The sequence below is a fragment of the Pteronotus mesoamericanus genome, unplaced genomic scaffold (assembly GCF_021234165.1).
Source record: "Pteronotus mesoamericanus isolate MK-2021 breed Mesoamerican mustached bat unplaced genomic scaffold, CSHL_Meso_final scaffold_533, whole genome shotgun sequence".
NCBI classification, from domain to species: domain Eukaryota; kingdom Metazoa; phylum Chordata; class Mammalia; order Chiroptera; family Mormoopidae; genus Pteronotus; species Pteronotus mesoamericanus.
In genome coordinates, this window is record NW_026555320.1 from 5,228,229 (window position 1) to 5,714,230 (window position 486,002).

The 486,002-nt window shown below is 46.2% G+C and overlaps 6 protein-coding genes, 3 non-coding genes and 1 pseudogene across 14 annotated transcripts; 7 read left to right on the forward strand and 3 right to left on the reverse strand.

The window, feature by feature from the left end:
- The first annotated feature begins 212 nt into the window (after window positions 1–212).
- On the forward strand, window positions 213–25,296 carry MAPKAPK3 (MAPK activated protein kinase 3). Of its 4 annotated transcripts, none has more exons than XM_054594471.1 (11): window positions 213–338; window positions 602–878; window positions 18,145–18,284; window positions 19,442–19,506; window positions 19,971–20,050; window positions 21,696–21,819; window positions 22,997–23,072; window positions 23,341–23,465; window positions 23,894–23,979; window positions 24,247–24,327; window positions 25,057–25,296. In XM_054594471.1, exons 2-11 carry the CDS (start codon window positions 654–656, stop codon window positions 25,207–25,209), a joined length of 1,155 nt encoding a protein of 384 aa, XP_054450446.1. In that variant the 5' UTR covers window positions 213–338; window positions 602–653; the 3' UTR covers window positions 25,210–25,296. The 4 variants fall into 4 exon arrangements, with proteins under 4 accessions (XP_054450446.1, XP_054450445.1, XP_054450447.1 ...); XM_054594470.1 differs by having other exon boundaries at window positions 213–323; XM_054594472.1 differs by having other exon boundaries at window positions 213–323; window positions 602–830.
- An 18,064-nt stretch (window positions 25,297–43,360) lies between these two features.
- Window positions 43,361–315,305, forward strand: DOCK3 (dedicator of cytokinesis 3). Of its 2 annotated transcripts, XM_054594754.1 has the most exons (53): window positions 43,361–43,442; window positions 79,771–79,854; window positions 94,002–94,042; window positions 101,172–101,227; window positions 111,252–111,348; window positions 161,071–161,219; window positions 171,213–171,297; window positions 178,252–178,293; window positions 178,896–179,050; window positions 208,096–208,177; window positions 213,844–213,904; window positions 215,091–215,238; window positions 220,639–220,727; window positions 224,903–225,028; window positions 235,244–235,368; window positions 236,835–236,997; window positions 237,512–237,618; window positions 238,107–238,278; window positions 238,631–238,728; window positions 240,863–240,946; window positions 241,969–242,069; window positions 244,200–244,281; window positions 247,038–247,208; window positions 250,051–250,243; window positions 254,708–254,835; window positions 257,060–257,206; window positions 259,164–259,262; window positions 263,632–263,726; window positions 265,431–265,506; window positions 266,015–266,115; window positions 266,361–266,419; window positions 268,484–268,632; window positions 275,119–275,204; window positions 277,606–277,632; window positions 277,769–277,864; window positions 280,550–280,610; window positions 281,136–281,229; window positions 283,388–283,536; window positions 287,299–287,385; window positions 288,760–288,864; window positions 292,338–292,479; window positions 293,468–293,634; window positions 293,784–293,870; window positions 294,320–294,499; window positions 295,034–295,117; window positions 295,239–295,355; window positions 297,982–298,103; window positions 299,306–299,444; window positions 299,921–300,068; window positions 305,151–305,269; window positions 306,405–306,492; window positions 311,099–311,181; window positions 312,155–315,305. In XM_054594754.1, the coding sequence occupies exons 1-53, from the start codon at window positions 43,406–43,408 to the stop codon at window positions 312,662–312,664; spliced, it is 6,093 nt and encodes a 2,030-aa protein (XP_054450729.1). In that variant the 5' UTR covers window positions 43,361–43,405; the 3' UTR covers window positions 312,665–315,305. The 2 variants fall into 2 exon arrangements, with proteins under 2 accessions (XP_054450729.1, XP_054450728.1); XM_054594753.1 differs by lacking the exons at window positions 43,361–43,442; window positions 79,771–79,854; window positions 94,002–94,042; window positions 101,172–101,227; window positions 161,071–161,219 and adding an exon at window positions 310,450–310,572 and having other exon boundaries at window positions 111,251–111,348; window positions 297,979–298,103.
- Window positions 70,565–71,162, reverse strand: LOC129087642 (RWD domain-containing protein 1-like; annotated as a pseudogene).
- Window positions 314,773–314,898, forward strand: LOC129087821 (U4atac minor spliceosomal RNA). The gene has a single exon (XR_008530945.1). It is a non-coding gene; the product is annotated as a U4atac minor spliceosomal RNA (small nuclear RNA).
- A 1,001-nt stretch (window positions 315,306–316,306) lies between the features above and the next one.
- MANF (mesencephalic astrocyte derived neurotrophic factor) lies at window positions 316,307–319,742 on the forward strand. The gene is made up of 4 exons (XM_054594814.1): window positions 316,307–316,436; window positions 317,158–317,285; window positions 318,017–318,158; window positions 319,308–319,742. Exons 1-4 carry the CDS (start codon window positions 316,352–316,354, stop codon window positions 319,490–319,492), a joined length of 540 nt encoding a protein of 179 aa, XP_054450789.1. The 5' UTR covers window positions 316,307–316,351; the 3' UTR covers window positions 319,493–319,742.
- A 2,138-nt stretch (window positions 319,743–321,880) lies between these two features.
- RBM15B (RNA binding motif protein 15B) lies at window positions 321,881–325,283 on the forward strand. Its single transcript, XM_054594504.1, has one exon. The coding sequence runs from the start codon at window positions 321,881–321,883 to the stop codon at window positions 324,548–324,550; it is 2,670 nt and encodes an 889-aa protein (XP_054450479.1). The 3' UTR covers window positions 324,551–325,283.
- Window positions 325,284–328,376: 3,093 nt separating this feature from the next.
- Window positions 328,377–387,996, reverse strand: DCAF1 (DDB1 and CUL4 associated factor 1). 2 transcript variants are annotated; one of them, XM_054594683.1, is made up of 24 exons: window positions 387,899–387,996; window positions 380,131–380,248; window positions 375,328–375,404; window positions 372,923–372,996; window positions 370,486–370,599; window positions 367,448–367,585; window positions 365,711–366,223; window positions 365,298–365,399; window positions 362,598–362,756; window positions 360,942–361,121; window positions 360,195–360,404; window positions 359,320–359,489; window positions 356,156–356,280; window positions 353,940–355,203; window positions 353,181–353,379; window positions 351,785–351,867; window positions 351,184–351,268; window positions 348,397–348,630; window positions 347,716–347,809; window positions 347,155–347,259; window positions 346,867–346,940; window positions 345,737–345,838; window positions 332,441–332,693; window positions 328,377–328,987 (listed from the first exon to the last, which is right to left on the reverse strand). In XM_054594683.1, the coding sequence occupies exons 2-24, from the start codon at window positions 380,238–380,240 to the stop codon at window positions 328,929–328,931; spliced, it is 4,524 nt and encodes a 1,507-aa protein (XP_054450658.1). In that variant the 5' UTR covers window positions 380,241–380,248; window positions 387,899–387,996; the 3' UTR covers window positions 328,377–328,928. The 2 variants fall into 2 exon arrangements, with proteins under 2 accessions (XP_054450658.1, XP_054450659.1); XM_054594684.1 differs by lacking the exon at window positions 387,899–387,996 and adding an exon at window positions 387,249–387,278.
- On the forward strand, window positions 338,238–338,339 carry LOC129087816 (U6 spliceosomal RNA). Its single transcript, XR_008530939.1, has one exon. It is a non-coding gene; the product is annotated as a U6 spliceosomal RNA (small nuclear RNA).
- LOC129087824 (U6 spliceosomal RNA) lies at window positions 364,283–364,390 on the reverse strand. Its single transcript, XR_008530946.1, has one exon. It is a non-coding gene; the product is annotated as a U6 spliceosomal RNA (small nuclear RNA).
- Window positions 387,997–405,063: 17,067 nt separating the features above from the next.
- On the forward strand, window positions 405,064–480,943 carry RAD54L2 (RAD54 like 2). The gene is made up of 23 exons (XM_054594782.1): window positions 405,064–405,274; window positions 407,600–407,752; window positions 433,540–433,731; window positions 456,921–457,122; window positions 458,005–458,144; window positions 458,583–458,699; window positions 459,021–459,247; window positions 460,017–460,199; window positions 460,340–460,473; window positions 461,799–461,995; window positions 463,012–463,354; window positions 464,367–464,544; window positions 465,711–465,962; window positions 466,177–466,295; window positions 467,294–467,412; window positions 469,152–469,251; window positions 469,954–470,159; window positions 470,564–470,736; window positions 471,214–471,410; window positions 473,708–473,907; window positions 474,904–474,993; window positions 478,109–478,201; window positions 479,586–480,943. The coding sequence occupies exons 3-23, from the start codon at window positions 433,593–433,595 to the stop codon at window positions 480,578–480,580; spliced, it is 4,404 nt and encodes a 1,467-aa protein (XP_054450757.1). The 5' UTR covers window positions 405,064–405,274; window positions 407,600–407,752; window positions 433,540–433,592; the 3' UTR covers window positions 480,581–480,943.
- The last annotated feature ends 5,059 nt before the right edge of the window (window positions 480,944–486,002 follow it).

Below are 486,002 nucleotides of genomic sequence, written 5' to 3' on the forward strand. Positions count from 1 at the left end.
TCTCCGGGCGCAGCCCTGGGAGCCGAGCAGGTTGCCGCCCACTCGAGAAGCCACGCCCCTGCTACGTCGGTCCCGGCTCAGGGATGGGGTGTGTCCAGGGCTCCCGCCCCGCCCCGTCCCGCCCCGTCCCGTCCAGCCTCAGAGCTCCTGGCCCTTTAAGGCTGTCAGAGTTGGGCTTCAAGTCCTGGACGCGCGGGGGAGGGGGTGCAGTCACGTGGGCCGCGGGCGGCGCGACTCGCGGCTCTGGGCGCTGGTGGCCGCCGGTTCCCGCTCTCGCCGCCCCTGCCTTTCGCCCGCACCGCCACCAGGTGCACTACTGTCAGGTACGCCCTCGCCAGGTACGCCCTCAGGGGCCCCCTCAGCCTCATGTTCCCGGGGTCCCTAGGCCACTCCGGCCCCTTCCCTCTTGATAGGTGCCAAGGCGGATTCGCTCGTGCCCGGCTGCGTGACCACCGCCCCCTGCCGCGCGTCCCTACTCTCAGGCAATCCTCCCCGCGTTCCTAGCGCTGTCCCCAGCTCGCAGCCCCGTCAAGCTCAGGGCCTCCAAGGCTGGGTGTGTTGAAGGAGTCTGGGCGGAACTCACTCTTCCCCTCTTCCCTAGGTGGCCCTGCAGGCGCCAGGCTGGGGCCGCCTCTGAGCGCCCCGCGGGGGCCATGGATGGCGAGACAGGAGAGGAACAGGGGGTCCCATTGCCCCGGGCAGGTGCGCCCTCCGGACCCGACCCAGCGGGCTCTCTGGACTTCGCGGGGCGGCCAGAGCCCAAGAAGCACGCAGTGACCGATGACTACCAGTTGTCCAAGAAGGTGCTGGGCCTGGGTGTGAACGGCAAGGTGCGGGAGTGCTTCCACAGGCTAACGGGGCAGAAGTGTGCTCTGAAGGTCAGTGACCCCCTCACTGCCGCCTGGGTGACCTGGAGGGTCCAACGGCAGAGGCCTGTGGGTGCAGAGTGTGCCCAGGGCCCTTGCTATGTTTCTTTCTTGTGTTCTGCATCACGCTTCATCCTCACACTCCCCTGTAGCAGCAGGCTCCTGGTCCTCGGTGCTTCACGGCTGGGAAACTGAGGTTTAGCTAAGCTCCTGAAACCCCAGGGAGCAATGGGTGGAGTCTGTGTAGCTGGAGCTTGCTGTACCAGGAAGCGGGGAAGGAGTGGCTCCTGGCTCTGGGATCCTAGCCTGGCCTTTGTGTTCCCGCCCAAGGGGAACCCTCTTTCCATGGAAAGCTATTCTGATTGGAATGGGTCCGAGTTTCCCTGTCTGAGGCCCAGTCACCACCAAAGCCTGGGGTGGGGCTGCTTTCTCCTGTGGCCCTTGCGTGCCTGGGCTGGAGTGGTGGGCGCCTTCCGGAAGTGGCTGGTGGGCAGGAGGCTGCTGATGGGTGCCAGCTGAGTCATGGGCCCATGCTGAGAGGGGCAAAGCCCTGCTCCATGCCTGAGGGCGGGCCAGCCAGCTGACCACCGGCTCCCTGGAGGCGGGGCTAGGACCTGGCTGACACAGATGGAATCTGCGGGGTCTTAGGGGTGTCTGATCTAGCAGCCGTCTAGCTCTGGCTTAAGTCACTTAATTCTGGGCCCAGGACCCTACCCCATATCCAGAATCCCTTGAACTTTGGAACTTCAGTCATATGCAGTTTGTGCCAGTAGCCACCTGGATCGGTAGAGTGTGGCAAGGAGAGCAAAGGATCTTCCAGATGTTGTAGTTATGAGCCTGAGCTCGGAGTCCAGCTCTAATTTCTGGCCTGCATTTGCCAGCTCCGTGACCTTGGATTAGGTGCTCGAGTCTTAAAACCAGGCTTCTGCCTCTGTTTAGGGGAAGGCCAGGGGCTGGGGCGAGCTTGGAATGAGATGATGTGTATAGAGTCATTGGTATAGAGCCCGATGCGGGCCTGGAGGGGCTACAGGACTTATTTAGGGCACAAGGTCCTCAAGGGTCTGAGCAGAAACCTGGGCTCAGCTCCTTGTGTCTTTCCCAGGGGCACTAGGGCTGATGGAGGGGTCGTATCCCTAGGGTGGCCCTGGAGGGGATCAGGAGAATGGGTCTGGAGGAGGCTTGGGGCTGGGCTGCTGAGGCTGGGTCGCAGACACAGCTTTTTGCCCACGAAGCCAGCGGTGGAGTGGGGCTGGGGCCCCTTGGGAGCCCCGGGCAAGTGGTTCTTGGAGTCCTTTAGGGAAAAGGTGGCTCTTCTGAGGGGGGATGGGTCTCAGGGGGTGAAAAGGGAGCGTTGTACCCTCTCCCTCAGCACCTTCTTAGTCCCGTCACCTGAGTTAGTGTCAGGGCACAGTCTGGGTGGAGAGGGGCTGCCTGAGGCCGGAGAACCTCTTCTTAATACCAAGGCTCGGCCCGTGAGCCAGGGCTGGGCTCTGAGCGCCGCCCCCCGCCGCCCCCCACCATGCTGCTCCGGGTGCTGCGGGCGAGGCAGGCTCGGCGAGGGAGGCCGCAGTCCGAGGGCCCAGGCAGCACTGGCTTCAGCAGGCTGGGCCTAGGCTCTTCCCCGGAGACGCTGTGTCTGACAGGTGACTCAGGGGGACCTCTGACCGCGGCGATTTCCAGAGCATCTCTCCTCGGATGTCGAGCCTCAATACTGTCTCTGTCCTGGACTGGGACCTGGGGCCAGCTGAGAACACATTCCCCTGCTGTGCCCCTTTAGGCTTTACGGGCGAGCCTGGCTAGGCCTACCGACTTCGGACCTTCAGGACTTGGCCCTATGTCGGCACTCATGTGGGACATGGATGAGATTTGGACCCCACCTTCCTGTTCTTGCCTCCTCACACCCCTGTTTCAGGGACCAAGCTTGGAACTTCCTACCCAGCTTGGTCGAGTCTTGTTCCATCTTCCCAGGCGGGATTATTAGCACAGCCTCAGGCACCTCGCGCCTGTACTTCGAGGGGTGGTTCTAGCCTTGAGGAGGGACGTGATGTTTTTCTGCTTACATTTTCCTTCTGTCCCCTGCCCAGGAGGGCCAGGGCCTGGGGACCTCAGCACATGGGCAGACCTGGCCCAGGGAGCTCAGCCAGGCCACAAATGGGTCTCAGTCCTTCCTCCGCCTCTGCCTAGCGCGCTACCCAGCTGCCCACGTCAGCCGAGGTGGGGCCCCTGGGCTCTGTGTCTCTCTGCCTCCCCAAACCCGTGTCCCCGTCTCCCAGGCTGGCCTGTCTTCGTCTTGTAGCCTGCACATGTTCAGGCCCTCTCGGCCATTCTCGGTGGTCCAGGCCGAGTGCCCTGGCCTCTCTCCCTGCCCATCCTCTTGGCCTTGTTGCCCAAGATGGCAGATAGTGCCTAGCATGAAGCCTGGAACCCAGCAGGCACTCATGACACAGGAAGAGCTGTGGGTGCTGTCCCTGCAGCTGCTGGTCTTCTGTGGGGACCCGACAGGAACAGGCCCCTCCTTCCCAGGAGCTGGGCCTCTTCCCCTTTCCCTCAGCCCCTGACCGGTCGCTGACGTGGCCCATCTTGGCCTTGTGCACACTCAGGGGCTCCCTCCCCAGTTCAGCTTCCGCAACTAGTGCTATCTTGCCACGCTGCACACCGAGCTGGAGGATGGCCTCCTGCTGACTTCTTGCTCGTGCTCCCCCAAGGCCTGACTGGTTACTCAGCGTCACTCCTCACTGGGCACTGCCCTGACGGCCTGTCTCCCATCAGTCGCCACACCGCATTCAAGACCCAGCCCCTCAATCCTAATCACAGACATGAAAATTGGGACATGGATTTAGTAGTCAGAAACCATGTGACCTGATGGGGATTTGACTGCCACAGAGGCCAGAATCCCCGCCCCTCCTGACTTCCTGCCCTGCCCACCTGTGGTCCTCAGCCTCCCCGCAGGCAAAAGTAACCATGGCACTAAGGTAAATAAAAGCAATAAAGGGCTCTGCGGACGGGCTTGTTGCACGGGAGGAGAGGTAGAATCTTCTTTTTGGCCCTGCTCTTTGCTCTCTGGGGCTGGGAGCGCCCCCCCGGCCCCCCGCTGGCAGGTGTTGGAGGCCCTCAGGGCTCCCTGTGCCCTCCTCTGCTGGTCTTCGTCAAAGAATGTGGCGTGCGGGGTCCACCTGCCCAGGAGATTCCTGCGCAGCCTCCTGGGCGAGGCTGGCCTGTTGGAGCTGGTGCTGTGGAGCTGGATTTGGGGCTGGGTGGGGCTGCCAGGCAGGCCAGGGACTTTCTCATTTGGCAGCTGCCACCCCCTCACCTACCTCTCCAGACCGGTCAGATCAGCCTGTGCAGGGCCACTTGTTTCTGAGTCAACATATCAGGAAGCAGGCGGAGGGGCCGCTGGCAGCCCGGCACAGGAGTCCCCTGTAGTGTTTTCACTGCCCTGAGCTGCTCCCCAGGGGACCCCCTCCTGGCAGGGAAGGTCTGAGGTGCTCAGGCGTTCCGCGCTAGCGGAGCCTGCTAAACTGCCAGGGCTGGCAACGGGCCTTTTAAATGAGGATCCCAGGGAGGGCACCCTAAGAAATATGAACAGTGGCGTTTTCAGCAGGTGTGCATCCTTGGCAGATGCTTCATGCCCTGCCCAGCTGGCCTCGCTTTCAGTTTCGAAGCTGCTCGCCCACCTCCTGGCAGGACCCTGTCTGCCGGGACTCCTAACCAGGAGCTGATGCCAGCCCTCCATGCCTTAGGCCTGGATGCAGTGGATTCCAGGAGTCTCATAAGCAGCTAACAGTTCTCCAGAGCATCCTGTCTGGCAGGCCCTGCTCCCCATGCCCGACACACGTGTTATCTCACCTAACTCCTGTCACGCGGTCCCACTTTCTGGATGGAGGCACTGGGGTGGCGGCTGTCTGTCCCTGCGTTCCTGCCATGAGACGGCACAGGCCAGCAGACGCTCTCAGAGGGCAGAGCACCCATTTGGGGTGGCCTAGGTCCGTTTGGCGGCACATTATTGGCCTTTATGAGGACCCACTGGCAGGCAGCCCGCTCCTGGGGAAGCCAGCCCTGGAGGGTGGGAAGGGGTGGCGTGGCAGGAGCTCTGGGTCCTGGGCTCCCTGCCCTCCTGCCCCTTTGGACCCGAGTGGATCAGGGCCTGTGTAATTGTGACTAAACCTCTGCCATGTGGGAACCAGGGGGCATCGCTATGAGCAGGGGCAGGAGGCAGCTGTCTGCAGGGACCAGGGACCTCAGGGGGGCGTTTCCAGTGCCGGGCAGGCCGAGACGCTGAGAATACTGACTGGGGGTTTCTGGCAGGTTTGGTGTGAAGGTTTCCTTTATCTTCAGACACGGGCTTTGTCCTTTCTGCTTTTCCTTTGTGGTGCCGCCTGCCTTCTCTGCCTCCTTGCCCCTCTCCTTTCTTCTTTCTCAGCTCTGTTTCTCTGGCTGCGGCTCAGTGTCCTGCGTAGGCCTTGCCACTCTCTGTCTGTCTCACAGTTTCAGGCTTGGCCGGACCTTTCTCTGCAGCCTATGGGCTGAGGGCAGGCAGAGGACAGACGGGGGTTGGTCTGATCCCGGGGATTCACCCTAGTCATGGGGGGGGGGGCAGGACAGGAAGGAGGAGCCCCTGGCCGTGCCCATGCCACTCAACAATGTCCCTTCCTGCTGCTGGCCTTGACCAGGTGCTGGTGGCCTTGGCAGCTGGAGCAGCAGCGTCAGGAGCCTTTGAGCCAAGATTGTAACCGGAGGCATCCCCGTGGAGTGTGGGAAGGCGGCCTTGGCGGCGGCCTCTGCTGCAGGTCCCCTTCTTATGGTTCAGTGAGGCTTTGGCCTGGGGCCTGAGCCAGAGCCCCGGAGCCCGCGGAAGGACCTGTGGAGGGGCTGGGAGGGCTTGCGATGTGAGGGTCCCCCTGCCGGTCCCTCAGAGGGCACAGCTGTCTGCGCTCTGTCCGCACACTCCCTGGCAGGAGCGCCCCAGCTCCAGCGTGCTCCCTGCACCTGACCCCTCACCTCAGGGACGCTCAGAGGCTATTTTTAGAGGCACGAAGGGCCAGGGCACTTCTAAGGGTGCAGCCTGCATGCGGGACTATAGCCTTCCCTGTCGATGTTGCCCCAGCAAAAACAAGTCCTTTCTCCAGAGGTGGCAGAGGCACTGGTGTGGCTCTGCGTGGTCTCTAGCAGGCAGCAGCGTGTGGCTGGGGGACTGGGGACAAGGGCGTTCATCTCTCCCTCGGGTTCTTCCCACAGGCAACAACAAGTGCAGCAGAATTAAGAATGGGGTGTTGTCACCCCTATGCCATGGAGGCAGAGACTGAGGTTTTTAGAGGCAAAGTAACTCACTCAGGGTGTCACAGAGCAGGGACATGCCCAGGCTGGGCTGCCATGGCCCTGAGCTGTCCCTCCCTATGTGGGGGGCTCCGCTGGGGATCAGGAGCAGGGCCTCTCCCACGTCACAGTCTGACCACCAGTAAGACGGGGGCTGGGTGCTTTGCTTGGCAGGGCCCCCTTTGGTGGGCAGTGAGGTGGGCAGTCCCAGGAAGCGGGCCGGTGCTGTGTCCCCCCTTGTCCCCTGCTGGAGCTGCTCTTGTAAGCAGGTGGGCAGCAGAGACTGGCTGGAGGGCCCCCCAGGATGCCTCTTCTGAGCCAGCTAACAAAAGGGGTTCCCAAGGGAACAGCCAGCCACAGTGACGCTACCCGCAGGGTCTGTGCTCTGCTAGGGACAGGGGCTCTGGCGTTATGACGCTGGTTGAAGACCCCTGTCCAGTGGACTCCACGGCCCAGTGAAATCCTGCGTCAGGCCGGGCCTGTCCCAGGGTGCGCCTCTGCCCTAGGAGGGCCTGACAGAGCGGGGCGGTCGCGGCAGCCCATTCCCGCGGCAGGAGTGTCCTCCGTGCTGCGAGGCCACCGCCCTGGTCTCCTGCAGGGCCGGGCCCTCTCCCCTGCTTCTCTTCCCTCACGTCTGCGGTACCATGTGATCAGAGAGGTGAGGCAGGTTTCCCAGGCACGTGCTGCGTGGGAGCCGGGAGTCCTGTGGCCGACGGGAGGAGGAGAGAGAGGGGCCAGGCCGAGGGAGGCCGGAAGCCAGGGGCCAGGCGTCCGACTGGAGGAGCCTGAGCGGGCGAGGGCTGCCCGTGCTCAGCTAGGCCTGTGTGGGGAGCTGCAGGGACAGGGATGAAGCCAACGCAAGAGGGAGGGCTGGCAAGCAGGCCTGACGTTGGCTTCGGGCAGAGCAGGCCTGGGCGGTGGAGTCAGGAGGCTCCCTGAGGTCATTGCACCGCCTCTGGGCGTTGTCCGGGCCCTCCCCCCAGGGTCCCACTTCTTGCTCCTTTGTCACCTTTGTGACATCTCCTCCAGATGGAAGAGATCGGCTGTCATTCTTCTGAGAGCAAGAGGGTGTTGGGTGCCCTCTCTCCAGAGTGGGGCAGAGGCATGGGCTGCAGGGTGCCTCAGCCGGGTGTGGCGGCACTTCTGTCACCCCCTGCGCAGGGAAGGTGGCCGCTGCCCTCAGCAGCCCTGCACCGGCTCTGCAGGCATCGCTGTGGCCCAACCAGCCCGTCGAGATACAGATTCTGTGGCCAAGGTTGTGTCTCCTCATGAGGAGCGACCGTTGAAGGCCCATTATTTCTGAGATTTGAATGAAACACTTGTGCTTGCTAAAAATCCCCAGTATTATGATGAAACGTCCTATTTTTATACTGTCATAGAAGAAATAGAACCACAGCAATGTTTCACTGATTGTGAAGCCGATTTTGACAGAAAAATCCTTTCTTCTAAGAAGTTAAAGGAGGGTAACAACCCTGGACCCTCTGAGTATGCGTGCAGTGGTCACAAGGCGCTGGTGTGGCCCCTCCACAGCCCCCTCTGGAAAGGCTGTGGGCGGAAGGCCAGGATCGGGTACCGGGGTGGCAGAGGGAGTTCGGATCCTGCCGCTTGCTGGGTGGGTGATCCCCGGGAGAGGGGCCTCCTTCCCCACCCAGAGGGCAGATGCCTGCGAGATGCCGGAACTGCCTGTGTGAGGAAGAGCATGGCCATTTCACAGGTTGGGGCTGGGGCTCAGGGAGTTTCGCTGCACACTCTGCGTAAGGGGACATTGTTCAAAAGGACGCATGGAGGAGCTAGGGCTACAAAGGCGACTGCCCCCTGAGGGCGTGGGGATGTGCCCCCCCTCGGGTCTGCCAGAGCTGACAGCTGGGCGAGCCCCCGGCTTGGGGCCCCGGCTCTCAGTCTCACTCGCCCCGCCAGGGCCCCTCCCCTGAGGTCGGCCTGCTACCCTCTTGCCACCCTGGGGGTCCGCCCCGCCTCACAGAGCCTTTCACAGCAAAACAGGATCAGTAGACTCTTGATTCTCTTTTTAATTATATTTTATTGATTATGCTATTAGAGTTGTTGTGATTTTTCCCCCTTTGCCCCCCTCCACCCAGCGCCCCCCCCGACTCCCTCAGGCAGCCCTCCCACCCTTGTTCATGTCCATAGGTCATGTGTGTAAGTTCTTTGGCTACTCCCTTTCCTATACTGTACATTCCATGGCTGTTCTGTAACTACCTATTTGTACTTCTTAATCCCCTCACCTCTCACCCATTCTCCCCCTCCCACCTGCCATCTCTTTATCTTTAACCTTTGGCATTTCAGCTATGATGTGTCTTGGAGTGGACCTCTTTGTGTTCATCATAATTGGGATTGTCTGAGCTTCCTGGACTTGCATGTCTATTTTCTTTACTAAGTTAGGGAAGTTTTCTTTCATAACTTTTTTTCAAATAGCTTTCCGATTTCTTGCTCTTTCTCTTCCTCTCTGGCATCCCTAGGTTGTGAATGTTGGAATGCTTAAAGTTGTTCCACAGGATGCTTACACCATCCTCATTTATTTGGAGTCTCTTTTCTTCTTGTTTTGATTGGTTGGCTTTTGCTTACTTATGTTCCAATCATTGAGAATGATTGACTTGATTCTCTATTGTTGCTTCCTTGTAAATTGCTCTTTATTTCAATTTAATGTATCCTTCACTTCTGACTGGATCTTTTTTATGCTGCTGGGGTCCTCACTAAGTTCCTTGAGCTCCTTAGAACCAGTGTTTTGAACTCTGCATCTGATAGATTGCTTACCTCCATTTCGTTTAGCTCTTTGTCTGGAGTTTGGATCTCTTCTTTTGTTTGGACCATGTTTCTTTGTCTCCTCATTTTGGCAGTCTCCCTGTGTTTGTTTCTGTGTATTAGTTAGAGTTGTTGTGACTCCATGTCCTGGTAGTGTGGCCTAATGTAATAGGTGTCCTGTAGGGTCCAGTGGCACAGACTGTCCTATCTCCCAAGCTCGGGACTCGAGATGAAGCCTTCATGTGGACTGAGTACACCCTCCTCTTGTAGCTGAGCCTTGGTTGCTGCTGGCAGATCATTGAGAGGGATTTACCCAGGCCAGTCAGCTGCAAGGACTGCCTGGGACCACTGACCACCACACTCCGCCTTTCGTGGAGGGCCAGCTGTGCGGAGGCAGGGTGGCGGTGCTCTGACACGGTAGCTGCCCACTGGGTGCGTTGATCCTGGGATTTCCCGGGTGGTGCAGGGCAATGTCATCCCCCACCTGTGTTTTTCCTGGGCCGCCCTGCCTGAGCTATAAAGCAATCTGAGATGGCTGCCGCTTGTGCTGGGCTTGGAGATTTCCAGGTGTAGCCAAGCTGTGAATCTAGGCTGCTAGTTCTGGGACTGCGGCTCACTGAGGCCAGCTGCTGCTTGTTTGAGAGGATTTAGGAAGTTGTGAAGCGTGAACCAAGACCAACCATTCCTGTGAAAAAGCAGCTTGGATGGGCCCATAAGTGGGGTGGGGTGGAGTCTCTGGGAATCTCCAAGGTGGGTCAAACAGTGTTAGCCAGGCTGATGGAATCTTAGATAAGGTACCAGTCTGCCGGATCTGTGGGGGAGGGCCCCAAAAAGGGACAATGGTCTCTACTCACCTTGATGCCAGACACCTCAGCCTCCCCCTGCATGCCACTGGTGTCCTTCAAGCCGCCACCCCAACGCCAGAGCCCAGAGGGAGTGAGTCTGAGTAGGTGAGTCCGTGTGTGGGTTCTTTAAGAGAGCTGCTTGGGGCTTTAGCAGTTTCTTCCACCTACTCAGTCTCCACTGTTTTTTTCAGCCAGAAATTGTGGGGACTTATCTTCCTGGCACTGGAACCCTGGGCTGGGGGACCTGGTGTGGGGCTGGGACTGCTTGCTCCAGAGAGATCCCTCCCAAATTTTTATCTACCACACGTGGGTGAGCGACCAACCCGTTCCGTGTCTGTGCTCCTCCTACCAGTCTGGACGGATGTGGTTTCTTTAATTCTGTAGTTGTCAGATTTCCATTCAACTTGATTTCTGTTGGTTTTGAGTGATGGTGGTTCTATGTTTCAGTTGTAATTTTGTTGTGGTTGTGCGAAGAGGCGAGCCCTGTGTGCCTATGCCTCCGCCTTCGACTCTTGATTCTTGACCCACTTTTGCAAAGCACAGTCCAGTCCTGCCCCTCTCAGGGTCTGAGGCCATTTCCTGGGACCTGCTGGATCTGAGTGGGTCCTGGAGGCTGCTCCTGGACTTCTCCGGGTTCTGGGGAACCAGGGGGCGTGAAGGGCACGGACCTCGTCAGGGGAGACCCGAGGGAGCCTGGAGCCCAGCAAACCTCGGGCCCTTTTCCACTCAGCATGCACTTGGCGTGTGCTAATAATATGAGCCTTCTGCGTGCTCACATTCCGTCCTCTGGTCACCCGGGAGCATGAGTACTGTCTCTGTCCCCATTTTGTAGATTGGGCCAAGTGAGGCTTAGAGGCCGAATGGCCTGACGGAAGCCACAGGTAAGTGGAGGATGGCACTGACCTCTGTATCTGACATCCAAGTCTGTCTGACCCGGAGCCCGTGGCCACAGCTGGTCCTTCCAATGCATGGCCCCTGGCCTGGGACCCTGGGACCCTCCTCTGCCCCCACCGCCTGCCCCAGTAGCTCTCTTGTTCCCACTGTCCCGCCCCCAACCCCCGCCGCCTGGGAGCACAGCTCAACTCCTTCATTCTGGAAGCCTTCTTCCCCTCCCTCACCCTCACCCACCCCTCCCCAGACCTGGCACTCCTGCCTTTGTTTCCAGGTTTTCTGCAGCTGGTGGGCAGCAGATACACTGAGGCCACCGAAAGTTAGCAAGTTGAAGGAGTCTTATGTTCCTGAGGCTTGACAATTTCAAAATGCATGTTGGCCCTGCAATTGGCAGAGTTTCCCGGGAAGACAGCAGTTTGAAGCCTCAGGCCCGCCCTCCCGTCCCAGGACTGTGGTGGGAGGAGGTCAGGGAGGCTCCTGGCCTGCCAGTTGCCCCCTGCCTCCCCCACCAGGTACTCAGGCCTTGGCTAGGTTCCCCATCTTCCCTGCTCTGCTAGGTTCTGGCTCTGTACAAAAAGAAGCCCGACTAAGTCCCTAGGCTCTGTGTCCCCGTCAAGCATCCTAGTTGTCAGTAACTAACTCATCCATAGACCGCAAATCCTTGAGGACAGAGCTCCTGCGGCAGCAGGTGCCCAGCTCTGGGCCTGCCGCCCGTTCCCCGCCTCTCCTGCCACCACAGGCCAGTAGGTGTTTGCAGGAATCCGGAAGGGGTCTGTGAGACGGGCAGGCCTCCCGGTCCTGAGGGTTGAGTCCTGGTTCCCAAAGGACTCCTGGACTTGGAGGTGGCCTGTGTGGGCCGTGCGACCCAGGGAAGCCAAAGCCTCCCTGTGCCGCCGTCTCCTCAGCTGAAAATGATGGTTCATGGTTCATGGTGTGGCTGTAGAAGGGGGGAGCAAAGGGCGTGACACGCTGGTCCCCGGCAGGGGCTCTGGAAGCCGCTGTCATTCCCCAGAGGCGGAGCCGGGGCGTGGGGCCAAGCTGGCGTGGGGAAGGAGCACAGCGCTGTCCACGTGGTTCCCTCCGCCAGAGGCCAGCAGGTCAGGCTCCGGCCTTGACCCCACTGCCCAGCCCCGTGACTCCGGGCACGCAGCCCACTGCCTCAGAGTCACGGCCTCCCCGTAGGTGAACGGATGAGGCTGCACCGCCCAGGACATGGTGAGCCCTGAACGAGGTGGTGTCTGCGACCACGCGCTGTGGCCGACAGCACTGGCGGAGCACCAGGGAGAGGCAGCCACACTGACCGGAGGGGTGAGCATCCAGCTGGGCTGGGCATTTGGGGTCAGTGGTACCCAGTGAGCGAGCCGCTGAGGAGGAGAGGACATGGTCACAGCCTCTGGCGTGAGGCCAGTTAATCCCGAGCTGCGAACTCGGTTCCGTTTGCCCCTGTGAGGGGCTGGGAAAGCTGGGAAGATGAGCGCGTGAGAGAATGGTGGCACACACCGGGGCTCTAATGTGGAACTGGGGCTGGAAAGTTCAATTTGATGGTGGCAGGCAGTTCTCCAAATAGCCCTGGTGTCCTGGGTGCGGGGTGGGGGTGGGGGGCGTGACGGGCCTTGTAAGGAAGACGCTGAGACTTTAAGATGGGCGGTCCCGCTTCTGAACACTGAACTCCAGGGCAGGCTGCACTGCCCCATCATGGAGCCAAAGCTCTGCTCTGAGTGAGCAAAGCAGCCAGCAAGGGTCGCACTGGCCGGCGAGGGGCCCGCGGGGCAGTGTGCTCCTTGCCCGCACCGGCACTGAGAGCTCAAGGCAGGGGTGCACTTAGGAGCTGGCTGTAAAATGAACCCCCTAGTCCAGCGGTGTCTCAAAAAAATCAGAGCTACACCCCCACGGGAAGATAATCCCCAATGCCCGCAGCCCTGGGAGCCGGCAGGGCCCGCTGATGGGGCTGAGTTGAAAACGCTGGTCAGGGAGGGAATGTGGTAGGTTCAACGTGCTTTTCTTATCCCTCGCCTCCCTCTGGAGAGAACAGAGGTTCCCCGCATTGAAAAAAAAATATGAGTTGAAAAAGCCCCATTTTTCTCGAATACTCTGTTGAGTTCTGATGACGTCTGAGTGACTGGCCTTGACCCCCTCACGGCAGTGTCTGCCCTTGGGGAGGCGCGGGGAAGACCCCCAGGGCGGGAGGGGAGGGGGTCCGGGGACAGCCCAGCCCCTCCTGCCTTTCTCTCTGCCTTCTCTGGCCCAGAGCAAAGCTTGTCTCCCAAGAAGCGCCGGGCCTGGCGATGTTCTCCCCACACTCCCGCGGGTGTGCCCGGCTGCTGGGCCTCGGTGCCCCATGTGGGCCCCCGTCCCGGTGAGGGTCCAGAGTAGACATGTCCTTTTGACTCTGCATCTTGTGAGAAACTATCGTTGAAGACGTTCCCAGGGGTCATCCTTTCCCCGCATGAAACAGCTAACGATCAGCGCCCCGAAGAGTGGGCCTCGAGGAGGGTCGGCGAATCGGGGCGCGCGCTTCTCCCCCTGCCGCAGAGCCTGCCTGGCTTCCTTCTTTGCCAGGATGGCAGGGAAGGTCGGAATGAAAACGGGTGCTTGATTACAGTTATGAACTGATGTGGGTTCCTGGTACATTTTATCTTTCTTTTCATTCTAAAGAGAATCTGAGGTTTTTGGTTGTATTTGGCTTCTGTCGTGCCGTGGGATTAGAAACCCCTGAAGCCCCGCTGCCCGTGAGCCCCGCAGGGGAACTAGGAGGACTCGCGGTGGCCCATGGGGCAGTTAGAGGAGCTGGGTCTCTGGCCTCCAGAAGGTTCCCTTTGTGGTAGGCTGCGGGTTGTCCTGAAACCCAGTGTTTGTAGTTCTTAATTTGCCAGTGCCTCACTGATGGGAGAGATTGTAGCCCGGCTCTCTTCCCCCGGAAGGAGTGGGTGTTCCGGCAGAGGCCACAGAGTGGCTGTGCCTGGGCTGCTGGTCGAATGGCTGGGAGTGTGGGCGTTGGGGGCGGGGGGCAGCTGCTTGTCCAGGCTGGTAGCCTTGGGGCTTCCTGTGAGACAGGTGGAGATACTGTGGGCACTTTTACCTGAGAAGAGCCCAGCCCTGAGTGAGCTGTGGTCTCTGGGTACAGAAGTGGGCTTGTGGGCCTGGTTGGTGGTCCTTTCTGGGCGGGGAGGCAGCTGGAGAAGGCTGCTGAGGGCTGGTCTCAAGGCTGTGTCTTTCCAGAGCCGCTGCAGACAGCCCGGTGCTGGTCCTCTAGGAAGGCAGGCGGATGCTTTCGTAGCCCTGGGCAACGCAGTGGAGATGGGGCCTCAGTGTGAGGGGAGGTCTGGGCAGAGGTCTGCGCTTGGTCACCGGCTTGGGCAAGGCTGTCACGGGTTGAGTTGCAAGACCCTCAGTCTTTCTTGGGTGCATCTCTGTGCACAGTTCTCTGTTAGGCATGCTAGAGAAGTAGCAAATATTGGATGAATAAATGGACGGATGGAAGGGCCCCCCTCTCTGTGGTTCAAAGTCACCATTGCAGAGGCTGGAGACACACATGGGTACCCGTGGTCCACATACGCGCACACATGCCCCGTGTTCCCTACCCCGTACACGCCCGTGCACCCCCCTTACACCTGCATGCACGCGTGTCCCCGAGTACCCCCCTTACACCTGCATGCACGCCCCGCCCCCCACGCCCCCTACTTGCTCACACACCCGTGCACCTGTGCGCACATTTATTTCAGAACTAGTTTCCCGAGTCTTGCCAGCTGCAGTTTTGGCCAGTGCCTCTTCAACTCTGGCCACTCCCTCCTGGCATTTCCCCTCAGGGAGGGGCTGTCTGGATCCTTCTAGCCCTGCCACCCTCCAGCCCGGTGACCCCAGGGCAATGACTTCATCCTCCTGAGCCTCTCTCCTCAGTCTGTAAATTGGGGCCAATGGTTCCCACCCTGCTTGCCTCATAGGGTGGCACCCAGTATTCATTCCCATGAAATAGGAGGAGAGTGTCTAGTAAACTGCACTTGTTTTCCAGATAGTCAAATACTGCTGTTGTTTGCCCAGCTCGGGGACTCAAGGACTCCCCCACCCACAATAACCGCCGTCCTTGGGTGGGGGGGGGGCCCTGCGGGAGGTCCTGAGGAGGCCTGGCCAGTTCTGAGACCCCTGTTCCACCTGGCGATGCTGAGGGATGTGGGCCCCGCTGCCCTCAACCTTTGCTGGGGTCCATGGTCCGGTGGGGCTGCTGGGAGTCTCAGCCATTTGGCTACAGGCTCTGGGGACAGGTAAGAGAGTTTGGCAAAGGACAGTCCACTCGATCAGAGTGTAAGGCTAGAGCAGGGCCCTTCGTTCAAGGAAACGTCCTCTCACCGTTCCTACTCGGCTCGCTTTACTGGGGCCCATTCCTCGCGCAGCTGGGAGCCCCTCCCTCAGGAGGAAGCTGGGGCCCCGCCCTCTTATGTGTGTCGGGGCTCCCGGTGGGTGCTCGCAGGAGCCGGGGAGCTGCCCAGGAGCTGCCGCAGACCCTCCAGCTCGGTGGACCCCTGGGGAAGCCCAGGGGAGGTAGGATGGGAGTGAAAGGAGGGCGCGGTCTGTTGGGTTGGCAGAAAGCCACCTGTCTTTTCTTCCAAGCTGTGACTGGGGACCAAGATGTCGGTTGGCCCCCTTTGGGTTCAAGCACCTGGACACGGGGTCTGTGGAGACCCAGAGGCTACTCCATGGGGGCAGGGATGTGGGACTGGGCTACAGAGGACACTTTGCAGCGGTCCCCTTTGTTGTCACCCTCCCTCCAACCTAGCCCAAGCCCTGTGCCTTCACACTGGGGAACCAGAGGCCCGGAGGAGCAAAGGACTGACCCAAGGTCATGCCGCGAACAGGAGCAGAACCTCGGCCTCTGTCCCCCAGCCCTGTGCTCAGCCCCGTGCCTGGGGAGCTGGGGCTCTGGCTGGGAGACCGTCCGTGAAGGATAGCGTGGACTCGTGTTCGTGGATGGCAGAAGCCAACTTGCAGCGTTGCCCTTGTGGGCTGGGGCAGCCAGGACGGGCCCTGAGAAGGGGAGGTAATGTCTGGCTCACCAGAGAGGGTGGGGGAGGTACAGTGGGGAGCAGGCTTGGCCCGCTTGTCATGTCTCTCCTTGGTTGAACCTTCCTGTGTCCTCCTCAGTTTAACCTTACCCTGTCCTCATGACGCATTATGAAGGTGTATGGTCCTCAATGCGCCCTTTATAGATTTGGTCATTGAATCTATAAATATTATCTGAGCCAGTGTTCTGTGTCCAGCCCTGTACCCCAGTACTGGGACCCAGAAGTAACCAGGCTGACTGGCCCTGCCCTTCGGGGCCACAGTGTGAGGAGGGAGCCAGCATGGTGGCCTCCTGGCTGGGGAAACAGCCGCGTGATCTGGGACCGGTGACGACTTCTCTCTGTGCCTCAATTTCTCAGCTAAAGAATAGGGATGATGAAGGTCCTTCCTCCTAATATTTATAAAGGGCTCAGAGCAGAGCCAGGCAGTTGAAAGTGCAGCCTGTGTGTGTGTGTGATTAGGGTTATCAAAAGGGACAAGCTAATTGTAGGTTGTGAGCCAGTGCTACCCAAGAGGGCAGCGGAGGGAGAGGGGGCTTTCCAGAGAGTTGGAAGCGTTTTCTGTGTCCTTGGGGTGTGGGTTCCAGGGTGTGTGCATCTGTCAAACTCATTCAGACGGACGCTGGAAATTTGTGCATTTTCCTGTATGTAAAATAGACCTCAATAAGCAAGGCACGTATGTAAAGGAAGAAGAGTAGAGGGTGGGGAGAAACCGAGGGACCCTTAAGGCCCTCTTTAGACAGGGCAGGCAGGAAGGGCTTCTGGGAGGAGGTGACATTGTGGGGGGTCCCTGGAAGAGAAGGAAGCTCTAGCTATGGGGAAGAAAGATGAGGAAACTGCAGCTCTTGGAGATTTGGGACCACACTCAAAGTCTGCCATAGGGATCATGTGTGACAGCCCCGGAGACTCCTTGGTGGCTGGGCCTGCAGAGAGGCCAGTGGTGGCATTTACTGTGTTTTCTAGGGGCAGCCCCTCCTGGCTCCTGTGCCCGTTCTCAGGGCCTTGGCACTCAGAGAAGGACTATTTTAATTTGTGTGGGAAATGAGTCCCTAAATATGGACTGAGTGGGGATGGGAGGCGGTGAGAAGCTCCAGCTCAGGGCAGCCCCACCTTCCTCCACCTCCGTCCACCGCCACCGTCCTCTACCTCAGTGCCGCGCCGCACCGGGCGCAGGCCCACTGTGGAGCCCAGCTCCGTCCCACCGTAGCCCATCCTCCCACCGCCTTGCTCAGGAGCCTGGTGTTTCCTGCCAGGCCCCAGCCAGGGACCCCCAGCTTCACCTGACCTGCCTCCGCCCTCATGCTGCTTCTAGCCTGGAGGGAGGTTCAGGCTGGACTGATGGACTTGGGAGGGGGCAGCCCGTTTGGGACCAGCAAGTTCATCCTTCTGGCCAGAACCAGAAGTGTTTGGGGCCAGAGGAAGCAGGAATAAGGTGGGAAAGGAAGGCAAGCCCTGCACACCTTGGAGGGGGGGGAGGGGGTGGGGAGTGAAGGGCACAGCGGGAGAGGAGCAAGGCGGCTGATCCGAATCCTCAGCCCTGCTCCGCTAGCAAACAAGTGTGGCTGGGCCTCTGGTGAGCAGCCTTGCCAGGGGACGGCGGGTCACTCCTCTCCCCACTCTGGGCCACCTGCCCCTGCAGGCTGACTCCTTCTCCTCACCCCGCGCCTCTGAGCGGGACCGCAGCAGGGCCTTGCTTATTTCCGGTGATTGGCCCTACGCTTGGCGGCCAGAGCCCAGGGCTGAGGCCGCCTGAGCAAGAATCTGGTGCTGCCCTCCCACTTCCTGCCTTGCCATCATGCATCCCATGGGGATGGCCCTGTTATTATTCCATTTTACAGAGGTGTGGGCTGTGGCTTGGGACTGTGAATGTTGGCCTGAGGTTGCATTGAGTCACTGGAGAAATGTAGCCCCAAACCCAAACTCCACCCCACCGGGGTGTGACCTCCCCAAACGGGGTCCTCTCTGCCCCCAGAGTCCATTTCTGGGTCCTCAGTCCTTGCGCCATCCCACTGTAAAAATGAGACTTGAGGGATGTGTGACCCCTGGCCTGGGGTCCCACGGCTGTTGTGTGATTTGACTTGAAAATCCATTCACTTTCCTCTTCACTTGCTGCCCAGGAAGGGAGGCAGGGGCTTCTCTGGCCTCTGAAGCCTTCCCAGCTGTCAGCCCCTCCTGGGGCCTTCCTGAGCCACCGGCCAGGCCGCTTGAGGCTGGCCTTCAGTCAACGCAGGGGCTCATTGGACCACAGGTCAGGGAAGCCTGGATTCCAGTGCTCATTTTGTCCTTCATAAGCTGGGTGGCCTTGGGCAGGTCCCAGGTGTCTCTGAGGCTTCGAGTCCTCCTCTGCAAAGTGAGGGCAAGGGCACTAGCTCAGAAGTGCTGGGAGCCTGACCTCCTGCGCCCCACCGCCCGCAGCTCCTGTACGACAGTCCCAAGGCCCGGCAGGAGGTGGAGCACCACTGGCAGGCCTCGGGCGGCCCGCACATCGTGCGCATCCTTGACGTCTATGAGAACATGCACCACGGCAAGCGCTGCCTGCTCATCGTCATGGAGTGGTACGCCACCCCCGCGCCTCGTCAGTGCCCCCATGGTCCCCGGGCTCCTGCCGTTCCTCCAGGGCTCTGTCTCTGGAGAGCAGCCCAGGAGGCCCCAGCCCCTGAGGAGCAGCGGAGGGGCAACTGCATGCCCTGCCCTGGGCCCGGGGCCATGCCCAGGGCGGCAGGAACCTGGCTGGGAGATGGCCCCCCTGGGGCGATCTCCACTCTGGGAGGGGGACTGGACGTGCCGCCAGAGAAGGCTGCCGAGCCTGAAAGTGGTGGAGGAGGTGCGGGGAAGGCGGATGTACTCAGTCCCCTCAGCCTTCTCCTTCCTCCCGGGTGTGCGCACTCATGGTCCCATCAGATGCTAGGTGACCAGGGCCCAGAACCGGCAGCCCAGGCCGTGGCCTCTGCCACCCATGGCTCCTCCCACTAACACTGTGGCTGAGCCCTAGCCTCCCTCAGATCTGGGGGCCCCGTCTGGGCCTCCAGAATCTCTCCGTCTGCCTTTGGGGTCCACTTTATCTGACAGGTTAGTAGCTCTTGAATCAGATTTGGGACTGAGATCCAGGCTCTGCCCTGCACTAGCTGTGTGACCTCAGGCAGCCGTTAGCCTCTCTGAGTCTCTCCAGCACCCATGTAAAATGTGGAGGAAGACCTTACTGTGGCCCTCGTCCTCCCCTTGACTCCATTCCAAGTGCTCCCTGTGGATTGCTGACTCGGCCTTCATAGCTCTGTGAGGCTGGTGCTGTCATCCCCATGCTACAAAAGTGGAGGGAGCTGAGGCGCAGAGAGGTGAAGGGACCAGCCCAGGGCCACACGGCAGTGCGCACAAAGCATTTGCCCAGGCCACAGCACATAGTAGGCCCTCAGAAAACAGTGGTCAGGGTGATAATTGACATCCTTCACCTGGGGGAAACTGAGGCTTGTGTGGGGGTGGGGCTGCCCGAGCCTCAGCCTGGTGGGGAAAGTGCCACTGGAAATACCAGGGCTCTCTGGGTGGCGGGGGTCTGGCCTCACCACCCTGCCTAGTTCTAAGAGATCAGTTCCACCAAGCGGATAGGCCACCATGCTCCAGGCTGTTCGGGCACAGAGAAGCTGTCAGGGACTGCTCCCCAGGGGAAGAGCTGATGCCGAGCCCCCCTCTCCCTGCTTACAGTCCCGTTTTCTCACAGCATGGAAGGTGGTGAGCTATTCAGCAGGATTCAGGAGCGTGGCGACCAGGCTTTCACTGAGAGAGGTACGTGCGCAGCTGGACCAGCGGGGATCTGGACTGAGGTAGCCGCCACTGAGTTGCTGTGTGTTGTGGGCAAGGCCCTGCTCCTCTCTGTCCCTCAGCCTCCCCAGCTGAACAAGAGAGGGTGAGACAGAGTGTCCCTCCACCAAGGGGTTCCGTGGGTCTGGGGCGCCTTGTTGGAGATGGGCTCTCCGTGGCCTTGGGAAGAGGCCCCAAAGCTCCTGGTAGCAACCAGCAGCTGAGCTGGGGAGAGGCAGCCCAGGCCCGAGGGAAGAGGTCTAGGTGGGCGGGGGCACCCCCAGAGGAACTTAGGGTGAGTGGGGCAGGCATAGGGGATGGGGGTCCTGGGTTGCAAGGGTGCTGCCGCCATCTTGTGCTGTCCCGGGGGAAACAGGGTGGGAGTCCCCAGGCTGCCTGGCCGCCAACTGCCCCTCCCGGGCTGCACTCCCCCTCCTCTGTGTCTGCAGAAGCCGCAGAGATCATGCGTGATATTGGTACCGCCATCCAGTTCCTGCACAGCCAGAACATCGCCCACCGAGACGTCAAGGTGAGGCTCCAGGGCCCGGGCTGGGGGACCGGGGAGGGAAGTGTGATCCACAACCCCCAGCGGCTCCCCGCACCCACTAGATGGGCCCCTGTCACGTCAGGGCCTTGGCTTCCTGGCCCGGACTGGTCTTCTCCGCCTGTTCTCCCCTCATTCCAGCGGACTCATTCTGCTCTGGCCAGATGGGTCTCCGCGATTCCTTCAAATAGCGTCATGCCAGTAGCCGTAAGCCCAGCTGCGTGCCTACGGCAAGCCAGGAGGCCCCGGCAAGCATTCGTTTAACCCTCCGCTAAGCCTGTGAAGCTAGGCGCCGTCGTCCATTTGACAGATGAGAACACCAGACTCAGAGATTAAGTGTCGTGCCCAAGGCCATGAAGTTGCCACACTGGGGCTCCTTCATTCATTTGTTCACTCAGCGAGGAATTTTGTGAGCAGTAATGGACTGGGCCTCAGGCAGGCGCAGCCTGACATTGCTGGGGCTTCTGGGAAGCACCAGCCGTAGCTTCTAGCTTCGATAGGTTAGGCCTGCTCACTCTTCCTGTGGGTGGGCTTCACAGAGGTGCTGGAGCTCGGCTCTCTCAGTTTCCTGCGGGGAGGACAGGACGGGGTCTTAGAGGTCCTCAGGAGCAGCCCAGTGAAATGCAAACTGAGGCAGCCCTGCCTATCGCGCATGTACCAGCCACTACTGGAGTGGAATCTGCAACTCCTGGGCCCTCTGCCCAGTCCAGGAGCGTGGCCTCCTAAGGATTGTTTCCTCCCGGGACTGGCGGGGAGGGGAGCTCTGGGGCCAACTGCCACATCAGGGCCTTCCTCTGGCTGGGTCCTGCCAACCTCACTGTTCTCCTTGGGTTCTGGATACACGTGCAGCTGCGACACACTCACCTGTGGAACCCTGGCCTTGTTTGGGCCCTGGCTTCTTTTTTCCCCAAGGGGAGGAAAACCTTCAGCGGAGGAGGTTCCCTTGTGTAGACAAAACCTGCTTCCCTGTTTTTATCCCGATCCAAGGTTGCTCCGCACTGGAACTTTGGCCAACACCCTGCCCCTCTGCTCTTCTCCGGGGGCCTGGCTCCTACCCATTCATTAAAAACCTGCCTCAGGGCCTCCTCCTCCATGAAGACCTCCCCAGTGCCCTCATCCCTCCGTCCCCTCTGTGCTCTGCTGCTGGGAAAAACTGTCCCTGGGCAGCTCCTGGGGCCTAAACAGCAGGACCTCCTTCTGAGCATCCTCAGGCGGGGCTGCCCCACAGGCTCACTGCGGTCTGGGCACGGGACCTGTGCTTGGCAGCTCTGTCTTGCGAGCAACGTGCCTTGCCCCAGAACCACCACTTAGCACCACATGGCAGCGTCACCAGCACAGGCTCAGAAGTTCCTGTCCTTGGGCTTCCTGTGGCACTTGGTTCTTTACAACTTTAAACACTTGCCTCAGTTTCCACTCTGTGAAAGGGGGTATTACCTTCCAGCCATCTGGGTCTTTTCTATATTTGTCCCATGTTGTTGGTGACAACGGCCCAAGTCTTTTTCAGGAGGCGGACTGGTTCCTCCTGCATCAATTAGAGTGAGAGAGGGAGGAAGTCTGCTGAAGGTCACCTTGGGACACTGCCCCCGCCTGGTGCCTCACTCCAGACCGATGTTTCCTCTCCCTGGCCCAGCCTGAAAACCTGCTCTACACGTCCAAGGAGAAAGATGCAGTGCTCAAGCTCACCGACTTTGGATTTGCCAAGGAGACCACCCAGAATGCCCTGCAGACACCCTGCTACACCCCCTATTATGTGGGTGAGTACTGGGAACATGCTTTGTACCTCCCCACCCAACACTATGGAGCTGTGGGGCAGCCTGTGGGTTGCAGAAGTCAAAGGGTTAAAGCCCAGTGAGGAGGGAGAGGGATTCTGTCTGCACTGAGGCAGGGATGGGGGTGGGGGGCGTCCGGAGGCTGCAAAAATATTCTCCCAAACTTTAGCTTCTGCTTTTGAAAATAGATCCAGGAAAATTCTGGCTGTGGCCTGTGAGCTGAATGACATCACAGCAGCTCTAAATATATACGTGATAAAAGGCTGCCACCAGCTCTGGACGGAGCCCAGCTGCGGTTGTTTTTCTCCTTCTCCGGTTCTTATCTTCTGGGGATTCATATTCGGAAAGTGGGCAGGCCCTTCCTCCTGCCTGAGAGGGACACAGGGCACCTGCCGCCTGTCTTGTGGGAAAGGGTCCCTTGGGCCCAGGCATGGATGGGACCTGGGGTGTGCGCACACTCTTGCTTCTGGAAGAAGTTCCTCGCTCCCCTAAATGGGCAGATCTGGAAAAGTCCCTGCTGAAAGTGCCCCACCAAGAGTGGGGTACTGACTCCCTTCACCGAGGGCTCTCCCCGAGGCGAGCCCTCCAGGGGAGCTGCTGAAGGGGCAGGAAGCCCAGGGACCACGGAAACGGCACTCTGTTTCTCAGGACGTAGTTTGAGTATTTTAACTTAACCTGCTGGTCTACCTATCTCATTGCCCTCATGGGAAGACCAAGGCCCCGTGGGATGGTAGCCGGGATGACAGTGGAGCCCAGAGCCCTGCCCCCAGTCCTTCCTTGCCCTGTTTGTTCAGGGGGCAAGGGACACAGGACAGCTGGTGGCTGAGGCGCTTTCACCTATGACAGGACCTCGCCAAGCTCCCGACTGACCTTCTCCCCCAGCCCCCACCCCCGCTCACCAAGGCAGAGCCCGGTCCAGAGGAGCTGGGAGACTGTCCTCACAGCCCAGCCTCAGTGCGGGTTAATTTTTTTCTGGGAGCTGCTTTTCCTCCCCCAATTTCACACACATGCTGCCTTCCCAGAAGGTGCCAGACACCAGCCTGCTCTGCCCTCCCCTCCGGGAGTCTGGGTGCCTGCTCCCCACCTTGCCCAGGCTTCAGGCTCCTGCCTGGGCTCCGAGACCCTTGGTGCTGAGAAACCCCTGTGCCCTCTGTTCTGGTAGCTCCTGAGGTCCTGGGTCCACAGAAGTATGACAAGTCATGTGACATGTGGTCCCTGGGCGTCATCATGTACATCCTGTGAGTACTACCTCCTCTACCTCCTGCACCCGGCCCCCACCTCAGTGCCACCTACCCTTGCTGAGCACCGAGCGGGGCACTCCTCACGCAGGCTGCTCTCCCCATTTAAGGGCAGGGGGCTGGAAAGAGCCTGGGGGCAGGGGCAGAGGGCAGCGGGCAGAGGCGGTGCCTGGTCGCCTATCTCCCCAGGCGGGACCTTGGGGGAGGGAAAGGGTCCACTGAGGCACAGCTCCCACTCCTATGCCGAATGACCTCCACCCTCCCCCAGCCTGTGCGGCTTCCCGCCATTCTACTCCAACACGGGCCAGGCCATCTCCCCGGGGATGAAGAGGAGGATCCGCCTTGGCCAGTATGGCTTCCCCAACCCTGAGTGGTCGGACGTCTCCGAGGACGGTGAGTGACCACTCTGCCCCGGACCCCATTAGCCTTCATTCTGGGAGATGCCACTTTGGTGTCAAGCTGACCTGTGTGTAGGCGCTGGCGCCCCCTACATCCCAGCTGTGTGGCCCTAGGCGAGTCGCTGGAGATTTTTGAACTTCAGTTTCTCCATCTGTCAAATAGGCTCAAAATTGGCCTCCTCAACACTTCCTCTCACTGCTGTGCCTCGTTTGTATTTTCCCCGTGGGGACAGCAAACAAACCTGCCCTGTCAGTTACTCATTGCTGCTTGACAAATGACCCCAGACACTGACAGGCTCATGAGGAGAAACAGTCATTCGCTCGCTGTTATTGTGGGTTAGGAGCTTGGGGGCGCGCAGAGCCTGCGGCGTGTGGGGCCAGCTCCCAGGAACTCCACCACCTCACCACGCCCCTCCCCCCCAGCCAAGCAGCTGATCCGCCTGCTGCTGAAGACGGACCCCACAGAGAGGCTGACCATCGCACAGTTCATGAACCATCCCTGGATCAACGTGAGCGCCTCCTGGGCCTGTGGCGGGCAGGGCAGCAAGCAGGGCTGCTGGGCAGCGGGGTGAGGGCTCAGGAGGCCTTGGCGTGGGCCGCAGATGTGTGGTCATGCCCCACCTGCAACCTCGCCTTGCCTTGCTTAGGCTCAGTCAGGCTCCTTCGCCTCTCTGAGCCTTGGATTCCCCTTTGGAGACCGGAGGGAGGGGTGCGGGGTGGCCAGTGAAGTCCCAGGGGCATGCAGGCTCTAACCCGTGGGTTGGGGCTCCTCGCAGCAATCCATGGTGGTGCCACAGACCCCACTGCACACGGCGCGAGTGCTGCAGGAGGACAGAGATCACTGGGACGATGTTAAGGTGGGTGGACTCAGCCTCAGTTTCCCTGCAGGTTCCAGGGGTTTGGAACACGGGACTCCAGGGTGGTGGTGAGGCAGAGTCTGTGGTTTCGGCCCCTGTCCCGTGCATGGCACCCAGGGCACCTGTGACCACACCAGGGGGCCCACCGTGGGTGTGGAGCTTCGAGCTGCCCTGCCCCTCCCCTGGGGGGTGCTCCCGGCTCACTCCCTCAGTGAAGGGGGTCTGGGCCAGGGGCTCAGTGACAGGCGTTTGGCCCTGAGCTTTGGCTAGAACCTGTCTTATAATCTACCATACTCGGGAGGGTGTCCAGCCTGGTTTTAGACTCAGCAGAGGCCAGGCTTGAGCCTATGGGGCAGCAGCCCAGAGCCCCCAGATTCCCAGGCCACAATCTTCAGGCTCCAGCGCCCCGTGTGCCCGGTCATATAGTGTGCCCTGCAGGCCTTGTGGTTCTGAGTAGGTGACACCGCTCCAGGTCCCTGTCCTAGTTGCCCTGGTATGGTCCCACGGAGTCCATTAAGGCACCTGCTGTGCCTTAGCGGATCAGCGCGGTGCCTACCACAAAGGACTGTGGGAGGGTTGCGTGGTGCAGACGGGCAGGCCAGTGCCGGGCACACAATGGGTAACTTGGGCCGCAAAGGTGGCCATTGCCATCACTGACACTATGAAGAGGCTGTCCAGGCAGGAGGGGGATGGCTCTCGAGGTCCCCACCTCCTGACATCTGCCCCCAGGAGGAGATGACCAGCGCCCTGGCCACCATGCGGGTGGACTATGACCAGGTGAAGATCAAGGACCTGAAGGCCTCCAACAACCGGCTCCTCAACAAGCGGAGGAGGAAGCAGGCAGGCGGCTCTGTGGCCGCGCAGGGCTGCAACAACCAGTAGCTGGCGGCCGGAGAGGCCGGTGCAGGCGCAGGGACGGGCTGCGGGGACCGAGGCCCTGCCCCAGAGCTCCCAGGGCCATTTTTTTTTTTAAAACAAAAGGATTATTTTGTTGTGTTTTAATTTGTTACAACTTCAGGATGGGGGACTGTGACCCCAAGCCTCCTTCAGAGCCCGAGTTCAGGCTCTGGCCTTCGAGAGAGGCAGTGCCTGGGGGCTGCCTGCTGAGCCTGCAGTGCCTTTGTCCAGAGTGGCCTGAGAGCTGTGGCTCTGTCCTGCCCGGGGTGTGGCCATACACTTGGAGGCCACTAGTGGTTATGGCTGGGCTTCCCTCCTTCTGTGAAGATACCCCCTGTGGTGTGGGCTGATGGGCCTGGCCTTGGGAAAGGCAGCGGGCCATTGGTTGCCATGGTGACCAGGGACAAGGTTGCTGTCTGTGAATGCCGAGTGAGAGAGCAAGGGAGGGAGAAGGGGCATTTGAGGGTTTGTCTGCCTTTGCCTTCCCCGGAGGCCGGCCTCTCTCCCGCTGCTTGCCCCTCTCAGGCTCAGCCTCCTTGGTCCCCCCGGGGCGGCCAGGTCAGCCCGTCCGCCTCCCTGGGTGGCCCAGCCCTGTCTTGCTGCAACCCCATCCTGCAGGGCCCTTGGAGCCCCTCCTCCACAGTCCCCAGGCCCAGCCCTCTGTTACTAGCCCTGGCCCAGAGGGGCCTCTCATCTCAGTTGAGGGTGGGAGGTATTTTTAACGCTTTTCTACTTTGGAAAATGTCACTGTGACAAAAACCAATAGTTTCTCTGCCCCCACCTGCTCACGGATCCCAGGCAGGCATGCCCCTCTCCGCAGTGGCTCATTCTCCACCCTGCCCGGTGGACTCCTGGGTGCTTCTATGAGAGCGGATGGCTGGGGGCAGGGCCAGGAGGCTCCCTGTTCGTCTGCGGTCTCTTTTTATCCTCCAATCTCGGACCCAAGGTGGTGGAGGGCTGCCGAGTGACGCTTTGAAAGCCTGCTCCTGGCCTGAGTCAAGCAGAGCGTGTTGCTCCTTACCAGCCCAGGCTTGTCCAGCCCCCTCTGCCCCTGCCTTGGGTCTGACAAGTGCCTGACTCCCAGCCCAGTTCCTGGCTCCTCACCTCTTTACTGGCTGGGAGACCCTAGATCACGTCACATAGGACAGTACTGTTAACAAACGCCATTTTGGCATTTGCCCTGGTTCCTGGGTTTCTCTTTGTCTTGATGAGTGGGCAGAAATGGCCCAAGGGCAGCCAGTCACACCCACTAGTGATTTCACCCCTGCTGGGGAAGGGGCCTCAGTCTGGTGCACATGCCAGGCTGGCTCCAGCGCCACCGTGGCCGCTTCAGGCATGGGAAGGTCAGAAGAGCAGAGGGACGGCCGGCGCCCGTGCCCCCAGCTCGGTGCCACCCAGTGCGCGCTGTGTGTGACACCGGCCCCCAGCCCCGCGTGTGCCAGCATCTTCCCACAGTGGCCACCCCCAGCTGTGTGCCAGCCTGCTGAAGGGCAGGCACGGTGCCTGCTGCAGCGCTGAGCTATTTTCAGAAGCTGCCAGATTTCATTTGGCAGCGAGAATGTTGGGGAGGGGCGGGGGTGGGACGCTGGAGACTATCTTTTGACTACTCCAGCAACGGAGCACCCTCAACCCTCAGGGGCCCTTGGGGGCAGCCTCGAGGGGGGCCTGACTGTGGCGTGTTCTCCCGGGTCCTATCTTGAAACCGCCCAGGTTTCTGAGAGAGCTCATCGGCCCTGGCTTTCGCAGCAGCGCGCCCTCCTCCACCTCCCTTCCCCTCGGGGCGTGGGGGAGGTGCGGAGATGCTAGAAGGCAGGGGCAGGCTGCTCCTGAGATGTGTGCTGCCTCCCAGCCTGGCGACCTTGGACAGGCCCTCCAGCTCTCCTCCCTCAGTTTCCTCAACCGTGTAGCGGGGATGCTGGTGCGCACCCTGGGAGGCACTGGGGGGCTCCGGCTGACGAGGCACGGGAGGTGCTGAGTGCGGCGCTGGGAGAACGCTCGTGTCCAGCACCCTTCTGCCGCCCCTGCAGCCCTTGCCGGCAGTGAGAGAAGTGCCTGAAGTTGCTCGGGGGGAAAGCAGTCCGCCCCAAGTTTACCTCTGGGACTTTCCACGCAGAAAATCAGGCTTTCTCCACCCGCGAAGTCTCACTCCCAAGGGTCTGCTCTCCAGAACAGCAGCAGACACCGCTTCCCGGGCCTTGGTTCCAGCACTGGGCTTCCCAGAGGACCGCACATGGCTCTGAAGGGCCTCCGGCCCCCACATGAATTCTGGGGCCTCACAGGGGCTGTGGTTCAGACCAACCCTCGCCATGGACTCTGTGTAGTGAAATGATGGCTAGGTGCAAAGGTGGATAGAGTCTGTCTAGTCCCAAAGCCTCAGGGATATAGACTCCTTCCCATAGCTACTGATACCCACTGTGCCCGAGACATGGTGCTGGGTGCAAGGGAGGCAGCGTGAGAGCCATGGACAGGGTCTCACTTCAGGGAGCCCACGCTCAAGAGAGAGAAGAACACAGTATCACACAAATACCTGTCGAAGCTCAGGCTTGAGACTCTCTGTGAAGAAAGGACGTGGTTTGAGGAGGTGTCATGGGCTAGTTTAAACCAGAGAATTGATGCACCCCAGTGGCTGGGATGGGCGCCTGATAGGTTACAGGATTATGCCGAACGGCAGGGACTATGGCGGCCCTCAGCTCTGCCTATCCGAGCTTCTACCCGGGGCTGGCCTTGATCTTCTGCCTGCAAGGCCTTCACACGCAAGACCGTGGTTTCAGCCATCTCAGCGTCTGCTCAGGTGTCCATCTGCCTGCCAGTCCTAGGGACAGATTTGTACTGGCCATGCTTGGCCCATCGCTGTGGTGGGGCGGCGAGGGTGGGGGGCGGGGGGTGGCGTGCAACAGAGGCAATTAGCAGAGGAGAGGATGGAAGGATTGTCCCCAGGTCTCCGGTCTGCTGGGTTGCTTCCAAGAGCTCATGAGGAGCCTGGGCTAGCGGCCAGCTCCGCCCAGGGCCTGGACCTCAGGTCTCGGCATCAGGCTCCTCATGATCTGGGACAGCAGTCCCAGACCAAGGCTTGGGGACTGGAGGTCTGGCCATCACCCTCTTTGGACCTCAGTATTGCTGTCTGTGAAGTGGATATAAATCCTTGATAGTCAGCTGGTATCAGGTGAGCTAAGAAGCTTAGTGGCCACATGCTCCCGTCAGCCTGTTCAGACATAGGCATTTGTGTGGGCTCCATGTGACTTCCCTGGGAGCTTTCAATAAAGAACCACTGAGAGGTATATCCATACATGTGCACGTGTGAGTGCTTGTGTGTGCGCGATGTTTCTTTTGAGCGTTCCCCCCGGCTCCATCGACCCAGCCGATAGCAGAGTTCTCTGTCTTGCAAACCTGGTGCTGGCTGGCTTCCAGGGGCCGGGCTCATTGCTATTCCACACCAGCCCCTCTCCACCCTCGTTTCAGTCCTTCCTGTAGTGTCACAATTGAGCCTCAAAATGCAGCCTGCCGCAGCCCCTGCAGGGTCTCGGTTTCCAGTCCTGCTTGCAGCTCTCTCTGTGGCAGGGATGGGGAAGGGGCACCGGCCCCGGGTAGCCGGCTCTGGCTCTGGCTGCCTTTGCATCCCTAGGGCATCCCCACAGCTGCCCCCAAGCCCAGCAGGGTAAACTCCTTCCCCCTGTGGCCAGCAGGCAGGGAAGGGTCTGGGGAGCCCACTGCCCACTGTGTGTGTGGGGTTATTTTGGTTAGAGCCGAGAGATCTGAACTTTGGTTTGCATGAGATCTTGGGCAAGGCTATTCCACTTTTTGGGGGGTTTCCCACCAGTAAAACGAGACCTTGATGAATCGGGGCCAGGTAGTTGACAGATTGTCGGAGTGCTCTGTGGTCTCAGGCATATCAAATGCGTTGATGAGCCTCAATTTTCTTGTCTCTTAAATGGGAGCAAACTTCATAAGGGTGGGCAGGACTGCGGTGGGGAAGGGGAAAGGGGCAGCCAAGTCCAAAGGCCTTGCTCACCAATGCAGCCCAAGCGTCTGCTAGGTGACAAGCCAAGCTGCAGGGACTCTGCCAGTTCTGCCCTCTCTGCTTCCCCTGACCAGGAGAAGGCGGCCCGTCACTCAAGGGAACAGGTTTCCTGGGGCTCTGAGCAGCTGGTCAGGGCAGGTTAATTGGGGTGTGGGGCCACCTACTGGTCACCCGGGTGAGCGTTCAGTAGATGCGTGCCTACTGTGTGCCAGAGCTTGAGGAGGCTGTGGACCTGCCTGGGTGGAGGGGGGCGGGGACCACAACATTGTGATGAACAGTGGCTGTTTACTGAGTGCCTACTGAGTGCCAGGATGGTGCTGGAGCTTTACCCGGGTCATTTCCCTTAGTCTATAGGGAGAAACTGAGCCCCAGGCTCTCAGCCACTGCCTTCAGAGGAAGGGATGCTACTTTTGACTGGAGACAATCATAGAAGGCTTCCCAGAGGTGGTGACCTATGAAATTGAAGGGCAAGCCAGATTTGGATAGACAAAGATTTGGGAAAAGGGTATTCTAGCTGGAGTAAGAGCCCCTGTCTGATTGAGCTGCCCAGCTGCCCACGAGGCCTCGCAGGCAGGCCAGAGGTCTGTGCAGTGGAGCTGGCCAGGGCTACCAGGGAAGACAGGTGAGGCAGAGGAGGCTCTGCCCAGTGGCAGCCAGGCAGGTCCGGAGAGTCAGTCCATTCTCACAGGGTCATGAAGGGACCCAGGAACTCGAGGCACAGGGCTGCTCGCTGCCCAAGACAAGGGGATGGGTTTGCCCAGAGTGTCTACAGGGACGGGCCTCTCTGGGCTATTGGCTGGGGCAAGCCAAGCAGATGGGAGTCCTTCTACAATGACAGGACCCGTAGCCAAAGTGAGGTGGCAGGGACAGGAGGGTCTTGGAAGGTGTCTGAAAAGGGCACACTCTGCGGAGGATGAACGACAGAGGAGGAGGAGAGGAGCAGGAGGAGGGGCATCCCAGGCCGAGGGAATGGCAAGTGCGAAGGCCCTGGGCTGGGGAGGCCTACGCCCTGCGGAGGCCTACACAGTGCAGACATCGAAGGTGGTCTGCCATTTACCCACGAGATTCCCTCACAGGCAAAAGCTTCAGGCCCTGGCAGTGTGGCTCAACTGGTGGGGCGTTGTCCTGCCCCGAAACCGAAAGGTTGCTGCTTTGATTCCTGGTCCGGGCCCATGCCTGGGTTTGTGGATTTGATCCCTAGTTTGGGCTTGTGTAAGAGGCAACCGATTGCTGTTTCTCTCTCACATCGATGTTTCTCTTCCTCTCATTCTTCCTCCCTTCCCCTCTCTCTAGAATCAGTTAAAAAAAAGAAAAAGCTTGGGGTTCAGGGAGCCAGGAGAAGACTGTTGGGAAGCCAACTGCCCTCCTGGAGGAAGGAGAGCGTGGGTGGAGGGAGCAGGGGACGGATTCCTCTTCTCCAAAACCCGCGCATGAGCTCCTGAGCTTGAATCGCCCCTCAGGCCCTGGGTGTTGGACAGTCAGTCTCGCACCCGCTGCCCCCAGGGCCAGTGGACAGTGTTGAGAAAGCATAAGACTTGGTGAGGGCCAACTACCACTTCCCAAGTGCAAGACAAACCCTGAGGGCACTGCCTTGTTCTAGGGCCCAGGAGGGAAAAACTGCAGCCCCCGTTCCACCCTTGGTCCTGGCCATCTTGGTCCATCTCCCCGAGCACCTTTTCCTGCTTTCCAGGGATGGATTTAAAAAAAAAAAATTCATATTTAGAGAGAGGGGAAGGGAGGGAGAAGAGAGAGAGAGAAACATCGACATGTGAGAGATACGTTGATGGGTTGCCTCTCGCTGCACCCAACCAGGGACCTGGCCGGCAACCCAGGCCTGTGCCCCACTTCACTGGGGAATTGAACTGGCGATCTTTTGGTTGACGTTCAGCCCACTGAGCCACACCAGCCATGGCAACATGGCATATCTTTCTATTTATTTAGTTCTTCTTTAATTTTTCTCAGCAATATTTATGGCCTTGTATGGCTTGCATTATATTAATTGCCAGTATTTTTACTTCTTTGGATATATTGCAAGTGGAATTTAAAATAAAAAAAAATTCCAGTAGTTTATTACTAGATCATGAAAACACAATGGATTTTTATGTATTAACTGTGTATTCTGTGACATTGCTAAACTTACTGATTAGTTCCAGTAGTTTTCTACATTCACAATAATGTTATCTGTGAATAAAGACAGCTTCGCTCCTCCTGTCCGGTCTTTATGCCTTTCTTTCTCTTGCCTGTGCACTGGTCAGGACTCCTAATACCATATAGGATGGCAGTGGCAACAGCAGAGAAAGTAGCTGAAGTCTCATTTCTTGGAAGGCCATTCTTTCCCCTGGGGGAATGACATGTTGGGATTTACACTCCTAGGCAATTCTCTGGCCACCTGGGAAGAATTGCAGGGACAGAAGCGGAAGCAGGGGGACCAGCAGTCCAAGGGAGCGGGGGAGGTGGTTTGGCTCAGGATGATGGGAGATCTGGGATATATTTGGGGTCGGATTCATAGAGCTCGCTGGGGAATGGATGTCGGGGAAGGAGGGTGGCACCAGGGGTGGCTGTCACCGTCAGGTGTTTCCTTGAGCCGCTGGGGAGGTAGAAGTACTGTCTCTGGAGATGAGGAGACTTCGGAAGCGGGGCGGTGGCCACTTTCCTTTCAAGGTGCTGTTCGACATTCCCGGTGCCAGAAGGGCTGCTGGAGGGATGGCGCTTGGGGCACGGTGTTTGGGAGACATCACGGTGGCAATGGAATCCAGAGCCACAGGACCAGTTCAGGGGGAAGTGGAAGTGGAGAGGGATGGAAAGGAGATTTAATCCTGGGCCAGAGCTTAGGGACATGAAGGGGCCAGGGATGTAGACAGAGAGGGGACAGTCGAGGTAGAAGGAAAACTGAAAGAGTATTTCTTTTTTTTAGAAGTCTCTTGAAGCAGGAGTTCCAAGGAAAGGATGGTCATTATATGGGGTGTCACTAAGCAGGAAAAGTAGGACAAGGACAGAGAAATGACCATCAGCTTTTCCATCTCAGACGACTTTGGGCACCTCAGTGGAGTGACAGTTGCTGGAAGCCCAGCTGGAGAGGCGGGGGCTGTGGCAGCCCATCTGCAAGCACCCAGGGAGGAGCCCCCAGGAGCCCTACACTCTGCCAAGAGACCAGAGCCCTCAGGGGCCACGGGGAAAGGGAATAACAGGCCCCGTGTCCTGGAAGTCAGGGCCCGGGCCAGCCAGGGTGGACGTGTAGCCAAGACAGGAGGGGAGACAGGAGAGGATGAAGCAGACATAGGAACCACGCCCAGTGCTGTCCCTGGCTCCCTGTCACGAGGACCTAGCTTCTAGAAACCCTCCATGCTCCCCACCGGGAGGGGTGAACTCCAGGAAGGGCAGGAGGGTGGCCTTGGAGAGCCGGGCAGCGCAGCGCAGAGCTGCCCAGCCCCGTGTCCTGCCCACATGGGTTATTTTCCTGAAAAAGCTGCACTGCTTTCTGTAGGGTAAGTTTGCCACACATACTCTTCGGGAAATTGCAGAAAAGAGGGAAAGCTTCTTTTCTTGGTTTATTTTACTCTGTTTTGTTTCTACATGCAACGGCTCTTGCATAATTATAACTGTGCTGTGAACAGTTTTGGGCCTGATTATTTTTCACTGAATGTTACATAATAGACATTCTCCATGCTGATATACAGCTTCCATTGTTTTTATTGGTGGCATAAAATTGCATGGGGTAATGCCTTGTGTTCAATTAATTTATTCCATGGTGGCATTTGGGTTACAGCCAATATTTATAGACAATGTTGTATTGATATGTAGGTGGATGGTGCTCTCCCTCTATCCATTTTCACAGAACTAGTGTTTCAGGGGTTTGTGATATCCACGTGCCACATTGCTTGGGCAGGGGTCAACTAGACCATCCCACTGAGAAAACGGCATGAGGCAACCTATTGTCATATTCCTAACTGCCTGTGCACTGCCATTTAAATTTTCCTTTTTATTTGATGGGCCAAAGAAGGGCATCTCAATCTGTCCTTGGAGGTTAGAGAAGATGCTCATTTTCCCATTTGTTCCTTTTCTGGTTCTCTTTCCTCTCATGGGAAAGAGTAGATCCTGCCCGGTGACTCACCCTTGTACCTTTCCCAGTAGGCTCTCCCGGGGGCTCAGGCTGTGCTCACCCACTGCTGTGATCCAAGGTCAACCTCTGTGTCTTCCTGGACTGCCTCCCGCTCCCCTGCCAGCCAGTTTCCACGGGCGTATTCTTCTTCCAGAAGGCTTTACGCGGTCCCTCCTAACCAGTTTTCAGTGCCACTTCCCCAGGCCAGACCCACGTCCTGACAGTAGGGAACCAGGGACCCGTCACAGCAGCCTCTCAGCCTGCCCTGCGGATTTCCCCCAAGCTCTCGCTGACTTTGCCCCCCTGGACCTGGCAAGCCTTTGGGAAACACGCTTTGACCAACTGCCCAGCCTGCTGCTGACTGCCAGAGATTCTGTCATCTGTCTACCCACCTGCCACCTCTTCCAAGGAAATCCCCGGCTCTGGCCACACTGGCCTGTGGCTGCTTCCTGCCTGTCTCTGCTTCTCTCTGTGCCTCCGTTCAGGAGCCCCCCACCGAAGTGCCCCCCTTTCCTCCTGAGCCACGTTCGGCCAGACTTGCCAAGCCTTCCCGGATCTCTCAGTCCCCTTGGCCTCGCTGCCTCTGAACGTCCACAGCATTGACAGTCTACAGGTGCTCTTTCCGCAGGTAGCCCCCTTTCACCCATCCAACTTCAGAGCAAGATGAGAAAGAAAAACCCAGGTGGAGGCTGAAGCATCACCTTCTTCGCTGACGATGGCTTGGGGGAGGAAGCAGCTTCATGTGAGGCCACATGGGCTTGTGAACAGAGTCCAGAATTAGGTTGACACTGCCCCCAAACCCAAGACCAAGGCTCACTTGCTCTGGGTGAGTGAGGCCCAGGGCATCACAGCCAGTGGGTGTGGAAGGCAACGTTAGGAGCAAGAAACCCAGCCCTTCCTCTATAGTCCACTCTGCAAGGAGAAGTGCGGAATCCTGTCTGGAATTCTTAGTCCCTTTTTGTGGGTTTTGTTGCTTCAGCTCCGCTGTGAGCTCCTGAAGGCTAAGTAAGGTATGCATAGCTTTCTTAAACTCCCTTCCAGGGGGCAAAGAGGACTTACTCATAGCAAGCGCCTCGCCCTGGCCTCCCCCAGCATGCACACCCGCCCCAGCCAAGCCTGCAATTCTGCTCTGCGGGCCTCCTCCCTCTGTCGAGGCTGGCCTGAGCGGATGGCCACCCTGGGAGTGAGCAGGGATGCGAGCACTGTCATTCACCCAGGCCTTGGTCGGGAGGGTCACGGGCCCTTTCCTGAGCGCAGGTTTCCATGGGGGTGCAGGGCATGGGGCACAATTACGCTTAGTGCCCTTGTATTGGGTTGGCCAAAGAGTCCGTTCATTTTTTTTCTGTACAATGGCTCTAGCAGTGCTTAGCTGTGTTTAACTTCATTCGAAACACTTCTGTTAGAGTGTATTGTGACAGCATGCATTTAAAAAAACTTATCAAAATTGGTGAATTTTTGTGCAGCCATTTTAATATTGAAGATGGAAGAAAATACACAGCATTTTAAGTGTGCTCTGCTTTATTATTTCAAGAAAGGTGAAAACACAATTGAAAAACAACAAAAAAAGATCTGTCCAGTGTATGGAGAAGGTGCTGTGACTGATCAAACATGTCAAAAGTGGTTTGCAAAGTTTCTTGGTACTATTGACAGCTTGACTGAATAATTCTTCGCTGTGGGGCTGTATAATGCACCGGAAGATGTTTAGCAGCGCCCCTGGCCTCTACCCACTAGAAGCTAATTGTGGGCAACATATTAATAATATCCAAATCAATAAAGTTATTTTGGTGAAAATGAAAAATGTGTCTTCTGTTTTATGGAAAAACCTAAATGGACTTTTTGGCCCAACCAACACTGGGAATGAGAAGCGAGTGAAACAAGAGTGAAACAAGCGGCTGAGACGGCACGAGCATGCTTTGCTTAACCCCCGATCGCGCCAAGATCCGCCTTCGGGCCTTCGGTGGACTCGCTGATGAGCGGTCAGCTCCTCAGGAGCTTGGGTATTCACTGTTTTCGCACGGGCAGGGGATTCCACGGTGAGGGCCAGGCCACACCTCCGCTGCTCCGCAGACGGCTGCTTTCTAGAGGAGCCTGAGCCCTCACACGACTTGGAGCCCGCCTGGTAACACCTGGGTTCCAGAACTGTGGGTGCACACACATCATTGTGCCACATCGAGTTAGGTAAAGATTTCTCTAAAAATAACCACCAAGGAATATTTAATTTGATAGCAAGACTGTGACTAATGCATGAAACAGAGTCTGTGTGACAAGACGGTACAATAATGGGGAGAGGTTCATGTTTGACCTTTAAACCGGTGCAAAATGAAACAGAGCTAAGCCTTGGCAGCTGAAGACCCCGTGGCTCTAGGAAGACTGGCTATGAGCAGAGGATGTGGTTGGTGCTCATGGAGCAGAACCGAGGGCTTATGTGGTTCTCAAGGCATCATGAAAATAGCTCAGGGAAATCAATACCTTTTGGTGTTGAACAAAGAGAAGGGCTGGTGTTGAGCTAAGTGCCAGCTGGTGAGAGGCGGACCCAGGAGGCCAGCCCAGCTGGGTGGGGTGACCAAATCAGCTCTCACAGCCTGCTTCCCCAAATGCAAGGAGACCCAGCGTTTCTGGGGAGCCAGAGGAGTGGGAGGGCCAGGAGTGAGGTTCCAGTATGCAGTGCATGTTTGCCCTGGGAATGCTGAGAGCTTCACAGGTGCCATCCTCATGCACATCCCTGGGTAGAATCTGTTATTAGTCCCCCTTGTCGGAGGAGGAAACTACTGTCAGAGAGGTTAAGCTGCTTGCTTGCCCAGCTGGGAAGCCTCCAGAGCTGGATATACACCTAGAGACCTCAAGCTCCACTCATTGATATTAGGTCACTTAAAGCTCAAATTATAAGTCCAAGGACTGGCAGTGGCCTAGACAGACCGGTTGGGGTTGAGGTTTCAGCAAGGGCCACCTGGTATCAAGTTTTTGTGAAAAATCACTGTGGCTCCTGGTAGGACAGGTTTTCTGACCAAGACCACTTCCCTGAGCGCTCCAGAATCCATGACTGCATGGTGGACATGCTGATCTACCCCTCTGTGCTAATTAGAGAGCAAATTACTCCCCATTTTTCAGCATTGCCCTTCCTCAGTGGTAGCAGAGTGGGTAATGGTCCTTCTACACCCAAGTCAGGGTCCTGCTTGTTTTGAGTGCACATCGAAGGTAAAGAATTTGTTTTTGTGTCCTCTGTTAAATGTTTCTCAAGGAAGAGATTAGCAGTGGACCCCGATCGAATGAAGGGCCATTTGTTCCTTGGCGTGCTTCACGCTACTCTTTCCCTAGACCCTTAGTCTGGGCTGGGCTGGGGCTGGCAAGCAAGGTGTTGAGGTGACAGTTGAAGCAGTGGGGCCCAGATCCCCTCCTAGGCTCTGGAGAGTTGGCCCCCCTGGGAAGAAAGGGCTCGACCCCTCTGAGCCCGGGAGCTGAGCGTGTGGCCTGTGCCCAGGTGAACCATCCTGAGAATTAAGGAGAGATTGGCTTAAAGAGGAGGGGAAGCCTGGAGGGGTCCTGGGGGAGCAGTGGGTCTGCACAGCCTTAGTTGGGTGCTTGGAGAATTGGGGAATGTGCAATGGTGCGGCTGAGCCCAGAACTCAAAGGGGGTGGGCCTTTGCCTAGGTTGCCCCCCAACAAGCCCGGGGCCTGATCGCGGGGCCCCCTCTTACTCCCATCTCTCGTCTCTGCTTCCGGCCCAGGGTCTGGCACAGTTGCTTCCCCAAGACATGGCCCTGCCTCCCGCTCCAGCCACATCTCTTCCCACCATCCACTTGCTTGCTCACCTGTCACATCCCGGTCACGCTGGCCTTTTCGTATCTGGGACATACCAAGCTCCCTCCTCACCAGACCTGCCTCCCCAAATGCTGCTCTCTCTGCCCAGAGCGCCTCCTCTCCTTTACTTGGCTGATTCATCTGCATTGTCAGGTTCCAATTTACACATGGTTTCCTCCAAGAAGTCTTCCCTGACTTACCTAACTAGGTCAGGCCCCCTGGTGAATACTCCCTTTATACGCTATATTCTTCTGTCCTCATACTTATGCCTTTAATTAGAGATTCATTTGTGGGATAATTGGTTCAATGTCTCTTCCCCCCACCCCTGCCCCCCTCAGCTAGATGGTAAACTCTGTGACAGGAAGGACAATGAACGTTTCCTGCTCCGGACCTGGTCCATAGTAAGTGTTCAATAAATATGTGGTGAGTGATTGATTAAAATTTTCCGCACTTCAATGGGAAAAGCGTGTGAAGTGGTGGGGACAGTCTCTGTTCCTTTTATAGACCCAGAGCGATTCAGAGACAGGGTAGGTGGTGCCACGTGGAACAGGCTTTGCTTTGCACTTAACTCAAGCGAATTGGTGAAGGCATTGCAATTGGTTGCTTTTTATGTGTAGAGAAATTACCTCTGTCCTGAATTGCAATATCTGTGCTATTTTGGGCTGTTTTTCTCTTTTGGGCCTATTTGTATCGGAGCAATAATTTCACCATTTGGCCATGCAGAGGCCCAATTAATATTATAAATATGGTCCTATAAAATTCACTTCTTGACATTAGAACGTTTTGTGGCTAATTACTCTCCAAGGTTTTTTAATTTCAATTTCTCCTTGGTGACTTATTGCAGAAATTCAAGGGCACAGTTATTTCCTCTGAAGGGAAAGGAGAACAAAGTAGTGCCAAGTTTCTATCTACTTGCCCTTCCTGCCAAGAGGATTTTTTTTTTTAATTTTATCTCCTCCCATTTTCCTGGACAGAAACAAACAACAAACCAACAAAAACTGTATTGGAACAATGGTATACATTTCTGGGAAAAAAATGACTCGTTCGAGCAATATTTATTGAGCGCCCGCTATGTGCCAGTCCCTGCGGGCTGGGCACCGAGGGCACCAAAAGGGACCCTGCGTGGCAGTGGCTCCAGGCAGCTCCGGGTCTTGAGAGGGCAGGGAGGACGCATGGAGGAGCCGGTGACACATCAGGGGTGTTCCTCGCCCTGGGACTTGACAGTGATGGGCCATCCAGAAGCGCCACTTCAGCCTCCAGAAGTTGAAATCAGGGACGCTTTGGTCATTTCTCATTTGAAAGAACCTGGTTAACTGCAAGGAATCTGCATTTAAGTATTTTGAATGAGGTTGATAAAATAGGAACAGATGGCTAAAGTTTGTCATTTTAGGGAAAATCATGAAATATTGCACAGCTTAATCTGTCCCTTTTTCACACTCTTCCTTAGCCCCTCCCTGCTGCAAAGATACTCAGAGGCAACAAACTTTAAAGCAAAAAATACTAATAATACCCTCTTAGTCACGTAGATCTCTTCATGTGAAAGGACCCTAACATCATCAACCATCGCTGGGTTAACCTGCCCCGGTAGACCTTTGTTCCAATGTTGCTTCCTGAGAGTAGTTTTCCTAAAAGTTGTTGCTTTGGGGGAACATAAGGAGCGGTGGGCGGGCGGGGGGCGGGGGGCGGTCAGACTAGCCTGGGTGTCTCTCTCCTGCAAAGAACACTAGCTCTCTGACGCTTTGTTAACCAGAGCAGGCCTGCCCCTCAGCGAACCCAGCAGGGCAGAGAGGAGTGGGGAGCCGCCCACCACCTGCCCCTGGCCTGCAGGGGGGCATGAACTCTAGCTGCAGGCAGCTCCTGATCCAGAGAAGGTGGAACGTCACCGCTACAACCTGTGCTTCACCTGGGCCTGCCTCTGCCCCCACTGCAGGTCTGTGACGTTTTCCCACTGTTCCGCTTGGGCAGAGCACCAGAAGGGGTCGGCTGCTGGGGGGAGGGAGGTGAGCGCTGCTCCGGCACTGGGGCCAGAGCCTCAGGAGAATGAGCATCGTGTGCTGCTTGCCTACTGCTTGCCGACTCCGGTAGCAAGAGCCTCCAGAATGCTCCGGAATAAACATCATCTTTGTGGCCACACATTGTATTATGAGCTGAGTCATCAGACTGGCTGGCTCCTTAAACGCTGCCGATTCTCCAGGCAGCAGAAAACAAGGAGGGGAGATAAGTGTAGTACCTCCGGCTTTGTAGAGGGCCGGTCTCATTTGCCAAAGGTGGTGGGGGCTTTATCATCATGGAGTTGGCTTATGTTAAAAAATTGTTGATAAAGTTAAGTTCCATTTAACAGAAAAAGATGATGCTTTCTGCATTATGTATACAATGGGTTTGGTTATGTGCTATTTTTAATATCCACCAATCTTAAAGAATTTCCTGCTGAAAACTTGATCCCTTTCCCCTCATTAAGTTGCAATTTATCATCTGAGGTAATGAGTTCAACCCCAAAGTAATAGTGGCATGCTAGGTCAAACTGCAAACTTTTTTGTTTCTTAGACAAATTGTTCCACTGTGCTTATCTTTTATATGGCTCCCCAATAGGATAGCTCAATGAATTTTTAATTAAAGCCAATATGCTTACATCAAGGAAATTTACTCTAATTAACTCAAGTTTCTGAATTTGGAGATTTGTGACTGGCTGAAGCAAACTGCTCAGTTCTTTTTTCCAACCCATTTCATTATGTTCTTGGGAAGTATACAGGCGGATCATTCACCCAAGAGTATATTGGAGTTGGATTCCTGTTATGGAGAAGGTCATATACTAGCCCGTGTGGGATAAAACTGAATGAGGAGCAACCTTTGTCACTGAAGAGGGAAACAGATATTTTTCAATGTGCAAGGGGGGCACATGTGATCTCTTGGGGGAGGGCAGGATGAGGACGTGCTACAGGAAAGGCCCTCATGGGGGAGCGAACCCCCTTCAGCCAAGGGCGGGGTGGGGGAGCTTTCCTGGGAGAAGTGGCCCTTGAAAGGTGAGGAGGACCCATGTTTTGAGAGGAGAGCACATGGGCTGAGGGGTACTGTTTGCAAAGGCCCAGTTGGTGCCAGGAAATAGCGAATGCTTATGTCTGGAGCTGGCATGGCCCAGGGAACATCTGGCAGAGCAGTTTCGGTAGGTGACAGGGTCAGAAGGCAGACCTTTGGGGACTGAGTCAAATGAATTGCGTTGAAATAAAAGGATCTGGAGTGGATGATTCTCCTTCTCAGTCAGACAAAGAGGAGGAAAGGAGAGGGAATAGGGACTGAGGGTACTGACAGGGCGGGTGTTCCTGGGGCCACAGGAGCCTGTGGGGCAGAACAGAGTAAAAACGAAGAACAGGGAACAAGGACGCAGTGGGCTCCTGGGGATTCTGAGAAGGAGCAGACAGTGCACCTGGGTGGGTGAGTGGTGAGGACATACAAGTGAGTGGGAAGAGGGGAGGGCAGGGTGCCGAGGGGCGTGATGCTCCGAGGGAAGCTGGAGGTCAGCTCACCAGCTGGGAGGGGTGTGTATGTGAGGGTGAGAGCCAACTGAGAGTCTCCGGGGCACTGAGTGCCTGAAGAAGGCATCAGAGCAGATGCTGTGGGTACAGGAGAGCAGGTGCACAGTCCTGCTGAAGGCCGATTCTCCGCGACATGTGCTATGCTCAAGAAAACAACCTAAATTTAGCCCAAACAGCAAGACCGTAGGAGTCTGAGACTTATCAGGTGCCCTCAGAGTTGAGGTGTGTAGTTGCAGCTTGGGACTGTCTTCACCTGGGGAAGCTGCCATCTAAGATGAGTTCAGACTGGAACCAGGGAGGAGACTTTCGGAAAACCTGCCCTTAGGCTCTGAGGCTGCCATCACATACATCAGCTAATGGAGTGAAACTTGAGGATGAAATAAGAACTTTAAGGTTGTTCAGAAGGTCTGTGTAACTTGGTCCCACTTGCTGGGTAGCTTTGTGGGAATGTGGCTTCATTCCACGATACACATTCCATGGTAGCCATTGGGTAGGGACTATCTTCCTGGATATCAGGTAGCTAGATAAATAAGGATAGCTCTTTTATTATGTTTTTGGACCAACAGAAAAAAAAGTATCTAGCTATTCAGCAAATCATTTACAGAACCTTTTCTGGGGGCAGGAGTGAGCAGCCTTCACTGATGGGAGGAAGAATCTACAGGTTAGGAACTCGGAGTCTGTGGCAATATATTTGTCCCCCTTATCCACGGGTTCACTTTCTGCAGTATCAGTTACCTATCTTCTACCGCGGCATGAAAATATTAAATGGAAAATTCTGGAAATAAACAATTCATAAATTTTAAATTGCATGCTGTTGTGAGTAGTGAGATGAAATTCCATCTGGGGTATGAATCATCCCTTTGTCCAGCATATTCACGCTGTAGACACTCTCCTCCCATTAGTTACTTAGCAGCCGCTTGGGTTATCAGATTCACTGGCATGTACCAGTATTGCAGTGCTTGTGTTCAAGTAGCATTTACTCACTGATGGCCCCAGAGTGCAAAAGCAGTGATGCTGGAAATTTGGGTATGCCAAAGAGAAGATGTACAGTGCTTCCTTTAACTGAATATGTATGTGTGTGTAGGGAAAAACATAGGGTTTAATACTATCCGGGGTTTCAGGCATCTACTGGGGGTCTTGGAATGTATCCCCCCACGAATACTGGGAATTATGGGGGACTACTGTAATCCAGGTGAGCTTGGTCAGGCCGGAGAGGAGTAACCAATCATAAAAGACATCGTGAAGGGAGAAGCAACAAGATTTGTCAGTTACCAAGATATGTTTGTATTTGTCTTGCTTCCTACTCAACAAGTGTGTGTCAGGTGCTAGACTGGGTGCTGAGGGACCAGAAAGTTAACTTTCACCTGGAGCTTGCCATTTGGGAGCTGACAGTCTTACAGGAGCTATAAGGCACAAACGCACACTTCTGGAATCCCAGGCAAAAGGGGCAAAGGATCCAGCCTGCTGGCTGCAGGATCAGGGAAGGTTTCCTGGGGACGAGGCACTGAGCTGGACTTTGGAGAGTGGGGGCGTCTAAGAGTAATAGTGAGGGATGACTTCGTAGTGCAGGTAACAGAGATGGATGGATCTGCTGGTATGAAAGCTGGGGACATCATGTGGTCCAGACGTCGTTGGAAAGGATGTCTGCAGTTGCCAGACTACAATGGTCTTTGATGAATCATTGACCTAGTGTCACCAGGTGGTATCTGTAGCATAACAATGAAATTCTAAGGGAGGAGAGAAAGGAGGAAAGTTTTGGGACCGAGCCAGAAACCCAGAATGGCCTGCAGGGCAGAGGCAGTGCCCCGGGCAGGAACCCCTGATCCCAAGGAGCAAGCGCTTCCTTACTCGGACGGCGACTGCGATCGTTCAGTCCCCAAACATTTACCACGCAGGCTAACGCAGCGAAACAAAGGCCTGGAAGGCCTCCTACAGACCCAAGAGCCTGGAGCACGAGTATGCCCCACCTGGAGATCCCGTGGCTACCCCACCCCGGGGGCCTTTCGGGGCCGGGGCCGTGATAACTCTGTGGGTGACCCCGGGATGGATCTAAAAACGGCATCATTCCCTGCCTTCTGGGCTCTTCCCTCTCCAGCCAGGGGGCCCGCGGCAATCTCGACGTGCCCGGCGGGAGGCAGTGGACGCGGAGGCCGCGGGGGCTCAAGGGCTTCCCACCTGCCCAGGCCAGCCTCCTCCTTCGCCCGCTGCGGCCCAGGGCCCTGGGTGGGCCGAGGAGCCAGTCCGGACCTCCGCCGTGCTGTCCAATCGCCTCTCGCGGATTTCCCTCCGCTGGCGCGCGGCAGCGGCGGGTGGGCTCTCGCGCGGGCTCGGGCGGCGCGAGCCCGGGCAGCGCGAGCCCCCGCGCGCCGGGGAGTAGCGCATGCGCGGGCGTCCTGCGAGCCCGCTGAGGCGAGCCGAACCGCGGCGGCGCCGAGAGCTGAGCAGCGGAGCTGTGAAGAACGAGCGGCGGCTCGGGACCAGCAGCGGCGGACAGGTGGCGAGCCCTTGCCCGCGCCGCCGGGGACCACTGGGCCGCCAGGGGAGCCCCGCGGTCTGGACGTGGCGGCGGCGGCGGCAGCAGCATCCCGGGCGGCCTGTGAGGGATGCGCCGCCCACTGCCCCGCGCCGCCTGACCGCCCCCGCCTCGGCTTGCGGTGCGCCACAGCCGGGCCCGCGGCCGTGCCCGCCGCGCTGTCGTCCGGCCGCCGCGCCCGCGGCGCCGCGCCCGGCCCGGCCATGTGGACCCCCACGGAGGAGGAGAAATACGGCGTAGGTAGGTGAAGCTCCGGCCTGGCCGCGGTGGGGGTTTGGGGCGACGCGCCGGTATTCTCGGCCCCGGGCCGGCCCCGCCTCGATTCGCGCCCGCGAGACCCCGCCCGCCGGCTGCGCGGCCTCGGCGCGGGGCGAGCGCGGAGTGGGGGCGGCGCGGGCGCGGGGCACCGGGCGCGGGGGTGGGATGGGGCCTCGGGGCGCGGGGAGGGCGGCAGGGGGCGCTGGCGCCGCGGGCTCGGCAGGTGCGGCGGGCGGGAGGGGTGGGCAGGGCCGGCGGCCGCCCGCGGTAGCTGGTGTGGGGCGCTGGGTAGCCTCACCCCGGACGCCAAATTCTGGAAATCTGTTCTCTCCTCTCCCAAGCCTCAATTTAAGGAGCTTCCGCACCTGGGTTGATGAACCCAATGTTTATTTTTGGTCTGGAACATTACAAAATAAAATAAAATAAAGAAACCGTTGACATCATTTTCCTTATCCACAATTTGCAGACATTGACTTCAGATGTCTGATCCGTTTTAGTTTGTTTTGTTTTAGGCATTACAGAGAATTACAGTGGGAAGTGATTTTAGACATGGCTCAATGTTAAATGTGGTGTGTATTACAGTCCCAGCTTTGTTAAAAACAAACAGACCTGTTTTTAGATGAGCCCGTTGTTCCTCTTTTTTAGAATCCCCTTTTTTAATGTTACAAGTGTTAAACTACAGAAGCTAAACAGTTCTTAAAACATTTAACATCTTTTAAAAGTGTTAAATAATTGGAGGGATTGAACGTTTTGCTTTTATAGTGTTAGTGTTTTGTGGCAATTACATGATAGAGGAGCTCAGTCGCATTGCATTATTGTAAGTCACCTGTCATCTCGTTCAGTTAGAAACAGATTTAACATGTTCGGTGTACAGTTTTTCGCCCTCTAAGTTGTAATGGAAAAGTATAGACGGGTAATCTGTCTAGCCACAGATTTTTGTTTCCCATTTTTACTGCAGCTAAATCAAGATTTAGTTCACAGTTCAGTACAGAATCACTTTTCAAACTGGCAGTGGTAACAAATGTTTGGGACTACCATCAGGCACGCTGTGCGAAAACGGGATTTATTTAAATGGAAGGGCCGGCAGTGAGAGCGTGCTGGTAGAAAGCCTCGTTTGGGGAGGTGACTTTCTGGGGTGTCAAGCAGCCGTGCTGCGGGGGAGGCCTCGGAGGAGCCCGAGTCCTTGGGCCTCTGCTGAGGCCGAATGGGAGGTGATGCCAAGAGGAGGACTCACCTCTGGGGACGGCTTGCGCGCTCCCCTGGAGCTTTCCCGAAACACTAAGGGGGTTCTGTGCAGTGGAGGAGCTGGTCTGTCTTCTACATAACGTGCTCTCAGAACTGGTTAACTGTAATAAGTAATAATTGTTGTGAAAGTGGTCAACTGTCCAGTGGCACCTAATTTCTTTCATTTTGGGGAGGACCCCTAAATTAGTGGAATTCGCAGAGTTGTGAGTCTTGGCTTCTCTTTACTGGTGTTGTGAGCAAGTTATTGAACATCATTTTCTTTCTTTTTAAAAAAGTTTACTGATCATTTTTTAGAGAGAGAATGAGGAAGGGAAAAAGAGAAAGAGAGAGGAAGAGAGAAACATTGATATGTTGTTTCACTTACTGATGCTTCACTGGTTGAGCCTTGTATCTGCCCCGACCAGGGATCGAACCCATAGCCTTGGTGTATTGGGATGATGGTCTTATCAGCCGAGCTACCTGGCCAGCCACTTGAACACCATTTTCTTAATGTGTAAAATGGAGATAATATTTACCTACAGGGTTGTGAAAATCAAATGAGAGCCTACCAAGTGCTTAATAAATGTTAATGTTTTCTTTTTCCTTTAGTACTTAGAGTAATAATAACACTAGGTAGCTATTTCCTCAGGTGCGTTCTAAGAAGGAGGCAGTGCAAGGTAATCAAGGTTGGCATGTGTGAATCTCAGGGTACTAGGATTTGGTTGACGATTTATTGAGAAAGATGGAGTGAAATGCTTGTTTTCCTTGGACTGTGGGTTTAGCTTTAGAAAAATTGTTATTTGCTGTGGAAGGGCACATCATGGGTACAGGAAAGACTTAAATGTATGTTAAGTGAGAGAGAGTTATTCTGAAGGCATTAGCAGCTGTAATTTAGTATAATTTAGCTACCTTTTCTGCCAAACAAGGCAACTCTCTTGTCTCGTCCCTTTCATCTACTGTCTCTTCCTCAGTTATGATCTGAAAGTTCTTGTATCAGTTGTTCAGAACTCAGGATACATTTTTTCCCCATGTAAGCATGTTAGAACTACATTCCTAGGCCTTTTCATAAAATCCAGTTCAATTTTTTGGATTGGCCAAGAAGTTTGTTTAGTTTTTTCTGTACCATGGCTCTAGTAGTGCTTAGTGGTTAACTTCACTCAAAACAATTTTGTTAGATCGTATGGCATCAGCGCAGATTAAAAAAAAAATCAAAATTTGAGAATTATTGTGCAGCCATTTTAATACTGAAGATGGAAGAAAATCCACAACGTTTTCAGTGTATTATGCACTATTATTTCAAGAAAAGTAAAAATGCAGCTGAAACACAATAAAAGATTTGTGCAATGTATGGAGAAGGTGCTGTTACTGATGGAATGTGCCAAAAGTGGTTTGTGAAGTTTCTTGGTACTGTTGACATTTTGGCCAACTAATTCTTTGTGGGATTGTCTTATGTGTTGGAAGATGGTTAGCAGCACCCCTGGCCTTTACCCACTAGAAGCCAATAGCAGGAGATAGCCAACACACTCAAAATATCCAAACCAATAAAGTTATTGGTGAAAATGAAAAATATGTATTTTATGGAAAAAAACTAAACAGACTTAATATTGTACATAAAATGAGAATAGTTAACTAAAAGTGGTATGTTAGCTGCATTATTTCTTTAATTGATAGCTTGAAAAATCAAACCATTATTATTATTCCTAGGAGAAAATGTTTTGAGTTTCAGCTTTGATTTTTATGATCAACTTGGAGCACAGATTTGTCTCTGCTTGCTAACCCATTCCCCTTTCCAGCAAGGAGAGAGCGCTTACATGTACTTCCCTGTAACTGGAGGGATTGCTCGGCTGCTGGTGAGGGAAGGAGCCCTCGTTGCGGCAGGCGAAGGAGTTTTTCCCATTGTACTGATAAGGCTTGACATTGGTAAGGTTTTTGAGGTACTGTAGTAATATCTCAGTACCTTTTACATTTTTTATCATTTAGAAATGTTGTATAGCCTATTAACATTTTAAAATTATTTGATTTATCAATTCAGGAGAAGGTGATATCTAAGCTTTTCTTTCAATTTAATATCCTGTGATTGCCTTTAGAGGGAGGGGAGAAAACTGCCCTTTTTTGAGGATCAAAAAAGTCAGCCGGTCAGTGTGCGGGGATCCTCACTTACGGTACACTATGTAGATCCCCAGAGCTGTGCTGTTGTTGTCTTCATTATACAGACGGAGAAACGGGACCTCAGAGGCTGTTAGTCCTTTTTTGTCCTTCAACAATTGACTGTTCCCCTTAAATTTCTTCTTGGTAATGGGCAACATTTTGTGATACACTTGACTCTCTTGCTGTTCTTTTCTAGAAGGAAAAGAACAGCCCCAGTTGTACAAGCTGCTCTTCTTTACTGAACACTTGACTCCATATTCTGACTCCTTATGTCTCTTTTCCTCCTAGAGATTGTCTGCTTTTCTTTCTGTTGCTGTGAATGCTTGGAAACCCTTGCATCCTTTCATTTTTTATTTTACCTTTCCAAGAAGCTTCTTGTTCTAAAGTACATTAGGTGAAAAACATCCAGCTATTTTTGTGAAACATGTCTTTTCATATATTGATTGCACCTATACTACCAAATATGGAAACTAAAGACCAAGAAAATGCTTTTCCTGTTCTCTAACAGCAGCAGCAAACACCACTGACAAGTAAAACAATGTTTGTAATTAAGCTCCTACAGTAGAATAGCAGTAAAGGTTTGAATGAGTTTGGCATCTTAGCAGTGGAAACTGCTTCAGAAGGTCATCTTGTTTATTCTGCTTCATGAGGTACATTTTTAAATAATTCAGGGCATTTGTTGCTTATTCTTTCCTAATCCCCACTTAGTAGACCTTGAAAATTTTTTCTTATTACCACCAGAATGCATTATATTTTAGCTTTGTAATGTCATATTTATTTTTTATAATTTAAAAAGTAATGCACATTTTCTGTTTTACCTAACTTCCTTTTGCTGTATTTTCTCCAGATTGGGGGAGGGAGGAACCCAACATTGTTGTGTGTGTGTGTGTTTTCTTTTTTAGGCTTTGAGTCTTTAAAAGAAATTCAATTTGTAAAGCTTCTGTGGGAGCTGAGAGAACCAGTGTTCACAAAATTTCACTAAATCTGTTGGTAAATGAGCTACAACTCAGTGCAATACGGTGAGGGTAGTGGACTCCTTAGTTACTTGCTCCATGAGGCAACCTCAGCCTTTGAAGCCCCTGAAAGGGCCTCCTGATCTCAGAGGTAAAGGCATCCTCTAGGGGTAGAGAGATGTCACATATCCCGGACTTAATTTTGTTCTGAAAAGTGAGGATGTGCTTGATGTGCTATGGTTTAGTGTTTACAGGGAGCTTCCGCAACACGACTCCACTTGAGCCTTTACCATAATGTCACCGCTCCCCTCTTTTATAAGCGGATGAGAAGGAATCTTTTATAAGCTGAGAGAAGTTAAGGGGCTGTCATCTAAGGTGCTGAGGCCAGTAAGTCCGGAGTGGAGATTTGAATTTAGTGATTCCGAGTCACGGTTTCTTTCATTACATGGTGTTCCCTTTGAAAGGAGTTTTTCCGTAGTGTATATCTCTGGTTCAAAAGATAAGGCATTCTCTACAGAGTTTTCAATAAATTGGATAGTTATATTAAAGGGATTTTATTTCTTTTTTAAAAATGAAAAAATCGTTTTAATAGTTTATTTTTTATTGTATTTTCCCATTTACCATATATCCCCCTTATAGCCTCATCCACCTCCACCCATCCCCCGCCCCTTCACAAGAAATTTTATTTCTGTATTAAACATTTTTATAAACCTACATAGGCATTTAGTGTTATGATTCTGAATGCAGTGATTTGCATTGCTAATGAGTACAGAGTTAGGGCATGACATGTCAGAAGGCAAGTTTTTAATAGCCTTGAGAAATACGTTGGGTACTGTTGCCCTGTTTTAAAGGCATTGTTAGTAGGGAGGAAAGAAGTTGAACTTAGCAATCGTTTATCGAGTGCCTTCCCAAACCGAGAGGTCTTTGTTTCGCTCTATCATGCCGTAAAGCAAACAGGAAATGATACCTGGAAATTACAAACATTTTTAATAGAAAAGGCAATAAGCAACAATATTCTATAGACTACTCAAATATTATAGTTCATTTTATCATACAGCGTTTTTAGAGAATGCTTTGGAAACATTAAGCTAAATTGTAAACGTGAGACCATTTTCTCTAGCATTTTTAGGCACGTTCTGAAGCTTGACAGTCTCAAAGGAATGGTCAGTGAAGTTGAAAGTACTTTATATTCACACCATATTTTTACATTGGTGCTGAGTTTTAATGTTAGTAGTTTGTATTTTGAATCTTTTTTGAATTCTTGTGTCTTTTTTCTTTATTATAAAGACATTTCATTCGATCTGAAATTATTCCCAATGTGTAAGCATTATTGGATATGCTATATTAGGGTTTTAATACCAATGTTATGCTTTTATTGTAATGAACAAACGTGTTTATGACTATGCTCTCAAGACTCTTGCATAACCCCTCCTGACATATTTTGTGTGGAAAAGCAAGATTTTTTTTCACATAAAGGCTCTGGGAACTTAATTTCATGAATGCGTTACCAAATTATTTCAGCTGTGGCTCAGGTACTTGCAGTTGATTTGCTATATCACCTTTAGGATACTCTAGTAAAGATAATTACTATGTTGGGAAATGCCATGCAGAAGCTTCCTGTCTTCCTGCTCATCTCCAATGGAATATAATCCCAACCCCCTGCTTCCATCTGCTTCTTTCAAAAATTCATTCATGAGCTCTTGCTGATTGATGAGTGAGAACCAAGATTGATGGAAGAATCAGTGTATGATAAATACAGAGCTTTATATTGTAGACTTAGTATCATACCTCAAATGTATGTGCATGTGACCTTTATTCAAATACATTTAGTTAGTGTCCTCACCACTTTTTGGGACAGTCAATCTTATGATTTGATAGCTGTGATTAGAACATACTTCCTTGCTGAATAGAAGAGACTCCCTGTCATTTCTTGTAAGATTCTGTTCTGTGCCTTCCTATAAATAATTTGCATCATAGCCCTTTAGTAATTCATAAAATTTTAGAATTGTAGGGGATCTTTGAGGTAAGGTTTTAAGGCTCCAGAACTAAGTAGGGCTAGTTGACATAGCTAACATTCATAAAGTGTTATTCATGTTGTGGCTCAGATTTGCTTTTTTCCAGCCTCATGTGCTGACCTACTTCTATTTCACACTCTAGTCAAACTGAACTTTCCCAAAGTCATCCTGTCTGGACTTAATTATACCAGTACTGCCATATGCCAGGACATTTGCCACCTGTTAAATGCCTCTTATTATTTGTAGCATTATGTCTTTATTCATATTTAATTCCTTCTACACAGGGTGCTTTCATCCCTGTCTTTATCTCTCAAATTCTTTCCTATCTGTCAAGGTTCCTTTCATATGATGTTATTTTTGTAAATTTTTTCTAGACCCTTGACCATACCCCTCTCTTTCTCCAGCCAGAGAGATTTTATACTTTTGTATTTTATGATACTTTGTACCTTACTGTGGTATGTTTAATCTTGTTTCATTAGACTAATGTCTTTCCAAGCTTGGACTGGTCTACAATAAGAAATACATTTAAAATTGTTATCTCTCGTGTATGTGTATACATGCACATACACATATATGAAAAAGTTAAAAGTTTCATGGTATAGGACTTATGTGTACTTTGTACAGTGTACTCTGATATTTTCTGTTCATTTCCATTCATTAAAGATATTGATAGATTGTGTCATATTTATATTTGTATTATTGATAGATATAACTCAGTAGTAGACATGTAGAAGATTTTATACACATATTTGTAGCATTGAATTGGACATTTTTTATTAATGTGGCATAAAGCCTGATTTTTGGAGACTTTTGAGCTTGCCATTTCATACTAGTTACTTATATTGAATTCATAGCAACTATACTCTGGGTTTTGTTCCTTATGAATTGAGGTCAAGCTAGATCTCGTCTATCCTGAACTTGTATATTGCATTGTGTACCTACACCCAAAGTCAAATTATCTTCTGTCACCAAATATTTGGCCTGCTTTACCCTTTACTAGTCCTCATCCCCTTCTTGCTTGTAACTACCATACTTTTGTCTGAGTCTGTGAGTTTCAGTTTTATGTCCCACATATGATTGAAATCATATGGTTCTTAGCTTTTTCTGAATGCCTTATTTTGCTTAGCATAATAGTCTTGAGGTCCATCCTTGCTGTTGCAAATGGTAGTGTTTCATCCTATGGCTGTGTAGTATTCTGTAGTATACATGCACCGCATCTTCTTTATCTAGTCCTCTATCAAAGGACACTTTGGGTGTCTCCATGTCCTGGCCATTGTGAATAATGCTGCAGTGAACATAGAGCTGCATATATCTTTGTGAATAAATGTGTTTTTGAGTTTCTTGTGTAGATACCCAGAGAAGAGGGATTTCTCAGTCATATGGTAACTCTATTCTTAATTTTTTGAGGACTCGCCATACTGTTTTCCATGGTGACTGTACCAGTTTACATTTCTACCAATAGTAAGTGAGCATTCTTTTTTTCCCACAACTTTTCCAACACTTGTTATTACCTATCTTGTTGATAATAGCCATTTTAATAGGTGTGAGATGGTATCTCATTGTATTTTTTTTAACTCCTCACCAGAGGATATGTTTATTGATTTTAAAGATGAAGTGGGGGGGGGGAGAGACAGACAGACAGACAGACAGACAGACATTGATGTGGGAGAGAAACATCAATGTGAGAGAGAAACGTGGATCAGTTGCCTCCCATATATGGCCTGACTGGGGATTGAACCTACAACTTTTTGGTATACGGGATAATGCTCCAACTGATCAACCTGGCCAGGGCTCACTGTAGTTTTGATTTCCATTTCCCTAATAGCTAGTGAAGTTGAACATCTTTTCATATACCTGTTGACCATTTGTTTGTCTTTTTGGGACAGGTGTCTGTTCAGATCTGTTGGTCCTAAGTTGGGGAGGGGGCTAGATGTATTTGGCTCACCAGTATAACCTCTAAAGTTCTTTTGAAGCTTGAGTTTGTGATCCCACATGATACTATCTTTTCTTTGAACCTCTGTCTATACAATTGATAAACCTGTCTTCTGTCTTTTCCAAGTGGCTGATAAGAACGTTGAAAAGAATCAGAAAAAATGTTGTTATGTAGAGGAAAGCTTCCAGTGTATAAACTAGTAGATTTTGCTATCTCTTGTTTCGAATGCAAATGATCTAGATGGCTTATTGAACATTTCATGACAGTGGCAGCTGGGCTACCTTTGTGAACCTGATAGTTTTGGGGCTAGGAAGGGCTCTTGGCCAGACTCTGGTCTATAGCCAAGGAGGAAAGATGCTTCTAAGAGGTCTGTGTGGCCTTACTTTAAGTGTGGGGAGTAATACAGAAATTTTAGCATCGAAAAGATTAAGTCCATTTTCATCTTCAGACACAGAAGGAACATGGCACCAAACTTTTCTTGAGTTTTCTTGCTGGCATTCTCTTCCAATTCCCTGCACTCACCCTGCACACCAAGTAGATGTGCTGGACGCTTCACCCTTTTCCAGACAGGCCTAGCACTTCCCTGCCTTTGCCGATTTGCTCCGGCGTTGCAGTGTGACAGGAGTGCAGTGGCTGCCTTTCTCTGCCTGGGGAGTGCGAGCTTCAAAGGCTCAGATGTCATCTCTTCGATGCCTTCTCCGGTCTGCCCTATATTAATAAGCACTGCTTCTTGCACCCATGGCAGCTGGACCAACTTCTGGTTTGGCATATATCCCTTTAGATCATGTTTAATTGCATCTCTTTGCCTCAGGGGATTGAGCTTCTCCAGAACAAGGAACCTCGTCTTCATGTTTGTAACCCCGAGGACCTATCACATAGTGAGTGATCAGTAAACGCTTAATTAGGAGTCCAACCTAGTGAAGAGTTTTATTTTGCTTTGCTAATCTTAATAGTATTTTAAAAGGTAGGCTATATATCTAATATTATTTGGTTGTTAGAAGTTTGTGACATCATGACTATGCTTTTTTCCCCTTCGCTTTCCTCTTTCTTGAGCCTGTTAGGAAGGCTTATGGCTGAGTCCAGATGACTAATTTTGGGTGGGAGCCTTAGGAGTCCAGTGTGAATCCGTCTTGCCTGGAGTCCCAGTTATCACAACAATGGTTCAGAAACCTTTTAGCAGGTACTAGCGATGTGATTCGAATTTACCCCACTAGTACCTCTTTCATTTGACATTTTTGGGGAAGCTGTGTTTTGGGTGACTGACTTTTCGAAAGAGCTCAAGGTTAAACCTTTAGAAGCACCAAGAAAGATTCTTTTTTGTTGTTGTTGGAATTTTTCTAAAATATATTTTTTTGTATTTTCTATATTGTGAATTCAATGTTAAATACATTTCAGGTTTTTTCTTTTTCTGTGTAACATTTCCCTTCTGATTACATAAGATACATATTCATTGTAGAAATGTTGGTAAATATAGAAAAATACACAAAAAGAAGTAAGTTGTATTTTATTTTTGTTACCCAGACATAACCCTTCTCAACATATTATATATTTCCAGCTTATTTTCTGTGTATACATTTAAATAGGAATTTAGTAAATGTAGGACCATACTGTATATCCTGTCTTACAGTCTTTTAAATCTTTTATACTATTGAACATTTTCTTATATCTGGAATGTTCATTGTTTTAAAGACCGCTCTTCCACCATATGGATGTCCTATAATTTACCTAATCTACTTCTGAGCATTTCGTTGTTTGAAATTAATTTTATACCAGGACAGTGAGGATACTTGTTTTACTGCACCCTTGTCAGCATAGGGCATTATTTCCTCCACAGGTTTGGATTTTCTAAAAATTCAAAATTGATGCCTGCTTCAGAGGAATAAATCCCCAGGCATTACAGAAATAAAGTGTCCCCCCTACCAGTTCAACTTCTTGGGCATTAATTGTTTAACTGAACTCTCTGATGTTTGATACTACTAAAAAAACCAAGTAATTATGATGCTAATACAGCAATACTTGTTTGCTCTCTCACTGAAATCCCTTGGAAAATCACTCATTCCAGTTACTGGTTCTTTTGTTTGTTCCTTTTCTTATCTGCTTGTGATGGTCTCAGGGACTTTTGGGGACTTTTTGACTCAGGGTCAGTGTATTTTTTCTGTCTCTACATTTCTTTTCTCTGTAGCTATTGATATTTCAAATATTATCCTTTTCTTTTTCTCATTTGCCACCCACTCACTTGTGTTTGCTTCTCTCTTCAGCCACACATCAAGCTGGACCTTAATTGAACTTGTTCAAGGGAAACTAGATAATCAGCTGTGTGAAAATGAAAGTTGCTCCTTCTTTCCTTTGCCGTGAGATTCCGTTTCTTTATGATAGACTCAGTCCTGTTAAAAGAACTTCCTGACTCACGGTCAAGGCTTGGCTCCATAGGAATGCCTGTCTGGGAACAGAGGCAGTGTTCCGGGAGTGATGGAGCCTGATGCAGAGTTGCTCTGTGCAGAGAGCAGTTCCTTTCCGGGTGGGTGCCTGTAGACACAGGACACCTGGTACTCTTGCAGCCATCTTGTTGTCATGAGGAAAGCCAGGCAGGAGGGGGCGTGTTTTGTTTTACTTTTTGGTATGGGAAGGGGAAGAAGCACTTAGGGGTGCATATAGCATTATAGATTTTCTTTTGTAAAGAAAATCTTTTGATACATTTAGACATACTGAAATATTTAAGCTCTAATGAGACAGTTTTATGAGACTATAGGTACTGATATTGTAGTTGTTCCACAAAGTATTTACTGTTTTTATTGATTTGCTTTCTTAGGAACTGTAGCAGATTCCTGTGTTGGATATGTAGAGTAATCGGTTAATTTCTCACCTCAGTATTTAAAAATAGTTTTATTATGTTTTATTAAATTGTATGCATTTTAAGCATACAATTCAGTAGCATTAAATACATTCAGATTGTTGTATAACCATCACTACTATTTATTTCCAGAACATTTTTTTCATCCCACTCTATACCTCTCCTTCCAGCTCCTGGGAACCTTTGTTCTGCTGTCCCCATGAATTTGACTATTCTGTATACTTTATGTAAATAGAGTCATACAACATTTGTCTTTTTGTTTCTGGCTTATGTTACTGAGCATGATGTTTTCAGGGTTGATCCATGTTGTAGCACATATCAGAATTTAATTTCTTTTAATGAGTGAATAATAGTCCATTATATGTATATATATTACATTTATTTATCTATTCATCCTTTGATGTACACGGGTTGTTTCTACCTTTTGACTCTTATGAATAAAGCTACTATAAATATTGTTGTTCAAGTATCTGTTTGTGTCCCTATTCTCAGTTCTCTAGGGTATATATCGCAATATGTAGGATTGGACTCCTGTTTTCAAATCCTTTGGGTATATACCTAGGAATAGAATAATCATTTGATAATTTTATATCTGTTTTATTTTTGAGGAACTGCCATACTGCTTTCCATCATGCCTGCGCTATTTTACATCCCCACCAGCAACGCACAAGAATTTCTATTTTTCTCCATCTTTGCCAATACTTAGTTTCTGTTTTAAAAAAAAGCGTTTGTAATAACCATCCAAATGGATGTAAACTGGTAGCTCATTGTGGTTTGCTTTGCTTTCCCTAATGATTAGTGATATTGAGCATCTTTTTATGTACTTATTTGCCATTCGTATGTCCTCTTTGGAAGAGTGTCTGAGTACCTCACCCATTTTTAATAGGTTGTTGTGTTTTCCTTTTTTGTCATTAAGTTGTATTGAATAGTTCTTAATATATTCTGGATGTTAGTCCCTTATGGTACATGGTTTTCAGATGTTTCCTCCCATTTTATGGTTTGCCTTTTCACTTTGCTATAGTGTTCTTTGATACATAAAAGTTTTTAATTTTGATGAAGGCTCATTTATAGTAGTCTCTCTCTTATCTAGGGGGAGCATGCTCCACGACAACCAGTGGATGCCTAAAATCACAGGTGGTACCAAATCCTATGTATACTATGCTTTTTTTCCCTGTACATACATTGTCACTTAAAGGAAGCATTTTGTTAACTCTTTGTCATATCCGAATTGCTAGCATCACTACTCTTGCACTTTGGGGCCATCATTAAGTGAAATAGGGTTACTTGAACATAAGCTTTGCGACACTGTGGCAGTTGATCTGATAACTGAGGGGGCTGCTAAGTGACTGCGGGTGGGTGGCACAGGCAGCATGGGTACTCTGGACAAAAGGGTGATTCACCTTTCGGGTGGGATACAGTGGGGTGGTGTGAGATTTCATCGTGCTACTTAGAATGACCTACAATTTAAATCTTACAAACTGTTTATTTCTGGAATGTTTCATTTAATATTTTTGGGTCGCAGTTGGTGGTGGGTAACTGAAACATGGAAAGTGAAACCACAGATAAGGGGGCACTACTGTATTTATGTTTTCCTCCACTGCCTGCGCTTCTGGTTTCATATTCAAGAAATCATAGTCAAATCCATCATGAAAATTTTCCTCTGGTTTCTTCTAAGAGTTCTATAGTTTTAGCTTTTACATTTAGGTGTTTAATTCATTTTGAGTTAATTTTTATTTATGATGTAAGGTAAGGGTCCAACCTCATTTTTTTGTATGTGGATATCCAGTTTTCCCAGCACCATTTGTTGAAGAGACTGTTCTTTACCATGGAATGTTCTTAGCACCTTTGTTTGAAAATCATTTGACCATATGTGTGAGTGCTTATTTCTGAACCCTCTTTTTGATTCCATTGGTTCCATTGGTGTATATGTCCACCCTTATGCCGTTATTACACTGTTTTGATTACTGTAGCTTCGTAGTAGGTTTTGAAGTCAGGAAGTGTGAGTCCTCCAACTTTGTATTTCTTTTTCAAGATTGTTTTGTCTATTTGGGGTCCCTTGAGTCTCCATATGAATTATAGGATAAATTTTTCTATTTCTGCAAAAAAAAATGACATTGGGATTTTGATAGGGATTGCACTGAATTTGTAGACTGTTGGGTAGTATTGTCACCTTAACAATATTAAGTCTCCTAGTCAATGACTATGGGCTGTCTTTGCATTTATTTAGATTCTTTAATTTGTTTTTGTTAATCATAAACAAAAAGTCAGCCAGATATTTCTCTAGCAAAATGGGTTTATTTGGGAAAAAGAAATTACAATCCTGAACATGCCACTGTGGGGGGGTGCCACGTGCAAGTCCACTAAGACAAAAAGGAGCACTTCTTTTATGGAGGAAAATGGAAGTTGGGAAGGGTTATTAGCAGTTTCCCCTATTCGTTGTGATCAACATAGGGCATGAGTACTTTCCCTTCTGGCTTCTCTCTTTCACATTAAATGAGTTTTCTGCTTATTACTTTTTTTTACATTTCTCCCTTTTGATTAAGATCTTTCTCTGGAGATCATTGCTGATTTAAGTCATATGTTCGCTGTTTTAGCGGCCTTTTATTCCTTGATATCAGGAAGGACTGTCCCTAGAAGTTGTGTCCCATGTTGGAAGGAAAGTACACACGTTAGAGGCCTATTGTGGTCACATTTGAGTAACAAGGAGGGTAGAGGGAGATCTCTCAGGCATTTCTCATTTAATGTCTGGATCTTAGAATAATGAATGTGGCTAATGCACACTCAACAGAATTAAACTCTTTGAGAAGAAATGCTGTGGGAATAAAACATTAAGAAACTAAACAGTATTGTTACCGTAGAAGAAAACTTTCTGGAAGAAAATATATTATCAATAATACAGTTTTAGGTTGTAAATTCAGAGACTCTGAATTTTGGATAAGAGTCTAGAATCAGTTAATAGTCTAGAGAAAGAACAGCTTCTATGGATTTTAAGCCTTTTAACTCTTCAGAAAAGCAAGCAAGTGAAAAGATTGTCACAGGATCATTCTAAGACTATTTGAAAGACTATAAAATCAAAGGAAGAGGTTTTTCCTTTATGCAAGGTATTCGGGAATGTGGACAAGGGCATTTTCTGTTCATGAAAGAGGAGGAAGGAGCAACAGTGAGAAAAGGTATACAGCTCTGGTCTGGACCTCTTGGGAAGGCTGTTCCGTGAGGTGTTGCCTTGCTTCAGTTTTGAGAAATCTTTATTTTGTGCAGGTAAAGCTCATAGTAATGTTTGGAAACCTTGAAATACCAATTGAAATATATGTTCCATTCAGTTTTGCCAATTGCTGATTGATGGTTTTCCAGTTTGGTTTTAAGAAAAGTAAGTTGGGGATTTCAAAAGTTCTCCATAATAACCATTATAGTCTAACTTACTTTTAGTCATGTCAGTCCATTTATTTAGAAATGTGCATGAAAAGAGACTGGGTGCCCTGAAAGTATTGAGATGACTGGGATCCCATTTTTCGGAGGCTTTACTCTGGAGCAAAGGCCCAAACAGCCTGCAGGCCAAATACCAGCATCTTATTTGAAGAACAGGCTGATCTGGACGAAGTCAGGCCAAAGGCTGAGGCAGCCAGTGTTAGGGAAACATCCAGATCTGACCTGAAGGTGAAGCAGTAAGGTTGAGGCTGAACAGCACAGTTCTAGCAGAACAGCCTGCTGCCAGATAAGTCAGGGTGAAGGCTGCTGAAGCACAGTTTCAATGGACAGTCTGGTGTAGAACTAGATTGAAGGCCAGCATGGGTTCCGTAGAAACAGTCCAGTTTTAAAGGGAATTGGGATGAAGGCTGGCAGCCTCAAGAAACAGCATGATTACGAAGGCCAGAGTGCCAAAACAAGTACTTGCAAATAAAAAAAGCAATGAAGAAGACCTTTAACAGAAAAGAGCAAAGCCTTACGCAGATCCCAAATAGAACCTGGAGAGCTTCAAAGTACAAAGAGCAGAAGCGCAGATCCAGGAGAAAACACCCTCAAACTCCAGGGTTGGAGAGAAAACAGAGCTCAGTGGACGCTGTGGATGCCTCACCTGTTTGCTCAACAGTCATCAGAGCTTTAAGGGGTCTTCTCTGGATCCTTGTATAGGCCACGAAATATGACCTAAAACAAAAAGCCAGATATTTCTCCAGCAAAATGGGTTTATTCAGGAACAGCAAGGAATTGCAATGTGGAACATGTGCAGTCATATGGGCCATGCACAAGTCCACTAAAAAAGAGGAAGCTCTTTTATAGAGGGGGAAAGAAGTTGGAAGGGCTATTGCAAAGACTTTCCCTTGTTCTGCTTCTCAGTTGACACAGTGCATGAGAGCTCCCCATTCTGGCCTCATCTACTTTAAATAAGGGTTCTGTTTATTAATACAGTTTTTTTTTTACAATTTTTTTCAACAGTGTCTTATAATTTTCAGTGTATAAAGCTGTCACCGTTTTGGTTAACTTTGTAGCTAAGTGTTTTATTTTTATGATGTAAATGGAATGGTTTCCTTAATTTTTCATAGTTTTCAGTGTTAGTATATAGAAATACAGCTGATTTCTGCATGTTAATTTTACATCCTGTAACTGCCAACTTCCTCTGTTAGCTCTAATGGACTTCTGCAGGGAGGGGTATGGATTCTTTTAAGGTATGAACTCTTTTAGGATCATCTTATCTGTGAAGAGATAATTTTACGTCTGCCTTTCTAATTTGGATGCATTTTGTTTCTTTTTCTTGCCTAATTGCTCTGGCTGTAACTTCTAGCGCTATGTTGAATAGGTAAAAGCAGGTATCCTTGTCTTGTTCTTGATATTTGGGGAGAAGCTTTGAATATTTCAACATCGATTGTGATGCTAGCTATGGATTTTTCATATTCACTATTTTTTATTTCATAGCAAGATTAGTTTCCATTTCACTTAGCCTAAGCTACTACTTGTTCATGGCCCTGCTGTGTGTATTTGTATTTGTAAAAGTGTGTATCACGTGAATCTGGACACTCCATCTCTACCTTCCTCTTAGTACTCATGCCCATTTTGCTGGTTCTGTGTTCTACCCCCATCCTGATTCATTCTTTCTTACCATATTAGTTAATAGTCGTGGTCAAGATACTCAAAACTTATTTGTACAATTTTAAAGAATAATTTAAAATCACACAAGTTAGCATGTTATTGTTGGAAAAATAACAAGTAGAGATGAATAAAAAGAAAAAATTTTACTTAGCTCAGGTCTTACCATCCAGCGGTATTTATTTTATGATTTTCCTTAGAACCCCTAATCAAATGAAAATTATTCGAAAGTTGAACATCTAGATGAATTATTTTAAGTCACTCTGATCTTCTTGAGCCAACACATTGGAGTGGTTCTCACTTTCACTTTGGATGTTCTAGATGGATAGTCTCTAATTGTTCATTTCATAGAGACTGTAGTTCAAATAAATTCCAGTGTCAGGAAAAAGGAATTCATACGAATATAGTTGTGGCTGGAAATTGGTGGAAGCATTTCAGACAGATTCAATATGAAAATATAAATTTATAGAAATTGTTGAAGAACAATTGAGCCCTGAAAATACGGAATTTGAAGTGATTTTTAGTTATGATAAAGAAAAAGGCAGAGGATAAAGATGGTACTGAGATTATATACTACAAAGATTGGCAAGATAATAGCAACTATAGTTGTAATGACCACAGAGGGGAAGTTAAATTTTGTTTCTTGGAAAGAGTGGAAGAGGAAGAAATTTTTTTTGAGAATTAAAAGCATAGGTAGTAACGTGAAGTTGAAAACATAAGTCTAACTGGAAAGTTTGGGAACCTCATTGAATTCTTTTATTGATTCAGTGGACATTTATTGAAGATCTGGTATGTATAAGGCTCTGGGAACAATGAAGGAAGAAGGAAGGTACAGCATACTTTCAATACCTTTAATCTAGAGGATTGTGACAATTAGATTTGGGAAGTTTTTATTTTATGATGATAGTTGTTGAAACAGTACCAGTTGACAAGATTTTTTAGTTAAGAATTATATACAAAGCTATAGTATAGTAAATGTCTAAAATTCATAGAATTTTAGATCAAGAAGGTACTGTAATGATGTAACTCAGCCTTTTTGTTTTTCAGATGGGATTACCAAGATCAGAGACGTGTATTGCCTTGCTCAAGGTCACACAGTTTGACTATTTGGGTCTTGAATTCAGATCCTGTACAGGGCTTTTTCTTCTATCACTGAGTCTTCTAATGGAACACTTATGTAGATGCAGTGTGCTTATACATGGTATAGGCAAATACAGTGCCCTTAATTTTTAAAAATCATTATTTAAAGAATTATGAAAGTAATACTTGTGAAAGCCTCTTCTTACCTCATCCCCGCTAAGTGTTCCCAGTCTTCTCCCCTCAGGTAGAAGCTCAGGTAGATTAACAGCTCAGGTAACTGCTGTTAATATTTTGGTGTTTCAGACTCTGTGTGTATATGGAAATGTGTGTAGCTACATACTTTTAAGAAGTAAATAGAAGAATGATAATTTCAAGCACTTAAAGGGTACATACTTTGTACCAGGTACTGTTCTAAGTACTTTACATAAGTTAACTCTTTAATCGTCAGTGTAATCCTTTGAAGTCTTCAATGGAATCTTCAATGTAATCCAATGTAAAAATAATCATTTTTATTTATTTATTTATTTATTTATTTATTAAATACATTTGTCTCTGCCTCCCCCCCACCACTACATTTTTATCTTTAAAAATGATAAAAAATAATCATTTTTAAAGATGGAGAAACTGAGACACAGGAAAGCCAAGCACCTTGCCCAGGGTCTCAACAATCAGTAAATGGTGGAGTCAAGATTCAAACCAGGCGTTCTACTTTTGGGGTTTGTGGCTTCACCCACTAGCTCTGTTGGAAACATGCTTACTTTTCCATGGCCACTAAGTTGGAACAAATCTACCTTTGTCCCAGAGTGATGGTTAAAGAGAGAACATGGACTCGAGACACCAAACCTTGATTTTGTTTTTTGAAATCATTTAAACATAAATTTCATTATGTATTACTTGTCTTTTACAGCTGTCATTTTTTTTTTCAGTTAAAGACTTTATAGAAATAAAGGTTTGAAGTAATGAGTTCATACTGTATCTCAAGAAAAATTGACACAGAACAATTGGCACTAAAACATTTCCTAGGACAGTTTTTTAAAAAAAATTATATTTCATTGATTATGCTGTTACAGTTGTCCTAATTTTTCCCCTGTGGCCCGCCTCCACCCAGCATCTCCACTCCCTCAGGCAGTCTCCCCACCATTGTTCATGTCCATGGGTCATGTGTATAAGTTCTTTGGCTATTCCATTTCCTATATGTAATTTGTGTCCCCAAGGCTATTCTATAACTACTTATTTGTTCTTAATCCACTCACTTCTTTACCCATTCCCTCACAGCCCCTTCCCATCTGGCAACCATCAAAACACTCTCCATATTCATGATTCTGTCTCTGTTCTTCTTGTTTGCTTAGTTTGATTTTTAGATTCAATTGTTGATAGGTATGTATTTATTGCCATTTTATTGTTCCTAGTTTTGATCTTCTTTTTCTTAAATAAGTCTTTTTAACATTTCATATAATAATGGTTTGGTGATGATGAACTCCTTTAGCTCTACCTTGTCTGGGAAGCTCTTTATCTGCCATTGGATTCTAAATAATATCTTTGCTGGATGGAGCAGTCTTGGCTGTAGGACCCAGCTTTTCATGACTTTGAGTATTTCTTGTCAGTCCCTTCTTGCCTGCAAAGTTTCTTTTGAGAAATCCACTAACAGCGGGTTTTCTGGGAACCTGATTGTAGGTAACTAACTGCCTTTCTCTTGCTGCTTTTAAGATTCTCTCTTTATCTTTACCCTTTGGCATTTTAATTATGATGTGTCTTGGAGTGGGTCTCTTTGCATCCATCTTGTTTGGGACTCTCTGAGATTCCTGGACTTGCTAGTCTATTTCCTTCATCAAATCAGGGAAGTGTTCTTTTACTGTTCTTTCAGAAGGATTTCCAATTTCTTGCTCTTTCTCTTCTCCTTCTGGAACCCCTAGGTTGTGAATGTTGGAATGTTGGAAGGGCTGTCCCTTGTTTGTTTGGATCCTCTTTTCTCCTTGTTGTTATGATCGGTTGGTTTTTGCTTCCTCATGTTCCAAATCATTGTTTTGATTCTTGGCTTCATCCACTCTACTGTTGTTTCCCTATAAATTGTTCTTTATTTCAATTAGTGTATCCTTCGTTTCTGACTGGATCTTCTTTATGCTGCTGAGCTCCTCACCAAGTTCCCTGAACATCCTTAGAACCAGTGTTTTGAACTCTGCATCTGATAGATTGCTTATCTCCGTTTCATTTAGCCCTTTTTCTGGAGTGGGGATCTGTTCTTTCATTTGGGCCATGTTTCTTTGTCTCCTCGTTTTGGCTGCCTCCCTGTGTTTGTTTCTATGTATTAGTTAGAGCTGCTGTGACTCCATGTCTTGGTAGTGTGGCCTAACGTAGTAGGTGTCCTATAGGGTCCAGTGGCACAGGCTGCCCTATCACCCAAGCTGAGGACTTGAGGAGGGCCCTTGCTGTGGGCTGAGTACACTCTCCTCTTGTAGTTAAGCCTTGGTTGCTGCTGGCAGATCAATGGGAGGGATTTACCCAGGCCAGTCAGCTACAAGCACTGGCCATGGCCACTGACTACCACCTTCTGCCCTCCGTGGAGGGCCAGCTGTGTAGGGGCAGGATGTGGTGCTTCTACATGGTCTACAGCTTCCCACTGGGTGCGTAAGCTCTAGGGTTTCCCAGGGGGTGCAGGGCAAGGTCATCCCTCCCTTGTGTTTTGCCCTGGGCCACCCTGCCTGAGCTATAAAGCAATCTGAGATGGCTGCTACTTGTGCTGGACTCGGAGATTCCGAGGGGAAGCTAAGCTGTGAATCTAGGCTGGCTGCTGTTAGTTTGTGCCCGGGGTCACTTAGCAAGAGGGACATGGATCTGGGGACTCACTGAGGCTGGCTGTTGCTTGTTTCAAAGGATTTAGGAAGTTGCAAAGCATGAGCCAAGACCAGCCATTCATATGAAAAAGCCACTGTTAGGTGTAAGTTGGGTGGGATGGAGCCTCAGGGAATCTCCAGGGAGGGGCAAACAGTATTAGCCAGGTTGATGGAGTCTGAGATATGGCACCATCCTGCCGGCTCTGTGGGTCTGTTGAGGGAAAGTTCCAAAAAGGGACAATGGTTTCTGCTCACCTTGATGCCAGACATTTCAGTTTCTTCCTGTACCTCTGGTGCCTTTCAAGCTGCTACCCTGGTGCTAGAGCTCAGGGAGTGAGTCAAAGTTCGTTCCTGTGTGGGTCCTTTAAGGGGAACTGCTTGGGACTCCAGAAGTTTCTTCCACCAACCCAATCCCTGCTGTATTTTGTGTCCAGAAGTTATGGGGACTTAACTTCCTGCCACTGGAACCTTGAGCTTGGGGGCTTGGTGTGGGGCTGGAGCTCCTCACCAGAGATATCCATCTAGAATTTTTTCAACCACGAGCGGATGTGGAACCAGCCCTTTTCACATCTCTGCCCCTTGTACCAGCCTGGATGGATGTGGTTTCTTTAATTCTGTAGTTGTCAGACTTCCATTCAGCTAGATTTCTGACGGTCCTGAGTGATGATTGTTCTATAACTTAGTTGAAATTTTGATGTGTTTTTGCGAGGAGGCCAACCATGTTTACCTTTGTCATCTTTAATTTAGTTGTACATTTTTTGTTGGGGGAGGGGGTGTCAAACTCCATCTTGAGAACCTGATAAATGTGCACTGTCTCTTCAGGAGATTATGGTGAGATTATAGCAATTATAGTGAGTGGACATGATATTACAGTGTGGTTTTGATTTGCATTTCTTTCATGATTAGTTATGTTGCACGTATTTTTGTATACCCGTTGGCCAGTTTTTATGTCTTCTTCAGAAAAATGCCTGTTTAAATCCTCGGTCCGTTTTTTGATCAGTTGTTTGTATTTTTTTCTATTGAGTTGTATGAGTTCTTTATATATTTTGGATATTCATCCCTTATCAGATATATGATTTGCAAATATTTTTCTCCCATTTGGTTACTTGTCTTTTTATTTTGTTTATGGCTTCCTTTGCTGTGCAGAATGTTTTTGGTTTAATGTAGTTTCATTTGTTTATTGCTTTTGGTTTTGGTGTTAAATTAAATTATTATGAACACTGATGTCAAGCTTACCCCCTGTGTTTTTATTTAGGAGTTTTATTTTTTAGGGTCTTATGTTCAGCTCTTTAACCTGTTTTGAGTTGGTTTTTGTGTATGGTATAAGATAGGGGTTTCGTTTCATTCTTTTGCATGTGGCTATTCAGTTTTCCGAGCCACATTTATTGAGGAGACTGTCCGTTCCTCATTTATACAGTCTCAGCTCCTTTGTTGTAAATGAATTATTTATGCATGGGTCTATCTCTGGGCTCTTTATTCTGTTCCATTGATTTATGTGTCTCTTTTTATGCCAATACTATACTGTTTTGATTACTATAGCCTTGTAATATGGTTCAGAATTAGGAGGCATTGTGCTTTCAGCTTTATTCTTCTTTGTCAAGATTGCTTTGGCTATTTGGGGTAATTTCATATAAATTTAGGATTGTTTGTTCTTTTTCTGTAGAAAATGACAATGGCATTTTTATAGGTATTGCATTGGACCTGTAGATTTCTTTGGGTAGTGTGGACATTTTAACAATAATACTTTTTTTAAATCAATGAGTATGAATTATCTTTTCATTTATTTGTCTTCTTCAATTTCTTTCATCAGTGTCTTAAAGTTCTCAGTATACAAGTCTTTTACCTCCTTGGTTAAATTTAATTTTAGGTATTTTATTTTTTCTGATGCCATTGTAAATGGGATTGTTTTCTTTTTCCTTTAAATTGGGTTGGCCAGAAAGTCCATTTAATTTTTTCCATAAAATAAAGGACACATTTTTTTATTTTCACCAATAACTTCATTGGTTTGGATATTTTGAGTATGTTGGCTGTCTCGTGCTATTGGCTTCTAGTGGGTAGAAGCCATGCGTACTGCTAAACATCTTCCAGTGCATTGGACAGTCCCTCAGCAAACAGTAATTTGGCCAAAATATCAGTAGTACCAGGAAATTTCACAAACTACTTTTGACACATTCCATCAGTCAAAGTACCTTCTCCATACACTGCACAAATCTTTTATTGTTTCAGTTGCGTTGTTCCTTTCTTGAAATAATAAAGCATAATATGCCAAAAATGTTGCATGTCTTCTTCCATCTTCAGTATTAAAACGGCTGCACAAAAACTCACCAATTTTGAAAGTTTTTAAAAATGCATGCTGATATGACAACTGTCACAGTACAATCTAACAAACTTGTTTGAAATGAAGTTAAAGACAACTAAGTGCTACTAGAGCATTGGTATGGAAAAAACTAAATAAACTTTTTGGCCAACTGAATATATAGTGATATAATTGACTTATTGTTAGTTTCAGGTGTATAATGGGATTGTTGTCTTAATTCCTCTTTTTGATAGTTTTTTTATTAGTGTATAGAAATGCAACTGATTTTTGTACATCAATTTTGTATCATGTGACTACTGGGTTTGCTGATTAGTTCTAAAAGTCTTTTTAATAAGTGCTTAGGGTTTTCATGTATAATATCACAACATTTGCAAATAGAGACAGTTTTATTTCTTCCTTTCTGATTAGGATGCATTTTATTTCTTTTTCTTGCCTAATTGTTCTGGCTAGGAATTCTAATATATGTTGAATAAAAGTAAGCGTGGGCAGCCTTCTCTTGTTGGTCTTAGAGAAAAAACTTTAAACTTCTCACTATTGAGTATGATGTTACCTGTGGTTTGTCACATGTGGTTTTTATAATGTTGATGTATGTTTTCTTTATACCCACTGGTTGAGAGTTTTTATCATAAATCAGTCACTTTTTTAAAATGCTTTTTCTGTATCTGTTGAGGTGATTGTATCATTTTTGTTTTTCATTTTGTTAATGTGGTGTATCACATTGATTGATTTGTAGGTGTTAAACCATCCTTGCTTCCTGGGAATAAATGCCACTTGATCATAGCATATATCAGTTTTTTTGATGGTATCATTTGCAGCATAAAAGTTTTAAATGTGGATGAAGCTTAATTTACTTATTTCTTTCTTTGTTGTTTGTGCTTTTAGTGTTGTATCTACAAAATCACTGTCTGATCTCAGCTCATTAGGATTTACCCTTTTGTTCAGGCATTTTATAGTTTAGCTTTTGCATTCAGGTGTTTAATGTATTTTGAGTTAATTTTATGCATAGTGTTAAATAGGAGTACAATTTCATTCTTTTGCATATGGATATTGAGTTGTTCCAGTATTATTTGTTTAAAAGACTATTCTTTCCTATTGACTTATTCTTTCCTATTGATTTTGGGGCACCCTTGTGAAAACAACCTGCTGTAAATCTAAGGGCTTGTGTCAGGACTCTCAGTTCTGTTTCCGTGGGAGTTATGCCAGTACCACACTGTCTTGATTACTGTAATTTTGTATTACACTGTCCTGATTACTGTAGCTTTAAAATAGGGAAGTGTGAGTTTTCCAGCTTCCTTCTCTTTCAAGATTATTTTGGTTATTTTGGGTCCTAACATTTTTCCATGAATTTTAAGATCAGTAAAGTGGGCATCACAAAGTCTGAGCTCTTCGAGAATTTACAGTCACATTTTGTGCTTCAAGTACAATAATTCTGGTATGTTCTAAATATGATGGTTGGCACAAAGAAAGTATTACTGTCTCCAGTCTGATAAATAATATTCTTTACTTTAGTTGTGTATTTTGAGCTGCAAGTGCCTATATCCCACTCTGCTAGGCGTCTCCATTGGGTGTCTCACAGGCACTTTAACTACTTGATTAGGTGGAACTCATGATCCTCCACTCTCCTCCAACTTGTTGTTGCTTTAGCATTTTTTTTTTTTTGTCTAAATAAATGGTATCAGTTATATGAAGCTAGAATTTTACTAGTCAATATTCAGTAGTCACCAAGTGTTAATGATTCTGAATATCTCTTGAGGTAAGGGTAGAGGCCCACCATGATCCTTTGGATTGCTGGATCAGTTTTTTCATTGGTCTACCTGCATTCAGTTTTGATACTCTTCTCTATTGCCTTTTCTACACTGTAGCTTCCTGGGTGATTTTACTAAAACAAACCAGAACTTGGTACTCACTCGCTTAAAACCCTTCTCTTGCTTCTCTTAGGATCAAGTCCAAATTTCTTAAAATTATTAAAAAATTCCTTTTACTCTGGCTCCTGCTTATCTCTCTAGCTTCATTTTTTTTGTCACCAAGTTATTAATCTGCTATATTAAATCATTAAGTTTTTTAAAATGTGGCATGTTCTCTCTAGCCTCTGGATTTTTGGAGATGTAACCCTGATTTATTTCTCTTTACTACATAACTGCAAGCCTCCTTTTCTTCAACTATATTATCTAACCAACATAACAGCTTTTATTTCCTAAGAGAGTTATGCTTTCTCTTGCTTCTTTGCTCTTCACGCATGCTGCTGCTCTAACACTTTGAATCATGTTCACCCATTTTTTTATCTTACTCATATTAATGCTTCAATTTTCAGCTTGAGTTTCCTCATAGCGGCCTTTTCAGACCCCTAGATCAGATTTGATTCCTCTGCTGTATGCACCCATCACACCTTTAATGTACTGGGATTGCTTGTTTTTCTTTTCCACTGAACTGGGAGTTCTGCAGGGGCAGCATCTGGGTCTGTCTTATTTACTGCTGTATCCCCAGCACCTGACATCTTGCTGGACACATGGAAAATGCTCAGTGCATATTTCTTGACTGTTGACCAATGAGTGACATAATTAAGTTTGCTTGGGGTAGGTCAGGGAATGTTTCAAAGAAAAGGAAATGTATGGGTTAATGCTTGAGAAATGAATAGAAATTTCCAGAAGACTGGGGCGAGGGTGAGAGTGATGAGAGGAGAAGGGCATTTTGGGGAACAGCATTTACACAGCTTGGGTATGAGGGAGCCAGATGCCATAGTTCTATTCAGGTTAAGGTGTGAATTTGAGGAATTGTTGAAAGATGAGGCTAGAGGATGAAGAAGAGATCCTTTTGTGGGGCCCAATATGCCATATTCATTTGTCGGCACTGGGTACCACTCATGTTAAGGAGGGAATTTTAACGTCTATTGAACTCTTACTGTGTCTTAGGTTTTTTCTTAAAATATATTATCTCATTCAATGCTCGCAACAATCTTTTTCCTGGCAAGTGAATTTCATCTGAGCTGAGTAAAGGCTGGTATCTTATTTGCCTTGACATACTTTGTGTTTATAATTATATCCTAAGCAGGATCATAATTCTTTGAAGTCAGGTTTTTTAAAATTATGCTTCTTTCTATCCCACAGATAGTTAAGGTCAGTTTTGGCACAGTTTTATCTCTACCTCCAGTTTTGGTTAAGTCTTATCAGTGCCTTTTTATAAATGCCTCCCTGCTGAGTACAGCATACCAGAGGCATCCTTATTCATTTAGAGTAGAATATAACTTCTACTGTCTGTGTTCTGTATCCTGAGCTTTTGTTAATGAAGTGGACAATGCCTAACATTTTTTTTTGGAGGGGGGGTGTAAATAACCATTTTATGCTGTTTGTTTATATTAATTCACCAAAGCTAACCAAGCTTTTCACATGAACTACTTTAAGACCTTTTGTATTTGTTTAGTTCATCTTTTGGAACCTAAATTAGGGATTTTCATTTTTATTCCTATTAAACTTCAGTCTGTTGGTTTTAACTCCTAATACTAACTTATTTGTTTTGGATTTCTTTTTAAAATGTTTTTCTTTAATTATAGTTGACATTCAATATTATTTTATATTGGTTTCAGTATACAGCATAGTGATTAATTACATAATTGACAAAATGATTCCCCTGATAATTCTGGTACTCAGCTGGTATCATACATAGTTATTATAATTTTACCGACTTTCTTTTAATTCATATACAGGGTATATGAATTCATAAAGTAGGTTTATAGTTGTTCGTATGGAAAATAATGCAATAATTAATAAATAATAATACAAGAATAAACTTTCATATAGTCACAGCTGTAAACCTACTTTTGCCCATTCCTGTATTTGAATAGCTAATACATTGCTTAAAAATGCCGAGATATAAATGGCTACACACTACTGTGATGTTTCCCTTGCCTACTCAGTCCTTTACTCTTTCTACAGTTGTTCCTTACGTACTCGCCCAGTGTTTCTGTATGTATACATGGTACAAGCAAATATTAATGCACATTCTTTTGCATATGCATTTGGCCTTCAGCAGTCGTTTAAAGTTTTTTTTTCCTATATAGATCTAACATATTTTCTAAGTTTGTTTCTAGATATTTTACTCTTTTGGTTGCTGTTGTAAATGAGATCTGTTTTGTTGTATTTCTGTTGATTCCATATATTGAGTTATATATAGTTGACTCTTGAACAACCCATAAGTTAGGGGTGCAGGCCTTTGTGCTGTCGAAAGTCTGCATAACACTTTTGACTCTCCAAAAGCTTAACTAGAGCTGTCCCTCAGTATCCATAGGGGATTGGTTTTAAGACCCCTAAACCCCGCTGCCGCCACTATCCCCCCTGCCGATACCAAAATTTGAGGATGCTCATATAATCTATATGTGCATATAGGCTACAGCAGGGTACACTTGCCTGTACATCACTTTATTCATGTGGGTTTAGCATGGTGTTCACATAGCATATGACATGCTCAAGTTTTGTTTTTCCACCTTTCTGGAGACTTTATTCTTAGAAATTTTTAGTTTGAAATTTTAAGGTCAGTTTATTAAGTTCAATGATGAAATCAATCAATCAGAAGAATATTCTCCTGAAAATTATTTTTTCTTAGAAAAATGAAAGTCAAGACCCTCTGAGCATTGCCACAGATGCTGTGGCAGTCAAGCCTCTGCAGATGGGGATAGTTCATTAGTTGGTCAAGTCACTCTCTGGGTCAGCAGCACTGGGGTCTAGGTCATCCTCATCATCCTTCAGCTGCAAGTCATCCATTGCCCGAAACAAAGACCCTTCTACCCCCACGATGTTTCCAGCATCCTCCAAGAACTAGATACCAGATTTATCAAGATTATGATCTCTTTCATATATTTGTTTCCCACTTAATTTATTTTTCCTGCTTGTTTTTCTTTCATTTGTTTCTTTTTAATTTCTAAGAGTTCTGCAAGCTTGGCTTTCCACCTTAAGAAATTCTCATTTGTAACAGCAGTGCCATGAAATAATTGCTTTTTGGCTTATTCTGCTTTTTATTTGTTTTCTTTCTCCTAGTTTTTATTTGATCTCCTATCTCATTTAATTTTTCTTGCACAGCTGTCAGTGAGGTGAAGATCATCATCAAACCAGGGTTTTCTTCTGCCTATAATGCTAATAATTTTAAAAGGCCTGAGACATCATTATCTCCTAGATTTTCCTGGGAGAATATTCCATAAAGGGGGGGAGGCTGCAGCCAGGACCATGGCCTGACGGGGAAAGCAGACAGTAGCCGGACCTTCTTAGAATATTCTTGATCCATGGTGGTTGAATCTGCACATGGGAAACCTGCAGATACGGAGGGCTGGTTGCAAAGGTAATTTTGATATGTCAATTTGTATATAAAATTTTAAGGACTTTTTACTTTATATTTTTCTCATGGTAGTTGATGAAATATTTTACCAATTTCCCAAGTGAGTAAACAAGCAGCTTTACCTGTTTTTTAGTTTCATTCCACTCTTCTGATCTCATACTGCTACAATGTATTTTATATTATTTATTTATTTTTTTTACCTTTTATCCTCACTGGAGGACATGCTTACCGATTTTAGAGAGAGGGAAGTGCAGGGGGAGAGAGAGGGAGAGAAATATCTATTGGTTACCTCCTGTATGCGCCGTTACCAGGGACTGAACTCACAACCTAGGCATGTGCCCTGGCTGGGAATCGAAGCCCCCATCTTTCGGTTTATGGGACAATGCTCCAGCCAAGTGCGACATACTGGCCAGGCCTACTGCAGTATATTTCAAAACATTTCCCACAGTAACCTTTTTTTTAAAGTTCTAATTCTTAATGTATAAATATAAGAGAATATATGTAATGTACACATAGATAATGAGGCATGGCAGTGAAACAAACGTCCATGAGTCCACTTCGAAAACAAGAGTGTTGGCAGTCCAGAGCCGCTGTTTTCAGTAATGACTGAGTAAGACCCTTTCAGATGATTACCCTAAAAAAAACTGTAATAGTTCAACATAATGAGAAAATCAGTTACCTAAAGTGACTAGAGGGTGAACAGAAGCCTACGAACTCTGGTGTGGGATACACACTCTGAGAAGAGAACTGTTGTAGGTTACGTTTTCATTCTCATGGCTTTTAGGAAGGTGTAGGGGTGACGGTGGGAAAACACCACAGTCTTAACTGGCTGGGGAAACCAGAGTAATGATGATTGTGGCCACTCAGTAGAATGTGGAAATCATGGAAGGAAAACGGCCTCAAGAGAGAGGCCCCTAAAATTTTTTCTGTCCACAATTCCCATTGTTGCCTGAACTGGCATGCACAGAGCAAGCTCATTGCAGCTCACCTAACAAAGATCTGAACTGAGGCTGGAGCTGCAGCCCAAGAAACGAGTTTACAGCTTAAGTCATCCATAGAATGCCTGCTTAAACAAAAGAAACAACACTGAGACAGCAGAAGGTCTAATCTTCACAAGTTAAAATTTATAATGGCAAGGATGCAGTCCCATACTGGACATGTGAAGCAACAAGAGAGAAGAAATAAACCAAATGTAGCCTTCTATGAGTCATGTTGGAACTAGCAAATTAAATTTGCTACTTCATCGAAGTAGAACAAAGTCTGTTTAAAAGAATAAAAAGATATTTCAACAGAGTAAGATAAATAAAATACAACTGAATAGAAATTCTAGAAGAGAAAAATTCAGTATTATAAAATTCACTTGCTGGATAAAACAGCCTTTTTCTTAAGGCAAAATTAACTTCAAATGTGTCAGAGACTTGAGAGCTAAAACTATTAAATTTCTAGAAGAAAACAAAGAAGAATATCTTTAACATTGGGCTAGACAAAGATTTCCTAAACAGGATACAAAAAGTACAAATTATAATAGGAAAGTAATTGATGAAATGTACTTAATCAAAATTAAAAATTTTCACTTTTCATGAAACAGTAAAACTGAAAGGCATCTGTAGTCCTGGAGAAAATATTTGTAAAGCATTTATATGGCAAATGACTTGTAATCTCAAAACTCAGTGATAACATAGTAAAAGAACAGGCAAAAAATTTGAACACAGCCTTTACAAGAGAAGACCTGCCAGTGGGCAGCGAACTGAGCTGAATCTGTCCCACATCCACATCACCCAGGGGTCACTGTGGGACTTGGGTGAATAAACCAAGTGTGGAATGGCCGTAGAGTCAAGTATTACCTGACAATTAAAAGGAATGAACTGTCAATACATGTAACAGCTTGAATAATTTTCAAAAGGGGTATGCTGTGTGAATGAGGTCACTCAAAAAGGTTAGAAATATATGATTTCATTGTTACGACATTCCCCAAAAGACAAACCTATAGTGACGGAAAAACCAATCAGTGCTTGCCACGGGTAGAGATGGCGAAGGCGTGACTCTCAGGACAGAGCATGAGCAAGTGTTTTTGGGGGGATGGTTGGTGGAAATGTTTTAAATGTTTGTGGTGATGGTAACACAAATCTATGCATGTGCTAAAATTCATAGAACTATACACTGAAAGAAAAAATTTTAACTTGCAATTTTAAAAATGAAAAATAAATCTAAGATTCAGAATTGTGTATAGCTCTAATATATTGTATTTTAATCCATTTTCCTGTTACTTGATATTCATTTTTTTCCTTTCTTTTGTTAAAGAACACTGTTGGTGTGAATCTTCTTGTGTTGCGTCCTGGCACACATGTGTTTTTTTTCTTAGGGTACGTGACTGGGGAGAGAAATTGCTGAGTGCACATGCACAATTCAGTTTGAGAGGATAATGCCAAATTGCTTCCAGAGTGGTTTTAGTTTATGTTTTTCCCTACTATGTGTTTGCATGTCTGAAAATGTCTTAATTTTATCCTAATTCTTTAGATGTCTGTCATTTTCCTTTAGCATTTTCAAGGCATTGTTCCATTGTTTTCTGGCTTGCAGTGTTAGTATTGAAAAATCTGTGATTCCTGATCTCTTGGGTGCGATGTATTTTTCTTTTTGGGTGCTTATTAATAGAACCATAATTCTGCTTTCAAGGTTCTGAGATTTTACAATATGTTCACAAATTTCACAATATGTTCTTTAGTGTGAATTTATTTTTGTTGAATATGTTGGATCTTTGGGGGCTCTTTTCATTAACTCTAAATGAATAGCATGAGAATGCTTGAAAGGGTAAAAAGTTTTGGATACCAGGGTTCTGAGAGCCCAGAGTTGGAAGAGGGCTGGAGTTTTTTTTTTTTTCCTGTGTACACATAATCCTCCTCTTTTTATACTTAACCCCTGTCCTCAGCTGTGCATTGTGTCACCCCACCCAGAGTAAAAAAATCTATCTATTTTTCTAGAGAATAAACTTCCAGTCATTTTCTTGTGTGGAGGAAAGGCAATATAATGAGATATGATTTGGAGGAGGTGATTTTAATGATCTAAATGCTCTCCACACAATTCGAAATGAGTCCTTTCTTATTTTAGCATTTCCCCTGAATTCCTCCCTGCCTCCTTCCTGCCACTTTTAGAGTTACCCATTACTGCCAGTTCTTGATTTTGAGGTATAAATTGGTTTGATTCTTTTTACTATTGCAACGATTTTCAACAAGTCTGATGCACGAATTTTTAAAACATGCAATACCTGACTATTTAGTCAGAGGCACTGACCTCTTTTACCATAGATTGTTTAAAAAAAAAAAGAAAGAAAGAAAAGGAAGGAAGGAAGGAAGGAAGGAAGGAAGGAAGGAAGGAAGGAAGGAAGGAAGGAAGGAAAGAAAGAAAGAAAGAAAGAAAGAAAGAAAGAAAGAAAGAAAGAAAGAAAGGGAAAGGAAAGGAAAGGAAAGGAAAGGAAGAACAGACAACAGCCAACACAACAATAACTGTCTGGTTTCAATCAATCAAAATTATATCTATTTTTTTGTCAGATCAGCAAAAATATTTTTTGGTGTGCTGCAGAATTTTAGTAATTAATTTATGTGTGCCACGAAATGAAGATGGTTGAAAATTGCTATATTGTTGGTATGAGTTTGGTTTTCTTAGACTTGTCCATCTGTTTTTCAGCTTTTAAAATTATTTAGGTTTCGTTTCCTCTCTTATTTTCTTCAACCTGTGGGTTGCAGGATTAAAAATTGAAAAAAAATTTAAACCATAGTGTTAGTTAGATTTTAGGAGGGAAGGAAATTAGATGCTTATATTTGGTTAGCTTTCTTTGAAATTTAAATTTTAAAATTTTATGGCCTAACTGTATATTAGAGCAGAGAAAGTGGCAATTTTTAACTTCTGCAACCTAATAGGCCCAATAATTCATCAAGGAACTTGTTCTCGGGTATTGGGAGACTTCATATAAATACCAGTGGAGTGTAGCGTCTGAAGAGGTTTTCCCCATAAACAGTCATAAAAACCCTAGTTTTTTAATGCTTGACCCAGTAGTTTAAGATCAAAAGTGCTAAATGCTTGCAATATTTTAAAAATCAATGAGTGTTTTCCATGAATGTCAGTGAACTTGTGTCCATGTTTCTCAGAGTGGCCACGGCTTTTATCAAATCATTGGGCAAATTTTCTCTACCTTAGGCATGAAGATAGTTTTTGTTTTTTTTTTAAGATTTTATTTATTTATTTTTAGAGAGAGGGGAAGGGAGGGAGAGAGGGAAACACCAATGTGCGGTTGCCTCTTGTGCACCCCCTCCTGGGGATCTGGCTGGCAACCCAGGCAGGTGCATTGGCTGGGAATCAAACTAGGGACCCTTTGGTTCGTAGGCCGGCACTCAGTCCACTGAGCCACACCAGCCAGGGCTGAAGTTAGGTTTTAAAGTGAAGTAATTTAGGGAGTTTTATCCTGTTTCCTATCATAGGTGAAGATTTGATTCACCCTTTGAATCTCAGTATTTTGCTTTTTATGAAGTTTCCAAATCATAATAGAAAATGGTAGGGGTTTTTTTGCCTTAAATAAAATACCACTTTATTTTTATTACTTGCTTTTAGTTTATCTATGGTGCCTAATGAGCCTAGTTTGTGTTAATTTTTCTAGGTTTGTGACTTAGTATCAGTAGTTATAAATTATCATATTTCAGATCTCAGTGTGTGGTTGCTAGGTTTTTTAAAATCATATTTTTTTGTATTTTTAGGCAGAAACAATTCTCTGTAATTATGTTACTGCATAATGACAGTTTTCCAAAACATCACATTGAGATTGTGTACCAACTTATTTTTTTTTAAGACTTTATTTATTTTTAGAGAGATGGGGAGAGAGGGAGAAAGAGAGGGAGATATGTGCAAGAGGCAAACAAACCAATGTGTGTTTGCCTCTTGCACATCCCTACTGGGGACCTGGCCTGCAACCCAGGCGTCTGCCCTGACTGGGAATCGAACCAGTGACCCTTTGGTTCGCAGGCCGGCACTCAATCCATTGAGCCACACCAGCCAGGGCTCACATGAGTTTTTTTGGAGTTTTATTTAGATATAGGTATAGTAGATTTTTAGATATCCCTCTAGTCCATTATGTATTTGTCTCTTGCGGTTTGCTATCTTATATTCTCATCGACCTATTGGGGAATGGTGCAACTGTCCTTTATGCAGAACTGATAGTACCACTGAATACACTAAATTAAAAAAAATTTATTTAGGTTGAAGTCAGTCTAACAATGTGTCTTTCCCTGCTTGACTGTTTTTATTTTATTTTTAGACCAGGCAAGTTATTTCACTGCTTCTCCATTCTCATCTGTCCTTTTAACACGAGTGACTATCTTTTGCATTGTTTTGCAGTCTCTGCCTTCCAACACTTCTACATTTTAAAATTGAACTTTCTGTTCCTTAGCACTTCATTTTATTTTTCTCCTTAGCATTTACTTGACCATCTGACATACCATATATTTTTGTTTGTTCAAAACAAACATATTCTCTTGCAATATTTATGCATTCTTATTAACTAAAGCCCATACTTTATTCATAATCCTTTAGCCCCCCTTCCCTTTTTTTTTGATTTCAGGATCCTCTCCTAGGATGCCACATTACATTTAGTTGTATCTCCTTAGGCCTATGACAGTTTCTTAGGTTTTTCTTGTTTTTGATAAATAATCTTTGAAATTTAAATTTCACTTTTATTTTCCATGGTGTGAAATGAAAGCAAGAACCATATAAGTTTTAAATTTTCATGTACTTTTTCATTTACATCAAGCACTAATGAAAACTTGGTTAATAGTTTTTAGATGTATAAACATAATTAAAATTAGAGCATCTTTGCTTTGGTTAATAGTGACTTTTCTGTATAATTTAATATATTTATACACCTGTCTTTGGTTGGGACTGCATAGACTCTTAATGACCAATTTGGGAAGAATCTGTATCTATATACTATTGAGTCTTGCAACCCATTAATATGATGTGTACGTTCATTTATTGGACTTTTAATATCTTTAATGGTAACGTCTTAGTAAGTTTTCTGTGTAGAGTTCTTCCATTTGGCATTAAAATTTTTTTTTTTTATTTTTTAATGCAGTTATAGTCGTTCCCGCTTTTTCCTTCCTTTCCCTACTCTCACCCAGCCCCACCCTCTCCTTTCCCAAAGCCAATCCCCACGTTGTTGTCCTTGTCCCTGGGTTGTGCATAAATGTTACTTGGTTAAACCCCTCATCATCTTTCATCCCGTCCCTCCCACCCCCCACTTTCTGGCAGTTGTCTTTTTTATATAAGCTTCTGTTACTACAGTATTTTGTTCATTGGTTTATTGTGTTGATTATATTCCACATATAAGTGCGATCATGTGGTATGTTTTCTTTACTGACTGGCTTGATTCACCTAACAAAATGCTCTCTAGGTCCATCCATGCTGTTGCAAAATATAAGAGCTTTTCTTTTTTTATTGCTGTGTACTCTTTCATTATGTAAATGTATCACAGCTTTTTTATCCACTCATCAACTGGTGGGCACTTGCGCTGTTTCCAAATCTTGGCAATTGTAAATAGTGCAGCTATAAATATAGGGGTGCACATACATTTTTTGTATTAGTGTTATTTGAAGAAATTACTTGGCATTTTTAAATGCTGTTATAAATGATATATTTCTAAAACATTTCATTTTCTAATTGTTTGTTCCTATATAGACTTAACAAGTTCACCTTATATCTTGTGATCTTGCTACATTTACCTTTTCTTTGTAATAGTTTAGGTCTAGGTTCTTTAGGATTTTTAATGTATATTTTCAGACCTGGAGATAATGACACTTTTACTTCTTTGTTTCTAATCATTATATGTACCCTCTATTTATTTTTCTGCTGTATTTGCACTGTTGCCTCTCCAGTGCAACGTTGGGTAGAAATGGTAGTGGACATCCTGTTCTTGTTCCAAGCCTTAGTGATAAAATGTCTGTTATTTAACCAAAATGTATGATGTTTGCTGTAGACACATGACCTTTATCAGAATAAGGAAATTTCCTTCTATTCTTAATTTGTTAAAAATTTTAGTCACGAGTGGACATTGAATTCTATTAAATTCCTCTTTTGCATTTATAGAGGTGATCATGTGATTTTTCCCCACCTTTTATTGGTTTGCTATTATTAAATCAATATTGCATTCCTGGAATAAATCCAGGTTGGCTGTAATGTATACAGTTGGATTTGATTTATTTTTAATTTTTAAATTAGATTTAATTTATTTATTTTTAGAGGGGAAGGGAGGGAGAAGAGAGGGAGAGAAACATCAATGTGTGGTCGCCGGTTATGCGCCCCCTACTGGGGACCTGGCCTGCAACCCAGGCATGTGTCCTGACTGGGAATCAGACCTGCAACCCTTTGGTTCACAGGCCGGCACTCAGTCCCCTGAGCCACACCAGCCAGGGCTAGTTTTAATTAAAAATTTTTTTTCCATCTATGATCATGAGAGGGATTGACCTGTAAAATTTCTTTCTTGTAATGTCCTTGTCAGATTTTACTGTCATTAATAATTCAAAATGAATCCCCTTTTCCCTATGCTCTGAAAGATTTTATTTATGATTGGTGTTTTTTTCCTCAAATGGTTGGACAAATTTACTGTAATCAGGAACTGGTATTTTGTTGGCAGGACTTAACAAATACTTTTCTCTAGTAGATGTAGGACTATTTAAGTTTTTAATATTTCTGTCATTTTTTAATGTTTTATTTTTCTATAAACTTGTCCATCTATTCTGAATTTTCAAATCTGTTGGTATAAAGTTTTTATAATATTTTATATGTAATTTAATTATTAATAACATTAATGTTTTTAATTTTGATTGCTAACATTGATAATATTTTTTCCTGATTAGTCTTGCTTAGGTGACTATCAATGTTAGTGTTTGCAAAGAACCAATTTTTGATTATAAGTCTTACTATATGGTGATATAAGTCCTTTAATATTTATAGGGCTATTCTTGATTCTTTGTAGCCATAAATTTTGGAATCACTTTTTCAATTTTCTAAAAAAAGACATAGGATTTTGATTGGTATCTATAGATTTTATGTTATATATTTGCTTTTTATTTTATTAATTTCTGTTTCCATTTTTATTATGAGGATTTTGTTTCTCAAAGCATAATCATATTTATTTGGTGATTCTTTCTACAAATATTTGTTTATAGTAGATAAGCATTGTTAATATTTTCTTAATGTTTCATACTTGCTAGAAAAGGATGAATAAGTTATGCTGAGGATGAGAGAGAGACTCTCTTTACAGAAGTCTTTTCACATACATGCTACTCACCACTCAAGAACAGTAATTTTCCTAAAATGTGCTTCAATGTCCTGATATATTTAACATTACCTTTCAAAATATTGATTACATTGAAAGGGGCTTACATATTTGAGAGGTGAATTAATGAAGAAAGGAGAGCATATATATTTAAGAAAATTTAGTGCTTAATTTCAGGGACACTGATCCTGCCTCAGTATTTAAAAATACTAATTGATATGTTTATCCTTGTTTTTCTAGTGATATGCAGTTTTCGAGGATCTGTCCCTCAAGGGCTGGTCTTAGAAATAGGAGAAACAGTCCAGATTCTTGAAAAATGTGAAGGTAAGTATGACTATATAAAGCATACAAATAGTGATCATTTTGGGCAGTATTATATACATCTATTTTATGTAATAGTAAATACATAGTAACATTATCAGCAAACATTTTGTTTTATTATTTGTAAATATTTTATTTCTTAATTTTAGAGATAGAGGAGGTGGGGGGAGAAAGAGAGGGAGAGAAGCATCCATGTGTGAGAGAAACAGACTCGTTGTTTCTTGCATGCCTCCAACCAGGGACCTGGCCCAGAACTCAGGCATGTGCCCTGACAGGGAATCGAACTGGCAATCTTTTGGATGATGCCCAACCCGCTGAGCCACACCAGTCAGGACATTTTAATTATTTTTTTATTGTATTTTTCCCTCCCATTACCATTTATCCCCCCTATAGCCTCTTCCCCCTCCACCCCTATCCGCAGGCATTTTGCAGGCATAATTAACCACATTATAGTAATACCATTATAAAATTCTCCTTGATCTTTGTTCATCATAAAGATATGAGCTACTTTCATATAAATGTTAGAATTACCTTCTTTTGCCAAGAGTGTTATCAATGATAGTGTTGTGTGTAGTAACAATCCATTTTTCTTTCTGTATTGCGTTCAATTAATTCATTTTTCTTTCTGTGTGCATGTGGGGGGGTAGCGTGTAAGTGTGTGCACATGTGTGCAGTGGTGACTGGAAGAGACATGAGTGGTTTTTGGGATGCTGTTAATATTTATCTGAGTGGCGGGTGTACAGGTGTATACATTTTGAAAATTTATTTAGCTGTAGACTAATAATTTGCACACTTACGGATGTTATGTATCCACAAAAATTTACTTAAAAATAAAGAAATTTGGCCCTGGCCATGTGGCTCATTTGGTTGTAGTGTCATCCCATACACCAGAAGGTTGTGGTTTTGATCCCTGTTCAGGGTACATACCCAGGTTGTGGATTTGATGCCCAGACAGTGTGAGTACAGGAAGCAGCGGATCAGTGTTTCTCTCTCACATCGATGTTTCTCTCTCTGTCTTCTGCCCTCCCTCTCTAGAATCAATAAAAACATATCCTTGGGTTACGATTTAAAAAGATTACATTATGTACAGTTTTATTTATACGAAATTTAAGAACAAGCAACACTACAAATCTGTGGTGATAGAAATCAGAGTAGTGGTTGCCTCTGGGAGACTCTTGACTGGAGGGAACGCCCAGGGTGATTGAAAAGTTCTATATCTTGTTGAATATGGGTTACATTGGTATTGCATTTGTCAAAGCTCACAGAGCTGTACATACAGCCTGTGCATTTCACTGTATGTAAGTTATGCATAAAAAATGGAATAATGTTTAAAAAAGGATGAAAATTAAATTACAGACTGGAATAAAATTTTGTAGTGATGTAGCTGACAAAGGTAAGCAACCGCAATGTAAAAGAAATAATAGAAGAATAGAAAAATGAACAAAAAGTCATCACGGATTTCCCAGAAATATTTAATCTTGTCAGCAGTGAAGTAGTAAGTTAAAACCAGAATGATGAACAATTCCACACACATTAGTCTGAGAAGACTAAAATGTCTGACATCCAAATGCTGGCACAAGTATGTTTCGGTGAGAATGCTTATACACTGCTGGTGTCTGGTGAAGCTGGAGTTATCCTGTGACCTAGCAGTTTAACTTCTAAGTTTATACCTTAAAGAAGTGCTTTTTAAGCTGTCTTTATCAAGTTGTTATAGGGTTACAACTTCCGTTTAGTAGTTCACTATCTGTATCAATAAAAAAGAATAAAATACAAATATCAGAACTATATTGCTGTATCAGTAATGATCCAGTCAGGAGACAAATCACACTAATTATTGGAATAGGGAATATTTAATATAAATAATTGTTGGGGTTTCTTTCTTTTTGTATTGTTTTTTAAGACTATTTCATTTATTTCTGCCCTTTATTTCTTGCTTCTCACTTGGGGCTTTGTTTATTGTTCTTTTTCTAATTCCTTTAGGTATAAGGTTAGATTGAGATTTTTCTTATTTCCTGAGGTAGGCCTATATTGCTATGAATTTCCCACTTAGGGCTGCTTTCACCGTGTTTCATAGATTTTGGTGGTTGTGTTTTCATTTTCATTTGTCTCAAGGTATCTTTTGATTTCTTCCTTGACTCATTGTTAACCTATTCATTGTTTAGTAGTGTGTGATTTAGCCTCCATGTCTTTTTCAGTTTTTTTTCTTGTAATTGATTTGTAGTTTCATACTGTTGTGGTTAGGGAAGATGCTTGATATGAGTTGTGTTCTTGAGACTTGTTTTGTGGCCTAATGTGTGGTCTGTCCTGGAAAATGTTCCACATTCACTTGAAAAGAATGTATGTTCTACTGCTTTGGGATTCAGTGCTCTAAAAATATCAATTAAGTCCATCTAGTGTAATGTGTCATTTAAGGCTACTGTTTTTTGTTGACTTTCTGTCTGAAAGATCTATCCATTGATGTCAATGGGGTGGTTAGGTCCCCTAGTATGTACTGTCAGTCTCTCTCTTTGTCAACATTTGCTTTGTATATTGTACTTAGGTGCTCCTCTATTGGGTGCATAATTGTTTACAGGTGATATATCCTCTTGTATGATTCCTTTATCATTGTAAAATGTCCTTTTTGTCTCTTATTATATAGCCTTTACTTTAAAGTCTGTTTTATCTAATATAAATATTGCTGCCCCATATTTTTTCATTTCCATTAGCATGAAATGTCTTCTTCCATCCCTTTATTTTCAGTCTATATGTGTCTTTTGATATGAAGTGGGTCTCTTGTAGTCAGCATATGTATGGGTCTTGTTTTCTTGTCCATTTAGCTACCCTGTTGTCTTTGACAGCATTGTTGTCTCTTTGGGAGCATTTAATATATTTACATTTAAAGTGATTATTGATAGATATGTAGTTACTGCCTTTTTATTATTCATATCTATGTTCTCCCCCCACCCTTCTTCTTAAAGAAGTCCCTTTAACATTTCTTGTAGTACTGGTTTATTTGCGTCTTGTTTAATTCCTTTCATCAATGTCTTATAGGATTTGGAGTACAGGTATTTAACCTCCTTGGTTAAATTTACTTCTAGATATTTTTTTATGTCATTGTAAATGGGATAGTTTTCTTAATTTCTATTTCTGATAGTTTATCATTAGTGTATAGAAGTACAACATGTTTACCAATATTAATTATATTCTGCAACTTTAGTGAATTCACTTATTCTAGAAAGTTTTTTTTTGGTGGAATTTTAGGGCTTTCCATACATATAGTATCGTGTCATCCGCAAATAGTGATAGTTTTACTTTTTTCAATCCAGCTTGAGTTTTTCACTGTTGAATATGATGTTTACTGTGGGTTTGTCAAACATGGCCTGTATTATGTTGGAGTGTGTTCCCTCTATACCCACTTATTTGAGAGTTATTATGATAAATGAATGTTGAATTTTGTCAAATGCTTTTTGTTCATTGACTGGGGTGATCATATGAGTTTTATCCTTTATTCTGTTAATGTGATAGATCATGTTGATTAATTTGGGGATACTGACCCATCCTTGCCTCCCTGGAATAAATTCCACTTGATCATGGTGCACGGTCCCTTTAATGTGTTGCCGAATTTTGTTTGCTAATGTTTTGTTGAGGATTTTTGCATCTGTGTTCATCAAGAATATTGGCCTGTAATTATTTCTTTATTTGTAGTGTCTTCGTCTGGTTTTGGTATCAGGATAATGCTGGATTCATAAAATGAGTTTGGAAGCTTTCCTTCCTCTTCAATTTTTTGGAGTAGTTTGAGAAGTATAGGTATTAATTCTTCTTTGAATATTTGGTAGAATATACCAGTGAAGACATCTGATCCTGAATTTCTATTTGTAGGGAGTTTTTTGATTACTGATTAATTTTGTTACTAGTAATCAATCTGTTCACATTTTTGTTAATTTCTGGTTCAGTCTTAGAAGATTGCGTGCTTCTAGGAATGCATTAATTTCTTCTAGGTTGTTTAATTTGTTGGCAAATAATTGTTTATTGTATTCTCTCATGATTCTTTGTATTTCTCTGGTGTCGATTGTCACTTCTCTTTCTTTTCTGGTTTTATTTACTTTATTTGCTCTCCTCCCTGATGAATCCGGCTAAAGGTTTAATCAATTTTGTTTATCTTTACAAAGGACCATCTCTTAGTTTCACTGATATTTTTATTGTTTTTTAAAGTCTCTATTTCATTTATTTCTGCTCTGATCTTTATTATTTCTTCCCTTCCACTCATTTTGTGCTTTGTTTTTTTCTAGTTCCTTTGGATGTGAGGTTAGGCTGTTTGAGATTTTTCTTGTTTCTTGAGATAGGCCTGAATTATTATGAATTTCCCTCTTAGAACTGTTTTTGCTGTGTCCCATAGATCATTGTGTTTTTATTTCATTTGATCACAATATTTTTAATTTCCTTTTGGATTTGTTTATTAGCCTATTGCTTGTTTAGTAGCATGTTGTGTAGCTTCCATGTGTTTGCTTTTCCAGTTTTCTTCAGTAATTGATTTTGTTTCATACCATTGAGAAGATGCTTGATATGATTTCATTCTTTAATTTATTGAGGCTTGTTTTGTGACCTGATGTGGTCCATCTTGGAAAATGTGCTATGTACACTCTAAAAGAACGTGTATTCAAGCCCTGGCTGGGTGGCTCAGTTGGTTAGAGCACCATCCCCATAAGCTGTGAATGTGTATTCTGTTGCATTTGGGTGGAATGTTAATATCTGTAAGTCTGAATAAGTATTTTTAATATGTAAGAGGTTAGCATTTTCACCCTGCCAGTTAGTTTTATGATTTGAAAAAAGATAAAGAATTGGGCTGTGCATATTTTTATTGATGTACCAAAGGAAAAAAATTAGTATTTTTAGAAGATTGTAAATTTTGTTTTTGGCTTTGATTTTATAATTGGTTACTAAGTGATTCTAAAGTGGATCTACATGCAAATATGCCCTTCATAATGAGCCATGATTTTTAATTAAACTATTTTTAATTATAATATGGAATGGAAGAAGAATTGTGCTTGTTGTCTGCCTATCTCTGCTTCCTGTGCAGCCATTATCCTGGAATTAGGGGTGGGGGTAAATAAATTTGCATTTTTCTTCTGTCAGGGAAGCATATGTTGTACCTTTGAAGTGAAAAGTTTGAAACCTCTTGTTGGAGGGTACTTTTTGTTGGACTAAATTTAGTGCTTTTGATCCAGCTTGATTAATTTGCACCCAGAGTCTTTGTAAAGAACTACTGACTGTTCATTGTCACATGGCCTGATCAATATAGAGGCTTCATTCTTTTGGGTTAACACTGCTAACACTGTTCTGCAGCCTCTCTGTCAGTAGCAATTGTAGTAGTACTGCTGTTTCTCTTTGATAGTATAGCCTCACATACATTGGGTGACTTAGGTTTCACATCTAAACAATAATGCATATCTAACAGAGTGGTAGTCCACAGTGTTTGATATTATGATGTGAAAACACCTAGCACAGAGCATGACACAGGGGGCCTCTATTTTTTGTCTACATGTTTATACATTTATATTAAAGATGAGTTCATCTTTAAGTATATACACAAAGATCCAGAATATTTTACAAACAGCCTTTTTTCTTAATTTGTATTTCCCTTCTTACTGCTTGCTTTTCTAACCTAATGGGATTAAATTTTTTAAAAAGTTCCCTTAAAAAATCAGGTTTGAAGTGACTTTTAAAAAGTACATAAAATGTATTTGGTATGACCCGAGCATGGAAGCTGGAATCCAGAGTTAAGATGACAAATGTAACCCCTTACACCTATCTCATTTCATGCAAACAGTAAGCACTTACATAGCGGGTAGTGAGCACACATCCACAGTAGTGTGCTACTTACTCACTTCTATGACAGTTATCTAGTATTCTCAGTTTTTTCTATTTTTTGTACATTAATTACCTTTAAACAGTATGTGTTTCTCTGAGTTTTATTATCTTTAAGAGTATAGTGAATTTCTAGTTGTCTTTCTAAAATCTATAATTTGCTTCTTGCTCTTCAGTATAATGTGGTTATATTTTGTTTAAAAGTCTATTTTCTGTATTTTTCATCTTCTTTGTGGACTAATTGCTTAAATAAAATACAATTTGCATAACTTTTATATTCTAAAATCTCTAGTGATTTCAGTATAATGTAGGATTTAATATTAAATCTCAATTAGAAGTTTAATGTCATTTATTACCTTAATTTTAAATCACATTTTATAAGGTGTCATTTTAGCATCTAGGTGTATGATATTTTCAGTGTAGACTTCTTGGATATTCATGATTGAATTTTCTAACTTTAGAGAGAAACATTATCAATCAGTTGCCTCCCATATATGCCCCAACTGTGGATTAAACCCATAACCTAGGTATGTGCCCTGACAGAGAATTGAATCTGCAGCCTTTTGGTGTATGGGAGGACGTTCCAGCCAACTGAGCTACTCAGCCAGCTCCCTGTTTTTAATTTTTTTGGTTGTATCCTTAGGAGGGGAATTGCTAGGTCATAGGTGGTTCTATTTTTAACATTTTGAAGAACTGGCAAACTGTTTTTCAAAATCAGTAATATAGCTCCATATCTTTGTCAGTACTTGTTACTATCTGTCTTTTTATTAGCCATTTCACTTGGGGAGAAATGGTATCTCACTGCATTTCTCTAATGACAAATAGTTGAACTTCTTCTCATGTCCTTATTATTTGTTTATCTTCTTTGGAGAAATACAAATTAAATTCTTTGCCCATTAGCCCTGGCCAGGTGGCTCAGTTGGTTGGAGTGTCGTCCTGTAGACCAAAAGGTTGCAGGTTCCATCCCTGGTTAGGGCACATACCTAGGTTGCAGATTTGATCCCTGTTTGGGGAGTGTACAGGAGGCAACTGATTGATGTTTTCCCCTTCTCTCTCTCTCCCTCCCCGCCCTCCCTCCCTCTCTAAAATCAAGAAACTTATCCTCAGGTGAAGATTAAAAAAAATTTAAAATCTTTGTCCTTTAAAAATTAGATTATCTTTTCATTTCATTGTATGAGTTCTTTATATATTCTGGGTGTAGGATTTGCAAATATTTTCTTCCATTCTTTGGGTTGTATTTTCACTTAATTGGTGTCCTTTGAAGCACAAAAGCTTTTAATTTTGATGCAGTCCGATTTATCTTTTTTTCTATTGTTGCTTGCATGTGACACCGTTACTTAACCCAAGCCCACAAGGATTTACACCTATGTTTCTTCTAAGCATCTTTGCCTTCTGAAAATATAAATATTTTTAATGTCCTCTCTGGCCACGCAGACCACCCATAGATTTTCAGATATTCTTCTAGAGTGCAGTAATACCCTCGACTCAGTGCTGCTGTATAAAGGATAATATATGGAAGTAGACATTCAGTGCCATACAATATGCATATAGTAGAGCATTGCTTTTGAAAATGGGAACCATTTATTGTCACCCTCACTAGCAGTATCTGATTTCTCTACATTCTCTTGCCAACCTTTGATGCTGTTAGAATTTAAAATAAAATTTATAACCAATGTGGTAGAAGTAAAATATTATCCTATTGTGTGTGTGTGTGTGTGTGTGTGTGTGTGTGTGTGTGTGTGTTTTAGTCAGGTTATTGAGTCACCCTTTTTGGAGTACAGTTCTGTGAATTTTGTGAATTTTGACAAATGCATAATCTTGTAACCAGTACCACAGTCAAGATACAGAACATTGTCATCGCCTGTAAAGTAACATCATATTCCTTGTATAGTCAGCCTTCCTTTCTGTCTTCCTTCCCCTTGCCCTGGCAACCACTGATCTGTTTTCTATCCCTCTAGTTTTTTGTTTCTTCAGAATGGCATGTAAATGGAGTCATACATGGTATATGTAGCCTTTTGTGTCTGTCTTTTTTCACTTAGTATAATACATTTGAAGTCCATTCATGCTGTAAGTATCTGTAGTTTGTTCCTTCTGAGTGGTATTTCATCATACAGGTTTAAACCATATTTTATTTGTCCATGCAGCAGTTGATGGACATTTAAATTGCCTTATTCTTGAAGATTATGAATAAAGTTGTTACAAACATTGGATATAGATTTTAGTGTGGACTTTTTCGTTCTATTAGATAAAACAGGTGGGATTGCTGGGTCATATAGTAGTGCATTTAGAAAAGAGATTTTATATTTTAGAGCAGTTTTAGGTTGAAAACAAAATTGAGCAGAAAGTACAGAGTTCTCGTGTACCTCTTGCCCCGACACAGGCACAGACTCCGCCTCCATCAACATCTGCACCAGAGTGGGTACCTTTGTTACAATCAATGAACCTACAAGGACACATCGTTATCATCAAAAGTCCATAGTTTGCTGTTGGTGTTATACATCCTATTGGTTTGGATAAATGTGTAATGACTTGTATTTACCAGTATAGTATTATACAGAAGAGTCTCACTGCCCTGAAAATCTTCACCTTTTCACCCCTCCCTCTCTCCTTACCCTGGGCAACCAGTGATCTTTTTACTGCCTCCATGATTTTGCCTTTTCCAGAATGTCACATAGTTAGAATCATATATATAGTATGTGGTCTTTTCAGATTGGCTTCTTTCCTTTAGTTATATGCATTCAAAATTACTCCATGTCTTTTTGTGGCTTAATAGCTCATTTCTGTTTATCACTGAATAATATTCCAGTGTCTGGATGTGCCATGGTTTGTTTATCCGCTCACCTACTGAAGGACAGCTTGGTTGCTTTCAACTTTTGACAATTATGAATAAAGTTGCTGTAAACATCCATTTGCAGGTATTTGTATAGACATAAATTTTAAACTAGTTTGAATAAATACCAAGGAGTGAGACTAACAGATTGAATGGTAAGAGTGTATTTGGTTCTGTAAGAAACTGCCACGCTGTCTTCCAAAATGGCTGTACCAATTTGGATTTTTACCAGCATTGAATGGGAGTTCCTGTTTTTCCATATCCTTGGCATCATTTGGTGTTGTCAGTGTTTTGAACTTTGGCCATTCTAATAGGCAGTAGTTTCATTTGTTGTTAATCAGTTCCCAAATCACATATGACATTGAGAATCTTTTTATATGTGTATTTGCCATCAGTCTCTCTTTTTTGGTGAAGTGTCTATTCAGGTCTTTTACCTATTTTTTAATTGAGTTGTTATTGTTAAATTTTAAAACTACTTTGTAAATATTTTCTCTGTTTTGTGGCTTGTCTTATTCTCTTGACAGTGTCTTTTGTAGAGCAGAAGTTTTAAATTTTTATGAATCCTGCCTTATTGATTATTTACCTCATGGATCATGCAGTTGGTGTTTTATCTAAAAAGTCATTGTTACACCCAAGATTGTTTAGAGTTTCTTTTATGTTACCTCATAGGAGTTTTACAGTTTTGTGTTTTAGATTTAGGGTCCATTTTGAGTTAATTTTTGTGTAAGGTCTGTGTCTAGATTTATTTTTTTTCATTGGGATGTCCAGTTGTGCGACCACAATTGTTAAAAAGACAGTCTTTTCTCTATTGCGTTGCCTTTGCTCCTTTGTCAAAGATCAGTTGGCTGTATTTATCTAGGTCTAGTCTGTGCTCTCTGTTCTGTTCTATTAATCCATTTGTCTGTTCTTTCTTCAATACTTCACTGCCTTGGTTACTGTAGCTTTATAGTAAAGTTTGAAGTCAGGTAGTGTAAGTCTTCTACTGTTGTTGTTCTTCAGTATGTGTTGCCCATTCTGGGTCTTTACCTTTCTATATAAACTTCAGAATTAGTTTGTCAATATCCAGGAACAATTTGCTGAGATTTTTATTGGAAGTAGGTTGTCTTTTCACTCTTTGAGTGTGTCTTTTGATGTACAGAGGCTTTTAATTTGACGTAGTCCAGTTTATCCATTTTTACTTTTGTTGTCTTTGCTCCTAGTGTCATATCCAAGAAATGATTGTCAAATCTAATATCATGAAGATGTTCACTGTTTTGTTCTAAGAGTTTTATACAGTATTAGGTTCTTAACTGTCTTTCAAAGAGTGAAAGTTTAAAACTTTATGAAGATTGTGTTACTAGTTTATTCTTTATGGAGTGTGCTTAAGAAATCTTTGTCTAACCCAAGGTCATAAAGATGTTCTTTTATTGTTCTTGCACAAGTTTTAAATTTTAGATTTATATTTAAGTCTATGAAAGATTTTGAGGTAATTTGTTCATAATGCAAGGTCTGGTTTGAGGTTCTTTTTTGTTTTTTATATATGTACGTCCAGTTGTTGCAGCCCTGGGATTGCCCGGGGGCGGGGAGCTGGGTGGAGGGGGAACAGAGGGAAAAATTGGGACAACTGTAATAGCATAAACAATAAAATATTAAAAATAAAATAATAGGATAAAATAAAAAAAGATTGGTTTAGCACTGTTTGTTGAAAAGACTATCATTCCATTGAAGTGCCTTTGCATCTTTGTCAAAAGTTAATTGTTAATTTATGTGTGGGTTTATTTCTGGATTTTCCTACCTGTTTCAGTGATCTGTATGTCTGTTTTTTAGCCAGTACCACACTACAGATTATGGTAGGTTTATTATTAAGTCTTGAAATCCATTAGGTAGCATGAGTCATTCAAATACTTTCTTCCTTTTAAATTGTTTTCACTGTTCTGGTAGTCATTTGCCCTTGCAAATAAATTTTAGAAAAAACTTGTTAATACCAAAATTTTTGCTGGGATTTTGATTGGGATTGTGTTGACTCTATAGATCAATTTGGGGATAATTAACATTTTAACAATACAGAGTTTTGCAATTTTGGAACATGGTTAACCTCTTCAGTTACTTAGGTCTTCTTTGATATTCCCTGTTCTGTCTTTTTTGAGGACTGTTAGTCTTCTGATTTGCAACATGAATGATGCAGGGCTTTTGGTTTTCAAGTTCAACCCAAGGCTGAGGAGAGGGAGATGTGTTAGGGCAAGTTAAAAAAGTCATTGTTTTTACCCAGATTAAGATTTCTTGAATAAACACTCTTTGGATTATTTCCAGAGTTCTAAATACTCTTTGGTTTGCTTCCAGAGTTCTAAAAAAATTGACTTTGACAGTTTTTGCCAGTGTTTTCATTGCTTGTATTGAGGAGAGGCATTTTGGAGAGCCTTATTTTGCCGTATCTGTTGCAATCATTCTCTAATCTGTTTTTTAAGATACTGTAAAGTGTCACGTTGGTAAGTAAGGTTATCACTGTTTTCATTTTAATGAAGGAAGATATATTTGTCAAGGTGTAAATTGAATTATTCAAATTTATAATCTGAGCTGTTGTGCTAAAGATAAGCCAAGGATATTACCGTATTTTGCCATGTATAATACACACTTTTTTTGCCCATATTTTTGAGGGAAAAAGAAGGATGCATGTTATTTATGGGTATAATGAATACATACCATGGGTATAATAATCCTATGTATAATGCACACAAAACCATGGGCGTGCATTATACACAGCAAAATACAGTATCTAATTATGATTTCAGGAGAGAAAAATTTTATTCTTTTCCTCATAGTTTTGTTTTGGGATTTAAAGGTTAACATATGGAACAACCTTCCAATTACAATACATAGAATTAAGAGTAATAAACTCAATTAATATACCTTTTTATCAATAGCTCTCCTCCTCTTCATTTTCCTCCTCTAAATAAAACTCTTGGCTTCACATCCTCCTCATTGGCACTGTTTAAACCCAAGCAGAAAAACTATAGCTAAACTCTGAAAATAATAGATAAAAAATGAGAAAAGTTGGTAATAAAATTTTCTTTCTCTTAAACTTGTTTTTATTGTGTAATTGAAACTTTCATTATTGTTACTGTGCATGAATGCTAAGAGGAAATAAATGAATCACAGTTGTCCATTTCAGCAGCTGGAGAGCCAAGAAATGAGAGTAGTGTAGTTTAGTACATAGGAGATGGAATGAAATGAGGAAAATGAAGTCTGGGCTATACTGCCTATCTACCACCAAAAAATCTATATGGTTTTGGCATTTTACAACTATTTCATCTGGGAATTTTCATGGAATTGGATTATATGTCCTCTGAGGTCTTTTCTAATTTTCTGTATCTTACTGAATTGAATGGCCTTGTGCTTCTTTTTCTTTCTTTTTTTTTAAACAATTTTTTTGTAAAATTTTAATTGACTTCATTGGTTAATAGAATTTTATAGGTTTCAAATGTATAGTTCTATGACACATCATCTGTATATTGTATTGTGTGTTCACCACACAAAGTTGTCTACTTTTGCCCTGGGTAGTGTGGCTTAGTGGATTGAGTGCGCGCCTGCGAACCAAAGGGTTGCTGGTTCGATTCCCAGCCAGGGCATGTGCCTGGGTTATGGGCTAGGTCCCAGTAGGGGATGTGTGAGAGGCAACCACACATTGATGTTTCTCTTCCTCCTCTTCTCCCTCCCTTCCCCTCTCTCTAAAAATAAATAAATAAAATCTTTTTAAAAATTCAAAGTCAAGTCTCCATCTATCACCATTTATCCCTCCTTTCTCTTTTACCTTCCCCTACCCTTCTTTCCCTCTGGTAATCACCATATTGCTGTAGATATCTATGAGGTTTTTTCCCTTAATTTTTCACCTTTTTTACCAGGCCCCCCGACCCCTCTCTCCCATGATAACTGTCAGTTTGTTCTCCATATCTATGAGTCTTTTTCTGTTGTGTTAGTGTATTTGGTTCATTATATTCCACGTATATGTGAAATCAGATGGTATTTGTCTTTCTCTGACTGGCTTATTTCACTTAGCATAATGCCCTGTATAGGAAGAATTAACATCATTAAAATGGTCATACTACCCAGAGCAATCTACAGATTCAACACAATTCCTGTCAAGATACCAATGGTGTATTTCACAGAACTAGAACAATTTTCCAAAAATTTGTATGGAGCCATGAAAGACCCTGAAAGCCACAGCAGTATTTGAGAAAGAAGAACAAAGGTGGGGGAATCATGCTACCTGATATCAAACTATACTACAAGGCCATAGTAATCAAAACAGCCTGGTACTGGCATAAAAACAGACATACAGATCAATGAAACAGAATACAGAGCCCAGAAATAATTAATATTTGACAAAAGAGGCAAGAACATAGTATGAGGTAAAGACAATCTATTCAGTAAATGGTGTTGGGAAATTTAAAGAGTTAAATGTAAGACTCAAAACCATAAAAATCCTAGAAAATATAGGCAGTAAAATCTTGGACATTTCTTGTAGCAATATTTTTTCTGAAGTATCTCCTTGGGCAAGGGAAGCAAAAGAAAAAATAAACAAATGGGACTACATCAAACTAAAAAGTTTTTACACAGCAAAGGAAACCATTAACAAAATGGGAGATAATATTCACAAATGATATATCTGATAAGGGGTTTATCATTTATAAATTTATAAAGAACTCACGCAACTCAACACCAGAAAACACAAACAATCCAATTTCAAAATCGGCAGAAGACCTGAGTAGACACTTCTCCAAAGATGACACACAGATGGGGCTAATGGACACATGAAAAGGGTCAGCATCACTAATAATCAGAGGACTGCAAATTAAAACCACAGTGAGAATCATCTAACACCTGTTGGAACAGCTCTCATCGGTAAATCAGCAAACAGCAAGTGTTGGCAAGAATGTAGAGAGAAGGGAAATCACGATGGGATACCTCGTGTATTGGTGGTGGGAGTGCAGATGGGTGCGGCCGTTATGGAGAGCAGTATGGAGTTACTTCAGAAAGTTAAAAATGGGACTGCCCTATGACCCAGTGATTCCACGCCTGGGAATATGTCCAAAGAAACTCTAAACACTAGTTTGCAAGAATATATGTACCCCTATGTTCATTGCAGAGTTATTTACAATTAGGCCAAGATTTGGAAGCAGCAGAAGTGCCCATCAGTAGACCATTAAATAAAAAATCTGTGGCACATTCACAAAATGGACTACTACTCAGCCATAAAAAGAAGGCAGTCATACCTTTTGTGACAGCATAGATGGAGCCAGGGCTTTGTGATGAAAATTGGGAATGTTGTATTTATTGTAAGACTGTTCCCTTTATAATAAACTACTCCTAATGAAGGCACAGTTAATGTGTCTTTATTAGAAAGTTTTGCATTAGTTAATTTTGTCCTAACAGTACTCATTTTATGTCATAGAAAATGACAACAGTATGATTTTAATATTCTCTGTATGCCTTCTTTTAGGTTGGTACAGAGGAGTTTCAACAAAGAAGCCAAATATAAAGGTAATGAATAATTTTATTACTTTTTCTAATGTAGGAGGCTGCCTAGTGTGTTTGTTTGATATAAAAACAATTTTTACTTGTTCATCTTTTAATCTTTTACAGTAGCCACACTAATTTCTTCCTTTACAGAACTTTATTAGTCTCTGTCTTAGCAATATTAGAATTTTTTTTTTGGTTTTTTTTTTAAAGAACAGAGTATGGTGGTCATGGCTGCAAAGCTTATTTTGGAAAAGCCTGTTAGGATGTTTAATATCTTGTCCTTCAAATATTGGACAGAAGTATATTGACTTATTCATAGGCCTAGTTCGTGTGATTAGCTGTATGATTAGATGAAATATTTTGTAAAATACAAAGTGAGACATTTTTCAAATAATATTCAGTTAGCTGTCTTTGTTGATCGTAATGTTCTTGTTAAAATATGAATTTAAACAAGACTTATAAGTGCGTACTACTAATTTTATGAACTAGATTTTGTGTTTATTCTGTTACCAATTAATATTAATTTGCTGAAGCAAAATATATTTTAATTAACAGTTATAATACCCTTAGGAACATTCTTCTCAATACATTTACAAAATCTTTTTTCTGCTTACACTTTTATATAATTAACATTATTAGTTTTTCTTGTGTATTTTTTTGTAGCTTAATATTTATTATGCTCTTGTATAGAAAAAATACCAAATTTTCATGTATTATTTTTATTAAAAAATTTTTTAGAGTTCTAACCATCAGTTTTGTGAGTAGAACCATTCATTTTGTTAGTTTTTAAGGTAATGGCTATAAGAAAACAATATCTTCAAACTTTAAATCTTCATAGCCGGGGCTTCTCATCCTAGGCACTGTTGACCTTTTGGGCCAGATAATTTTTTGTTGTAGGAGACTGCCTTGTGCATTATAAGATATTTAGTAGCATATATTACCTCTACTCACTAGATACCAGTGACATCCCCTGCTCAAAGTGTCTCCAGACATTGCCAGAGGCCCTGGGGTGGCGGGGAGAGGGGGGTTGTAAAATTGCTCCTGGTTGAGAACCAGTGCTCATAGGTAACATTTTTCTTTGTATTTTTAGTTTTAAAACACGCTTTTCAGGTGTTATCTCCATCTCGCAAATACTTATAAGGACATAATTTCTATTTGTATATTTTGTTTATTATTATCTTGATTTAAAATTGTCACAAACATTTAGAACATGAATATATGAAAAATCTTATAAATGATCGGAAAGCTGTAATCTGTGAGAGTATATATTTTGGTAATATCAACTCCATTCTTGAATCTTGAATTATTGTAGCATTTTTTAACAACACCTATCTATATACCTCTCTTCCCCCCCCCAGAAAAATGGCATATTTCTGTTCTTTTATTGATTCGTTCATAGGTATAGACAAGGCATTACAATCTACAATGTTTCTGTAAGAACTAACAAGACATAAAACTAGGAAACAAAGCAATGTCTAAACAGATAGGTATTATTTAAGCAAATGCATCTAGGAAACAAAATGTGTGCTTTCCGGGGTGGGGGGAGGGAGAGAGAATAAACATTTATTATTTACTTATTGCTTTGTTTGTATGAATAAAGCAGCTGTTTGTTACAGCTTTATCTGCAAACAGTAAAATCTGGAATGAAGTTATCTCCTCCTCTCACCACTCCACTCAGGTGAAGGCGCAGGGAGATTTGTTTAAATAAGTGCTTAACATGTTTCTGTGGCCCCAACGTAGATTGCCGAGAATAGCTGTGGCCAACACTGCGATTTGGAGTTTTGGGGGCTGTTTCTTGTGTTTTCAAGATTCTTAGCTCCCCAAATTCTGTTTCAAGGCCCATCTGATGTATTGTTTTCCTGAACATGTCCTGTCATCTGCTACATCATCAACTGTACTTAGCACATACCCACACTGAATCAGGAAGGAGAAAATACAGGGGATGTACTTCCCCAGGAAGAGACTTGTGAATATAATATTTTTTAAAGACTAAGAAGAAAGAAATATAACCTCCTCTTAATAACTTTTGTTTATATTCTTAAATTTAAAAAACTTAAGAGATGGAAAGACAGTATTAGTAGTTGAATTTCATTTTCTGCAGCAGTGCTATTTTGTAGAACATGGTTAAAATTTTTTAGTGTTGGTAAAAGATAATCATTTAGTGATTCAACACACTTAAAATAAAAAATGCAGTCCTATACATCTTTTATTTGTTTTAATAATACGGTCACAATAAGAATTTCAGTAGGTTTTCCATAGCTCTTAGTGGTTAAAGAAAAATAAAATGATGACTTATTAAAGGTTTTATAAGAATTAGAAAGTATTTCATGCAAGTGGAAACCAAAAGAGAGCACAGGTAGCTATACTTACATCAGGCAAAATAGATTTTAGGCCAAAAACTGCAACTAGACAAAAAAGGCCATTATATAATGACAAGGGTCAACTCAACAAGAAGATAATAATCATAAATACATATGCACTCAAAATGGAGCCTGAATTATATTAAACAAATACAGACCTGAAACAAGAAGTAGGTAACTATAATAATAATAAGGGACTTCAGTACTTCACTTCATCAATGGATAGTTCACCCAGACAGAAAATCAACAAGGAAATTTTGGACTTGAACCATAGACCACATTTCTATAGGAGAGATATATAGTCCACTTTATCTATCAGCAGCAGAATATACATTCTTCTTAATTGCAAATGGAACATTCTTCAGAATAGATCATATGATAGGTCATGTAACAAGGCAAATTTAAGAAGCCAAATCATATTGTGTATCTTTTCCAATGGTATGAAACTAGAATTCAGTAACAAGAAGAAAACTGGAAAATTCACAAATATGTAGAAATTAAACAACATATCCCTGATACCCAGTGGGTCAAAGAAGAAATCAAGAGGGAAATAAAATATCTTGAAACAAATGAAAAGGGAAACAGAGCATACTAGAACCTATGAAATGCCGCAAAAGCAATTTTAAGAGGGAAGTTTATCGTGATAAATGCTTACAGTAAGAAAAATGAGGTCAAGATGGCACTGTGAGCAGACATGGTTTGCCTCTTTGCACAACCACATCAAAATTACAACTACAATTTAGAACAACCATCACTCAGGAACATCAGAAATTGAGTTGAATGGAAGTCTGACCACCATGGAATTGAAGAAACCACATCTATCTAGACTGGTAGGGGGACGCAGATATGGAATGCATTGGCTCCACACCCACATGGATAAAATCTGGGAGGGAGCGAGGAGTCCCAGACCCACACCAGGCCTCCCAGCCCAGGCTTCCAGTGCCAGGAAGATAAGTCCCCACAACTTGTGAACCACTAGGAATTGAGTTGGTGGAAGAGGCTGCTGGAGCCCTAAGTAGTTCCTCTTGGGGAACCCTTACACGAACTCACCTAGTCAGACTCAAGCACTGGGGTGCAGGTTTTAAGGGCACCGGTGGTATACAGGGAGAGACTGAAGTGTCTGGCATTGGGACGAGCAGAGGCCGTTGTCCCTTTGCTGAGCCCTCACCCCACAGAGCTTGTAGGCTGGTGCCCTATCTGAGACTCCATTAACCTGGGTAACATTGTGTGACCTACCTTGGAGATCCACAGAGGTTCTACCCCACACAACTTTTGGGCCCACCCAAGCTGCTTTTCCAAAAGACTGGCTGGTCCTGGCTCTTAAATCCTATCAAACAAGCAACAGCTGGCCTCAGTGAGCCTTAGGGTCGGTCATATTAGAGTCACAGATTGGCTTCACCTGGGAATCTCCAAGCCCAGCAAAAGTAGCAGCCATCTCAGATTGCTTTACAGCTCAGGCAGAGTGCCCAGGGCGAAACACAGGTGGGAGCTCACCTTGGTCTGCACCACCTGGGAAACCCCAGGGCCAGCATACCCAGTGGGCAGCTGTAGACCATGTAGGAGCACCATGATCCCGCCCCTGCACAGCTGGTCCTTCACGGAGGGCAGAGGGTGGTTGTCAGTGGTCACAGGCAGTCCTTGTAGCTGACTGGCCTGGGTAAATCCCTCCCATTAATCTGCTAGCAGCAATCAAAGCTCAGCTACAAGAGGAGGGTATACTCAGCCCACATGAAGGGCCCGCCTCGAGTCCCCAGTTTGGGTGATAGGACAGTCTGTGCCACTGGACCTTACAGGACACCTACTAACGTTAGGCCACACTACCAAGACACGGAGTCACAGCAGCTCTAACTAATACGTAGAAACAAACACAGGGAGGCAGCCAAAACGAGGAGACAAAGAAACATGGCCCAAATGAAAGAACAGATCCAAATTCTAGAAAAAGAGCTAAACAAAATGGAGATAAGCAATCTGTCAGATGCAGAGTTTAAAACACTGGTTCTAAGGATGTTCAAGGAACTTGGTGAGGAACTCAGCAGCATAAAGAAGATCCAGTCAGAAACGAAGGATACACTAATTGAAATAAAGAACAATTTATAGGGAAACAACAGTAGAGTGGATGAAGCCAAGAATCAAAACAATGATTTGGAACATGAGGAAGCAAAAACCAACCAATTAGAACAAGAAGAAGAAAAAAAGAACCCTCCAAAATGAGGATAGTATAAACAACCTGTGGGACAACTTCAAGCAATCCAACATTCACCTCACAGGAGTGACAGAAGAAGAGAAAGAGCAAAACATTGGAAATCTATCTGAAAAAATAGTGAAAGAAAACTTCCCAAATTTGGTGAAGGAAGGAGACATGCAAGTCCAGGAAGCACAGAGAACGCCAAACAAGATGGATGCAAGGAGGTCCACTCCAAGACACATCATTATTAAAAGGCCAAAGATTTAAAGGTAAAGAGAGGCTCTTGAAAGCAAAAGAAGTTAGTTACCAGAAGGATGCCAGATGGAAGGGGGGAAGGGGAGAATGGGTGAAGAGGTGAGGGGATTAAGAAGTACAAATAGGTAATTACAGAATAGCTATGGGGATGTAAAGTACAATATGGGAAATGGAGTAGCCAAAGAATTTATACATGTGACCCATGGACATGAACAATGGTGGGGGGATTGCCTGAGGGAGTCGGGGGCTCTGGGTGGAAGGGGCAAAGGGGAAAAAATCAGGACAACTGTAATAGCATAACCAGTGAAATATAATTTAACAGAAAAGAAAAAAGAAAGATGTCAAATAACCTAACTTACTTCCTTCCTTACTTTCCTTCCTTAGCATAAGGAAGGAAATAACAAAGATCAGAGTGGAAATAAATGAAATGGAGACTGTAAAGCAATAGAAAAGATCAACAATACTAAGAGTTGGTTGTTTTAAAAGATAGGCAAAATTGACAGACTAAGAAGACTAAGAAAAAAAAGAAAATACTCAAAATGAGAAATTAAAGATGTGAAAATACTACAGAAGCACAAAGGATCACAAGAAACTACGTGAGCAATTATATGTCGACAAATTGGATAATGTAGAAGAAATGGATAAATACTTGGAAACAGCCAACCTGCCAAGGATGAATCAGGAAGCAATAGAAAATCTGAATAGTTAATGATGAGTAAGGAGATTGTATCAGTAATCAAAAACTTCCCAGCAAAGAAAAATTTCAGGACCAGTTGACCTCACTGGTGAATCTACCAAACTTTAAAGAATTAACACTGATCCTTCTCAAACCCTTACAGAAAGTTGAAGAGGAGGGAGCACTCCCAGACTGACTTCATTAGGCAAGCATTCCTCTGATACCAAAGCCAGATACGGGCACTGCAGGAAAATAAAACTGTAGGCCAGATATTCCTGATGCATATAGATGCACAAATTCTTAAGAAAATACTAGCAATTCAAATTTAACTGTGCTTTAAAAAGATTATATACTGTCACAAGTGGGATTTATCCAAGGATGATTCAGCATTTGCAAATAAATATGATATACTGCATTAATATGCATAAAAATCTCTGTGATCATCTCAATAGATTAAGAAAGAGCGTTTGACAAAATACAGCATCCTTTCATGAACAAAACTTAAATTTGGTTTGGAAGGAACATTCCTCAACCCAGTCAAGACTAGTATAAGCCCACAGCTAACATCATATGCACAGGGTGCCCACTCTTAACCACTCTTACTTATTATAGCACTGGGAAGTCCCAGCTAGTAAGAGAGAGAATTGAAAGGCGTTCAGGTCAGGAAGGAAGAAGTAAAATTTCATTTGTTTGCTGGTGATATGGTATTTGTATAAAATCCTAAGGTTCCACCGAAAAACTGTTACAGCTAATCAACAAATTGAGTAAAATTGCAGGACATATAATTAACACAGAGAATTTAGTTGTGTTTCTATATACTAACAATGATGTATTTGGAAAAGAAATAAAGAAAACAATCCAATTCACACTAGCATAAAACACAATAAGATATTGATGAATAAATTTATCCAAAGAGGTGAAAGATCTGTACACTGGAAACTGTAAAATGCATTACTGTTGTTTAGCTGCTAATGGCTTTGTGTGGTATAGATTGAGTTTATTATTGTTAGTGGTGTGGGCCAAAGAGTATTAAAAAAATTAGGTCACTTGCATTTTATGTTAAAAGAGTTTCATACATCAGGAAAAGGATGAAACATTGATTAGAAAACTTAATTTTTTAAAAACAAAATACATTTTTTATCTATTATGAATTGAAGTCATATTATGGCAAATACCAAAGTGGAAATGATTTGGAAAGAATCAAAGAAGTTGTTTCAGGCTCCCAAACTGATGAACTCTTGTTGAATACAAGTGTTAGCCAGAATCTGAGAATTGTTTCTCTCATGCTGAGCTGAATAATCTGTAAATTGTTGGTTGGACAGTGTTGTTGATTTTGTAGATACATGCCAACCTCTGTAGATAAGTCTATATCCTGAGAGTGATTTGATGGAACATTTTCAATCTGTAAAATGTTGAACAATTAAAAAATATTGTTCATAGTTAAGATCACAGTTTTTCCCTGAGGAAAACTCTGATTGCAAATGACAATGAAATTCCTATTTAATAGAATTTCTGAAGCATTGCATTCTTAATTAGCAAAGTGGTTGCTATATCAAGAGATCTACTATGTTGTTGATAGAGTACTTTTGTGCTGAAATCTGACTGCTCTTTTAGTATATATGAGATGTTAATTACAGATTACTTTTTCTTATAGAAAATCTTTCTCTTTTACAGGGGATCTTTCCTGCAAATTATATTCACTTGAAGAAGGCAATTGTCAGTAATAGGGGGTGAGTAGTTGGCCTTACTAAACTCATTTACAATTTTCGTTGGTTACAGAGGAGGGCTTTTTTGTTTACTGGTCATTGTATACATATGCTATTAACTTGTTTCCCTGCCAAAAATATACTTACTTCATTCATCATATATAATTTTGAGGACGTAATTTAATTTATTTTCCTGTGTACTAGAAAGGTAACCTGAGTTGTGATTTTATAAAAAGTTATGCATGCAGTATTTTTAAAATGATCTACTATTTTGAGAACAGTCCTTGATAGGATAGGAGTTAGTGTAAATCTGTCATTTTGTTTTAAATATATATCAAGTGAGGGAGACTTTTAAAATTTCATCTTTTCAGGTAGAAATTGAAAAAAACATTAAAGGCATACCTTAAGGATAAAAAGATAGTGTATAAAATCAAGTTTGATCACAAATTTGAGAAACAAAAGCAACCTCTGGGTAGATGAGAGATAAGATGTAACTATATCAAAATGTTAACATTTGTTTTTGCATTATCTGTGACTTAAAAAATTTTTAAAGTCATGTTCTATTTTTAAAAGTAATAAATATGTATTATAAAATTGTGATTTTATTTTTATAAAATTTATCATTTTAAAATATAAAATTTAAGGTACTGTATAACGATGATAGCTTTTGGTATTAGAAATAATGTTCTTGATCTGAGGTTCAGTAAGCATCCAGTAACCTTCTGGTAAGTTAGGGTTTAGTCAGGAAAAGAGAAACTTACGAGTCATTCTACGAGGTAGAATTTAATATGGAGAATTATTCTCACACACATATGAAGAGTGAAATAGAAAGAGGAAATACTGATATAACCCAGAAAGTGCAGAAAGCTGTGTGCACCCTTGTGGCTGGAGGATACCAGAACCCAGGAGCTTTGAAGATGGGTCTGAAGAGACGCTGGAGCTCAAATATCTGAAGAGGGGACATCACATGGCTGCTACCGGTGTGGATGAAGAAACCCTTCATGGTGAGACTCTTCCTGGGAAGACCAAAAGCTGGAGGCTGGAGCCCGCTTTCTCTGGAGGGGAATCTGGCAGGGGTGTCCAGCCTGCGGACCGCAAGCTGCATGCAGCCTGGGATGGCTATGAATGCAGCCCAACACAAAACCGTAAATTTACTTAAAACATTGTGAGTTTTGGGTTTTTTTTTTTTGTGATTGTGTTGCGGTATACTTAGTGTGTGGCGCAAGACAACTCTTCTTGTTTCAGTGTGTGGCCCAGAGACGCCAGAAGGTTGGACGCCCCTGAAAGGAGCAGCGGGAAACACTTCCTTACTTCCTTTTTCTTAGTCTCTTTTTAGTGCACCCAGCTGACTAAGAAGCTTGAGAAACAGAGTTTGCAAATCCCAGCCTCAGTCTTAGGGAGACTGAGGAATCAAGTGTCCATCATTTTTTTGTTTTTTTACTTGTATAGTAGAAGGCACTCTGCTTCTGTATTTGAGGTTTTTCCTCAAACTTAGAAGGGGCTCACAAGAAAGGAGAGCTAAGGAAAAGAAAATCACAATTTTCTATAATACTGTCATTCTCTTATTCTCGGATTCCTGTCAGGAGTAGGTTGGAGTTCTTTTTTTTCCACATTTTTTAATTTTTCAGTTACATTTTACAATTGGATTTACAGTATTAATTTCAGATGTACAGCAAAGTGGTTAGAAAATCATGTACTTTACAGAGTGGTCCCCTTGCTGCTCCAGGTACCTACCTGGCCCCAAACATAGTTACCATGATATTACTGACTATACGAGGGGGGACCCAATAAAACTCTGAATTATCTTTTGTAGGGCGGGCCCCTTGTGGTACAGGCTTCCCCCACTAGGTGAGTGCCCTAGGAATCCATCTGGACCAGCGTACCAGCTGGTGTTATTGTGAGAGGCTGGGTTCAGCCTCAGTGAATTTTTTTTTTTTTGAAGACTCTTTCAAGACGTTTGCCCATTTTACGATGGGTGATTTATGACGTACCTTCCCACACTGCTCTGGGGGTTCAGCAGTTTTGGACCAAAAAACGGCGTGATTCCTGTGCCCCACCCTTCCTATTCACCTGATCTCACCCCAAGTGGCTGTTTTTATGTTTCCCTGGATGAAAAAGAGTCCTCAAAGGGAAATGCTTTGCTGGTGTGGAAGAGCTGAATAAGAAAGAGCAGAAGCTCTAAAAGGCATCAAAATCGACGAGTTCAAAAACTGTTTTGAGCAGTGGAAAAAACATCCCAATAGGTGTATTGCATAAAATGGAGAGTACTTTGAAGGTGACAGAAGTTTAAACATGTAAGAATAAGTAAAAAAATTTTTAAATAAATTCCTTTTTAGGGTATGTCCTCCCATTACCTATGCTATAATCTACACCTCTGTGACTGTTCTGTAACTACCACTTTATAATGCTTCATATCTTCACTTTTCTACCCTAGATTTCTCTCACCTTTCCTCTTTGTCTCTTAAGTACTCTTTCATACTTTGGGTCTCTTTTTTACTTTTACCTACATTCTTAAGTAATCTTTTCAGTATTATCTTGCACATAATTTTCTCTTGAATTCTGTCCTGCATGTATCCTTTCTGTTGAGGGTTTCCCTCCCCCCGATTGTTAATAATTTTGTCATTTAAAAAGTTGAGATAATTTTTTTAATGTATTTTAAAAAATTAATTAATTTAAAAAATAAAAAAATTGAGATATAACATAAAATTTAGCACTTTAGCCATTTTAAGTGTATAATCCAGTGGCAGTAAGTATAGTCACAGTGCTGTGCAACCTTTACCAGTATTGAGCTACAAACTTTAATCATCCCAAACCAAACTCTGTGCTCCTTAAACAGTAACTCGCCATTTCCCCGTCCCTCAGCCCCTGGTAACATCTACTTTCTGTCTGTGAATTTTTCTATTCTAGATACATCATATAAATAGAACCATGCAATGTTTGTCCTTTTATGTCTCGCTTACTTTACTTACTAGCATAGTGTTTTCAGAGCTCATCCATGTTGTGTGTATCAAAATTTCATTCCTCTTAAAGGTTGAATGATATTCCAGTGTATGAATGCATCATGTTTCATTATTCCATTCAGCTGAAGGTGGACATTTTGTTGATAACTTTTTAATTTGCAGAATTCCTAGTTGACTCTTGCATATCAGTTGACCCTTGTGTTTGCTTTTGTTTTGTATTTTTCCTTTTTTAAATAAAAGTTATTCATTTCTCTAAGCATTATAAACATTTAAAATGTTTATCAGGACAGGGATACGGGAGGGGGAAAAATAAAAATGTTTATCAGACTTTTATAAAATCCTGGAAAGATTTTTTTGTATTATTTTTAAGCTTTTGATTAAATTCTTCATATATTTTAGAATTTGATTTTTAAAAGTAGGAGATTTTGTTTTTCCCTCCTTCTCTCCCTCTGGCTACATCTGCCTAGTGCTGTGCAGTTACCTCTGCCTGCTCCCAGTGCCCCACTGTAGCACCAGATTTTACAAGAAGCATTTTGGATCTCCGTCCCCACAGAGACATTGGGCCTGTGGTAGCTCTTGACCTTTGGCTGAGGGGACGAGGGGACTGTTTTAGGCCCAAGCTGATTAGTCCTAAAGCTTGCTAAAAGCCATAGTTCAAGTGAGGTCCAGCAAGTTTTTGCCGTGCTTCATATTGGTTTGCTTTTGTGGAGCTTCAAGTAGAGAACCTGGCCTTGTTCCTCTTCTCATTTTGAGTACTTTTTGTTCCTGTTCTCCCTCTACATCTAAGCTCCTAGTTGTCATTGCTAGCTTTTGACTCCAATGCCTGGAAGGCCTGTGATTTCACCCGGGGTCACTGCTCGGTATTTTTTTCCCCCCATGAATGGTTGATTCTCTATTGAGATGTTAATTTTATCTTGGAGTTCAGAAATGTATTAGGTTTCCTGTTTTGTATTTTCCCTGCAGTATGTTGGGAGGTGAGGAAATAGGGCAAAGCATGAACTTATAGAGCTATTTTGACAAGAAGTGTTTGTAAAATATATATTTTAAAAATACAATATAAAATTTAACTCATTTTGATATTGTTTTATTCTAGATGCACTCTGGTAATTTGTAAGTAATGAAAATTAAAATATTAAGGAAGAGTCAACAATAGTTACCATTTATTAAGTATTCTATGTACTAGCATTGTATTTGAGACTTTACACCCATCATATTACACTTTGAAATCCCAGATTGGCAGATGGTATTATCTGCTTATTTCAGATGAAACAGGCAAGGCTTTGAGAGTTCAAGTACTTTTGCCAAGGTAGCATGGCAAGGAGGTAGGGAAAATAGGAATCGAAAGGCCACATTATCTTATTCTACGGTTCATGCTCTCAGCTACATTTCTGTGCAATATACATTGATTTAAAGGATCTGCTCTTCTCACTACCAAATTTTATTTCTCATAAACTCCTTATTGTATATTAACCCAGAATACCTTTAGAAATCTCACTAATTCATTTTATTAGATGAATTTCCTAGTGTTTTGACTATATTCTTCTTGGACTATGAAACAGTGTGTTTGTGCATAACACTGTATCAGAACTTTAAAAATTATCAGCTTCTGGTCAGGATGGTGACATGGGCACACTTGGCTCACCTTCGCCCTCACCAGTCAAAGTCACAACTAAAATACAGAACGACCATCACTCAGAACCATCAGAAATTGAGTTGAATGGAAGTCTAACAACGATGGAATTAAAGTAACCACATCCATCCATACTAGTAGCGGGGGGAGGGGTGTGGAAATGGCTGGTCCCACATCCACATGTGGTGTGTAAAAACTGAGGAAGGATATCCCAGGAGCAAGGAGTCCCAGCTCTATACCAGACCCACCAGCCCAGGGTGATAAGTCCCCACAATTTCTGGCTGCAAAAACTAGTAGGGATTGAATTAGTGGAAGAAACTTCTGGAGCTCCAAGCAGTTTCTCTTAAAAAACCCACACACGGACTTACCTGCTCAGACTCACTCCCTCTGAGCTCCAGCACCAGGGTAGCAGCTTGAAAGGCACTGGCGGCATACAGGGAAGAACTGAAGTACCTGGCATCAAGGTGAACAGAGGCCATTGTTCCTTTTCTGAACTCTCCCCCCTGTAGAGGTGGTAAGCTGGTGCCATATCTGAGACTCCATCAACCTGGCTAACACTGCTTGCCCTGCTTGGGAGGTCCCCTGATACTCCACCCCACCCAACTTACGGGCCCACCCAAGCTGCTTTTCCATAGGAATGACAGGTCTTGGCTCCAGCATCACAACTTTCTAAATCCTCTCAAACAAACAGCTGGCCTCAGTGAATCCCAGGCATGACACTAACAGCAGCCAGCCTAGATTCACAGCTTGGCTTCCCCTTGGAATCTCCAAGTCCAGCACAAGTAGCAGCCATCTCAGATTGCTTTATAGCTCAGGCAGGGTGGCCCAGGGCAAAACACAAGGGAGGGCTGACCTTGCCCTGCACCACCCGGGAAACCCCAGAGCTTACGCACCCAGTGGACAGCTGTAGACCATGTAGACCATATAGGGGCACCACGATCCTGCCCCTATAGCTGGTCCTTCATGGAGGGTAGAGGGTGGTGGTCAGTGGTCACAAATAGTTATTGTAGCTGACTGGCCTGAAGAAATCCTTCCCATTGATCTGCAAGCAGCAACCAAGGCTCAACTACAAGAGGAGGGTGTACTCAGCCCACACGAAGGGCCCTCCTCGAGTCCTCATCTTGGGTGATAGGACAGTCTGTGCCACTGGACCCTACAGGACACCTACTACGTTAGGCCACACTACCAAGACACGGAGTCACAGCAGCTCTAACTAATACGTAGAAACATAGCCCTGGCTGGTATGGCTCACTGGCTTGAGCCCTGGCCTGCGAACCAAAGGGTCACCAGTTCGATTCCCAGTCAGGGCACACGCCTGGGCTGCAGGCCAGGTCCCCAGTAGGGGGTGCATGAGAAACAAACACAGGGAGGCAGTCAAAATGAGGAGACAAAGAAACATGGCCCAAATGAAAGAACAGATCCAAATTCTAGAAAAAGAGCTAAACAAAATGGAGATAAGCAATCTGTCAGATGCAGAGTTCAAAACACTGGTTCTAAGGATATTCAGGGAACTTGGTGAGGAACTCAGCAGCATAAAGAAGATACAGTCAGAAACGAAGGATACACTAATTGAAATAAAGAACAATTTATAGGGAAACAACAGTAGAGTGGATGAAGCCAAGAATCGAAACAATGATTTGGAACATGAGGAAGCAAAAACTAACCAATCATAACAACAAGGAGAAAAGAAGATCCAAACAAACAAGGGACAGCCTCTGGGACACCTTTAAGCATTCCGACATTCCAACCTGGGGTTCAAGAAGGAGAAGAGAAGAAGCAAGAAATTGGAAGTCTATCTGAAAGAATAGATTTCTTCCCTAGTTTGATGAAGGAAATAGCCTAGGAAGTCCAGGAATCTTCCCTCATTTTGATGAAGGAAATAGACTAGCAAGTCCAGGAATCTCAGAGAGTCCCAAACAAGATGGATGCAAAGAGACCCACTCCAAGACACATCATAATTAAAATGCCAAAGGGTAAAGATAAAGAGAGAATCTTAAAAGCAGCAAGAGAAAGGCAGTTAGTTACCTACAATCAGGCTCCCATAAAACCCGCTGTTAGTGGATTTCTCAAAAGAAACTTTGCAGGCAAGAAGGGACTGACAAGAAATACTCAAAGTCATGAAAAGCTGGGTCCTACAGCCAAGACTGCTCCATCCAGCAAAGATATTATTTAGAATCCAATGGCAGATAAAGAGCTTCCCAGACAAGGTAGAGCTAAAGGAGTTCATCATCACCAAACCATTATTATATGAAATGTTAAAAAGACTTATTTAAGAAAAAGAAGATCAAAACTAGGAACAATAAAATGGCAATAAATACATACCTATCAACAATTGAATCTAAAAATCAAACTAAGCAAACAAGAAGAACAGAGACAGAATCATGGATATGGAGAGTGTTTTGATGGTTGCCAGATGGGAGGGGGCTGTGAGGGAATGGTGAGGAGGTGAAGGGATTAAGATGTACAAATAGGTCGTCACAGAATGGCCATGGCAATGTAAAGTACAGCATAGGAGATGGAGTAGTCAAAGAACTTATACTCATGACCCATGGACATGAACAGTGGTGTGGGGACTGCCTGTGGGAGTGGGGGTGCTGGGTGGAGGGGCCCATGGGGAAAAAGTTGGGACAACTGTAACAGCATAATCAATAAAATATAATTAAAAAATGAATTTCAGAATATTGAGTGTGTATTATAACCTAAGAAAAATAAGTCAGTATTACTTTAGATTTGTGTTAGTATAAATTGAAGTAAGTCCAAAATCTTGGAACTTTAAGTAGAAACAGTATGAAGTTCCCATACATCTCAATTATTAAAGTATATAGGTGGAGACCTAATAGATGAAAGTTTCCAGAAATTTATTCCAGTTTATCCTGTGTATTATTTCTGCATTAGTCTTACTGAAACATAACTCCCATGTTTATTTTCCTAGTGTCAAGTTTAAATCTCTTAGCCTTGTGCTGGCAACATCTTTCCAGCTCTTCAAACACATTTCCAATGTGTACCTGTCACAAATCCTCTTTAATATGCTTTGCCCATTACTTTCTCTACATCTCTTTTCATAGCATATTACAGCCCACAGGGCCCTGTGTTCGCCTCCTTGCCTTACAAACGCAGCCTTCCTTTAGGAGCCTCACTTCATGAAGCTTTGACTGATCAACAGTTAGAAGTACACTTTCTCCTTCAGAACAGTTCTCAAATGTATAGTTAATGTCACAAGGCACCTATATGAGCTTTAGGCTTACGTTTTCTTTGAAACTGGTGACCATTATGCTAAGTGAAATAAGCCAGTTGGTAAAAGACAAGTAGCATATGATCTCACTTAGAAGAGGAATCTAATGAAGAGAATAAACTAATGAGCAAATTAGAACCAGGGACATAGACTCATAGAATAGACTGGCAGCTGTAATAGGGGAGGAGGGTGGTAGGGACTGTTAGAAAGAGGGTGAAGGGATTAGTCAGAGAACTTGTGTGAAGGACCCATGGACATGGACAACGGTGTGGGGAACGACTGTGGAAATGGGAGGTGGGCTGGGCAGAGGGGGGTGAAGCGGGAAAAATTGGGACAGCTTTAACAGCATAAACAATAATAAAAAAATGTTAAAAAAGAAATAAAAAAGATTGATTTTCCTGATTGTTTCTATCAATTTCCTAATTGTCTCTCTAGCACTCCTGAGACATAGTATAAAGAAATAGCTATGGAAATTTTTATTCATGTCCAGACATCTGGTAGAGGGAAGAAATAAAGGATGTCTTCTCATCAGTTCAATTTTGTATCAGTCAGTCACTAAGACTTCTTCCTTCTCAGAGCTGTCATTTATGATTGGCTTACTCTTTTTTTATCTGAGGGGAGATTCAATATGACTTATTTTTAAAAACTAAAATAAACCATTTATTTAAAAACTGTTATAATACTTGAAATAACTGGTAAAGTTGAGTCTGGGAATTAGTACTTTGGAATTATAAATTATAGTACTGGGAATTATAAACTTTAATCAGTTTATAAATTTGATGAATATGGATAGTTCTCTGGCATCATTCCAAGAGGATTCTTTTGTCTGCTGGAATCAGCCACACAAAATAATAAAGCTGTAAAACATAATCAAGTAAAATATTCATTGATGCTTCATGTTAATGTATTGAGTCATCTTTGAACACGGTGGTGGTGGTTTGTCAGCTATTTTTGTGTGTAAAGAAATGATACTTAATGCTAATTTTGTGAAATAGACTTTCCTTTGCTATTTCCAAGTGGATAATGTTCTTTTTGGCTAATAAATCAGAATATGGGATCCAGACACCTCAGCATATAAGTATATAGAATCTTTAGTCTCAAAAAAATTTTTTTATCCCTCAAAATTGGCATAGACATTGCAAAAACATTATCAAGTCATGCCCCTATATAAAGAACCTTTCAGTAGCTTTTTGTGTTCAAAATGCCTTAAGATATGGAATTTTTAGTATCATTAAAAAGAAAAATGCCCTATGAGAGCTGGTTTCAGCCATACCAGCCTTCTTTAAGTTCTTAGATATGTCAAATTCCTTTCTATTTTAGTGACTTCTTGTATACTATTTCCTCTGTAGACACCGTACCTGATCCTCTCCCTTCTACACACTTTTTCTGTCATGACCATTTTGTGACTTTGCCACTTCTTCACAGGCGACTTCACTGATCCTCTCTTCTTAAATCATGTCTCCCATCTAAAATCTCTGACGCACACTTTTATTTTCTTCTTAGTTTCACCATTCATATCTGTTTGTTGTGATTACTTGTCCATCTGATTCCCTGTACAGGACAAAAGTTCTCTGAAGATAGGGACCCTGTCCATTTTTGTTCACTGGTCAACCTTTGGCAGTTAGCACGGGGGCTGGCACCATAGTCTTACAAGGTGCGATGAGAGAAACCCAGCACGTTTCTGTTTCCGGCATCAGAATTCCTCCACGAACACTAGTTTCTAAGAAAATACAACACCAGTATAAAGGAGAGCTTATAAAACTACTCAAAACCCAGCATCTGTGCCCCCCATTTCCGTATTTCATACCAAACATGAGCTATTTTGCATTGCTGATAAATGTTAAAGGACACAAACATATAATTTAAAAAATCAATATAAGCAAGCCTTGGGCATTGCTATTGTCTTTCCTTAAAAAAAAAAAAGACTTACAATGGTATTTTTATAAAGTCTGTCTTAAAGACAGTCTGTATTTCTAAAATTAAAATTGAGGAGATAGATATAGATGTAGACCTAGATATAGATATAGCAAAACACAAATGTTTTTACATTAATTCAGTTTAATTACACTATTGCAGTATATTACTGCAAAGGATCTTCAATTAGTGAGGTGTTCCTCTTTTTATACTTGCATGAATTTAACATTTGAGTTATACATGTTGAAAAGGGCAGTGGACAGTATTCTGGTAATTTCTCAAAGATAATGTGACTGTTTGTTGTGATTCTAGGCAGTATGAAACTGTTGTTCCACTCGAAGATTCTATTGTGACTGAGGTTACAGCAACTTTACAAGAATGGGCCAGTCTGTGGAAACAACTCTATGTGGTAAGTAGTTGGTAACTAGTTTATTAGATCATTAAAGTTCCATTTACCAAGTGAAGAAATTGCCTTGTCTATGCCAGTAGCAAAATTTTTAGGTTTCTGAATATTTTTAGTTTTTCAAATGTATATTCATAATACTGACTGGAGCACAGTAGGCTGAGTTTTAATCATCCCGGAGAGAACACATTATTCATATGCCTGCAGTCTCTGCCCGCACTGTCTCAGTAAAATGTAAGGTCCATAACACCAGGGATTTTAGCTATCTTACTCATTGCTGTACCCACAGAAGCTTTCATAACGCACGTATTTACTGAATAAAGGAACAAACTTGAGAGTTACATGTGAACCTTATGGTAGGTAAAGGCCAAGAAGTTGTATCAACAGTTTCTTAAAACTACTAAATGTAAAAGATATGTCATCTATGACACTTTCTGCCAGGCCAACAGTTAATAAAAAGATTATAAAAACACAGTCCGTATCCTCTGGTAACTTGGAGAGTGGTAGGACACACAAAATCTAGACCAAAAATAAGGGACAAGGTTTGGGTTCTGAACAAGATGTAGTAAAATCATTAGATTTTACTCCTACTAATCATAACTCCTGAACAAAACCTATAAATCTCTTGCCAGAAAACTCCGAAAGTCAGGGAAAAGAAGATAGACTGACTAGAGACCTTGGGTTAAGTTCCCTGATTGCTGTTTTTTCCTTGCCTTCACATATCCTGGCTCGGGCCCTAGAGAGGCCCGCAGCCTGGAAATGCTACTGGATGCCGACTGAAAATAGCACCAAGGAGAACCTGTTCTCTCTAGCCAAAGGATGGCCCAGTAAGACAGGAACTTTTAACCTGTCCTGCCTGCTCTCCAGGAGAACAGGACAGTAAAAGCGGCGTGCCCCTCTCCACCCCAGCGGGTAGTGCAGCGGCAGAATCTGTGGCCAGAGCTCTGTCTTACACATACCCTTTTTCCCCACGTGCAGCACCAAGATTTGCGTCTCCAGTGAAGCCTCTGGGCTGAGCTCTGACGTCTACCTGTCTCCTTACAGTAATGAAGCAATGCCCCTCCTCAGTGGAGCCTATAGGGAGGACCCTGACAACTTCTGTCTCACCAGCAATTATAAGATGGCACCTCTCTCCAGCAGAGCCTGTGGGTAGGACAGTGGCGTTCACAACTGTTCAGCATTAACAAAGTGTTGCCCTCACCTTAGTACCTTGGCTTCTTCTCTGCTCTGGAGTAAGGAGGAAGCATCGCTCTGCAAAGGAGCAGGTGGTTGGAGCTCTTGATTTTCACTCCCCCTGTAGTAAAAAGGTGGTGCCCCCACCCACACTGAACCCGTGGACAGGAGTTGACTTTCCCCCCCCCCCCGACAGACGAATGGGGCAGTGTCCCTCTCTGTTGCAGCCTACGGAAGGAACCCTATTTCCCATCCTTGCCTTGCTGAACCAAGGCAGTGCTTCTCACCCAAGTACGCACTGAGGATAAGGTGGGGTGGAGTTTTGTTATCTAGGTAGCACACAAATGGGCAAAACCAGTAGAGCGCTGAAGGGACTCTATAAACTAAATTGACGTTTGAATCATAGCCCACAAAAAGGAGCCTGGTGTTGAATTCTGAATCTAAACAGGTTGACCACCTGCTAAACTAGAAGATTTAGGTAGAAACCAGAGTGTCATACTATAACATTTAAAATGCCTAGCATATAGCCCTAAATTACTTGTCATATGAAAAATCAGGAAAATCTGAAATTTAATGAGAAAAGATAATAAGATGCCAGCTTTGAAATGACATAGATATTAAAGTCATCTGCAAGAATTTTAAATTAGCTTTTGTAAAATTGCTACAATGAACAATTACAAAAACCCTTGAAACAAACGGAAACAGAAAACTGCAGCAAAGAAGTAGAGATAATAAAGAATCAAATGAAAATTATATTTATTTTTTATTTAAACATTTTTTGGAGGAATGTTGGCTGATACCTTTCTTGCTTTGGGGGAAAGGGAGGCCCAGGAGCTCTTGGAGGGGAGGGCTGCACAGGAATGGCGCTGGCTGTGCCAGTGCACAGAGCCAGGCAGTACTCGTTCTTGTGGGTATGTGCAGGGCGCTGCTCAGAACGACCTGGCGTTCTTGTTGATGGTGGTCTGCACGGAGGAGGGGGCCTTTTGTTGGCTGGATCTCTGCGTCATGACGACCGCCACACACCTTTGCCACTGGTTGCCAGCTCCGTGCCCACCATCTTGCAGTGAATCAGCCTGTTGTAGCCAAAAGAGTCGTGGCCCTTCATACTACTGGGTTTGGTGCTGTATGTCTGCCTGTTCCTCTTGATCAGGAAGCTGGAGCAGTTTTGTACAACCATCCGTGGGCAGACATGGTGGCAGCTCCTCTTGTTGTGGCAATTGGAGATGGAAAGAGCTCAGATGAAAGTTTTAGAACTGAAAAATACAATAACCAAAATTTTAATTTATTGGCTAGGCTTAGTAGCAGAATGGGAAGGACAAATTAGTGAACTCAGAGATGGATCAATAGAAATTATCCAATATGAATAATGGAGAGAAAGTAAATTGAAAAAGTGAACTTAGCCTCAGAGAGCTGTGGGACATAGAAGATCTAACATTTGAGGCATCAGAGTACTAGATAGAAAGGATGGAATGTGGAGGTAAAAAAATGTTTGAAGATGTAATGGCTTAAATCTTTCCAAATTTGGCAAAAGAGATAATTCCACAGAGTTTAGTGAACTTAAAACAGGATAAACCTAAAGAAATCCATGCTTAGAAACATTGTAGTTAAACTGAAAATTAAAGCCTAAGAAAAAAAGCTTCAAAAGTAAACCACATGGTACTTTTAGGGAAATGCCACTTTGATTGGCAGCAGATTTCTCATAAGAAACTATGAAAGACAAAAGGAAGTAGCTCAACATTTTTTAGCTGCTGAGAGAATAATGATTGATGTCAACCTAGAGTTTTGTGTACAGGAAGAATTATACTTCAGGAAGGGAGGAAAAAATAAACACAGTTTTAGATGAAGGAAAGCTAAGAAGTTTTATTGCCAACAGATTGTTTCTAAAATAATGACTGCAAAGGAAGTTCATCAGATACAAATTAATGGGACACTTAGAATATTGGTATTGAAGAAAGTAGTGGAAGGGATGAATGAATTCTCTTCAGTTTAAAATTGTGTTGGATGGTATAAATTAAGAATGATAACATTGATTTGGCTCTCAATGTACATAGAGGTTATACTTTAGGGAAAAGTATAAAGTAGGGAAGGAAAGGGACCACATATTATGTTAGGCATCTGCATTTCACTTCAAGTGGTAAAATGTTGATACTAGTAGACTAGTTGATACTAGTAATAAGTATGTATGTTTATTGTAACCTCTTGAGCAATCATGAAAATATTACACAAAGTGATGTAATAAAAATTTTATAAATAAATAAAAATGGAATACTAATAGTGCAAGTAACCTATAGGAAAATAAGAAAGGGGAAACGGGAAGGTAAAACAAAGAGAACAGACAACAAGTACTAAAATGGCAGATCTAAATCCTAACATACAAATAATTAAAAGATAGGCATTGGCAGAATTGATAAATATAAAAGCACCATATACTGTCTATAATAAACTCACTTCATATGTGACTAATGACACGGGGGGGGGTAAAAGATAGAGAAATACCATGCAAACACTAGTCAAAGGCAAGCCGGAATGGCTCTGTTACACTGTATACATCAATTATGAATTATTTCTTCCTTAAATACAAATAAATAAAGTTAGTTATATTATATCACTATAATTATACTATTATTTTCAGAGTAAAGAAAACTATCAGAGACAAAGGGACTTTACAAAATGATAAAAAGGTCAATTCATCAGGAAGCCACAGCAATCTATTATTTATTTATTTTTTTTAGTTTTACCATTTAGATTTTTATTTTATGACTTTAAAATTTAAATTGTATTTTTAAATTACAGTTTACATTTAATAGTATTTTGTATTAGTTTCAGGTATATAGCATTGGGTTAGACAATTATATACTTTACAGAGTATTCCTCCAATATTTTCAGTAACTACCTGGCATCAAACATAGTTATTAAAATATTATTGACTATATTTTTTATGGTGTACAAAATAGTCCCTGAGACTATTTTGTCATAACTACCAGATTGTACTTTTTAATCCCTTCAAATAGTTCATTTACGCCCCGTCCCCTGGTATCTGTCAGTCTGTTCCCTGTATCTATGAGTCTGTTTCAATTTTGTTTATTTACTTTGTTCTTTAGATTCCACATATTTGTCTTTCTCTCTCTGACCTTTTCACTTAGCGTAATAACCTCTAGGTCCATTCATGCCGTTGGAAATGGTAAGATTTTGTTCTTTTTTATGGCCAAGTAATATTCCATTGTATATATGTACCCACTGCTTTTTAAAAAATTTTTATCCACATGTTTATTGATGGACATTTGGATTGCTCCCATATCTTGACTATTGTAGGAAATGTGCAGTGAACATAGGGGTGCTTATATTCTTTTGAATTACTGTTTTGGTTTTCTTTGAATAAATCCCCCTAAGTGGATTTGCTGTGTCACAAGGCAATTCCATTTCTATTTCTTGAGGAAACTCCATACTGTTTTCCATACTGGCTGAATCAATCCGCCTTTCCACTAACATTGCACAGGGGGTTCCCTTTTCTCTCTGTCCTTGCCAACACTTGTTGTTTGTTGATTTATTGATGAGAGCCATTCTGATAGGTGTGAAGGGATATCTCATTGCAGTTTTAATTTGCACTTTTTCTGATGATTAGTGTCAGTGAGCATCTCTTTATATGCCTGTTTGCCATCTGTATGCCTCTTTGGAGAAGTGTCTGTTCAGGTCTTCTGCCCATTTTTAAATTGGATAGTTTGTTTTTTTGGTGTTGAGCTGTATGGGTTCTTTATAAGTTTTGGGTATTAATCCCTTGTTGGATGTATCATTGGTGAATACTTTCTCCCATTCAGTAGGTTGTCTTTTTTGTTATTGTTGGTGATTTCCTTCGCTGTGCCATTTTTTTTAGTTTGATGCAGTCCCATTTGTTTATTTTTTCTTTTGTTTCCCTTGCCCAAGGAGATATATCTGAAAAAATAGTGCTACAAGAAATGTCCAAGATTTTGCTGCCTATATTTTGTAGAATTTTTATGGTTTTGAGTGTTATATTTAAGAAAGACATCGCAATTTCAGTATGTATGCATCAAAAATAGACGTGCAAAATAAATGAAGTAAAATGTGAAAAGACTGAATGAAAAAGTTAGAGAAATCAGCTGTCATACTTGGGGTTTATAACCCTTTCTCCTGAGTAACTGATATAACCATTAGGCAGAAGTAATCAATGACAGGGAAAAACTGAACATGACATGAACTTTCAAGATCAAATTGAAATACTTAGAACAGAGGTCCCCAACCTCTGGACTGCAGGCTGGTACTGGTCTGTGGCCTGTTAGGAACCTGGCCATACAGCAGGAGGTGAATAGCAGGTAGGCAAGCAAAGCTTTGCTCTGCTACTGCCCAATCCCCGCCTCCTGTCTTCCCCTGCCCCTACTCCCGTCCATGAAAAAATTGTGTTCCACAAAACTGGTCCCTGGTGCCCAAAAGGTTGGTAACCACTGACTTAGAATACGCCACTGAATACTATCAGAATATAGAGCTTTCTCAAGCATACATGGAACATTCACTAAGATTGACAATTTCTTAGGTCATAGAACAACTCTTAACAAATTTGTAAAAATAATTTGTGCCATACCAAGGACATTTTGACTGTAATGGGAACAAACTAGAAATCAATAACAAAAAGATAACAGGAAAATATTGAAGCACTTAGAAATGAAACAGCACACTAAATAATCCAAGAGTAAGTCTCAAGAAAAATAAAAATATATTGAAATAAATGTAAATGAAAGTATAACATTAAAATTTGTGGGATGCAGCTAAAGCAGTGTTGAGAGGATCATTTATAGCATTAAGTGTGTTTTAGGAAAAACTAGGGTGTAAAATATTTCAGCTCTTACTTTAAGAATCTAACAGCAAAAGATAAATCCAAGCTAGCGTAATAAAGGGGGGGAAAAGAGCAAAAATTAATTAAATTAAAATAGAAAAATAATAGAGAAAAATTCATTGAACCAAAATCCAGTTTTTGAAAATATCAATGAAATTGATAAATATCTAGAAAGACTGACAAAATGAGTGAAAACAGTGCAGTCAGTCCTCAGTTCATGTTGTTGATAGGTTCTGAAACTTGAAGCAAAATGACCTATGCATAACAGAACCAGTTGTACCTTAGGCTAGTTGATATAAAGAAGAGGTAAGTTCCTGTGGCATTTCATTAATGTTATAAAGAAACAATGTTGAATAAAACAATGTTATCCAAGGACCTGCTGTAATCACCAATATTTTAGGACTAAAGAAAGAGATATCATTAGAGATACCACAGACCTTAAATAGGTAATAAGAGAATATTCTAAACAACTTTATACACATAAATGACAGTTTGGATGAATAAAACAAATCCTTGAAAACCACAAATTGCCAAAGCTTACCCAAAACAAAATAGATAATCACTATTCTATTACTTGAAATTGAAGAACAGCGGTACCTTGGTACTTACCATTAATTTGTTCCAAAACTTGTGACAAGCGCCGAAGCCGATGAGTACCGAGTGATGCAGCATTTTCCCTTGTGGGGCGGCATCATGACTCATACAAGTTCTAGCAAGTGCAGCAAGCCCTGAACAAGTGCCGAGAGCTGAAACATTTTTTCTCGTCAAAATGCGATGAGTACAGGGTTTGACCTGTTCTGAAGCCAACGAGTACTGAGGTATGACTGTAATTGAATTTATAATGAAAACCCTTCCAAAAGAAAATCACTTGCAAAGTAAAACAGAAGTACGGATGGAAATTATGAGAGAGTTGTTAGAAAATACAGAGGACAGGTGTGAGATGATACCTCATTGTAGTTTTAATTTGTATCTCTCTGATGATTAGTGCCATTGAGCATTTTTTCATGTCTGTCGACCATTTATATGTCCTTTTTTGAGAGGGGTCTATTCAAATCCTTTGCCCATTTTTTGATTGGATTGTTTGTTTTCTGGTGTTGAGTTGTACAAGTTCTTCATATATATTGGAAATTAGTCTCTCACCTCACATCTGCCAGAATGGCTGCCATCAATAAATCAACAAACTGCTGGTGAGGAGGGGGAGGAAAGGCACCCTTAGTGCACTGCTGGCAGGAGTGCAGGCTGGCGTGTCCGCTGTGGAAAACAGGATGAGGTTTCCTCAGAAGACTAAAAATGGAACTGCCCTTTGACCCAGCGGTCTCACTTTTGGGAATATATCTTAAGAATCCCGAAACACCAGTTAGAAAGAAATTATGCACCCCATGTTCATAGCAGCATTATTTATAATAGCCAAGATCTGGAAACAGCCCAAGTGCCCATCAGTAGATGAGCAGTAAAAAAGCTATGGCACATTTATACGATGGAATCATTCGCAGTTGTAAAAAATAAGGAATTCTTACCATTTGTGACAGCATGGATGGACCTGGAGATTATTATGCTAAACAAAAGGAGCCAGTCAGAGAAAGACAAATACCATATGATTTCACTCATATGTAGAATCTAATGAACAAAATAAACTGATGAGCAAAATAAAACCACAGGCATGGATACATTGAACAGACTGACAGATCTCAGAGGGGAGGAGGAGGGACTGGAAAAGATTAGCCAAAGAACATATATGCACGTATGCACAGCCCGTGGACCCAGGCAACAGTGTGGTGAAGGCCAGGGATGGGGCAGGAGCTGGATGGAGGAGGGCAAAGGGGGAAAAATGGGGGACTCTGTAACAGTGTCAACAATAAAAAAAGGAAAACACAGAGGATGTATTCAGGGGATCTAATATCTGCTTAGTAGGAAATAAAACTATAAATAGATTGCTAGAAACAATATAAAAAATAATTTTGTGCTATAAAACTTAACATTGAAGGGTCCTACTGGATGTAAGACAAAACCGTACTAGCTAACTATCCATCTCTGTTTTGATTTGTCTATGTACACTTATCCATATATATATATATAGTATGTACATACATACATGTACAGGTCTTAAATATACATGTAAATAGAATTTCATTGCAGATATTTTTATGAGACTTTTTTTACTTTCATACTCCTACATTGTCATAATATTTATAAGCCTTGTGATTTAAAAAATCTTAAATGTAAGTTTAAATGTAAATCTTAAATGTAGGGTTTTTTTTTTTTCTCAATCACTAACAATTTTAAACTGAATGAGCAGTCATGTTATCATATGGATGACATAATACTGTGTTGGACATGGGCTCTTAACTTTATTACTATTCAAAGCCCTTAGTGAACATCTTTATATACTCATTTTCAACCGTATTTTTAGTTGTCCTTGTAGGTAATTTTTTGAAAAGGAAATTTTACTTTTCAAGAATTTTTTTTATTTATACTCTTACCAATATATCAGATAAATCTTATTTTCTTCCCAGAGCACCACTCATATTAAATATTATTATTGTTTTTATTTAATTGATGAAAAATGTGTTGTGATTTTTTTACCGGGACATGGAGATCTTGGTTCTCATTGTACAGCTTATCACATTTTTGGGCTTTGAAACTGGTGTACATTGTGTTACCATTTAAAATGACAACTTTGCCTAAGTAGTTCAACAGGTGGGTGTTAAGCACCCACTGTGAAGTGCCAGGCATTGTGCTGGGCACCAGTATATATAGAAATGATTAAAAGAGGTTGTTGAACTCAGAGACCTCTGTCATGCTTAAGGACAACAGTGTTTCCCACGTATGAATATGCTTTTAGAGCCATTGAAATGGAGTATTTTAAATTCATTTAACAAAGGACATATTGTTCCCATAACATACCCATGTGGCCCTCATCCCATATTTTTTTTGCCAATCTTTTTCTAATAACCTTTTTAATCCTGTGTAGTGTAGCATGTTTTTGTTTCCTGGGCAGTCTATCTTGTGCTTACCTTTATTGAATATCTTTATATTGTCACTCTTCGTCCCCAAATATTTGGAGTCAGAACCCTTGATTCACTACTTACCAATAACATACTTACTTGAATAGCATGGATCTGATTCATTCTGTCATATTCAACATTTATTGAGAACCTATCATATACCCAGACCCTCCCTGTTAGGACTTGGAAATGAAAATATAAATGGCCTATAATCTTTACTTTAGAGAGTGTAAAGAATAATGGAAGAGATAGAGGAATAAACTGATAAAGAAAAAGCTGTGCAAATTGAAATCTGTGTCCACACAAAAGCCTACACTGGCATGCTTCTAACAGCTTTAGTTATAATTGTCATAGTTTGAAAGCAACCAAGCTGTCCTTCAGTTGGTGAAGGATTAATAAACTGTGGTACCTCCAAACAGTGGAATATTATTGAGCACTAAAAAGAGATGAGCTGTTGAGCCATGAAAGGACCATGGAGGGGCCTTAAGTGCATGTTATTAGTAAATGAAAGAGCTAGCCCAAAAAGGCTATGCATTGAGTGATTTCAACCTGGAAAAGGGAAAACCATAGAGACAGTGAAAGAGATTAGTGGTTGTCATTGGTTATGGAGGAGGGAGAGAATGGGCAGAGCTCAGAGGATTTTAGAGCAGCGAAACAGCTCCGTGTGATACTGTAATGGTGGGTACATGTTATCATACCTTTGTTCAAACCCAGAGAATGTACACAAAGAGTGAACCCTGATGGAAACTGTGGACTTCAGATGATGATAATGTATAAATGAAGGTTCATCAGTTGTAACAAATGTACCACTCTGGCTGGGGATTTGATAATGGGGGGGGGAGCTATGCATCTGTGGGAGTAGAGAGTATATGGGAAATCTGTCCACCTTCCTCTTAATTTTGCTGTGAACCTAAAACTTATTTTTAAAATCTTTGTTAAAATTACACAAGTATGGAATTACAATAGCAAATAAAACCCAGATACATAATGTCCATTTATTCTTCCTTATCATAAACCCCTTTAATCATTTTGTCTATGGTGTGTCTCCAAGAATGACAAATTCCATATTCAACTGTGAAGATGAATTAGGCTACTATAAATGCCATGCCTAATATGCAAATGTGACAAATTCACCCCCTCCCACTCTGTTCCTACCCAGATATACAATGACGTGATTTTAGTATAGTCTTTCTTATGCTGGTTCCTATTCTTACGAGAATATCTTTTGAGATGTCAAAATGAATCTGTTATAGTTTACATTGCCTTTTTTAATATTTTTAATAATCATATTCTTTTGGATATTCTCTTGACATATAGATCTGTTCTTTCTGTCTTATATCTGGCATGTTTTATATTTTGAAAGTGACATTAAAATATTGGGAAGGCACATTAAATTACATAGCCTAAAAAGAATGTACATTTACATAGAACTCTGAATGTTGTCAGTCTAAGCTCAGGCTTATGTATGAGAAAGGTTGTTACAAAAGGGTTCTGAAGTTGTTCAAGCACAGTGCTTTGCTTGATGGGAAAAGCATCATTTATAGGAGCAGCACACTGCAGTGATTTTAAGTTGTTGGAGCCTGGAAACTCCCTAGCAACCACATACTAACTCTGTCCGTTCTCAAGGCAACATTCTCCGATCTCCAGTCTGTTCTGTATGTCTTGGTGTTTCCTCTTTTTCAGCCATAGAAATTTTAATGTTTTAACAAATATTGTTTGTAATTGAGATTACCTCTCATAGGGACCACATAACACTTGTGTTCTTTTGTTTCTTTACAGTCTCTTTATAACAGTACTGATTTAATGCTGTTGAGTACACATTACTGGGATTGATATATTGAACTGTAATAAATGGTTCTTTATACATTGATATTTAGAAATTCTATTCATAAAAATAAAGTATTCTAGAAATATATCATCTTTGATCTTTTAAAATTTAGTTTAATGTATTTATAAAGGTAGTAGATAGTTACATTTTAAAATTACCATGTATTGAATATACCTGGTCTAATTTAATCATTACAAAAGTCTATGAGGAGATGCAATTATTCTAGTGTATAAAGGAGAATACTGATGCACAGAGAAGTTAGATAACCTATTCACGTTCACCTTCAATCACTAATACTGTATGGTTTACAACAATGACTTACATTTCTTTTGTATGCAGCTCACAGTAAGAAATATGCTTTACATTGCAGCTAATACACACATTTGGGGGACTTCAAAGTAATGGAATTTATTCATAATAATTGTGTATATATTCTTACATGTTTAAACTTCAGTCACCTTCCAAGTATGCTTCATTTGATGCAATACACTTATCAAGACATTTTTTTCTAATGCTCTTGAACTTTTTGATTTAGCACTTCTGCCATTTTTTGTTTCACCTCTTACATGTGGACAAAACGTTTCTCTTTGAGGACTCCTCATCAAGAGAAACAAAAAAAAAAGTTGCTAGAGGCAGAGATTGAGTGAATAGGGAGGCTGGGGCGTGGGGGTTATGCTGTTTTTGGTCAAAAACTGCCTGATACTCAGCGCAGTTTGGACAGGTGCATTGGTAAATCACCCATCATGAAACAGCCTAACGCATAGCAAGAGTCTTCAAAAAAAATTGAAGCTGAACCCAGCCTCTCACAACAATGCCAGCTGGTACACTGGTCCAGATGGGTTCCTAGAACACTCACCTAGCGGGGAAACCTATACTGTAAGGGGCTCGCCCTCCAGAAGATAATTTCTTTTTGGGGGGGGTCCCCCCTTGTGTATATAAGCACATCCACATATGTACTGAAACAGGTATTGTTTGATAAAGCAATGCTCCATACAGTTCACTTTATTATGTCTATTCTGCTATGTTTTAAAGTAGTGGCTCATTCCAACCTCTAAATATATTTTATGACTTACTAATAGGAAGCAGTCCATAGTTTAAAGAGTACTGATTTGCATGGTACTGTTAAACACATTATTTTATTTTAGTAATTATTTTCAATAATTTTAGTTATTATTTTTAAGTAATGGAAGGCTATTACACAGGAACCCAGTAAAATCTAAAATGCCCAGGTCTCAAAATATCGGGAGTTAGGGGTTGACTCTGGATCCAAAGTAGTTTTAGGAACTTCAGTGGCTTTAAATGGTTTAAGTGCTCAAGGCCTAGTCTATATACCATCTTTTCTTCTTACTCTCTAAATCACAAACATAGCTTCAGTTCTGTATATCAGTGTCTACCAGATATACATCTCTGGTGTTGACTTCTCTTCTGACATTTAAACCCATATATCTAGCTTGTCACCTCCAAATATAACCAACATAGGTGCTACATAAATGCTAAAAAGGAAGGAGCTACTGAGCCATGAAAAGACGTGGAGGAACCTTAAGTGCATATTGCTAAATGAAAGAAGCCAATCTGCAAAGACTGTATACTGAGTGATTTCAACTACAGGACAACCTGGAAAAGGCAAAAGTGTAGATAAAGAAATCAGCGATTGTCAGTGGTTATGGGGGTGGGAGAGGTTAGTAGGCAGAGCACAGGGGATTTTAGAGCAGTGAAACAATTCTCTAAGAATAGGTGTTTTATGTTCTGTCTGCTAACTCCAATAGTTCCAAGTCTTTGAAGTCTGTTTTCTGATGTTCGATGTTCTTCTACTTGGTTCTACACTGGTGTACCTCAGGTGTTTAGATATGTGGCTGTACTGTTCATTGTGTTGAAATTTTATTTGTGGAGTTGCTTTGTGGCTTAGGATAAAAGAACCTTCCTCTAGAGACAATTGTCATTTACTTCTGCTACATCTAGAGGTGCTCATCTGTAACTACTTTCAACAAAATTAAAATTGATGTTTTCTGGACTACACCAGCGAGGCATATTGAACATTAAATTCACACAAAGGCGCTGCAGTGGTGGCTTCACCTTTCAGGGCAAAGGCTTTCTCCTCCCTCTCCCTTTAGCACTAGACCATCCCCTCAGTCCTGTGGGAGTGATGGGACTTCCTCTAGTTCCCCTATACCCAGAGTGCAGCCCTTGGAGGTCCTAGTTTAATGTGAGATTACCTCCTGTTACACTCTTCCCTTGGGTGGGCTCTCACATCTGCTCCCCGAACCCAAAGTGGCTGTCAAAGCTGTGGTTTTGCCTCGATTAGCAATCGCCCTTAGGGAAAAAGCAGTGTTGGTTGTTTAGCTTCTTTCTCTGGGTTTAGCTTTCTTTCAAAGTTTGGCTTAATAATGTCTTACCATATTGCTGGCTATTTGATGCTTTTAAGAAACTGGGTTTTTGAACTACTTTGTACAGTAATTTTAGATATGTTTAATTATATTCAGTGTTGTTGTTGACCACGCCCTTGACCACGCCCTGGGTAAAAGCAGTGAACTCTCCAGGTCTTCAAAGCTGGAAATGAATGAGGACAGTTTGGGAGGGGCGGTCAAGAAGAGAGAGTGCAGTATACATAAAAGGAGGATCGCAAGGAAGTAGGAGGAGCATAAGAAGGAAATGTTACAAACTAGACAAACTGGGCAGAGTCTCAGTGTCAGTCATTGGCCCTGTGAGCAGGCACAACCTGGTGCCTCAACTTCTATTATTTAGCCATTTGTTCTCTCATCAAGTATATTGTTGAATCTCCTGTTTGTAAGACCATACACAGAATGTGAGACCACAGATAATGTCCATCAACAGTAGTAGTTAGTTTTGGATAACAAAACTATTAATATCTTTATAAGGAATTTATTTTAATAATATTGTTAAAGTTACCAAAAATATGAAGGGCAACCAAAATTTCTCATATACAGCTAATGGAAGGTAGTTTTGTGTAAGTCAGGATTCAAGAGTGTGTTGAAAATATCAGTCTGAAACTTAGTAAACATTGCTGACTACACAAGTAGCCACCCAGATATGAACAGTTGAAAAAGGGATTTAACTACAGCTTTTAATACCTTATTCACTTGGCAGTACAATTTCTTCTTGTACCTCCATCCTCAAAACTGTGTTTTCTGGCCTTCGGGATGGTATCATTGTGCCATTTGCTCTACAAGAATGAGCAGGCTCCAGTGGACACAAGGCTGGTCACCCAGTAGACAGGAGCTTACCGCCAAGCTCCCGGGCAGCTCGCTGGCAAACGCTCCCTGGGAGGGCAGGTGTGTGCTCTGGCTGGTGTCTGTGTTGCCCCAGGGACCTTCTGCCAATTTTTGCCACACTCACATTTGTACACACAGATTCACATTTATGTCCACACAATTAGCTTGCTTTGTATTTCTGCATTTTGCTATTGTCTTAGTTTATAAATGCAAGTGTTACTTTCCTTTTTTTCTTCACCTTTAAAAAAAAACAAATACAGCAGAATGATTTTAAGGTTCCTGGGAAAATTTGGCTAAAACCAAAAACAGTACTAAATAACAGCTGTTGGTGGTATTCTTCTAGTTTCTAATAGATGTTTATGCAGGCATTTCATTAAAAAGGTAGTACAAACCACAAGTAAATATCCTCAACCACTCATAGAAACAAACACAAATTAGGAGGAGATACGGACTTTTACATATCGTATTAATAAAACTAAATAGATTGACAGTACTTACTGTTTGATGTTGATGTGCATATAACCACTTCGGAGTGCAATTTGGCAATACCTATTAATCTGTTAAGTGTGTCTATCCTCCTACAAAGCAATTTTACTTATAAGACTCTATGGCACATGGAAAAAAATGAAACTAGACCACCAAATTACACCATATGCAAGAATCAATTCAAAATGTATAAAAGACTTAAATGTAAGTCACAAAACCATAAAAATCCTAAAGGAAAAACATAGGCAGGAAAATCTCAAACATCTTGCATAGCAATATTTTTGCCAATGTATCTCCTAGGGCAAGGGGAAAAAAAGAAAAATAAATGAGACTATATCAAACTAAACATCTTCTGCACAGCAAAAGAAACTATCAACAGAATGAAAAGGGAATCCACTGTATGGGAGAATATATTTGGCAATGATAAATCTGATAAGGGATTAATATCCAAAATATATAAAGAACTTATACAACTCAACACCAGGGAGACTAACAGTCTTAATTTAAAAATGGGCAGAGGACCTGAATAGATACTTCTCCAAAGAAGGCATGCATATGGCCAATAGACATATGGAAAAATGTTCAATGTCACTAATCATCAGAGACACACAAAACTACAGTGAAGTATCACCTCACACCTGCCAGAATGGCTGCCATCAATAAATAAATAAACAAGTTCAGGTGAGGATATAGAGAAAAGGGAACTCTAGTGTACTCACTGTCAGTGGGAATGCAGACTGTTTGCAGACACTGTGAAAAACAGTATGGACTTTCCTGAAAAAAATTAAAAAGGGGACTGCTTTATGACCCAGTGGTTCCACTTCTGGGAATGTACCCTAAGAATCCTGAAACACCAATCAGGAAGAATATATGCACCCCTATGTTCATTGCTGCATTATTTACGATAGCCAAGATCTGAAAACAGCCCAAGTGATCCTCAGTAGATGAGTGGATAAAAAAGTTGTGGTCATTTACACAATGGAATACTACACAGCTATAAAAAAGAAGGAACTCTTGCCCTTTGTGACAGCATGGAAGGACCTGGAGATTATTATGCTAAACAAAATGAACCAGAAAAAGGTAAATACCATGTGATCTCATGTATGGAATCTAATAAACAAAATAAACTGATGTACACAATAGAACCAGAGGCATGAACACATGAAACAGATTGACAGTTGTCAGAAAGGAGGGGCGGGGGCGCTGGATAAAAGAAGGTGAAGTGAGTAGCCAAAGAACATATATGAGTAGCCCGTGAACACAAACAAAAGTGTGGTGAAGGCCGGGGGAGGGAGTGGCTGAGGGCTGAGTACAGTTGGGCAAAGGGGGAGAAAATAGGGGACATCTGTAATGTGTCAACAAGAACAAAAGACTTTATGGCGCAGATGTGCCTTCCTGCATCACTAAGATATCAGTGTTAAGAGTGTGTGTGCACCACCATTAGTAATTGTAGAGGACAGGAACAACCCAAAAGTCTTTAGTAGAGACAGGTTAAAGAACTATGGTGTGTTTATATAGTTGATAAAGTTAAAAAGAAAAAAAAATCTCATGGCCCTCCAAGAAACCTTTCCTTCCAGACTTTTTTTAATTGGTAATTTCTTTTTCTTCCTCATTTTTTACATATATAATCTTTCGATAATCCCCATTATTTCTGTCTTCATAATATGTCTTAAGTCTCTTAATTTTTCTCCATCTCTATGTCTTTTTTACTGTTTTGATTCTTAGGGGAACAACTGTAACACTGACCCAAATAAAGCAAAAAAAGAAGGAAATGGAATGTGTGCAGCATTTTAATTTTCTTTTCCCTTTGTTCCTTACTCCACACAACAGGAACCATGATCTCTTTAAAATGCATATGGGATCATAGTGTCCCTTCAGCGGTCAGGTTTTCAGTGGTTCCCATTGCATTTGGAAAAGTGCCAACCCCCGGTCACGATGCCTGTCCACATCTCTCTTCCACTCTCCCATTGCCAAGGCACTAACCTCTTTCCACCTGGGGTCTTTGCTGTTGCTGATTCTTCTATTGGAATGTTCATCCCGTAGCTCTTCACTTTTTGACTCCTCCTCATCCTTTGGTCTCTATTTAAATGTCGCTTCATCTGAGAGGCAGTCCAACCAAAGTAGGTCCCCTAGTGGTTATCACACTTGTACAGATTACCTTCAGTGACATTTTTTGTTTATAATTTAGGTGTCATTGGTTCCCTTGCTAATCTGTCAACTCCATGAAGCACTCGTTTTGTTTTCTTTATCTCTGTATAACCCAGTTCCTGACAGTGCCCCCTATATGACACTTATGTTCATTGATTTCCTAATAAATATTCATTGTCTTTAACTTAAAATATACAGTATCTGTTAGTAGGGATGGGAAGAAAGAGAAATGTCCTCTTTTTAGTGTATCTGATCACATTCTTTTTCTGAAATCAGTTGAAGAATACTAGTATAAGGGACAAAAAGCCCAGAGTTTCTCTCTGACCCATTTAATGACCTTGGACAAATTACATTTCCACTATGTATGCTAATGTTTTTTAAGCTATATTTGACCTTTTCAACTTCATAGTATTTGAGAATAGTCTGCTAATATATGTGGTTATTAGAAAAAGTGACTTGTTTATTCTGAAAAGCATGATTAAATCTATACAGGACAATATGACTCATCAAATACAATAGAGGGCTTGGTCTTCAGATATAGCCATAGGGTTTAGAAACATAACATAATATTTTATCCCAACATAAAATAGCCAGAGCCTCTCCATAGCTCTCTTCTTTTCAGTGCTTTGAATTTTTCTATTGATTTAGTTTAGAAAATAGTAAGGGGAAAAGAAGATGAGAAGAAAACCTCAAATAGATCTACGTGGTTTTTCACATTTCTTAAAGAGTTGCTAGTCTGTCTTTTAGCAGAAAATGATTGTCCAGCCTGAGCAGTAAATTACTGTACTCTGTAGTCTGTGGCTTGGCTGGGAATGGGAGCAGGAGGCGCACAGCAAAGCACAGGAGACAAGTCTGTTTACAAGTGAGGTCTAGAATCACTGTGTCCCACATTTTCTTGTATATTTCTGTATTGGTGAAATTTTAAAACACTGAGAGATTTATAAGTATAGTTTACCATTTACAGAACAATTTACAAAGCTGAAAATGAAAAATGCATTCACTCTTGAGGATTTATGTGTTGTAGGTCTTCCTCAACTTTTTAGTTATTGACCATAATAGCCACAAAAATCAATGTGTTTTGTGTATAAACAGCCTACTTTCCTAAGGATCAAGATATTTTAAACGTATAAGTAAGCTGGCAAAGGTGGTATGGTAGCAGCCTATAAGATGTTCCGCGTGATACTTGCCTTGATCCCTGGTAGCCCCACCCTTGTGAGATTCTCTTCACTGTAGACTGGACTTAAGGACTCGCTTCTAATGAATAGAATACAGGAGAAATGATATGGAAGTTCACTTTTGAGATTAGGTTTTATTTATTTATTTTTAAATTTTATTTATTGATTTGAGAGAGAGAGACAGACAGACAGACAGACATGGATGTATTGTTTCACTCATTCATTCATTCATTGGTTGCTTCTTGTATGTGCCCAGACCGGAGATCAAGACCGCAACCTTGGCATATCAGGATGATGCTCTGACCAACTGAGATACCTGGCCAGAGCTCCAAGATTAGGTTTTAAAAAGACTGGGCTTTCCATCTTGGGTTCTGTCTGTCTGTCCCTCTTCTTGTCTCTCTCTGTCCCTGTCTCCCAGATTGCTCACATTATGGGGGAACTTAGCTGCCATATTTCAAGGGACTACGAAGGGGCCCATGTAAGTGAGTTCGGAAGCATATTTTACTTCAGCCAAGGCTTGAGGTGCTTGGAGTCCTGGCCAACATGCTGCTTGCACCCTCGTGAGAGATCCTGAGCGAGACAGCTCAACTAAGGTGCTCCCAAGTTTCAGAGCCATAAAAACTGTGAGGTCATGTTTGTATTTTCCAATCTCTAAGTTGTTTGGTATTTTGTTATGTAGCAATAAATAACTAAATCAGCTAATAGAGGTTAACAAAAACAATTAAGGCTTCTTTTGCTATGAGTCCACTAGAACTTGTAATTCTAGTATATTTAAAAATGTTTATGAAAACAGAACTTTGGAACCAGTAAGAGCCTGAGAGTTGATTGATCATTTCTAAGATACTATATGTTCTACTTACTTAGTTTCTTTTCTCTCCCTTTTCTTATAATGCAAATTTCATGAGAGAAGGGCTTTTTTCATTGTTTTGTGCATTTCTGTAACCCCATTTATGTAAAATAGTGAGGCACCACTTCTGCATCATCTCGATGAGTGGTCAGAATTTATATTTTCTATGGAAATGTAGAATAGCAGAGCTCACAATGATTTACTGGGAAGATATAGCTGACTTAAATGGAATAGACTTTCCACAGCATTTTTATTTTTAAGATATCATATTGGTCATTCAGGACTATTCATTTTTAATGTTTCATATTTCATTTGAGAACAGTGCCTTGGAAAGATGGAGTTAATCTAATTTTAAGTCTCCCATTTCCTCTCTGAAGAGTGATGACTTTCTTCCTAGGTCACCCCATCTCATCCATTGTGTCTCTGCTCGCGTTACAGTCTCAGGCGCAGTCCCCGGCCCCTCCCCGTTTAAACTCGAGTTGCCTTTCACACTCCTCACTCCCCAGTCCTGCTTTTTATTCTGGAGCATTTATACTGCATTTTACTGACTTCGTTTTTATTATTTTCTCTCTTCCTACTGTGATGTAAGCTTAATGAGAGAGGAATATTTTCTTTTTTAACTGAGAGGAGGGTTTTTTTTTTAAATTGTGTTTTTTGCATTGCCATAACCCCAGTGTCTGAGGTGGTGCATGGTAATATTGTGGGTCCTCGGTAATCATTTGATGAATTAATGATTGCCTTTGTTGTCAGCATTTCTGGGGGAAGCATCCATTTTGAATCTGTTAAGTTATATAAAATTGCTAATATTTGATTCCACTTTGGACCTATAAAATGGCAATTTAATATTCACTATCATAAATAGCTGGTTATCCACATGCAGTATCTAACAAGGGTTTTGCTAAGAAATGTATGCCGTTTATTACCAATATAAGGATTACATGGTGATTTATATAGATGGAATCTTGATATGAATGTGATTTTGAGATTTTTAAGATCTCTTTTAATAGGATTCTTCTATTATTTATGCCCTCTTTTATTACTTTAAACATTTTCCCATCCCTTCTACAAGCTATTGAACTTCTAACAGACACATTGTGCCTTTCCAGCCGCCATCCTCTAGGGTCACTGTTGCCCACCACACCTCAGGGGGGCCTCTGGCCGGTACGGGGTAGACTGGCTTGTCACTTTCTTGTCGATACTTGCTGAAGAACCAACACCCAGGAAGCCGTCTCAGAGCGCTGAGACTGACAGAAGGCGCAAGCTGTCCTCCAGACATTGTCAAGGACGGGGGCTTGCAGGGTGCTCTTTTTGAGAGGCTTCTGTGATGACAGGCCCAGAGCACTCAAAAAGATGGCTCCTTGCACTTCCGCTGCCATCACGCAGAGGACAAACCCACTGGCCGTCTCTGTGGACCCCATGCCAGGACCTGCAGGCTCACTCTACTCGTTTCTTACTTTCAGTATTTTCAAAAAATAAAAAATGTGTGTGTGTATACACACACCTGGTGACACACACAGGCCATGTTTTGACCGGACATTTTGCTGCCTTTAGATGACAGTCTGGGAGAAGGCCTACTGAAATTGCATGAGCAGTTGGTTATTCTGGGGCAAAAGTAGTGCAGAGCATGAGGATACTCTAGGTTGGGGACCCAGAGGAAAATCTAGGTTATATAACAGCCTTATCTATGTCTCTTCAGTATGTCATCTATTCATCGCATTTGCATTTTGCTGACTGCAGTGTAAAAATATGAGGAATTATAAGTATTGAATATTTTACACCTGGATATATAAAATAGAGTTATGATAGAATTTGCATGGTTTTCTTTTATCTCTGGCCCCTTTTAAATGTCTTAAGCCATGTTTGGAGTTCTTAGCAGTACTTGAATCTATAGCTTGTCTTTCCTTGGCTGTGAAAAATTCTGTTTTCAATCATTGCTTCTATAGTCTCTCTTCTACTGTTTTGGGGCTGTAAATACATATGCATTTGGTACATGTAACATAGTTACATGTATGCTGCTAAGAAACCTGGTAGAACATGTATTTCACATGTATGAAAGACACATGCATCTTTGTAGCATCTCTTACTTGCTTTTTTTATACTCTAAGTACTCATCTTGCGAATTTTCTACTGATTTATCCTCTAAGTTAATTAATATTTTCTCCTACTCTACTACTGAGTTTCTAATTTCACCTGTTACATTTTTCAGCTTTATAATTTTTATTTGATTTTTATAGATTCCAATTCTGTAGTGAAATTATCCATCTTCTACCGCCTATATTATTGAATATATTAATTATAGTTAATTTAAGGCCATGTCTGATATTTTAGTATCAGACATGTCTCCTGTGGTTTGTTTCTATTGATTGTTTCCCCCTTGATCATGTTTTTTTTGATAACTTGGTAACTTTTTTATTGAATGCCAGATAATGTGTATAAAATTATAGAGGCTTTGTGTCTCTTTCCCACGGAGAGGATTTATCATATCCCCAGCAGACAGCTTCCTTGGGGACATATTATTTGATGAACCTTGGGAAGGTGTGGTCTGTCTCTGACTCATACACATTCCTAGGATATACCGTCTGGTGATTCCAGTTAAGAGACCAAGTTGTTTACTCTGATGCCTTCTCCTTGTCAAGTCCTGAATCCAATTTATGTCTCCAAAACTCTGCTAAACTATGTGCTCTACCTTTAGCTTGCTTTATGGTAGGCTTTTTAACACTGAGGAATAAGAATTTTAAGAATCAGCAAATGTATGAAGAAGATAAGTAGCTTAAAGAGTATTGAGCACAACTCAGTAAGCTTTTCTTTTAAATCTTAGTCCCCCTCCAGTTCTGGCAGCCTTGGGAACACAAACTCCACTTTGTATCTCTCCACTCCTACATGGCTGGCAAAAGCTCTCTCTTGGCTTCTCTGCATCTTTGGCTGTCCTCTGTCTGGCTCCCTAGCCTTTCTTTTTCACTTGAGAATAATTAGATACCTGAGTGAGAAAGGGGCATGAAGAACATTGGGCTCACCACACTCAGTTTTCTTTTGGAAGGCCCGGCTGTCTTGAAAATGCTTGAACTTCGAAAAGCTGTGTTTTGTACTTTTTCAAGGTTTTTTTTTGTTTTGTTTTGTTTTGTTTTTTAAGCTGTGCGTACAGGAGCTTGGGCTGCTACCAGCTACTCCATCGTCAATAAGAGACTGAAGTTTTCATGCCTTTAAACTTGATATGCCTTTAATCATTTGCCTTTTTTTGTTTTATGCTTTATCTGCATACTTTAAAAAAAAAATCTATTCTGTTGATAATATATAATGGTGTGAGTTAGAGCTGAAATCTAGGCTTCATTGCCTATCTGTCCGGGTCAATATTAAAGGATGAACGTTAGAAAGGAGAGTGCAAGAGCCACAAAGCCATATTTATCACTCCAGTTCGAGTTACTTTTCCAGGCAACCTCTGGCCATTATTATACCTTTAAACTCTTAGAGAGAAACAACATTGGAAGGAAGCTGTCTTATGTTTTAATCCACCAGCTTTAGGGCCTTTAAATTAAGGATTGAGAGGAGAGAGGAGTCTGTGCCAGCACCTGTTTTCATCTTTTTTTTACAAGCAATTTTCTTTTGTCAAGATCACAGACTCATTCGGGATACCAACTACCTCTCCCGAAATAAACTCTGGAAAAATTATTAAAAGTGAGAAGTGAAGAGTTCAAGAACTAACACAAACTAACTCTTTCGTCTGTCATAGTTATTCTGCCATTAAGCTCATTCAGTGAATTTAAAAAATTTCTCATTTTGTGTTTTCTGTTTTTAAATTCCCAAATAGTTGTTTTGTATTATCTGTTTTTCTGCTGAGATTCCCATTCCTTTCCTTTCCTTTTCTTTTCTTGAAATACCTTTGGATCATAAAGTTGGAAGCAATCTCACTCCACATTGTGACCTAATCCTTTTTTGTCATGGTCTTTTGTGCAGCACCTTCCATGTTGGATAGAAGCCCCTGTGGTAGACTGTGGGGGAACAGATACTGCAGCAATGGTGGTGGTTGGTTTGCCTCATTGGTTGCTACACTGGTGTGGAAGGGACCCTTTGGAGGTGCCCCTTGCATTGACCATGAATGCATGAAAGAGACATCTCTGAAGCTTGTCAATATGCGCCTCAAATAAAGCAATCTTCATATCTAGGAGATTGAGTTGGTTAGACTGATTGTCCAACTTTGTCCGAAAGCCCTCCATTATTGAAGTAAAATTACCTATTTTAGCTTCTAATAGATCGAGTGTTGGCATGGGAGCAATGGGGTTGTACTCTTTCATCATGACTTGTGCTCAGATGGTGGAAGATTCTTTTTTCTTTTTGTTCTTGCTACTTGGAGGGTTACCTCCTCTGAAGTCACCTCTTCTATCATTGGTTCTGCAACATCTAATAATGATGTGTTGTCTTCAGGCTCAGACTTGTCTTGAAGCTCCTCCAGGGCAACCATAGTATTTTGGCTTAGGAGCTAGTCTAGTGGTTGGTGGTCATGGTTGCTTCTGGCATGGGGGTTTCGTCTTCATGTTGAGTTTTTGCTGCTTGGCTATTCAGTGGTTAAGGTGATGATTGCTCTGCTGAGATTCCGTATTTTGTCATTTATTAGGAGCATATTTTCCTTTACCTCACAGAGTATAGTTAAAATAATTCTGTTAAAGTGTTAGTATACATATACAACGGAATATTACTTGGCCATAAAAAAGAATGAAGTCTTACCATTTGTGACAACGTGGATGGTCCTAGAGGGTATTATGCTAAGTCAAATAAGTCAGATGAAGAAAGACAAACACCATATAATTTCACTTACATGTGGAATCTAAAAAAACAAAGTAAACAAAATAGAAACACACACAGAGACAGAGAACAAATTGATGGTTGCCAGGTGGGAGATTGGGAGAATGGGTGAAAAAGGTAAAGGGATTAAGTACGAACTTGCAGTTAGAAAACAGTCATGGGGATGTGTAGTACAGCATCGGGGATATAGTCAGTAATATTGTAGTGACTGTGCGGGGGTCAGATGGCACCAGACTTAACTGGGGGGATCACTTCATAAGGTATATAAATGTTGGACTCCTGTGACTAATATATCGTATGTTAACTGTAATTGAAAAATACATTAAAAAGAAGCAAACGTTGACAGTGATTTAGAAGCCCCCTATGCTCTCGCTATTGAAATTACCATTATCTTGACTTTTGTGATAATCATTTCCTCATTCTTTTTCTCTGTAATTTTCTTCCTCTGTGAAGACCTTGTGAGCTTTTTGTTCATTCTTTCATTCCAGAAATATCATTTCCTATTTCATACTTTGTTACAGGTTCTAGAAATACAACAGTAGGTGAAATAGACATAATTCCTGCCTTTGTGAACTTTATAGCCTAGGGATAGAACTTATATTTTGTGGTTAATTTTATTAAAATGCCTGTCAAAGAACCTATGAAAAGATTTATTGGGTAGTATCATATCTATAGGTCATTAATAAACTTTCTTTTTCTTCTTTGTCTTATTTTTTAAAAGTGTTTTATTTATTTATTTTTAGAGAGAGGAGAAGGGAGGGAGAAAGGAAGGAAGAGAAATACTGATGTGTTGAGAGAAAACATCGATTGGTAGCCTCTTACATGCCCCCAACCTGGTACCTGGCCTGGGACCCAGGCATGTGCCCCAACCAGGAATTCAACCAGCAAGCTTCCTGTTGGGGGATGACACCCAGCCCACTGAGCCACACCAGTCAGGGCTCTTTGTCTCATTTTTTAAATTCATTCATCAGCAGTGTACTGTGTACTTAAAGGAACTGTGTTGTGTTTATACCTTAGAGTGCAGTGATGAGCAAAACTGACAACTGTTCCATCCCTTATAAATATGTTGGTAAAGGAATCTGGTTTTCTTTCTTGAAGACAATTTGCAGACTAAGAATGAGTCGGCTTATTTTAGCAGCATCTGTCATACATGTGTTAAGCTAAATCATTATCTGATTTGGTCTGAATGTTTATGGCCTCCCAAAATTCATATGTTGAAAGCCTAGTGCCCAGTGCGATGGTATCAGGAGGCAGGGCCTTTGGGAGGTGCTTAGGCCACAAGAGTGAAGCCCTCACGAATGGCATTAGTGCTCTTATAAAAGAGACCTTACATGTAGGAACTGAGCAAGAAGTCTGAAGTCTGCAACCCCAAAGAGTGCCTTCACCAGAACCTGACTCAGCTGGCATTCTGATCTGGAACTTTCAGCCCCCAGAACTGAGAAATACATTTCTGTTGTTTGTATGCCATTCTCTCTATGGTATTTTGTTAGAGAAACCTGAATGGATTAAGACATTATTTTATCATGTGAAAGAACATTGACTTTTTATTATTCTTCTGTTCTTAACCATTGATTAATTTGTTCAAATCAACAGTACTATACCAATTATATGTGTCAGTCATTTCTAAGACTGAGTATTTGTAAAGAAAGGATAAGTCCAGGTAGGTGAAAAGTGACCATAAGAATGCTACAGAGAAGCCGTGTTCCTTTTAACAGGGAAAAGAATAATAGCTTTTATAGATCTTCTGAACTTTGTTTCTCTTACCAAATTATAGAGTATAGTGATAACAGGTTTGGGTGTTAGTCACTGTTCTCCCAGTCTTTGAAAATAGCTCTTAATGCAGGAAGAAAAGTCTCTAAAAAAAAGAGAGGGAGAGCAAAAATTAAGAGCATCTCCAGTGCTATTTTTTTTTGCATATGCCATTTCCTTGGATTTGAACCTTGAAGTAACTTTACCTAGGTATAATTCCAAAGTAGACTTTTGTTTGAAAGTGATACTGCTGATGAATTAAACTTTTTTCATATATATTTTATTGATTATACTATCACAGTTGTCTCATTTTTTCCCTCCCCTTTATTCCCCTCCACCCTACACTGCCCCACCCCCCAGCATTCCCCTCCACCTTAGTTCATGACCATGGCTTCTCCATTTCCTAAACTATTCTTAACCGCCCTCTGCCTATTTTGTACCTACTATTTATGCAGCTTATTCCTTGTACTTTTCCCTCCATTCTTCCTCCTCCCCTTCCCCCTCTCCCCTATTTTACTGTTCATAGTTTTTGATCTTTTTCTTAGATAAATCCCTTTAACATTTCATGTGATAAGGGCTTGGTGATGATGAACTCCTTGAACTTGACCTTATTATCTGGGAAGCACTTGATCTGCCCTTCCATTCTAAATGATAGCTTTGCTGGACAGAGTAATTTTGGATATGTAGGTCCTTGCCTTTCATGATTTTGAAAACTTCTTGCCAGCCCCTTCTTGCCTGCAAGGTTTCTTTTGAGAAATCAGCTGATAGTCTTATGGGAACTCCTTTGAAGGTAATTGTCTCCTTTTCTCTTGCTGCTTTTAAGATTCTCACCTTATCTTTAATTTTGGGTAACTTAATTATGATGTGCTTTGGTGTGTGCTTCCTTAGGTCCAACTTCTTTGGGACTCTCTGAGTTTCCTGGATCTCCTGGAAGTCTACTTCCTTGATCAGATTGGGGAAGTTCTCCTTCATTATTTTTTCAAATAAGTTTTTAATTTCTTCTCCTCTTCTCCTTCCGGCACTTTTATGATTTAGTTGTTGGATCATTTAAAGTTGCCCCAGAGGTTCCTAAGCCTCTCCTCATTTTTCTGAATTCTTGTTTCTTCATTCTGTTCTGGTTGAATCTTTCTCTCTTCCTTCTGCTCCAAATCGTTGATGTGAGTCCCGGTTTCCTTTCTTTTACTGTTGGTTCCCTGTATATTTTTCTTTATTTCACTTTGCATAGTCTTTGCTTTTTCTTCCATTTTGTGATCATACTCAACCAGTTCAGTGAGCATCCAGATTACTAACGTTTTGAACTGTGCACCTGAGAGTTTGGCTGTCTGTTCATCGCTTAGTTGTATTTTTGGAGCTTTGATCTGTTCTTTCATTTGGGCCATATTTCTTTGTCTCTGCATTTTGGAAATCATTGGAAGGGGCAGAACCTTAGGTATTCGCCAGCACAGGGCAACCCAGGTCGCTGAGTTGTCATGCTGTCTGTGGGGGAGGGTCTGAGAGGAAACAATGCCAGTTGCTCAGCTCTCAGCTGCCTTTCAGTCACTTCCCCTGCTACCCACAAGCAAATTGGGTCCTTCTTGTGCTGATTCCTGAGTGGGTGGGTTTGTGTACATCCTAGGACCCTGTGGGTCTCTCCAACAAATACTCCTGTGAGGCTGGGAGTTGCTCCTGAAGCTGCAACACCCACAGATTTTCATAGCCAGAGGTTTTGAGGCTTTCTTTTCTTGCACGGGAACCTTGGATTGTGCAGTCTGTCTTGCCCTGCAGCTGTTTCTCTGGTTTATCTGCATGCAAATGTGTGATTGCCTGGTCTGCCAGCCTCTGCCTCTCCCTCTCCCTTCTGGTCCTCCAGCTGCTGCGTTGCCACGAGTCCTCTCTGCCCTGGCTGCCCGTCCCCCCGTCCCTACCCCTCCTATCAGTCTGGGTGAATTTTTCTTCTTTAGCGCCTTGGTTGTCGGACTTCCACACAGTTTGATTTTCTGGCAGTTCTGGTTATTTTTTGTTTTTAAATTTGTTGTTGTCCTTTTGGTTGTGCGAGGAGGCAAAGTGTAACTACCTACATCTTGGCTGGAAGTCTCAGAATTAAACTTTTTATGGATAATCATAACATGACATGGTATTTTTTTTTTCCTGTAAGATGCAAGTTGATTGATTTTGTCATTAAAATAAGAACTAATACTGAAAATTATAATTCAAAGCTTGTCTTTCTTCTCACCTAATTAATAGCAGTATTGTTAAAATGACAACTTTGTGACATTTAATGTCATTTTATCTTACTACATTTTTGTTCCCAGAGTATTTAAACTTTCTGCTGAAGGGGAGCTCTGATTTTCTGCCCATGACCGTGAACAATGACAAAACCTGTCATAAGCTTAGCAAATGCTGATGAGAGTCAAGAGTCCCACAAGAGATGTTTACCGAGGATTAAGAGAACAGGCTTAAAGTGAAGAGGAATTCATTGCATTAAGAAAGTCAGTGACTCTAGGGAATCTCAGTAATAGGCATTTCAGAAGCCAGGTCCAATTTAAAAGCTATATCTGGCTTTAAAGTCAATAAAATAAGGTAAAAATGAGGTTATGATCCCCCAAAACTTTGAAATAACGAAATAAGTTTTCCCTGTGGGAGTTAGTGACAAAAGCAATATATAATTGCTCATGGCATAGTAGCAATTACCTTAGAAAAAGAATGCAGCCTACCAGACTTTTTTAGGAACTAATATGAATTTATCTAAAGCAAAATATGTCAGCCAGAAGAGTATTTTTAAATGATAGAAACATAGAAGAAAAAAGGGAGCACCATAGAGTCAAATGCCCATCCGGATACTTTATAGGGAAAAGGGGGTGTTGGTTTGTCTGGCCTTGCCCCTTTCACTTGGGGGGCATGCCCTCCTGGTAAGCTGGAGATGCAGAGCTTAGCTTGGTTGCAGGATCTAGTCAGAAGAGAACTGATTTTTTAGGAGTCAGCTATGAAATAAAGTAGAATTTAAGATTTGAGCCAGAAAGAGGTAAAACCTCTTAGAAACCACATTAGAAATCAACTGTTCAGGACAATCAGAGTCAGTGGAGATTTCATGAGGCCCTGTCCATGAAAGAAGAGAGAGGCATTTACACAGCAGGGGGAGATTGGGTTTCATTACTTTGTGGAGTTGGATGCACCAGACCACCAGACTATCCCTTTGAATGTCCACGTGACACACCCATTTCCCCTGCCAGAGTCCATTCCAAGTCTGCAGGCTTCTGATGATTTGACCGTGTACAGCATGGGTAAGGCCAGTGCCGACATCAGGCTCTCTTCACTGTTTCTCATTGTAGAGTGATAACATGGCATATTGCTTTGCTTATTACATTTGGTTTGGACCTCAAGTCAGGGTTGGGCTATCCATAGTCCCTGGCTCATGGCACACTATTATCGTCAGTCCATTTAAGGCTCCTCTCTTATTCCTTTGTTCCCTATTCCTGCTCCTGTTCTCCCACCACCACCGCTGTGGGTACTTACTCTAATACATTTAACATATGTTCTTGGATATATTATTATTCCCAAAGATTTTATATATGTTTTTAATTTATGCAAATGTTACTGAAATTTATATCTTCTTAAACAATATAATGTTATTATATGTGCATCAAGTTGGTTATTTCTTGTTGGTCTTAGTTGCCTTCAGCTGCCTGCTGCTCTAAATAGTGCTGTAATGAGACCTGGAAATGTTTCCTCAGAGGTACTGCTTGGCAGGAGATTGCTGCGTTGTTGAGCATGTGCCTGTTTAGCTTGACCAGGTTACTTCTCCATATTGCTGACTAGGCTGCACTGCTGTGGGGTTTTTTCCCCAGTTCTGGTGGGTATAAAGTGGTATCTCTTCCTCCCTCCCTCCCTCCCTCCCTCCCTCCCTTCCTTCCTTCCTTCCTCTTTATATTTTTGTTCTGTCATTTCCCCTTCTGTTATTATTCATATCTTTTGTCTATTTTTCTATTGGGTTTTGTCTTTTTCTTGTTGATTTGTAGATTTGTAGCAATTCCTTATAATTTTTGTATCTTTTATTGCCAGTTTTGGGTGTTGTGTATATCTGTTCTCTACCCCCAGTCTGTCATCTATCTATCTGCTACCTTTGTGATTCTCTCATTGTACAGAAATCCTAAGTTGTATAATCACCCTAAGTTTTTCCCTATGGTTTGTGGCTTGAGATCTTGTTTGATGGATCTTACCCCATCTCAAAGTCACAAAGCTACTCCTACTGCTTTTTATTTTATTAGTTCCCTAGTTTTACCTTTCACATTTATGTCTTTACCATCTGGAATTCACTCTCCAGATGGAAATCTGGAATTCCAATTTTACTTTTCTCACTATTATAAACTGGTTTTCCCCATACCACCTACTAATCAAGCTGTTTCTTCTCCATTGATTCATAATGTCATCTCTACTACATACCAGCTGCTCATACCAGTTTGTTTCTGGGCTCTCCTTTTTGTTGTCTGTAACATGCCAATTTTTATCAAAATGTCTTTGTGGAATGTCTTACCATATGAAAAAATAAGTTTTAATATTTAGTAAGGCATGTCTTTTCTTCTTTATCCCCTTTTCCAAAGTTGATGTATCCCTTATGGCCTTAAGTCATCCACATAAGCAGTATCTCTGAGTTTACAAAGTTTCTTTGTAAAAAAAAAAAAATCTCTGGAACTTATAGTGGAATAGCCTTGAATTTAGGCACTTGCCTGGGGGATTTTTAATTTATTTACAATGTCAAATCATGTTAACAGTGAGCACTTATTTTATGGTCTTCCTTTTTTTAATTAAATTTTTATTTTGAGGTAATTATAGATTCACAGTCTTAAGAAAAAATACAAAGAGATTTCACGTAACCTTTACCCAGTTTCCCTCAATGATAACATCTTCCAAAACTATTCTACAATGTTACAACCAGGATATTGATGTTGATATAATCTACCAATTTTGTTCAGATTTCCCAGTTTCACTTAGACCTCTGTGTGTGTGTGCTCAGTTCTGTCCAATTTAAGTTTGACTCTGGTGGTAGTTAGGCATGTAGGTAACTTCATATAACAAGTTTCAAAACCACAAAAACCTCTCGTGTTGCCCCTTTATAACCATGCCCACATCCCTCCTACAGCCGCTCCCATCCATCTTGTCCTTACCTCCGGCAACTATTAACCTGTTCTCTGTTTCTATACATGTGTTGTTTCAAGAACGTTATATAAATGGGATAATATATTATTCAATGTAGTAGTTTTTTGGGGTTGGTGTTTTTCACTGAGACCAATGCTCTGGAGATTCATCCAAGTCACTGTGTATATTATGAGCTTGTTCCCTTTTATTGCAGAGCGGTGTTCTGTATAAGGATGTACCACAGTTGTTATACCATTCACTTGTTGAAGACATTTGGATTGTTCCTAGTATGGGGCTGTTACAAATAAAACTTCTATGAACATTTGTTTACAGGTTTTTACGTGAACACACATTTCCATTTCTCAGGGGTAAAATGCCCAAGAGTACAATTGCTAGGTTATATGGTAATTGCATGTTTAGTTTTATAAGAAACTGCCACACTGTTTTCTGGAGCCAGTGTGCCATTTTACACCCCTGCCAGTAATATATGAGGGATCTAGTTTCTCTGCATCCTTATTAGGATTTGTTGTCACTATTTTTTGTTTTTAGCCATTCTGGTAAGAATGTAGTGATGTCTCATTGTTTTAATTTGCATTGCCCTAGTAGCTAATAAAGTTGAATATCTTTTTACATGCTTGTTTGCCATATATATAATCCTCTTCAGTGAAATGTCTCTTCATCTTTTTTGCCTCATGGCCTTTAAAAATATTTAATGGAGTTGTACATTATTTTCCATAAAAAGTTTTGTGCATAATTTGTTAGGTTACTTCTTGACACTTTATAGATTTTGTTGCTATTGTAAATGGGGCCATATATTCAACTATATTTTTAGTTTATTAATATTACTTTATTGATTTTTTTATCTTATATTTGTCAGCTCTGAACTCTCTTGTTTGGTTTTCTTTGAAACTGACAGTTCGGCCTCCCCTTCTAATTCTTATTTTTAATTGAATTTATTGGGGTTACGTTGGTTAATAAAATTATGTAGGTTTAAGGTGTACATTTCTATAATACACCATTTGTGTATTGAGCGTGTGTGCCCCGCCCCAGGTCATCTCTCTCTCTCTGTGGCCCTTTACCCCCCGTACTGCACCCTCCCTTCCACTCCCCGTCTGTCCCCCGCTTTGTTTCTTTTTTTTTAAGTTTTCCTTTTACCTCATAAATAAGTACTGAATTGTATCACGTTTTTTATCCACTGCGATATTTATTTCTTCTTTAATCAGTTATGTGGTAAATTAATTCAGTAGTTTTAAAAAATCTTAAACCATTTTTACATTCCAGTGATAAACTGAACCTATGTGTGTGCCTGCATGTATGTACATGCAGGCACATACAAGGTCTAGATATATACACAGGCATACACACATGCATCTGTGTGCATGAATATACATATATTGTATTAATTTAATTTTTTGTAAGCCAGTTGTATTAACTTGGTTTAACATAACAAAATACGATAGGCTAGGGTGGCCTAAACAACAGAAATTTATTTCCTCACAACTCTTGAGGTTGGATGTCTAAGATCAAGGTGCCAGCATGGTCAGTTTCTGGTAAGGGCTCGCTTCCTGGCTTGGTAGGTGGTGGCTGTCGGGCTGTGTGTCCACATGTCTTTTTCTCTGTGTGCATGGAGAGAGGGGTCTCTTTCTGCCTCTTCTCATAAAGCCACTAGTCCTATGGGATCAGGGTCCTACCCTTATGACCTCATTTAATCTTAATTGTTTCCTAAAGGCCGTCTTTCTGAATATAGTCACATTGGAAGTGAGAGTTTCAATATATGAATTTGGGGAGGGGGGCATATCATACAGCCCATAATGCTGATATTTACAGTTCTTGAATCCCTGTTTATAATGGAAATGAGTATATAATACCTCTTTTTAAACTGTCAGTTTATTTTTTACTTAATGTTATACTAATTACAAAATGAGTTGGACATCTTTTTTTACCCTTGTTTTCTGCGAAAACATAATAAAAATATTTGATAGAGCTCTAGGCTTGAATCTTTTGTACCTGAGGGGTATCTAACAATCATTTAATTTCTTTAGCATCTATTTTTTATTTAGATTTCCTATTTCTGTTTGTGATAATTTAGGCATTTTATATATTTTTCAGTAATTTATCCATTTTGTTTAGATTTTCAAATTTATCAGCGTAATTTTCAAAGCATATTGGTTTGGATAGTTTACTTTGGATCCTACTTAGAGAGAAGTTTTGTTATGGTTGGCCATTATTCTAAAGTCCATTCAACTCTGGGGCATGGTCAAAATCATATTTGGTGCTAAGAGCCAGACCATGGATAGCTGAGTTTACCACATAATTATCCTGTTGGAGGGATCTTTCTGGTGAGTGACAAAGCCCTGCCCAGGCAGCATGCCTTTGCATCCTTTATGTGAGCCTTATTCTGTGGAGCCTCATTGGAAAGATGGAGCTGTGCTAACGGAAGGAATTGGAGTCACCTCTTCTACCCTCTCTGCCAGCCTGGACATGAGAAGCGAATGGGAGGAGGAGTTCAGGGGGCTGCACTGAATAATGGGTCGGGCTGGCTGTGCCTGTTTGTGTTAGAGGCGATTTAGAGTAGTGGTTTCCAAACTTTTTCACTGTGCATCTTAATCATTAAAAGTTTTTTTGAACACACACATACACACACATATATATGCACTTACATACTATATGTATAGTTATTTGAAACATTATAAAATATATACAACTAAATTTTAAACATCAGAAATACTGAATAAGAATACTAACTTTTATGTGGCTTAAAACCAATATTCTATTCAGTAAATATCATTAATAGTATAACCATATATAACTTTAATGAGAATAACTTGATTAAAATGCTTTATTTTTTGTTAAATTCTGGGTTTAATGCCTTGTGACGCAGCAGTCTGATGGCAGTCAGGCCTAGAGATTAGGGGTCAGACCACTGGGGCCTGGCCTAGGACTTCGTATTTGCAAGGTTTAATTTGTTTCTCATATTTTTCAGTAAAAAATTAAATATAAATAGCTTCTGTGCACCTTTTCAGAGTAGCACATTCTTCACTGTAAAAGTTCATTTCATCAGGAAGATAAAGAATTTTTTCATAAAAACTTTAGAAACAGACAAGAGTAAATATTAAAAAAAAATTTTTATTGTTGTTCAACTACAGTTGTCCCCCTTTTTCCCCCCTTAACTCTCCCTGCCCTACCCACCCCCCACCTCCCACATTCGCCTCCCACGTTGTCTTTGTCCATGAGTCCTTTATACATGTTCCTTGACTTGACCCTTCCACTTCTTTTCCCCCATTATTCCCCTCCCCTCTCCCCTCTGGCCACTGCCAGTTTGTTCTTTATTTCCATGTTTCTGTTTTATTTTGCTCACTTGTTTGTTGTGTTGATTAATTTCTACTCATAGGTGAGATCATATGGTATTTGTTTTTTACTGTCTGGCATATTTCACTTAGCATAATTCTCTCCAGTTCTGTCCATACTGTCACAAAGGGTAGAATTTCTTTGTTCCTGCTTGCGTAGTATTCCATTGTGTAAATATACCACAGTTTTTTGATCCACTTATTTACTGATGGGCATTTAGGTTGCTTCCAGCACTGGGCTATTGTAAATAACGCTGCTATGAACATTGAGGTGCATAGATTCTTTTGAATTGGTGTTTCAGGATCCTTAGGGTATACTCCTGGCAGTGGAATTGCAGGGTCAAAAGGCAGTTCCATTTTTAGTTTTTTGAGGAAATTCCAAACTGTTTTCCACAGTCACTGCACCAGACTGCATTCCCACCAACAGTGTGCTAGGGTTCCCTCTTCTCCACAACCTCGCCAGTATTTGTTTGTTGATTTGTTTGTGGTGGCCATTCTGACCGACGTGAAGTGGTATCTCATTGTGGTTTTAATTTGCATCTCTCTGATGGCTAGTGATGATGAACATCCTTTCCTGTGTCTTTGGGCCCTGTGTATGTCCTTCTTGGAGAAGCGTCTGTTCAGGTCCTTTGCCCATTTCTTAATTGGATTGTTTGTCTTCCTGGAGTGTAGTTGTGAGTTCTTTATATATTTTGGAGATCAAACCCTTGTCCAAGGTATCATTGGCAAATATATTTTTTCCACACAGTTGGTTCCCTTTTCATTTTGCTGATGTTTTCTTTAGCCATGCAGACGATTTTTAATTTGATGTAAGATATATAGGTAGTTAAAATATGAAGGAACAAAAGAATCCAAATCAAGACCATGGCTACCTGTAGGAGGTTGAAAAGATTATTATTAGGAATGTGCATGTGGTAATGTTGCTGGTGGAAATGGGATCCTTTCATGGAGTTGCAAAAAGCATTTCTGGGGACCTACGCGTGGGAGGCTGAGGTGTGGTAAGATTTATTGGGATAGAAATACAAGGCTGCCTCCAGGTCCTTGGTGTCTCATCTCCCTGAGTCTCACTGTGGAAAAAATCCAGACTTGTCTTTATTAGGCCATAAAAAAGGCCAGTGTTCAGAGGTCTGTACCGTGCCAAAGCTCAGTCCAGTTTCAGTCCAGTCCCCATCTGGCTAGCTTAATCTCTGTTCCCTAGCTCTTTAAACTAACCAGTCAATTTCCCAATCTTTCTTGGGCTGCTGTTGTGTCTTCCTCCTAACCAATCCATTTCTTAGATTTTCTGGGTTTCTGGGTTTCTTATCCAATATGATCCTTTTCCTAGGGTAGACTCCACCCCTTATGGTCACCATCTTGGTTCCTACCACACAAACCTCAAAGTAGAAGGACTTCCCCCTGCAGTATCTTGGTTTCTATTGGGCACATGCTTACGCCCCCTCTCCCGCACCATCTTGGCTTCTACTGGGCATGCACCCAGCAGAGGAATTTTCCCTTTATTGTTTATTCCTCCCTTCTCGCCATAGTCTGGGTGAGTGGACCATTTGTACTCTGGAGAGACTGGAAAGCTGGCTCTTTCTCACTGTGAGGGGGGTGGGAGGGGTGTTATCCTTTGGCTGGGCAGTGCTGTGATCCCCTGGGGTGTCTGTGAATGCTGCAGCTTCCTGGTGAAGCAGGCTTATTGTCCAATTCGGCTCCCTAGTTTTTTAGGCCTGATGTCTGATACCTTCTACTCCCTTTCCTTATTAATATCTAGCTACCTATTCTAATGGGAAGACTCAGAGGCAAGGGCCAAGTGTGGTGCACTGGCAAGGGTGCTACAGTGATAGTTTGGAAGCACATCCAGAAGACTGGTGGTGTTTGGGGACTAGGTCCAGAGTAGTGCATGTCTGTTGGAGGGAGGGCAAGGAATATGGTATGGTAATAACTATACTTAGGAGTACTTACTAGATTCCATACACAGTAACTTCTGTAATAGCTCTAGAAAGATACTATTTTGCTTTTGTTATTGTTACTGTTAAAACGATGAGGCAACCAGAGTCACACAGAGGATAGTATGTTTTCCCAAGGTTCCACAGTTGGCAAAGTTGAGATAAGAAACCCAAGTATTCTGACTCCATAGCTAGATTGCTGTATTGCCCACTATGCTATATTGTCTCTGCATTAAAGAATTAGGAAGCTCCAGCTGTCAGGGGAGGAGGGAGAGACTGAATGAGAGAAGATGAAGGGATTAGCTAGAGAACATATATGCATAACTCGTAGATACAGACAACAGTGTGGTGATGGCCAGAGGGAAGGGGGGAGCAGGTGATGGTTGGAGGTGGGCAAGGCAGGGAATGGGGGCATCTGTATTAGTGTCAACAATAAAAATAAAGGGAAAAAATAATTGAGTTGTATACCTGACACTAATATAATGTTATATGTCAATTATATATCAACTTAAAATAAAAAGATCAATTGTATGAGGTCTTTCCAGAAGGTATCCAGCCATGTACTATGAAAAATAGAGACATTTATTGACGAAGATGCAAGAAACATTGTACATAGGACAATGATTCCTCAGTCCCCTTCAAAGCAGGCACCCTGGGACCTCACACAGTTCTTCCAATCGCCATCAGCTGCCCTGTGGTATATTCCTGAATCTCCTTGACAGTCTGAAATCTTTTCCCTTTCAGAGGTGATTTTAGTTGGGGAAAAAGCCGGAAGTCACAGGGCGCCAATTCTGGGCATAGGGAGGCAAATCACCTCCGTGATTTGATGTTTTACAAAAAAACTGCACGAGACATGATGCACAAGTGAGTGCATTGTTGTGATGAAGCTGCCAGTCACCAGTTGCTCATAGCTGCAGCCTTCTGAATCATCCACATAGTTTCCATGGAGGAATGTTCAAGCATAACCCAAAATGTGAGGCAGATTCATTGCTTTACTTGCTCTGTCGTTTTGAATTCAGTGGCTACACAGTACACATGTTCATTCAATGGCATCTACTGCCCCCACTGGCTAGTACAGTGAAGTCCTCATTGTTTGCACATGCTCATTCCAGTCCATTCTCCTTGGCTGCCAGGCTACATTGATGTTGTGCAAACTGTTCTCATTATATTAACAATGGTTGGACTTTTTCTGGACAGACCTCGTATGTATAGTTTCAATAAACGAGGTTATTTATCCTTTTATTTAAAACCAAACCAAAACAGGCAAACAAAGGAAACTCCAGAGCAAGAATCATTAGTAGAAAAGCAGGAGATGGTGTGGATCGACTTCACAGATTGAGTGTTTGTAATGGTGATAAACTTGAGGAATAAATGATAAAGGTAAGGGTGCCAGGGTGAAGTGGTTTGTGTCTTTGCTTAAAGTCCCCAGCTGTTTTGTTCGGTTGTTTAGTGGTTAAGAAGAAACCATTTAAAAGGTCTGGAGCAGGCAAGGGCAGGGTTTAGCACAACGCAGCCCCTCAATGTGGAGGGAGGGATGCCCGCTTTTGTGTGCGGTGCTGTTCATGATGCGTCTCTGGACCGCTTTTGGGCGTGCCTTCAGCCATTGCCCTTTCTTTGCTGCTGCTTGGTGACTCATATCCTGGAGAGGCTTGGTTGGCACGGTAGCTGCTATCATTTCTGCCCTGTATACACTGTCACCAGAGTGTGGAAACTGTGAAGGGGTAGATGTTATGCTGTAGTCAAGAGAGAAAGCTTCTCTATGGCATTCCTCTGCTGTGGAATGTGTTTCCTTTCTCATTCACTGTGGGAATGAGATGCATAAATGGTCTGGCTTTTGTGGTGATTCTGGCAGGGTATCATCGCACAAGGGCATGTCTAGCAGGTTTCATTTGTTAATATTTAAAGTACTAAACATCAGTGAAGGCTGGATTGAGACTCCGCTTAACTTTGTGACCCAGAGCAGCCCCCTTGAGGTGGGGGATAGACAAGGGCCGTTTATGGTAGAGGTTTTTTAAATTTCATCTTTTAAAAAAAAAAATCCTCACCCAAGCATATGTTTATTGATTTTAGAGAGAGAGGGAGGGAGGGGGCAAGAGAGGGGGAGAGGAAGAGAGAGATAAAGAGAAACATCGATGTAAGTGAGAAACATCGATCTGTTGTCCCCCATACATGGTCCTACCAGGGTTGGAACCAACACCTAGGCATGTGCCTTGACTAGGGATTGAATCTGCAGCCTTTTGGTGCATGGGACAATGCTCTAGCCAGCCGAGCTACCCAGCCAGGTCTTAATTTCATCCTTAAAAAAAAAAAATCAGCAATATGTGTATATATGGATTTTTAAATCATATATTAAAGACAACTAGGCCTTTAATGAAAAATAGTAGCTCTTTGCCCTACCTGCCCTATTTCTGATTTTCACTGCACATCCATTTTTATTCAGCTCTTTTAGTTATTCTGGTATTTCACTTTTATAAATAATATTCTTTTAATGTATATATTGGTTTTTAAAATTTTAGGGCTCATTTAGTGATCTTCTATGTCGTGTGTGTTATGTGTCAAGTTGGCTCTGACTCCTGGTGACTTTTATGAATGAGTGATGTCCATAGTGTTCTGCCTTCAGCAGCCCTGCCGAGTTCCTGTTGGGTCACACATGTGGCTTCTTTTATGGAATCAGTCCATCTCCTGTTTGGTATTTCTCTTTTCCTGCTACCTTCTATTTTTCCCAGCGTTATTATTATTTTTTTCCAAAGAATCCTGCCTTTTTATGATGTGCTCGAAGTATAGCCATTTTTGCCTTGAACAGTGTTTCAGGCTCATTGTGCTTTGTCTTTCCGATGGTCCATGGTACCCATAGAGGTGTCCTCTAACACCGTATTTCAAATGAATCCATTTTTTTTCTGTCAGTCTTTTTCACTCTCCAAGTTTCACATCCATATATAGTAATTGGAAATTTGAGAGTGTGGATGATCTTAGTCTTGGACTCAATGATACATCTTTGCTCTTAATGATCCTAATTCTCCCACTGCCCCCTTCTGGCTCTCAGCCTTCTTTTGATTTCTTGGCAGCAGTCTCCATTTAATTGATGATGCAGTCAAGCAAAATATCCAACAATTTTGATATCTTCCTTGTCTGTGTTAAAAGTGTATTTCTACTGTGATCATGATTTTTGTCCTCTTGATATTCTAATACAGTCCTGCTTTGACACTTTCACTTTCATCCGCAATGGTTTCAGATAATTGCTATTTTCTGCCAGTAAGATAAGAAGAGTTAAGCTCTGAATGATGTTCTTCATGGTCATGTACTCTTCCCCTCCTCCAATACTTCCAAAATAGTTGTGTCACCATTTTTTTGTTAAATCACTGTGTAGTTACTATGCCTGTGTAACTAATTTTATATCTGAGACGCATAGTGAACTAAGGTTACATTTCTTTCTTGTGTAACCTTGTTTTTTAAATATTTAACAATTGTTTCTCTTTTTATTTGTTTTGATTCCTTTTTTTTAAAAAAATACATCTTGACTTTCTAGCAAAAATGAAAATTTCCTTTGAGTATGTTCAAACATTTTGGGTGTTTTACTAGTCCGGTGTTTTTCTCAGTGAGGTACTGTATAACCCTCCAGTATCTCCTGTTAATCTGGCCTGAGAACTTTCATTGCCCCTCGGCTATGTCCCCTTGTCTTCTGGTTAGACCAGTGTCATATAAATTCTCGGTTTACTTCCTCATTTGATGAACCACTTTCTCTGTATCTTCCTGCGAAAAGTGTGTGGGAGAATTTTTTTTTGAGATTTTGCGTATTTGGAATGTCTTTAGAATACCCTTACCCTTGATTGATAGTTTGGCTTAACATAGTATTCTTGGTTACAAATGAAGTACAGAAGTTTTAAAGCATTGCTTCATTATTTTCTAGTTTCCAAAGTTGAGAAGTCCAGTGTCATTCTAGTTCTGGACTCTGAGTGACAAGTTGTTTTCCATGAAAGATTTTACCAGTAGTATCATCTGCAATTTTACAATGATATGCCTTAGTGGAATCTTTTTTCACTGATGATGCTGGCTACTCAGTGACTTCTGTCAATGTAGAAACTCATTTCCTTTGGTTCTGGGACATTTTGTTGTATGATGTCCCATATGATAGAAATGCAATAGAAATATTGTATGACATCCCGTACAAAGGAAAATCAGAAAATTCTTGCTCATTTCCCTTTCCTTACTGATTTTCTTTGGCAGCTTCTTCCACTCTGTTTTCACAGTTCTCTCTGCTTCTAACTCTTATCAGAATTGGACATCCTAGAATGAGTCATTAATTTTTCTATATCATCTCCTACTTATTTATTATATTACTTTTTTTGTTCTACTTTCTGGCAGAATTCTTCAACTTTCTATCCTATCATTTTTACTAAATTGTGTTTTAAACTACAGCTATGTTATTTTTAACTTCTAAAAGCCCTTTGGGCTCTGGATCTTTTTCTCCCTTTCTATTATCTCCTATTCTTATTTCATGGATGTATTATATAATGTTTATGCTCTCTGAAAATATTTTTCTTTGAAATTTTCTTTTACCCCTCACATTGTTTCGTTTCCTTTAATTTTCATTTTTCTGATTGTTTTGGTCTCTTTCCTTCATGTTAGAAGTTCTCTTCATTAACGGTGGTATTTCCTATTCATATTTAAGAATGAAGCATTAAAATATTGACAGAAAGTTCTGTAGATGGGGCTAGTATTGACTGACTGCTGGACATCACTGTAAAGTGACCAGAAGAGGACCTAGCTTTTCATGGGGGAAGGAGAGCAGTTGTGTTTCTGGGTGGAGTCTTCCAGTGAGGAATCCTCTGTTCTTCATAGAATGTAAAAAGCCTGGCCATGAGCACTTTGGGAGCTGAGTGTGGCAGAGGTACCAGGGAGCCCGTTATTTGCTACCTAATCTTTAACTTCCATTTTCTGTTGTAACACCATCAGCTCTCTGTGATGCCCTCCAGTGTAGTGGCCCTGCTTTAACCTCTGCCGACAGTAAGCAGTCATGTGGAGAAAGCCACCAGCGGCAAAGGCTTGGCAGCGTAGAGTGGGGGTGATGATCTGAAGGTCTCACAGCCTTTAAAAGACTTTTTAACCAGTCGCCTCTTTCCATTACCCAAGCACTCCCTCCGGGCCCCCTCACCCACACCACACGTGCATACCACGTGCACTGTCAGAGGTTCCTCGTGCCTCCAGTCCCTGAGCCTTTCTGCACAGATAAGGGGCTTGATTCTTACTGATTTCCTTCCAACCCTCCCTACCTGTTTGCCTCCACCCCTCCCTGTTTCCAGGACTTAATTTTTAGTCTTATTTTCTGCCAAGTTATCTACTTTCTAGGCTTCATCTTTAACATTTGGAGGAGGAGGTAAGTGGAGATGGGGCTGGTTTCTTATTGGCCTCTGTATCTAAGAGGAGGTACCTAAGGGAGACAGATTAAATGCAGTTTTTAAGTAGAGGTTTGTTCTGTCTTGTGTGGGAGGGCTGACTGTGAACCTGAGAATGTCTCAACTGCCCCCCAGCGTACTGTTAGTGAAGTCCACCTGGTGCAGAATTGTGACTTTCTTAATTGTCACCCATTAATACCCTTAACATCAACTATTGCAGCCTCCATTTTTTATATCACTAATATTTTCCCTTCTTTCAGTTGGCTCTGTTCCCTTCTTAAGGTTCTTATCTGTTATAGAGAAAGATGACCAACTTACTTAAAATAGGATACAATATTTTAAAAAGATTTTTTAAATTTATTTTTAGAGAGAGGGTAAGGGAGGGAAAAACAGAGGGAGAGAAACATTGATCTGTTGCCTCTTGCTTGTGCCCTGACTGGGACTCAAACTGGTGACCTTTCACTTTGTGGGATGACACCCAGCCAACTGAGCCACACCAGTCAGGGAAGGTAGAGTTTTAGAACTCTTAGGTCCCCTGCAGATACTTGTGTTGTAAAAGAGGATGAAAGCCATAAAGGGCATTAACTTTGCTTATCAGTGAATCTAGGAGGGAGGGTGTGTTTGGGTTGGAGGGTGGAGTGAGGAAGACCACCTAGCCTCTCGGATGGAAGAGTAAATATTTATGCCAGGCAAATAGATTGTATAAGCAAACCTCCACATTAGTACACAGCTTAAAAGGAATTTTTACATTGCTTCTTTGCATTTTTATTTCTTGCAAATAAGTACTTGAAGATAAGTGTAAAATTGCTTGGACTTAGATATTGTTTAGTTTCACAGAATTTTCTTTTTGAAACTCATTTCCAAGCCTTTGCCAACTATGTCATTCCAGCAACCTAAGATGAAAGTTTAAATTCATGGACTTAAGTATATTTTTAGCAGAAAGGTCATTAGGGTTGCAAGTACTGCAGTTTAGATATTTTTATATTATACTGGAATGAGTCCTAAAACTTGGCAGTATAACATAAGTATTTTGAATAGAATTAGAAGTTAGCTTATGGTAAGAGATTTGATTATTTATAGCAGTTTTAAAAGGAATATTGGAGAAGTTTGAATAAACTTGAAGTTCGTAATGATTATTTTGTTAGTAAGAAATAAAATGAGAAAATAAACCACCTACCTACATATAAAGTTAATGTTCGAAAGTAAGAGATAAAATGGAGATCTGGGAATCTTCACTTTGCAGCTTGAACTTTAGATATAATGATTAACTTCCACTAACTTGATTTTCACATAAAGATTTTAGTTCTTGTAGTTGGACATTTGTTCTCTTTGAAGAGAACAGTACTTTCAATATAATTTTGTTTTAATTAGATTTTTATAAGCATATTAGCCCATTTTTATGCATATGTAGTTTTAAAATAAAGGTAGTGCCCTGGTCGAGTGGCTCAGTTCGTTGGAGCATTGTCTGTGCACCAAAAGGCTTGGGGTTCCAGTCAGGGCACATACCTAGGCTGGGGGTTCAGTCCCTGGTCAGCGGGCACACTGGAGGCAACCGATTGGTGCTTCTCTCTCTGCCTCCCCTCACTCTCTGCCACCCTCCCTCCTTTCCTTACTCTCTCTCTGGGATCAATGAATATGTCCTCGGGCGAGGACTAAAATAAATAAAATAATGGGGACAGACTCATAGGTGGAGAGCAGGAAGACAACTGTTGGAGGGGAGGTTGGCGGTGGAGGGATGGAGCAAAATGGAAAAAGGACTCGGACATGGACAACAATGTGGTGATTGCTGGGGGGAGAGGGGTAAGGGGACTAAATGGTGATGGAAGAAAAATACAATAAAGGTAAGTAAGAAAATAAAATCTGTTGAAATAAAAAAATAAAATCAAGGCAACATACTTCATGACGAACCCTGTACACAGGCGCTCATCTCCTAATTCAGAGGCATCCATGCGGCACAACCTTTCTTTCCACATGGGGTTACAAGCAGTGTAAGAAAGATAAATTTTAAACTGTGAGTATTAAACCTCAGGTTTTCTCTGCAGAATTCTCGGGATTCTTTCACAATGATGAGGCAAATTTTACTTGGCATGTAGTTGCAAAGTTGTTAAATTTATAGTTTCTGCTGACTCTTCAGTATATTCTCCAAATATTCTCTGTTTTTGACAAATACTACACTGTAGAGCTTTTGGAATGTGTTGCTAAGATGGGCTACAGATTTCTTTTTTTTCTTATACTTTTAAAAGTTTTTTCCTGCTTTTTTAGCAGTGACAGGAACTAGGGATGATTATGTAGGAAAGCTAAATAAATATTACCACCTACATAATTATACTGTTATTTTAATCAACTGAGGAGCCAACCTCATAGTAGAAAAAGGATTGTTCAGCCTGAGTGGGCTATTCACCTGTCCTGTAGTGTCAAGTGATCCCAGGTAACCTGTGTGCTCTGCGGCCAGTCGCCCAGATTGTTCACCTGGAATGGTGTGTGTTCTCTTCTGCTAACAAACCCCAGAATGCAGTGTGTTGTCACAGTGGTGCTAATGGAGTCTCTCGTGTTGAGGTCACTGGTTAAAGAGGTCATTAGGTTGGCCTGGAAAAAGAAATTAGCACCACATTGGTTGTAATAATAATAATGCTGCTTTCTGATTATATGATCCATTTCATTCCTGGTACAGGGTGAGTGTTCCCAGCTTTATATAATTAGAGACAGTAACTGATTTTTCTATTAGAAAAGTTACTGTACAGTTATCTATATAAACTACCTAAAGCTTATGACTTAAAACAGCTATGTATCATATTTTATTCTCTGGATTGGTCAGTTTTTATGTGGGGTTTCATCACTCTGTTGCAGCCAGATGTTGGTAGGAGCTGTCATCCTCTGAAGGCGTGGCTGGGCTTGGCACGGCACCTAAGACGGCTTCCTCACGCAGCATGGGCCCCTTACTAGAGTGTTGCCTTATGGTCTCTCCTTGTAGCTTGGGCTTTTCACAGAATGGCAGCTGGATTCTGAGAGGAAACCTCCCAAGAAAATATTCCAAGAGGCAAGAAGCAGAAGCTGTCAGCCTAGTTGAGGGCTGTACCTCGAACCAGCCTCATGCACTACTGTTGTGTGTGGTTGGTCAGAGCAGCCTCAGGGCCTGCCAGGGTTCAAGGGTATGAGAGATAGACTCACCTTATGCCAGAGGAGTGACAAGGTTACATATTTGCAGAAGAGCACTTGGGATGAGAGATTTCATAGTCATCTTTGGAAAATACCGTCCGTGAGAAACTCTTGATTAAAAAAAATAACTATACCCTCGGCTGGGTGGCTTAGTTGGTTGGAGCATCATCCTGTGCACCAGAAGTTTGCGGGTTCAGTCCACAGTCAGGATGTGTATGGGAGGCAACCAGTCAGTGTTTCTCCCTCACATAGATGTTTCTTTCTTCCTTTTCTCTCTCTCAAAAATCAATAAATACAAGGTCTGTCCAGAAAAAGTCCAGCCATTATTAATACAATGAGAACGGTTTGTGTTACATCAAAGTAACCTGGCAGCCAAGGAGAGTGGACTGGAATGTACATGCGCAAACAATGACAACTTTATACTAGTCAGTGGAGGTGGTAGATGCCATTGAGTGAGGATGTGTACAGTGTGGCCATTGAATTCAAAATGACTGAGCAAGTAAAGCAATGAACCTGCATCACATTTTGCATTAAGCTTGAATACTCCTCCATGGAAGTTATGTGGCTGCAGCTATGGGCAGTTGATGATTGGCAGCTTCATCACGAAAACACACCCTCTCATGCATCACATCTCGAGCAGTTTTTTTTGATGAAATATCAAATAACCTAGGTGACTCAGCCCAGTTACAGCTCAGACTTGGAGCCCTGCAACATTCAGCTTTTGCTGGGGTGGGTGGGGGCAGGGGCGCCAGTGTGGGGACACCCTGCCTGAGCTATAAAGCAATATGAGATGGCTGCCTCTTGGGATTGGAGGTTCCCAGGTGAAGCTAAGCTAAAAATCCAGGCTGCCTACTGCTAGTGTCATGCCTAGGTCCACTTAGCAAGAGGTATGGGGGCTGGGGGCTTTTATTACTATTATTATTTTATTATTAAGGCCTGCTGTTGCTTGTTTGAGAGGATTTAGGAAGCTGTGAAGCACAAGCCAAGACCAACAATTCATAGGGCAAAGTCACTGATAACAGCTTGGGTGGGCCAGTGTAAGTTGGGGGGGATCTCAGGGGATCTCCAGGGAGGGGCAAACAGCGCTGGCCAGGTTGATGGAGTCTCAGATATGGCACCAGCCTGTGAGCTCTGTGGTTTTGTGGGGTCAGGATTCCGAAAAGGGACAATGGCTTCTGCCCGCCTTTCTCTCTGGGAGAAAACTGCCCCCCAGCTCTCGCCTTGATCTGCCTCCTCCCCATGTGCTGCTGGTGCCTTTCCAGCTGCTACCCTGGTGCCGAAGCTCAGGGAGTGAGCCTGAGTAAATCCGTGTGTGTGGGTCCTTTAAGGGGAACTGCTTGGGACTCCAGAAGTTTCTTCTACCAACTCAATCCCCGCTAGTTTTTGCAGCCAGAAGTTATGGGGACTTACCTTCCTGGCACTGGAACCCTGGGCTAGGGGACCTGGTTCGGGCTGGGACTCCTCACTCCTGAGATATCCTTCTCGAATTTTTAACCACCATATGTGGGTGTGAGACCAACCCATTCCTCTTCTCCTCCCCTCCTACCAGTCTGGATGGATGTGGTTTCTTTAATTCTGTAGTTGTCATACTTCCATTCAACTTGATTTCTGATGGTTTTGAGTGGTAGTTGTTCTATAGTTTAGTTGTCATTTTGATGTGGATGTGCGAGGTGGCGAGCCATGTTTACCTATACTGCCATCTTGACCTGAAGTCCAAAAGAACAATCTTTGACTTCATGTTTTACCTCTGATCTATCAGCAGATTATCCTGACAGTTCTACCATGTCTTCTAAACCGTAAAATTTTTATCATCACCTTTCTTACCTTCATCTAGTCATCCAGCATTATGCGATCGTTGCAATAAGTAGCTTTCTGATTGGAATCCCTGCTTTCCTCTTTGTTTTTTCATACCTTACTCTCAACAGATCATTCAGAGTGTTGAGATCATTCAAGACCTAAGGAGTTGGCACTGGGATCCTGTTGGCTGCTCTTTCGGTTCTCTCCCCAGGGCCTCCTTCCCCAGTCTCTCCTCGGGGTCTGTAACCTACTCTGCCCCCGCCTTTGCCGGAGACCAGGGTATTTGGAAACTGCAACTTTAGGTGCTGAGGCAAAGAAATATGGCCCAAATGAAAGAACAGATCAAAGCTCCAAAATTAGAACTAAGTGATGAACAGATAGCCAACCTATCAGATGCACAGTTCAAAACACTGGTAATCTGGATGCTCACTGAACTGGTTGAGTATGGTTGCAAAATGCAGGAAAAAGCAAAGACTATGCAAAGTGAAATAAAGAAGAATATACAGGGAACCAACAGTAAAGGGAAGGAAACTGGGACTCAAATCAATGATTTAGAGCAGAAGGAAGAGATAAACATTCAACCAGAACAGAATGAAGAAACAAAAATTCATAAAATTGAGGAGAGGCTTAGGAACCTCTGGGACAACTGTAAATGATCCAAAATCCGAATCATAGGGGTGCCAGAAGGGGAAGAGGAAGAGCAAGAAATTAAAAACTTATTTGAAAAAATAGTGAAAGAGAATGTCCCTAAACTGGCCAAGGAAGTAGACTTCCAGGAGATCCGGGAATCTCAGAGAGTCTCAAAGAAGCTGGACCCAAGGATGCACATGCCAAGGCACATCATAACTAAGATACCCAAGATTAAGGATAAGGAGAGACTCTTAAAAGCAGCAAGAGAAAAGGAAACAGTTGCCTACAAAGGAGTTCCCCATAAGACTATCAGCTGATTTCTCAAAAGAAACCTTGCAGGCAAGAAGGGGCTGGCAAGAAGTTTTCAAAGTCATCAAAAGCATGGACCTGCATCCAAGATTACTCTCTCTGTCCAGCAAAGCTATCATTTAGAATGGAAGGGCAGATCAAGTGCTTCCCAGATAAGGTCAAGTTCAAGGAGTTCATCATCACCAAGCCCTTATTACATGAAATGTTAAAGGGACTTATCTTAAAAAAAGATCAAAAACTATGAACAGTAAAACAGAGGGGAGGGGGAAGAATGGGGGGAAAAGGTACAAGGAATAAACAATATAAATAGTAGGTGCAAAAAAGGCAGGGGAAGGTTAAGAATAATATAGGAAATGGAGAAGCCAAAGAACTTATATGTACAACCCACGGACATGAACTAAGGTGGGGGGAATATTGGAGGGTGGGGTGGTGTAGGGTGGAGGAGAATAAAGGGGAGGAAAAAAATGGGACAACTATAATAGCATAATCAATAAAATATGTATTTTTTAAAAAAGGCCTTAAGTCATATCACATCACTCTTCTGCTGCAAATTCCTAGTGGCTCCTCATTTTCCTGTAGTAAGAACCAAAGATAGCATACAAAAGCCTAACTAACTAGTCCAGTCTGTGTTTTCTCTTTATGTTCATCATCACTCTCTCTCTTGTTCATTTTGCTCCTGGTGCACCGATCTCCCTGCTCTCCACAAATGGGCCAAGTCCACTTCCACATCATGGCCTTTGCTCTTGCTGTTTTTTTATGCCTCTAGAACTTCCCCAGCTTTCTCAGATGCTGTCACCTTATTTTGCTCACATATCTACTCGAAGTTCGGCTCCCAAAGAAGCCTTTCCTTGACTAACCTACTCGAAGCAGTCCCTTGTCCCACACCCCAGCAACCCACCCTTGGCTACCTACTGTCCCTATTCTGCTTTATTTTTTTTTCCTTAGAATTTATCACTACCATCATTTATTTATTTATTTTTTTGTTTGTCTCTGCTCTGTAGAATGAAAACATCACAGGAGCAGGAACTTTCGATCACAACAAAGTGATAGCTTTCAGCCAGTACTCTGTGAGCATTTGTTAACTGAGCAAATGAATAAATGCTCATGTATATGTGCAGTGGCTTATTGCGTGTGATTTGATGGGCAAATAATAATTCTAACTTTAAATTTAGACAGGTAGCTTGTTTTTATCAAAACCACATTGCCTTTACTGCTTATCTTCAACATCCAATTTTGCCAGATGATGCAGTTTGCTTAGGCCTTTTTGCTTTTCAAGCTGTCAAGAGTTTGTAAATTCTGCTCTTCTGCCAGCATTGTGTTCCATCAAGCTGCTGGACTTTCCTTCAGATGTTCATCGATTAAAGAAGGAGCAGAATGCCATTTCAAATATAGTTAGAGTGCATCATTCCCAAGGTTTCCTGGTTAAAAATAATTTCTCTTTAAGATGGACCTTTAAGTCTAATGCTCCATTAGAGGCCTTCTCGGTAGTAGGATGTTTTGAATGTATCAGTCAGAAGATCACTGCCACCTAAAAACATTAGCTGATTCTACTGGTTTTTAATTTGCTTTATAATTAATTTTATTTATAGCCACTTAAATCAAGCTTACTTTGGCAAGCCTCCTTTTAGGGGAAATCTAAGATAGATACTTTACTAACATTGTAGTGCAGGTCAGCAATGTTCAACCTTTCTCATCTCACGGCACACACAAACTAATTACTAAAATTGTGTGGTGCACCAAAAAATATATTTTTAAATTCATTCACATCAGATGGCTATTGTATTGGTTGTCATTTTTTATTTGACAGTCTAAGGAAAAAGATATCATTTCCTCTGACTAGTCAGCGCATGTTTTACAAATTCTTGTGGCATACCTGGGGCACATTGGTTGAAAATCACTGGTATAGGTTGGTCTAAAAATTCTTTTTAGGTAAGTTACATGCCAAGAATTTTAATTACATAAGATTATCCTTCTTCATAATACAAACAGAAACCTAAAAATTCCAAAATTAAAATTTCACTTGTGAGCGAATAGGAATTTAGTTTTAAAATCTATATTCTTAAATATGTCATTTTGCTCAAGCATGTCATGACACTTAAATTTTTTACTTGTAAGTATAGCCACTCTGACATCACTAAGTTCATTAAAAGGTTCCCACTTAACTCTTATAAAGGTCACACTTTTTATTAAACTAAAAAGAGTAGAAGTCTGTGACACTAGGGACACATACTGTTTACAAAAGCTAATTAAAGCTGGATGAGGCCTGGAAACCTGGAGTGAATGCCACTCCAGAGATTCGGGCTTTGCAGCCTTAGTGCCTTCAAAGTAGGGCAAGTGACGCTTCCTCCTCCTCCCCCAGCTTGAGTGCTCTCCTGGAAGAACGGGAGACTTGCTGGATGGCTGGAATCTTAGTTGTGACAGACACAGCAACTTCTGTCAGAGAAAACAGATCGAGGCTCCTGTGTACCTTTCTATTCTGATTAAGTTTAGTAACTGATTTATTGGGAAATTAGTCGAGGATGGAGTAGAAATTAACAGTTCTGTGCATGATCCAGATCAACTATATTCGTTATCAGATATCATGAAGTAGAGGCTTTTAGACACTACAAACTAAGGACTTTTAAGATTCTTAACTAAACTTCTCTTTACATTGCCTTTTTTAGAGATATAGAGAAATGAGCACTTTTCATAGTTTAACTATTTCTCTTTCTTTTTTCATTCCCTTTCCCTATCCCTTTTTTTTTTCACCCAATGCCAAAAATGCCCTTTTAGAAACACAAAGTAGATCTTTTCTACAAACTACGCCATGTGATGAATGAACTTATTGACCTTCGAAGGCAGCTACTGTCTGGTCACCTGACTCAGGATCAGGTGCGGGAGGTTAAGCGGCACATCACCGTGCGCCTGGACTGGGGGAATGAGTAAGTATGGGTGTCATTTGGGCATCTCTCAGTTTCATTTTTGATAACTCATCATGGAGTTTGTACTTGAGCAAAGCTTCTCTTTAGTGATTGAAAGTCATGATTATGTTTTCCACCGAGCTTTGACCGTTCTCACTATGAGTGCTGTAGTTGTCTGTTTTAGTTCTGCAAAGGACACTCACTGGCTCTGCTCATTGACCCTCTCTCAGCCTCCATTTTCACTTCTGGAAAATCAAATTGGACAACAGTATCTATTGAGGTCTCTTTCAGCTCAAATTCCTTGATTATAGACCTCAGTAATTACAATATGCTTTTGCTTCATCTTTTAGTGCCTTTTTTAAAAAGAATGTGAATTTGGCGTCCTTTACATTTAACAGTCATGCAGTGAATCTAAATAAGCATATACTACAAATGGAATTTCAACATCTGTACTTCAGAATATTCTTAACTAATTTTCATTCAAATATAGTCCTGCATTTATGGGTATGATTATTTGCTATTGTGTATAAGTACAATCCTAAGTCTTTGGTATAGGAAGTTAGAGTAAATAGTACTCAGATTTTATTTCTTCCTAGACTGAATAATTGATATAAATTCTCTGATACTTTTGTCTCATTCTCTTAAAATCAGGTCAATTGAACTTCGAAGTGACCAGGTTGCTTCCTATTTAAAATACACATATACCTTATGGATATTAGTACAAGCCTTTAGCTTCTTTCCCTTTCAAGACATCATTGAAATAATAGAAAATAAAAAGAATGATGGGAAGGGGACCAGCAATAAATGGGGTATATGGACCCATTTCTAGAAATTGGAAAGTAGTTGGAGGCTTAGTGACAGAGGAAGTCCAGTATAGGTGGGGGACATTTTAGCTAATGAAGGAGTTGCTCCCTTGCCGCTCCCAGAATCATGGAGGGTGGGAGTGTGCCTTTGAGCTTAAAACAGGGAGAGTGTTTGGAAGTGTACGAAAGGAATAATTCATGGCCGGGAGACAATGCCTGGCAGCCCCACGTTTCCCTCAGACTAACAAATACAAGGACCAGCTGCCTGGGGGAAACTGGAGAAGAGAATGAACTGGGACCTTACTGCAGAGCCTCCATGTTGTGGCATTTAAGGGTTTCAAAGTGTAATAACCAGACCCCTTCCACTTACCAGAGGAGTAACTTCCGGTTACACACCCATGTACAGAGCCCTTCCCTCACGTCTTCTCATGCCTTTTAAATCTGAATGGACAATGGAGTATTATCAAATATTTGAAGAAATCCTTCCATAGGGAAGAGACAGCACCTGGATAAACAAAATACCTTGCCCCAAAGGGAATAATCTGGCCCCAGAGAGAATTACAGATTAGTAAAGAACTTTTTAAAAATCTCTGACTATCCTCTAAGAGAATCAAGAAGATCCATTATATAGAATAAAATACTGTGAAAAAGGAACGGAGAATGTGATTTCTAAAATGAAACATTTAGGAAAAGAATAGAAAAATAATTTTATGTTGTTACTAGGAAAATAAAATAAGATAGGAAATTATTGAAGAAAAAAGAGCAATACAGATATTCAAGCCAATGGGTCCCACATTAGGCATTATAATTTCCAGGGAAAAAACGGTGAATAAAGAAGAAATTCTAGCCCTGGCTGGTGTGTCTCAATTGGTTGTCGCTTTGTCCCAAAAACTGAAAGGTTGCGGTTTCAATTCATAGTCAGGGCACATACCTGGGTTGTAGATTCAGTCCCCAGTTGGGGCATGTGCAGGAGGCAGCTTATTGATGTTTCTCTCTCACATTGATGTTTCTCCCTCCTTTCCCCTCTCTCTAAGATCGGTGAACATATCCACAGGCAAGGATAATAAAAAGAAGAAATTCTAAAGATATGATAGAAGAAAATTTCTCAGCCAAAGAACCAAGAGTCTTAGGGTTGAAAGGTCCCACCAAATACCCAACAGGAATGGGGAAAAGGCCAAAACCCATAGCAAGGCACATGAAAATACTTAACTATCTCAGGGGTGATGAGAATATGCTAAAAGGTTTTCAGACAGAAAAGCAGGTTTTAGGAATAAGAAGCACATTGGCCTCAAAAGTTTTATCAGTAACACTGGAAGCTAGGATGTAATGAATGGGAGATGATTTGCCAGACAGTTTTATAAACAACCAAATCATCTAGTCAAGTGTGAAGTATTCAAGGATGCGGAAGTTATTTTTCATGATCCCTTTCTTAATAAGGGACTTAGAATGTGTTCTTGAAGAAGTGAAAGAATAAATCAGGGAAGAGGAAACACAGAATGTAATGAACAGTGGGTCTAGCTCAGAGCCATTCTGTTTATTCTGCAGTAGAAAAGAAAAAGGTACAACCCTAAATTGGTTATCTGTGACCTTTTGAAGTGACAGTGTCCTATCCTTGTTTGTTGAAATTACATCCTTTCTTGACTATTAAATAGGGTTGCTTGGCACATACCACAGGCCCCTTGTAGGATACAACATGGCTTCAGGCACACTGTGGATCACACAGTGCTCTCTAAATCTGACTTCGGACAATACAAATCTTAGCAAAGTACAGTATGTTAGCTCATAGCCTAGTTACTGATCCTGTCTCTTCAGCCCCAAACAGTACTATATTATAAAATGGTATTGTTACGTTTATTTTAAAAATCAATAATAGTAATAATTACAAACATAGCATTACCACGAGCCAAGCAAATTGTTACACCTGAACTGATAACACTAAGAGTTGTATAAATCACTGTTACAGTTTAACTGCAACTATGCATACCAGTGGATGAAGAAGAGAATTATGTTGGCTATATCAATATCTCATTATAATAAAACTTGGAAAAATACCAGATTTTGCCATCACATCTAAAAACTTAAAGATGATAGTTTGGACAAGTTTAAATTATTTGAAAAAGGCTAAGACCATTATAAGTACTTGTCAGTAAATTACAGAGTAATTCCACCTTCATGAATATCATTTTCTTAACAAACTGTGTGCATCTTGGGGGTGGGGGCGGAGTATTTATATGTCTACTTTAATAAACAAATAAAAAAATAAAACAAGAAATGTAGTTCCCTGCCCTTTCTCCGCTTCTCCGTCCCCTTTCCCAGTTCTTTTTCTCCCCGCTTCTCCGCATCTTCTTCCCGCCTTTCTCCCTTCCACTTCTTTCCCCTTCCGTTCCTTTCCATTTCACCCTTTTTTCCCCAGGGAAAAATTAGTCACTTAAACACTTAAATGAGGACTTCGTACGTCTATCATTATTAAGGGAAAAAGACATATTGCTTCCCAAAACAATAGGACTCTTTTCTCTGGCTCTCACTTGAACTAATTCTTTTTAAAAATTTCCTTTTTACTTGGAAAGAAGAGGTGAAATACTGCAAAACTAAAGTCATTCCATACTATTAGGTTGTGTAAAGGAGGCTGCTCACACAGCAACTGGGCACTGATAACTGCTTCCGTTGTTTTCACTTATGCCCTGATGGTTCCACACTTCTGGACCAATCGCACTTTTATAAATGCCACAAAATACTGATGCTTAGCACATGTTCGCATGTGTTGGATGATAGCAGTGTGTTTGCCGACTATATTCTAATTGATGTAATTAAATATTAATTATAAGTTCTTACATAGACTTTTAACTCTACCTTTTCAGAATCTATTTCAGAAGATGCTGATGACAGCTGTTAATAATTTATTGAGTAGATCTACCTGTATCACTGTGGTGATGGTATGGTCTAACTTACATGCACTGTTATAAAGAAATGCTGTTATGCTTTTTCAAGAGAAGAGCTCTGTTTTATCTAAGGAGGAAACTGAGGTTCAGAAGCACTTTTTCCGTGTTACATAGTGAGCAATAGAGCTGATGTTTGTACCCAGGACTGATCCCAAAGTCCATATACTATATGCAGGACCTTACCATCTCTCTGATTATTTTTAAGTGTGAATCTTAAACCCAGGCAAATTATTGCCAGTATTTCTAGTCCATGGGTTATTCGGTCTTTACCCTCGTGTGACTACTGTGTGTCCCATAATACATATCTGATTTAAAATTGAGTTAGAACTTTCAAGGATAGCAATTAAACTGGCACTTTACACTTTTATTTAGATTTCAAATGCTGAGCTTTCCTCATCTACATAATAACAATTTTTATTTTCTGAGTTTAATAATTATTTATTTGGGAAATATTTGAATATTTGGGCATTTAATTTATGTGTTGTACATTTGTTGACCTAGCCAATGTATAGACTCGATCCATAAGCAAAAATTATTACAGTCATATCAGGTAGGAATCAGCACTTATAAAATTGTGTCCTTTTATTTTTAGGAACCAAAATATAGGAAGGGCATAAAATAAAGTTGTGTTCAAATTAACTAGCCATTATGTATCTCTGTTCAAGTGTCCTATACAAAGAATAAGTCAGTTAATTGCATCCTTTCAAAGGGAATTTTAAAATAATTTGTCTAGCAGTGTACTTTTAATGTGTTAATTTAATATTCTCAACTTCTCCCTAAAGATGTTTATAAAAGTTTCTTCTCAGTCTCTTAATTTCATCACCACGGTACATACAGCACAGCCAAGTTAAAATCGCATCCACCCAGGGCTGACCCAACCTAATTGATTTTTGCCTTAGAAAAATACCTACATCAGAAATATTTTATTCTTAGAATGACTCATAGAGTTTTTGTGTTTATTCTTCAGGTAGAAAGTTCAGATTTGAATAAAATGTAAACATTTTATAAGCTTTTGTTGAATTAGAATGCTCCTTCTATGGATTTAAGTATAAAATGAACTAATTCTTATCTTTTTCTTGTGAAGTTTTAATGTTTAAGACAGATCACCAAGAAACATATAATTTCTAGGTTTTCTTTCCTTCTCTCTCTTTTTTATGTTCTCTCCCTCCTCCTCCTCCCTTTCCTGCCTCCTTCGCAGATTTTCACATGTCCTCGCCTGCCCACCTTGCTTTCCCCCTGCTTAGTTTCTGTCCCTCTCCAAGGGAGTTACCCTTGGAGGGAGCAGCACAGGCAGCGCCATAGTTGGCAGGAATTCTTGCCCCCCACCCATCACCCCAACAAGCTCCCTCCGAGCAGGTTTTTAGCTAAGAATCAGAAAGGTTTGTGACTCAGTACTTTACCTTTAAGGATATGGTGATATTTTCCAGGTTCAGGACATCTGAAATTAGCAGATGTTTCCAATGACCTCTTAGAATTCTTCTGATACAGGAGGTTGTGTCCAACAATCAGTGTCTTGCTGTACTCCGGAAGTCTGGGATAACTGTGTTTCCAGTGTATTTGTGTTAGAATCCTTCTAGCAGGTTGCCATGTTTTGATGCCTAACACACGCACATATTCTTTGCTCTCACCATACCCTACACTTCGCACAGGACAGCGTCTGCACTTGCTGGGTGGGCGTTACATGAATGAATCTAAGTAAAATGGGTTTGTTTTTATGCCTGGTGGTCGCTCATTTACCAATTAGTATTTGCTACTTTGTGGATTGACACAAAAATCATCCCTCAAACTATTATGACTGAACTAATTACATTTACTTACAGCTACTAGTACTTGACTATCATGGTCTTTAGTAGAAAGGCAGCAGGTATAGTGGAAATACCATAGTAAGACATACCTATCTTGAGACAGGCCTGACGCTGTTCCCTTAATGAGCCACTGAGATAACCTCTCTCCACTTCAGTTTTCTCAATTATAAAATGGGTTTGATGCTGTCTGCCTCCCATAGTACTTACAGATGATGTACATAAACTGCCCATCCCAAGTACATATTCAGGAAAGGGTAGCTATAATTAGTTATATTTTATTGTTCTGTAAATATGCCATGTTTTCATTACTATAGTTACTGTCTGTATGCTGTCTGTACTATAAGTATTAAAAAAGGGCACAGCCCACAAGAAATCCTAACATCCCCAGTCTTTCTCAAATAATTCTGAGAAAGAACTAAGTCCTAATGCTTTAAAACATTTATTGTATGTAATTAATTAACTTCAAATGGTTTTCTGTGTTTTGTGGTTCAGATGAGGAACCCCATTTTTCAGAAGAAAAAGATACAATAGAAGACAAAATCGAATATAGAACATTCAAACAAGTGTAAAATTCAAAGAATTTGATATAGAGATTCAGGGCCCTTAGCAAGGGCACCTGAAAGAGTATAGAACCAGAACTATGTCATTTACTCACTGCTGTGTCCCCAAGTTCAGCATGAGCCTGGCACAGATTTGGTGCTAGTAAATATTTATTGAGATACTGGAATGCATGAATGAGTGAGTGATCAATGATAGGTGGTCAGAGAGGACTCAATATTTTTTCGAAGACTGATCACCTAAGCAGTTAGTAGGATCATTTTTGAAAACTCAGCTCTATACTACCTCTTGGTGTAGATACGTCGACGTGTGTCTCCTGCTTGTGGCCATCTCTTTGAGTCTTGTTCAGACACTGTCTCTCTGATCACAGTCCTTACACTTCAAGCCATATATTGGCTAATGATGAAATGCATATAGATAATAATTATAACTGCAATAGCAAATCACAATGCCAGGCACTGTGCTGAGTGCTTTACATGGATTAATCCATACAACAACCTATGATAATAGATAAGACAGTGCAGCTTGGTGGAAGAGGCAAGATAAAAACCAGGCAACCTAACCTCAGAGCCCATGCTCCTAACTGCTTTGCTGCACTGCCTCCCTTTGCTGGGAAGATTGAGAAAAGACTAAGTTTACCATTCCCTACACTTGCTGTTTATTATTCTTAGAGTAAACTATAGAAGGAAACAGCCAGGAACCTCTCTCTCAGAGGGAAATTTGTGGTTAACATGTCTTGCTTCTCATTGTGCAGCATCTCTGCCTTCTAGGGAGGACAGCCCTCCAGTTTAGCTTTTGAAAACTACTTTTCCTCCATTGAACATAATCTTAGTAGAAGGAACTTGTATTCTCACTTATCAGATACCCATTAATCATTTCCTTATTTCTTAATAAAATCAAGAAATTAAAAGGAACTGCACTCCACTGCCTTGAGGAGAGGGAAACCACTCTGCTCCCAGGGGACAGCCAGCCTGATGGATGCCAACATGGGCTTGACTGAAAACTGCTCTATTGCTTGTATTCAGCACTATTGGTCTGGTGCCTGGATGGTCTGTGAGGAGAGTGGGTGGGTGTGTGGGAGGGCAGGTGAGTGGACAAGCAAGGTAAGAGAGCCATGGCACTAAGACCAAATCTGCCTGGGCATCCGTCCCTGTGTGTGATGCACTGAGCCCAGCCCTGTGGGCTATTTTCTTAAGCCCTTACGTCCAAAACACCTAGTTTGATTGGGTTGTTTGCATAATTAAACTAAACTAAAAATTAAAATAATGTTTGCAAAATTAAACATGATTTTTCCATTTTAATAATCTTGTTTTTTCATTAACCTTTTAATATATTTTCCTACAAATAGGGTATAAATTTTATGTAAGATAAATCTGTATTTTAGATGTTCACTTGGCTTTATTTTAAATGAGTGGAAGTTTTATGTACAGAAAGAGCCTACAGAGTTAGTTTTGCTAACATATTCTAAAAATAGTTCATCTTTCCATATGTCTATTGGCCATCTGTATGTCCTCTTTAAGAAGTATCTATTCAGTTCCTTTGTCCATTTTTTATTTGGATTTTTTTTTTCTGGTGTTGAGTTATGTAAATTCTTTATAAATTTTGGATATTAACCCCTTATCAGATGTATTGGCGAATATGTTCTTCCAGTCTGTGGGCTATCTTTTTATTTTGTTGATGCTTTCTCTTGCTGTGCAAAAACCTTTTAGTTTGATATAGTCTCTTCATTTATTTTTTCTTTTGTTTCCCTTGCCTGGGGAGATATATCTGATAAAATACTGCTATGTGCTAAGTCCAAGATTTTGCTGCCCATGTTTTCTTCTAGGATTTTTATGGTTTAAGGTCTAATTTTTAATTCTTTAATCCATTTTGAATTTATTCTTGTGTTTGGTGTAAGAAGGTGGTCTAATTTAATCTTTCTGCACATATCTGTCCAATTTTCCCAACACCATGTATTGAATAAACTACCTTTAGCCCATTGTATGTGCTTGCTTCCTCTGTTGAATATTAATTGACTATAAAGGTGTGGGTTTATTTCTTGTCTCTATCCTGTTCCATTGATCTGTGTCTCTTTTTATGCCAATACCATGCTCTTTTGATTACTGTAGCCTTATAGTATAGTTTAGTAATAATCATCAGAGAAGTGCAAATTGAAACCACAATAAAATATCATCTCATACCAGTTAGATTGACAGTTATCAATAAATCAACAAACAACAAATGTTGGCGAGGATGTGGAGAAACAAACACTTTTGTACTGTTGGTGGGAGTGCAGACTGGTGCAGCCACTGTGGAAAGCAGTATACAGATACCTCAGAAAATTAAAAATGGACTAGCCTTTTGACCCAGTGATCCCACTTCTGGGACTATATCTGACAGAACACAAAACACTAATTCGAAAGAACACAAGTACCCTTACGTTCATTGCAGCATTATTTACATAAGCTATGGAAGCAGCCCAAGTGTCCATCAGCAGATGATTGGATAAAACAACTATGAGACATTTATACAATGTAATACTACTCGGCCATAAACAACAACAACAACAACAACAACAACAACAAAGAAGAAAGTTTTACCCTTTGCAACAGTATGGATGGACCTGGAGAACATTATGCTAAGTGAAATAAGCCAATCAGAGAAAGGCAAATACCATCTGATTTCACTCATACATGGAATCTAATGAACCAACTGAACTAACAAAATAGAGACACTCAGAGCAGGATGACAGCTAAGGGTGGGGAGGGGAGGGGTTGAGGGAATTGAGCAAAAAGGAAAAAGGACTCAAGGACGTCGACAACAGTGACTGTGAGGCGGAGGAGGGTATAAGTGGACTAAATGATAAAGGGAAAAATTACAATAAAAATTTTTTTAAAAAATGAAAGTAGTTCATAGTCTAGTTGAAGCAAAAAGTACATACCCTTCTCCCATCATCTTTGGAACATTTTTGCCAGGAGCAATAATAACCCTTGTTTTGGAGTCTGGTGGTCCCAGAGTGTCTCTCCACCCTGATGAGAGTTACAGCCTCTCTCCTCAGAAAAAATTCATCAGTGAGCATGTGCACATAACCGTTGTAAGTGGTTTCAGGGTTCCACAGATCTACTGGACTCCAGACTTAGCTGTATTTCTAGAGAGGAAGAAAGGAGTTAACATCTATTGACTATAATTAGGTACCACGTTAGAAGCCAAGAGTTTTGTGTCCAGAGTTACTCACTGCCTCATCCTGCCTCCCAATCCATCATTAATCACCATTACTTCTTCCTTTCTGCCCGTTATGCCGGACCTTCTATATGTTCTGTTCATCAGCAGCAGTGCTCCTTGGTCAAACGCCTACCTAAAGTTTCTTAAGATACTGGCTAATATGTGGTGACGTCTTTACTATAGCTCAATGTCAGTATTAATTAAATTGGAAATGAGATAAAACTCAACCAAAACATACATTTCTTTAAATTTAATATTTTCAGCAGGCAATTTTTTATGGTTGGATTTTGAATTACATATCTCCTTAGATCCTGGATAACTTTTATGGTAGTAAAGCATGACTGAACCTTGAGCATTCTTGCAGGATGGGGAGGAATAAAAAACAGAATGTGGCTTACTAATGATCTATAGAAAACACAACTTACTAAACTCCATCGGTCTATTAACGTGATATCAAAGGCATCCTTCTTACCTTCACAAGGGGAACTGCTTGATGACTAGAGATGTGTCAGACTTAAAATCCCTAGCCTTACTTATTGACCTAAAGTTGAGCACATTTAAGCATAACCAGATAAGGGCACGTCCCACCTGGGGCAGTGCTTGACCCTCAGTCCACACCGTCATGGCAGGTACAGGCTTTTAGGCACAGAAAGAAAGGTGAGTAATCTGAGGACACGGCATGCTGATTGTGATCTTTCTCTTTACTAGGCATTTGGGCCTGGACCTGGTACCTCGAAAGGACTTCGAAGTTGTGGATTCGGACCAGATCAGTGTCTCAGATCTTTATAAAATGGTAAGAAATGTCACACAGGGTAGCTTGTTCGTGCACACCTCATTTTTCTCCTTTATATTTTTCTAACTACATTATGAAATAATGTTGCTAAAATTGTTCCTTTGCCTTTGTCCCAGTATAATTAAGTGGCCTTCCTCATTCTGACAGCATATCACACTTGCTTTTCTAAATGGAATTAAGGTGTAGAGTGCTGGGCTTACTGTAATGTCTGCGGGACATTTCTCTGTTGGTTTTGCTGGTGAACAGAGCTCCTTCAATCTGCACAGTTACTAAAATTTTGTTTCTGTCCTGGCCAGTGTAGCTCAGTTGGTTGAGCGTCATCCTGCAAAGTGAAGGTCACCAGTTCAATTCTTGGTCAGGGCACGTGCCTGGGTTGCAGGTCTTCCCTGTTTGGGGGCGTGCAAGAGACAACCGAGCTTTGTTTCTCTCACACATCGATGTTTCTTTCCCACCCCTCCTCTCTCCCTTTCTATCTCTCTTTAAAAATAAATAAAATCTTTTAAAAAATTAAATTTTTTCTCTAGTTGGAGCTGAAGAGAGCCAATTATTGGTTAATGTAGTGTTTAAACCTGAAAATAATGTATCGATATTTCTGAGAGACATAACCTGTTAAATCCTGAGCTATCGATTGGTTATTATTAAAATGTATAGAGTTGACTAATGACCAAGTTTACGTTTTACAGGCTGACTGCGAAGAAGTATCTAAAAGAAAGGTACAAAATTTTAAAGCAGAACAAACATCAGAAACCTCAGGTGACTTTTAAAGTTAGACTAAGGGACTGGGTAAAACTCACTTGGAGAAGTATTTATATATTTAAGGAATATATATTGGTGAAAATTACAAGTTTTAGAAAAAATTACAAGTTTCTTTTTAAGAAAATGGAAAGGTATTCAGTATCACTAATCATCAGGGAAATGCTTATCAAAACCACAGTGAAATACTACCTCACACCCAGAATGCCTGTCATCGAAAAGACAAGACATTACCTGTGGCGAGGATGTGGAGAAAAGAAAGCTCTTTGCACTGTTGGTGGGAATGTAAATTTGTATAGCCACTATGAAAAACTGCGTGGAGATAACTCAAAAAATCAAAAACAAAACAACTCTATGATTCAGCAACCCTACTTCTGGATATGTGTCCAAAAGAACTGAAATCAGGATCTCAGCCAGATAGCTGCACTCCCACGCTCATGGCAGCAGCATTCACGGTAGCCAAGACACCGAAACAACCTAAGTGTCCATTAATGGATGAACCACTAAGGAAGACACGGTGTATATATACACACAATGGAACATTATTCAGCAACAATAAGGAAAGAAAGGTATCCCGTCATTTGTGACAACAGGGATGGATCTTAAGAGTACTATGCTAAGTGAAATAAATCAGCTACAGAATGACGAATACTCTATGATCTAATACATGGAATCTAAAAGTGCTGAACTCATAGAAACAGAGTAGAATGGTGATTGCCAGGGGCTGAGGATGGAGGGAGTGAAGGGATGTTGATCAGTAGGCACAGACTTGGGTAGTTTTAAGAGGATTAATTCTGAGGATCTCATGTACAACAAGGTGATGGTAGTTAACAGTAGTGTACTGTGTACTTGAAAGTTCCTCAAAGGGTACATCTTTAATCTTCTTATAACAACAACGAAGTGATTATGTTAAATGAAGGCTATGTTAACCTTATTGTGGTTCTCATTTTATACATATGTATCAAAATCATCACATTGTACACCTTAAGTTATACTATGTCATATGTCAATTATATCCAATAAAGCTGGAGAAGAAACTTTCCCAGAACATAGATGTGAGTCTCCAGATTGAAAGGGTCAAACAAGTATTTAACACTTAACTGTGAAATTTCAGTTCGCGAAGCTGAAAGCCTTCTGAGAGAAAAATAGGTCACCTACTGAGGATTTGTTGTAAGAATGGCACTTGTCTTCCTAAAAGCAACACTGAAAACGAGAAATAATGAAGAATTGCCTTTAAATTCTGAGGGGGAGAAAATCCAACCTAGAATTTTGTATTTGTTGAGCCACATTATTAATCAAGTGGGAAAATACCTACCCCAAAGAAAATTTTGGTCACTTAAAGTCTAAAAAAGGAATCTCTTTAAAAGCTCTTTTTCAGGAAACTACTGAAGACTAAATTATTTCTTTAAAATGAGAGATGAAACCAAAAGATGCTATCATATGCCATCCAGGAATGGAATGCTGACCCCATTGAGAGACGTACAGAGCTCTCAGGGTAACGTCCGAGGGAGCCCTGGGATGCCATCTGGGCACCGGACAGCCGGAGAGCTGCTGGCCCCGGGGAAAGCAGAAGGCAGCTGGGCGGGCACCTGCAGGTGAACGCTGCTTCCTGGGGCGTCCGCGGGTTCGCTCTGTGTAGAGCGCTATTGGAAGCTGTTCTGGAGAGCTGTAGGGGGGCACGGGAAAAGGCCCTGTAATTTAACCATAACTAGGTTATTTCCAATACAAAGCAGAAAGCAATAGAGGAAAGAAGTGTAATTAAGTACACTACTTGGCTCAGTAGTGAACAATATTTAAACGTTAAAATAGTATGAAAAGTTTTGACCAAAACATGTGACATATTAAGAATATAGTTGAAAAGAAATGATATAACAAATGCAGTAATCTTCAACTTCCATAATAAAAAGCCAGTAGAGAAATTTAAAATTGGATAAAGAGAAAGCACTGTGTAAGACATTTAGAAATATTTGATAAATTTTAGGAAAAAACACAGCAATGAATTGAAAATACTTTATCTTTGGGGCACAGGTCTGGGTGAACAGAGGACTAACAATTTGTTGCAAGCTTTTTAAATATTTTATTTTGAAAAATATGACTTTATGTCACCTTTAATACATTTAAATGTTAATTATTTTTATTGTTTATGCTGTTACAATTGTCCCAATTTTCCTCCCCGTCGCCCCCCTCCACCATGCTGGCTCCCTACTTCCAGTCGTTCCCCACACTGTTGTTCTTGTCCATGGATCCTTCACATATGTTCTTTGACTAATCCCTTCACCTTCTTTCAGACAGTCCCCCCTCTTGCAGCTCTCCATTCCACGATTCTGTGCCTCTGGTTCAATTTCTCTCATTAGGCTATTTTGTTCATTAGATTCCTCTTATCAGTGAGATCAGATGGTATTTATCTCTCACCGACTGGCTTATTTCACTTTGCATAATAGTCTCCATCTCAATTTAAAATGTTGGTTTCTCAAAAAGGCCTAAGGGCCCTGGCCAGGGTGGCTTGCTTGGTTGGAGCTTCACCCTGTGAACCTGTTGATTCCCGGGCAGGGTGCAGACCTGGGCTGTGGTTCAATTCCCCGGGTGGGGGTGCGTGCGAGAGGCAGCCCCTCCGTGTTTCTCTCCCTCTTTCTCTCCCTCCCTTCCCTTCTCTCTAAAATCAATAAACATGTCCTCAAGTGAGGATTAAAAAAAAAAAGCCTAAGGTACAAGTTCCTTTTTATTTTATGCTGATTTTTCTGTCTTTTTACCCTATGTATTTGCTTTTGATGGAAAGAATTAGGTAGGATAAAGAAAAACTGATTCTGAGAGTCTATCCCATAAATTCATTGTAAACCACTTACTTTTATGTTAAATTGCAGATAGTGAATGTTTTGGTTAAATCTTGAATTTATCAGCAAGTTTCAAAGGAATAACCTTTCAGAACTTTTTTTGTATTAACATTTAAATTTATTACTGGAGATTATAAAGACTACATATGAAACTTTCTGATTATAATAATGCTCCTTGCCACATATTTTACAAGAAAACCTTTATAAATAGGGTTATACCTTAAGTTTGCATTTAGTGCACTTTGTTTTTCGTAAAAAATTCAAGCCCCTACACAGTGTTGAATGATAATGATTGATGAAAATCTCTTTAAATACACAGATGGATTTTCTATATGACAAGAGCAAAAAGAAGCCCTAACACTCCTCAGTTCTTGCATCCAGACGATATGGCAGGTCTAACTCCACTTTCAGCAGTGGAGAGAGGATTGGTGCTACCTAAACTAGAAAGCACTTCAAAGGGCAACCGTGAAGTATTTGTGTTCATCTTAGTTAGCCATGATTCTTTGGGAAAAGTGAGAACTTGAAGATTATATAATATGAGAGCTTCTAAATTGTGGAAGACCTAGCAGAATATTCAAATTATAACCTCCTGCTACATTGTTACCCTTCTACATTAGCATGTGTTGGGAACTGTGGTAGTCTCTTATCTTCTAGTGCTAATTTACATTTTTAGTAGATCAATGTTTATACTTCCAATTCTGGATTTAAGTCGATTACATACATTATTTACTAACAATCAAGTATCATTGGTAATCCTGACGAGATGTCTTATATTTCCTTTTAATGCCCACAGTACCTAACACAATTCTTAACATATGTAGAGGGAATTAATTGTGTTATTCAGTTGAATAGCTATAGTTTTTTCCCCCTATATTGGCAGACATTTGTGGACTAAATAGACCAGAGACTTTCAAGGGCTGACCCTGACTTTTCTGTGGAAGAAAAAATTGGCAGAAGCAGTAAAGTAGTCCATGCATTTTAAAGTTAATTTATATTTTTGAGGTTTATAGTTTTGATGTTAAGGGTGGGTAAGGCGGGTTTTGCTCCCAGAGATGACAAAGTCTAGGGTCGGTCAGCCAACACGGAACCCTAATAAGTGTAGCTGTGGTACAGGTGGTGATGGCTCTGTGGAGGCAAGTGTCAGCCGGCTCGCTGAAGGCTGGCCGGGGGCAGGGCAGCAGTTTTTCCTAACAGCGTCGTGAAAAGCGCTCCAGAATGCCCGTTTCAGTGCCTTTCTCTGACCACCATGTACTTGTACTCTCAGACTAGGCTGAAAAGTCCTCCCCAATTTTGGTGCCTCTGAACTCTAAAATAACATTTGTTATTGTCAGCTTGGATATTTTACACTGAAATTAGCTGTAAACTTCCATGTATAATTATAGTTGAATATCTATATTTAAGATTGGTGGTCATTTTTAAGACTTAATCAGTAAATCCACTTCAGAAGATTGACTTAGCGCAGCCCCCACCTGTAAAATTTTAAACAATGGAAAGCATTTTAGGTTAGTAAACTTCCTAGTGGATATGGGTCAGTAAACCACATAAAACTTGATTTTCTTTGAAAGCTTGATTTCTAAAAAGCATTTTTACAGCCTCTTTTATATGTGAACTTTTCTTTTGTACATACACATCCAATGTGATGATTTCCCCAGCTGGTAGAGGTCTGTTTTTATTATACAGTTGTCCCTTGGGATCCACAGGAAATTGGTTCCAGGATCCTACGCAAAGACCAGAATAAGTGGATGCTCATGTCCCTTATATAAAATGGCAGAGTATTTGCATATAAGCTATATTTGTATACAGGCTACAGCAGGGTATGCTTACACATCACTTCATTCACATGGACTCAGTATGGTCCCCAAATATCTGAATCTGTGGTGAGTTTTATCCATGAACGTAAAACGCATGGTTATAGAAGGCCAGCTGCATTTAATATGTATCATGGGAACATGTGGTCCCATGAATGAATATTAACAGTCAATAATAATTTGCTAATTTAGCTGTTAATGCCATGAATATTTAATATTTAATTAATATCAACATTTTAGTGTTTAATTAATATTAATATTTCATAATCTAAGTTCCTCTTAATTGTGCCTTAATATTTAACCGTACTTCAGTTTTATTGAGAGATAAATATATTTGGAAAAGAAATGAAATTATTCTGATCAGCCACCATTTCTTGTACCCATATGGTAGGGAGCAACTCACCAAATGAATGCCATCTCACGCCTCTGAGACGCAAAAGGGAGCAGGATAGAAGCTCTCGCTTTTCAGTTCACCGAGACCAGGGGCCTAATGTTTGTGAGCCCGTAATTTTTTCTGGCAAGACGTTACTTGTAAATGTGACTGACTTTTCTGTGATAACTAATTATGAAGAAGAACACCAATAATAAGAATACTGGCCCTGGCCAGGGAGCTCAGTTGGTTAGAGCCTCATCCTGATGCCCCCTGGTCAGAGCACGGAAGTGTCAACCAGTGAATGCGTAAGTGGGACAGCAGACCGATGTCTGTCTCTCTGTCTCTCCCCTCTCCTCTCCTCTCTCTCTAAAATCAATAAATTAACAAAAGAATACTAATTATAGATAACAGTGATCAACCATTTTCAAATACAGGCACTATGCTGACTTAATCTGCACAAAATCCAGCAAGGTTGAGTTCAGCACAAAATGTTATCCTCAGTTTACAAATGAGTCAAGATTTCAAACCAGGTATCCTGACTTAGGTTTCTAATTACTTTGTCATGCTGCTTCCTGTTAGGGAATTTGAGCCTCATAATAACGCTGTGAGAAAGACAATAAAAGCTTTTATCTGAACTTTAAGGTTGAGGAAAATATCTCTTGGAGAGAGTAAGTGGCTCTCTGAGGTTTCACAACCTACTTGGCGTGGCCGGGACTGGAATCCGCTGCTTCTCACTTCGGCCGGCAGCAAAGAAAGCGCGGAGAGCTGCTTGGGAGGGAGCCCCTAGGGGTTAAAAGCTCTGCCCCCTCCAGTGTGGGGAGACTGGAGAAGCTGGGCTGTCCAGCTCAGGGCCTGGCGTGGACAGTGTATGGGGAGGGCAGTGCCCCAGCCAAAATCCAGTAGCAAGTACCGCCTGTGACTTGGCTGGTGCTCTGAGCTGGTGAGCCTTGGGTTTGAATCCAGACGTGGCCTCCTCCTTGCTATGTGAACTTCAGCAAATGACTGCCTTGTGCTAAGCCTTAGTTGTCTCCATCAAATACGAATAACATTTACCTAACAAAGTTATCAGAATTAAATGAGATCATATATATATATATATAAAAGACATATAGAATACCCAGTATACAGAAGATGCTTAATAAAAGTTCCCTCCCCAGTTGAGTGAATTTTCCTTTCTTTCTTTCCATAGCATTTATCCAGCCGGCAGAGTGTGCAGCAAAGCACATCCCAGGTAAGCAGCTTAACCAGGCTTCCCAGATTTTCCCCTCAACTCTTTCTTCCCAGAGATCACAACACAGGGACTCCCCAGGGAAGGACACACGCCACTGACTTTTTGATTGTGTGGTGCCTTTCATGTTAAGGAGCTCTGACCTCTGAATGAATTTGTCCAGTCTCCACTCCTCTGTGCAAATTTACATAAGCACAACTGAAAGAAAGGAGACTGAGTGACTAAAATGAATTAGTCTGGAAGAACATAAAAATGCCATGTAACAGTGTAAATCAAGTTCAGTAGGGTCACGACACGATCTCCAAGAAATGACTTTGAAAATGGTTCCCTGGAGAACTGAGCTGTTGCTGGGCTGGTGGAGATTTCGAGCTCCCTTGGGAGGTGGAACTCCGGGGCTCTGTCTCTGCCACTCCCTTCCCTTCTCCCCGCTGCACAGTCGCCCGCCTCAGACCAGGCGCGCTGACGCAGCACCCTGCTGTTAGAGGAGCGCCTCCAGCCTCTCTCTCAGCGGTACCAGGAGAGTTAGTCATTTAGTTTTCGTTTTGTTTATAATTAAAATAATGGATAACTAAAATAGAAATCACTGTTTTTGCCTTCCTCGTTAGGTAGATACAATGCGCCCCCGTCATGGGGAAACCTGCCGGATGCCAGTGCCACATCACTTCTTCCTCAGCCTGAAGAGTTTCACCTACAACACCATTGGGGAAGACACCGACGTCTTCTTTTCCTTGTATGACATGAGAGAAGGCAAGCAGATCAGGTAAAAGTCCCTGGGAATTCTGATGAGGCTGAGACTCTGGGTTAGGATGGTGTAGTTGGGTCATAGGCATCTTTGGCCTTCAGAGAAGGTACATACGCAGAGGAGGCAAAGCAAGATAAAGTAGCTGCCTCTCATGTAGCTGGGAGTGTTGCCTCAAATCCCAGTGTATTCTGAAGGCCTGTGTGATGGCCTGTTTTTCATACTGTTTCTGTTTCCACATGGAAACTCACATCCCAGCCTTGGCTGTCACCACTTCAGGGAGAGAAGAGGATGCGTCTATTCAGTGCCAGAGAAAATGAGTAGAAGAAACACAGAACAAAGCAAATTCAGCGGGGAGGTGCAGCTCCAGAATGCAGGAAGCCCAAAGCTCTGCCTTACTGCACGTGGGGGAGCGGGTTCCCAGGGAGACAGGCTGGTGTGTCCCGTGGGAGGCAGCCCGGCCCTCAGTGCCGTTGGGGTCCTCAGTGCCAGGGGAGCATCCGCTGGGCAGGAGGGACGGTGGCCTGACTCCAGTGTTGCTCCGTGCCGTGTTGAAGGGGAGGCGTAGCGGGGCGGGGGGGTGCCAACTTGAATTTTGGCAGAGCAGGGAGGCCCTTCAGAAGGACCATCTGCAGCAGCAGCGCTTTCCCCTCGAAAGGGAGGGAGGAGTCAAGGAGACTCGCTGGGCTTCTGTTCCCTAAGCGGCCAGCATGGCTCTGATGGGGTGAGGCGACCTTTGTAGCCAACTGGCTACAAAGTTTTCTCCACAGTCGCCTTGTGGGGCAGAGAAAAAGATCTTGGAATACTTTTGTATTGCTTCTTGACTCCTGTGTTGAGTATTTTATGTTTTTTTTTCTTACTTAAAATTTGAAAACAACTGTTGCTTTTCCAATTGAATGTTACATGTGGGAAATTTTAAAATGGAAGTTGTAACACAGTACAAAGGAAAGTCAACATTGCATCCTCCACAGTGCCACGGATCTCAACTCCCCCACCCAAAATAGAGCACTGCGCTTCACTTCAGCGCGGTAATAAAAGGGCACGCTGCCTAAGGGGGGCATGCGGCTGTGTCTTGGCACTGGCGTCTTCAGCGTGCGCTCCCAGGAAGGCTCTGCGGGGAAGGGAGTGGTGGCGGTGGTGGCCCCGGGTGGTGGTGGCCCCGGGCGGTGGCGGCACAGGTGAGACTGCAGGCCCGGTCGCACGGGGGTGGGTTCTGGCTGTGCCTGTGTTTCTACTGCTAGCGCAGAGGTTTGTAAACGTCATTAGTATTTATTTTGTGTGTGGAAAAATTCTTTCTTTAAGCTAAATTTTATGAGAAAGTTTAATATATGAAACAGAGTAAGTAGAACTGCTCCACTGTTGAAGGGAAAGGGGAAATAACAGTCCATGGGCTGCTGTTGGAGAACCAGAGCACATCGCGGGGTCGCCCTGAGTGCCAGGAGCCATGTCTTCTCTCTCTGTGACCCCAGCGCCCCATGCAGTGTCCGTGCAAGTCCACGTGCTGCTGGGCCAGCTGCACAGGGGAGAACCGCCCGCTGCTCTGGTTCGTGGCCCACGCAGGGTTGTCAGTGCGCCAGTGTTTCAAATTGAATTTATTGTTTATTATTTAGCCTCAAAAAATAATAAAACATTTTAAAAGAAGACATATAAAGAAGAAACTTGTGTAGGGTTGCTGGAAATGTTTAGGTAATTTAAAAATCCCTTATATATAGGAAAACTATACTACCTTTCTATTTGCATAGTAAAACTATAAGGTCATTAGTTGACAATACCATCTACTTTAGTAAGTGTTAAGAGTGAACAAAAGAGCAGAATTTTAGATCTGGTTTAATCAATAAATTTTCTTTGCATTAGGATTTGTTTAGTTGTATAAGCCCTCAAAATTTTTTGACCATTAAGCTGGTATGGCTAGAAAATTATGCTTTCATTGTTTTAAGGTACTATATTGAGCATATATTACTTTTTCAAAGCAGTTGTCAGAAGTCTTGAAACATTAGGGATGTATTACATCACAGTATTGACACAGAGCGATTGGTTTAGTTGTTTTTTCTCCTTAAGAGAACTCTTGTCAACCAAGTATTTCTAGTCGCCTCTCCAGTCAAATGGTGCTTGGCTAGCATTCAGTATTGCCAGGATGCTGTCACCGCTGGGCCAGAGAACACTTGTGAGCAGAGGGAGAGGGCAGAGAAGACCAAGGATTCCTCTGCATTGTCACTTGGCTGATTCTACAGGCAAACCGCGAAGTAAAAGGGCTATAGCGAATGACAGATTGGAAAACACACACACGCAGCATCATGATATGTCTTGATGGATGAGCGCTAGGTGATCTGCAGAGGGAAGCAGCAGCAGCTGGCAGGGCCTTGGTAGCACGCATGTGCGTGTGGTGTGTGTGGTGTGTGGTGCGTGGTGTGTGTGTGTGTGAGTGGTGCGTGTGTGTGTGGTGTGTGTGGTGTGTGTGTGAGGTATGTGGTGTGTGTGGTGTGTGTGAGGTGTGTGAATGTGTGAGGTATGTGGTGTGGTGTGTGTGCGTGTGTGAGGTGTGTGTGAGGTGTGTGTGTGTGTGTGTGTGTGTGTGTGTGTGTGTGTGAGATTTTTGTTATTCCAAACAGTATCATAACCATTTAGCCTTGAAATCCCATCTCTGATTAAGACCTCTCCACTGAGTTTTGGGCCCTTACTCCCTTTTCCTACCAGACCTTTGCCGTTGGACGTCCCCCAGACGTTTCTCCCTCAGCACATGAGAGCTGAATTCATTTCCTCTCCTCACAGACACGCTTCCTCCTGCGCCCCTTCAATCAAAGGCATATGGCAGGCCTTGCCACGTGCTCAGAGATCCCCGTCCGTACCTCAGAAAGCCCCCCAGGCTCCTCCCGCTCTATCTCCTCCCCTTCAGTCAGTCACTGTATTCTCTCAGCTTCTGTCTCCCAAATATCAATCAAAACCGCTAACCCCACTCCATCCCCACTGTCACACCAGGTCCTTCGCGCCTCTCCCCACACGCAGACTCCCGCATCCACCATCTTCCTGCCCTGCACGTTGCCCACGCCACCACCACACTTTGAAAAATGCAGACTGTGGTGCCAGCCCCCATGTAACCTGGAGCCCTTGTTACGTGGGTGGTGGAAGAGGCCCAGCGTGACGGAATTCTGCCTCTTTCTCTGCCCGTATTTCAGGCATCCTGTTTTATTCCTGATGACTCGGCTTCCCCTAAACATACCTTGCTCTTTCACACTTTCCTACCCTCGTTGGCTTGGTGAACTCCTGTCCATTCTTTAAAACTCAACTTTATGAAACCTTCCTCAATACTTACGGGTGAAATCCCACCCTGGGACTTCATTGTTGGCCATGCAGTCAGCCTGTGCCCAGCTTTATCCCGCCGCTAGACATTGTATTGCAGTAGGGCACGTGCGTGTAGGTTCCCTCACTGGGAGGGGAGTGTCCTTTGCCCGTTTTTAATCGGATTATTTGTTTATCTTTTTGTTGAGTTATAAAAGTTCTTTATATTTTCTACATACTAGACCCTTATCAGATACAAGGTTTACAAATATTGTTGTGCTGTAGGTTTTACTCACTTTCTTGATAATGTCCTTTGATGCACACCAGCTTTTAATTTTGATGAAGTCACTGTTTTTGCCTTTTTTTTCTGTCATTGTTTTTGGTATCATGGGCACATTTTTAAAATTGTGTTCATATACTATGAACAATTTGATACCAATAAGCAGATACTCATACATGTAAGAATGTTATTTTCTAACAACAGATATGTTAAGGCAGTCTAAATGTCTATAAATAGAGAAGTGACTAAATAATAGTGTAACTTTTGAAAATACTGAGGCAAAAAGAAGTGAGAGAGGGACTAAATTTGTTTTCTGTTGTTACATAACAAATTGCAGCAAATGTAATTGATTAAAAATTACGGATTTTTAAGTTCACAGTTCCGTCGGCGGGAAGTCTGCTGAGGGTATCACGGGGCTGAAGTCCAAGCGTCACCTGGGCTGCATTCTACTCTGAAAGCTCTAAGGCAAATTGGCTTCCGGCCTCACTGCTTGCTGGCAGGGTGCCGTTTGTTAGGGTTGCAGGGCCGAGGTTTCCGCTCTGTGCCGGCTGGCAGTGGGAGCCGCCCTCGGCTCCTGAAGACCACCCACCTGCTTCCCTTGCCTGCGTGGCCCCCTCCATCTTTAGATGGTGACCGTGCAGTGAATCCTTCCCACGCTTTGAATCGCTGACTGCCCTTTCTGCAACGAGGAGGAAATCCTGCACTTTTAAAGGGCTTGTGGGATTAGGTCCGGTTTACCCAGATACTCTCGTTTGCAGCGATCTGTGTCCTATAATATACCCTAATCGCAGGCACAAAAGCGGCCGTATTTACAGTCCGGGGGGTCATGTGACCCTGGCACTGGGGAGGACGTGTGAGGGCCATCTCAGAATACTGCCTAAAACAGGGGCTGCGTCGACATAAGCGCTCTCTCTCTCTCTCTCTCTCCCTATCTATCTATCTATCTATTTATCTATCTATGTTAATGGACTGTTTTCAGCTTTTAAACTATATGCATAATATGATTTGTATTTCTGGGGAAAAACTATATATAGCTATATGCATATAATGTATATGTATTATAACCTTGAGTAATTTTTTTAAAAGACTAAAATTTTTTAAAAGATCCTTTGAACTGACAGATGTTTGAAGTTTTGGTAGTAATTCTTTCTTAAAGTAGCTGCCAGCAGCCTTAAGGCAAAGACAATTATAGCAAATCATAACAAATACTGGTTTTGTTATATGAAAAAAATAATGCCAAAAATTTTCATTTATACTCCTCCCCTTCTTTAAACGGCCAGCTTGGCAGTGTGAAACAAATGTCTGCTTTGCCTTCCAGCGATGATGGGCTAAGAGAATAGCGAAGCCTATAAATGGCCAGAATTTAAAGTGTCTTTTCTATTTTTTCTTAATATTGTGGATTTCCCTTCTATAAAGGACTCATTACCTTTGTTTAAAAGTATTTTTTCTGTATGAACATCTATTATGATTGTTAACCATTGTCTTAATATATTTAGCAATTACCACATAATGACCTCCTTAAAACAGTACAAACAGTCTTCTTCTTGAACAGAATTTCTATTATCTGTATTTGGTTCTGTATGGATACACTTATCTTTTCTAGTATGTGAATTTCCTATTCACAGGAGGAGTATTAATGCATGACTCCCTTATTTCCTCTGTAGCACTGGTGTGCCTGCAAATATGCCTGGCTCTCTCACTGGCCTGTACAAATTTAGCAGAGCGCTCTAAAGCCTTAGGGCACCAGTGATTGCTTTCATCACTTAACTGGCTTTCCCCAAGGAGTGTTGTCTATGCCAGGCTTTTCTGTTAGGCCTTGGGAATGTTAAGTTGCCCTCAAAAACTTCACCACTCTTGATTATCCCACAAGAACACTTAGGTTAGCCATCTTTTCACAGATGCTGTGCAAAATAGGCTAAAAAGCCTCATTGCTTATTCTCTTGGAGTTTGCTCAGCATTCAGAATACCCTTGTGTAGAATAAACTTTTCCTTGAAAATCAGTTGCTTCAGTAATTGAAGTAGAGAATTCTGCCTGAGAGCCAAGCATTCAACCCAAGTGAGATAGTCCGTCTCTGTGAAAATCTCCAGTGCCCCTGGAGAGACATTTTCTTATAAAATGATGAGCGAGAACATTGTTTATTAAGTCAAACAGTTTTGCTTCCCTCTGCAAAAGAGGTCATGTCTTACAATGCAATTGGAGCTCATCTGCAAGAGCTCAGGCAGCTGGTGAGGGTCCTGCGGCCCATCCCTCCCACCCAGAGCCCATGGCCTGGCCCAGCCTGTCTTAAGCTGAGCTGGGACATAGACTCCAGCTTGCTCCCTGACAGTCCCCCAAGGATTTTCTGAGACCCAGCAGGAATAAGAGGAGCTAGAACCCTGGCTCTAGTGACTGTTGACCCTTGAACAACACGGGTTTGAACCGTCCAGGTCCTCTTGTTTATTTTTTTCAGTAAACATACAGTTGACCCTCCAGATCCCATGGATTCAACCAACCAGAGATCAAAAACAGCATTTTTGATTAACGGTTGGGCACCTGCAGATGTGGCGGGTGGACTGTGTGCATTGTTCTACACCATTCCATATAAAGCATTTGAGCATCTGCAGATTTGGGTATCCATGGTGGAGGAGGGGCTAGAACCACCCCCCACGGATACTGAGGCATGGCTACAGTTGTTTTGGGGGAGTCAGGAGTTAACATGAGTATTTTTGACTGTTGCAGGGTGGGGGTGTCAGTGCCCCTAATCCCCACACTGTTTAAGACTCAACTGTATTTCATTCCAGCGTCTAAGCCAACTCAACATGCTTCTACATATATGCCCAAGGCATTAGATCATGCTCAGAAACATTAGAGGGAAAATCTGCTAAGAGATAGGCAAAGTGAAACTTTCACTTTAGATATGTACTTTGGCCTGTGGTTAAACCTATGTTTTTTTGTCTGAGGATAAGGTCAGAAATTGCTCACATGTGTATACCATCTCTCATTATGTGCTGATTCTAGATATCAGGCTGGAGAAAATTTTGAATACAATATCCTACGAAGTATGCATAAAAAGGGTAAAAGAAGTGATCAGATTCTTTGTTTACAAAAAATTTGCCTTCTGCTCTGTCTAGACCATAACATACAGTACAAAGCAGAATAAAATGAGTAATGCTTCTGACATAAGTTAAAAAAACACAAACAAACAAAAACCCTTTGCCTGTAGAAGAGTGTGGAGAATTAAGGGTTATCAGAAGTCAAAGTTACAGTTGATTGGTAAAATCATGTATTTATGGGTCAAATGTACTTCATCAATTACAGGCTCTAGAGATATAGTAGTGAATAAAACACACAAATATTCCCACCCTCATGAAGCTTATATTTCCTCACAAACTAGGAACTATTTCTCTGCCTTCACAAAGCAATGTAGAACACCTACCTGGCTTTAGACCTGGAGTTATTAGAGATCATCTCAAGACAGAGGATGATTTTTAAAACTGAATCTTTGAATTCTCACGTGGAAGTGGAAAAACACTAGGTACTGCATTCTGTCAGTGTATCAATCAGTGCATTAGGATTTTTGTTTGAAAGGATGTGATGTGCTACTTGAAAGCAAAGAATGGAGACTCATGAGAGACAATGCGCATTGGATGTGTAGGCCTGGAGTCCATGGAGCAGGCCATGAGGCTGCTGTGAGGGTAACTAGAAATCAGGCACAAGGAAGAAAAGGAATAGCACTAATGAGAGGAAGCTCTGAGACGAGGCTGATCCTTTGCAGTGCGTGGGAACCAGGAATGTCCACAGTTGTCACTTGTTAGACAAAGGTACATGGTATGAAAGACATAGAAGTTTAGAATTTCAAATACAAAATATATACAGCTACGAGTTTTAAAAAATTAGTTCTCTGGTAGGAAACAGTGGGGAATATTTTGTTGCACCATGGCTGTATAAACTTATTTTGACTTACTATGGCATCTAGAGATGTGGCTGCTGCTTTCCAAGGGAAAACTCCAAATAGCTTTCCTTTTGAGCATATTTAGAAGAGCGACTCATGTGGAAATAGATTTAGCTAGTTGTTTATCTTGAACTCTGTTAATTACTATAGAAACTCATATCCCTCCTCCTCCCTCTTGCCAGGAAGCCATAATACATGTTGACTTAAGAATGTTTAATCCTGTAGAGAATTTTTGTAAGAAGTTATTTGAGCCAAAACCAACAATTGCTGGGAAGCAATATCTCAAATGCTCCAGAGAGTCACAGTTTTGCAGTTTCTTCTATGCATTTGGAGGGAACATAAGGAAGATTATGTGGAGGCAGGAGAAAGCAAGGCAGGGATTGGTACAGAATAGGTAACAAGATTATGGGCTTCCTTGAGGGTGGTTAAGGCTTAGTTCAAAGGTATGTTAACCTAGATGCACAAAAACAGGGAGAGCTTGCCTAAGATGAAGATAAACTTTACTAAAAAAGTTATGTGCCTCAAGCATGACAACCCACCATGACCTGCCCAGTTAGGAGTTTATGATCAGATCACCCTGTGAAATTACTTTTCATCACTGGATGTATCAGTTTTATCACAGAACCCCTTTTTCATCCATATACACTTTTACGGACTCTTCAAAGTCTTAAAACTTTCTATTAAATATTGAATTGATTGTTGCCCTTAAGTTTTGAACCTAAACATATAAAAAGATAGCCTTTTCTTTCAAAGGCTTTTAGGTAGAGAACAAATATTTCAGTATGAAGACAGAGTAGAGAGATGCACTAAACCAATGACAGTGGAGGTCCAGGAGCTGGAGCTTGGGCCAGGATGGAGCTATAGAGTGAAGTGGGGGAGTTGCCCACACAGGAGAAGGGAACCGATCAGAGCCGGGACATTCTAGAGCCTTGAAAAATTGAAAGCAAAGTTATAGTTTATAGGTTGCATAGGAAAACAAGTCTTATAATCATCCTCTGTTTATTGGACAAAAGTTATATTATCTTTACTGATGATTACCTTTATCAGACTTAGCTCTGAATTTTTGTGGAGTGACTCTTGAGTGTATGTTGAGGCCATTAGCCACAGGACGGAATATAGAAGACAGGTTTAAGAGAACTGGTTTTAGACCAGTAGTTTTTTTAAATCCTCACCCGAGGATATGTTTATTGATTTTAGATAGAGAGAAACATCAGTCTGCTGCCTCCTATATGTGCCCTGACCAGAGATCAAACCCGCAACTTAGGTGTGTGCCCTGACGACGAATCGAACCCATAAACTTCTGCAGTTCGGGACAGTGCTCTAACCAGCTGAGCCTCCCAGCCAGGGCTTGACCAGTAATTTTTAACCTTGACTGCACATTAGAATTTAAGCTCCCAAACAGGCTACTTTCAAGATTAATCACATCCAGAGCTATCAAGTGATTCTAATATATAGGAAAGGTTGAAAACTACTGCCTGGGACAGGTGAGTTTAAGGAATCATTTGGATTTTTCTTAAATTTCTTTTTGTTTTTTCAGTTACAGTTGACGTATTAGTTTTGAATGTACAACATAGTGATTAGACATTTTATATAATTTATGAAATGGCCACCCTGGTAAGTCTAATACTGATCTGACACTATACATAGTTATTAGAATATTATGAGCTATATTCCCTATGCTGTACCTTACATCCCCATGACTATTTTTATAACTGCCAATTTGTAGATTTGTACTTCTTAATCCCTTTACCTGTTTAGGAATTCAGAATCTGTTGGATTTTGGGTAGAGCTACTGAAATGAAAAGCCGGGGTTTGTGCTGCCTGTCACCTGCCAGGCCCAATAAGCAGAGGCAGGGATTGGAGCTTGATGGGCGCTTTATTCCAATGGCTGGCGATCTGAGAAGATGGCGGGCTTGTACCCTAACAGACGGTCTTAACTTCCATTTTAGATAGACCCTTTTTGTAAGGAGAAGAAAAGTGTAGGTAAGGGGACTGGAATTCAGGGGAAAAGTTAAGTGAGATAAAAAGCTGCAGCGTTCTTTCGTCTGTGTCCTGGGCCGTGGTCTTTAGCTGTGCCCTGGGTGGTGGGTGTCTCACCCTGGGGTATAGTGGCTCTTCTACCACCTGGAATTGCTTGCAGTCCTCCTGAGGCACAAAGGTGGAACTGCTTATGGTCTCCTGGAGTCAGGGTGGGTCAGACCTTCAGTTCCCGGAACAATAGCTTTTTACATGCATGGATTACTAAACCTACTAGCTATAACCTGAAACTAAAATTTTTCCAACATTTGAGTCCCCCATCACTACTACATTAAGAAGACAGGAGGAGGGTGTTAAGAAATAATTTGTTAACAATACAGTTGCAGTACTGATTTGAAAATTATTTACTTTTATGAAATGGAGTGGATTTGCAGTTATAATATTTCTCTTGTTGATTTATTCAATGCCCATTGCATACCAGCCATGTACATTTTAGGCACTAGGGATCCAGCACAAAACAACACAGGAAATCCCTCCCCTCTTATAGTTTACATTCTGGAGGAGGAAACAAACAATGAATAAATATATATTATAAATCCTGGAAGGTATAGATACTTTGAAGAAAATGGAGCAATTAAGAATTGCAAAAATAGTGATAAGGAAACTCAAGAGTTAAAGATCGTAGCTGCAGGTATAGTTGATAAGCTCAAGCAATTAATGTACATGGAAAGCTCCTATTCCAGGAACTGGAATGCATGGCGCCAGGAGGTGACAAGTGATTAGACCTTTGGGCCGCTGGGGTCCGCAAGCAATGCAGATGGTATCTGAGCCATTGTGTTCCAGGGAGGGAACTTCTTGATGCAGATAAAGAATTGTTGATCAGCAGACAAAGAAGTCCTAGGAAAATCTCTGCTAGAGTCTAACTCTTATCTAATTAACCTTTATTCCAAACCCCTTACCTACTCTTTTTTCTTCTTATAAAAAGGTCAGCTTAAGATGAGATGTTAAGACGGTTTTTAGGGTACATAACTCACTGTCTTCTCATATCGCCCGCATCTGAATAAAGTGCCCATAAAGAGTCAATCCTTGTCTTTACTTGTTGGTTCTAGTAGCAACAGGCAGTATGAACACTGACTTGGGTTATGGCACTTTTTTTTTAAGTTGCTTAGAGAAGACCCTTCTAAAGAGATGGCACTGACTCTATCCCAGGTGGGCACAGGTAGCCAGGTTCTTGGTGATTGCAGACAAAAAAATTGAACTGAACACACAGAGTTTATAGCAGAAAGAGAGAGAAAGCAGATGTATCAAGCAACAGTACACTTCACAGAACATGGGAATGGGCCAACTCTGAGCAGAGATTGACCTTAGGAGCAAGAGGGCATCTATTCTTATGAGGCAGATCTCTCCTGGCTAGTTTTGGCAGGCTTCTATTGCATATGTACAAGTAGTTATATTACTTTAAAGCTACTGTGCATGTAGTCTCCCATGATTTTCTTTGGTTGGCCACTGGGGAAGGGGATCCCACAGTGCTAATTTATTATAACGCTATTATAATGAAGTAGGGGTCCTGTAGCACCTTCTGTGCACGTACACTCATGATTCACTCTGATTCAGCACTTTTCCAGAAAGTGGGAGCAACAGGTCTTAGAACAGGGCCTCTGTCCTGTGTCAGTGTCCTTTATCTTTGCCCTGGGGCACCTCTGGCGTTTCTTCCTTCCTGTCTCCTACCTCAACTCCACAGGTTATTAAATCATTGGCCCCCCCAACAAATCCCCTTTATTTCTGAACTCAAGAGCCTTTCTCAACCATTAACTTCTATAATACCCCATCGGACATTTGTATTGGCCCCCACATCCTGTTACTAGAAATTTTACAATCTCTGCAACCCATAAGCTTAAACATTTATCCACATTCCACAATCACTAATCCTCCTGGACTCCAGAGTTGCTCACAACACCCCCTCAACTGCAAGTCCAACAGACTCCCAGTAATGGAACGTTCAGACACTGCAGGACCCCGATACATCACTGGGTCCACACAGACACCACCATATATTACTGATGTAATGTATCTGTTAATCCCTCAGACCCAACACTGATACTTAGCTTTGCTTCCTAGTTTGCAGCACTCAGTGGTTCAACAAATCACTTATTATGATAATCCTATCAAAATTGCTACTCACAGTTTGATCCAAGAACAAATGGCGAAACTTGGGAGCTTGTTGGAAGTTGAGAGTCACAGCCCTTGCCTCCCAAGTGCTGAATCAGAATATGCGTTTCTGATGAGATCCCTAGGTGTGCACATTAAGTTTTATCAGGTTCATCTGCACGTTGAAGTTCGAGATACACAGCTCTAAACACTTTTCCCCAGTAGGTTCCTGATAACTGAGTGCTGTGGGCCCCTAACCACAGAATTGCCACTGCCCCTCAACCAACTAATCACTCAATTTCTAGTTTCCAACGGGCCTCTTTGGGTCCTGAATTTGGCAGGCCAACAAATCCCTGAATCTCACTCACCTGTCTTTGAAAAGGAAGGGGTGGTATGACAGCCAGCATGCTACAAATGCCACAGGACCCTGGGGAGTGAATGAGATTTGTACTGTAAAGGTCTTTTTAAAAAAGTGGTTTAAAACTGCCCAAAGATTGGAGTGGTTGATCTGGGGAGAGAGAAGTCCATGCCAGAGTTTTAGGGTGTCAGCATTCAGTTATTGTTGAAGCTGGAAGAGGGGGTCAGATCCCGAAGGGGGAGTATTTTAAGAAAGAATGAGTTAGGGAAAGAACAAGGAGGGGAAGAGGAAGAAGATCCCCCTAAGTAGACTGCAAAGGAGTCATCAGACAGAAGAATCAGCAGAAAGCAACAAAGTGGTATAGGAGCGCCTGTCCTGGGCCGGCACTGATGCCGGAAGCTGCAGAGCAGTGAGACGCCACGGCAGTACTGGATTTGGAGGCCATTAGGGGAGACTCAGGTTAAACAGTGTCTCAGACCACTGGATAAGAGGAAACTTACCCAGCGGAGTGAGCAGGCCGTGCAGGACGCGGAGGCAGGGCGAGGGGCGCCCTGAAGAGGCTGGTGGAGCAGGGCCGTCTGTGGGAGGCGTTCAGAGGGGAGCAGGGAGAGAGGCGCGAGTGTGCTCTGGGCTCGGTCCAAGGGGTCAGCGTTGGCGGGGTAGAAATATCTGGAATCGTAAGTTGAATTAGGCTGTGGTAAATTTGGGAGAAAATTGAAAGACATTCATGTTTAATGATTTTTATTTTCCTGTGAATCTTAATTAGAAATGTGATGGCTTAGATTGGTCTCTGGAGAATGAGGGATGGAAAGGGACAGGGATGAACGCTTCTTGAGTGCATGTCATGTGCCAAGCCCCATGCAGGCAGCTTTACCTGTCACTTAATTCAGTCCCTGCAGTCACTTAATTCAGTCCCTGCACCACCTCTGAGGTTGGACAGTTTGCTTGTGTACAGTCCAGGATTCAAGTCCTGATCCACCTTCCGCTACATTTCCACTTCACCATGTTGCCACAGCGATTCATGAGAGAACAGCCACCATAGAGCAGGATCAGCAGGACATAGAAATCAGAAATTTTTATGGGGACCTAATGCTCATAATCATGGATACCAGCAGCCCCAGCAGCCCGGGGTGACTTGGTGGCTGGTCACTGTCCCTTCCAAAAAACAACAGGCACATTCTATCAGCAGTCCTCTGAGGTGCCGATTCTTGGTGCCAGGACGCTGTATCCCTGGAAGCACATGAGGAGCCCAGATTTAAGAGAAAAACTGAGGAAGGAACTTAGTGAGATCAAATTAAATATTTATCTGCTTCTGAAACCCTGAAATACAAGTTGTTTTACTTCTTATGTAGTTTGCCTGAAGTTTTGCACTGAAACATCTTTTCTCTTCCATTAGGAAATTTGTAGGATATATTAAGGCTCATGCTAATAAGGCTGAGCACCCTATAGGTGGCTTCAGAGAAACAGTTAACCGAGTTAACATGAATTTGCAAAGGGTCACCAGTCAAGAAGTATGGCTGTAGAGGAAATGGAGGAATCAGCTTCTGGTCAGTTTCCCACTGACTCAAAGAGCATCTCAGCCCCTGACCTGGGCCTGCAGGATCCATGGGTGTATGAAGGCACAGAAGTCAGCCAGGAAGAAGCAGCTAGGGCCCTTTGAAGCCTCTCCTTGGAAGGTCGCAGGTGTGCACAGACACACATCCAGCTTGTGAGGGTGCACGGAGCTTCTGAAGCCTGTCTGACCCCAGGCTGAGAACCCCTCTGTAAGGACTGAAGACCCGTCCTGGGGGCAGCCTCTGATGCCGTAGGCCCCGTGGTGTCGGCATCTGCCTCATCCCATCTTCCTGCTCTGGCTCCACACTCTGCTCGTGACCAGGCTGCGGTCAGCCAAGACCAGGCTGCGGCTTCATCCCACTGCCCCTGGGGATAATTCAGCCCTCCCCGGGCCCATCCCCCATATCAGCTCTGCCTGAGATGCTCCAGCCTCAGCCCTGGAAGTCAGGGTTCACCGGGATTCCTGAGCTTTGACCTCTGACATCTGTCCTTGCCCTTGTACTAAACTCTCAACTCACACTCCTGCTAGATCCTACTTGCCTTACCCTGGTTAGTGCTGTCAGATAAGCCGGACTGGTTAACCCTTTTGTGCTTTCATTTCCTCACTTTAAAGCAGCAGTGTATACTTCATCAAAGTGGTAACACAGGTGAAGTCCCTAGGCCAGGCCCTGGCAAATAGTGAATCTCAGTAAATAGTCACAATTACCAGTATCATCATTATTACATGTGTTGGAGCTTTGCTCGTGAGTCCGGACATCAGGGTTTGATGTGCTTTTGTTGGGCTTCTGAAAGACAGGAAGGGCAAATGAAGGGGGATTGCCGCTGCAAGGGTTCTTCTCGCTGCAGAGGCCCTGCTTTTGCCGGGCACTTTCCTGGCGCCTCGGGTGACAGGATTCCTGTCAGTTTTGCCTAGGTGGCAGGACAGCAGAGGGATTCCATCAAGCTAAGAGCCCATCAGAGCCCTGTGGCCTCAGCAGGAACATTCACAGTGTTCATTTATTGCCGTGAAGCCCTTGAGAGCCTTTAAAGCAGGACAACACTGTGTGCGTACCGACAGGGACCTTCTTGGGAAAACTCCTTTAGTACTTCTTGTTTGCTCTCAGCTGGCTCGGTATTTTAATTGCATTGTCCTTATAAACATAAAGTCATTAAAAATCACAAAGACTTTATTAAGTAAGGTTTATTTTCATTAAGTATGCCTCTATAAACTGTAAGTCTCTGTGCTGGATTCTTTGTGAGAGCTGCAGAAATGTAGGAGGTATAGTCCCTGCTGCTTCACAGATAAGGACTCGATTTAAAGGATGTGTTGAGCCAGGGGCAGCCCCTGGTGGTCATGTGCCACAAGGACTCATGGGTCTCAGCGTACGCGTATAGTTGCACTTACAGCTGAGATTCATTACAATGACATGGTGAGGGTATACCGCGAGGTCATGCCAGAGAAAGACACAGACAGTTTGGAGAGATCTGTGCGCAGCCTTCCTTTTGCCCTCTCCTTCACATGAGTTTCTAATTTTATTTAATTTTAATTCAATTTAATTATAAATAACTGCATATAGCTAGTGGCTACCATATTGTGTAGCACAGCATAGGACCTGGTGGACTCAGTGATGTGGTTAACTGATTGTGCAGAGCCATGGCAGAAAGGGTGGACTGAGTCCATGGGCACAGGACATTAATCAAGAGAAGGGGAAGACATGAAGGAAAGAGGACAATTAAGATTGAGAGTTCTTTGTAGTCTCAGATGTATCCATTTGTGCACAGGTATAGGTATATATAATATGTAGAGACATGCAGCTATTTTCAAATTGGTTTCTTTCTGTTTGATCAACATTGTATCTCCACCATTTACACATCATGAAAGACAATTGGAATGAGTACAGGCTTTGGAGAATTCAGACTCGAGTTGAAATTTTGTCTTTATACCTTACTAGCTATGTTACTGTAGTATTGTTTTAAAAAGATCACCAATTTTTCATATTAAGTGAGAATAAAAAAGAATTTGACACTCTGCAGTGAACATTGTTCCTGTATTTTGAACTTAAAAAAAAATTAGAGTTCTTAAATACTTTCAAAGTTTTAGTACTTAGGAAATCTCTATTTGCTTTTTTTTTTTTTTAAGTTTTTATTTATTTATTTTTAGAGAGAGGGGTAAGAAGGGAGAACAAGAGGGAGAGAAACGTCAGTCGGTTGCCTCTTGCACACACCGTAACTGGGAATTGGGCCCATAACCAGGCATGTGCCCTCACTGGGAATCAAACTGGTGACCTTTTGCTTTGCAGGACAAAGCTCAACCAACTGAGCCACACCAGCCATGGCTTTATTTGCTTTTATTGTTTGAGATTATTCCTCAATTTCTCAATCTTACACTTTAACAGCCTAGAAAATATCTAGTAAAATGTCTGGCATATTAAAACATTTATTTGGCTTTCAGGTTGGCTGAGTTTTCTAGCTTCCATTCAGGAAACAATTGAGATTTTTCTGTTTTTCCTCTGTCTGTCTATTTTGGTTTCTATAGGCTCTGTTATTCCCATTAGGAATCCCTCATGACATATAACATTACACAGGAAGACTTTGCCTCATTGAGACACCAAAACAGCAGTAGATATAGTAACAAGAACAAGTTAATAAGTATAGATAATGTGTATTCTGATATCCTTACAGGACTTAAACGTAGTTACAACAGGCCAAATCTGTATGAGTGCTTGTGTGTATGTGTGTTGTATGACAGTCCAGTAAAAACCTCTGACAAATAACTATGATTTTTCTTCCATCTGTGAATAAATATTCCTCTTACCTTCTATGATGCCTAAGAGAAAACGTGTGTAGTGAGTAAAGGAATGAAATTAAAAAGAACAAAAATGTTCACATTTTGAACAAAGAACTGGGAAGCGCAGAACAAAGGGTTTCCGATACAAGTGTGCGGTGAGGGAGGGGAGCAAGCCCAGGAAGGTCCTCTTCCCACTGAAAGCTGGGAAGGGGTTCCAAGTTCTCCACAGGAGGCGCTGCGTGAGAAAGTGCTGATAAGCTCTGACGTATAGCACACATGCAGGCAGTTGCTGTGTCCTGTTCAAAACCTTAGTTTTTGTTTCATTTCCATTCTGCCATGTAGAAGCTCCAAAGCCTGACTGTGAAGTGTGTGCAAAGTCTTAGGCGTTGAATTCTTGGGGAGATTGATGTTTGCTCATTCAAAGTTTGTTTTACATGCAATCAGATCCTACTAGTGAAAGAGTTAATTTTTTTAAGGTCATCTTTTTTCAGTTATTAGAATATCCATTAGGAAATGCCACTGTTGGATTATGTGGGGTATGATCTTTCATAAAAGACACTTATTTTTCTGTATTATTATTGGAAAGGCAGTGTTTTTACAGGAGGTCTTGAGAACAAGCACACTTCAGCATTTGTGTAAACCTTCCTCTTCACATAGTAAATAAATTGGAAAACATTAGATCAAGTTATCAGTGATTTGCTCTTAAATGCTTTATTTTTCTGCGATAGTGCTTGGTTATACATTTATCTAAGTACAGTTAAATTAAGAAGTAGCATTCTGTACGTTCGATGAAAGTGTTCGTAGCTAAATAGGCTTTATCCAACCTTCATTCATTTATTGATTTGTTCATTTCTTTCAGAACTATTAGGTTTAGGTTACTCTCGGGAAGTCGCAAGGGACCCATCTACAAAGGGTGCGCTTGTCCACAGCAGACTGAAGGGCTGTTCCTGAATGCCGAGAAGCAGCGTGCTCTTCTGACCTTCCAGTTTTTTGCTGTCAGGGGCTTCATGGTTGCTTTCTACAGTACTTCAGACTGCTTGATCTTGAGCTGAGAAGTATAGAATTGCGGCACCTCTTTAGTCTCCAGAGCTGTGTTAGCAAAACACATAGAAGGCAGGGTCAACCACCTCCACCCCCCAAAATTCCTCGCATGGATGTACACCTTCCTGAGAAGCATTGTCACTTGAATGTTGGGCATGGCAAAGAGGAAAGGGTTTGGCCTTGCGAGGTCCTGTCAGCAGAGCCTCACCCTCACTTCTCCCCATTTATTCATCCATGTGCTTTTTATTGTTAGAATTGGGAGCTTGATCCTGAGTGAGAGCGCAAGTCATTAGAGTAAAAACAACGTTAGCCCCCATAACTAATCATTAAACTACCATTTAGTTCACTTTCGTGAGAGGTGTGATTTCTAAAGACCCTATAGGGGCTGCATAATTATAAAAATGCTATTATAACTGTATTTGAGAATATGTAATAACAGTTTTACTTATGTGTCTCTTTTGCTTTAGAGAAAATGAAAAGAATCTGTTTTTGTCATTCAAGCGTCAGTGCTTGTTACAAATCAGGCCAAGCGTTGCTTCATTGTGTCTGTTTCTTGGGGAGAGCCATGAATTTTGAAGAGACCAGGTGCTGCCAGCCGAGCTGGAAGGGGGCTCGGCACAACACTCTGTAGTCAGAAGGGCCGGGTGCCCCATGTGGGTGCTGGAGACCCCGGGGCCCGCTGGGATTCCTTTATGCTGTGCCCCCCAGAGCACATGCATCTCAGGGCAAGATGTGCATTTGCAGTTCTTCCCAGACATATTTGCCCATGGAAACCCTCTGCCCCTTCTCCCACCACACACTTTTCTTTCAATCTCGTTTCACAAGATGAACACAGATAAAGCATGGGCTGGGAAGTCAGACAGGTTCCGATTAGAATTCCAGTTTTACCGTATTCTCTGCTTTCTGACTTCAAGCCAGGAACTCGGCACCTCTGATTCTGAATTTTTTTCCAGAGGTGAAATCCTATTATGAGGATTAAATGAAATTAGGCAAGAAACGAAACACTTTTTTAAACAATGTCTGGTGCACAGCAGGTGCTCATTCAGTGGCTGCCGTTGCTGCTCCTCTGGAGTCTTGATGAGGGCGGAGCTGTGTCTCCCACCCAGAACTTTCCCAGGGCTTCTGCTGTGATGTGAGCTTTCAGCCGACTGTTTGCTGCTTACCTACACACCCCACAGAGACCTCAGGGTCAGCATGCGCATGTGAACTACCTCCCTCCTTTGTACCCTCTCTGGTTGATGTTACTGCATCCTGTCAACTTCTAAATCTGGTCAGCTCTATCTCCTAAATATATCTCACATCCATTCACCTGTCTTCAGTCTCCAACCTGCATCATAGCTTCCCGGGGCTGCTCCAGTTGTCTTTGGAGTGCTTTCTGTGTTACCAGCCTGCCTTCCATGCTGCAGCCCGAATGATCATTCTGAAGACTTGCAGGTCAACACTGCTTCTCAAAGTCGTTCAGGGCCTCTCTTGAGGCCCATAATCACAGTGGAATTTTCCAAACTTGTTAATCCTAACAGCCAACTGAAACCTTTTCTAAAGCATGAATATTTGGTCTCCCTTTAAGATTCTCTCCTCTAGAGGTTCTGATCTAGGAGATCTGGGATGGGGCCAGGAATCAGCATTTTAACAAGTTGCCAGGTACTCCTGATGAGAGCATCTTTGACCGCTGCTGCCCAGCACTCCAGTGCCCTCTTAACTAGTGCTCTCAGCTCTCCCACCATAAAACTGCCTCACACGTCAGTCAGCCCTTGACGCGCTCTCCTCCTGGAACCCCCTTCTCTCCATCTCGACCTACCCCTTACCCAATGCTGCAAGCCTAGCAGTATTGCCAGAATTTATTCCAGTATCTCCTTAGGCAGTCTACCCTAATCCCAGTAGAGCTTGTCAACCCCTTTCTATGGAATAGGAGAATTTTTACATTGTGCTGCAATTTTGGGGTTCTGTGTATCTCTCTCCCAATAGACTTAGAACCTTGAGGATTGGGACCATTTCATTTCTGTATTCCAGGCATCTGGCTCAGTTCCTGGAACGTGGTAGGAGTTCATGAATGCTTGTTGAATGAATACAAAGGAAGGAAGAAGGCTGGCCAGACCTCTGAATTGTACTAGTAGTTATTAAAGTGTTCTTTGGAGCCCTGAAGTGTCCCAGGGTTGGTGGTTAGGAGAGAGGCCTAGGTAGGGAGGATTCCTACCCCTGCCTTCCTCCCTCCACCTCTGATTCAACCAAAGCAGCTCTGTTTTAAAATTTTTTATATGTTGGTAAACAGTGCAAGGTTTTGTTGAAAAGAAGGGGAAAGCTGATACTAAAAATGAAATTGAAATTCACAGCACTAATTTACCTTCATGAAACCCCTTTATGCACTTCTACACTTCCTGCTTTAGAATGAAGTGGGAAAACTTGAAGAACTTGAGAAATAAAGCCAAGCGATCTAAATTGGAAAACGAATCTATGAGGAAATATAAGAGATTTCCTAATCTGTTGGGTTGTACCATCTAGTGTGGCCTTGGGCCTACTTGCCTGTTTTAAAGGCACCTAGAAGGTTATCACGAGAGAGATGCTAAGTAGTTGGCGTCTTATCTGCACAGAGGACCAAATGAGAAACATGAGATTAAACTGCAAATATTGAGAGAATTCCTCTGAATTTATTGAGGAGTGTGGTTATATTTCCAAAACAGAGTCTTCAGGAAATACCCTCCCTGAGGATCTCTGCCTCAGTGTCTGGGCATCACACTGGAGGTCACTGAAGTTAGCATTAGTGGAGAAATGTATGGAGTGTATGAATTAGAATTCTCAAAAGAGCAAATGACTTTAAAATTAAGGCACTGTTAGACTTGTTGCAAATTCAAATTAATGGAATTCAGTTTAAGAACTTGCTCAATAATAGGAAATTAAAGTAACTTCACATACTGTTCATGCATTAGCTTGCCATAAGGACAACTAAGTGTAGAGTATTTAACATCATCTCTGTTTTTTTCCTCCTGAAAGAAGTAGCATTTTCTCATCCAGATTAAGAGAAGGACTGACCTGTTGCCCTCATGTAGAGGTGTGGATATTTATAAAATCTCAGGAATGAATTTTACTCTCTTGGCCACAGTTTTTTTCATACCTTTGGGAAATAGGAGTAGTTGCTGTAATTGTAGTTGGTAAATAGGTTCAATCAACACCTATCCAACTGTGTTCATACAGACTATTGCCTTATACAAAAACGGATTGTGGGGTCAAGTATCACCTGTCCCATTGGTCCTTAAAAGACAAAATACCACTTTAACCTTCTGAGCAGTCCTAGCGGATAGAAACCAGTCTGCGTTTTATAAAATATTTCCTAGCAATATTTAAACACACCTTTTTTTTTTTTTTTAGAATAGCTATTGCCAAATCAGGAAACATCAGATAAATATTGGCCTTCAAATAATTTGAATGTTAACAGAAAGCATCATTTATTTATCATACACATTGGAGAAGCTAGTAAAATAGGAAATAATTATGTGTACATAATGCCCTTTGAAATGAAAAAAAACCAAAACAAAACCCAGTTATTTTGAATGCTTCACAAATTGTGAAGGGCACGTGAAACCAGAGGCACACAGGACTCCAGGAAATGTGAAGCTCAGGCATGGACCGGGAACTGCCTTAGGGGCCTCCTTGCACTGTCGAAGAGAAAGAGAAGTTCTTGGGTTCTGATCACACCAGCAACTCTGTCCACCCAAAATCCGTTTCACCCTTTTGTTTTGCCTTTGGACCAGAGCTGGTGCAGCCCCTCCAAATAGCACCCCTCTCTGTGGTTATCTAACAGCTCCAAACAGGGACTGAGGCTGCTGGAGGTTCTGCCATCCCCAGTGCGTGGCCCCATTGTGGCCCTGGGGACGATCTCCCCTCCAGGTAGTGGAAAGGGGAAGCAGCGCCAAGGCACACATGTAAGAGGTGTTTAGGGCTAAGCCTGGAAGTGGCCCACCTCACTTCCATCAACATTTCAGTGTCTAGAACAGTCATGAGGTCACACTCAACCTCAAGGGAGGTGAGAAGTTTAGTTTGTCTGGCTGCTCAAGGAGGAATGGAGAATGTGATTTCAATGAGCAGCTGAGAAACTCTGCCACAACGCACTTGATGCTTCTTGGTCACCCGGTTACAAGGCTGATTTGTGCTGATCATCTCGTTTGCTCCCTGTTGGCTCATCAGTGTTTCTGCAGAGCATGATGGTGATGCCACCTGTTAGCACCGGTGGCTTTCATCAGCAGATTTTATGCACTTCTCCAGGGAACTTCTACTTTCATTCATCAAAACATTTATTGAGCACCTAGGCTCTTGATTGTACTAGAAATACAGTGTTTAGTGCATACCCTTCCTGTAGTTAGGGAGTTTATTCTCTCAGGTAAAAGAAAAATAATTAACAAATAAATGAAATAATGAATTTGTGCCAAGTGCTATAAAGAAGAGAGAGGGTAATGCCGACATCTCAAAGTTGGCTTCTCTGGGAAACTGGCACGTGAGCTAAACCACTGGGGCTGAAAGAACAGCATTTCAGGCAAAGATAACAGCATGTGCAAAGGTGCTAAGGCAGAAGGAGCTTGGCTTGTTCAAGAAACTTGTGTCAGGGAGACCAGTGTGTGTGGGGAGTCGTGGGCAAGAAAGGCTGGAGTGAGATGTGTCAAACGTTCTACACGAGGCCTTGCAGATCTTCAAGATCTGATTTTTATTTTATCAGAGAGCAAAATTAAGCCCTGAAAAGTTTAGTTGTAGTTTGTTTTTTGCAACAGCTTTATGAGGCCTAATTCACATACCGTAGAATTCATTATTCAAAAGGTACAATCCAGTGGCTTTTAGTAGATTGGTGTTATGTAATTATTATCAGTCAATTTTAGAATATTTTCATCACCCCCAAAAGAAATTTCATACCCTTTAGAAGTCACCTTATTTTTTTCCAAACACTCAGCCCTAGGCAACTACTAAATCTACTTTCTGTCTCTATAAATCTACTTTTATAGACTTGCCTATTCTGGACATTTCATAGAAATGGGGTTTTACAAAATGTGGTCTTCTGTGACTGGCTCCCATCACTCAGCCTGATGTTTTTGAGGTTCATCTACACCGTAGCATGTAGCAGTGCAGTATGCCTCTTATGACAGATCATCATCCATTGTATGGATATACCTACCACGTGTTATTTATCCATTCACTTCTCAAAGGGTATTTTGGTGGTTTTTACCTTTCAGCTATTAATAATGCTGCTGTGAACATTCATGTAGTTTTTGTGTGGCCATATATTTTCATCTCTTACATACTTAAAAGAATTGCTGGATGATATATTAAACTATGTTTAATCTTTTGAGGAACTGCCAGACTGTTTTTAAAGTGGCTTCACCATTTTACATTTCCACCAGCAGTATTATTATGGTTCCAATTTCTCCATCTCCTTGTCAACACATCATCATTTGTCTTCTTGATTAAAGTTAATCTAGTGAAAGTGAAGTAATACCTTCATTGTGGTTTAGATTTACACTTTCCCAATGCCTAATAATGTTGAACATCTTTTCAAGTCCTTGGCCGTTTGTTTATCTTCTTTGGAGAAATGTCTACTTAAGAGATGTCTATTCCTTTTATAACTGAGTTGTAAGAGTTCTTTATATAGTCTAGATACAAGTTTCTTATCAGATATATTATTTGCAAATATATTCTTCGATTCTGTAGCTTGTCTTTCCCTTTCATTGGTGTCCTTTGTAGCACAAAAGTTTTAAATTTTGATGAAGTCCAGGTTATCTCTTTTTTTCCCCTTTGATCATGCAATAAATGTCCTCCTAAGAAACCATTACATAATCCAAGTTTATGAAGATTTATACTTTGATAAGATTTATACTTATATTTTCTTCTAAGAGTCCTATAGTTTTCACTCATGCATTAAGATCTTCATTGAAGTTTCTGGCCTTTATAAATAAAGCTGCTATAAACATTCACTACAGGTGTTTTTGTGTATGTGTGTTTTTATTTCTCCTGAGTAAATACCAGGAGAAATAAAGGAGTAGAATTGTCGGGTCATATAGTCAGTATGTTTGTTTAATTTCATAAGAAACTGTCAGGCTGTTTTCCAAAGCGGCTATACTATTTTGCATTCCCCTGAACAGTTTATAAGAGTGCTAGTTGATCTCATTCTCACCCTCCCTTGGTGTATTTAATCTTTAATTTTAGCCAGTCTAGTAGGTATGTAGGAGTGTATCACTGTGCTTTTATTTTGCATTTCTCTAATGACTAATGATGTTTTCTTGAGCTTATTTGCCATCTCTTTATATTTCTTGGTGAAAGTTTTTTTAGATCTTTTATTTTTTTAAACTTATTGAGTTTTGAGATATCTTACATTTTAATCTAAATTCAGTCCTTTCTTAGACGAATGTAAGTATTTTCTTTCAGTCTATACTTGTCTTTCATTTTCTCAGCACTGTTTTTCAAAGAGAACATGGTTTTAATTTTTATAAACTCCAATTTATCATTTTGTTGTTTATGATATTTGCTTAATCCAAGATCACAAAGATTTTTTTTATTGTGTGCTAAATATGGAAATATAATTGTGAACAAGATACAAAGCTACTGGTCTTCATATTTCTCCTGTGTTTTCTTATAGTTTTACCTTTTATATTTAGGTCTGTGGTCCATTTAATTTAGTTTTTTGTAGGCAAGGATCAAGGTTCAGTTTTTTTTAATGGATTTTAATGGAGACTGTTCGTAATATTTTTTTACAATCCTCTGTATTTCTTTGGTGTCAGTTGTTATTTCTCATTTTTCATTTCTGATTGTGTTTATTTGGATCCTCTCTCTTTTTTTCTTGATAAATCTGGTTAGATGTTTGTCAATCTTGTTTATTTTTTCAGAGAACCAGCTCTTGGATTCATTGATCTTTTGTATCATTTTTAAAAAATTTTATTTCCTTTATTTCTGCTCTGATCTTTATTATTTCCTTCCTTCTACTTGCTTTGGGCTTTGTTTGTTGTTCTTTTTCAAGTTCCTTTAACTGTAAAGTTAGATAGTTTATTTGAATTTTTTATTGGTTTTTGAGATAGGCCTTGTAATGCTATGAATTTTCCTCTTAGGATTGCTTTCCCTGTGTCCCACAGATTTTCGATTGTTGTGTTCTCATTTTCATTTGTTTCAAGGTGTTTTTTTATTTCTTCCTTGATCTCATTGACCCATTCGTTGTTTAATAACATGTTGTTTAGCTTTCATGTCTTCATGTGTTTTTCAGTGTTCTTCTTGCGATAGATTTTTAGTTTCATAGCATTGTGGTCAGAGAAGATGCTTGATATGATTTCAGTGTTCTTAAATTTATTGAGACTTGTTTTGTGTCCTAACGTGTGGTCTATCTTAGAAAACATTCCATGTACACATGAAAGGTATGTATATTCTGCTGTTTTGGGGTGAAATGCTCTGAAGATATCAATTAAATCTGTTTGATCTAGTGTGTCATTTAAGGCCACTGTATCCTTGTTGATTTTCTGTCTGGAAGATCTATCCATTGAAGTCAATGAGGTGTTAAAATCCCAGACTGTGACTGTCTTTCTGTCGATCTCTCCCTTTACGTCCTTCAAGATTTGCTTTACATATTTAGGTGCTCTTGTGTTAGGTGCATAAATGTTTATTAGGGTTATATCCTATTGTTGGATTGTTCCTGTTATTATTGTGTAGTGTCCTCCTTTGTCTGTTACTATAGACTTGATTTTAAAGTCTTTTTTGTTAAATATAAGCATCGCTACCTCAGCTTTATTTTGTCTTTCTGTTTGCGTGAAATACCTTTTTCCATCTCTTTACTCTTGGTCTGTGTGTATCTTTTGATCTGAGAGGGGTATTTTGGAGGAAGCTTATATATGGGTCTTGTCTTATCCATTCAGCTACCCTGTCTTTTTGTTGGAACCTTTAAGCTATTTACATTGAAAGTGATTATTGATGGATACATATTTAGTGTCATTTTATTGTTAGACAATTTTCCTCTGTTTTTTTTTCTTTCTCTTTTTCTTCTTCCTCTTAAAGCAAGCTCTTTAACATTTGTTGCAGTGTTGGTTTGGAGTTAACAATCTCCAGCTGTTTCTTGTCTGGGACGCTCCTTATTTCTCCTTCAATTTTAAATGATAGCCTTGCTGGGTAAAGTAGCCTTGGTTGTAGGTCCTTACTTTTCATCACCTTGAATATTTCATGCCACTCCCTTCTTGCCTGAAATGTTTCTGTTGAGAAATCAGATGACAGTCTAATTGGTGCTCCCTTGTAGGTAACTACCTGCTTTTCTCTTGAGGCTTTTAGGATCCTCTCCTTGTCTTTAAGCCTTGTCATTTTAATTATGATGTGTCTTGGTGTAGTCCTCTTTGGGACAACTTATTTGGGAGTCTCTGAGCTTCATGGACTTGTATGTCTTCTCCCTTAACCAGATTAGGGAAGCTTTTGGTCATTATTTCTTCAAATAGGTTCAGGATCCCTTGCTCACTCTCTTCTCCTTCTGGTATTCCCATGATGCAGATGTTGTTATACTTCATGTTGTCCCAAAGGTTTCTTAAGCTCTCCTCATTTTTTAAAATTCTTTTTTCTTTTTGCTGCTCTGCTTGGGTATTTTTTTCTACCTTGTCTTCCAAATTACTGATTTGATCCTCTGTGTCATCTAACCTACTGTTTATTCTTTCCAATGTATTATTTATTTCAGAGACCGCATTCTTTATTTTTTCACTGGTCCTTTTTAATGATTTCTATGTCTTTTTTTCATGCTGTTGAGTATCCTTATAATCATTACCCTAAACTCTCTATTTGATAAATTGCTTGTCTCCATTTCACCTAGTTCTTCTGGGGAATTCTCTTATTCTTTAATTTTGGCTCTGTTTCTTTGTCTTCCTATATTGACTCCTTTGTATTTGTTTCTATGTATTAGGTAGGTCTGTCAAGACTGGTTCACTGCCTATGGCTGGCCCTGGGCAGCCTGTTTGGAACCATCAGTGACCCACAACTTATGACTCCATCTTTTGGGCCTGGCTGTGGGCAGAAGGAATCTGGCTATGCACCAAGGCTGTCTTTTACCAGCACAGGCCTGGGACGGGGTCCGCTGAAGTCATCAGAGCTCCCAGCGACCCTCCTCTGCCTGCACGTTTTCTAGTAGGCTTGATCACTGAAGTTACTTCCTCTTGGGCTCCTCAGTAGCAGGGCCTAAGAACCACACAGGGTGGGGCGAGAGGGATTCCTGTGGGCGGGGTTATTGCTTCCCCTCCTGCCGATGCCATTTGGAGGGGAGTGCTCCACTGGAGGAAGATGGCCTCTGCAGTGTGGGGAGTGCCTCAGCACTGGGACCCTTGCAGCTATTCCTGCAGCTCTCTCCCCAGAGCCAGCAGACTCTCCACAAGCATCTCTAGTCCATTCTGCCCTCCTTCTACTGGAGCCCAGGGTAAGTGGCTGCAGACAGAATTTTGTGTGTTGGCCCTTTAAGAGGCTCTCTGCATCTCCAGCCATCTCTCTCTGGCAGACAGCAACCCTGCTGCTTTTCACAGCTGGATGTTATATCTGGATTCCTTTCTGGCTCTGGTGCAGTAGGCTTGGGGGCCCCGTTTAGGGTTTAAACCCCACACTTAGGGAGAACCCCCAGCTGCTAAAATACCGCTCTGGAACTCCGGCGGCCACCTGTGGGAGCCCAACAAGCCCGCTTGTGCCTTCTCTGCACTCCCTACCCATCTTGTTATGGAGTAGTTTCTTCTGTCTGTCCATGGTTATAAGGCTTCTCTCCAGCTAGTGTTCAGTTGGTTATTCAGGATGATTTTTCTATAATTTAGTTGTAATTCTGGTTTGGTGCTGGAAGGAGGCTAGTGTAGCTTCTACTTACTCCCCTGCTATCTTGGGTCTATCCTGTGTTCTGACAAAGGCCTCCCTTAACCCAACATGCTCATTTAACTAAAAGAGTATAACTTCCACCTGGTCACAGCCATTCTTTAAAGAGTGGTCTAGACATTGTTTCTGCTCCTCACTTCCTACTTCTCACACTGGCCTCTGGCCTTTTTCTCTCCTGTTTCACTAAAACAGTTCTTTCCAGAATCACCAGTCATCTCTGTTTGACATCCAGTAGATACCCTTTGTCCTGCTCTCATGTGATTCTCAGGAGCCTTGTACCTCATTGACCCTCCCTCCCCTTTCAGACACTATCTTCCCTTGACTAATAGTGCATTATACCAGCCTCCTTATTTTTCTCTTTGTTTTTCTCTTTGTCCTTGTGTGTCTACTTTTTCTTCTTTTTTAAGATTAAATTTTTTATTTTTAGAGAGAAAGGAAGAGAGGGAGAAAGAGAGGGAGAGAAGCACCAATGCAAGAGAGAAACATCGGTCAGTTGCCTGCCATACATGCCCTGACCAAGGACCGAACCCACACCCCAGTCGTATGCCCTGACCGAGAATTGAACCGTGACTTTGCGCTTTGTGGGATGACGCCCAGCCAACTGAGCCAAACTGGTCAGGGCTTCTTTTGCCTACTTGTTAAATACCAGTGTCCCTCAGGATTCTGATGAAAGCACTTTTTTCTTCTCATTCTATAGACATTTCCTCATTTCCATCTAATCCCCGGTTGAAGAGTCTCAAATTTATATCTGGCCCAAATCTTTTCTGAGCTTCATTTCTGTGTATTTAACTGCTTACCAGGATCACAGGCTCTATGAAGAAAAGTATGAAGAAACCTTGTATATATCTTGTTTACATTTGTATTCCGTATTTAGCACACAGAACTTAGTAAATGTTTGTTGACTAAATGAACAAGTGAACAAACTGAGCAAACCTCTGCAATTGATATATCTTACAATTCTAGTACAATTTCTGCTCTGGCCTCTTCCCTGAAACCATGTGTGTGTAGTGAGTGCACAGATGCCTTTAGGCACGGCAGAAGTAAGTGCTTTCAGAATCACACACCTTGTTTTTGCCATGGCTCAGCGTTTTTGTTCCAGTTGGTAGGGAACCTTGGGATGGAGGGATGGGAATGAGACCCCTGGTCGGGGCAGTGCGGAGAGGAACGAGCCAGGGCCATGTCTCCAGATGTTGCAAACGCTATGTCTGAGGGGGCGGTGGCCCTTTTTTTTTTTTTTTTTGGTGGTATTAGTTTATATAATGTGTCTGACTTTTTTTATTCTAGTATTTTCCTTCAGGATTAGCCTGTATTGTTTAGGGCATAAAAATTTTAATGGCCCTATTAAATTCTGGTCATTGCTTTAGTTGTAACACATTATTTCTCTTTGATTTCTACCCAAATTTTTGTTAAGTCCCTATAACATTTTTCTCTTAGCCCTCAAATGATTCTTGAGAGTTATACGGAAGATGTAAATTGGGTTATATAGATTATTTTGGATCTAGCATGATGTATATGTTTATGATCTGAGCGTTCGCATCAGAGACTATATGTGCTTGTTATGGGCTTGGCGGTGTGCCTGGAGCTTTGAGGGTATTGGGTTAACAGGAGGCAGTCTTAATTGCTGCCCTCAGGGAGCGCACACACCTTTAGGGAGATGAGAGCCACCAGCAGCAAGTAAATGTCAATACCTGTCAGGCAGTTTGTAGTGTCCCTTGCATGTTGCTTGGCAAGAAAAGTAGTGTCCTACAACTAGTAGATATGCACTTTAGGCCTTGCCTATCACTGTGAGCTGTCTGAAAGTGTTTAGGGTTTCTCTGTAAATGCCCTTTTTATTTGTTCTGGAGCATGCGTGCAGTCCCTTACATTTCTCTGTCTCTCTCTCCTACATTTCAGTGAGCGGTTTCTGGTGAGACTGAACAAGAATGGTGGGCCAAGGAACCCAGAGAAGATAGAACGAATGTGTGCCCTTTTTACAGTATGTGCAAACTCTCTTTCCCTTCTCTGCTGTTGACTCTGACGAGGGGCCACTGTGTGGATATTGTCACCCTAGAAACGAGTGTTTATTCTTATTTCCCCACACACTGGGAAGAATAGGACTTGATTTATGTTTCTATCAGGTTTTAATGAAATATTTTAAGAAAACTGAAATTAGTTTTTAATTGAATTTTTCATTAAAGAAATATAATCAAGTGCCTTTTACTGATGTGGATTTTATAAGCTATTTAATATAATAGACACTTAAAATCTGAGAAGAGTCTTTCTTACTTTTCTTATTCAAGACCAGTGGGAATTTCTCTCATGTATAAGTCTATAGTTTCTCAAAAGACATCCATCAAATTTACGGCTCTGCTGTTTTTTCTTTGTTTTTTTTAGGTGAGTGCATATGAAGGAAAAGCTAAATAGTCCTCTGTCAAATACCAAAGAGGATCTTTTCCTTCTTTGATCTGTACTTTAGGTTTTTTCTGAATAACCACGGTGTTATTCATGGTCTGAGACCACGGATCCATCATCTCAGGGAAGGTTTGGTGATTTGCTTATTGGAAAGTGCTAAGCCACATAATGCCACATTGCCTTGTGTATTTTTCAGATTGATTCTGATTTACTAAGGTTTTTTTTTTTACCCAAAGAGCTGCCCTACTTTATTTGAGTTTATTTATGCACTGAGGGAGAAAACAAGAGTGTCAGGATTTTAAACGAGCTTTGGCTGTCAGAGATTCCTTGATCTGCTTCAGTTACACTGAGATACATCAAAACCCATTGGTGCAGGGGTGTGTGGGGCCGCGGTGCCGCTGCCGTGTGCGGTGCACGACTGGTGGGTGACGGTCAGGTGTCTCCCAGCTTACAGTGCGCCTCTTAAACACAGATGGGATTTGCGATATGATGTGTGACTTTCTCTGAGACGTAAAATTGGATTTGCTTACCTGACTTTTTTATTCATTTACTACAACTTTGTCTGTTAAAACCTCAAACAGTGTTACTGCAGAATCAGAAACCACTTTCACCAGAATAGCTATTATTGAAAATACCCCAGATGTACAGAAAGATTTATAAATCTGGCTACACTAAAATGATATTTTGTTCACCTTGGAGCTCAGCATTAAAGCCTAGGAGATAATGCAGGAAGAAAGAGCGGGAGGTGTACACCCGTGAAGATGGTTCAGGGAGTCGCGGTGTCTTAGTCTGGGAAGGTCAGCATTCTCTCTCTAACCAGATACAAACAGGGGAAAGGGTCCGGACCGCAGTTAACAGACTGAGGCTGGCGGACTTGGGGTGAGCTTGTGAAGTGAGAGCGCCGAGCTGGACTCCGAGTGGGGGCTCCAGGGCCGCCATTCTGACATAGAGCTAGAATGTCTCCGTGCTTTCGGGAGGCTCTTCTAGGTCCTGGTCTGATCTTTTCTGGTTAAAGCCGCAGGAGAAATAGTTGACTCCTTGCTCTCCGGCCTTGTGGGGACAGAGCTGTGTGCACGTGCTGTCCTTGATGCGAAGAGTGCAGTCCTTGCCTCTTGAAAAAGTGAGCTTAATTATGATGATATTTGAATGTAATTACAGTAAATCAAAATTTTCACTTCACAGCATTTTAATTATCTGTGTGGGCCCAGAAGCCTAGCCGTAGCTCCAGCTTTATAAATCAGAGATGCACGTGACGCTCCTGATGGGCTGCCACAGCAGGGAGGCAGAAGGCTGCTAAAAATACCCCTTCTGCGGTTCTCTTTGCCGTACAGCCCCGGATCTCTTTAAAAAGATCCCAAAAGTGATTTGAGGAATTTTTACAAAGTACACAGATTTTCTGAAAAAGATTGTCTTAGGCAGGAGTTTTGTGTTTTACTTGAGGTTATGTGAAGTAATAATTTTGATGGAACTTGTCTTCTTGTCAGAAACTTGAATTCCTCCTGTAGGCTGAAGGAGTTTTCCAAATTGGCATATGTGCTACTAAGTTTCAGAGTAAATGCAAGAAAATGCAGCCACACCTGCGCTTGATACCAGCCTGTTCACTTACCATAGCCTCAGGAAAGAGGGGACCTTGCAACTGAGCAGTTCTGCAGGGTTACTCAAGCAGGCGTCAGGGCCACGCTACAGGCAGTCACGTTACCCACGGCGCACCCCCGTTCTCTGGAAAGTCTGTTTTTTTTCTGACCTTGTTAGACTTCAGAGCTTCCTATGCAGAAAGAATTTTATTGGAGAAGGAGGTGTTGCATATTTATGTGGATGTCGGATACAGTGGGGGTTTTGCCGACTTGCATGATAAGCAGTGGCTGTGTGCGTGAATGTGTTGAGAGCATGTCTGCGCACTTACTCATTGCTAGGCACCCAGTGCCTCGTGCGTAGTGCCTGACAGGTGCTAAGACCACAGTAATGCCTTGTTACCTGAATAAATGTGTTCATTTTTTGTAATAGTTGAGTGACCAACTCAGAAAATAAACTTGTCTTGTTTTCCCTGCATTAGTTGGCATTATATTTGCCACATTTATTTATAGTCTTCCACATTTCAAAGTAGAATTTTAGGTAGTGATTTCTTGGAATTAAGAATGAATTTGATTATTAGTATATTAACATTACACATTAAAATATTGCCTTTTTCTTCAGTGTAAATATGAATAAATTGGCTTTGTTTTATATGTTTAAATCCCATTATCTCTGCAGAAAAATGGCAGATTAGGCACAGGGAAGTGAGCTGACTTTTCCACATTTCAAATGGAGCTGTAGTAACTGAGTCTAAGATGCTGAGTCCTGGGCCTCTGCCCTCTCTACCCACAATAGTTGGGAACCAGCTTCTAATTATATGGGATTGGAGGGTATGGTCCAGTGAATAAACCTAAATTCAGACTTTGCTCATCCAATGAATGATGGGTTAGTCACCCCCTTCCCATCTTTCAAGTCTTAGGAGTATTTTAATATGGATAGCCACAGTTAGTACTTAGTTTTGAAGAGTGTGTGTTTAATAATTGTGGTACCCATGTTTAACCATGCATTTACATTTATATTAAATTTTACATTAAAATTTGACATTGAAATTATGTGAGACTCACAAATAATAATTTTACTCAAAATATTTTCTTGCATTGATTATTATCATATATTTCTTGACCTCAACTAAATACCACAAAGAGTGCTGGGTACCGTGCGCAACATGGTCAGAAAAAGCCCTTACCCACCCACTTGGAAAATACTATACATTACATTCAAGCCTTCTTCCTTGTATTGAGCCAGACAGAGCCACGGGGGCGGGGGGGGGGGGTCTCATGCTCTTGTGCACAACCCATCTGATTAGTTCTCTAGGTATATGGGGATAATTATAACGGCATTTGGTAGTTTGGATTAACATAGCCTGAGCTATGCAGAAGGAACCATTTCCCTTGGAAATGTGTCAAACATTTCTATATCCTTCCATAATAGACATATTTCAGTCCCCCAAAACACATAAAAATGGTAATCTGTTTTTCAATTTATATTTGTTATTTAGTAGCCATCTTAATAAGTGTCAAAACACAGTACGATTTTGAGGATATAATTTTCAATTCCATTTCTAAATTAAAGGAATTAGTGAAATGGAGCCAGAAACTCTCATTTTAATATCAAAAAACAACTTTCATGTAAAAATTACCTTTGTGATTCCAGAGATACCAATTTGTTAAACTATTTTATAACCTATATCATTGTAAGCATATTTTATTATTCCATCAAGGATTTGACAAAATATTATAACCACCTAGAATCTAAAAGTTTCCATTTCACCATTACACATTACTTTTTAATGTCTCCTTCTCTTTTATGCGTTCAGAACCATCCTAGAGGGCAGAGCTGGAACTAGTGTGAGGCATGCGGCACAGGATTCTGAGACTGAGACCCCCTTAAGTTTGAACCCTAGGTGCCCCGAGCAGGGTTTAAAAATAAAGCCACCACCAGGACTCTGAATCTCAGAGATCATTCACAGTTATGACTGCCACTTGGTTGTCCCTTTCCTGCTTTGTGGGAGAGAGACAAGCATCTGGGACCCATCGAAAGATAAAAGATTGGAAGGAAACGGAACTCAGGGACCTTTTCCTAGAAGCGTAATGGAAGTCATGGAAGGCGGCCTCATTAAGGACAGAGGTCACTCCCTCAGTCATGACTAATTCACAGCGATGGCTGGGAGTGAGCAGCGGGTGGGTGGCCTGGTAGGAAGTCGGAAACATCACTTCAAGTATGTCGTGATAAATAAAGGGTGAACTCATGCTCCTAACTAACCCCTTTATTTCAAAGTGTGTTCTAAACATAAACAATGTATAAAATTATTTGTATAACTCCAGTTTTAAGAGTTTCTGATTCTGGATCAGACTTGTTTACTTAAGGAAGCCCTTAAAATTTTCCAGATAAAATTATTTTCAGCTTTATACACAAGTACCAATCATATACATGGTCTGTCCAGAAAGTATCCAGCCATGTACTAGAAACAGACATTTATTGGAGAAGATACAAGAAACATTGTACATAGGACAATGATTCCTCAGTCCACTTCAAAGTAGGCACCTTGGGACCTCACACAGTTCTCCTAATTGCCATCAGCTGCCCCGTTGTATTTTCCACTTCAAAGTAGGCACCTTGGGACCTCACACAGTTCTCCTAATTGCCATCAGCTGCCCCAGTTGTATTTTCCTGAATCTCATTGACAGTCTGAAATCTCTTCCCTTTCAAAGGTGATTTTAGCTTGGAGGAAAGCCAGAAGTTGCAGAGGGCCAAATCTGGGCTGTAGGGTGGCTGAGTCACCTGGGGGATTTGATGTTTCACCAAAAAACTCTGCACAAGACATGATGCGTGAGTGGGCACACTGTCGTGATGAAGCTGCCGGTCACCAGTTGCCCACAGCTGCGGCCTTCTGAATCATCCACATAATTTCTGTGGAGGAATGTTCAAGCTTAATGCAAAATGTTGCGAAGATTCCTTGCTCTACTTGCCCAGTCATTTTAAAGGTGATGGCCACACAGTACACATACTCACTCAATGGTGACTGACCAGTACAGCGAAGTTGTCATTGTTCACACATGTGCATTCTGGTCCACTGTCCTTGGCTGCCAGGTTAGACTGATGCTGCACGAACTGTCCTTGTTATGTTAACAATGACTGGACTTTTTCCGGATAGACCTCATATATCTAAATTTAGAAATGGAAGTCAAGTTACTGATGTTTCACTAGGACCAAATTAATCTCTTTTCAAGGGAACATACATAGTGTGCAACAACCATCTGTGGACAGTGAAATAAATGTAAAATTAGTAAAGAATAAACTTTAGAATTTCAGTCATTTGTGGGCTTTTTGGTGTTTTCCCATTTCTGTGCATTGAACATTTCTTTCGTTATAAAATATTATCATGTGATACCAGCAATATCATGATGATTTCTAATGTGAGAACTCTTGTAGATATTTGTTAGATGTTCTAAATAAGAGCTGGAAAAGTATTATCAACAAACTTCCAAAGGCTCATAAGATAATGACTTTTACTATAGGAATTGTATAAACACTAAACTGCTATGTGCTTGATCCTCCTGCCCCCATTTATAACATATGCTAAAAGTCATAAAAGGAAACCTCATGAGGTTCAAAATGAAATTTTAATTATTGCTGTGTATTCACTGCCTTAATTAACTTGTTTTTCTCTTCTCTTAGGATCTGAGCAGCAAAGATATGAAGAGAGATTTGTATATAGTTGCCCATGTGATACGAATAGGTACTGTCCACCTTATTCATTCACGTGACTAAGACCAGCCCAACTTGGGATAAGTACCTGCTGTGTATGAGCTTTGTCTTCTTCCCACCTCTTACCTGTTACGTCAGGTCTCAGGAGTAGAGATTATTGGAGCTCTACCTTAAGCTCAGCTGCTATGGTAGCTAAGTTTGATATAAGGGAACACTTTTTTTTAACTTAAAATCTTTTGTTCCCTATTTGTTTTGGACCCAAACTCTCTATTTTGAGTGGTCTGCTTATTGGCCATTCTCTTTATCAGAGTGCCCTTCCTCCATGTCAGTTCTCACCCATGGGGATCTTACAGCAGATGGCCATGGTTACCAACTCAACAGGTGGCTGCTGTGTTTTGTACAAAAAGTATATATCTGTGCTATTTTCTACAAAACTAGAGTGACTGTCCTTCTGCAGTAGATGGATGGCATCTCACTTCTATGCCACCCAAGATGAAAAAAGTGATTTTTACTACTATTTTGTGGTTGGTTTGCCTAGCTTATTTCAAGTCTATGACATAATTTGGGGGCTGTGACTAACTAAGTCTTCGTTCATAGGTTTGGGTTCTGGCAAATCTACACATTTTGTCAGAGAGTATGTTTTCATCCTTTGTCAACAAAACAATTTTGCCGTGGTTTTTTATTTTTTTTTGTTTGTTTTGCTTTATTTAATAAAGCATTTGTTGAGGTTCCAGGTTGCATTTGCAAGTCCTCTTGCCACTGTAGGCACAGACCTGGTCAGCAGGAGAAGCAAGCCTTTATCCACTTTCTGAGATGGCTCTCACTCCTGTGGTGGTTCAGGAGCAACTTTGGCAGCTAAAAAAATAAAACTTTCTTAATGTGCTTAAATTTAAGTGTATTAGCACATTGGTTTTCCTGAGAAATTCATGAAACCTGTTGAAGTGTCACATGATTAATAAATGGGCCTTTGGTGTGGAGGCAGGCAGTACGGGTGACTGAGTGTGACGCAGGAGAAGAGCCCAGGCCAAGGCCTGTTCGGCCTTCCCCCACCTAAGTATTCTCACATCCTTGGGTGGCTCCATTCAGTCCTACATCAGCCTGCCCATGTGGAGGATCTCTGAGGTGCCTGTAGTTCCGGCATCCTTGGGTGACAATCGGGGACACTGGAGAGGAGCACGGAGGGCTCAGTCTGACTGGTGTTTCCTGCTGTGCCCCAGGACGGATGCTCCTGAACGACTCAAAGAAGGGCCCTGCTCACCTGCACTACCGGCGACCGTATGGCTGTGCGGTCCTAAGCGTCCTGGATGTCCTACAGTCGCTCACAGAACTAAAGGAAGAAAAGGATTTTGTTCTCAAGGTTTACACGTGAGTAAGGGGCATCAGAAATATTAATGATTTGTAATGCAATCTATCCCAGCACTGTCCTCAAGAGCAGCAGTTCCTAAGCTTCGTGGGACACAGAATCATCAGGATACATAGGATAGAGTTTTTTCAAAACACAGAGATTTTGATTTAAGGTTTGGAATGGGGTTCTGGCAGCTGTATTTCTATTAAGCTTCCAGGGTGATTCTGAAGCAGCTGAATTTGGAGCCTTCTTTCCTGCAGTGAAAGCCTGGTAGTACACATTTCCTCCTCTAGCCGATTAACTGACCTTATTATATATTTACAGAAAGGCTAATAATGAAATTTTTCATGTGTTTTGGACATGAAAGGACCTTCTGTGTCTAATCCTTGCCCCCAGCTCTGGTAAGTGAGCTGGCTGCTGATGCAGATTGCATCAAAGAACGATCACGAGTCAGGTTGCCTCGTCCTTGAAGAAAGCCAGTTGTTCTGAGGAGCCGAGGTTCCGCTCTCCACTTCTGCCCCTGCAGGCCTATGTGGCCCCATCCAGCCAGGCCTGCATTGTCTGTGGTGGTCATCGGCCAACGGGCCTGCCCCACAGAAGCAGTGCACCTCCTCCTGACTCTTGTTAAACAGAAGGGGAAAACTAATAAAGAAACACAGAATCCAGGCATATTGTCTGTCTTTGCTTCTAAGACTTAGGCATGAATAGTAATGCTGAAAACATGGTTAATTTAGTTAGTTTTTAGAGCAAGTGTATTTCTGTGAGAATATGTATTTTTAAATCTGCCCTATTTTGGTTCTAGTGAAATGTTTTCCCAAGTTAAATCTGTCAATCACCATGTTAATATATCTTCACCATAATGTTGTATGGCTATTTTTCTGTATAATCTGTTCTGTTTGGTTAGGCATAAAGTGAAATTAATCCACAATTACACTTAATTTGGCCTTTATATAATGATCCACATTTTAGTAATTTCAAATTTATTAGTAACTTAAAAATAAGAGCCATATCTCCTTATTACCTATTTTGTCTTAGTTCTACTCAGAGTTACATACTTGATGGAATGCAGCTCTTAGAAATGGTAACTTACAAAGGAAATTTTGATGGGTTTTTTCTTCCTTTTATGCATTGGTCACAGACTTTCTTTTTATACCACACCTCTTCATAGATGGATAGTGGGACCTGCTTCTTGATACACAGTCCTCATTTTGAACAGGACTAAACAGAAGTCCAAACCTACCATCATTACCACCTTACTGCTCACTGTCCACGCGGTTTATATATAGCACTTGAAAGCTGCACGTCTGTGCATGTATCAGCTGTTCCTCGCTTGGGTGCAGTCCTCACTGTGGATAGGGGCCTGTACCGCCGCCCTCTTGAAATCATGCTGTCAGGCTTAATTGAGCTAATTGCTTCTAAAACAACAGCTTTCAGTACCAGCATGTCACTTTGCAAGAAGTGTGATTTCGTGCGTAGCTTTTGCTTAGCTTCTTCCTATGAGCTGTGTCTAATATATCAACTCTTAAAAAAAACCAAAGAACAATGTTTTTATAGTGAAAAGAGCTTAAATTTTTTGAAGGACTGATGGAGTTAAAATGTAGGATAATTTTTCCACTTGAAAATTTTAACAGACTTTCAGACTCTGAACTGCATGTTTGTGCAATTGAGTTTGTGTGCAGAATGGAATTTCTCTAGGGTTAGTCTTTTAAATCCACCTCAGCAAGTGCATCCAGCCCTCAGGAGAAGCAGCATTTTCCAGTAAGTTTCAGGGGACATCTTTGTTAGATTGAGTTGGAAGCCTGAAGGGTTTACTGTTTGCTACTGTTACTGTTTTAGCCTTTACTAAAGGATTTTGCAGGATAAAAATCTCTTGTACAGTTTTAATCAATGAATTGGCAAAATATGTCATTAGTTGTTGACATTCTTATCATTTCTTCGATTATTCAAAATCAGCATCAGAGAGAGAAGATTCAGTGTTTCTTGCCATTGTCGCTGCTCTGGTTTATAGACGTTATTTAGTAGCGCGTGTATATGGGAGGGCACTGCATCCTTTTAAGAAAATTTCAGCCAGAAGCCAAGGCATGAAAATTATGTTCCTTCCTAATGAGCCAAGAACCTTAAAAATCACAAATTACTAACCACCCTGTGTTGTTTAGTCTGATGTGGATGTCATATCTATCCATTTGGCCAGAGGGACAAGGGTCACAAGCAAGCACAGGGCTTGTTGAGCCTGGGACATAAAAGGAGACGTGTGCCAAGGAGCTAAAGCCAATGCTGGGGTGGGTTGGAGGGATGTCTGTAAGCCACGCGTGTGACTGAGTCCATGTGATGGGAACTCTCCAACTTCACAATGAGAAAGTCCAAATAAACATGTTTAGGTCAACCCTAATGAAACAGATAAATAACTACTTTAAATATTAAATGTATTACGTTAGTTACATTTTAAATTACATAAAATGTAATTACACATTATAATCAAATAATATAAAAAATTGAAAAGTATTGGTTTTTTTCCCCACTCTCATGAGAGGATTTCATTCAAAATCTTTATAATCAGTCATGGTCTCAGGTCTTTGTCATTACCAAAGCCACTTTCTAAGTCATCTGGCATAGTTTTTCAAGGCACCTTATTCCCATTCCATTGGTTGGTTTTGACACATCACTCTTTGAATCCTTGATGATGCTCTCACTAGAAATTCATCTTGAGGGCCATTTAAATTTTTGCTGAACATTTGGACACTTGATGTTTCTGTGTTTCCATTTGTCCCATAGGCCCATGTGTGTGACCTCAGTGAGTGGGAAGGGTGTCCTGAACGCTCCTTGCTGAGCGAACCCGTGCACCTGCTCCACTGTTCCTGAATGCCTGGGGATCCCATGGGGGAAAACAGAAGCCTCCCATCTTGTCCCTTCAGTAAAAGCCCAGGATGCGGCATGGTGGGAGCACCACTCATTGCCTGTGCTGGGCGTCGCCTTTGTGGGGAGGGCGGACTGCCACCGAGACACGCAGGCCTATGTAGGTCACCGTCTCTCGTGCATCCTGTGTTGAGGATACTCTATCAACCTCAGTAATCGTGCTCTAAATATTAATGTGATTGGATATGACAAAATCATGCCTGATTATAATCATAACTCGTGATTTTTAATAAATGCTTACTTACATCTATAATTTTTCTTTACAAAATACCTTAGTGATTGGTTAAAATATGCTGATGACACCATACCCACTTTGTTTCAGATGATTTGAAGAGCTCCTCTTGGCATTCTGGGAAGGGAAGTGTTTAAAAGGCCAGCTAGGAGATGATTACACTGGTCTGGGAGAGATGATGCCCAGGCCATGGGGAGGAGAAGCCAGATGGGACAGATGTTGGGACAGATGTTAGGACAGCGACATTGACAGGGTTCTGGTGTAGTGAACTAGTGGGCCCCACTTAGTGACAGGGAGTCTCTGCAGCAGTCAGGTGGGGGAGCGGTGACAGACGCCACACGGTAGCAATGTAGGTCAGGAACTTGGGGATGAGTCTGGTCTGGAGACACTGCGTTGTGGCTCGGCAGCTTCTGGTGGTGGTTGAAACTATGGGGGTAGGTGGGATCACCCAGGAAAGCTTGTAGGGTAAGAAGGAACTGGGCCGAAGGCAAAGTTATAAAGGCCGCCAATAGTTAAGGGGCGTGCAGTGGCAGAGACAAGCCGTCCATTGCCTGGCACCTGAATTGGATGTGTCGGGGGGAAGGGCACGTGGAGGGAAATAACACACACTGTCTCTGTTGATGTGCCAGGGGACCAGTTTGGAGCGAGATAATTTTCAAGACTCCTCTTTTGAAATGAGAGGGGGGAGTGTGTTATTTATGACAAAAAGTAGGCAGAGTTCTGTTAAAGTATCAATTCTATAAACCTAGAAAGTGACAAAACACTGATAGAAAGACACATCTTTGAATCTTCACCAGCCGGGCACTTCTGGTGTGCTGGCTGCTTGGAAGATGAGACAGTGTGCGTGTCAGACAGGAAGGGCTGGATGTGCTGCTGCCGGCACCTCTCACTTCTCAATTCCAACTGAGTTGCTAAATCAGAAGTGATCATTTTAAAGAACATGCTCTCCCGTCCTTTGTTTGGAAGGAATTCTGCAAGCAGGGAGTTATCCTCCCAGCTCTGTGAGAACCTCATCTTTGACCATTTTTTTGCAGGCTTATTTATACCAGCTGAAGAGTCTGAAGAACCACTGATTGAGTAACACAATTAAGCTAGTGACCAACCTCCTTTAACTTTGTATGGCCTCTGTACAAACCCTTTTACTTAGAAAGCTGTTGTACTTCACACTGCCGGTCAGCACATGATATAACTTGCTGAGTTCCCGTCTTGGAAGTGGCTGTACTGGACTGAGCACTTCTGTGCAACCATGGAAAGATCCTGTTAATCTTCCTTTGTCCATGGGTCCTGTTTTCTGGAGTCAGTGAGTGCATGCCTCCCTATCCAGCAGGGGCAGGAGTGGGGCCAGGGCTATGGGGACTGCCAGTGTCACATGGAACTTCCAAGCGATTACCCTGATCTCATTCCCATTGTTTCACTGAGGTGTCTGCATTGGGATGGGGAATCCCTAGTCTCTCTTCCTAAGCGTAGCCAAGTGATTGTGTCGTTGCAGCCCTTGGAATTGCCCTTCAGAGGGGAAGGGTCTAAATGATGTCATAAATGAACAGAGGCTCAGTGTTGCTCCTTCGTTCTCGCGTTTGTCCCAGTCTGCAGTCCTAGGAAAGAACTGCATTCTTCCATACCTAGGCATCTGCTCCCCTGCTAGTCCTCCTTCCCTTGACTACGGAGGTTTTCACCGTGAGCCAAACGCTCTGCTCTCCCAAACTCCTCTTTTTACTTTGGAATGGCTGAAGTACAGCCCCAGCAGATATCCACATTGTCCTGTGCTTAGCAGGAGTTTGCTCTTGGGCCAGTATGATGACCCCTGGATGACAGAATAAAGCCACTGCAAGGCATGTCAGTTTCTAAACAGTAGTACGCGTTGGCAGGAATTGTTTTCTTCTCTAACAGGAACTTTCCTCTGCAGCCTAGTCCTCTTTGTTGCTTGCTTGTTTGTGTGGGGGGCGGGGGGCGGTGGTCTGTGTGTGTGTGTGTGTGTGTGTGTGTGTGTGTAAGGACCTGGAAAAGAAAAAAACCTGACAGTTGGGAGAGTGCTATCAAGGGAAGAGGGCATTTTGCCACTTAAATATTTGTAGAGATTCATTTTAGAGATTCTGTTTTTTCCCCAAGTGTGAATTTTCTGTGTGCCTCAACAGAAAATGAGCCTTGTCTAATTCATTAAAATATACATTTATTTCTTTTGGGAAGTGCGTTTGAAGTGTCCCTTTAAACTTTGTGTCACACATTGGAGCATGTGTTTGAGACCCTTGAGAATCACGTATCTGTCCTTCTGTTGCAGGTGCAACAATGAGAGTGAGTGGTCCCAGATCCATGAGAATATCATCCGCAAGTCCAGCGCCAAGTACTCCGCCCCCAGTGCCAGCCACGGTGACGTACTTCTCTGGCTAGAAATACAACTGTGTGTTGCCTTTGCAGTTGCTGATCTCACACCTAATCGATTGGTGTTGATCAGTTGCCACATGTAAAGTTCAGCTCCCTACAGACATTTCTTTTCCTCCACAAATGCTCTTTCCTTTGGTGATAATTTGGGACCTTTTCTAATTAATTCCAACCAAAATACATTTTCTGGTTTTTTTTTCTATGATAGTTTCCAGGTGCTCTGATAGGTAACTTGAGTTCCTATGTGAATCCAGAGTGAACAGAAGTGTTGCAGGGCCTATCACATGTGAGGTCTGTGTTTTCCTGGACAAAGATTACACACACAGCCCCTCGAGAGGAGACAAATATTAATGTTGCCTTTCCTATTCCTGTTCAGCATTAGCACCACCATGAAAGCCTGACACAAATGGGAACCCACGATTACTCTGCCAGTGTCCGTCACTCCGGAGTGGGGGTAGCAAGTCTTCACTGCCAGGCAGATTTCACCTTTTTTGAAAAAAAATTTTTTTTAGATTTATTTATTTTTAGAGAGAGGGGAAGGAAGGGGAACGAGAGAGAGAGAAATATCAATCCGTGGTTGCCTCTTGTGCACCCCCAACTGGGGACCTGGCCTGCAACCCAGCCATGTGCCCTGACTGGGAATCGAACCAGCAACCCCTTGGTTCACAGGCCGACACTCAGTCCACTGAGCCACACCAGCCAGGGCAGCAGATTTCATCTTAACTCACCTTCTCCTTTTCCTTTTTCCTCCTTTGCTTTTAAAACTCTGTTTATATAATATCTGTCTAAATCTTGGTGCGGTTCTGCACATTAGAAAGATTGTTTTCTAAACTGAACATTAATTGCTTGATTAAATTAGAAACACTATTTAAAAGCCTATCAACTTTTATATACCCTTAAAGAGAGCCCTCAACTATGCATAGAGCTGTGTTTTCTTCTGGTAGTTTTTACCTCTAAAATAATCTGTTTTACATACCTTATTTGTTTTAACTTTCATAGACTTGTAAATGAAAACTTGGCCTTAAATGACAGTGTAAAGCCACTGCAAGGCATGGCGATTCCAAAGTTGTTGAGAAGCACTTTCATTTTCCTCCATCAGGGTCAACAGGTATTCAAGGAGGAGGGCGCTCGGAGCCGCTCGGCCCCCGAGGCTGCACAGTTTGAGACCCTCCGTCAGGAGTACTTGATCCCTCGGAAACTCTGTAGCACAGGGGTCTTCAGGGCCTCTGAACACTTTTTAAGTGGCCGTTTTCCCTTATGGATGTGCCTGGATGTCAAGGAGCTCCACGCAGTGTGCTTAAAGGGGAAGGAAGCCCATGTTCCTCGCCTAAAACAAGGCTAAAAGCAAGAGGCAAATGAAGTCTTGTTTTTAAAGTAGAGAAAGGTTATTAGCAATTTGGAAAACTATCATTCACATCAATATTTATAATGTTCTTTGTTTTATTTACTTACTTGATTTATGAAGAGCTGTCCCTGACTATAAGTTCTTGAGACATCATATGATTAAAATATGGAGAATATTTTTTAAAAGTGAGATGGTGGCAATAATACATGAGAAGAAACAGCCGAAAGAGCAGTTTTTCCATCACCCCCCCCCCCGCCCCCCAGGTTAGGATGCTGACTTCTGTCTCCCTCCCAGAGTGAGCAAAGGCTGTACCGGCTTCAGTGTCCACGGCTTTCGTCCAGAGCGCACAGGCTCTGGCTGTTCCCACAGTGCGACAGCAGCTCTTGTTCTGTGCGGGGGGCACTGCAGGCCTCCAAGTGCCTTGGTCAGGACAGCCGCTGTGAGAGGGGGTCTCCATGCACTTGTGGGAAGCCAGAGGGAAAAATAAGTTGCTGCTTTTTGAATTGTGTGTGAATTGTAGCTCTTCCACGAAAGGTGGAGGTGGAGAGGAACAGGGCAAAGTTGCTGACCCTCCACTATTCCACACAGGAATATTGTCAGTACTGTCGATTTGTCCAGTTGTTTATGGGATAGTCTTTAACCTGAGATGGAATTCACTAATAAACCAGTTTTCTTGTGCCAGGGACCATATTAGTGGAGAAATTGTATAGACCTAGTTACTTTCAAGTTGTTTGGCTTGAGAGCTGGGCGATTGGTAGATGTTGCAAAGGAACTGTTTGCCTACTGAGTGGGCGAGTGCCGCGCTTTTCTGAGTTACTCACATAGGCTTCTTCATCCTGAAGACCGCACCTTTGCATCATTCGGCCTGTGCCTTCATCATCCAGGGTTTCAGAACTGGAAATGAGATCCAGAAGTTCCAGGACCCCAACCCCTACAAGGCGGGGTGGAGTTTTTGTAGCCTCAGCTGGTGGCTTCTTTCATTCTTTGTGTGCCTTTGCACCTGCTCTCTTGCAGAAACTGAGCCCTCTTCTTCTCATTTGTTATGTTTGATGGTAGAGAACAGCTACTTGGGATGCCTTGGGGTAGCTCGAAAGCTAGATATCTCTCCCAGCACCTTCAGTCTGCACCCTCACAAGTTGCACTTTGCATGTCTTGCCCAGTGCGGCTGCTCAGAAAATGAGATGAAAGGCAGTCATGGGCGTGTGAGTAAATATTTGCCAGTACAGAATGATAAGGGTGCACCCATTGATTCTTTTTCCTTTGCCATCCAGCCACCGTCTCAAACTCTGGAAGCTGCCCCATCCTCAACTGTCTGCTTCAGGTTAGACTGTCTTTAGGTCTATGGATTCCTGCTCACCCAGAGAAAGACATTTGGTAGCTGTGCATAGTACCTCACATAAATGATCTGGGCTTATGGGGCTTCTGTCCTCCACAGAGGTCACCATGGCTGGATTCTGGCCCCCAGCCTTTGGGTTCATAAACTAATTGGAATTGCATCTACCAAGTGATTAGGCTGTAAAAAATTACTTTAAGGTGGTCCAAATCCCAAATACTGATTATTGGACCAGAATGCCAACTGAATACCATATGTCTGCATTTCAGGACACGGTGTTAATGGACTCTGTGTTAATGACCCCTGGCACATCATATATGTGACCCCAGGGTTTCTTGGGGAGCATGAGCTCAGCTGAAGCACTGAGGTCTTCTTGAGGTTCGGGCTGGGCTATAGTAGAACCTATTTCCTCCCCTGGCCCAGCAGTGAGAGCACATATTCCTAGTGTCTGTGACTCTTCTCCATCCCTCTCCTTCTTCCCATTCTCATTCTGCAACTTTGCTCGTTACTGCCTCCTTCTTGCTATGGCTCTTCTGATTGTTGGAATCATTGTAACATCTTCTCCCAGTTCAAGATGTTCATTTTTGGCTCAGCTCACCAGTTTCTCTGTCCATGAGGTGGCTTCCTGCTGACCCATAGGCCAGCAGAGCCTTGGAGGCACTTCCTAATCCCACCTAGGCTTGACCTCACAGCCTTCTGGCCAGTGGCTGCCATGGGGCCCCTCGGGGGCAAGGGAGGGGGCAGTGTCCAGGAGAGTCTTACTTTGTGCAGAGCTCCTAGGGTACAAATAATGAGCCAGAAGCCAGCTTACCTGAGATCATCTGGAGAGTCTGAAACTCAGAGTCTGAGACCAGGCTCACTTGGTGTCACAAAACACCCCTTCCTTCCCTCACAGGGCACGCTGGTTCCCTGTGGGAAGAACGTGGCGTCTGCTGGCTGCTCCCTTTACGAGCCCTTGCCAGGTTGGCCGAACACACTGCCGCCCGCGCTTCGGCGTACTCACGGAATGAAGCACAGTGCCTCTTGGCTCACTTATTTCCAGCTGGCGGGACACCCTGATACAAGGTCTTCTCTGGTCACACCTGTTTCTGGACTGCCGTATTTTCTATAGGCTTCTCTGGGTCTCTCTCCATGTGCAGCTTACGTAGCTCATCCCTCCCATTCAGTATTCAGTAGGGCCCAGCCAGGTCCTGGGCTGAATGCTGGGTAACAGAGGGAAAGGCAACTCAGTCTCCCAGACCTCAGCCTGTGTTTATAGACTAGTTCTCTGGGTTATTGAGGTCATCCTGACTTAAATTTCTTTAGCTTCCTAGAATATTTCTTGAGAATAGTGTGTATTTTTTGAATCAATAGTTTTTTCAAGAAAAATGCTAAGCTTTTTTCACCTTTTCCTTTCGAGACAATGAGACTCTGCCTGTCTTGTCTAGCACTACAATACAGGGTGGAAGTGTGGGACTAAGGAAGGAAATGCTTTTGTTCTTGCAGGCCTCATCATTTCTCTCCAGCTTCTGCGTGGGGACATGGAACAGATAAGGAGAGAAAACCCCATGATATTTAATAGGGGATTGGCGATTACAAGAAAACTGGGATTTCCTGATGTCATCATGCCGGGTAGGTAGAACCTCTGGGGGCTGGGGTGGGAGAAGGTGAGGGGGATGGAGTCCAGCGCCTGTCTCGTGAGCAGTTGGTAAACCAGGCTGGGGAGGAGCCCTGCAGCCAGGACAAGCCTCTGCACCCCAAGTCAGGTTACTGACTGCAGTCCGCAGCTAGCGGCCCCTTCGGCCCTTGTTGGTGTTTGTTCTTTTCCAGAAGCCCCCATGTCACACTCACCAGTGCAGCCTGACAATCCAGAAGCAGGCTTTGTTGTCTCCGTGGAGTCTGGGTGGTGGGGACCACCATGGAACTTCATGAGGGGGCCTTTTTACACTCCTCTTGCATCACAGGCCTTCGAAGAGAATTGGCTCACAAGAACTTCCTCTTTAAGGGGAAGAATATACCAGAATATGTGCCTGTAGTGTTGATGAATCCCACTTCATGTAGGAATGGCAGATGCATTTTAACATGTTAGAAAACTAGATCAGGCAGATGGTATCAATTAGGCATTGTGAATTGTATGACCTGGTCAGTTGCTCAGGAACCGTCTCACCTGCCTTGTCTGGTGCCCGATGGCGAGCCAGGGCAGAAAGGGGGAATACACTGATCCTCCAGTGTGAGTCCAGCAGGTCAGTCCCAGGTTTATGTTCCCTAGTCAGGCAGGTGCAGGCAGTGCGGGAGAGGCGGGTCCAAACAGGCACCAGAGCCACGGGGGCTGTGGGGAGAGAGGGAAGGTGGAGCGGGGTCTTAGATGGGAGGCAGGCAGCCTAATAAGCAGAGGAGAGGCAAACAAGGGGAGGGAAATCAGGACAGACAAATGGCTGGCTCCCTGGACAGATTCCAGGAGTTATGAATCTACCCTTTGCACTGCATTTTAACGATCTGCCAGAAGCTTGTTTGCTTTTGTGCAGAAGGACCAGGCCAGACTGGACTGAACTGATTGTGACCGCTGTGAATTTCACCTATTCGGAGCTCTCCATGGTGCTCTCAATTTTCTGTAGTAGATGTTTCCAGCACATGCCAAGGGGGAGCATGGAGAAGGCCCACGTGATGGCTCCCAGCTGCCTCCCACCTCCCCACACTAGGCCTAGACATGTTTTCTGTTGCCTTCGATACCTCTCCATAGACACTGTGCAGGCAGAGCAGGCTGCTGTGAGCAGCCTTCATCTTCTGCTCGTGCGCAGCAGGAGGGTCTTTTGGATGGGAAACCTGGGCCACACAGTGAATCCCATGTGTATTGCTAAATGCTAAGGAGATTTCACGCTTACGAAAGGCCCCTGTCTGGCTGCCGCTGGTGCGACACCCTCCACAGGATGCTCTCCCGTCCTGTCCTGACGCCATTCCTCGGTCATCTGTGGCCCTGGTTATTGGGAGAGAGGAGCCCAGGCATAGTCTCTGGCTTCTTGGCAGCACGTCATGGAAGAAAGAGTAGGTGGTTGCCCGGATTTATCTGGTGATCTATTGTAATTAGATACCAAGGTTCATTAGGTTGAGTCATGTATTCTAAGAGATGTATTTAAAGCCTCTCCTTTCTTTTAAGAACGTGTTTGTCTAAGATTTGGACATTTCCTTCCTATCAGCCTTCACACAGTCATAGAATTAAAACAAAGTGAACAGAGGCTAGAAAGGAACCAGCTTCAGTCAAAAATGGTTTTTAAGCAAGCTTTGATTTCAAAAGTGCCATTGTCTGAACTCCATCTGTGGAAGGAGAACTTTTTGTGGTGAGCCCTGCCTCTCTGCATTGTTGGCACACAGGCTTATAAGGGACTTGTAGGTATGCTAGACGTCACCATGGGGACCCGTTGTATCGGACAGTGGTGAGGCAGGCTGAGGTGAAGGGGGCATCCCTTCCGGACAGCTAAGGGATGGGTCGTCGTGTGATTGGCCCATGAGGCCGAGACCCTAGCGATCCCAGGAGGTCCCAGCTGGGGCTGTGGGAACGCTGCTTTCTGTGTTCGTGCCTTCGAGTGCTGAGTGCTCTGCCTGTCTTGTCTAGCACTACAATACAGGGTGGAAGTGTGGGGCTAAGGACGGAAATGCTTTTGTTCTTGCAGGCCTTATTGTTTCTCTCCAGCTACTGCCTGGGGACATGGAACAGATAAGGAGAGGAAACCCCATGATATTTAATAGGGGATTAAATCCCCTATTTAATCCCCAGCTGGAAGTAGGGATGGTTCACAGGCAGAAAGCAGTCCTTTGTGTATAACCTGTCTCCGCCTCTGGCCTCCTCCCTTGAGGGAGGATCTTTTTGCACAGATGGCCACTCCCAGAGTTGTGAGCTTACAACTGCCCGCCGCCCCCCTTAATGCACTCCAAGATGTCATCAGAGTGGGAGTGCCATCAGGGTGGGACAGGGCTGGCCTGCAGGTCCCGCTGCAGCAGCAGGAAAGCATGGAGTGTTTTACATTGCTGCCGCCCTGTCTTGGGGAAACGTGACTCCGGTAAAAAGTTCTTTCGTGAGACTTCCAAGCCCTGGCTACCTGTCCGCCTGCAGCTGGCCCGCCCTTCAGCTGGGGGTTTCATTCCTGGGCTGCAGCAGTCTCTCAGCCCTCACAGTGCTGGGGTGACCATGTCACAAGAAGTTGCAGCTGCCTCTTGACACACGGATATGTGGGAAATGAACAAGAAAATGAATTATGTCAGTAACTGTCAGCATTTCAACACTTTAGTCTGAAAAATTAGAGTAAATGTAAAAATTAGAATTACTCATAAACTGTGGTTCTTATTTTAAAACTACCCAGCATTTGGCAGATGCTCATTTGGAAAGCTTACAGCTCTGCGTTATGGGACTGGAACTGTGCGGCTGGAGCGCAAACAGGCTCTGGCCGCACCAGCACCAACAGACCATTCCAGAAGAGGTCTTCCTAACGGTCTCCGCTTGCTTTCCGTGGGTGTGCCTATACACACCACGTGACTGCCGTGAGCAGGAGATGTCCTGCCGCCTGCCATAGCTGAGGCCCTGGCTTCTAGATTATAGAACAAATAGATATGGGGACTTAAGCCAAAATTGGAAACTTACAGCCTGTTGTTGGTTTGTCACATTTCTGTGGTACTTTCTCCTTCCTTCCAAATTGGTTTTAGTTCAGTACAAAAGCTAATAACTCTGGAGCGCACATTTGCTCCCTCCCTAGACTTTGTTCAAGAGCACAGGCAGGGCAGGATGGGAGCAGGACGGGTGTCCCGGTGAACAAGTGGATGCTAACGCTGTTCCCAGTCATTCACTTGTCAGAATTAGCCCCCTAAAACACCTTTAAAAAAGCTGTTGGCTGAAAGGCTGTACACTGAAAGGGACGATGTAAAATCTGCTCGAGAAAAGGCTGCACCTTTTCCAGACCGCGTCTGAGCCAGCAGGGACGTGCCACCGCCTCCGACAGCCCTCCCTGACCCTTAGCGTTCCTGGAGGGTGCGCTCCCTGGAGTCAGCAGCAGTGCAGAGTGCTGTCGTGGCTCTGTGGGGATTATAACACTTTAACTTGTTTCCAAAGCCTTGAATTTTTAAGGTTGTCATTTACCGTGATATGGACCATGTTTGTTATTAAGTGGTTTTCTGTCTTGCCAGAAGAAATCTGCCCTTTGATTTAATATGTTCTAACTATTCACTAAGTTCGTGTAAAGCAGATTTCTCTAACTTCAGTATGTATCAGGATCCCCTGGAGAGCTTGGAGAAACACAGATTGCTGGGCCCACCCCAAGTGTCTGATACAGGAGGACTGGAGTGGAGCCTGATAAGTTGCATTTCTCACAAGCTCTCAAGTGATGGTGATGCTGCCAGTTTGGGCCCCCCTTTGAGAACCATGCCCTAGTGGGTGCTCCGCCTTAGAAATGCTTTGCCCTTCCCTGAATGAGACCTGGCACAAGTACTGTTCCCCTCTGGATCGCCCTGACCCTGACCAGCAGCAGGCAGTGACACAGGCATGCTGTCCCTCTCGGGCCCTCTGAGTCTTGCCCTTATGCTCGGAAATACACTCTGTCCTTTGCTTTGACCCCTGGTAAAAAGTGCATGTTCATTGCCGACCTGCAAGTGATGTTTTATTCTCTTTTCCTGTTTGTCTTAATTGTTCTTGTTTCTCTCTGTGCTGTCCCCTCATTCTCGCCCCTTTCTTTCTGGTGCAGAGATGAAGATAGTTGGGTGTAAGTTTCTGCTTTTGTGTGTCCTGTTTGCTTTTTGCCTGCCTTGTTTCCATCTTCATTTGTTTCATGGAATGTTGCAATACTGGGGTGGGGTGTCATGTACATTATTAATCCCTCATCAGCCTCACCTTTTGGGGTAACTGACAAGTCATAAGAAGAGAAGATACCAGCCCAACCTAGAAGACTGTTACTTTGGGTGATTATTAAGATCCGAGGAAGCAAAGGACATGTTGGGATGTTTAGAAATCCTCAACAAGCCTTGGGTGCACAGTTACAGGGCAAGGTTTTTTTTGTTTTGTTTTGTTTTATGCTCACCTGAGGGTATATTATTGATTCTAGAAAGAGAAGAAGGGGGAGGAGGGAGAGAAACATCAATTGGTTGCCTCCCATATGTGCCCCGACTGGGGGGGGGGGCGAGCCTGCAACCTAGTCCCGTGCCCTGACCAGGAATAGAACCTGCAGCTTTTCTGCTGTACGGGACTTCTCTCCAACCGAGCCACCTGGCCAGCGCTACAGGGAAAGCTTTTTATGAGACAGATCAGCTACTCCCATTGAAAAGAACATGAGAAGGCTTATTCCAAGCTACAAAGAATCAGAAAGGCAGATAGCTTCTCTTTTCAGCTCTGCTGGACTCATCTTAGACAAAGGGCAAGCGCACAGACATGATTTTTGAGAGGAAGCTCTCCTGGAGGGGAGTGATGGAAGCGTTTACTGCAGGAGATTCATCAGGCTGTGGCCGTGTGAGTGTCGAGGAGAACTTGACAGTGTATCTAGGGGATGGTTTGGGATTTATCACATCTGGCCCCACAACAGGCTGGAAGGTCATCACATCGTCAGCCCATGAAAAGAATAACCAACTATAGTGAGGTCCCCGTGCCTGTTCCTTTCACCCTGTTAGGGCAGGGCACGTCACTGACCTTGTAACAATGGAAACCAGTAGACGTGTGACACTGAAGACACGGTTAGAAGAGTAGAGAACCCATCTTTCCTGGGACTGTCAAGAAGTCCTCCCCAGAGTCTTCATCCTTTTTTGTTTTTGTTTTTGTTTTAGTCTCTTCCTCAAAATAAGAACTTTTACAAAGTAAAACATTGGTTATATGCCTGGAACTGTCCAAACTGAATGGTTTTTACTGTCTCTACACCTCCATGAATGCTGTCTAGAGACTACATTCCCATTCTGCCAAGAGATAGAATTGGCACCGCCTCACAAGATGGCTGCTGTGACTGCTGGGAGAAAGTTCTAGCTTTATAATAAATACATGTTCTTACAGGAAAGAAAACACTATCACAGCAGCCCCACCCCCAACCCTATACAGAAGTAGACAAGGTGTAAGTGCAATACAGTATTAAAACAATTAGACTTGAACCCAAAGTCTCCTCATGTGTGGTATACTTCATACATAAGGAACGTGAATATAATAAAGAATGTACGCACAACCGAGTGGCCATCCGTGTGTGAGCCATGCTGGAGTGTTTTTCCTAGGATGGTATTCTGCGTAGGCCGGGTCGGCGTAGCTCCGAAACACTACATAGGCCAGAGTGTCCGCGAAGAGCTTGTGACTGACGTGCCCCAGTGCCCGAGCTGGACCTCAGAGACTCTGTAACCTGTGCGGAGCCTGCCCCCAGAGAGGCCGGCAAACATGCTGTGAGCTCTGTTTCTCCTGAGTCAGACGAGGATGCAGGTCTTCAGAGGGTCAGACCCGGCCACTGAGGCTGGCAGTTCTCTGTCCCGGTTGGATGCAGCCCTGTCAGAGTGCTCCCCAGCCCCGAAGGTTCTGGTAGCTAAAAAGCACTGTTTCATCTAAGGCCCCTCACTCCATAAGGACCCCAGAATGTTTCAGGCCAATCCCTGACATAATAGGATGGCCTCAGGCTTGTTACCTGGCTCCTTCCTGCAGCTGTTTGTGTAGACTTACAGGAATCTGGATTTTTTTTTTTTTTAAATCTTCACCCAAGGATATGCTTATTGACCTTAAAGAGAGGAGAAGAAAGGGAGAGGGAGAGAAACATCAATGTGAGAGAAAAACATTAATCAGTCGCCTCCCATACACATCTCCACCAGGGACCATACTCACGAGCCAGCATAGGCCCTGCCTGGGAATCAAACTGGCGACCTTTCAGTTTGCAGGATGATGCTCCAACCAACTGAGCCACATCGCCCAGGGCTGGATTTTTGTGTGTGCAGTTGCAGTGTAGCGAAACTGTTGGCACATAAACACATCAAGCCAGGTATCAACAAACTATAGCCCACAGGCCAATAGCCTGTTTTTGTACTACCTGCCAGCTAAGAATTTTTTTTCACATTTTAAAAGGGCTCTGGAAACAAAGGACATGTGACAGAGACCTATGGGACCCATAAAGCCTAAAATATTTACTATATGGCCTCTTATAGAAAAAAATATATGCCAACCTCTGCCTACTCTTAACTCCCTAGTTCCCTGACATGCAGCTCTATATACCAACAGCTGGCATTGGCTACTGCATGAAACTGAAAGGACAAAGACTGTTTATTCTGCGGCCTTTTACAAAATCAGTCTTGTTCTTTCCTCTTTCCGCTCAAGAAGCTCTTGCATGTTAACCGAGCACTAAGCACTCAGAGACGTAAGGCGTCGCTGATGTTGGATGCTCTGCCGAACTTAGGAAGCAGAAGACACGTAACATCGAGAGGCAGGGACGCCCTCAACAATACCTCCTCCCACTTCCCACAGAAAAGCCTCCCCTTTTATAGCCCAGGGTTCCTCCATGCTGCGTAAGAGCCACCCAGTCCCCACCCACAGCAGACTTCATCAGCATCTTCCCAGCAGCCTGCCCCCCACCACGGTTCTTGTCTCCTGGTGGTAAACCCTGGAGAGCATTAGAATCACCTCACTTTTTTTTAACATATGTACCCAAGCCCCACTGAACTCTCATGGGATGGATGCTAGAAATATTTTAACAAGCTCCCTAGGTGATCCAAATACAGTCTAACCTCAGGAACCACTGTGTAGGCCTTCTCTTTCTCATCCTCTTTGTAATCCTGTCTTCATCTCTCTCTGGGTAGTTGGTGCTAAAGTTTAGAGGAGCCTCCTAGAGATAGTACCTTAATCCAAAAGCATGATCCCACTGGTGGGCTGTGTGAACGTGTTGCTTGCACAAGGGACAGCTGAAGAGCGGGGAGCTTTGGGGGACTACCTGTAAGGCAGTCCTGGAGCTTTTCACATTGGCTTGTTCTTAGGTTTTCTCCAAGTTCCAGGAGAATTAGCAGGGCGCTTAATGTAAAAGATCCCCCAGAGAGCTTTTGACAAGAAGGCTTGGCAACATTAACATTCATGAAGTGCCATACTTGAAATTGAGGCAATAATTTGCAAAATTGCAGCCCATCAGGCAGCCTAGTTCCTGTTCTGATTGAGAACAGCCCTGGTCTAGGCAGGTCAGTTCTCCAACTAAAGAGCAGCCAAAGGTCTAATGGAATCAAACGACTTCATCCAACTCAGAGGGTACAGTTACTTACATCAACAAATTTTCTAAGCGAGATGACCACCAGAGGCATTCTGTTTAGAAAATGTTTAAAGAATGAAAACTGTAGGAATATATAGCTCTGTCCTTCCACTTGAAATTGGCATTTTAATTTAAGATGCCCTTAAGGAGCTGCCCAGAAACCATGAGCTCACCCTATAAAGCCAACCCAAACCAAGTTCTGTCATCATCAGTTTCCAAGACAACGCCCAGTTTTTGTTAGTATTCTGTATCATACATGGCTAGGAAGTTTGAAATGTTTCATTGGAAGGATTCATTTATTACCACATGGTTAACTTGTGTATAGAGCCACAGAAATTAAAAAAAATTTGTACGATCTAGAATACTACTGCTGATAGGCAACATCTGCTTTCAAAGTCAGACATTAAAATTCTCTAGGCTGTTCACTTTTTTACCAACTTAGCCTAGAAATTGAATAATTATTTTCACATTGGCTTGTTCTTAGGTTTTCTCCAAGTTCCAGGAGAATTAGGAGGGAGCTTAACGTAAAAGATTAATGTGTAACTAAAAGGATTTTTATCAGAAGAAGGCCGTGAGATGTCTGTTTCAGTTGTTAAAAATTAAAGGTGGAACCAGCTTTGATTCATCCCATTATAATAGCAATGACCCATAGTGAAGTTCCCAGTTAATTTTTTCTTTTTTATTGTATTTATTGATATGACATTGGTTAATAAAATTATATAGGTTTCAGGAATATAATTCTATAATATATCATCTATATATCCTATTGTGTGCCCACTGCTCTGAACCAAGTCTAGTTCCCAGTTAATTTTGAATTTTACTTTCAGGACTGATTTTATCGAGCTTCTCTGTCCTGACAATAACAAGCTAATGAATTTGAGTTTCCCTCCCTCTCCTTCTTGCCTTCGTCACCCCTCCTGCACACCTGAGTGCTCTTTCAATGATGTGCCAGGAGGGCGCAAGCTGGGACATCCAGTGGAGACATTACAGTTTCAAATTCATCAGAATTTAAAGTAGAGGCTCTACTCAGCTCAAGAGACGAGTCTGTGCGGACAGCCAGGGCAGACATCCTCAAAGCCACCCCACCTACTCCGCAGTCGCACTTGTGTGTGATTTTCAGAGTGCATTTTCCTCTTCTCTGTGCAGCAGCCTCAGGGCTCTTTGGGGAACAAGGTGGCTTTCACACAGGGAAGGGTCTCAGCTGTCAAAGAACAGTTCATTCCTTCTCACAGGTTGCTCTTCCTCGCTTGAGCTACAGTATTTTGAGAACTCCATTATGCGACCAGATAACCGTGATTGCACCCTTAGGACAGGAAGGCAACCTGAAGAACAGAAGGGCTGGTCATGAAGACCTCAAAAGCCCCAGATCTGTGCCAGCGCTGATCTCTTGCTGTGTCGTGCATAAGAGAATCTCAGATACTTCACAGTAGAAAAGAGGCTGTCAGTCAGCGTTGTGTGTCTGACCAAACCAGAAAGCTCAGTTGCCAACCAAAACCAAAACCTGTTTGTGTCACTGTGATTCCAGGTGATGAGTATATTTAGATGTGCTGGTGTTTCTAAGAAATGAAGTAAGAAGGATGTCCAGCTTCTGAGTTGGCTTGCTTTACAAGTTAATTGTTCATCATCTCTCAGTTGATTTCTACAGGCCGCTAATAAGTCTTCACTTTGACCTTACCCAGGGTTTTTTTTGTTTTGTTTTTGTGATTTTTTTTCCTGCTATTTTCTTCCCTGGAACATCCCCTGCCACCCCAGTCTTTACTATGTTTTTTGGGGAGTCAAAAGCCCCTCTTTAGAGCGTGACTAAAACTCACCATGTTGCAGATTTGGAAGCTTAGAGCAGCCTTAATAAGCTCCTCTCATACAGGAACAGACAGTCCCGTTCCCTGTAGAAAGGCAGATGTGACAGCGGTCATTTCGGAGGGGCAGCATGAGCCGCTCCTGCCTGTCTCAAGCAGCAGGACACAACGTGGGCTGGAGACAGCACACGGGAGCAGTGAGAGCCCGCTGGCCTCTCCCACCAGCACTTTAGCACTTGTGCTTCTGGAGGGGTGTCACCTGCTCCCAGAGCACTTGAACAAAAAGCAGGCCTGACTGAAGTCCAGTGACCTCTGCCCAGTACTCCCACCGGGAATGGGATTTGGGGCTAGGCCTCCAGGAGGAAAAAGTAGTCTAGCCTTCAGTCAGACTCAGAAGGGTTAAGGGCTGCAAAAAGAAAACCTATAAAAGAAAAAGGAAACTTCTTTTTTTAGGGAAAGGAGGGATTAGTTGAGGGATTACTCTGTGGGAGGCAGAGATCGCACCTCCTCCTGGTGGGGACAAAGCCTGAGCAGCCCCCTGCACTCTGAGAGAGGACCCTCTGCCCTGCCCCTTCCGCTGTGTGCAAGTTGCGGTAGACCCTTCGGGAGTCCCAACTCCAAGAGCACGTGGCTGAGCAAGCTGAGCGCTGCTCCACTGACACTGGCAGGGTGTCCCTCGTTATTAACCGAGCTTGGAATGCCCTGTGCGCGCCCCCCCCCGCCCCCCCCCCGCCGAACCCTGGAGGCTCCAATCACTAGCCTGGTCCTCCATGCAAATGGGATGATGTGGCTTCCGTGGTCATGGAGACATGGCGTTTCTTTCCCCACAGGCGATATCCGCAATGACCTGTACCTAACCCTGGAGAAAGGGGATTTCGAGAGAGGGGGAAAAAGTGTACAAAAGAATATTGAAGTGACCATGTATGTGCTTTATGCAGATGGAGAAATCTTGAAGGTAAGGCTTTCCAGCCAGTTTGGAATGGAGGCTAATCCTGAAGTAATCCTACTACTTTTGTGGACGTGGTCCAGAGACGCATTCTCCTTGGGCAGAGCTGAACTCAGTCACCCCGTGTGTGTTCTCCTCTGCCTCTTCCTTTGTCAAAGAAACCCCAGGCATGCTTTGACAGTGCCTTCCAGTGTCAACGGCCTTTGTAGAAATTCTTCCTAGTGTCTGACCCGACGTGTTCCTGCTCCAATTTAGACCTGTTTCCTCTAGTTCTGTGCCCCCTGTTACTCCTGCCGTTCTGCCCAGCATCGAGCTGGCTCCTTTTGGTACCTGTTATTAGGTCCTGTTCTTTTCATTCCTTGAGCTAATACAGGAAAGTTGCATTTGCTCTTTGGTCAAGGGGGGACTTAGGTACTCACTTGCTGATACCATGTCATGTGACGTGGAGTGACAGGCTCAAGCCCTGAAAGATGACTGCCAGCCAGTGCGCCACAGGGTTCATTGAAAGCAAAGACCTGGGGTGCTGTTTTACTGTTGTCGGTGTCAGTTTTCCCTCAGTCACATCACAGCGAAGTCCCTGGCAGTCACAAGGCACCATTTGCAGAGCACTTGGTAGATGGCAAATCAGTCTCCTCCAGACCTCATTTATGTATATTGGCAGCAGCCTTGCGAGGTAGTCAGGACAAGGATGATCATCCACATTTTACAGAAGAAGGAGGTAAAATTAGCCAAAACCATCTTCCAGAGCCAAGAAGAATTAGAGGAGAGTGTTGAAAATGGTGGTCAAACAATGATTTGTCATTTTGAAAACCCACGTCAAGGACTTAGGCATGTCCACAGTTTGCACGGATGTCATACCAAGGTCAGCAGAGCTGCCCGTGTTCACACCGCCCCTGTGCAGCCAGGGAGCTGCTTCTGCATGTACCTGTGCAGCTGCCCGTCCTCCAGGCAAGGGGCGCGGCAGCCCCAGGGCTGCATCATCATAGCAGTGTGTGGGAACAGGGGTCAGGTTAAACCCGCTCTACCTTGGACAGCCAGCTGATGACGCCCTATAATGCCAGTGTGACACTGGGCTGAGGACAGTTAAGAAACACGCTCTCCTTTCTGGTTTCCTTATTTTCCTGATTGGGCAGTGTGCCACGTACAGCTGACCTCTCCCGGGGAGTCCACCCCACCGTTTCCCGCCTCCCTGGTTCTGATGCACAGCCCACTACCTTCCAGTCTATCGCGCCGTGTGTGCAACAGCTACCTCTGTCCCCAGGAAGACGAGGAACACTGGGACTGCTGAGTCCTTACACCGTCAACACCGTTGTTTCCCAAAGTATTGAGTTTAAGCCAAATGGAGTTTCTCATCTTATAGATTTCTCCTTGTGCAAGGAAATGAGACCTGCACAAAGGAGAAAGTGCCCTAGTGACAGAGAAATCGGGAGGCTCCTTTCAGGAAGATGACACCTTATTTTGTTCCTCTCTTCCAGGATTGCATCAGCTTGGGTTCAGGAGAGCCAAACAGGAGTTCCTACCACTCGTTCGTCCTCTACCACAGTAATAGTCCTCGCTGGGGAGAAATTATTAAACTGCCCATCCCCATCGACCGATTCCGTGGCTCCCACCTGCGCTTCGAGTTCAGACATTGTTCCAGTGAGCGAGACTTCTCTCCACGTTCCTTTAAGGATATGATTATAACTTCTCTCTGGAATGGAATTGCGAGGGTCCTTACTATTGGGGCAAGAAAATTAGAGGCTAAGAAGAAATGGTCATTTCAGATATGAGATGTCACCAGAGACTGTTCTTTGGACAGTGATTTAAAACCATGGGCTTGGGCTTGGTTCTTCTCAGTGTCTGACCTGGACACTGGGTAGTTGCCAGTATCATTACCCTTTGGGCATTACCGTGGCTGCATCACACCGCTCTTAGAAAGCCACTGGTTTATCCAGACCAGCAGTCTCGTTTCTTTCTGGGCCTAAATAGCCCATGTCTTTTAGGATATAAGCAGAAACGCAGTCCAGCACTTTTCTCATTCCTGCAGTTGGGCTGATAATTAATGAAAGCAAGGGACAACGAAGTAAAGAGCATAGGTGGTAAGCAAAGGGGAACTTTTAAATTTAAAAAGCAAAACGGGACAAAAGCACCTAACACTTTGCTCTGATTACAGCAAAGGACAAAGGGGAAAAGAAGCTCTTTGGCTTTGCATTCTCCCCCCTGATGCGGGACGACGGCACCACTCTCTCGGATGACATCCACGAACTCTATGTGTACAAGGTATAGGGCCTGGCTCTCTGTCACCTCAGCCCTCACTCCCTGAGGCCAGTCTCACACATGGCTCTCAGTTAGCTGGCTCCCCAGATTCCGGGCGGTGTGCAGGTGGGCGGCAGCAGGACAGCGGTGGGCAGGCTTTTGTCTTCTACGCACGGCAGCCTCCCTCCCACAAGCAGCGCCCATAGGCCCCTTGTTTCCCACCGCTCTCCCCACTGGTAATGGAAAACCGTTACTACCCTTCTGTGCCATCATGGCCTTGGCTAGTGTATTTGAAGACCTGCTATTTGAGATCATGGTCTGTCGGCTGTCACAGCGTTGCTTGCATACCAGGTGGAGGCCACGTGCCCGGACATGTTCTCTTTAAAAGGTGTGTCAGCCATTCTGGGGAGTTTCTGGATGGACCACAGACATCAACCAGAAATCTCCTAGGATTTGATTTTTACACATGGAATGGTTCAGGAAATACCGTGTTCTCTATTTTTTGCCTGCAGTGCGATGAAAATAGCACGTTTAACAACCATGCTCTGTATCTGGGCCTGCCCTGCTGCAAAGAGGACTACAATGGCTGCCCTAACATCCCCTCCAGCCTCATCTTTCAGCGCAGCACCAAAGAGTCTTTCTTCATCTCCACGCAGCTCTCCTCCACCAAGCTCACCCAGAACGGTAGGTGATAGCGCCTGCGGGGCGGTGCCCTCCCTGTCCTCGGTGGCCGGTGTGCGTTAAGGGAGACAGAAATTATGGCTGCCGTGCCCCGGTGAGGGAAATCCCTGCATCTGAAGCTGCAGGAACCACTCGGCAGTAGCAGCCTGTGAGGTTTCCCATGGTCTTAGCCGCTCCAGGGTCCACATGCGGAGTTCACAGGTGTGTCTTTGGCCTTGATCTCAGCGCCGGAGGGGCTGCAGTCATGCAGCTGTTTCTGTTCCTCCAGATCCCACCTGCCCGTGGCTGGCAGAGTCTGGGCTTTGCTTGTCCTTGGCATAGCCAGGGTTCAACATCCTCTCGGCTTGCTTTCTAGTGGACCTCCTTGCTCTGCTGAAATGGAAGGCCTTCCCAGACAGGATCATGGACATCCTAGGGCGGCTGCGGCATGTCAGTGGAGAGGAAATTGTTAAGGTATGGCTTCCCACAATTCACACGTGCTGCCTAAGCAGGCATCTGGGCAGAAGGCCTCCCTGCCCCCAGGTTCTGCTAGTACGTCTCTGAGACCATTTCTCGAAATGTATAATTAGATGAGAAGGATTATGGTTTTTTTAAAGTTAGTGTCTTCTCTAAAAGTAGTTATACCATCCGGTTTATTATCTTTTAGAAACTACATTTAAACTCTGTGTTTTGACTTGCTTTTCTTTCTAGAAAGCAGAATGACAGTTGAAAGGTAGTAGCATGGCAGCCCCTCAGAAACAGTCCCCGTGCTTGTGCTGCCAGCATTCCTTTAGGTCTCCTTTCCTTTCTTAGGGTCTTTCTCGTCTTCCTTACTTTGTGACCCTCTCACCACACACCCAGCCTGATGACTTCCTGGCTCTATTCTTGAGTATCTAGTAAAATTCAAAATCCGCTCCACTGACCTGCAGCTGCTGATTATGCCCAGTCTCTCACTTAGAGTCCGCACTAGGGAAACTTCCTTACTCCTTGCTTCCCCTGCTTTCCCCAAGTACCTTTTGTAACATTTTCCATCTGACGGCCTGAGCAGGCTGACAGCAATACTGCCAGTCCCCAGCTGTCTTCTGCAGGGCTGCTTCACACTCCCGTAGAGTGCTGGCTCCCCTGGTTTTAGCTCAAGAAACCCCCAGGTACTTCCTGCTGGTGAAAGCCCTGCAGGCGGATTCTGCGGAAAGGATTGAACTCCACTGAGGAAAATGGAGGTGCTTTTGGCGATCAGCAGGAGCTCCAGGGAATGTAGGCTAGAGACAAAATCTGAAGAACACTTGTCCCTCCTGAGCATTCTTAGCTCTGTGTTGCGAGTATTGAATCAGTTAGCAATGCACTGTCTATACTTTACTTTCACAGCTCCAGCGACCCCATTAATATACAACATGGTGTTTCCAAGTCAGGAACAGTTTTAAAGTCTGTGCACTTCTGTGCACTTTTTGAAGTCATGTATGAACTTTGTTTTACTTAATTGACCAGAGTATAAATTTTAGAAAGATCCTAACAAACAAGCCAATACTAGTTTTTAAAACTTAAATTCATATTCAGGGCATTTTTTCCTTCTGAACTTATTAAAAATATCTAGTAACCAGACGATGTATTAGAAAAGTCTGTGATCTTTTTAAAATGAGTCATATTTCTAACAAGAGGACATTCTACCAGCAGATCTAGTTTTAGCATCAATAATTTGTCTCAAGTCAGCCAGAAGAAGAGGTAAATTAACATTGTAAAAGATGTTTTTAGTGTTTGCCGGAAAATTTCAAACCTACACAAAAGTAGGTAGAACAGTATAAAGAGCCCTACGTGCACCCATCACCTCGCACCAGCGGGCGTCAACCCATAGCCAGTCCTGCCCATCCGCAGCCCTGTCCACATCTCCCGCCTTGTGTGGTTTCAAAATAAATGGTAATCATTGTATTAGTAAATTGTGTTTTGACCAACAGAATGTTAGGTATGCTTTTTAAAGACTACTAGCATCCAAAAGTATTTGTTCTCTCCATTGGTTTTTGTATCTTAGAAAAATGCATGTGCTCTAAAAAACAAAGAATAACAACCCAAAAAACAGTGTGCCCAGATTGTTTACTCTCATTGACACCCCTTATCAGCTGCATTCTCCCTTCTCCTGGGACACTTAATTTCTAGATTAGAACATATTTTCTCTGGGTAAGGCCTAGGTTGGCATATCCTCATCCAAATGTCTTCTATAGAGTCAGGCCACAGTAGAGAGCCAAAGGACTGCTGAACTTTCTGAGCTCTTTTTCTCAATATAAATTTGGCATCAGAATCACTTAGACTGTCTTGGTTTTAAAACTGCTGTCCTATATGGGTGTTCCTAGTTTTATAGACCATTGCTCTTTCCTTAGAAGTTTAGCACTTACACAACAGAAAGAGCCTCTCTATGTTTCTTTGGGCTATAAGCAAACCCCGAAGTCCACTTAGTTACCCCTCAGCTGGGTGAAAATGGCACTATGTTATTTTAAAGTGGTGATTTCAGGTCTCAGATCTTTGACTTTGTTGGAGGGTAAATTCGTTGGTGCATGGAAATCTGACTGTGTGTACCAGGTCATGAGAGCAGAGCCCTCTGACACGTGTGCTCTTGCAGTTTCTGCAGGACATCTTAGACACGCTCTTCGTCATTTTGGATGATAACACAGAAAAATACGGCCTGTTGGTGTTTCAGTCTTTGGTAAGTCTCGTCCTTCCTGGCTCTTTCGTTTTCCTGTCACATATCTTTAAATGAGGGAAATAATTTATTCAAGTGAGTGTGGATGCTTCTAATAGAAAAGGGACTGAGGAGTATCACCCAAGAAGGCCAACCAGCCTACGAGGCTGATCCCTACAAAATCAAATTTGAAGAATTCATCGTGATCAGGTCCAAGCCTCAGCTTTGTAGTTCTGATACTCAGTCTCATCACTCGTGCAAGGTTGCCTGGCCCCTGAAATAGTGACCTATACCAATGACGGGCCCAGAGACTAATATAGGAAACCAGGTGGTCTGTTTTTTCACTTACAAAGTTGGATATAACCAGCAGGAAAAGCAGAGGCTCACCATGCTGGTCTGAGCATCACACTTTCTCCATCTGTGAAGTTGTTTGGGAACCAGAGCCTCAGGAGGTTGCTTAATGGGAATAGCGATTAGACTGTTCAGTGCATTCTGCTTAACATGTCTAGTCCCACAGGAGTGCTGCACATTCAAGGAGAGCCACGTATCCCAGGTGTACCTGACAGAGGAGAAGCAGAGGCAAGACTGGCGCTTGCATAGGCTACCCCTTCGGCTTTTCTCCTTCCTCACTGCCCTGGCTGGCCAGCCCCATTGCTGAAGGGTGCATCCTTTCGTAGGCTAATTTGGCTTCGAGGACAATTGTTTTTCCAAGTTTTTTAAAATGCAGTAGTACTTATGCCATCTACACAGGCACTGGTTTGCCTTCCCCTGGTCTGTATTGTACACCCAGCTTTATTATGAAGAGGCTCAGTAACACTGGCACAGACGGATGAGCCCCAAGTCTGGATTGGGAGTCCAGGAGTGTCAGGAAGAGAACAAACAAGACAGCATTTCAGACATAGAATGGAAGCCTTACATTCCCTGCCCATGGAGAACATGAGGGAAAACACGGAGAGTTTGCCATTCCTTGAGGAAGATGAGTTCTGCTTTGTGCTGGGATAGCTCTGAGGCCTCCAGTGAACCCTAACGCCTTCCGTCTCTCCCAGGTATTCATCATAAACCTACTCAGAGACATCAAGTACTTCCACTTCCGGCCCGTAATGGACACATACATCCAGAAGCACTTCGCCGGTGCCCTGGCATACAAGTAAGTTCCATTTGGCATCAGCTGACCTTTTTTTTCAACCTCATTTATTTTTTTAATTGTGATAAAATACACATAACATAAAATTTACTATTTTTAAGTGTATAGCTCAGTGGCATTAAGTACCTTCACATTGTCTTACAACCATCACCACCGTCCTTTTCCAGAACTATTTTCCTCTTACAAAACTGAAACTCTGTGCCCATTAAACACTAACTCCCTATTCCCCCTACCCCAGATCCTGAGTAAGCACCGGTATATTTTATGTCTCTTTGAATTGTCTAGTCTAGTTACCTCATATAAATTGAATCATATGATACTTGTCTTTTTGTGTCTGGCTTTTTCCACTTAGCATAATGTCCTCAGTATTTATTCATGTTGTAGCATGTATCAGAATTTCCTTCCTTTTAAAGTCTGAATAATGTTCATTGTATGTATGAGTATATACCACATTTTGTTTATTCATTCACCTGTTGATGCATACTTAGGTTGCTTCCATCATTTAGCTATTATGAATAATGCTGCTGAGAACATGGATATACAAATATCTCTTTGAGACCCTGCTTTCAATTCTTTTGGATACATACTGAGAAATGGAACACTGGATCATACAATAATTCTGTGTTTAATTTTTTGAGGAGCCAATACTGTTTTCCACAGTGCCCGCATCATTTTACATTTCTGCCAGCAGTGCGCAAAGGTCCCGGTATTTCCACATCGCCATCAACACTTGTTATTTTCTGCTTGTTTGGTTTTCTTTTCTTTTTTCTTTCTTTCTTTCTCCCTTCCTTCCTTCCTTCCTTCCTTCCTTCCTTCCTTCCTTCCTTCCTTTCCTTTCCTTTCCTTTTTTTTGTATTTTGGAATTTTTTTATAGTAGCCCATTTAATGGTTGCGAGGTGGTATCTCCCTGTGGTTTTTTGTGTTTTCCTAACAATTAGTGATATCAGGCATCTTTCCATGTGCTTATTAACCAATTGTATTTCTTTTTGGGGGGAAAAAATCTGTTAAAAGTCCTTTGCCCATTATTGAATCAGGTAGTTTGGTTTTTGGTTGTTGAGTGGTTGAAGTTCTTGATATATTCTAGGTATTAACCCCTTGTCAGGTATATAATTTGCAGATATTTTCTCCCATTGCCTTTCACTATGTTGATTATGTTCATTGATGCACAGAAGTTTTCAATTTTGATGTAGTCCATTTTATCTATTTTTTATTTTGTTTCATGTGCTTTTGATGGAAGAGCCAGGAAATCATTGCTAAATCCAATATGATTAAGCTTTACCCCTAACGTTTTCATCTAGGCATTTTATAGTTTTAGCTCTTACATTAGGTCTTTGAGCCATCTTAATTTTTGTGTATTGTGTAACATGAGTCTGACTTCATTATTTTGCATGTAGATATCCAGCTTTTCTAATATAATTTGTTGAAAAGGCTATTCTTTCCCTCATTGAATGGTCTTGACACCCTTGTTGAAAATAATTTGATCATTCATGCAAGGATTTATTTCTGTGCTATTTTTTTCTACTGGTGTATAGGTCTGTCTTTATGCCAGTAGCACACTGTTTTGATTACTATAACTTTGTAATAAGTTTTAAAATCAGAAAGTGTCAGTTTTCTAAATTAGTTCTTTTTTCCCAAGATTGTTTTGACTATTTGGGATCCCTTGAGATTTCATATGAACTTTTTTTATTTATGCAAAAAAATGCTCAGGGTCCCTGAGGAAGTAAAACAGATGGGATGCGCGTGGAGTGGGAGGGAGGGTCACACAGGACTCTGTCACACAGTTTACTGTTTGCGAGTCATGGTATGTTGGAGAGACATAGCAATTTTAGACAAAACAATACACATACAGTCCAAGACTTCGGGAAAACTTTCTTGTAATCAAAGAAATGCGTGTCAGGGACAGTGGTAAAGAGTGGTCGTAATTGTTACTTAAAATGCGGCGACTCTTTATGGACAAGGAATGCCATCTGGTCTCAGAGATCCAAAGATTCCACAGCAGCAGTGGGTTTATCACGCCAGCCTTGCTCATCAGCAGGGTGTTGTTTCCTGTGTGGCTGATTCAGGGCTGAAGACACTTTGGGCTGCGTTGCTTCCGAGTTAAAGTGGGGTTTCTGGAACTGTTCTCTTTCCCAGGGAGCTCATCCGCTGTTTGAAGTGGTACATGGACTGCTCGGCGGAACTGATCCGGCAGGACCACATTCAGGAAGCGATGCGGGTAATGTGCTGAGCTCACTATGTTCAACGCCCACTCCCCTGCCGTCAGCCGTGAGTGACCCAGCAGTGTAGTATGTAGGGCATATGTGGACGCCCCAGTATCATATATGCTTTGGGTCACATTATTCTCCTGTCCTTGCCTCAGTTTTGCCCCAGAAGGTATTTATTCCTGTTGATTTTTATCTCAAAGCAGGAGGGAGTTACTGATGTGCACACGGCTCCTGGCCATCCTCTCTGGTTTTCGCCAGCAGCATGAGTCTTTTCTTCCACTGGCGAACGTATCCCATCTTCTTCTAAGCCACTGTTGGTGACATCATGGATTAAGATTAAGATACTTTTGATATTTTTTCCTTCTGCAGTAGTTACTGAACATTGTTTTTTAGAACTTGTTCTAAGCAAAAAGAGCTGAATTGATATGTTGAGAAGATAATCCTAAAAACCTTGACCTTTGTGGAAGCCCAGGGTCCCCCATGGCAACACTCCAGCTTGAACAGGTGCCGTGACAAGACGTCCCTTTGCTTCATTGAGCAGCTCCCATTTATAGGAGGCTACCCTCATGGCGTGTTAACGCTACTTTCCAGTAACTTCTTTTCATGGCTGCTGCTTCTGCTGTGGAGAATGACCTATGAGAATGTTGATCCCTCTTCTGCTCAGTGGCCCTCCAGACAGTGATTTGAAGAAAAAAGCTATCATATCCCCAGGAACTCACTTAAAGCCAGTCCATGCTTTCTCCCTTTCTGTCCCTGTCTTGTCTTGTTTTTGAGTTACTTTATTTTAGTTGCTTTTTAACAATATCTCTTAGCAATAAAAGAGCAGCAGCAAAGAAATTCTGCATTTGCTCTGTCCTCTTTTAATATCACATCATCTGTTCTAAGTCAAACTGGGCCTGTGATTTTTGTTGTTATAATCCACATGGTAATAGATAAAACAGATGTTGCCCCAGTGGCATGAGATTGAAGAGGAAAAATCGAATCACAGATTCGTGCTTTCGCTGCTGCTTCTCTGCACATTCTGTACAAATCTAAAGCCACAAGCCTCATTTCTCCCCTCCTTCCTACAGTACATGTCTGTAGAGCAGTCGGCATCTGTTGTGGGTGCTGAGAGGTGAAGCGGAGTGATCCAGGCCTGTTCCCTTGAAGCGCATCTCCAGTGCCCCGGGAGAAACAGGCACAGACATGTGGGGAGCAGGATCCTGAGTGTGAAGTGAGGGCAGGCCCCGGGCTCTGTTCTTCTCTGACCCCAGCACCTCTCAGGGGCCTCACATAACATTTGAGGGAGTAAAGGTTCAGTTAAATGCAGAAGATTCCATATGAATCCATAAATTGCTTATGGATACTGGAAAAGGCATTACAGAAGTTGTTTTCTCTGAAGAATTTTTCATTTAGTCAATGATTCAGTCAATGTTGCTTGGCAGCTGCCATGCATCAGCCACTGTATTAGGCCCTGGGGATTCAGCAGGGACCCAAGCGAAAAAAAGGTAAGCCCCTCATAGCACTTCCTTCAAGAGGGAGAAAGGCAATAAACATGTGAAACAGGTAAATATACAAAGTTAGTTGGCGGGGCGGGGGGGTACTTGGTGCTCACTGTGAAGGAAATAAACCGAACAGGAAGGGACCGACCAGAGAGGAAGATACACTTCAGATGGAGGTTTTAGAGAAAGCGTCGCTGAGGAGGGGACCTCTGACCTGAAACCAGTGCTAAGAGCTGGGACCCGCCTTCCAGAGAGAGGCAACAGCATATTTAAAAGTCAGGATGGAAACAAGCTTGAGTTTTCAAGCAACCAAAAAGTGGTTGATGTGACCAAAACAGGAGCTTTCAAATGTTCACTTGGATGTGGGAGGTGACAGAAAGGAAGGACTGAGGCTGGTTCCAAAGGTTGTGGCTGGGTCAGGCGGGCCGATGCAGGGCCACCTCTGGAAAGCTGAGGTCTGGGTGGGGAGAAGGAGGAGTCGTGTGTGGGGGGCACTTCTCTGCAGTGCTTCGCACTTGTCCTTAGCCCTTCGAGCTTGGTTGAGTGGCACCCAACACTAATGCACCTAGTACCACGGTTTTATCAGACGATTTCCCCGTCTTTAGCACACTTCAGTTTACGAGTCCTCTGGACCAGACTAGTAAGCCCCCATCCAATCCTGCTGTTGTCTTTCCTCCCAGGACTTTCGTGCTGCTGGCCAGGCCCCTCTCGCTCTGTTGTCACGTGGTGCAGCCCAGGAAGCCTCCTCCCCTTCATTGCTCTGGCGCACTACACCTTGCCATCCTTACATTTCATCTCTCCCTTTCACGTGCTGAGTCAGGGCCTCTCCAAGAAAGTTCTACCACTGAAGAAGATTAAAGTAAAGGTGTTATTGATTTCCCTTGTGAATGACCTGTAGGGGGTGTCCTTGGCAGGTTTGAGGGTGGCTTTCCTTAAGATGTTCCAGAAAGACAGCCCACTTCTTACTGCTGAGAAACAGAATTTTCTTCAGATATGAGTTCTTGGATTCAACTATTTCCATGACAGTCTGTGACTCCTCAATTCCGGATTCTTGAAACATGGTTGTGAAGTAATTTGTCTTCTCTCAGGAAGATGGCAACTGCTGCTCAGTGACCATTTGGACTTTAAGAAAAGTTAAAAAAGTAAATAAAGTACTTGTCTCCACAGTTGGAATTATGCATCATCTGATTTTAGTGTAGAATTTGCTCCTGCTTTGCACTTCATTTCCTGCTGTGTTCTTGATCACCTTTAACACCTTTCCATTCCTTTTGCTCCCACACCTCCAGGCCCTGGAGTACCTTTTCAAGTTCATCGTGCAGTCGAGGATTCTGTACTCACGAGCCACGTGTGGGATGGAAGAGGAGCAGTTCCGGTCTAGCATCCAAGAACTTTTCCACTCCATCCGGTTTGTTCTCAGTCTGGACAGCAGAAACTCAGAAACACTCCTATTCACTCAGGTCTGTGAGCTGCAGGGAAGCTTTGATGCTGGATTCTTGTCTGTCTTAGTAGGTAATTTCTTTGCCCTCCTGCTTCCAGAGTCAAAGAAGCCCTGCCAGGCTCCTATGTGTTGGTTAAGGGGTGATTTACAAGGAAATACCTAACAGAATAAAAAGCAGTTTTTACTTCAGAACCAGCTGTGCCCCAGCTGCCAAATATAAAATAATTCAATGGTTTTGTGGTAGAGAAGCACAACTTTGTACTCAGGGGCCCACTTTAAACAAAATTTAGTTAGCTACCATACTTTAGTTGTTATGAACATCTTATTTATGGAGGATATTCACAATGTATAGGGAGTTTATTCTCCTAGTCACTGTATTGAATTTAAAAACTTCAGAGTAGTGCTTATCCATTCCAACAGTTAAGAATTAAATAGGTTGAAAAATAGCAGAAATAGTAAGAAAACTCTGGTCAAAAATTAGGATAATCATATTCTATTAGAAATATCAGTGTGGGAAGGAAATTTGCTTTCTTTTATTAAAAATAGCTGGGCTGCTAATCTGTTACGTTTTTCATGCAGCCTCACCCCAGAAAGGGTTAAGGATGTTGTCCACTACCCCACTCACAAGAGCCTTGTTTTCTCTTATAATATCAGAACCATTCTAATGAACTACACCTCTTGGATTTTTTTAAAGCCAATTATTACATCAAAACCTATCAGCTCAGGCCAGTAGCCTTTCTCATGTGCATTCATTCAGTCGCTTCCAGGACTGTCATGAATACAAATGTATGTTTAAATCTCATTTAAAATTAGAACAGTTTTTTGTTTCCCACGTGTCTCTATGTTGCCCTTTGATGCCAACTGCCTTTAGGCCCCTTGGCCCAGAGAACAGGCGAGCAGTCGGGAGCTAAACGCTGTAAATAGTGGGAGTACCTCACGGTCGTCAGGTCCCTCTGTCAAAAAGGCTCCTTCCAGGGCCTCCCCTCCTAAGTACCTTCAACAGCTCATCTCCTCCTCCCTTCTCTCTCCCCCTGCCTCTCTCTTCTTGCTAGCAGGGGCCTAGGACCCCTCCCTTCAGCCTGCAGAGAGGGGCAGCTAACTCCGAGGTAGCGAGCCGGGCAAGGCAGGGGTGTTTCGGAGGGCTCAGCGGTGCCCTGCACTCAGGGAGGCGCTCCTGTCACGCCAGCAGAAAGAGCTGGGATCTAGCCTCAGCCTAGACCTGAGTCGGGTCGGACCTGCACTTCGGTACCAGGCTCATGTTTTGTCAGTTTCAGAAGTCTTACCAAGTACACTATTTGGTCAGACCTTGTCTTTGATCCTGACCACTAGCAGAATTAGGGTGCAAGTGTCCTGTCCTGGTGCATAAATGTAGGGAATTTACTTATTTAGGAGAGCAAATTAACTACTGTTTGTTGTTGATTGTGAAGTGCCTGCTTTCCCCTTTGTCTTTTTAATCTAACTGCTTATGATAACATGTTTTTATGCTGGTTCTAATTACTGCAAAATAACCTCCTCATTATCTCAGAGAGTTTCAAGTCTTCAGAGAGAACTCACGTGAGAGTCCTGTTCTTGGGCCTGGCCTCCGCATAGATGCAGGGTGACAGACCTGTTTCCTGGTGACATGAACTCCTGCTCACTCTAGGCCAGCGCCTACTCCCTGAGGAATCAGTCAGGGAAAACAGCCTCCCTCCCCTACCTGCCACTTAGGAAGTGTCCTCTTGCCTTCTTGTCTCCAGGTGACACTCTGTTTCCCATTGTACACCTAGAGTTGATCATGCAAAGGGACTGAGAAGAAGAAAAAGCCTCCTTCATGCTACCTCCATGTAGACGAGAGAAGACTGAGAGCCAGTGTTTATTGAAGGGCTACTGCGTGCCAAGCACTTCACTAGAAACAAACTTAATGATCCTAGTTTTTTTTTACTGATACCAGTGTCTGGGGATAAGTATTGTAATAGCATCATCCCATTTTATAGATGAGAAAAGTGAGGATTAGGCAGTAACTCACCCAAGGTTCTGTGGCAGATAAATGGTAGAGCTGAGATTTGAATTCACGTCAGTCTAATTGCCAAATTCATTCTCTTTCTCCTATACTACTCTGCCTCCCAAAGGCACTGGGATTATTGTCAGATTGTCCTCGAGAGGCCACCTCATGGGTCTACTGGAGCAGAGATCCTAGAAGGGAAGTGTCCAAGCACACCCGCTCCCTGGGCCACCTAGGTCACTGATCTCCGCACCAGCATCACTGCAAGTTCTCAAGAATTTGTGCCTGACTCAGTCCACGCAGTCTTCATCCTTCGAATTTACACTTGAGCTGCCAGAACTCACATATGAAGGAAATAAAGTCTTCAGATTTCATGGTTTAACATAAATGTCTCTGTCCTGGGAGAATGGCCCAGCTCTCAGCTGGATTGCTGGCTGCAGGGCTCTGAGCGGAGCACGGCCAGTGCTGCTTGAAGGCACCCAGCCCTCCCTGCCACACTCTCTTTGAAAGGCCCCTGGCTTGAGTTTGGGGCCAAAATTGAAAGGACAAGAGCTTGATCATAGAGACAGAGATAATAAGCCACGTTGAACTGATTTTGTTTTATATTCCCTTCTCTTGCCAGCAGATGCCTTGGCAAGTTATGAAAGCTTCAGGTGGCCTGCGTCCCAGTCACTTCTTGTTTTGATTTCCATTTAGGCTTTCCTGGCTCCAGGTCCCAGGAGTGCTTCAGGGATAGGTGTGGGTGAAAGGCCAGGGAGGAGCCTACTCAGAGGGCCCGCAGGGCCTCTGCAGCTGCTCCCCACCCTGTGTCCCTGTTAGAGCATGCAAGATAGACGCGCGCGTGCCTCCAAGCTGACCATCGCTTCGCTTGCTTCTGCAGGCTGCACTGCTCAACTCCTTCCCAACCATCTTCGATGAGCTGCTGCAAATGTTCACCGTACAGGAGGTGGCAGAGTTTGTGAGAGGGACTCTGGGAAGCATGCCCAGCACTGTCCACATCGGGCAGTCCATGGATGTGGTGAAGCTGCAGTCCATTGCCAGGACCGTGGACAGCCGCCTGTTTTCTTTCTCAGGTAAACCCAGTTGGGATGAGAATCCGGCGCACCTTTCTGGGCCGCTAGCCAAGTGGTAATTAAAGGATCATCTTTATCAGCCATCATACAAGAAGGCAATGGCCCTTAAAAATGCAGAGTTTTTGGTAAACTATGTTCAAGAATGCAGGCAAGATGTAGGCCTGCTGCCTCGCTCACAATTTAGTCCTGGAGATGCACATGACATGGCCTGCAGAGCAACCCCAGACCCAAAAGTCTAGCCAGCTGCCAAGAATGGGGCCTGCCACACCCGCAACAGGGTGAGAGAACGGAGGGAAAGGAGCAGAGCAGGAGAGAGGGGTCTAGCCCGAGGGCAAAGGATAAGTCAAGGAAATGAGGAGACCCTGAAAGCGGCCCAGAGGACCCACTGTGCTTTCTTGATTCCTTGTCTCACCAGTTTGATAGGTTGCTTTTCCTCTCTTTCAAAGAGCCTCTAAGGATTAGACAAAGAGATGGACAAGGAGCCCTCCACACTCCCAAACCGGTCAGGACAGCCTAACATACACCATCAGCAGCCCAGGCCGCCTTTCAGAAAGGACCTCCAGGTGCAAACCTGAAACTACATTGAATGTGATCAGCTTTCAGTGGTGCCGAGTACCCAGTGGCCAAAGGTTAAGATCAAGATGAGCCTGCTTCTTTAAGCAGAATATCTCAGTCAAAGAATAAACATCTTTAGGAGTACATCTCAAATGCTAGCAAAACAACTATTAGAATTATTATAATTAGAATTTTTGGTAGTAAAATATTTTAAGTTTGACTTTTGAAGTATAAGAACAATTTTGCAGTCCAGTGCCACTCATTGCTATATTAAATGCGTGGTCTCTTCATCTTGCCCTGTAAGTGTTGGGTATGACTGATTGTAAAGCTGTCACCAAGGAAATCATCAGCTCTGCTCTCAGGAACTATGTATGGTAAACACTCTCTCTTCACCTGCTCCTGGAGTGAAGTTTTTTTAAAGTATATTTTATTGATTATGCTATTACAGTTGTCCCATTTTTTATCTCCCCTTTATCCCCCTCCCCCCGCACCCCCCTCCTTCCAGCATTCCTTAGTTCATGCCCATGGGTTGTACATATGAGTTCTTTGGCTTCTCCATTTCCTATACTGTTCATAACCTCCCCTTGCCTATTTTGTACCTACCACTTGTGCTTCTTATTCCCTGTACTTTTTCCCCAACTCCCCCTCCCGGCGCCCTGATGATAACTCTCCATGTGATCTCCATTTCTATGATTCTCATCCTCTGTGAGTTGTTTTCTTAGTTTGTTTTTATTTTTTTTTAGGTTCAGTAATTGATAGTTGTGAGTTTGTTGTCATTATACTGTTCATAGTTTTTATTTTCTTTTTCTTAGATGAGTCCTTTTAACATTTCATATAATAAGGGCTTGGTGATGATAAATTTCTTTAACTTCACCTTATCTGGGAAGCACTTTATCTGCCCTTCTATTCTAAATCATAGCTTTGCTGGATAGAGTGATCTTGGATGTATGTCCTTGCCTCTCATGACTTTGAACACTTCTTTCCAGCCCCTTCCTGCCTGTAAGGTTTCTTTGGAGGAATGAGTTGATAGTCTTATGGGAACTACTTTGTAGGTAACTGTTTCCTTTTCTCTTGCTGCTTTTCAGATTCTCCCCTATGTTTAATCTTGGGTAAATTAATTATGATGTGTCTTGGTGTCTTTCTCCTTAAGTCCAATTTATTTGGGACTCTGAGCTTCCTGGACTTCCTGGAAGTCTATTTCCTTTGCCAGATTGGGGAAGTTTTCCTTTACTATTTTTTCAAATAAGTTTTCAATTTCTTGCTCTTCCTCTTCTCCTTCTGGCACCCCTGTGATTCGGATATTGGATTGTTTAAAGTTGCCTTCACAGGTTCCTAAGCCTGTCCTCATTGTTTTTGAATTCTTGTTTCTTCATTCTGTTCCAGTTGAATGTTTATTTCTTCTTTCTGTTCCAAGTCATCAATTTGAGTCCTGGTTTCCTTGCCTTCACTGTTAGTTCCCTGTATATTTTTCTTTATTTCAGTTTGCATAGCCTTCCCCTTTTCCTCTACTTTGTAGCCATAGTCAACCATTTCTGTGAGCATCCTGATTACCAGTATTTTGAACTTTGCATCTGATAGGTTGGCTATCTCCTCATTGGTAAGTTCTTTTTCTGGAGTTTTGATCTGTTCTTTCATTTGAGCCATATTTCTTTGTCTTGGCACACATGTTACATTGGAAGGGGCAGAGCCTTAGGTATTCGCCAGGGTGGGGCAACCCACATTGCTGGGTTGTGGCGCTGTACGTGGGGGAAAGGGAACAGTGCTGCTTACAGTTCTCACCCCATGTTCAGTCACTTCCCCTGCTACCCACAAGCAAATTGCGCCCTTTCCCATGCTGATTACCGGGCAAAGGGTTTGTATACATTCTAGGGCCCTGTGGGTGTCTTCAGTGAACTCTCCTGTGAGGCTGGGTGTTCCTCCACGGTCACAACCCCCACAGGTTTTTACAACCGGAGGTTTTGAGGCTTTAGTTTCCTGTGCTGGAAGCCTGGGTTGCGGGGTCTGTCTCGCTCTCCCAAATTTTTCCTCCCAGCTTATCTGCATGCAACTGTTGGGATCGCCTGATCTGCCAGCTGCTGCCTCGCCTGCCCAGTCCACCATCCGCCGCCTTCCTGCGCGTCCTTGCTAGTGTGGCTGCTGTCTCCACCCCTCCTACTGGTCTGCGTGAATGTTTCTTCTTTAACTCATTGGTTGTCTGACTTCCACACAGTTTGATTTTCTGGCAGTTCTGGTTGTTTTTAAATTTGCTGTTGACCTTCCTTTGGTTGTGTGAGGAAGCAAAGCATATCTGCCTATGCCTCCATCTTGGCCAGAAGTCTGTGAGCCACCTGGAATAAAGGTTTTATCCGGGGTTTGGACACACTGTCACTGAGGCCATCGTCCACAGTCACTCTTCGAGCACTGCCTAAAAAGATGCTTTCTGAATATCTGGGAAGGAAGGCAGCAGACTTCTCTCACTGACATACTTTATTTCCAGCACTTTTGCATGTACCTATAGAAAACTTGTTCTCAATCTTTATGTGGCATTGGAACTGTGTAATTGGAGTTTAATGTGACAAGCCACCACCATATTTCCCTTTGCATCTCACTCGCATTGACTACCTGAATTGCAGCATCTTCCCTAAAGCAGGGGGATTTTTACCAGTGGTGTCATTTAACCAGCACACACATTCTCAGAGCACATCAGTTTGATCTTTTCTCCAGCAGATTCGCTGTTTTGTTTGCACACAGCTATTGGTTCTTACAAATCCTGCTTTGTTGATATTTTGGTCCGCAGAATAGATTGTGGACTTCTCTTTTAGCCACGCATCTTCTTTAAAGATAGAATAACTGTCAGTCCATTTCATTAGAACATATTGTCATACGTATTTGACAAGGCAGTCTCAAAATCTCTGTGTGATGTAATTTGATTTTGGCTGACAAAAATTTTCTTTCTAGATTTCATCTGGACCACTTAACTGTGGTGAAACATGAACAATAAATCCAGAACCCCATGGCTTGTTTGTGTTACTGGTTGTCTGACTGAATCATGCTGGCCAGGGATGTGCAGGGACCACGAACACAGTGTCCACACTTGCATTCTCACCGCACCTTTAAGTAAATGCAGAAGAGGGTGTTAGCACCTCATTCTGCAGATGGGGAAGATCAAGCCCACAAGAGCAAGCAACCTGCCTAAGGTCTTAGAGTGAGTTAACCAAGTGGCCTTCCTGGACTCAGGGTTCTAAACAGAGTCGCCTCCTGACGACAGTGCTACGTGGGTGACGTGGGTGACATTGAGAAGAGAGAGATGGGCAGTGAGGACTAGCTAATAACCGAAGGCCCGTGACGCAGGTCCTGCTTCTGTTCTCTGCGTCACTGCGGATGCAGCTGGCGCCTGAGGGCGGGTGAAGCAGGCCACTGGCTGCCACAGAGGGCCTGCAGGGGGCGGGGCGGGGGGCGGGATGGAAGGACCACTCCCATAGTCAGGGTGTCTTGTAGCCGGGCCATTTACAACCCCTATGAAGTGTGCGGGTTCAGTCATGGCAGTTCATAGAGCTGTGTGTGTCATTTAAATGGAGTCTTCAATGTAAACTAAGACTTTAATTTGGAGTCTAGTCACTAAAGAGATTTTGTTTGAAAGTTGGGTCCTAACATTCATCCTGCACAAAATGGCGCAGATATTAAGTCTTGACCTGAGAAAGAAGGAAAGAGAGGGGGAAGTTCTGGTTGTTTTTAAATTTGCTGTTGACCTTCCTTTGGTTGCTGTGGGATCTCTTACAGTGCCCCGAAAGCGAGCTTCCGGCCAGCAAAAGGGAAGGTGGTGGCCTCCAGCTTGGCTTCAGCCCCAGCGCCACCTGCTTGGAGACCAGCTAAGCCCACAGGGGGCTCGTTCTCCTCTGAGGGCTTCTTCCCCTTTGTTTCCTCTCCCAGAGTCCCGCCGCATCCTGCTTCCCGTGGTTCTCCATCACATCCACCTTCACCTGCGGCAGCAGAAAGAGCTCCTCATTTGCTCCGGGATTCTTGGCAGCATCTTCTCCATCGTCAAGACCAGCTCTCTGGTAGTGGCCCCACACCCACTCCACCCCCTCAGCTCTGCCCCGGGCCGGGGTTGCCTCAGCCAGAGGCAGGCCAGCAAAGGCCGCCTTGTGCGCTTCTCGGTCAGGGAGGCTTCCATCAATGCCAGGAAGTTGCCTGAGTGAATGGAGGCCTGTGCGTGCCCAGCAGGCTTCTCAGCACAGCACAGCCTTGCTACTTTTAAAGTTTCACTACTGTGAGTCCACCCTACATCCACCCAGAAACGTAGTTATCTGTAGTGCCAGGAAGACCAGTCCTGGGCCATGCTCTGTTTCTGTCGAAGGTGTTAACTCTGTGTTCCTGGGCGCAAGGAGAGGGGGCAGGCAGGCTGAGAGGCAGCTTGTTCATTCAGACATTTCTGTCGGCTTCCTGGTGGCTCAGTCCCACCCATATGGCATTCCAGTGCCGTGCCAGCTGAGGTCAGCATCTCTGAGAGGGAAATGTTGCCCACAGGAGCTCTGAGCCTCACGGGATGGTAAACGTATGCTTTAGGGGTGAGGTTTCAACTAGTGATGTTGTTGCCTATTGTCTTTATATTTTCTTTTAGAAGGAAATCTGTGGTGGGAGTGGAGGAAAGGCTTGTATCAAGCATGGATAATTTATTTTCATGACACTTATTTATGTATTTTTGATAATAGACATGCACTTATAGGAAAATTGGAGAATGTAGGAAAGTATAAAGAAATAAATTAATAACAAGAATGACATTTTTTATACCATCTTATTAAGTTGAGGTGAGATTTCTGGAGAATAACATTTCAGTTGCATTGAAAATGAAGGCCCGGAGCGAGCTGGTAACGTGCAAGGTTAGGCTAGCCATGTGGACCAGCAGACGTGCCAAAAAGAGAGCATGCTTGGTTTGAGCAGGGTGTGGGGACCTGATGGGTTGCTGTGGTGCCCACACTTGCAGTGCCATCTGGTGACGGGGCCCAGCTTGGCAGAGCCCCCATCAGGGGTGCAGGGGCCCTGTTGTGTGCACTGGGCGCCAGGCAGGGCCTAGCAGCTCTCCTTAACCCAGGGTCAGACTTGAGGAGGTGGGAGCTAAAAAAAAGACAAAGAAGATTGAAGGATAAAAGAAAGGGAAAGGGAGGAATGGGAACAGTTGAAAACCTGAGGAAGATGGTCTGTGGCTAGAGCGTCAGGTGCAGTTAGTTGCTTACAGCTACTCAAGGAGGCAGCACAGGTGAGAGGGCTACAGCCAGTTCGGCGGGTGGAAACAACCCGGGGCTCAGGAGCCGTTCAAATTCATCCTGTGGGACAGAGCAGGGTGACTATCGAATCGATGGTCAGGAAAGAATGAAAGTGAAGTGCCATGAGAGCAGAGATATTATCTTCCTTGTTCACCTCTGTATACTCAGGCCCTCAAACAGTGACTGGCACATGATAAATGCGTAATGAATGGTGGATTGATGGGTGGATGGACGGATGGACATTTGGACCAGTAATAACGTAAAGAGGCTGGAGAAAGGGCCATGGGAATCTCTGTGAGATAATTAAAATCAAGCTACAGGCTTTGAGATTGAAAGGGAGAGGTCTAGACGGGTAGCACAGACTCTCCCTGAGTTCCGAACCTCGGGGCTGGGACGCACCCTCAACGAGGAGGCACGCTCCGTGTTTCTGTGAGGCTGCTCAGAAAGATGCAGAGACCAGAATCCTGCAGGCGGACCAGCGATCACGAGCAAGAAGGCTGAGGAGCTAGAAGTGGGACCCAGGCAGACGGGCTGACAAAGATTGAGACCACCCAGAAAGAAAACGCTAAGGAGAAGAGTCTTCGGGGAAGACTAGGGTACTTCTGCGCGCGTTAGTGATGGTGAAGGCGCTGCCCCCGCGCCTGCGGTTGTCTCAGAGTTAGTCAGCGGTGCTGTGCTGACATTTATAGGGAAATCACAGAAAACCTTTAACTCAAGACCTTCTCCTCTGTCCTGTATGTTGAAATTAATGTGCCTGCCTGCACTTCAGAATTGTGGGCATCAGGTAGTGCTGGGTTAGGCTGAGGCCCAGCCACCATGCCGGGCGGCAGCGGTGGGTGTTCTTCACCACCTCCAGAGCCGTTGCCCCAGCTTCCTCCGTGCTGCGTGCTAGTGGGGCCGAGAGCGGTGCCGAGTCTGGTCCGAAGGCCAGTGCTGAGGCGGCCCACTTAGTGAGTGCTGCCAGCTGCGCGTGGCGTGGCCCGGGGCTAACGGTGTGCTCTCTCACTGCTCGCTCCAGGAGGCAGATGTCATGGAGGAGGTAGAGATGATGGTGGAGAGCCTCCTGGACGTGCTCTTGCAGACTCTGCTCACCATCATGAGCAAATCGCACGCTCAGGAGGCGGTAAGAGGGCAGCGGTGCCCGCAGTGCACAGCGGAGATCACTGTTAGTAACTAACATTCAGGTTTCCTTGTTTCCTGTTCTAACCCGGGGCTCCTCCACGCCAACCCCATCTCACCACATGCCGCCTTCGTCTCCCCTCCCCCGTGCATGGCAGTCTGCATGCTGTCCTCCCCCTCTCCTGTCTAACTCCCATCTCCACTCTGAAAGCCCTAGGCTCACACTCCCAGGAGCCTACTTTAGGGCAGATTCAGGAAATGCGTCTTGTTCCCTGCACTCTGTCTTCCTTGGCCTGTGCCTTCAAGCCAGGTCATTTTCTATAATGTGGAAGGAAATAGGGATGTAGTAAGCGGTAGTAAGAGGCTGAAGGTGAAAACGAAACTGTTCATTCTAGGGACACACTCTCCTAAATGAGGTGCACAGCAGAGTAATTTTCTCAGAATTTGCTTGAACCTACCAGTTAGTTGCTTTAGTGTTTGTATCTGTAGTGTTTGTATCTTAGTGTCCAGCCTCAGGAGAAAGGTGATGAGGCAGAATTGCACTGACGTTACTGGACAGCAATCTCCCGTGATCTAATTAGAAGAGAAAGAGACAAGGACAGCCTCTAGGGAGGGGAAGAGCAGCAGCCCCCAGCGTCCCCTCTCCTGTACGCAGAGTGGACTTAATACCCTGATGTTGGAACATAATAAACATTGCATGGAATCTTCCAGTTGGCAGGTGGGGGAGTACAGTGCTCTTTTGAAGAAAACCCTCCCTGGGAGCAAGCCAGGGCGAGCAGAGGGCAGACATGTGTTCTGGGCACTGGGCTTGCGAAGAGGTCTGCTCCCTTAGGAGCTCCTGCTGAGGGCGTTTCACTGCAGGTGGAAACGTAAGCTCCTGGGCTCGTCCTGACAACCAGTTCTTCTCACTGACAGTGACAGAGTGCTTACTGGGGGCCAGGCCCTGCTTTATGTCCCTTACAAATAGTAACTCATTTATTAGCAGTGCTTACAAAGAGTTTATATAGGTTTAATGAAGATGGTAATAACCACAGTTCATTGAGCACTTCTTTTTGTACTGTACCTTTTACTTAAATTCTTAATGCATATTCATCTGATCTCCGAATGATGCCTATTTTTCAGATAAAACTGAGGTTTATGTTTATATATATAATTTTATACACGTATGTATAATAATTTTCTGGATCAAATTCCCACAAGTTTAAAACATTTTAAAACTGTCCAAATGAAGTCATTTTCCTTCATTTTTTTCGGAGGAGGCCATCTTCTAAGAAGAGGCTCTGCCCAGTTGCCCAGCTGCCCAGCTGCCGAGGGCCAGAAACTGCCACGAGAGGGCAGAGGCCTCGGCAGTCCTGAAAGCAGGGTTCTTTCCCATGTATCCCAGCTGGAATTTGAAGACAGTTTAAAGACTCATTTTCTATCTCTAAATTTTCACTTGTCTTAAAGCCCATAGCTTGTCTTCTCATACAGGTCAGTTTTGATTCTTGAACTTTCCATACAGTTTTGTTGACCTACTATGTTCCATCTGCCTGGTCCACTAAACCACATGTGAGCTTTGAGAGGTCCCCAAGAAGATTCCTGTACAGGGACCCAGCAGGATGAGCATAGCCCAGATTATGTCCAGAGAAGGCTGGGCACCCGATCCATGTAGCCTGTTTGGATTCACTACCATGCCCTGGTCTCACAGAGTGACAACAGACTACGTAGCCAAAACTTTCCTAGGAAAAAGCTAGAATGCCTGTCTTACTTTGCAGTTCTTCTTTGTTACAGGTTAAGGCTTTTCCACCAGCCCTCATGCTGCAGAAATCTTACTAAAACTCCCGAGCCCTCCAGCTTTCATTTAGCAGGAAAAAAACCCCTTATTTTCAGAGCCAGAGTTGTCACCTTCCTTTTCATGATCACTGGGGCCATTTCAGACCCTTCCTTCTGTCCTTGCCCTCCGTGGGTTGGGGGAACATATCCCTTGTAATTGTCTGTGCTAAGCAGTTTTTGGGTTTCCCCAGGGTGAATATGTGTCCTGCCTTCTCTCGCTGCTCCGCCAAATGTGTGATACCCACTACCAGCACCTCCTGGACAATTTCCAGAGCAAAGATGAACTCAAGGTAGGCAGCAAAGCACTTACCTCTCACCCAGGAAAAGACATACGTGACTAAGAGCACCCAGGGGCTTGTCCCCTGCTGGGGACAAGTGCAGGTGACCAAACCAGGACTGTCAAGGCTATAAGCTCCATCAGTGCCACTTTACAGGTGATTGCACGGCTTCCCAAAGCGGAAAGTTGGCAAAATCCCTATGTAGCCAGACCCCAGTAATCCTAGCAGATTTTCACTGACTTCGCAACTATGCACCTCTTTGAGAAGCTACTTTGGGCCACACTGGTTGGCAGTAAACCAAGACTCCCTTTCTTTTGCCTATATTATGCCTCTGCAAACCAGGCTTCACTGTTTAATGACTATAATAACAATAATGGTGACAAGCTTTCCTCATTAAAATGTATTTCTGGAAGGTAACCCATGGAGAGCAAAAGTGAGCACTGTCCACTGGCTGCCAGACTCCGGCCCCAGAGCACTGAGGGATAGATAGCGCAGAGCAGTGGGCCCGAGAGCCAGACAACATTCCCAGGCTTCACGTGGAGTGTCAGGGCTGGCAGACTTCTGGGGCTTGCGTCTCTGCCTTAAAAACTTGCTACTCAGTTGACCTCTGGATAAAGGAACCGTTGCAGACTTTAGGTCTGTATAGCTCTCCCTCCATTCAGAGCCAAGTCACTTGCATTTCTCAGTAATACATTGCACTGTTTTTTATTTGTGTCATCTTTCTTAATTACATTGTATCAGTTAATAAGTTGTCCTTTGCTGCTATCTCACCCTGCCTGCCTTTCCACAGACATGAGGCTCTGCAAATTGTTACCTTTAACTAGTTGCATGAGGCCTGCTGGTCTTCTCTGGAGAGGGGTAGTGGCGGCCTTGAAGGTGACCGAAGGTCAGACAGGAGCCTGGAGCACACAGCCAGGCCAAGCTCTGCCTGGCTGGGGTGTGGAGACTGAGAGCCAGTCTTAGCTGTTCCAGATCATTTTTGCCTGGGCGGGGGGCGGGTGGTTATACTCACTGATGATTCTCAGAAGCTCAGGATAGGATCATTCTCTTACTTTTTAATTCAATGTTTATTTTTATCAGAACAATATGAATACATAATTTTAAAGGCCAAACATTACAAATCTTACAACATAAAACAGTGTTGTAAGATTTGACCCATGTCCAGTCACTGCTCCCCAAAGGCAGCCACTTAGAGCTCTTGCTGTTCTTCAAGTAGCTTTTACTGCCATTTTAAAATTTTTTAAAGTGTTAGTTTCTGTCTTCTTCTTTCCATGGAGAGAGAGGATGAGTCTCTTGAATCATTCCTCTCTCACACACATATGTCTTCCCTCTCCTTCCAACATACAGTTTTGCTTAATTCGGTGGTCCGCTCTTCTGTATTGCCTCTAGGGCTGGCTACCGTGGTGCGCCAAGGGCTGTACTGTTTCACTTCCTTTCTTGTAAAACTGTTTTTCTTGGAATTAATTGCCTGTTTTGTTATTTGCTTGGTTTTACTTTCTTTTCGCTTTCAGATCTGGCTACGATGTCTTACTTTCTCTGTCATCTCTGTAATATAACTCTTCTGACTTTCCTCATGGTCAAATAATGACAGATACTGTCAGGTCCCTTTTTTTTTCTTGGCGACTTGCCCTGTTTTTATTTGTTTCAGCCTCTGTCTTTAATGCTAGAGACTTTCCTGCTACACACAGAGACTCCTGAATGTCAGTTTGTGTCCAAAAGCAAGGACCTTTGGTACTGACGGGAAACTCGGCACATGTCGGGGGGCCTGTCTGCAGCAGGCTTTCTGTAGGCGACCGACGGCGGTCTGGCCATTTGATCAGAGCGTCTTCTAATTCCCGTGTCTGTTAGCCTGTTGTCTGGGCCTGGCCTGTTCCCTCAGAGAGGAATGCTTTACCCCTGCTAGGGATGGGGCAGCCTGCCATATTGGGCAGCCAAATAGGAAAAGGGGGCTAGGGGTCTACCAGTCCCGTGGGTAAACTTTCTGTCAATGCCTGGTTTTATTTTGGTGCCTCAGCCCCCAACTGTTGCTGTGTCCTTGAGGACAGAGCCTCCTCAGTGAGCACGGACATATCCTCAGCAATCAGCTACTCCAGAGAGCGGCCCTCAGGCTTCTGACGCAGCGGTGAAAGGCTGGAGTGCATTGGGCTGCTTGGCTATGTAGATTAAAGGGTTTCTTTCATTAAATTTGGGAAGCTGGGGCCAATATTTCTTCAAATATTTATTTAATATTTCTTCCTTTTTATCACGCCTCTCTTTCTGACACTATTATTTATATGTTGTGCACTTGATGTCTCACAGGTCTCTGATGCGGTTTATTTTTGTTCATTTTTGTTCTTTCTATCCCAGTAGATAATCTCAATTGCCCTATCATTAAATTCTCTGATTCATTTCTTCTGTCAGCTCATATCTGCTAATGAGCTCCTCCACTGAAATTTTCATTTCAGTTAGGGTACTTTTCAACTCTAGAATTTCTGTTTAATGCTTTTAAAATAATTTTTATCTGCCGTGGCTGGTGTGGCTCAGTTGATTGAGTGCCGGCCTGAGAAGCGAAAGGTCGCTGGTTTGATTCCAAGTCCGGGCACATACCTGGGTTGCAGGCCCGGTCCCCAGCTGGGGGCATGAGAGCGGCAACTGACCGATGTATCTCTTGCACATCAATATTTCTCTCCCTTTCTTTCTCCCTCCCTTCCCTCTAAAAGTAAATAAAATCTTAAATAAGAAATTTTTAAAAATAATTTCCATCTATTTTGTTCATGTTTTCTGTTTGGTGAGCTGTTGCCCTTATACTTTTCTTTAATTCTTCAGTCATGGTTTCCTTTAGTTCTTTGAATATATTTAAAGCAGCTGATTTAAAACCTTTTCCTAGTAAGTTCAACATCTGAGCTACCTCCAGGAAAGTTTTCTTTTATATGGACCGCACTTTTCTGTTTCATTTCACATCTTATAATTTTATGTTGAAAACTAGATAATTCAAGTAGGCAACTCTAAAATCACATTACCCCCCCCCCACACACACACACACACACTCTCCCAGATTTTGTTTTGCTTTTTGTTATTTTGTTGTTGATCATGATGATGCTTGTTTGCTTGTTTATTTGGTGACTTTCCTGGACTAATTTTTAAATGCCTGTATTCTTTATTGTGTGCAGCCACCAAAGTCTTCAATTCAGTTAGCTTAGTGATCAGCTAATAACTGGACAGAGATTGCATTAAATGCCTCGAGTCAGTGTCCTCCACACCCACCAGAGTGTGTGTGTCGGGGCTGATTGTCGGAGTTCTGGCAGTCTCATCGCTGCCTTAGCCGTCACCTCCTGCTTACGAGGAGCCTCCCAGTCGGCCGGAGGCCTGTCCCGGGAATGTGTGCAGCCCTGTACACCCGTGTGGCCCTCTAGATTCCCAGGAATAAGCCAGAGCTTTTCAAAGACCTCTGTGGATACCTCGTTCCCCAGATTTTTCTTTTTAGGTGTTGTGTGCATTCTTTTGTTTGCCCCAGCTAATACGGTTGCTTCCTGTAGCTCGGATGTTAAATTATGACTGACCTTTTTTTCCAACGAATGCCCTAGTGATACGGCTTTTCTCACTGACTGCGCTCTAAGTCAGATCAAGTAAGTCCTCTGAATGGGGCTTTCCTATGTGACCACCAGCCACATCAGAAAGTAACAGGTCTCTGGGAATGGCACCTTTTCAGGAGCTCCAAAACCATTTCATCCCTTCAGTGGCTGCTGGGCTGCTGGCTCTCACTATAACTGTGGTGCCGCAGCGGCTTGTTTTCCCTGCACCGTAGAAGCGGGGGTAGGGGGTGGGGTGGGGATGAGAATGGGAAAGTGAAACACAATGAAGCTCACTCTTCCTATAGAGATTCAAACATTTTCCTTGAATAACACTCCTTGGACTATTGCAAGCCTTTGATTAACCAGTCTCTGCCACTATTTCATCCCTTTCTTGGAGGAGCACATTTTTGGAGGTCCTTACTCTGCCATTCCTGAAGTACTTCCTCCTGTCAGTATGCTCCTAACATCCAAGAAAGCAGGTTCTTACAGTCAAATACTCAGGGGCCATGACCCAAAGAACGAGGCCCACGGACTCGGTTAGATACCCGTCCGCCTGGATTCTGGCCTTACCTGGGCTTTGGGCTTTAGTGGCTGGGCTGAGTGAGTACACAGCGGCCTCTGTTCTACCTGGTTTCAATCTGCTCCAGTGTCTGACCCATGAGAGTGCCTAGAACTCACTCTCTTAAGAGAAAAGAAGCTCACGAAGAGAAGCAGACTCTGCCCCATGGGTCGCTCCCACCCTCGTGGTCCGGAGGTCAGGAGGGGCCCGGTGAGGAAATGTTCTGCGGGGGGCATGGCGGCAGCTCAGTCAGGCTTTCCTGTGGCTTCAGGAATTCCTGCTGAAGATTTTCTGTGTGTTCCGGAACCTGATGAAGATGAACGTCTTTCCTCGGGACTGGATGGTGATGAGGCTTCTCACCAGCAAGTGAGTGTGGAAGGGCCTGTGCTAGCGCCCACAGAGATGGTCTCCGACTGAGGCGTGTGTGTGTGTGTTTGTGCAAGAAAGAAAGCAAGGAAGATGCCCAGACCAAAGCTGTGGGGCAGAGGGGCGAGAGGAAACAGGGGAAAATGTTCTGGGCACAATCAGCAGGACTTCACCACTCCACCGTAAGTTCAAAGAGAAGAGTCAAAGATAGTTGAAAAAAGAAAAAAGAAAAAAAAAAAGGAGCCTAAGTGCCTGGCAAATGATGTCATGGTAAGGAGAGAAAAGGAGCTGCTAAGGACAAGAAATACAATACCCAGCGAAGGGCGCCTCCTTGAGGAAGGCCTGTTCCATGCCCTCTGGCTTCTGTGGCTCCCGAGTTTCATGCAGGTTCCCGGGCCCCCCTCTTGATTTGGTTTGTGTTCTCCACCGGACACTGTTTGCCTCCCACAGCCAGTGCTAACTGCCCACCTGAGACCTGGCTGTGAGGCGCTCACCACAATTCATGCCAAGGCTGACCCCGAATTACCTGCCCTGTTTATATTTCTAGCCTGTGCTTCTAACTGGCAAACCAGAAAAACAATGCAGGAGGTCAGGTGCTGCCTCTTCTGGTCTCCCTCCCCTCAGGAGAAGGCCACTTGGCCGCTACTCTCAAGCCCACCGCCGCCTCCTGCTGATCTACCTTTTATGTTGTCATTACGCAGGATGCAGTGGGATTACTTACGTTAGCTTATACTAGCAAGGTGTCAGCATGGCCCTCCACTTTGTACCTGGTATAGTGCCCTTTTCTTCTTTTTTCAAAACTGCAAGCATTTTCTATAGAACACAACAGAAGAATGGTCATAAACAAAGTTGCACAGATGTTTCCTCAAATAGTGGATTTTCCATTTGACTCCCTCTTGTTTCTGTCTCTCGGCCACTACTCCATGCGCCTCAGGCTCCCAGCCCATCCTGCAAGTACAGCCTCTTTTAAGGCCTTTACCTTTCCAATTTGTCATCCCCTCTGCTGGTGGGCTAGCCTCTCTAAGGCACTGTTTTTGCCTTGCCCCTCCTGTGTCAAAGCCCTGGCGGTCATTGTTCGATATCAGTTCTTTCCACTTCACTTCCTCTCTGCCTCAGCCTGTGCCCTTGGTTCCGGCAAGCCAACCTCTCATCGGCCCTTAGATGTGTCCAGGTGAAAATTAACAACGATGTTCTAAACCAAAGACTGGAATAAAAGACTTATAGAGGAAAATAATAGTATATGACAAAGATATTCAATAACTATAAACCCTAATTATCAAGTTAAAAAATAAAATTATATACTAGGTCCTCTAGTGATCACAATATATGTTCATCACCCGAAACTCCTCATAATACTAAAATCACTCTTTGAACTGGAAGAAGCTTTAAAAAAAACCATCAAACCCCGACTCCCCCCTTTTATAGGCAGGGAAACTGAGGCCCAGAGAGAAGTTGTACCGACGCCAGACCATGGCAGAGCTAGATCTAGAACCACTAATGTTCTGTGCTATTCTGTCAACAATGGGGCAGTTCTCCAAAACTGGTTTTCAGTGGGACTTATACCATCTACCTCTTTCCTTTTATAGTCATGTGAGAGCATGTTGTATTCAAGAAGTTTGCTCACAGGCTGTAGACAATTGATGCTAAGCTGTCAGATGCCATTGTTAGTCTTTTAACTCTACCAAACACGTTCCCTTACTGCAGTATTATAGTCACTACCGTCCAGTACCTGTCTTCTGCTCTGCACAAGAATTTCACAGAGACAGACTTCGACTTTAAGGTAGGAGCTCCTGACATCCGTCACTATCTTTGTAATAACCCTAGAAAGCCAAAGCTCACTGCTTTTGCCTTTGTTTTACTTAAAACAACCATTTTATTTTGCATACAATTCTGTAGGTCAGGAATTTGAGAAGGACTCAGCTAGGTGTCAGCTTGGGGACTGGGCATGCTCAGTGGTTTTTTTAATATTATTAGTGTTAATGTGTCAGTAACATCCAGTGATCTTCAGGTTTGAGAGTCTGGGAGGCGCTGGGGGCCAGACAGCCATGGGTTTGCTTCCTGGTGTAGAATTTACACTGTTGGCTTTAGAGGCCTCAGGAAACAAACAAACAGCAAAAACAAAAACAAAAAAAAAACAAGTTCTATTTGCAAAGGTACTTAAAAAGGAAAAAAATCAAGATCTTCAAGTTGTAAAATGAATTCTGTGCTACATACATATATATTTAGGAGCCCGCCTTTCAAGGTTAAGGACTCAGGCTGTCATGTGTTTTCTCTTTCTCACTCTCTAGGTGTGGAATTCTTATTTTAGCCTGGCAGTTCTGTTCATAAATCAGCCAAGCCTCCAGCTAGAAATCATCACTTCAGCCAAGAGGAAGAAGATTCTAGATAAGTAAGACATATGCCCAGATGGGGTTGTGTTTCCATGGGAGGCTCCTTCAAAAGCCCACCATGGTTCTCACTGAGGTCGCTTCCCAGGGAGCCCAGGGAGAGAGTGCAGTTCAGTTGAGAGCCAGACAACTTAGTATTTTGGGAAACAGTAGAAACAGTGCTGAAGTACTGGCCTCTCTGGGTTTGTAGCCCTGTCTTCCTGAACCTTCTTCCACTAATAACTGGCTCCTTTGTTGCTGTTTCCAGGTATGGGGACATGCGTGTGATGATGGCTTATGAACTGTTCAGCATGTGGCAGAATCTGGGTAGGTCTTTTCTCTTCATTTGTCCCTTCCACATTGTGCATGGCCCAATAAAAAGTGACAAGACTCATAACTTCCCCCAGATTTTAGGAATGTTAATTCAGACTCAGGAAATTTTCACATGTCTTTAACATAACATATGGATGGTGTAGCACATGTGCACAAAGCCTTTGGCAGGGAAGTTAAGCTGAGAAATAAGACCCCAGTAATACATATTCACAATTCCTTTTTTGAGAACTAAAAGTCAAAAGGAAAAAAAGAGGATGAGGGCTCCCGTGGCCTTCCCCAGACGGAGAATCGTGCCTGCAAGGCCCCCGTGCTCTGCACGTCCCTGTCTGCATGCTGCCGGCTCAGAAGCATGGGTCTTGGAGATACTCAGCACAGGAGCAGGGCGGGCGTGCATTTCAACAAAGATTGAAACACTCCTGGAGTTTCTGGAGTTCAGGCATGCAGGTCACATTCCTGGCACCAATGGCACGAAGAGTGGATATAAGAAGGGAATTTTAGCCCTTAGATAGGTTTCAGTTTACTTTCTTTTGGTAACTTCTCTTTTCAGCTTCTTTAATATCCACTGCTTTGGATCTGACATTGTGAGAGTTTAGGGCAGCACACTTGGAATATCCTGGTGGCTGGGTGACCTGCCTTTGGTACTGAGGCTTTTAGTAGCTAGAGAAGCTGCTGTTGCTCTTTCTGGTCAAGTCTGCTTTCAAATAAGCTCATGGTTCTGAGACCTTGGGAGTGATCATAAGATCTTATAATCCTTCACTAGTCACCAGACGCAACAAGTGAGGCATTTCTTCCTGCCAGCAAGCACTAGGGCCTTCTACACATGGGTGGAGATACATTTCCCCAGGCAGGTTTTCCAGCTTCAGTGCTCCTACTTCCTGCACTTAGCACAATTTGGGTATAGATTTTAACCTTGAAGTTGACTCTGAAAGTCCCAGGAACACAGAAACTAGCAATTGCACCAAATGCCAAGATTGGAATATGCAGAATCATCCTCAGGGCTAACATTTGATCCTTAAATAAGCTTTCTTAAGTAGAAGAAATTTTTTAAAAGGTGCCAAGTTTTCCTGATAAAGCCATCCTGTCATTGTTCTTGGTGGAAATGGCATTTTATGGTCCTCAAAAATTGATTTTACTTGGCTCTAGCAGTCATTAGTTCAGGGGCGCACAGTTTGTTTCCTCCTTTGTCTCGGAAGGACTAAAAGTAGGTCTCTGGCAGATGGTTCACTCTGTTTCACAGTTGCAAGGAAGAGAAAAGTTCTCTCCCCCATTCTCCAGGATTGGCTCTAGCTTCTGGGAACATGCCGCAGATCCGGCCAGTTGCAGGGAAACCACATCACGCACTTCCCATGGACAGGCCTCATCAAAGAGGTTGAGGGGTGAGCTGAGCTGACCTGAGTAGACATAGTTCTACCATCAGAAATGCAGTATGAAGACCAGGGGGTGGGGTAGGACACTCAGAGAGCGTCTCTAAGCCAGCCTGTGGCAGTAGGGCAGGGCTGCGCAGGAGGCCCCTGCTGACTCAGGAGGGGTTCCCTGTAGGCACTCACTGGCACCCTCAGCGAAGAGGCCCTGGACTTCAGACCTCTGCGTGCTGGACCAGGGAGTGAACATCCTCATCACTTGTATGCCTCTGGGCTAGAGTTAGAAACGCCTGGGAGTGTGTGCTGTGTTTAGATGGATTTTTCTTGCTAAATAATCTGTTGTAAAGAGATTATCTGAAACTATCACAGGTTACTCAGAAATCCTATTCTGTCTGGATTAGTGAACTCTGCTCCCTGACCTTAGAATGATTTTCATGGAGTTTACAGAGCCTCCCAGTAAATACTTTGGAATCCTTATTTGTGCCTGTTAAACATCTGTTTTAACCAGGCTGGGCCAGTTTTATCCATGAACGCTAAAAAGTTAAGAGCAGGAGTATCTCAGAAAGCCGTAAGGAGAGCTCGCTTTGTTCTCAGATGCTTCCTGTGCAGATCAAAGAATGTGCTGTGGCCCGCTCGGGAAGCTCCCATGAAAGAGCAAAACAAACATAAACTAACACCTGTTGGTTTTGTTTTTCAGGTGAACATAAGATCCACTTCATTCCGGGAATGATTGGTCCTTTTCTGGGTGTGACACTGGTCCCACAGCCAGAAGTGCGGAATATCATGATTCCCATCTTTCATGACATGATGGACTGGGAGCAGAGGAAAAATGGCAACTTCAAACAGGTGAGACGACACCCGGTGGTGCTCAGGGTGCTTTCCTCCACAGGGGGCCCTCTGCCCAGGACGGCAACTCAGGTGGCCCAGCCGAGGTTCCTGTGGGAATGAGTTGTAGCTTGGCCATCTGAGTCCTGGTCAAGAGTTTCCCCTTTTTTGCTGCCCAGGATTGATTTGTAGATTTTCCTCCGAAAGTTAGAGGCCAGAAAAGGATCAGAAGAAGGGAGCAAATATCATGTGAAAGGAACTTTCTGATCAAGGGGAGAGGGACTAAGACTCTAACCTCCCAGCATAACTCAGGAGAGGGCCCTGGGAGTGTGTCGTTCTTCCTCTCTGGGGGATCCCCACGTGTATGGTCCGAGCGTTTCTAGGGTTAGAGCCCAGACCAGATGATTTCTCATGGCTCAGGGTAGCCCACGGTTCCACAGGCTACTATAAAAGGGGTGGGTCCAGGGGGTGTGACCTTGGCTTTTGACTGAGTGGCTTCAGGCCATCCCGCTGTGCAATTCTTCTGCCACACGTAGTGTGGAGGAGATGGCCCCTGCCTATACATCTATATTCAGGGAAAGACCAGGACCAATAGGAGTCAGTGGTAGGGGAGCTGATATTAGCTAATAAAGAAATAACTTGCAGTAACAAGAATTGCCCCCTGAGCTAGCCTGCTTTGGCAGATGGGGAGTTCCTCTTTACTGGTGGTTCTCAAGTAGAAGCTTCCAGAAGACCTCCAGGGGAAATTTTGTATTTCCCTGAGGAATGTACCTGTGTCTCACTAAGCTCCCTACCAACTCTGTAATTCTGGGGTGAACCAATGGCCTTCACAGGAAGTGATTATAACAGTGAGGAGCAGAGCAGGAAAAGAATAATTTTTAAATTTACAATTTTTTAGTGGTAAATTTACAAAGAATAAAGTTCCCTCTTTATGATTTACTGTTCTGTAAGTTTTGGTAAATGCATAAAGTCATGTAACTACCACCACAAAAATATGTTTTAATTCCTGAAAATTCCATCTTGCTGCTCCTTTGTACCAAACCCTTCCTCTGTGTTTAACCTATGGCAACCACTGACGTCTCCTCTATTACTGTAGGCATGAATTTTCCAGAAGGTCATGTCAATGGAATCATATAGACCATAGCCCTTTGAAACTGGCTTCTTTCATTTAGCATAATGCCTTTGCCAGAGTCATCCATGTTGCTGCATCTGTCAGTTTTTCTATTCCTGAATAGTATTCAATGCAGTTTATTCATTCACTTTTAAAGACATTTGGGTTATTTTGACCTTTTGGTGATTATGAATACATTTAGCTGCTGCAAATCATTTCTTACAGGTTTTTGTATGGATATAAACTTTCATTTTTCATGGGTAGATACCTAGGAATATGATTGTAGGGTATTGGGATAAATGTATATTTAACTTTATTAGAAGCTATGAAACTGTTTTCCAAAGTGGCTATATCATTTTGAAGTCCCACCAGAAGTGTATGAGGGTTCTACGTGATCCATATACTCACCATCATTTGATATCATATCTTTGTTTATTTTAGCCATACTAATAGGTGTATAGTTATATATCATTGTGGTTTTAATTTCCATTTTCTAATGATTAGTGATGCTGAGCATCTTTTAATGTGCTTATTTCCCATTTTTAGATTTTCTTTGGTAAAACGATTATTCAAAACTGTGTACATTTTTAATTGGGTTGTTTATTTTCTTATCGTTGGGTTTTGAGGGTTCATTATATATTCAGGATATAAGTCCTTTATTGAATATATGATTTACAAATATTTTCTCCCAATCTTTAGCTTGTCTTTGCATTTACTAAAGAGTATCTTTTATAGAACAAACATTTTAAATTTTTATGCAGTCCAGTTTATCAGTGTTTTTTGTGTATGGATTATGCTTTTAGGATCATACCTGAGAACTCTTTGCCTAACCCAAGACCACAAAATTTTTTCTCCTATATTTCTTCTAGAGGTTTTATAATTTTACTTTTAGGACTATGTATGACCCTATACTGTTAGTATAAAGTGTGAAGTATGGGTTAAGACTTTTTTCTTTTTTGCACGTGGATGTCCATCACCTTTTGTTAAAAAGACTATTCTTTGTTATATATCAATTGATACGGATCTCTTTCTGGACTTACTAGTCTTCTCATTAACCAACATGTCTAACCTTTCACCAGTGCCGCCCTGTCTTGATTACGGTAGCCTTACAGTTAGTCTTAAAATTAAGTGGTGTCAGTCCTCCAATTTTGTGCTTTTTTTCAATAGCATATTAGCTATTCCAAGTCCTTTTCCTATAAATTTCGGAATCACCATGTCAATATCTGTAAAAATACCTGCTGGAATTTTGATTGTTATTGCATTGTAATCTATAGATCAAATTGGGAACTGATATTTTAATAATATTTAATAATACTCATAGTCCATGAAGACAGAATATCTCTTTGATTATTTAGGTGTTTTTAAAATTTCTTTTTAAAAAACTTGTATTGAATTTATTGGGGTGACATTGGCTAATAAAACTGTATAGGGTCCAAGGGCACAATTCTGTCACACATCACCTGCATATTGTGTTGTATGCTCACGAGCCAAAGCCCAGCCTCCTTGCATCGCCATTTGCCCTCCCGTTGCCCCCGCCGCCCCCACCGCCCCCGCTCACCCCGGTAATCACCGCGCTGTTACCCGTGTCTGGGAGCGTTAAGGAAAACAACCTCATCGACTCTATTAATGTTTTATAGTTTCAGCATACGGATCTTGTACGTATTGTTAAATTTATATGTATTTCTTGTTTTTAATGTTATAACTGACTCCGATATTTAAATTTTGTTTTCCAGTTGTTTGTTGCCAGCATATAGAAAGAAATATGATTGTTTTTGTCTGTTAACATCATATTCTGCCTCCTTGCTAAAATCATTAGTTATAGAAGCTTTTTGTAGGTTCCTTGAGATTTTTTCTGTCATCTATAGACAAGAGATGGTTTTATTTCTTCCTTTTTAATCTGTATGGCTCGTATTTCCTTCCCTGCCTCATTGCACCGGCTAGGACCTCTGGTCTGAAGTAAGAGTGAGAGTGGGCATCACTGCCTTGTTCTTAATCAATCAATGTTTCACAGTTATGATGCTAGTTCTAGGTCTTTTATAGGTGCTTTGCCTCATGGATAAATAGTATTTAAGATGAGAATCTATTTTTGAAATGTATAGCTCTAATACCTTCAGAACTTTGGAAAATTATAACTTCAAACAGAACTGTTGCTTTGCTGTATTGTCACACATTTGCCTTCGAATTGCGCAAAATGCACAAATGCTGGTGAGAGAACCCAGTGACCAATAAGCAGATGGCACTGCAGAATCAGTCAGCTGATTCTGCACCGTCAGTCCGCTGAGTCTACTAAAAGAGGGGCTGGGCCGCATGCCACCATCACTGGCACCGGATCAAGCAGGTTAGCGTTGTAGAAGGCTGATCTGGAGCCCATTTGTCTCACCTTTCAAGACTCAGCTGATGAGCTGTGTCCTCTCCCCCAATTAGACTGTCATGAGTAACTGATAACCGACAAGCCATGTAAACCTTGTCGTCCCTGGTTGGAAAAGCCTTGCTGATGCTTCCCTTTGCCATCAAGTATTTTAAAAGAATGGTCTACTCTTTCCCCTTCTCGCCCTCCTGAAATACTTATCCGGTCTGATGTCTGTCATGCACCACTTTTGTTGAAGCTGCTGTCCTGAAGGTCATCCATAACCACCAAAGTCCCACGATCTTTGACCTTACTTCCAATTGTGTTTTTCATGACTTTGGCTCTGTTAACTCCTCCCGTTTCTTACCACCTATTAAGCATACTTCTAATGATAAAGCAGTGCTTAATGGGGAAATATTAAAAGTACAAACAAGCTATAATGAAAAAATTTAACCCATAATCCTACTTTTAACTTTTAGGGGAGGGAGTCAGGATATGTCTTTTTAGACTTTTTTTCCAATTCATAGAGTTTTTTAAGTTAAAAAATGGAATCATTGTGTTGTGCTTTTTTGAGAACAGTTACATACATTGGTTTTCATCCCCCTTCAGCAGTAAGTAGCACGTCCACACCATCTCTTTATGTGCACCAACGCGGCCCACGCCGCACTGAGAGCTCAGAGGCTGCGTGGTGCGCCATGGCATGCCTGGACCACTGTGTGTCCCTTCGGTCATGCTCCTACTTTTAGGAACATAGGCTCATTCCAATTTTTTTTTTTAAATTGCAAAAGACATATGTATTCCTAATTATTTTCTGAGGTTAATTTCTCACCTGCTAATTGCTGAATAAAAGAACAAAAGCATTTCTTAAGTGTTTACACTATTTCTTGAAACTCCTGAAAGTCCATTGACTTCTCAGACCTGGGCCACCCCTTCCACATGTGCCCCGTCCAGGCACTGACCGTGCTGAGCTGTGTCAGCTCCTGTCTGCCGCACCCACCCCCCTCCCCACCCCTACCACCACCACATGATGAGCTATGGGGAACCAGCACTATTTCTTACACTTTTATTTCTTAGAACCCAGCCTGGTCTCTGGGGCATGGTGGGTTCATGGAGGTGAAAATCAGAACTAACGCTCATTGAGCACTTCCCGAGAGCCAGGGCACAGGGAACTGAAGAAGCGTGTTAACCACCATGGCTGTCTCACAAATGAAGAACTTGGACTTACAGAAGTCAATGTTTTGTCCAGAAGTAGACAGCTGGTCATGTAGCAGGAAATGTGCCTGTTGAATACATGAATAACAAGGTGTCACTTCAGGAATATTGCTTCCATAAATAAAAGTAACTCCTCAAACCTGAAATTGTTGATATTACTAATTGTGACGTGATGAAGTTGAAGACCTTACCATTCCATTTGACTTAGGGTCACTGATTTTGCATGCATGGATCTTTAGCATCCCCTGTTTTGGAATTCTCAACTTCTCCTAACTTTTTCTTTTATCAGCACTGCAGAGGGTGATGAAGTAACTGTCCCAAATCCTTCCAATGCCAGCCTCTTTGCCTAGTACGGAAGTTCTGACACCTGAATAGGCATCAGAACCACCTGGAGGCCTTGTTGAAACACAGCTTCCTACCTCCCCACTGAGTTTCTGACCCAGGGGTCCTGAGAATGTGCATTTCTAACAAGATCTCTGGTGGCTGATGCTGCTGGGACCCATTTGGAAACTGCAGGCAGCCGCTCTGCCCATGTTTGCATTGTTGTATCTCCAGTGCTCCAGGTCCCCTCCCCACCTTTGCCCTGTTCTGGGAAGCACAGTCTACCTGTACCTGCATGTGTGAAGGGAAATCCCTTGTTATGAACAGACCCTGCTTCCCTGTGGAGGTTTGTGGCCTGCTGATTGACCAAGAGACATAAGACAAGCTTTGAACTGGAATGAGACCTTGGCTTCCAGGCCCAGCTCTACCTGACTTTACTTAAACAGAAGCAAGTTGCTGCTGATGCCTCTTTTCTATGTAGAGAGAGTTGGGTGGTATCAATCCCTAAGGATCCCTGGACTCAGACTTTCTGTTTCCCATGAACTGTATATTCAAGCAGCTGACTCATCAGGCCAAACATAAAATGTGTGACAGTCCCCATCTTTGGCCATGTAGCAGACTGTCCTGTTTTCTGCTAATGGGATTTCAGAAAACATAGCTGCCCTCAATGAATTTTCTAATCCAATTATTCTTTTTTTAGCTCATTGCCTTAGAACGCTTTGGCCCTGTGTGGAGTGCGAAAATGGTTCTGTTATAGTTCATTATTAAATGCATCCATGCCATTTTTTGCTTATATGAAATATCTGTATAAATAATACCACAGTACCACATTTTCAATGCTGATGAAGGGTTTAATCTCTCACCCCAGCGTAAACCTAGGGAAGCCCATCAGAGAAGCAGCTGAGTTCTGCTGAATGCCTTGCAGGTCCGTGGGGCAGCAGTAACAAATACGGTGTTGCTTCTCATGGTTTAGGGACCCAGTAACAAATGCAGGTGCCTCGGTGATGACCCAAGGGCTTTAGGTCCTATGGGCACAAACCGTGAAGCCTTTTATCCTGAAGGAGACTCTCTGAAGGGAATATATCTCTCTCAACCCAGCCAAACGGCAGTCGGAGCAAGGGCCAGCCCCTAGCTTCCTTCCTTTGTAGCTGGCCGAATGGAGGACAAAGTTCTAACCAAATGTTTTTTATACATACAAATTCTTTTTTTTAAGAGAGAATAACCTCTAAAGAGCTCTTTTGGATCCACAATACTTTTCTCTCCAGGAAGTCCTTCCATTTTGCCCTAAATTGGGGGAAAAAAAGTATCTGAGAATTTTAAGTCCCAGCTCTTTCACACCGCTGGGGTGGGAGGTCTTCCTGGCTGGGGGAGGCGGGGTGGTGTCTTGGGGCTGTAGATGAGACCCTGCCTTTCCTGGTACTTACTTGGCACAAGGACACAACAGGAAGCAGTTCCCCACCACCCTCACTTACTGCAGGGCCAGTTCTGATTTACAAAAGTCTCTGCTTCCCTCTAGGTGGAGGCCGAGCTGATTGACAAGCTGGACAGCATGGTGTCCGAAGGGAAAGGTGATGAGAGCTACAGGGAGCTCTTCGGCCTGCTGTAAGCTGCTTCAGCCCCAGGCACCCCGCGCCGGGGGAGCAGGGGAGGCGGGCTGGCGGAGGGCAGGGGCGCGGCCCGTGCTGGGCAGGCTTCAGAGGGCTCGCAGCAGGAGTGACCCGAGCTGTTCCTAGTAGTAGCGGCGAGGCCCTTCTGTCAACACAGAAAGTGGCATCGTGACAGCAAGCTCTCCCAGAGATCGCCACAGTTGACGGCAGAGGCAGAGGCAGAGGCAAGTGGTCACTCGGAGCTCCTCCGTTTGCTGATAGGAAAACGATCATTGTCTGTCTTCAGAGCATGCACTGAATCCAGTTGGGCAAGTAGCTCATGGGGACCCAGTGAGGGCTCAGGGCTGGAAGGCGGATTAAATCCCTGCTTTGTAAGATTGTACAATCAGCTTGAAAAACATTAACGTGGATTTTGTGCCTGAACAAGTCATACCCCGTCCCCAGGCCAGGGCGATTTGTGAAACAGGGCGACTGCACTGAGGGACGGCCAGGGCTCTCCCAGGCCCGCCATTCGTGGCTTCTTTCTCGAGTCCATGGAGGCCAGGAGACCTTACGGGTTTTGTCACAGGGCTCAGTCCTGGCGACTAACTGTACCGATAAAGGGGAGCAGGGGTCCTCCCAGCCAGAGAGTAACGTTGGGTATTTTATCTTTCTAAGAAACACGATCTTAAGAGGGCTTCAGAGGGCGCGTAGCAGGAGAGACCTGAGCTGTTTACATCCCTAGAGTCTCCTCCCGTCTCATGTTCAGCTTTGAGATTATGTTTTAGTGCCATATTGAAGATAAACCTGTAACATATTTTTCCAGTAATTATACTGTACATTTGCTTAGAACTTCACACGGCACCGAATGTGTTGACATTTCCTGTTTAATCCTCACAACACACCTGTGAGGCAGGCAGAGCAGACACCGTCCTGCGAAAGGGAGACGACAAAGCCGAGCTCAGAGCAGTGCCAGCAAACCCTCGGCTGCATGGCCCATAAGAAGCAGCTGGGTGGGGGTGCAGCGCTTCTGGTTTTAAGGGGGGAAATCTTTTTGTCTACCAGGCCTGCTTTGTTCCTTGATGAGTCACACAATAAAATGTGAATTCTTTGAAATTTAAGTAATTATAACTTGTGAAAATGAATCCATCTTTTAGTATTTCTCTTTTAGCTGAAGCTGTTTCTAATTGTGGAAGTAAGTCAGAGAAATCTCTCCCTAAGCCACTAAGAGATGACTTTACTACAAAAGAAGAAGCACAAAAATAACTTGTAATTACTAACTACCTGACCAAATAGTGTTTCAAAAACTCCCCTGACGTCTTGTCTCAGAACTGAGAGCTACTGATCACTTGGAGCAGCATTTCCTAGTTTGTATTTTGGGGAAGATAGTGGGTATGCTAGAAAAAAGAATAAGTGGATCATGAGCTAATCGGTTTAGAAAAGATTCAATTCAACAAAATTGAACAGGCTTCAGTAACTGTAGGATTTCTCAAAGCCTTCAATGTGCAGAAAGATGTGGAAAACCTCCAAAAGGAGGTATTGTGATCAGCACTTCCTATGCTTGTTTGCTCACCGAACACCTCTCCCTGTCGCCCAGGCCAGCAGAGCTCTGTAGAGCCCAGTTTGGGGAATGCTGACACTGCTGCTTTATCCACATGGGTCAGAGGCCAGAGCCAGTGGTCCTGCCTTCTCTTCTAGTAACATGAGCCCCGTGGGAAACGCTCACTTTCCCAGAAGTCTCAGCTCAGTGCCGGGGAGACAGTCATCATCATAGCAGCATTGACAGCTGCCAGGCTATGGGGGTGTGAGTCCCCGGTGGTGTGCCCCTAGCTGGGCCTGCCAACCCGAGTGACTTTTCATGACCTTAGGGAGCCAGGGACAGTATGGAAGGGAGTTGAGAGAAACCTGTGGGGAGACAGAGGACCCCAGGAGCCAGGCTTCTTGGAGAAGCCAGAGGCTGTGCTGAGGCAGCAGGAGCATGGGGCTGGCGATTGCGAAGAGGACCTGGGCATTCAGCTCTTGGCTTCGGCACGTTTTGCACAGGAGCATCCCCTGACAGCAGAGGCAGCCGGCGCGGCTCCTGGGGAGCCTCACACCGGGCCCTTGAGGCAGGGGGGAATTTGTCCCTTGTTTCGCATGAAAGAGTGATTAGTGTATTTGCTGAGGATGACTTGAAGCAGTGAAAGGGGTAGTCAAGCAGTTGGCAAAGCCAGATCCAACCAACCTCAGAGGACTCTCAACTCAGCTGCTGCTTCAGAACAGATTTCCCAGTGCACACTGGAGGGGGCTGGGCTTGGAAACCGCCCCCTCAGTTCAGTGGCATTCTTAGGCTCTTGTACAGGAAAATGGAAGAGATGTTCATTTGTTGTTGCCAGTTCAGTAATTGTCTTGTCGTTGCTTTCTGCTGCATGGAGTAGAACCCAGCTGTTTGGGCCCTACCCCAGGTAAGACTGCAGTGTGGTGAGTCCGCTGTCTCCAGATTCTTCACAGGTACCGTGGGCTGTAGGGTCCCCATCTTGTGCCCAGAGAAGGCTCATGAATTGTGTGTCATGTTTGTTTCCCTCACTCTGTCACAAATAGCCTGCTGGAGAAGGTCGAGCAGGAAACATGGCGCGAGACCGGCATTTCCTTCGTAACCTCTGTCACCCGCCTCATGGAGCGCCTTCTCGACTACAGGTATCTTCTCGGGCACCTACCTGCCCCCTCTCAGGCCAGAGCTTTTCTGGTGTCTGGGGACCCCGCTTCTCCCTGCCTGCGTACATTGCCTACAGTCTGTTTATTTCTCTCCTTTGATACTGGCCGTGAACTGATGAAAGGCAGCAGGCTGCGAGTGAGCTCAGAGATCTTTTTATTGTGTTCAGTCTGGGAGTCCATGCAAAATTGGTTTTCTCATGAAAACCCTCTTTCTCGGTCATTTCCTGGCCTTTGAATTAGTCTGAGAGTGACAGTGAAGCTACCACCACAGCCCGAGTTATCCTCTCAGGAGGGTTCAGGTCTGGTGGCTTACGTTCGCCCTCTGGAGCCTCGAGGAAGATGAGGAGGACTGAGGGGGAGTGAAAGCGGAAACCCAGCCCCAAGCAGCAGTTGTCTCCTGTGTGCTGCCAGACACGGAAGTGCCAAGGGGAAGAATGTTCAACCCATGATCAGGAGATGGGGGTGAGGTTAGGCCACCACCAGCTGCAGCTGAGTGGGAGGTGTTGCTGTGCCAAGACTTCTGCTCTGCAGAAGACCCAGGTGTCCAGAGCACTGGCCTGGATACGGGAGTGGAGTCCACGGGGCAAGTGCGCGCACCTTGAGCCCCCCTCTTCCTGTAGCTCAGTCATGCTAGTGTGAGCTTCAGGCCGTTGTCCCTGAGCCTTCAGAGGTCCCAGGTGGCCTTTGGGGAGCCCCTTGCAGAACAGAGGACTGATTTGTTCGTGCCATAGCCCTAGCCTTTCCTGCACCTGCCATCATCCAGGGAGGATGAGCGGGCAAAACCCTTTCCCTCTTCCTAACTACGACATGTACTGAAGGTTAGCCCTCCCCACTGTGGTCTGCCAGAAAGAACAGAAATTAATTTCTTAGGCTGCAGGGCCTGGTTCTAGCTGCTTGTTTGATTGCTCTGCCTACCTTGCACAAATAACTCAGACTCATCGCCAAAACCAAGTCTGTTCTTCATTTCTTGTCTCTATGATGGTACCTACAACACGAAGTTGAGACTCTTTTACATGACATCAAAGGCTCTTCATAAACTGGCTTTTGCCTACATCTCTGGCCCTATCTCCTGCCAGTCCCCAGTACCCATGCCCTATACCCCAGCCTCCCCGTGGTGTTCTTGTTAGCATAAAAGAAAGCCCCACGATGCTTGTGATGGCTCCCATATATTAAAAACATACCATGTGCTTTGTGCTTTACAAACATCGTGTCTAATATAGTAAGCAGCCCAGAAGGGTGATCCTTACTTTTACCCATGAAGAAACACTATTGGTAAGAAGTGCCATTGCCGGGATTTGAACCCAGACTTACCTGACTTCAGAACCATGCCCTAGATCCCCATCCATAGTTTTTTAGGGTTTTTTTTTTTAAATAAAGATTTTATTTACCTTTAGGCAAAGGGGAAGGGAGGGAGAACGAAGGAAAGAAACATGTGTGGCTGCCTCTTGTGCGCCCCCTCCTGGGGACCTGGCCTGCATCCCAGGCAAATCATGATTTGATTCCTGACTGGGAATCAAATCGGCGACCCTTTGGTTCGCAGGCCAACACTCAGTCCACTGAGCTGCACCAGCCAGGGCCCCATCCATGGTTTTACCACACACATTCTCCTCTTCAGGCTTCTCTACTGTGTGTCCTTCTGAGAGTTGGCTTTCCAGCCTGCCCCCAAGTGGGGGAGGTTCTCCCAGCCAAGAGCATAGCTGGTTGTCTCTACACACCTCTTTCAGAGTATGGATCACCTTGGATGATGATCATTTGTCACATTCCTGACTCATTCAACAGAAGAGAGCCAGCCTCCTGAGGACAGGAACCTTGTCCTTATCTCCCCATTCCCTGCAGGGAGCCTTGAGGGTCCCTGGCAGGAGCACAGTACCTGTCGATGGATGGGATAAACTGACAGGAGGGCAATACAGGAACCAAGGAGGTCTCCTCTACCCCAGTGCAGTTTAGTTCAACAAGAACTTAATAACAAAATGGCTGTTGAAAGCTAAATCACTCTCTCTCTCTCTCTCTCTCTCTCTCTCTCTCTCTCTCTCTCTCTCTCATTATGCATGTAATCGACACGTTGTACTCCAGAATGACTTGACCCTGTAGTGTGAGACTCAGTTTTATATTGGCATGAACCTTAGGTACTTAGCAACCTTAGAGAGGCGTGTCTTTAACTCTTGTGTTAATATCTTCAACTTCTGCATGAATCTCGACATTTTGTGTCAGATGTAAGAACGCTCATTGGTAGCAACTGTTTTTCCCAGGTTAGAAAGCAAAGCCCTAGAAAGGTATTCTTAGTGCCGTGGAACAGACAGGGGCAGAGCTAGGGCTGCCAAGCCCTTGGGGTTCTATCGGAACCTCCCCCTGGAAGAGGCAGCGGGAGGTCATGGAGCCTTCATTTCCCAGGGCCCTCCTGCCGCACTGAGGGTTGCCCAGCCACTGGTCTAGGCCCAGCCAGCCCACGGCACACAGCCACAGTCAGGCACTTCACCAGCCTCTTTTAGAAGAGTCTTCCCTGCCGATCCTGCAGGGGAAAGCAATGGGGAAAGCAGCCCCAGCTCGAGAGCATCCAAGCCTAGCGGTGGGTCGCACTAATGCCTCAGTAACACTGAAGTTCTGCCTTGTCCCAGGGGCACGACTCCACAGCATAGGACATGCACTCATCTGCACTCTCCCTTCCAGGGACTGCATGAAAGGGGAGGAAACAGAGAATAAGAAGATCGGCTGCACAGTTAACCTGATGGTGAGAGGACATGGGCCCTCCCTCCCGCTGCCTAGCAGAACCATTTCTGTCCCGCCCACAGTTGGCTTGGCCTTCCTGCAGTGCACAGCGGCCAGCATTAGCGTCTGAGTCGGGACATCAGCCCCGTTGCTGGCGTCTTGGAGATCTGCACCTCCTCAGTCACGTTCCCACGTGGGGAAGGAATGAAATGAGCTTCTCTTTGGACATAGCTCTAGGCTGGCCTACTGGCGAGGTCCCACCAACCTTGACGTGCTCTGACTCCTAGTCTGCCCTGATTCCCAGGCTACACTGGCACTCCTCCTCTTCCTCACTCCTCAGGGCTCCCGCGGGTCTGCCAGTGGCTTTGCCCCAAGCAGGTGTGCCGTCTGGTGGGTCCCTTCCCTTCCCAGTGCAGGCTGCCGCCATGGCCTGCCCTCCTACTCCTGCCCAACACACAGGGCTGTGGCCAGCTGCCTGGGTCTCGGGTGCGGCCTTCCCAGGTGGCAGCCTCTCCCATCTTTGTGTGTATTTCCTTCTCTCTTGCAGAACTTTTATAAGTCGGAGATTAACAAAGAAGAGATGTATATTCGCTACATCCATAAGCTTTGTGACATGCATTTGCAGGCTGAGAACTACACAGGTGAGTGGGGGGTTGGGCATGCCTCCCAGTGAGGACAGACTGCGGACACACACAGCTGGCAGAGAAAGGCTCCGGACTGGTGCCTGCCAGACCTCGCTGCCCCTTGCCCCTTGCCCCTTGCCCCGCTCCTCTCCCTCAACTTCTTTGTAACATGTGGTGGAGAAAGCAGGTGCATTTCCACTTACGCCTTGAGGTGCATGTCCTCTACTGCCTGAAGCTGCTCTTCCAGCCTTCCTGCCACCTTCACCCTCTCTGAGGCCGCCTGGGCAACTTCCAAATTCTGGTGTGCCGGCTCGGAGCGCCCTGAGCTCGCTGTCACTCCTCATGCACTGGGCCTCTCTGAGGGCCTGCACGGCTGGAACTAAGTGAGGCCATGACACAGGTTCAGGTGCCCACCCCTGGACTCTGGGAACTTGAGCTCACCGTAGGCCTGCCTTGCGGTCTAAGCGCTTCACCTGCAACAGCACAGCAGCCCACACTGCGCTCCCGAAGGGGAGCACAGAGAGGGCTCTCTGACGGCCCCTCCGTTGTTTCTACAGCTTAACCCATTACAGTGGCCTCTAACAGAACACTCTAAGAGCATTTCAGCGTGCCTGCCACACACCGTTCCCTGAGCACTCCGAGTCAGGAGTCCTGCCTGATCACCTGGTGCCGTAGTCCCCCCAAATATTCACCTTCCCACTGTGGTGACCAGCCACTCCATCTTAGCCCTTGGGCCATCAGACTTAAATTTGTGTGCTAGATCGAGAAACTCAAGCTCTTATCCACAAACATTACTAGCATTAGATGGCTTTGTTGAAACACAGAATTTTTTTTTCCTTATCTCTAGATGTCAAGAGTGTTTGGCATAGATGCCACTTTTTCTTACTACGGAGCTTGGCAAGAATTCAGTGGTGGCTGGGCTGACTCTGCCATGCTCTGTGGCCACTTCTGCCCTGAAAGGGCGGCGAAGTCATAGGCTGATAAATCCCAGGACTCAGTAGTGGCATGTGCCAAGTTGGAGGACGGCCGTGACCAAGAGGCTGGCTCTCAGATTTGGACAGAGAGGGTGGGGGCGGGCCCTGGTGGCCTTAGGAGTGACATCTGAAAAGAGTATGTTGTTTCCTAAGCTCCCAAGGCAGACCTTGAGTGCCTCAGAGGCTTGTCCCCCAAGAGAAAGGGCTTCCCAGACGCAGCGAGGAGGCATGTGTGTCCCTGGCCAGGAGGAGCCAGGACCAGAGGGCAGGTAGAGGGGCGGCATGGGGAGCTGCGGGGAGAGTCTCTCTGCAGGCCAGCGGCTGGGCTGAAACTGGGAATGAGTCGCAAAACAGTTAGAAAGGAGGTTCTTCATAGTCCTGGGGAACAGACCTGAGTAGGGCCTTGAAGGCCAGGCAGATGCTAGAGCTAATTAACTTTCTGGTAGGAGATGAATCACTAAAAATGAGTAAATAGAACAGAAAGGAGTAGACAATGTAGTGAGGACCCTGGGCAGTGGCTGGAATTCACTGTAATGTGTTTCTTGGAATTTAGGGAGCCATGGAATTTAGCTGCTGTTTTATATAACCCTCTCTAACCAGTCCGTGTGTGGGGTGAGGTGTCGCTTGGCATCTTCCCGGGGTCTGGATCAACTTTAGGTTCCTCTGGGAATAGAGCTTCTGGCTCCAGGTCCACCACACAGTTAGCTCCATTCACACTTCCTCTCTCTGGTCCTTTTCAAAACCGTAGAGATGAGAAAGGGTCATTCCCAGTGCTATGCCAGGATTAGAAAGTGAAGGTAGAGGCCTTGAGGCCAGCTAAGGGGATGCAGAGAGAAGCCTTGGTCAGTGCTCCCCACTATGAGCCAGTTCTGATAAGCTTGGGAAGGAAGTCCCAGTCAGCTGAGCAAAGAACCCAGGAGCTCTCTCTGACATGCCTGTGTCTGCCAAAGCAAGGCAACCTGTGCTGCGGCTCTCAGGTAGCTGGGCCATACTTTACCTGGAGCCCAGGACAAGTGACTAGGCTGTGGGAGAAAGGCATCTACTAAGATATGTGACTCCTTGGTGCTGTTGCCAAGGGTGATTGGCCGGCTGGGCAGCTCCTCCGTCCCCACTTTGGCATCCAGTGTCCCTGACCTGGGCTGCTTGTACCCCGCTCCCGCGTGCTGCCCAGTCCCGGACCCCCACATCGCCTGTCCCTGCAGAGGCTGCGTTCACTCTGCTTCTCTACTGCGAGCTGCTGCAGTGGGAGGAGCGGCCTCTGCGGGAGTTCCTCCACTACCCGCCTCAGACCGAGTGGCAGCGGAAGGAGGGCCTGTGCCGCAAGATCATCCACTACTTCAACAAAGGCAAGGTAGGGTCACTGGGCAGCCCTCCAGCCCTCAGCTTCTGCTGCGACACTGTGGGACGGCAGCAGCTGCAGCCGGTGCCGTGGGGGTGGCAAGTGGGAGGGTGCCCATGTGTGTGCACCAGATTTGGAGCAGCGTGATTTTCTCGGGGGGCGGGGGGAACGGCTGATTCTGTGACTTGGAAGCCAGTTCCAGATTGGGGGTGTAAGAGACAATTCCACATACCAGCTTTGCGCCTCTATAAATGCTAATGCTCCTCCAGCAGGGTTCCTGGGCCCCCACTTCTGTTTACTAGATGTGGCCTCCTATCTGCCGTGGAAACTGAGCTGTAAAAATGAATGGATTTAGCCTAAGGAGCCCTGTGCTGCCTCTCATTGGTGCCTGCTCTTGTCTTGGATTTCTCCTCCTCCCAGCACAGCCTAGGCTTCTCTCATTGGGTTATCCTCCACCAGGCTCAACGCTATGGGGCTGGCAGGCATTGTCCATACTGGTTCAGGCTTCCTTGGACACTCCCAGGCACCGTGCTCCCATCTCTGGGAGAGCTCCGGGTGGCCCTCTGCCCGCCCTGCGCACCACCTTTGCTTATGGCCCATGCACTGGGAAGGCTGGGCATGTAACTTGTCAAAGGTAGTCTGTCATTACTCAGCTTTGAGCTTGTTTGGAAGGTTGAAATAGGATCATCCGGGGAACTATAGTAGCTGAGCCCCTATCTTAAATGGAAATTGTTGTTTTTTTTTTATGAAATTTCCATTATAAAAAAAGATTTAAACCAGGGGTGTCTAACCTTTTGGTGTCTCTGCTGCACACTGGAAGAAGAATTGTCTTGGGCCACACGTTAAATACATTTCGACATGTAATCACAAAAAATAATCCTATAATGTTTTAAGTGAGTTTCCGATTTTGTGTTGGGCCACATTCATAGCCATCCTGGGCTGTATGCGGGCCGCAGGCTGGACACCCCTGATTAAATCTTAATGATTTGTGCTCATATATCAGTTTTATGTAACATAGGAAACTTCTGAATTTATCAAAAACACTCACCCCTGCAAGGGATGCACTGGTGAGCAAGAACCTTTCCAAAACTTCGGGCGCTCTCGTGTAACCCAGCCCGGGAAGGCGACCATGCTCAGTTCTCAGTCAGAACCCCTGACTGATGCACTGTCCCAGCCCAAAGCCTCCTCTCCTTGCTGGACATAGAGGCCCACGCCAGCGCAGTTCTAGGCCTGTCTTCCTGGCACACAGCCCGCCTAAAGCCGCCACTTACCCGCAGGCCCAGCAAGCCCTCCCAGCTCAGAGGAAATGGCATAAGCATGGTGTGAATGGGCACGAGCGCTTTCAGCATATGAGCGCTGTTCTTTCCCTGGGCAGAGAGCGCACAGTGCAGAGTTATCCTGATCTGACTGAGCCTACCAGTGGGACATGTGAGCATGAGCAGCCTCCTCCCCCGCCCACACTAGGCAGTGTTTAGAAAAGCAGGTGTAAAGCGTAGTATGGACAAGGGGATGAAATGCAGAACCTGCTTGAGGACCGTGGCTGAGCCGGAAGGGCAGAAGGACCGGAGGCTCCCCAGGCCACCTCCTCAGGGGTCTCCGCTGCTCGCGCTCCTGTCTGGGCTGTGAATTGCTGGGGGAGTGTGTTCTCTGCTGAGTGCAGACCTCTCGGGGAGCCCTTGCATGAGCTCATCTTCAAAGGGTTATTTATCAGATTCTTTCTTTTGGGCTCGTACAGATGGTCCACCTTCTCTTGTTTCTGTGTCTCAGGACGTGATGGAACCAGTGGGTAGGGCTAACCAGTTTTTGGAAAGGATTCAGGGTTTTGTTTTGTTTTTTAATAGCTCTAGAAAAGCAAAACCTGGCTGTTACAGGAAAAAGTAACAAAATCCTGGAGCCCCCAAGTCAGAGATCCCTAAGTCGGTGCAACTACTCTACCATCCCAGGAGACTGGACGGAGGGTAACAAGGATGTGGAAAAGCACGTGTCTACCAGAGCTGGTAGAAGTGATTGAGTTTCAGACACGGGTAGGGAGTTTTAGAGTCACTTTGCCTCCTGCCAGGAGGAAGGAAACCACGAGGAAAGACATAGATGTGGATGCAGCTTGTTCCCCACCTATTTTTAGAGGCAGCTCTCCAAGCCCCCAGACCCACCCGTTTCCCAGCACAAGCTCCCCAGGCTGGCAGGGTGTCTTAAACCCTTGGCCCTGGCTCACTCTAAAGGAAAGGTGGGGGGTGGGCAATGCTTGGAGCAGCAGGGTTTCAAATCAGGGCAGGGATGCCAGCAAGGCGGAGGGGTGCCGATCCCACGTAGGAGAGGACCTGCATTGCTGGGAACTGGTGTCAGCAGGCAGAGCTCCTTAGCCCCACATGGCGCCCTTATCCCCTAAGGGAGCAGCTCCCCACGGGGCACTCTGGTGGGCGGACCGGGATTCTGCACGCAGCTCAGCTGCTTCGCCAGCTACCTGCCAGGCAGGCCCTGCTGTGGGCCCTTGGCCGAAACCTGCCCCAGTGGCACGTGTAGCCAGGGCGGAGACTGACGTGTGCCCCCTTGAAAGCTGAGATGTGTGGGTGCAAGAGCTGTCTCGCTCCTTGAGGCAGAGTCATTGTATTGGGGTAGGGATTTGGGGTCTATTTAAAATTCTCTTTTTTTTTCAGTCTTTTAATTGGTCCTGCAGTTTCAACCCATATGGCATCAATCACTTCCAAAGATAGAAATAATGTGCTCTGAGAAACACAGACCCAAAGGAAACACTGTTGTCCTTCTCCCTGATGCTGTTTCAAACAGCATTTTTCAAAAAAATCGTCTTTACTGTTTAAACATTCATATAGAAATATATATGGGTGAAATTATATGAGACTTGCTTCAGAAACTACACAGAGGAGTCGGTCAGGCAGTGGATGGGGCATGAGCAATACAAGGTTGGCCATGTGTTGTTCACTGTTGAAGCTGAGTGATGAGTACCTCGGGGCTCATTCTTCTGTTTTTCCATGTTTAAAATTTCCTATAATATAAAAAATTTAATTAGTAATTAGATGTTGAGAAGAACCTGGTGAAATATCAAACAAACCAGTGATTCCCAATCTAACCAACAGAGAAAGCATCATATTGAAAGGAGAAAGGGACCACACTGCCCCTTCTGAAGGCCACGGCAGCCCTCCTCAGGCGCCTGTGGGTGGGCCTGGCACCGGCGCAGGAGCCGCAGCCGGAAACAGCCTGGGGCCTGCTGAAGCCAGGCCTGTCTGAAGCTTTAAGATTTAAATCTTCCAGTGAAGGAAGTTGTCAGGTTTCTGGGCTTAAGTAATCTTAACTTAAAAGTCATTGCTTCCTTTATTAACTCACTAACTAAATCTTTATTGAGTTCCTGCTTATGCGTAGCACTGTTCTAGGCTCTGAGGATGAAGGAAGCAAGTAGAGTCCCTGCCTTCATTCAGTTTACCATCTAACTGAGACTAGTGCAACAAAAATGTAAATGCTGTTTTTAAATAAGGTAACCTCAGTGTGATGAATGGATGCATAGTGCCTGTCCATGGCAAAGTAGCCAGGGAAAGACCTCTTGAAGGTGGAGACCTTTGAGTAGAAACCTGAAAGCTGTGCCCTGAGCTAGAAAGCCAAGCACTTTGTGTTGTGCTCTGTGCGTTGGCTTTGAGCATATGATCTTTGTGACATATGAGTGGCGGGAGGCCTTTGGTTGTGCCCTCCGATGTGTTTGGTGTGGGCTCGGGCCCTTCCCAGGATGCCTCAGGTGCTGAAGCCTTGTTCCTATTTCTGATGCAGAGCTGGGAGTTTGGAATCCCACTGTGCAGGGAGCTGGCGTGTCAGTATGAGAGCCTCTACGATTATCAGAGCCTCAGCTGGATCCGGGTGAGCTCTGCCTCTTCCCCAACCCGAACCCTGCCTGCCTGGAGGTGCCAGAACTCTCCTGGTATCAGTACCTGAGTGGGCGTTCACAGCAGGCCCAGCCCTTTGGTTTAGTGCCGTGTACCTTAAGGAGGAGTATTTGCCTGGGGAACCAAAACACTTGATAAATGATTGTCTGATCCAGCCGCCAAGGGCCACTGGTGCGCCGGGGCCGGAGAAGCAGCAAACACCAGGTAGGATGGGGCATCGAAGGAGCAGGCAGCAGCTGGACTTCATGAAGAAGCTGTTCCTGAAATGAGTTTCTTCAGGGGTGCTTCACCTGAAAACTTTGTAAGCTCTTTCCTTTCTGTGCTTGCGGTCACTTTCAAGCACATCATTCTTACTCCCTTCTTTGAAGAAAAATATTTAGAAATGAAGTGAAACGCCCCATGGACTTGGAAGGTGTCCACCAAACTTTTCTTGGTTGCTGGTGCTGGGCTCTGAATCGTAACAGCTGCTGAGTTCCCTGGCAGAGAGGTCAACAGTCTCAGCCCGCCCTCCTGCACCCTTGGCAATGCGGCCAGCTCTGCTGCGGTCCCCAACCCCCAGTGGGATTTGAGCTTATGTAATAGACATGGTTTTCAAGCAGCAGCTTCTTGATTGGTCTTTAAAGTCCCTTCTTTACTGGCAGGCTGGGTTGATAGACTCCATTAGAGCTGTCTTCCCAGAGTCCCTTGAGTTTTTCTGAATGTGAAGCCAGGTCAGCCAAGACTGAAAAACTTACCTAGCCTTGGAAATGCCAGACATCATAGATAGTAGTCCAACTTTTAAAGTTTAAAATCTCCTGAATTGGAACCAGTGCCAGAGATGCTGGCAGGGGAGCCTTCCTCACTCTGTCAGGCTCTTTTGTCACATGATAGTTGAATAAAAGCAACACAGTTGGACTGATGGAAAATGGTACTGAGAATCGCCGTTAGCCACCTATAAGCACCATCCGCCTGGGGTCCGTTGGTGTTGTAGCAGTCAAAACCAGAAATACCCAGGGCGGAGTGGGGGCTGTTAAATAAATGTTAAACATTTGCCTCTTGGAGTGGAGAAAGCCTGGGTCTCTGCGGAGCTGGGCCCACTCCTGCAAAAGACACAGAGCAGCCTCTTGGGGCTGCTGGGGCAGGCCTGTCCCCACCCCACCACCAGGTGTCCACAAAAGAGGAGGGGGGCCTGTTCTTCCACCCTGCAGCTCCCTGGGGAGAGGCTGAACATGGCTAGGGATGCACTTCTTATCTAGACTGAGTTGCTGTGTTCTCTTCACAAAAGACAATGTCTCTTTGGGCCGGGGAGGACTTGCTTGGACCATTACAGTCAAGCCAGCCTGAAGGCAACTGCCTTTCTTGTTCACAGAAAATGGAAGCCAGCTACTATGACAACATCATGGAGCAGCAGCGCTTGGAGCCGGAGTTCTTTCGGGTTGGCTTCTATGGCAGGAAGTTTCCTTTCTTCCTTCGGGTGAGTCCAGTCAGATAGTCACAACAACTTAGATCATATTTTACACATAATTCACTTATAACCTGTCCTTCCAACCCCCTTTTCTCCTATTCTACGGGATACTTCTTTTGGAAGGACTGACCAGCCAACAAAAGGCATTTGGCTTTACCTGGCTGGACTGGCTGCCTTCTTTAGGCCCTATTTTACTCTGCTGTGCTAGTTTATAGCTACCTGAAACGTGAGGGTGGTTTTCTTACCACATCAGCCAAGTTCCTGCAGGAAATGACCAGGGTCTGAGGAGGTCACATAAGTATGTTTAGAAACTTCCAGCTTCTGCCTCCAGTGCCTAGAATCCTCCTCTGAACTCCCCCAGCCAGACCGGACACCAGGACAGCCCTGACCTCAGCACCACCTGGCCTTTGAGGGCTCATCATTGAGGATGATGGTTCTTCCCCCCAGGTCGCACATAGGCTCTGCGTCCCGGTAGAGAGCTGTTGATTTGAGTCTTCCCGGAGGACAGTCCCCTTTGATCCTGGGGCTGGTGGAGAGGCGGTGGCTGTGCAAAGCCTTTTCTAGGCAGCCAGTCCTCTGCCCAGGATGAAGACAGACATCTCTGTCCACCACTGCCTGGAAGGCTGGGCTGGGGTATAAGCAGTGGAGGAGATGACTGCGCATGGACGTCCTGGCACCAGTTAAACAGTGGTGGTTTTTTTACGTATTCAGCTCAATCCAGAGGCTGCAGGAGGAGTCAGCCTGGGCTGTGGGCTGTAGCCGACGGGGATTCATCATTCTCAGGTGACCTTGATGAACCTGTGCTGACAAAAGGGCCCTGGGGGTGCGGCTGAGACCTAAGATGAGCTCCTGTTGTCCCCAGTTCCAGCATCTTACTAGGGTTCAGTATCCACAAGCCTCAACAAGCATATGGGAAAGTTCATAGAATCTCTGTGATATATTTGGGATTTTGTCTTAGTGAAGAAATTGCTTTAGTCCATGAGCGATAATAAGCTTGGTATCATAGCAAAGGTCAGCTGTGCTTAGGGCTCCTTTAAAAAAGCCAGTCTGCTAGCAGCAGTTTGGACTAACCTCCTTTCAGAGGTAAGGCAGGTCGGCTTGCACATTGCCTGGGCAGTGGTCCTTCTGGGCTAAGAGGAAAAGTGGTTTCTGTAGGAACTGGTAGTACCGACAGGGACAGCTGGCACATGCTGCGTGATTGCGATCCCCAGGCAGGTTCTGGCTGCATTTCGCAGGAGCGAGTGCATTCACAGCATGTGAGTGAGCAGAGGGCCCCCTTAGGAGAGCTGGGCCTCCTTCCCGTTCTAGGGACCTTCCAGGCCAGCCATTGCAGATGCGGCATATTTGTTGCCCCATCAACACAGATCATACTACAGCAGAGGAGGCAGAGGTGAGAGAAAGAGGGAATTCTGCAGGCATGAGTATCCCAAGAATCTCCAGTAGGTCCTTTGACAAACTGATTCTGGCCTTGCAACCTACTGCTTTCTCATTTCATCTTTACAGATTATGCTTTATTTTCATTTTATTCTCCTTGTTTAGTCCCATAATTTGTATATCATAAACCAGATTTTACTCCAAAACACAATTATTTTGGGTATATGATAAAAAATCAACACCTGGTGTCCCCCATTTTTCTCCCTGCGAAACAGGAGTTCTCCGTCATTGTTCGACCCGGCTCCCAGCCCTCCTGCTCATGTCACAGGGCGCATCGGTGTCTCAGGGCTCACAGAGGGTTCTGACAAGTGGGGCCAGGCACAGAACCTGCACCTGAGCCGCCAGAGAATGCTCACAGTGACAGTCTGACTGTTCAGATGTGGTTCCTAGTGTGCCAATTGTGGAGGAAGAATAACAAGGGATATAAAGAAATGTCACCTGTGTCCACAGAAAGAGCAGTCCCTAGGAGTGTATTTCACGCATACAAATCAGATTGGCCGAGCCACGGGCAGCCTTCCCTTCTCTCAGCTGTCGGAGGAGGTAGTTGTTTGCCTTGGAGACGGCAAGGACAAAGTGTAGAGCAGTGGCAACCAGATCTGCCTTGTGCGGGGTGCTGGGGCTTTTGCCTGAGCAAACTTGAAACAGACAATGAGCCTCAAGGTCAATGCTGTGTGCCTGCCTTCTGCTGAGTCTTCCCCGAACACACAGGCCATTGATTACTTTAGCTCTGTCAGCTTGGTTCCTCTGGACCATCTGCTTGCCTCGCTTCACAAATGTGATTATCTAATAATCTGCACAGAGACAGGGAAACATCCAGCCCTCCCTTCTTAGGGGACTATGTTTCTCTTTATTTGACCCATAAACAGATATGGTGAGGATTGTACATTTGTGAGTGGATGTGACAGGTCAGTTCTTCATAATTACCTTTTTTGTCAGTTTTGCTTATCAGTCAGGGGACTTAGAAATGTCTGTCCTTTGACTGCTGGTCTGTTCCACTGGAGAGGCCAGCCTGCTTCTCTTGACTTTGACTTCTGTTCTGGTGCTGCCCTTTCACTCTGACCCATCCAGACATGTTGGCCCAGCCTTAGCTGAGTTCTCCCATAGTAAGATGGCAAATGGAAGGGGGGTACAGATCCTACTCCAAAAAGGCTGAGGTCTTCCGAGGCGTGGCCTGTGACCCTCCCTGTACTGGGAAGCACACGCTGGCCCTGGGGACCTTCTTTGTCTCTTCCTCTGAAGACATGCCAGGAGGGACTGCCAGTGCCTGGAACCACTTTGTCCAAGTGGATCTGGTGGATCAGCTGGGTGGGCAGAGAGATGTCACCCGAGGGCTTCGGAAGAACCCGGCCACTGCCTCTTCACCAGCTGTGAGGCAGACAGACAGCAGGGTCGAGGGTGCCTTGTCATACCTTCGGTCCACAAAGGGGAGAAAATGAGGCCTAACCCAGACCAAGTGTGATATAACACAGATTTAAAAAAATCTATATTTAGAATGATACTGATTTATTCTGCTGAGGTATTTGCAAAGGGATTGCTGCTATAGACAATTCTTGAATCCCTGTGGACCACTGGGCAACGTTTAGGTGGCTTCTCCCAGCTGACAAAAGCGACCCTTCAGAAGCACACACCTGCGGGCCCTCCAGCCGCACTCCCACCAGTTCTGCGCACACACCTCTTTCCCCAGCTGCGCCTTTTCCCATCTCGGCTGCCGTTGCCCTGGGCATTCCCGGCTGACCCCACTGGACCTTTCAGGACTCCTTCCGGCATGGCTTTTCCAGAATCCCACCCCCCACCTTGCACCCCTTCCTGGGTGCCCTCCCTCCTCCAGGCCGCCTGCAGCCTGTGCCCCTTCGCCGCTGCCGTATCCCAGTGCAGGTTCTTTCTTCCCCTGCCCCTCCTGGACCATCATCTCCCTTGGGACAGGCCTGAGTGCTGTGCCCCGGCCTGCCACGGGCTCCTGGGGCTGGTGTGCGGGGTGAGGGACTGCCGGCCCCTGTGGGCGTGGGGCGGCAGGCAGGGCGTAGAGCGCGCGCTCCTGTCTGTGACAGAACAAGGAGTACGTGTGCCGCGGCCATGACTACGAGCGGCTGGAGGCCTTCCAGCAGCGGATGCTCAGCGAGTTCCCGCAGGCCGTCGCCATGCAGCACCCCAACCACCCCGACGACACCGTCCTGCAGTGCGACGCCCAGTGTATCTTTTCTCGCGCGGTGAGGGGCGGGGGTCTGGGGCCCTGCAAGGAGAGGCCACCCAGTCGCTGGCCCTGCTGCCAGTCGCTGGCCTTCCAGGCCAGGTGACCCGTAAGAACTGAGCCAGGCCTGTCCTCACTAAGCCCCCGCGTAGCAGGGCGCTCGAGCCTCACAGAGGAGGCCCTAGCAGGCCCTTAGCCATGCCGGGGCCTGGTCCTCAGGGCTTCAGAGGGACCTATATCCCTCAGGCCAACTGCCTCCTGTCCTTGCCCTGCCCGTGAAGGGCCTTGCTAGGCAGGCAGGGGCAATCGCTGGACAGCGTGATGGGGGTGTGCCAGGGATACCACCAGCTCTTGCCCTGCCGTGCTCCCGTGCATGTCTGTCACCGTCCCTGGTATATGTCGGGAGGACTGAGGCAGGGCTCCAGGGGTGCGGGGAGGGGGTGGAGGAGGAGATGGGGACTGCCTGTGGCCTTGGTGGCACATGGACGTCTGAATGGGAACCCTGGCCCCCATGCCCCCCACACAGCTTCCTTGGGGACCTCATGACAGTTGCCATGACAGTGGGAGGGGGAAGCAGGTGGACTCCCTCGTGCTCTCTCCACAAAGACCCTCAAAGAGTATTTTATTAGAAGGTGGTTTCACAGCAAATAGTTCACCTACAGTGGCAGGCCTGACAACTCTCTCACTGTTGTGGGCTGAGCACTGTGTTCCCCGGACCCCTTCCCCTTCTGAATTAGAGGGGCACTGGAGAACCTGGCGGCAGCTGACAGTTCAGCCTGGCTGAGCGCACTGGAGACGCGCCGTGGGGACGGCCACCAGCCCAGAGGCTTGGCCTGGCTGTGCTTGGGCCTGACCCGCGCTCCAGTGCTGCTGCCCCTGCCCAGGGGACACGGGCTGTGGGGCGTCTCTCTCCTTTGAGGGGTGACATGGGTCTGCTGCTCAAGTCCATTTTGTTGGCAGGTCTGGGTTTCTCCTTCACTTCCTGTCCAGACTTGCAGATCTATGCGGTGACACCCATTCCCGATTATGTGGATGTCCTGCAGATGGACAGGGTTCCGGATCGTGTCAAGAGCTTCTACCGTGTCAACAATGTGAGGAAGTTCCGGTACGACAGGCCTTTTCACAAAGGCCCCAAGGACAAGGAGAATGAATTCAAGGTGAACAAATCTAGGAACGCTGGGCAGTACTCATAGCAACCAGGGCAAGCCCCACTTTCTTGAGAACTCGTCACTCTGTCATCCTTTGAGCAGGTGGGGTCTGGCAAAAATCGCCTAATGGCCTGTACCTACCTGTGCCCTCCCTGCAGAGCCTGTGGATCGAGCGCACCACGCTGACCCTGACGCACAGCTTGCCCGGCATCTCTCGGTGGTTCGAAGTGGAGAGGAGGGAACTGGTGAGCCACGCTGCAGGTGGGGCTGGTCTTCACCGCGGCCCCTCCGCCCGGGTGCTGGGAAGCCATCTCTAAGAACTGGAGAAAGAAAGCGAGCTCTGGCCGCCCACCTGGCCCAGGCTTCCGTGGGCCAGTTCTGTGCAGGGGGCTTCGTGCACCTTCTCTCATGGAGTCCTCACAGCGCCCTGAGGCAGCAGGCACTTCCAGTCCCCCAGTTCACAAGTGAGGACACTGTCCTCTGAGGTTCAGGAATCCAGAGGGTTCTGACCTCAGAACTGGTGCTCTTCCCTGTTTGCTGCACCTCTCAGTGCCTACAGATCAGCAGAGAAAATTAGAAAGGGCCCAGGGAGTCAAGGCCACAGGAACAAGGGCAGGGAAGCAGCATCACAGGACTGTGATAAGGGATGGATTGTCACTGTGCCTGTGATGAGACTGTGTGCCGTGTGCCCCAGGTGGAGGTGAGCCCCCTGGAGAATGCCATCCAGGTTGTGGAGAACAAGAACCAGGAGCTGCGGGCCCTGATTGGCCAGTACCAGCACAAGCAGGTGCACGGCAACATCAACCTGCTCAGCATGTGCCTGAACGGTGTCATTGATGCGGCGGTCAATGGAGGCATCGCACGCTACCAAGAGGTGAGTGGGGCCCACGCAGCGGCCAGCCTCCTGCGGCAGCCTTCCCAGCTCACCCTGACGGCTGTGTCTCCGCTGGCTGAGGTGGTCCTGGGATGAGGCTTCACGCTCCCCCGCCTGTTTCTGTGGTACAGCTCTGGGTAGCTTCTTCCTTTTTATTCTCTGAACTCTGCCACTTAGGTAATTCTTCTGATGATGGAAGCATGTTAAGTGGCCCCCAAGAGGAGCCCTGGAGCCCAGCGCTTCCCATGGAAGGGACAGGGGCAGGCTGAGGCACTAGGCCCCACACCCTGGCCACCAGGCCACCGAGCTGGGAAGGGCTTGGCCACCATCGGTCCTTCTTAGACACAGAAAACAACCTGTGATGGCAGGAGGCCCCAGCAGGCCACTGGAGGCGCGCTGGCGTGTGCAGCTGGGGGGCAGCCGGCTGCCTTTCAGGCGGCCCCTTCAGGCTCAAGCTTCCTGAGCCCCATCTAAGCAATGGCTAAGCAGTGAGCAGGGAAGAGAGGGTTCCTGACTTGGCCTTTTCTTTTACAGGCCTTCTTTGATAAAGATTATATTACCAAGCACCCAGGAGATGCTGAGAAGATCACCCAGCTCAAAGAGCTCATGCAAGAACAGGTATGTCTAGCAGGGATTAGAGACCAGTGGCCAGGAGGGAAAGACTGTGTGCCCCAGAATGGCCATGCTTCTCAAGGGCAGCTCCCTGGCTAACAGAGTGGCCTGGTCTGTCACCTAATAGGTCCATGTCCTTGGAGTCGGTCTGGCAGTTCATGAGAAGTTCGTGCACCCAGAAATGCGCCCTCTCCATAAGAAGCTGATCGATCAGTTCCAGATGATGCGGGCCAGTCTCTATCATGTAAGCCCGTCCCTGCCCTGCCCCTGCTGCGGTAAAGCCAGGGGCCACTCCTCCAGACCGGCACCACAAGTGACAGGAGAGTGAGCGGGAGGGGTATGAAGGGAAAGCTCTCTCTGCTGTAGAGGCCGGTGTTCTGCCCGGGGGAGGATGCTCAGTCTCTCCTCCTCTCTCCCTCCCACCCTAAGGAGGAGTCAGATTCAAGGGCAGAGAGCGTTTTTTCAAGGCACTGTGCTAGTGAAGGCAGGTTTCATATGAGGAAAAAAAGAGCTAAAGTGTATGGCCCACACATAGAGATCTCTTTGGAGATATATTTCATCCCGAGAACCTGAGGAGGTAAGGCATAGCCTAAGGCAGCCTACTCTCTCCCTCTCTCTCTTCCTCCCTCCCTGTCTACATCCCTTCTCCCTCTCTCCCCCTCCCCCCACACCCTCTCTTTACCCTTTCCCTCCAGCTTGCTTGCTTGCTTCCTTCCTTCTCTCCTCCTTCCTCCAATATGGCTAGTCACCCAGGCTGACATCTGAGAAAGCCTAGGGTGGAGACTGCTTTCATATTGGCGGCTCCCAGGGCGGTCAGGCAGGTCTGTGGCTGGCTCAGGACCCAGACTCTGACTCTGGCATGGCCCTTAGGCCTCCACGGCAAGGTTTGGTCCAAGTACTCGGGTTCACAGGCAGGAACAGGGCCTGTATTCCAGGGTCCTTTTCCCTTCAGGAGTCTCACAGGGAGTGTTGGCTGGCTGAGAATAGGGTTCACATGGTCTTGAACCCCTTTGCACATACCCTTACCTCATTTTCAACCATGGGGATTGTGCCACGTGTTTTCTTTAAGATGTTATTTATTTACTTTAAAGAGAGAGAACATGAGGGAGAAAGGGAGGGAGAAAATCATTGATTTGTAGCCTCTTACACACCTCCATCTGGGGACCTGGCCTCCAACCTAGGCGTGTGCCCTGACGGGCACATCAGCTTGCTAAGTTCGATGTGAATCGAACTGCTGACCTTTCAGTTCACAGGCCAGCACTCAGTCCACCAAGCCACACCAGCCATGGTGATTCCACGTGTTTTCTAGAGAAGTGAGCTTTCCTGCTTAGCAAGCTGATGGGCCAGATATCAGGGGGCGTAAGCCCAATTACCTGCTCGTTCTCATTACCTGTGACCCTAGGTAGAAGTGGCAGGGAGGTGAGGGGCATTGAGCTGGTCAGTTTTGGGCAAGGCCGTCGGGAGCAAGAAGCCCCCCCTTCAGAGCACCGTCACTGGTCACAGAGGCCCTGGGGAAGGCTGGACCGCTCAGCTCAGCGGGCCTGACCTGCTGGGGTCGACTTGCGTTGTTCATAGGGGCTGGGGGTTCTGGTCCTCTCCGTCCCTCCAGGTCCTCAGCGCAGGTCTTAGCCTGTCCCTGCACAAGTGTGGACACCATAGAGTGCAGGCAAGGAGTAGCTTGTCTATAGTATGAGAAGTGGGCACATTTTCCAGAGGAAAGCCCACAGAGCCTGAAATCCCTTTCTGTAATGATTCTCCTTGAGTATTTCAAGGTGAAACATGCAGAGAAAAAGTTTTTTATGTTTCCCCTTAAAATTTGGATGTCTGTTCGGTAAAGAAAAAGTAGTGTCACTGAATCCGATGGGCATTCCATTACCTCTCGTTCACTGTATCTCCCGCTGGCTTGGCTGGTCTTTGCTGTGTGCAAACTTCTTTGTCACAGCAGGTGACTCAGGCAAGCTAGAGAGCCTGGCGGTGGGGCAGAGGAGGTTCTCTGCCCTGCAGGCGCTCAGGTCACTGCAGCCAAAACACAAAATGCCCACCCCCAGCTGGTCTAGGGCACACAAGGAGCTGTCCCCTCCAACTGCAGAAGTACCTGTCAGCCTTCCGCAAGCTCTAGAAGAAGGGGGCAGGAAGCCTGCCGCTGCTTCAGGCCAAGCTCAGGAGCATCCCAGCGCACCTAGGGCCCACAGATGGTCAAGGACTTGGGAAAACCTGGTCTGTTGTGCTTTTTGTTTCCTCGGAGTCACAGATAGGGACACAAACCAATGTGCAGTCACCCAGGAGGGTTTGGGATCAGAAGTTTCTGCTGAGGTGTCTATATACTTAATAGGAATCTAATTATGCTAAAATAAAACTGCTTTTATTCAATTACTTACATTAGGATTTTGTGTCCTATTTCCCCGTAAACTGTGTCCCAGACAGCTTAACCCAGGTCACTAAGAACAGGTCCATTTGGCAATCCAATAAAACCCACCCCAGTCCTTACGTAAGAGGTACCCGCTGGCTGGCAGCTGACAATCTGCCCTTCCCGTCCTGCCACCCGACTCTGTTCTGCTCACTGTGTAGTGAGGGAGCCTGCTCACGACCTCCCGGGAGCGCGGGCCCCCTGTAGGCTGTTCCCGCTGCGCTCTGTCCCTGGGGTCCCCCAGGGCTCCGCGCAGTTAGGAGGGTGTTCCAGTCAGGAAGGTCATTGCCGAGAAGAGCTCAGCAGTGCTGGTTCAGTTCACAGTGTACGATTCCGTTTTTGTTGGATTTCTTTTTTTGTTTGTTTCTTTTGACATTCTACCACGAGCTCGCTCTTTCTTCTCAGCCCCCAATAATGTACTTGTTGTTTACTCTCTGATGAAGGGTCGTTCGTTTCTCAGCAGGAGTTTCCGGGCTTGGACAAGCTAAGTCCTGCATGTTCAGGCACCAGCACCCCCCGGGGCACCGTCCTCGCGTCCCACAGCCCCATGAGCCCCGAGAGCATCAAGATGACCCACCGGCACAGGTACGGCCATAGGGCCCAGGGGTGTTCCCCCAACAGAGATAAGTCTGAACGTCAGGTCAGAGCAAGGAAGCCAGAATGGCGCCTGTGTACTCACTCACATGCCCTCTTACCCGTGTACACAAGGACCACGCTCTACATCCAGTCGTCCTGGGTGACAGGGGAGGACACATGGTATTGTGTCCCAGAGGAGGGAGGTTTGGGGTGAGTCTTGAAGGATAAGCACAAGTTTGAAGGCAGAAAAGAGTTGGGGTTAGAAGATGGAGCAATGTCCAGGCAAAGTGACCAACGCGTGCAGACACCGCAGGACGTGTACACGCCAGCTGGGTCAGCTGCAAGTCTAGCCAGGTGGCCGCAGCACAGGGTCCCCGGGCACAGAGGGGGCCAGAACCAGCTCCAAATGGGCCTTGTTCATTCAGGCCTTTGGACTTGATCCTAAGGAGAATGAAGATCACTGAGGGGTTTTTAGGACGAGAACAAGATGGCGATGGGGACATCGAGATGTGGCTGCTCTCAGCCCAGGAGTCCCGGTCTGCCTGGGCCCAACCGAGGCGGCGCAGAGCCTCCAGGGCAGGAAGGCCAGGACAGGCGAGGGGCCCCACCCTTAGATTTGTTTCCAGTGGGAGCAGCAAGTGGGCACAGAGCAGGCAGCCAGCCAGCGGGAAGGAGGGAGGGAAGGGGGGGCTGCCCATCCAGGCAGAGGGGAGCTGTTGGCAAGCCTGCGACCTCAGGAAAGAGAGGCGCCCAGAGGCAGTTTACAGCTAGCTATGTTGATAGCTTCCTAATACCAGGAGGACACCCTGACAGAAGAGCAGATCCCAGCAGAGGGTGGTCACTGGCTCAGATGAACGTCCATAGCAAGGGGGACCTTAGATCCATGACCTGGTTCAGCAGATCTCTTTCATTCCTCTTGAGAACCTGCTGATGTCATCAGAATGCGTGGCCGCAAATGATCCAGCTCTAGGTAGAGGTTATGCCAGTCTCCCGCTGGTCCTCCCTTAACAGGGCCCCCGAGCAGCAGGGTGGGTCAGGACGGCGCCTGGCCTCAGATGGATGTGAGCATCAGCTACAGGACCCTCCAAACCAGTGGTGGCTGAGGCTGGGGTTGACTTTGGCACACCCCTTTCTCCTGTCCCTCCACCACCCCCTAGCAAGGTTTCTCAGCGCGGGCCTGACTCCTCCCTATGTCCTACTCTTATTCACAGCCCCATGAACTTGATGGGCACAGGCCGCCATTCGTCGTCCTCTCTCTCTTCACATGCATCTAGCGAAGCGGGAAACGTGGTGATGCTGGGCGATGGCTCCATGGGCGAGGCTCCCGAGGACCTGTACCCCCACATGCAGGTACCAGAGCTGTTCCAGGGCATGGGGCCAGAGCGCGGCGCCTGGACGACTCACCTCTGTGCTGGCTGGCCTGGTCTGAGGGCTGGCATCGCTGCCTAGTCCTCCAGTTCCGGAGCTCAGAACCCAGAGCTAGCAAAACTGCTTTCCACCACACCATCCATGTGACGGCCTCCAGGCCTTAGCTCCCAAGAAGGGAGATCCACGTCGGTCGTGGCTGCTCCTGCAGCGCTCTTCCAGATTGCTTTCCTGCCTGGCCCTCCTGGGGGCTAAGTCCTGCTCTCTCCGCGGGCACTAGAATTGGCTCAGCAGCTCTGCTCCATGGGTGGTGTGGGTGACCCTTAGTGCCGGCCACTAGCCTGGCCTCCATCAGGGCCCAGGGTACAGCATCAGACACCAGGTCTGGGAATCTCATGGTGCTCAGTCCTGCGGTCCCGGTCACTCAGACCTCTGTCCTCCTGACTTTTCTCCCTTTGCAGCTCGTGTATCCCAATCCCAGGTACCAGGGCTCAGTCACCAACGTCTCTGTTCTGTCCTCGTCCCAAGCAAGCCCTTCCTCCTCCAGCCTGAGCTCCACTCACTCAGCACCATCCCAGATGATTACCTCTGCCCCTTCCAGTGCCCGAGGTAAGGATGACAGGGCGCTGCTTGCAGAAGGGAGAAGAAAGGGCCCCGTGAGCCCTGCTTGTCCTCCTCTCATCTGTGGCTGTGCCTCTGAGAGCGCGCTTACCTGTGCTTCCAGCACCAGGGACTCGGGGCCCCAGCCCCACACCGCGCCCTGGCTGCTGCCATCAGACCCTGCTCTGAGCCACGGCTGCCGCTGAGCTGCCAGCAAGGTAGCCGGCCGTCGCCTCTCCACCTCACTGAGAGGGCACCACCTCGGGGAAGCTCAGTTCTCTTCCCTTGAAATGATGCAAGAGTAAAGATCAAAGTTCAGGCAAAAGGGGGCCTTAAGGAATCAAGCATCATGGCAAAGTGTAAAAATTAAATTTGAAGGCTAAAGTTAACCCTGGAAAATGTTATTCTAAACCATAACAACAACCCAAAAAAACTGGTCTGTTGGGAAAGGCTCAGTCAGGAGAGGTGGCTCTGTAAAAAGCTATTTACTTTGCCAAATTTTGCTTGATTTCTTATTTAAAAGGGTAAATATTGTCCTCTGAGAGCCGGTGTCTTTTTCACATTCTGATTATAGCTACTGCAGTGAAATTTGATTCTCTGTCCTTTTCGATACAAACATCTGCGGTGGAATGGAAATGAGCTGTGGCAGCTAAGCTCTAGTGCACCCCGGGCTGGCCATGCAGGATCGCGACAGAGTGTGTAGGGAAGTCACCAGCTGGTGCTTCCAGGGTCAGAGGGATGGAGTCTTTGTTCTTATTATGAAGACAACGGAAAACAGCACCAATTTGTAACATGGAGGGCCATTAAAGAAAAAAAAATCTCTGCAAAGCACACCAATCTCTACAGTCTGCAATAGGAGTGGCAGAGCAAGGGCAAAGTGAGGGGGAGATGCGGGAGCCCACCAGGAAAAGCCTCCGCGGGTGGGAATGAGGTGGCAACAGGAACGATCACAGACTCACCTGCAGCGCCTGGCCCAGCCCCTCATTTCTGTGGGAGAGGCAGGGCCAGTGCGAGGGCCTTCAGGCCCTCCAGCCAGTTTGTAGCCAAACTGAATTTGGAGTACAAGCCTTCCAACTCGCCCGCTCGCAGCCTGATGCCCGGTCAGCTCCCGTGGCTGCCTTGCTGACGTGGCTGACACTCAGAAAAGGGGAACAACGCTCGGAAGCAGGCGCTGCTCGTGTTAGGAAGGACAGGTGAACCATCAGTTGGGTACCTGTTGAAGGTTTGTTGATACGTGAAGGCTGCAAACATAAAGAAGAAATGGTGATTTGTGTCAAATGTTTGTGTTACCAAAGATGCCTTTAGGAATAAAAAGGAAGGAAACCCTGAGAAGTAAGCCATGAATGCTGCCGTGGGGGTGGGCCTTTGTGCCACCGTAAGGTAACTGTTCCTGAACAGAGCTGCAGACACAGGCTCTGTAATGTGATCTGTTGTGTGGCTTTGGTCCTGACACGAACACTCTCTGAGATGTGCTCGGCCACCCAAGTCTTTGGCTATTCTTGCTGAGGACACATCTCTGAACCATGCTTGTTGATGAAAACAGAAAGCTGCAGAGAATAGATATTTTAACTCTTTTTCCCCCCGGCATTGCTCAGACACTGCCTGTAGGCTGTGCCTGGTCCTCAGTGCCCTAGAGAGAGCAGAGACACTGGCAGGGACCACACAAGTGGGCTGCTACCACCTCTGTCTTTCCAGCCAACCACTTAAGACCTCCTCACTCACCAAGCTTTCCTGAGTGCTCAGTGAGGATCTGCATGGCTCTTGCAGCATCAGAGTTAAATAGAGAAATCCTTTCCTCCCTGTTTGGAAGTAATACCTCTTTATTTCAGATGGCATCATTATCTATTGCTGCATAATAAACTACCTCCCAAAACTTAGTAGCTTAAAACAACCATTTATTATCGCCACTCACTGTTCTGTGGGTTACCAGGGCTCACTGAGCCATTGTCACTGCATTCTTTCATGAGCAGGAGCTCAGCTGGGGCTCTCAACCTGAGTCCCTACCTGTGGCCTTCCCCTGAGGCTTGGGCTTCCCACAGCCAGCAGCTGGTTTTCCCCAGAGCAAGCGGCCCAAGAGACCAGGTAGAAGGCTTCTAACAACTCAGCCATGGAAATCCCAGAATGTCCCTTCTGCAACATTCTGTTGGCTAGTCAAGTCACTAAGGCCAACCCAGATACCAGGGTGGGGAATGAGACCACACCTCGCATAAGAAATGGTATGTATGGTCTGGGAGGCAAGGCATTGACGGTCACCATCTCTGGAGACCAAGCTATCACAATGGCCAAAGTCCAGAATATCCTCTAGAATAAGGCTGCTAGAAACCCCATCCCTTTCTGGAGTGGACATTAAGTACAAAAGTAAACAAAGTGACTAAATGGAATTGGGCCCAAAGCAGGAAATGATGAAAAGGGCAGAGGCAGTGAAGAAAGAGCAGGAAGTTACTTCAAGGCTGCAACACCCACCTGCTGGCCCATCTGAGAAAACGGTGCGCCATGGACCAGGCCAGGTCAGGCCCTTTGAGAGAACACAGCCGGCTGGCCTGGCGTCCCGGGGAAGACCGCGGGGAATGCGGTGGAAGGAAGGCGCAGTCGCTCCACTTGGGGTAGTGTCCGCTGCTCCGGGTGAGGGGAGGCTTCCAGGGAGAAAGCGCTCTGGAGAGTCCTGCACCGCGAAGGCACTTCCCCACTCCCAGGAGAGGTCAGGACACCAGTGGCCGCCAGGCCCGTTGACACTCTGCTGCGGTCCCTGGGGCTTCGGGAACCTTCAAGCTGAATGGTTTGCAAGGCAGTCTAAATTCTTGTAAGCTAGCAGCGCCCCCTGGTGGTCAAAGGCTGACTGGGGCTGGGAAACCCCGGGCCCATGATTGACCCTCCTTGAAGAACTCGGTCATGCTGGGAAGTATGCTCTCTGGGGCTAACCAGCCTGCAACTCGAGGAAATCTGAAGTCCTGAGACACAGGGCCCTTGTGTCAGTTTAAAAGCCATTTAAATGTTTTAATGAAAAGTAGCCATCACTCTCTCCTGCCATGGGATTGGCTGCCCAGGGCAGAGGGCAGCGGGAAGGAAGTGAGACGCAGAGTTGGGAAGTTCAGCGGCAGCGCGGGGCGCCCCTTCGTCACAGCACCAGAGGGGCTTCCAAGACAGGGACGGACACAGCCCTTCAGGGGTGCCTGCTGTCCCTCCCTCCTCGCCCCCGACACGTCTTGGGGTGTTGAGGGCACAGACCTAGTGTTGGCCTGTTGAGCCAGGCCCTGAGCTCTGTGCAGTCAGGGACCACAGTCAGCCTGAGAAAGGCGATGTGCCGCTTCCCAGCCGCGCACCTGACGTGCAGTGTGTGGCAGGTGTGAGTGACGCAAGGAAGCCGGTGTGAAGGCACTGGGTCTGTCTCCGGGCGGGCAGCAGGGAGGGCAGCGCCTGCAGGGCTGTGGCCGGCAGGGCCCAGGGAGCGCCTTGCTGGGAAGGCGCTGCAGAGACCAGCGGGATTGGCAGCTTTTCTGTGGTCTTCACGCATTCATCTTGAAGCTGCCTCAGAACAGAAGTCCTAAAACAAAATACTGAAATCGGTAAAAAAAAATTATTAAATAATAGCAATTCAGGCATAGTTTTCCCAAAAAGCATACTTGACTCATTCTCTTATCGATGAAGATATTTTTAAGACTATGTCTTACCAACCCCGAGGCTCTATGAATGGAATTGCTCAGAGGAAGGAGATTGCATGAGCAATTACTACATTACTGGTTTACATTGTACTGACTTCTTCAAGGCACTCAAGCCTGGTATTCTGAGACTACAGTGAGCACAAGAGGAGCTTCCCATGGGGTGCTCGGGCCGGCGGGCTGCAGAAGACCCTTTCAGGTTGTGCCCCACCGGCGCCTCCGCTGCAGTCTCACAGACCCCAGAGCCCTTGCATTTCAGGGACACGGAGCCTCCAGAGCTGCAGGTTCATCTCAGGTGGAGCCTATGGGCTGGTCTCAGCTCTCCAGCACCGCAGGGAGAGGTTTCAGCCGCTGGGGCCGGCCAGGGGCTTCCAGTGGACAAGGAGGGGGCACTGGGGCCTAGGTGACCCTACCACGAGGGGTCAGCATGACCCTCCTAGTTTCCCGTGGATGTGCTAGCATCGGGCACGGTGAGTGGCACACAGTTAGTGCAGCTTCCAAGTTTCCGTTCTGGAGGAAAGCCATCACGTCAGTCTTGCTGCTTCTGTGGAAGGCCCCCTCAAGGACAGGGCTGGACGGTCCCTGGGCCTATGGCTGTGGCGTGCACTGATGTGGACTGGGCCATAACACGTCCAGCGTGGTCTGGCCGCCATACCAGCCCCCCCCCTAGGCCAGAAGAGACCACACAGAGGCCTCACAAGGGAGGAGCATGGACCAAGTTAACTCAAGAGCCTGGGTTAAAGCCCCACAACTCCCAGACTAGCCCCAGGACCCCCGTGGCCACTGAAGGGCAAGTCTCAGAGCAGGAAATCCTGGACAGCCACCTGGGTGGGGGCTCTCAGTTCCCGAACATCTGGCTCTAGGGCCGCCGTAGTGACCCAGAAAACAGAGGCCAGGCGCTGGGGGCCCGGCCTCTGGGAGGAGAGGACCTCAGGGAAAGGTAGCGGGGCTGCTGAGCATAGGGCCTGGGCTGTCCAGGAAGGTGAGTGTGTAGGGACACAGTGTGTTGAGTTAGAACTGTGCCGCTGCATTGTCCGAGTGTCTCTGTCTCTGTGATGGCTCCATTCCAAGCAGGCCTGTGCCCGTGTCTGGGCCTGTGAGGGCCCAGCATGCAGGCGCCACCCGTGCCTCAAGAGCGCAGGGTGCTGGGGCCCCTAGGGGCCTGGCTCCAGCCTTCAACTCTTCACCATCTGCCTCTGAGCGTGGCAGGTCTGCATCGCCCCCATATATCTGCCCCCGCTGGGAGGTGCAGCGTAGCTCCTAGCACCATCTACGTACCAGACTCTGCTTCATTCCTCTTGTGCTTGCTGAGCTCACCCTCGCCCCAACTGCAAGGGGACACCTCACCTGGTTCCCTGGCCCCAAGGGTCCTTGCCCGCCGGGCGCTCCATCTGTGGCTTGTCATCTGTGCGTGATTGTTCTCACTTGGTTACAGGCTCTCCCTCTCTGCCAGATAAGTACCGCCACGCCCGGGAAATGATGCTGCTGCTGCCGACACACCGGGACCGCCCAAGCAGTGCCATGTATCCTGCAGCCATCCTGGAGAATGGACAGGTAGCATGCCCTCTGCCGCCAGTGTGCTGGCCTGGGCTTCGCTCATCGCCCTTGCTGGGCTTGCTGTCTGCACAGCCCTCCCTGCCTGCCGCCTCCGGCTGGAAGGCCTTCAGAGGCTGCGGGCTCCTGGACGGGGCCTTCAGTGACTCCGGGGCCAGGAATCCAGGCGGAGGGCAGTATGGGCAGAATGGCGGCGGGCTTGGAGCTGCCATTGCCTGTATGGCTGCCCATCTTTCTGGGAAACCTCCTGAGCTCCTCATCCCTAAACAGTCTGGGAAAGGAAATTGGTCGTTTCCTGTTTCAAGAAGGCAGCAGCGGACACGGGTCTGGAGGACAGCCTTCCTCCCCGGTGTGAAAGACGTCTCCGTTGATGCAGCCCTGCGTCTCCTACCCGTGTGCTCCCCGAGGCCCTCGCTGCTGGCGGGGCCAGCTCTCCACACCACCTGCGCTGCTTCTGGACACCCTTCCTGGGGCCTTGAACAGACACTGCAGGGGTTACCCCTTCCTCTGTCCAATCTGCCCTGCTTTTCCCTCAGAACCCGTGAAAGTCCCCTTCAAACACCTGTTCCTTGGTTCCAGAGTGCCAGCAGCTTTTCAGTGGCACCTCCTTGTCCTGCTCGGCCCTGTCAGGTAGAAGGAGCAGGTCTGCTTGGCAGCTGCCCGTCAGAACAGCAGGTCCCGTCTGGGACTCTAGGCTCGAGTGCTGCACCTCCCCTGCTCTCGGGGCAACTGGGCTGTGTGGGGCTCTCCAGGAGGTGGAACTCACCAGCACTCAGGGTGAAGGGGCCCCTAAGTCCTTTCTGCCAGTGTTTGCTCGCTGGCAGGACAGACGAATATAGTTAGATACCCTCAGTGCCTATGTCCTTTTTCTTGGCCACGTGCAAGACAGCCTGGAGCCCAGCCAGAGGCCGGTGCCCCTGCGCCGCATGTGGCCGCATTCTGAGCCCGGCAGCCCCGGGCAGCCGTCCGTGGCCACCTCAGGTTCCCGGCGCATCTTGAGCGTAAGCCATGCCACTGCCTTAATTTCCCCCGACTGATTGTGGAACGGCCTGGCTCCTGTGTCCCACAGCGTCGGCCCCCAAGGTGTAATTGGTTGTTTTCACCCTTTCTGATGTTTTTTTTTTCCTTTCTTCAGCTGCCAAATTTCCAGCCGGCCCTGTTCCAGCAAGTGGTTGGAGCCTGTAAACCCTGCAGTGACCCCAATCTGTCTGTGGCTGAAAAAGGTATTGTTCCCCTTCCCAGGTGGCCTCCCCGCAGCGTGTCCCCATCCTGAGCATCTGAATCTTATCCCTGAGCACTCGCTGGTCAAGGCTGAGCCACACTCCAACACCCAGGCCTGTCTGTCTGCACGGAGTCCTGACCAATCCCTGTGCTCCCTGTGTAGCCAGTGTCCGCTTGCCGCTAAAATCTGGATTCTGTTCATTTGTACCTCTCCCTCTCCAGTGCCTGCTGCAGAGAGGCCCCAGCTACCGCCTGCCCTGAGCCCACTTTTGTGGCAACTCAGGCTGCCATGTGCAGATGGGGCAACCACTCCTGTGGGCGCCCCAGACCAGCCCCAGAATTCAGCAGGCCCTTTGACCCCTCTCACCTGGGGCCTTCTAGGTCCTCTACTTGTCGCCCAGGACCGGCCTGCAGCTAAGCATGCCCAAAAAGAATGAGAAAGAGAGGCCAAAGCAAAGTGAATTTCCCAGAGACGGCCCTATCCAAGGGAAGCCTGGGGTTCCCAGGGGGAGTCCAGTCCTGTAGCTGCTCTGGCCAGCAGCTGCTGGGTCCATCTTACCCATTGTCAGCCCATCAACGATACCATGGGACCAGGAAACCCCTAGAACTGAGGCTGCTTAGAGGAGTTCCACCCCGGGTTCTGTTCCAGCAAGCGGACGGGAGAGCTAGGCTGGGGCCCACATGGCCCTGGCCCAAAGCCCCGGACGTGGAGACCTGAGTGAGTTCTAACATTGAGGGGTTTCTGCAGAGCCTGCTAAGACCCCTGGGAACTCTGCTAAGCCAGCCTGCCACGCAGAGCCTAGCCCCGATTGGCCCGTCTCCCTGCAGGTTCCCCTCCCCTCTCCATCTCTTGGAGGTCATGGCACAGCAGTCCCCAACAGTGCAACCAGCTGTCCCATCGGAACACATCCCTCTAAAGTCATCGTCATGTTGTCATTGCACCTCCTCTCCAAGTGCTGTCTGCTGTCCACCTGTCATTGTTGCTCTCTTGCTCGTTACGGGGCACATACCTATGTCTCGTTTAAGCACAGCAGACACTGGTCCGTGACCACTGTGCCTGGCAGGCGCCAGCACCAGGCGCTCAACCTCAAAGGGCATAAAAACTCCGGCTGAAGATGCCCTTCTAGCCTCCAGGATGCACATCCCCAACACATGCGGCTTACCTGGACCCCTGCACCTGTGCCCCAAACTGCAAGGCCTTTGTGGCCTTGAGGACCAGCATCCACAGTGAGTTTTCTTCAGCTGAGATGTGGAGCCATCCCAGAAGTAGCCAAGAGCAGACGGGCTCAGAGATCAAGTGGGTGCTGGCAGCAAGAGCAGGACCCTGCGCCAGCTGGATACAGAAGAGCTTCAGGCCTCAGACCAGGCTGCAGCAAGAAGCTGGACACACTGTCCCCGGGCATGGGAAGGAGATCGGTTTCTCAGAAAAGAGGCTGAGCCCTGGCTGGGTAGCTCAGCTGGTTAGAGCATCGTCCTAATATGCTAGGATTGTAGGTTCAACCCCCCAGTCAGGGCACACACGAGGATCAACCAATGAACGCATAAATAAGGGGAGCCAATCAATCACTCCCCCTCTCATTCTCCCTGCCCCCCTCTAAAATTAATAAAAAAGAAAAGAGGCTGAGCCCAGAGGAGGCACATCCATGCCACAAGGCCAGCACTTTCCTCGAGCGAACACACAGGTCAAAGTAACAACTTCTTAAGTCTCTGCCTGAATCCTCCAGGGAACTGCACATACTTGTCACCATTCTCTGGTCACAAGGATCCTGAGTCCCATGAGGACTCCACTCCTCACTTGATCGATCTTTATTTGCCGGGCAGTGACTCCCAAACCAGGCAAGCCTGCCCCTGGGGCTATTGGCTGTGCGCTGGGACCTCAGGCCAGTGCTGGACCGCAGTTCACGCCTCAGAGAAAGAAGCAGCTAGGAGGTGTGGGGATTGCCCCTCCTCTTCTAGGCGGCGTTGCCCCACTGGGGGTTTCCCACGGGTCCCAGTGCACTCGTGCTGCACGGCCAAGATCCCGGCCGCACTGCTCAGTGACCTCGGGCTGCAGGGCAAGCCTGGTGGGCTCTGGTGCACGTGGGAGGGCTCGGAGGCCCCTTCAGGAAGCCTGCAACGCTGCCAGCTTTCTTCCCCACAAGCCTTCCTGCCCGCACGTGGGCCCTTGTGGGTGAACCTCTGCAACCCCACATCCTTCCTGGGCCTAGCTCTGCGTGTGGGATGTCAGGCTGTCAGAACCCCTGGGGAGAAGCTGCCAGACCCAACTCCAAGCTGCTTATTCCCTGACATTCAGTGGCTTTTTCTGGAGACAGGACTCTTTTCAGGGAGAGAGTGATTCAGTATTGAGGATCAGGAAGCTCATGCTGTGACTTAGGTAGAAACTGGCATGAGCATGGGCCTGTCCTGTCCCCAGGGTGGCTCGGGCTCTCTGGGGAGCCTTCTGGTGGCGTCCATCTGATGCTCGTCAGGTTCCGAGTTCTTTCCCTCCTTCAGGCTGTAGCTGAGTGCCCGCCCACCCACTCACTGTCACGCCCTCCCCCCAGCCACTAGCCATTAACCAGCCCATGAGGCTGAGCAATCCCCCTCAGGTCAGAGGCTGTTCAGCCAGTGGTGCTGTGCCCTGTGTTCTGTGGCAAGTCCCAGCCAGGTCCTGCCCAGTGAGGAGAAGAGGACGCGCAGCTCCGCTGACCCCCGGACCACGTGGGGCCCGTCCCCTCCTGTCCACGTCCTCCTACAGGCCAGCCCTGGCTTTGCCCGCTCGGTACCGGGAGCAGGAAGAGCCCGCACCCTGGCCTGCCCAGGCTCGCGTGCGCCGTGACTGCCTGAGCGCGGAGCCGGGGGATAGCCCGGGGTTGTGAGCTCCCGCCGGCTGCTGACAGCCTGGCAGGGAGACGGCCCCAGCCTGGCTCCGTCAGAGACAGGCCGCGTTTCCTCTCGGTCGCATCTGTTGCCCAGAAGGGGCTGGCCAGCAGCATCCGCCGTGCCCTGCTGCTCCTGCAAAGGGCACCCTCAGGTCCCGGGGCCCAGCTGGTCCCCCTCTCCCCTCTGGTGGAGTCGCTCCCCCCAGCTGTGGCTGAGGGGCCGGGGTTCCGGCCCTGGACTCCTTCCTTAGCTGGGGGGACGGGAGGGGGCAGACACACCCTCACTTTCCCTCTGTCCAGGGCCCGCTCCAGCCTGCATCCATGGCACGTGGTGTCAGGAACTAGGCCTCTCCGCATGCCCCAAAGCACCCATGGGCTCCACAGCCTAACCTCTTGGAAAGCAGGTCTGGCTGGACCCTGATCATGATTCTTGGGCTCTACACGCTTCCATCCGGGGGGACAGTGAATGCCAGGCCTGGCCTGGAAGACGCCCCGTGTATCCCACGCCCAGCGAGCAGGCACAGGAGCAACAGGGACGGGCAGCGCTTGTGTTGCCGCGGGCTCTTCGTGAGGCCGGTTTGGGGGCAGCTCCTGCCCGCTCCCTGGCCATGCAGCCGCCCAAGAGGGGGCAGCCTCTGCCTCCCGCGCACCCTGCTGCCTCCTCACCCCGCGGGCCGAGGCTGTAGGGGCCCTGACTCGACTCGACACGCAGCTCTGCGCTCTGTACCCTTCCAGTCACGTCAGCCTGCTCTGCGCTCTTCTCACCTCTTCTGTTCTCTCTCCTCCTCCTGGCACATCCCAGAGGCCACAGGTGCCCCTGCTCACTGCAGTGTCTCTCGGCTCGCTTCATCCTGCATACTCTTCAGATGGCAGGTCACTCTGTTGCCATCTTAAGCGGCTTCTGTCCCTGGCCACTCCCTCCTAAGGGCCACAGTGTCCTGCTTGGCCAGTGTTCTTGGCGCCAGGGGCTGACATGCCACTCCCACGTGTGCTGGGTACATAGTGCGCCCCTGGAGAAGCCACCTCTGCAGGCGGGGCCTTTCCCACAGGGGGCTCAGGAAGTAACCTCCCTTCATGCCATGTGTTTCCACCCTTCAGCGGTGCCAGCAGCCCCCAGCAGCTGGAGCCTGGATAGCGGAGCCCGGGAGGCCCAGCCCTTCCTGTCTGCCCACATGGGGCGCATCCTGGCCCCCCCAGTGCCTCCCCGAAGCCTGCTGCATGGTAAGAAGGCCTCCAGCGGGTCCCCCAGACAGTCCCTGGTCTCCAGCTCTGCTCAGGGGCAAGGGCAGCAGCCTTCCAGGCTGAGAAGACGGCTATCGCCTGAGCTGACTCAGCCAAGGAAAGACCATCCCCACCACAGGAAGGACCCTGCCGGGCTCTGGGGCCGGTGAGGTTTGCGGGTGTAGCAGGTGAGCTCCGTGAGGCCCTCGCAGCTGGAGCGGCTGAAGAAGACAATGGGAACTGTCGCCGCCCAGCGGCGGGCTGGAGACCCGCTGCCACTGCCTGCGGCCTGCCCCTCAGCTCTGATGCACGTGGCCGTCCTGACCTGCTGTGGAGCCCGAGTGTCTTTTCCTCCAGCAGCCTGTTTTGGAGAACTTCAATGGAAAGAGAGACTCTTCTGTGGCTTTCAACGCTGAGGGGTTCCCAGGATACTCTTCCCACATCTGCCCACTTGGCCCAGTAAGGTGTGCTGGTGTGCACCCTAAGAGGGGCCCGAGCTGAGGCTGTGGTTCTCTTCCCTTTGCAGGTCATTACTCCCTACACTTTGACTCCTTCCACCACCCACTGGGTGACACCCCCCCAGCCCTCCCTGCCCGGACCCTGCGAAAGGTAATGTACTGACACAGCAGCCCCACCAGGCTGTGAGATGAGCCCCCTCATCGGCTCTGCAACCTCTGGGTCAACAAAGTGAACCCAAGCCCTCCCCTGCTCCTCGGTCCTGGAGACTGACAGAAGCTGGGGGTGGCCAGAGCCACACTTGGGATGCAGACGACCAGTGTGTTCTGCAACCAGTGTGAGGGGCAGAGGGTGCTGGCTATAGCGACACGAGTACTGGGTGTGCGAGCGGCTCTCCTGGCACCGCAGGGGTCGGCCCGCCGCCCTCTGAGGGGTGAAGGAACGGACCCGCAGTAGAGCACCGGTCATCTTAAACTAGAGGCTAGTCCAGGGGTGGCCAGCCTTTCACTGAAGTCTCTGGGCCACACTTGAAGAAGAGTTGTCTTGGGTCACACATTAAATACATGGCAACATGTAATCACAAAAAAATCTCATGTTTTAAGTAAACTTATTATGTTGTGTTGGGCCGCATTCATAGCCACCCTGGGCCTTATGCAGCCCATGGGCCGCAGGTTGGACACCCTTGGTAGTCAAAACAAGGAGCATCGGGCACCAAAGCTTTATTAGAAAGAAAAAACCCTCATTGATTTTCCTGCAAATTGGAAAAGACTGACTCACAGATCTTAGCAGCAGAATGTACTCATCTGGTCCATGGCCAGCTGAGGTTCTTTCTGCCGCCCCAGCTGGCCTGACAACCCAGCCTTCTGTCAGTGTCCGAGCGCCATGGCCAGCAGCCAGGGCAGGGCCATGCTTTGGCCCACAAGAGGTGCCGGTGATTCTGGGGCTCTATGGGCCCGCTGGGCCCCAAGGGAATGGGGTGGGGGGCTGCCACTGAAGAAGCTGGACATGCTACTGCTGAGGGTTATGTTGAAGTTCATTAATAAGCATACTCTGTCGTCTCTTCACACCGTGGCCATCAGCCGGTCTGGAGAGAGGGATTCTCACATGCCTACCCTTTCTTTTGCAGTCTCCTCTCCATCCTATCCCAGCCTCCCCCACCAGCCCCCAGTCGGGCCTGGATGGCAGCAACTCCACACTGTCCGGCAGCGCCAGCAGCGGTGTGTCCTCCTTGAGCGAGAGTAACTTTGGGCACTCCTCAGAGGCCCCACCTCGAACCGACACCATGGACTCCATGCCCAGCCAGGCCTGGAATGCAGATGAAGACCTTGAGCCGCCCTACCTCCCTGTTCACTACAGCCTCTCCGAGTCCGCTGTCCTGGACTCCATCAAGGCCCAGCCATGCCGAAGCCACTCAGCCCCGGGATGTGTCATCCCTCAGGACGCCATGGACCCGCCTGCGCTGCCCCCCAAGCCCTACCACCCCCGCCTGCCAGCCTTGGAGCATGATGAGGGTGTGCTGCTGCGTGATGAAGCTGACAGGCCTCGGGGCCTGCACCGCAAGGCCTCGCTGCCTCCTGGGAGCACCAAGGAAGAGCAGGCCCGCATGGCCTGGGAGCACAGCCGAGGGGAACAGTGAGGGGCAGGGAGGCGGCTGGGACGCCGCCCTCAGAGCAGCTGGCTCAACCATCCCAGGTCTAAAGAGCAAGTCCCCCCAGGGAGACGGAGAGGCCTGGCACTCAGGAGAGAGCCGCCCGAGTCTGCGTTCTACTGCCGTGAACTTGTGTGTTGCCATGTACAGAGGCCGCAGCAGCATGAGGGTTGTGGCTTCTCTTTTTATTTCATTTCTACGTTTCCATTTCTATGGGTTTTTCCTTTTTGTGCAGTAGATGCTTTCTTCCTCCTGCAGTTCCAGACCACATGGAGCTCTATGGAGATATTGCACAGACAGAATCGCTTTGCAGCTTTGCAGGGCCTGAGGTAGGAGCCCAGGCCCTCCCTCCAGGGTAGAGATGCACAGAAGAATGGAAATTGCACTAGGGACCTCTTCTTTTGCTGTGTGGACAGAAGAGCTCATGTTTATATTCAGGGATTGCGTGGACCATGCGGACTACGTGGCACAGGTGGTGGACGAGAGGGCCACAAGCCGTTTTGCACAAATGCCTGCTCACCTGCCCTCTCTTCCGTCCAGGAGTATGCAACTGAGGGGCCGGCCGGGCCGGCGTGCCCGTTCAGGCGCGTGCCCTGGCCTGAATGCACGCCCAGGCACACTGCCAGGCGCCCACCGGCCGGTCCTGCCTCCAGCTCCGGCTTGGATTTTTCCCTCCACCGCTTTTATTTCTGACCATTTGCTCCCTTCCACTCTCAACGCACCTCATGCCCTGCAGGAGCCGCCTTGGCAAATGGATCTGCAAAGGTCATCTCCCACCTTCTGGGGCCTGAGTGGGAGTGTGGAGCCAAAGGGACCACCCTAACCACCTTCCTCCCCGGGGCCCCAGGGTTGAAAGGGTAGCTGGTATAGGAGTGAGGCTGAGGTGTGGCAGGGGCCGGAAGTCCTGAGCTGTCAAAAGTGGCCAGAATGCCTGTCACCCAGCTCCTGAATCAGGGATCTTCAGCACTACCTCTGCGCAGTGGGGCTGGCTGCCCAGCCAGGCTTCCAAGCCCTGAGGACTCACGGTCAGGTTCGGCAAGCTCCTGGGAAGCAGGGTGGGAAGGAGCTTCTCCTTTTGGAATCAGGGAGCCACACAAGTTGAATTATCACCTTCCAAGTGGCCAAGGGCAGGGGCCCTGCTCCGGGCGGTGGGGACCACCACTCAGGGTTCAGGGCGGGCAGGAGGGCAATTTCCCCAGCCCTCCCGGTCTGTTGGACAGCGCGCAGTGGGACCTGTGGGAAACTTCCCAGTCAGGGCACTGATTTTCCTCTTGGTTTATTACTTGGGGGGCACAGGGTGGGGAAGTAATAGTATTCTACCAGGGTGCTTCTCAGTTACTTTAAAAAGTCTACACACAGACTTTGTCTTTCTTTTGCTTGAGTTCACAGCTCTGATGGTCACGAGGCTGCCTTCTCCTTGTTGAGCAGGTGTGTTCTCCCCTAGTTACCCTTCTGCTGGCGTCTGACCTCCAGCCCAGACCCCCACCCCTTCATCAGAGCCCCTTTCCAGACAAGGCTGTCCTCAGTCGGGGTGTTTTTCTCTTGTAAACAAACACCAGCTGTTTAATAGGAAAGCCAGCAAGTAGCCTATTAGGAAAGAGCGAGGGCCACATTATCTTCAGGGCCTGCGGGGGTCCTTTCTGGTACTGTAGGGATGACTGGGCGGAGTGGGTTGCCACCGCAGCCCTAGCCCGGGAGGGCAGGCCCGGACCACTGGTGCTCCCCGGGGCTGGAGGGCTGGGGGCTGGCTTTGCACCTGATTCTTGCATAGGAGGGTATCTTTAGATTTTAGGGCACTTCTGAACCTCAGGCCCTGGACGAGGTAGTCATCCCGTAAGAACATCTGCCTTCTCCACCTGGCGGCATGAGAGGGGAAGGAGGGCAGTGTAGGCTCATTTGGCCTTTACGCAAGGTGAGCCACGTTTGGTTTTGCTCTCCATGTTCCCTGACTGGATGAAAGAACAGATTCCAAATCCCTTTTGTTGGAGAATCAGCCAGTCTGAAGGGAAGTGGGAGGCCAGAGGTGAGAATCCTCTGAAAAGAATGTGAAGTACTGATTTTCATTCTTTCAAGCTTATTTGTAAATACCTATTTGAATCATCCTTTTCTTGGGGTTGCGCTACTGCCCAATGAGCGTGTAGTGAGGGCAGTACCGCCAACGCCTGAACGACACACTCGCATCAACTAGAGCTCTGCTTTACCTTGGTGCAATTTTTGGAAAAAAGAAAAATAAATAAATAAATAAATACCTATTTGAATGCTGTGTATTTGTACAGGAATTTGAGCAAAAAATGTATAGAGTGTGATGTCCAATCGGTATTCAGCCCTGTAAATGTGTTTTTAACCTCTGGCATTCTGTGCTTATTTAAAACAAGAAAACTTCTAACCATTTCTTTTGTGTATTTATGTTTAAAAAAAAAAAAAGGTGGTTTAAAAATGATCTTACTTGTACCAGAAAGCAAAGTTAAAAAAGAAAAAATTTGTACGTGTCCCAAGAGGTATTTTACTGTATATATTGTGGTAGCATGTTCTACATCCAAGTAATGTGACTTTTAGATGTAAATATCTGACACTTGATTCTCCCCCTCTCCCCACTCCCTTGATTGCTGTGATGTGAATTAAAGATGAATACCTGATACCGACCCACTGAATTCACTGAATGGGAGCAGCACAGGTGCCCCTGTCTGACCCGTGCCGCCCGCTGGGCTCCAAGCCCTTCTTGCCCCTTCGAAATCTTTCGGCAACAAGCACAGAGCCAGCCTTTTCCCACGTCCTGCCTTCAAGGACAGATAGCCAAGCCTTGCACTCGAAAGGAAGGCAGCCAAAGCGGAAACCTCCAGGGCTAGTCTGGATCCCCAGGACCCTGCTCAGGAAACGCCCTGGGCAGCCTGAGCGCGCAGCTGGGACGCAGGCGACGGCGGCGGGCCAGCCACCTCCGCCAGGCTTCCGAAGCTTGTGGAGACACGGGGAACTGCTCCTCGAGTGGGGACAAACCTCCTAAACCTACTTTCTTCCCCGATCCGAGGCAGCCTACTTCTGACCCATAAGCCACGGACCTCGCCCTTCCTAAGGGAGGCCGTCCGGCCCAGTCTGTCAGCCCACGGACGGCAGGTGCGAGGCGCCGAGGCGCAAGCGGTGGACGCCCAGGCTACTGGTCTCGTAGGCGCCCACCCTGCCTGCCCGGTTGGGTAGCGGCTGACCCCTGACCTGCGCCACTAGTCGGGACCCTGGATGGGAAAGTCCGAGGGACTTTCCTGGGCGAACGTGGGGCCCAGAACAGGGGAAAGGGGGACAGTTTCGCAAGCGCAGAAAGGCTGCCGAGTCCCGGCCGAGCCTGCGGCGCCCAAGCTCCACAACTGCTGCCCCTTTCCAAGATGGCGGCCGACCGGCTTCCGTCGCCGCCGCCTGCGCTTCCTGCGGCCGGCCCTGCTTCAATCAGCGGCCGACAACTGTCTAGGACCGAGGGCGGGTACTCCCAGTAGCCAATGGGGAAGGGCAGCGTGGAGCCGCCCGTCTGGGCTTTGCGGGCGTGGACCAGTGGGATCGCGGAGTGTGGGAGGGCGCGGGGGACCGCCCGCCAATAACAAGCCACGGCGCGCGGCGAGGTTCTTGGAGGCTGCGCAGCACGGCGGGCGCGGTTCAGTCGGGCGGCGGCGGCGGCGGAGGCGGAGGAGGATGTGGGCCACGCACGGGCTGGCGGTGGCGCTGGCTCTGAGCGTGCTGCCGGGCGGCCGGGCGCTGCGGCCGGGCGACTGCGAAGGTGCGGCGGGGCTGGAGACCGCGCGCCGGGCTGGCCTGGCGCGTCGCTGAACGTAACCAAATCACCGAGGGGCCGGGGCTGGAACGGGCGGGGGCGGAGGCGGCCAGTCCCTGCGGGGTCCGCCCGTAGAGCGGCCGACCCCGGGACTAGAAAACATTTCGTGGGCCTAGGAAACTAGTCCGACGAGAAAACGTTGGGACTAGGTTGTGTTGAAAGCTTGGACTGAAATTGAGATAACGCCGGCGTTTTTGTCCTTTCCCACCACTGGGCAGAGGCTCTCGGGAGCGGCCCGGGTCAGGAGTCCGGAGGGTGGGCGTGGGCACCTAGCCGGTCCGGTGGGGTTGCGAAGCCGCACCTCGGGGTCCGGTGTGGTATTTGGAAGTAAGCAACGTTTGGATCGTCTTTTCTTCAGCCTCCAGTTTGCCCATTTATGAGGCCGCAGTGAGTCCATTTCAAGGCCATATTCAGTCTCGGCTGAAACTTTATGGAAGAAGCAGGAAGGAGATGTTTGTGGGGCGTTGAGTGGTGCTTCTGACCTGGGTGTACCAAGGGACCCCAGCACCCAGGAGCTGGGCTCTGTCTAACTGCGGGCACCAGAGAAAAACCGGTGATGGAAAAATTCACCTCTCCACGCCCCCTATTAAACTTGCCGGCCGAGTTCCTGGTGGATTGGGGTGCAACTGGGTGACTGCTGAGCATCTCCCTTCCCTTTCTTTTCCAGTTTGTGTTTCTTATCTGGGAAGATTTTACCAGGACCTCAAAGACAGAGATGTCACGTTCTCACCAGCCACAATTGAGAAAGAACTTACAAAGTTCTGCCGCGAAGCAAGAGGCAAAGAGAATCGGTTGGTGAGTAGCTGGTGACTGGCCCTTCAACCCTCTGCTTGACAGGCCTGGGTAAAAGGCCCTGCCCACTTGTCTGTTCCGGAGACCTGAGTTAGACCTGAGTTAGTTCTGCTCCCGAAGAATGCGGGCCTGAGGTGCTTTCTCTGCAGGCGTCCTTTTTTATCCTGTTTGTATTGACTAAGCACCTCCTCTCTGCTGGGTATTGGAAGAGAAAATTGACCGGCAGGCAAAGCAGCAATGCAGTGGGGCGGGGGTCAGGGAGAGAGCGGTATGGCCCAGAGCACAATACCGAGCAGTCAAGGCCGTCCCCAGGGTGGGGGTAGAGCACCCTGGGCAGAGGGAACAGCCCGTGTGAGTGCCCGGAGGCCAAAGGAGCTTGGCACGTGTGAGGACAGAAGAAGGTGACAAAGTGTACACAGGGTCAAATTGAGGGCGGGAACCCCAGCAAAGCAACGCCTTTTGTAGCTTTAATTTCCCCGGCAGCCTGGTCTGTCTCTCTGTTTAAAGGTTTGAGCACTAGTGACTATTAAACTCACCTGGCGGCTGCTGGCTCTGGGGCCAAGCACACACTGAGAGCTGGGCGCACGCGGAGGGCGCCCGGCTGCCGGGACTGGCGAGGCCTGCAAAAGTGAGGCCCTGGCAGAGAGAGACGATGTTCTGAGCCGTCACTACGAGTTGGAGGAGGCGGGTCTCAAGTGGCACCTCTTGAAGGCCATTGTCCTCTCTTGCTGCAGTGCTACTACATTGGAGCCACAGATGATGCAGCCACCAAGATCATCAATGAGGTTTCGAAGCCGCTGGCCCACCACATTCCTGTGGAGAAGATCTGTGAGAAGCTCAAGAAGAAAGACAGCCAGATCTGTGAGCTGAAGTACGGTGAGTGTGGCCAGGCCCTACTGTGCGCGCCGGGCTCCAGCACCGTGGGGCTTTCCTCCTGGCTGGCTGATGGGCAGAGCTGCCACGAGCTATATAGCTAAGTGCTGCGGGTGGTGCTAAATGGGGCGGCAGGGGCAGGGGTGTTATGGATGGCGTTGTGGCGGGTGGAGGTCAGAATGGGTCTCAGAAAGGCGACGTTTCAGCAAACAGTGAAGGAGGTGGGCACCAGTCAAGGGAGCGGGAGAACATCCCATAGAGAGGAACTAGGCAGTGCCAAGGCAGCCTGGGGCGCGACAGGCAGATGGCAGGTCACAGAGGGCCTGGCCCGTCGGTGAGGGAAGCTCTGGCTGTTAGTGCGGGCGAAGTCGGCATTAGTTCCGGGGCAGAGGATGGGTGTGGTCTGGCATCCCTTGGGTGTACAGGCTCGCCCTGGATGCGAACTCTGAAGGCCCAGCCTCTGTTACACTTTTTAAAAGAAGTGCTGCGTGCACATAGGAGGACCAGCAGCACCCCCGGAGTGGGTCTCTGGTGGGAGGGAAGAGCCGGGGCCCGGAACTTGGCTGTCCCATCGTGTAAAAGTTCAGCATCGCCAGCCTATGTTATTGTGACTTGAGTGTTCAAAGGCCTGCGTTCCCCAACTTGTGAAACTGGACTTTTGGGAGTGACCCTGGGAGGGGTGCGGTTGGCTTAGGGTGTCCCTGTGGTCACACGCAGTCGTGGAGAGGAAGCTCCTGACTAGGGCCAGGCTGGGAAGTTGGGGTTGGGGGGTCTCTCTGTGCTGTTACCCTGGGACAGATGTTCTGCCTCACCTTGCCCTCCACCATGACTACTGAAGAGGCACTTGGGGCAGTGGGAGCCACATTCTTCCAGTAAGGACAGTAAGGACCCTGTGACCTCCATCCCTGGCGACACTGCATTTCTGGTGGCGACTGCCACCACGAGACCAGCCTTCCTGCAGAAGGGGCAACATCCCCCTGTTGAGGGCAGCGGGCACTGACACACACGTGTGTGTCTGGAACTGTTGGCCCTGAGACCAGTGAGGTTGCTTGTTTAGGGGGTGGTTTGGCCGTGCAGGGAGCCCGGCCTGGCACTGTTGTGGGTCTGTGGCTGCCCCTGCCCAGCTGCTTACCCCCCTGCTCTCTCCTCCAGACAAGCAGATCGACCTGAGCACTGTGGACCTGAAGAAGCTCCGCGTGAAAGAGCTAAAGAAGATTCTGGACGACTGGGGGGAGACGTGCAAAGGCTGTGCAGAAAAGTCTGACTACATCCGAAAGATTAACGAACTGATGCCTAAATACGCCCCCAAGGCAGCCAGTTCCCGGACTGATTTGTAGTTGACCGATCCTCCTGCACCGAAGAGAAAAAAGTTCAGCTGTGTCTTCCCCAAGCACCGTTTTGTAATTTATTGTTTAGGCGGCCCCTGACAGTGTCAGGTGTGAAGCCTGGAGCTTTCCTGATGATGCTGGCTCTCCAGCGCCCCTGTGGGCAGGGTTCACTTCCTTCTGTTGATGGTTTTCTCCAGGACTTCAAAGTGTGTCTGGGAATTTTTTTATTAAAGGAAGAAAATTTCTAGCTGTCCTTGGAGAATTAAAGTGAATACTAAAATAGGGTCTTGCCCCCAGTGAAGACCCCACTGGCTTATCTTTTCCAGTTCACAAGTGTTTTCAGGCCTGTTCACCTGTGTGCCTCAGCCACCCGTGCTGGAGTCTCCGTGTTGGGATGTGGGCCCAGGCTGCAGGGTTGTGCGGAGCCAGGGGAGGAGCCCCAGGAGGAAGCTGGGCCTGACGCCCTGCCCACAGTGACTGTCCGACCTTTGCAGGCTGGAGCCCCCGCCCCTCCAGCTTCTTGCGAGGCTTGGGGGTTGAGTCCAAGGTACAGGGGAGGAGCTTATGTCCAGGCAGAGTGGTTTCCTGCCACGTTGACGACAGTAACTGCGTGTGTTCAGTCCTGTCACGTTTTTGAAGATGCTGGTCACCCCTCCACTGCCTAGATCTGGCCGTCTATTCGCTCATCCCAGTTTGTGGTCTGCTGTCAGTCCCAAGCCTCTTGAGGCCTGGTTGGGGTTTGCATGACCAGTGGAGGTTGATTTGTACAAAAAGCCAGCGAGAGGCTGTCCTTTGTCTTTGCCCAAGATAAGTCCAACGTTTGAGATCCCTGGGGCTTGTCCCCAGACCTGTGGGGTTTGCACTTGGGAAACTCAGGTGTCCACTGGGGCTGTGGTTTGACAGAAACCTGCTCCTTGGGCCTGCAGAGGACAGACTTGGAGGCAGTTCTTCCCAAGGACTTGCCTAGCCCTCGGGTCTCCAGGTGCAGCTCCTAAGTTCAGCTTGCCTACCTAAGGGGCCTCCCTACTGCCTGATGTCAGATCCGCAGGTGCTTGGCAGCACCTAGTCTACAAGGAGGGCAAGGAGGTTGAGCCACTTCTCTGGCCAAGGCTTGCCAGGGGAAATGAGGGTGGTTAGGTCTGACACACGCACAGTGTCCTGAGCCCATGAAAGGTGCTGGGAAAATCCACTGCTGGAACCAGGAGTCTTAGAAGGTGGAGCGACCGACTGTCAGCTCGCCAGCGTAGGGTCTGCTTGCAGGGCTTCCCTGGCCATCAGGCCGCACAGAACGAGGCAAACGGCCCAGCCACCCGAGGGCTGACCTCCATGGCTATCTCTGAAAGGGTTAACTCCTTTCTGGAGGCAGACCTCGTGCAGTGCTACAGGTGTTTCTTGTAAGCCTAACCCCCTTTCAGCTGCTCCAAGAACTGCTTTATGGTTGTGAGAGGAGGAGAGAACTGGGCTCTGCTCTTGCCCACCCCACGGTTTCTGTGGTTGGAGTCGGGCAGGTTCCGCGGGGCCTCCAACACCTCTGTCTGGCTTGCCTCACTTCACCTCAGAGAGGAGGTTCTGCCCCAGGAGGCGGAACGGCGGGTCCTGGCCCGCGAGAGGTAAGCGTGACAACTCATGGTTACTTAGTGGACTTGGCCGCCTCTGCGCCCTTGGAGTTGCTCTCTAGCGCCAAGGAGCCTGTTCCACCCAACACAGTGCAGGTTTGTCGTCTCGGGCCTCGGCCTGCACCCAGGCCCGTCTGGCTGTCCACGTGAATAGCCGTGGTCCACACCACCTTTGGGTGGGTGGGTGGGTGGGGTGGAGGGGAGGCGCTGCAGGTGAACCTGAACCTGGGGGATGCCCCAGCTATGAGGCGTGGGCCCTGGACCGGCCTAGGGAGCGACGGGCTCCACACCTCGACGTTGTTGGTCCTGGACCACAGTCGGGAGACGCCGTGGTGGATATTACGGGCGGGCAATCCCTAAAAGGGCCGCTGGGTCAGTGCGCGAAGAAGCTAGCGCTCGGAGCGGTGCGAGACGACCCGACTCTCGCGAGGACTGAGTGCAACGTAGCCCTGTAGCCCCGAGCCTCGGCCACGTTGGCCACATGGTGGCACCAAAGTTCTCCCGCCTGCAGCGAGGTCACGTGGTGCTGGGTGGCGCAGTCCAATGACGTATCGCCTGCGCAGCCCTCGTCCCGCCCACCGTGGGCATCACGTGGTACGGGCAGCGCAGGCTAATAACGCGACGCCCAGCCCCTGGGCGCCGCTACCGTCCCACCCCGCCGCGCGCCGAGTCCTTTTGTCCAAGATGGCGGCGCCGGGGGCGCTGCCTCCTCGGCCGCCGCCGCCGCCGCTGCTGCTGTGAGGGACCTGCGGGCCGCCCGCCCGCCCGCCGCGCCGGCGCCATGAAGAGGCAGAGCGAGCGAGACTCGAGCCCGAGCGGGCGCGGCTCGTCATCGTCAGCCAAGCGGCCGCGGGAGCGCGAACGGGAGGCGGAGGCGGGCGGGCGGCGGGCGGCGCACAAGGCCTCGGGCGGCGCCAAGCACCCCGTTCCAACGCGGACCCGCGACAAACCCCGTGGTAGCGGGGGCGGCGGGGGCGGGCATCGTGACGGCCGCGGTGCTGGGGACGCCAATCATCGTGCGAGCAGCGGCCGCTCCTCGGGCTCAGGCGCCGGCGGTGGGGGACGAGGTGGCAAGGCCTCTGGGGACCCGGGCGCTTCAGGCGCCTCGCCTCGTTCGTCTCCACTGCCGCCACCTCCGCCGCCACCAGGGGCCGAGCCTGCGGGTCCCGGCTCGTCGGCGGCCGCGCCCGAGTACAAGACGCTGCTCATCAGCAGTCTGAGCCCCGCGCTGCCCGCCGAGCACCTCGAGGACCGTCTTTTCCACCAGTTCAAGCGCTTCGGCGAGATAAGCCTGCGCCTGTCGCACACGCCTGAGTTGGGCCGCGTGGCCTATGTGAACTTCCGGCACCCGCAGGACGCACGCGAGGCTCGCCAGCACGCCCTGGCCCGCCAGCTGCTGCTCTATGACCGCCCGCTCAAGGTGGAGCCGGTGTATCTGCGCGGCGGTGGCGGCGGGAGCAGCCGGAGAAGCAGCAGCAGCAGCGCCGCCGCCTCCACGCCGCCCCCAGGGCCGCCCGCGCCCGCCGACCCACTCAGCTACCTGCCGCTGCACGGTGGCTACCAGTACAAGCAGCGCTCGCTGTCCCCCGTGGCCGCCCCGCCCCTGCGGGAGCCGCGCGCCCGCCATGCCGCCGCGGCCTTCGCGCTGGATGCGGCCGCCGCCGCCGTGGGACTGTCCCGGGAGCGAGCCCTGGACTACTACGGGCTGTACGACGACCGGGGGCGCCCGTACGGCTACCCGGCTGTGTGCGAGGAGGACCTGATGCCTGAGGACGACCAGCGGGCCACGCGCAACCTCTTCATCGGGAACCTGGACCACAGCGTGTCAGAGGTGGAGCTGCGACGGGCCTTCGAGAAGTACGGCATCATTGAGGAGGTGGTTATCAAGAGGCCTGCCCGTGGCCAGGGAGGTGCGTATGCCTTCCTCAAGTTCCAGAACCTAGACATGGCCCACAGGGCTAAGGTGGCCATGTCGGGCCGGGTGATTGGCCGTAACCCTATTAAGATTGGCTATGGCAAGGCTAATCCTACCACGCGCCTCTGGGTGGGTGGCCTGGGGCCTAACACCTCACTGGCTGCTCTGGCCCGGGAGTTTGACCGCTTTGGGAGCATTCGGACTATCGATCATGTCAAAGGGGACAGCTTTGCCTATATCCAGTATGAGAGTCTGGACGCAGCCCAGGCTGCCTGTGCTAAAATGAGAGGCTTTCCCTTGGGTGGTCCAGACCGCAGGCTGCGTGTGGATTTTGCCAAAGCCGAGGAGACTCGGTATCCCCAGCAGTACCAGCCCTCCCCGCTCCCTGTGCATTATGAGCTTCTCCCAGATGGATATACCCGGCACCGAAACTTGGATGCAGACCTGCGGGTGCGTGATAGGACGCCCCCACACCTCCTGTACTCAGACCGAGACCGGACTTTTTTGGAAGGGGACTGGACCAGCCCCGGCAAAGGCTCTGACCGCCGAAACAGCCTAGAGGGCTATAGCCGCTCAGTGCGCAGCCGGAGTGGGGAACGCTGGGGAGGAGATGGAGACCGGGGCCTGCCCAAGCCCTGGGAGGAGAGACGGAAGCGGAGGAGCCTTTCCAGCGACCGTGGGAGGACAACACACTCCCCTTACGAGGAGCGGAGCAGGACCAAGGGCGGTGGGCAGCAGGCCGACCGCAGCTCCGACCGCACCCCTGAGCGCAGCCGGAAGGAAAACCACTCCAGCGAAGGGACCAAGGAGTCGAGCAGCAACTCTCTCAGCAACAGCAGGCACGGAGCTGAGGAACGGGGCCACCACCACCACGAGGCTCCAGACTCTTCCCATGGGAAGAAGACACGTGAGAGCGAGCGCAATCATCGGACCTCTGAGGCTGAGCCGAAGCCTCTCGAAGAGCCAAAACACGAGACCAAAAAGCTCAAAAATCTTTCCGAGTATGCCCAGACACTGCAGCTGGGTTGGAACGGGCTTCTAGTGTTGAAGAACAGCTGCTTCCCAACATCTATGCACATCCTCGAGGGGGACCAGGGGGTGATCAGCGGTCTCCTCAAAGACCACACTTCGGGGAGTAAGCTGACTCAGCTGAAGATCGCCCAGCGCCTGCGGCTGGACCAGCCCAAGCTCGACGAGGTCACGCGGCGCATCAAGCAGGGGAGCCCCAACGGCTATGCTGTGCTGCTAGCCACCCAGGCCACCCCCAGCGGGCCGGGCCCTGAGGGGCTGCCCGTGGTGGAGCCAGGCCTCCAGAGGCGGCTTCTCAGGAACCTGGTCTCCTACTTGAAACAGAAGCAGGCAGCGGGGGTGATCAGCCTGCCGGTGGGAGGGTCCAAGGGCAGAGACAGCACGGGCATGCTCTACGCCTTCCCGCCTTGCGACTTTTCACAGCAGTACCTCCAGTCCGCACTGAGGACATTGGGCAAGCTGGAGGAAGAGCACATGGTGATAGTTATAGTAAGAGACACTGCCTAGCCCAAGCCTGTCTTTCCCAGCTCCACATTTGTGTCACAAAAACAGTTATTTTGAAATCTGATCCCCCGCCTCTATCCTACCCCCTTGGTTTGAATTTTCTGCTGGATTGTTTTGGTTCATTAGGTTGGGGGCCCAAGTCCTGTCCCCCACCGAAACTAAGTTCTTAGCTTTGGGGGATTTTTTTTACAGCGGTGAGATGGGACTCCTGTCATGTTGATTTCTAGTGTACGAGATACTGTCTGCTGTGTTCTGTATTTTTTTATTTTTTGACTAACTGTATGGAAAGTTGTCAGTAAAGCCTTTGTCAGAGGATGGATTTTTAATCCTTTTCGGAGTCCTGGTTTAATCATGTTTTTTCTCAGATGGAAGACCTTCCCCTCTGCATGCACAAAATGCCCCACGTCGTCTCTCTAGCCCTGGTGTGCTGCGCCATCGGGGGCTCTGCGCCCCTCCGCTGTGCGGGCTGAGTCAGGACTGTGTTTGTGCTGGTTCGTAGTCTTGGCTGAGAGCCGGTGGGCTTCGGTTTGCACGCTGGCCCCTGTCCTGCCAGTCCAAACAGAGCTCATGCAAAGGAAGGGGGCACACCCGAGGCCTATGGCCAGCAGCTGTGGCAGTTTTTGGTTGTGGTTCTGCCCTAAACAACGTGTGCCTCTCAGTTGGAGCGGTAGCCGTTTGACGATACCCTGTCTGAAGGCCTTTATGGAAGTAGGTGGTCTTGGCAGGTGTGTTCTCTCGTAGGGAGGAGTGCGCAATACCGAGGCCCCGGGGTCTTGGTGCCACAGATCCACACGGACTCTCGTTCAGCCCCCCTCCTCGCCTTAATGCGGTCAACCAGGGACACCCAGTTGGAGACAGAGCTGCCTCTGGCTCCCAGGGACACTTAAGGCCAAATGCTGGAATGGAGGGTGGGCGGCAGCTTTCCTTGCTTACTCTTGAACTTGTGAATTCTGGCTCTTCTTTTGGTGGTTCAGAACTGTTGTGACAGTGTGGAGGTCTGTGCGGAGTCCCTGGAGCTTTGTGGGGGACGCTGAGTCCCTGGTCTGAACATTTTTGAGATAACAGGAAATTGCAGCAGGCGAACAAGGTGCTGGGACGTAACGCCCTCAGGTGCCAGGTGAGAGGGCCGAGACCTCTTGTCCGCACGCCGAGGAGGTGGACACCCCGGATCAGCACGCCCCTGTGGGGAGACGGCATCTGGCTCGGAGGTGCTAGGCAGTTCCAGAGCTCACAGCCATTCGGGCCTCGCTGGAGGGACACAGGACATCCCCGAGCGGAGGTGGGCGGGGGGTGGGGGGAGCAGCTTGAAGGAGCGTTAAATTGTCTTCACGTGTCCCTGATGAGGTAGCATGGCCAGCACTGGCGAATGAAGCTGGTGTCACACAGCAGTTGTCAACATAGGACAAGTACTGCTAATTGTGTCAGTGTGCTGGTTTGGGTGTTCCAGAAGGGTCCTGGTCAGGGCTGCGGGAGAACAGCAGCTCTCCCAAAAGGAATGAGCCCCCCCACCCCCCGGCCGCCATGACCTCCCAGCTCCACTGGCCTCACCAGGCTCTCCAGGTCTGGTGCGCCACCCAAGCCAGCTCACAGTGCAGTGCAGGTGACAGCTAGGTGGCTTTGAGAGAGACAGCTGGGAGATGGAGCTTGAGGCCACCTCTCCCCGAGGACAGTGAGAGAGGTGTCTTTCTGAGACCTTGGAGATTTTAAATAGGGAAGGTGCCTGGGGAAGCGCTGCTCTCTGGGTTTCGGCTGGTGCTCACAAGAGAATAAGCAAGTTCATAACAAAACTAACACAAGGAAAGATGGGTCCACGTGTCCGCCTGCCTGTGCCTGAGCCATGGCCACCACTGCCGGGCAGCTGAGCACGTTGTTGGGGGTCCAGCCAGACACGGCCGGACCACTCCAGGGCGAGGGGACCTCCTGGGTCGCGGCGGATGGCGGAGGGCCGGCTTCAGGGCGCGCCGCAGGGTTTCCCACACATCCACGGCCAGCGCCGGGGCACAGGGCAGAGCCGCCTCGCAGGGTGCCTTCTGGTGGGTGCTCAGGACCCCGCACACCGTCCGCCGGCCTTCTCAGGACAAGCCCAGAAAGTCCGGTGAAGACACTTCAGCCCGTACTCTGCCCGCCCTTCTTCAGCGATAAGGGGTTCTCAGGCCCTCAGAGGAACCAGTTCTCGGGGAGAGCCACAGCCTGTGTGGCCCTCCTCCTCAGACCCTCCTCTCCGCCACTCTCTTCCTGTGACGTGTGACTGAACAGGCGCTGTGACCTTTCAGAAAGGCCTTGTCCAGCACCAACTGAGAATACCCTCAGGCGGTCAGGGCCTGCACCCAGTGCCGCCCCTGGGATCCGCGTCCTGTCTAGGGTGTCGCCTAAATGCAAAACCAGCATGAGGCAAAATTTGCCCGTGACGGTTTGCTGCTATTCTGCGTGTCTCTCGCAGGGAACTCAGACCCCGAGCCCTGGGAGGACAGCCGCGGCTGATGCCTTAGCCTCTCAGGGCGTCCCTAAGGGCGTGTTGTCAGGTCGACCAGGGTTCTGTGTTGCTGTTGGAGGCCCCCGTCTGCCTGAGAGACCTGCGGGTGCTCCCAAGAGCTCCGGGCGGAGTTCAGGGGAAAGCGGCTTGGTTAACGACGAGAATGTCGTGCTTTTGCTATTTCTTTTAATCGTTTTCTTCTAATCTCTTCAGCACCAGCAAACTAGTCTACTGGTTAGGTGTTAGCAGCCTATTTAAGCTGAGGCGTGAAGCCACTTAGGAACTGAGACCTCTGCTCTGTAGAGGACCAAGAGGTACCTGTGCGACACAGGCCTGCTCCCGTGTGTGTGACAGAGGGTGTGATGCTCCGAAGCCCAGCAGGGCCTTACCAGCCCCTGGTGAGTTTTAGCCATCTTGTCTTGCCTGTTTACTTCACACCCACTTTCCCTCTTCTCCGAGCTATGCACCTGCCTTGACAGAAACCCAGCAGCTGTTACTCGGACAAACTCAAAGAAAGAAAGGGACTCGGGGGCCCCCCGTTCATGGTGGGCAGGAAAGGGGGCGGCGTGGGGCGAGCAGAGAGTTGCGCGGTTCCCTGGAGGGCGACTGTGGGGGCCTGGGAGGTGCCTGCGCACCCGGCCTGGCCAAACCCTGGCCGCTGGGACCCCGCCCTTCAGGGAAGGGCCGCAGTGCTGCTTCCACGCCCTAGATTTGCCAGCTCGTCCCTCGAAAATGCCCCAGGACCCCTCACTCGACAGCAGCCCCACCCCCGTGCCCCAGAGCTGCCTGCCCAGTTCAGAGCCCGGGGATGGGGGTGCGCCCACAGCGGGCGCTCACACAGCGACCAACAGCCCCTGGGGCAGAGCTGCGGGCGGGGGCCCACACGGGGACTCTGCTTTTCTCCCCAGAGGGCTCTTTTGGGTGGTGGGTCCCCCCCCCCCCCCCGCAACCCCGTCCCAGTCCTGGGCCACCTCTCGAGGCATCTCCACTGCCTGGCTAGAGCTGCGAGGAAAGGGAGGACAGGGAAAGGCCATAAACAAAGACAGACTTGTAGTTTATTTTGTATTTTTTAAAATAAATACACTTTACATTAAAGAAAAAGGCCTTTGATTTGTAATTTCCACACTGGGGAGAAAGAAGAAAAACGTTTCTTGAAAAACTGAAGGACAAAGAAAAATAGAGGGAGTGAACTCATATCCTAAGTTCCCTCAACTCCACACACCAGCACCCCACGCGCTCGCTGCCCCCGCCGGGAAGCCGGGCGCCAGCGCGGACGCAGCGGGACCTGCCTGCCTCCCGCCTCGCGCAGAGGAAAACAAATTAACCTGACAGCATGTGAGGCAACAAAACAGGTTTAAAAAATCATATATTATATTTATAATAAAATATTCTTAATCCTTATCAATTTAAGAAACCACGATTTCCTTTTCATTTAAATACGTATGTAAAAATGCCTCTATATTGTTCTTTAGACGTCATTTTCTTCCATAGAAAATGAAGTGGGGACAAGGACCTGGTGGATATAAGTTCATACCCTCAGTTATAAATGCCTGGATTTTTTTTTTCTTTTTTAAAATTTTCTAAAAAACTATTTCTTGTTCTTTAAGTAAAGGACATTATACAAAGAAAATATATTGTGAAATAACCCCAGAGACGTTTTTTCCCCCTTGAGGAAAGCTGTGTCCATCCTGGGAAGGGGGGCAGACTGGGGCCGACCCCTGCTGTCCTTTGCGGTGGTGACTTGTGAAGCATCCTTGGGTCCCAGGGAGATTCGGCGGCAGTCCTCTGAGCACAGGCCACACAGTTCCTTAAGGAGACACAGCCCTGGGAGGAAGGGGAGGGAGGTGTTTGGAATTCGTTTGACTCAGTTTCTCGCCTGCCAAGAACCTTCCACATGGTGATGGCTCCTCACTCATTCAGAGATAAGATGATGTCGTCTTCCAGATCGGAGTTGTCTGAGCTGTCGGCTGAAAGGTAAGCAGAGGGAGAGGCCAGGTTAGGCCCTGGGCTCACGGGAGGTGTTCAGGAAGGAAGCACCTGCGTGCATGCTTAGGTCTCAGCCAGGCTAATTACCTTTTCCAAAAGAGGAAAACACATCAATTAACTCCTTGGAGCTGGCTCTGGAGAATATGCTTCTTGGCAACAGCGGTCACCCCTGGGACCTCTTGCTCTCACCTTTGAAAGGACCTGGATGCAGTGTCCTCTTATTCCTAGAGGTCCACCCTGCCTTGGAGGCCCCTAAAGAGACCAGGCAGGACCCCCCCCCCGGCCCCCCAAGCTTTTATTCATGGTGCCTTCAATGGCTGTGAAGGGCAGGGCTGCGGGGAGCCAGGTGTGTGCCCCCGGGCCTCTGGAGTCTCGGGAATGAGCACAGGCCTGAGCCAAAGTGAGGGGTTTCTAACTCTGCAGCCACTCTCCTCAAAGGAGCTCACAGAGGCAGGCAGAGGTGGCCAACCTGGGACTCAACCCTCTGAAATGCTGGAGTGTGGTCTGCAGGGTGCAGCTGCCCTGATGGGCGGGGGCCACTGCGGCAGCAGCAGGCGCAGCCCAGCAGGGAGGATGGGAGGCCCAGCACCGTGTCTCCGGCTGACCGAGACCGGAGGGAAAGCTAGCCCTTGGTGCCTGGGGGCTCTAATTAATGTGCTGAGTGAAGGCGGCAGGGAGGGGAAGGTGTCCACTTTGATGACCCAGCTCGGGAAGCTGACATCACTTTGACCAGGGCCCCAGGGAGGAGCGCAGACCCTGACCTGTGGCCCTGCAGGCGCCCGCAGCTGTGGGGCCCCCCCAGGAAGGAGTGGACAGCGACTGGTCCCACGCAAGCCCCGTCAGCCTTCCCAGATACTTAACAGTCTCTACAAAGGAAATCTGAAGAAAACCAAAGCGTGTTCCCAAACCTCCCTTCATTCACTACCATCTCCTTTAGGACGAAAACGGAAGCGGATAAGGTAAAGCCAAGAAGAGCGTGGCCATGATTCACGGAAGTCCTGAAAATAAGCCAGAGAGACGCCTGGAGAAGCCAGCGTCCGGGGTCGGAACGGGCACAGCGCAGCCTGCCCGAGGGGCGTGGAGGGGGCGCTAACAGAGCTGCCCCCACCGCGGCCTCGGCTCCTTGCTGCCAGCACTTCCCAGAGCCAAGCACGTGTGCGCGGCCCATGGCAGAGCTCCCGAGTGTCCCCGCTCCGAGCCACCGTCACCAGACCCGCCTCCCAGAGATGTGTGCGACCACCAGCTGTGCAGCCACTAACAGTCTCGACAGCGTGGCCTTGCATCCAGGGACTGGAAGGCAGCTGGATGGGCGTCACCACGCACCCTTCCTTAGGCACGTAAGTCAGCTGCAGGGTCTGAAAGGACCTCCGGGGCTGGGACAGCGCTCAGGTGTCAGGCACCTTTCTCTCCCTTCCTCAGCCTTTTCTCATCCTTCCGGTGCTCGGGGAAGCCCCGGTCGGGCCGTCTCTTTCAAAGGCCCTGGGGCAATGGCAGTCGAGGTACAGGGACCCGATGTTTGCAATGTGGGGGGCAGAACTGACCTCCCGAGTCAAGGGGTTCTGCGCTGGGACAGGAAAAGCACGTGGGTGTGGTTCTCCCTGGTCTGGCGGGCTTTCCTCACACCCTGAACAGGCGCACAAGCCCCCAAACAACCTGGTGCTGCTGCTCCCAGGGGGGCCAGCGTGAGGCAAGACACTCGCCCACAGAGGGTGCAGGGAGGCGCTGCTCTGTTGGGAGTGGCTGCGGGTCTCTAACAGAAAGAGCAGTGGAGCATGCTGCAGACGCCACCTGTGTGTCACCACCTCGGTTCTAGAGGCCAAGCTAAAATGGCCTGAAGTTGTCATCTATTACAGCATTTCTACATGACGAACCTTCCCACCAGGTTAAAGTAACACTCTCACTGCTGAGAGAATTAAGGCTCCCCAGGCTGTCCTGAGCTAGGAATGAAAGGTTTCTAAGTGGAGTGGCTTTGCCACGCAGTTCCGAACGGGAAGGGGAGTGAGGCTCCGGTGTGCGGGTGCCTCCCCGAGCTGCCCTGTTCGCTGCACTGTCACCTGTAACTGTAGAGAAATGGAACTCGTGCCCATGTGTCACTATTCAGATGACAGAAAGGTTCAGCACAACTCGCCCTTGTCAATGCCATCACATGTCCCTTGCCCCTTAGTCCCTCTTACCTGGCTCTCTGACCGTGGCTGGGGACAAGGCAAGTCTTCCTGCACTGAACCACCTCAGCCTCCATATGGAAAATGGAGGCTGGTTAAACAGCACACGGGCGGATAGAAGGCACTGCCCCCCGGCCCCACGGAGGTGTTAGGTGAGAACGCTGCCCCCGCACACCGGCCGCCTTCCGTCTCGAGGGCCAGGAGTGTGCCCAAGGGACGCTTACCCGCGTCTGTCTCCTGTTCGCTCATTCTCTTGCCACCTCACACCAATGATCACAGGAAACCAAACCTCTAAAGACGCTTGGCCTCCCCTGGGGCCAGGCCAGCGCAGCACAGCTTTCCGCAACAATGGGAACATGCTCTGTGTGTGTGCGCGCGCGCGCTCTTCAGTGTAGCGCCCACATGAGGCTGCTGAGCACTTGAGATGTGAACATGAAAATGAGGAACTGAAATTTTTAAATTGTCTGCATTAAAATTTTAATGGCCACATGTGGTTAGTGGCTACTATACTAGGTATAATACAGTGGTGGCGAGAATGCTGGCCGGTCAGCTACAGAAAAGTGGCTGAACGTCACAGGGACCCACCCCGTCAGGCAGGGCAGCACTAGAAGAGCCAGGGCCACCGCAAGTGTGAGTCTGTCAACAGTGACGTGTCAGGGAGATGCTGCCGAATGTGTCCTCTGGAGACAGAGTACAGCTACAAATGGGAGTGTTTTCTTTCTAACTTGGAGTAAGCGCGGGGGGGGGGGGGCAGCACAAAAGAAGCCAGATAGGTCTGCCCCCGGCCTTTAAGGCGAAAGCAGATAGGAAGGGCCCCCAGAGGAGGGCTTTGGCCCCTTCAGAGCCTCCGGAAGGGGCAGGCTCAGAGGCGCCAGGCTGCCCTCGGGAGGAACTACATTCAGGCCTTCGCTTGGAGGCTCGCCCTCCCAACAGCCCAACCGTGACCTTGCGGTTGTCCCTGGCTGCTTCACGCTGCAACAGGACAGTTGAGAAGCTGCAACAGAGGCCACGTGGGCCACAAAGTGTAAGCACAGGCTGTGTGGCCTTTACAGAAAGCACTTGCCAGCCTCCGTTTTAACACTAAGCGATGCCAGCTGTTTGGTTCCATAGTCTGACGGGAGAGCAGAGGATGGAGATGGGAAACTGCTTTCCCACAAGGGGCCAGTTAGGGGGCACAGAACCTGGGGCGCAGCCACACTGGCCTGGGCTGGCACAGGGCAGGCAGCTCCCCCTGGGTGCACGGCCCGGCCCCGTGGTCAGTCCTGGACTTACTGTCCCCCAGGATCAGTTCCACTTCCTCGTCCGCGTCGGAGTCCTCGTCCTCTCCGTCCTCGCCCTCCTCTAGGAGGTTTGCCAGCTCCTCGTCAGAGGGAGAAAAGTCGTTGTCTCCATCATCCCCTGCGTTCTCGTTGTTGTCATCTTCCTCCAGCTCCGCCTCCAGCAGCTGGTCAGTGTCAAGGTCATCTAGATCATCGGTGTCATCGTCATCTTCATCGTCATCTTCTTCCTCCTGTTCTTCCTCTTCCTGGGGAGAGAGCACCAGATCCATGAGGACGAATACGGAGGCGGGGCTGCACGGGTGTCTCCCCTCTTCCCAAAGGCTGGGAGGGAGCGGTCCCTGGAGAGCGTGGTAACCAAGTTTAGCACAGACCTCAAGGGCCATCAGGCTCATCAGGGAAGGCTGAGACAGGCACGTACATGTCCCCCAAGACATTCAGAGCACCCCTCCGACAAGAGTGACTGACTACTCCCCGAAGGTATTACTAGTCCTGCTGCCCTTGCTTTACAGAGTTCTCGGCCATCGACACCCTAGGTTCCTAACTAACAACCCCAAGGGGCGCCTCTCTGTCCTGCATCACCCAAATCCAGGGAAATCAAATGAGGCCCTGGAACGAAAGCTTCTACGCCTGGAATCGACCTGTTCCTCTACCTGACAAAACAGACAGGAAACAACTGCTGAGTCATCAGCTCCACAGCCCGTCCAGCGCTCGCCCTCCAGCACGCCCGGCATGGGGGTGACCCCACAGCAGTGCTATCATGAGCAACCAGCAACCCGAGCCATCCAACAATCAGACTGACGATTGAGAGCAGGAACAGATCGCCCCTTTTTCTGCTACAAGCCACACATACACTGCTAGAGAAAACTGTCCAGGCTTTCATGCTTACGAGAACTTCCCAAAGGTGGGAGAACCAGAAAACGGAATACTGGGCTCTAGGTAGCCTAGGCTTGGTAAATGACACCTCCTAGCATCTGCCACAGATTTCAACTTTGCACTAGTATCCAAATTGTTTCCCTTCAAGCAAGAGAGGACACCACCTCTTTGATGAGAATGACAGGTGTTTCCAAACAAATGTGACCAAACATTCAGTAACTTATCCTCCTGCTCAAACATCAACCGTCAGCCTTGCCAGCAGGAAAAGACTCAATTTCTGCAATAGTAAAGTATAAAATTCATTTCATACATCAGTCTAATCAAGGTCAAGACAGAACAAGCCCAACATAAGCAGAAAACCTCAAAACATTTCTAATTCTAGAGCGACACTCAGTGCACTAAACCCCTGCCGTCTCCGCACGCCTCCAAGGTGGCAGCCCCTCTCGCTTCTCCCCCGGCTGTGGCGTGGCCCCCAGCCACCTGCTGTGTAAAACGTAGTTCACACCCGAGCCTCCTTACCGCCTTGACGTTTCCACGTTCCGTATTCTGTAAATTTAAACTCCTGCTTGTCGTCCTCCTGACATTTGCTCCTGGTGTGAACTATCCTTTAAAACTAGGTTCATTTCAGTCATAAATGCTTGTATTTTTCTCTCCTCAATGGCAGAATGTAATTCACATACATTTTAAACTTTTTAGGAGGGAAAAAAAAGCCTCTCAGGTGTCACCAACCAGGCTTACAGCAGGGCTGCAATCAGTAACAACTGCCACCACCTGCTTCTAATCAGTGGGGCCCACAGCACACGGTGTGTCCCGGGTTGCACAATGGAGAAAATAAAGAACAAGGGATTAATGCTCTTAATATAAATTTAAAGTCTGCTAGAATTAGTTTACAAGTAAAGTATTGGCCTTTCAAAAATCTAGGAACAGTGCTTAATTACTAAACTTCGATTGTGTAATTTTCCTAAAAGCCAACATCAGAGTTTACTGAACTGATTTTTAAAAGCAGCGCAGACGCCGGAGCTCCGATAGCCGACACAAGCCCTGGTGAGCGGCTGCCTCTCCGCTCCCGGCAGTGCCCGGAAGCAGGCCGGCCAGCGGCCCCGGGGACCCGGTATGATGGCTGTCAAACGCGCTGCGGGTGTCTTCATGCAGCAAAATAATGGTGCTGCTGTTCACTCCCTCTTGTTAATCTCCAAACTTATTTAAACATTAGGGCAAAAGACAACCATTTTTATGTTATGTACGTTTTATCTCAATAAAGCTTTTAAAAGTAAACAGATAACCATTTATATAAGCACTTTACACTGGACCATTTTATCCAGTGTCAGCTGACCACTCAGCAAAATAAACTCAGAAGCTGCCTAAGATGAAAAGGCAAATTCAAAGGTGTTGACCACACAGGTGCCTGCATCCCCGAGCCATTTAAGTCACACCTGGAACATCTGAGAGAAGACCTGAGAGCCTATATCCAGACCAGGACAAAACTTTAAATAGCAAATGACTCATGAAAATGAAGGCTCAAGTTTTAAAATTAGGTGAAGCACACAAAGCAAGTTTAAAAAAAAAAAAAAAAAAAAAAAAAAAAAGAAGCTGGCCCAAGGAAATAGTGAAGAGCCCTGGCCGGCGCGGCTCAGTGGACTGAGCGCCGGCCTGCAAACTGAAAGGTCGCTGGTTCAATTCCCCGGCAGGGCACACACTTGGGTTGCAGGCCAGGTTCCAAGTCGGGGGCGTGAGAGAGGCAGCCAATTGATGTTCCTCTCCCTCTCTTTCTCCCCTCCTTCCCCTCTCTCTGAAAATAAATAAAACTTAGAAAAAAAGGGGGGGGGTAGGGGGAAATGACAGACAGTAAATACAGCAAAATATGACTCTGTGATTCTAGGGTGACATGTAAATCAACAGATTTGAAAGGAAACTTGCTTAAATAGATATGGTCTTATCCCACTAGCATCTCTAAATCAAAAATCAGAACATCAAGGACTTAAGGGTAAAAACAGTTTCAAATGCATGACCTTCAAATGGAAAGCACAAGATGACCCTTAAGGACAGCGGTAGCAACACGTGGTGAAATGCGCTCCGAGAAACCAGGAGCAGTGCTCGCTCACCCACACTGCGCGCCTTCCCCACGTGCCCCGCCTTCTCCAAGCTAGAAAGCGCTCAGGCTGCTCTGCACACTGGGCCCTGCGGCCACATGGTAGGACCCTCTTGAGCCTGCAGCTCTGGCCCCCAGCTGTCCACCCCGAGGAAGCTGCCCCCTCCTTCCTGCATCAGAGCCGGCAGCCCTAATGACCACTCGACCCTGTTTCTGATATCTTTCTCCCTGAACCTCTCAGAAGGAAAGTTAAATAGAACCTCAGAAAAAGCATCAGTCTTTTTTCTGACTCAGACTCCCTGGAGAAGGTGGGACGAGGAGAGAGGAACCATTAAGTTGTTCCTTTATGGAGGCCTCTTGCTTCCACAGGCAGCCACCGAAGGGTCGCCTGTTATCACTCCATGTCTGCAAGAAGACCGAGGCCCAGGGGTAGCCCTCCAACTCCCAAGGTGTCCAGGACAATGCTAACTTCTTCACACAACTTCCTCCTCAAAGTCAGACACTGGGTGTCCCCTGGACCCAGGTGACAGTCCCCAGGGAAGACTACTGCCCACTACCTCATAAATCGCAAGGCTGTGTGGGAGGGTAGGGGCAATGGTACTGGTATCTTAGAAGAAAGCAGTTTCCGCTTCAGATTTCTGGTTCATGACCCTGACCTCTCCTGCTAAGGTCACAGTCAAGGTCACTGCTGCCCCACCTCCTACTGGGAGCCTGAGTAACTAAGGGAGACAGGAAAGGGAAATGGAAAGTATACAGATTGGGAAGAAAGAAAGAAAACTGACGTTTTGGAAGGTGACATGATTGAACAAAATCCAAAAGGAAAAAAATTTTTTAAAAAAACACCTCCTGAAACTATCAAGCAATTATAACAGGGTTGCAGGATACTATGTTAATTCACAATCTTTCATACATACCAGCAACAAACAAGTGGAAAAATTAAAAACAGTATCATTCATATTAGCACACATAAAAAAGAAATACTTGGGTATAAATCTAACAGAGTATGTACAAGATCTACGTGAGAAAAACTATAAAACTCTGATGAAAAAAATCAAAGAACCAAGGAAATACGGATACATGCTCCATGTCTGTGGACAGGAGAACTCAGTAAGCCAAGACGTCAGATCTGCTGAACTCGATCTATAGATTAATGCAATCCCAATAAAAATCTGAGTAAGTTATTTTGTGGACATCAACAAACTGATTACAAAGTTTTTTTATGGGGAGGCAAAAAACAGAATAGCCAACACAACATTGAAAGAGAAGGACAGAGTTGGTGAAACAGCGATCAAGTCAGCGAAGTACTGGAGGAGGACAAGTAGATCAATGGGACAGAGCCCAGAAAAGACCCACATGAATAGTCAACTGATCTTTGACAAAGGAGCACAGGCAAGACAATGGAAAAAGTCTTTCCATTAAACAGCGCTGTAAGAAATGGCCCTCTACAGGCAAAAAAAATGAACCTAGACACAGACGTCACACTCTTCACGAAAATCAACTCAAAATGGATCACACACATATATGTAAAATGCAAAATTATAGAACTCCTAGAAAATAACATAGGAGAAAACCTAAGGAGATGATCTTGGGTCTGACAATTACTTTTTAGATGCAACCTCAAAGAACGAGCCATTAAAAAAAAATTTGATAAGCTGGGCTTCCTTGAAATAAAAATTTGCTCTGCAAAAGACATTGTGAAGAGAATAAGAAAACAAGCCACAGACTAGGAAAAATATTTGCAAATGATATATCAGATAAAGAACTGTAAGCAAAAATATTCAAAGAACTCTTTAAAACCTAATAAAAGCATAAGTAACTCAATTTAAAAAGGGGCAATAGCTTTGACAGACACCTCATCCAAGACATACAGATGGAAATAAACATATCATATGTCATCAGGGAAATGCAAATTAAAACAAAAATGAGAGAGCCTTTCACTTAAAAGCAGCTCCCTGAAGCGGGGGAGGAGCCCAAGAGGGACTGTGAGAGAGGCCCCTTTCTGTTAGCCTGGCAGCAGCCACCAGGAGGGTCTCAGTTAAAGCGATTTTCAGAAGGCACTTTTATCAGCAGTAGGCTGATAAAAATCAACACCGAAATTCCTTTCTAATAAAATCTTAAACCACGCATTTTCATTATGTTCAGAAGTGCACAGCTAAAGGAATAAGCGCTTTAATTTCTTAGTTAAATAAATAACAACTACCACTACACACATATCAAAATGATCAAACTCCGAAACGCTGACGTCAACTGCCCGTGAGGATGTGGAGCAACAGAAAGCGCCCTCCGTCGGCGGTGGGAGTGCAACACGGCGCAGTGTCGCCCACCCAGGCTGCCCGGCGGTCTTCACAAAACTAAGCGCCTCTCACCGCCCAATCCAGCCCCAGTGCTCCCCGGTATTCACTCAAAGGAGTCAAAAACATGTCCACACAGAAACCTACACAAAATGTTTATAGGAGCTTTAGTCACAACTGCAAAAACTTTAATTAAGCCAAAACAGTACCTGCTGAGGCAGCACATACCCATATTTTGCCGTGTATAGTGCGCACTTTTCTGCCCAAAGTTTTGAGAGAAAAATAAGGATGAGCATTATACATGGGTAGTACAAATTCTGTATCTATATAAATGTTTTTAATTCTTTTATTTATGCTTATTACACGTTAAAAGTTTAAGTCTAGAAAGCAATATCCATATGCAAAAAAATACCCTGGAATACGACAATCTGTTTCGTTTATAAATATAAATAAAAACTTGAATTAAATTAAAACAAAAGATTTTTTTCCTGAATACTTGGGCCAAAAACATAGGTGCACATTATACACAGGAGCGCATTATACACAGCAAAATACAGTACTAAAATTGGAATGATACAGAGAAGATTAACGTGACCCCTGAGCAAGGGTGACATGCAGAACTCTTGTCCAAGACAATAGGGCAGGAAATCCCTGAACTCACCTACTCCCGCAACACATGGAATCCGCACCTATGGACAGCGCAATTTCCCCTGAAAAGCCAAGGGCTGACTTAACAGCTACTGAGCAAGGGTCAAAGTGTGAGGTCCATTGTGCTAGTCTTCACGGTAGCAACAGAAGCTAGACTTTGTTTTAAAGAGTAAGAAATAGCACTGGTGTGGCTCAGTGGCCTGAGCTCTGGCCTGTGAACCAAAGGGTCACCAGTTCGATTCCCAGTCAGGGCACAGGCCTGGGTTGTGGGCCAGGTCCCAGTAGGGGGCACGTGAGAGGCAACCACACACTGATGTTTCTCTCCCCCTTTCTCCTTCCCCTCCCTTGTCTAAAAATAAATAAATAAAATATTTTTTTAAAAACTGATTTAAAATAAAGAGTAAAAAATAGGGATGATATCATCTGGGGGACTTGCCACCAGCATGGTTTGCAAGCAGTGCCGTCACCCCAGCGGCAGAGCCACGCCACAGCTGTGGGAGCTTCCACACCTAGGCCAGGCCTAGGGGTGTCTGCAGCCACATCACACTTAGGCTTTCTTTATTAACTATTTAATAATGCCATACATTTTTATAAGGTTAGGTTGTTTATTTGAAAGCATGTTTACATTCCATATTCCAATAAAACCATATTGGTATTGACAGCAGGTCCTAGCTCTAAATGTAGGTTCTATTTTTGTCATTTGGTTAGTGGGAACTTAAAATACAAATAAAATTCTTATTACAGAGTTGAGCTTACAGATTGAAAAGTAAAAATAAGATCCCAGAGCCAGGAAATGCATTCACTTAAGGTTCTCATGCCAACATTGCCTGCCTACACTGCACGTTCTGTATGTTAACGTATGCATTTGTTCTACCTGAAAATTAAAGACAAGACAGAGACCACACAGAAGTGGGCAAGAGAGACAGAGGCGTGGCTCAGTGGGAGCTGCGCCTCCAGCGCACAGGCCCACAGTCCGGAGGCTCACGGGGGGGCCCGGGCACACCTAGGCTACGGCGCAAGGAGATCAACTTATCCTAGAGCACGTGCCACACAGGACAGGAATGGCGGGAACTATCTCCAATGTTGCAGGCACCCGAGCGCACCGTGTGTTCTGTTCCCCCTACCCCTTCATCACATGGCCAGAAGCGTGACACAGGCATTCTAGCCAGCTGGCACCCCGGTGTGCCCTGGGCCCCATGCAGCCAACTGCAGCGTGCACCAGCAGGCCTGCCAAGGGGTCTCGCTGAGGCGTGCCCCTGGGGACTCCCTACAGCCAGACTCACTCGGGCTCCTAATGGCCCGCCAAAGCAGCCTCTGTGCATCTTCCCCCAGGCCTCCCCGTGGTCCACACCCACTCCGGCTCCAGCTGGCCTGCCAAAGACACCCCGCACATGCAGTCTACAAAAAGGAACCTCCTATCGAAGGCCACTCCTTCAAGACCAAGAGAGGCTGCTGTTCCACCTAATTCATAGAAATGTGCAGAGACAACCAAAATGAGAAGAGAGAGAACTATGTCTCAAGCAAAAATCTCCAGAAAAAAGAACTAAATGAAATGGAAACAAGCCATTTTCCAGATAAAAAGTTCAAAATATTGGTTATAAAAATGCTCAATGGACTTGGGAGAATAAAGGAACTTCAATAAAGAGACAGAAAACGTTTTTTAAAAATCGGAACTTCAGATTACAATCACTGAAATGAAAAATACACTAGAGAGAATAACATATTGGATGATGCAGAAGAGCAAGTCAGCAAGCAGGAAGACAAAGTAGTGGAAATCACCCAACTGGAACAGAGCAAAAAGAAATTTTAGAAATGAGGACAGTTTAAGGGACCTCTGGGATAATATCCAACGTGCCAACATCCAAACCACAGGGGTCCCTGAAGGAGAAGAGAAAGGAACGGAAACCTATTAAAAGACACAATGGCTGAACACTTCCCTAACCTGAGGAAGCAAAGACAGTCCCAAAAAAGATGAACCCAGAGAGTCCCACCATAATTAATATGCCAAAAGTTAAAGACAGAATCCTAAAAGCAGTAAGAAATAAAGCAGCTAATCACATACAAGGATCCCACATTAGGCTGTCAGATGATTTCTCTCAGCAAACACTGTGCACGCCAGAAGTGAGGAAGTGGAGAAAACCCGCAACCGAGAATACTCTGCTCTGACTCAGCCATCAAAGGGGCTTGTCACCACTGAACCTGCACTACCAGAAATGTTCAAGGGACTGCTTTATGCAGAAAAGGCCCAAACTGAAATAAATAAATAAATAAATAGCTCTGCATATATATATGAAAGAGGAGATCTCACTGATAAAGGCACACATACAGTAAATATGGATCAACCAATTATAAAGCCAGTATAAAGGTTAAAAGACAAATGTAGCCAGAGCGTGTGTAACTACAGTAATAAATTAAGGGACACACACACACAGATATAAAATATGTCAAAAACGTAAACGTGGAAGGAGTGACTAAAACCTAGTGTGCTTTCAGAATATGTTCTAACTGAAGCAAAACCCAACACAGACTGCTATAAGCAGAGCTTGTTATATACGAATCTCATGGTAACAACAAACCAAAGACCTGCAACAGAGACACAAAATGTTTAAAAACAAATCACTAAGAAAGGCATCAAATGTACAAGAAAGGAGAGCAAGAGAAAAAAGGAACAGAAAGGACTACAAAAACACCCACAGAACAGTTAATAAAATGGCAATAATTACATACCTATCCTCAATTACTTTAAATATAAATGTACTGAACAATCAATCGATCACAGACATAGGGTGGCCAAATGGGTAAAAACAAGGCCCACGCAAGTGCTGCCTACAAGGTACTCACTTCAGACCCAAAGAGACACCATCTGAAAGCAAGGAGATGAAAAAAGATATTTCGTGCAAATGGTACCAAAAAGACAGGTGGGGTAGCGATCTGAGACAAAACAAACAAAGACTATCTATAACAAGAGCTAGAGGCCTACCTCAAGAAACAAGAAAGCAATCTAACCTTATACCTGAAGGAACTAGGAAAAGAAGAACAAACGAAGCCCAAAGTGAGTAGAGGAAGGAAATAATAAAGATCAGAGCAGAAATAAAAGAAATAGAAACTAAAAAATAAAAATAAAGATCAATGAAACTAAGAAGTTTTTTTTCATCTAAACAAACCTTTCACCAGTTTCATCAATGGCATTTTTCACAGAACAAATAATCCCAAAATTTACATGAAAACCCAAAAGACTCTGATAGCCAAAGCAAACAGAACAAAGCTGGAAACGTCATGCTTCCTGATGTGAAACTCTACTAAGAAGTGACAGGAATGAAAGAAGTGTGGCATTGGCACAGAAGAAACACACAGATCAATGGAACAAACTATAGAGTCCAGAAATATACCCACATTCATATGGTCAATTAATCTACAACAAAGGAGGTAAGAACACACAATGAGGACAGGACAGTCTCCTTAACAAGTGATACTGGGAAAACTGAACAGACACATGCCAAAGCATGACACTGGACCACTTTTTTATAGCATATACAAAAATAAATACAAAATGGATTAAAACCCTAAATGTAAGGCCTGAAACCACTGAATTCCTAGAAGAAAATATATTCAGTAGACTTTATAACACTGGTCGTGGCAAGGTTTTTTGGATATGTTTTCTCAGGCAAAGGTCACAAAAGCAAAAACAAACAAATGGGACATCAAACTTTAAAGCTTTTGCACAGTGAAGAAACCTTCAACAAGACACAAAGGCAACCTTTTGAATTGAAGAAGGTATTTGCAGCAAATGATGTATTTTAATATCTAAAATATACAAAGAACTCATACAACTCAACATCAAAAAATAACCCCATTAAAAAACAGGAAGAGGGCCTGAATAGACATTTTGCCAATTAACACATATAGGCAGCCAAGAGACATTAAAAGATACTCCACATCACTAATAAGGGAAACGCAAATCAAAACCACAATGAGGTACTACCTCATACCTGTCAGAATGGGTCTTTTCAAAGAGAGAACAGATAGCAAGTGCTGTCAAGGATGTACAGAAAAGGAAACCCTCATACACTGTTGATGGGAGTGTAAATTGATGCAGTCACTATGAAAAACAGGATGGAAATTTCTCAAAAATTAAAGACAGAGCTGCCATACGACTGAGCAATACCACTTCCGGGTACTTATCTAAAGAAAACAAAACCACCGATTCAAAAAGATGCCTGCACCCCCACGTTCACTGCAGCGTTATTTATAATAGCCAAGATACGGAAACAACCTGAATGTATGCCTCTCAAGGAATGGATAAAGGAGATGTGGTGCAGGTATAAAATGAAGTATTATTCAACCATAAAAAAGAATGAAATCTTGCCATGCAACAACACAGATGGACCTACAGAGCATTATGTTAAGTGAAATAAGCTGGACAAAGAGAGACTAATATCATGATTTCACGTACATATAAAATCTAAAAACCAAAACAGAAACAAACTCACAGATACAGAGAACTGGTGGCTGCCAGAGGGGAAGAGGGTGGAATGATGGGCAGAAGAAGGGAAAGGGATTAAGAAATACCAATTTCTAGTTATAAAATAAGTCATGAGATATAATGCACAGCATAGGGAATAAAGTCGATATTATAATATGTATAGTGACAGATGACTCTGAGACTTATGGTGACCGCTTGGTAAGGCATATAAACGTTGAATTACTATGCTGTACACCTGAAACTAATATAATACTGTATGTCAGCTATAATTAAGATGCTCTTCAGTAGGTGAAAGGATAAACAAACTGTGGTTCATCCAGACAATGGAATATTATTCAGCACTAAAATGAAATGAACTATCAAGTCATGAAGAGACATGGAACAAACATAAATACAGAGTAATAAATGAAAGAAGCCAATCTAAAAAGGCGACATACTGTAAAATTCCAAATAGATGATATTTGGAAAATATCAAAAGGGAAAAGGCAAAACTGCAGAAACAGTAAAAAGATCACTGGTCGTCAGGGTCTGTGAGAAGGGAGGGGCGAACGTGTGCCACACAGACGGGTCTGAAGGCAGTGAAAAGAAGCGGCGTGATGCTACTATGGCGGACCCATGCCAGTGTGCGCTTGTCCAAACCTCCGAATGTACAACACCGAGAGAGTGCCCGGATGTCCACTATGAATTCTGGCTGATAATGATGCATCAAGACTGGTTCATCGATTATGACATGTATCGCGCTGGTGTGGGATCTTGCTGATGGGGAGGCTACACACATGGGGACAGGATGTAATGGGTGCATGGGAAATCTCTGTGCCTTTGCTTGATGTTGCAGTGGACCTAAAACCGCTCTATAATGCTCTATAAAATAAAGTCCATTCAAGAAAAAGCAAAGATTATTGTACTGAGGATGTCATTTTCCATAAAATGCTTCATAAAATAGTATTTCCATGGTACCCAACAAGAATGATGACTATATCCATCTGTGTGTGAGGGGGGAGGGAAGACAGACCTAGGAAATGCCCTCCCCTAGAAGGGCCTCCCCAGAGGAAGCCCCTCTGGGAAGAAGAGGAAGCGTGGCACCTCTGGGTCCGGAAGCAAACCCCGAAGAAGGCTCTGCTCTGAGCCTGCAGTGGCTCGGATCCCCAAATACACAGGAGACTCTCCTCTCCTCACTCTGCTCAGGCTCCCATTTCTGGGGGCTGTGAATTATTTCTAAGCTCTAATAAAATGCATATTCAGCCAGTCGGCACATTCCACAAGAAACAGCAGAGATCAAGAAAGTGCCCACGGAGCTGCTGGGGGCCGCTCTGTGTTAGCTGTACAACCACAGGTGGACGAGCACTCGACGACTAGAGGGCAAGCTCGAGGTTCGTGACCCATGAAGCCCAACAGGGGTGCACACACCTAAATCTCAAGGGGGCAAAATCAACACCCTTCTTTAGTCAGTACTAATGCCTGTCAGAGAAAAACATGGGTCATCAACCATAGCATTAGACTTCACCCAAAAAATACCTGTAAAATTACAATTTTCAAAAATTGCTGCATTTAAAAAATTCTTTTAAATCTTAACCAAGTACCAGCTATTTGGGAAGGACACTATTAAATCTTAACTAAGTACCAGCTATTTGGGAAGGACACTAACAGAAAGCTCCACTAGCCCTAACCAGTGACCGATATTTACCAAAGAGGAGGGGAGGGCGGGGCAAGTGGGAGGGCAGGGCCGACCCAGGAGAGGCCGCCCCTCTCCCTGCCCAGAGCGCCTCTGTGCCCTTGAAGAGGAGACAGCACCAACACTGGGCAATGCCATGGTGGAAGGAAGAACCACGAGAAAATGAACCCATGCTCTGGAAAAGACGACATTTACCTGCTTCAGTATGTGCAACAACGAAGTAAAACCCAGTCATTCATTTTCAACTTTGTATTACTCACCCAGCAATAAATAGTTCTCAGATATAAATATTTGTCAGATGAGACAAAAAGAATTTGGCCTGGAGAGTGTAAGCTTAGAAAAAAGATATGGTTATGAGCCCAGAAAACAGGAAAAATCTACCAAAATTCTTCTGGTCCTGACACACCACACAGGTGATCACCTAGCATAATATGACCTAAACGAGACCTGGCTGGTGCAGCTCAGCACATTGAGCGCCAGCCTACAAACCGAAGGGTCACCAGTTCGATTTCCAATCAAGGGCACAGGCCTGTGTTGCAGGCCAGGTCCCTGGTGGGGAGCGCACAAGGGGCAACCACGCACTGATGTTTCTCTCCCTCTCTTTCTCCCTCCCTTCCTCTCTAAAAATAAATAAAATTTTTTATTTATTAATTATATCATGGGGGGCCTAAATTAAAATCCCCCGTGAAAAGGAAAAGCTAATACTCTGTGGGACATGCAACTACTGACTCACATTTCATAAATGTTTACTTCCTCAAAAGGATCACAATCTTCTCTTTATCTATAAGCACTATTCTATTACTCAGAAAACAGACCACACCATACGAGTGAGAAAACGCAAACCAGGGCTTCATAAAGGCTAGGCCATCCCTCTGACCTCGGCGGTGCCTCCCCAGCCCGGAACTGACACTGGGGGTACAGCAGCTACTCACCCTGCAGTCGGCAGGGCACTGGCCCAAGGGGAGTGCGAAGAGCCCTCTAAACAAAGTCAGAGGCTGCTAGCCCACAAATTCATTTCCAGTGGAGCTCACAGGACCATCAGGCACTGGTTAAAGTTTCGTAATAACAAAACCTATTTTCTCCTGGGTTCCAGTGATCAAGGGCACGTGATGGCCTTCAGGCTATGCCAGCAGGCAGCAAAGGCTGTTCTTTAATAGCCCCTGTGGCAAAAAGACGGCAAGCGTGGTCTCTATAAAATTGTTCAGCAGAAAGAAACCTCGAAGACCACTGACCTGGTCTTCCTCTTCATCCTCGTCTTCTGCCAGGCGCTGCCGGCCCACTTCGTACAGCCTGCACACGGTGTCCATGTTGAGAGCGTCAATGCTGCTCTGGTTCTGAAAGAGAACGCCCCGTCCACAAGGAGCCATCAGTCTGCGGCAGGCCCACCCCATCCGTACCTCGGCTCTGACTGGTCCCCACGCACCCTGACCCTGTGGCTACCAAAGCTTCCAATTATTCCAAATCCTTCAACTGACTCTGAAAATGTTATACGTAGGACACAGAAGGAAAGAAAAGCAGGATGAGAAGGCTTGGCCAGTGAGAAACATAGGCATAAGAGGGACCGCTATCCTTGGAACAAACCTGTCTTGCTCTGGAGAGAGATCTAGACACCTCTAAAAAAAAGCATCGCCTGTCCTGGCCAGGTGGCTCAGTTGGCTGGAGCGTCATCCCGTACACCAAGAGGTTTGGGGTTCAATCCCTGGTCAGTACACATACCTACGTTGCTGCTTCAATCCCAGGTTGGGGTGCATACAGGAGGCAACCAATCGATGTTTCTCTCTCATATCAATGTTTCTCTCTTTTTTTTTTTTTTTTTAGTGAAAATTTTGTTTATTTTTAGAGGTGGGGGAAAGGAGGAAGAAAGAGAGGGAGAAAAACATCAATCCCTTGTCTCTTTTATGTGCCCCAACTAGGGACTGAACCCACAACCTAGGTGTGTGCCCTGACTGGGAATCGAACAGGCAACCTTTTGGTTTGCGGGATAATGCCCAACCAGCAGAGCCTCAACTGGTCAAAGCTATCAACGTTTCTCTTTCCCTCTCTCTCTCTCCCCCTTCCTCTCTCTATAAAATCAATAAACATACCCTTGGGTGAGAATTAAGAACAATAATAAAGAAATAAAATTAAAAGAGGTTAGTCCGGGATAACAGGAGACAAGATTCTCCACACTGTTTTATATTGGCATTTTCTTATTATTTCCCTTATACTGTATATCCCCCAAACTCCATCAAATGAGGTTATCAATAATCTACCATCAGAAATGCATGAACTGTGTGACACATCTTACATCAAGCAAAATGCCTGTCGTAATGTGAGCCTAAACACCACAATGGAATAGCAGGGCTCTACTGGCTCCCTTTACCTCAATGACAGCAAGGTAGCAGTCTTTGGTGTCTGTGCACAGGTCAAAGATGTTCCGTTTCACATCGATGGTGGCTGGAAAACAGAAAGCAACAAAACTCGAGACTGGACTACTGCTGCAACCTTAAAATCAGCTTCTCTAAAAGAATTCAAGTTGATTGTTCATAAATATTTCCATAACTCTTCTGCTTTTCAATGAAAAAGTACAGTTCTCTTAGAAAAGAGAGGATCTTAAATAAGAAACACCAAAATATAATAGAATGATCAAGGTCTGCCCCTTCACCCTTACCTATAGGTTTGTAGTCAGTTGCATTAAATGTTCGGAAGGATGATCCAAAAGGGCTTTTCATCCTCTCTTCCATTAAGTCATCTTCATCATCTGCCTGCAACATAGCTAGTTGGGGGGAAAGGGAGGAAAGGGGTAGGAGAGTGAAATACTATTGGATCAGAACATCCGCTCTTCCCAAGTGTCCTCCTAGCATATCCCCACTGATTTAGCAAACAACACCCTCAACTCCTCATCTAGCTCCCAACAAAGTGTTAACAGAGTGAAGACTCACAACATCACAAGACAACAAAAGTTTGAAATTTTTCTTAAAGTTCATGATACACAAGGGAAAATACTGTATGATATTTCTTCCTATACAAGATCTTCAAAGTGGTCTTTTACCCTAAATCAATATTATTTCATCTTTTTTGTTATCATTTGTATATTGTTTTATCTTTTATGCTACAACTTTCAAATGCTTTCCAATTCACATTTGTGAGCACTTTCCAAAAAGGAAGTACCCAACTAAAGGGGGGAGGGGGCGAGAAAGAAGAAAGAGTATCGATAGTAAGAGCTGATCACCTCCATACATCACCGTCCCCGTGTGGTTGAACACCACACGGCACTGATCCAGAGCAGGAACTGTGTGTAAAAGGTGGAAAGTGCGAAGGTCCCACTAGGAGGGGAGCGGTCAAGAAAAAATATTTTATTTTAAAGAAAAACTGTTTTACACAAAACTTCGTCTCTAACCTCCTGAAGAAAATTCTGAAATATCCCCCCAACCACCTACCAAGTATTCATGTTTTAAAAGGTAATGAGGTCCGGGTAAACTAAGAGCATGTGATTGAATAACATCTCTGAAAACCCCCCCCAGCGCCCTTACACGTGAGAACCGCAGGAGCCCCCGTCCTCGACGGCAGAACGCCGTTTTACTCTCATGCCTAGCAATCGATTCCTATAGGGCAAACGTGAAATCCTTCTGAAGACAGATAAAAGCTGCTTCAATACTTGGGGAAGGGGAAGGCAGGATGTGGTCAATTCTCCCAACGCAAAGAACACATGCAAATGAAAGTCATCGCTAATTACCAACACTGACACCAGTCCCCTGGAGAGTCACTAGCACTTCAACCCAAAGGAGAGGCACCCAATGATGGCCTATGTAGGACCTGTGTAGATACTTCAAACAGATATTGACAGAAAAATAAATCGTTTCTGTCTCACAAACTAGGTAAGAGGAAAGTAAACCACGAGTATAAAGGATACAATCTCAGTATTAATGATGACCTCCAGCCCATTCGGATGGAAAACGCCGCTGATGTTCATGTTGAACTTGTCAAACTTGTGGATGGCCTGTGCAGAGCGGACATCCCAGAGGACGCCATCATTTAAGACAAGATCATCTGTAGGATTAAAGGTGGCACAGTTCCTCTTGTAGTTGTTGGCAAGATCTGGGTTAAACAGAGTCAACAGCTTGTTGCCAGTCTGAATATCATAAATCTTTAGAGAAGAAGGGGTGGGAAGAGAAAAATCAGACCAATCCATTCGTGGACCAATTCAAAGAGAAGCTGTGTAAAATCTCTCTCCCATGCTTTCTAAAGCCCACCAAAGTTACAAAAACTCTAATATTGTAAAATAACTGGAAAATAGGAAGACCACAACCATCCCAGCAAAGTTTAAGTGCTTTGGTTCCCACTCAAGGTTTGATAAGTCTTCAGAAGTATAAAAATGAGAAGTGAGGCTGCAATAGGGGATAAAAAAGCCCTCTTCTTCCCCTCTCCCTTTCAAGAAATAGAAAGTGTTTCTAACATTGAAACAGAAATTCTCCGTATAGGGTAACCACCAATTTTCCATAGAATACTCTTAAGGGTTACATTTTTAAAAAAGGCATCAATGAAATACCCATTTCTCCTAAAAATTTCCCTTAGCTTTACAATACTAAAAGTTCCAAGTCTATAGTGTACAGCCCATGCAGAGACCAGATCTTTCCCATCAGCTTACAGACATGCTGTAATTATTTCCCATCTTTTCTTAAAAAATCCTCCTCTAATATAGGAACAAATAAGGAGACGCCACAAGGAAACAATCAAACAAATCCAGATGATGGGACAAGACAACTAGCCTGGTCTCTTCAAAAGTCATTGTCATGAAAACTGGAGAAATGGTGCTTGGCTTTAAAACATTAGTGAGACATAACAACCAAATGCAATATGTGAATCTTGGCTGGATCCTGGTTCAAAAAAAAAAAACCAAAAACAAAAATACAAAAAAAATTTGAAACCAAACATATCAGGAACAATAGGGAAATGTGAGTATGAAATGGATATTAGATATTTGGGAATTACTATAAATTTCCTTAAATTTGATAGTAGAGTGTAATTATGTAACAAACATCCTTATTGTTAGGATATGCATGCTATAAGACAGGAATAAAATGTCATGATGTTTCCAACTTACTTTCAAATGATTCAGAAAAACACACATTAACAAATAAAGAAAATATGGCAAATCATTAAATTGATGAAACTAGATGGTAGGTATATGTACTAGTCTTCCAACCCTTCTATGTATTTCAACATTTTCGAAAGTGCGGGAGAAAACCTCACCACCCCATATCCCACACCTCAGCAACTACCCACCTCTGCTTCGTTTTTCAGCAAAATACCTCAAAAGGCTTGTTGCTACCCAGTGCCACCCACTCTTCCCCCGCTCTTCTCTCGTGGGCCCACTCTCATCAGGGCTTTGCCCCATGGAAACTTGCCAGGGACTAGCTCCTGACATAGTGAGCAACGACCTCACGGTGTCGAACCGAAGGTCACCTCTCAATTCTCATCTTCGGCAACTCCTCAGCAGTTTCTGACCCAACTGATCAATCCTTTCTCAAGAGTCTTCCCTTGTCTAGGGCACACCTTTTCTCCCAGGGTCTCCTGCTGCCTTACTGGCCACTTTCTGGTCTCCCTCCCAAGTTCCCCCTCACTTGGCACCTTCTAAATACTGGCACGTGCCTGGCCTGCATCCCATACTTCTTTTCTTCACAGCTTCCTTGATGACCTAACCCAGGTTCGAGGATCTAAATACTATCAACATGTGGACAACTCCTATATTTGTATCTCGTGTTCCCAACACCTCTCCCTCAACTCCCAATCTGTGTATTAAACTGGCCATTCCCTACTTGAATGTCTAAGAGAACCACAGACTCCATGTGTCCAAACCCCAGGGCCCAGCCGCATCGTTTGTCAGTACCGTCACCATCACGCCCACCTGGGCCACCCCCACTGCAGCGCTCACGTGTCAGCGGGCACGACACTCTCCTAACTAGAAAGCCTGCTCTTGTTACTCTCACAGAAACCAGACTCACACTTTCAAGAACTTTGAATCCAGTCATGGGTCCTCTGCTCAGCCTCCAATGTCTTGACCTCACTCAAAGATAAAGTCAAAGGTACTAACAACAATCTACAAGATACTACACAGTATGCCCCCACTGACTTCAACTCTTCCCTCCTCTTCCCCTCCCGCCTCCCGCCTGCCAAGTAAGAGCTAACTCCCCTGATATCCCTTGTGGGACACTCTTCCCCCAGACGTCTTTCCTTCCCACATATCCTTCAAGGCGCTGTCTGAGCATTACCCAGCCCCCCGCCGCCCTAGACAGAACCAAAGCACCCGCACAGCCACAAGCAGTCCCTGCCTCCCACCCTGTTCTTCAGCAGCGCTTCCTGCCTGATACACTGTGCATCTGCTTCTTCACTTACTGTCTCCCCAGTGAGGCTCCATAAACTCCGGGACTTTTTCACCTAAAACTTAGTATTTTAAAGTATCTGCTGCGCTAATGACATCTTTCTCAAGTTGCCAGATTAAGGTCTTGTTCGTTCCTTTTACATTTTTCCCAGATAGCTTAGAAGTACTTCATTACACTGCATCTCTAGATTCTAACCAGAACGTGGGCTGATGAGTAATTTATTTCTAGCTGCCCACAGGACTCACACCCTCACATTCAGCGCAGATTTCAGTACGATCAGGTGCCGTCAGTTTAGAAGCAGCAGATCCAGTACTTACATGGGCGATGTCTCCTTTTGTGCCTATGACCCGATCCTGAGAGTGCTTACTGAACTCGACATAGTGATCTTCTGTGAAGGAATGCCTACGGACAAACAGAAGTACTCCAGCAATGGCCCCTCAGGACATACTCAGTCAACTGACCGAAAATACAGGGGATCCTCAGGCTCCTGCCCAACTATACTCACCTGAAGAGTCTCAGTTCACAAAGAGAAAAATATCGTACACTTAAGATTAAAAAGAAAATTCCCTCCATCCAAGCAAATCCAAAATAATTAATAGGAATTACTTGGTTAAAGAAATGGCTAATAAGGCACATGTGCTTCTGAAATATGCCCCAGGCAAGAGCACAGCTGTCACGTGTGCACATGAGAAAATAAACACATGCGCCATTCTGGACTACTGCAGGGTCTGCTGTGTGATGGCGACGTAAACACCCAGTAAAAATACCTAGAAATTAAGACACATAAAACTTTATATTATTAGACATGAGCCACAGCGTTTCTCCCTTTCCAAAAAGCTCTGAGTACAAGAATGGGGAGGAAGGGGGGTATAATTTGGCAAACTAAAACACAGAGACTGAGTCGTAGAAGATACATACTTCATATCAAATACTGATTTCATTCCCCAAAGTGCAGACAGAGGCTGGCTCCAAGTTGCAGATGTCAACAGCAAGGACCCATCCTGAAAGAAGATGTGGGTAGCCATGTGTTTATATAAACACAAACATCATTATCTGCCATTAGCATTTTTAAAAACAAGCTTAAAAGATATTGTTGAATAATAAAGAAAACAGAAAAACTCCAAGGAAGCAAGAAATGGTTAGAAGCTGTTACAATTTAAGTACTGTATTTTGCCATGTATAATGCATTCCCGTGTAGAGTGCACACCCACATTTTTGGTCCAAACTTTCAGGGGAAAAAAATCTTTCATTTTAATTTTTTAATTCAATTATTTATTTATGGGGGGGGAGGGGATGATCATCGTGTTCCAGGGTATTATTTTGCATATGGATTTTATTATTGCTTTCTAGAGTTATACTTTTAACACATAAGCATAAATAAAAGAATTAAAAACATTTATATAGATATAGAATTAGTACTAACACATATTATGAGCACCTTATTTTTCCCTCAAAAATTTGGACAAAGAAGTGCACAATAAACACAGCAAAATACAGTACATACACCTGTACTGTCCTAAAAAATAACTAAGTTTAAGATAATATTAAATCCTCCTGAACTAGTAACATAAAATACAATAGCTCCAAAGGTAAGGAGGAAAAAAACTTGGAAAGATATGAAGATGGTTCCTCATTTCTTAACATTCGGCCATATTCCTCAGTCTTGAAATAATCAGTCAATTGAAACTATCTGTTAGACTTTCTAGCTAGGACTCATAAAGGTTTTTCAAAGAGAAAACCCAATAAAGCATAAGCCTCCTTTACTATAAAATCAGGAAAATTATCTCTGTCACCTCAACAATCCTGACTTTTAGGGATTGTAAAGGTATCAGTTCCATCCACAAAACAGTACTAATAAACAAGGACCCACTGGAATCATATAATGCTTATTTTCCTAAAAATTCATAGTGTCTTTAGATTTCTGAATAAAAGGAAAATTTTTATGATCATAGTTGGTAATCTGTTTTCAACAGAGGCAAATTAAATGACATATATGTCATTGATATATGATATATATGACACACACACATATCTATACATACACAGGTAGATAAATATCTCCAGGTCTTAGAACAGGGGTTGGCAAACTTTCACTTAAAGGGCCAGATAAACAAACACTCTACACTCTGCGGGCCACGTGGCCGCAATTCCCCACTGTGCTGTTGCAGCAGAGCAGTGCACGACCCTGTGAGCATGGCTGTGGTCCAATGAAACTGCATGTACCAACGCAGGCAGCCAGCCAGCCAAAGGGGTCAAAGTTCACCAGCCCGTGGTAGAGGAATGACTGAGAGCCCACCTGTGATGGGACCCTTACCCTGGAAGGCTCAAGGTGTGTGATGGCCGAGTTGTGACAGTTATAGCTGGCCTCCTCCTGCCCACTGAACACATTATAGAGCTTCAACTGCCCAGTGCAGGTGCCAAGCATCAGGAACCGTTCCCGTGCTGAGAATGCACAGCAGGTGAAGCCACTCTCATCCTCATTGGCTTCCCGGAACACTGAAATAGGACGAAACCTAAGCCAAAAAAAGAGAGAATCAGAGACAAAGAATGTGCAGAGACTCAGAATAAGAAAACTTTGCTAGAAAGATGAAAGAAAAAACACTGAGCACTGATGTTTTAAATACCTTCTTCCAACAAATCACATGACCTTCAGTTGTTCATTTTCATTCTAAGAGAAAAGGACCTCCACCCATGACCATATGTACACAACTAAAATTCCCATGTTTAAAACCTGTAATCCCATGATCTTTACCTAAGATTCATAAAGAACCAAAATGGAAGACAACTTGGACCAGCACAGAAACAAGCTGGGGAGCCTAAGACAGCAGGACCCCTGGCTTCTGGAGAGCACACCAGTCGCAGTAAGAACTACGGTGTTAAATCGGTATGTTGCCAACAATCACGGAAGGAACCCATGGCTGACAAAGGGGGTCCTGTCGCACTGCTCATCTGTTCACACAAACTGACAACCTCTGCCATTTCAGGCCAGTAAAGGGTCTTCTGGACTAATCTCTTTATGCTGATAAGGCCCAAGTCATTCCAATCCCCAGGAAGTGAGCTGGCCTCTCCTTACCTGCTAAATATAAGGTGCCTATCAAAGCACCCGCCATCCACCCCACCATACTTTGGAAATGACGCCCTGCGGTTCAGCCTCGAGGTGAAGTTTATTGGCGCCTGCCGCCTCTGTTTTGGCTCAGGACACTGATGAGGAGTAAAGAGAGAGAAAGGTGGGCAGGTGGCAACTGGGTTCTTGCAGCGTGCATGCTGCTCTCTAAGATACTCTGTGATGATACTGTCCAGCGTAGGCGGGGAAGGAAGATGTCTGTCCAACTGCTTTTTTATGGCTGGGCTTTGGCTGTAGGCGCCATGGTCCGACTTCTGCCGTAACACTCTGATTTTCCTGCCATTGCAGGGTGATGGTCTCTCTCTGATAAAACTGATCCTACCAATCAAAGGGGAGTTGCCTGCGTAAGACGGGCCAGGCAGGGCTAATGAGCCCTGGGGGGGCCGTGGCTGAGGATGGGCAGTGGGAGCAGGAGGGGCAGTGGCACCCACAGCCACATGGCTGCCCAGTCGAGTGGCAATGCCATTGGCGATGCGAGGGGTTCGGGGAAGAGAGACAGGAGAAGCAGCAGCAGTGACTGGGGTGAAGGCAGAAGAATGAGAGGCAGCAGTCATGGGCAGATCAGCCTCTTTCGTCAGCACAGTTGCTGTCTCCCCAAGCCCTTTAGAAATGAGATGGTTTCGTATCAACAGGAGCAGCTCTTTCTCGGGGAAGGAGATCCTTGACTGGGCAACAACATCTGCTTTCTGCAGTCGTGCCAGGGACACATCAGTGCCAATGAGAAGCGGCTTTCCTGACACCCGCTCAATGAGCTCGGCAGCATACTTGCAGAACTTGACGTGGTCGCTGCGCTTGTCCTGCAGTACAGGCTCCTTCATCAGCTGCTGGATCTGGCAACTGCTGAAGAGAGGCAGCTTGCTGATGATCTGCCTGACAGTGCTGCTTCGCGACAGGCCCACCAGGGCCTTGCAGGCCAGGGCCCGGATCTGGTCTGCATCTGTGATGGGCATCTTGATGGACAGCAAGGACAGAAGCACCTTGATGCCATTGTTGGACTGGACCACATTCCACATCTTGGCCAGCGTGTGCTCGCTACTTTTAGGAGTTTGAGGCAGCTTCCTCCGAGGCGTTCCAGAGATAAATTTGCCAATACTGGAAATCCGGTTATCTGGGCCACACACACAATTGATGATAATCTGAAGGGCTGACTTCTGAATTTCAGCATCATGGATAAAGAACTCACCCTCAGCCACTCCCAAAATAATGCTGATACCTATTGGGGTGGGGGGGGTGGGGGGCAATACAAAACACATTATACCTCATAAAACTCGTGGCCAACTTCAACGGTTGCTTCAGAGTCAAAATTTAAAGTTCTATTCATTCTGTTCCACTTAAAACAATCACACTTTTTAAAAAATGTACAAGGAATTGTTTGTATAAAGTACAATCAGTGCCACTATGATGTAGCTTCATGAGGCAATACCTCATACATGGTTGTTAAACAGGGGAATGATGTCAGTAGCACGTGGAGGTCACTAAGGTTAATGTGCAATTTTTCCTAGGCAAAGAGAGCAAAACTAATGGGGCTAAATTAAAACCATCAGCAGGAAAGAAACTCCCTGAGCCTGGCTGCGCCAGGGCAGCAGGAACCCTCCTGCTGTAGATGAGGGAAGTTAAACACAAGCGGCTGTGCCCTGGGCTTTCTGCCCAGAGTGGTGCAGCCCAGGGCGCACGGCCGGCCACACGACTTTCCGTGCGCGCATCGACAGCAGCCCTCATCAGCCCTGTTCTTCATAAAGTGTACTTTCAAACAGAGTGTATTTTCCTTATGTTTTTGGGCATGATAGCTTCTATCTATTCTGAGCTGCTTGCCAATTATGAGTTTTATTGGGGCTTAGATTACAAAGTCGCTTAAGGTTTTCACTATCTGCCCCAACCATTTTTCCTATAAACCTTATTTTCAGTGCAAGACTCTGCAGAGTACAAGGTTTTCAGGAATACACATATACCGTTATAGCAGAAATGCCTGTACCACTCAAAAACCCAAGTTCACTACCATGACTCCATTATATGGAGCAACACAGCATGACTTAGGACAGACAGACAGGTACCCTCCTCCACTACCCTGTTTCTACGATTTAGATGAGGTAAGTAACCACAACTAGGTTGGCAAAGGAAAACAAACCTGGACCAAACAATGACAAAAATGGCCAGATATAACCTACCTACAGTGGAGATGGTGGAGCCAGCCTCATCCAACACATCCACTGGTTCTGCCAACTGGAGCTGGATTTTTGGCACAACAGTAAGAATAGCCAGGACATCCAAAGCAAATCGCACAGTGTCATTCCTGGACAGGAAGAAGAATTAATCAAAGGGAAATAGGATACAGCCACAATAAACACAGTTTTTTGTTGTTGTTTTTTTTTTAAAAAAAAAAAGGACAGAGAGAGAAGAATGGATCAGAACTACTACCTGTGTGGCTCTGTCCCTAGCCATAATGTAAGTTACTGTGACATTACTTGCAAAAAAACATGGGACTGGAAATTTCACCTATCATTCCTAAAATTAAAAACAAAAGGTAATCCCCAATGCTGGTAACAATGTAGGGATGAATGCTCTCCAACTTTTGGTGGGGTCAGAAGTTATCAAGAGGGTACTCTTTTTAGAGAATAATCTGGAACTATGAAGCAAGATTCTTAAAATGTTCATAACTTTTGGCCCAGGAATTTCACATCTTAGAATCTGTCCTAAGAAAATAATTAGACATACAAACAAGTATCTATGTATTAAGATGCCCATTATCACATCATTTAAAAGAATTAGAAAATCTACCTAGACAACAGGAATACATGTGTTAGTCATGATACACGCATATGGTAAGTTGTTCTGCAGGTATTGACAACTGTTTTCAAAGAACTCTCATTAAAGGACGAGGGGAAGGCTCAAAATACAACATTCATGAAATAGATATAAAATTTAAAATGTGACAGTATCAAGCACTGGCAAGCAAGCAGGAAAATAACGCCTCCCATATACTGCTAATGGGAGAAGAAAACAGTACAGACATTTTCCAAGCCCTTGGTCAAGACCCAGTAGAGATGAAATGCAGACACCCCATAACCCAGCCAGTGCACATTCTCTAGAGGCTCCCAAAGGAGGTGCGTGGAACCACTCATTTGATAGCTAAAAAAATAAAAATAAAAGGCCAGAACGAACATTAAATGTCCCTCAAGAGTATAAACTGTAGCTAGAACTACAAGAGTTCAAATAAATATCCACACATATAAACCTCAAAAACATAAAGGAGAAAAAAAATCTGCAAAAGATACACACAGGATATTTATATAAGTTAAAAGCATACAAAAAGAGAACTATATTATTGTTTAGATACACACACAAATTTATAGTAAAAATATATTAATGGAGAAAATGTATTCCAAATTCAGAAGACTGGTCACTCGGGGGGCGGGGTGGGGGGCAAAAATTGTAAAGGAACTCAGAAAAAAGCAAATACAGCAACATGCCAACCCTGGGTATAGAGCAGTTACATTATTCTCTGTACCTTTCTATATTTTGAAGTATTTCATAAAAAAGATGAATATAAATACTACAATTTCAATTATTTACATTTATACACATTATAGGAAAAAAGACTGAAGAAATTAACAATGGCTAAGAATAATTTTCTTTTTATATAAGGTTTTATATATTCTAAGCAGAAACAAGTATTTATTTTTTAAAGTAAACTTTTAAAAGAGATATTCCAAACATATTTATATTTTCTTAATCCATATAAAGATTTACCAGTCTAAAATGTACTTATAATCTTCCTCATTATCTTTTGAACTTTCATCACCTTTTAAGAAAAATTCTCAAAGTAAATATAGTAATTCACAATCTCCTAAAATGGTGGTTCCCAAAGTGTGGTTAGGGAACATCTGGGGGTCTCTGAGACCCTTTCAGAAGGTCTTGTATAAAAACAGTAAGATGTTGTTTCCTTTTCCCACTCTCATTATCTCACAAGTGAGTGTGCAGTGGAGCTTCCCGCAGGCTGCCATGTGTGGTGTCACAGAGGACTGAATATAGAAGCAAAGAGGAGATACCAAGCCAGACATTTTCAAAACTTGCTGAAATCATCTGGTCTTATTTTGGAAATTTTCCAAAAAAAATGCTAACATGTAATGGGCTCATACTATTTTTAAATAAATTCACAAATAATTCCATATTTTCTCAATTTCAATTTCTAATTGGTAACTATCACTAGCTATAACACAAAAACAAAGAAGGCTCTTTGGGATTCTCAACAATTTTTAATACAGTAAAGTGATCCTACAACCAGCAAGTATGAAAATGGCTGTTCCAAAAGCATCCCCTAGATTCAGCATCCTGGGATTTCAAAAACAGTGTGTGCACCATAAGCAAGCCTCTTGTGTCTTCACGGCAATGGATGAACGGGGAAGGTCGAGAACCACTATATACACAAACTTTGTTGTATTTTCTCTTCAGACTCTCTCTTTTCCAAAATACCGTTTCAGCCCTTCTTCCACCCTCTCCTACAGAACCCAGCTAACCTCCTGCCTGTGTCAGCTGTCCTCTGTAAGCCTCATCCTACTCTGCTCTACTTTTAACTGAATGGTGAAATATCACAACAAAAGCAAAAAATAGTTTTATGCAAAGATAAAATAAACATGACCCCTGCCTGTGTGCAGTATTTATTTTAATCATTTTTTAAATCCTCACCTGAGAATATATTTTTTGATTTGAGAGAGAAGGAGAAACATCAATCAGTTGCTTCCCATACCTGCCCCAACTGGGGATCAAACATGCAACCTAGTTATGTGCCCCGGCCAAGAATCGAACTGCAAACTTTTAGGTGTATGGGATGACGCAGGAGAACCACCAACTGAGGCACCCAGGCAGGGCATGTGTACAGTTTCTTTAATCACCAAGACCATAAATACAAATACTCTGTAAATTAAAAATGATATTATCATGTGCCCTGGCCAGATGGCTCTGTTGGTGGTTCTCCTGTACACCGAAAGGTTGCAGGTTCAATTCACAGTCAAATAGTTAGGCTGTGGGTTCAATCTCTGGTTGGGCGGTACAGGAGGCAAACAATGGATGTTTCTCTCTTACATCAATGTTTCGCTCTCTCTAAAATCAGTAAACATATCCTTGGGTGAGGATTAAAAAATTTTTTAAAAAATGACTACACCTTCTTCTTTGGGAAAAAATAATAATAATATCATATTTAATCTAGTTCCTCAGACCCAAACTTCAGTAAGTTCACCAAATGTTTGTTAAATGTACACTATGTGCAAACCAGTATCAAGTGTAGCAGAAAGCAGAATTCTAATTTCATTTGAAAACCTCTCGCTGGTCCCACCTTGCATAGTAGGTCTTCCAATTGCAGGCAATAGAAATAAGCTGCAACAAGAGTTGGACACAAGAAAGTTTGAGGAAGACTTCAGCGGGTTCCCAGTAGAGCTGCGCTGGGCCATATTCTATCAAAAACTCCATCATTTCCACAATCTGTTCATGAGTATATGAACACGCCTGTAAGGAGAGAGGCATATCATTAAAGAACTCTCTCATCTGCCTGCTACCTTCTCCAGCACAGTTCTATGGCCAGCAGGTTTTAACAATAAAGCTAAGTAGTAACAGTTTTCAAATTACACAATCCTTCAGTCAATAGCCCACATGTGAAAAAATGAATATATGTTTAATCTTTCATTTATAACTAGACTCACAATACACTCTGTCCAAAAAGGTAACAGAATGTTCAATCTGTTAGGGCATATACAAAATTTCACAACTTAAGAAGAAAAAGAAGCACCATGTAAAATAATGGGTTTCTTTTACTTGTGATATTTCAAAACATGCAGATACTAATCTTCATCCCAAAACATAGCAAATCCAAAAATGAGAAAGAACTGGAGTTACAGATGTACCCTTTCAGGTTAGAAATTTCACATAAGTGGAGTATCTACTACTTGTCATAAAAGACAGCCCTTTTACACACACTTCAGTCCATGTTTTAGTTCTAGTATCCCAGGAAAGTAGCAATTCACAACTGGGAATAAAATGAATCCTTGAAATCCACCTGTTGCATCCATTTCCCAGTATTCTGCCTCTGCAAAGGACAAGTATAACCCAAATATATGCATCCTGCAATGACTCCACTGATCTGAATGTGAGCTTCAGGGCCACAATTGCTAAAGTGTGTTAACAACAGTCCCCTTTAAGTCAAGGTCCTCTCACCTTGTATGGGGGTTGAGGATGGACAAGAATGCCACCCTCAGTCCTCTGAAGTGACTGCTTCACTTGTTCCAACTTAATGGCCAGATGAGCCTCAAAGTATTTGCGCAAGGCCATACAGGTATGTTTCCCAGTTTGGCGGCTAGCAAATATTTCATCATCGCTCAGAAGTGCACCCTGATCTTCCAAATTTAGAATCTCCAAAGTACTGATCTATTAAGAAAAAAACAAAAGAATGGGAAAAGAACAGGGGGACGAGGGAAAGACAATAAATAGGAAGAGAAAAGTAAAAGGAGGAAAAAGATTTCAGTACACCTTTATGTTCAACAAGACTGAAAAACAACAAAGAACATCTGTCTATACATGCTAGGAGTAGCCATAGGAAAGCAAAACATTAAAGCCATATTGAAAAATTAGTCTTCAATCCATTTATAGACATACAGGCACAAAACCTTTTGCTTTTAGAAAGATCAAGATCATCAACAACAATTTCCCTTATAAGATTACTGAATTCAAGGCATGCCTGTAATGGCAGAGATTCCTCTAGGAATCTCTTAGGAGGTAGAGAAACTTAGGAGGAAGAGAAACTTGTGACAGGGGTGGAGGCGGGGGCGGGGGGGCGGTTCATCTACAAAGAAAGATAGCAAACTTCCTCCAGTAAGAAGCTTCCTCTCTTCAGTGCTGCTGCAGAGCAGCCAAGAACCGTAGGACCCCGACTCCTTGCTGAGAGTAGCCACTGAGGAACCTCACCAAGTTCACGAGTCGACGAAGGCCATCATAGCGGTCAAAGAGCTCCAACACAGCCCGGAAAGAGAAGCAGATTGAGAAAAACATGGTAGCATGGCAGCATCCTGAGGCATGAGAACATTCCATTAACCACAAGGTATAATTCACCACATCAGACAGAACATTGTGGGGATGCATGCAAACCTGCAAAATATAAAAATAAAACAATTTTTAATTTGGGGGGAGGTAAAGAAACCCTTGAAAGGACAAAAAATTCAACAGTGTCAATAGATATTTTTGTAGAATACAATGATCATTCCTGGTCAAGTCATTCTGAGTTTAAAGCTTAAGTCACAATTTTATAACAATCTGTTCCATATCTGAGAACAGCCTACATTTTAGATAGATATTTAAATTTAACCTATATACTTACCAAGTTTTGCAAATATTTACATTCTTTAATGTTCACAATGCTCTGTTACACAGGTATTTGGATTCCCATTTAACAGATGAGGAAGAGGCTCAAAGGAAGGGACACTAATGTCTACAAGTTTAGCATCCATTTGCTCCACTGATTCATTCCCACACATTTTGTGGGGCAGACAAGAATTTCTAAAGCACTGCCCAAGTTTGAATGGTACTTTTTCTCTACCACAGCCATAACTGCTTTTGTACATATGCACACAGATTAGGCTACTATTCTCAAAAGACTACATACCCTCGCATAATGTTGACCTCAAGAGGAAAAAAAATTAAAATCAGAACATTACCTTATTATTAATGCATATGCAAAGATGAATACACACAGCCCCCAAAGAATTTCCCAACTTCACTCTACCAAAATAGCCACAACACACAGAATATCAGAAAATTGTTCCAGGCGTAGAAATACCAAGAGAGTCCCCTAGGGGTGTTTGGGGACCCATTACTTTTCTTTTTTTTTTTTTTTAAGATTTTATTTATTTATATTTAGACAGAAGGGAAGGGAGAGAGAAAGAGAGGGAGAGAAACACCAATGTGTGGCTGCATCTCACATGCCAACAGGGGACCTGGTTCACAACCCAGGCAGGTGCCCTGACTGGGAATTGAAACAGCAACCCTTTGGTTCGCAGGTGGGCGCTCAGTCCACTGAGCCACACCAGCGGGACCCATTATTTTTCAAATGTACAATCCACTTATACTTTTTAAAAATCAGTAAATAAGGAAGCCTAAACTGGAAAAACAAGAGAACCAGACTGGGAGCCTGTGGGGCCCTGAGAACACTAAAATGATTTTACTATCAACTATTTGTTAATACACACAAAGCATCATTGTTGTTTTTATAATAAATTGACTAAAAAAAACACAAACTGCAAACTATGCCTCCACTGAGAGACATCTGAAAAGCCTTAAGACTAATCTTAATGCAACAGAAATGGCAAAAACTAAATAAAACTCCCAAACCCCGGTCCATTTTTGCCCTCCCCCCACTCCCATAAAGTCAGAGAAAAAAGGACCTTTCCTAAACAATTTTACATTTTTAGAAAGCTTTGTAAAGACTAGACATTCAGGCTTCTTGCTTCTTTCATTAAAATTTACTCCAACTATCCATTTTTCCTTATCCAAAAGTTGTTCTGTGAGTATGCCAGGCTGTCCCCTCACCCAATCCCACTTCCATGCACCTGAATGGACTGGACTTACTCTTTCCATGGCATCCTGGTTGTAGGACAGGTAATACAAGCACATGGACACACCAGTTGCAGCCATAGAGGGACGAGGAATCTCCAGTAATTTCTGTACTCCACCATGCGCAACAAATTCTGTGGCAAACTTGTTATGGAGCAGGAGGGATGCTAGGTGCTAAACAAAGAAGACACGTTACCATAGAACAATCTAGAGCAGTGATTTTCAGCCAGTGTGCTACAAACATTTTCAAAACATGCAATACCTGACTACTTAGTCAGGGGCACTGATCTCTTTTCCCTTAAATTGTCAAGTAAAAAAATGACAACTAACACAACTGTCCGGTGTGAATGAATCAAAATTATACCTACTTTTGTCAGATCGGCAAAAAGTATATTTTTGATGTGCCACAGAATTTTAGCAATTAGTTTATGTGTGCAATGAGATGAAAAAGGTTGAAAATCACTGATCTAAAAAATCATGATTGATTCACAAAATATTAAATTAAGCTGCTAAGTATAAGGAATTCCCTGAAATAGAACACCACTCCTTCATGAAAGAAAAACTAACAATGCTTAAGGGAAACAAATTTTTTTTTAAAAATCTGGGATTCTAGAACATTCCCTGCCAATACAAAATGTTTTCAAGGTGAAAAGCAAGAAATGAAAAATACTGCTGTAAATAGTAATATAATCCTATAACAATTTTCTACAGAGCTTCCCTGAAGGATTTTGTTAACCTTCCCGTTTTAACCCCTTCGACATAATCAGCTCTGCGCCCTAGCTGTGGTTCAGTCACCGACTCATCATCTAATAAACCCCGAACCCTTGCTTTCATTTACCCTGATCCTAAATATATCCCCCAAAGAACAATCTTCAGCAAATTATCAAACTAGTAGATTGTTAGAACGCATCAGAATGCACTTTCCACAAACTTTTACAGTTTATCTTTTAAGTTCTGTTAACGTCCTACTGAGTTCCTTCCTACTAGTCTCTCTGGGAGGACCCTATCTTCTGGGCAACTGTAAGGGCAGGGGGTGGAATGCAACTATCCAGGCCAATGTGGAGGGTCCTCGGGAGAGCTAGAGCTTCCCTCCTGTTTCTCAGGCCAAGATGTCTTCCTACGAGTGACACAGGCACAAGGTTCAGACAAGACTACCACACAGGCTTACAATGACATGATCTGATACCTGTGCAGATCTCACCAAGGTCCGTGGCAGAAGTAACAGATATGTACCCTCTTTAGAAGTTTTCCCAACACCCAGACTCAGACTAACCCTTATAGTGATGCAAATTCCTTCCCTCTATCTAACTCTTATTTCTTTTGTGCTACACAAACCTCTACCACACTTCCACCCAGTCCTTCTCCCAAAAAGCAGCTAAATCACGAATGGTTCCCCTCAAACCCAGGCCACTGCGTGGGGTTTTTCTCATGCCATGGCCATGAAGTGGCAGCTCCAGTGCCAGGACAGGTAAGTGGGGAAACAGAGAACAAGTAGGCTCAACCTTTTTTGAGAATCTTAATTCTGTTTGGCTCAACACAGCCTATAACCTGGCTCATGTTAGTTATTAGATTAATACTAATTAAAACTAAGTTAAAAATGTACCCGTGGCACTAGGTACATTTTAAGTGCTCACATGGACTAGCAGTCACTGCACCAAACAGCTCAGGTGCAGAACAGTTCTTTTTTTTTTTTTTTTTTTTTTAATATGGAATGCTTCACGAATTTGCGTGTCATCCTTGCGCAGGGGCCATGCTAATCTTCTCTGTATCGTTCCAATTTTTAGTATATGTGCTGCCGAAGCGAGCACCAGAACAGTTCTATTATCACAAAAAGTTCTACTGGACAGCAAAGCTCTATAGTATCAAGAACGAAGTTGTGATTTTAGAGACCCAAAAAGAGCATTATCTCTTTTTCCGAGGTCTTTTCTGGAAACTACAATTTCTCAGAACAAACCACTCCCACAATTTTTTCACAACTTCTGTAATATCAAAAAGAAATCATAAGTTTATATACCTGTCTCTTAACCAAACCATAAAGAACAGAGTCAATTTATTTACTGAACACTGCAAACATCACAGGATGGTACTTTGTTCATCCGTTACACGCAGGGTATAACTATGTGAGAGCCCTCACGTCGGTCATTCAGCTCCTCTCTCTCCACTCAGATTGCCTGAGCTGCCAGGACAGGTGTGGACTTGACAGGCTAAGCTTACCTTGCCCTCCCACAGTCAGCCCCTCTACAACCTAGAAAATCTTCACCTTTGCTGAATTCGGGTCTACCGCTATTTTTTTACTCATTTTATGGTTTATATTTTGGTTACTCTAGATAATCTACCAACATACAATACATAGTCTAAAAACCTAGGAAAAATTGTTACTGGCTGCCAAAGGGAGTATCTAAAAGGCAGCATAGATACTATACACACAGTTTTCCATTCCCGTTCAGCAACAATAACTGAGGCCATGCCTAAGTCTATATCCAATTTCCACCTTAACATTCAGTCCTCTAGGACTGACCCCTACATTTCTGGGGAGCACTCGATAATCCTCCTTTCCTCTAGCTAAGCAAGAATTTTTTCATTTGTACCTATTTTGACACATCTGACAACAGAAAGCCCTGAGTAATAAAAACCCAGAGATGCTATATACCAAAACACATGGGAACATCCATGTCAATAAAATGTTCAGTCACCAAATATTTTTAAGAACTGTACCTTGAGTGCCTCAAATGTAAGCAGGACGTCATTAGTCTGTTTCAGGTCAATATAGAACATCATCAACTCCCGTGATCCAAGCTGCATGAATATGGGAAGTAACTGAAATGAAGACCAAAAACAAATCTTAACGTTTGGCTTTATTTTCACCTGCTTCCAATTTCATTATGAGGATAGAAGATTAGAGAAATAAGGTACCTCTTCCCTACCTCCTTTATGAAGATAAACATACGAACACACTTTGATCAAACAGGCCTTATCAGAAGTGACCTGCATAAGTTTGCCAGTTTGGGACATAGACTTTTTTGTATTAGAGTAAAAACACATCAACGCGTAAAATGCTACCATAAAATATCACAGAAATAAACACAGTAATTCCAAAGTGGGAACAGTACTCTTCCCAATAGGCTTACCTCCTGATATTCTCCTAGAGGGGTCAAATACTGAAGAATAAGTCGCTGTTCAATAGCAGGAGTCATAGGATAAAGGGTATAATTGGTGCCAATCACCCAGGGGGACATCTCTGACCAGCTGCTATTAGACAGCTCAACAAACATGCGATCTGGATCAGCTGATGAGAAACCCAACTTCTGCTTGGCCTTCCTAAAGCTCTCTCTGTCGCCCTGCTTTGCTGACTTGTTTTTCCTCAAGCCTCCTTCCTCAGGTTTTGTTGCTGAATTCACTCTGCTACTGGTCTTGTGGCTGGAATCAAGATGAAAGGAGATCTCCATGTCTCCAGGGGCTTCCTCTTGTACACCATCCACGACATCTACAGCCATGTCACCATAGTCCATATCCACAGCTTCCTCATCCAGAGGCAAAAGGGGTTCAGAAGGGAGCTTCCGTGGGCTGGGGCGCTTGCTTTCTTGCCGCGAAGCCACTTCCTGAAGCTGTAGCTCCCGCAGTCTTCGAAGCACTATTGCTACCTACCAACAGATATTGAAATAAAAAAGATTGTCTTTTCTGCATCTTAATTTAAATGATCCTTAACAAATAATTTTTATTCCCACTTACAGAAAGCTAGATATTCATGTAGTTATTCCAATGTTTGGTAACAGTAAAAATTTAATAAATACGCTGACTTGATTCATATAGCTTGATGAAATAAGCAATAGCTAAATTTTCTCTCATTCCCCAGAAAACTTCCCAGAAAACCCAAACCAGAAGATGAGCACGTAAAAGACATCATTCACAACTGATCTCTCAGGATCAAAGCTGGACTGGATGGACCATCACGGCTAAAGAGGAAAACACTAAATATATTCACAATTTTTTTAAAAGTAGCTTTGAAAATCAAATGTGAAGGTTTCTCAAACTTGTAGCAGTTATAAGTTATATTCTATTACATACTGTAATCTATATTATACATAATTACTTAATCTGTTTTTCAAGTTCACCATTTATTTTTCACTTTTCCTTTTAAGTATTTATTTTAGGGCCCAACCCTAAAATGTGTTATCGTGCTTAGTTTTAAAAAGGGAGAGGGATTTTGTCAGCAGTTTACTTTGGATGAAAAAAAAGTATGATAGATGAATATGTAATTAGTAAAATGATCACAATTTAAGTGGTATATATACAGCTGTTCACTGTAAACTTCTTTCAATAATTCAACTTTGTTCTATGTTTTAAAAGTTCATTGTCCAAATGTTGGGGAGGCAAAAGAAATGGTACTAGTCCTTATCTGGTATAAACTATCATGATCCTTGACAAGATGAAAAATAACAGTTTCAAGTTAAAAAAAAGGTAAAATAAAAGCTCTTATGAAAAGTAATCCTGAAATGTTGAAATGACAGGTACACTGCAGTACAATGTAATAAATAAGATCTACCTATTCAAGTTTAGGTAGCAAGAAGAAACTTGTGCTTATTCTCCCATCTTAAGCAAAAATTCACTTATTTAAAAAAAAATTTTTTTTTTTATTTTTTAGAGATGGAGAAGGGAGGCAGAAAGACAGGGAGAGGAACCACCAATATGCAAGAGAAACATCAACTGGGTGCCTCTCACACGCCCCCAGCTGGAGACCTGGCCCACAACCCAGGCATGTGCCCTGACTGGGAATTGAACCAGTGACCTTTCGGTTTGCAAGTCAGCACTCAACCCACTGAGCCACATCAGCCAGGGCCAAAAATTCACCTTAACATAGTCCTTACCAACTGTGAATTTTCATCCCTGTAGTTGGCAGCAATGTCTTGATTTTCCATAGCACCTCCTAACAGTCCAGTAGAATATGTCCGCAATGGCTGATCAGCCTCTCGGGCCCATTTGAAAAGATTTTCAACAATTCCTTCCTATAGGAAAAGAAATGAGGTAGTATTGATACAATTTAGGCGAAAAACCCATTTTCACAATTAAATACCTATGCAAAGATTTTAGTCTTATGAAAAAAATTTAATACAGTATGTTATTGCTGGTCATAAAATGTAAAAATGTAAATGAGTGTCTAATAGTAGATCGTTGTTAGATATCTGTGCATCTGTGAAATACAATCCTACTGAGCCATTAAAACTCAAGAGGAGAGTGAGCAAGGCAGGAAGGAAGAGAGTGAAGAGAGAGAAACATCAATCTGTTGTTCCACTTACTTATGCGTTCACTCGTTGATTTTTTTGTATGTTCCCTGACTGAGGTTGGAACCCACAACCTTGGCAGATCAAGACGATGCTCTAACCAACTGAGCTACCGGCCAGGGCCAACAATATTTTCTTTTAAACACTATGCATTTTATATTTTTTAAAAATATTTATTTATTTATTTTTAGAGAGAGGGGAAGGGAAAGGAAAAAGAGAAATGTCGATGTGCAAGAGAATCATCAATCAGTTGCCTGTCATGTGTCCCCAGCCAGGGATCTGGACCGCAACCGAGGCGTGTGCCCTGACCAGGAATGGAACCAGAGACCTTCTGGTATGTGGGACGGCACCCAACCCACTGAGGCAGTCAAGGACTCTTCCCTAGGGTCATGGAACCATTCTCTTCTCTATTTCCAAACATAGTAAATTTTTTTTTAATTAACACTGAAAAGGACACTTTAAGAAATTTTGTTTTAAAACATTTATTAACATGGAAATATATTAAGTAGAAGTGTCTTTTATTGTTCCTGCTTTCTAAACATTATAAGAAATACTAACTCCAACTATCCTCTTCCATCTACAAATTACCCAGAATTTTTGTCTCCTTCTTACCCTCCAAAGTTGTCCATTCTAAATTTACAGAAGTATTCTACTACTCAGTTTCGACTACTGGCTGGCCTCTATTGCTGCTACGGTGAAGTTTGCTCTGTTCAATTATCTGCGGGAATCTTTTTTATTCTGGTTGTTTTTAAGATCTCACTGTCTTTGGTATTCTTCATTGGGCTTTCTAAATCTTAGTGCTCGTATCTTTCATTTATTTGTAAAATCCTAGCCTCATCTCTCAGAATATTGCTTTTCACTTATTATTCTAGTCTCTCCTCTTGAAACTCCTCTTTAGATAAATTTTGAACTTTCTAACTCTAGTCTCCATATCACAACTTCTCTCATATTTTTCAACTTCTATTTCTAGAAATCTCATTATTGGTTATCCTATTACATCTTCCAGTTCATTAATTCTATCTTCTGCTGTGTCTAAACATCCCTCTAACTCATCAATTAAGTTTTTAAATTCAGTAACTGTAATGTGTAGTTCTTTGGTTCATTTTCCAAATGGGCATTTTCCCCCAAAATCTTGAACTTGTTTTTAGAGTTCTAATTCCTTAGTTTATACCCAATAACTTTTAACCATTTGCAAGTGTACAATTCAGTGAGATTACGTACATTCAAAACATGTAACCATCACATCTACTTCCAGAATGTCTTCATTATCTCAAACAGAAACTCTGTACCCCTACTTTCAATAATGGATAGAATTAAACAGAAGATCAATAAGGAAACAGAGGAGCTGAACAACACCATCAACCAATCAGACATAACAGCGGTAGAGAACACTCAACCCAACAAGAGTAGAATACACATTCTTCTCAAGTACACATGGAACATATTTCCAAGATAAACCATATGCTAGGGAATAAAACAAGTGTTAATAAATTTTGAAAAACTAAACTCTTACAAAGAAACTTCTCTAAATACAATGGAATGAAATGGGAAATCAAAAACCCAAGGAAAACTGGAAAATTCATATGTGGAAATTAAACAACACTCTCTCCTTTTATTTTTTATTAATTAATCTATCCTCACCCGAGGACATTTTTCCTGATTTTAGAGAGAGGAGAATGGAGGCAAAGAGAGAAGGAGAGAAACAGCAGTGTGAGAAAGAAACAGTGATTGGTTGCCTCTCACATGCACCCTGAATGGGGACGGAACCCACAACCCTGGCATGTGCCTGACTGGGAATCGAACTAGAGACCTTTCGGTTTACAGGATGACACTCCAACCAACTGAGCCACACCTGCAAGGGCTAAACAACACTCTTAAGAGAACCAATGGGTCAAAGAAGAAATCACAAGAGAAATTGGAAACTACCTTGAGATGAATGAAAACAAAAAACAACATGCTAACGTTTATGGAATATGGCAAAAACAGTGCTAAGAGGGAAATTTAGGGCTGCAAACACACAAGACTTTAAAAAAAAAGAAGACAACCTCAAATCAATAACCTAACTGAACACTTTCAAAAACTAAAGAAAGAGTAAACAAAAACCCAAAGCTAGAAGAAATAAAGAAATAATAATGGTTAGAGTTAAGATAAACAAAATAGTGAAAAAGAGATATAGAAAATTAATGAAACCAAAAGTTGTATGTTTGAAAAAACCCATACGAAAAAAAGAGAAAAGACAAATTACTAGAATCAAATATGAAAGATGAGATATCACTAGCAATTTTACAGAAATAAAAAAATAAACACTATGAACTCATGTTAAATATTTTTGACCAGTATATTCGGTCTCCTACAATGGTAGCTAATTAGAGATTTTCATATACAGTACTGCAAATTACAGCATTAAATTACAATGTTATCCCTGAAATACTTCACATGGCACCTGAGCAGCAAGTACTCATTAAAAGAGTTATTTTTAAATTTTTCTTACTGTCTTTTTTCCCATTTCTTAAACATATTTTACTATTATAATAAGAAAAAAACTCTAAATTATTGTAACAAAGACAAATAAACATTTCACCACTCAATTAAAAAATAAAATGACTTTTCTTTTTAGGAAGCACCTTTTCTTGAAAAACAACAGCAGTTTCCAGGCCTGGCATGATGTCCAGCAGAAGTCTGCAGGCTGCGGTGTTCAGAGGGGGCTCTCGGCTTGTCATCACGTACGCGTTCACCAGCTATAAGGAAGAGAAGAGATGTTTTTTGTCTAAAACTCAATCCTGTCAAATCACATTAGTTTAATAAATCCTTAATATATTCTCATCACTTGCCTACGAGGTATTAAAGAAACCTCTTTAATTATTATAAATAGTTATGATCCTGCTGAGCCATGATAACATCACATGCAGCTTTAAAGTCAAATCCCCCCCCAACTTAGCAACCATAAAGTTCAAAGGATATGACAAAGAAATCACTCCCCCACGTTCATATACATTCTTTTCAGAAAGATAAAAGCAGGAAAAGAGAAGCCCCTACCAGATTCTTGACAATGGTTATGAAAAATAGTATTTCATATTTTTATATAAATAAATGTATTAATAAAACTTTCCTTTGAGTACTCACCAAATACTTACTGAATCTGTACTACTAAGTGGCATTGTGTTCTGTGCTGGGTATATAACAATAAATAAGACAGTCCCACTATCAAAGCATTATAACCCAACAAAGGTGACAGCTGGGAAAATAAGTATTATGAGCACAGGATGCTAGAGAAGCCTACAGGCGGCCACACAACTCCCCCCCTCCCCCCCACAACGAGAACTTGCAGAAGGCTGTAGAGAGGAAAGGATTCCAAGCCAGAACAGAAAGGGCAAGTAGAAGTAGCTAAGCAGCAGTAAGGAGCAGAAAAGGTCCAAAGGGCAAGAACTAAAAATTGAGAGAACAGCCCTGGCTGGTGTGGCTCAGTGGGTTGAGCGCTGGCCTGCCAACCAAAAGGTCGCTGGTTTGATTCTCAGTCAGGGCACATGCCTGGGTTGTGGGCTATGGGGGCGTGAGAGGGGCAACTGATGGATGTTTCTCTCCCTGTCTTCCCCTCTCTCTAGAAATGAATAAATAAAATCTTTTTTAAAAAAAATGGAGATAACAAAGACCAGAGACAGATTGGGGGGAGAAAGAGGGAGAGGGAGGGGGAGAGAGAGAGGGAGAGGGAGGGAGAGAGAAACAGAGACAGACAGACACACCCCACCCCAGCCCCAACTAAAAAATTTACGATTTATTTTAAGGGCAACAGGAAGCCACTAGTGGATTTTAAGTAAGAGGGTGCAATGATAACTTTTTGCACTTTAGAAAGATTTCTGGGCTGCGAAGTTAAAAATGGTTTGGAGCAGGACAGACAAGAGAAACCAGTTAAGAGGCTTTGAGGTAACCAAGAGACAGTAGTGGCTAAACCTTGGCCTGGCAACAAGGGCAGAAAGAAGTAAAAAGATTTGTGAAGGTTACAGGGGAGGAACAATAAGACTATTGAATGAGGGAGTTTGGAGGAACAAAGGGTAACTTCTAGCTGGCAAGACAAGGATACCATTACTGAGCTAGAGAACAAGAGAAACAGATTGGAGAAAACAATTAGACACATGGAATTCAAGATGCCCATGGGGAATATCCAGGTGGGAATGTCTAGAAAGCAGCTGGAAGTGATCTGAAGGTGAGAAGATACATTAGTGATAGAAAATAAGTTGCAAAGTAAATACAATACAGATAATAATAACAGCTAATACTTGCTGAGCCCTCGTGAACCAAGTTCTGTGCTAAGCATTTTTCATGCTTAATTTTATTCACACATTACAAAAACATTTTAGGGTAACAACTATCATCCTCTATCTTACAGATTAGAAAAATAAAACCTGGAGAAGCTTAAGTTGCCTAAAGATCACACTGTCAGTGAATGGTGGGGCTGCATTTAAAGTGAACACATGGCTGCCCCCGCCAGCCAGCCAAAGCTCATGCTCCCAAGCACTATGCCAATCTGCCTCCAGAAACGGCCACAACTTATTGAACACTTCCTCTGTTTCGGAGATGCGAGTGAGGGGGTGTGTGTGTGTGTGTGTGTCCACGTGTATTGTCCCTCCTCTCATTTGCTCCTCAATAGCAGGGAGCTAGAGAAGGCACCTTTCTCTCCCTTCACATTCCCAATGCACACACCGCAGCGTCAATGCAGAATTATGCCACATGCATCACTCTGATTTTTCTACTGAGAAACCTAAGAGGACTCCTGTATTCCCAAATTCAAAATCATCTTTGCCTAAAGATAAGCACAGATGCCTTTGGAGTCCTCAGCAATGTTTAACTGAAGAAAGTACACACCTTGAGAAAATACCTTGGACTTTGGTAAGAAGTAAATCCATGATTACTCTTACTTCACTGAACCAAATACCAAATTAAAAAATCTATCTGCTCTATTCCCACCTTTGTCAAGGCCTCAAGAGAAAGCAAACTATTTACAAAAAACAGTAAGGTACAGCATCTGCTCATGATAATCTGGAGAAAAGTAAGAAGCAAACCTACTGCATTCATGAAATCATCATTCTTGAAGAGTATTCTCAGCAAGTGGCCCAGCATGCACTCTGGATCAGCTCGACCTATCAAAAGAAGAGAGGGGAACAAACAAAAGAATGAGTAAGTCATCCCAGTCAAGCAACTTAGACTTCTATAAAAGTGCCCAGGTTATTATAAATACTACTAAAATACCACTAAAACAGCAGCAAAAAGACAAAGAAACAAAGATGAGATGCTTTTGATAAACTAGCTTCCTTAAGAAACAGTCTTTAAAATTAGAAGTGACAATATAAAAACTTGAGACACTGCTCTCTCGCCTTGCCACCTCCCAGAGCATTGCCTAGATAGCAATGCTGGATTAAATCATGAGCACTAGACACAGACCGTCATCGTTAAATGTACACAAGGTCTACAAGCGTACACAAAAGAATCAGAAAGGAACCTAAAACAAAGAAAACCCCTGACTTCTCAGCCTCAGAAAGAGTAGGAAGCACGACTTTTGATGGGTGGCTTAGAAGAGACAGGCTCCAGGTTCAATCTCTCTTGCAACTACAACACCAAGGAAGCAGAGATGTGTCCCCAAACTTGCAATGACATCCTAGGATGGGGGTGAGGTGGGGGATCCCAAGCAATCACTAACTCTAAAGATACAGTAACCTTGGCCTTAATTTCCAAGCTCCTGGGGAAACAGAAGAGACCAGGGACATAGGATCTACTCAACACACAGCCTAAAGGTAAAAGAAATTAGTTAATGGTGGGAGAATTATTGGCCTGTCTTTAAAACAGATATCATCTTATTTTATTTTCATTTCAAAATATTAGAGTGGAAAATTTAGTTAACAGATAAAAAAAAAATGTAAGCTGCTGATACAAAGTGTTTTTCAAGCTGTAATTAGTATCCTTAAGTAATTCACAAAAAGTTAGAGAACAGTATCATAAAAACAAATAAGGACCTCAGATTACCAACTCTCTATGTTTAGAAATAATGAAACTCAGACCTTTACATTTATTAACAGAAATAATGCCTAATGACAAATATTGCTTAACATAAGAGGTAGGGAAGAAAATATTGTCTTTAAATTTCTGCTGAAAAAAGGTGCATCTTTCTGCCTCTCCCTTCTACCTCATTACCATTTCATCCCTTCTAAGGCAGTATCTCTGAGCATAATCATCTCTTTCAGTTCTTTTCATAATGCCATTGGTTAACTAAAATTCTTATTTCACATTCACTGTCATACTTCTTCATGCTGACGGCCTTCCTGAAAAGGTGGGTTCGCTCTGGATGGTGCAGCTCAGTGGACTGAGTGCCAGCCTGCAAACTGAAAGGTCGTTGGTTCAGTTCCCAGTCAGGGCACATGCCTGGGTTGCGGGCCAGGTCCCCAGCTGGGGGGCATGAGAGAGGCAACCAACTGATGTATCTCTCACACATTGATTGTTTCTCTCCCTCTCTTTCTCTCTCCCTTCCCCTCTCTCTAAAAAGATAAATATCTTTTTTCAAAAGAGTGGGTTGAATAGGTGAATAGTCCTCTCAAGTCACAAGTGGGGATGTCTAGGGCAAGGGCAGCAGATAACATCACACAGACAACTGGACACTCAATCTGAAAAGCCTAACTTACTTACATTTGAGAATAAATGTCTGAGAAATAGAAACAAACCCTGGAACATTCCGGTGGATATACAATGTTTTTATTTTTATCGAAGAACTGCTCTGGCTTCTGAGAGAGAACGCTTACATGCAGTGTGGGGCACACATGACTTCAGCTCTGCCTGCTGGTAATCTGCCTGAGAGAGAACGTAAAATGGCAGCCTCAAGTACCATACCGTTTTGTACTATAGCAAATTCCATGCCAAAGCAGGCTGGGTTGCCATGACTCTAATTAAATCAGCCGAACATAAAACCAAACTAACAAGAAACGGCATCCTTTAGGTGCTGAGACACTAAAGCAGACATCAAGAAGCCTGTTTTTAGTCAAGACTCCAAGTACATATCAACTTCATAACTAAAGGCAAGACAGTGACTGCATTCTGAACTGCACTTCCCCAGTAAAGGAAAAGCTATCACTGCTGGAAAGATGAAGGCACAGAGGATAACACCTTTCAGTGTATAAGGCAGAAGAGAAGGCATTCTCTTTTTAAGTCTTTGTGATCATACCAAATGAGTCAATAAGGTAATACCTACATAATTTAGTCCCTTTAAGTTAATTATGTTCTGTTTGATCTGTAAATATTACAAATTTCAATTTTTCCAGAAATTCATTTTTCCTCACTGCTCCCTTCTTGAACAATATTCTAATATTTTAATAGGCCTTAAAACTTAGCATAAAATGTGCTATTTCCATTGAAAAACATGTTCTAGCCAGCATTCTTCTTGTGTAAGAAAATCGGAGCTGGGCTCAGGAGAACTCCGGTCTCACCAGGGTGGCGGTCATCAAACGGGTCCGGGTCCCCCTTGCGGTACTCTTCAGTTTCCTTTTCAATCAGCTCAGACATCCTAGCACAAAGGGAAGGCAGGGTCAACTCAGACATGCGTAGAAAACATGTACCACCACCTATGACAGTCCATTCCACAAAGTACAAAACAGAAGCAAAAAGTAAGAAAAAGGTATTTTCCTGATGAACAGAAATCAAAACCACAAGCTCTTAAGACAATTTCCACTCCCAAAATCATCCTTCTGTCCCTTTTTCTGTCTCCAAAAATAGCACTACCTCCCCTCGGAAGACATAACCCTAGGAGTCGTAATTAAAACCCTCCTTTTTTCCCCATCCCCCACAACAATTCTCATTAGCTCTACCTACAAAATATCTCTTGACTTCCATCATTTCTCTGAATCTTCACCACACCTACTCTTGTCCAGACCAGCATCGTTAACTGCCTGGACTACTTGGAACAGCGTTTTCGCTGGTCTCCTTGCTTTCCTGCTTCCCTGCTTGACCCAGCTTCCAATGACTTACTACAGTAACTCAATTAAACCCGAGCACGACCACAGCTTGCAATAACCCAGATGCCGCCTGCGTCTCCGACCACTTCTCCTCCACTCCCTCTCACTGCGCTTCACTGACACGGCCTTCTCGGCTCTCGAAGAGTCCAGGTCCGTTACTGCTTCAGGTCCTGTCTTTGCGTGGTTACCTGGGCCTCTAACATTCCTCCCCCACATAAGCTTCCACCCCAGCTCCCAGGCAGCCTCTCATTTCCTCTTTCTCACTCCAGATTAGTTTTGCCTACTCTAGAATGGAATCCACATACTCTTTTTGTATGTGGCTACTTTCACTCAGCATATTTTGAGTCACTCACGTTGTTTCATGTATCAATAGTTCCTTCTTACGCATGCATTCTTTTTGAAACAAGAAAAATCACCTTTAGAGTAGCCTAAGCAAATCTGAGATTTTAGTCTATTATGACAATCAAATACAAGGCTGTCCCACTCTCCAATATCTAGCATGGTGTCTTAACTCTAACTCTCCTATATGCTTTATTTCCACAAAACTATACTTCCTAGTCTTGAAGGTTAAACTCTCTGCAAAAATTCTTACCCACTCTAGTACATTTTTCCCTGTTAAGTCTCAGAATTACTTCCACTTTTTCTACCTTTCCCTTTAAATTCTGAAAATTATCTTTTCCACAAAGGGCAATTACACAAAATATATTTAAAATTATGTAAGTTCTACTAGTATCTCCAGTTGAAACTAAACAATATAGCACAGCAGAAATTGAAAACATGGCTTCTGGAGCCAGACGGCAGGGTTCAAATCCCCCACTAACTGTGCATCAGGTTACTCGGCCTGTCTGTGCCTCATCTGGACAATGACGGCGATGGCACCTCCTCCCTGAGGTTGAGGTTAATATACGCGCTCTGCCTGGAGCAAAGCTTGATATGTGAGGGCTATTTAGGTGTTCTTACTATGAGAACTGAGAATCACAATCAAAGAGAAAAACAATCTAAGGCAGATATTGCCTGGATAGGGCAGAAAGAAGCCTTCTGAAGGTGCCACACACAAGTTCCATAATTTGATCTGGGTAAGGGTTTTACAAGTTAAAAAAACCCATCAAGCACAGTTCTTTACAGTATACAAATTATGTTTCAGTAATGATTAAAAAAATAAAAAAAACCAGACAACCTGGATTAAGCTAACACAGATTGGCCCAATGCCCATCCCTTTGTATAGAATCAAGTCAAAGGCTTGATATAATAAAGAACATAAATAATAAAAATCAATTAAAGTTACAAACAGTGGTATGTTCTTTTTAGAAAAAATTGCCAAAAGAGCATTCTTAAAAAAAAATAGTGATCAATAAAAGAGTAGGTAGGCCTGAAATTCATTTGCTTCTCACAGAATATACCAAAAACCCCAACCTGCAGCCAGTTCAGGGCGGGGGAGGCCATGAGGGCACTTGAGGAACACACAGTGAACTGAGAGACCCACAAGCTGGAGCGTGAGGGAAGCTGCTCCTATCTACAATAAACCACACTTTGATTTCATCCTTCTATCCCTTCAATTCCCCTCTAACAGTGAAGACCTTTTTAGGACCTTGCTCCACACAACTTTAGTTTCCATCCCTGCCTTCTATTCACCCTCCACCCCAACAGGGCCCATTCCCTTCCCGCCACAAAGCATGCCCCAGTCCACTCTCCCCTTGATGCCTTTTTCAGTCACGTTTCTCACATTTTCTAGAAAATCTGTTCCCTGCTTTTCATCAAGCTATACTCTACCATCTTTCAAATCTCTGTTCCAAGGAAACGTGACCTCCTCTTGTACTGGAAAGTCCACTGGAACTGGAGTTAAAACTCAGGATTCTAACCTTAGATTTCCACTGTCTGGCTATGCAGTCTTTGGCAAGTAGATCTGAAGATGGCTTTCTTGTAACAACAGAACTCTCAGTGATACTTTTAGTAACAAATGAGGAAGCTGAGGTTCAGAGAAGTGTCTTAGACAGTTCTAACACACAAAACGTCCTCAAATATTTATTGAGTGAATAAAAAGAACTGACTTGTTCAAGTTATTTCCATTCTCATAGTCTCCACAATATTTATGAACCATGTTGCCAGATTTAGCATTTTACTGTATATTATTTTATTACTATTCTGTATCGTTTCTTCTCCATTAGTTGCTTCCCAGAAAGTTAGCTCCTTGGAGACAGGGCCCTCTATTTTAGGCTTTGCACTGCTCAATAACTTAGCATAGTGTCAAAGATGATGGTCAAATAATAGAAATGTGAAATAGCCTTGAAAATAAAACATTTGAGTCTTTTCAGTATACATGTTTGATAACTATTTTTTGAGCAATAAAGCAAACCCGCCACTAACATGACGCCCATTTAGGGTCCCCCTTTCACAGTCACATCCATAATCCACATGTTAACTGCACAACACTTAGCTTGTTAGAGCTGTGGCTGCATTTCAAGTATCTTGTGATTAGTTCTTAATCTCCAATGCCTCTACGAATTAAAACCCACTTCCCACCAGTCAACAACTAGATCCCTAAAAAAAAAAAAACTATTTTCACATGTTTCCCATGTATCAAGAGCAGTTATGAACAAAAGCATTTACCCATGTATGAATTTTCATAAAATCAGTCTTCTTTATACCTAAAGAAGAGATCACTGCATAAACAAAAAGCTCTTTTCACTACCATGATACCAAAAATTAGATATTAAAGTCTCCCATGTTCCAGTGACCTCCTGCCCAGCCTTTGTTCTTCATTTTCTCTCCTTAATACAGTCAGTCAATCAATTTTGTTCCACACAGTTTACTATGCACTAGGCAGTGGACAAATCATTCTCTGAGGAAATACCAGTAAAAAGGTATAGCACCTACCTTCAAAAAGCTTACAATTTAGTAAGGAGAGGCATGTAAAAAGATAATAAAATGTGGCAAAAGATAAAATGAGAGAAAATTATTTTTTTATATATTTATATATATATATATATATATATGAATAGCAGGAGTATTAAAAGTAAACTTTAAAGGAATGCCCTACGTAGGGACATCAAAGTCAAAGAAGGTTTTAAACTCCTTCTGAAAGAAACAGAGCTTGCCAGGTAGACACATCAAGGAAGGGCATTTCAGGCCAAAGGAACAGCAGTGTAAAGGCACACAGACATCAGAAAATGTGGTGCTCTTCCTTACGGAAGGAAACCAACACTATAAGGCAGAAAAGGGAGGTGGGGGTCAGACCACTCTAAAAAGTTTACATTTTATTCCACAGGAAAAAGGGGATCAGGGAAGAATCAAGGGCAGCGGTATGACAACCAGATTTCTGTGTATGGAAAGACGACTCTTTCAGCAAAGGGGAGGCTGTACTTGAAGAGGGTGAACTGGAGACGAGGGGTAACGCACACCGTCCAACAGTCCCGGCAAGAACGGATCGATACCTAATGAAGGAAGCAGTAGCGGGGATGGCACAGAGGAAGAAGCAGAATCCTCAGGGCTTGAGGACTCAATTGTGCTGGTAGAGGAATACACTAAGGAGGGTGGTTTTCAGTGTTTTAGTTTAAAACAATTTATGCCAAGGCAGGGAATAAGCTGTGAATAAGGAGGGAGGGAGGATGAAGATGATAAGCTCCATGTTGGCCATGGTATGTTGTAGGTATCTATGGAATAGGCAGGTACAGACGTGTGAAACAACCAACCAAGAAATGAATCTCAAGTTTTTAAATAGAGGGATCTAAAGTAGAAATAGACTTGAAAGTTAACATAGGAATAATGTTTTAAATCAGGGACAGAGATAAAACTATCTAGGTAGATTATTTAGAGTAAAGGGAGAAGAGAACCACAAACAAAGCCATGGACTTAAAACAGAAGCAAAAGAACGTACAAAGGAGAATGAGGACAAAGGACCTAAGAAGAAAGGTGAGAAACTTAAAGAGCTTGAAGAAGGAGATAAAGGCTAGTTCTAAAAGGGAAAAAAATGAATTTAGAATTCACAGTGAAGGTGAAGTGTTCCTATACTACTCTCCAAGTTGTCCTTCTTTAAAAGTAATTTGCCCTGATTGGTGTGGTTCAGTGGGTGGGGCACTGTCCTGCAAACAGAAAGGTCACCAGTTCAGTTCCTGATCAGGGCATATTCCTGAGCTGCAGGCCTCTGAGGGCAACAGATCATTGTTTCTCTCACACATCAATGTTTCCATCCCTCTCTTTCTCCTTTCCCCCCTCTCTAAAAGTAAATAAATAAAATCTTTCTTTACAGAAGCAATTTTAGAAACACTTAACTGTTCATACCTGGTAAGGAGAGGCACCATGTCCTGCCCACTACCGTGCTCCTTCTCCCACTGCTCCAGCAGGGTGGTGAGCTCAGCTTTGGAGTCCACATGCACCGCTACCGTAGTCATGGCTTGGCCTAAGGAAGCAAAAAACAGGAACAACAACAATAAAAGACAAAAAAACAAAGCCTGACATACCTCCTACAAGAAGAGTGAGGGGAAACAAAAAGGATGAACAAGTATAGGAAATCATTAAAAGCAAGGAATATTTAACCCTGGGACCCTCTAGGTAACCTTTATTCGTAGGACAGTGAGAAACCTGGGACTGGGAGCCCGGACATTCACCAGGATGGACAAGTCCTGTCATCTCTCTCAACCCCTCAGTTTACAAACAGGGAAACGGACTGAAATCATGATCCTTAAACTTCCTAGGATCAGGAAATCCCTCTGAGAACCAGACAAAAGCTATGGTCCCTTTCATCCCTCAAAAGTATACATACCTACATAGTATATATAAAAGAAGCCCAGGTCTAGATCTCTGAGATCAAAAACTTTAAGGCTACGTTTTTTTTAAAAATATAACATGTAGCAAAAGCAACTCCCCAAAATATTTTGCTCTTTTTGTTTCTCTGTTTGTTTGTTTTTATCCTCACCCAAGGACATTTTTCAATGCTTTTTAAAAGAGAGGAAGGGAGAGAGAGAAACATTGATGCAAGAGAGTAGCATCAACGGATGTCTCCAGTATGACCCTGATCAGGGACTAAGCCTTCAACATAGGTATTTGCCCTGACCCGGAAAGGAACCTGCAACCTTTCAGCTGCAGGACGGCACTCCAACCAACTGAGCCACAATGGCCAGGGCTATTCTGCTCTTTTATAAGTCTCTGGGGTAAAGTTCCACGAAAGATAAACAACACTTTCCTGGTTAAGTCTTAACAAAGTGAAAGTTGGAAAGGAATATTATAAGCCGATTTGTGCTTTAGGCTTCCTAACCTCTCTCACAGCTGATTTCCTGAGAGGAGGAGCTGCTGGGTTGAATGGTGAGCCCGGGGGGGATATAAGGACAGGGAGCTGAGATGGGCTTTGGAGGAGCCACCCGACACATACATACATTGGGAAGAAAGGTTTATAAGAAGCTCCAAAAGGAATAAATGAGACCCAAATGTTTAAGTGGTCTATAGATCAACTTATTTGCCAAAGCAGCTTTAGGATCAAAATGTCAGATTCTGCCATGCAAATGTGTTATTTTCACTGAAACAGCCACCATTCTATAAAAAGTTTCACACCAAAAAGGGATTACTAGCTGCTCTAAGATTATTGTTCACTCTTCTAAAAATATCTACCATAAGATCAAAAAATATGTAAAAGTATCTAAAATGTAAACATTTCCATTTTAACAAAGTAGAAGCAATTCCAGTAGTAATGAATCGTGTCATCTGGTTTTCCCATAACTCCAAAAGAGAACAGTTCCAAAAACAAAAAAATTAAACTTGAATTAAAAGGCTTCTTTTCTGAAGAGACGGACCTACATTTTCAGACTTTCTAACCAAAATTACCAAAAAAAAAAAAAAAAAAAAAAATATTAATGCTTCAGGCATGACTATTATGACCTCTGACCTTAAGAACCCCCAGACTGCATTTTCTACTGTGATCACTAACTACAGATGCATTTTTTTAAATAATGTCTTATTTGGAGTAACTTTAGATTTACAAAAAAGCTGCAAAGATAGTAAAATTCCCATATACCCTTCACTTAGTTCAGTTTCCCCTGTTAGCATCCTACTTTGTAATGGTACAGGGTCAAAATTAAGGAGCCCAACATCAGCACATTATTACTAAGTAAACTCCAGCCCTGATTCAGATTTCACCCGTGTTCCCATTGGTGTCCCTTTTCTGTTCCAAGATTTCATCCAGGACACACTGCATTTAGTTGTCATTTCCCTAGTGGCCACTAGTCAATGACACTTTGTGAGTCTTTCCTTGTTTTTCGTGACTTTGACAATCTTGAGAAGTACTAGCCAGGTAGATTGGGTGAAGCAATATTTAACCAAACATGTACAGAAATTAACATCAATCCTCAAATTCTTCCAAAAAAATAGAATAGGAACCAGCATTTTGTCCCAATTTATTCCATGAAGCCAGCATCACCCCATACCAAAGCCAGATAAAACATCACAAGAAAACTAAAGACTGAGCTGCTTTATGAACATAGAAGCAAAGTCCTCAACAAATACTAGCAAGCTGAATACAGCAGCATATAAAGAGGATTATATATTATGACCAAGTGGGGTTTTTCCCAGAAATGCAAGGATGGTTCAATACACAAAAATCAATTAATATCATACATACACATTAACAGAGGGGGAAAAATGATCATCTGATTGATAGAGAAAAAGCAGCTGACAAAATCCAACACCCTTTTATAATAAAAACAACAAACTGAGACAGAGGATAACTTCCTCAACATGGTAAAAGGCACTTTAAAATAACCCACAGCTTGCACTATGCTCAATGCTGAAAGACTGAAAGCTTTCCCTCCAAAATCAGAGACAAGGATGCCGACTTTCACCACTTACATAAAACATTGTGCTGAACTCTAGTCAGAGCAATTAGCCAAAAAAAAAGAAATAAAGACATCCAAGTTAGAAAGGAAAAAGTAAAATTCTCTTTATTCACAAAATGACATGATGCTACTATATATGGGAAATCCTAAAGGATCCACACACACAAAAAAAACTATTAGACTTAATAAATTAGCAAAGCAAAGCTAAAGAATACAAGATCTACACTAGCAACACACAATCCAAATACAAAATTAAGAAAACTATTTCATTTACAGTAGCACCAAAAAGTAAAATATTAAGGAAAAAAATTTAACCTAAAAAGGCAGAAGACATATACTGAAAACTACAAAACACTGCTGAAACAAATTAGAGAGGACCTAAATAAATGGAAAGACATCCTATGTTCATGGACTGAAACACTTAACATTGTAACCATGACAACACTCTCCAAAGTAGTCAACAGTCACTGCAATCCCTATCAAAAGTCTGAAGACCTTTTTTGCAAGAATGGAAACTTCCATCCAAAAATTCATACACAACTGCAAGGGACCCTGACTAACCAATAATCTTGGGAAAGAAGTTGGAGAATTCACATTTCTGATTTCAAAACCTGCTACAAAGCTACAATAATCAAGACTGTGGTACTGGAAAGACATGGATACCAAATCAACAGAACTGAGAGTCCAGAAATAAAATCTCATTTTTATGGTCAATTGATTTAACAAGCTGGCCAAGACCATTAATAAGAAAAGGATTTGTTGAAAGACCATTAGACCATTCGTAGAAAGACTGCTGGTCCTTCAACAAGTTGTGCTGAGGCAACTGGATATCCACATGCAAAGGAATAACGTTAGATCCTTGCCTCACACCATATACAAAAATTCACTCAAAATGGGTCAAAGCCCTAAATTTAAGAAATTAAGCTATAGAAGTAAACATAAGGGAAAATTCTTAGATTAGCACGGGATTTTTATTTATAAAACCAAAAGCATAAGTAACAAAAGAACAAATAAACTGAACTTCAAATTTAAAATTTTTGTGCAAAAAAGGACAGCATCAGGAAAATGAAAAGACAACCCACAAAATGGAAAGAATATCTGTAAATCATATATTTGATAAGGATCTAGTACTCAAAATATATAAAGAACTCCTACAACTCAACAACAAAAAAACCTGACTCAAAAATGGTCGAAGATCTTGAATATTTTTCCAAAGAAGATATACAAATTGCCAAAAAACACATGAAAAGATGATCAACCTTACTAGCCATTCAAAAATAGAACTCAAAACCTCAATAAGATAGTAGTATTCACACCTGTAAGAATGACTACACCCCAAAAAATCAGAAAATAATGAGCACTGGCAAGGAGGCAGAGAAATTGGAAGATACACTGCTGATGCGAATGTAAAACGGTACAGCAAGTATGGAAAACAGTTCGGTGGCTCTTCAAAATGTTTTTTTTTTAAACATTAAACAGAATTACAATATAGCCCAGCAATTCTGCTCCAACACACAAACCCAAAACAAACTAAAAACAGATATTCAAATACTTGTACACAAATGCTCAAAACAGTATATTCACAATAGCCAAAAGGTGGAAAAAACCACAAATGTCCATCAGTGAGTGGATAAATGAAATGTGGTTATATTCATAAAATGCAGTATTATTCAGCCACAGAAAGGAATTAAGTACTGATACATGTTACAGCTATGGATGAATCTTGAAAACAACATGCTAAATCAAAGAAGCAAGACACAAAAGGTCACATACTGTATGATTCTATTTATAGGAAGCATCCAGAATAGGTAAAGCCATATAGAGAAAGTTGGCTGCTGGTTGCCAGGGGCTTGGGGGAGGAGGAAACAGGAAATGACTCCGTAATGAGTACAGGTTTTCCTTTTGGGGTGATGAGAGTGTCTCAAAACTAAAAGAGGTGATGGCTGCACAGCACTGTTAGTATACTAAACGCCACTGAATTACATACACTTTAAAATAGGAATGGTTAGTTTATGGTATGTGAATTTTACAATCTTTCGAATGGAACACATAAAGGTGAAGTTTAAAGAAAATGCTACCTCTAATAAAGGTCAACTGAGGGACATTAAAATACTAAAGTTTTAGTGTCCAATTTAAACATACTTCTGGTATCATTTTTAAAACTTCTGCTTAATTACCCCTGAGAATAGTCATAACCGGGAATAATCACTTGACCGGGGAAAATACAAACTTAGACTAAAGCTATAACATCAATAATAAATCATTTTACTATCAATGAAAGGCTATTAATACAAAATGCATTATACACATCTTGTTATGCACAAGACAGCGAAGGTACATTACTCAATTCACCATGGTTTTTTGTTTTGTTCTCTTGTTTTTTCTTATTTTTATTCTCAACTCACCATGTTTTAAAGTGAGTTCTTTAGGTGGTGTGCAGGATTTAATGCCTGTCCAATAGGGACACAATAGTTACCAACTGGTGAATATTAGCATGGAGCAAACATTTGACTAAGTAATTCACTTACTGTTTTTCTGAATTTTTACAACCACCCTTTCCTTTTCTACAGTTAGGAGATGGGCCCAGAAAGGTCCCCAAGACTAATCAATTGTTATTTGGTAGAAAAGGATTTTAAGCATTCAAATCTCAACTCTACAGACATACCTGTGAGATCTTGATCAAATTATTTAACTTCTCCAAATTTCAATTTCCTTATTTATGAAATGGAAATGATTGCTGTGAGGATTAAATAATAATACTGACCATACAATGGAGTAACATAAAGTCCTGCAAAAAATATGCAGAATGTGTTCATCCTTAAAAGATGCCTGTGAAAGTAGGGGTGATATGCCTGCAACTTACTTTCAATTAGTTCCAGAAAATAAATAGACACCATACCCAAATACAGAAAAAATATGGCAAAATATTAACTGTTGAATCTGGATGGATAAACAAGTGTTCATTTTACTATTCTTTCAACTTTTTAATGTTTCAAATTTTTCATAATAAAGTTGGAAAAAATTAAGAAGTATTTCCTTTCCTAATGTGGACTAGTGAGAAAAGCAAAGGGTGTGTGTATCCCCAGAATAAAATATCCCTGGAAGAATACACAAAGAACAGAGAATAGCTACTACTTTTGTGGCAGGTAACTGACTTTCTAAAGGATAAAGGTAAAAGATTTTTCATCATACATTAATACCCTACTCCTATCATTTTTAAACTGTTTTGAAATTTTTTAATTGACTCATAAACTCTGTCCTCTTCTAATATACAATACTGAGGGGACTAGTCAGCATTTTGTCCCAAAGCCTAAAATAAAGTCCACGTTAAGGAAAGATCCCATAGGTTACAAACCTGAAACAAATGTTTGAAAACATTCTTCCTTATTTAAAAACAAAACAAAAAAACTGGGGAAAATAATCCAACTTTAGAGCTTCGAGTAAAATTTACCTAATTAGAATGAAATGTAAAAAATCATATATAACAATTTTCTATTACTGCCCATGATCAACTCTTTTACAAAAAACATAAGAAAATTAATAATAAACCAACTCCAGGCCCCGGCAGGGTAGTTCAGTCGGTTAGACCAAGTGAGATGAGACAGGGCTGAGGGTTCGTCTGGGGTCAGGTCACATGTAAGAAGCAACCAAAGCAGGCAGGAAACAACGAATTGATGTTTTCTCTCCACCCTCTCCCCACCACCTCCCTGCCCTACAAGCAATAATTAAAAAAAAAAAAAAATTCCAATCACTCCAAGTTAAGCTAATACGTGGTTCATTTCACCAGATTCCTTCTCTATTAAATTTAACTGTACATAAGGTAGAACAGTACACACTGTGCTCAGCAACTACTCAAGAAATTCTGAGCATAAAGTTATTTCCTACCTATTCTCCAAATTCTATTAGCTCCTCTTTAAAAATTTTTGTATTGAGTTTATTGGGGTGACAATGGTTAATAAGATTTTTACAGGTTTCAGGTCTACAGTTTTATGCTACATAATCCGTATATTGTATTGAGTGTTCACCACGCCAAGCCAAGTTCTTTTAGCTCCTGAACATCCAAAAATATACCACCACCCGAAAACAGATAACTGCCATAGATAAAACCCAATTCTCGACAGCATCAAGCAGAAAAACACCAAATCCACTCCCAGAGAGTCTAAACATGCAAGCTTACATAAACCTCAAAGGTAAACTCCAGTAGAGCTTATATAAGCCTTAAAGGTAAACTCCAGTAAGCTGGAAAAAGAAAATTACAGGGGGACAATGTCAATGAATCTCTCGCCCTCGATTAACAAAGCGTTCAGAACAGGAAGATGCTGCTAATGTAAGTTAATTAAAACGCAGACTAATTAAAAGGCTTCACTGAAAACAGAGTGAGGAAAAAACAACGTGATGTGGGCAGGGACGAGTCATCTGGGACTCAAAAAGAACTACTACAGAGACTCCACAACTCCTACTTTAACAAATACGAAACCCGAGCGCTAACACTGCAATCGGAGGAAACCGTTTAGTAAGAAAAGACGGAGTGAAGCAAAGGCCTGTGACACCCAGTTGCAAACGACTAGAACCCACGGAAGCAGCTTCCCGGGAAGCTTGGCAGGCACTCCGAGGTTCGGCTCCAAGCCGCAGGACCCTCACCCCTCTGCCCACCCCACCCCTCCACCGCGGGGGTGGGAGGAGTGCCCGGAAAGCTCCGCCCCCTCGCCCGGTCCGAGAGCCGGGACGGTGCAGGGGGAGCCCGCTCGAGGCCGAGAGAGGGGAAAGCCCGCCCAGGTGACTGGAGCTGGACGCGGAAACAGTCTGGGAAGGGGGCCGCCGTACGGCAGAGAAGATGGAGCCCCCCAGTCCGTACGGAACGGAGATCGGGATGATTGGGAGGAAAAACGTGACAAGGGGAAGGAGAGAGGCCCCTCCTACAGGTAGGGGCGGGCACACCCCTACCCCCCCACTCCGGGCGGAAGAGTTACTCTCGGGAAGCTGCTTCTGCGGACTGCAGGAAGAACGCGGAGGCCCCGCCCCCGAGCCAAGAATTTGGAGGAGGAAAAGTCCTGTCAGGCCCGGGGCCCGGCCTCCCCGGCGGCCCGGCCCGCCCCCTCGCCGCCGGCGGCCCGGGCAGGTGCCGCCCCTCCCCCAGCCCGCGCCCACTCTCCCGCCTGCGGGGCCACGCGCCCTGTCTCCTCGCGCCCCTCCCAGAGAGCCGTCTTCCTCCCTTCTTCACTCACCTTCCCGGGCGGCTCCGCCGCTCCCCCCTGACCCCGCCAGCGGCCACAGTTCACACACACCGCCTCAGGTCCCGCACTCTCCCTCACTCACACACAGCGCGACCACGGTTCTAGAGCGGCCCACATATTATGCGTCACTCGCGCGCTACGTGCCCCGCGCGCGCGCAAGCGCGCGCGCGCCCACCACCCCTCCTTCCGATTTGGCGCGAGGCTCGCTAGCGGCAGGCGGGAGAGGGACGCCAGAGCAAGCGGAGGAATATTGACGAACCCCGAAGCCGCCTGGGAAATGAAGTTCCGCTTCTAGGGGCGGAGCCCATCAGTCTTGATTAGCGCAAGAGCGCTTCTCCGTCGCGTGTTGACTTCTGGGATTTGTAGTTCTCAGGCTTAACGCGGACGGCTGCGTACTCATTGGCTGCTTCAGAAGGCGGAAGCGAAAAGTGAGGAACTCAAGTCCTTCCAAGCCAGTGCTACAAGCGCCTGATACCTTCTCAGTACCTTATTATGCTCCATGTGACAGAGGAGAGCTTTTGTTTTATTCTCCCATCTCCCCATTATACATTAACATGCCAAGATCTAAGAAAATATTTCCCACTAGCATATTAGAAATCACAGCACTCATTAACAGAATGCTCTGTTTTTTCTTTGTCTTTCTGTGCAAGACCTAGCCTATAGGATCAATACATATTTATCCTAGGTATATAAGCCAGAGAAAAAGGGAAAAAATCCAAAGGCCATAAATTAAGGCAAGGCTGAATGCGAAGATCATCTAATTTAATTTATTTTGCAGCTGGGAAAAGTGAGGCGGAGAAAGAGTGGCTTGCCTAACGTGACACAGCTAACTAGCAGCAGAGCCAGAACAACCGACTTAGGGCCCCCGTTTGGGAGACATGGAAGATAAATGTGACTTCGTGGATGAGCAGAATCTCTCCCTGACAGGATCCTACCCAGCCTTTATCTCTCTGGGAGTCCTAAGCAAGTTTCTGTGCCCTTCCCTGTAGTCCTCAGAGCCAACATTATCACTTGGTGAACAGGGAACACAGCAAGCCTCTGCCATGCTCAGATTCCACAACTAGTAAGAAACTAGGCAGAACCCTGGTCGGGTTGCTCAGTTAGAGCGTTGTCCCCATACACCAAGGTTGCAGGTTAGATCCTGGTCAGGTCACATACAAGAATCAAACAAAGAACGCATCAAGAAGTGGAACAACAAATCGATCCCCGCCCCCACCACCACCACACCTTCTCCTCTCTCTCCCTCCCTCAATAAAAAAATTTTTTTTAAAAAAAGAAGCCCAGAGCCTGAATGCTGAGTCTCTTGATTCCATTCCCCACTGGACCCCATCCCCCTAGTTCCAAAAAAGACACTTCCTTCCTCCTTCACTTAAGTGTGTAACTTGGAGTAGCTGCTCAGGCACAAAATTCCAGAATGTGGGGTGGCAGTGCCACAAATGTATCACCTCTCTGCAATCCTTTCACCTGCCATGACACAGAGCTTTCTCTGTGCTTCTGGAACTTTGCCTATATCAATAATGGCCACTATCACTTCCTTTGACTTTACAGCGGGCTCAGCTCTAAGCCAGGTGTTTTACCTACACTTTTTCATATAACCTTTACTACTGCCTCACAGGGTAGATACAGTTAGCCATCTATACAGATGAGAAATCTGAGCGCAGAGAGGTGGCTCAAGAAATGGGGCCCAGGTTCCTGGGTCCAGAGGCTGGACTTGTAACTTTCCTATGCCTGCCCTTCAGCACTCCTTCTGCTGACTTTCCCGCCATGCCTCCCTGGGCCGTACACCGAAAATGCATAGGGATCGAGGGTTCAGGTCTTAGATACCCTCCCTCTGTTCATGGTTTAGCTAGTGTGGTGGTGACTTCACCACTGGCTGGGGTCCAGAAAGGCTGAGAACCCTCCTGCGAATACAGGGTCCCGCTCACTTGTTCCTGGCCACAGCCTCAGCCTGCCACCAGATGGCACTGCTCCCCTTCAGAAACCCAGTCTTGGGCACTGGGTCAGTGATGGGAGCAAGGGGCTTTGGAGAAACTGGGGTCCAGGAGACCAGGGAAGCAGAGCAGGAGCTATACATGGCCTGTCTAGTAGCTGCTCCTTCCAAGAATCTCTGCTCTATAATTTCTGCAGCCCTTCTACCCATACCAACACCCTACGCACACACGCAGCTGCACACCTGCTGGCACTCCCAGACTCCCCAGCCTGCAAGGGCGAAAGGGCAGCGCCCAGGTTTTCTGGGCTCCACAGCATGCTAAACACATTTCATGGGACAAGCGTGCTCCATGCTGCCCATGCCCTACCCCACCTCCACCACGTGTGCCTCAGAAAAAAGCAGCCACCATCCCAAAGGGCAAGGAGTGGTGCTTGCAGGACTGCCCGGTGGCAGGGAAAGGGCACAAGCAGTCCAGCCCTGGCCTCTGCACCAATGGCCACAGACTTAGGCGTGCTCCACCTGCCCTCACCCCCGAGCAAGGCCCTGCGCTGGGGTGGAATACCCATCCCACGGGTAGGAAAGCCGATAACACCAAGTCTCCTGGGCCTCGGGGGAGGCTCTCTCCCTCTCTTCAGCCTTCCACCACCCCTTCTCTCCCGTCACCTACTTCCAGGCTCACCTGACCCAGGTACTCCCACCAGCCCACCCCCATCCTGATGCCACCACCACAACTGTGCCCCCTCTGGCAATTCCTTAGGGCCAGGAGGCAAGGCCAACTGTCCAGTATCCAATTCCACTCCGCTGTGGCTGAACAGCTACTGCGAGTGCCCAGGAGTTTCAGGGGCCAACAAGGACAGTCTCGGGGCTGCCAGGCTCTGGGGACCCCAGCCTGGACAAAAAGGGAGTTCCGATCATTCACTCGGTGCCCTCCCCCGGCCTGGGAGCCCCCACAGCCTCCTGAAAAAATGGAACCCTAACCCTCATTGTCCAAGAGGTGTGCAAAGCAACCACTCCTGTGCAGCCACATCCTCATCTACCGCTCTTGTTTCTCAGAGGAAGGAATGAGGCTCCAAGACAACAGTATAAGGCCATACTTGCTCAGTGACCGCAGCAGCTGAAGCCTCCTGAAGGCCATCCCTATCTCCTGCTCCCACAGGAACAACGTACTAGATGGGCCAGAGGCTCCGGTGGGGAGCGAAGCAGCAACTCCCAGCCGCACCCCAGCTCGCATGCCCCGGGCCTCAGCCAGAGTGAGGAGCCCCCAGAAGCGCCCTGTGCAATACTTAGAGCATACTTATATTTTAAAAAATTATTGTTTATCTGAAATTAAAATTGAACCGGCCATCTTATGTCTTCAGTGGCAACCCCACCTCAGAACCACTGCGCAGCCCCAGACCCCCAAGGACTCCCATTCTGCAGCCCCTGGGGCCTCGTTTAAATCATCTGAAAAGTCGTTAGAAGCGGGCTGAACAGCGCCTGCCGGTGGGGCTCACTGAAGATTCCACAGGCCAAGCAGAGGGGGCTCCCTCATCCGAAAGCAGATGACCTGGGTGATATCAGGTTCATGTTCTTCACTTCTACCCTTTTCTCTTTAACCCTATGGCTGAGAGTCAGGGACGAGAAAATGGTTTTTCCTCTGTATCGGGCAGAGCTTGCAGGAGACAGATCCGTAGCGAGTCCGGTTTTGGAGGCAGACGGACGTGTACCCCCTCAGTGGTGCTTCCATGTATCAGCTGTGGGACTTTGGCCTGATGCCTTCACCTCTCAAGCTTCAGTTTCCCTGCCTGGACGGTGGGCATAAGGACTCCTCCTTCCTGGCATTGTTATGGGGGTTAAATGGGATGCTGCCTGTGAGTGCTTAGCCTGGAGCCAGGCACACAGCCATGCTAGCTAGCTAAGGGACGGCTCTTCTGGGTCCATGGCTGTCCCCGCGGAGGTTCTCCAGGACTGCCTCGGCCCAGGCTGGTGTCTCGTGGCCCCCAGGGCCTCCGGCTGGCAGAGCTCAGGTTTTCCTCATTTAAATGAGAAATGAGCTCCTTGCCAGAAAAACCCTAGGGCCTCCTTTCAGAAGCACTGGGAGGCGGTGGAGTTACTGTTCGTGGGGATCCACTCTCTGGCCCAGCCCAGAACGGAAAGCAAAGTTGGTCAGAGCGGTGTGAGAGGACACGCCCCGAGGCGCCCCCAACGCAAGCAAGGGCTCCGCCAGTCAGGGCCAAAGATGGTCAGGGCCAAGGAGCCCCGTGGGTGTGAAGCCAGACATGCCACCCTCCCCAAACCCGCCATGGCCCCTGTTTCCTGCTGAAGCTTCTGGAACTCTTGCCCAGAACACACTTTCTTCCTTGGGGTTCTCTGGCAGAATGGTGACGTCACAGTCAAAGCAGAGGCCCGAGGGGACGGCCAGTGGACCCTCAGAGTGGGCCTGCCCAGCACAAAGGGGTGCGGTGTGCGAGGGCCAAATGTTGCTGTCCAGGGGCGCCACCACCTGTCAGACCCCCCAGCCTGGCTGCCACTTATCACCCCTGTGATTCCCGGGGCCCTGCCCTTCCAAGAGGCTATGCTCCAGGTAAGAGGTGGAGGCTGGGGACAGGGGCAGGGGAGGTAAGGAGAAAGCGTGCCCAGACTCTCTTGCCTCAGGTTTCTGGAATTGTGAATCCTTCCAGGAAGAAACAATAGTGGAATCAGCACTGGAAAGAGAAGCCTTTGGATTTTTGGCCATACCTGTTCGTAGCCACGAGGCCTTTTTACAGGATTCAAGAACCTCCGGCCCAACCCGCTGGGAGGTACGCTGGGACTGCCGAGGCAGGCTGACGAAGACCCCGGTCACGCAGAGCTTCAGACTCTGTCAGCTCTTCCACTTAGGAAAGCCTGGAGAACAATGGCCTCGTCTAAAGGCGGGGAGCTTCTCTGACCCCCAATTCGGAGGTCAGAGACCCGCCATCACCACCACCTGGCGTCACCACCCCCCGCCCCTGCTCGAACCTGGCAGTGATGGGCCTGGACCTTTGAGAGAGCGACACATGCAGCCCGGAGCACCCAGTGAGGCCTAGGAGCCGAAGTCAGCGAGGAGAGGCGTGTCCTGGGCTCTTGCTGTGAGGCCACTCCTCTTCATTCCCTCAGAGGTAGGGGTGTCTCTCCATGAAAATGTCCATGATGTTCCTGGGGGGAGCCCCTCGGCCCGGCTCTATTTTACCAGGCTCGCCCTTGTCACAAAATAGCCTTTTGTGAAGTCACAAAGCTGGCTGCCTCTCTCCACATGACCAGGGACCAAGACAACCAGGGGCTAGTGGGAATTTGGGGAGTGGCTTCAGAAGTGGCCTGTGGACTCTGGAGAGAGGCGTGGGTCAGGAGGGGCTCTGGCCGCCACGGGAGAGGGAATCTGTTGGAGTCCTGGGGATGGTCTTTGGCACGGGCTTGCCCCTCGAGACGGGGGTGGGAGGGGAGGGCGACAGAGCTCCCCGCCCAGTTGCATGTAATAAAGGCCCTGATCACTGCTCTTCTGGGTGGTCCACAGCAGAGGCGTTAAGACCTCTGACCAGGGACACTACCTTCCCCTCCCCTCAGTGCAGTCCACCCACGGTGGCGCCCTTGTTGACTGTCGCACCTGTTTCCCGGGCACGCACCCGCAGCCAAACTCTGCGCCGCTGCTAAGCAGCCTCGCTGGCCTGCTCCGAGGGAGAAGAATGTCAGGAGAAATGGGGGCGACCAGCACTGACTTTCTCCAGTGTGCAGACCCTCAAACTGCCAGAGGAGACAGCCCAGGGCAGAAAACAGTTGGGAGGGAGAAGCCTCAGCACATGAAGCGCAGAAAGTCAGCTACCGCTGCGGAAGGCGCAGTTCATATGTGGGGGGTGGGGAGGGAGCCCCTTGGGGGAAGCCATGATTTAAAAACAAAGAAACAACATCGTTTCAGGAAAATCAAGGACCCCGAGCCCTGGCTCTATGCCGACCCTGCAGCCTGGGTCCCTGGGCTACAGGAGGGTACAGCCCATGGGGGAGACTGTAGGTCCGGCCTGCAAGGGCCCAGGGTCTAGGGACTGAGGGGTTATGCTCGGTGACCCCCCGGAAGGCGAAGGCTAACGTTCCAGGCAGTGGCAGGGCCACCCTGAAGCCAGGAGCCCCACCCGCCAGGCAAGGGCCCTGCATTTCTCTCAAGGGGAGAGGAAACCAAAATCCTGCGGGCTCTTGGCAGCTGAGCCAGGGCAGCTGCATTCTGCCTCTCCGGGCGGGGCAGGCAGGCCTGGGTCACAGGTCGTTCATGCAAGCCACGCCGCCCCCGGGGGCCTCTGCGGTCCACTCCGTGGCCAGCAGGGTGCTGTGGGCCCAGACCTGGCCTGAGGGATAAGAGGCTATAGCGCGACTTTGGGCAGGTTTCCCCATCTGTCCCTCATAGGTTAATTAGCTCTAGGCTTCCAAATGCTGTTGGTATTATTTTCCCATGGAATCCCTTTTTCTCAGTGAAATCTTGTACAAACATTTATTCATTAAGTAGCTAAAAGGAGCCACGTTGGGAGTTGCAGGACTGGGTGTGGCCAAGCTGACCAATCCTGAGGGACCGCTAGGGTTCCAAGGAACCCAGTTTGAAAACGCGCCCCGTGTCTCCAGACCCTTCCAGGCTTCACCTGCCCTGAACCTGGGACTTCAAAACGCAGGCCTCAGGCAGGATGAGAACAGGCCAAGCAAAGCCATGTCTACTGGCCACCTCCAAGTCTTCCCCTCATGTCTTCCCTCACTACCACTCCCAGTTCCTGGTTCCAGTTCATTTAGAAACAACTGCAGTGACACCCAGTGCACTTCTCGCCTGGCCCTCTACTCCCAACCTTGCTTCTCTCGTGGGGACTCTGAAATCAGCGTCCAGGGCTCTGTGGCCCGAAGCCCACACAGGGCATCTGTGTCAGGAGCACATCAGGCACGTGTCTGTGCCTGGTTTCTGAATCACTGGATGCTGATTGGCTGAATTCTGGACCCTCGTCCAGATCCGCTCAATCAGTATCTTTCCAGCAGGGGCACTGACGTCATTGGTTGCCAAAGCTCCCTAGTCAGACAACCAACCACTGGTCTTGGAGGAGAGATTAGCATTAAACAGGATGTGGCTATGGTGGTCTTCACCCTGTGGTAGGGTCTGGGAGCTTGAAATCCTGGGGCCAAGGAAGCTGGACCTGGGGCTCCTGGAAGTCATGGACCACCTACCTCTACACCCACCCACCTGCCAATCGCCAGAGCACCTATTTCAGGGAAAGCGGGACAGAGGGCTCAGGGACCCAGCGCCACCCGGGGAAGGCGCTTGCACCCTGGCTCAGAATCTTGGCCCTGCTCCCCCCGGCTGTGTGGCCCTGGCCACCCCTGGGCCTCAGTCCCTCATCTGGAAGGGGGGGGCGATATCATACTCGAAGGGAGCGCTGGCCCCCAGGAGGACCTCCAGAGGTGCCGCCACCAGGCAGGTCCCTGGCGATCACCTGCCCAAGCCCCTGGTTTGTCACATGAAGACCTCAAAGTCCAGAGGGGAGAAATTGTTCCAGTCCACACAGCCAGCCAGAGCCAGAATCTCCCCCCGCCCAGGCAGCTTCGTGTCACCACGGCTTTAGCTCTCTTCCTCCAGCGAAACTTTGGAAACGGTCCCCGGGACGTCGGAAGAAGCGCAGACGGATGTTGAAAGTGCCTTTAGAAGGTCTCGTTTGAGACGCCTGGCTGACCTTGGGGCAGAGGGTGTGTTAGGCCATTCTGGCCACTTGGCCCCGATGGGCTGCTTGTCTCCAGTCCCTGTTAAGTTTCCTGATCCAGAGAAGGTTCAATACCTCAGTGTCAACGGTGTGGCCCCCGAGGCAAATGAGCGCAGGAGAAGCGTGCCGCTCTGCCCTCTGCCCGGGCTGGGGCGCGAAGGGTGGGGAAGGCAGGAAGACACGTGGCTGGAGTTGCCTGTAAGCCTTTCTTGTACTCTTACTTCAAAGCCACTGAGCATGAACTACTTTAATAAAAATAAAATTGTATTGAAAGGTAAAATGTATGTCATCGTACATCTGTTCAAACGCATAGACTGTACCAACACCAAAAGTGACCCCTACTGTAGACTTTGGACTTTGGGTGATAATGATGTGTTAATGGTGTTTCAATGATTGTGACAAATAAACATAGTATCTGGTGCGGTAGGCTGTGCGCGTGTGGAGTTAGGGGTCTGGGGAAAACTGCTCTAAACGTATAGTCTATGAAAAACAAACAAATAAATGTAAAATTGACATATGCAGAAAATAGTACCCTCCCATGGTGTCAGACGATTATATGAGCAAACAAACAGGAAGGGCTCAGCCTGACCCAGGTGAACACTCAATGTGAGTTGGCTTCTGTGTTCTTCTCAAGTCCTCTCTGTCCCACGGATCCCTCTCAGCTACTACTCCTGAGATGGATGTGGCGGGACAGGCTCTTCCCGCACTTTACCCCAGCATGCTGAGGCTCCAGCGGCTTTGTCACTAGCTTGGTCATGTGGTTTTAACTGGTGATGCTACCGCAGGCTTCTGGTGGCAGTTACCGCTGCGGCTGGAGAGCTGCACTCAGCCCAGACGCCTGCGGGGGCTGGGCGCCTGCTCTGGGCGCAGCCGCAGGCCCTGCCCCTCCGTGGTGCCGTGAGGCAGGCCCGCCTCCCACCTGTTTTCACAGATGACCACCTGTGGTTCAGGGACGTGAGCTGCCTTAGGCTAGGGGGCTCAGCCCCAGGGACCAAGTCTAGAGCTCCTGCTCTCTCCTCCACCCGAAAAATAAAGGCGGGCAGGGGAGCATCGAGCCAGCAAGCACCCCAGGGACTGCTTGGACTGTGGCACCCCCACCCCAGCAGCCTAATGAAGATGTCACCTTGGAGGACACCTTCCCAGAGGGCCTGGAGCAGCCTAGGGGCCTCCACCAGGCCTGTTGGGACACCTGCCCTGGGAAGACGTGAGGGAGCATCCCAGCCCCTCTCCTTTGGGGTGGGGGGTGGAGGTGATGCAGCAGGGCCCAGTTTCCCACCCTCCCTTCCCTGGCCTGCCAGTCCCTTTTCAGGCAGCCTGTGTCTCCCCGTGTGGACCCCCTTGCCTGCCTTCTTTTCCAGGTGAGAAGAAGATGGGCGTGAGGAGCTGCCCTGGCGGTAGTGGGACATAAACCGGGAAGGCTCCCTGCAGGTGGTAAGGGTGAGGGACAGGCTGCAAAGGGGAAGGGAGAAATGGATGAAGGGGACCTTGGGAAGGACCCAAACCGCGGCTTCCCTCAGGCTCCTTAGAACTGCAGGTTCATCTCTCTCTGACTGATCGCTCATTCGCTCATTCCTTCCTTCGTCCACTGAGCACCATGCGCTGGGCAGGGAATGGTCCTGCCTCCTGTTCATGGGCTCCCAGGGAGACAGTGGCACCAACGGCCCCGTGGTGTGACAAAAGCTGCAACGGACGTGTTCTGGGACCTCAAAGAGCATCCAGGACAGTTGACATGGAGCTCTTTAAAGGCCAAATCTGTTTCCTAAACTCTAGATATGCTTACATAGGAAACAAATATTTTTAATTAAATTTTTACCTGGCTCTTAAACAATATTGAGTGACCCAATGCTGTGTTTGTACACCCCACATCCCACTGTGGAAACATTTTTCTAGATCTCATGGGTTGTTAGCTATCTTTTATTTTCATTTTTAAATTGTGTTAAAGTACACATAGTGTAAAATTTACTGCCTTAACTATTTTCACTGCATAGTTTAATGGTATTAAATACATTCATAGTGTGCAACCATCACTGCAATCCACCCCCATACCCCTTTTCATCTTATAAGACTAACACTCTGTACCAGTAAACAACAACTCCCCGTGCTCCACCCTCCTGGAAACCACCATCCTACTTTCTGCTCTTTGGGCTTGACCGCTTCAGGTACCTCAGATGAGTGCACTCGTACAGCATTTGTCTTTCTGCGATTGGCTTGTTTCACTTAGCATAGTGTCCTCAAGGGTCACCCGTGGTGTAACATATGTCAGAATTAACTTCCTTTTGAAGATCGAATAATAGTCCACTGTGAATGTACATCACAGGACTCTGAAACCCAAGGACTCTGTTTACAAAAGGGAGTGCGGAAGGGCCTGACTGTCTCCGTGGTCCCTGAAGGATTGAACTGGGGAGAGAGTGGGGCCGGGTGAGCGGAGAGGGAAGGCGGGGTGGCGCTGAGGACGCCTCGGGCGGGCGCTGAAGCCGCCGGGCCTCTCGAACTCCACTGCGGCGGGGCTGGGCTGGGCCCTGATCACCTGCGACTCTCACAGGCTCCCCGAGGAGGCCAGAGCTGTTGGCTCTGGTCCAGGCTTCGCCCTGCGAGGCTCTAAACAATCACACCTTCTCTAGCTCTGCCTCTCAGGTAAGCTCCCCTCTCCACAAAAGGCATCGCCAGGTAGGCAGGCGCACCCATCACCTCCCTTCCCTTAACCCCACGTGCAGCTACCGAGACCTGGCCATGCCACTTCCTAAACAGCTCCGACAGGTCCTGCTGGGACCATCGCCGTGGTTCCCCTCAACGCAGCTGCGATCCTCCCGCCTCTCCTCCTGGCACGGCTTAAAGTGCAACTCGTTTTAGATTTTCAGTGTGGTTCCCAAGGGCCCTGGTCACATCTGCAGCCTCGTTTCTTTTCATCCTGCTCGGGCAGCTCCCGTTTCTGGCCCGGACCCCGCAGCCCCCCCACTGGACTCCTCTTCTCCACCTCCAGCCAAGCCGCCCCTGCTCCTGCCTGCCCCTCCCCAGCTTTCACCCCGTCTGAGCCGGGACCTGCCTGGTCACCCCTGCTTCAGTCAAGGCCATCCTGACAGTATCCAGCTGCCTTCCTCCCCCGGCCCTGAGAGGATTTAAGCAGAACAAGGAACTGATTTTAAGGAGAGAAGGGGGTACTTTTTGAATCTACAAGCAGGAAACTTGGTCCTTCCTTCCCTCCTTTTTTTTCTTTTAAGATTTTATTTATTTTTAGAGAGATGGGAAGGGAAGGAGAAAGAGAGAGAGAGAGAAACACCCACCAGCTGCCTCTCATGCGACCCCAAAGAGAGACCTGGCCTGCAACCCAGGCATGTGTCCTGACTGGGAATCGAACCAATGATCCTTTGGTTTGCAGGCTGGTGCTCAACCCACTGAGCTACACCAGCCAGGGCATCCTTCCTTCCCTCCTTTCTCTCGGGCTCTCCGCCCAGGGCCTCTGACTGGTTGCTTTACAGTTTTCTGCGTCTTTAAAACTTGACTCCAGTTTATATATGGAGATATAGAATCCAATCGCAAATACCTAATTGTTGCAATCCAATTGCAATTAGGTATTTGCAATTAGGTATTATCCCTGGGCCAATCAGCTACAGCTAAGGGACCGAGACACGTAGTACAAACCTATTCTCTAGGCCTCGCTCCTGAGTGGAGGTTCAGTTTTGGGAGGGGCATGTAGGCCTGGTAGACCCCAAAGGTGTCTCCTGCAGTTCTTAGGGTACTTACCCTGTGCTTCCCTCGTGTAGCATAGCTGCCTCTTACAGGTCTGCGCCCCCTCCCCCGCCTCCCCTCACAACACGTGCAGTGGACATAAGTGCTTAGGACAGAGGCAAAGTTCTACAACTCTGTCTCAAGGGCTGAAACACCATGTGCCCAATAAACATTAGTGAGATGAGGTGCCAAGAAAGCCCAGAGCAAGAGCTGGCTTTGAGGCTCATCCCAGAAAACGTGACATTCGTGCCAGGCATTAAGGCACAAGGACTTCACTAACTGGGAATAGAGATTTAGCAACAGGGAATGGTGGCCCTGTGGCCTGACTTGGTCCAGCTATACGTTGCTGAGCACCCAGTCATTAACAACACAGTGGGTGATGAGTAGGGTAAGACCCGGCAATGGGAGAGCAGTCATTGAAGAGGAGGTTAGACTCCTGGAGGGTCTGAACCCAGTACGTCCTCCTCAGAACCCTCACTGGTGGCTTGTTCACACGGCAGCTAAGGCTGCATTGTCATTGTTTGTGTGCCTGTGTCCCCCAGGAGCCTCAGGGGCTGGGTCCTTTCTATCTTTGTATATTAAATCCCCAAGGCCATTTGAATGAAACTGAATCCCCTTGTGGCAAGTGGGGACGGTGGACAGCCCCAATAGTCCATTCAGTGCAGGCACATGCAACGCGGTCCTGTGTACATCAGGCTTTGAGGTTACTGAGGTGACCCTACCTGGTCCCGTCAGGAGGAGCCGTCACAGTTCCGATAAGAATGAGATAGGTGCCAAAACCAAGATAATTGCAAAAGCCTGCAGCTGAGTCTGGGGAACTCCAGCCAATTTCGTGTGGAGGTGAATAAGAGCTTCTAATCTTGTCTAGCAGGAGATGGTGGAATTGACTTAGAATAGCAAAGAAGTTAGCCAGAGAGTCTCTGAATCAAATAAACCTGCACCTGTGTTTAGAACTTCCAAAGAGAGTTTAGAGCTGTTTCCCCCATTTCTTTCTCATCAAGGCCAGCATGTTACTCCCATTTCACAGAGGAAGAACCCACTGCAGGGAGATTTGGTGATTTGCCCAAGGTCACACAGCAGGTGAGAGGAGCCGGTTCCCTGCCCCCGCCACCACCCCTGGGAAAGAGCGCTCCACTGTTTGGAGGGACTGCAGCCCCCCCAGACACTCCGCGTTCTCACCAGACCTCCGAGTCCATAACCAGAGACCATAGGTCCTCCCACCCTCAGAAGAAGGTATTGACCACCTGCTCTGGGGAAGGTATCATCCCTCCTCCCTTATTGAAACCTTCTCTCAGAAAATCACCAGCATAACAGTCCTTTACCTCTGAAGTAAGAGAATACTCCTACTTGCCTACTGATTCTTAGATTTGGGTCCAAATTCTGGCTCTGCTAGTTGCTGTCTATGAGATCTCATGTAACTCAACCTCTCTGAGCTCTAGTTTCCTTTTTTAAATTGAGGTAAAAATTCACATAATGTAAAACTAACCATTTGGACACCTCAGTACATTCATAGTGTTACGCAACCACCACTTCTATCTAGTTGCAAAACATTTTTATCATCCCAGAATAAAACCCTTAAGCCATTGCTCTCCATTGTCCACCCCCCTCTAATCTCCATCAGCCTCTGGCAACCACCAATCTGCTTTCTGTCTCCATAGATAATGTACCTATCCTAGATATTTCATATAAATGGAATCATCCAATGTGTCACATTTTGTGTCTGGCTTTTTTCACTTAACATACTGTTTTCAATGTTTCTCCATGTTGTCATATGTATCAGTACCTCATTCCACATTTTGTGTATCCATTTGTTGACAAACACTTGAGTTTTTTCCACCTTTTGACTGTTGTGATTAATGCTGCAATGAACATTAGTATACAAGTACCTGTTGAGCCCATGGTTTCAATTCTTTTGGTTGTATTACTTGGAGCAAAGTTTATCACAGTGGCTGCTCATTTCACATTTGCATCAGAAACGTACAAGGGTTCCAGTCTCTCCACATCTTCACTGACACTTGTAATTCTGTGTTTTTTTTTACATTATTATTTTATAATAGCCATCCTAATGGGTATGAAGTAGTATCTCATTGTGATTTTGATGTGCATTTTCCTAACGATTAGTGATGTTGAGCATCTTTTTCTGTGCTTATTGGCCATTTGCATATCTTCTCTGGGGAAATATCTATTCAAGTCCTTTGCTCATTTTTGAATCAGGTTGCTTAGTTTTTTGTTGTTTAATTATAGGTGTTCTTTATATATTCTGGGTATTAATCTCTTATAAGAGATATAATTTACAAATATTTCTTCCATTCCATGGTTTGCCATTTCACTTTGTTGATAGTGTCAACTGATGCACAACAGTGTTAAATTTTAAGAAGCCTAACTTGTCTATTTTTTTCTTTTGTTGCCTGTGCCTTTGGTGTCATATCCAAGAAACCATTGCCAAATCCAATATTGAAAATTTGCCTTGTTTTCTTTAAAGAGTCTTTTAGTTTTGGGTTTTACATTAATGTCTTCAATATACTTTGAGTTAATTTTGTATATGGTATAAGGTAAGGATCCAGTTTTCTTTCCTCTCTCTCTTTCTTTCTTTCTTTCTTTCTTTCTTTCTTTCTTTCTTTCTTTCTTTCTTTCTTTTTCTTTCTCTCTTTTGCATGTGGATCTCCAGTTTTCCTATGACCATTTGTTGGAATGACTGCCCATTCCTCATCAAATGTTCTTGGCATCCTTGTCAAAAATCATTTCACCATAGATGTGAGGGATTATTTTCAGGCTCTTTGTTCTGTTCCATTGATTTATATGTCTGTCCTTATAACAGAACAATACCACTTTGATTACTATAGTGGTGTAGTAAGTTTTGAAATCAGGAAGTATGAGTCCCCCAGCTTTGTTCTTCTTTTTCAAGATTCTTTTGTCTATTTGGGGTCCCTTGAGACTTCACATAAATGTTAGAATAGATTTTTCTGTTTCTGCAAAAAAAAAAAAAAAAAGTTGTGGGATTTGATAGGGTTTGCATCAAATCTGTATATTGCTTTGGGCAGTATTGACATGTTAACAATCATGATTGTTTTTTTCCCCATTTATTTGTATCTTCTTAATTTCTTTTAGCAGCATGTTTGGTTTTCAGAGTGCAAGTCTTTTTTCACTCTTTTTAAAAAAGATTTTATTTATTTATTTTTAGACAGAGGGGAAGAGAAGGAGAACGAGAGGGAGAGAAGCATCAATGTGTGTTTGCCTCTCACATGCCCCTAACTGGGGACCTGGCCCACAACCAAGGCATGTGTCCTGACTGGGAATCGAACCAGCGACCCTTTTTTTCACAGGCTGACGCTCAATCCACTGAACCACACCAGCCAGGGCTGCAAGTCTTTTTCTTCTTCAGTTAGGTTTATATCTAAGTAGTTTATTCTTTTTGGTGCTAGTGTAAATGAAATTGTTTTCTTAATTTCCTTTTCAGATTGCTAAGTGTTAGTGTATAGAATTGCAACGATTTTTTGTGTTGGTTTTATGTCCAGCAACTTTGGTGAATTCATTTATTAGCTCTAGCCTTTTTTTGGCATGGCATCTTTAGAGTTTTCCACATATAAGATTACGTCATCTGTAAACAGAAATAATTTTACTTCTTTTCCAATTTGGATATCTTTTTATTGCCTACTTTCTCTGACTAGGACTTTCAAGTCTATGTTGAGTAGAAGTGTGAAAGTGGGTATCCTTGTCTCATTCTTGAAATGAATGAGGAAAAAGGTTCAGTTTTTCATTGTTGAATATGATGTCGCTTATGGCTTTTCACATAAGGCCTTTGCTCTGTTGAGGAAGTCTCCTACTGTTTGTTGAGTGTTTTGTTTTCATCATAAAGAACCAATCTGGCACCTCTCATCTTTTTCTTGCCTCATTGCTCCTCCAGCGCAGTGTTAAATAGCAGTGGTGAAAGCAGGCACATTTGTCTCATTCCTGGTCCTACGGAGAAAGCTTTCAGCATTTGCCGTATTTCACCATGGAGTACAATGTTAGTTGTCACATTTTTTAAATTAATATCCTTTAATGACGTGAAGGAGGTTCCTTTCCTTTCCAGTGTGCTGAACATTTTTATCACCCTGACTCTGGGAGCACCCACGTGTGGTGAGGGTGAGCAGGCCCTCATGGCCCTGGAGCCAAGGGCCCCTCACATTGCTCACCCAGCCCTGACACAGGGCTGATTACACAGAACCTGAGCCATTACAACTTTGGGTCTGAAGTGATCTAGGAGTGGTCACAGACTGAGCTTTCAGGAGTTACAGTGAGAGGCCAGAAATGATATGCCCCAGCCTGCCCAGCTAAACCCTGAGGTCCATCTAGGATTACCTCTTTTTTTTTCTTTCCTCTACTCGTGCCTTCTCCCATGCTGTTCTGCTATTCAAAGCCTCCGCATCCTTAAGAGCCTGTATTTAGTAAGTCTTCTATTGCATAAGATGAAGCCCCCTTGCTTGAGGGAGCAGGGCCTCAGGCAGCTTTGAGCCTGCAGCTCCGCAACCCACGAGCCTCCATTTCTAGGTGGCTACCACAATGGTTAGAGGGGCAGAGCCCATTCATTACTTCCGGAGGATAATCTAAATGGAAATCCACATGGGTAGATGTGTGACACAGTGACAAAATTTCATTCAGGTGCAAGTGACTGATATAAGTGAGCCTTTCTGCAAAGTTTCTTCAGGCAGGGGAGAAAGAGTATCAGGCTAAAATTTCCTGAGCCTCACAAGCCAAGAGACTGAGAATGGAAAATTTGAGAACACATAACAGCTATGGTTCTTTTTGGAGCACCTTCTGCAGATCTAATTACCCACTGATAGTTTGGGAACACATACCTGTATTTTTATGACCTAATTTACTCCGAAAATAACTAGGTATGTCTCATATCTCCAGGTGGGAAAGCCCAGAAGAAGAGGGAGATGGGGAGAAGGATTATTTTTTTATAATCCACTGATTTTATGCAGAAAGCAAAACCTTTTTAAAAACCCAGTTTCAGACTTTTTTTCCTTCATCTCGCCAATGCTCGGAGGAGGAGGAGGAGGAGGAAGAGGAGGAGGAGGAGGAGGAGGGGGAGGAGGAGGAGGAGACGGGATTGTAGTGGAGACAGTGGACACAATAAACTCTTATAGTTAACGGGAGCCCACGTGGCAGTCATTACCAACTTCAGGAAGGAGCATCTGCATCCTTAACCTCTGCTTGAGTGCCGGTGATCAAGAAGGCTTTTCTTGCCCTGGCTTCCTTTCCAGGGAATCTTGCAGACAGGTGCGCATACCTTCCAGGGGTCCACGAGGGCGGCGCGAACCTCTGCAGGAGGCGATGGTAACAGCAGCAATAATCGTTGGTAGTGTCAGCAACGCCCGTGCCCGAACGCCGAGCCCCGTATCTCTGCGCCAGGCACTTTTATCATCTCATGCAATCCTATCAAGCCCTCAAGGTCACCCTCGAGTGAAGAATGAGGAGGAACCGAGGCTCAACTGAGGCATTAAGTAGCCAGCCTGCCTCTCCGGTGGCTGGCAGGGTGCAACCTCTTTCCGTCGGACCTAGCCCTGGAACCGTTCCCGGGTGGATTCCGGCCTGGGATTTCTGTGCCGCGTTCACTCCCGAAACGGCCCTCGGGCGCATAGGCGGCGCTTTCCGCGGAGGAATCGCGGGCCACCTGGCGCGGGGGAAGAGCGGCCTCCATCAGCTCCCGGCGGAACTTTGCTCTCGGCGGCGTGTGTTCCCGCCCGGGCCGCCTGGCGCGCGGGCCGGGAGGGGGACGCTTTCTGGCGCGGACCGCGAGCGGAGGCTGCGAGCGCCTCCGCCGCCAGAGAAGACCGGAGCTCGGTCCGAGCCAGTCTGCGGCGCCCGGGCCTGGCCGGCTGCTTCTTGCCCCGGCCGCCGCCCCCGCCCGCGCCCTCGCCGCCGCAGACTCCGCCGAGGCGGGCGCGGCGGAACGCGAGGCCACCCGGCCCTGCGAGGCCCGGCGCGGCCCGGAGCCGCGGCGCGGAGGTGAGTGCCGGCGCCGGCCCCCGGCTCCCGGCTCGGGCCGCCGGGACCCGCAACAATGGGGGCCCCGTGGGGACACGGCCCGGGCCCCTGGCGCTCTGCGGCCTGGTACAGCGAGCCGGCCCCGGCGGCCCGGGCCTTAGGGCGCCGGATCCGAGCAAGGAAACTCCAGTGGCTGGAGGCTTGAAGGGGATCTTAGCTTCGATTCGGGGCCTCGATGGCTTGATATTTAGGATTGTTGTAGCCGGGGAAGGGAGTCTCAGGAGCACGGAGACTTAACTGTAGTGGCGTCCGCTCGGAGCGCCCGGTCCAGACGCCCTGGAGGCCGACCGTGGTGGGGGGCAAGTGGGGGTTTGCGTCGGAATTTCGGGGGGCCTCGGTGTGCCTGGTCCCGAGGCGCCTCGCGGCGCGTCTTTCTCCCCCGGCCCCTCTCCCCCGCTCCCCAGCCTGCGAAGTTGGCAGACTGGAGTCCGCGGGGCAGAAGAGGCAAGCGAGAGTTTAGCTTCTCCGACGTAACCGGTGATTATTAGTTCCTGGAAAGGCCGGAGCTCAGTGGGGCCCAGGGGAGTTGAGCCTGGAGCTGGATTCTCCTGGGCCCCGACGCATCCTGTCCTTGGATGGTTCTCAGGCGGGGAGCTTGCCACAAAAGTGTCCCTGCGAGTGGTGCTGGCCTGCTTGGCGTTAGGACGAGGCTGGAGTGTGTAGGGGAGGGTCGGTAGGCGGGTGAAGTTGGAGAATTTGCTCTACGTGGGCCATGGCGGTGGCCTCTTGGAAGAGGAACACGGGGACTTCGCAGAGTGGGCTTCCTGGTGGAGAATGACCTCTTCGTGCGTGGGCGTGAGTGACTCAGACCGGTTAGCATCCCACTGCTTAGCGGTGGATGGGGCTGGGAGGGGCGTCCGGTAGCTTAATGAGTTTGTCAACGAGTAGAAGACAGTGTGAACCAGTCCTTACAGCAGGTCAGAATGCTAGCCATCATTGGCAATACTTTAAGTAAAGAATGTCTTTGTGGTATGTGGATTCAGAGCTTTCCTCTGTTCATTTTTTTTTTCTCCTTTGATTTTGAATTGTGACTCATATTTTCTTTACAGCACTGTGGCTTTGTAATGCTAGACACACTTAGACACCACAATATATGTAAATTCTAGGGGTTTTCCAATTTTTTTATAAATTCGAACTAATTTAAGGGCCTGTTTTTCTCATTTCGGTGTCACTGTTTCATGTGTGCAACTCTGTAGAGAGGGCTGTGAAAACTCTTAACGGTTTATGTTGTTATCAGTCCTTTCCGGGTCAAGGATGCCGTGACAGAGGGGAGTTGACTGTGTTGTGAACACAATGCGGTGTGCAGATCATATACCATAGAAGTGCACACTTGAAACCTGTATGATCTTATTAACCCATATCGCCCAATAAATTTAATTAAAAATGTTTTATGTTCTTTATATCCCTCAATTGATGAAAGTTTACTTTTTCCTATCACCATGAAGTCATTGTATTGAATCTGTTAAGTCCTAATGAGTGTCAGCTCTCACAGGGCATTATCTTCACAGGAAGCATTACCTGTCCCCAGTGACGTTAGTCTGTAAACTCTGTCTCCTGTATCATGGAGTGTGCAAACCCCAGCCTGAGGCTCGCAGCCGTGCCCCAGAGCTCTGCATGCGGTATTGGGGCGGAAGCTGCCGTGTTGTCTACGCATGATATCCAACCCTATGTGGCAAAAAGCAGGATCAGAATCTTTGCACCGTATCAATTTAGAATGTTGGGAGGTGCTGCCTTATTGGAGTCTAGGATACATTTTCAGGTGAAATGCGAGGTAATTTTGACTATTTGTAGTTCTATGGATAGTTCTGGAGATTGTTTTTCCCCTTAATCTTTAACAAATTATGTGTTTCCCTTAAACTGTATTCTTTGTCTCTCAAGTTTTCTACCTTATGTAATTCATTCTTTCATACAACAGTTTCTGTTTAATTGTGGCAGGACTGGGTTGGGCACCTCCACTATGGTGATACTGTTGACATTTTAATAGTAGTTCTTAGTTTAGAAGTGGCTGTGGGTCTGTGAAGGAAGAAGTGATTCAGGCATAGCTTGATATGCCGTTTAATAAGGTCTTTATAAAGTATTGATTTTGACAAGTGACAATTGATTATATGTTCCCATAGAAGAAGTTTAGCTCTAATGTGCTCATGTTGGTGTGGAATTGTTTTTGTATTATTTTATTTAAACACACCTGTTAACTTTAAGTGCTCCTGTAGGCAAACCACAAGGTAAACATTCTGTTTCTGAGTGTCTGGATGAGCAGTGATTTACGGATGTTGTATATGTGCTCAGGTTCCTCGGGAAGCCGTCACACTTTCCTTCCCACTGTGGTTTTGGGAGCACGGAGGCGTTGTCACCCCTTTGGTCTGGTTCACTGTGTGTGGCTGGGAGTGTTTGCTGATCGCTTGGAGTGCTGTTCCCTAGAACAGGAAGAATAAGATTGAGGTAAGGCACCGTCTGTTTGAAGTTGTCTCTTGATTTTTACTGCATAAAATATAATGTAAATTATATTTATTTTTTATTTTTTAATGTAAATTATATTTGAATTTTTTTTTGTTTGCTTTAATTGTTCATCTCCATTCTGATCTAGTAAAATGAAATTTTGTCCTTTGCTCTCTTCTCTCTTTCTCTATCGATTTGGCCAAAAATAAATGAAGAAACATACAATCAAGGCAATTAGATAATAAGTACATTCTTTGAAATACCTCTAAGAAAATAGGAACTGGTTTATTTATTGCTTTGAAGGCAAAGTGATTGCTGAAAGAAATGATTTTTACCACCTCTCAGTCAAATGGATGAACTTCCGAAACTCTTGGAAAGAAGGCTCGGAGTTTTTTATTTCGCTAGAAAACTTCAGAGGGGCCTAGGACAAGGGGAAGGGCACCGCCTTTGGAGCTGTCCCCCCTCTAACTCTTGCGTGCTTTTTGACCTGGGTAAGCGTGTAGCCTCTCCAAGCCTTGCTTTTTATTCTATTCATTTTTTTAAAATTCAGCCCGTAAAATGGGGCTGATACAAGCTCTGCAGGTCGTGCTCAGGACGGGCGACGAGGGCCGGGGCTCGGCGGGGTCAGGGCCCGCTGCTGGTGGCAGTCCACGCGGCGGGCGGTGTCGAGGGGCGCCGTCTGCGGTGGCGCCAGCAGTGGGAGTGCGGCTGGGTGCCGGGCACAGGCGAGCGGCCCGGTTTCCGTGTCGGGCGAGGAAGGCAGCTCGCTGCCCTCGCCCGCTGGCACCCAGGCTGCTGAGAGAACTGTCCAGGCTCTGCAGCAGGCAGAAGTCAACACGATAAAGTCCAAGGTTATTCCTGGCGCTGGCAGGTTTTTTTCCTGGAATTTTCTGTGGAGAAGCCAGGACAGAGCCGTGCGGCGCATCCTTGCTTAGGGGACACTGGGCATTCCGATCGCCAGAGGGCTGGGGTGGGCCACGCAGCGCTGCGTTCTGTGCGGCCCCTGTGCTGGACGCTTCTCCAGCTGGCCTCTACTGCAGTGATTTTAACACATGCAACAGTCAGGGGCACTGACCTCTTTTCTCTTAGGTTGTCAAATGAAAAATGACAGCGGCCAACACAACAATAGCTTTCTGGTGTGAATGAATAAAAATTATACCTATGTTTTTGGTCACATCAGCAAAAGATACATTTTTTGGTGCGCTACAAATTTTAGTGATTAGTTTATACGTGCCATGAGATGAAAAAGGTTGAAAGTCGCTGTTCTATTGCCATCAGAGACTTAACTTTGGTCTTTTTGCCTGGAAGGTTCCAGATGTTGGAAAGTCTCCAGATGTCATCTTTGTCTAATTTGAGCTACTTTGATAGAATCTAGCACCCTGTTCAGAAATGTTTTTGATGAACAGAAGGTTCACAGGTTTTGTTACAGGCGTGTTTAGTTTTATTTTTTCCCTGTGAGAGGAAAAAAAGTATGAGCCAGACAGAAGTGATTCAAAATGACTGGCTCTAACCTTCTTCCAGTCTTCCTTAGTCAGACCCCCCATGTTAGGTGGTCCGTAACTCCAGTTCAGAGGAAACCGTGGTCCTCTGGCTTCCAGATGCCAGGAACACCCAGGTCCTGCTGTGTCTCTAAGTCAGCACCTCACAAGGACCTTTACATCCTGGCCTCTCCAGTGTCGTCCTTTCTGGCCCCTCCTCTGCCACAGTCCGTGTGGCACTTACAGCTCCAAGGTTGACTTCCAGGAGGCCCCAGCATGCACGGCTCTTCCTGCCACTCAGCCTCCCCATTCCACTGCTTGTCTGACCCCTTGGCCGGAATGGACCGGAATGCAGCACTCCCATCTCTTAGCCACCTTCCTTGGTTCTTTCCAGATCAGGCTGAATGCCCCTCCTTTGTGTGGCCTTGGCGGAGCGTGCCAGCTCTTCTCAAAGTCACGCCGTACTCTTCACTTTTGGTATTTTGTGTTCTCCACGCCTATGTTGTGACCTACTTGAGAGCAGAACCTGGTCTTACTTATTCTCATGACCCCGAACCTAACCATTTCTGACACAGGGTAGCCACTGCGTAACGCTCGCCGCGCGCACGAGCGAGCGGCCTCTGCGTGTGGACAGCAGCACGCCGTTCCTTTGGGGCAGGTGGTGCGAGGGGAGCTCTGATTCCCCTGCTGCCTTCAAGTTCTGTATTTCCAAAGAGGGTGTTCCGCTGCCTTTGTAGGCTGCTAAAAGCGATACTTAGTTTTGCTGTGAAAATGTGTTACCCATTCCCTGTGTTCATGGTTTTGGGGCCGAGGGCCATTACTTGTTCCCTTTGGGTCTTGCAAAAGTTTCTCTTGAAAGAGACTGTAACAGTTCTTCACTGGTACTAACTAGATCTTCCGTTGCCCATTTACTAACCTGAGTACTCCGTCCTCATGTGTGAAGGGAGTGACTGAGAGAGTTTGGGCCACAAGATCTCCAGACTGCTGCCGGCCTGTGAGTCGGCAGTGGGCTCGACACGCGGGTGTTGTGACTTTTGGCGGCTGATGGGCCTTTTGGAGACTCAGCCGAGCTCAATGTCGTCATATTCAGGATACTGTAAGACTGTTTGCCCAAGCTTTATTTAGGAATTTGAACTCAGTACTAGATCTTTGCCCAGCCTACTACTGTGCTAACGCTGACACTGATGCATTAAGTCGTTGCTAGGAGGTTGTGTATTCTGAATTACTAACCTAGATATTGGGAGATTATGCCAATTCATTTGGTCACCCTCTTGGTTCTTCTCAGGGGAAAAATAGCTTGAGAGAGTATACTGTCTCAATTACTTTGATTTAATTTTTATGGCCGATCAGATGACGTGGGAGTTGCACCGAAGGCCAGGTGCAGGGGGCCTTACTGAAGCTGCGTGGTGCAGCCATTCCATCACGCGGAAAGGAAGGCCAAGGAGGTAACCGTAGTTACAGGTACACATTGATGTGAGATAAAAAGGGAAACTGAGACAAAGCGTAAGGCACTTTAAATGTGGCAAGCAACTGTTAACTGAAGTCTTTTTGCAAGTAGTATTGAGATGTTGAGATGGAAATTGTGATACTACAGGTTAGAAGCAGTAAAAGCGTGGACCGCTGCAGCCGGCGCAGGCACATTGGAGGCGTGAGCACTCACTCCAGGTTGTACAGCACCATCGGCGAAAGTTATGTAGAAGCAAAAATGAAAAATGTTTGCTTTACTCTGATAAGTACACCTTGTATAGGTATGATATTCTAGTTTATGAAACACTTGTTACACATTGACTTTACTTCACCCTCCCAACCACCCTGGGAGGCAGATATCCCCATTTTACAGGCGAGGAAGCACACAGAGAGGTGACCGGCTCACTTTCAAGTCCATAAAGCCAGTAAGAAGAAAAGCTAGGACTTAATGCCAGGTTTTCTGATTCTAAGTTTAGGGCCCTTTCTTATGTCCTCATAGGATATGGTTAAGGCTTCATTGTGGGCTGAGAGTCACCCCTTATTTGGGGCTTTTGGTTAGTAGAGGATACGCACAAAGAAGGTAGTGCCCCATGGGCTGTGGAGCTTTTGCTCCCCTCAGAGCAGCCCAGAAACTCTGGAAGAACTAGGTGAGGGAGGAACCCAGAGGGAGCCCCCATCTGCCTCACAGGTCACTTAGTGGTCAAGAGAAAAATCCAGAACCAGGTGGAGATGTTTTTGCACTTGAGGACCAGTGACATAGTAGGGATCTTCCTTCTAATGTGATGATACAGAGAAGATGGGAGTTAGGGAGAGGAGGCTTGAGGGGTGCTTGCGGCTTGAGCTCAGGCCTTTTCCTCTCCCTGTGCCCTCCAGCCCCGCTGCACGCCACCGCCCTCCGGCCCCCAAGTCCCAGCCCTGCACCTTCCCTTCCCCGCTCTTTCTCCCACTCCCGCCTTAGCTGGGACGCTGTCCGCCACGGTCCCAGTGTCAGAGAGCACGCTGCCTGCCTGCCTGTCTGCCTTTTTGCTCTGTCTGGCCCTGCTGGCTGCCACCCCCGAGTCACCTCCCCCAGCTGCTTCTGCTGCCCCTAGGCCGCTCAGTTTCAGTGGAGAGGGGACAGTGGCTGCCTTGGTCCCCAGCCGTCTGCTCTGCCTCCTTTGAGCTGTACTCTTCGCTGGCACTCAGGGTCCCGTTTCCTACAGCAGCTCCCCCGGTTCCTGTCCCTTCAGGCCCCAGACCTGCCCTCCATTCCTGGTGGTGGCCTTTCACCTTGCTTTAGGATGTGTGCTCCCTCGTTTTTTCCACTTTTCTTTATATCACAACACTTTCATCGCTAGTCTCTTGCTTTTGGAAAGTCCTTGACTTTTGACATTTTCCCTGATTATACCGGTAATATATGAGCACAGTAAAATTAGGCATTTTTAAGTAAGGAAAAGAACCCATAATCCCATGTCGCAGTGTTAATTATCTAAGGATTTGTTCTGTATTTATCCACATTTTTCCCCCACTGTGTTGCTAAGTATGAAAGAGAAAGTAATTCCTTTCTGCAGAAATGGGATCACAGTGTATCTACTTTTATGTAGCTTGCTCCCTCCCTTCCCTTTTAATGCTTGGGTATTTTCCCATTGGTATCTTTTAATAGTTACATGGTATTATATATTTGTATCTTTTTTTTTGTTAGCAGCATCCTTGAGTATATGTATCTTTCTGTGCCTCTTTGTATACATTGCGTATATCTTTGCTTTGTATACATACTTTTTTTTTTACTTATTTAATTCTCACCTGAGGATATGTTTATTGATTTTAGAGAGGGGAGAAGGGAGGGAGAGAGACATCGATGTGAGAGAGAAACATTGATCTGTTGCCCCTTGAATGGGCCCCGACTGGGGACTAGGCCTGTGCCCTGACCAGCAATTGAACCAGCGACCCTTCGGTTCCCAGGCCAGCACTCAATCCACTGAGCCGCACCACCCAGGGCTTATTGGCAGCTTTTAAAGCTAAATCTCAGATGTTGTCACTGAGTGTGTGTCTCTAATTAAGAACATTTTTTTAAAACATTTACCACCTTTATAAAAATTACTAATGCTTCCCTGGTAGTGAGGACTTTATTTGCAGTCCTAACTCTGACATCCGCTCTTTAACTTGGGCAGTTTAGAGGCCTGTTTTCTCGTCTTGGAACGTAGTGAGATAGAGGTAACAGTGCCACCTCACAGGGTTCCTGTGAGGTTATTTCACCTGCCCACGGAAAGTGCCTCTTAAAGTGCTTTACCTGAATGGGGCTCAGACATTTTTTGTCTTTACTCTGTAGCCATCCATCCATCCTTCCAGCAGATATTTATTGAAAATGTGTGTGTTCGCCAAAGAAGTGACACTGACCTTGGTTTCTAGGGTTCTGCACTGTCTTGATCCTCTGCCTGCCCCTTAGAAGTGCATTTTTACGACCCAGCCCCCTGACCGTCCCCCCCCCCCGGCAGATGGAAGCCGGCTTTGTTGTTCTCTTCTCTTCCCTCTGTAGCCTGGCCTCTGAGATAAGCTCTTTCACACCCGCCACTCTTGGCTCTCTCAGTGATTCGATTCCCTGACGCTGGTTTCTTTACCAAGCAGCAAACCCACATTTCATCCTGGCTCACGGACCCTTCTGTCCAGCCGGGGACCCGGTGTAAAGGGCGTGAACTGAGCCTGCGAACCAGGGCTGCACTCAGCCTCGGCAGCCAACTCCCCGGTGTGGGCAGTGCGGCCGCTCCTCTGCGTCGGGTGTCCGGTCCGTCAGATGGGAGGGCTGGATTAGCACCGGAGTCCTGTCCAGCTTTAACGACCTATCCTCTGCGAGAAGCTGGCTTCAGGAATGTCCTGCTCAGCATGTGTGGAACCATATCCACCGCCCCCCCCCCCGCCCCAAGTTTCTGACTCTCCCTGCCTGGTGTCCCGCAGGAAGGCCAGGCGTCACCCTGTGGTTTTGCCCTCCCGTTTGTCTTCAGCACTAGGCCAGTTACCTCGTGGCTGGTTCTTTAGTTAATCTGACTCCTGGCTCTTCCTGGAACACAGCTGTTTGTTTGTTTTTTTTTAAAAATTATCCTCACCCAAGGACTTTTTTTTTGTTGATTTTAGAGAGAGAGGAAAGGAGAGAGAGACACATTGATGTGAGAGAGAAACATCGATTGGTTATCTCTCATATGCGCCCAGACCAGGCATCATACATGCCCAGACAAAGGATCGAACCCACAACCCAGGTGTGTGCCCTCAGGGGGATTCAAACCCACAGCCTTTCAGTTACAGGACAGCGCACCAGCCAACTGAGCCACACCGGCCAGGGTTGGCACACACCTTTGAACCTTTTCAGCTTTGCATCTGTATTCACAGTTTCATTGGACTGTATTCCCATTATTTCCCCTGAATCTGTGATCTGTCCAATTGAAATTTTAACCATCTTTCTAGGCTTAGTTCAGGTGACAGCTTCATCCGCGTTGGAAGTGATCCTCCCTCTTCTAACTCACATGACTGGTGGCGCATCGGTGACATTCCACAGCATGCTTGTCCTTCAGATACTTGTGTGCATGATATTTGTGTGCATGGGTTTTTCTTGCCTTCCAGTTTGTAATCTCCTTGAGGACCACATTTACATTGTGCATAATTTTGCATCATGCAGTGTTTAGTACATTCTCTGTATTAATAGTTTTGCAATAAACATCGATCAAATAAGTAACTGAACTAAAGTAGACTTTGTGTCAAGTTAAGAACATTTATGGAAATGTTTTTAAACCATTGTGAAATGGTACCAGTGGTACTAATTCCTTAGTCAAAATTCAGAGTCCTCTGCTTTCCTCTCCTGTCTCAGAGTTAGGAAGTTTTTTCTGCCTCTTGAATCATATGATCTAGCCTCTGCAAAGCACAGCTGGCGCCATGATTGTCAGCGTGGAGTAGCTGAAGGTGATGACCAGTATGTGTTGAATGCTCACTTACCATGTGCTAGGCACTGTGCTTAACTACTTTTACTTAATTAAAAAACTAATCTTCTATGAGACGTGTACTGTTATTATTCCCATTTTATAAATGAAGAAACCTAGGTTCAGAGGAACTAAGTAGCTCTCTCAGTGCCCACAGATAGAAAGCGGCGCGGGGCTCCTGGCCCGGGCCATCTCACACCGGTCTGCGTCCTACCCAGCAGGCTGCTTTCCTGCCCAGAACATGCTGGTCGCCAGTTGGCTCTTTTGTATGTTTATTTTCTAGCACTTAACCCTTATCAAATATCTTGCATGAATTTCCTTCTTCTCCCTACCCAGACCCCAGAATACCAGCTGTCCCTCTGTTCTTCCTGATTGTTGTGAAGTGTGTGCTGTCATTTTTGCGGTCCCCAGACGTCAAGCCTCACAGTCATATTGAATTCCTTTCTTTCTTTCCTGTGCAAGAGATTCGGTTGAGTTTTCGTCGGTATTACCTGACACCTGCTCCATTCTTCTGTCCTCTGCCTTCTCCATCGCCCGGGCCTGAACTAGGATGGCCGATTCGCCCCTCTCCACGCTCCCATCCGGGCAGTCCTTCTGAAAGGGCTGCCTGGCGCCCATCTCTCCAGTGAAAGTTTTCCTGTGGCCCCTGTAGCTGGGGTCCCTAACAGAAAGCCAGTTTTCTAATAGTGTCACAGTCACCTGGGAGCTTCTTTAAAGCAGACATATAAAGTCTGTGCCCTGTGAGATTGATGTTCTTGTTTCCAACTCAGAGATGAGAAAACAGAGGCTTAAAGAGACTTGAGTCACCTACTCCATTAGTGGGAGCTGGGCAATTACGGATTTTTTAACTAGCTCCCCAGATTCTGATGCCCTGACACAGTCAGCAAACACCAGGCGGCCTTTGAGGACCCCTCTCAAATGCTCTTTTTCTGCAATTCCAGTGACCACCTCCAACGAGTACATCTGAAATTTCTGCAGCATTTGCCTCTGTCGATCATACCCCCTTGCTGATGTCTTTCCTGGGAGCACATTCCTAGGCTGGTCCTTCCCCTGCCTGATACTCTGTGCAGACTCCTTCCTTCCTTTTTAAAAAATTTATTGATTTTAGAGAGAGCATAATGGGAGAGAGAAAGACATCAGTTTGTTGTTCCACTTATTTATCAATTCATTGGTTGATTCTTATATGTGCCCTGACCAGGGATCAAACCCACAACCTTGGTGTATCGGGATGACGCTCTGACCAACTGAGCTACCTGGTCAGGGTCAGACTCCTTTTCCTTACTCCCTCATGGTTTGATCCCTCCTTGACTACCCTTCCCCCACTACAAACACTCTCTGAGCATCTTCTGTATTTGAGGCTTCAGTTATCTGATTGTGGCAAGAACACCCAAATCTGTGTTTCTGACTCCCAGTCTTACCTTCCAGCTGTTTCTGGCGTTTCATCATTAACAACACTGTTACCTAACCCATCATTCAAGTTGGAAACCTGGACCATGGATAGAAGCTTGGAGTCTGGAATTGAAAGTCTGGGGTGGAGTCGAATTCTACCCTCTCTAGTTGGGTATATTTGGGTAGGTTACTTAACTTCTCTGAACCTTAGATTCCTTATCTGTGAAATGGGGATAAGATTACTTTCCTCACGGTATTGTGAAGATTGACTGAGAGAACGTAGATAAAAAACACTTAGCTATTTGGTTAATATTCAGGGAGCCCTTCCTTTGTCCCGAGTGGGGTGGACGCTGGGGAGACAGCGGTGAGCAAGGCTGCCCTCCTGGGGCTCCAGCTGGCCGCTGAGGTCTGACTGGCTTTGCGTCCTTAGCCTTTAAGATTCCCTCTCGTCTTCCTTCTCATTGCCACTCCTGTAGTTCCGGGTCTCATCACTTTTTGCCTGGACTATTACAATAACTTCTCACCTGTCTTGCCTCCATTCGGCCTCCAGAGTGTTCTCTTTAGACTGGAAATTCAGATGATGCCACTTCCATGCTTGCGATCCTTCCGTGACTCCCACGGGGGGCACGTGGGCTGCGGGGAGGCTGCACGGACAGCGGTAACCGGGCGCCTCCTGAGCTCGGCAGAGAAGGGCTCCGTGGAGTAATGGTGCTGTCTGCCGGGCAGGCACGCAGCAGCGCCCAGCGCCCCGCGTTCGCCTGTCCTCGTGCAGGGCAAAGTTCAGACCCTTCAGTGAGGCCCATGGGGCACTGCTGGGCCGAGACCGGGCCTGGCTGCCTCTTGCCGCTCGCAGTCTCCCCACTCGCTCCCCGCCCGCTGGTCCCACGGAACCGCAGTTCTGCGTGCACCCTTCCCTCTCTCCCTGGGGCGGCTCTGTGTGCCCTCTGACCTCCTCCGGGAGCCTTCACCACAGTTATTTCCTTCTCTGTCCTGTAGAGCCTTGGTTTGACTTCCTTCTTTCCTCCCTCCCTCCCTCCCTCCCTCCCTCCCTCCCTCCCTTCCTTCCTTCCGAAATATAATTCACATGCCATGCACATCACCATTTTAAAGTGTTCAATTTGGTGTTTTTTAGTATATTTACGAGCTCATACAACCATCACAACTGCCCAACTCCCGAACATCACATTACTACGGAAAGACATCTACACTCAGGAGGCAGCCACACTATTCCGCCTTCCTCCTGTCCCTTCCTTGGTCACCACGAATCTTTCGGTTTCTGTTCATTTGCCCCTTCTGGGCATTTCAGATAAATGGAATCATATAATACGTGGCCTTCTGCAGCTGGCGTGTCTCATTAACTTAGTGTTTTTAAGGACCACCCATGTTGTAGCATTTATCTTTCTTTTATTCCCTTTCGTTGCTGAATAATAAATATTCCATTCTGTGGGCTTGCTGCATTGTGTTGACCCGTTCATCAGGTGATGGGAGGACCTTAGTTATGTGCTGCACGTCTCAGTTGCCTGTGGGTCTGTGTCCTTTGACTGGATGGTCCCTGGAGGGCCCCACCCATCCCTCTGTGCCCAGGGTTCTCTCATCTGTGCATCTTCAGTCCCTGCTAGTTCTGGTCAATAGTAGATGCAGAATCAGTGTTTACCAATGAATCATTTTATCTCCCTTTCCCGCTCCCCTCAGATCCGTGCCATGATTCCCGTGTGGAATGTCCCCTCCGCCCCGCCTCCCTTTGTCTAATTCTGTGCTGCTTTAGGGTTTGTCTCAAGGTCTGCCTCCTCCAGGAAGCCTTCCAACAGCATGAAAGCCTCGGGCTCTATTGCTTCCGTCTGAACTCTGGTGCGTTTGGGATCTCTGTCATTCATTGTCCACTCAGTGAGTGTAGTCTTCGCTGTGTCCCTAACTGATAGGACTGCCCACCAACACCGAGACCCCTGTGTACACTCCCAGCACAATGGAGCTCTGGCTGCACAGAGGACTCATGTCTAATATCTGGCCTTCATTAAATTCAGCTATGCACCGTGCAAAGGGAGACAGAGCATGCAGGAGTCATGATTGAAATGGTGAGGAGGTCCTTCCTAGTCCCTGTTTTACTCAGTGGGTTTGTCCTGTGCCCATGGGCAGCGGAGGCGGTCAGGTGTCCCCACAGCTACTGCGGCCGGCACCGCTGCGGGGAGCCCCTGTCTGCCCGGAGAGACAGGGCTAGGTGGTGCGGCTGATGGGTCAGCAGGTCTTCTACCAAAAATGGAGAAGGGGGAGGAAAGGAGAAGAATGATGGTAATTGAGGGCCACAGAGAACTATCAACTCCAAAGACTTGCCGGGAATGAGGAGGAGGACACGCAGGGGCAGCCTGCAAGCTGGACTCCTCACTCTGCTGCTGCGCTGGTCCGAGCTCAAAGCACAAGTGGAGTTTAATTTCTGAATGTTATATCCTTTTGGAGTTATTTTTTCTGTATGTTATCTATAGGCGTATATACATAACACTATTTATGCTGTGTTTATGTGGGCAACTAAAGAGGCTTGTCAATGGTGGCTTTAATAGTTGATGATCTTTTTTCACATGCTGACTTTAGGCCCCCCGTGAGCCCCAGCAGAGACGGGTCCCTGAGTAGACAGCCAGGGAACTGTCGTTGGCAGCAGGAGAGCTTGCCCTGATCGGCCGCTGGATGCGGAGTGGACAGGGGCAGCCACAGCCCCCAAAATACGGTGCTGCTAAGGGTAAGGAAGAGGCTAGGCAGGATTTGTTCACTGACAGCTTGGCTTCACAGAGAGAGCCTGCATGAAGGAAGATAAAATGCTGGCTTTACAACTATAAAGTCGTGTCTACTTATTATAAAACAAAAGAATAAAGATGAAAAATATAACCATTTTTGGTTAAACTACCACCCAGAGATAAAAAACAGTCAACCTTTTGGTGCATTTCCTTCTTGTCTTTTTTTCTATGTATAAATACTTACATTTCTGTGATTTTATTTTTAATAATTGGATCTAAATATTAATTTTTTTGTGCTTTTTATACAGCATTATATGGGGGGGGAGGTCTTTTAAAAATTCTTCCCGTGAAATTTGCTCTATTGTATCTACTTTATGTTCTTAGACCATCTTTTCTAACAGATCAGCAGCATCCTTGGCAGAGTCAGCTGTTCCACACAGCGGTAGGTTTGTTCCTGAACTTCTCTAGGCCCGTTTGCAAGCCCCGATGAGGGCGAATCAGAGTTCACTGATTGACTGAAGGGTGCTCTCAGCCTGGATTCCCTCATCAGAGACTTGGGACTTGCTCTAGTCTGTTAGATGGTCCCTGTAGACTTGCTTTTCATTTACTAACTCTGCAGTGGGTGGTTCAGATGAGATGTTTTCAAAAAACATATGTTTAGAGAAAGGCTTGATTTTTTTTAAAAAAAGGAACACCATGTGCTATGGCAGTATCTTAACAATTCCATTTTGAGGGCATTTTGGCAAGTTTTTGTCCCTTGAAGATTTACTTCTCTTATTATTTCATAAGTGAAAGTAGCAAAGGATGTCTTGTGAAATGTGCAATCAGTACATTCCTTTGAGAAATCAAATTTGAAACAGCAGCATCAATAAAATAAACTGTTGAAGTAGAAACTTACTCTTTCACATTTATTGTGTTTATATTTTGTCTCCACTGATATTCTTCCTTCCCCAGGTTGTGTCTCCAGCTGCCTAACTTCTCATAAGGAGTCTTGGGTCTTAATGTGGATAGAGCATTTGGTTCTTACTGCTTCCATAAACCTTATCTTGGCTTATCAGGGAGAATATCTATGTCCCAGATATTTTTCACTTAGTGACTTTGGTGTCTCACACTCAGTTAACTCCTGCCTTCCCCGACTCTTCAGATCTGAACCGAAACGTCCGGAGCCCCGCCAGGCACCCTTCTGGGCTATGGGAGGCTCTCAGTGCGTCCCCAGCTGTCCCCGCGTGCTCCCCGCCGCGCCGCTTCACGCGCTCATCGTCTGCAGCGTGGCTTATCCAGTCTTGTCTGGGAGCAGTGCCTGTTTTCTGGGCTTGGGGCCAACTTTTTACTTAACTTTTGGGTAAAACCGTACAGTCTCCCAGCTGCTGTCTGCAGAGATGAGCTTCCTGAAACCGGTTTTATTTGTTTAGAAACCAGATAGTGCATATTATGGTGAAAGATGTTGCACACATCCTGGAAATAAAAACAGGCTCTCCCTATATGGATCACCAGGTGCCTGAGAGCCGACAGGCTGCCGTGTGCCGGGCCGTCACAGCCCCCCGGCCCCCAGACGCGCTGGAGCTGGGACGGGGCTGTGGAGTTTTCACTGGAGACCCTGCAGAGTGAGTTTCATGGCAGTGGAGGGCTTGTCTGGGTTGCGCTGCACTGAGTGCGTGCTGTGTTGCCGGGTCCTGGGTTGCGGGAGCCCTTGCAGCACCTCAGGTGCAGCTGTGGCCCCGCTGAGGAGCAAGTGAGTGATTTGCTGCAGTTAAGGGGCGCCGTTCCCCCGGGTCTCTCTGACACCAGAGGGCTCCCGCTCTGCCATGTACTTGTTGCCTCGTCAGCTGCGGGGACAGTGTGAGCGGGGTTCCGTGGGGCGTCCGGTCTCCAGCCTGGGCTGTTCTCTGAGCCGGAGGCGGTGGCAGCAGCCTGGGCCCCGCTGAGGGAAGCCTGCAGGAGAAACCTCCTGTGGCTTTTACTGAGGCCTGGGGAGCAGTTCTTCACTGCCCTGTTTATTTCACCTCCTCAGTAGTTCTCAGATCTGGCCTTTCCTCTGGCTTCCTAACTGGCCACTATTTCCTGTCTTCTCTTATGCCATCTGCCACATTTCTTACAACAAATTTTTATTCCAGGCCATGTTTTCAATACTTAAAATGTGCTAAATACTGAGCTGTGTGTATTCATGGTACAGTTTACATTCATATTCATTCACTACTTGATCCTCTTCATAGTCTCTGAAGGTAGGGAGTTACCTCCATTTCACAGGTAAGGAAACTGGTTGAGAGAGATCGAGTTACCAAAGTTACACCGAAAAATAAGCCGGACTCTGTTCTGTGTTTGAAACAACATACGCCTGTGCTTTTATCTGGCATCTTGTGGTGCAACGTGATCGCTATGAAGGACAGGTCTGGCCGTGTCATTCTGGCCTTCCTGGTGGGGCAAACCCGGTCTCCCTGGTCTGCACTTAGGGTGCTCCACAGTCTTGGCTCTGATACTTCTCCAGGCGTATTTTTACTCTTCTCCTATACTTCCTGCTTGGTGCTCCAGGAATACAAACTTCCTGGATTTCCTTAAACACACTCTGCTCTCTCCTGTCTCTGAATCATTGTTCGTGGAGTTCCCTGTCTTTGAACTCTTCCCACCTCTTTCCCAGCCTTCTGCAGTGAGGATCGTGTGCTTGATTGCTTTCTACAAACCCACGTGAGTGAGGCTTTATTTCTTCCCATTTGGTTGGTGGGAGTAAAAGGTAATGATCTCCTGAGGGCAGTGTCTAGGATGAGACAAAGCGGCCTCCTCGCTCCTGTATGCCGCCCAGTCTGCGTGCCAGCCTCGGGGGCCTTGGGAAGCCTGCGTATGAGGTCTGTCCAGAAGGTACCCAGCCATGTAATGTGAAAAGTAGAGATGTTTATTGAAGAAGATACAAGAAACATTGTACATAGGACAACGATGCCTCAGTCCTCTTTAAAGTAAGCATCTTGGGGCCCCACACAGTTCTTACAATTGCCATCAGCCGCCCCATCATATTTTCCTGAATCTGATCGACAGTCTGAACTCTCTTCTCTCTCAAAGGTGATTTTCGTTTTGGGAAAAGTCAGAAGTTGCAGGGCACCAAGTCTGGGCTGTAGGGGCGCTGAGTCACCTGGGTGACTGGATGTTTCACCACAAAACTCTGCATGAAACGTGATGCGTGAACAGCGCATTGTCCTAGATGAAGCTGCCAGTCACCAGCTGCCCACAGCTGTGGCCTTGTGAATCATCCCAATGGTTTCCACGGAGGACTGTTAAGCTTAACACGAAATTTGATGCAGACTCATTGCTTTACTCAGTCATTTTGAATGTGATGGCCACACAGTACACATGCTCATTCAATGGCATCTACTGCCCCCACTGACCAGTACAGTGAAGGCATCATTATTCACGCATGCGCATTCCAGTCCACTCTCCTTGGCTGCCAGGTTACATCAACATCACACAAACTGTTCTTGTTATGTTAATAATGGCTGGACTTTTTCCGGACAGGCCTCATGCATTGCCAGGGTTGAGCTTCAGGAACATATTGAACCTCCTCAGTCTCAGGTTCTTTTCTGGTTGAGATTAGGACCTTTAGTTGCTTAACACCGGTGCTTGGACCCCACTTGTCTTGTTTTTTTAAGGAAAGAGTCTTTAGGCAGCAGCACTGTCAGCTGCCGGGGGAGGTGAATGTCCTTCTCCAGGAGTATAGTCCCTGCCGTCCCTGCCGTCCTGCGCAGGTGCGGCACAGGCAGGGGGGAGCCGGCTGTCCTTCTGTAACATCCCTGCACGGATGTTCTTCCTTCAGTGGGTTTGCGGCCATCAAATGTTGATTCTTGTTACTTTAAAAAATCATTACCTTTTAATCCCATTAGAACTAGTGGGAGCACTGTAAAAAGTGACGGAATCTGTGAAACGTCGCCGGTCCCAGGGCCACAGCACGTCCGCAGCCCGTGTCCCGAGTGTCGGACAAAGCGACCCGAGGCTGCGCCACCGGCTGGAATGTGTGACGGACACCACCTACCCGAGTTCCCATTGTAGAGCTGGGACTGGTCTTTTTTGGAACTAATATTTATGCCAAAACAATCGCTTTTGGGCGTAACTGCCTTTTACAACCTTTATTTACTATTTTGGATAGGTGTTATTTATTGTTTATTTTGAACACATAGAAAAGTATTCAGAATAAAATAAATAAGTGTTTATGGCCCTCCAGCTTTGTTATATCTCAACATTATACCATAATTTTGCTTCAGGTATTTATATTAAAAAAACACAGTCATAGCCGGTGGCACAGTTGTTTGGAGCATCATCCCATGTACCAAAAGGCTGTGGGTTTGATCCCCGGTCAGGGCGTGTACAGGAGGCAACCGATTAGTGTTTCTCTTCTCCCCCACCTTCCTCCCTCTCTCTAAAATCAATAAGCATATCCTCCGGTGAGCATTAAAGAAAACAGCAGGTTGAAGATATTTAACTTCCCAGCCCGTTCTCCTCCCTCCCCCAGCGGTAGCAGTGCTCTGGTCGTGTGTTGTTGCTGTGCGTGCTACTTCCGTTACTGCACGTGTGTTTCCTTAGGACATTGAGTGTTGTGTTCTATATTCTAAAACTACATACATGGTTATCATCTTGTGTTTATCTTTCTGCAACTTTTTTTTCACTTACTATTATGTTATTGACATTTATCCATATTGATTTGTGTTATACTCTAGTTCATTTATTTCAAGTTGTGTAATATTCCATTGTATGAGTGGGCTATAATATACTAATGCATTTTCTTAGTAATGAACATTCTAGATTGCTTTTTATTTTTCACCAGTCCTTACGATGACAAAATGTAAATTCAAAATTTCTTTGTATACCTGTTCTAGAATTTCTCGAAGAGTGAAATTCCAAATTACAGGGCATGGGCACCTTTAACATGGCTAGATAGTCCCAGCTGTGGAGAGCATCAGTCTGCACACCCGCAGTGGTGGGCAAGCATCGCCCTCGCTTAGCAGCCTCTCCAACGCTTTGCACTGTCAGACTTTGCTGACAGCTTTATCTAATGTGCATAAGATGCTTTTTGTTTATTTGGATTTCCTCTTCTAAGAGTTTCTTAGCCATGTCCTTTGATTAGTTTTCTACTAGGTTTTTCTCCGCCCCTCCCCACTGGCTTTTAAGAGTTCCTCAAAATTGTGGATGCCAGTCCTTTTTCTGGTTCTGTGCTTGCAGGTATCTCCCTAACTGTGGCGTGTCTTTAATGGTATTTTCTTGTGCATTTTCATTTTTGATTCAGTGAAATTTATTGACCTTTCCATTATAGTTTGCACATTTAGTGCCTTTGGATTTTGATCAGGGGTATATTGAGTTTATAGGGAGAATTGACTTTTTGAAAAAGATCTTCACCTGAGGATATATTCATTGATTTCAGAGACAGGGAAAGGGATGAAGGGAGAGGAACATTAATGTGAGAAACATCAGTCAGCTGCCCCCCGTACGTGCCCCAACCAGGGATCGAACCCACAGCCTTTTTGTGCACAAGATGAAGCTCCAACCAACTAAGCCACTTGGCCAGGGCAAAAATTGACATTTTATAATAGTCTCTTCCCATCCATAAACATCACATCTTTGTGATTATTTAGGTCTTTTTTAATGTCTTTAAGTGAAGTGTTTTGCTTTTTCCCCCCACAAAAGTCTTACATATCTTTCCCCGGATTTATCACTAGATACCATATGCTTATTGCTGCTATTATAAATGATGTTTTTAAAATTACACTCTTTAAATAGGTGTTGCCTGCATATAAGAAATAAAATTGATTTTTCTAGATTGATCTTTTATCTAATCACCTTACTGAGCTCTCCTGTATTGCTAATAGTTTGCCTGTTGGTTTTCTATATTGAAATCATATAATCCTTGACTACTGACAATTTTTGTTCTTTGTTCCAGCTCTTAAGCTCTGTGTGTGTGTGTGTGTCTTATTTGTTGGTTAGACTCTGTGACTCGATGCTGAGAGGCATATCGATAGCATGCAGCCGAGTCCTGTTCCTGAATTTAAAGGTAATGCTCGCAGTGTCTCACACTAAACATGATGGTTGCTTTATCCAGTGAAAGACGGTTTCCTCTAGTTTGCTGTTTGCTTTTGTAATCATGTATGGGTGTTGAATTTCATGGAAACTTTTTCTGCATCTTTTGAGACAAAACAGTTTATCTCCTTTCATTGTTGTATTATCAGACATTTTTAGGAGTCTTGTAGGCTCTTGCTTTTGTTTGCTTAGTCCCACATGTGTTTGTACTTTTGGATTTTGAGCTCACCTTCATGAGGGCTTTATCTGTGGGAATCTTCTGTGGCCCAGATTGAGGTATGTCCCAGAGATGTTTTGTGTTTGTTTCTAGCCAACCAGGGTGTATCACTTGTCTGCGACCACTTTAGTTTTGTTAGTTTCGTGGGCCATGTAGGTGAGTATATATTTCAACCTTAAATTGGACCAAGGGCAGACTCATGGATACAGACTCCCATTGGATACCTCTTTTCCCTGCTCCAGCTTAGGTTGACACAAGCTTTTATGTCATCTTCTGTCTTGGTTAGATTTTTTCTACACCACTCTTTCAAGAGGTAAAGCTCATCAAGGTCCTGGCTCTATGTAGAGGTCACAGTCTCTGCATTTAGCTTCACTGAGCCCAAGGATTATTGTCTCTTGTCTCTCCCTGTCCCCAAAATGGCACCTCCTCTTCCCCTAGGACTGTTGTAGTGTCAGCTCTTGAAAGTATTCACCTGTGTTTTTAGTTTGCCTTTCATTCTTGGTCCCTGGGGATTTCTGTTACTCTGTGTGTGTGTGTGTGTGTGTGTGTGTGTGTGTGTGTGTGTGTGAGAGAGAGAGAGAGAGAGAGAGACACACACACACACACACACGGGGGAGGGGGAGGGGGAGAGAGAGAACAGTTGTGTATTTAAAATGAATGCTTTTTATAGTTTTGTCTGTGCTTTTAGGTGTTTTGCAGTGGGAGAATTTGCAGGGCCTCCCGCCTGCAAGGTGCCAAGCGGGAAGCCCTTGTCCCGCTCGTTAGGCGGGCCGCCTTCTGGTGCTGCGCACCTTTCCGGCGGGCGGTGCCGAGGGCTGCTGCCCCGGGGGCTTCCTCGGGCGTCGGCCTGCCGTCCCGACTCTAGTGTGCCCAATGTCCAAGTACTCTCAGTTAATAATTTCTTCTGTGGGTAATTTGATAGCTTTTTGCTGCAAAAGTGTGATCAGTTGGGAAGCTATAAAATGCCAATTTGTGTTAATCTCAGATTGTGTTAATTCTGAAATAGTGTATTTTATAGTTCTTGATCAAGATAGCAGTGCCAAAGGCATTTGTAAAATTACATGGGCACTTCCCATCTTTTCACGTGAGTGGTATTTTTTAGAAGCCTGTCCAAGCTCAAAATAGGTAATTATTCTCATAGTTTTGATATTATTGTAAAGCGTAAAATACAGTTTGTATAATACTAATAGCAAGTCAAAAAATCTAAGTAGAGGCATGCTTAGTATGTCATAGCTAAGCTAGTGAAAAAAGTAACTTGCTGTCAACTTCATTAAGAGCAGGGATCTCTTAAGATAGTCCTGTTGGAATTGTTTGTGTGGGTGCCAGTGTTTTTGGTTGATGGGCGAGAGGATGGGATTCAGGAAAGAGTCGATGTGGGGTGGTCAGTAGTTCATCGATGAGCGCGGCTCACCCTCGGTTTATCATGCTCTGCAGATGCCCCGTTGACTTGGCTGGGCCTTTGTTTGGCTCCCCTGTTACGTAAGGGTGAGTTGCACGCCTCACCCTTGCATGCGTGCGCTGGGCAGGAGGAAGGGCTAGGTTCTCCTCCGGCTCTTCTGTCACGCACCTCCCTTTTCTCTGGGAGCATTTTTTGTTGGCTGCAGGGCTGTGGCGATATCCACTTGAGAATAGGCCACACGATGCTTAATAACTCCTTGTTGACTGAAAGACCAGAAGCTGGGAACTTCATGAGCCCTGCCTAAAAGCGGGCCTGGAGCCGTGGTCCCTGAGATTTGCGGTGTCTCTGTGCGCTCCGCTCTTAGTCTTCACTCTCAGTCGGCGAGATGGTTCTGGGTGGTGGTGCCAGCTCTGTGAGGCAGCACAGTGAGCACTGAGCAGGAGGAGGCTTGAAGTTTAACTCCCGGGTGCAGCCGCCTCCTCCTGGTGAGAGAGGGGCCGCGCACAGACTGCGCCCTTCCCCGGACCGGGCTGGATGAGTGTCCTTGAGCACCGGTGGGTGAGGGGGGTGTGTGTGTGGCATGTTTAGGGCAGACATTTATTTTAAGTAGGGGAAGAAAAGCTTTGTAAATTTCTTAGTAGAACAATAATGTCATTTTTCATTTTTGTATTAGGGATACTATCTATTTAAAAGTGTGATTCGATTTGACTTGGTATTTATTCTACTGACACAGACTTCTTTGCTGTCCACAAATGACATTCATGTTGATTCTTTCTGTTTCGGAGTTAGGTGATGGGCTCATGACTTCTTGCTCTCCCACGGGGTCTTCCTTTGAGGCGTCCGCTCCTGTCGCCGTCAGTGCCCGGCGCGGTGCCCGCCTCCCACAAGGTGCTCCGGGCCTGCCCTGAGTGACCACTGGCCTCGCTGCCTTTCCCTGTGGCCCTTCTTTCTCCAAAATAACTGTAACACTTATTTCTTTAAAAGATTTCTTCAAGCTTTTGCTTCCTCTCAGCCTTTGCCCTTTGTCCCCTCTACCATGACAATATCTCCTGGCCCTAAGATCCCCGTGTGAATTATTTTGGTCTTTGTACATCCCACCTGGTGTAATGAGGTTTGGCTTTGTCTCATGGACCAGCATTTTAATTTATCTGTGGCATACACTTAGGCCATGTTCCAGCCTTTGACAGGGGGCCCTTCCTCCCAAGGGTTAACATCCATTATTATCTGTTTATAGGAATGAGGTTTTCCTGCACGTTCTCTTCTTACTTGTAATATCTGTAGCCTGGGTTTTGTTTAGACTTCACATGTTTTCCCCTAGCGAAGTTACAGGAGTATTAATTTGAAAGAAGCCTTTTTCTACTTCACTATTTCGGCTTTGGGTCAGGTGCATACTTTCTTTCGCACTTATCTTTGCTAATATTCAGACGTCATTGTTTACTTTTAGCATTTATGTCCAGCATGGACTACAGAGAGACTTACAGGGCAAGGTTACTTAAGTAACTCTGATTGATTCAGTGATATGAGTCTTAAGCTACTTAATTCTATAGATACGATGCTGAAGTGTGTGTCTGAGAGCCTAAGAACTAGGCATGGGTTGAATGCCCTGGGCCATAAAGGAACAGTGAAACGTGTAATCTAGGATAGATTACGTAAGTCTCCTTGGAGGACTGTTCAGAACTGGGCCACATCTCCTCAGAGCAGGGAGGGCAAGCTGGCGAGTCTAATTCCCACTTGCCTGTGGGGTGCTGCTTGTTTATGACTTTGACAGCCCTAGTGCCGTCCAGAGGGAACCCAAGTGAGACTTGCCTCAGAGAGGGTTCCAGTTCCTGCTGGGCCCAGGGGAAGGGTGAGAGGCCCACCCCCAGCCGGAGCACATCCTGTCTGTGCAGGGGGCCGCTGGGAGGCCTAATTAGCCTTTTTAACCCTAAGTTATTATGTTTTAAAGTAAAAGAAGTTTGTTACTCGTTTGTTACTAATTAGCCAAAGAGAAATGTTTCAAATTTGTAGTTAACTCTTCTTTGTTAACTATCTTTTAGAGGGTTATTTATTTTTTATCAGTAAATACTTCATTGTGCATTTCCTAAGAACATTTTCTTATATAACCATAGAATAATTCTCAAAATCAGGACATGTAATCATGTAGGAGCTCATTTCTTTCTTTCTTTTTTTTAATCACTCTGTACGTATGCATTGAACACGTTTTACACACACTGCAGCGTGGGGCGTACAGACTTAGTGTAAGACGTCGCCCTCATCTCCGGGAGTCTGTACTTCTAGCTTTTTTTAAGTAATTGAATTTATTGGGGTGACATTGGTTAATAAAATTGCGTAGGTTTCAGATGTGCAATCTTGTAATACATCATCTGTATGTTACAGCGTGTGATCACCACCCCGAATCAAGTCTTCTTCCAGGACCATTTATCCCCTCTCTACCCGCTACTGCCTCCTTCCCCTCATGCCCCTTTCCTCTGGTAGTCTCCATACCGCTGTCTGTGTTTATGAGGTTATCGTTGTTTTGCTTCATTCCTTTACCTTTTTTGCCCAGCCTTCCCACCCACCCTCCCCTCTGACAGCTGTCAGTCTATTCTATGAGTCTCTCTATTTTGTTAGTTTATTTTGTTCATTAGATTCCACATATAAGTGGATTTCAGACATGGCACATGTCTTTCTCTTACTGGCTTATTTCCCTTAGCATAATACTCTCCAGGCCCATCCATGCTGTCACAAAGGATAAGATTTCCTTTTTTTTTTTTTTTTTTTTTACGACCAAGTAGTATTCCATTGTATAAATGTACCACAGCTTTTTTATCCGCTCATTTACGGATGGCACTTGGGCTGCTTCCAAATCTTGGTGATTGTAAATAATGCTGCAGTGAATATGGGGGTGCATGATTTCTTTTGAAATACTGTTTTGGGTTTCTTTGGCTATATTCCCAGAAGTGGAATTGCTGGGTTATAAGACAGCTCCATTTTTAATATTTTTAGGAAACTCCATACTGTTTTCCACAGAGGCTGCACCAGTCTGCCTTCCTACCAGCAGTGCATGAGTGTTCCCCTTTCTCTACATCCTTGACAACACTTGTTTGTTGATTTATTGATGACAGCCATTCTGACAGGTATGAGGTGCTATTTCGTTGTGGTTTTAACTTGCATTTCTCTGATGATTAGTGGCATTGAGTATCTTTTCATGTGTCTGTTGGTCATCTGTGTGCCCTCTTTGGAGAAGTGTGTAGTTACTGTATTTTGCTGTGTATAATGCACACTCGTTTGCCCAAATTTTTGAGAGAAAAATAAGGATGCACATTAGACATGGGTATGATGATTACATACCACAAGTATAACAATAGACATAATAATCCTGTATATAATGCACACAAAACATGGGTGTGCATTATACTCAGCAAAATACGGTAGGTCCTTTGCCCATTTTAAATTGGATTTTTTTTTTTTGGTGTTGAGTCATAGAAGTTCTTTACAAATTTTGCATATTAATCCCGTATCAGGTGGCTCATTGGGAAATATGTTCCCTCATCCAGTGGGTTGTCTTGCTTTTGTTGATGGTTTCCTTTGCTGTGCAAAATCTTTTTAGTTTGATGTAGTCCCATTCATTTATCTTTTCTTTAGTTTTCCTTGCCCAAGGAGATATATCAGAAAAAAATACTGCTATGAGAAATGTCTGAGATTTTACTGCCTAGGTTTTCTTTTAGGATTTTTATGGTTTTGAATCTAACATTTAAGTCTCTGATGAGTGAGTCTAATCCATTTTGAGTTTATTCTTGTGTGGGATGTAAGAAGATGGTCTAGTTTCTTTTCTTTTTTTTCGCACATATCTGTCCAATTTTCCCAACACCATTTATTGAACAGACTCTCTTTTAGCCCATTGTATATTCTTGCTTTCTTTGTCAAATATTAGTTGACCATAAAGGTGTGGGTTTATTTCTGGGCTCTCAATTCTGTTCCATTGATCTTTATGCCTGTTCTTATGCCAGGACCAGACTGTTGTGATTACTATGGCCTTGTAGTATAGTTTGATATTGGGTAGCATTATTTCTCCAACTTTCTTCTTCCTTCTCAAGATTGCTGTGGCTATTCGGGGGTCTTTTGTGGTCCCATATAAATTTTTGGAATATTTGTTCTAGTTCTGTGAAATATGCCATTGATATCTTAATAGGAATTGCTTCGACTCTGTAGATTGCTTTGGGTAGTGTGGGCATTTTAATGATGTTAATTCTTCCTATCCATGAACACGGTATGTGCACAGAAACTTATTTGTTTCTTCTTGCATTTCTACCTCAAGCTCTCGAATCAGGCTGCCTTCCCTGTGCTCTGAAAGGCGGTGCCCAGGGGGAGCGGCCGTGTGGGGCTGGGACCCCAGAGGCGGAGCCAGGGAGCGCAGCCCGGCCCGGGATCCCCCTACCCTGCCGCTTTCCCTTCGTTGCTTTTTGAGGAGATCAGCAGCAGCAAAGCTTGCCTTTTTAGTAGTTGCTGTGGTTCTAAATAGCTGAGAAGGGAGAGTTCATTGTGTCACCTTTGTAAAGAAATTTAGTGGCTCATGGGAAGGTAGGAGAGAGCAAAACCAAATTTGGTGGGACTTAAAAAATTCATCACTTTCCAGCTTCTCTGTTGTGGGCATCTGAAGGCCTGGGTACGACTTTAAAAGTGTCCTCCATTGTTACATTTTGAGCAGGGGGCCGGACAGATCGATGTCTCTACTATCCTGGTAGCACATGTGATTGTTAGATGTTTAACTGATGTTTGCCTCTAGCAGGAGCACAGGGCTGAGGTTTTGAAGGTGTTCGTGTACTGGGGGTTTACAGGAGGCTTTTCCTTATGACCACTCAACTCAAGGTGATTGACATTCTTCCTCTGTGACATAGTATCTTCTCTAAAATGACAGGCATTCCGATTACCCGAAGGTACTTGCTAATTAAAACTGTCTTCCAAAAGCCACTCCATAACCAGCCAAGCACACTGTAAGCAAAATACCCACCCCAAAGCAGCCTCGGGTGAGCAGGGGTGATGCCGATTACAAAACCGATTTACAGAGTAGTTACTGATGAGTTATCATACTCACATTCAGGAAAAAAATTCCCTTTCAAAGCTGCTGATTTCTAAGTAATTTACTACTTCCTTTCTAAACCTAATGAACTAAGAACACAAGTCGTTACTTCAGAGGTTTGAAATCTGCTTTGTCACCAGTGAGTGGCAGCTCAACGTGAGTCATATTAGTGTGTACTTGTGGGTCACCTCTTTTCCCTGTTCTCAGTGCCCTTTATAGGTTTTTGGAAGTGTGATAATAAAGATAAAAAGTTAAATTTTATTACTAAATCACTTCACAGCTGTTACTTGCTTTAGTTGTTTTGAGAGGCCCAGTACTGGCCCGTCGGGGCCCACACGCTCACGGTCCCGGTGGCCCTAAGCGGAGCGCCTTAAACGTCAGTTCCAGCTTTCCAGAACTCCCGAGGGGCCAGCTTGCCTCGCTTTGTTTCTCTTTCTGTTCAGGACGTGTTATAGAAGTTCTGTCTCAAATTGTGTCTGCATCTTAATAAGAGATTTCAATTCTGAAATAGTGTTTTGTGTTGACTAATTAGAGACTTGTGTTTCAGTTTTTATTTTGGAAAATGGGAGGAATATTAGGATGGCCTTGCTGTTGATGTGGTTGTCTGCAGCAGTTTGTCTTGTAAAAGATTATTTCCTTGTGTTCCTACCACATTTTATTATGAAAAATTTGAAATCTATGGAAAAATTAAAAAACTGGTCAGTAAATCTTTATGTTAATGTTAACATTTTGCTGTATTTGCTTTATCACAGAGCAATCCACCTAGGTTTTTTAAAGTTTTTATTTATTGATTGGTTTTAGGTGGGGGGAGACATTGATTTGTTGCTTCACTTGTTTATGCATTTATTGGTTGATTCCTGTATGTGTCCGGACTGGGGAATCAAACCTACAGCCTCGGTGTATGGGGACAGCACTCTAATCGGCTGAACTACATAGCCAGGGTCATCTAGCTTTCTTTTTTATCCTGTTTTTCCCCCCTAAAGAAGAAATGACCTTTACACTAACAGTAAAGCGGAGAGACAGACGACAGTCATGCGCAATGCCTGTGCACAGGAAACATTCTAGAGCAGGCTGGCGAGTGAGTGAGTGAATGTGACGGAAGGAAGGAATGATCTGAGTAGGACATGCCTCTGGCTCCAGCTAAATCATGCCCTTAGGGGTTTACTCTTGGACCAGGAGGTAAGAAACCAAAGAAGCAAACCGCTTGGCCAGGGAGCCCAGATGAAGCCTCCAGTGGAGGTCCCCATGGCCAGCACGGCTCATGGAGCTCAGAAGAGGGCCTGCGACCCCAGAAGGGTGGGGCTGTTGGCAAAGGCTTTTTGGGAGAAGAGGAGCTGGAACCAGGCCAAGAGGTAGAACAGAGCCTGAGAGTGGAGATGGGCACAGGGGTACCCGCAGCCATGGGGGGCCCGAGGCCCCCGTGCACTTCGTGCCTCGGAGGAGTGACCGTGTGGTAAACAGCCAACGGCCCGCGGGAAGCGCTTCTTTCAGGGGGCTGGAGCGGGCACTGTCTTGGAGCTCGCAGGCAGGCCCCTGGCCTGTCCGGGCAGGCCCCACTCGCTGTTTCCTGAGCACTCCCGGTGGCCCCTCCAGGGCCCGGCTCTTGCTGCCCCTCTGCTTGGAGCACTTTCCCTCCAGCTTCTGTTCAGAGCTAACTTGTCCGCCCGCCCGCATGTAGAATAGCAGCCCCTTCTGGCACACGCCACTCTCCAGCACTGCCCAGCATGCTTTGTTCTGCTTCATACTGTGTACCCGCACCTCGCCTCGTGCCTGTGCTCATGTAGCGGCATGCGCGCGCGCGTGTGTAGGCATGTACAGATAGAGGGAGCCGATGCTCAAGGGAAGCTTATGCACAAAGGAAGGACTCAGTGGGGCTTCCGAGGTGGACAGAGTCACCAGAACGTAGTCCGGGGCCAGCGCCCCTGTGGGGAAGGCTGGAATGAGGTTCGGTAGCCTTCTCTACTTAGGCTCCAGGGAATTCCCCCGTGGCCCTGTCTCTTTGAAAGAACCATGCTCCTTAGTGAAGCGCTTGGTGACTCAGCTGCCTCTTGTCCTCTTCCCAGGACCCTGTAGTGGACCATGAGTCGGTAATGCCCCCTGAGGGCCTCTGGGAGCCATGTCAGACGAATCCGCCTCAGGGAGCGATCCAGACCTGGACCCGGACGTGGAGCTGGAGGATGCGGAAGAGGAGGAGGAGGAGGAGGAGGTGGCAGTGGAGGAGCACAGCAGGGATGACGAGGAAGACCTGCTGGACGGTGAGTGGCTCTAGTGGGTGGCAGAGGTCGCCTTATCTTTCCTTCTAAGGGAATGTCTGCGGCTGAGCATGGTGTTTCCAGGCTTCTGAGGTCATCCATCGTGAGGAGACAGACTGGAAACACAACAACAGTGAACTCATGCTCCTTCTTTGGAAATGGATTGTTCTGTATAAGCCGCGCTTTAGTGCTGGGAAGGCCCTTAGCATTTATTTACCTCTTTCACAAACATGCAGACTCAAGACCCCAAGATCTGAGAGTGGAGCACGCCTGCCCAAGTCCTGGAGGAGTCCGTGGCCACTGGGACCACACTTTTCGGTCCAGGGTCATGGACCTGTGAGGTGGTAGGCATGGGGGGTACCAGGGGTTGGCCTGTGCGTTTCCTGAACGTGCACGCAGTTCTCCGTGCGTAGACGTGAGGGGATTGCCCGGGGAGGAATTCTCAGATGGGCTCAGGACCCCAGAAGGCCCCCTGCGGCTCCTGCCGTGCTGCTGTGCCTCCCTGTCACGTCCCGTGGCTGTGGGTCGCCCCTACTGGGGAGAACTGCGCCTCCGTGGCTACTCGGCCCCCTCTGCACGCCTGTTTGGTTTGCGCGGCTCACCCCTTCCTTTGCCCCAACTTGCTGAAGTGGCGCTAGATTTTTTCTTTTCCTTCGTTTTCAGTCTCCTGTGAGGTCCTCTGGCCAGGCCCAGGGCTTCTCAGTTACCGTCCTTCACGGCATGGGATGTAATCGTGAGCTTCCTGTGGGTGAAGAGAGGCCTTGGCTCTTCCTGACAGACCGCTCTCGTGGGATGGCACTTCTCATTAGGGCGCCACTGCTTAGCTCTGAAGGAGCCCAGGAGAGTGAGCGCCTGCCGTTCTCCAGGCTCCAGCAGAATGAACATCCGTCCTCGCCCCTCACCGATGCGACTGTTCTCAGTTCTCCTTCCTCCTAGCAGCTGCCATATGGCTCGGGATCGGTCTTCCCTCATTTAGACTCTCTAGAAGTCTCTCCCCGCTTCCACATCCTCTCTGGCAGGAAATTACCATTTCACTGTTTCTCTTTTTTCCCCTTAACAGCGTCATTCGCTGCGCACTGCTGGCTTAGCTGGAGTTTCCCCCCAACTGCTTCTGTGCTTCTCTCCTGTGCAGTAGAACGAGTAGAAATAAGGGGAGATGGCGATGGGAGGGGCACTATTAGGCTCCCCTGCTTGGCTCACATAGTTCCCGAGATGGCGTTAGAGTCCCTAGGTATCTGAGTCACTTTGTATCGCTTTCTGCTTTTTATCATCTAGGTTCTAAGAGGTATATTTTCACATACCCCTAGAACTCTTGTCAAGTTTAGGTTGGATTTTAGGTGCTGCTGGTGAGTATAATGGGTATATATCCATCCAGAAACCCAGTCATGTGATATGAAAAAGAGAGATATTTACTGAAGAAGATACAAGAAATATTGTACATAGGACAATGACGCTTCAGTCCCCTTCAAAGTAGGCACCTTAGGATCTCTCATAGCCCAATCACCATCAGCTGCCCCGTCGTATTTTCCTGAATCTCAATGACAGTCCGAAATCTCTTCCCTCTCAAAGGGGATTTTAGCTTTGGGAAAAGCTGGAAGGCACAGGGCATCAAATCTGGGCTGTGCGGGGACTGATTCACCTGGGTGATTGGATGTTTCGCCGAAAAACTCTGAGACGTGATGCGTGAGTGGGTGCGTTGTTGTGAGGAAGCTGCCGGTCACCAGTTGCCCTCAGCTGCGGCCTCTGAATCATCCACATAGTTTCCTCAGAGGAATGTTCAAGTTCAGTGCAAAATGTGATACAGATTTGTTGCTCTACTCGCTCAGTCATTTTGAATACGACGGCCACACAGTACACAGGCTCACTCAACAGGATCTACTGCCCCCACTGACTAGTACAGTGAAGTCGTCATTGTTCACGAATGCATAGTCCAGTGTGCTGTCCTCGGCTGCCTGGTGATATTGATGTCACGCACATGGTTCTCATATTAACAATGCCTGGACTTTTTCTAGACAGATATATTTATATCTTGTTTTCTTCCCTCTTGGTTTCTTCGAATGTTTTTCTCTTTGTCAGGTTCTTAATGTTTCAAAAATTATATGCTTCTGGGGACTTTACTATTATTTATTTAGAAGTGGTGAGGATTTAATTGTGATTTGTCTCAGAACAGTGCAGCTGTGCCACTGGAATGTTTCAGAAAGAATATTTATACAATTCTCAGGGAATATAATTTTTTAAAAATTTCAAATGATTTCTTTTCATTGCCTATGAAGTGCAGTGTGACAAAAATTGTTCCATGGGTACTGTCTCCTTCCCTTGCTCTGCTAGGATATTTAACTTTTGGAGTCTGATTCAAGGGCCATTTTTAAGTTTCACTATAGTGTTAGAGCTATGCACTGCCCCCTCTCCAACATAACTGGTCCTTCCATGACTTGTGGCAGCTCTGCCCCGGTCTTAGCTCTTGCAGCTTTTCTGGTCCCCTCGCCTTGAACACTCTGTGCCCCTTTGCCGAAGCACCTGAGGTGACCTGTCTAGCCGCCCTTGCTGCCTCGGCCTGCTGGTCGTCCCACAGCCCTCGTAGGCAGAGCAGCCAGCTCCTCTCCCTCCCTCCCTCCCTTCCACATTCACTAAAGATGGGGACAGTGAAGCAGGAAGGGCCTAGGGCAGAAGAAGCAAGAGGAGAGACTAGCCAGCTACTCTTAAATTAGGAATAGCCATGAATAATCCAGTCCTAGTTGGTAGACTGTGAAGTGGCCCTTCTGTTTTCTTCAAGCAGGGGCTCTGAATCAGGGATGATTTTGCGTCCCAGGGGACAGTTTACAATGTCTGAAAACACTTTCAGTTATCAGGGCTCCTGGGGGTAGGGGGGTGATGCTCCTGGCACCTTGTGGGTGGAGACCAGCCAGGGACACTGCGAAACATCCTGCAGTGCGTGGGAAAACCCCTCCTGCTTACAGTTACCCAGCCTAGAATGTCAGTAGCGCTGAGCTTGAGTAGCCCTTTCCAGAAGGAAGCTATTACTTCAAGGCTTTTTATTTGAAGTTTCCTCTAGTGGATAACAATAGCTCGCTTTTATATTGCCTCATCATAGTTTACAGAAATGTCAGAACAATCTTTTAACCTTAAAGACCTGTCCTTTGGCTTTGCCGATCCCCTCTATTTTTGTTTTCTTTGTAATGTCTACTTTACAATATTCCTCTTTCTAGCTCTTTCGGGTTTATTTTGTATTACCTTAGCTCATTTTAGAATGTGCTTATTAGCTCATTTTAGGCTTCCTCCCAATATACGCAATTAAAACTATACATTTCCTTCTAAATACTAGCTCTGTCTCTTCACAAGCACTTTGACACACTTTCTCCTACTTGATTATCTTTATAGGACTTGGTGACTTATTGGATATGTGGGGCAGGTTGAAGGCGGGAGGTAGGTAAAGCCTGAGAGGGTGAGGAAACCTTTGCCAAGGTGGGAAGAATAGGATAGGGAGTGGATGGGCGAGATAAAGATACTTCTGGCTCTGCTACTTTAGATTGGGGTGTTGTCTCCCCTTGATTTTTGAATGTTGACTGGTAGGATATTAGTCTGAGAACTGGCTATGATAGAGCGGGGAGGGTTTGGCTACTGGGGAATAGCACCATGACTTTGACTTTAAAATAAAGGGGGGGATGAAGACTATTTTATTTTTGTAACAGGTTAGGGGAGCCATGGCACACTGTGAAAAGTTTTGGTTTTGGTTTTTCGTTCCTTGGGTTTGTTTGTTTGTTTGTTTGTTTTCCTCTTGATGTCTGTGCTGGGCTTCCTCTATTCTTTTGGAATGGACAAAGTAGGGCATCAGCACCTTTGACCTTCGGGGTCTGTCATTAGAGGTAGAGGTTCAAAACCTGGGGCCTCTGGAACTGCTTTCCTTAGGCAGTGGATTTTCTGGCTCAGCATTTCCTTCTAGCTCAGCTTCAGGTCCGGCCTCTGGCTGGGCGTTTAGGACCCCCCAGTGAAAAAGCCTGAGAAGCCATAGTTTAAGTTAGTTAAACAGACTGAGACACAGCCTGGCTTGGTGGGCACATCTTTTTTAGAACACACAGGCCTTCTCTTTTTCATTCTATTCTTGCCTATCTTCTGTCACATATCAGGAGGTGAGGATGCTGGAATTGCAGGTAGGTGTGTGGCATGCTTGGTCCCCTTTGTAACCTGCTTCACAGCCATGGTGTTGACAGAAAGCCTCCTTGATGTCCACTTCGGCCTCAGGTTGGCCCCGGCCACCTTGGACTGCCGGGTAAGGACAGCGGGTCTTTCTCCGTCCTGTCTCTGACTCTCCTATAGGAAGTCTGCTTTTTGCTTTTCCTCTGTCTCACTCTACTAGTCCTCTTTGCTTGCAATGTAAAGACTCAGGGGTAAAGTGTTCTAGGCAGACAGCCAGGGCAAAGGCCCTGGGGCAGAAACTGATTTGCTTGTTTAAGAAAGGCAGAGGCCTTGATGGCTGGAGCACAGAGAGCCAACCACAGAGTAACCTGGGAGGAGGTGGGCGGGGCTAAGCTCTCAGGTCCTGGGACTTGGAAGGGGGCTTCATTCATTTGCTTGGGCACTGTGAGGGCTGGACTGCTTTTTCAGAATAGCCTTGTTAAGAATTCAGTTGTGCCAATTTCGATACCAGTTTCTGTCCTTCTTTTCTGTGTGTCAGGCTTAGAGGCAAAGAGGACAGAAATATGCTGGGGACAGACCATTGTTTTGTAAATTTGCATCAGAAAAGCATGTCATATGTTGATTTAGTTATTCCGAGTGACTCTGTACGTGCTTTAACACACATTTCCAATAATCCACAGAGCGGGAGCTTCTGATCGTGGGAGCAGTTTGCGTTTCCCAATTACATAAGGTGCTGAGTCCTTTTATATGTGCTTTGATGACCATTGGTACTTTTGTGAAGTGCCTGAATATATTTTTTGACTTTTTTATGTTCTTCTTCCCATTTATTATTGCTTTACAGTGATTCTTTATATCTGAATATGAGTCTTTTGTTAGATACACTCACACACGTCTGTCTTTTTGTTCTTTATTGCTTGATTTTTCACCCCTTAATTGTGGGACTTTTTTTTTTTTGCAGTTTTATGGGTTTTTTTAATTGTATTTTTGATAAATAGATTTCAGTGAAATCAAATTTATCATTTTTCCCTTTATGTTTAGTGCTTTTTATACCTTATTTAAGAAATTTTTGGCTCCCCACCCCAGGTCAGGAAGCTATTCTATTATCTTCTAGAAACTTTAATGTTTTATCTTCACTTCAGTCTATGATCCATCTGGAATTGATTTTTTTTTAAAACTTGATTTTAGGGAAAGATGGGAGGTGGGGGGAGAGAAATGCCCATTTGTTGTGCATCTCACATAGCTGTGAATTCAGCGGTCACTTCTTGCATGTGCCCTGACCTGAGATGAGCCCCACAACCTGGGTGTATCGGGCCGACGCTCTGCCCAGCTGAGCTGCCTGGCCAGGGCAGGAGTTGATTGTGTATGGCGTGAGACCGGGGTCAAGCTTCATTCCCTCTTCCCCCGGTACGATTGCTGTTGGACCCAGCACTCTGCACTTCACTTTTGCTGTAGCCTTTGTTGTAAGCCAAGGCAGAGTACTTGGTCTCCGCGCTGTTTTTTCCCACATGACCTTCTAGAGAACGGGGGCAGAGGAGTGCCCGGGAGCGACCCTGCAGCATGGCGTCTGCGAGCCTGAACTCTGGAGCCAGATCAGCCACCTGGTTCACAGGATTCAAGTCCTACCTTCACTACTTGGAGCTTTGTGAGGCCATTTCCCCATCCACACACTGGGGATCATTATAGTGCCATCAACTTAGCAGGGCTGTTTTGAGGCCTAAATGAGTTAATGTCTGCAATGCCAGTAACTCCCTGGAGGATAAGGAGCACTGGCAGACTGGGCCCAGACCCTCTGGGAGCAGAGCTAGCCCCAGAACAGTTGTCGGACGCCTGGCAGCGGCTGGGGGTGAAACAGGCTCCCGGTGTGCAGGGCTCCCCACAGAACTGGTGCTGCGCCTGCCCTGGCCTCGGAGTTGCCCAGCCCCCCTTCCTGAAGGGGAGGTCTTGAAGTTTTTTCTGACTCCCCTTCTGAAGTCTTCACGGGGCCTTTGGTCCAGTTTAGAACACAGAAGCCCGGTGTGCTGGGTTTGGAGGGAGTTCCCCAAAGAGCTCGCCAGGAGGGGCCGCCGTAGCAGCAGCATCAATGAGCTTTCTCTCTGCCGCTGCAGGGACAGGCACCGAGGCTCTTCATGTGGGGCACACGCCCAAATACAAAGGAAAAGACCTAGAGAGGCTTTCTGGAGGCTCGCCTTGAAGCAGAGACTTGAAAGAGGGTATGAGTTAGAATTAAGTCGTTAGAACCTGACCCAGCAACTGTTAGATGAGGGGATGGGGAAGGAGGGACACAACCTCCGCCTGGGCCAGAGACCCTGGGAGTGTCTGTGCTTTTGCGGCTGGAGCTGTGGAGCGGGGGCGTGTGGGTAGAGGGGTCAGCAGGAGGCACTTGGTGGGCAGAGGAGGCTGGAGGCGAGCTGTCAGAAGAGGCTTAAGCATTTTATTTAGACTTTATCTTCAGGGCAGGAGGGTCAGGTCTAAAGTGTTTTGAAAGATCCCGGGTGGATGGAGAGCTCCCCCTCTCTGCAGTGTGGTGCGGCGGGAGCAAGGGGCGGCCAGGGCCCTGTGCAGGCTGGCGCAGGGGTCCGGGCCGAGGAATACAGTGGTTTGGGGAGAAGCAGAGGGCGGTGTTCGGTGACTTCCTTCAGCCATAGAACCCGTGATTGAACCCGAGGAGGGGGAAGGCAAAGAGGAGGGAGGGTTTTCCCTTGGTGGTGACCCAGCACAGTTTCGTGTGTGGGGGTCTGGAGAACAGCGACCCTGGAGCACCCTGTCCTGGCAGAGCCACTGCTGACCGCCCTTCCAGCTTAGAGACAGCGGTACCACTACTGGCGCGGGTCAGCCTGGGGCCAGCGGTGCGTGGGTTCTTCTTCACTTCGTGCAGGAGAGGTTTCACGGTGTCTGTTAGAGCTGGGGAGAGTGAAATGGGGAAGGGCCTAGCGGGAGCAGCACCAGGAGAGCAGCTAGGCAGGGTGGCTTTGTCTCTGCAAACAACATCGGAAAGGAGCGAGCTCAGGCAGGGCTGCTGTCTGCTCACCCGACGGTCAGAGGAAAGGGGCCTTCGGGACAGGTTCAGGGGCTTAGCCCGGGGTGAGCTGTGGCTGCCCACTGCGCCCTGGCTTCAAGTCTCATGGAGTCCCTTAGAGTTTAGGAGATGCAGGCCTGTGCCGGGGGCGGGGGGGAGGGCAGCAAGGGGGAAGGGGAAGGTGCCTGCGGGCTCCTGGGAGGGTGGGCACATAGGGTCCATTGTCTGGAGGGTTTTAAAGGCTGGGGGTTCAGGGGACTTCACTGGGGAAGATTGCAATAGAATACTCATCAGTTTTATGCTCATGCACCAAAATGAGATTTATTCCTTTAACTTTATCCATCCTTGGTTGTGGTTGGCACGAATGGCGCTAATTGGAGTTTTGTTATCTGTCTCTCTGAGTAGATGATTTAAGCTATTCACCTCTGGCTGGGGAGGAAAAATGTACACTATTTACCCTTTTATTACTGTTGTTGTTGTTGTTCCACTTAGTATGCATTCATTGGTTGATTCTTGTCTGCTCAGAGATTAGCTCCCAACCTTGGCGCTTGGGTGCAGTGCTCTAACCAACTGAGCAAGCTGGCCCAGTCCAAACCGTTTACTCTTAAGTGTCCTCGGTTAGGGAAGGCAGGATCTTGCAATTGACTAGATGGCCGTAAACTGCTTTAACTCTCTGTCTCCATTTCCTGCTCCCCTTGTCCTCAGTACTGTTGACATTAGAAACACCCACACCTGTAGGAAAATTTTGCAAGAGTTTACTAGAGTTTATTTGAGCCAGGTGGACATGTCTGGAAGCAAGATCTCAAATACTCCAGGGAATGACAGTTTTGCAGTTTCTTTTATGGATTTGGAATTAAGGAGGGAACGTAAGATTGTGTGGAGGTGAGGGAAAGCAAGGCAGGGAAATCTCTATGAGGGGAATACAGATGGGAATACAGACCTCACAAAGGCACTGTACCCTCCCTGCACAGGAAGGGGGCTAGGAAGGGCTGAAGGCAAACCTTCCACAGGCCCGGGACCTGACTGCCGCAGGGACCTGACTGCCCAGTTAGGGACTCACGATCAGATCTCAGATTGCCCTGTGAGCTTACAGATTTATTAGACCCCTTTTCACCCTCATTACTTCTCTTCTAGCCACTCTTTTCATTGTTCCTTTCTTTTCGCCCACCAGGAGGCAAAGCTTCCTACTTCCTTTAGATTCTCTCTGGCTCCGAGGAGGAGGCTTGCTGCTTTACTTTTATCATGGCCCGTCAGAAAGGGCTTTACCTGCCTCCCTCTGAGCCGAGTTTGCACTCCAGCTTTTTGCCTGCAGAGTTGAGGTTCAAAGCTTCAGCTAATGAGACAGTAGTTCAGAAGGTCTGTGGCGTTCACTAGTTTATTGTTTAGCCAAGACGTGACTTTAAATGATGCTCCCTCTTTAAAAACTGTTTTTCAATTACAGTTGACAGATGAAACGGTGCGTCTTTAGGCTGGGGTTCGGGAACTGGTACCTGAGCCCTGCCCTCCACGGCCTCTGCTCCTCAATCTGTCCTGGTCTCTGCTTTCAGACCAGAAGTTCCTGACATCACCCAGAGTCTGAAGGGGTCGTTTAAATGTCTCAGTTGTTTATACGTGCACTTAGGGAAGATGGTATGCACTGCAGTATTCTCTCACTTCCCAGGGTGGTGCCTGCTGCTGAGTCTAGTGCTCTGCTTCCAACACCCCAGTCTCTGTTCATAGCCCTTTCTCAACGGCTGAGTCCTTATGGGAATTTTTGTGGCGCTATTTTTTGTGTGGTTTGTGGCATCAGTGCTGCAGTGTTCATCAGTAGAATGGAAAAGTAAACTGAGCTCTGTTGCTCTGCTCCCTCCCCTGAGGTTGCTGGCACGTTTTGTTTGGCTTTAGGACCAGTTTTACTGTCTTTTACTCTCGGGTTAACAGGCACAAGAGTTACGAATTTGGAGGCTTATCACCTTAGTGTGTGTACGCAAGTCCCCTCTCAAAGGAAAGAGGCGGAATGAGTGGTTTGTGTTCTCTTTATCCTCCTGGTGTCCTTTTGCTTATTATGGACACCCCCGTGGAGTGTGCATATCATGGAAACTTTGTACGTGAGTCTGGCCTCTGCCATCCTTTAAAGGGGATTTCCCGGACGGAGAGAGGGGTGACTGGAACAGCAACGTGGGGCTTTACCTGCCTGAGCTCCGGGGGGCGGGGGGGGGGGGCGGGACCATAATCACCCAAGGCAGCAAAAGGGCTTATTCTCTTCATTCTCTTTTTAAAATCTCCGCTCTGGGTTAGGGAGACACTATAGCACTGTGGTAAAGGCCTAGATATCAGAGCAAAATCTCCGCTCTGGGGATGAGAGGTCCTGTACGCCCCTCTAACTCTCAGCTCTCAGGCTCACTGGGAATGCCAGGAGAATGCTTGCTAGCCTTCTTGCAAAAGGCTGCCCATCGGAGACCCGAAGGAGAGTGGGAAATCCAACACAGGCTGGCATGGCCCGAACCCACGCCATGCCTGACCATCTCTGGCTGCAGGATGTCAAGCTGCCGTGGCATCCAGAGCCACTCTGTTTCCTGTGGTGCTGAATGGCAGGTGGGGGAAGCACTGGTCCTTCAGTGATTCTGAGGTTTCCAGGAATAATTTGCTGGAGTCTCTAGTTCTATTTTTATTTCTCCCATGTTTGGATTACTTGTACTTTGGGGAACAGGAAAACATTCCATTACTTCTGTTTTCCCATTCAGATCCCCAGACCATTCCTTTGAAAAAATATTTACTAGAGAGATGAGAAACTCTTGGAGGTAAGATTGGGAGGGGATCTCTGGAGGACAGAGTGCCAGCCTGTTGTCACTTGAGGCCTTTGGCAGAGTTTGCAAGGAAAGGCTCTCCCTATAGGATGCTGGCCGAAGGTCACCGGGTGCCAGTCACCAGATGCCTTGGGTTGCATGTTGCTCTTAGATTAGCTACAGCTGTTTCCAGATAGAACTTGTCTCTTGCTGTAACTTCTGGCCCCAGGGCAGTGGGGGTTCCCTTTCGTGATGTGCAGTGACTGCTAGGCATGGAGATGTTTCTGGAATTCTACCAGCCTCCTCATGGCCCTTCCAGCTTCCGCTCACCACTTGATCCCAAACACAAGCCATGGTTTATTTTTATTTATTTTTTTTTATTGTGGCAGCACCTCAGATACCAAGTTTCTGTTTCAATTACTATTTTGTTATAAGTCTCCCCCTAAACTTACTGATTTAAAACCATAACATTTATTTTGTTATTTCTCATGGTTGGTTACGATGGCTAAGCTATCCAGGAAGGGCATGGCTGACAGACTAACACCTTGGCTGTCTAGGTTTCTCTTGATTGTCTATTTCTTGACTATGGATCACATTTTCCTGTTTCTTTGCATATCTGGAGATTTTTTCAAAAAGATTTTATTTATTTTAGAGAAGTGAAGAGAGGGAGAAAGAGAGGGAGAGAAACCTCAATGAGTGGTTGCCTCTCTCGTGTCCCCTACTGGGGATCTGGCCTGCCACCCAGGCAGGTGCCCTGACTGGGCAGCGAACCAGTGACCCTTTGGTTCTCAGGTCAGCACTGAATCCACTGAGCCACACCAGCCAGGGCAAGATTTTTTATTAAATAATGGTCTTTGTGCATTGTAGAGATTCTGTATTCTGTTATCTACCCCCTGAAGAGTGTTCATTCTAATTTTAGCAAAGAGTTCAATTACCTTTGAGCACCTTGAACTAGGAGGGCCTTGGTTTTATGCGTTTTTATAGTAGTAAACTGTAAAAAGCCCAAGATGTTTTCCAAATCTAATTTGGCAGCGCTCAACCTCTAAATTCTGCCTCCCTGCTGGTCGTGCCAGTGCTTGGTCTTACGCCTTGTTAGGGAGGATCTAGTACAGCCCTTGCTCTGGAGTGTGGCTCTTATTCCTGGGGACTGCCTTCATTATCTCAGCTGGATGGTCGGGCAGTTAATAAGATTGTTTAAATTGAATTTATTTTTTATCTTCATCTGAGGATATGCTTATTGATTTTAGAGAGGGGGAAAGGGAGGATGGGAAACATCCTTGTGAGAAAGAAACATTGATCAGTTGCCTCTCACACACGCCCAGACCGGGGACCAAACTGGCAACCCAGGTCTGTGCCCTGACCGGGAATTGAACCAGCGACAGTTCGGTCTATGGGACGATGCTCCAACCAACGGAGCCACACTGGCCAGGGCCAATTGAATTTATTGAGGGAGATAGTATGTTAAGGAAAGCGTTCCACTCCGGCAGCTCTGGAACTCCCAGATGCCCCTCGCCCTGCACCTCCCCTGGCGCTGTAGACGGCGCCCTTCTGCGCTCAGCCAGTAGCAGCTGTGATCTGGTTAGCAGCCCACAGCGATCAGGCCCTGTGCGCGTACAGCTCCACCTGGGCTCGGAGAGCCCTTCTCGTGGGCATCTGCCCCCTCCCTACACCGCCCCCCCCCGCCATCTTTGTACAATTCTCTTCTACAAAATTGCAGCCACTGAAGCTGCCTGGAGCCCTGTTCTTCGCCGCCTCAGCCTGGCGGTGCTTTGCGTGGACTCCAGGTGTTGGCGCGGCGGTAGGAAGCCACCCCTGGCAGAGGGCTGGGTGGTTGCCGCCTCTCTCAGGCGTGTCCCCGCTTGTCAGCGTTTGCCATTCCGTACTGCCTGTCTGATGCTGCCTGAAAGTGCGTTCCTCCAGTATTTTGTCCAATTTTATCATTGTTTACAGAGGCAGAGCATTCCAGTTCTATCACTGCATAACAGATGATCCCAAAACTTACCGGCTGAAATGGTCGTATTTGCTCGTGATTTTGTGATCCGAGGGTTTTGGAAGACAGTGGCTGGCGGCTTTCCGGTGGGATCTCTCGCGCAGGCGCAGTCATCTCAAGTCGAGCGGGCTAGACCTCCGCGCCCGCACCGGGCTGACGGTGGCGCTGGTTGGTGGGGGGCTCAGCCGGCTCTATCTTCGGGCGGGCCCGGCACGCACTCCGTGGGCCTGCGTCTCTGGCGCGGCGGCTGCGGGCCAGTCGGACTTTGCATGTGGTGCCTGGGGGTTCAGAATGCGGTGTTACAGGTCGCAAGGGAGATTTTGCACTGACTTCTATGATCTAGTCTCAGAGGTCACCTGGTGTCACTTCTGTTCCAGTCTTGGCTTAATCAGTCATAAGTCCACCTAGACCCAAAGAGAGGGGGCCGCCGCTCTTGTTACGAGAGAAGAGTCAGAAAGTGTGCAACGATTTTTTTGTTTAATCATCTCAGGTGGCTATTTCAGAACCAGTTTCTCTCTCATGGTCAGAAGTGGAAATTCATTCCTCAAATGTCTATAATGCTATATAATTATGTTCTAATTTCCATTACTAATTCTTTTTTGGACTTAGGAATCATTTAGAAGTGTATGGATTATTCAGAGGTCTATAGATATAGTTGGGAATTTTCTAGTTATCTTTTTGTTTTTTATTTCTAGTTTAATTCCATTCTGGTTACATACATACTTGGAATGATTTCAACTGCTTGAAATTTGTTGAGGTTTGCTTTATGGTCCAGTATATGGGCAGTTTTGATAAATGATGCAGGAGAGGCTGAAAGTAATGTGTTTTGCCATTGTTGAGGGAAGTATTCTAAATATGTTAGTTCAGATCTGTTAATTATTTCACTCAGTTCTTAATATAGCCTTACTGTTTTGTTCTGTTTTTTGTCTGTTGGCTTTATTAGTTATTGAAAGAGGTAAGTTTGTTTCGCTCTGGGATTGTAAATTTGTGTATTTCTCCGATAGTTTTGTCAGGTTCAGTATAACTCGAAGCTCAGGTACTGTGTGCATATAGATCTGGTGCTGCTTTGTCCTCTTTGTAGAGTGACCCCTTTGTCATCATGAAACGCCCCTTTTTGTTTCTAGCAATGCTTCTTGCCCTGATGTTTTCTTCACCTGAATTAGTATATAGACACTAGTTTTCATTTAGTGGTTGTTAGTGCTTCTTCTCTACTTTTAGCTTTTTTTAACTCTTATTTAAGTTGTGTTAACTTGCCCACTCCACATAATTGGGTTTTGTTTCTTTATCCAGTCTTTTTAGTCCATTTATATTTAATGTAATTACTGAGTAGTTTCAAAACTTATCACCTTACTATTCTATTTATTTTCCATCTCATCTTTCTTCTTGTTCTTCTTTTAGATGAATCAAGTTTTGTGTTTGTTGTTTTTTTTTTAATGATTCTACTGGCTTGTTATACAATCTTTTAGTATACTTTTAGTAGTTATCCTAGATAACAGTATGCATTCTTGTCTAATATAAATTATTGCTTTTATTACTTCCCTGACTGTATTAGGACTTTAAAGCACTTTGAGTCTATTTACTTCTTTCCTGCCTTTTGTTATTGTTTTTATGCATTTTAATTTTACATATTTTAAATACTATTAAATACTGTTTTTTTCTATAGTCAATGTTCATGTATATATTCCACGCATACTGTCACTTTTCATTTCTCCACTTTTTTTGTCTGAGGTAATTTTCTTTCTGTCTGAAGAACTTTCTTTGGTATTTATTTTTGTGTACATATCTTGGCAACAAATTTAATTCTGTATTTTTGTTTGTCTGAAATGTCTTCATTTTGCCCTCATTTTTGAAGGACATATTGGCTGATGTAAAATTCTAGGTTGCCGATTATAGTCTTTCAACACTCAGAAGATTTTCCACTGTCTTCTAAGTGCCCTTTATGTCTCAAAAATTCGTTGTCATTTTTGCTGTTGCCCCTTTGAAGATGCGGCCTATCCACTCATGGTGGCATGTATGGTTTTCTCTTTGCTTTCAGTTTTCAACAGTTTTGCTATTATCTCCCTAGGGGTAGTTTTCTTTGTGTTTATCCTACCTGGCCATTCACAGAGTTTCTAGATTCCAGTTATTATATATTTTGTTTCTACAACTTCCCTTGGTTTTGTATAGTGTGATTACCTGGTGACGTTCTTCATCTCTAATTTTCTCCATTTCTTTCTGTTTTCTTGCACATTTTTATCAGGTTGTTTTTTTTGTTTGTTTGTAGCATCTGGGTCACCAGTAATTCTGGTTCTATTGTCTGCCTATCCCTCTTAGTTTCTGATCGTTTGGTGGTGTTTCCTGGCACACCTGGTCATTTTTCCTTGACTCCTGGGTATTATATATAAAAATTTTTAGAGACTGTGGATGATATCTTTAGAGAGCGTTTTTCCTTTTGTCTTCTAGGCAGGTGTAGTGGGGCTGATCACCTTCATCCAGTGGGAAAGAGATGAATAAAAGCTGGATCGTGGTTTCTAGGCCTTTTCTCCTTCTGGCACACGGCTGCTTCTAGGTGCGACCATCCCACAGGCTCGGACTGAGAGCCACGGCCTTCATGAGGCCCATGTGCTCTGGTGGGTCCTAAATGCTAGCTCTTGTTTTCTCTGCACCTTGAGGCTGCAGAACTGTCTGCTCTGCCCTTCGGTGGCTTCCTGCATGGCTTCTTAGCCCCACTCTCTGCTCACTCGGCTTCAGAGTGAAGCAAATGACTTGCACAGAAAATGAGCCTGAGTGTTTGGCTCAGTTCTGCCCTTCCCCCAACCAGGACCTTGGCTCCTTATGTCTTCAGTTTTTGTCTACAAAATTCTAGCCACAAAATTAGCCAAAGTTCTTTTGGTTTCTTTGTCTCTTAGGAATAGCTCTCTGTTTGGGTGACTTAGATTCTCAGCTTCCTGCTTTAGCACCCAGACTTGGCAAAACAGGGAGATGACGGCTGTGGGGTGCCGGCTCACCTCGTCCGCATTTCCCCTTCGCTGGCGCCCTGTCCCCTCAGCTGCTGGCCATCTCAGCAGCCGTTCCAGTGCCTTCAAAAGGCTTTTGTTGTTGTTGTTTGTGGCTTGTTTTTTCTTTAAACTTGATAACCTATTTCTAGATGTTTTTAGTGTGAGCATTGGTTTGCCTCGGACTATTTCATCTTAGCTGGAAGGAGAATCCCCAAGCCCGCTTACAATATATATAAAAATATTCTTATTGAGATATAATTTACCATTTTAAAGTGTACAATTTAGTGATTTTTAGTATATTCATAAGTTTGTGCAGCCATCACCGCTGTCTTTAATTCAGACCATTTCCGTCACCCCAGAAGGAAGCCCTGTTACCCGCGAGCAGTCGCTCTCATTTCCCCGCCCCCAGCCCCTGCCGTCACCACCCTACTTCTGTCTGTCCCGGGCATTTCTGTAAGTGGGGTCACATAATGTGTAGCCTTTTGTGTCTGACTTCTTTAACTTAGCGTCCTGACTAAGCCAACTCTGTGTGAGTGTGTTAAAATATATACAGTAAGATTTCTTATTTTAGTCATTTTAAGGATGCAGTTCAGTGGCGTTAGGCATACCCACGTTAGTGTGTAACCGTCACCACGGTCCCTCCCCAGGACCTTTTCCTCACCCCTCGCGGAAACGCCGCGCCCGCTTCAGAGCCAGTCCCCTCACGCCTCCCCCAGCCCTCAGCAGCCACCCTCCACGTTCTGTCTGTGACTTTATCTGCTCTAAGGATCTCCTACAAGTGGGATCACGGTATTTGTCTTTCTGTGGCCGGCATGTTTTAGTTAACGTAATGTCCTCAAGGCTCATCCATGTTGTAGCATGTGTCAGAATTTCCTTTCTTTTTAAGGCTGACTGAAATTCCATTGTATGTATATATTATATTTTGCTTATTCTTTCATCTGCTGATGGACATCGGGTTGCCTCCATACTGTAGCTATTGTGAATAATGCCATGAATGTGGGTGTTTAAATATTTCTTTGAGACCCTGCTTTCAGCTCTTTTGAGTATGCACCCAGAAGTGGAAGGGCTAGGTCATATGATAATTCAATGTTTAAATTTTTGAGGCATCTCTACACTGTTTTCCACAGCAGCTGCATCCTTTTACATTCCCATCAGTAGCGCTCAAGGGTTCCAGTTTCTCCACATCCTTGCTAACACATTTTTTCTCCCCTCCCCTCCCATCCCTCTATATATATTTAAAGATCTTATCTATTAATTTTCAGAGAGAGGAGAAGGGAGGGAGAAGGAGGGAGAGAAACATGGTTTGGTTGCTTCTCGCACACCCCCAAACTGGGGTCCCAGCCTGCAAACCAGGCCCGTGCCCTGACCAGGAATCGAACCAGGGACCGACCCTTTGGTTTGCAGGCTGGCGCCCGATCCACTGAGCCACACCAGCCAGGGCTTTTTTTTCTTTTTCTTAAAACTTTTTTGTTTAACAATAGGAGCCATTCTAATGGATATGAGGTGGTATTTATTGTAGTTTTGATTTACGTTTTCCTAATGATTAATGGTGTTTCCTGTGCTTATTGGTCATTTGTACATCTTCTTCGGAGAAATAACTTTTCCTGTCCTTTGCCCATTTGGAGTCAGTTTTTTTGTTGTTGAGTTTTAGGAGTTCTTTATATAGTCTAGATGTTAACCCCTCATCAGGTATACGATTCTCCGATATTTTCTCCCTTTCCCTGTGTTGGCTTTTCACTCTGTTGAGAGCATCGCTTTTTTTTCCATCACCCTTTATCCGCCCTATACCCTCTCCCGCCTCCACCACCTGCCTTGGTAGCATCTTTTGATGCACAAAATTTTAATGAAGTCCAGTTTGTCTTTTTTTTCTTTTATTGCCTGTGTCTTTTGCTGTCATATCCAAGAAATCATTGCCAGATCCAATGTCATGAAGCTTTTCTGCTATGTTTTCTTGTGCAAGTCTTATAGTTTTAGGTTTTATATTTAGGTCTTTGATCCATTTTTAATTAATTTTTGTATATCATTTAAGGAAATGTTTCATTCTTCGGCATGTGGATATCCAGTTTTCTCAGCACCATTTGCTGAAAGTACTGTCCTTTTCCTATTGAATGGTGTTGGTATGCTTGTTGAAAATCTTTCGACCATATACGTGAGTTTTTTTCTGGGCTTTAAGTTTTTTTCCATTGGTCTTTATGTCTGTCCTTAGGCCAGTACCATACAGTTTTGATTACTATAGCTTTGTGGTAAGTTTTGAAATCAGGAAGTGTGAGTCCTCCGACTTTGTTCTTTTTCAAAATTCTAATAGCCTGTTTTTGTCAGTGAAGTTTTTTCTGGAGCACAGCTACACTGTGTTTGGCTACTTTCGAGCTACAGTGGCCAACTTGAGTTGCCTCCAACACCCTGTGTCCCACAAAACCTAAGGGGTTTTCTGACTGACCTTTCACGGGATAATTTTGCCAGTCCCTAAACATTAAAACTCTTTGCTCATTTCTCCAGCTGTAGTGGATTGTATCACAAATACATAAATAAAAAGCAAAAAGTAATTTACAAAGATACGTATGCCACCGTAGATGCAAACAAAGCATAGTGGCCAGCCAGGAGCCCTGGAGCGGGGGAACAACACAGCGTTCTCCAGGACACTGAGAGCCGGCCGTCAAAGTGACGTGTGTACGGTGTCAAAAAAATACTGATTTGTAATGCAAAGTGTTGTGCGTTCTTTGATCAGCAGTATAAAGTGTGTAACTCTATATTAACAAAAGTGGAAAAGTTGAGATCTAAGTAGTTTAGAGATTAGTGCTTGTCGCGTTGGTTTTACATTCAGACTAACAGTGGGAGGGGGGAAATACCTGACTCCAACTCCCTCTTACCGTTCCTGGTCCACAGAGGAAGAGAGGGAAGCACCCGCCGAGACGCACTTGCAACTGGCACAGCCCAAGGGCACAGGCTTACTGGGCGCCAGGCTTCCTGGTATAATGATGGGGGAACACAGCTAAAAATGTAGAAACTTCTAAAGTTTAAAAAATGCATGCATTTTTTAATTCTGGAAAATCTGAAACATAATTTAAAAATATAGAGACGATAGGAGAATGAACCGTGTGCCCTGGACTGTCTTCAGTAGTTGCTAGTACAGAGCTAGTCTTGGTTCATCTCTTCCCCCAGCTGGGGATTGTTTGGAAGTAGATCCTTAATGTAACATTTTATCTGTAAAAGCTTCAGAGTATATTTACTCTATTTTCTAATACATAAGTCCTAAAAAAAAAAAAAAGCAGCTATCACACCTAAATTTTTTAACTCAATTTCTTATAAAATATCCAGATAATCACTGATTATCTTTATTGTTAATTTATTAAAATCCCTACAAGGTCCACATTGAGTTGATTTGTCTTTAAATCTCTGTAATATGTACTCATAAGCTTTCCCTACCTCTTTTTTATTTTCTTTTTCCCTTGCAGCTTATTTGTAGAAGAAAAGGATTCACTTGTCCTGTCGTGTTGCGCCTTTCTAGATGTTGCTGCTTGCGCCCTGCGGTCTTGCTCGCCAAGGTTAACATTGTTCTTTGTCCTGTACCTTTGCAGACAGGAGAGAGATACCAAGGTGTGTTCAGATTCAGGTTTCACTGTTTTGGCACACATGCGTTACAGGTTGTGATGCACTCATGTTATTGCATCGTGCCAGGAGGCACATGGTCAGACCTGGAATCCTCTGATCTTTATTTATACAGATCGGATTGAGGAGGAAGAAGAGATGGAACAGCTGGAGAAAGGGCCCCGGAAGTGCTTGTACACCCAGCGAATGAAATGCTAGGCTTTTTCCTTCAGAGCTACTCATTTGCCTGGTCATACTCCTCTTGGTGGCATTCATAACCCATTCCCAAGCAGCTTCTGTAGGGTTCGTGGGTGTTTGCGTAGCTCTGGGGGTTGCTGCTCAGGGTGGCTCGTGTGGAGGAGAGGGTGCAGGGTACTTGCAGCCAGATCTGGCTCGATGGTCCTGAGCTCGGTGGTAACAGTCGCTGGCTTTTAAACCATGCAGACGCTCGTTTTCCTTCGTTGTCTAACAAAGCACGTGTCTCTTTACCTCCTTGTTGAACCTTGTCTCTTTTTTCCTCAGCGGCTCTTGGTGAATTAAAATCTAGGCTTTGGAGGAGGGCTATTTCTTGAAACTTATTTATTTTGATTAGGTTGTTAAGTCAGGTGGTTTAATATTTAGAAAGTACAAAGGAGCACGTAGTGAAAAGTTACGTTTTGATTTAGGGAAAAATTAATTATAGAAATTTTGCAATAATACTTTTATCATTAAGAATAGTTTACGATATGCTCTAGCTGGTGTGACTCAGTGGATTGTGTGTCAGCCAGAGAACCAAAGGGTCACTGGTTCAATTTCCAGTGAGGACACATGCCTGGGTTGCGGGCCAGGTCCCCAGTTAGGGGCACACAAGAGGCAACCGCACATTGATGGTTTTCTCCCTCTCTTTTTCTCTCCCTTTCTTTTTCTCTCCCTTCCCCTCTCTCTAAAAATAAATAAGTAAAATCTTTAAAAATATAAATTCATTAATAATTTAAGATGTGGCATAATATTATGTAGAAACCAGACATTTCTAAGCATCATGAAGCAGCAGTGAAGCACTTGTAAAACTCTGATGTGGCAAGAAACTTTCAATATTAGCCCATTCATAAGCTAAAGCTCTCTAACAAGCAAACTGTAGATTTTGAACCCAGAAGCTGAGGATTCGTTCAAAGAATGCTGGGTGATAAGGAGCTGGTTTAGACCTGGATCCTCTTTATGAAGGAAAGGGGAAACCTGTGTCTGAACTAAGTGTGCATGAGAATTTTATATGCTGTATCTAATCATTTTTAAATTGCTACTGCACTTGGCCACATTCCACCCGACGCCAGCAGGAATTCACAGCCAGTCCTCGCAAGTTGGAATGTTTGATAATGAGTTTGTCTGTGACATTGAAAGGCTATCAGGTTCTGTTCTTTCTCCTCCCCGGAACAGTTCGCTCTGCAAGGCCAGAACCAGGAGAGAGAAATGCAACAGCTGGCAGCAAGTTCCCACCGCTCAGCAGATCAAGTTCAAACCCCTTGGCCTAACACGCAAGGCCTGCCCTCGATGCTCTGGCTCTGGCTTATCTGCCTGCTCACTAACAGCCTGGCCGCCAGCTATTCCTCCTAGAGGTCACGCAATACATTTTCTTGTGAAATGGAAACAAAGCCAAAGGCCTTAAGCCCAGGAGGACATCAAAGGTCATTATCAAAACCAGTTCAGAGGACCCAGCAAAACACCAAGTTGAAGCGTGCTCACCCAGCCCCAAGTGTAGCTGGTGTGCAGGCCGTGGCGCAGCTTGGGGGGTGTGCCATCTAGCAGGTGTCCCTCTCAGGGAGTCTGCTGTCTGGACACCTGCTCCTTTGGGAGGAGGAATTTGATGGCCTCGCTTTTTAGGGCCGTGAGATCGGAGGAAGGTGACTAGTATTAGGTGACAATGCCACAGAAGTGTTAGCTCTTTGGAGGGGTGGGGAGGCGGGGAGGAATGATCTGTCTTAAGGAAAACAGATTGCCGAGCGCCCCTCCGTGGTGCTCCGCGTGGACGTGCGGGAGGAGGGCGGCGAATCCGGGAGGGCAGTTAGTCTGACATGCAGCTCCGCTCTGGAGCGTCTCTTTAGTTCTCGCGTCTTCTGGACACACGAGCCACGGCCCCTTGCGTCCTCAGTAGCTGTAACATGCCCCTGAGCTTCTTGTCCCCCTCCCCAAACTCCGCCACCCCTAGGAAGCCTTTTGGAAAAGGCCTGCTGTGGATCCAGAGGGGACGGAGAGGGGCCTGTGGTGGTGTCCCCTCTTGCCCGTGTCAAAGGTATTGCAGGGTCCATCCTGACTGTTCCTTGTCTGGTGCTCCCTTGGCTGTTCTTCCTTTGCTCTTCAGAAGCAGAGGTTATCTGCCTGAAACCTTCAGTGGCTCTCAGCGTGAAGGCTCAGGAAGGGCCTCCGCTGCTGCTGCAGAGGAGTGAACGGCCCTGGGTGAGCCTGAGAGTGTGTGCGCACGCACGTGTCCGTGCCCACCTGCCCCCACCGCCCTCCACTCTGGCCGTGGCCACACTGGCGCTGCCCGCCGCCCCCACCACCCGCCCCTCACCCAGACACGGCAGTGGGGCGTAGGTGCCAGGAAGAAGAGGCCTGGGGAGTTGTCTCTTGGCTTCTGTGCCAACTTCTAGAAAGGGTCCTGGGCCCACCCTAAGTCTGCCTTGGAAGGGGGTCCTGGGAAGGACAGGGAGGTGGTTGTTGGGTCGGATGGCCCTACTGCTGCCTTCCTTCCTCACTTGGAATTAGCCCATGTCGAACCGCATGTATTTTCCTAATCGCTCTGCCTTGTTTCAAGTCTGTTCCTCTCGTTTGTGCTCCTGTAGCTGCTCAGAATGTTCTTTCTTTCCTCCTTCGCTAGCTGGCGCCTACCTCTTCCGTTAGGTGAAGCCCAGGTCTCACCTTTCCCGAGGAAGCACCCTCATGCCCAGCCCTAGGTGCAGCGGGGAGAGCTGCCCTTTGCCTGGGTGTTGCCACTAGGCCCTTGCCCCCCCTGTGCTGTGCTTACCCATGTGGGCCACTCCGTTGTGCCCTGGTCCTGGGCCTGGTGCGTGGCAGATGCTCACACGTGTGTCGGCTGAACTAAACGCAGGCATGGGGGGACCGCAGCGGCTGTTTGGTGGCGGTCTCGTGGCAAGGTTCAGAACAAAGATGCGCTCTGCAGTCTCATGCGGGGTGTTTGTAATGACACAAAACGCAGTTTTCATGTCATTCTAAAAACAGTTCGTTTTATCATTTTTAAAAATTGAAAAACTTAACACAGCAGTTCACAGTCAATAGTCTATTAGTTTCAGGTGCACAGCATAGCGGTTAGACATTTACGTACTTGTGAGGTGACCCCCTTGGTGAGCCTAGTGCCACCCAGCACCTGCATGGTTATTGCAGTGTTACTGGCTGTGTCCCCTAAGCTGTGCGCCCTGTCCCGCGACTGCCTTCTGACTGCCAATTTGTACCGCTTCATCCCTTCACCTTTTGCACCCGGTCCCCCAAGCCCCTCCCATCTGGCAACTGTCAGTTTGTTCTCTGTATCTATGACTTTGTTTCAACTTTGTTTATTCATTTATTTTGTTTTTCAGATTCCACATATAAGTGAAATCTTACGGTATTAGTCTTTCTCTGTCTGACTTATTTCACTTAGTATAATATCTTCTAGGTCCATCGATGTTGTCACAAATGGTAAGATTTCATTCTTTTTTATGGCTGAGCAATATTCCATTGTAGAAATGAGCCACATCTTTATCCAGTTGTCTATGAATAGACACTTAGGCTGCCTCCACATCTTGGCTATTGCAAATAACACTGCAGTGTACATAGAGGAACATATATCTTTTCAAATTAGTGTTTTGGGTTTCTTTGGATAAATAGCCAGAATTGGGATTTGCTGGGTCATAAGGTATTTTAGTTTTAACTTTCTTGAGGAATGTGCATACTATTTTCCACAGCAGCTGCGCCATCTGCATTCCCACCAATAGTGCGCGAGGGTTTACTTTTCTCCACGTCCTCGCCAACACGTGTTTGTGGATCGATTGATGGTAGCCGTTCTGACAGGTGTGAGGTGTATAATTTGCATTTCTCTGATGATTAGTGCCTGAAGCATCTTTCATATGTCTGTTGGCCATCGGTGTGTCCTCTGGAGAACTGTCTGTTCAGGTCCTCTGCCCATTTTTTAATCGGATTGTCTAGAAAACAAACTTCTCAAAGGGGAGGAGGCGCAGAAACCTTCCTTGGGACGCCTACGACAGCGCTTGCTGTGCCGTGAGCCCCCGTTGTGTGGGGCGGCTGGGGGATGGAATGCGTGGGCGCTGTGAGACCCTGAAGGGGAGCGCTCTCCTGGCTGGCCGGTGAGACCTGCTTGCAGTCACACAAGTGAGTGTGAGCTACATTTGGCACCCAGCCGTCCCTTTCTGAGCAGTCCGAAGCCATGAAGCTTCCTTACTGTAGTCACAAAATTATGGGAAGGCTGTTGGCTCTCAGTTTGTGCGAGCCCTCTCTGGGCCGGGCACGGTGCTCGGCGTGCGCACTGTGTAGTCCTCACAGTAGCTCTGCAGCGCGGGCATCGCCATCCCCACGCCCTGGGCAGAGCCGCGGAGGCTCAGAGAGGTGCCAGAGCCCCAGCTAAGAAACTGCGGCGCTGAAACTTGAACCCAGGTGTGTCTGGCCTCAGACCTCACCAACTGCCCCCCCCCCACCCCGCATCAAAGATGGTCCTTGGCACCTCTTTGCCCTTGTCTTTTCAGACCCATCCCTGGAGGACATGTGTGGCACGGAGTGTGCCCCGCTGGGGGAAGACGGGCAGCGGCCGCCGCGGTGCACTTCAACTACCTCATCTCAGTCTGAGCCTTCAGAGCAGCTTAGGCGCCCCCAAGGCAAGAGCCTAGCCTCCGAGGACCCCAAAAAGAAGAGAGCTCAGAAGCCCTCCCACATGAGGAGGAACATACGGTGCGCTGCGTGGGCTGCGGGGCTGGGGAGGGGCCGCCTGCGCTGAGGGCTGCCAGCGGCGGGAGGGCTGGTGTGAGAGGAGAGGCCTCTTTCCGAGGGAAAATGTCAAGTGTGAGCTGTGCACCTGCAAGGCTACTGAGGCGCAGCTGGGGGCAGTGGGCTGGGCCCCCAGAGGACGCAGGCGGGCCAGTAGGTGGCCCCCAGCACTGCCGCGCAGGGTCCCCCTCTCTGGAGGCCCAAGCACCATAAGGTGCCCTGGTTGGACCCTGTTTCTTCCTTTATTTTTTTCCTTCTCAAAACAAGAGGAGATTAAAAAAAGTTGAGGTTTCATCTCTTAGAACTAACTTCACTCAGCAGGGGACTGTCTGGTTCCAAGCGGGGCTTCTTCCCTGAGCTACAAAGAGCTATATGTGAACTTCCTTAACTGCCCGAATCCCCAGCGGTCCTTCCTCTGTCAGAGAGATAAATGCTGTCTTCTTCTCCTCTTGCCCTCTCTTTTCTTTTTTTAAAACAATGATAACTTAAAAATATTACTCCAAGTTTGGGGAATAAGGTAGAGAATCACTCATAATCCTACTTTCCGTATACCGGCTCTATTGCTAGTCAGCTCCTTGGCTTCATGAATCACATATTACACCACTTTACACTGTTCTGACACGTGCAGAGATGAGTCGACAGGGGCATCTGTCAGGAAGTTAAACAATAGGAGAACATTGGGCCCGAACCACCGAGCCTGCTCCTCGCATGGGTTTAGAGGGACCGATGTGGCTTCCGTCCCGCCTCCACCGCCTGCGCTCAGCGACAGTGGTGCTGCTCTGTCGTGTGGCACTGCACTGCCCAGGTCTCATGTGAACCCACGCGCGCTCCCATTTTAACATTTAGAAAGCTGCTCCGGGAGGATCAGTTGGAGCCAGTTACCAAAGCAGCGCAGCAAGAGGAGTTGGAAAGAAGGAAACGTCTGGAGCAGCAGAGGAAGGACTATGCGGCTCCCATTCCCACCGTCCCCTTGGAGTTTCTGCCCGGTAAGCTGTGGCGGTGGCAGCAGAGGCCCTTGGCCGCCTGCAGTGGCCAGAGGTAGATCTGGAGGAAGGCCGTGACCTCTCAGCAACCCCTCAATCTATTCGGCTTCTTGGGAGCACACGATCGGAAGAATCGCATTTAAAAAGCTGAGGTGGATGAAAGTGTACTCTTCAAATTGATCTTCTTTAGATTTTTTTCCCCCCTTAATTTTGGATCTTACCATGCCAAAGGGCTGGGGCCTTTTCTAGCGGCCAGGTGGGCATTAGGGAGTAGGGACCAGCAGAGAGGGGAGCTTGGAAAGAGGGCCGAGGTTTTGGAGACGCCGTCTGCCTCTCTCCTCGGGGCAGTCCCTGCGAGAGCAACAGCGGCGGGTGGTGAAGCGTTGGAAGAGCACGCCTGTGCGCGCGCGCCCTGACGCCGCCCTCCGCCTCCTTCTCTAGAGGAAATCGTCTTAAGAGCGAGTGATGGTCCGCAGCTGCCTCCTCGGGTCTTGGCCCAGGAAGTCATTTGTTTGGACAGCAGCAGTGGCAGTGAGGACGAAAAAAGCAGTCGAGACGGTAAGATCAGGCCCGTGGTGCCTCTCCTTCCTCCCGGCCAGTGTCCAACCCAAGAGCTCAGCTCTCCTCCTGATAGGGCAGCGTTCAGTCCCGCTCACTCCCTCTGAGGTCTGACGATGACAGATCCCCTGAGTGTCCTCGGTAAATGTCAGGCTTTCCCTTGTCTTAACTTGAAGCTGGGCGAATTAATGGGTGACGTTAAAGCGTTTATGGGTGACGATGAGCCCTACCTTTGTTCCCACGCTCTTTGCTGTAACAGTGGGCAGTAAATGACCTCTGCTCCCTGGCCTGTGTTTTATTTTGTCCTGTCGACTGTCTCAGAGGTGATTGAGCTGAGCTCCGGCGAGGAGGACACCCTGCACATTGTTGACAGCAGCGAGTCGGTCAGCGAGGAGGATGAGGAGGAGGAGAAGGGTGGCACCCACGTGAATGATGTCCTGAACCAGCGCGATGCTCTGGGGCGTGTCCTTGTGAACCTGAACCACCCCCCGGAGGAGGAGAATGTCTTCCTGGCCCCGCAGCTGGCTCGGGCAGTGAAGCCTCATCAGGTATGGCAGGCCTGCCCTGCCCCTCTTCTGTCCCCATCAGCTTCCGTGCTGCGGACACCGCCTGCCGGCATCACAGCCCGGAAGCACTTGTTTGGTGCCACGAGCCGCTGCTGGAAAGGCCTGATTCCTCTTCCTAGTGGCCCAAGCTTCGGGGTCCACGATGAACACGCTGGGACGAGCCTCAGGGCTGCCCTGCCACGCAGAGCGTGCCGGGTCTCCTGGCTCAGTAGGCACGGGCCTCCTTCCGTGAGAGGCCTCTGGAGAGCAGAGCTTTGCTCAGGAGGCTTCGGCCGCCGAGGAGATGCGGAGTCAGAAGTCCGAGGGCCTCTGGGGTGGGAGGGAGCAGAGCAGCTTGTGTTGACCCGGAGCCTAGAAGCAGGACCAGTAGGTAAAAGCACCGTGAGGACACAGGCTAACCCTTGGTGAGGACTCTGGCAGTAAGACCGGCTCCTGTGGAACGGGCCGCCTCGTGTGGGCGGCCAGGGTGGCCAGTCGAGGCTGAGGGAGAGGCCCCGTCAGGACCTGGCTGCTACAGAGTCTGGCCTGGGACAGGCCCCTGTACCAGGGGGATGTTTTTCTGCGTTTTCTCCAAGAAACCTGTCGCCGGCCCATAGACCATTCAGGGCTCCGGGAAGCTTCCATAGCTGCCCCAACCAGCTGTCTGGTGTGACGTCTGCTCGTTTGCTGAATTCTGACTAATTCCAGAGTGAGGGAAACTCGGGCCCTGGTCTGTGCCAGCCCTCTGACCTTTGTCTGTGTTCCTTGTCAGATTGGAGGGATCCGGTTCCTGTATGATAACCTGGTTGAGTCCCTGGAGAGGTTTAAGACCAGTAGTGGCTTTGGCTGTATCCTGGCCCATAGCATGGGTCTGGGAAAAACTTTGCAAGTGATCTCCTTCATCGACGTCCTCTTCCGCCACACGCCAGCCAAAACGGTCCTTGCCATTGTGCCGGTAAGAGCTTGGGAAGGCCCCGCATAGCCAGCCCTCTGGGGGGCCCTGGGGGGGTGCTTTCCCCGGCACGAGTGAGCTGGGTGAGCTCGGCTCTGAGCTTGCTCCTCAGAGCTCTCTCTCTGGGCTTGGCTTTCTGACAGGTCAATACTCTTCAGAACTGGCTGGCGGAGTTCAACATGTGGCTGCCAGCCCCCGAAGCCCTGCCAGCGGACAGCAAGCCTGAAGAAGTCCAGCCTCGCTTCTTTAAAGTCCACATCCTGAACGATGAGCACAAGTAGGTGGCCCGCCCTCAGCCCTGCCGTTTCCTTTTAGACCTCCTCCTGGGTCCCTTTTGGTTTCTTGATGTGTCCCCTTTCTCCTTGCTACTCATTTTTTTCTCTACCTAGCTTTGCAGTAAAGTCAAAGTTGCACAGCCTGAGAAACTTCCTGTGTTCTGCTTGAGGATGCTTTTACATCCTGAAAAACCTGCGTGCAGGGTTGCGTTTTCCCGGGTGCATAGTAACAAAATTCAACATGATAGGCCCTGGCTGGCTGGCTCAGTTGGTTAGAACGTCGTCCTCATACGCCAGGGTTGGGGTTTGATCCTCGATCAGAGCACATACAATAATCAGCCAACAAGTGCATAAATGACTGGAACAGCAAATAGAGGTTTCTCTCTCCCTCTCTCTCTTTTTTCCTCCTTCCCTCCTCCTTTCCTGTCTCTAAAATTAATAAATTAAAAAAAATTTTTTTAATGCAACATGATAAAATGAAACTTTCCATTTTCTGACTTTGTACCAAAAATTTTACATTTCTCTTTTCTTAGCAGCTCATCAGTCTCTTCTTTTAAGCACCAATCTACAGTTGACCTTTAATGGTACAACTTCCAAACTTTGGAAGGTGCAAACCCTTTTTTGTTTTAGATTTAAATAAAGTTATTTGTGTTTGTACTCCATATAGTAAACCTGATTTCCGAAAACCTAAAGGTGTCTCTTGGTCCAGGCCCGCTCCCCGCGCTGCCCTTCCTCTCAGTGCGTGTCTCTGCTGAGGCCACTTACTGCCTGCGTGGCGTGGTCACACCCACCCAAGCGAGGGGACTGGGTGGCCCCAGGCTCCGGGACGGCTGGTCCTATGCGGCAGTGGAGCATAGCCAGGGCTCCACGGCCGGTGCCAGAGCGGAGGGGCTGTGCCGGCTGTCGGCTGCTCTTGGCCACCCTTCCCCTCCACTGCTTGCCCTTTGCTCTTTATTCACCGGAGCCTGTGCGGCCAAAGTGCAGGATGTTGCCCTTGCCTTTAGTACTTCCCATTTATTATGGGAGCAGCTTGAAATCCTTCCTCAAATATTGTAGTCAGGAGTGTGCATCCAAGGAGGTTGTCACTTTTGCTTGACCTGTGTCATTGGATTTTTGTGCTTTGCTGTTCACCCATCATCAGCGGCCAGTCCCTCCCCAGTGCAGTTAGTGCCTCTAGGGTGCCAGGAAAATCCTCGGGCGGCGATGCTGCCACTGAAGCCCTCGGCAATCAGGATCCTGAACGTACATCAGCACGGCTTCGCCACTGAGGCGCTCTTCCTGGAGAGCAGCGGGGGCAATAATTTCTTTTCTCTGTTCCCTCTTACAGGACAATGGCAGCGCGTGCTAAAGTGATGGCTGATTGGGTGTCAGAGGGCGGGGTGCTGCTGATGGGGTACGAAATGTACAGACTCCTCACCCTGAAGAAACCCTTTGCCACAGGCAGACCGAAGAAAACCAAGAAGCGCTCTCACCCGGTCATCATCGATCTGGATGAGGAGGACCGGCGGCAGGAGCTCCGCAGAGGTGGGCGGCCTGCCCCGGGGCCCCTCCTGGGGCGTGCTGGGGGACAGGGCCAGCGTGTGCAGTAGCGCCTCGTCCAGTGCGAGGCCTTGTTGCTGTGAGCTCTGCCGTCCTGAACCGGGACGCCCGGTCCCCGAGGTAGGTGGGGTGACCTTCTGGCCCTCAGAAGCTGTGGACTGCTGGCCGGGCCAGGCCCCAGGCAGGCTCGGAGGAGACCCCCCGCCCCTCCTCGCTCCTCTCACCCAGCGGCTGGGGGAGGAGCCGCTGCCTTTGCCACGGCTGGCGATGTTCTGAGGCAGCAGTAAGAAGATGTTTATAAAGTCCTTACGTCACTGAGACACAGAGTGATGATAATACTGTTTGTGAATTTCTAAAACAAAAATTAATCCCAGTCTTCCAGTGAAGGCCATTCCTCTCATAGTTCTGCTCCCTCTTCTAAGAGCCTTTGCCCCTTTGGGGAAGAACGTGTTTTGGGGGTTCAGGCTGTTTCATATTATAAGTAGCCTCTTCTCCCTGAGGTCACGTCCATTGTAGCCTTGCTTCTGTCATAGAGCAGGGATGAATCTGCCCGTTAGCTGGCGGGGGAGTAGGTCCAGGAAGACCTTGCCGTGCAGCTGTCCCACCGGCCCTCAGAAGGCACCAAGACACTCACGGTGCTGACGCCAACTCAAGTGCCCAGATCGCTTCTGTTGGCCACGTGCAGACTCATGTACTCTGTGCAGCCACGCTCTCTGTGGCCCAGCTGGTCTAAGCCCAGGAATGCAAGTCGGTTTTACTTGTAGCCTGAAGGGGAAAAAAAGAGAAAGAGATGTTTACTTCTAGAGTCAGCAGGCCAGGCTCCTGCGTCCCGCCAGCACGCAGGAGCGGGGATGGCCGGCTCCCTCACCGGCGGGGGCAGACGCTTGCTTTCCTGCCTCCCTTACTCCTCCTGCCTCCTCCAGGGCTCACCCCTCCCCCTCATGGTGCTTACCCCGAGCGGGCCCTCCCACCTCTGACTGTGGGCCCTCCTCCCTCCCTAGAGTTTGAGAAGGCCCTGTGCCGCCCTGGCCCTGACGTGGTCATCTGTGACGAGGGGCACCGCATCAAGAACTGCCAGGCCAGCACCTCCCAGGCCCTGAAGAACATTCGCTCCCGCCGCCGGGTGGTGCTGACTGGGTACCCCCTGCAGAACAACCTCCTCGAGTACTGGTGCATGGTGGACTTCGTGCGCCCAGACTTCCTGGGCACCCGGCAGGAGTTCAGCAACATGTTCGAGCGCCCCATCCTGAACGGGCAGTGCATCGACAGCACGCCCCAGGACGTCCGCCTCATGCGGTACCGGAGCCACGTGCTGCACAGCCTCCTGGAGGGCTTCGTGCAGAGGTGAGCCACCGCCCCTGCAGGAGGGGGCAGCCCCCTCCTTGGGCAGGAGCTAAACTCCCTTCTGCTCAGGAGCCTTTCCTGAACAGCTAGCAGAGGACAGGCGCCCACTGTCTCAGTGCTCTGGAAGTTTGGCCTAAAAATGTTCCTCTCAAAGGTCGGTCTGGCCCTGGCTGGTGTGGCTCAATGCACTGAGCGCTGGTCTGTGGGCCAAAGGTCACTGGTTCAATTCCTAGTCAGGGTACATGTCTGGGTTGGGGGCCAGGTCCCCAGCTGGCAGTGTGCAAGAAGCAGCTGATCAATGGTTCTTTCCCTTTCTCCCTCTCTCCCTCTCTTTCTAAAAATAAATAATAAAATATTTTTTTTAAAAAGTCAATCCAGCCCTGGCTGGTGTGGCTCAGTGGATTGAGCACTGGCCTGCAAACCAAAGGGTCTCCTGTTCCATTCCCAGTCAGAGCACATGCCTGGGTTGCAGGCCAGGTCCCCAGTAGGGGGCGTGCGAGAGGCAACCACACATTCTTTCTCTCCATCCCTTTCTCCCTCCCTCTCTAAAAATAAATAAAATCTTAAAAAAAAAAGTGAATCCGCAGTTACGACGGATGCCTGCCTTACCTGCTGAGAGAGGCAGAGAGCGCTGGCATTCTGCTGAGTCAGGGGAAGAGCAGCCGTGGCCTGAGGGTGGGCTGCGGCTGCGGCTGTTTCAGCCCCCGGATGCATGTAGTTTGCTCTGGTCCCCAGCAGCCTTGAGTTTCCTTGTTAGCATGGCCGTGCGGAGAAAGCTGAGAGAAGCACCCCTGAGTGGGGGTAAGAACCTGGGGCAGCTCACTGGCCTGTGGCCTTAGTTTTCATGCCAAAAATGGGTCTCTTCTCCATGGTTGCTGAGCCAGCCCTCACTAAGAGGCTGCTGTGAGGTCCTCAGAGGTAGGTGTGGCAGAAAGGCAGGGTCCGGTTTCTGTCCTGCACTTGGTCCTTCCTGGCCACGCTGCCTTGGCAATTCTGATTTCTGCATTTGTAGGAGAGGCCACACTGTGCTGAAGATTCACCTCCCTGCCAAGGAGGAAAATGTGATCCTGGTGCGGCTTTCCCAGATCCAGCGAGATTTGTACACTCAGTTCATGGACCGCTTCCGGGACTGTGGCAGCAGCGGCTGGCTGGGGCTGAACCCCCTGAAGGCTTTCTGTGTGTGCTGCAAGGTGTGTGGAGGCCTGGGGACGCTGAGGGCCCGGCCAAGGACGCACGCGGCTCCGCAGGAGTCCCTCCCGCGGGGCGTCCTTGGTAAAGGAAGAAGGAAGGTGGAGGGGCCGCCTCTGCGTTGGAGGATGGAGGCTCGAGGGAGGGACGTGCTGGCGTTGAGTGGCACGGTTCTGGGGAGTGGCCTCAGCTGCGCCGCTTGTCATGCCACACGTGGGAGACAACTGATTTTTTCACTTGAAAGAGGGGGTGATGGTGGGACATTGTGGGGCAGCGTTTTTGCCCGCTCGCGTGATTGAGAGGCAAGAACTACATGGCTCAGACAAGCTGTTGGGGCGCCTTCCCTTGTGTCTGTACTCAGTCAGACTGAGACCCCTTTCACCCTGATAATGCTGCAGGGGGGTTGGGGACAACAAGGCCCAGGTCCCTTTAGCTCTAAGCCCCGTGAACACGCTGAGAACACTGACTTGTTTGTGATCTGGCCACACGCTCCCTGTTGCCTTTCGGGGGACCGTTGCTCTGACAGCTCCCAGCCGACCTGTTGGCTGTTATTTCTGATGGACAGCTTCACTAAGTGAGCTGACTGTGTGTGCCTGGGGGCGGAGGGAGTATCAAAATACTTCTTTTGCAGCCTCAGTCCCAGAGACCAGGGCTAGGAGTCTCAAGCGGACGTGGTCTGGGTCAGGGCCACAGTGCCGACGCCCCCGTCCTACCGGTCCCCTTCCCCTCCCCGGGAATTCTCAGCTCCCGCTGGGACAGTCCCAGAAAGGACCTCTGTTTGGTCATCTGGAAGTCAGACACGTTGTCCTTAGGGAGACAGTGGCCTTGTTTCATACAGTAGTTGACTGGCCGTGCCGTGGAACTGGAATGCTCTTGCTGAGTGAGCATAAGAGGGGACGGCCTGGGGTACAGGCTTCTGCTGATGTGCCAGGCATGCCGGCACGGCCCCAGCCTGAGCGCTCCTGCCTACAGCTCATGGCGGTCAGAGCAGGCAGTGGGGACGCATGTGCCGGCTCTTTGGCCCTGAGGGGCTGGGATACTTCCACTTTGGGTGTGGCGCTGTGTGCTGTGGGAGGCGGGAGATGGAGCGAGTGCCTGTCTCCAGACTCTGGGCCCCCCTTACATCGTCCTCTGCCCTGTGTCCCCTTTCCCCTGACCTGGACCTCAGATCTGGAATCACCCCGACGTGCTGTATGAAGCCCTTCAGAAGGAGAACCTGGCCAATGAGCAGGACCTAGACGTGGAAGAGCTCGGTTCGGCAGGGACTAGTGCCCGCTGTCCATCCCAGGGAACGAAAGTCAAGGCGGAGGACAGCGCCTTGGCCTCCGCAATGGGAGAGGCCGCCAACACCAAGTTCCTCCAGGGGGTGGGCTTCAGCCCTTTCCAGGAGCGAGGCAACAACATTGTCACCTACGAGTGGGTGAGTTAAGCGCGTCTTCTGTTGCCGTCAACCACTGCTGAGAAGGGACTGTGTAAAGCCTACGTGACAGGGCGGGAGGTCGAGGCTGTGCAGGGCACAAGGAGGTTGCCTGGGAGCCGCTGTCCGGGGGAGGGGGGGGGCGGGGAGCGGGGCGTTTTACTTCTAGCAACCTGGCTGTGGGCCTGCTCTAAGCTGCCTCATCTTTCTCTTGCAGGCCAAGGACCTTCTGACTGACTACCAGACTGGAGTCCTGGAGAACTCTCCCAAGATGGTACTGCTTTTCCACCTGATCGAGGAAAGCGTGAAGCTCGGGGACAAGATCCTCGTGTTCAGGTAAAAGAAAAATTCCCGAGCGACACTGCTCCTCTGGTAAAACTGCTGCAGGCCCTGCAGAGTGGGACGTCTGGGGTCACCTCAGCCCTTTTTCTCTCTTCCTGCCTCTGCAGCCCAGTGCTTCTTGGAAGGACCTTGCATTTTCTCTCTTTCTTGGAGTTTCTTTCTTTTTCCAGTGCTATTCTCTGCAGAGAACAGTTTGAAACTGTGGGCTAACGTTGCAGATTATAGTCTGAAACTTCAGGTTATGGCCCCAGGCCAAATGTGGCCTGTGACCTGTTACCGTACAGCCTAAAAACTAGTTTTTACATTGGAAAGGGGTTTTAGAAAAAGAAAATGCAGCAGAGATTGTCTGTGATCTGCAAAGCCTGAACATGTTTACCGCCTGGCCCTTTACAGCATGCGTTTGCTGACCCTTGGTCTAATCTGCCTCTTTTCCTCTTTACTTTTTTTTTTTTTTAAATAATTAAGCTTTGTATGGCACGGGCTGGGAGCCCCGGAGGGAGGGGTCTCCCCGGGTGACACGGAGCGAGGACAGCCGTGGCTCTGGCTGGGGAGAGCCTTCCGGTTTCCTGGCTCCCGTCCGAGGAGACTCGCTCCGCGTAGCCCGCAGGCGGCCGAGGGCCTCGCTTTCCCCAGGGAGCCCAGGTGTGCCCGTGGCCTGTTGCTGGCTCCCACACACCCTCGTGCAGTGGGCGTTTTTAACGCCGATCTTGTGACTAGACTGAGCTCATAAACCCCAGAATTTCCCTGGTGAGAAAGTCAGAGGGTGGCGAGGTTTTTGGTGGGGTGGCGGTGATAGCTGTGTGAACAGTTCCACCCCCATTATGGGCTAGAGAGAATGCCCTTGGTGGTCCTTTCGGGGGGGTCACGTCCCGTGGGGGTTAGACTGAGAGCCCCCACCACCAGGAGGCCACGCACAGCTGTGGGCCTGTCGGGGGACAGGACTCGCTCGGGCCTGGGAGCATCCGTCTGAAGCGAACGCTGTCCCTTTCCAGCCAGAGCCTGTCCACCCTGGCGCTCATCGAGGAGTTCCTCGGGAGACGGGAAGCGCCCTGCCCGCCTGGCGCCGAGGGCCAGGGGGCGCAGAAGTGGGCTCGAAACGTCAGCTACTTTCGTGAGTCCCCTGACGCTTCGTCCTGGGGCCCTGGCAAGGTCTGCTTAGGGGGCCCCTTTCCCCCTCCACTTCTCTTTGCTCCACTCTCCATCAGATGCGTAGGGACATCCACGATTCTCCAAGGAGCAGAGAGACACTGAGAGGGAGCGTCTGGAGAAGCACTGTCCGAGGGCCAGGGAGCTTGGGCGAGACAGGCAGCACAGACCGGGGGAAGGCATGGGCCTCGTCCTCCCCGGAACCAGGGCAGCTCGAGGACAGATACAGAGCAGCGCTGCCGTGCCCTACCTGGGGCTCTAAGCAGGACAGAGCCACCCTGGGGAGGTGGTTGGAGAAGGCTTCCTGGAGGAGGCAGAGCCAGACTAGGCTCGGCAGAAGCAGATGCGGGTAGAATGTGAGAGATGCAGAGCCAGTGTGGCCTGAAGGCCATCCTAGGGGTAGGGGCAGAGTGAACACAGTCTCAGTCCTGCACTCTCTTGGGGGGAGATAGCAACCCCTGGGGGGTGGAAATTGGTTCTTGAGGGGGCGAAAAACTTAACTTTTTGAAGTATAAAGCACAAATATGCATATAGTAAACAAATATATACAATATATCTGCTGTGTTAAAATTGCGTGGGGGGCAAGGTGCTGGAAAAAAAAAACGTATAAAAAGGTTCCTTAAAGAGGGTAGAAATGAAGAAAAAAAAAGTTGAGAAATGTTGAGCCCAGGCACTTAGGGACCAGACACTGGCATTTGGCCAGATCATTCTTCTCTGTCAGGGGCAGCGGGCGCACTATAGGGTGCTGAGCAGCACCCCCTGCTCTGTTCACTAGATGGCAGTAGCACCCACTCAGTTCTAGGCCAACGCTGGCTCCAGGACTGAGGGGGTCTCCTGTGGGGCGGTGGGTGCAGGCATCACCCTTGCTGAGGAGCCCAGGAGGGCCGGGCGTGGTGAGAAGACCCCAGCGCAGGATCCCGCCCGCCCGGAGCCTGTGTTGACTCCAGGCTGGTCCAGTGCGCCAGTGCTTAGCTGTGCTTGGACACCGTGAGAACTCAGGCTGGAGAGGTAGATGGGGCGCGACTGAGCGTGCCTCCAGTACCAGCCAATTAAACAGATGCTTTCTCCAACTCGAGGAACTCAGTCTCCATGTGGCATTTCACATGCCTAGCTTTGCCCTCTTCTCTGCTTTCCCGGGGGACAAGAGGGGTCCCTCCTCACTTACTCGTGCTTCCTAACTGAGGGTTATTTTTCTCCTTTGAACTTCCCCCTTTTCATCCATGCCTCTCCCCACGGCTCCCTCCTGTGGGTTCCTTTGCATCTCCTTGTAGCAAGTCGTCAGCCTTGGGAGCCGGCTGACAAGGCAGAGTCCTGCCGGAGGAGCATGATCCGCAGCAAACACAGACCCCTCGGTCCATCTGTGCTTGTCAGGAGGCGGGGAGGTTCCCTGAGCCAGGGCCAACCAAGCATCTATATTGAGGGTGATTCCTGTGCACTCCAAAGTCTAGGGACCTTGGCCTTAGAAGTGACCCAAGATGCTAAAGGGAGACACATAGTTTATAGCCCTTGTGCATGAGGGGTCACCTGGGGATATTTTTAAATTACAGAACCCTGGGTCTCATGGCAGACCATGGGATGTCTGGGGTAAAAGCAGAGCACTGCAGTGTGTTTACTAGTTTTGTTTTCAAAACACATTTGCCTGGTAGCTTTGCTCCAGGCCCCTGCCCTCATCTGTCCACTTCGGTGGTTTTCCTTCTGCCCTAGGGCTGGATGGTAGCACCCCTGCCTTCGAGAGGGAGCGGCTCATTAATCAGTTCAATGATCCCAGCAACCTCACCACCTGGCTGTTCCTCCTTTCCACAAGGTGAGTGGATCCTGGGAGGGCAAGCCAGGGGCTCTGTTCGGGGCGGCTGGCCACATAGCAGGTGCTGTACAGGCTCGTCCAATTTCCTTCAGAAGAACACTGTTCAGGTTTGTAACTTGTTTTTGAAGTGAGAGAGGGCAGACCAAAAGGAAGTTTATTAAAAGGGTGATTGTGATATTGCCATTAAGTCATCAGAGACCCTTGTTAATAATGGTAGTAATTAGCTTTCCCCTTGGAGTGTTCTGAGGCTTAGACGGTATGACGAATGGGAAGGTGTTTTTCAAAGTAGGAAGTGCAGTGTAACTGTAAGAGGCAGAGGGCCCTGGCTGTCTCACACCAAGCAGCTGAAGCCGGCGCTGCCTTCTGCCATCAGAACGCCCCTGGCGGCGTGGCCCAGCCCCTCTCCTGGGCCGCGAGGCGAGGCCCATACTGTCCCTCACCAGGCGGCATTGCACTCAGCACAGCAGGGGCTGCAGGGCGGGCTTTCTTGCTGCACTGGCCGGCACTCCCTGTCGGACAGCCAGGGCATCCTTTTCGGTGCTTGGGGACTTGCCCTGTTCATCAGCAGGACAGCAGGGCCCGCCTGCGCGTTGTGCTTAGGACGGAGGACAGTGTTGGGGTAGGAGCCACAGAGGGTCGAAACAGATTTGAAAACCGTCTTTAACACTAAAGGCTCTGTGACTGCCGGTCTGTGTTTCAAAGGGCCGGGTGCTTGGGCGTGAACCTGATCGGGGCCAATCGAGTGGTGGTGTTCGATGCTTCCTGGAACCCTTGCCACGACGCTCAGGCAGTGTGTCGGGTGTACCGTTATGGCCAGAAGAAGCCGTGTCACATCTACCGCCTGGTGGCTGACTTCACCCTCGAAAAGAAGATCTATGACCGTCAGATCTCCAAGCAGGGCATGTCAGGTGGGCCGTCCTCCGGGCTGGAGGAGGCACGCTTGCGCAGGCGCCATCCGCACTGCGTGCGTCAAGGCGGGCAGCGAGGGGGAGGGCGTGGGAACACAGGCAGGCTTTCGGTCATAGAGAGCTCACAGTTCCCCATCTCCTTCCGATTCAAAGAATCGCTTACGAGGGATTGACCTCAGCTTGTTGAAGGCGGGCTTAGTGGTAAGAGCTGAGCTAGTCATGCAGGTTCTGTTATGATATTTCCATTTCACCAGGGCTTCAGGCCTGGTCTTTGACTCTCAGACATGGAATGGCCTGAGGTAGTCTAGATATTAGCAACAATTAATACCCATCTTTGTAGCTGTGTCTTTGCCGTTGTCTTTGCTGTGCACTGCCTGACTTCCTTCACGCCTTCTCCCTTCTAGATCGGGTGGTGGACGATCTCAATCCAATGTTGAACTTCACCCGGAAGGAGGTGGAGAACCTACTGCACTTTGTTGAGAAGGAGCCGGCTCCCCAAACGTCTTTGAACATAAAGGGGATCAAGGAGCCGGTCCTGCAGCTTGCCTGTCTGAAGTACCCTCACCTCATCACCAAGGTAAGGACCCGTGTGCTGCAGCCCCAGTAAGACAGCCCGCAACAGGCCGGCTCGTCTGGCAGGCCTGTTTTCTTCACTGGGACTTGTGCAGGCAGCTTGAGCTCCGCTGGTTCTGGTCCCTGCCCCACCCCTGTTACGGCCTGTGAGTGCTGGGCACAGCCATGTGGAGTAGTTTGGCCAGCGTGTTTCCCTGGCAGAAAGAGAAATGGAAAGCTCAGAAACTGTAGCCTCTGAGTTCTGTGAGCTCCCCTTCCTTTGCTATGGAAGGCAGCCTCAGGCTGTCAGACGCTGGCGCGGGGCTGGGCTTGTGGACCGTCCGCTCGGCGGCAAGACAGCGAGCCTGCCAGTATGTCCGTGAGCGGGCTCATGGCTGGTGATGGGGACAGGCAGCACTTCTTGATACCAGGTCAGGCTCGTGTGAGTCCTTGCATTGGCACAAAGACTGATAATTAAGCCAACACCCTCCTGCGTCCCCAGGAGCCTTTTGAGCACGAGTCATTGCTCCTTAACCGAAAGGATCACAAGCTGACCAAGGCGGAGAAAAAGGCAGCGAAGAAAAGCTATGAGGAGGACAAACGCACGTCGGTCCCCTACACCCGCCCATCGTATGCGCAGTACTACCCCGCCAGCGACCAGAGCCTGACCAGCATCCCCGCCTTCAGTCAGAGGAACTGGTGAGTCATGGGGTTGGGGGCGGGCGGTCTGCCGCGGGCCAGGCCCAGGCCTTCCCGTGGTGCATGGCTTCAGCAGAGGGACAGACTGCAGCTCGCTCTTGGCTGCTGAGCCAACAGGCCCTGCTCTTGGACGAGGCGTCCAAGCGGTTCAGTTGCCCTAGTGTTTCCAGCGGCTCTGGCTGGAAGAACGAGCTGCTGGTCTCACGACTCAGGAGAGCCCTTTTGGATTCCTGGGCGGCGCAGCCTCCCAAAACACAGAGGCCCCCTGCGCCCCCCACCACCGGCGCAGCCGCATCCTGCCCGTAGCACCTGGGTCCTCAGCCTTGCTGAGCGCTGAGGTTCAGGGGGGAAGGCCAGGTCTCTGCTGCCAGCGAATTCTGCTGCCCCTCAGGGGGTTCCACTCTGTGGCTGGGCCACAGTCCTGAGTGGAAAGTCCTTTTCTCCAGCGTAGCTTCTAGAGCTGTTCAGAGTATGAAGAGGAAGACAGCTAAGTGCTGAGTGGAGAGGGGTGCTTTGTAAGAGAATATTACAGAACAGTTACCTGTGTTTAACTTTTTTTTCATTTTTAAGACTACTTCATAACACTTACTAGATTGGCTGCTTGATTGGTGGTTTCGTTTTTAATTTGTTTAATTATTTTAAAGATAATTATTTTGAATGGGATAGATTTGAAACTTTTTTTTCTTATGAAGAATGCATGTGGAAAAAAAACTTGCCAAATGAGGTTTTAAAGGAACTGAAACCATGTGGCATTTTATATGAGACTCTCTTTTGGTGAGTAGATTTGCTTGTATAAGATGTTTTAAGGAGAAAGTCACTCCCTTTCAAGCCTTCAGACTGTATTCCTGTGTCATTTCCCCGGATGCTGTTGCCTGTGAATGTTCTCCTCTCTTGTCCTTCCCTCCTTTTTTCACTTTTCTGGGCTTTTCCATGTAACAGTAGCAATGGAGTAAGCCTGAACCCAGCGGGAGAAAAGCCACGTGGAGGGGAAGTCCAGGCAAATGGGCTGGGCTGTGAGGCGATGTTGGCTCCCGCATGGGCTCTGCTGCTCCTGGCATTTGATAGCCACACATACCACGACCCCACTGATTCCTTATTCACTGGGGTGCATGTGAGGAGGCCTTCGGCCCAAATTCCTCGCCTCAGCCCCTGCAGAGTATGGGGCGTGGGCTGGATTCCCGTCAGCCTCCTGACTTGATCCTGGGAGAAGTCCCACGGTCACCTGGCCAGGGCCCGGGCTCCTGCGCAGCCACCCTGGGTGGGCGTGGAGGAGGCGGCCCCGGCCTGGTGAGCTGCTGTGCCTCCGGGCCTGCCTGGGAGTGCGGGCGCCCACAGGGCCCGGGGCGATGCCCGACATGCTTCGTCAGATGGGGCAGAGCACGTCAGTCCAAGGAGGTCGGCTTCCTACGACTAAAGACCAAAGCCAGAGGTTTCAGAAAGCTTATAGACAGAACAATTTCAAAAATCTTAAGTCAGGAGCAGCTTTTTCATGGTACCAACACCCAGACAGAAGAAGGCGAAGCATGAGGAATGCATCACTGGCCCCGGGGCAACATGGTTGACGGATCGGCAGTAGGACACGCACAGCTAACACTCAGGCTGGCCACGGGCACGGGCCGATTAGAAGCCTGGCTGCTGCGCACAGCGTTCGGCTGCTGCCACTGCCGCCTCTGTGGTGGGCATGCCTAGAGGGGGTGCTTTGGAGACCAGCCCCAGGAGGAGCCCACTGAAAAGTAATGCACAGCAGAAAGGGGGTCTGCATCACTTGTTGCTACTTGAGGCTTCAGAGAGTAAACACGATTAAGGTTGGACTGGTGGCCTTTCAAGTCCACCTGAACAGGTGGCATCATGTGGCCTTTCTCCTTGAGTGGGTGGGGAAATCCCACCCGTTCATCGTCAAGATGGCGTGTGCTATGCCCTGAGGGGCTTTTCCTGCTTACGGTGTCTTTGCTTCTCCCTGACTACAAGGACTAATCCCTAACGTGTGCAGACTGATGGTCCAAGTTCTGGAGGAGCAGCTGTCACATCCCACCCCCGTAAAGGTGTCATTCCACTGACATCTGACTCTCCTTTGATTCTGAGAGGCATCTCCCCTCACTGCCTCCCGGTCTGCGCATGGTCTCAGTCCTGCGTTGGCGGCGTCTTTTGAGTTGGCCATACTCTGTAGGCTCTTCTGATGCTCCTCGGAGCAGCACCTGTGGCTGGAGGAGGGGGTGTCTGCAGGGCCCTGCGGGCTTTGCAGGAAGCGGGGGTGGCATTCCGCCAAGCTCGCTGAGTGCACGCATCTTCTCCCACAGGCAGCCAGCCCTGAAGAGCGACGAGAAGCCTGTGGCCAGCGTGCGTCCTGTGCAGTCCACTCCCATCCCCATGATGCCCCGGCACGTCCCGCTGGGAGGCGGCGTCAGCTGCGCCTCCGGCACAAGCCCAGCCGTGAACTTCCCAATCAACTACCTGCAGCGTGCGGGCGTCCTGGTGCAGAAGGTGGTCACCACCACAGGTTGGGAGCGCCTGGCTTCTCTTCCAGGGAGGCCGACCCTTTTCAAATTACTTTGCTCATTCAGGAATTTTATTATTCATTGAACACCTGTGCATCCTAGGCCTTACTGCACTGGCATTGTAGGTAAAATCAGAGAAAACAGCAGTCCCTGGTCTTGAGGGATTTGCATGCTGATGAAATAATCTTCATCATCATAACATGGAACACGGTCTTCTTGAACATGGTGGGTGGAACCTTCACATGGTGGGTTGCAGAGACAGTGGTGATGTCACTGGGACGCAGGGTCAGTCTTCCGAGGGACCTGTGAGTGTGGAGTCCCGCCTGACTGTAGGGTCGGCTGAGCATAAAGGGCAGCTGTTGATCTCCCCGCTTGCTTAGAAGGTCTGAATGTCACCTGCTTCTTCCTCTGTGAGTCTGGAGTGGATTGAGCAGGGCAGATCTGTGGTGAGGAGGTGGGCACAGCCCATCTGTCCTCACAACTGGACCTGTGAGTCAGGGTCATCGGGAAGGAAAGCATGTCACAAAAAGAGAGCCTCTTGTAATTCTGCTTCTCCGCCAGCTCCTGAGGCTTCTCCTCATTCTTTGGTGTGTTGCGAGCAGTGGCCGCGGGACAGAGGGTGGAGCCGCGCGGGGCCTGGCGCACTGCGGGCCGTCGGGAGGAGGGGGAGGAGACACCCGGAAGTAGCCATTTGAACTAAAACTTCTTTTGAACCAAAACCTCTATGAATTTTTAATTAATTCAGGGGAACTTGGACCAAAACAGTGATCGGATTTGTAGGAAGCTTCTTTTTTCCATGGTGCCCTTTATTCAGACGGCAGGGGTGAGGCGGGGGGGGGGGGGGCGGGCTGCTCACTCCACCTCCCCCGATGCTGGCCTCTGCTCCCAGAGAAGCTTTAGGGCGGCCCCTGAGGAACGGGCAGGCGCGGACTGTGGCGTCCTTGCCTGCTTTCCGCAGGCCCCGTGCAATCTAAATCTGAGGTCTGTGTCTTCACTAGATATTGTTATTCCTGGACTCAACAGCTCCACAGACGTGCAGGCGAGAATCCACGCTGGCGAGAGCATCCACATCATCCGCGGGACGAAAGGTGAGAGGCCGGCCAGGCCGACCCCCTGAGGCCCAGAGTGCTGGCTGGGCTGGAGCGCCCGAGCGTGCGCTTGTGCTGGGGGGAGGAGTCATCCTGTGGGTGCCGCGCGTGGGGGAAGCACGGGAGGGGGCTGTTCCAGGAGCTTAGTGGGGTGGGGATGGGCCCAAAGGCTGTGTCAGTGGCTCAGAAGAAAGACGTAGGGTCCCCACATTTCAGGATTTTGATGTTTTGGGGATTTTTTTGAGAATTTGGGGTGGGTTTGAATAGACACTCTGCTTTGTGTTGGTCTTAGCCTGTTGATGGTGAGGATGTCAGGTGGGAATGCACGACTCACCTGTTCCTGCACTACCTGTGGGAACCCCATAGACATTTCCCCAGGGCCAGTGTTGTGGCCGAACCGGCCCTTGTGGGTGCTCTGACTGTGACGCGCGGCAGCCGTCAGGGGACTGTCGGTGCAGGTCTGCTACTCACAGGCCCGGGGGGCGCATGTGGAGCTTGGCCTGCACGGAGGCCTCGGGTCGAGAGAGCGCGCGCGCCAGGTCTCTGTCTCATCACAGTTCAAGAGTGGGGTCAGTCTTCGTGGGCCAACGTAGAACATACAAGGGGGACCCCCCAAAAAAACCCGGAATTTATTTATAAGATACTGTGTGTGTATTCTTACATGTTTGAACTTCAGTTATCCTCGAAGTATTCTCCATGATGCAATACACCTCAGCTCAGAACAGTTCTCGAATTCGTCGGTTTTGATGTCTTTTAGTGCTTCTGCTGTTTTTTTTGTTTCATCTCTTCCACACCAGCAAAGCATTTCCCTTTGAGGACTCTTTTCATCCAGGGAAACAGAAAGAAGTCCTCGGGGCGAGATCGGGTGACTAGGGAGGGTGGGGCACGGGGGTCTTGCCACCGTTGGTCAAAAACTGCTGAGCACTCAGTGCGGTGTGGGCAGGCGCGCTCCTAAATCACCCATCACGAAACGGGCAAAAGCCTCGAGAGTCTTCAAAACAAATTCACTAAAGCTGAACGCAGCCTCTCACAACAGTGCCAGCTGGTGCACTGGTCCAGATGGGTTCCTGGAACACCCACCTGGCAGGGAAGCCTGTACCACAAGGGGCCTGCACTCCAGAAGAAAATTTTGGGTTTTTTTGGGTCCCCCCTGTAAGAGTGGAAATCAGGGCACTGGAAGGGAGAGCAGGGTCATTCAAGGGTCAGGTACCCTGGGCTTTCTAAAAGGGGGGCATCGTGGGTGGGGGCCACCTGGTTCCGTAGCTAGCTGTTCAGCCAGTAGCTGTATCATACAGCTGGCAGTTTGTTTATTTGAGATGGGTGTCTTTGAAATGAATGCTTCAGCAATCAAAAGCAGAAATCTGGCACTCACACTGCACACAGGGAAATCACAATCAAAAGGAGAGCGCTGTGGAGGGGCTGTCAGCCAACGTGCATGTCGCTGTGTCATCTCAGCTACTTGCCTGGAGTGGCGTGGGAGGTCTCCGACGGGGAAATGCACTGGGCGGACGAGTCAGTGTACGTGGGCTGCGTGACAGAATTCCCGGGCGTGGTGGTTCGGAAAGTCCACTGCCCTGGCCCTTACAAAGGGAGAGGAGACAGCTGGGCTGAGGGCTCTGGGCTGGACATTGTCACAATGGTGTCAAAGCCTGTTTTCACCCAGCCTTTACGCTCTGAGGCTCTCTTTGTTTAGAAAGAAGATTTTACCCTCACCTCTGTCTGGTCAAAGTACCTTTTGGCTCAGGGAAAAGATGCCATGAGATACAAGGGCTGATAAATGGCAAACTACAGCCGGTCCACTGGCCAAATCCAGCCCGCTTCCTGTTACTGTTCTATGAGCTAAGAATGGGTTTTACATTTTCAGTTGATTGGGGGAAAAAAAAAAGTTAAAGAGTATTTTGGGACATGAAAATTATATGAAATTCACATTTCAGCATCCATAAATAAAAATTTTTAGATCATAGTCACACCCAGCTGTTTTCATGCTACAGAGTTGAATGGCTGCAAGAGAGATCTAATGACTCACAGACCCAAAAATATTTCCTGACTGGCCTTTTAAGAAAAGTTTGCCGATCTCTGGTCTTGAGGGAGCCCTGCCTTTCCAGAGCCTGAGCAAAAGACATACCAAAGGCAGATTAGTGCTGTGCAGGGGAACGCAGGTGTAGAGTCACTCCTGACCACAGAGAGAGGTTATTGAGGCAATAAGGCTTCTTCCTTCCAGGCCAGGAGGGTGCAGGCCCGAGTACCTTGTTCTCTTTCACAGCACCCCATTTACGAGGTGGGGCCCAGAAACAGACTTTCCTTCTAGTACAGACTTCTCCGCCAGGTGGGTGTTCCAAGAACCCATCCGGACCAGCGCATCAGCTGGCATTGTTTTTGAGAGGTTGCATTCGGCTTCAGTGAATTCATTTTGAAGACTCTCGAGGCTTTTGCCCGTTTCGTGATGGGTGATTTAGGAGCGCGCCTGCCCACACCGCACTGAGTGCTCAGCAGTTTTTGACCAACGGTGGCAAGACCCCCGTGCCCCACCCTCCCTAGTCACCCGATCTCGCCCCGAGGACTTCTTTCTGTTTCCCTGGTTGAAAAGAGTCCTCAAAGGAAAACATTTTGCCTGCGTGGAAGAAGTGAAACAAAAAACAGCAGAAGCACTAAAAGGCATCAAGGTCCCCAAGTTCAAAAACTTTTTGAGCCGTAGGGAAAAAGTCTCGATAGGTGTACTGCCTCAAATGGAGAGTACTTTGAAGGCGACTGAAGTTTAAACATGTAAGAATAAATACACAATTTTTTATAAATAAATTCTGGTTTTATTTGGGCCCCCTGTACCTCCTCCATTGCCTTTAAACCTTCCTGACATTTTCTGGGGTGACTGCGGTCTCCCCCTTGCAGATTCAGGGTCTGGAGCGGGGTCGACCACAGCACTGGCGTGGCTGGTGGTTGTGGCGTCATTACTGGGCCGCAGCTCAGACACCCCGCTGCTCATTTCAGGCACCTTGAGAGAGGGTGTGAACCCTAACTTGAGAGCTTTGTCCCCACCTGCTCCCCGCAGCGTGGCCTGGAGCTCCTGGGGCTCGTGGTGCCCGCCGTCTGCCGCTAACAGTCTTCCCGTGTTTGCCAGGGACGTACATCCGCACCAGTGACGGGCGGATCTTTGCTGTCCGAGCGACCGGCAAACCCAAGGCTCCTGAAGACGGCCGGGCGGCTGCCTCAGGTAGAGTGGCGTCCGTCCCCCACTGACCTGCTGGGCATTTCTTTTTGTTTGGCCTAGTTTCACTTGTAATGAATTTAGTTTTTGAGCAGATAATGTGTACATGGTTCACAATTCAAAAGGTACCAAAAGAAGTAAAGTGGAAAGCAAGTTCTCCTCCGGCCAGGCCTGCCCGCTTGTCGTTCAGAGGTGCTCTGCACTCACTCGGCGCAGGGAGGGCGGTGTCTGCCTGGAGAAGAACACAGGGGTGTCACTGTCCTCTGCATCTTTAAAGCGCGTGCTGACTTACCGGAATGCAGTCTGGTCCCTCTTCCCTTGCTAGTGCAGCCCAGGGCTGGCTCCTGAGCACTCCCGGAGGCGCTTCTCGGCGGGGCTTGCACAGGAGGCCGGTAACTGGGGGTCCGGGGGGTGACCCCAGGATTCGCGAGTCCCAGTCCTGGGGCCTTCCGGCTGTTGTACTCCACCATTGCAGCGTGAGCTCACAGTCACGTGGGGGATCGGCAGGCGACATTCCTGAAGCGGACTGGTTGCCAGGCCAAAGAGTGTGTGTGGCCCGTGAACGTGGGAGGAGCCTTGCGGGCTCCCCTCCGTGGGGCGGCTGTCACTTACCCCCCTCCTTGAGACGTGCACCCCAGCCTGCTGGCCCCAGCTTTCGTGGTGGAGACTTGGCCTGCGCACTCTTGGGCACTGGCGGCCCCCACATCGCCTGCACCCAGATCCGGTGACTGTTAGTTTCCTCGTAAACTTGCTTTGCCTCTCCCTTCCTGTTATTTGGACTATTTGTAAATTGAAGACATCATGTCATCTGTACCTCTAAATATTTCAACACACATCTCCTAAGATCAAGGACATTGTCCTCCAAGCGCAACGCCATTATCATGCTAAGAGAGAGTTCACAGTTCGCCAGCACGACCCGGCCCGGCAGGACCCCACTCTCCCTACTCCCCAGATTGCGTTAGGTTTTTCCCAGTTCCGTGGCCATGGATGTTGTTTTGTTTTTAAACCGAGATAGATGGCTTTTGTAACTTAGTTTCCCCTCCCTTCTCCCATCCTGGTACGGAAAGAGGCCAACTAGTTAGGAGAATGATCACTTGGCCTTTCATGCCCACGACCCCAGAGGCTTTACTTCACCTCGGCAGGGTTTTGCAAGTTGGGGGACGGGGGTGAAAAGAAGTTCCATGTTTTGTCACAGATGGACTTGTTTCCTCAATCAAAGGATTTCTTTCTTTGTGACTGGAAAAAGTCAACTGAGTGATGCTGTTCAGACACCAGACTGTTTGAATTTGGGGGGCCACAGGACAGGATTCTTTTTTTCATGTAAGTTCTCCTGTGTCCTTCCTCTCTCCTGGGCCATTCTGATGCTCAGCGGCCTGCATTTTGTCCACAGGTTCCCAGGGGCCTTCTCTCGAGTCTACAAGCAATGGCAGACACAGTGCCTCATCCCCCAACGCCCCGGACCCCGGGGGGCTGGCCAGGCCCGTCTCCCCAGACAGCCCGGAGATCATCAGTGAGCTCCAGCAGTACGCAGACGCAGCTGCTGCCCGCGGGTCCCGCCAGAGCTCGCCGAGCTCCGACGCCGCTCTGCCTGGCCCCCCGGCCCAGCTGGTGGACGGTGGCGCTGTGCCTGGGGCCGCCCTCGGGGCTGAGCCTCGACACGGGGGGCATTGCCTCAACAGTTCCCTCTTGGTGACCGGCCAGCCCTGTGGCGACAGGCACCCAGCGTTGGACTTCAGGGGCCACAAGCGGAAGTTGGTCACACCACCTGCTGCCCAGGAGTCAGCCCGCCGGCGGCCCCGGAAGAGCCACTTGCCAGCCCCCGTGCAGCCGTACGAACACGGGTATCCGGTTTCGGGCGGGTTCGCCATGCCACCCGTCTCCTTAAACCATAACCTCGCCCCGCCCTTCACCTCCCAGGCTGGGGAGAACTCGCTGTTCATGGGCAGTCCCCCCTCCTACTACCAGCTGTCCAATCTGCTGGCAGATGCCCGCCTGGTGTTTCCAGTGACTACTGACCCTCTGGTGCAAACAGGCCCCGTCAGCTCCTCCTCCACGGCTACCTCAGTCACTGCCAGCAACCCCTCCTTCATGCTCAACCCCTCTGTCCCAGGGATGCTGCCCAGCTACTCACTCCCGTTCTCACAGCCACTCCTGTCCGAGCCGAGGATGTTTGCGCCTTTTCCCTCCCCCGTCTTGCCCGGCAGCCTTTCACGGGGCATGTCCGTCTACCCGGGCTACGTGCCCTCCCATGCAGGCTGCCCAGCTGGCGGGCTCCTCCCATCCCAGGTGCCTCCGTTCGACTCTCAGGAGGTGGCCGAGGTGGGCTGCAGCTCCAACGATGACGAGGATAAGGATGACGATGTGATCGAGGTCACTGGGAAGTAGCTGCGAGCCCCCTCCACCTCGCTCGGGGCCCCGGCAGTTGCCCACCAGGCTGGAAGGCAGCGACCTGGGCTCTGAGACTAGGGCACTTGGCAGGAGGGAGAAGGCAGAGGACAGAGCAGGCGGTTGACCATAATGGCAGGGTTCGGTTGCAGTTGAACAGAAAAGGCCAGAAACCCCAGCGGAACAGCAATAGTGGGAAATCAGGGACCCCAACAGGACTGCAGGCCAGGCCGGCCTGCCTCCCCCGCCTGCCTTGCGTAGCCGCCCGCTGGCTTGCCCGCCGTCTGAGTGTAGGTGCTCACGTCCCACTTCTGTCTTTGGGCACATTCCCTCCCAAGAGACCTGCCTTACCGGGTGACTTCGCTTGGCCTGGGGAGGGGAGGGGAGGCGGGTGGAGGGTAAGGAAGGAGGGCGGGCAGGGAGAGCAGACCGAGATTCCGTGGGAAGTGGAGTCTTCTTAGGGGGTGGGAAAGACGCAGACCAGGTGTGTGTGCGCTTGTACTTGTGTGTGTTCATGTGTGTATGTGTGTGTATGGAACAGCGGGGGTGACGGCGGGAGGGGAGGGAGGGGAGGGAAGGACGGAGGGGGGAAACTGAAAATGAACTTACTGCTTTAAAAATGGAAATCAGAGTGTGGTGGTTCCTGGCAACTATTAGGACAAACGAACATTGGGGTAAGCCCAGGAGAGGAGCCATGGAAACCACCGGTTTCCTTCTGGCTGGGTGAGACGAGGCCTCGGTGACCCAAGGCCCAGGTTTCCAGAGCCACGTTAGTCGTTAGTCGCTGAGTTCAGGGGAAGTGGTGAGAGAAGGCGGGCATTAGCAGTCTCCACCCTCCCCCGCGGCTGTCCCGGAGCAGGTCTCCCTCCCCGCCTGCGAGTGGCAGACCCGGCGCCCAGAAAGACATTCTTAAGGATGGAGCTGAGCCCCCAGCTGCCTGTCCTGGTGGCCTTTCCTGTCCTTTCCTTCCCTGTTAGAGAGCGCCATGTTAATTTATTTCTTACGGGCAATTATTTATTATTTGGACTTTTCATGTTTCTTTTTTGGGGGGTGGGGGGAGGTCGGGGTAGGGAGTTAGGTAGGAGATGGGAAGGGCCGTTTAAGATAATCCCGACCCCCCTCCGCCGCTGGCGCCTAAACTCCCGTGGGCGGGGAGCTGACCGAGGAAGGAGCACTGGGCTTGACTAAGGCTTGCCCCATGCAGCCACAGTCTGGTGATGGCCTTTCAGGGAGGTCGGGGAGCCTGTGACTGCAGAGAGTGGGTGTGGGTGAGCGAGACTCGTGCTACAGCGCCTGGAGCTGGGGGTCACGGAGTTGGCTCTTGGGGAGTAAGTGACCCCAAGTTGGGAGCTGCGTCCTACGTTGACGACCTCAGAGGCAGGCGCTCTGTGCTGGGTGCAGGTGGCTGCCGCACTGGTGGGACAGACCACCGATTTCCTTTTGGGCCTGTCAGAGGGTCAGTGTGGACCTGGTGTCCGCCACCTTCGTCCTCTTCGAAGGAGCGTGGAGGAGCCCTTCCTCTGTAGGAGCCTTAAGTCTGGCTTTGTCTTAAAAGAGCATGTCGGTCATCCTGGGTCTAGCCTTTCTCGTTGCCAGCGCCCGGGGAGGGGGCACCGAGCCTCTAAGCATGAACACTGGCTGCCTCCCTCTGGTCTTCCCGGCCACTGAGACTTGGCAAGGCTCTTCTTGATGATGAACTGACTTTGTCTGTCTGGGGAGCTTTACCGCCTGCCTGTGGGCCCCGCCCTGGGCAGCTGCTGCCCCCGCCTGCCTCTTCCCAGCCCTGCGGGTGGCTTGGGCAAGTCGCTTCTCCTAGTAGCTGCCTCTTCAGCTCTTCCTACCAGCTCGTCACTGTTGGAGGCTTTACACACTCTGGGTGTTGGCCCCAGGGAAGAGACCAGGAGGTGGCCGAGGGGGCTGTGTGCGTGTGTGCATGTACCTGTTCGCCGTCCAATTACACCACAAGTGGGGCTTAGAGCGCTTTTTTTGTTTTCATAAGCACCCTGTCAGACTCTTAACTCTCATCTTCATAGAAGCCTTAGATCTACAATTTAGCTATGCAAATTATTTTAATAATTTAAAAATAGCAGTTCCAACCAGTGCTTTCTCTTTCAGATGCACCCCAAGACTGGATGGTGAAGGGACTCAGTTGGAGCAGGCCCGCGGGCTGGGGCTGGGGCTGTAGGAACGAGCTAGGCCGGGCCCCAGGTTGCGGAGCGCGCTCACCTTCTGGGCTACAGCTGACGCCCCCAAGGCCCCGGAGCATTGGCATCCCAGACGCGCTTGTGCTCTTATGCACATGTGGTTGGGGAAGGAGGGGTGTTTCTGTGTGCACCTCTAGACAATCACCGCAGCAGGCACTGAGAATCCAGAAACGACCCCAGCGTGGAGCTGAAACCAGTCCCAGGCGGGGTGGGCTTTTGAAGGAACCGGGACTGAATGGGCATCCTGAGGGCGGCACGCGCCTGCCCTCGGCCCAGCGCCGCCAGCGGCTGCGTCGGGCTTAGTGTGGGAGATGGACCTGGCTAGAGGAGACTTTCTGCCATACGTGCAGCTACGCTGTTCTGGCGAGGGGGTGGGACTGTGGAGAATTGGAATGCTAGCAGTTCCGTGGTTTGGTTTGGTTTGTTCTTTTAAGGAACGTGAAAACCCTTCCCTGACTTTTCTGTCTTTCTGGGTGCTGGTAGGCAGTGTGCGTGCACATCGAACGGGAGCGTGTACATGAGGGAAGCAGGGAGAGTCTCGGAACCCAAAACTGTGTCCTAAGCTCGTGGTCAGAAGCACTTGGTGGTGGCTTCCACCAGCCATGCAGGCCTGCATGAGGGAGGCCAGGAGATCAGGCCTGGGCATTGTCCTCACCCCATCCGCAGAACGTTTTCAAAGGCCTCTCAAGCTCCATCTGCCTGGTTTAGCCTAAATCCCCCGCCTAGGGAATATAGAACAAGCTAATAATTCAGGATTACCATTTGTAGTGATGTCTGATTTCCTTTTCTTAGTATCTGTGGATAAAATTAAACAGAGACGGAGTAGCCGCTTAAGTGAGGAAGTAAGTGAACCATGTTGGATCAGATCTGTTTCTTCCGATTGGATATTTGCTAATCCTCACCCTCTGGAGTTGTGCTTAGGCACCTGCCTGGGCATCTCCTGACTTAGGGTAACTCTTTCTGCTCCTGGAACTCTCTTCCCCAGGAATTAGTGTATGAAATTTGTATGTGGTGATTCACAACTAATGAAATTTCCCACTCCGGGGCCCGACGCAAAGCGAGGGTAAAGTTTTACTGATAGGTTGAAACATCAACCAAACGTAAGCCATCTGGGTGGGACTGTCACTTCCAAAGTTGTCAGCAGAGCAAACCTGGTGTCGCTCCGGAACCGAGTCCTCGCCCCGTGTGGAAGGTCTTCTGGGGGCTTTACATTCCTCGCTCCTGGAGCTCCTGGCCATGGCCCCTCGGCCCCCATTTCCCAGCCCCTGTGATTCCTCAGAAGGCCGTTCTGTCGCTTCTGAGCCCCGGCCCCTGCACACCCAGCCGCGTGGCTCTTCTCCCACCCAAACCCCTGAGAGGAGCTCCTGTGCCCAGTGGGCCCCCCAGGAGACCTCGGGCCCTCTGCCGACCATTCCCAGGGGACCCACGCCCAAGGCCTGCCTGAGGACGCTTTGCTCTCCGTCCGTCCCCCTCAGACTCTGTCCCCCTCCTGCAGATGCTTTGCTTCTGCCCTCTGTGTTCCACTGTCACCTCTTTGTGTCTGTCTGTGCCACTAGCTTGGCCCTGGGCCTTTTATGAACACCCACGTCTTACGATGAACTTCCTAAGCAGGCAGTGTCCAGCTTCCTTTGCTCTTCAGGGACCCGGGTCTGCCCCTTTCTCCTCTCGCAGGCCGTTCGATCTAGGAGCCCAGGGCACTGGGGAGGGGTGGCCAGGCAGGCAGCCGAGGCCGTGGGGCAGAGGCCGGGAGACTCGGGTACTCTCTGTTACCACTACTGGGGCGATCTTCCGAAGAGGGGGGCCTCATACTGTGACCTGATCCAGGACCCACCCCTGGAAGAGCGCTCAGCCCAGGTGTGTGTGTGTGTGTGAGTGTGTGTGCGTGCAGATGCACACGCCTGCTCATGTGCACGTGAGTGTAAACTTACTGTTGTCTGGTTGTGTTACTCAGGGTGGGCTGAGGACTCACCGGAAGAATCCCCGTAGCCTGCTCAAGACTGGTTTTTTTTCCCATTCCCTCTCCGGAGGGTCAGGGGAAGGGGGTCCAGGTGGGTGGAGGGGGTCGCAGTGGATAACCACTAAGGCCACGTCGCTGCCAGAAGGAGTAGGGGGAGGGGAGGTGGCCCCAGCGCCCTGGCGCCTGGCTTCGGTTTTCCGTCTTATTTCCTCAGGACGCCCCGAGGCCTGGGACCTGCGCCTGGCTTGGAGGAGCCCCTGGTGGCCGGTGCTCCAGCTGCTGGTGTGGCCAGGGCTTCCCTCCTCCCTCGGCAGGGCGGGTGCTCCTGCCCCAGAGTCTGGGCAACTGGCTGTTTCTATGACGTATTTATTTTTACTTGTGTTTCATGTCACTTTTTTAAAAAAGCAAACAGAACAATTGTAAGTCAGTATAACTGCCTATCAGTTTTCTTTATTTCTCTTTTTGTAAAATAAAATTTAAACTCAAGAAGGCAGTGTCGTTTGATCAAGGAATTGTGTGAAAGCTGGCTGGCCGTGAGGAAGGGGATGTGACTGAGCGCAGTGGGGCGGCGCGGGGGGAGGGGAACGGGGGGCAGGCCTGCGGGCTGGGCCTGGGGTGCCTTGGGGTTCGGCGGCCTGCGAGGGCTGCACTTCAGGCTCTAGAGGGACGCGTGAGCAGGCGCAGGGTGGCGTAGCCTCGCTGGTCCTCAGCCACGGGGCTGCCCTGGCTAGGCTGCCAGGGACTGGGTACTGGGTGCAGCAATGGGTACCCCCAGAGGGTGGGGGCGGCTGGCGGCAGGGTTTACAGAGCAGCTCATGCACACTGCACGTGCGTGTTCCCTTTGGCACCCAAGCTGGAGGACCTAATGGCTGCATCCTAGAGAGCTAACCAGGACTTTGGAACCTGAGGAGCTAGGAAAAGGAGGGGAGTGTCCACTCCTTGGGCCCATTAAGGGGTGCCCTGGGGAAACTTTCTCTGGACATTTACTAAAGGAGAATTAAAGAGCCTGTGGGGGTTCCCTGGACCGGGGTAAGCAAAGACCAAATCTGGGCTCGTGAGGGAGAGGGACGTGTGCTATTGGGGGAGAGGACTGGGGTTCGAGCTTGAGGGTGGGGGCAGTAGCTAGGGAAGCCGGTCTGCGCAGACGCTGGGGCCGGGAGACAAACGTACCCTGGCTGCTGCTGCCTCCTGGTGGCCAGCGGGGGCCTTGCAGAGACCCTCCCGGGGGCGGAGCCTGCTGGGGCGCGGGGAGCAGCCTGAG

Coding starts and splice junctions, on each gene's coding strand:
- MAPKAPK3 (XM_054594471.1), top strand. CDS start 654: ATGGATGGCGAGACAGGAGAGGAACAGGGGGTCCCATTGCCCCGGGCA. Junction 19,507..19,970: donor CCAGGCTTTCACTGAGAGAG/GTACGTGCGCAG, acceptor CTGTGTCTGCAG/AAGCCGCAGAGATCATGCGT. Junction 24,328..25,056: donor ATCACTGGGACGATGTTAAG/GTGGGTGGACTC, acceptor ATCTGCCCCCAG/GAGGAGATGACCAGCGCCCT.
- DOCK3 (XM_054594754.1), top strand. CDS start 43,406: ATGTGGACCCCCACGGAGGAGGAGAAATACGGCGTAG. Junction 101,228..111,251: donor GCAATTGTCAGTAATAGGGG/GTGAGTAGTTGG, acceptor TTGTGATTCTAG/GCAGTATGAAACTGTTGTTC. Junction 275,205..277,605: donor AGGGAGCTCTTCGGCCTGCT/GTAAGCTGCTTC, acceptor TGCATGGAGTAG/AACCCAGCTGTTTGGGCCCT.
- MANF (XM_054594814.1), top strand. CDS start 316,352: ATGTGGGCCACGCACGGGCTGGCGGTGGCGCTGGCTCTGAGCGTGCTG. Junction 317,286..318,016: donor GAGGCAAAGAGAATCGGTTG/GTGAGTAGCTGG, acceptor CTCTTGCTGCAG/TGCTACTACATTGGAGCCAC. Junction 318,159..319,307: donor GATCTGTGAGCTGAAGTACG/GTGAGTGTGGCC, acceptor TCTCTCCTCCAG/ACAAGCAGATCGACCTGAGC.
- RAD54L2 (XM_054594782.1), top strand. CDS start 433,593: ATGTCAGACGAATCCGCCTCAGGGAGCGATCCAGACCTGGACCCGGAC. Junction 460,474..461,798: donor ATCCTGAACGATGAGCACAA/GTAGGTGGCCCG, acceptor TCCCTCTTACAG/GACAATGGCAGCGCGTGCTA. Junction 469,252..469,953: donor CTGTTCCTCCTTTCCACAAG/GTGAGTGGATCC, acceptor TGTGTTTCAAAG/GGCCGGGTGCTTGGGCGTGA.
- RBM15B (XM_054594504.1), top strand. CDS start 321,881: ATGAAGAGGCAGAGCGAGCGAGACTCGAGCCCGAGCGGGCGCGGCTCG.
- DCAF1 (XM_054594683.1), bottom strand. CDS start 380,240: ATGACTACGGTAGCGGTGCATGTGGACTCCAAAGCTGAGCTCACCACC. Junction 347,260..347,715: donor GGGGACGGTGATGTATGGAG/GTGATCAGCTCT, acceptor CCCCCCAACTAG/CTATGTTGCAGGCAGATGAT. Junction 346,941..347,154: donor AACTGACTACAAACCTATAG/GTAAGGGTGAAG, acceptor TCTGTTTTCCAG/CCACCATCGATGTGAAACGG.